This window comes from Ips typographus, linkage group LG1, assembly GCF_016097725.1.
Source record: "Ips typographus isolate SLU linkage group LG1, UJ_Ityp_2.0, whole genome shotgun sequence".
Classification (NCBI taxonomy): Eukaryota; Metazoa; Arthropoda; class Insecta; order Coleoptera; family Curculionidae; genus Ips; species Ips typographus.
This window is the reverse complement of record NC_138422.1, coordinates 4,696,776-5,104,257: the sequence shown is the minus strand read 5'-3', so window position 1 is coordinate 5,104,257 and position 407,482 is coordinate 4,696,776. Positions and strand designations below refer to the sequence as shown.

The 407,482-nt window shown below is 33.2% G+C and overlaps 21 protein-coding genes, 5 long non-coding RNA genes and 5 other non-coding genes across 56 annotated transcripts; 15 read left to right on the top strand and 16 right to left on the bottom strand.

The window, feature by feature from the left end:
• The first annotated feature begins 6,154 nt into the window (after positions 1-6,154).
• Positions 6,155-70,627, top strand: LOC145740461 (transducin beta-like protein 2). Of its 5 annotated transcripts, XM_081996050.1 has the most exons (8): positions 22,059-22,552; positions 42,803-42,949; positions 43,636-43,740; positions 63,274-63,494; positions 68,595-68,781; positions 69,830-70,021; positions 70,080-70,265; positions 70,331-70,627. In XM_081996050.1, exons 1-8 carry the CDS (start codon positions 22,417-22,419, stop codon positions 70,540-70,542), a joined length of 1,386 nt encoding a protein of 461 aa, XP_081852176.1. In that variant the 5' UTR covers positions 22,059-22,416; the 3' UTR covers positions 70,543-70,627. The 5 variants fall into 5 exon arrangements, with proteins under 5 accessions (XP_081852173.1, XP_081852174.1, XP_081852172.1 ...); XM_081996047.1 differs by lacking the exons at positions 22,059-22,552; positions 63,274-63,494; positions 68,595-68,781; ... (1 more) ...; positions 70,080-70,265; positions 70,331-70,627 and adding exons at positions 6,155-6,348; positions 48,341-48,769; positions 48,862-49,077; positions 49,545-49,826; positions 53,043-54,973; XM_081996048.1 differs by lacking the exons at positions 22,059-22,552; positions 63,274-63,494; positions 68,595-68,781; ... (1 more) ...; positions 70,080-70,265; positions 70,331-70,627 and adding exons at positions 18,149-18,388; positions 48,341-48,769; positions 48,862-49,077; positions 49,545-49,826; positions 53,043-54,973.
• Positions 70,628-72,197: 1,570 nt separating this feature from the next.
• LOC145724433 (putative exonuclease GOR) lies at positions 72,198-80,447 on the top strand. Of its 6 annotated transcripts, XR_014177004.1 has the most exons (7): positions 72,198-72,429; positions 72,484-72,684; positions 75,230-75,466; positions 75,552-75,707; positions 77,231-77,512; positions 78,599-80,250; positions 80,332-80,447. XR_014177004.1 is itself a non-coding variant. In XM_081972721.1 (6 exons), exons 2-6 carry the CDS (start codon positions 72,606-72,608, stop codon positions 79,147-79,149), a joined length of 1,293 nt encoding a protein of 430 aa, XP_081828847.1. In that variant the 5' UTR covers positions 72,198-72,429; positions 72,484-72,605; the 3' UTR covers positions 79,150-80,447. The 6 variants fall into 6 exon arrangements, 5 of the variants coding, with proteins under 5 accessions (XP_081828847.1, XP_081828837.1, XP_081828873.1 ...); XM_081972721.1 differs by having other exon boundaries at positions 72,484-72,672; positions 78,599-80,447; XM_081972711.1 differs by having other exon boundaries at positions 78,599-80,447.
• A 3,603-nt stretch (positions 80,448-84,050) lies between these two features.
• Positions 84,051-90,758, bottom strand: LOC145726057 (uncharacterized). The gene is made up of 3 exons (XR_014177479.1): positions 90,518-90,758; positions 90,033-90,196; positions 84,051-84,532 (listed from the first exon to the last, which is right to left on the bottom strand). It is a non-coding gene; the product is annotated as an uncharacterized LOC145726057 (long non-coding RNA).
• An 11,886-nt stretch (positions 90,759-102,644) lies between these two features.
• On the top strand, positions 102,645-103,234 carry LOC145740516 (uncharacterized). The gene is made up of 2 exons (XR_014181460.1): positions 102,645-102,933; positions 103,054-103,234. It is a non-coding gene; the product is annotated as an uncharacterized LOC145740516 (long non-coding RNA).
• A 478-nt stretch (positions 103,235-103,712) lies between these two features.
• On the top strand, positions 103,713-206,525 carry CCHa1-R (CCHamide-1 receptor). Of its 3 annotated transcripts, XM_081972767.1 has the most exons (8): positions 103,713-103,889; positions 143,468-143,587; positions 156,513-156,552; positions 166,087-166,449; positions 184,013-184,239; positions 184,528-184,853; positions 186,096-186,337; positions 200,474-206,525. In XM_081972767.1, the coding sequence occupies exons 4-8, from the start codon at positions 166,214-166,216 to the stop codon at positions 200,691-200,693; spliced, it is 1,251 nt and encodes a 416-aa protein (XP_081828893.1). In that variant the 5' UTR covers positions 103,713-103,889; positions 143,468-143,587; positions 156,513-156,552; positions 166,087-166,213; the 3' UTR covers positions 200,694-206,525. The 3 variants fall into 3 exon arrangements, with proteins under 3 accessions (XP_081828893.1, XP_081828900.1, XP_081828884.1); XM_081972774.1 differs by lacking the exon at positions 143,468-143,587; XM_081972758.1 differs by lacking the exons at positions 103,713-103,889; positions 143,468-143,587 and adding an exon at positions 152,822-152,966.
• Positions 125,360-127,397, bottom strand: LOC145731134 (uncharacterized). The gene is made up of 2 exons (XM_081982761.1): positions 126,942-127,397; positions 125,360-126,802 (listed from the first exon to the last, which is right to left on the bottom strand). Exons 1-2 carry the CDS (start codon positions 127,090-127,092, stop codon positions 126,498-126,500), a joined length of 456 nt encoding a protein of 151 aa, XP_081838887.1. The 5' UTR covers positions 127,093-127,397; the 3' UTR covers positions 125,360-126,497.
• LOC145724483 (uncharacterized) lies at positions 145,049-148,383 on the bottom strand. Its single transcript, XR_014177011.1, has 3 exons — positions 148,164-148,383; positions 147,951-148,094; positions 145,049-145,681 (listed from the first exon to the last, which is right to left on the bottom strand). It is a non-coding gene; the product is annotated as an uncharacterized LOC145724483 (long non-coding RNA).
• LOC145735935 (uncharacterized) lies at positions 204,592-207,903 on the top strand. The gene is made up of 4 exons (XM_081990081.1): positions 204,592-204,625; positions 205,734-205,864; positions 206,957-207,159; positions 207,210-207,903. Exons 1-4 carry the CDS (start codon positions 204,592-204,594, stop codon positions 207,319-207,321), a joined length of 480 nt encoding a protein of 159 aa, XP_081846207.1. The 3' UTR covers positions 207,322-207,903.
• A 1,161-nt stretch (positions 207,904-209,064) lies between these two features.
• LOC145739064 (uncharacterized) lies at positions 209,065-209,909 on the bottom strand. Its single transcript, XR_014180896.1, has 2 exons — positions 209,749-209,909; positions 209,065-209,620 (listed from the first exon to the last, which is right to left on the bottom strand). It is a non-coding gene; the product is annotated as an uncharacterized LOC145739064 (long non-coding RNA).
• Positions 209,910-220,525: 10,616 nt separating this feature from the next.
• LOC145732932 (MOXD1 homolog 1) lies at positions 220,526-252,342 on the top strand. The gene is made up of 12 exons (XM_081985488.1): positions 220,526-220,750; positions 232,425-232,931; positions 239,397-239,552; positions 240,767-240,940; positions 243,398-243,683; positions 244,604-244,724; positions 244,903-245,044; positions 249,960-250,076; positions 250,431-250,732; positions 250,795-250,970; positions 251,029-251,177; positions 251,762-252,342. Exons 2-12 carry the CDS (start codon positions 232,470-232,472, stop codon positions 251,924-251,926), a joined length of 2,250 nt encoding a protein of 749 aa, XP_081841614.1. The 5' UTR covers positions 220,526-220,750; positions 232,425-232,469; the 3' UTR covers positions 251,927-252,342.
• A 1,810-nt stretch (positions 252,343-254,152) lies between these two features.
• LOC145733012 (trans-1,2-dihydrobenzene-1,2-diol dehydrogenase-like) lies at positions 254,153-256,624 on the top strand. 2 transcript variants are annotated; one of them, XM_081985607.1, is made up of 6 exons: positions 254,153-254,309; positions 255,237-255,487; positions 255,542-255,833; positions 255,880-256,118; positions 256,175-256,333; positions 256,395-256,624. In XM_081985607.1, exons 1-6 carry the CDS (start codon positions 254,293-254,295, stop codon positions 256,508-256,510), a joined length of 1,074 nt encoding a protein of 357 aa, XP_081841733.1. In that variant the 5' UTR covers positions 254,153-254,292; the 3' UTR covers positions 256,511-256,624. The 2 variants fall into 2 exon arrangements, with proteins under 2 accessions (XP_081841733.1, XP_081841740.1); XM_081985614.1 differs by lacking the exon at positions 254,153-254,309 and adding an exon at positions 254,604-254,626.
• A 1,105-nt stretch (positions 256,625-257,729) lies between these two features.
• Positions 257,730-266,227, bottom strand: glob1 (globin 1). The gene is made up of 7 exons (XM_081989917.1): positions 265,989-266,227; positions 260,917-261,079; positions 260,637-260,859; positions 260,463-260,581; positions 259,003-259,191; positions 258,724-258,946; positions 257,730-258,317 (listed from the first exon to the last, which is right to left on the bottom strand). Exons 2-7 carry the CDS (start codon positions 261,075-261,077, stop codon positions 258,189-258,191), a joined length of 1,044 nt encoding a protein of 347 aa, XP_081846043.1. The 5' UTR covers positions 261,078-261,079; positions 265,989-266,227; the 3' UTR covers positions 257,730-258,188.
• A 9,789-nt stretch (positions 266,228-276,016) lies between these two features.
• Positions 276,017-281,629, top strand: LOC145732992 (facilitated trehalose transporter Tret1-like). Of its 3 annotated transcripts, XM_081985587.1 has the most exons (4): positions 276,017-276,186; positions 276,512-276,614; positions 277,161-277,402; positions 280,312-281,629. In XM_081985587.1, the coding sequence occupies exons 3-4, from the start codon at positions 277,246-277,248 to the stop codon at positions 281,577-281,579; spliced, it is 1,425 nt and encodes a 474-aa protein (XP_081841713.1). In that variant the 5' UTR covers positions 276,017-276,186; positions 276,512-276,614; positions 277,161-277,245; the 3' UTR covers positions 281,580-281,629. The 3 variants fall into 3 exon arrangements, with proteins under 3 accessions (XP_081841713.1, XP_081841703.1, XP_081841721.1); XM_081985577.1 differs by lacking the exon at positions 276,512-276,614; XM_081985595.1 differs by lacking the exons at positions 276,017-276,186; positions 276,512-276,614; positions 277,161-277,402 and adding an exon at positions 279,209-280,198.
• A 58-nt stretch (positions 281,630-281,687) lies between these two features.
• Positions 281,688-283,842, bottom strand: nero (deoxyhypusine hydroxylase nero). The gene is made up of 2 exons (XM_081985626.1): positions 283,463-283,842; positions 281,688-282,362 (listed from the first exon to the last, which is right to left on the bottom strand). Exons 1-2 carry the CDS (start codon positions 283,740-283,742, stop codon positions 281,737-281,739), a joined length of 906 nt encoding a protein of 301 aa, XP_081841752.1. The 5' UTR covers positions 283,743-283,842; the 3' UTR covers positions 281,688-281,736.
• A 61-nt stretch (positions 283,843-283,903) lies between these two features.
• Nup75 (nuclear pore complex protein Nup75) lies at positions 283,904-290,208 on the top strand. Its single transcript, XM_081985495.1, has 10 exons — positions 283,904-284,060; positions 284,124-284,349; positions 284,408-284,895; positions 285,588-285,710; positions 285,761-285,979; positions 288,304-288,416; positions 288,474-288,691; positions 289,348-289,566; positions 289,633-289,732; positions 289,939-290,208. The coding sequence occupies exons 1-10, from the start codon at positions 284,037-284,039 to the stop codon at positions 290,141-290,143; spliced, it is 1,935 nt and encodes a 644-aa protein (XP_081841621.1). The 5' UTR covers positions 283,904-284,036; the 3' UTR covers positions 290,144-290,208.
• A 436-nt stretch (positions 290,209-290,644) lies between these two features.
• lqf (epsin homolog lqf) lies at positions 290,645-302,571 on the bottom strand. 6 transcript variants are annotated; one of them, XM_081985540.1, is made up of 13 exons: positions 302,177-302,571; positions 301,486-301,526; positions 299,638-299,841; positions 299,421-299,586; positions 299,145-299,363; positions 298,911-299,094; positions 298,728-298,854; positions 297,356-297,391; positions 295,194-295,453; positions 293,442-293,626; positions 292,605-292,826; positions 292,379-292,548; positions 290,645-291,620 (listed from the first exon to the last, which is right to left on the bottom strand). In XM_081985540.1, the coding sequence occupies exons 3-12, from the start codon at positions 299,839-299,841 to the stop codon at positions 292,391-292,393; spliced, it is 1,761 nt and encodes a 586-aa protein (XP_081841666.1). In that variant the 5' UTR covers positions 301,486-301,526; positions 302,177-302,571; the 3' UTR covers positions 290,645-291,620; positions 292,379-292,390. The 6 variants fall into 6 exon arrangements, with proteins under 6 accessions (XP_081841666.1, XP_081841632.1, XP_081841643.1 ...); XM_081985506.1 differs by having other exon boundaries at positions 292,605-292,865; positions 302,177-302,570; XM_081985517.1 differs by having other exon boundaries at positions 292,605-292,865; positions 302,181-302,570.
• Positions 302,572-302,778: 207 nt separating this feature from the next.
• LOC145733048 (uncharacterized) lies at positions 302,779-307,389 on the top strand. Its single transcript, XM_081985663.1, has 2 exons — positions 302,779-303,142; positions 305,188-307,389. The coding sequence occupies exons 1-2, from the start codon at positions 302,965-302,967 to the stop codon at positions 305,358-305,360; spliced, it is 351 nt and encodes a 116-aa protein (XP_081841789.1). The 5' UTR covers positions 302,779-302,964; the 3' UTR covers positions 305,361-307,389.
• A 1,787-nt stretch (positions 307,390-309,176) lies between these two features.
• On the bottom strand, positions 309,177-311,228 carry LOC145733042 (protein C10). The gene has a single exon (XM_081985648.1). It carries the CDS (start codon positions 310,825-310,827, stop codon positions 310,462-310,464), a length of 366 nt encoding a protein of 121 aa, XP_081841774.1. The 5' UTR covers positions 310,828-311,228; the 3' UTR covers positions 309,177-310,461.
• On the bottom strand, positions 309,191-309,381 carry LOC145740529 (U2 spliceosomal RNA). Its single transcript, XR_014181466.1, has one exon. It is a non-coding gene; the product is annotated as a U2 spliceosomal RNA (small nuclear RNA).
• A 290-nt stretch (positions 311,229-311,518) lies between the features above and the next one.
• On the top strand, positions 311,519-314,130 carry LOC145733031 (histone H3.3A). The gene is made up of 3 exons (XM_081985638.1): positions 311,519-311,678; positions 312,053-312,339; positions 313,680-314,130. The coding sequence occupies exons 2-3, from the start codon at positions 312,058-312,060 to the stop codon at positions 313,806-313,808; spliced, it is 411 nt and encodes a 136-aa protein (XP_081841764.1). The 5' UTR covers positions 311,519-311,678; positions 312,053-312,057; the 3' UTR covers positions 313,809-314,130.
• Positions 314,131-316,229: 2,099 nt separating this feature from the next.
• On the bottom strand, positions 316,230-333,514 carry unk (RING finger protein unk). Of its 2 annotated transcripts, none has more exons than XM_081972090.1 (12): positions 333,152-333,514; positions 332,839-333,048; positions 328,520-328,821; positions 328,320-328,455; positions 328,057-328,259; positions 327,882-328,003; positions 327,642-327,825; positions 327,480-327,596; positions 325,086-325,217; positions 324,738-325,023; positions 324,386-324,581; positions 316,230-324,141 (listed from the first exon to the last, which is right to left on the bottom strand). In XM_081972090.1, exons 1-12 carry the CDS (start codon positions 333,280-333,282, stop codon positions 323,869-323,871), a joined length of 2,292 nt encoding a protein of 763 aa, XP_081828216.1. In that variant the 5' UTR covers positions 333,283-333,514; the 3' UTR covers positions 316,230-323,868. The 2 variants fall into 2 exon arrangements, with proteins under 2 accessions (XP_081828216.1, XP_081828293.1); XM_081972167.1 differs by having other exon boundaries at positions 327,480-327,584; positions 328,535-328,821.
• A 1,927-nt stretch (positions 333,515-335,441) lies between these two features.
• Positions 335,442-351,255, bottom strand: LOC145740088 (uncharacterized). 3 transcript variants are annotated; one of them, XR_014181336.1, is made up of 14 exons: positions 350,987-351,255; positions 349,330-349,597; positions 349,015-349,275; positions 348,714-348,921; positions 346,481-346,552; positions 345,619-345,940; positions 344,704-345,156; positions 344,405-344,647; positions 344,156-344,350; positions 341,556-342,966; positions 341,090-341,228; positions 340,781-341,025; positions 337,315-340,008; positions 335,442-337,264 (listed from the first exon to the last, which is right to left on the bottom strand). XR_014181336.1 is itself a non-coding variant. In XM_081995438.1 (13 exons), the coding sequence occupies exons 2-13, from the start codon at positions 349,547-349,549 to the stop codon at positions 339,749-339,751; spliced, it is 4,029 nt and encodes a 1,342-aa protein (XP_081851564.1). In that variant the 5' UTR covers positions 349,550-349,597; positions 350,987-351,255; the 3' UTR covers positions 335,442-339,748. The 3 variants fall into 3 exon arrangements, 2 of the variants coding, with proteins under 2 accessions (XP_081851564.1, XP_081851565.1); XM_081995438.1 differs by having other exon boundaries at positions 335,442-340,008; XM_081995439.1 differs by lacking the exon at positions 346,481-346,552 and having other exon boundaries at positions 335,442-340,008; positions 350,987-351,254.
• Positions 351,256-351,489: 234 nt separating this feature from the next.
• LOC145740091 (uncharacterized) lies at positions 351,490-353,554 on the top strand. Its single transcript, XM_081995443.1, has 3 exons — positions 351,490-351,968; positions 352,786-353,040; positions 353,196-353,554. Exons 1-3 carry the CDS (start codon positions 351,689-351,691, stop codon positions 353,303-353,305), a joined length of 645 nt encoding a protein of 214 aa, XP_081851569.1. The 5' UTR covers positions 351,490-351,688; the 3' UTR covers positions 353,306-353,554.
• A 270-nt stretch (positions 353,555-353,824) lies between these two features.
• On the bottom strand, positions 353,825-354,801 carry mRpS23 (mitochondrial ribosomal protein S23). The gene is made up of 3 exons (XM_081995444.1): positions 354,637-354,801; positions 354,409-354,570; positions 353,825-354,192 (listed from the first exon to the last, which is right to left on the bottom strand). The coding sequence occupies exons 1-3, from the start codon at positions 354,678-354,680 to the stop codon at positions 353,886-353,888; spliced, it is 513 nt and encodes a 170-aa protein (XP_081851570.1). The 5' UTR covers positions 354,681-354,801; the 3' UTR covers positions 353,825-353,885.
• A 309-nt stretch (positions 354,802-355,110) lies between these two features.
• Arpc2 (Actin-related protein 2/3 complex, subunit 2) lies at positions 355,111-365,897 on the top strand. Of its 2 annotated transcripts, XR_014181337.1 has the most exons (7): positions 355,111-355,288; positions 355,549-355,642; positions 358,851-359,140; positions 359,196-359,401; positions 361,848-362,064; positions 362,123-364,744; positions 364,843-365,897. XR_014181337.1 is itself a non-coding variant. In XM_081995442.1 (6 exons), the coding sequence occupies exons 1-6, from the start codon at positions 355,215-355,217 to the stop codon at positions 362,148-362,150; spliced, it is 909 nt and encodes a 302-aa protein (XP_081851568.1). In that variant the 5' UTR covers positions 355,111-355,214; the 3' UTR covers positions 362,151-365,897. The 2 variants fall into 2 exon arrangements, 1 of the variants encoding a protein (XP_081851568.1); XM_081995442.1 differs by having other exon boundaries at positions 362,123-365,897.
• Positions 365,898-367,555: 1,658 nt separating this feature from the next.
• On the bottom strand, positions 367,556-373,563 carry LOC145740089 (kinesin-like protein Klp10A). Of its 2 annotated transcripts, none has more exons than XM_081995440.1 (4): positions 373,424-373,563; positions 371,308-371,466; positions 369,040-369,341; positions 367,556-368,982 (listed from the first exon to the last, which is right to left on the bottom strand). In XM_081995440.1, the coding sequence occupies exons 1-4, from the start codon at positions 373,539-373,541 to the stop codon at positions 367,648-367,650; spliced, it is 1,914 nt and encodes a 637-aa protein (XP_081851566.1). In that variant the 5' UTR covers positions 373,542-373,563; the 3' UTR covers positions 367,556-367,647. The 2 variants fall into 2 exon arrangements, with proteins under 2 accessions (XP_081851566.1, XP_081851567.1); XM_081995441.1 differs by lacking the exon at positions 373,424-373,563 and adding an exon at positions 373,044-373,242.
• A 181-nt stretch (positions 373,564-373,744) lies between these two features.
• On the top strand, positions 373,745-383,673 carry LOC145740094 (uncharacterized). Of its 2 annotated transcripts, XR_014181339.1 has the most exons (4): positions 373,745-373,877; positions 382,833-382,987; positions 383,074-383,220; positions 383,273-383,673. It is a non-coding gene; the product is annotated as an uncharacterized LOC145740094 (long non-coding RNA). The 2 variants fall into 2 exon arrangements; XR_014181338.1 differs by having other exon boundaries at positions 383,074-383,673.
• A 13,253-nt stretch (positions 383,674-396,926) lies between these two features.
• TRNAQ-CUG (transfer RNA glutamine (anticodon CUG)) lies at positions 396,927-396,998 on the top strand. Its single transcript has one exon. It is a non-coding gene; the product is annotated as a tRNA-Gln (tRNA).
• A 561-nt stretch (positions 396,999-397,559) lies between these two features.
• Positions 397,560-397,631, bottom strand: TRNAQ-CUG (transfer RNA glutamine (anticodon CUG)). Its single transcript has one exon. It is a non-coding gene; the product is annotated as a tRNA-Gln (tRNA).
• Positions 397,632-404,096: 6,465 nt separating this feature from the next.
• Positions 404,097-404,168, bottom strand: TRNAQ-UUG (transfer RNA glutamine (anticodon UUG)). The gene has a single exon. It is a non-coding gene; the product is annotated as a tRNA-Gln (tRNA).
• A 461-nt stretch (positions 404,169-404,629) lies between these two features.
• TRNAQ-UUG (transfer RNA glutamine (anticodon UUG)) lies at positions 404,630-404,701 on the bottom strand. The gene has a single exon. It is a non-coding gene; the product is annotated as a tRNA-Gln (tRNA).
• Positions 404,702-407,482: the final 2,781 nt, after the last annotated feature.

The following is a 407,482-nucleotide window of genomic DNA, read 5'->3' as shown; positions in this document are numbered from 1 at the left end:
TCAGTTTACCACGTTAATTTGAAAAATCAAATACATAATATAATTAAATGGCAATAATAAATATTTTTGGTGTCTGTTTGGCTGAACTAACAAAATGAAAATTATCAATGGACCTCCAGACAAATAGTAAGTCAGACATTGCCTCGATTATCGACAACATAATTTCAAATTTTACGCAAACTGCTAATTATGCAGATACGCATTTTTTAGCGATTTGTATTCAATATTCATTACTAAGTGGCTGTTTATAGTCGATTTCCTCAAGAGCTTCAAGGAGACGTAGTTGTGACACACGCATTAAGTCTAAAAAATTTATAGGTACGTGAGAAACTTACCTCTTCCTGTTTTATGACTTTTTTTACCTTGTTTCGTTAAATGATATATGACATTTTGAAAATTTGTTAGCTAATTTATTGATTAAACAGGTGAAATGATGGTTTAAACTACAATTCATTTAAGAAACTTCTGCTAAAGTTTGTAAGTAGGGAAATTCTGATCTAGACTATTTGAAGGTAAATACGGACTATAAAACGGTTTCCATTGGTGGAACTAGAAAGGTTCTCGGAATTTGATTGGCTGCTGGTACAATGAAGGAAATAATCAAAAAAAAAGAATAGAATTATTTATGATGATCAGTTTGCTTGGAAACCGCACGTCAAAAGGCCAAATTTTTTATTGGGTCACCCAGACAGTATCTGGTCGAGAATTGTATGCATAAGATATCCAGTTTTAAATAATCACTTAAAAGCCTCCAGAAACATTTCTGCAGCCCTTCAGTTGCCATGTTAAACACCCTTGATTTGTACATGGGATAAGTAGCTGAAGTAATTATGATTTCCAAACATGGAAAACTCCCAAAAGAAGTATCGTCGTACAGGCTCATTTCCTTACGACTATCTGTATTTGCCACCAGTAATATCAAAACTATTCGAGAAAATACTGTTAAAACAAATAAAACCTCTAAATGAAGAGAATAACTTAATCCCGTCTCATCAATTTGGTATTGAGACCAGTTCTGTACCTGCTGTACACTTGTGATATACCTAAATTGGAACATGATACCTTAGCAACTTTTGCTGATGATACTGCGCTTAAGGCTGTGGGCGAGAAGAACGAAGATGCAAACTACAGTGAATAAAACCACTATATGAGCCAGACAATCAAAAAGAAAAACGAAGAACTGAATCTTACACTTCAAAAATTGTATTGGCTTCTGGCAAATGTAACTCTTTCCTCCTTTCCGTGTACAACAAACTATTGCTGTACAATTAGGTTGTAAAGCCTGTATGGCCGTACAGAATACAACTCTGCGAAGGTGCAAGAAAAAACAATGTGGAGATTATTCAACGAATTATAAGGTGCATTATCGAAGCATCTTGGTACTTTAGAAACAGTGACCTCCACCAAAGTTTCAAAAACACATTACAGATGCTCATTAAAAGTTGTTTGAATCATTCTAATATACCTATTCATAAGTTTAGGTACTTTCTTCATCCATGAGATGTGGAAACTTAGTTAGTAGTGAAACTCTACCTATTTCTCTGGTGTTTTAAGATGTATGAATCCACAGGTTTTTTTATTTTTCTTTCATTTTGGTGTTTCTTTCGTGGTCTATCCGATGCTATGCTGCTTTGGTGGTCTATTTATTTGTGTACCTTGTGTGAGATGAGTGTGTTCCTAACAAGTGCGGAAAGCAATACTTTTTCGCACGCGAGTGCAGTGCATCAATGTTTGTGTGTCTACAGCTTAATGAGAATAATTTGAATTTCCTTCATTTTTCTTGGTGTTTGCTGATTACTCCTGTTCCTCCTTCATCCACGTTCTTCTTTTCAATCACCAAAAAGTCGGTAAGGTATAGAATTGAGTTTATTTAATCTCTAATTTAATTACTAGCACTTAGGCACAGACCAAATATGTATGTTTGTTTAGACATTCGTCTTCCAAGTGTATTTTAATTTGTAGTTAACTCATGTTATCTCATTGACGACGTGAATAAAACCTTTCAATTCCATACTCGTATTGTAACATTATTCTCAAATTTTGTTAATCAGTCACGGTTTCTGCAATAAGTGCTTTTCAAAAATATCCTGCACACTTGGTATAATGACTTTTACAGTTTACTGGTCATAAAATTGTAAACGACTGTCGTCCTACTTTATTCTGAGATCATGCACCACTTCTGGTTACCGAATACTGAAGTGAATTTGAAGAACGAAGAAGGCCCGAGCTGAAAACTCGGTCGACTCTACAGATCGATATAACCAACTATCGACGATACTCGTACCTCCTGTCCTCGTTTTGTCATTAGCTGTGAACTTGAAGAATCTCAAAAATGGGAGTTGTTCACCTACTAATGGCAAATTTATAACGGCCATAAACGCGGTTAAGCAGCCTACTTACAGACAGACGGTCGAGTCTGATGTACATTGCATAATTTTCCGATGCGGTATTCATCGTACGTCAGTATTTTGTAGCCTTTTAAGGACAAGTCCGCTAGTATGATAAATAGGTGGTCAGTTTTGTTTATACAGGGTGTCTCTATACAAAATCCTATGACATATTCTTGACATCAAAATAAGCCGATTTGAAGTAACTTACCTTAGTTCGAAATTGCTCCGTCTTCGAGATAAAGGGTGGTAAAGTTAAAAAGTAAAAATCGATTTTTTTAAATATAATGTACATTATGTAACGTATTACTTTCAAATCTGGTACCCAGGGGTTTTTTGAGATGCGAAACCCAAATTTGGACACATTGTACTTCTGATGGTTTTAAGTGACCGTAACTTTTTTCTCGGTGCAATTTTCTTATTTATTTTTTAAGGAAATAATGTTTTATTTAAAGCAAAAAAGGTACTCCTGCTAAGAACCGCTAATGTAAACCGTTGTCGAGATATTTCGGTTTTTAGTGTTCGATACTGTATACTTATAGGCGGGCGTTATCATAACGCCCTGAAAACTTTGTTAATATTAGCAGTAGCATTTTTATTCTTTCATGCCATAAAAACTACGTATTCCCTACCTTAGGAAGCTCTTGACTTTTTAGGTAAGAAAGTTTCGTTAACTTTTGCTGCATTTTCGTTTATTTTATAAAATTTTGTTATTTTTGGTATTTTCACTGACTGACAGGACTATCAAAGTCACATTATACAAGTAAAATAAATACTAAACAACATACCGGTAAAGATATACCTTACTTTTTAATGCCAGAAACAGTAAATGTATGCTGAATTAAGAGAAAGTATAGGCTCAATCAGGTCGAAGCAGGTTTCGGCCTGTGTGACTAAGTTCTCTCTAACGCCCTTGGTACATAAATAGCCATAACTATACAAATTTAGTCGGTCACTAAACATAACAGGCATTAAATGCCATTTATATTTCTACGACATAATAAAGTAATAACAATGCACATATTACCGTTGACATTTTTTAATTAATTAATAAATCACCAGTAGTAAACCAATCCTCATTCCGGTTATAACTGGTATAATCTAAAATTTATTTATATTATATTACTTGTTTAATATTTAATTACCAACTAATTCATTCCAACCTTTTAATGCGCATTTAGATAACCATGTCTCAGATTCCAACTAGGTATGTAGATATAAAAATATTTCACCCAAAAAAAATTATTCCGTAACTGTACCAAGCATATTTATGATAAGCTGTCAAGAACGACATTCTCCTGGTCAGGTTTTGGCATGCAATAGTGTGCAATATATGCGTAGTCGAGCCGTTTGATTTTAACTAAAGTTAACGCCTTGAAATACTTAGCATCATAATCAAAATATGGCGTGACACAGAGATCAGGTAGAACGAGCATGTATCACGCAGTCAGTATAGTTTGGTTGGGAAATAGTGAAAGTGGTTAGTTATGTCACGACGAGATCGTCATATCACCCAACTCGGTCTAGGAACATGAACATAAAACGAGTTTAAATGTCATACTTTAGAAAGCTGAAAACGGGCTAAACATTAGGTCGAAATGATACCAGATCAGTTTGTAAAAGCATTTATATTACAATATTTTATAAAGTAATCCATATTTTATAAAGTAATCCATATTTATGATTGTAACCAACCACTGAGTCCTGTATTTTATAATGCAAACATGGGTTTCAGTAAACGTAAACATTAGAGTTTTGCTCCACATTATTGTATGGTTTACCGTCATACAAAGTAAATCAAATACAAATAGTACAGAAGAGAGCAAATGAAGACCAATTTTAAAATATAACCGATATTCATCTGTTGCCATGATGCTTAAACTTTTTTCTAGTAAAGCGAAATGACAACTGACATCCGTGTATCTGTTATCCAATATTTTCTGAACAGAAAAGGTATACTTCGTTGGTATCCCTAAGATCAATCGTTTTCGAGATATTCGCAATTAAATTATTCGGTGCCATACACGATTGCAATTTGTGGTCTTCTTGGAGAATGGAATTTAGCTCATTTCTCATTGCAAGTGACAAATTACTTAAATAAAAATATTCCGAATCGTTGAATTGGTCGGGGAAGCGAAATCTCGTAAAATTACTTTGATCCCCTGTATATCTGTTTCCGTTGACAATTGGTCTGAGGTAAGTTGTGCTAAATCGAATTATTGTGATCCCAGAAAGCCGCCATTAAATTATTTACCATTACTTATGGGACACCGTGTAGAGTTCTTACAGTCAGTGTGGTCGCACTTGACGGCTCTCTCATATAAAGGTTCGAAAGGAAGTTTAAGGTGGAAATCCCAACAGAGAAAGTTGGGATTGTAGGTCAGGGAATGCTCGGGAAAGTGTGCAAAGCTGGTATACCGACGGCTCAAAGTCTCCCAATACGGGAAGACCCTGGGCGGGAGTGTACCGACAAGACACCAACAAGGGGTTTTTCGCTGTAGATGAGGACGACCATCTTTCAGGCGGAATTGTTTGCAATCCTCAAGGTTGCCACAAGCAAGAAGTTACAGAAGCACTAGAGGGAGTGATCGTGATCTACTCCGATAGTCAGACTGTCCTAAAGGCACTTTGTAATGCCAAGATGGACAACAGACTGATTCAGGAATGCTGGAATGCCCTGAACAAAGCAGAGCAGAAGCAAGTAAACCTAATGTGGATTTCGGCACATATGGGGTTTGAGGGAAACGAGCGGGCCGATGCATTGGCCGAACGTCACATAGGATTAAGCAACAGACAGGTAGCAAGCGCACTAAGTGACTGGGTGCTAGAAGATACCACAGAGACGTGGAGAATGGCGGAAGGGTGCAGACAAGCCAGGGAATTCGTTGGAAACCCAAGCGACGCCAATGTCAAGGAGTCGCTGGGCCTTAAAAATCCTGGTTGCGGTTATGACAGGCCACTGTGGCCTAAACAGACATTTGCATTTACTAGGAATTGGTGATAGCCCTGTTTGTTCACAATGTGGAACGGCGGAGAAAACATCATATCACCTATTAAAAGTCTGCCATTGCTGGTCGTGTATCAGGAGGCGCTTTCTCGGGGCCTCTACATTCTCTGCAGGAAACTGTCTTCCTTGGAGTGGGGACGGATTCTTGCCTTCGTCAGGGAGACGGGACGTCTGGGTAGCGTAGGTCAGGGGTGGTAAGGTGTGGAGGGTTTGCGGGGAAACGGCGAAAAGGGCCTTAAGGCCTACTCGTCGGACCTTTTGGGGCATTACTATTACTACTACAGTCAGTTTTATTAAGTTTAAACTCCAGATTGAAGATCAACGAAACTGATAAATCATAGTTCCCAACAAAGTAGGTATATCAAATCTGAGATACACTGAATAGCTTTAACTTGACATTGTGTTTATAATTAACCAGCTGTAACAATGCAAAACCGACCAGATAAGAACACAAAGCATTGAATTGAAAACGGTTACCTTTAAAAAATCATACATACTGATATACAGGGCGATAAACCATTACACATTGTCGCTAAATTCTCGGTACGAGATACACCGTTATCTAATGCACATGTATAAAACCTAACCCTGATTCAAAAAAGTTATTGTCCTAATCGAGTAATAACCTAAACAAAACCAACAATGAAGTTTCAAACAAACTGTTCAATGATAATAAATTTCGCACTCATCTAGACCTTCACTTGTTTTGATAACAGGTCGAAGACCAATCGTAGAACCCTGATGCCGATAACTTTTGTTTAATAACAATAGCAATGATGGTGCATGGTCGTCTGTCTTTTGTCTTGATGCAGTATGTCATATGAGTTTTTCGCTTCATTAAAAATACGGTGTGTTGTTTGGATGGACGTCCCGATTAAACAACATAATAATCCGCGATAGTTTAATAAGTGTTACGTGTGTGATTATTATATACGTATATGGTGACACAATTCTGTAAGTATTTTAGTTTTGTATTTCTTTATATTAACAGTGTAAACAGGCTATGATTGCAATGATTTTAAAGAAAAACTATTAACCGATTTGTTCTCAAAAACCGCTTCTTACGTGAATCCGTTGATACACCCGATACAAACAAGCCTTTTTGTTTATAAACCATTGTTTTAATTACTTGACATAATCATGCTTTTTGTAATTTCGTGTTGAAACTGGGAACAATATAATTTAATATTTTCCGCTGGTCGGTTTAATACTAATTACTTTACAACTTATTGGTTTTGCGCTAATGGATATTCATTGTTAATGGAAACCATTTGAGTAAATAAATGCAGTTTAACTACTGCATACAGTGTAAACTCGAATTATATAAACAAAATAAAAACGTAAAAATTTTAAGACCTCTTTGAATATTTTGTAAGTAAATTTGAATGAACTTAATTTAATAAACAGTAGCATGCAAAAAAACTTTTTGTACCAACAAGAAAGTGATTTTTAGGATAACTCAATTTTAAATTATTAATAAATAGAGCGTACTGAAAAGTCTTTCAAGGTTTTACGATTTAATGCTGATTGATTTTTCCGTTGTGGTCAACTTATACTTCAGTAGTTTTGCTTATCAAGCCTTAGAAGTATGTTTTTTTTACCATTTAGTTGATTTTCCTGTTGAGATAATCATTGACAATTATTTTTTGTTGTAATTTGATCAATATTCTGGTTAATTATTTCACTTGGATTGCTTTTTAAAATTATTATCGTTTGTTATCAAAGCTTTCTATCACTTCACAAAAGTGTTCCTAAGGGTAGAAATATTGGCCATTCTAACGGTTGAAGCAGAATTAAGAAATGGAATAAAAGATAAGTTTGAGCCTACTCTGTAGTCTGTATAGATGAGTTTCCTCATTTTACAAAGAATTTTTACAAAATGTAAAAATTCCAATTTAAAACGCTTTGTACAAGGTGTTCCAATAGTGTTTCTCGGAAACTATACATAGTAGTGCTTCGGAAAAAAATCTGTCCAGTAAAAGATGTGGCAACGAGAAAATGCTGGAAAAGATTTTTAGGTTTCTAAATCCACCGCTAGGAGGCGTTTCAATACCACTAAACACTAAAAATTTAATTGGAACGGTATAGCAAAAATATGATGAACGTAATTGTCTGTTCTCGACGAACCATTTTACTATTTACCATTTTATCTCTTAATCTAAAGTGGTTAGGATGGTACAAAGTTTGCTTGAAAAGGAAATAAAATATCCCGAAAATGGCTGATCGTAGAGACCATTCACAAAGATCGTTTTTGCGCCATTTTTCAAAAAATTCAAGGAGCATTTTCTGTCCATTGAAAAGTCCCGAAACTCATGTTCAATTTAGTTTTCGGTCTCTCCCGTCCAAAATTTGCGCTTTCATCATAGACATTGTTACGGTTCAATTTCTCTATTATAGTAACTTACCTAGACCCAGTGAGCTCTTTTCTTCCATTGCAGTTTTCTTCTTCTTTTATTTCCATTGTTTCTTCTTCAACTTTATTGGCAAACTTCACTTTGCTGGTGTTAGCAGGTTGACGATGTCAATGATGACCATGTAGCTGTCTCAGTTAGTTTTGTTTTGACTAAGGAACTGAACTTTTTAATTTTCTGTTTTTTTGTTATTTTGCGGACAAAAACGTGCTCTGGAATATTCGGCTAGCTTGGATAATCCCCAGCGCACTTGCGGTTGTCCACAACAATTTAAACACAAGAAAGCCATTTTGGCTCTCTGTTGACCGGCGAATCCTGCTGAGGATGCAAGCTTAACTTAAACCACTTTTTGTTTATCTCATTGTGTTGAGTTTCATTCGCAACTGGGATTAAGTTTTCTTTTTTTTTTAGGGCCAAGTAAAGTTGAAATCTTATGAAAATGTGCTCGTTCAGATTATAGCCTGCTTGCAATTTATGAGACCTAACTGAAGGTAAGTTATTGCTTCATTTGAGCGAGAGTTAAGGATCTTCTTTGCTTTCTAAAGGGTTCTAGAATAGGGATGAAACTTCTGAGTTTCGTACTTCTAGGATAGAAATGAAGCAATTACATGTTCCGACTTCTACAAATCACCTGATAAGGCTCAATCTATTCGAGAGACATAGACACTGTTCCTGCAGCTGATCCTTTTGAGACAGAGAGTTATCATGTATGCCTAATAACCCCCACTAAGCCGTAAGGCAGACCATACACATACCGTCCCGGCCTCAAGGCTTGGTCTTGAGGCCAGAACTGCGCAGTTTAGCTGGAGTCGTGTTCTCCCCCCACACGTACCGTATTTATGTGAATAAAATCGCCTGTAAAGCCCACTTGAAGTGAGAAAATGACTGTTTTAAGTACATTTTTGGAATCCTCATTATATTTCCTATTTAATGACATAAAAAAACACTACAAAATCATGTAAAGTCAGGGAGAAAAGGCGTGTCAAAGTTTGTTCTGCCAGAAACACAATTCGACAGTCAAGAACAAAATCACCTATAATACCCACTTGAAGTGAGAAAATGACTGTTTTAAGCACATTTTTGGAATCTCCATTAAATTTACTATCTAATTACATAAAAAACACTACAGTAGTAACAGTATCAGTCACGTGGTAGCTCAAAGGTGTACGTTTTGTGCTCGACATGTCAACTATTGAGGATCTTGAGGCAATGGCAGTGAGATGTGTGTTTTAGCGAATAGAAAAATGCGCAAGAGAAGCATTTGGGCGAAGTCATGGCTCGAAAGAAAAAAAATTACTCATTTTAATTTACTAACCAAACTTCAGTGTTATCGAAGAGATTGGAAGAACTTTTTACGAATGGACGAACCAACTTACCTGGAGTTAGTAAGAATGATTACACCTTTTATTGCCAAGCAAGACACTGTTATGAGGCAAGCTATAACGCCTCACGAACCTACTAGAAACTAGACATTCCCCTCAATCTTTGGAACAAATTATACCAGAGACTTGCTTGGCATTAGCAAATGCACTGAAGGACTCATAAGAAAAAAATAACTAAAAGGGTGACAGAAGGAAGAACAGGACTGTACAGTCCAGACCTTGAGACCAAACAGAACGTGTATGGTAGGCTTAACTCTTTCTTCTTCTTTTTTGAGTGCCTATCCGTTCCGGATGTTGGCATCAACCCAGAAACTATGACCTTGTTGACCGCAGTTCGAAAAAGATCAGCGACGGTCATTGCAAACCACAATCTTTGGTTTTTCAGCCATGAAATTCTTCTTCGTCCTGGTCTGCGTTGTCCAAGGATTTTTTCTTGTAATATCTGTTCCAGTAACTGAAGTCTGTTCGGGTTTCTCATAATATGTCCTAGACATTCGAGCTTTCTGGACTTCATCGTGATAGGTGTTTCTTTTTTTTGTGTTCATCCTCCTCATCACTTCCTTGTTAGTAACATGATCGGTCCATGATATACGTAGCAATCTACGGTAAAGCCACATTTTAATAAACTCTACTTTTTTGCTTGAAACTACAGAAGAAACAGTCAGCAATCATATCTTCATCGTTAAGGTTAGATCCCTTCTTCTAGAAACATTCCTCATTTTTTAAAATATTTCCCTGGCTTTCTTTATACAACATCGAATTTCCTGTGAGTGGTCCCACTTGTCGTTAACGGTAGTTCCAAGATTGTGGATGTAGTTACTAACTCTTTCAATCTGCTGCTGACCTATTGTTATTCTTCCTGCGGCATTGCGTTTTTACTGATCACCATAAATTTTGTTTTGCTAATATTCAGATCAAGGCCATATTGTTCACTTGTTTCTGTTATTTTGGTCGTGATTTCCTGGAGAATTTCCGCGAACACCACAGTATCATCCGCATCAATCTAATGTTGGTAACAATAGATTTTGTTCGGAGTAGATATTAAAATAATAACGGTAAGAGTATACAACCCTCCCTTACGCAGCAGTATCCTTATTTCTTCCGTTTTCTCTCCACTCCTTTCACTCGAACAAGTGGTTTCAGAACAGGTTGATAATGTTCTTGTTGTCTAAACCAACTTTCTTTAGTATTTCAACCATCATTCCATGTTGAAATGTCATTTGATAGTCTATAAGACAGGCATAGACACCGCAGTTGACATCTTTACATCTCTGGAACAGCACCTGTATGCAAAATAATGCCTCCATTGTTCCAATATCATCTCTGAAGCCGAACTGTGTATCTGACATTTGCTCTTCACAAAGTTTGTATACTCATAAATCCAGATACTCATTTATTAATAAAATTATTTATAAACAAATCGAATAATGATCAAAATACCACATATCCGTAGGTTATTACTACTCTCAAACTCAATCGATTAACTTCATAATTGAACAATACGTCTTTAGTTTTTCATAATAATTAGAGCTTTGTTTTATTTTGATATGTATCAATGGTACTCACTATTATTCTGTTGAGCATTTTTGTCGTTGCCGTTTGTGTTTTGTAATCATAGCTGATCTGAATATCAAGGTTATCAAAATAAGTTTTTACTAGTACGTACGTATCCGTATGTGAGGAGAATGCATATACTCGTAGATATCTGAGAAGTGAGAAGCTATAAAAATTTGCATTTAATCTAACATTTCACTTACCAATTTGTTTCCACTAGCAACCAACGGGACCAACTTTCTATTTAGACCTAAAATTTAGTCGTAAATAAAGTATATTTTATCTGTTCCACAATGTATATACAAAAATGTGAAAAAATCAACTTTTAGGTTTCAGCTCTCTGTCTTTTGTTTACAAAACGTTTTTAAATAAATGTTTAGGAAGTAAACTAAAGTCTGCGTATTGAAAACAAATACATACATTAAGACTAATGCGTATATACGGTGGTTCAGATGAAATATAAATATTTTGGTTACGCAAATTCTAAATTGGTAATGTTTCACAGTGACAATCAAACCGGTGTATAGAAAGTACTAATGTGTATGTGTAATAGCTGTGCGTGTTTGTAAGCACGTCTGTTCACAAATCCTCTGCTTTTATTGTAACTTCAGGTTAAAATACTGTTGAATTAAGTCGTTTTGTAATAGTAATAAATGTTTTGTTACTACAAGACAATGTATAATATTTACATTGTGTTTTGCAGTTTGTTACAATTTTCCCAAATGGATATAATCGGAACAATGCCGCAATAATTCAACTGAAATACGGTGTGTTTGTACTATTTTCAGAAAAAAGCTTGAAATGTTTTTAGTAGGCATACGGCTATAAATACTTCTTGATAGCAACTATTGCATTTAAAGTTCCTGGTTGATAAAGTATTTTATAACAAGGAGAAGCCTTACAAAAATAACAATAATGCGGATTTTACTTAAACAAAATTACAGACAGTAAAACTAGAATCTAACTGATAAAGGACTGGATAAGAATTATAGCAAAATCTGGACAGTTATAAACAAAATCTCACCTTTCACCAGCTTGTGGGTAAGCCTAAACTGCTTATTGTGAAAGTGTTTTAAAATTGCTTAAGCTAGACTTGTCGCATTAATAATAATTGTTATTAAATAATAGGGAATGTGACTCATGATTTCGAAATCGGTATCGTAATTACACGTATTATGTGATTAATTCTCTAATGCGTGCTTATTAATTGGGAGAAATGATCGATATATTGCATATTATAAATTCATTGCCATTAGAAAAGCTTTTATCGCGCTTTTACCTGTACCTACAGTTCATTGCTTGATGAAGTTGAATAAACTGTATGAATTAGTTACACATTTAATTTTTCTTTGTTGTTTAATCGAGAGCAGAGTTATACCTTGCACATTGAACAGGTTTATCGCTTTATTACGTAAAATTTAAACAGAATATTGCTAATCTAACGTAAATGACAAACAAACAAAAAAAGGAATATACAAAAGATGACCTACTTTTTTATCATAGTCATTATTAATTTAATTAACCTCATTAATTTGAATTGATTGAAATCCAACAATGGGTAACACTGACTGTTAAAGGATACGCCACATAACTATGCGTGCACGTCATAGACGATCATGACGTCATAGCTGAGCAATGTATCCAAACTTCTCTACATTTGTGAGATTAAAGACATTTTGTTGTGTTTCCATAGGGGTCGTAGAAAAAAATAATTTGATTGAGGGTATGGTGCAAAATAAACAGCAATATTTAAATTTGTCTTGTTTTAATCTAAAGTATCCAGTATATCCGTGTAAGCACCTAAACAAGGCAATCAACCGCTTGACAAAAATCGTTAAAAAATCAAATTCCTGTGTAAGTGTAATGACCCACCAAAATAACTTATTTAGTGACGATTTATATTTTTTATCTTTATTAACATATTTATCCGAGAACAGGTATTAATGCGTTGCAAATAAACACTCGAGCTGGTCAAATAAGTCAAAAACCTATTCACACCAAATTTGTTTTTTTTGTAAAGTGAATACTTGTCTTAGGAATAGCAATTTCTATAAATAAACATTCTTTTACGTATAATTTGTTTCGTTTTGATGAAAAAAAAAAGAAGAAAGTTATATTTGAACATAAAATTACCAAACACTTTTGGATTTAGAAGACATGTTTTGTTATCGAATTTGTTGTACACAGACAGCCCATGTACATACAGGGTGGCCAACTAAGGATGCGAGGTACTGTATCTAGGAATCAAAAATGATACATGTCTAGCCAGTTTTTATTCTCATCAGTTTCTCACTAAATGTTGTCGTTTTCGAGATATTGGCTCTTAAACATTGGAATTTTCACTATTTGGATGGATATAGCAGACGAAGGATTGAAGGTACATAGAACGGTTGAAGGGTTGAAGAACGAAAAACGGTTTAAGTGTTCTTATTTTACTTTCTTACGAGGTCTAGATTATGATATATTGAACATTTTCCAAAAAACAAAAATTACTCAAAATTTGAAGTTTTCGACGTATCTTCGAAGTTCTTAGAAGTCTCGACGATGACTGACTCAGTCATTATTCATCATGATCATCACTTTTTATTTTTTTTTTGACAAACCTTCCTCTCTTCTAAAGACAAACCTTCCAACTAAGTCCTATGAGGCAAACATATCCATTGTTATAATCTTACCAAATTACCAATAACTGATTATTCTCTAGAAACAATAAAAATAACTTTGCAATTTGCAAAAACAATTTAGAAATCTGAGTCTAATAAATATTTGTCTAATAATAATTGCAAATTGCGCCTCACTTTTGTTGACCGTAATTATTTGGAGTGGTATTGCCAAACTCGACTACATAAACACCCTTGATGATCTTCAAATAATGCGCACAATACTGATGATTTGACAATTCATCATCATAAAATGAAATTGTTATTAGGTACAATAATTAACAGATGATTCTTTTTCGTTTAGTGTAATATGACTAAACTATTGCATCATATCTGTTGTTTGATATTTGTTTTACTCATCCTAATTCGGTAATAATAAAATGTAACTTAGAATAAAGAAAACCAACAGGTTGCTTCTTTTAGTAACTCTATTAAGATGCACGAGCAATATTTTGTTAAAGCAGTCATTATTTGCGAAAGTTAAGCTATATTTACAATCACTTTCAAGTCCACTTCAAATTTGACAGTTCCCTATTTACCATTTACAATGACATTGAAAATCTGTAAAATTTTAGTTTAGATAGATGTAAATACATCAGCATTTATAGTATGATTGTCGTAGTATTCGTAATCTCTAGCTAATTTAATACACGTTTAAAAGACAAAAAACTTTAGAAAATTCAATATGTAGTAAACAAAACATTGATCTAACCTATAAATTGCTTGACGCACTTCGTAGTCAACTTAAACTTATTTTTTCATTATACGATTCTGAAAACTATCTATTTCTCGACTGATTCATAGTCGAGAAAATGTATCTTTCCCGTGAGGACGCACGAAAGTGCCCATTTGCACGATTTGTGCGAACAGATTGTTTCGCTTTTAAACTCTACTTTCTTACATAATTTTGGTTTTATGAAATGTTTTATCCTAAAAAAACAGAGGTTTGCTGCCCCCTTGTATAGAATAACAGCTAGTTGATCCCAACTTATCAAGCCCCTGAAGATAAGCTGCTTCTGCGCTCGACACATAACGTCATCATTATTTGAACAAAATCGATTAAGGAAGAAAGCCTATTTCTTAACAGTACTTTTAAATTTTTATTTCCTACGTTTAAAAGTTAAAATAGTAAGGAAATGATCATTATCCGTAGCAACAAAACGTAGCCCATAACATTTGATTGATTGTCATATACCAATTTTTCCGATTTAGTTTCGATTTTCTATAATAGACGTAGAAAAAATATCGTATATAACTCGCGGAGAATGCTAATAAAATTTTTTGCACATAATTTTTCTCAAAATAAGAAAGAGGTGATGAAGCACACAACCTTCTCCACAATAAATATTATTTTTACTGTGAGAATATGGACTATTACTTCACATTTTGTCAAAATGTCATTTTTATGTTTATGGCATAGTCTTGGGGGAAAATAATAATGTAACCACAGAAAGCATACATTTATTTTATTCATAATGTCTTAAGTTATTGTTATATCACTCGTGTTGTGGCTGACTATTTACTCATTTTGAGTAGTAACAATACTTACAGAAATAATCTCTACTAAAGTAATATAAATTCACGTCATAGTATTAGATACACAACTGGCATGTAAACAAACAAATTATTCATTTTAATACGTTGTCGTCGATACCCAAGCTATTATATTTATTAAGTAAAACTATGTTGGAGTGTTGCCAAATAGGTACACTCTCGTACACACGTCTGCTCGTCAGTAAAATTGATGGTTCCAAAATATTATTTGTAGTATAATATAGCGGTGATCATTTTCAAAAACAATCCCGTTGAATAATATAAAAAACCAGAAAATAAATTGATGAGATGCGTAAAAGTGTGACTCTCGTGGATGGTCATAAAAGTTTGTAGAATTGATTACTACCGGTAATTCAATAAAACTATTGCATCACACCAAGTTTCGTACTCCGTAGTACTGAAATTACGAGAGTTTTCGGAAAAGGTCATGGTTTTACCAGTATTACGAGCGATGAGCGGATGTTTTGTAATTAAAAATAAAAATTCCATTGCGTTTTTGCCGGTAAGATGTTTTGGATTTTGATATTCAAAGTAAATATACGTGTCAGCTTTATTTAGACCATTTAAATGTGCGAAAAGTTTTACCATTGTTAATTACCACGTTGTTAATAATAATAATCCGAATGTGTCGAACAGTTTGAACCATGTTACATTAATTGTCGAGTTAATTGTACTATCACTATGAACGTCAGTTTTTACGTAGGTCAGCTGAATGGGTAAGGTGAAACTTTAACTAAATGTTAATAAAATTGAACAGAATTACCAGTTTATTTATAACACGAAAAATTCGTTTTTTTTTAGAGACATTTATACTTTTATGAAGAGCTTGAAGATATTTTAATAGTCTTAAACTTAATACGTAACTAAATACTAAACAATATCTACGTTGTCCTTGTTTTGTCGTAATATTTTGTATACGTTATTCACGTATAGGATTATTCACGTTATTCGACACGGAAGATTGTGACTAAACTATTCAATTTCAAAAAAGTTTTGATTATGGAATGAATATATAGACCTATTGGAGGAATATTTTAAAAATATTTTCTAGATGTACCGGTTTTCCCAACTAGAGAAAAACTATCAAAGTTGTGATTTTGGAAATGGGACACCTAGTATATTACTTTATTTTTAGATTCTACGTTGAAAATTAAAGATAATTTCATTGAGGCCTGATTCGTCTAAACTTTCTAGTTTCTCAGATATTCGTTATTTTCTAAAAATGTAGAAAAATTGTAACGTTTAAACATTTAACCTTCTTATTTAGAGTTTTATTGACCAAAATTGGCTTAGGCGCTAGTAACGGATCAAGTTTCATCCATAAGTGATTTGTCTAGCTCATCCAGAATGTCCCAACAAATTACTTACTCAAAAATAAAAAATTTTAAACAGTAATAAATTCAAAATCAAATGGATTATTATACCTTAACATTCCATACCATCCCCAACCTTCTATACCATTATTATACCTTAACGTTTATTGGAAAAAATTAAAGCTGTCATTTAAAACAGTTTGGAACTGTGGGAATTTCTCAAGAGTATCACAAATCACTCAAATTCGGTGCATGTTCCAGAAAAGTTGACTTTCCAAGAAAACGCGTTCATTTAGCTATCCTCCTGCTCTTTCCATTATCCTCCAAAGGATTAGTATTTGATTCAGCAGTTGATTTCATGCTTGCCTATCCTGTGCAATCCTTATCTTCGACATCATGCAGTCTCATGTTTATTAAGAGTTTTGTTCTCTCATCTGCCTCTTGAGCGTTTGCCTTCTACTTTCCCTTCTGTGATTAGTCATTCTATTGTTCCTGATCTTCTAGCTATATGCCCAAGGTACTGAAGATACATGCGGTTTATTCTGTTTAGCAGCCTTGAACGTGGACCAATTTCTTGTAATACGTTGGTTCGGTGTTCTGTCCACGATACTCTTAAGAATCGTCTATAAACCCACATTTCAAAAGCCTCTATTCTGTTTTATCTGCTTTGTTTAAAGTCCATGTTTCCGCTGCGTACGTTGCAATGGGGAAGACAAGAGCATCAACTAGACGGAGTTTCGTTGTTTTGGTGATAGATCTGTCTTTCCATATTTTATTCAGCTTGGTAGTCGCTGATCTTGCCATAGTCAGGCGACGCCGTATTTTGCTTTCACATTTTCCAGTGTTGGTAATCAAGGAACCAAGATAATTGAAATTGTTTACCACTTCATAGCCTGGAATTTCTGATATTTGTGGAGAATTGTTGTCTTGTCTATCAACTATCATTATTTTCGTTTTAGATTTATTTATTTTTAAGCCATAATAACTGACAGTCTGCTCATAATTTCCATTATTTCTGGTATTGTCGACGCTATGATCAGTGTGTCGTCGGCGTAACGGAGGTTGTTAATCCGCCTTCCACCAACTGGTATTCCGCCTTGCCACTCATCTAGAACCTCTCTCATGACGTATTCGCTATAAGCGTTAAATAAGGTAGGTTAGGTTAGAATGCAACCCTGCCTTACTCCTGCAGTTGTTTTGAAGCTCCCCGAGTAAATCCCGTCGATTCTGACCAGTTGAACCAGGCGTTTTGGCGTTCCCATTTCCTCCATTATGGTCCTTCGTTATTATTTACAAAAAGCAAAATTCCTAGAAATCCGGACTCTAGTTAATATATAACTATATTACATAAGAACTTTGAGATATTCTGTATGATCAAGTGATTTTATTACTTATGAGTTAGTTAATCGAAATAGCCGTATGAACCTTTCTCGATTTTGGGACAGCCTGTACATGTTCAAATTAATTTTTTCAATAAAGATTTAAAATATTTTTTTTTTAACTATACTACTGTATAAAATAACAAAGTTAAATGTTATGACTACTAAGTAACTAATTTGAAGAAAACGTTAATTGGCAAGTTGCACGTGGTTAAATTCACGTATAGCTTTTGTGTTGCGTGTGTCATTTGTCCATTATCTTATGCTGTTTAAAAGTTAAATAAGACTAAACTATTTTTTGTGTACTCGGCGAAATATGACAAACTGTTCTGAATAATAATTGATGTTACGAAATCCCCAAAATCTGTTAATTTGGGTTTTGTTGATTTTCTGCCTTAATGAATGAGTAATAATTCGTCGTATAACTGGTTGTTCCAATTCCTATAAACAAAGGCTTGTATAATGGTGCGCTTTGTCTGATAACGGTCGAACACTTGAGGCAGTGTGGACGTGCTTGCGTTTGAAAAGGGAACGTTTCTTATTACGCATTAACAAATCAGTCGGGTTATGATTGTTTATGATCATAAACGGACCTTGTGGTGATAAGCTTATAGTTGTTCTTTTAATAACTAGTCGTCTTAGTTTTGATTTAGTGAAGTTTGTGTGTTTTGGCTAAACATAGTGAAGTTAACATCCATGCAGTCAGCTTTTCCTGGATGGACTATTATTGTTGATCCTAAGGTAACTGGGTTTTTCTAATCCTCAAGCACGATTTTGAAGCACTTATATTAAGTAAATTCCTAGAAACTTCACTTTCATGTTTACTACATTTGACAATCATTTACAATTCTCATGATAACATTCATGTCCAATAACGCCAAGATATTGATGGACAAGATAGGCGATGACCTTAATAATACTGAATTATCTAAGAATTTTAAGTGGGTCTTCCACGAGTTTCGCAAAATGTGGAAACAACGTGGTCGCACAATTCGTCAATAATGGATGTAGAACACGTCATTCGATGAAACATGTGTATGATAGTATCGGATAGTAAGTGAGGTGTGATGCAGACGTATGACGTATGACGATGATGGGGGATTCGAATACTATGTTGCCATGTTGTCTGGCTTGCTTGTGTTTCTTAGAACTGCTCTTATTAATAACACTCACATTTCAATTTTAGTTATCCCACCAATTTAAGGAGAAAGAAAGTCTAGTACTGGTAAACCAGCGATAGATAGAATTAGTTACCGTCAACTTGCATAATTTATATGTTTATTGTTCCGACTAAAATCTTTAATTAATACAATCTAAGAAGGAAAATAAATAGTAATAAACGTGCTGATAATTCTCTGGGTGCCTCATCACTTGGCCGAAGTATTCGAGTTTTCGGATTTTTAATATGTTGATTATTTCTGTGTTTTTCTTCATTCCTTGTAGAACCACCTCATTGTAGACGACATAGCCTTATAATACCATGATACAATAAAGGTTTTACGTTCTCAGAGTGGTTAACGGATTTGTTGCCATACTCGTTGAGCCAAAGTTTCGACAGGTGTCAACTATGTCAACCAAGGCAGATCAAGGGGGAGATCAAGGAACGTAAATAAACATCAGTAAGGTTAAAGTTACAAGTTACAACAAAACCTAAAAAACAAGCAAAATTAAAAAAACAATTGAATTTAAAATAATGCGTGCGGACCTAGGAGAGGAAGTCAGGGAATGGATGTCCAGAGTAGGTCAACGAAAGGTTGTAAGAAAAGGGGGTGGTTAGAAGTTCAAAGATCTGAAGAATGTAGCCGAAGTGTGGTTCAGCTGGTCTTTGAGGCAGGCGTGTTCATCACTCTGAGAGGCTTTGCGAATCTCAAGAACCTCTAAGAGGTTCAAAAGAGTATTCTTTTTACAGAAATGTAAAGCTCTGAAACCCTGTTCAATGTTAAATGTGTGATGGTTAAGATAAAGATGTCTTGCAAAATGGGACTTAATAGAGCTTGCATCAAGGTTGGGGTTGTTAAGAAATTTATCTGCCTCCCTAATATGTTCATGAACATGAGTGGCAAACCTCCTAACCCGTTTGGCCAGTATAGAGTCCATTGCAGTTTGGAGTGCAGCAGGAGGGTTTATAAATTCCTGATCTGTGAAGTGTAGGTATGGTGTCTTTGGAGTTGCAAAGGAGTTGGTGTGAAGTGTGCTGGACTTTGAAACAAATAGTGATGTTAGAGGTATGAAAATGTTTCTTAATTGTAGGGAAACAAGGCCTCTATCTTCTTCTTCTGCTGCTGCGTGTCCATTAATGGATGTTTGCTATCACATTTGTCCACTCTTCCTTATTACGTATGGTATGCATTAGTTGTTGCATTGTCCTCAGTCCTGTCCACTGCCTAACGTTTCGGAGCCATGACATCTTTTTCCTGCCGATTCCTCTCTTTCCCTCCATTATCAATTGCAGGAATTGGTACCTCTCGTTGCGTATTACGTGGCCCAGGTATGCTGTTTAATTCGTCGTTTAATGGTGTCTAACAGTTCGCGGTCTTTATTGATTATTCTCAAGACTCATCGTTGGTTCTTCTTGCAGTCCATGGAATCCTCAGAACGCGCCTATAGACCCATATCTCGAATGTTTCCAGCTTGTTCATAGTGCTCACCTTTAGTGTCCATTCCTCTATGCCATAAAGCAACACTGTCCAGACATAGCATTTGACAAATCTAATTCTCAAGCCAAGATCGAAATCAGTATTGGTGAGCACTTTTTCGAATTTCATGAACGCACTGCGGGCATTTTCAATCCGGCATCTGATTTCTGTGTCTAATTCCCAGTTTTCATACAGCCACGTTCCTAGATATTTAAATTTATTTACTCGTTCTATTGGTTCTCTCTCTATCATGAATTTAGTCTTCTTGTTGTTGATATTGAGGCCCATGTTCTTACTGCATTCCCGACAGTCCCAAGCATATCCCGCACATCCTCCATGTTATCTGCAATTAGAACTGTGTCGTCCGCATAACGAATATTGTTGACCCATACACCATTCACCAGATTCACCTTGTTGCACATGTTGCGTTCTTCTAGGGCTTCCTGAATAATGGCTTCAGAATATAAATTGAAGATAAGTGGGGAGAGAACACACCCTTGTCTGAACCCCTTTACAAATTGGTCTTGCTTCTGTGAGATCGTTACCAACTCTGACTTCAGCCATTTGGTTCCTTTGAATGCAGCGGATGTCTTTTTGGTTCCAATTGTCCAATCTATTTTGGATTTGGATCAGTTTATGATGTTGAACTCTGTCAAACGCCTTTTCATAATCGATGAAACACAGCAAACAGGGCCTAGGAAGGGGATAGAATAGTAGTGTGTTTACTTAGGTTCGTCAGTTATAATAATTATAAGTTCGTCAGTTGTTAAAAACTTTGTGCAACTAGGTTTGGTTATTGTGCAGCTAGGTTTAGTTTTAATTGCAGATTTTTTAAGCTTCTAATAATGCAGCAGTAAGGTTTAGCTTTACGGTGTAGTGACTTAAAACATAGGTCTTCCTATCTTCCCCCTTAAAGAAAGATAGCCGGCTTTTCACTTTATTATATGAGGTATGTTTAACCAAACCCTTAAGGGTAGTACATCATTTAGGTTTAGTAACTTTTTAGTTCCTGAAGATACTTACGTGCCCGAAACATATGTCGAGCGACCGACCCTCTAACACTTAGGGGTTTGAGTAATTTTCTTGTGGAGACTTGTATCATGACATACGGAATAGAAACCAGAGAAAAAACGAAAAGAATGCTTCGAGTAGCCGAAATGAAAACACTCAGGACTATAATGGGAAAAACAAGAATAGACCGAATTAGGAACAATGGCATTAGGGAACAATGTGGGGTTCAAAACATTGTAAGATTGGGGAGACAAAGAAAAATATATTGGTACGCTCACGTGAGAAGAATGAAAGAGGGAAGACTGCCACCCATCGCACTTGAAGGGAAACCAATAGGGAAAAGAGCACCCGGAAGACCACCTAAGAGATGGAAGGACAGCTGGCAGTCCACGTTCCAGGAACTGATCCAGAGGAACCTGCAAAACTAACAGATCGCGAGATCTTAAATATTAATAAGAAGAAGAAGAGACGAAAATCCTAAAAAACGCAAATAAGAGAGTAACTCGTCTCAACCAACTTATAGAAGATATCTAGTACAATAATAATTTTCAATTTCATCTAATATCTTAGTTTACGTAGCAATCAGTCGTCACAACCGCAACCCTGTATAATAAAGGAGAACTGAAAATGTCGAAAATGGGACACCCTGTATACATATCAATTAAGATTTAAAAGGAAGTGCGGCAACAGTGTACGTCTTCATCGTATCTCCGATTCTCCGACCACGCGCCAGCCAAGGTCTACCGCGACGACTCCGGCAAAGTGAAAAGCGCGCGACAAGCCGCAAAACCTTTCAGTCGAAAATCGCATTTCACTAGATCCGAAAGAGTTTCAGATTTTCCCGCTGGTCAGTACGACAGTAACGCGAATGGGTTTTAGTAAATTTCCGTATTTTATACTTCCTAGAATGAGAGTTTATCCGCAAAAAAATTGGACAAGACGATTTCAAGTTCAAAAATTACGCGCAAGGTCCGTTGCGCTCCCGCCGATATCCATCTGTCTGCACCACCAGTCTGTTTCTGTACTCGCCGGCGTTTGAGGTCGAAACGAATCGTTTGTCGCGGGAAGGTTTCGCTTATTTTTCTAATTTTTTACAAAATAAGTAGAAAAATTGCCGTCGAAATGAATAGTGCGGTAGAAAGTGAAAATTTTGGACCTGCCGTTTTCTTAACGGTTTTTGTCGGACTCGGTGTTATTATTCTCACATTTCTGGTCAAATGGATTAAACAAGGACAGGCCGAACCAGAAAATGAAACTGGTGAGTCGCAGGGTAACACACCCCTATAAAATAGTACTAATAAAAATAACTAAAGTTGCATTGAGATTCAACAACATCGTCTGTCAAAACTCACGTGGTGATAATCCGCCGACTATTTCGTGCCTTCGTTTTTATGAATCGTGGGAGAGGTTTATTTTTAAAAAACGTTATGCGGGTGATCTAAATATAGACACTTTGATGCTGCAAATGCTACTTTTCCTATCGTAATTCGGACACCAGATAGTTTCGAAATCGGACGAAATTAAAGTCGTTGCCAATGCACTTTTGAGGTTAGATTCCAATACGGCATGCAAGCCGCACAACGTGATTCATTTCACATTCTTGAGATTTCCCGCCCGACGTGTGGTCAGTGGACTTGCCGTGTTGCTCTACATGAATTGCAGACTTGTTTCTTGGAATTCTCGTGATTCCATTCTTGATGATTAATTTTGATTATCATTACATTTACCTTTAGATAATTTTTACCTGGAATTTTGTTAACTTCAGAGAATTGTTAAAACTTGCCGGAATATTAGCCTGCTTGACCACTATTATTAATGCTATATTGTTGAAATAATTAAGAAGGTGTACAAAGTTAAAAGTCCATTGATCACGTTAATCTAAGGCAAAAGTTCAATTTGGCGTCGGATTACTCAATAATAAAATACAATTAAGCACTTAAAATGTTAAGGCCCGGTTGTACAATCTTAGTTTAGCGCGCCCTTAAAAAATTTTTAAGTTGTACAGATCAAGTTTAAGGTTAAACTGGAGTTCATGTGCGTCATATCTCGAGTTCAGCTGAGCGGTGAAAATTCGGGGGCTTAAGGCAGGTTTAAATAGGGTTTTGCTTGGGTTTGGAAGGTCAGATAAAACGATGTTTGATTTTTAATAGTTAAGTAATATAAAGGATATTTTACTTTAAAATGGATGGCGCAGCTATTTTAATAGACAACAAGAATTTTAAGTGAAAGCAAAACTCAGAGTCGATCTCCACAAATATATATTAATACTAAGTTATCTGCCTAACATGTTTCGGGTGTATTCAGACACCCATCTTCAGAGGCTTAACTAGATCACTAGTCTGCTGGCTGTCATTCTACAAGGGGGGACAGCTGAACCCAGATGTACTAAGGTGGTTTTTTAATTCTACACGGGGGAAAAAAACCTTGATCAAAAAACCCAGTTCTGGTTCTGAGGTGACAGGTTGCTTGGTTTTTTATTCTCGAAGGGGAAAAAAACTTAATCAAAATCCAGTGTTGATGTCAAAGAGAAGAAGTTAGTTGCTTGGTTTTTTATTCTTGAAGAGGGAAAAAACTTAATCAAAACCCAAGTAAATTAAATGATGTAAAAGCTGCATGTTTATCTGAAGGAGACCAAATAGTAGTGATGGAAAGTATCATTACTTTTAAGGACTTGGACCAATTAGTTACTTTAGGTTTTAAGACTCGTTACTTTAGACTCGTTACTTCGGACCCGTTAGTTACTTCCATTAAATTACACTTCAGGCCGATATTATTCTTGAAGAGAAGAACAGATTCGGATAACATTTTTATGATTAACAAAACAAAGGTAATAAAGAAATGGCAATATGATTTTTACTTTTTTTAATTATTTATTACCTACTTGTTTTATCTTGTGTCGGTTTTAACTTGTAACGACTATGACGAGATATACACCTACTAAAGATTTATAAATTGGACTCATGAAATCTAACGAGTCTTTTTTTGAATTAAGACTCGTTACTTTCAAGTCCCATTTAGTAACGATTACTTTGTAACCGTTAGTTACTTATTTTACATCACTACTAAATAGACACAAAAGGGACTTATGGGTGTCTGAATACACCCGAAACATGTTAGGCAGATAACAACATAGTATTAATATGTATTTGTGGAGATCGACTGTGAGTTTTGCTTTCACTTACACTCACTACTCCACTGCGTGCATATGGACTACTACTTTTCGAAACAAGAATTTTGTTGAAGCTACTGACAGTAAGAAATACTTTTTGTTTTCAATGATGTTCTGTGTTCTATACTCAGAGATTCTATGAAATAAGTGCAAGAATTTACCTCAGTATTTATTTTTCAAACAAAATAGAAAATAGACCTAGTATAGATAAGATATGTAATTACTTAATCTACAAATTATGCAAAAATCATTATGTAATGATAAATATTAAAATTGTCAAATTACTAGGCAATGCACATGCGTTAGCTTCGAATGTAGTTGCCAACTGTAGAATAAAATGTTGAACCAAACTTAAAATTCACTTGTACAGCCCGCTCTCAAATTTAAACCAGGTTCTACGTTGAGGGTGGTTCGATTAAACTCGACACTAAACTGAAGTTGTACAAGCTGACCTAATTAAAGTAGTAGAACGTTTCACAAATTCACTCACTACATTAGTTACTAAATCATATAGGAATAGCGAAAATGTATTCATAATTGGAATCTGGGAAAACCTATGGAAATACAGGAAAATACGTGTGGAGGCGTACATGGGTATCCTGTGAAGTTACTGCAGCATCCACTGGAAATACATGAAGAAGTTGATTTGAAGAGAGTGTCCAAGTTAATTGAATTTTAATTTTGAAATTTGTATGGAAGTGTTATAAAGAATAATGTTATGTACAATAATATGAAGAAGAATTCTTGAATACTGTACGAATTTTCCATTTAGTTTAATTTTTAAGATGTTACCAGATTGAAGTTAATAAAAACTTTTTATTGTTATTGCCAGTCATTTTATCATATAACCAAGACCTAAAATTTTATCGCATAAATTTTCTGTAGGTACGGAATCAATTTGCCTAAGTAGTATAGCAAAGCGGATTCTACCTCATTACTGATGAGATATAACAAACCTTCGTGTTCAAGTGACTCCGTTGGAATTACGGAGTGCTTTAGCCTGAAGTATTTTTTTGTGCTAATGTTAAGGGCTTTTGCTTAAGGAGATTGATTTTACAAATACAGGAAAATATGAGGTCGAGTTTAATTCGGCTGTGCAAATGCCTGAATTAATCTAAACATTGCATACCTTGGCCATAAACTTTACTGTTCATAATGCTTTTTGAAGTCAATGTCATTGCAAAATCGTACATCAGTACGTTGTAAAAGGAAATAATCTAACTCTATTTAGACCTGATGGTGATCACAGGATAACAGGCCACTCTAAAATCATTAAATCCAATAGTTTATTATCGATGTTTCTCAAGGAGTCTAGTATAGGTACTGCAAACTACATATTTTCATTTTCTATGATGAAATATCGTCAATATTTTTTCATATTGATTCTTAGTGGCATTTTGAATGCTGCCTCGTTAGCCAATGTAGTTTTCATGAGGTTTTACTATTTTAAAAGTCTCTAGTAGACAAGTTAAAAGATAAGTTGTTGTAGAACGATGGTATGAAATGGCTGAAAGTTACAAAATGTTTATTAATTATAAATTTATACATATCTTTTTGGAATATTGTATCATCACGAATTTTAGACAACCGACAACCAAATCACATATTGGATGGAAAAGCAATATATCTTCTAGACTTATAACGTTCTTTCACTTAACATCGGGATAGATTATATGCACCAAAGATAATGGTATTTACACTGTTCGTTATTTCATCCCAGAAAGTATGATTTTGTCTATTTCAGTTAAACATTTACAATTTTGAAGATATACCGAGATTAATACTGTTTTCCCACTGACTGATTCAATTATTAAAACGTGTCTATATACATTTTCATGCGTTTTTGATAACATCCGATAAAGCAATTATCGATTTCAGATATTTTCATGGAACAAATCTACTGTAAACCACTCAGGACAAGGAAAATCCCTTGGAAAATCCATAATTCTTTTCAATTGTCTACGACGGATAGGTAATAATATTATATTTAGTTTTCAATTCCATCCCCTTATTGCATTTCAATACATATAACATATAAAATATATGTCCAAGGATGTCGCTATAAAGTTACAATAAGATCTATGCAAATAAGATTTTCTACCCTACTACTAGTTGCAACTTACACCTCTTTAAACTTGTTTCTTCATATCAACATTGACTTGAAGTGAAAATATATTCATTATTGTGTTCACATTGTTCAGATTTTCCTAATAAATGATATTTAAATTTTGTGCATGTCAATTTGGGTAGTAAACCGGAATAATTTTCCTTGAATACATGAATAACTTCAGTTTGTGTCAATCTCGGTGTCAATCTTTCAATTCCAACAACTATCACTTAAAGCTTGTTGATTATTCGTTAATATCAAATATTTTACAATTTATGTAAAGGACCTGAACAATGATTTTGTTAAAACTATAACATTGGCCTTAAGCTTAATTAATTTACTAGACATGTGGTCTGGTGCGCCAGACGCCCCCAGGCTTGCAGACAGAACATCTGCCTAATCTAGTGTAAGTCAAGTTCCTGTGATGAGCTATTGATAAACTTTTCTCTCTAGGTTTGAAATAAGAACTACAATCTGCTTTTGTAAGTGAGGAGTTTGCTTCAGGAAGTAATAGATCCCAAACGAGATTGGAGATTATCTTAAATTCCTTGATTAATCCAATTCTCGTTAGCAAAACTTTGTTTAATTTACTGCTTTTTTAGATGATAGAAATGTCTAAATCTCAAATGATTGATTAATTTTTACCCAAACCCGAACTCCAAAGGAAAAACTTGTTTTATTTTGTTATTTTTAACGGTATTTATCTCAGAATAATAAGCAAATAACCGAAACATCTATTGATCAATGACAATCTCTTTTTTGAGCTTTCTTCTAACACAGTTGGTATATAGCTAGTCGATTGTTCTTTGGTTTCTTACGTTTTGTTGTTTTTTTTTAAGAATATTTTTGGATACCTTTAGAATAAAACTCGTATTAAAAGCACTTCTGTGGATAGTGCAAGCACGATAAGAGATTCAGTTATTTATTGAGAGTTAAAGCTGCTATATCGAAAAAAAGCAGATCTTTAAATTTCGGATATTCTGGTGGTTTAATGACCGTTCCTTGAACCATCCTCTATAAAGATCGAAGCTCTCTGAACCTGATTTACCCGCCTCGTGCTACACAATAGCATCTGCCGGAAGAGCCAAAACGGGCAAATAAATGGTTCTGCATACCTGTGTAACTAGGTACATCCCATTTCACAGCTGTCTGAATGAAAAGGTGGTACCGGTTACTAACGACAGCTTTAAGGCCGGACCTATCGAACGAAATTAAAAATCATGTATGAAATTGTACTGACAAGAGCATTAGCTAATACGTAGTTATTAAAGGAAAGGAAATTCTGAAGGAAATTTTTAGTAATTAATATTTAACATTGCGTCATGCTAACCAGTAAACCTACTAACGCACATACTTGTAAGTACAGCTAGGTGGTTATGGTAGTCTAAAAGCTGATATTAAGTAAAGCACCAGACAGTAGATCCAATTGTTCTATTCTTGTTTACCTTGAACATTTAAAAAATAACAGTCACTACTATGTGCCCTGTAAATCTGAGGCCTAAAGAGTGGTAGAATTAGCATACAGCTTATTCTAGATGTTATTAGAGCATTGCTTCATATTTGTTTGACGTCCTTTTATAACATGCCAAAATGCTCCAAATTAGTTATCATACGTTACAGGTGCACTTATAACACGTCGTACGTATTACTGCTAATTTCATTTTATAATTATTTGGTATGGAGGCACACAAAACAGATTTGCATCCTAATTATGTCATATTCCCACCAGACTGTTAATTAGGCCGTTGTGTATACTTGTTTATCAAGATCTACCTAATGCATGTTTAATTGTAAGTAATCGGTGCTAATCATAAGCGGTAGTGAATTATAGTAATAATCATGTTATACTAGTCAGAATTATAGAAATAATGCAACGACATTCGTATGTTACTAGTTTTGAGTTTAGTTATTTTCATGGTTTTGGATATGTGGTAGTCGTAGATTAAAACCTCAGTCGCATTATAACAAACCAATTTTATACACCTACCTCTAAATAAGATTCAACAGTCTTTGTAGAGCTGGTTATTTCAGTCTGATTTGAAAAGTGTGTTTTTTCTGCCATATGTGTAGTGAAACCACCTGTTAAGTTTTGTATTCGGGTTTCTTTCATATTTTGGAGTTGTCCGAGGAGTTATCCTGCTTGTAGTAACCTGTGTTATGTTCTGGGTTTTGTTGCCTAAAACCCACTGAATGGCTTTCAGCGAAACTAGACTGGAACTATAAAAATTATTTGTCTTTTAAAACCTCTTCTGCTATTTTCTCTTGAGGAGCATTGAGCTGATCTACTTGCAGCAATTGTTGAACTCTTCTGCTCGCAGGCTTCTGTGATTGAGTGGAAGCAAACGTTGTTAAATGCACCCTCCACATCGATCATACAATACGTCTTTCAATCGCATATTCTACTCTTTGCACAAGCTTGTATGCCGTTTTTGTTGACATACCTGATCTATAAGCAATACCCATCCAACCAATACCTCTTCTTTTATATTCTGATCAAAAACTTTTTCCACAATCTCTTAATTATACAGACTCGCTTACTCTAATTAATCTTTATATCTTTAAAGATATGGGTAAAAGACAGTTCAGCATCCAGAAAAGCTTGTTGTTGTTGGACAATATCGGGGAATTTACTTCATCGGGTCCTGCTCACTTGGATTAAATTCGCTTACTGCCCATTTTATTTTCATATTTGTTACCACTAATTTTGCTGTTTTCCAGTCTTCCCTTGTACCTTATTGTTTTTTCCAATCTTTCTGAGCCAGGAAAGCAAACTTTAAACGATTCTTAAGCAGTTATTTCTCAGTTGTTGTATATTCTCTAGTCTCAGAATGAATAGAACATCCTTTTATGAGAATCTTATTAAGTTACTTGGGTTCGTTCCATTTCTGTTTGTTTTTTTAGAACTTTTTACTTCACTTCAATAAATGTTCCATTATAAATTGTAAGAATAGATTTTGTCAGTATTAGCATCGCTGTAGTATGGAAATAGTAACTTTCTCTTTGTGGAAGATCTATTGTCCTTATGAACTCTAACAATTAGAATATTATAATTATTAAAGGACATTGTATTGATACATTTTCCTAATTTGTTTAAATTAAAACCCTGTATAAAAATAATTAAATACAAGCACATCATATTTAACTGTTTTGAAAACTTTATTTAAATAAATATTTGCGAAGAGAGTTTTATGAGGTATATGAAAAATTAATTTTTTGATAGTTCTTCTAGGTACATATAAGGTCATATCGTTCTAATACTCTTTCGTACAATTTAAAAGCTATTGTTACTAAAAGACCTATAAAAGTATAGTAATGCTTTTTACTAAAATGATTGAAAATTGGCAATTTTTAACCCAAAGAGCTTCAAAAAGACGTTTTCATTTATTATTAGTTATGGTGCGCTTTCAATTATTAAAAATTAACAATTATCTAAAAGGTGTTTGAGAAAATTAAACATTATTCGATTATATAAATGTAACAGATCTTTTGTATTTATTTTAGAACACTTAGAAGTCGTAAATGCTATCCAGTTATTAAGCGTCCTAGTAAGCTAATATTTAAGTAGTAGTACTATTTTCGGCTCGTTTACAAGTAATAAAATCGAGAAGTTTATGTGCATGTTACATAAAGTCAAGCCAATCAATAGGCAACACTTAATATCCACTTGTTTTAGCACTAGCAACTACTGAAACATCCGAATGCTTGTTGGAATTTACCTAGGCAGTTTATTTAAATTTCAAGGGTTTTGATAGGAGTGCATTCTTAGGAATTTACTGATATGACCATCAAATGGAGTACCAAGTTTGTATTTGGTGTAGAGCAGTGATCAAAAAAGTGACTAAACAAAAGTACACACTTGGGTAATTTGTGACAATTCATTTTGAAAATTGCTTACACACCCATACTTGATTCAATTGATGTACGATATTTTTAAACATTCCGTTATTTAAAAAGACTTGAGATTAGTGGAGGTAAAATGTAGCTATAAGAATGTCCTAGTGTTACAAAAACATGCTGATAACATAGATTTGTTAATAATACTAGAAATACCTAAGAAATGCATAAAAGTAACAAAACCGCAGTAATTTGATTCACTTATGTGATATTCTACAATGCTGATAGTTTTAATAATTGCTTTATCGTCTCACGTTACTATATTATGTATGGTACTTAATTCAAGGCCGGTCATAACGTAATCATCATGACATGTGCCGATTTTTTTGGCGATAATACGTGAAGTGACTTTGAATCGTTAGTCTGTCCGTCAGCAAATCGATGTCCATGTGTAAATAAAACATATTCAAAACGTAGTTATGTTTTTTCTATTATGTTAACGTGGGGAAGAAATTAGATAAAAATCCAAGGTTTGCATGTGCCACTCATTTATTCAAAGTGCAAGTTTATTTTTATATAAAGTTAAGAAAAATTGGAAATCACGTTCTGAATGCTGAAAAGCTATTAAACGTTCACTCTCAGCCAAATTGCTTTACAAAATTACAAGCTCCTAAATTAAACACCTTATGAATGAACCTGCCAATTAATTGTTTGACCTATTTTTATTTTGGAAAACATTCAAACTTTATAAACCAAACATAAACAATGTGTTTGATAGGCTTACGATTGGTATATGTGTTTAGATATTTTTGCGGTATATTTTCAATGTTATCGGAGATAAAATTGTTTTGTTTGGTGAGGCAATAGATGTAAATTGTCGCAAAAACTTGACATACATTTTGTCATCATATGGGAACTAATATCTCGGCAAACAAAAACATGCGTGTAAGATTAGGTAATACAGCTAAATTTATTTATTTTTTTGAACCTGAATATTTATGTGGCCATGATGAAGGATTTTTTTAACCTAATTAAGATTCTTTAGAGAAAATTCTGATACTAACTGATACCTGTTATTTGCACTTTATCTGAAAATCTCCCATTTATCCTTCTAGAAAACATTCAACTGCAAAAACGATGAGTCATAAACAACCAGTATGTATGATTTCAAAGATTCGTTCTGTTGATTTACGATCACATTCAACTTAATTGTTGGTTTTGTATGGGGCAATAACGATTTGAGCAAATAAGTTCTGTCTGCATGAATGCTCATAAAGTGTATTGTTGTCTGATAGGAAATAAAGGTCACGACCTTATACAGCTTCAACTTCCAAGAGTACTTGAATTTATGGGAGATTCAACTTTTTTGTTTTGTTAAATTAATCTTTAAAATTGTGAAAATGGTGTTTATTTAAGAACAATTTTAGTATATAATTTTATAGTACTTATCTATGTTGTTGTTGTTGTTGTTTGGCAAACGCCCCAGAATCGTATAGGCCTCCTGTATGGGCCCGTCACGTCCCTTTTGTTGGTAGCTCCAGCAGTCCAGTCGACTTTATAAAGCCAACCAGTCTGCTAGGTCTTAGCTCCTTGATTACCCTGGGCGTCATTATTGACTGTCCCAGGAATGTTGTCTGCGAACGAGTGAAGGCTGTACACCACATTAAGATGTGTCCTGTCGACTCTTCCTTTTCCAAGCATCCTCGACAAGTAGGGGTTATTTGGCCTTCCTCATACCTATGGCGGAGTCCCAGCGTTCTTGAAACAGCTGCTGGACTAAAAATGTTATCACCCTGCTATTGGCAATCCCCACGTCAACTCTGGACCAACAGGCACTTTCTGAGTGCCCAGTTTGGCCAGTCGATCCGCCTCTTCATTTCCCGGAATAGCAGCATGTCCCGGAACCCACACAAGACGTATGTCGTTTTTTTGGGTCAGCTTTTCCAGGGTTGTTTTGCACTCCAGAACCAATATGGATTGTGGATTGAGTTTGTCGAAAGGCCTGTTCGCGGAGGTAGAGTTTAACTGGTTTCTAATAGAAAATCAGTGAAATATCGACTGTAATTGATCACGTGACAGTGATATTTCGTGACTTCTAGCCAATGAGTGCACATATTTCTGAGACAACTACTTGAGGATACTCTCTGCGGACAGACTTATAGTGGTCCACGTTTTTCTAACCACACAAAAGCTTCTTCGACGTTGCCAAAATGATTGAATCAAGAGTTTTGGCTTTGGTTGATTTGAATGCAATTTGCAAGTTTTTCCACGTGGAAAAGGTGTCCAAATTTGTTTGGTTTGTAAAGGAAACGCCGATCTGACTATTTCAAAATACTATTGTCTGAACTAAGTAGTAGTACCTACTAGTTTTTACAGTCTGGAGATAAAAATGTTTGTATGTTAATAATAGATGCTTAATTTCTCTGTGAATAATAACATTTCTAGATACTGTATAAATGAACAATGTGTCGGTACTTTCTGATAATTTAAACTTTTATTCAAAGAGTTTTATACCATCTATCTCAATAACTTTTTCTTGGTCTACTATATATTTTTTAAATCCTCATTTGTAGGTTTTTGGTGGTCTTTTTTTAAAGCTTTCTAACTTTTACCACACCTTTTACTCTACTCCTATTAAGTGGATATCATTTCATCTTATAATGAGAAAGATTAAATTTTATAGCATAAATTATAGTAAAGAATATCGTGGATTAAACTGTAAGAGATAACCACAAATCTTTTAGGTCTTTACGGTACTTAGATGTCTTACGGGAAATAGCCATGGTTGAGTTAATACAGTGACTATTATTCTAATAAAATAAACGGTCTCTGAATATTTTCTTCAAAATCATTTATGGAAGTTCATCGACCATTTGAATTGAGTTACTCTTTTAAATTGAAAACCGATTTTCATCGAGTTGTGATTAGCAAACAGATGATCTTTTTACACGTCAACGATTTGCCTGACCTTACGGAAATCACTGAAGCATTTATCATTTTTCAATGAGCAATAGAACCAGTTAGTTCTGTTCAAGTTTTTTAGGTTACAAGGTCTAGGACAATATTGCTATATTATAATAATGTAAACATCATCGCACCGGTTGTGATGATGATGGTAATTTTATCGATGAGGATGATGATCCAACCGATTTAATTTAATTACTTAAACGCCTAGTTAGTCATTTTTCACGAACAATAAATTCCTAGTATATGAAATCAACTTCCAACAAACTTGGTATACAAGTGATAAAAAGTGAATGTTTATAAATATTGGTTTGCTAACCGTGGTAATTGCCAAAGCTATCTAAATTTTACTTTTTCGATAGTTTCATCGAGGTCACAACCGTGAGGGAAAAATCACTTATTGTTTACTTTTCTGTGCTAATGAGTGAGCAAATAATTAATTCAGAGGTGGTTTGACCCCGAAAAAGCAATTAATACCCATCCAATTGTGTGTCGTTATTTTATTCTTCAACAGTAAATTAACATTTGAATTGTCTCTTTTTATTGGGTATCAGGTTAATTCGAGTCAAACTGAATGGAGAGAGGTCAAAGTGCTGTTCTTGAAACCTCAGGAAAGATGCTTGATTTGTGTGTAATTTTCCCCGATTGCGTTAAATTAGAAAGGCATGGTACTGTTGATTTAATAATAAATTACTGCTTATCATGCTATAGCTGTTAATGGTGTTTGCTTTGATTTCTTGTTGTGTTCTTTACCATCTTCATTCGGCAATCTCCATATTTCCGCTAGGATGCTGGGTTGAGTTATGTCTAGGACATCTCTGTCTCTTTTACACATTTTACTACATTTTTGATGTTACGTAGTTTGGGTCAAAATTTTGAATTACTATATTTTATATTTTCATTCAGATTTCATATTCTATAGTTCGAAAAATACAGAACTCTGTGTTTCCTTCTTTCTTGAAGCCGAACGTCCTATTGCCTATTGTTTTTTTTTTGTTTAACACTATCGATGATTTAAACAGTACTACCTTTGTTCCAACCCGCAATAGTACCGTTTCAAGGAAAGTCCGGTTAAGCCGTATAGTACCGCTGTTGATGGTACATAGTAATTCCTCAAATGGTACCGGACTTGTCCGTAGCATCATTAACCTAGATTCCAAGTGTATCTTGTTACATTACGTAGAGCATTTTATCTTTTTTTCATCTATTTGGTCATCTTCAGAAATTCCTTTTGGGTGATTTTAAGCTTGAGGAGAGCTAAGAAGGATTTACGGTGACGGTGAGACAATACAGTCAAAATATCAGTAGGAAATCAACGGTAGACTAGAGAACCAACCAATGCTTCAATCAACCATAGTAGCAATGTTACTGTTGGTCACATCTGCTCCAGCAAACTGACACATCCTGCCAACCAACGTTGACATACCGTTTGAAAGTCCATTTCATGGGCTATCCATCGACATATAAAAGTCCGTACCATCTCAGTTGAATAACGCTGTTTCTCAGGTTTAAACGAAACCGTAATATAGAATGTTTCTCCGTATTTTTGACGAGAGCATTGGACTGTCATGGTTTTTTCATTTTTCCGTTGATTTACTCTACTGTTAATCTAAAGTGGGTTCTTTACCCACTTAGTATTCTTTCGTAAAATTAAGTAGGTACTTGCAAAGTAGTTACGGATTTGACACAAGTCTTACCAGACTAGTGCTGTTACTTAAAAATTTATTGACAATATACGAAAGCCAATATAAATTTTTTATTTAATGATAATATATTTTTTTAACAATACTTTTTCTCTGGTGTGTCTAGTGTCGAGATAACGTCAGTACTGTCATTTAAACTGTCGTTATTAATTATTTTAATAATAATTTTTATTGCTATTAATACTAACAAGTGTATGTCCCATTTATTAAGGCCCAAATAAATGGTTTACTCGTAAATGCAGTAGTTTGACCCATCCGCGCAACTTCTAGCTTCTCCATGGAACTTTAACTGCTAAGGTGACCAGCAGAGTTACAATAAAATACTGTATTTGAATTGTAATTACTTTTGATGATAAAACGTTTAAATTTTATTGTTTCGTACCAGTTATCTTCTAAAACTTTTTATTAAAATCTAATTAACCCAGAACTTAATAATTAAAATATTAACTGTTTTCTTGAAATTATCCTTTTTCGATTACACGATAATTTGGGATGCGACAATAGTTTTGTTCAATCCAATTTTCAACTTCAGTCAATCTGCCTCAATCAATTGAGAATGGTATCAATCGATTCCTACAAATTCAATTAGATGCATCATAGTTTATTAACGTCAGCAAACCACTTAAAGAAAAAAATCTAGTAGTATGAGATCTGGAGACCTTGGTGGCCAGAGGTGGTTATCTGTGCTACAGATAAGTTTGATATTTGATTTTAAAACCCTTATACATTATCTAGTCTAGTTTGTGTTTATCTGATGTAATTTTAGTTTCTGCTATTACGTGGCGGCAAAAATCCCAGCTCAAACATATTATTTTTCAGGAAACTAGGTTTCTCCGAATTTTGGCTTCCAAAGCACACACGTTATAACAACTATTTTGTAATATTGAGATATCCAACTGTCATCTACTTCAATTACAAAATCAAATTTTCACTTGTTACCAAAGCTAATTGGTAGGAATCTCGGTAGGAATAGATTAGAGAAGTCCTGTCAAACTAGTTTTTTTTTTTTAAGTTTACGACATTTGAACGATAATAGGTCAAAGTAAAAAAGGTAATACCCTACTTTGATATGTTTGACTCAAAATATTTTTAGCATAAATACCGCTAAAAACACATACGAGGACCTCTTTGTCGATTTTTTTAGGGATTTGACAAAAAAAAAAATCAATTTATTAATAACAATGACTATAATTTTTTCATCTTTCCACCAATTTCACCTTGAATCAGCTGCCATATCCCTGTTAAACATTACCATTATTATGTAACCCTGGCCTAATGACATAACCCATAAACATACAATAAGAACTACACAATTAAAGGTGCAAATTTTTCATACGTTGAATTTTATAGAGTTTAATCATCATAAACGAGATTTATTAGCTTACTTTAAAATTAATTAATCCTAATTATCCGCAAGCTACAAAAAAGACCACAAGTATCTATTTATCATTAACATCACTAATCGATTATGTGTTTACAATTGTATCCATTGTAAAACCACACATCAGGAAGGACGTATTGTAATGTTTGCTTGTTTGCTAATTATGAATTTAATAAGTGTTTTATGGGTTTATGAATATAACATAAGCAGTTTTGTTGGATCCACTTTTTTGTGTTTTTTCTTTACCAGGAACATGCATTATGTATAAACTCATAAAATGATGCAGTTTCCAATCTTGGATTGTATTTCATCATCTTTATTACGGTTATATCCGACCATCTACATCCACGCATTTATGACTAAAGATCGATGTGGTGTAGCGGATTTAAGTACTTGTTTCATATGAGTCGTATTGGCGGTGACTTGTTATTGTAGTATATGGAATTTAGCCATAAAAGTTAGGTGTAGGTGGGAGTCAAATAATTTACTAAGTATGGTCAAAATCATAATGAAATGAAATGACGTAGTAATGTAACAGAAAACTAAATATTTAATTGTGATAAAGGAGCAAAAGTTATTATATTATCCGATTTTAGTTTGATTTTCGCTGTATTTTCGGCTAAGTTATGTTATTTAAAAAAGTACTTTTAAAAATGAGCCAACTGTTCAAAAGTAGTTAATAATTTTCAAATTAAGTACTCATTACATCTAAATTGCATTAGACAGATTTTATGCTACTTAAGTAATTGCTTACTCTTAAAAAGTCTTGTGTAGCAATAATAGTAAGCAATTTTTAAAAAATGATTGAACTAATAGTTCCGAATATGGGAAATCATGCTTCTTTGCTGGGAAAAGAAACCCTTTTAGAGTTAAAAAAGTGGTAGTATTCTCTTTAAGATTTTTTCGGAAATGACAACACATATTTCCCTTTTCTTTGTACTTGTTAACTAATATATGAGTCTTAAATGTAAATAATGTCAAAAGTTCAAATAGTTTCGAAGTTGTCCGATAAAATCCGCACTTTTTCCGAAAAAAAAGTTTTGGTTTTGATGGGTTTATTTCAAGAGATAATCAAAAACAAAATACGCATTTTTATTTGCTACTTATTGCCGTTCTTAAAATGATACCGTTATATTTAACGCTTCGATTTTTGGAAACCATCATTAAGTTTATTTTTCTTAAATACAGTTCTCTCACCTTAAATGCTAGTCTAAATGAAATTTTTATTCTAAGTTTAATAATATGTGTAATTTGTTAGTTATGCAAAATGTTAGGTTTGGGTTGAACTGGTTTACAATAGACCTAACCTAACCTAACCTAACCTAACCGCAAAAATATTGAACGTATACAGGATGTCCAAAAACATTTAAATTTAAAACTAACGCTCTGTTAGTTGTGACCGCGTTTACCCTGTTTTAAGTGGATGCAAACCTAGTCTACTGGGTGCAGTGAGTCATTCTAAATTTTCGGAAATTTTCGTAAAAACAGTTTCCAACATGTTCGACTTGTATGTAAAATTTTCAAAATTCATTAACACGGTTATTCTTTGGGTTTTAGAGACCGTGAAAAACGCAGAATGTTCGTCTTGAACTGCTGTTTCACCGACCTTTCACCACTAAGTCTCAACACGAAAATTGCCATTTTTTTATAAAACACAGATCACTTGGGTAATCTTTAAAGTTTTCAAACGATTATCGCCGCGATTATTTAATAGGTGTGATAAAATGGAAAGAATTATTGGTTTGAAAGTTCGACCAGTAATGGTCTCGTAAAAGGCGGAAAAAGTCTACAGTCACGCCACTCACGACTACTTGAGCACTTAAATACAGTAAAAGCAAAAATTACAAAAATCAACACGTAAAATCACGTGCCTCGATGAGTGTTTTAAGTTAATTTCCGAGACATTTAAAATCACAAAGCGATTGACCTAGGTCAGTATATGTGGTAAAAAATAGATCACACGTTCTCACGTACTCAGAAAAGGACATTTAATTCGTGTCAAAAAACACATTAATCTAGAAAACAATATAGATTTAGTCAAGTTGTTTGTCAGTTAACAAGGTAAAAATAAAAAAGTAACTGAACCACAAACAAGATTCAAATAAAATGAATGGATTTAAGTTAACCAATAAGCACTTAATATGCATTGCATCACTAAAAAGAAAAAGCACTACAGCATTTCTCGGTAGTAAAAGCAACAGGGACAGGTGAAATTTCATTCTCCTTTCAATTCAATCGAAATTAGCATAGTTCCAGTAGCGGTATCAAACACCGACGATTTACGTAAAGCGGCTCGTTTAACCATTCCGTTTATGGGGAAAAAAATGATTGTATTGTCGGACTGGAAGTTTCACTTTAGCAACCACTACCGTTTTGCCTGGCAAACCGGGTCTATGACCTGAAGAAAATGCATATTTCCGAACGTATTTCAGTATGCACAATTGATTTTTTCTAGGAAAACTTTAAATCGATTTAATGCCATTGTTGCCTTGCGTTTTGATTAAGAAAGTTTGCAACAAGAATGAGAAGTATACTAGGCAACATCGCCGACCAAAATTAGGTTTTTAGTTCGAAAGAGAATGGAATGAATTCCGAAAATGTTTTACGTCTTTTAGTAGTAGCCATATAAAAACCTGTAACTGAAATTACTTCTTTAACCGATTTGATACAACATATTTCACGTATTTTTGAGTTTTCTTAAAATCTTGTATATTCTTTCTTTCTCTTAACTTTTGCAGATATCATCTCAAATTTTTTCTCTTGTTCATGAACACTCATTATCAAAATTGGAGTAATTAGCTAAATTATAACAAATTTATTTTAAAAACAGCACAGTGCAAAGAGTGCAGAGTAGAAAAAGGGAATTGTTTTTTAACTCTTCTCTGTAACACTAACAGAAACGGTACTTCAGTTAGCCTAAAACGTTTTTCTACACGTAAATTTGGTATAATTTTGATAGAAAAATGAAAAAGCAAAAATGCTAAAAACAATAATAACTCACTAATTGACTATGATGGTCAAGTTGACAATCATTTATTCTGAATCATTTCACAGTCTAAATTTTTCAAATAAGTAACCAAATAATAAACTAACTTACTCTAATTGTGAACAGGAACTAAGGTAAAATTATAAAAATAGGAATGTTCCATTTGAAAAACTTGACTTTCTGCCTTTGTTTGAATTGACTTAATGGCTAATTTTTGACCACTCCGTATCATTATTTCCGATGGTTTTCCGCACTAGAACAAATTTTATTTTAACACTACCAAACACCGAAACCAAGAACAAACTGGTTTCTGATATATTTAAATTAAAATTGTGACTGAAACTGTCAAATTTCACATAAAATAATAAATATATAAGAAACCGATACATAGTATCTTTTTTGCTGCCACTTTTTTCTAGATTTATGAACATTTTCGAGATTGCCATTATAAGCCTGATTTTGACAGAACTGACTGTGAAAATGGCAATATAAAATTCATATATTTATCTTTGCCTGAATGATACTTTATCAATAATACTTAAGGCTCTTAAGAGGTTAGTAATTAAGGCATACCAAAAAAATTTCTTGAAAAATTTCAATATTATTAAATAATTGATATAAAACATTTCCACGTACGTTTTTTTGTTCAAATGCTGGAAATTACTTGTATACAGGATAGTATTTGTAACTAGAAACAACAAAAAATCTGGAGAGCTCAAGTAAAAAAGTGTCATGTCAACAAGTAGCAAGATATGAAAGAGAAAAACCTAATTTAGAAATATTACAGGATGTTCCAACGTAAACTGCTACTTTACGGATAAAAACGTTATACTTTAATACCAAAAAAAATGAATAAAAAGCAAAAATGTTTTGCAAAAGTTTGAAAGAATAATTTTGTTAAGTCAAATTTTGGATTAGTAAGTTGGAAAATGGTTGAAAAGAGAATATTCAAACTTCCAAAGCATATCTCTAAGTTTGAATCAAACTTGTTAGTCAGTAATTCAATTTTTACTCTGGAAAAGCTGAAACTGATGTAAAAGACAAATTCTGACTGCACAAGAACAAAGAAAAGAAATTTTGAGTTTGCAAATTAGAAATTTTGGAGCTAAAAGTAGAAAGCATGAAAATGATGTGATACCTAATATTTAAACATTGAAAGAAGCCTTTATTATCGTTAAATTTTGAATTAGGTGTTAATCTATTCTATTTTTATGCTGAATTGAATCACCATCATCTAATGATTCGAAATTGACAACTGGTGAACAAAAGTCATTGAATGCTTAACACACCCGTCCTACTTAGCTTCATGCTGTTTTGTCATCTATTTTAGGCTAAAATCTTCCCACATTGACTTTTTCGTGTTTATGCGTAACGAACAACAGTGAATCCACACCTTTTGTGGGTATGAAGGTTATCGACGTATCCATTATGGCACGCAAGCAAATAATATTTTACTTAAATGAATTATTATCTTTAATGGTGCTGATGGCATACTCTTATCCATAATATACGCGACGGTAATACATCATTAATTTCATTCATTCATTTTTCTTTGTAACAATATTTAAATGTCACATTACGCACATTCGCTTTTACATGTTCTTGCAAGGATTGCATCATTATCAATTAGGTCGATGTTAAAGTAGAGATTATCAAGGGTGTATCTTTAAAACAATTATTTCAAAGATATTTATGAAATTTTCTGTTAAAGCAAATTGCAAAACCTGGATTTTGTTGCTTGAACAAAACAAACATTGTTGTTTTGATCTTCTCTCATTCTTTCTTTTCTGTCTTTGAAATTTTTCGTTGTATCCAGTAATTTTGGCAAAGTTTCACTTCTTTTCTTCTTTCTTTTAAAGTCATCCGCCTTTCAATTCTCTTTCTTTCATTCTTCTTCATCTTTTCTTTTTTCTTTGTGATTTTTCTTCGTTTAATCCAGTAGATTACAATTTATGGCGCAAACATAATATTCACTGATGAAGTTTTTCTTTTCTCCTGTCAATTCTTATTTTTCTCTTCTTCACGTCAATTTTAAATGGAAGGCCCTGTATTTCATTTTTACAATAGGAAAATAACGATTTTAAATATAAAACTGACAGAATATCAATTTCTTCTGCCTCAGAATATACTATTTTAGGTTAGGTTAAGTTAGGTTTCAATAGAACAGTTTAAGTTTGAGTTTAAATCTAGGTATTATAACTAATATTTTTATTGATTTTTGTTTTCAATTGTTACGAAAAAAACGTTATATTTTTCGAAAGTTTCTTACATAAGCTCAATAATATAATTTCAAAATCAGAAAAAAAACTTCCGAAAAAATAAAATTTAGGGTATTCTATTCAAAATAATCAAATCTTGAGTCAACAAATAGACAAGTGACCGATTGACATTAGATTCTGGCGATTTAGGATTATTATAATATTACAATTTAACTATTTTTTTCTTTCATTGCTGTCAGATCAGAATTAACGGAGTTAGTTATGAGTAAAATATAAACAACCATCCTGTACGTCTTGTACTGATACGCTGATATTGAGGAAATTGAATTAAGGGTACTTCCAGGGGTAATTTGAGTAAACTCATTTACGAACAAAAGCTCTTTTTAAAATTGATGATTTTATTAACCCAGGTTATCAATATTACCTTTTTCTGTCAGAATAAGTTATTTAGCCTACACAAGAGACTAAACAAAATTCATTTAGGGGCGATGTTTTGCTGACATGCTGACACATTTAAAAATTACACAAAACATGTGTTTAAGTCTGAATAACATTCTCCGAATAACTCTACGTACAAGTGATAAAAAAATTCCACTACCCAAAATTTTAATTTTGTACGTAATCACCGAAGGTTACATAACTACGCAGCAAAATTGCCTCGAACAAAAATAAATGCTCGTCCTTGATGTTCCACTATCAAAACCCTTATTATTCAAACTGATAATAGACTTAAATGCTATAACTTAAGCCGTACTTCAATTCGTAGTACTACTACAAACATTAATTCGCGTTCCGTAAATAAACCACTTACATAAAGCTTCGTAGTAAAGCATAGGTCTGCACGTTTTTCGCGTTGTTATGATAGTAATCATTGTTATTTATTGATAAGCGATTTTTGGGCAGTGTTATACTTGAAATAGTTGGGAAATACGAGAGACAGATATTGTGTTGTAGTTTGCAATAGTAGATTATTTATGAAGTGGGTTGTACTACCCCTCGAACTTTGCGCTGTAAATAGTACTCGATAGTTAAAAGACGTAAATACCAATATTTCAAGTGTACAATTAATATAGATTGCCGAAAGTTTTGACTGAATTGATTGAGTTGTTATGACTGGAAATTTAATTTCCTGTTTTTTTTTTCAGATGATAAGCTGGACAAAGCTAAAAACTTTCCCGCTGACGCTTCTGGTAAACATCGCAAAAAAGAGTCGACCGGCCCGGTGAAAGGCCTTTCTAAGAAGAAACTCAGCGATAGGGAAAGTCGTAGAACTGCAAGGGCAAACGAGAAAGGTTAGTAACATTATACAGGATGTGTCACATTGAGAGGCGTTGATCGATATGCAAAAAAGTATACTTACATACTGAACTACCTAATCTCTCGACAGAAATCAAACACTTTCCACCTGAGTATGTAATATACTATTGCACAAAATCATTCAAATAGTGTACTGTTTTGCACGATTTTATAAAAAGTAATTTTTGATGTAGAAAACTCCAAGACTTTAGAAAATGTATTTATCAGTGGTATAACATTAAAAACCTAAAAAACTGCATTTCTTAGAGAGAGAGCAAAAGTTGCTAGTGCGACAAACGGTTTTGGAGATATTTACAAAAAAACTATAGTAATTGTCTCCCCTGTGTCTCGAAGATTTCTCATTAAGAGGGTTATGGAACTTTTTCTGTTATTTTTGGATGTACTACCTCTTTTTACAGTTTCTGACACGAATTCAGAGACACCCACTAGATCTCCAAAACGATGCGAATTTACGTCAAAAATCCACCATTCAAAGTTTGTACAAGTACTTAGTAAACACCCAGAAAAAGTTATTTTATTTGAAATAACAATTTGTGAAAGTTCCACCTTGAAAATATATTACTTCGATTAGACTTTGTTTTTTCATTTTGGATATTGATCGACGTCGTGTGACACTCTGTATAATTGAATAATTTAATTCACCTTTATTTTCTTCATGCAGGATTTAACCATCCTTGGCTGTTTGCCACTTTGAAAGGTCATAGCGGTCGGGTTCTCGACATGGATTTCTCTGCCAATGGAAAATATCTAGTTTCTTGTGCAGATGGTAAGTTTGACAGTTTAAGTAAAAATAATAACACTTAAATAAAATGAAAGCAAAATAAAATAAGTTAACTTAAATATCAGGCTGTTATTGAAATTGAGCACAATTTGGCAACGCAAACACGTTTCCCTGTAGTATAACGTGATTCATCGTAATGCGATTGAACCGTTTAGGAGGCTCGTTGTCCTTTCACCAATTAGCGTTAACTTTTACGTCATTTCGTCGGGCGCGTTGTTGACAGATCAGGCGCCGTTAACCTAAAATGTGGGTCAACAAGATAACCTTTCGATTGTTATGATTTTTGGCTTTATGTTCCATGCTGCCAGCTGGTTTAGAATTGCGTCTTTGTACCGGCTAAAACGATTCAAACGGAAATATTTATTTAAATCATACGTGAGACACTTTTGGTATTATTTTTGATGTTTGTAGATTGCACACTAAAAATAGCTACTTACGTTTTTAAACACTTTGCATTTCAATGATAAGGAATAATTGAAAAATAGGTCGTAATAACGTAATCTGTTTTGAATTTTGCCAGAAATGCGTTTTAGTGTGTTTTTTCTCAACGCCCTGTATCTCTAACACGTCTTTTATTTTTCCTCCTATATTTAATGAACAAAAAAAAAAAAGGTTTGAAAGGTCATGACAGGGGAAAATGCACTGTAACTTTGGTACATTTTAGCACAGTGCATTTGGTAGCTCAAAAGATGGACACGGTGGATTTGATTGGAAATTACAGGGTAAAAAGTCTCACTTTTTTATAAATTACTCGGGCACAAAATAGTAGTTTTCCTAACAAGTGTGCAAAGTAATCTTGTACGCACGATGGCTTGATATGCATGAACGACGCGAAACACAAGAGTTCGAAACAATATTTGTACTACAAGTGTGCGCGAATGATAACATTCCCGCACTATTTTTGTTCTCAAAATATAGGCTTTTCCGCACTAGGGTGGGAAAATTATACAAAAAAAGTAGATTAGAGGTAATTCATCACATCAGTAACCAACCCTTTTATGGTAATCAAGTTTGTAGGTTTTAATCAAGTTTTATTTTTGTACTTAATATTTGTGCTGTTATATTTCAGTTACATACATAATATGAATATGTATCAAAGAACAATATTGTTAAATTCACTATTATTAAAAATTTATTTTTCAATTTTAACTTATCATTTATTTTCAATTATTGGAAAACGCTCGTAAAAAAATTATGTTCCTATGACCTGCGGAAAGTGCTTTTCCCGCAATCGACTAATGCTCAACCTCTCTCGTTTGATGGTGCGCGTGCGTAAAATTCAACTTGGTTGGTGCGGAAATCGTGCGCAATCAATGAAAATCCGCCCAACTTTTTTGCAGTATCACCCTAGATTATTAAATAAAATGATTATCTTTTAAATTCTGCTAAAGCATTTTGGCTGTTTATCCAAAATGTTGAAAATTATCCATGATCTTGAAAATGATAGAATTTTTGCTTAACCCTCTTAAGGCATACTTAACTGACTAAACCAGTTATTACAAAATCTTAAAAAATATAATGTCAGCTGAGAATTTGACATTTCGCAGATATGTTAAATGAGTCTAGTAAAATGACGTCTGATGTTTAAATTTTTTATCTTTAAGATAACGGAGATACAGTATTAGTAAAAAATACCTGTTTCAAGGTGAACATTTTGAACATAGGAACAAGTTCTAAAGTGTCTTAAAGCACACTAATGTCCGTTTCTAAGTGATTTCCTAAGTTGGGTTTAAGAACAACTTAGTAGTGTTGTTTAGACTGTAATATTTTGCACCTAATCTATCATAAGGCTCAGATACAAGTGTGAAATACGATCCAAACTTCTTCGCAATCGAATTTTCAATTCTGCCAATATTATTAGAAACAATCCTCAAGCAACTCAGCGTACCACTCGACAGATTAACAAGCGTGCTGTAGCTTGTATTGAAGTTGGTGGTGGTATTTTCGAAAATATTCTAAATTAGTTTAGTTTTGTTGTTTAGACCACAATTATTTGTTTGTATTGCTTTTAAAATGAAAAACAGTCACAAAAAACTTAAGGATCGATTATTAGCAACGGTTAAGAATCGGATTAAACAATATGGGTTTATTTATCTTATTTTAACCTCCTGAACGCATTTCCAAAATATTTCCCTTTCCTCCCTAAACACATTATATTGTATTTGGGTAAAGCTTAGAATATCTAATATTTTGACGCATTTTGAACATAACTCAAATTACCTTTTTTGACGTTTGCTGTTTTTCTATTACTTGTAATAAAGTTTTTTTAACTAAATTTCGTCCTGTTATTAGTCAATTATTCAACGTTTAGCAACGATTTAATTTTTTTTTATTCACTTGATGTTTAAAACATTTTTCTGAATGACATTGGAAAATAAGCTTATTTTAACCTTATTTTCCCATTTCTAGTTTGACGCCTGACATACCTTATCCAATCGGTCTCGCCTCAAATATCAGGGGATCCTTAATTTAGATTAATGAGGATGTTTAAACATTTTGTTTATTCAAGAACATATTTACCTAATTAACCCACTTTTAACTTTTTGGTGTCTTGGACGATATGACGTTATTTTACCTTCATTGATAGTGGTTCAACCACAGTCTTTAACGCGTTTTGCAATTTGGTTTCAATTAGCGCTTTATTTGTAATTTATTAGGCTCAATTAACTAAAGGGTGGGAGGTGACGAAAACGTATGTGTGTGCATATTATCCTTAAGTTATTAATTTAGAACTCAACTTGTACATATGTCACTAAAAAATAATTTGATAATCCAGACAAATTAAGTTTTTGACTCTACAGTGAACTCAAAACCATTACCTACAAAATAGTACAAAACTGTCTTTTATTATACAAAGTTGAAACAAACTTGAAGTTGGTAGTTTCAAATTGGTTTACAGTATATTGTGAGGGAGAACGTGTCGTCATTGATTGTTTATATTTTACTAGCTAACTCTGTTTTGATCTGACGGCATTCTTACTTTAAATTAAAAAGTTGCAGTATTTTTCCTGAATCACCAGATACTGTTGTCAAAAATAAGAAATATATGTTAGAAAGATTTAAAATTACGAATAGGAATCGACATTTCCTACATTAAAAAATTCGCAAAATATTCATGTGTATTGAAATTAGAGAAAAATGACTTGCACACTCCCATCTCTCGTTTTTCATATATTATTTGAAATTTTATATTTAAGGTACATACAACAAAAATTTTCCAGTTTAGTTCCTTTTTATAAATCACTTTTGTTTTTAGTTGTCAATCCTTAATTTTTATAGTCTCAGAATCATTGCTGTCATTTTTCGATTTTTGAAGAAAATCCATCGTAGTTTGTCCAATATTAAGTTTTTGTGATATTTTCAATAAAAAAAAAATTCAAAATTGGCTTGAACATTGTTACAGCGTTTCGGTTTTGAGATGCCATCATCAACTCTTTTTTTCTAATAGACGCCATATTCTTTTAAACATCACAAAACGATGCAACCTGCTAATTAATTTATATCTATTTTTGAGATAAAAAACACAAATTTTTTTTTGCTTGATCTAATACAAATTAAGTACCGATTTTTCTGTCTTTAAATTTGTTCAAAATTTTTCTTTTAGTACTTTTTAATACAGTATACAAACTTTCAGGTTTATTTTGGTTCTAACCTCACTTAAAAACCACCTTCTTAAACATTAAATTTATAATTTAATTATAATGGTGAAACCAAAATGTCACACTTTTTATCTAAAATTTTTGATTGTAGGTAAGTGAATAGCAATTATGTTACACTTACTACTACACCTTGAAAATCTGTTTTATTCAAACCACAAACTATATTTTTTCATTATTTACGCGACGTTACTTTGAACGATTTTGGCTCAGTTCCATACACCTAGTGATGCAATAAACGGATGTTTGCGGGGTAGAAAATAGCCAGGAAAATGTTTCTAGTAGATTGTTTTTCCGAAAATAAACCTTGTTTTCAACCAGATGCATACCAATTTCAGCTATTTTAAAATTTAAAAATTAATCATTTATTCCTATATAATAAGCGTTACTAATCATGTTTTCTTTGTAAATGATATGTAATTTATTATGACTGTTTATCACGTGAGTTATTGTATCTGACATCCAAGAATTAATGAATGTTTGCTGTATTTACTTACAAGAGTTATTTCCGACTTTCAATTCGTAGAAACTGTTGTCAGTGTTTTTGGAATTGGGAGATACCTAAAATCATTGTTTTGGCTTAAAAAATGTTTCTTGAATATCATATTATGCAAGGCTTGATTTGTTTCTATAACATAACCTACTTTAGAGCATTTTGTTCTACTTGGGTTTGTTTATTTACAATTGAATTAAAAGTTCAAGGTTAGAACTTGTGTTTCGAATATTTTAAGTCAACGACCCACTTGGTTATTTGACCCAGAGTTATTAAATAAGCAGGAAATTTTTCAAATTGTCACGCCGATTTGTATTAATTACAACAAACTCTATGTCAGCCATAATTCGCGTGTGTTGCAGCAGTTATAGTGTTAAGTGTCACACCCATGATAGAAGCAAGCAAATTGTAACCTTCGAATTTTTTTCTTCTCCAGAAGATCCCGATCCAGGCGGTATGGAATCGAAAGACAGCGCATCTTCTTCATCCTCTGAGGGCTTCCCCAGCTCATCTGAAAGCATTCAGGAGAGCTCCGCCAGCTCTAGCTTGACTCCTAGTCCGATGTTAACTAGGGGACTGAGTCGGAGACAGCGCAAAAATAGAAAGCGCGATAATGCATCGCCGGCTCAACTAAAGAATGAGAAAGAAAGCGAAACGAGCTTCAAAAATCACCCTAAGGGTGAGGAGAAGAAGAAGAAACAGGCGGTGTCGCCCAAATGTAAAGAGCCTGTAACACTTACGCATAAAATAGTGAATGTGCTTCCACCCCTGGACCATTTTCTAAAGCTGACAATGCCAGTAGATCAATTTATTCGTCTGTTAAAGGAAAGATACCTTTTAAGAAGAGAGGATATGGCCATGTTAAGTACGTTTCATTCTATGTAACAAATTATTTGTTCTCATTTTGATTTATTGTTCTGGATGGATGTTTTATTAATGAATTGTTGAATTTTTCAGAATATCCTCTTCGCCCGGAGTTTAACCTGCACGAACAAAAAACGTCAGATAGATATAGCGAAATTTGTGGGTACCACTACCAAAATTTCGGGGGCGGTAATAAGAGGCATCACCATCTAGACGCTAACGCTATGGAATTTATTCCTAAGGCCGAGAGTGCAGACAGTGGCAATGGAAGTGGCAGTAGTAGCGAGGAAGACAATAGCGGAAGCGAAGGTAGGTTTACATTAAGTCAACATCAATTGCTTTACGCACCTGCATTCGGGTATTCTCTACCAGTGAATTAAATGTGAACGTGGAGGAGTATGTGCTGTTAAAGCTTAACACATGCTATATCATCATCGTCAATCAGTGAAGAGTATATATCAGGCAAAGAGCTAACAACTGAAGATTCTTAAGAACGTTTTTTTTTGATTGTTTAACATGTGTCAAGTGTAAAACTTTCACGTATCCCAGTTCGATAGGTAAGTACAGTAGAGATGTCTGACCAATTATATGGGATTATACGATCTGGATCAACTTGTGAAATACCCATATACACTACCATATATGAACAATAAAAAGTTGATTACTGGACTAAATTATATTTAACCGATGTCCGAAACACAAGACGAACTGCTTAATCAGCTTTTCATATTTGTGAATTTGCTTCAAAGTTTTACATTTATTTTTTCTCTTTCCAGCTGGTGAAGATTCGATCCCGACTATGCCACCGAAACTAGCACCGGGCACCATTAAGTGGAAAGATGCACGGTCACATACTTGCTCGCGTTGCGGACACTTCTTTTACACCACTTCTAAAAAATACATCACTATGGAGAAGTGTTTTTATCATCCAGGCAAGCTCCAGACTGTAAATGGGCCGTATGGACCCATGGAGCATAGCTGTTGTAAAATGGCTAACAGCTCACCTGGCTGTGTAACTGCGGATCTTCATGTGTGGGCAGGACCGGCTGAACCAGTTGGTAAGTTTGATTATTATTCACAAAAATTCTAAAATTGCAATCGAGATTCTGTATAAGTAATATTTGCGGTTTAGGTGATTAGGCTGTACTAAGTACTTGATTAATGGTCGTATTCTCCGTTAATTCGGATAAGCTATAAGCTTGTACAAGCTTTTGTATAAAGCTTGGCTTCTTTTAGCACTATGCGCCATACTTATCAAAGCCTAGCATTGTTAAGCATTAAGTAAGTCTGGCATTGCTGAAATATCTACCCTCAGAGTTGTCTTATTTTGACAGATCTCTAATTTGTCTGAGATCAGTAAAGCTGTTACTGTTCATCAAAATCAAAGTATTACATAAAATGAAAATATCCTAATTTCCTTTAATCTTATCTGTTACTTCCCGTTCAGCTGAACGGCAAGTACAGCACTTATTTACTTCCTGGTTTGTGAAATATATTGTGAATATTTATAGAAATTTGATTTTTTGAGATTTTGGAATAAAGATAAATCCTAAAAATTTTCAAATTATTTTTCTGTCACTTCCGGTTTAACTAGAAGCAGATGTCTTGCTTATTTTGAATGGATAGCCTGTATATTTTTTCATTTTCGGATATTACGCTGAATACTCTGAATTCGTTTGACTCTCTGAAGAAGTCAAACGAAACGTGAATAAAGCTGCATCAATTTCCGACCATCTAAAAACATTTGGCGAAACAAACAGATAAGCCTTCAGAGTAAGTCACGAATCTATAAAACTTGCGTAAGGCCAGTAATGACCTACAGAGCAGAGACAAAAACCGATACATCAAAAACCAAAAGAATGCTCAGAATAACAGAGATGGAAACAATACGCGCAAGAACAGGCAACACCCTTCTGGATAAGCAAAGGAACGAAGACCTAAGAAGACAAACTGACATCATTGATATCATAAGATCGTGTAGAGCTCGACGAAGATACTGGAACGCACACGTCAGCAGGATGAACGAAGATAGATTACCACGAATCGTCAGGGATAACATACCAACAGGAAGAAGACCACTGGGCAGACCATCAAAAAGTTGGAAAGCTGGCAATCCACCTCACAGGGACAAAATCAGTGAACTACAGGCGGTACGCCTTCTACAAGTGGAAGAAGAAGAAGAACACCATATACAGGGTGTCCCATTTAAAATAAGCAATCACGCATCGAATTTTACTTGAAATTTCAGTGATGATAGCTTTTTTCGGGTTCATGATTCTGAACCGTTCAGGAACTGATTTGGGCCATTTGCATGAATAGGATAAGTATTGCTGTGTACTAATTTACAGAACTATAGACAAATTATGGTGCAAATGATCCAAACTCATATTCAAAACAGCCAGCATTTTTGTGATATGAAAATGATATTTTGTGAATATTACAAAAAAAACTAATAGCAGCATCAAAAAGCTAATCTTGTGAACTGTAGCTGCTGTTTTATGTTCTGAAATGTACTAAGGGGCTTAACAATCGGAATTGACGGAAAAATGATATTATTGAAAACAGGTTGTAAAGTAAAGCTGCTAAAATTAGTGGCCTAACTTTAAGCCGGCTAAAGAGCGTATTTGCTTATGGTGCATAAGAAATGGTTCCTCAAGCAGGCTTAATGTATGTAGCTTATGTGCATATGGAAATAAGGGCATTATGCCAACTTTCAGGTTTCAAGAACATTCCTCAGAATGTAACATTATTAATTATTACAAAATACATATAAGATATATAAGATTTTTAAGTACTAATAATTCTAGAGTAAATCTCAATATAAACATCAACTACTTACAGGTTTTTCCATTTATTTATTCACTGTTTGTTAAGCGTGTTGGAAAATCTACTTTCACTTTTAAGAAATACTTCTAATATCTATTCCAAACAATGAATGAAGTGTAATCAGCAATCTAATGCATAAAACCATGTAATTTAAAAGTTAACTTGTTTGGAAAATTTATTACGTTTCAAAACTATATGGTGGAATATACATTTTTAAGTAATTTGCACATCTAACAAAAGTTTAAATAACATGAAGGTTATTCAAATAACAATAATAGTTGATAAGTTCTTATCGACATAGAAACAGGCTATTTGGCTAATAAATTTTGGCAATCATTTTTTTAATTAGTACAAATTTCAATCTTCACCGATTTCAATAATAATAATTGTAGAAAATATCTATTACCAATCAAATTTCACAAATTTTATACATACATAATAGAATTTCAGTTAATCTCTTTTTTCAATTCGTGAAATATTCCTGAAACCTAAAAGAAGGGCTCAAAACTCTCAGGTATTGTTATAAGCAGCTAGGACTAAAACAATTTTTGCTTTCTTACAATTTTTGAATATTCAAACGTTAACTATACAGTACTTAATAGCGTAAACTGCTAATTCCGTTGCTTCTGTTTGCATTAAAATTTGTTTTGTACCAATGGCCTGAAGAGGAAAAGGCAGTATTTGTCTTTTTCCATCAATTAAAAAGATTATCGAAGACTTGTAAATATAATTTGTTTTGTCATTTTACTACTTTCATAGGCAAATTAGACAAAATCATATAAAATTTGAAAACTTTCACCTTATTCTCGATTTGGAAATCCATCTTCTTTTAAAATCTGTTCGTTTTTTTTATAAATAATTTTTTTCTTCAGTCATTTTTTAACTCTAGCTTTGAGTTACGTTATGGGAGATTTTATCGCACTAGTGCGATATTATTGTTAACAGACTACTTTTTAGGAATATTTTATTTGCGAAACGTCACTAGTAGTGAAAATTACTATTATCTGCACCCGGAATTATTGATATAATATTCAAGATAGTAATCATTTCAGTTCAGAAAATACGAAGAACTACGAAAACAACAAACTGTTTTCCTTAAAGACAGCTTTAAACCCCTTTAAGGGCCATTTTGAAGCATTTTTTTTTGTATTGATTAAATTATAATATTCCTTTAACGTATGTCTGGTTTAAAAAGTTAGTTGATGTTTTTAGTCTAAATTTCATTTCAATGGCATATACAAGTTGTATACGACGTAATGAAGATTAAATTGCAATTTGCTTGTCCAACTAACAAGCACCAATCATGTTCACTAAGTTTTTTCTTCATACTCGTTCCCCAATTACCAGGCTCATTACGTCTCGTTATCTACATTTAATTGAGTGTTATTCATACCGTGAACTTATTATTTAAAACATCAAGTGATTTACAATTTTCTGTTTTGTTACAGTTAATTCGTCCTATGTGGAGACTGAACCGCCCAGATTTACACGTTTGGACGACAATTATGGAGTCTACAGTTTGGACTGTGAAATGTCCTATACTGTTACTGGTTTGGAAGTGGTAAAAGTTACGCTGGTTGACATCACAGGAAAACCAGTGTATAACGAATTGGTGAAACCGGTAAACGAAGTGGTGGATTTTAACACAAAATTCAGCGGTGTTGACAAAGAAGACTTTGTAAAACATAGTACAAAGACGCTGGTGCAAGTGCAACGGGACTTAAAAAAATTTATTTGCAACGAAACGGTTCTAATCGGTCACGGGTTAGAAAATGATCTGAAGGGACTGAAAATGTTGCATAAAACTGTGGTGGACACATCATTTGTGTTCCCGCACTTCCGCGGTCTTCCTTACAGACGATCTCTAAGAAACTTGGCACAATGTTGTCTAAAGAAAGACATTCAAAATGGACAAAACGGTCATGACCCATGTGAGGACGCACGAACTTGCATGGATCTGATGCTATTCCGATTAAGTAAAGATTTTCCTCACGGTTCCTGATTTTGAGGAAAATTTTCTTTACTTTTTTTTTAGTTTTCTTGGCAAAAAAAATTATTGCACTTTTTCGGAATAGTTGCCAGTCATGTCTGTTGAAACTTTCAAAATTACTTAACTATGCATTATACTGTGATATCACTTTTGTTTATTTACAACTGTTAGACCATTACCAAGAAAACCTGTTTTTTAGAATAATGTTTTATTCATTTTGACTGTTACGACTCTTCAAGCAACCCTGTATATTGGAAAATAGTTCCTGTTTATTTTTTTAATACAATAATCACATTTTTGCAAATTTGGCGTAAAGTGTTTGGTTTTGGCAGTTGCATAAAATAGATTACGGTGATTTTTATAGCCCTTATATAAAAAAACATTGTTAGACTGAATTATTTTTGGTGAGTTAAATCGAAATGCGTTGTGCATACTGCTACGCTAGATCAAGTCCAAATAGCATTTTTCACAACGCAGACTTAATTTGTGTCAATGGTTGTGATTTCGTGTGTTGTTAGTTGTTACATTAATCGTTTGCAGGAAGTTGCAAATTGGAAATTGTTCCCAATTTTCTGCTTCTTACAAACAACTTTTTCATACTCGCCTGCTTTATTTATTTAAAACGCCACCATTCGCTTCACTTGTTTGTTATTCACCGTTATTCTAAGATCAATTAGCCTATTAAGACATTTTACACCTAAGACAATCAAGTAGTATTACAAGCTATAAGTAGAAGAATCTCAGTGTTTTCACAAAAAGACTTATTGTGATATTTGGAGTTTGATTTACAGTTTCGTCCATTCAAATACTGGAAAATGCTGCTTTTTAAAAGCAAAATTTGTAAAAACTATTTTTATAAACAAAAATCAGTCACAGCCACTAATTTGTTAATAAGATACAGTTGGATGTCTATGCATGTAATTAATAGTTTATCGGGTTAACATAATTGTTTGGCTGTAACTTTTTTTGGTTCCTAAGCTAATTTGGTAACTAAAGACCGTGTTATTAGTTTGTAAGCATTTAACCGCAAATGGTGCTAAAAGTTTGGTGATGTGGCAATTATTGATAAAATTGTCACCTCTCGAACGTTGTTAATAGTCATCATTTCCATACATTCACTGATTCATACTCGCAGACCCAAACTTACACGGATTGGCAGCATCATACTGAATTAAACTAAACAAATAATCATTTGCCCGAAAGTGTAAGTTTTGATCTCAACCTTATACTTAAGTATTGATTTTAGTTAAACCAACTTTTTTATAAAGTTTTTTTTTATAATTAAAACGTAGCAACACTTAAGGCAATATGGCTGTGTGTTAAACTCAATGCGTTTTATAGAGTAAGTTATTTTTGTAATAAACATGAGTGAAAATTCTGGACTAATAAGCTCTTTTATTTTGCCCACAATCCCATGAAGCAGAACTTTTGTAAAAAATAAATATGAAAGTTATTATTTATATAATTGTGTTTTATTTTTGGAATACCTAGTTTTAATAAAATAACAAAAGGAAGGTGAAAAACGCAAAGCCTTCTCTACAATAAACTTTATTGAGCCTCTAATTAAAGAGGACTTAAGCACTCATCTTCAGGAGCTTAAAGTTTGAAAATGGCGCCGACTGTCTTTCTATAAGGGGGAGACAGCAAAAAGTTAATAAGAAAGTTAAAAAGAAAAAGAATATTTTTTCTACGTTTATTATAGGAAATCGAAACTAAAATCGGAAAAATTGGTATTTGGCAATCAATCAACATTAACTGAATGTGTCAAAGTATTGTTACGGATTCTACATTTCCTTAATGAAAATTAAAAAATACTGTTAGGAAATAGGCAATCTTAATCGATTTTGTTAAAATAATCATAACGTTATGTGTCGACGACGTAGAAAATAGTACTTTTCTCATCTATTTCACACACGCATTTTAGACTAGTGTAAATCGGTCTATAAATTTGTGTTTAGATGTCTTGCTGTCATTAACAGCAATAAGTGGTCAGTAATCAGCAAAAGTCAGATATTCTCAGTATTCCTAATCTTTCTAAAGCAGATTTTGCTATAAGACGCCAAATGCCACCGCTTAACGGTGTACAAATAGTCCAAATTATTGCCTTCCCTAAATTGCTTTAGAAAAAGTACGCTTCTACCACTTAAATTTGTAGCATCATATAGGCAGGTTTACAGTGTACAAAGAATGTCCCACTTGAACACAACTGTACATCAACTCTTGTGGTACAGGATAAGTGTGACTCACTCGCTCTGCTCGATTCATGGAGCTATCAAACGAATGACCTTTTCCATACAATAACTGTATGTTGTTTTTCATAATAGCAACAACAATTTGGAAGGCAAAAATCGCAAACTACGACTTGAGTGTAAGAAAAGCATTTAGAAAGGTTAGAAAGAATTCTATACCACTTTTCCCATTTAACTGTTTTTGTAGCTTAATTGTTATTCCCAATAAAAATTAACAACTAATTTGGGCCACAGTTCAGATATTACTATCTTCTTCCTAGTCGTATCTTCATTTCTGAAGAGTGGTGACATCATGTCTATGAACATTGATCAACTGAGTGTCTCCATCGTTGACGCTACTCGGCATCCCTCAAAATCGTCTGCAATGTCTCTCCCGTGATCTCCCTAATTTGGTCTATCCATCGCGACGGAGATTTGCCCCTGGGGGTCCTGCCTTCCATTTTACCCTGGACGATCAGCCTTTCTAGATTATTATGTTCTCTTTGAGTATTGTGTCCAAAGTATCTGAGAATGCGTTCTGTAATACCTAGTTCGTTTAGTATCGACACACTCGTTCTGTATGCCGTCCAGGGTATCTGAAGCATCCTTCGCCAGCACCACATCTCTAACGCGTCTATTCGGCATCTTTCAGTCGATTTCATTGTCCAGGATTCCGACCCATATGAGAATATTGTGAACACTAAGGTGTTCATCAGTGTCATTTTAGTATTCTTAGTTATACATATGTTTGTCCCTCCATATTTTTGTCAAGTTCGACGTTGAAAGTCTAGCTAGTATTATCCGCCTTCTTATCTCACTTTCACATCCTCCTTTGTTGGTTATGAGGGTGCCTAAATATACCTATAATGAGACGAGTCCTTGGCCAAAAATAAACAATTTAAGATACGCCGATGACACTGTGTTTCTCGATCTGGTCACCAACGAGAGTCGAGCGATGGGACCCCAAATGAATCTCAATAAAACTAAATTGATGGTCGTTGATAGATATTAAACTAAAGAATCTACAAAACAGACTCGAAGCAGTGAATGACTTTGACTTATGCTTGGTTATTTTAATATAGATTTTTGAGGAGGGACAAAATATATTGGGGGATTTCCATTTTTTTCAGTACGTTCCAGAGACCGTTCCATTTTACACAGTCGAAGTCCTTCTTATAGTGGGACATGGGCGTGTTGAACTTTCGGGCTTCCTCGATTAGTTGGCGAACATTAAATATTTGGTCTCTGGTTCCTCTCCCCCTAACAAAATCCGCCTGTTCTGGAGGAATCTGACTCTCTAGGAAATTGTGTAGTTTTTTCTCTATTATTCTAAGCAGGATTTTGCTTGCGTGGCATATAAGACATATCGTTCGATAGTTTTCGCATTTTTTAGTGGATCCCTTCTTATGAATTGGAACAAATGCAGAAGTTGTCCAGTTGAGGCCAGCAGCCCTTAAGCCCGATTTTATTACGTATATCGTGTAATATTCTGGTGCCATTCTCTCTTAGTGTTTTTATGAGATCGGCAGAGATACCGTCCACCCCTAAGGCCTTACTATTCTTTAAGTGTCTTATAGCTTGTTCTACTTCAGAAACAGTAGAAGGCTCGTATTCCTGCTGTGTGTTATCTTCCGGTTGTTGGTCTATTATGGTCCTGTCTTCGGTATACAGGTCTTCACAATATTGTCTCCAGCGCTCCAGAACTTTATCGTCTTCCCATACTAGAGTTCATTTTTATCTTCAATTGTGAATGTCTTAGATGAATCTTAATTTTTTATATAAATCCCTGGTATCATGGGTGAGTTGGTGTTCTTATATTACTTCGCATAACTTCTTGATATAATCTCATCGCTTCACTCCTCGGGATTTAAACTTGACATACGGTCAATAAAAGCTTCTGTCTAAACCTTGGTTAATAATATACTATTAATACATAATAATTAAGTATAATTGAAATAATGACATCATTAAAAATATTCACGTCTACTAATTAATTATATAATTCTCCAAACTTATCTTTTTCTAATCACAACTTACAATTTAGGAAATGAAATTTGTATACTTATTATATAACAAAACAAAAGTGGGAAATGATTGTTATTCAACGCAACGAAAAATTATTATTGTTGCAAAAAATAGCACACACGTACTGGCGCAATCACTGTACGCTAAAAAATGTTATTAGCAGTTTATTGCCTGTATAAACCATTTTGCTACACTGATCTAGGTTATGTGTTCCTAAATTAAGCTGTGATATTGTTTTTGTTACTAGTTGCAACATAACCATTTTTTACATGTAAATTGATCATCACCGGCACCCATTTATTTATAATTATACATGTTTTATTTTTTTCTAACTCTGACGTACCGAATATAAAATAATTGCGTCAATTATTTTTGCCATTAGCTCAAAATGGACCACTTGAATGTATTTAGATATTTTAAGAGCGATGACAAATTTGTACGTGTTTTGCGATTTTCTTGATAAAATCAAGGTTTTCGTCGTCAGATAATCATTGACCAAATGTTTTCTTGAAATTTAGTATCTGTGCGTAGATTACATTGTTAAACAATGATGTAACAAAACGACAGATTTGCGTCAGGGATAAAATCATTTCAATAACACAAGTATTATGCGTCCTAATAATCTTCAAAAATATTATTGGCTAATTACAATTACGTACACGTGGTTTTAGTATGGTATGTATTGGTTATAGTAACGTTCGTGACTGATATTTGATTCAAAATAATTAATGGTACATTAATTAGTATTGAAAGATTTTAAAAATGTAAACGATGACCAAATATTCGGTTATTTAGACAATTGATTGTAATCGATACTTCGGTATATTGAGTAGGTAGGTTTGTTTTAGTTGATTTGGTGGATTCGTAACAAATGTACAATGTAACACTGTGTTCTGAAAGACATTATTGATGTTAAAGGTCCGTTGTTCTACCAAGAAATAGGACTATACAGGTGTGGTCAAATAAAAACCGAACGTGTTTCTCTGTGCCAACCCTGTATGGCACAGAGAAACGTTGATAAATTACATGCGCGAGACTAAGACAGAAAATAGAAAAAGTATAGTAGATGGAAATTTCTGTGCAGTGTTGTCAAACGCCTGTCTGAATTCATCGACCGGATTACTTACATAATTTTATTATTGGACTATTGAACCATTGCTAATTATTTCAATAAATGGGTGTTTAAACAAAAACAAAACACTCAAAACAGAAAAATGCCGACTAGACTTTTCATTTTTCTGGAGTCTTGTATTGTAACACTTTGGCAATGCCGCAAATAATTGCACTATTTTAACAATAATAAGACTATGCTATACTTTTTTGCGACACCCTGTGTAATCCTGATATTTTTTTTTCATTTTTAGACTTAAAGAATTTTAATTTACGGTTTGGCAATGTAAAGAAGTTGGATTTTATCAAAATATGGAATTTTCGGAAAAATTCTTGACTAACTTTTGTTTATAAAAGAGTTATTAAGAAAAGTTGGAGAAATGAAAACAGAACTCACATATACTGATTTTGTATGATTTTCACAGGCTTGACAGTTTTTAAAATATCATATTTTATTTTAGAAGAACTTTTTTTAGTAGTAATTAATTATTTGATTACTTTTAACAGTAGTGCTTTAAAACGCTTCTTTAAAGCACTAGTGCCTTAAAACACTATTTTTAAAAGTTCAGTAGCGTGTTAAAAGTTGAATTTGTTATATAAAAATAAAACATCTGAACTATAAACCTATTGATTTGGCTGCATCTTCAGCATCAACTTACAATCACCAGCAATGTACCACATGATATGGTTAAGTCCACTTTTTGTTACGTGATATCTGAAAATATATTGTATGAGATCATAACATATAATAATGATATCCAAAAAGAATTTAGAAACTATGACTTTTCTTTCTTATTGTTCTTTTGCTTTTTTTACTGAAACCGCCTACACCACTATGTAATAACCGATAAGGCGGTTAGCAAAAGTTTACTGGAACAAAGTTTGTGTGAAGGTTTCTTAAACTGTTGACCTGTTCTTGGGTTGTACTACGTAATATGCCAATTAAATATTCCGCCTCCATATTAAATTAAAGTATCTAATCACTTACCCAACCCAAAGACAATGCGGATAATTATAGTTCTATACCCCTTTTGCGATCAAAATAGTATGTCAGCAATGCATTGCAACTCATGTCGTTGAGTTTTAAAGGACAGTTTACCATTCCAAAAAAAGTTATTTAGGTTAATAGCTTTGCATTATGGTTTCGTTGGGTACATATCTCCTAAGTTGACTTGACTTTTGCTTATTTGCCCTCTTACTTAACAGCTTGAGACTAAAAAGAGAAATTTCCTTTTCACGCTACTTTCACTAGCGCGTGTATGTTATTATAATGATATCATTGTAGACAGTAGCTATTTCATACATTATGGTTATTCGGTACTAAAATAAGGAACAGTGAATAAATAACAATGCAGGCAGTTGCTAATTAAGGACCATATTATAATAATAACAACTCAACAGGTGGATTTGTATTTTACCAATCGTTTATTTATAGGATTAACTTTTACTTTTACTGATGAATCATATAAAAAAACTTTCAAACACCTAAACGGATATGTCATTTCTCAACATTTTGGGAATCGGTTGCGTTGGATGGTCACGTTGACAATTCTCGATACGGTTTTTTTGTACATGTTATTTTAGTGGTTATCAAGTGAAAGCGCATGTCGGGTTTACTTTTGCCAGCTTAGAAAGTTGTAAAAATGTTCGCTTTTTGCATAACTTATCGACGATGGGGTAATTAATCAGTTGATTTACTTCGGTCTCGGATGGAAGAAGACATTTATGATAAAAACATGCGCCAAATTTTCCATTTGAGAAATCAACCAATACAGCTCACAGACACTACAGGGTGATTACGATACGTTGTGATACACAGTGAAATGGTTCATGTTAAATTTGCGGAAATTAATGAAGAATTTTGAATGCCAATTTATTTAATTTATTAAATGTGCGTGTTTGTATTTCCTTTCCTACGACACGTAGTTTTTGTTGACGCTTTATAAAAGATTATTAATAATACTATTATTACAACCGCATATTAACCTCTAAACATTTTTTGTAAGAAAATAGATATTATAAATCCAAAATTGAACCGATCAAAGCAAGTGGATCAGACATAATGCTGATCTACTGCTATGCGAGGTATAGTATAAAATTAAATTAAATTTATGTTAAGTTTAACTAGGTACCATATTACTAATAGCATTGTAAACAATGAGGCTTGTTCCTTTAATCAATATTTGAGGTTGAATATAGTATTAAAAGTAGTGTTCATATTTGAACGTGTTCTGTTCCCATAAACTAATATTATTTCTAAAATCAAAATTGTTGGTTATGACAAAATAATTTAAAAAAATCATACACGAGTGACCCTTTTTATTAGCAAAATAGAAATTGCAATTCGTACTATTAATTGTCATTTAAAAGAACCAAAATTACCTAAAATAAAGTTGCTATTCCAAATATTTTTGTCATAAAATGTTAGAGCACAAGAAGAAAGTGAATAAACATGCGAGTAAACATGTTCTGAAACCAAATATTACCATTTATTGTGCTATTATGCTTTATTTAAATTATTTAAAAAATTATCACCTTTGACTTCTAATTCATTCAATTAAATTATTCTTTCAACGTTATACCGAAAACTACGTCACTCACACGGTGTTTACGTCACTGGCAAAATTATTTCAAGTGTTGCATGTTCAGTTTATGAATTTCCTATTCTTTAGCATTCACCCAGTACCTGAAACTAAGAAAATCTTTGGGCGTAGAATATGAGATAAAAATATTACCTCTTCTCTATAGAACAACTTGTTTCGAAATAAATTGAAGTAGTAGCAATCATAAGATAGGTGATAAGTTCACTTAGCCTAGGGATCCCCCACAATTTTGTAATACTTATAGCAAAAAAATCAAGGTTTCTTCAAGTTGGTTATCTATAAAAAAACACAATTTATACTATCATTTATAATTCATTTTTAACACTTGACTTATTATTCTTCAGTCGTGGGTAGCGTTGTGTGAGCGCTGCCATTTCTGGTATTTTGCAATTTACAGGGTACGTATTCATAAAGAATCATTAATCTCGATACATTGAACGCTTGCTTGATACCACTTTAAGACAGTACATATTTAGGTAGGAAGTATCATAAATTCTGGTAAAGGAGGCCGCATGTGATTCACTGCATTTCACAGGGCAGGATTGTTAAGGATTTTGTATTTGTCTAATAATTAAGAATGTTGTCATTGTCAAAAAAATAAACTCTCCAATGTCCGTCCTGTTTTGTAGTTAGTCGTGATTCTTGAAGAAAAACATCAGAAAACATTGTAGGCGCTAGCTCCTGTCCAAGATTCTGGCCAAATAATGATAACAATAATGTTGTTCAAATTCCTAATAAACAGAAAATACACAGAACTTGAAGTTGATTTATCCTTGATATCTCTTCTAAACAATGGTGAGTTTTTTAACATACAATACAGGTTGAATTGTTTTTAATTTAGATGAAGCATTAGCACTTAATTTTTTACACAATTTTTACAATTTTTGCTCGAAATGATGTCGAAATAGTTTTTTCGTCTATAGTTTTGTAAACTACTATTATTTTTTTATGTAGAATAGGTACGCTGTTAAAATTACTCAAGTGTTCAGAACATCATGTATAATTACAGAATTTTTTACTTCTTTAATAATTATTCACTGGCAAATATTTGACAGGCACATCATAATAATCTATCGGAAAAAACTACATATTTACATGTTCCTACTTCCCTGTTACTGATTTTTATATAAGAGTTGTCCATCATTTTTGAGTTGAAAATGAATTTGTTTTTAGCACTTGTGGAAAGCTTATTTTCCACCACAGAGAATATCTACCCCTCTTTCTTGTTAATTTAATTGAATATTTTAAAATTAACTAATAGCACCCTCTAAGCAAACTTTACGAGTAGATAAAACACGGTCATTACATACCATTACTATTATCAAATTCCAGATTTTTTACCATTAATTACTAGTTTAAATAATGCAGAATGATCAGCGATCAATCATAGTTAATCCTATTTGTGAGATATGTAAATGTATATTTGTTTTTTTTATTAAACTGTTCACCTCAAAACTAATCAAATACTAATTGGCACTTTGACTTTAAGCTTGAAGGAAATCAATACGGGAGTTTTTGTTATGACATACCACAAATATTTGGTAAGGAAAAAAAATCAGAAGAATGATTCTTGACCTGAAACTATAAGATTTTAAAAAAGTGCAACATCCTTAATAAACTAATAAGTAGTTCGTTTACTCTCTATATAGACAGCTGTCAGATAAGCATAAGATTAATAAACCCTCGACTAATATTCAATGCTAATTTCGTCCTTTTTTTGCAGATCGCACAGTGTTCTTATGGGAAGCCAAAGATTTGTCGAACAAAGACCGGAAATCACTGCGAATAAACGTAGAATTCGACTATGCCACCCATGTAAAATGGAGTCCGGACTGTAAAGCCTTCGTCATTCATAAATTCAATGAAAACTGCTTAGAAGTATACAAGGTAGAGAAGAAAAAAGATGGATGGCTAACAGCTTCGAAAGCTGTGACGTTTCCCAAAGTAAGTATGGTAGAAAACCAGTCATGAGTATCGATTCGTTCTAAATTTGCGGTTCCGAAATTTGTAGGCGTCAAGTTCATATTGATCAGTTGCGGTTATGATTTCGAAATAGACGAGAGAAAAACCAAACAAACCGATAATTAACGAGATGGAAAGCGGCTAATCCGCGTTAAATCAAAATTTGGCCTGGTGCAGCCTCCCGATAGTGGGTCGCTATTTTTTTTCCGGCCTTGGTCTAAAATCTGCTAAACCAAAAATGGGCGTGTTTGGTCAAATTGGTTACATGTATTTTACAGCTAATAAATCTGCCTGGTTATTGGTGTTATTGCGTAAGAACTAATAATAATGACTAGAGGCTAAACGTCAGAATTTTCTTGTAGCTTTTATCATATCTCTACGCGGTATACTTTTTTTTCAAGCGGTCTAAAATATGCTTATTATTGACGTGTACTGCCGGCGTAGAAATACTACATTATGTTATTAGTACAACAATGAAAATTCATGAAAATTCATTATTGTACTAGTAAATAAAGTTTGTGTATTGACATTTTAGCTAAGGAAATTAGGTTGATTGGTGGTTGTCACAATGAATTTGTCGATATTTTCCAATTTGAACTAAAAAAAACGCTTGAAAAAAAAATTGTATATGTTACACGGGAGTAGAATGCGATGATTTGGCTCAGCTTCGCTTCGGTCGGACAATCTTCTGAGCTCAGCACAATAATCGCCTCTTACTACTCCTAGTAACAAAATATACTATTTTAATATAGGTATAAATGTTGGTTTCTGATCTTCTGGTTCAACAGTATCTGAGTTCAATATGTAAACTTGTGTTGCATCATTCGTTTTACTTTCTTCATGTGAATTTTGAATCAAGCTTTTTCTTAAGCAAATCTGGATTCAATTCAATTTCATCTTCATCCAAACACCTTTAAGTGTTTCAATCTCGCTTTTTGTCCGGTCCATTTATCTTGCATTGGGTCGTACTCAGCTGTGAGTCCACTTAACAAAATAACACCAAGAAATTCGTCTTCAACTGGTTGTGACATGTCACTTAATTTTCCTCCTTAGCAGTTGTAGCTGATCTTACGTATGTGTAAGCTGCAGGCTTAAACATACAACAAATTTTGACTAATGCTTTCTGGTTCCCTTGAAGGATCATCTATACTGGGTATCCTTCAATACAGCGCCATACATTATCATGTATTAATGCCATTCTCATGCTAAACTGCCAGTTATTATAATTTCCCCTTCCAGACAGTTTCTCGAAACATAACTGCTAGCCACTTTCCTTTAGCTGAATTGCAATGTAATGAACTACCCACACTTGAATAAACTGGAACTCAAAACAATTTTTAAAATATGGCCTGGGCCCATATACCTGTTGGTTATTTTATATAAGGAAAGCTGCAAAATATGTTTAGTAATTGTTTATATAACAGAAAAACAACTAACACGTTGTCCAGGTATTATAATACTAAACACAAAATACAAAAATATACGAGAAACGTTTTACATTTTAATAACCTCTGAAAAGAGAACAATTAAGTACAGTTTGTATAGGTATCAAACTGACATTTACTACTTTAATGGTAGATGGCGCTAGTCGATTCCATTCGGAATTACAATAAATATTTTTTTAATTCCAACAATGAACGAATATTCATTAGGTAACCTTATTAATCGGCATTCCATTCAAACTAACGAAAAAACAACGGTACGGTTGCCCGTAACCCGTAACATGGATTTCCTTATTTGAATATTGTTATTATTATAACGAACGGTCATACTTTACTTTGTATTACCTGTACTGATAGGTTATAAATATTTAATTAGTCAGTTATTAGTAATAAATTACCGACAGGTCGTTCATCAATTACCTAACAACAGTAGGTGAAACGTGAACTGTTAGGGGCTAACATGTTTATAGTAATACGATCTGGAAGTCAAAACCATTCATCATCCATCTTTGCGCGACCTAATTAAAATGTTATTTCACTATAATTAGGTGTCAAATATTCCATTAATATACACTGTGTGTAAAAAAAACTGATGACAGAGATAATTACCTGGCAAACTACATCAGTTACAGAACTACTAAACTGCTCGTCAAACGGAATGGAACAGCAAAATTGTTGGTCTTTTTTGAGCGGTTGTTTCTTCAAATTTATTTACTCGATTTTAGTAAGTTTTTTGAGGATTAAAAGGTATTTTCTTTGTCTTTCTGATGGCCTAATTGATTTTTTTGAAGGTGTGACGGAGATGTAATCAATTAGTCTTTAATCACCAAACTGGCGAAAATGTCTAGAGATATTGACCACAAGACTCGATTAAGGTTATTGTAAAATCCAAACAATATTTTTGCGAGAAATGGCGTTAGACCGAATTTTTCATTTTTTGACTACATCTCAGTCACACCCTGTATACTCTGATCCGTGGCAATTTTCAAAAAGATCATTTAGGTCATCAGAAAGAGAAAGAAAATACATTTTAATCCTCAAAAAAATTATTAAAATCGAGTGACTCAATTTGAAGATACAGCCGCTCAAAAATGACCAAAAATTTTGCTGTCCTATTCTTTTTGACGAGCAGTTTATTTTAATGTTAACAAAAATATTATTTACGTAAATACCATGTACAATTAAAAGTCATTTGATATAATGCCGCTGGACTATTTTTTACAGGGTAATTCACACGAGAGAAGCCCTACTGCTAATCAAATGGGATCTTGTGAGCATGAAATATCCACGAATTTTGTCATCAAATTTTTTTATATTTACAAATAATTTTCATCATTATACGCTCATTGAAGACATACTATTATTTTGGGCTTCTAATGTACATCACCATTGAATTTACGACTCCGTAAATCATGCTCCTATTTTACGTCTGTTAAGTGTTAAAATATTTTTTGGAACGGCCCGTTAGACTTGCGCCTAGACAGTGCCGTATTTGGGATTTGGTTCAAGTATTTTACATGTAGACATTGATATGAGTTAAACCAAATTTGTCCGGAAATATTTACCAATAAAATGTCAATATGTGAATGATTCTTATTCATAACCTAACATTTAATTTTAAAACTCTTATTGTATACTACTTCAAATCATTAGAGACCTACCCTGTAATACGGTAGCAAGTGGTAATCTCTTATTACCTTTTCACACTTTTTCCAGCACGAAATTGCGGTTTTACCCAGGTCGTTTCTAAATAGATGGCCGTAAATCAAAGTAAATCTAGAGGTGCATTTCTGAACTCAATTTAAAATTGAAAAGTTTATACATTGTCAGTTAAAGTCGATTTGGGAACATAATTAGATATACATTATTACTATTATTTTATTTTAAATTTTAGATTAGATAGAATAGTAAAAAACATAATTAGGTAAAACGTGCCGCCTTGTCAATCTGTCAGTTTGTCTGACAAAATTTGATAAAAGCCATAAAACCGTTTTCGAGATATCGTTTTGTAACATTTAAACTTATTTATCATTAACTAATTCTTCTCATCATTAACTAAAAGTATTACACTAGAACACAAACTTTTTTGGAACAGGCAAATTCAGGTCTCGCTTCCATAGCATAACACTGGACGTATTATTGTTTTATAAAGTTTCAGTTTTGTTTTCCTATGGACATTCCCTGATCTGATTATGGCCGAAATGTGGTAGTATACTTTATTGGCATTACTGATTCTTTTCTGGGTTCCAGTACACCAGAAGAATTGAGAAAAATGACAAAGGCAACATTCTAAAAAAAGGTCGGGACTCTTTTTACAGGACCAGAACTTTTCTATGGCTTAGGGGATTGCACCTGTAAACACGAGATCAACTTGAAGGAGGAACGTGAAAGAGCCAAGCTCTAAGGGCAACTCACTAAATTGGTTACAACCGAGAAAGGAGTAAAGAATTTGTAAAATTGAGCAAAAGAAACCTACGCTTACTCGAAACCTAGGTTTCCTCTCATGACACTGTCGCTTGAGGGATCACCTGAAGCGAATAGACCTAGGAAAACACAGAGACTGCAGATTATATGGTGATGATGGTGAACCTCCAGAACACCTGTTATGTGAATGTAATGCAATATCAAACATAAGCACCAACTTGTTTGGTAGCAGCATCATCATGGGGCATTTCTTCTCTAAAACCGACCCAGCTGCAGCTACCTCCTTTATTAAGGCCTTGAAGGAGGAGGAGCTCATGAGACTAGCCTCAGCCCAGATCCTAATAACGGGACGCTCATGTGGGGGGCCTCTAGGCCCATCATCCTCATCCTGTATAAAAATAACAGGATCAAAATTTGTTTACGAGATACAGGAGTTACGTTTTTTGTAATATTATTGATAATATACATATATTTAATATAGAAGAAAATATTACAAACTTTTCATTGAAATGTCTATAGTGTTTGTTTTTTTCCAATACTTTGGTAAAGTGCCAACAACTCGTAAAAATTCCGATAAACTTAAACGATGAAGCCTATCTCAACGTCGTAGAATTGACCGGACTTTACGCATACATATTGGTTAGACTAGGTTTTTTCATAAATAAAACTTATTTCAGAAGTGCCTCTTTTTTTCGTAAAAACGTAATTACAACTTAGTTATAACCACGATTTTATTGATCAGAACACTGCAAAAATAAATAAAACAATTTTTCAAACTTTTTCAAGTGGTTTTGTAAAAATAAATATTTAAAAAATTAATAATATTGAATGAAATGTTTAGCATTAGCATGTATGAGATATACAAAGTAAATGTAATTTTAGCTGTAGCATATCTTGTATATACTGTGTGTAACCAAACTAAGTAAACCTTACAATATCTTGAAACACGCTTGTCACTTTTCTTCTATAAACTTCTAGAAATTTTAAATTAATTTCAAAGGTGAAAAATCCCCAAAGGAGTAAAAAAAAAATATATACTCGAAAGTGTATAGGTGATGCAAACATTTTGTCTATCATCCTGTATACAGGCACCTAATACTAGTAACAATAGAACAATTTTCTACTGAGATTGATTATTCATATAAATATTATTTTATATTTTTTCAGAATATTACTAATATCGCTTTGATGATATCCAACTGTTATTTTATTTCAGGCTCATGAAACAGATGTAATCGGTATGGGTATTGCCAGCAGTGGAAAATTTATCATGACTTGCTCCAACAAGACTGATATGGTCATATGGGATTTAAAAGGCGAAAAACTAGCCAAATTGGACACTTTTTTGATGAGTACCACCTGCGCCAAAATATCACCATGTGGGCGATTTGTTGTTGCTTCAGGTAAAAATAAATTTAGATTTTATAAAAGTATTTTGACCATGTATTTGAAAACAATTTTCAAAAACAAATTTCTAAATTGCACCGATTTGTCAAATGTCAATTTTGTTGCTTAAATTTACTGGAATAACCCTAATGATTACTTTCTAGAAGTTTTCCGTCCAAAAAGGCTAATTTTAGTAATTTAGTGATTTTAAAAATGTCAATTTAGGTGCTTGAGTTTATTAGAATAACCGTTCTTATAATACTCCAGAAGTTTTCCGCTTGAAATTTGTCCTTGTTTTGACTTAAATACAAGTATAAAATATAAAGTTTTTAGAGGATTTTTCGAATATTCTCATGAACACGTTTTCACGTTTGTTGGTTTGGAAGTTAGGTCAGAATGCGAAAAAAAGTGTGACTTTTATTAAAAATTTTGATTTTCGGAACTAAAAAATAAAAATAAAAATTTCGAATATCTTTAGAAGTGTTTGGAATTTTTGTATTTTTGACGACATATTGAACTCTAAAATGCACAGTTTTGCCATAGTTTAACTTTGCAAATTTACCGTTTGCGAAATTTCTATACTTACACACAAATTTGTGGCACCCTGTGTATATACCAATAACATAAGTTTCTCCATAAAGCTTTTCATAGTTATTTACCTAACAAATGCGGAAAGTGGTACTTTTCCGCACGAAACTGCACTTGCCCGAATGACACAAAACGGAGTTCAAGAAAGCAGTTAAATGACGGGGAAGACGTTTTCCGCATGTGTTAGGTACACATTTTTTCCTACGAGTATCAATTTTCATTAAATTGAACGAAAATGTATAGTAAAATTACTACTTACTTTTCGTCGAATTAATTTTTTGCCCTTATTGATACATAAGAAAGTAATATCAATGAGTAACGAGCAATAAAGTAAATTTTTCACAAATGTTGGTTGAAAAATTTTATTTATTTAAGGAATCTCACATTTTGAGGATTTGGCTTGTTTGTGTATGTGATCATTTATACTAAATTTTAATAAAAAGATATTCAATAAAAAAAGAATATTCCTTCGAACAGGTTTTACTCCAGAAGCCAAAACTTGGAAAGTAGTCTTCGACAAATCCGGAGAGTTCAAAGAAGTAAAACAAGTGCCTCAACTAACCTTAGGAGGTCATTCTTCAGGAGTTTATGACGTGGCTTTTGACGTTGATTCGTCGCAAATGGCTACCGTTTCTAAAGATGGCACCTGGAGACTGTTTGATACCAAAGGTTTTTCCGTAACAAAACCAAGTTTTTATAATTTTCAATAAATTTGTATTACTTTTAGTGAACTATAAACAAGGACAGGACGCTCGTTTGGATAAATCAGGTTCATATGAGTTAGCCTCGAATTGCGCTGTTGTGGCCTTATCCCCTAACGCCGAAGTCTTAGTGATTGCTACAGCTAGTGACTTGCAGTTCTTTTCTACTATGACAGGAAAATTGGATTATGTAATTGAAAATATATCGGATGGTAAGTGTCTTATTAAAAATTTCGTATGTGAACCGCATTACTAATAATCATAAATATTTGAGCAGAAAATATCATTAGCATTCTCTTTGATGCTTCCGGAAAATTCGTTTTGGTAGCCGCGGACAAGCAAATCAAGGTATTCCATAACGTGACTGGTTATAGATGCGCTATTACCCATGCAAAGGAGAAGCTCAAAGAACATCAAACTTCTGCTACAAAGGAGCGACTTCAGCAGATTATTAAAGAATCCGAAGAATTTTTGCAAGGTTTTGAATAAATTGCGAACATTTGTTGAATCTTTACATTCCTGTATTTTGTCATTTTTATGATGGTTTGAATAAAGATTTTTGCAATTTTGATTATGCTTGTTGTCTAATTTTTACATTTTATTAGAATAGTAGAGAATTATAGGTACCTACAATATGATATGTGGTACTCTGTGTACTTGATGTTGAGAACCCTGGATATACACACATATTTGGGAAAGATTTCGTAATATTTCCTGTTGGGGCAGTAACGTTGATTCTTTTTGAAACTTTTTAAATTCTTTCATACGGAATACTGTGATTTATAATTTAAGCCAATTGAAAGTCCTTGCAAATGATATATCAAGTTTTTATATCTAAAATTATTTAAGTTTCAAAAACAATAACGTTTTTGTAAGAATTGGATTTTCTTGTGATATTGATCTTAAATTTATCCCCACTAAAGCACTAATTGTCTCAAAATAGACTCACATTTTAGCTTATCTTAAGTTTGCAATGTAAATGGGGACCAGACGCACAGCAAGCTAAATTGGACTTATCGTATAGGAATTTGGGTTTATGAAACAGTCACCTTAAATAGTCTTTGAAAACAGGTTTATTGCACACCTATCCGAAAGCTTTTGGATCCACCTTTGTAGAGTAGATTTACAAAGCATCGAAGTACTGAATACCACTCTTCTTAGATGCTGATTAAGTGCTTTCAACCAATCCTCGTCATTTTATGACATGGACCGGTCATAAAAGCAAGGGAGAAAATGGCATACCCACGTCCACCCATAGCCGGCAGCAACTTTACGTTAGGAATTGCATGTTAATGTTTCTATCAAGTATCAAAAACTCTTTTTGAGATACCTAAAAAACTGCTAACATTATCGATAAAGTTTGCACGAATGTAAATTAAGTTAAAAAGCATTATTCAGTATAAGTTGCATTAGTGCATGGTTCTAAAAAATTATAAGTAGCTTTATTTTCGTTCCACGAATTAAATTTCAAAAGAATCAAAAAATAATGTGTTTTTATAAAAGTCACACTAAACGAACTTAACGACGAAATAGATATTAACAGTATAATAAGTATCAAAAACAGTAAGTAAGCTGTTCGATAACAAAGTTTCGATCTTATTTTCGAACTTACAGTAAAGCTGTTACAGTTCGTGATGCTTACACTATTTTTTGTACTTCAGGGGCAAAATCACCAGTAATACCCACTTGGAGTAAGAAAAAGACAGTTTTAAGCCCATTTTGGAATCCTCATTAACTTTCCTATTCAATAAAACTACAAATCGGGTACAGTCAGGAAGAAAAGTGGTATTAAAAGTTTCAACTGCTGTGGACACAGTTTTAAAGGACTACTAGACAGGAACTAGTCCTTCCTGCCTTCAAAACAGGTGCTGTAATCACTCAAATTTAGACTAGTCGTACAAAAATACAATTATCGGGCAATTGAAAGTGTCGGAAATGGCGATAGGAAATATGCAGTTAAAATTGTGTTTCGCATACCAGGGAATGCCGATAAGCTAAATTTGCAACAAAAACCGAGTGAATTCCAAGTTTTTACTTCGCACAATGCCCTACAATAGAATACCTAATACAGTAATAAAAGGACAAAAGCATTGGAATCCCCACCTCAAACAGATAACAAAAGGTTTTGTGAGAGCAATAAAAATATTAGTTCTCAAAAGACGATGACCATTCTTGATTTCAAGAATAACATTGATTTCAGTCAACCAGCCAAAAACATAAAATCAAATGACATGGAAGAGCTGTTTAAATATATTTTCGAAGCACTGGATAAGGTTCAAAGCATTACCTCTAAAACAATCAATGGGGTAGCTTGTCTTCAACAGCATGATCGCTAAATAGCTGTTTTGGCAATTACATGCATATACAAAAGAATCAGTATGATTACTCATAAGAGGAGACAGGTAGATATTATAGACTATTCTATTTTAGGTATACCTACCTACCTAGGTAAAATGAAAGACGCCTTGATGTTTTGAAGCTAATTGTTCCACCCTCAATGGTCAAGTGGTTTATAGAATATTTTATGAGAAAACGTGATTTCATTGTACAGGATGATAGCAAAACTGCCTTTTATTACCCAAAAAATTTTATGGGCAGATGACGTCACTGATACTAAGGGTTGGTACTTGGGTGGGTAGTTTTATGGCCTCCTCAAACCATATTTACAGGGTGGGTACTGATCCTACCTCTTAGTTAGTCTTGATTCAAATTTGAACCAGTCAACAACTGCAGAGGAAGGCTTTTCAAAATTCTCAAAGTTTTTCAAAGTGTGCTTTTGTGTGTTCCTGTAATCTTTTGAATTGGTACGTATTTTTTATATTTTATCTGCTTTTTTATATACTTTTTCTATGTTCAAATTTTTTAGTTTGTTGTATTTTTCTTAAATGCCTAAATATTAGCTGAATTCAAGAAAAAAATATTAGCTGACTTTTACGTAAACTTAATCAAAAAGATTCTAAAACAATGTGTTCATATTAATACTTATACGGAATCTAGTCAAAGTTTCTATCAGAATTACATGATTCTTAATTTTTGTTTTTATGTAACAATGTGTTATTAATTTGTAAAGAAGCATTTGATAGCTTACTTACTTGCATTAAATTTCCTTAATATCATGCTTAACGTGCATACAATATTTGTTTGGTTCAGTAATTTTTGATAGTTTTTCTTGTTTTTTTTTTTTAGTAAGAATAATACAATTTTTCTAAGCTGTCTTGTTTGAAACCTCTTTTGTAAAAAAACAATGCTTAAACCATTATTTTGAATATTATTCACATTCATCATTTATTCATTTCAAATTTTAAGTATTTTTTTTTAGATATACGTGTTTCTAAACTTTATCCAGTTTTGTTTGTTCTAAATTTTTAGTAATCATACAAAACATTTCAAAAATAAATTAAACAACACTGAACATATCACAAAAAGTTATTTTATATTCTATTAACAGAATTTTAGTATAAATGTGTATTATTTTGAATATTTCATGCATATTTGGATAGTTCTTTTAATTATAAGAAAGGAATGTTATATTAATGATGCATTTATCGTGCACCATTTTCGAGATAATGATCAAAAACTGAACTTCCACATTCATTAGTATGTATTACATTTAGGGTAAAATGACTTAAACACTCTTAACTTAGTTTTTCATATGTTATTTGATGATGCCAAAAGCATAGAAATTTTCAACTTTTGCTCGTCATTTTCTGGAAAGCGGTGCACGCTAGATGTGTTATTCATTAAAAAATATGTTTTGCATACAATAGAACTATCCAAAAGTGCAATATATAGAACTTTTTCACGCCGCAATTTTCTGCAAAACTCGGTTTATTCCAGACTAATTTTAAAACGTGCCTAAAGTATATTTTTCAAACTTTTATTATCATAATTTGGAAAGGCGCCACCCTCTATTAAGGGAGGGTACTTTTATGAGCTTAAAAATTTTAACCTATATTAGGGTCAGTACTGATTTTACCTAAGTCAGTTTGCATTCAAATTTGATCCTGTCAACAACTGAAGAGCAAAAGCTTTTCGAAATTCTTAAAAATTTTTAAAGTGTACTTTTCTGTGTTCTTATAGTTTCGTAAATTGGTATGTATTTTTAAACTTGTTTTATAATTTATTTCCCATTTTATTTGGCTAATCTAAATTCAAATTTTAAAGTTTGTTGTTTTTTTTTCCTAAATGTGTAAATATTATCTAAATTAAATAGTTTAATGAAGGAATATTAGTTAATTTTTACGTAACATTATCAAAAAAAATCTAAAAGAATGTTTTCAAGTAAAGTTTCTTTTAATGCTTTAGTATGTAGTCAAATTAAGGTATATATGTTGTTTTCGAGATAATGACGATCAAAAATTGCATTTTTTCTACAAATATATAATAAACTTTAGTCTACCGTTGACTACTGTACAGAAATAGTATAGAGTTTCGATCTCTGAACAGTTTGGCATTTTTTCAGAAATTCTTTGATCAAAAAGAGGTTCTTTTATCAACCAGTTTCGAGAAAATTGATTTTTATAAACAAAAACCGACATAAAACTGTTAATATTACCATATTACTATTTTATATTGCATAAAACTATAAAAATAGCAAAATTTCTTTTTGTTCATAAAGTGGCTTTTTTCTCGAAAACGGTTGAATTTGGAGAAAGCAAAAGAACAACAGTAAAATTAATTCAAGCTTCAAAATTTGCTATCAAATTGCTATTTTAGTAGCGTAAAAGCTAGGCAGACAACATAATACTTTAAAATTTCCATCACTTCTAAAATATCCAATAAATTCGAATAGGTTTCTAAAATATTGACAAGAAAGTAAAAAAAATATTTTTGGCACTGTCCACTGTTGAAGGTGTTTGTTTTTCATGTGTAATCTATCTACATTTTTCCGTGGTAAAAATTAATTAAAAATTAATTAATTAGTTAAAACTGTGTGCATATGGACTACTACTTTTCGAATTAGTTAAAAGTTAATTAATCATTTTTGGAATTGCTGAAAACCTAAAATCATTATTTTAACTTGAAACATATTTCTTGAATATCATATTATGCAAGGCTTGAGTGGTTTCTAAAACACAACCTACTTTAGCATAAATTGTTCTACTTTGGAATGTTAACTGTCACATCCATAATAGAAGCAAGCAAATTGTAACCGTCAAATGTTTTTCTTCTCCAGAAGATCCTGATCCAGGCGATATGGAATCAAAAAACAGCACTGCTTCAACGACCTTCAAAAATCTTGCTAAAAGTGAGAGAAAAGAGAAGAAACCTTCTCAGACATCTCTTACCCAAAATATAGAGAATCTGCTTCCTCCACTGGAGCATTTTCTAAAGATGACCATGTCGATAGACCAATTCATTCGTCGTTTGAAAGAAAAATACCTCTTAAGTAGAGAGGATATGGCTATGTTAAGTATGTGTTTCATTCTGTTACATATTAATTTTCATTTTTTTTGTTCTGGATGTTTTATTAATGGATTGTTTGTTTATTTTTTCAGAATATCCTCTTCGCCCGGAATTTGAAAATTCCGTGGGCAGTAAGCATCATCAACTAGACGCTACTGCAATGGAATTTTTTCCAAAGTCTTACAGTGCGGATAGTGGCAATGATGGAAGTGGCAGCAGTAGCGAGGACATCAATATTGAAAGCAAAGGTATGCTTACATTAAATCAACATCAATTATTGTTTTACGCACTTACATATTAACATATAACATATTAACTGTCATATTTTTATAAAGACTGTATCGGGTGACTCAATATGATAACTGTTCCTCGGCCATATCTTGTGAACAGTTCGTCGTATGACTTTGAGGTAAAAAAACTATTGGCTAAATCGGCCATGAAGATTCATTGGAAATTATTTTCAAGTTGTAAAAATGACCACCAGAGGGCGTAACTGCCATCTTAAATTTCAAAATTTTATATAATATATTAAAAAGTATTTTTTCATATTTTTTAAAGTTGGTGCCGAATGATCAATTTTTTTTGCAATTACCTGCTTTAACTTCTTAACAGTTTAACCAAATTCCACTACTTTGTTATCATTGAAAAGAGCATTCCTTAGCGTAGCGAAAATATAGTTAACTTAGTTAAATCTTTCTCCGCCAGAGGCTAATTACACAATGCTCACATTCCAAAAAAAAATACAAAAAATCAAATTGATATGATTTTTTCTTTATAAAAAAGTAGCCAAATAACACCCAAATTGGCCAAATAAATTGGAAATTGGAAAAAGTAACGTAGAAATTGGAAAAAATAACGTAGAAACCCAACTCGTAAAATACCCATATACAGGGTGTCCGGAAAATACGTGTACAACGTTTGACGACAGACTCCTGACGTCAAAATATGTCGATCTAAGCCGACTTAGTTATATCCAAAATTGTCTCGTTTAGCCGGTAGAGGGCGTCAAAAATTTGTAAAAATATTGGTTTTTTACTAAATTACGTGAAAACCTGCTAATGAATTTTAATGAATTTTAGTATGTAGACTAATACTATAAAATGACGTTTTCTAGTAGTATAGTCACCGGCTGTAAATAAGTGGAAGTGTTATAAAAGTGATATAATACGTCAACATTTCTCCTCATTTTTTATATGAACGGCGTTATGACAACCCAGATATTTTTGTCGAGTGACCGGAAGTATTTTGAAGCTATTTTACCTCTTTAATATTTCCCGGTGGATGAGCTGTTTCGCCAGAAAAAAAAATTTACAGTTACCTGCATACATCAAAGTAGGTATAATAAAGTTGAAATTATTTATTGTAAGAAACTAAGTAAACCAAAAACATTACTTAAGCAAATGTGTAAAATGACCGCCATCTTGCTGAATACACTTATCAATACTCTTTAAGAAATGAAATTGTACCCAATATTTTTACAAATTTTTGACGCCCTTTACCGGCTAAACGAGACAATTTTGGATATAACTAAGTCGGCTTAGATCGACATATTTTGACGTCAGGAGTCTGTCGTCAAACGTTGTACACGTATTTTCCGGACACCCTGTATACGTAGAAAAATCACTAGAAACATCGTTCTAGAAACTACTAGGCTTAGTAATATTTAATTGATGTGGAATCTGCACCAAAAACACAAGTTCCACTGTTTAATCAGCTTTTCATGTTTGTGAGTGCGCTTCAAAGTTTTACAACTATTTTTTTCTCTTTCCAGTTGATGAAGATTCCGTCCCCAATATGCCACTGAAACTAGCACCGGGTACGATTAAATGGAAAAATGTGAAATCACACAGTTGCTCGCGTTGCGGTAAATTTTTCTATACCACGCAGAAAAAATACATAACCATGGAGAAATGCTTGTACCATCATGGGAAGCTCCAAACAATAAATGGGCCATACGGACCCTTGCAGTACAACTGTTGTAATATGCCTAAGAGCTCACCTGGATGTGAAACTGCAGATCTTCATGTGTGGGCAGGACCTGCTGAACCAGTCGGTAAGTTTGATTAATGTTCACCAAAATTCTAAAATTGCAATACAAATTCATAATTAGTAATATTTAAGGTTTAGGTGATTAGGTTTTACTACATTTTTTGTGATTAATGGCCATATTCGCCGTTAGTTGGCATAAGCAAAGCATGAACAAGCTTTTGTATAAAGCCTTAGCTGAACTTTAAGCACTATGTGCTGCACTTATCCAAGCCTAGCTTTGTTATTAAACCTTAAGTAAAAAATATCCAATATGAAAGTTGTCTCATTTAGACTTTGAGGGGTGCAATTAAATACAAACACATAAAAAAAAATTAGTATACAGAGTTAACCACCGTTTATTAAAAGTTTATTACGAGCGAATATTTATAGGAATTTGAAATTTTAAATTTAAGTTAAAATCAATGCCTGATATTACAGGAAAAGGGGATCATAACATAGAAACACCCTGTATAAATGTTATTTAAGTTTTATGATTCTGATTGCATTTCGAAACTTTAGAGAAATGTGTTTTATTCATTGTCAAACTGCAATACTGAGTTTAAATTTCACTTAAAAGTTAAACACTATGTAAAATAAAATTGACAATTTTGAATTAAAACAATTACTTGAATGAGATCTCTTTTTATCGTATTCCAATTTAAACCATTTTTTTTTAAACGTCCGTGTTAGAATTGAGAATACTTTGAAAATATACACAGTGATTCATTAAAAGAAACTGTCATTTTCATTACACGCTGCTGGTGCATAAAAATTTGTTTTGCTAAATTGATCTGAAGAGGAAAAGGCAGTATTTGGTTGTACTTCCTTTGATGAAAAATATTATTAAACGCTGATAAAAAATTATTTATTTTTGATAAGAAGTAGGAATTTATATAACCAGTTGGATAACGTTTTATTAACCGATTTCTCCAAAAATATCGTTTCGCAAAGAACGTGAGTTAGGTACATAAAATGAAAGCTTCCAAACATGTTCTATACCTACTTTTGTCTATTGTTGAAGCTTTTAGCTACATTTGATCGAGCGTTATTCATACTGTAAATTTATCATATAGGTATAACAAGTGATTTACAATTTTCTGTTTTGTTGCAGTTAATTCATCATATGTGGAAACGGAACCGCCAAGGTTCAAAAGATCTGATGAAGACTACGGAGTGTACAGCTTGGACTGTGAAATGTCGTATACTGTCACTGGGTTGCAAGTAGTGAAAGTGACATTAATTGATATCACTGGCAAGCCAGTCTATAATCAATATATAAAACCGGTAAGTGAAGTGGTGGATTTTAATACAAGATATAGCGGTGTTTGTAAGGAAGATTTTGTGAAATATGGCACAAAATCGTTGGTGGAAGTGCAGCGGGATTTGAAACGACTCATTTGCGACGAAACGGTCCTTATCGGCCATGGCCTCGAAAACGATCTCAAAGGACTGAAAATGCTGCATAAAACGGTGGTGGACACATCGTTTGTGTTCCCACATTTTCTTGGGCTTCCTTACCGGCACTCACTGCGGAACTTGGCCCAACGTTGCCTGAAAAAATGTATTCAAACGGGTCATAACGGTCATGATTCATGTGAAGACGCAAGAACTTGCATGGATCTAATGTTACTCCGTTTGAGTAAAGATTTCGACAGTTCCTGATTTTCCTCCGCTGAAAGCAAAAGGCGATGAGAATTTGTCTCAGCCCCCGATAGAGTTTTTAACAACTAATGCAAACTGTGATATCAGTTTTGTTTTTTTACAAATGGTTGACCATTACTTTTTTATTCATTTTGACTGTTACGACTCTTCAGGCAATTTTCTTCTTCTTTTTCCTCCTTCTTATTTTAAGACTACGTCTTGTGTTTCATTCGGTCATCCGGCCTCTTGCTATGCAAACGTCCATTTTCTCGTGCCATTTTTTCGGTGGTGGGCCATGTGGGCGTCTCTTCGTGGCTTTCTTCGATTTTTTGTTCTTTGCCCATTGGTTGTTGTCCATTCTGTTCACGTGATCTCTCCTATGTCGGCGTTCTGATCGTACAGCCCAAAAGACGTTCTAAATCTTGAGGTTTTTTCGTATTGCGGTGCATTTTATTTGGGATCGCAGTGTTACACACTTTATTGTGCGTATTCTTTCTGTGGTTCTTGGCAGAATCTTTGTTCTTGATGTTTCGGCTCGGGTCTCCGCTGCGTATGTCAGTACTGGCCTCACCTCGGTTTTGTGCTATATTTGTATATTAAAAAATAGTTCCTGCTAGTTTTTTTAACTGCAATAGTCTCATTTTTGCCAATTTGGCGCAATGTCACTTGCATAAAATAGATTACGGTGATTTTAATAACCGCTATATAAAAAAATGGTAGGAAAAGAGTTATTTTTGGTGAGTTAAATCGAAATGCGTTGTGCATACTGCTTTGCTAGGTCAAGTCCAAATAGCATTTTTCACAACGCATTCTTAATTTGTTTCAATGGTTGTGATATCCTGTGATATTAGTATTTATATAAATCGTTTGCGAGAAGTTGCAAATTGGAAATTGTTCTCAAATATCTGCTCCTTACAAACAACGTTCTCAGACTCGTCTGTTTTATTTATTTTTAAAACGCCACCATTCGCTTCACTTGTTGGTTATTCACCGTTATTCTAAGATCAATTAGCTTATTACGACATTTCACAGTATCAAGTAGTATTACAAGCTATAAGTAGAAGAATCTCAGTGTTTTCAGAAAGACTTATTGTGGATATTTAACGTCTGATTTACAGTTATGTCCATTTAAATATAGGAAATTGCTGCCTGTTTTAAGGCAAAATTTGTAAGAACTATTTTTATAACAAAACTTAATCACAGCCACTAATTGGTTAACAGTTGAATGTGTATTCATGTACTTAATTGTTTATTGTGTTTGTTTATAATATTGTTGGGCTGTAACTTTTTTTAGTTCTTAAGCAATTTTAGTAACTAAAGACTGTGTTATTAGTTTGTAAGCATTTAACCGCAAATGGTGCTATGGCAATTATTGATAAAAAAAGTTGTGATAGTATATGTGATGGCTGTTATACTGACTTACATAATGGATAGTTTCTTTTAGTTATTAAGTGCTTTGTTAAACATTGGGCTGTACACGGGTTGGGATAAGATTAAGGTTACTGGTTAGATTCAAATCATTTGTTTTTGATTGTAATGGTTAGTTTAGATTTGATAAATAGACGCAATAATATAACGCGGCTTAATAAACATGATTGAAAATTCAGGACCAAATGACATTTTTGATTTTCCACACAATCCCATAAATCAAAACGTGAAAAATAAGTATGAAAGTTATACTAATTATGTAATTGTGTTTTATTTCTCAAATACATAATTTTTTAAAAATAACTTTTTTTATACGACTTGTCTTATTTTGAGTGACTACAGCACTTGTTTTGAAGGCGGGAAGGACTAGTTCCAGTCTAGTTTCTTGTTGCTAGGCCTAACAAATCGGGAAGTAAATACCTGCGGGACATACAGGATTAAAGAAAATTTGTTAGAATCATTTCATTTTTTTTAATAATTAGAATGAATTTGATGAAATCGTACAAAAAATAGTGTAAGCATCACGAACAGTAACAGTCAAGTGTCTCAGACAAATTAGAGGCTTCGCTTCGCTCAGCCTCCAAACTTTGTCATTGTCCAATAAAGCTTACTTACTGTTCTTGATACTTAGGCCCAGTAGTACAACAGCAGTTCAACATTTGAACCTGGTTCAAGTTAGAAAAGTCACTTTGACAGCAACGCATTTCATATGGCAAAGTTTAACTACCAGTCGCAGTTCAACTGAACTGTGATTATACAACCGGGCATTAATATACTACTGCTATTTTTATAGCAAAATCACTTGTTTGACCCCTAACCTAACTCTAAATATAGGCGGTACAGAGTAAACGGTAATAGATAGAAATAAAGTAAGACAGGCGTTGCAAATTCGATTTTAGTCTGCTGGTCCAATCAGAATTGGATCTGATGTCAAAAATGGCATATGACAATTACTTGACAAATTCTTTACTTATGTTGATATTATTTTACCTGGAACACACCCTTATGTATGTTAATTTAACCCCAGTATATTAATATATTTTCATATACTCTCTGTTCAGCGACTTCTGACTGTTGCTTCACAATCACCAGCAAAAAACGTATGTAAGACGTAATAGCTCGTTTTATTGCATGTATTTTGAAATCTTCATTTTGGGATCCTTAAATTCCCGTATGGCAGACGATCTCATTCATGACAAGAAAGCTTTTTAAAGAGTATGAGGAATGGAGATTCTCGGTTGGGTAAACCAATCAAAAACGAAATACCTATGCATTGGAAACGATAGAGATGACTAACACAGAGAAGAAGATGAAATAGTAGGGGCGTGTACCGAATATCGAAAATGGGGGCCGTGCAGAGAAAGAAATAGAATAGAGAATTATAAAAGAAAAGAGAGATAGGATGCCCAAACACCATCTTATGGTCAAAAGGCCTCTCTAAAGAACGACAACACCTTCTATACAACTCCATATTGAATCGCATAATCTTTTATGGATGTGAATGTTGGCAACTTAAGTCTAGAGTGAGTCCAGAGATGGACTTCTGGCGTAGAGCAGCAGGAAAATCACAAATGCAAAGAATATCATATTCAAAAAATATTAGAGATATCATGAACTTCCAAAGAAATATAATAGAAAAAAATAAACGAAGACAACTGGTATAGTACGGGCACGTTCAACGAATGGATATGACACACGAATAGACAAATTAATTTTTAGATAAACATCTACAGAAAGAAGGAACAGGGGAAAACCTAAGACAACATGGATAAGAGGAATAAAAAAGACCATGCCGGAAAGTGACTTACAGCGGGAAGTCAGAAGAGAGTGGAAGCCAGGAACATGAAAATGGTGATAAAGATGATTATGACTAAGAAGCTGGGTAATCCCGACCTGAGAACAAAGTGAATTATTGAATTATAATTTTTATTTATTTTTACAGTTATTTAAAATTATTTTAAAAAACTAAAAATACTTTTATATGGTAGGTTTTAAGCTTACATGTTTTTGAATATTTGTCCCAAAATTTTATTTAAATATTGTAGTCAAGGACATGGTCAAAGTTTCACTTGAAAGAATGGAAGCCAAGTCCCATCATCTGTCTACCTGTCGTCAAGTTCAACTAGAACTAAACCAACCGACAGTTAATCGACTAGACTGTTCCAGTCAAAGGCTAATAGTACTTCCACATATGGAGTCACTACGATTGACTTGTTTCAACCAAGAAGACCATTTGAAATTAATCGGGACGTATGTTGCTAAAATTCCAATGGGGTGTCAAATAGCATTAGGGGACAAAACGATAAACAACCTTCATTCCGCCAATAGCCAGAATCAAATAGTGCGATTTCCTGACATCGCCGGTGACATCAAAATAATGCCCAAGTTGAACTTAAGTGCTCATGTCGATGATATTCGACTAGATGACCTATATAAACTTAAAAGGGGTATTAATGATAATGAACCGAGTTTTGTGATTCACGATAACATAAAAGTCCCAAGTATTTGGACTGTGTTCATTTACGTATCACAGCGCTGGTGTACTTTATCTTAAGAAAGATAAATCTCAGAAGAAAACACAATCCTAGAAGACAAGGTGAAAGCATCCCTAAGTAATCTCTTCAGGACCAAGATATTCAACTACCCAGTTGGACCGTGTAGCTGAATCTACAGGGGGAGGAGTTGTGAGGCCACCTATTCCAGCTGCTGACTATACCTGGGAATCCGCCATAATTCGTTTTCATCATTTCATTATAATTTGTATTAAGGCAGTCAGAGTCTAGGCTTGTAATTGTTAAGATGCATTTTATTCCTTTAATTTGTAATTTCCAATTTTAGTAATAAAAGTTAGTTTTTAAAAACGGCTTCGTTCAATCACAAATCTTAAAAGTCATACATATTTTTATTGTCAATTAACTGTTCAAAGTTCGAAAATTTGACAGAATGGTTTTTTGAATTCCTTTGTGACTGTCTGTTAAGTGCATAAAGTCTAGACAATGGTTACTATTATTAGTATGACGTGTATGTCTTGTGTTTCTGAAATCCTAACCTGATTCCTATTTTCTAATTTTAATTTTGAGTTTATTGTGTATGATGTCATTTGTCTACTTCTGGCCATTAACAGTACAAATGCACTGCATGTTATGTGAATGTTGAGTCGAAAATGCTATAAGAATAATTTATTACGCGATATAACAATGTTCTTACAATAACCTGAACCTATTTTTAAAGTAACGAGTACAAAGTTTGTAATACCTGATAAGTTTCAAAGTTTAAAACTTGTGAACATGAATACTTCAGTTAAATATTTGGATCTTAATTAAACACGTCTAGGTATAGCATAAACACTTCAAATTTGTTAGATACATCTTAACAGATTGGAAACAGTTGACCGTTAAATAATGTCTAAGAATAGATGAGTAGTCAGATAATATTTGAAAATAAAATCTGCATTTTAAAGCGGTATTACATGTTTAATTCAAACAATAATAAAGTTACTTTTTATTACTGTTTAATTTTACCCAGCCAAACAGTATGTTATATTAATAAAATTATATAAATATTTTTTTATTGATAATACATACAAAGCTTCAGCTCTACGTACTTACATAAAATGTTAAACTAACTAAAAATCAACAAAATTGTTACATCTAAAAATTCAATACATATCATATCACCATTATTGTAAAAATAAAAAATCGTAACTCAATATGAGTAATTTTTGTTTTATAAAACAGTTACTTATCAAAGTTTGTATAGACATATTCTGTAGACTTTAAGACACGTAGGGGATTTGATTCTCGTTGATGTGTGCGTCTAATATGTAAAACAAATAATTTATTCCTCATTGTGGATCCACTGCTAGCTTTTCTTGCTTATTTCTATTTTTCCGGTAACAACTAAGGCCACGATCACTATTACTGCTATGATCGCCAATAGCACCACGAGACAGATCACTCTCATGACGCATGATAACCTGAAAATATATGAATTAGCTACAAATAAATAATTAATTAAAAAATATTAAAATTGTAAATAATTAATGTAAGCCTTAAAAAATGTGCTTCTGAATAAAAATTTGAAAACGAGCTTTTTTCAAAGAAACATACAAAATGTTACAATTTCGAAAAATGAATTTTTGTATATATATATTATACTAATATCTCTGTGTAATTTGTTACACGTCAATGTATAAAGATACATTTTCTAACGTAGGTATAAACCATTTTAAGTTGTTTTAAAAAAACTTAATTATTCAAAAGTTTTCCTTAATTACATTTTATCAAACTGTGCAAGGCATACTTTAATCTTCCCAGCTTATTGAACTGGCAGTTCAACTACTAACAATTCAGTTTTTAATCCTCTATTCCAATGACATATTTTTGCATTAGGCATAATTAAATGACACTTGAATTCCACAGTAATCTACCCTAAAATTGGTACACTTGAAGTTATCAAAAGATTATGGCTTAACTTTAATTCCTTGTTCATAATTTTGAGTATTAATTAACCATTATAAAAAATCAAAATGTAAAGATCTATTCTAGCTTTACCCGAGTTGAGGTAATTTGGTAATTCTTCTGCTGCTGCGTGTCCATTAATGGATGTTAATGAACTCTACCTTATTACGTATGGTATGCATTAGTTCTTGCATTGTCCTCAGTCCTGTCCACTGCCTCCTGTTCTAATTTTCCATGTTATCTGTAATTAGAACTGTGTCGTCCGCATAATGAATATTGTTGACCCATACACCATTTACCTTAACGCCCACGTTGCGTTCTTCTAGGGCTTTCTGAAAGATGGCTTCAGAATATAAATTAAAGAGAAGTGGGGAGAGAACACACCCTTGTACGACCCCTCTACAAATTGATTTTGCTTCTCTCCCTCTCGAGCGCCTTTTCAGAATCGATGAAACACAGCATTATGTCCTTTCTCTGATCATTCCAGTTCTGAATCAGTACTTGAGTCGCAACTAATGTTTCTCTCGTGCCTAAACCTCGTCTGAATCCAAATTGTATGGATTCGATGTTTCTTTTGCACTTTATTGATATTCTGTAGTGGATAATCTTAAGGAATATTTTCAGTGTGTGACTCATGAGGATGATTAGTCTGTGGTCCTCACATTTTGTTGCATTGTTCTTTTTCGGCAAGGGGACAAAATTCGATGTTAACCATTTGGCGGGATATTCGCCTGTGTTATAGATTCGATTAAATATCGTCCGAAGAACTGTGATGCTTTTGTCGTCCAATAGTTTGAGCAACTCTACAGGTATGTGGTCTAGGCCAATCGCCTTTCTATCTTTGGATGTATTGATCGCTCTTATAATTTCCTCTTTTGTGATGGGATGTCCCGAGAGGTCTTTGTCGTCTACATTTTCAACAGCAGGTCTTTCATGGGCAAAAAGGTTGCTAATATTGTTTTCCCATATGATTTTAAGCTGTTGATCATCCTGCGCTAATTCTCCCTGATCGTTTTCTACATTATATCTTTCTGTGTAGGTTGAAGTCATCGTGTATTCTTTGTAGTTGTTCTAGTTCTTCACACTGTTGTTTCAGCCACTCATTCTTAGCAGTTCTTATCTTCGTTCTAATGACTTTCTGGATTTTTTTGTAGTTATCACCATTCCCTTTGTTCTTGTACCCGCTTTGTTCCTCAAACAGCGCCAGTATCTCATTTGTCATCCAATCGTGTTTTTATGCTTTTCGTTATGTCCCAATTCTGCCTCCACAACATTGGTCATGGCAGCCTCTATTTCTTCCCATACGTCACCCATGTTAGCTTCCTCTACCGTATGTGGATGTATGGTTGTCAGTATTTTCTCATTAAGATATTTGGTAACTTTGTTGTTTTTTGTTTCTTCATCTTTAAGTCTTTCGTAATCTATCTTTCGCTCTAGTACATGGGTTTTGATTGTCATAATTTTGATTTTAATTACAGCCATCAAGAGAACATGGTCTGAGTGGAAAAACAAAGCACATCGGTGTCCGGATAGGTGCATACTCTCTTTACCGATGTCCTATAAGGTTTGTTGATGAGTATGTAATCGATCTGATTGCGGATTATGTTGTCTGGGCGATCTCCTGGAGCCTTCCACGTGTTTGTACCATGTGTTTGTTATTTTCATGTTTTCCTCCTGGCAGAATTGGCAAAGACGTTCGTCACGATCACTGCGTAATCCTAGTCCATAAGGTCCCATCAATGCTTCAAATCTTTCTTCTCCCATTTTGGCGTTGAAATCACCCATAATCATGTTTATCTCATGATTTTTAACTTGTTTGAGTACTTGCTTTAACTCTACGTAAAACGTCTTGATCTCATCTTCTGTTGAATCTGTTGTGGGTGCATACACCTGTATGACATTGATGTTAACTGGTTTGGCGTATAGTTTAAGTAATATGATTCTGTCTGAGTCCCTTGTTATAAAATAATTATATTCATAGCGATTTATGGTGAATGTGTTTAATATCATATTATATTAATTAGTATACTGATAATTATGAAAAATATTCCGTCAGCTGGTAGGTGATTAATGTTTTTGAGTTCATTTTGTGATAATAACCGATAATAGAGTATAAATCGATATTTGATACAGGGGAATTAACTAGGTTTATGGATTTAAAAATAGGTAGGTATAAAATTTACGGTTTCCCGGATAATTACGATTCATAAATAACACGTCCAACCTTTGTTTTACAAATGGCTTGGTAAACATCCTACTAATTAACCGCAAATACCAAGCATGAGCGAAAAATATATCATAATTTGCACATTGTTTAGTGCACATGACTAAATAACGAATATTTTTTTAAAGAAAATGCTTGCAATAGTCATTACCCTATTATCAACTTTTCTTATTGCAGATTAGCGGTTTCAAAATTATTTCTAATTGTCTTTAACAATAAGTTTACTAATACCTATTATCAATCATAACACAAGACAGTATTGCGGATAGTTTAACACGTTAACTGTGCCCAAAAAAAGACACGCGGTCTGTACAAAAGCGCACCAATATGGTGCACATGGTCGTTAACGTTTTAAGATAATTCTTGATTAGAACATCATAACCTTATACCGTTTTCGACTTATTGCACTATAGCCTGCACTAGAAAACTGTGTGGTGTTCGACTTATTAAGTGCAATAAGTAGACTTCGAATTTCTAGAAATTTTACTTTTTGTAAATAATAAAAGCAATCAAACTTTGAGATCTAATGTGAACGATTTACTAAAAAACACGCCAATTGACAGATTTTTTCATGCTTTTTTTGCTTTTTTCTTCTTTTTGTGCTTAATTTAGTTTTTTGTGCCTCTTCGCTGCTATTTTTTGCATGGTTTTATTTTGAATAAGTTAGTTTACAATTGCAATAGCTATATTGAGATATTGAAGGCTTTTGAGAGACAAAAACATACCAATTATAAGTTGCAAAATGGGTAAGTATCAATTTACAAATTTAAACTGACCAAATAATTTAATAATTATAATATATCAATAATTTTAAAACATTCCAAAACAGTACGACGACACTATAAATAGTAAAGAATTTGGTGAATTTTTATCGGTTAGAGTTAGATATAAGACATGTTACATTAAAAATGATTAGAATTTGAAAGACAACCCTAAAGAAAATTGCAAGAGGTAGTAGAGTTTCATAAAAAATATGTTTTTCTAAAAAATAAAATTGACATGTTTAAGGGTTTTTTCAAAAACGTCTCTGATTCGATTTCGATGGGTTACCCTGTACAGGGTGTCCCAATAAGCACTGCCCGCGGATGTGTCTCGGAAACTATACGTACTAGCGCTCCGGGAAGAAATACCTCTCAGTAGATGTATAATGTAAATAATAAATAAAAAAAAACAATGTCCGAAAACTCTGAAAATTTAAATAGATCGATATAGCTAAAACACGATGAACGTAATTGCCTGTTCCATGGTTTGATCCAAAGTTTGCTTTTAAGAAATAAAATATCCCGAAAACGGATCTATCGTATAGAGACTTCGTTATTGCCGCATTTTAAAGAGCATTTTATGTTCGTTAATGCATCCGGAAACACATGTTTAATTTAGTTCATCTTTCAAAGTAAAGAGCGTTTTTCCAAAATTTACTGAAAAATTAAATAAAAATTGAAATGCAATGATAATACTTTCTATTGCCTATTCCATAAAGAATCCGATTATCTATCGTAGATAGAAGTAGATTTTCATCTTTTCTGCAACACGAGATATCTTTGAAAAATTAGTAAAAAAAGGATTTTTACAGGTGAAAACATTACATTGCTGAATAATTAAGATATGTTTCAAATGGGCTGGTTATAATGGTTATATGTAATAAACACTACGCCGTTCCGTTTAAAAACATTTTTGTTTGTTTTTTGAGTTTATAGACGTAATCTTGCATAAACTAACATCTTATAGAGAAACCCTGATACATTATAACCGCCTTATTCAAAACAAATGTTAATCTTATTTAGTCAGTTTATAACAATAGAAAGGTTCGTTTTAACGAGTTTTCATTGCTATTTTGTGTTACAGAAGAGATAAGAGTACCACAGTTTTCACACCGTAATAGATAATCTAAGAAACAGATAATATAAAGCAATACTATTAAATTTGATTTTTTCGAGATCATCATCATCATCATATAGCAGCTTGTCTCGTCCACTGCTGGACATAAGCCTCTCTTAACATAAACCATTTTGCTCGGTCTTGGGCATCTTGGATCCAGTTTAAAGATATCCTCTTCAAATCGTCCGTTCAACGAGTCAGCGGTTGCACCCTGTTTCTGTGTCGTCTAGCTTCTTTTCGAGATGTGTAGGATAAAAGCGTAAATTTTGGAAAAACGCCATCTACTGGAAAGGCCTAAATAGAACACTCTACAGGATCAAAAATGCTCTTTAAAATACTGCTAAAACAAAGTCTCTGCGATCAACCGTTTTCGGGATATTTAATTTCTTTCAAAGCGGACCATCCCCACCAAATCGTTCGTCGAGAACTACAGATTACGTTCATCGTACAATTGGTATACCGTTAAACTTTTCAGTTTTCTGTTATTTTTCATTTAAATGATATAGAAACTACTTCCACGCCCCTTAGCAGGGATTTAGAAAGCTGAAAACTGTTTGCAGCATTTTCTCGTTGCTACATTTATGAAACAGATTTTTTTGTGCTATTGTGTAATTTTCGAGAAACAGCCGCACTCACGGCATATTGGACCACCCTGTACATACAATACTAATGTCAATTACACGTTATCGTAGTTGCAATTGAAGTTTTCTACATTTTGTAAAACGTTTGCCATGTCTCACTCAGTGGAAAAATATTAAAACTGTTGATTGAAGCGGTATTTTTTAGGCATAAAGTTATTACTAATTTCCGCAAAAAATATTATGCAAATTATATGCTAATAACTAATTATTTTACCAACGACTACATTTTAATGCAAAAATTTAATAACTAGTAAAATAATTGAAATTACTTACGCGTCGCACAACCAACAACAACCCATTTTCAAGTGTGAACTGAACCTTGACAAGTCTTATGCAGGTTGAACATGCAGCCTTGAGGGAATTCTTGACCACAAAATTGTTGGAAATTACTCTAGTGATCTGCGTGAGTTATTTGGTACGTTTTTCTGGTCCCACTACTGCAAAAGGTTACTAATTATATTTACAGTATCTCACTAATCGAAAATCCCAATGAGTAATCACACATTTTATCTTAGATAAGGACTATTTTATAAGTAATAAATTGAAGCAATTTTTGTGTATTATTGATTAAAATGACATTGATAGTCGTCATAACTGACATTAATACTTGAAAGGAATGTTTATATTTTTGAAGTAGGGCTAAACAATTTCAATTTAACTACGCCTCTGGTTAGGGCTTCCGCAAGAAAATCAATAAAAAGCATGTCAATGTACGTATGATGACGTTGAGCGTTGCAAGGCCTTTTAATATTTCTTACCTGATTTGTAATAATATCAGTCACAAGAAACTAACTGGAACACAGCTAAACCACTTTGAAGGCGATCAAATCACTACAGATCAAAAATTCGGTTGTACCTACTCAATTCCGGTTGCAAACCCAAACATTTTATTAATTTAAATAAAAATTGAAAGAGCTAAATTTTAAATGTTTACTAACATGAAATTTAAAAGGAACCAAGGAACTGAACACGACTGTGCGCAGGCAAGGCAGTGAATGTTCTAGGACCGTAGACATGTTCGCCTGTTGATTCTTTTGTTGCCTTAGGAAAGACGGAATAAACCAGTTCAGTGGTGGAGAGAATTTCATTTTATTCATTTAACGCTCCTATCAATAACATGAATGAAAAATATTACTGTACACACTGCAATGGACACTAGTTAAAATGTTATTACATAACACGCATCGTTTGACGTTGTTCTTAAAGTAGGAAATGTGTTACGTACGCCAATGGTGCATTGTTTCTATAATTAACAAGTTGAGTCATTTAATTAGGTACACTAAATCTGTTAACACTGTTTTTATTGTTTGAACTCGGCGTAAAAGGACATAGAGGGTTCATGATGCTGTAAAGATATAAGTGTGCGTACTAAGTACCTGTTTCAATGGAAATCTTTTAAAATTTTACTTTAGTAGCAAAATCAAGACGTAATATAATGAATGGCATTAAAACTGACTTTTACGCAAGCTCAATCCGCATACAAAACAAAGAAAAATGAATATGATAATTTATTAAAAACTGAAAAAATTAAAAAATATGAGCAAAAGATAAAACAGTCTGATAATAAGATGAAAACCATGTGGAGCCTATGTAGGGAGCTGGTAGGGAAAATAAATAAATCTAATGATGTCTGTAACGAAAGATGAATTATTTTGTACAGATGTCACCAGATGTTGCACACAACTATCATTTCTGGCATCCAGTTGACTATACTGGAACGAAGGTTTTGTTCTTTGGTTATCAAGCCCTATAGCCTCTCTGATGAGCCGTAATACGGCGAAACCGGTCAGAGGATTGGGATTGATAAACAAAAAACAAAACCTCACCATTTTGAAAGATGAATTGTTAGAAATCGCCGGTAAACTAAAAAATAATTACACTTCGGGAGATGACAATATCCCAATATGTATTGTTAAATCAAGTATAATACAATTTCTGGATATATTGAAGTATCTTATTAACAACTCACTGTGTGCTGGCATCTTCCCTGACGAGCTGAAAATTGCCAACATAAAGCCTTTATTCAAAAATAAGAGACAAACAGAAGACCCTAACAACTACAGGCCGATATTTATACTTCTCCAAAATATTCGAAAAAGTAATGAGTACTAGGATTCTAAATTTCTTGAATTGCAATAGCTTGTTGGCAAACAATCAGCATGGATGTTTGACTGGCAGATCTACAAACACGGCTATCTTTCAATTTATCAAAACTGTTATGGACCACTTAGAGCACGGGGATGTTGCTTTGGGTATTTTTCTGGATCTGAGCAAGGCATACGAGTGTGTCAATCACGAGAATGTGCTAGTCAAATTATCAAAATATGGGATAAGGGGAAAAGCAAGTGAATGGATCAAATCATATTTGTCAAATAGGCCGCAAAGAGTGGTAATAAATTCGGCAAAATCCGAAATAGGTATAAGCAATACGGGGGTTACTCAGGGAAGCATTTTGGGTCCAGTTCTTTTTGTTATTTATATTAATGACATGTACAATATGGGAGAAGAATTTATGTTAACGAGCTATGCAGATGACACCAACATTCTACTATCTGGCTCAGACCTGCCTGGCCTTGTGGTCAAGGCTCAGGATGCCTTACACCAAACCTCTAATTGACTCAAACAGAATCAGCTAATACTGAACACCGAAAAAACTAAGTTAGCAATTTTTAAAACAAAAAATAAACGTCTAACTGTTAATGATTCAATACATGTAAATAATGAAACTTAGAGACTAAACAGTAACGTGCAGTTTCTTGGAATTACACTTGATGAGTTTTTGTCATGGGAGAGACATATTGAGCACTCGACCGTAAGGTTAGCCAGAATAGGTTACGGAATAAAGACAATCTCGCAATATGTAAGCTTGGACTGTGCAAAAATTATATATCATGCAAACTTCGAATCTGTATTGCGGTACGGAATAATTTTTTGGGGAAGTGATTTTAGAATACAGAAGGTTTTTGTAATACAAAAAAGGGTTATTCGAATAATACGGAAAATGAGTTCAATAACTAGCTGTAGAGGTGTTTTTAAAGAACTAAATGTGTTAACAACAATTGGTGTGTACATTTTTGAATGTTTAATGTTTGTATATAAGCAGAAAGATAAGTTCAACATGACCCAAGTACATCAATATAATACCAGATCTAAGTGTGCCTCTACCAACTCACCGCCTGAAAAAAACTGAAAACGGTCCATATTATTCTTGTATTAAGTTACATAATAGTTTGCCAATGTCACTTAAGAATCAAACCAACGTAATATTTTTTAAGAAAGAGCTAAAATCATTGTCAATTAAAATGGAGCCATATTGTACACAGGAATATTATAACAAACTACAAGGTAGAAATTTGATCTAAGTAAGTAATGAGTAACCCTTTCTTTTGGTTTATGTTGGCATTGCGGATATTACAGTAAGATAGGTAAAAGCAGCATCCACCTATTGATTTATTGACGCTATTTTATTTTATATACTATAAATATGTAATTTGAAATACAGAAACATTATTATTATTATTATCATTAACGTATTTGTATAAAAAAACACGCTTGAAACTAGAACTACGACAAAACATTATGTCAAATTTGCTAAAAAATAATGAAATTGATTATGTAATCAAAATAATTAAAATTTTCATTGACAACTCCATTATTAATTTTTGCAGATAATTCTGACACTTAAAAACAAAATCTAATATTTTTATAATAAAAACAACAGTTTCTTTTGATACGACCAAGTGTTATCTCCTCCTCTAGAATATTTAACCAAGTTTGGTCAATATTAATAGATTAGTCGCAACACAGGAGTCATGGTTTAATCTAAAAGTGAAACAATAAAAATTCTAACCAATGTTGTTTGGCATCTCCTACTGCCCCAGTGTCTTAAAATTTAATATCAATCTTGGTAGGACGATTATGTTATGAACCAAAAAAATCGCGAAGAGTACGGAATGCATTTTTGTTTAAGCGCTCATTTTTGTAATAAGCCTCAATAATTTTAAACACGTTTTACGATTGGTAATCTATTCATGATGTACGTTAGAATAATGTGTTCAAAGACTGAACTATCAAACTGACTAAAAAATAAAAATTAATTATGTTAAATATTATTATTAACTAATTTACAATTATGTTATTCTTTTTTTGTAAATAGTAATAATTGACAAAAAGGTTAAAAAATAAAACTGGAAAGTTTCAAACAAAGTCAGAATAGTTACATTACAATGGGCCTATCCCACATATCATAAATTTTTGTTTTAATGACTGGAATCGAAAGAATAGGATCAAAAAACTAATTTTTCATATTCTTGAAGAAAAAATTATGGTCGTAAATGTTCCTACATTAGTTTAAATTTGTCCATTAAATTTAAAAGATCTGTTTTGGCGCGCATGTGACGTACGTAATTCTGGGCGATTTTATTGGCTGTTGCACGCCATTTGTTTCACTTCTTGTCGCTGATTGGTTGATAGTGTAGTACGTCACCGGCGGCGGGCGTTTTAAGCATGAGATTAATGTAGTTTTTATCATCATTTTTTTTCTACTTAGACTTAATATTTTTGAAAACAAAAAAATACGGGTATAATATTTTCAATCCGTCTTTGTAGTTATGAAATAAAAAAAAAATGTGGGACAGGCCCATTAGTCGAATAAGGGTTGTACCTAATACGTATGGAAATTATTGGGATAACATAATTGGCCAGATAGGAATAAATTGGTATTCATAAAATTGATACGATAAATTCGGTAAACCTTTTAATACTCGCTCCACGGTTTGTTTGATGCTAAATTGACCTACTTCTGCATAAAAGCGTATTTAGGCTAATTACCATAGAAGGATTTCGATTAACAGATAACAAGTAAAAATTACGTGGAAAAAGTCTTGTTAGTATAGTTTAACTTAAGGTTAGTGTTTCAGGTTGATAATATCCTTCTGTATTAACAATTACTCGTAAAAATTTCTCTTCTAAGGTCTAATTTCCAATAATTTTTGCCAAAAGAATTTCACTTAGTTTATTTTTGGGATTGGAAAAGATGATTTTATGATTTCTATAGAGTGTGGTGCAATAGTCTGACAAAGTCCCATATTGTTGATATTATTTATTTTTTATATTACTATATGATTACTAGGTCTATAATTGAAAAGTAGTTTCGACTCGCCATTAGAATATTGATTAACTGCGAAGCAGAATAATAGTTCAAATTTCATTTCAATTCAAATTGCATATCCTGTATTCTTGCGTATTTGAATTTGTGTTAAAATTCTGCATAATTTTTGTATTTTTGTCGATAAAACATTAAACCCAAAAATCATTACAATATACAAAGTGGTTCAAAAGTTACGACCAAAAACTTTAATTGGAAGGCAGTTTTTGGGGCTCGATATCTCCATTAGGAGTGACACATTTTTATATGAACAAATCGTATTATTTTGACCTCTTCTGTATGCTCCCAAGAGATTGTCATATAGTTATGGGACACTCTGTATTCTTCCACGTTGTATAAGCATGTATGCAATAGCAATTTTAAATATTCCTGAACGCAATTATTAATATACTCTACTTCTGACATCTAGTAGAAATAACTGACAGTGAGAATTATACTAATAGTTAACTCCAGCATAGTAAATCGATATGTTCGCTAATTTAGTTTATTTTGAAAAACTTGGGACAGGTGGAGCCACAATTAGCGTTTTGTACAAACGAGGATATACTAATTAAAGGAGAGTGTTCGAAGATTGGGACCGATTGGATCAAAAATTCTAGTTCGTTCAGAGGAACTTGGCGGCGCCACTACTGTCATAAAGTTGGCCCTAAAGTATCCATAAACCAATCAATCTTTATAAAAAAATCTTGTCGCTTTGTAGAAAGTCAAACAAAACAAACACAAACAGTATTAAAATATCTGAATTTTTTGGTGCGATGTCGTCACGCCTCTCTGAATTTGTCAACTAGATTACTGGAAAAATTATATATTTTTTTTAATTTTTAATTATTCCATTTATTAGGATACTTAATCTGTTTGCGAAAAGTGTCCTGGTTTAGTTCAATTTTAATGTACATTTGTTTAAAAACTTGATTCAAATTATTTGTTCTTCGTTTAGTTTAGCTTACGTTGCGACCTGTACATATGTTGCGACAAATTTCTAACTTATTAATTTTGATCTATGGATAAGTCAAATCTAAAAACTTAAATAACTTAAAAATAACACTAAACAATAAACAAACACGTAGACCAAGTCGGGTAATCACATATAGTGCGTTAATAACATATCCTACATGGTACATACAACATTTTATCTAAAGCTATAACTATTATTATTTTAATGATTAATTGTGTAAAATTATTTAAATTAAATATACCTAGAATACTGAATACAGATAAGAAAAATGTGGATTACTGTAACAACAGACGTAGGTACGATTGTTAATAATTGCGTAAAGTCCTGTTTTCGCAATTCATATAATTAGAATAATTTTTTCATAAAAAAATATATTTTTAACATATTAACATCATATTTGTAATAATCATAGGAATTATGCTACTAATGCCCGGTTGTACAATCACAGCTGAAAGATCGTTTCAGTTGAACTGCAACTGGTAGTTGAACTTTGCCATATGAAATGCATTGCTGTTAAAGTGACGTTTCTAACTTGAACCAGGTTCAAATGTTGAACTATTGTTGTACAACTGGGCCTTAATGTAATGTGTTATCTAATTGTTAGTGTGCAATATTACAGTTATTAAGAACAAACAAATTAGGGTTAAAAGTAATATTTGGGATTTAAGTTATGTATTAAACTATTCAGTTCTGATCTCAGCTTCCATCAAGTTGAAAATGTCCACGTAATATTACGGATCTGCATTAAGAAACAGCGGAAATTTGATTTTATGTCGAGTGACAACTTACTAGGGCTAACAAACCGGGAAATTAATACCTGCTATACTTAGGCTCAGTTGTAGTGGTTCAACTCAGAAATGTCATTTTGACAGCAATGCAGATCATATGGGAAAGTTTTTGAACTGCGATGGTACCACCGGACCTTACTGTTCACCGGAAGAGGAAGTAAAATACAAGATTAATAAAAATAAATTAATGGAATTCAAGTATTTAATTAAATGATTGGGATGATTCCCAGAAAGTCGTAAAAAATAGTGTAAGCATCACGAACACTAGCATCTTTACTTTTTAATGATGGTCGCCTTCAAGCTTTAATATAGTAATAAACTTGAATATTATTATCTTGGTTTAGTCACCAAAATTTTGGAACATTAAATATTCATAATTTTACTGCTACAAAATCTACTTAATTTATTGCGAATTGTAAGCTCCAAGGCTTTCCAACCAGTATCTGTATTACGGTATTACAACAAAAAGCGGAGAATGAAAGCGTTATCGTGTCAGAAAAGTTTATTTATTGTATTATTTTATACATTTGGTTTTAATTTAATGAGTTGCAATAATGAGAAAAGCCATTTACAAGTTTTAATGAACCATTTTTGTTTTTTACCAGATTCAATATTTTGTTTAGTAAACGTATTTTCCAAAAATTACTAATACGATATTACACACTCAGATGGAAAGTGTTTTATTTCTGTCAAGAAATTAAGAAGTTCGCCGTGAAGAAGAAGAGACAAAACTTTCTCGAGACAGAAATAAAACTTTCCACCGAAGCTTGTATACTATTTTTTTTTTTCAAACATTTATCAACCCATTTGAAGTATTGATCGCTATTATGTCTCACAACAAAGTAGTATAGGTACGAGTAGTTATGACTTGACAACACAACACATGACAACATAATATACGGTGATTTGTTTACAATTTTGACGTAATTATTTTGTATTTAATATTTTGGGTTGCAATATTTCTTAGCGTGCTTTTACATGGAGATTGTTTAAGACTTGATGGCAAATTTGTAAAATATATCGATATATTGTATTGTATAATATATTGAACTATGCAATTTAAAACAACAATATATTAGTTAAAAATGTCGATATATTGGTTTGAGTAATATATCGAGTATTAATGACTGAATAAAATGATTTTGACAGATGACAAAGACAATATTGACATATGAGTATTATGTTATCAGTCATTACAGTCAACTAAATATAAATTACTATAAATTAATGAAAGATAACTAACGACAAATCATTTAAACACAAAATGAAGAAAAAGCTGGAAACGAGCTGGATTTTCAATAGATAAAGTCATTGTTTTTCTATAAAGTGGCAATAATTTACAGCAGTCTTTTTCCAAATCTGTTACGATATATTATTACATAACTTTGCAATATACAGGGTGTCCGGAAAATACGTGTACAACGTTTGACGACAGACTCCTGACGTCAAAATATGTCGATCTAAGCCGACAGTTATATCCAAAATTGTCTCGTTTAGCCGGTAGAGGGCGTCAAAAATTTGTAAAAATATTGGGTACAATTTCATTTCTTAAAGAGTATTGATAAGTGTATTCAGCAAGATGGCGGTCATTTTACACATTTGCTTAAGTAATGTTTTTGGTTTACTTAGTTTCTTACAATAAATAATTTCAACTTTATTATACCTACTTTGATGTATGCAGGTAATTGTAAATTTTATTTTTCTGGCGAAACAGCTCATCCACCGGGAAATATTAAAGAGGTAAAATAGCTTCAAAATACTTCCGGTCACTCGACAAAAATATCTGGGTTGTCATAACGCCGTTCATATAAAAAATGAGGAGAAATGTTGAGGTATTATATCACTTTTATAACACTTCCACTTATTTACAGCCGGTGACTATACTACTAGAAAACGTCATTTTATAGTATTAGTCTACATACTAAAATTCATTAAAATCCATTAGCAGGTTTTCACGTAATTTAGTAAAAAACCAATATTTTTACAAATTTTTGACGCCCTCTACCGGCTAAACGAGACAATTTTGGATATAACTAAGTCGGCTTAGATCGACATATTTTGACGTCAGGAGTCTGTCGTCAAACGTTGTACACGTATTTTCCGGACACCCTGTATATCGATATATTACAAAAAAAAGTATTGTATAATTCATCGATAAATTTTATCCAATATATCTGATTTATCGCTATATTGTTGCCATCCCTTTAGTGAGCTGCCAGCTGTTGCAGAGGTCGCGAAAGAATCTCTTATCTGTAAAAAGTAAGCCCAGGGGGTCTATTTTTGACCATAGGCAACTTTAGAAACGTATGAAAATTTTAGATTTTCCACACCTGTATAATATGTCTATAAAGTGATATTTATGATTTTCATTTGGCATTTCTTTGATACATAATTTGAAAGTAAAAATAACTCATAAAATTTTTTTAGAATTGCATCCCCAACTTGACCTGAGATTGACTCTATTATACATGAAACATACTTAGATGACGATTCTAGTTTTCAAAATTGTAATGATATAAAGAGTATTTTATTTCATATAAATTGGTACCTAATGCCTACTTCCGGTATAATTGGAAATGTCATAACATTCAATAGCTATTTATGTACCATCAAGGACATTAGAGAGAACATAATATCCTGATGGACAATATTCTCTCCCTAACGCCTGTGGTGCATACAATGTTTTGTTTCACCTAATTCAGCAATTATTTACTGTTTCTGACAATGAAAAGCATTACCTTTATCGGTATTTTGTTTAGTGATTTTTTACCTGAACGATGTGAGTTATGGACACAATAACCTACACCGTTTTTAAGACATTGTTTATTAATTATGAATAGATGAAACATACAATATTTTAGGCAGAGATATGTTGCCAAATTGCGCTTGTTTAAAAAAAACTCATTGAATGCACAAAAACAACAATCATTTACAACCCATGTAAGTAATGAAAAACTAAAATCAGTAACATATTCGACAAGAAAACTGACAGCGCTTCTCAGAACGCTAAAATATGCTGTTGGTGGAGTATTTCAATTATTCAACTTATGGCTTACGATTTTTCCTAAACTTTCCAAAAACTTTCTGTATAACCTTCTAACCTACCCTTGTCATAGCTATGTTTGATTTCACCCAACTCCGTAATCGCGTAGGATGATAAGAAACTTTTTAGCAAGGAAAACGGAGAAAACTTATAATATTGCGCAATAAATAGATTGCGTTAAGACTTTCAAAAAACTACTTCCCTAACAAACATAAGCTGCGAAGACAAATAGAAAGGATTCAAACCGATTAGGCATAAGAAAGTGAAACTGTATTATGAAAATACGGTTACAAATGGGATGATGTAAATAACTTAATACGTATTTTTTTGTTCTTGGACCAAACGCCACAAAAAGCCACAAATTTTGTTTGCAAAATGATACATAATTTATAAAACAAATCAATAAAATACCAATCTATCCGTATAACGTTATGTTGCGAAAAAGACTTTTTAACTTAGAGTGAGTAGTAGGATAGTTATTTCGTGTTACCCCGTATAGTCTTGATTTATTTTGTGTTACCCCGTATTTTAATTGTTTATGTTCTCGAACGTCGTAGTTCACCGGTTTGTGGGAGAAAGGGACTTAGGTATGTCATAGTTTGATGTTTAAGAAAGAATGCCAATTTCATGAATATTTCCGAATTCCCTCGAATCCATAGAAGCCTATATAAACAGCTGAGCTAGGACCAGCGAATTAGTTGTTGTTGTGATTGTTAGCAAGTTGACAGTTAGAGGTTAGACAGCAGTTGTGTTTGTTTGTAAACAAACACGAAATATAGAAAGAAGAAAAACGGTACATTTATTTTGAAGATTGATGAACGATTTACTGCAAAAGGGTATTTCATCGACAGTTTTTTTGGCTTTATAAATGCGATAAGCCGCTTGCCGAAGTAATGTGTAACTTCAGACGAATAAAGTTCCAATAATAAAGTTAAATTTATAGCAAGTATATATCAACGAAAATCGATTTCCTAACTGCTTTCGTAAATCGCTGGAGCGGCACAGGGTGGAATTCATTACGATCTGGGATGGTTTTATAATTTATCACTGTTTATCGCGTGGGATCTTGTTGCTACTTTATGGGAAATCCTGGGCAATTAACCTGAACTACATAATTAAATAATAGCGGACGCAAACAGGTGACATTATAGACTGAGAAGCGGTTCTGGACTGGCCTTTTTAAATTTTAAAACATTCGAAATCGCTTGATTATAAGCAACTCTCGGAAATAATCCAAAGAACAAAGTGTTCGGTTATTTTTTTTTATTGTGTTTTAAATTCAATACGTCAATTTCAGTTTGAATTTTAAATCCCGATATCTCAAAAACGACTGCAGAAATCAACTCAACGTTGGAGAATGAAAATCTATACAGATTTACTCGAAAAAGTTATTTGGTTTTAAATGTGTTCAAGGTGTCGTAGGTGGTGCCCTCTACATTTTTAGCCAAATTTTGTGACAATACACCATTTATTAAAAAAGATATTTTGGAAAAAGTAATACGAAATTGAGCTTTTGACATCCTGTATCTCCAAAATTTTAGACTATTGGACTGAGGTAAGTTGGGTTATATCGCCATATTTAAGTCTCGAGAATTTGTGGTAGCATTTTTTCCGCACCTTGTAATTTTGTTTATAATCCTTCATTATTTGAATGTTGCAATTCTGTACTTTTATATTTATTCTAAAGTTTAATTTCTGCGCGTTTAAAACATATTTCAGTATCTCACAACTTTAGTCAACAACTCCAAAGCTCTCATATGAAATTGGTTTAGAGAAGCATTCACTCCGTTAAAGGACATAGACCAAACCAGTGATAGAAATGTTCATTGCTTACAAATAAGGTTTATCGGGGTTTCAAAAGCTATTGCAGTTGTCCCCGAAATTTCCAATTTAAATGTGGAGATTGAGATTTCGACCGAAAACACGCTTTTGCCATGTTACAGCCTGTTGCTAGTCACATAATAAATCTCATTTCCGGTTTGCTAACGGTTCCCACATAGAGACCAGTTGCATAATTAAACAAGCGAATTTGTACGGTTACAACTATGTACCTCGAAAACCAATTAAAATATAAGCATTTGTTGCGATCTTCTAAGTGGTCCATTCAAAATAGTTTAGTGTTACATTATGAACCACAACGTCGGCGAAAGAGAAGTAATTGATTTTTGTTGTTATTTCAGTGTATTTGGATTGGCTTTTTGAACTATAAAAACGGTTTGTGGTTAAATAAATTTTTGAAATAATGCGCAGTATAAAGGGTGTTCGTTTTACCTGTTACCATAAGGATCTCGGTTATTTGAAGAGGTGCAAATGCCGCTTTAAAAATTGATAAATTCTTACTTCTTAGTTTTTTTTCGGAGACATCGGAAATATCCGGAGATATCCGAAAAAAAACGAAATTTTGGCCAATTTTGCTCCTCTGCAACGTGGCAAATATCAAATTTCAGTTCCGACGTTTGTGTTTTTAGTTACCATCATCAACTTTGATTTTTCTTGTGGGCGCCATAATAAAGTTTTACATTTTTGAAATGGACCATTTTTCTGATTACGATGATGTGTCATATGATATGGTTCAACTTGTCAGTTAAAAACAACAAAATTTTTTTTCATCAAAAATCTCTTAAAAATTAACAGTTCATTTCCAAATTGCTATTAAGTAACGTGACACTTCTTCACGTGACATCATTGACACTTTCAAACCGATGAGCATGTGATAGTATTAAATGACGTAACGGAATCCGCTCTGACTTTCTAATCATTTGTTGATTGATGTTATTTTATTGCACTCTTTTGATTGCACTGATTGATGAGGTAACTCAAGTACCTAATAATAAATGAAATGTTACCGTGTTACTTTTCCTCCTTTTACAACGTAGCATTATCATTAATGACATAAAATGTCTCAGTTTTTGACAACCATACAATAAGAAGTATGACTATATTGTACTTACTACCTAGTTGCTTATACAGTTGCTAAATATGTGAAGTTTTCGTCTTTTTAGGAAAATAGCTATTACCACCATACTGATAATTTGACGGTGTAAGTCCATATTCTGTTCCTAGAAGAGGTTTCCCAGAAGTTTTATAGCCAGTTTGATTAAGATTTTTAACACTTCAGAGTCAGATCAACTTTTGAGATTTAAGTTAGATATGAACACTGAATCACTTTAAGTTTTAGTCACAAAACTGATGAAGACTCTCGCTGATGATAGGTCATGAAGGTAAGCACATTGAAGCTAAATAACATCACTTTTGAAGGAAGTATTTGGTCTCTTTGTGGTTGTTCTTGTACAGAAAGGAAACTTAACTTCAAAGAATTGGCAGGTCTTTATTGTCCACAGTTTTCTTTGAAGTGTTATGAAGAGGCTTTACTAAAATATTAGCTTTTGTGTTAGTGTTAAAACAAAAACCACAATAGTACAGATAGCAGTTGATTACCTACAAGAATTTGTGGTAGAAAAAATGAGATATGTTTATATTGTTTTTATGCTTATTGTTGCTTATAAACCATATTATAAAACCAACCATTTTATTTGTTTGTATGTAGAATTTTAAGAAATGTTTCAAATCTGTGGATTGTTGTATAGTATAACGTTCTGACATAATCAATGTTGTGTTTTGTAGGTTTCATAATAGCTTATGCTGAAATTAGTGTTTGAAAGAAGTTGACTGCTATTAAACCTCGACTAATTGAAAATAATCCGGAACGTATAAACTCCATTCATTGCAAAGTTTCCTCCTTTGCGTTAAGTTTATGTTGAATGTGGACCAAGTGGGTGCCCGAGAAACACCGAAAAGTAATCAAATAAACTTTATTAATTAGCCATAAATTTGCCTCGAGTCGTCTTGTTTTTGACATTGCCTAATTAACTAACATCTTGGTGAAAACTTCAAGTGACGTCTATACGCATCTATCAACATGCGAGGTGCGCTTGAAAATAAACAGCGTTAAATGGCGCTACCGTAGCCAGATAGAGAGTTTGGAGTTTCGGAAAGTTTCAGTGCACTTCGCGCGTTCCTGCTTTCAACTCCAGAGTTGGAAGCCGCAAGTTGGAAACTTTCGGGCGCTTTTCCGGCAACTTTCTGCGTGCGGTAAAGTTTAAATATTGGTTCATAAATCTACAAACTCGATAGAGTGTCAAGTTGAAAAATGTGCTTCTAAAAAGTGACTTATCCGGTAAGTAGTCATTGTCGGGAAGTGTTCTATAGCAGCTTTACAGATTAAGATTAAACTTTCTGTTAAGATGACACAAAGTAGTTCTTAGTAAAGAAAAAGAGGGACAATTTGTCTTGTTTTAGATTTTGTTGACTTATTTTTTGGAAAAAAACAATTATTTTTGAAGTTTACAGTCTGACAACTTTCCATTAGTACTTTTTTTTTGTTTTGTTTCTTATTTAGAAGCAATTGTTTTAAAATATAAAAAAGTATTGTTATTTGACAAAGGTGAAAAGCTCATCAGAATAATCCAGTTTGTGTGATAAACCGACTATTTTTTTTATTCCTTGTCGTCCTTTTTTAAAAGATATAACAAATCACAAGTTTCCCCAAAATTAGTCACAAGCTATATCAACTCAAATAAATTAATAAGGAAACATTAAAATATCTGTACCTACAGTATCATCAGTACCCTAACATTATTTATTAGTACTCTAAGATTACATTTATTCATGTATAAAAATCAGTATTTATCTAGGTTTTCTATGATTTTTTATTGAGAATTATATTAGAAATATTTAAAATACAATACAGTTTTGTAATAACGTTCAGCGTTTATTTGGGTATTACAAAAAATACTAAAAGAAAATGATATACTTACTCATAATTAAAAAAAAAAAAAGTAAATTATTTTTGACTGAAAGAAGTAAAACTAATTAGAATACCTCATAAAAACCGTAGAATGAAAAAATTATTAATTTTAATTTTATTATAGAGTTTTTTGAAATTTTATTGCTACATACAGAAATCCAGAAAAAAGAGAAACATAATAATTCAAAAGCATTGTTCGTGTTTTTAATGCACTTTGAAAATAATTCCTCATACAATTATTATCTACCCAATTTATGCTTACAGACCAGTATATTGCAGATTTGGTTTAGTATTTATTTTTGTTAACAGGTCTATTGTTTTATTGGTACGTTTCTTGCCCAAAACACTCCAACGCAAGACATGTGTACAGGGTGGCCTAATTTGCTTGTTTTTATATCGAAACTGCCAGAACCATTTAGAAATATCGTCTTTTGTTTGCTTGTAATTGTCAAATGTTGAATTTTCGAAAAGTCCCTGTAACTTCTTATGAGAGTTTGATGAAAATTGCTTTCACATTATTAAGGCACTTTTTACGTAGATTACGATTATGTTACTTTTATAGAATCACTATTTCTTGAGTTATGAACTAAATTTCTACTTTTTTAAATAAGAGTCAGAAAGACGTTGTCCTTTAAAATGAAGTAATGTAAGGTTTTGGATACATTTTCCGCCAGGATCACCGGATTAAACACCTATGGATTTTTATGGGGCCACTTGAAAGACAATTTATATAAACATACCACCAATAGTTAAGACAAGTTACTTAACAATTTTTTGCGTTGCTTAAATTCAATTTCAAATATTCGTATACAGGGTGGTTCAAATTGATTGTAGGATAATTCAAGAGTGAAATGTACATTAAAAATAAACTCCAAACTGTCATATAATCACGTGTATTCGAAAACTGCCCTCTAGCGAAGTTAGAGCACCTTAAAGGAGCCTTCGGGAGAGCCACTAAAACCATTTTTTTATTTTTATTTCCTAGACGAAAAAAATTATTCAAATGAAATTTGGCATGCATGTTTACCATTTTTAAATAGCCATTTAGAATTTTTTGCAGTTTTTAAAAATAATGTGGAAATAAAGTTTTGTGACAGTAATTTAATTATTAGAAAATGTATATCGGAAAAACTAAAACCAAATCGAACTTTTGACACTCTGTATCCCCGAATATATCGACTTTTGGACTGAGGTAAGTTGGGTTATATCGTCATATTTTTAAGCCTCAAAAATTTGTGATAGCATTTTTTCCGCATCTTTCAGGGACATATTTGGCAAAAGTTTTTTCGATAATTATGCTTAATTTGTAAGCAGACATAAATATTTAACTTTTTTTTGAATTTAAGTCGCTTGCTGTATAAATAACTATTAAAATAAAACTATACTAAAAAACTTTTATATTAGCTATGAAATTATGCCGCTTAATGTGTAACGGATAAATTAAATAACTAAAGTCAAAAAACATATTTGCAAAGAAACCTCTACTTTTTGGAATGTAGTTTAAAAATAAAGATAAATGCTTATTTTAAACAAGTTCTGTCGACAACAAAAAGTGATTTGATCCACTGTGCGACGTGGCAAAAATTCTTCACCCTTATTGGATTTTTTTGGTCAAACTTTTAGGCTTCTTTGAGTAATTACACTGCGGAAAGCTAACAAACTTTTTTTCTAAACCAAACAAGTTTCGCTGAGTAGTTTCCAAACTGGTCAAACACAAAAAGTTCATCGAACTGACACTGATTGTAACAAGTTCAGATAACTTGGACCAAGCGACCCGAGTTTTGGTCTAATCTAGACCCTCAATCCTAGAAATGCCCAACAAGAAAAGTATTTGTTTACGCTCAAATAGTTATTTTAATTGAATCAAGTTCGATTTCGACAGAAAGCAATTACCTACTTCTAAACAAAGGTTTTATGGGAATCGCTATGTCATGTTTATTATCGTTAAACCTAGTTGGAAACTTTAAGCCTGCTGTATTTCAGAGTCAATTTTCCGGATTATTGAACGCTGCACAACTGCAAAGTAACATTCTCAGAAAATTGGTACATTGGCAACAGATTTTATCACGTTAATGCCCTTGCTTTTAATTCAAAACAAACTATTATAGTGACCGTAATTTTGAAATTATTGGAAGTCTGAATGTTATAGACTAATTTTTATACTGAAAACTTTACAATAGTGATACAAATTAAAAAAAAAACTTATCTCAATATTAATAATTATATTCCAATATTATTCAAAATTAAATTATGATTTATTGAGCTTCCAGTATTATTAAGTTAAGACAACTGTCGCCAGGCGTTTAGGTTACATTCCTTTTTGTAATTGCTATTTTGGTTTTTGGAAAGTATAAAAAATACAATTAGTCACAAATTAGAAAAAATTCAGATAAAATCACATTTTTCTTGTAGTCTGGCATTTCTCAACAGCAATAGCAGGATTCAAAATTAGGATGGTAAAGATATGCCTGAAAGTAGGTATTAATAAAAAAATTATATCGAATTCCAACATATTATTTGGGGTGAAATAGCAGTCCATTTTCACTAAGTGGAGTTGAAGTAGACAGGGGCTATTGAATAACACAAAGTCATCTCCACAGTAAAAATGTAAACTTTCAAATTCTAAAGGGTGTAAGATGTGGCTCCTTGCAACTTTACAGAAACTCTAAAGGTATTTGGCAACACTAAAAGTTTCCTAAAAGTCTTCAAAAATGTTTAATAAACTTTGGTTTAAAAAAAAATCTTTTAGGGGCTTTTGTTTAAATATCAAAAATATCTTTATAAGATTTTTAAGCAACTTTATAAAGATTCTAAAGGTGCGACAGTACTAAATGTTTCTTGAAATATTACAAATGTTTTTGGCCTTATAAAAATACTTAACTATAAGCTTCTGGCAATATTAAACATTTATTCGAAGGGTTCGTAAGGTTTTAGAGGCGATTGGCATTTTTAGATTGCAATTTCAGGCTTCTGGGAGTATTAAAAATGGATTACAAAGTTTTTAATTTGTTTACTGGCTTCGGTTATTATGAAAATAATTTAGAGATTTTTGGCAACTTGGCAACATTATAATAATTCCATTTGACTGTGGCATTTTCCAAATAATTCTTAAGCCATTTGGCAAATAAAAATGTTAACTAGTTTTACAAGCTTTTGACAAATTTAAAATGGTTCTAGACAATGTTCTTACAGCCTTTTGGTATATATTATATCTCAGAAAGATGGATGACAACATTTTTCGCCCTTTTAATTAAACGCAATTTATAAAATCTTAATTACAATTTAGTTTTAAGTGGAACTTAATTTAAGTTTTTTTCCTCCAACTTTTTTTATTTGGACGTGTAAACCGGACATATTCTGGCCAATTAAACTTTAGAAAAATGGCGGTATTTCCTAGCTAGTATGTGTCGTAATTAGGTTCATTAATTTTACCGTAAAACCCATTAAAGCTCAACTAAAATTATCGTCATTTGGGTGAAAAGTTGCGGAGCTCGTGAAATTCTAGTGGTTGCATTTTCTCTCTATTGTTTCTCATTTGCTGCTTTTAATTTCTTAAATTCTACCATTCTTTATTTTAACGCGGGGATCATCACAAAAACGTCGCTTTATCGCTCGCAATCAGTTGGTTTAATCATTTTTTTGTGGCAGTTTTATGGAATCGTAAAACTCCAATGCTATTTGGAAGATTGGCAACTTTAGTTTAGTTGTTTCGTAGCATTAACTCGAAAAACTGCTAATGTGAATCTCAACGCATTCAGTTTATGAGAAGTTCAATTATGAAGTAAATAGTGAATGTCATTACATGCTTGAACCTTATGTCTTAAATGTTTGTAGAAAATAGTTATTTATATAACAAGGGACTTAAACTCTCGATGGTACGAGGGTACTGTAGCAGAAATTACAATACAGAATATCCAAATAAATTAGGAATAATCCAACAACAAAATTAATTTTGTCGACGGTATTAAATACTTGGTGTTTGGCAACGATCAACTTGATATTTTTTTTGTTTTTCGTCTTTGTTCCGCGCATGCAATTATCTATGTTTCTCTGTCCGTTACGCGATTTTCCAATGGTCGGTTTTGGATTTACCACACCTGTATATTAAATAAATAAAAAAACACAGAAAGTAACAAGTTGAGCCATGTTTTTAACTGTCGTCACCGTCGTGGTGTTATCGATTTGTGTTATCGCTGTAAGTTTTCGAGAAATTTTTCCACAATAATTATCAAATTACCTTTCTTGCTCAATAACGTTACAAGTGTTGTTGTTTTAATGTATAATGTTGTTGTTGTACAAGTGTTAGTTAAGTGGCATAATCAGACAAATGTCGGTTCTCCTACTGACAAAAAACAAACGAAAACAAGTTGGTTCCTAAAGTGGCCCCAAATGGAAACAGCACAAGCCAAGAAAAACTCCAATTAATTCAGTTTTGAAATTACACAAGCCCTATTTAAATCCGCTTTTCCATTTCAAAATCCCGACACTTTTAACATTTGGTCCTAATGTAGGGTGATGGAGTATAACATTATCCCAGCAGGATTATTCAGCAAAAGTCGAAACTTTCCATAGAAAAATCTCACAATATTTTGCGAGTAATTCCAAACTTCCGGTCGTCCCATATTAGCTTTTAACCCCGTCAGTTATTGCATTATATTTTCAAAGCAATTTTCTCCGTTCGATAGCTTGCCTCATCTTATTAGAGCGCAATATGCAAGTTTATATTTAATGACAGTTTGGCTTTATTCTGATAAAGCCTCTCTTAGTGAAATTTAAGCGTAGTTCAATATTCTTTCAGATTTGGTCGAATTTTTCATTTTTTTTTTGTTCGTGTTCAGAGCTAGGTAAAATGTTCCAAGTCGTTTATTTCAAATTTTTTGCTCGAACGACTTTTAATATTAAGGCGCATTTCAATAACTTTATCGCGATATGGTTGCTGCACACGGCTAGTTTTATGGCTGATTACACCTGACTCGTTTGAACAGGTAGTGAATCTTAAGTTTAGTAATTTTCAGAGCAGAAGGTATTGAATTATTCCCAAGTACCTGCTGTTTTATGGCATTATTTAATATTTCTAACCTCCAAAAAATTAGATCAAAACAACAAAGAAACTAGATGCTTCATGGAAAGTGGTTCACTTAACTAGGTAACGTAACATGAATCGTCATTAAGAATTATCAATGTGAGTTTGCTTTTGCCAGATTGCTTTTAAAGCTTTCAAAATGCTCCGAGCTGGACGTTGTCGTTTCCAGGTCCTAAAAGTGTATTTTACCTTTTTCCGACACCAACAATTTTATTTTTCCCTTGACACAGCAGTAGATGATGACCCAGAGACCATTGTGGGTTGTAAAACTTTTCTTTAATGCAGCTTCTGCTCGTGTTAGGGGTTTTATTTACTTTTACTTTTATATGAAAAACGTGTGTAAAAGCTTTAATAAATAAAATTGAAGTGCAAATGACAAAGATTATTTTTTAAATCCTGGTACATATTATTTTTTTACAAGTGTACGCAAATGATTTCTGAACCACTTTTGTTTATATTCAAACAATACACTTTCCCGCATTACGGCTGCTGATTATTTTTGAATTAAAAGTTTTCGAATCCACTTACCAGTGGGGTTTCGACTAATTTATTAATGTACAGATCTCTAAACATACATTTTGCACTAAAATTATTATTTGAGTGAAGCATTTATTACAGTTCAGAAGCCATCATCATTTTCAGCATCTTCTCACAGAAGCATTTTAAGGGAATTACAATCTGATCAGAGAATGATCAATGAGTAATATTGTTCTTACAAATAATGCCACTTAGCTACATTAAGGGTTATTCACTAGTAGTCCTTAAGATCTAACACAAAAGATTAACGCGATTCACTTTGTATTCACTACCACATACACTAAACTAGGTCGAAAGGTTTGATCCTTTTGAGTCGTCTGGTTAGATTAGTGTTGTCCAGGAGTTGAATAACTTTCACGTTGTGCAGAAGTCGTTTTTCATGTCTTCTCGCAACTTATTTTTTATTTATATATATTTATAAAAACTATTGATGATCTCGCTGACAGTGTCCACACCCAAGTCTCTGGGGAGGTCACTGTTTCTAAAGTACCAAGGTGCGTCAACAATGCACCTTAGAACTTTGTTTTGAAATCGTTGAATGATGTTTACGTTGCGTTTTCTTGTACATCCCCAAAGTTGGACTCCGTACGTCCATACAGGCTTTACAACCTGATTGTAGAGTAGCAGTTTGTTGTACACTGAAAGGAAAGAGTTTCTTCCCAGAAGCCAAAACTTTCCAAGTATTAGATTTAGTTCTTCCTTTATCTTTTTGATGTGGGCTCTTTAAAGAGATCAAAATACTCGAAAACGTACTCAGAAGGTGACAAGTTAAAGTTCAAGAACGCCTTCTACTATCCAATGACCGGCATTGTGTGGGCAAAATTTATTTTGCGAAGAAGTAATATTCTATTTCTTGACAACGGATTGATAAAACAAAAATCCAATCTTGATCTCGTAAACTAGTTCTCCATTTTGCAAAAAAAAATATTTCATAAACTGCAAATTACTGATACCATTCTTACATCTGTAACCATTGTCCAACAAACTGGTGCATGAGACTTTATTTCGGCTTTTGGAACTAAGCGGACGCATGGTAACGCTACACAAAGAACGAATTAGGAAGTTTGGAAGCATTGCAAAGGCGAAAGGTAAACGACTAGCTTATGCAAACTCAATTAGTGCCGCCAACATAGCAAAAGACGTCGTAAAAGCTAGATAAAAGCCATTTTAGGCTTTATTTTCTGGCTTCTAACGATGCTAAATGAATGAAAATTACCCCGCAACTGTATTTTTGTTGTGGTTGTTTTTTCTCCTAATTTTTCGATTACTAAGGCTTTACTGTTTCACCAACTTAATGTTACATGCATTGCCAGCAAATGTTTAATTTGTCATTCAACTGTTCTTTCATACAAATATTGCACCGTAATAATTTCCAATAGTTAGTTAGCAAATAAGATTCATCAGGGTTTTTAAAGCGAAATGAAATTGCAAACACAGTATAAAAGCTGGAATAAAATTTACTTGGTATTGCGATCAACCCTTTACATTTTACGGGCCTATGAACAATTATCCCTTCTCATTAATATGAATACCCATTGGGAATAAACTAAGAAGGTTTACGAATTGGTCTGTTAGATTAGGCTCAAAGCTACAATTGACAAGCGGTACCCTTTCACTAACAATTTTCCTCTTGGTTACGTTCGTGTAGGTTTCGTCATGTATGTGGAACACTCTGATAAACATGTCTCAACTCTTTTCGTTCTCTACGTTAAATTACTTTTAATAACTATTAAAATATTAGTCTTTGGGCGAAACCAACTACATTCTGAAAAATGATAGAGCTTAAGCATTTACTGTAAAAGAAGCTTATTTACTCAATTGCAGTACGTGCAGAAAAACAACTTATTCGTAATGACATTTTCTTAGCAAAACTTTCAGATATTCCAGTTGTGCCTAGTTGAATTGATGAAGTAGTCTCTGCAGTTCATCTTCGTTTTCTGATATAATTACTGCGTCATCCGCGTAGCATTACTATTACTATTATTATTCCTCCTATTGCTTTTATTATTTCGTTCGTGATTAGGTTAAAGAGTACCGGGCTTAGAAAGTCTCCCTGTCTTATTCCATGGGCACTTCTTGGGTCAGGCTGTTGTTTACAAGTATTCTGGTCATTGTGTTGGTGATCAAGTTTTCAATAGTTCTAACTATTTCTTCCGGCATGCTGCCTCGTCTCAATATGGTTGTGATGTCATTGCCTGTCAGCCTCACTCGATTAAACGCTTTGCTCAGATCTAGATCTGAAGCACATATACGCCGATTTCTCGTATTTGATTGATTTCTCGACTATTTGTCGAATGATGAATATGGCGTCTGTGGTAGACCGGTTTTTCCTGAATACCTGTTGTTCTTCCATTATGGGTATTTGTTCTGAGATGATACCGTATATGATTTTCGTGAATATTTTTATCACGGCTCTTAGGAGAGTTATTCCTCTGTAGTTTACTGGTTGTTTTTTGTCGCCTTTTTTGAAGATAGGGATAGTGATGCTTTTCTTCCAGTCAGTTGGTATAGTTGTTTTATTTAAGATCTGCTGGTAAAGATTGGCTAGTTATTCGCTTAGTGGTTTACCTCCATACTTTATCAGTTCGTTGTTCAATTCATCGATTCCTGGGGCTTTTCTGTTTTTTTAGTTCCTTGGTATATTTTTCTACTAGTTCGTGGGTGATACGGGTAATTGCTTCTGCCATTGCCAGCTTTTCCTGGTGTTGAGTCTCATCTTCGTCGAACATTTATTTGAAATAATTTATCCATGCCTCGCCTGGGTTATTTGTTACTGTTACGTTGACTTCGCGTTTCCTTCGTCTTAAGCACGGATCACACTAGGCTGATTGCCAGCTGCTGCCAATCAGCACGTGATAGTATATGGTGTTTTTTTGGGAGCTGGATCTGTTTTAATCTGAGGCAAACTTCAACAGTATAGCAGAGGTTTCGCAAAAGTCATTTCTGCATCTTCAGAGCACTCTATTTATTTTGATTGTTTTCACTAACCTCATTTGTAAACTTATACGGGAGTATTTAAACATATAACATTTTTATAAAACGGAATTAATTTTGTTTACAGTAACAGAATACCCAAATTAAAATTATTAAAATTTAGTGGCAATTTCGTTCGAGTTTGTATGAGTTGCAGAGCCCCGTATACTACTGTTTAAAAGCATTTGTCAATTAAATGGATAAATACCACCAATCATATCTGTCTAGCTCAGTTATGTAGTGCAAAACAATGGAAAATTATATGCAGGTATCTAAGCTATTATGTGCCCGTTCGTCGCTGACCCTGACCTATTGATAATTTCCATGAATAACAGAAATATTAAAAAGGAAAAATCTTTTATCTTGGGTGTTTCACTATTTGCATATTTAAATATGTATATTAGATGATGATTTAATATTCAAACGAACCACTCTAATGAAACGTTTTTCATTTATTTCTTGCTTACACTTGTTGATTTCTTTGTTCAATGTTAGCCCAAAGGTACATAAAATAAAGTGAAAATTCCTAAAAGGAGACTTGATGTATATTAGAGTAGAGAGATAAGTTTATGCTGATTTGGTCTCTTTTAAGCTAAAGTTTTACTACTATCACGTAGTGCTTTATGCAGTGGAAAAGCGAAGCTAGCAGTAGATTACGTCAAGCAAATGTAATGGCGTTTTAATTAGTATCCTTACACAAGAAATATAGCACTACATCGAAAATAGTTAAAAAGGTATTTTAATTAAATTAATTAATAATATATCAAACCTTATTTTTCCATGGACTTACACCAATATTTTTTTATGTTTACCTAAAAAAAGTGGAAACATCTTAGTTAACTTTGGCAAAAAAATAGCATTTTCTCTTAGCTGCAATGTTTATTTTGTCATTTTTGATACCACCTTGGGCAAACAAGTCATCGTAAATCATTATTCAAGCAATTATTTTTTATTTTTCCTCGATGTTCGCCCATTCCTCTTGACTGTCACGACACGCCAATTTCTATAAATTGATTACCCTTGCTTGTTCTTATTTGTCCAACTTTAACCTAATATTTTCTTTTGGCTTTTATAGTTATGAAAATATAAGATAAATTAATATTCCCAGTTAATTAAAAGTTAAACCAAACATTCGTTAAGCTTAACTTGACCTTATTTGCCCTAATCCAGGATGATGCTGGGACATCCCCAAAGAGCAAAGTTTTAATTATTAATTCCTTTTCTAGTAAAATTTCGTCACCCTTAATTTAAATTTTACTGGTTTGTAATATTTGTTTAATTGTCAGTTAAATCCTCGTATTAATAAAGTTAGTCATAAATTCTACTAATATTAACCAGCAAGTGTTATGGCATTAGGTTTATTCCAAACGAGAGTAATATCTAGTAATTAGCAGGCATCCTCATTTATAAAAAGCTGTTCTAACCAGCTACAAAGTACTGATTTAGAACCAAAAATTATCGAGAGTTTGTCGTCCCAACCAAAGTTATAGTTAAAATTATAATTTGAACGATATTTTAGTAAGAGCTTTAAACTTTGTTAGTACTTTCGGAGATATCCGAAAAAAAATGCAATTTTGGAAATTAGTTTTTATTTTTTTACTAATTTATCTGCTAAGATAACTGAAAACAGAGACACTTTACCATTATCACTTTTCCTCCTCTACAACGAGGCTTTATTATTGTTGATATTCGACGTTTCGTTTTTTAGTTACCATCATCAACTTTCATTTTTCTTATGTGCGCCATATTGAATTTTTGCCTATTTTGATTACGATGATGTACCATATGTTATGGTTCAGTCTAAGAATTTCGTAAAAATTACGAAAATGATGTTTTTGCAAAAGCACCTTGAAAATTACATGTCAAAAATCCATCGATCGGTCAAATGACACTACCGTGATATTACTGCCATTTCCAAAATAATTGATCATGTGACAAACTGTCAGATGATGACACAAAACAAGCTCTAATCTAATAAATTGTTGACTGATGTCATGTACAGGGTGAGTCAACGATAGAGACCTCAATATCACAGTTTCGAAAGAAACAAAAAAATGTAAAATTACTTTTGGATATACTGGGTGGTTCATAAAGGCGTGGCAGATAAAATATTAATTTTTTCTTAAATAGAACTCTCAATTTTTTTGTTAATACTGTCATATTCCTAAACGTAATAGTTTCTCTATTATTTCAATTTTTTCAGGAAAATATTAGTTTTTACCATGATGGAAAATTGTCTGTATTGCCATTGTTTCTAAAGGTAGAATACTCAGATTTGGTGCGAACGTTCTACAGGGACGACAAAATAGATTTATCCAAATGAAATTGCGTTAGATGCTACAGGGCGTTGAACTTTTTAAAACATACTTTGACTATTTCTAAATGGAACACCTTGTGCATTAATCTTTTTTTTATAGCTTTTATGAAACACTTCTACTTTTATTAAGTATGTCATATACCTTATATTAATGGTCTGCGATTTATTTATACTTTTTTAATTTTTAACTTCGTTTTTGTTATCTTAACTAAACTAAGATTATAACTAAATGGCCTAGGACTAATCAAATATGGAGATGTTGTCAAACTTTGACATGTAAAATAAGTAAGTTAGTTAGACATCTATTATTATTTATTTTTGTTTGTTTTTAAAAAAGTGTATACATATAATCCAAAAATTCGAAAAAACCACTTATCCTATATTGTTTTATAACAGTTTTGTTTTAGGTATAGGTTATGGTATGGTAATTTTATGTAATTTCTAAGACATATTTTACTTAAAACAACTTATTACAACCTAGTATAATTTACTTTGGACTGTTAGAGCAACAAAAAAAACGAATTAGAAATTTTGAGGTGACAAGCAAAAGGGAAAAAGATAAGGATGAGGAGCTCTTCAATTGTAATTCTTAATTCGGGCCTTAATCGACCCCTAATTGCTCAAATCTACCCCAAATTAAACTTCCTTGTATCTCTTCTAAATAACTGAGTGACGGTTATTTGAATGTTGATGGTGAGGCTCGTAAAACGGGCACCCTGTATGTAAATTAACTGATATTAATTAAGGGAATGATTCAAATGAATAACTGGAGATTTAACTTTGTACTATGGAAGGTAATTTACCATACTACTCGTATTAATGCTAGATGTTAAATTTATTAAATGTGTGTCTTACATGAGAAGGTTATGAAGAATACATACGTAATTGTGGTTCAAAATCAAAAAAAATGTAGATGTTTCAAATGACTCTCAATTGCAATATTTCTAAACTCACAAAAATTAGAAAAAAAAATATAAATTTAAAAACCGAAATGTTTTCAAATAAACTCAACTATGACAGGAAGCCGTGAAATATGAAGCATTGTGAAAGTGAATGATAATTTACTGTTGAAATTGCGGAGCTCAAATATAATGGTTATTTTCAATTTGGGTGCGGAAAGTTAATAGCGTAATACATATAACTAAGTTATAATATTTTAAAAAGTATAGTTGACTCAACCAAACTACTATTAATTTGGCAGCCAAAATAATTATCATTTATTAAGCAATAAACAATTAACTAATGTGAATACTAGCATGTCCTAAATTAATTATAAACTCTAATGAGAATTAATTGGACAATGAACTGGCGTCGTAGTAACTCCATCTATCCATAATTTGAGTATCTCTTGACATTAATTAAATTGATAATTGCCGAAACATATGCATAGTTACTTATCGTTTGTATAATTTTTAAGAGTGTGATTTGATTCTAGATTTTATATAAATTGAACTTGAAGCAACATTTTTGACGCTCGTGCTCAAATCTAAGTAATCCTAGTTTTCCGTCAAAGTTAAAATGCTTCAAACGACAAACACGGAATACAAAATAACATGTGCACTTTCCCTCAAATTGAATCCATAATCACCTTAAAGGATTTCCTAGGTTAAGGCACTACACTACCTCCACAAAAGTTAGTAATTCATCAGTTGCGGAGGAAAAATTTTCTCTCGGATAACAGTTTTATTATATTCTGTCTCTGTTGACTTTTCTCAACATCTCATCCCCTTCAAACTCTAAATCCAATTTTGATCTTTAGCACTCTAGACTAGAATATGCCCTTCATCAAATTCAGAATTTTGTAACTCATATTGGATATGTAAATAACAAAGTGAATTAGTTAGTTAGTTAGTTAGTCTTCTTTATTTCTAATTATGGTCACAATACATTTCCTGTAACTACAAAAAACATACATGAAAACACAAAAAGAAACAGCGTCATTTTAAGAATGAGTGTACACCTAATAGTCTCTTACATAATCCCTGATACAATATGGCTCTAAATTAATTAACATCTGTTTTACCTTTCTTTTAAAAAGTTTCTCATTTCTTTCTAATTTTAAATCATTTTGTAATGTATTAAAAAGCTTCAAACAGGCATAATATGGATTTTTTTCGGTTATAGTTAATCTGTGTATCGGATAATTTACATTTACGCTTCGAGTGTTATAACTATGATGTACCTCCAGATCAAACATACTTTTGTTTTTGAAAAAGAAAACTATACATTCATAAATACAGTGCGTTTTTTTTAACGCGCAACATAGGATTTTACGTGTTAAATTTTTAAGCCCATGTTAGATCATGTTGTTTTGGAACTACAAGTGTAAAACTTGACAGGTGTGTGTTTAGTACCCTGAAGCTTAAGTAAGTTTACCAAATCGGTCTAAAAAGTGTTTACAAACTAACCAAAAATCATTTTTTTTCGAAAAGATTTTATCTTTCCATGCTCCCTGTGTGCATGGTAGGTGCTTGTTGTTTTTGATACTGGCACGGCAGGTAGCAGGTAAAATTTGGCCTAGAAAGTAAAACAGGGTGATCAAAATGCTAATATTAACTTTGTATCAAGAAAGTTAAGAACAAAAGAAGTATTTTTATAAATGATTGTTCAAAGTGACCTCAGTTTGAAGCCAAACAGTATCCCACACGATTATAAAATGCCCTTTTGACGTTATAAATAAATATGTCACTCAACCTGCTACCTGCCCTGCCAGTATCAGAAACAACAAAGCACCGACCATGCATACAGGGAGCATGGAAAAATAAAATCTTTTCGAAAAAAGATGATTTTTCATTAGTTTGTAAACACTTTTTAGACCGAATTGGTAAACTTACTTAAGCTTCAGGGTACTAAACACACACCCGTCAAGTTTTACACTTGTAGTTCCAAAACAACATGGTCTAACATGGGCTTAAAAATTTAACACGTAAAATCCTATGTTGCGCGTTGAAAAAAACGCACTGTATATAGTCCCCACACCGTCAGAATGCCATTAGCTTTGAAAACCCCCCTGCAGCTCTCCCTGTATCCCATTTTCTTGACTATTCTAAGTGCTCGTTTTTGTAAAACAAAAATTTTTTCCATTAAGCTATTAGAACCCCAAAATATTATCCCATACTTGAGCACAGATTCAAAGTTTGCGTAATATAGGATTTTTAATGTTCTTTCATTCATGTATTTCGCAGTGACTCGTATGCCATAGCAAACTGAACTAAGCTTTTTGTTTAACTCTAAAATATGATTTGACCAGTTTAGGAATTCATCCAAGTGAATTCCAAGAAATTTGGTATGTTCTACTAGCTCTGTATTTGATTGTCCAAAAGTTAGTGTTCCAGGTTTTTCAATTTTGAATTGTTTTGTTCTAAAGAGTAGAACCTTTGTTTTATTATTATTAAGTAATAATCTGTTACTTTTAAACCAATCTTGTGCTCTGCAAAATAAGTTTTCTCCCGATAGTGCTAGGCTTTCTACATTTCTTCCCCCTGTCAATAAATTCGTATCATCGGCATAACACGTCACATGCTCATTTTCTGAAAGCAGAATGTTGCTCAGGTCATTAAGAAATACAATGAATAAAATAGGTCCCAATATGCTTCCCTGTGCAATTCCAATTTTATTTTCCTTCAGACTTGAGAAATAATTTTGTCCATTTTTTAATATTTTAACTTTTTGTTGCCTATTAGTTAAATATGATGAAAACAAATGTAATGTTTGACCTCGCACACCGTAAGCCTTAAGTTTTCTAAGCAACATATCTGGGTCAACACAGTCGTACGCCCTTGACTTATTATGGATTTGACTGATACTGATACTTGCACAACTGTATTTCTAGTTTTCAGAAATATTTCTGTTACATTTGGGGTATTAAAATGGTATAGACTTTAGGAATAATTGTTTCACTTGGAATCCGGTTAAGTGAACCGATTTAATAATTTGCCCTTTGGCCCAATGTACTTAATTAACTGCACCTATAAACTTTAATGGAGGATACTAGTTGTGATATGCCTTCAGGAAATTCAAAGTTTGTACCCAAAATATATAGGTATTCAGTTTATGAGAACAATATCGCTAGAGTTTAAATTAGCAGCCTATACAATTGTGGAACTGATAAGAATCGGACAGATATTTTTGTGGTTAGTATGCCGATAACGATTTGGCCGCTCAATAGCATGGACAATTTCCATGACTTCTTTATCAAAAAAAGCGGAAAAACTGAAACATCCATTTGATAACGATTTATTGTTATTGTTAAGTGAAGGTCCGAAACCGTCTGTCATATCTGTTTAGGTTATCCATCAATACACGTGCGTCACTACTTGTGGATCAGATATCTGGTCGTTTTAGCTGCGATATCTTTTCCACAACTTACGAAAGCGAAAGGTTTGTTCAGAAACCCAAATTGGACAAATAAAACAATTTATCGAATCGATATTCTTATGTGATCTATTCGTTCAGAAATCGGGCATAAGTTAATCGTGTGAGTATTTTGTTACCTGTCGTGATTCGAAAATCATTCACGTTAGTCGCCAAAACTAGAAAGCCTAGGTAAATTACTTTTCTTGTAAAAATAAAGTATCATGTTTCTGTGCAGTCTATTTAACGAAATCTTTCAAGCGGAATACAATCCCCTTGTGTACACCTTTTGAGAAAGTTTTATACCAGTGCTCCAAAACTAAATAAAATATAACAACTTTAGTGTTTCTTAAGAAAACTTGCTCAGTTAATTAAAAAAAAACCGTAACCATGCAACTGGGAAATATAGCGGGTCATAAATTTAATAAAACGTGATAGTCCTGAACCAAGTTTATATCATTTGTGGTATCATTAACAATGTAATTCGTTTGGCATAACTCCAACTGCATTTGCATTTATGGAGAATAACGAAATTGCATAGACACATAATAATGAACTGTTAAATTTATATTTTATTAGTTAATGATGAAACCTCACATTTAGTTTTGTTAATTTGTTGAAAATAGGTTTTAATTCTCACTATAATGGGGTATTTTCCGGACTTTTTGGTTTCTGGTTCATACACTCTTGCCCTTGTTTTGTCGTATGTCTTGGACCCATTCGCATACCGTATGGTGTGTTTGCCTGGTTTTACGGTTTCTATAAAAATTATCTTTGGAATAAATCGTTATTATCCTCAGTAAAAAACGTATTTTTATTGTTATATTTTTGGATAGTTTTATCTTTGGGATATGTTCGGATATGAAGCAATAGTCTAATGAGGTCAAAGCTCTCCTGCCTACCAGTATACCCCCTACAACACTGTTACTGTTATTTGCTGATGGTGTTTTTAAGTTTCTGTTATTAGCTATTCTAAACAATAATGATCTCTATTTTCGCCGTAGGATAGCAAAAAAGCATGCTAGTCTTTGTACTTTGCTAAGGATATTTCTACTAAATAGTAAAGAACTTAACCTACTGATTCATGTTTAATTTAGTTTCCAATCCATGATTTAAGATTGTGACCCTCTAGTTACAAGTATTATAATAAAAGTTTTAGTTTAATTATTATTGGTCATGCACAGGTTTTCATCGCACTTTATCCACACTCATCTAGGTACGGTAGCATACAATTTAACCATACAACAATGGAAGTACAAGTCGTGTAAAGTTACAGTTACCGATCTACTCGCACACATTAATAATTATAAACTTATAATTTTAAAAAAGGATTTAGCGTGCATTTTGTGAATTAAGTACTTATTTATTACTGATTTGTGCGACAACTATAATTATTGATATTAGCAGAGTTTTACAGTGGCGTGACTGTGTCGACGATTAAAATAGTTTTTGACTTAACAAGTGAGGAAAGTCACGTTATTTGGAGGATTTCGGCAATGCTGTTGCTTGCGGAAATAGTTATTCTCTTAACAGGTGTAAAAAATTGGATAATAAAAGAAAGCTCCTGTAAACTGTATGCTAAATAATACAATATACAGGATGTTCATTACGTACTTTAAGGCGTGAATATTTGTTTTTAAGCAAACAAGTTTGTTCTAATTAATTAACAAGTTGCTTGCAAAAGTATAAATTTAAGGCTAATACTCTACAAACATTTTCGAATTTTGTTATTTTCGTTCTATTTTCGTGTTCCATGTTTAAATTTAAATAAACTTTTCCTGGAATTTTGTTTTGTTCTACTAAATTAGAACTCTACTAATTAGGAACGATATATTTTCAACAAGACTCCCACTTTTTTTGTACCATTAATTGAAATTCATAAAACTACTTTCCTAATTTTTTAAATTGGTCTTTTAAATACCAGTTTGTCACATGCACTTTTGTGTGACACATTTGAACAACGTGACTTTAAAAAAGGTACTAATTATGCGCAAAATTTAACTCAGAAATAACATCCCTTTACTAAAGAGTTTCATAAATTTAGCTGTATTATATTATACGAATAAGAAAAAAAAAAATAAAGTCCTTACAATAATAAAAAATTTCAATATTTTATTAACATATGCTTAACGTTTTAAACTAATAATTCCTTTGAAAAAAAAACTTTGGCAGACCTCAAAATTTAGAGAAAGTATAGACTTCTTGCGTATATTATATGTCTTTGATGTTATTCAATTAGATGGTGAACCGACAGCAAAACGATCGTTAAAGAATATATTATTTTCAATGGCCAATGTTAACCTCATCCAAATTTATAATTAATCCATTTTTGAACGCTCGAATAAATTTGAAAAAAACTGATAAAATCGTTTCGAATAAAATTTAATCTCATTGACCATCAAACAGATTTTTCCGTAAAGGTAAGCTTGAAAATTGATTAGGAGAATTGCGAAAAACCCTATAAAATAAAATGGGCATTTCAATATTAATTTCACAAGCTCAGTGTTTGATGTCGATTTATTAATAACGGGTTTTGACGATATTTATTTATTTTACGTCGTTATTATGCGCTGTCGGTCAGTTAAACTGATACAAATTTAAAAGGTGCGTTATAGACAAAGGTATGTGTAATTTTAAAATATAAAATAAAACACTGGTAGTTTTATAGAGTGTTACAGAATACATTTTGCAAATTTATGGGGTATGAGTAAGTATAGGAGGAGTGCTTGTTTTTGTTTTGAAAATTAAAACTTCTTATTCCCAATGTTTGCATATGTTTCCTGCATGTCCTATAAAATAGTTATACGTATTCTGCAACTCCCTGTAGCTTCGCATTACTTACCTAAAAACTACACTACCTTTATCGAATTTCCCGTTTCACATGTTAAGTGCAGATTTTAGCCACGCACGTGATACTAAAACATCCACCTTATATCAGATTCCACTTATACTTTCGTACTGCTTTCATGTGAATAAAACAGATTTATTTTTACGGTTTCGTTCCATTGTGAATTTTTCCAGCTTTTCCGTACATCGAAAATTGGAGCTGATTGGAAAATGGCGTAAAAGCATGGAGCTGTGATAGTTTGGGGCGTGCTTCGTTAGGATAACACACGTGTACCTTTAGTGGTTTGCTGTGCTCAATACTGATTTGAAAATCCCTTGCAACAGGGCGTTAATAATAATGATTGCCTTAAGAGAGTTGTAGCAACAAAAAGCGGAATATAAATTGCGTCATTAAAGATGTGTTCCAATTCTACCAAGGAGCCAAACGAAATTATTTATCAACGTCTCTTCTTATGGAGAATAGACTTTTTTGTGCTTAGAAAGGTGCATTTGGGTCCGAAAGGTTAATTTGACCCGGCTTAGGAGTAGATGTAAGGTCTTTTTTCAGTTTTTTTACAGGGTGTGCACTTTAATTTGTGAACTAAATGTGCTCATTTTTTTTCATACCTATATCATGCATGGTTCCAAAGGTATTAATTCATATTTCGCGGTTGCCACCTTGAGAGTTCCAGATTTCCGGTGATTGAAAAAGTTTTGTTAAAACCAGATATATCTCTAAAGTTCGATTCTAAAGTATTTAAAAAATCTATTTGTGTTTTTGGCTACCGATAGATGAAGCAATCGCCTCTCGTATTGCTCCGTGTCAGTGCAAGAAATTTGTTTTATCTATCAATAATTATCAATACATTTTTAACGAGAGCATTTGGCAACATAGCATCAGTGTGTTTTTAAGGTTAGCAAATGACAGAAACATATTGATTGACATTGACAGTGCTTCTTCCAGCTATTTAATCGGTTAGCAAGAGTCACAAGAGTAAGGTTAAGCTGATAAAAAGCAGAATATAAACAACTTTCGGAAAAGTTAAATCATCAGTGTCGTTATTATTTTACAACTAATAGACAAGGAACGACAATTATTACGCCACTGTTGTTGATCTTTAGGCAAAATATTTTTTCTACCTTTCATGACCAAATTCAATTCACAAACATAAAAATATCAAATAGATAATCTTGTCTATACATATTTTCAGTAAAATAACAAATTTAAATATTTTAACGAGTTCCAAACAACTTTTTTAGAAGCAAACATGTTTTTCCTATTTAAATCGAAGCTTCAAAAAATTTACAAATGTATATTCAGATATTTTGTGAGGTTTACTGTCATCTTATAGACACAGACGCAAAACAGAATAAATCTGTTTTTCCTTTGACTCAATTTAACTATGCAGACGCAATTTCACTTGTCGAACAAAATATAAAACACATACAACCAAATTAGGTTTCGTAGAAGCCTAATAGGGTGACAAGACTGGACACATGGCCTCTGACATGACCTGGACTTAGTTTAAGGAGACAAATATGAAATAGCATTTGATGCAGTTTTATACTGGCTGCTTTGTATTACTTGTAATGCTTATTCACAGAAAGTTAATAGTGTTAAATTCAAATTTCTGGAACTATGTAAGGTTGGTAAATTCAGAAACTGTCCACAAAAATATGTAAATAACATCAGAAGATCCATCTGTCATTGTCGAGAGCTTTAGCCGAGATGAATATTTTAGATTACAGTCGGTTATACATACAAGTGTACTTTGACAAGACGGATCTGTTATTATTACGAGTATAAGGGGTTGGCAAAAAGTCGAACAATTTTGTTAAGTGTTCAACAATTATTGTACAAAAAGTTTCAGTTTTTTGTAGCGTAACTATGGATTTCGTTAATTAATGTTTTTATGCTGAAATTTGACATGAACAACTTCTTCTTCAGAAAAAAATCAGCAGCCCTAATGTTACATTTTAGAAATACATTTTTTTCTTAATAGCTATTTATTCATTAAGCGCGAAAAGTATGACTATTTTGCTTGGAGAATAAACAATCATTCCAGAGCAAAAAATTGTGTGCTCGCAGGAGAAATAAATTGCGTATAAGCCACAGCAGGCTTTCAAGTAATTGTTTGTAATGGAAACTAAAATAAATAATAATAAGATATGTATTAAAGTTTGTCTTGAATGTGTTTCAACTTTTAAACTAATAAAAAATCGATTTAAAAAAAATACAGTAAATAAACGAAAAATTTAGTTCTTGATATAAACAAATGTTGTTATAATTTGATTTAGGGCAGGTATTTCCATCTGCTAATAAAGTAGCTAATAACTATTTGGTCACTAAAGTGTATTTCAAAGATTAATTGTCGAATAAATTGCAAGTAGGTCAGTAGGAAGAAGACAAAACTTCTGGCTGAAAGACTTAAGATGATGGTTTGGATGTACCAAAATTGACATCTTCAGAGCTGCTACATCCAGAATTATGATTGCCAATTGGATCGCCAACCTCCGGCGGGAGACGGCGGATTAAGAAGAAGACCAGCAGCCAGCAGCTCTAAATACAGTTAGGGATAGAGTTTTGACTAAAATAGTTTTAGTTGTCAATAAAACAAATAATTTTTCTGTTTTCTTAACTGTTGGTTAGAAAGAGCAAACAATTTTACGTATATTCTGAACTGAATAAGATTTAGCATCCCATCTAGATAACCTGATTTTTTTTCAGAAAGAAAAATCAAAAGACAAACATGTGGAGGCATTTTTTATTAATTCAGCCACAGGTAACATTACTTCCAAATGAATTACTTGTAATATTCAGTAAGAAACAACTTACATGCTTCTATTGAATTATTTTACCGAAAATTGGTAGTACATCATTAATCCGAAATTTACAGCATCGAATATAAATACTCGCATCCTATTTGCGGCTATTTTATATGGTCATAAAAGCTTAACGATATTCTACATTTTGCTTAAAGCATTTGATGTGGACCGTGAATTTGGCCTACATTTCTATGAGTATTAATTAATGAGAAAGTTTCGGACGGCTAAACCCCTCATCAAAGTGCGGTCCAATTTGATGTTTACAGGTGTTATAAACAGTGTTTAGTAGTTAACTGAAATGTAATCGCAAGCTTTACCTATCAAGCTACATCCTGATTTACGGCTGGACATTTAATTACAAACAATGTTTTAGAGGAAAAGATAGATAAGGTCAATTAAGTTTATGATTACCTTCCGCAACTCAATGACAGACAGTAATTAGGAAGATTAAGCAAGACGTCAAATTGTATATCAAGTAACTATCCAGAAATATTTGTACCTAGTGTAACTGATTATAAATTTACTCCGAGATCTCCGAAAATATACGAAATTTTCAAAAGCTTTTTTAAATAAAACACTTTCCAACAGTCCAAGATTTCCAAACAGTCGGATTTCGTCCGTTTGTTTTTACATCCTCAAGTTTTGGGGAGTTAGGGTCTCGTGAGTGGGCGGATGGTTTTCCCCCTTTTGCGTAGGCAAGGCGCCAGAAGAGCCCAGTTAGCACCGAGATAACTGCAGAAAGGTTCTACCCAAATTTTGAGAATCAAATTCTCGCCATCCGGGGGGAAGGTCTGGGGGAAATTTTGGTTCTCTTCTTGGCTGGTTGGTCCTGAATTGTCGTTTATCTGAAAGAGAAAGAAAAACTTATTAATAATTATCCGTTATCCAATAACTGGTATCGGGGTCGTTTGTGGGGTGCTTCTAGCTCCGGGTCGTAGTTCACTGCTTCTCGCAGTAACTGATTTTCGCTGCTTTCCACTTTTCCGAAGTGCTAACTTCGATGTCCTGCTTGTCATGGGGAATAGTTTTGCTCTGGTCGCTCTGGCTTTCTGTCTGGCGTATTCTATGTGACTTCCCCACGTGAGTTTCTTGTCCATCTTGACCCCAAGGTACGTCGCCTCGTTGCGTCACTCGATATCCATGTCTTTTTACCTGACGTTGCCTTGTATCCTCGTCGTCTTCTTTTGAAGACTATGGCCTGCGTTTTCCCCGCTTTTAGGTCGATCTTCCATTTGTTGCACCATTTCTCCAATGCTGTGGTCTCCTCTTGTAGGTATCGGGTCAGGAGTCGGCCGCTCCTGCTACGGGCCATGAACGCAGTGTCATCCGCGTAGAGCGCTAAGCCGGTTCGCTGCGTTCTAGGTGAATCTGAAACATAAATGTTATAGAGAAATGGCGACAGTCCTGCACCTTGCGGCCTCCTGCTTCCATTTTCCTATAACTTCAGAAAAACTGTCGATTTTGACTCAAAAGCGACGAACTGAAAGAAAAATCTAATTAGTTTTACCACTTCGGCCGACCAGGCCGACTGAAAAGCCGGCATCCAGCATCTTGATTAGAAGTCCTCTGTCCCAAACCCTGTCGAAGGCCTTGGAGACGGAAACGAGGTGGGAATTTACAAAGCCAGTGGAATATTCCAGAACACGAGTTTCTTCCATGAAACAGCGAAAAAAAAACTGATTGAAAACTAATTCAAAACACACTCAAACTAACAGCCGACAGACAGAACTTTGACAACGACAGCCCACTGACAACAGCAATTAACCAATTAAATTGAGAGAAGAAAACTGTAATGGAATAAAGAGTAAGTCGCCATTTATGAACTGAATTAGAAAAACATAATAAAGATTTGAAATAAAGTGGTAAAACCTCAAACTTCAGTAATTAACTAATAAAGGAAACCGTAAGATTATGAAAACACCAGAAAAGTCCCTAAGGAAGAAATTGAACCGTAATTTTCTTTCAAGTTAATTTTACAAAGTTAGAAAAAACAATGTTTGTCATAGTAAACAGTTAAAGTGAAAATTAAAAAATGGGACGATATTTTTTTTAAATTTTAAAAGGAAAAATATTCACTTGATCCTATGCATTTTCATACATTGCAGATAACAAGTGAAGAAGCGCTTTCCTAAGAAAGCTCCAACAATGGTCGGTAAACTTGAATGTTAAATAGAGTTTTAAAGTTTCCCTTTGAAACCGTATTTCCGAGTAGTAAGATAACTTCTATTCGAGCTCTAAAACTGCATTTCCAGTGTTATTCTTAGAAGGAAAAATTCAGATAATAAGGAAGTCTATACCAAATATTTGTGTAATTTATGTGATGCGAAATAGTAAGTATTCCATTATATTTTAACCCTGACATGCATAGAGCCGAAAATTGATATGAGCACATCAAAAGTGATCACTCTTGATGTAATGTCTCTACGTATCAAGGTTGATGACATTTTGATCGATTTTCTACTGGTCGAGATATCAAATGACGTTTCGTATGAACAGCCTTTTTACCCTGTATTCACACTTCACCAACGAGAGAAAACTAATTTATATATTTTTCGACGACTGACTTTGAAAGTACCTCATGTACGCTTCCATTTAAGAAGAATTATTATGTCCTAAACTATTACAGAAAGTTTTAAATGGAATTTGATCTCCGCCTATTTATTTAGCATATGATACAAAACACAATAACATGAAATACCAAAGAAATCACCACAAATAGTCACACAAATCAACACATCTGTTACAAACCATTTGGATTTAGTCTTGCAACAGACTTGTCAAAAACTTTTTAGCTCTTGCCTTCTTTGCTTCTCAATGCAACTTTGAAATTTATGATTTTAATAAGCTTTTGTCAAAGAGCATGTACTTAAATTTTTAAGTGACTTATAACAGTCCCAATCATTTCATTTCTAGTTATAATTTCTTTCGCAAAAACGTTTAGTACATTTATTATAAATAATTATCTTACTTGACATTTAACCAAAAGGGTGGTTTAATTAAACAGTCAGTCAGCGTAATTACTTCAAAATTATTATTGTGTCCGTATTATTCTCAGTAAATTATTCGGATAATCCTTGAGAGATTTCTAACAAGGCTTTATAATATTCAAATTAACATGCATGGTTTGTTTATCCAAGTTGAGCTCTCTTATAAACCAAGCTTAGCTGAAAGTGGTTTCCGCACCTATTCCAAAATTTTTAATAACGTTATTATCCGTAGTACTTAATTTGAAACGAGTTCAAGTTGATTGAATGAAAAGTTAAATGAAATGCGTTGGACAATTTTCATAAGTTCCTATTATTTTTGTTTCCCAATTTAGTAAAAATTAATAATGGAGAAGTTTAATTAAACCGGCAACAACCAAATAAAGTACAAGAGCTGTACACCATCAATTTTAACTTAATAGGATGTATTTACAGTCCTTAACAGCAAACTTCATCAGCTTTGTGGCTTCCACCCAATTTCAACCGCAAAACTGCCGAGTTAATATCTCTGTCTATTTAATTAAATTTGAAATTGAATAAGGTAAACAAGTTCTAAATGGTTGATTATTTACACTATAACCCTCCTATTTGCACCATTAACAGAACTGATAGCTTCTAATTACAAAATTGTCTTGTAAATCAGCTGTTATTAATATTTCATTTATTTAAGGTGTTCGTCATTGATCTAAAAATATTTTATTTTCTGCAATAAATCAAATTTAAATCTGTGAATGTTAACATGCGACTATTCAATGAAATCAGTAATTGATACATTCCGAAATCTAGATTGTTTGATTATTTTTCCAAACGAATCTATTATGTAATAAAACTACTGGATTATTTATTCTGTAAATATTTTTTGGTTTCACCATCAATGATTTAGCTTGAATGAGTTTATTATTTGAACATATCTCAGTAAAAATTCAATGTCACTGACAGGGGCAGCTGTATTTTATACATCAATGTACAGTTAGTACAATCAGTTGCAGTCCTAGCATTATAAGTTTAGTTTTATTATACGCAAAATAGTGCGTTGACATGTTTTTTGTGCTTGTCAGTTTAGAAAAATAGCAATAAATTTATTACATGGGCAGAGATTGAACTATTAAATGTACAGCAAGTAATACTGAAATATTTTCTCTAGAAATAGTAAATAGTAATAATTCTGATGTTAGCTGACGTACGCTGTTTTTCATAAGTTGAATAGCCTTGCTTATAAAATGGGTTTTCAAGAGGTTGTTCATCAAATGTTATCAAAATCCACCCCAACTAAGGGTCTCTCAACAACCCTTTAGAAAAAAAGGGTAAAAGACCTGAAAAAATGTACCCGTTTTAACATCCTAGTATTAGGCTTTGTTCGGGACATAAATAGGCAATATTCAAAGAGTGATGAGTGTCACGATTAGGGGTTTTAACATTTAGCTTTCATAAAAAGAAAAAGTTTGTAGGAATCTGGATTATTAGTTAAATAAGAATTTCAGATTTACGTTTTTTTTAGGTGGTTTTACCAAATTTATTATACAAAACAACTGGTCATTGATATGTGATAACTTAGCTGCAATTTAAAAATTAAGTAATTAAAAAGGGGATGAATAAAATTATTAAATATCCAGCTAACTTTTGAGAAATGATAATAACCAATGTAAACCAAACTTTGTTGAATCAGATTGGTATTTTTTAGGCCGTTTCCGTACATTGGCCATGCAAGTTTATACACATTTCTAGTGGGTTGAAATATCTACTTCTTGCATATCCTGTTTGTAGGTAAAAATTAATTAAATGACTATTTTACTAAAGACGCTCAATGGCGTATTTTTATACTTAATTGCTTTAACACTATTCAGATATTTATATTTCTTTAAATTACATCCACTACCAACTTTTTTTTGGAAACTGTTGATTAAACATATCACTAACTTATAACCTCAAGATTCGCCATCGCTTATTTTAATTCTGTAATTTACAATATACTATAGAGTTTTCATATATGTTTCCTGGATAATGACAGAAAGTAAAATAATAAAAGCTAAAAAAAATAAAAATTATAAATTATCTCTACTCTTCCTCATGATCAATTTACGTTTATGGTGATAAGCGCCTGGTTACACGCTATCCTTTTACATAGCACCACTTTCTATGAGAGGGGTTTCTAAAATAGGGCCAGAAGGGCTTTTAGCTTATTACTAATACAAATTAAAATAATTAGATCAAGTAAGGTACATGTAACTTTATTTCACACATACATGCTTTGGAGTAATAATCTGTAATAGTTGAAAACGTTTATCTGTCACGTTTATATGTGCATTATAGTTTGGTGTGAAAAGCCTCAGGCATAAGTTTCGTCTCCTTAATATGGATCTCTTTCATCAGATTTTTTCCTGAATAACGATGTGTAATATTTGTTATTTCTCTCCCTTCATGACAAGTCTTATATATTCCATTTTTCTTTGTATTCTTGGAATTATTTCTTTCTTTTTAAGCAAACGTCTCATCATTTTCACGTTCTCTACCCAGGAAATCCCCAATAATCTCCAGTATATCTACATTTCAAACGCTTCCAGTCTCCTCATATCAATTCTCTTCAGAGTATATGGTATAGTATAGATAGCACAAAGCACATCATCAGTCGTATTTGTAGCTGAAGGTTTAGAACTCGACAACAGAAAAGTTTCTTCTTTCTTACAAATTTTCTTCTGGTGTGTTCTATTCTGTTTCGTACTTCTTGGGAGCTATCATTATTTTAATTAATGATTGTTTACATATATCCTACGAATGTTTTTCGTACCAGCATCAGCATCATTAAAAATAACCGTGTAACAGTATTGTTCGTTGAGTTGGTCGTGTCATACTTTATCAAAACCTTGACAAAACCATGAACAAATCTCTCTTAATGAATAACTACAAATTGCTTGTTATGAATATTAAAAGTGAATCAGCCAAAAAGATGTAGAAGAACGCCAGAAGTAATGTCCAGTGTATTCATTCACGTGAGGCAAATTCAAAAAGAAAGCTATTTTTTTGGGCATACTTGCAAAAGTGCTCCCCAACAGGCTGGCTTATATACACTCCTTGTCTAAAGCCGACAAAAAAAAATTGTACAGTAATCTTTTAATCACTAATTCAGAATTCAAATCCCCTAACAAATCTTTAATTAATCAGCGCCTTTCCGACAATCATCTGCGAAATTTAAATAGACTTAAAATGGCGAGAAAATTACTTTCATTAAACAAAAGACGCTCAGATTCTTACGGACTAATGGACTTGTACAATACTTCAGAAACGAAAACTTTGATAAGTTACTTACTTATTCAGACTTTATTTCCCACAGACAGCGTAAATCTAGTTTTCAGAGACTACTTTGCATCAAAACAGTTTAAAACACTGAAACGCAAAACAGGTGTAGTATTTAATTACTTAAATGACATTTGTTCGAAAAACTGTTAAAGGAATATATAGTATATATCTTTTGTGTCTATTTCGGTTATTAACCGGCCTAATAATAATTTATCAGACTTTAAGTGGGAGCGAGGAGTCGATGATAATTAAGCAGACACACTAGAAATCTACTTATAAACATAATTGTAGAGTAATTAACTAGAACCGCCTATTATGAGATTATTTACCTAAAGTTCAATGACGTAAACGTTATTAGGGGTTGCTACGCAGATTTTTCCTGACATCCTAATATAGAAAGAGTTAATAATAGTAAGTAGATTAATTAAGTATAAGCGGGAAGTTTAAAATGAGTCAAAACACGTCAGTTTAGGCACGTGATGTTAGATTCTGTTTGGTAAACAAAATAAACTAAAGTACATATTATAATTGTGATATTTTAGTGATCTAGTTTGACGTTGTCAGCATAGTGAAAAGCTGCAATTTTACCTTTAATTTAACTGTGTTATTTCATTATGCATTTCATTACATGCGTATTTATGTTCAGAAACTTCAATATTTCAAAATGATTAAGGCAACGTAGCAGCAAACACGTATTTTACTCATGGAACGTCCCGACCTTAGCAACAATTTTGATATATTATTTGTATTAAAATAATAATAATAAAGAAAATAAAAAGTTTGTGATTCAGTTGACAAGTTTGAGCAAAAACAAAAAAAATTGCAATAAAATTACTATACATTTTGGAAACTTTCCATAATATCATTTAATTATACAGTTATTAGTAAATAGTGTGTTGAAATCAAATCTGTCAGCAATGTAATTTTAAATTTTAATTAAACCTAAATATTATATTATTTTAAAATAACTAGAAATTACATAACTCCTCTCCTTCGTCTGTGTATTTAAAGAAGCTTGTCCTGTAACCGTTCATGGAGCTTAAGGATATAAGAACATCTTTAAACTGCTTCAAACATTGCAATTAACGGCACTAAGTTAAATTTAGCACACAATCGATGTTTTTTGGCATCAATTTGATGGAAGGAGTGATATTTTTTTATCATTTTGAAGGCTTCCAAACAAGAGCTATGACAACCCGAAGAGAGTACAAAGCGTTCGGATTTAATTTTAGAATTTGGAATCACAACATGGCTCTTAGTACTTATTTTGGCAGTTCCAGTTATACAATTAGGGTTCAAAGACTGGCTGAACTCGACTGGTTCTTAAACCTGCCCATAAGAAGAGTATTGCTGTCACAAACCAAATAATTTGATTGATTTCGATGCCAGTCGAGTTCAGTTGGTTCCCAACCCTGATTGTACAGGGTGCTGCATTTTCGATGGTTTTACGGGGTACAGAGAAAACGGTAATAGATAGAAAAAAAGTAGCATACGTGTTCTGATCTCTTTTTCTGAGCTGAGATGACTGGAGAAGAGTGGGCTGCGCAAACTTCTTTTGTTTCAAAGATACGGGGGGCTTTTGAAAATTGGTCATTTTGAAACCTCCTCTGTATTTAATTTGCTATTAAAGTTATCAAAAAAGGAACAACGGTTTCCGGTAGAACTTTTGACGTAGAATCCAATGGCGTAGTCAGTTTTTTTCTATTACGTTTAGTTTCTGACATATGACAGTAAGTTATATTTTTTTTAATGGAACACCCTATATATTTTTAGTTCATTTAATTCTGTTGATTTTTACTTTTTCAACGGTGTATTAAAACATATAAGTTTGTAAACGTTAATCTTGGTAATTAGAAAAATAGCGTTTCCTTAACAAAAAAGTGCTAAATAATATGTATAAAAATACCCACAGTCGAAACAAAATTTGGCTATGTTCATATTAACATGTTATATATCGTTTATAAACAGTTTTTTCAACTTCTACCTTAAAAATAGTAGAAAATAGAAATGGCCACTTTTCTTATTAAAGTGACGGTAGAACTGTTTGTAACTTAGATTTTTAATAAAATTTATTAAAAATATTTAATTTTCTGATGTGTTAGTTTATATGATTTCCGATTTTGTTTGGTATTTTAGATATTGGCCTTTTTTTAGCTAAGCAAAGGTCCTTTTTTTAAAATAACAGGATTAACCTCTACAAACTTATATGTTGTAATACACCGTTGAAAAGGTAAAAATAAACAGAATTAAATGAACTAAAAATATATAGGGTGTTCCATTTAAAAAAATATAATTTAGTGTCATATGTCAGAAACTAAACGTAATATAAAAAAACTGACTACGCCATTGGATTCTACGTCAAAAGTTCTACCGGAAACCGTTTTTCCTTTTTTGATAAGTTTAATAGCAAATGAAATACAGAGGAGGTTTCAAAATGACCAATTTTCAGAAGCCCCCCGTATCTTTGAAACAAAAGAAGTTTGCGCAGCCCACTGTTCGCCAGTCATCTCAGCTCGGAAAAAGAGATCGGAACACGTATGCTACTTTTTTTCTATCTATTACCGTTTTCTCTGTACCCCGTAAGACCATCGAAAATGCAGCACCCTGTACAACTCGGCCTAAGAGTTTTTAGGTAGCACACTTTTGACTACTAAAAGTCAACAAGAAACCTTCTGACTAATTCTTGGCAATAAAAGACAGCAAAGCATATTATTCTGGTTTTTTTTTGAAAATCTAAAGAAATTAAAATGGTTCCAGCGTGATTATGGCAATTCAAAGGTCAGATGAAGCTTCAAGAAGTATTTTGGCATCAATTTGACATTTTAGAGATGGTAAAATATGTAAAAGAGTAAAAACGTTTGTTTTGACAATTCATAAGCTTCTGTTTTGAACAGAAATAGTTTTGGATATTTAAAAATGGGGACCACTTAAAAATTTAACTTTTTAGCACGAACTTCTTTCCTGTAGAATTCCGTTGTAGTGCGTTAAAGTCAAAGTTTTTCCAGTCAACCAAAACTCATTAAATAAAGCTCATATCATTAGTCCAAACCGCAGGAAAATCAGTTGATTTTTTTCAAAATAGTGAGGCTTTAAATATGAGCTAAAAAAATCTCTGACCCAGTTTACTTGAATTAGATTAGGCTTATCAATTTTCAAAAATGTCATGTGTGTAATACTTCGTATATCTTCATAATCTGTCACCATGAGACAAATTCCTTAGAGGCAAACCAGTCACAAAACAATTGTTGTTTTATGTAAAGCACTACTCAGAAAAAGAAGTTAAAATTGGATTTAACTTGAGTAAGCCGCGTGCGAAAGATTTTCCCAACAAAACCTCTAAACCTTATTGATTTTACTGTGCATCTTGGTATCAGTCACTCAGTTTGTATCGTGTTTTTGATAATCTGAACGTTTTTCACACAAGGCTTGACGGAAACTGCTAAGAACCTGGAACAGGCAACATTTTAAACGTTTCAAACGTATATTATATTAAAATGTTAAAAAAAATGGAAATACAGGATGTTTTTAATAAGTGTCTGATGTTCACAGGGCGATTCCTCAGATATTTTAGAGGTAAAAAGTCCATGCAGGCATGGGTCCGCAAGGCCCTATAAAACTACAGGGTGTTAAAGATTAATTTTAATTTAGCGCCATTTGCATGTAAGAGACAAACCAATAACTAATTTAAGTTTCGCATGTTACAAAACCCCCAAATAACAAGTTTCGTCCAAATATCGATATTATTTAAAAAGTTTAAAAAAAATAAATTTTTAACACCCTGTAGCTCCATAAGTAAAGCCTTGCGGACCTGTATAGACTTTTTTCCTTTAAGGAAATCCTTACGTGAGGAATCGCCCTGTAAAATATTGGACACTTATTAAAAAATACCCTGTATAATTAGAACATTTACATAAAACAAGAAAATCTTGTCAGGCAATTTTGCAGTTGATTAATGAACATCAACCAGAATTGTTGATATAATGATCATGAAACCAATTCGAAATTACGTCATATACGCTACGATTGCCTGACAAAGTGTCAGTTATTCGGAAATGTTAGGAGAAGGAGTGTTTAGTGAACACTTTAGTTTGCAGGCAGGGCAATGACAAAGAGCTATAAGATTAAATAAGCCTTGTATTCATTTACTTTGGATTTCGAAAAATCGTTTCTTGATCTTTTAACGAATTTATTTCTATACACTTTATTACATCAAATGATATTAAATATATCTATCTAGAAATATCTAGCTATTTCATAGCTCCCAACTAAGTCTACGCTTCAGTAAATAAAATGGATCTATTTTTATGTCCCTTAATGGAATAACGAAAACGTAGAGAAACATCAAATATTAAATATAGCATCAGTCAAGGAAACAAACCACTATAAAGCCATATTGTAATCCATTACGGCTAATAACGTAGAAAGCCGCTGAATATTTAAACAACTAATATTTCAGCTCTTCGTACCATGCTTCGTTCAGTCAGCTTGTCTTGTTTAAAGATCAGTAAAATGTCATATTTGAAAGTATCTGTTTTACATATTCAATTTGATGTCACAACCTTTATTTTCGAGATTAATTCCTGTTGTCATTGACAAAAAATTGTACTGAGCTAAAAATATAAGTTGCCACAAATATTCTGTACAGAAAGTCAAAGTAAAAAAGAAGATGAAGTACGTCTGATGACAATTCAATATCAAACATTTTTGCTTAGTTAAGTTAAACAAATGAACATGATATTCATGTGAGTAATGATTTTTTGTTATTGTTCATTGCGGCTTAAATTTTTTTACATTTATGAGGTCATTCTAATTTAGTTTCATTTTCTCTGTACAATTAAACAAAGTTTTTCAAACTTCACAACTAAAACTTTTAGAGAGTAATTTATAAGAAACTGGAATTTGTTCCGCATTAAAGAATAGGGGTTCTGTAAAAGACGATTATTTTTGGATTTTCCGTTAGATTGAGTTCGGTTAAAATACCATATTATATAGTATTTATGTCGAAACAGCACTAGTTTCGTATCGAAGTAACATTTAGTTTTGTTTCTGAAATGAAACGTTAATGATCCTTTGATGTTTATTGCAAATGCGAAACGTTCTTTGAACCACTCTAATGTGCGCTGTATTGAATTGTTATTGGCTCTTTCGAAAGGAAGGCTTCCTGTGTATTTGCCAATAACTGAAACTTAATTTTTTATTTCCTAAAAAAATTGCTCGTAAAATAATGTGGTATAATTTTATGATTTCACATTCATCTTTATGCACAAAGTTTAGTTTTGTTCTACATTGTATAGATTGTAAATAGTTAATTACTGAACAAGTGTAAAAAGTTGTATTTTCCCGCACTAGGCCGAGGTTTCCAACAATGCGAAGAGAGGTTCCACCAAGTATTAGGTTAAGTCTTTTTTTCACAAACTTCGGCTGATGGCGTATTCTTGGCAGAAGATTGTCTAAAACAATGCCCAATGTACAACTCAGTATTAGGTAGTTTTAAGAGACAAGTTACAATCCATCCAGCAAAAGTAACCTTTTGAGTCCAACATAAATAGCTCAGAGAAGTACTGACAAAATGCGAGAAGGTTAACATTAAAGCAAATTGCTATTTCTTAAATGTGTACCTTTTAACGTAATCTGATCCTACTATTGAAACTTACTCTATAATTTACCTAAATAAAGTATCATGTTTACTTCTCAAAGGCTGTTCAGTGTAAAGCGGGTCCAAGGTAATCCCTTTACCACTGAAAATATCTAATGAAGGTGAGTAGGACTTTTCTTTACAGATCCTTCTTAAGTATTTGTTAGAACACACATCAAAGAACGCAATATTGTTACCTACCTAAGATCAAAAAAAAAGTATTTTAAGGAGTAAACAGAATTTTTAAATTGTAAAAAGCTTTTTATAATTTAGTTCATTTAGAGCCGGATTTCTAAGCGGATTCATGTTCATTACCTTTATATCAAACGTTTAAAAAAAATAAATAAAATAGTTATTAATTATACATATAAGGGGATTAACAAGCCTTTAATCCACGATAAAAAATGTACAATGGAGAGTTATCATTCAAAATCGTGATTACCTAAATAGCTATTATAGTTTTTTTTAACTGCTTTTTGCTGAATTATCGTTTTTTCCAAGTTTACTATTTTAGCAAGTAAATATCCTAAACATGTCCAAGTAAAAGTTTCGATACAGCTACTCATAGTTGATTTTCCAATTTTATAGGTTGGTTTCTTCTTATTTTAAGCATTACGCTAATAATATCGAAATCAGCATTTTTCATGTTATGTAAAGTTACGGTACGCTCGTCAAGAGAATTTTCCATACGCACACAATGAAAGTAAATTTGAATTTTATCAATTTTGTACATCGCAAATCAAGTCTCGCAATCTAGGTAATGCTACTAAATCTCGAAATCAAAACGTAATGCCTTAAATTGAGATTTTCTAGTTGCAGACATAGCTCCGCCTTTGTCGAATTCGACATTTAATAAATTTTCTATGATTTAATAAATTTGTAATTTTAAGTATTGAAAACTCGTTATATTTTTTAGGTAGGGACAATATTGAATAATTAATAATTGTAGAAAGACATGTTCAGAACTCTGACATTGGCGACCTACTAGATAATAGAAAATAAAGTATGACGTTGCCTAAAAAGCAATTTGAAAGTCAATAGAAGAATAGGCAACCCTGGATGATTTTAAACATTTTTATTGGATAAAGTAATCATTCTAAAGCAATAGTCAAGGAGTTTACTTTAAATTATGAATCTACTGAAAACTTAGTGCAGTTCAGCAAACCCATTTATTATTTACAGCTGGTTTATATTACTTTTTCGGTCACCCTATTTTTAGATTAAAACAATAAATAATGCCTCTAAGTTAAGAAGGGCAACTATTCGGCAGTTGAAAAAAGTCCTTATAAAAAAAAGATAAATGATGAGATAATGCGAGAGCGACAGGAGGTCTTTCTCTGCTTTTTTTTTAGGTTAGCACTTGGTTAAAAAACTAAACTGTAATCACTAAGAAAAAGGCGGAAAATTGACGGTAAGCGATAATATAATATAAAATATTATATCATTTTATTTCGTTATGATGGTCAGCAATCAAAAACCAAGAAAACATAACGAAATAATACATATAACTGGTCAAAGAAATTCAAAGCTTAAATTTTTTTGCTCTTTTTAACTGAATTTAAAAATATTATATCTATGTAATGAGATAGAATGTCATATACCTATTAATAAGTGATTTTTGGTGTCAGTAGGATTTATGTCAACATAAAAATTACAAATTAAATTTTAGCCATGCTCGAGTGAAAAAAAAACAAGATTTTGGTTATCTCATCTTATCAAATTATGCAAAGTCTCCTCGAACCACTTTCCATAAACATAGATAATTTCTGACACTCACTATGAGGTGTTCTATTTTAAAGCAACCTTACACAATACAGGTAAAAGTGATTTTTAATTTTTTAATATCAAAAACGAAATAAACAATGGAGTAGTTCCATTCTATAATGTAAAATAGAGTTTTGCAAAAGAATGCGATATATCCAAAATAGTGACTTGCCAACGTGTTTAGTAGGTTTTATTTAATTTTGACTACATCGTTTGTAATATATTATAATATATACACGATTAATGCGTTTCATGGCTTGATAGTGCATCAGAAAATAATCGTAAATTACTTATCACAATCAATCGAGCCATAAGCTGCTAAAAGTCACCAGACTCTAAATCAGAAATAATTTTGTAAAATAATCATAAAATAAATAACACATCAACGTTATTTTTGTCATTTCATCGTTGCTATAACTATAGTTTGCCAAACTATATTTGATGCAACATGCACATTTTTCTTCGATAGCAGTAGTCTTTGATATTTCCAATATTTTAAAATGCTGAGATATGTGCTGCTACGTGCCGCAACTTAAGTTGTGACGGTTTCGCTTGCCTTATTGCTTACAAGAAAGCATTAGATAAGATACAGCACGAAAAGATGATGTAAGTGCTGAGAAACACTAAATTAGATGACAAGGATATTAGACAGGGATTCTCTCTGCTTTGATCTCCAACCTACACTCGAAGGAAATATTCACCAAAGCTTTGGAAGAATCCTGCTGAACAATAACAATTTGATACGTAAACGACACAGTAATAGTATAATAGAGGCGACGCAAAAATAAAGGAAAGCATTTGAAATGTATGAGTATACAGGAGAATACCGAAGATCTAATGGGTGGACAGGGTGGCTAATAAGTTCGCACTGCGAAGAATGAACAAAAGAAGAAAACTTTATAAAAAGAAGAAAACTTGAATATATAGACCATATAATGTGAAACAAATACCAGCTCATTTACCAGAAATATTTATAGCAATAGGGGATTCGGAAGGCGTAGGATATCATGGCTGAAAAACTTAAGAACATGGTTTTCTAAACCAACCACTGAATTATTCAGGGCAGCCGTAAACAAGGTCACCATAACCAGGATGATGCCAATATTCGGAACGAATAGGCACTTGAAGAAGAAGAAGACGAATGTGCTAATTTTAGTATGCTAGTTCTTACAATTCCACAGGCTAAAATCACTAGCTGGATTACTAAGATTTTCCTCTATAAAACTTTAAGGTAAAACTTACTGCATACTAACTTCCTATTCGCTCACTTTGAGCTAGAAGTTGGTTATCATTATAAATTAATACGAAACAGCTCTTAAAATCAATCTTAAACCCCGGTTTTTACAGATTTGAATTTTAGGTGAGAATTTGGAGAGAGGAGAGAGAGAGAAGTACTATCAACTATTTAATATTAGTACATAATATAGAAAGGGTCTATAATATGTCGTGTTTTGAGGGGGTCCCAAAATGCCAAAAAGTTTTTAAAATCACCCTGTAGTTCGAAAACCAAGAAAGCTATGAAAGTTCTGTTTGCACCATCGTTTGTTTCACAAATTTGTCGCAAGATTTTAAATTTCCGAATTTTAGAGCCGTTTTGCGTCTTAATGGTCAAACCTACGGTATTGAAAAAATTACAAGTTGATAGCCAAAAATGTGCTATACAACTCTTATCTAAATCGTTTTTTCATTAAATGAACCGTACTGATTTCCCATGTTAATCTCCTATGTCCAGGTTTTCCTGGACAGGCTGTAGGAATCTGATGTAAGTCTCGTAAAAAAACAATAATTATTGATGAACGATTGTTAAAACCACCATATTAATGTTGATATGTTGTGTGTCTACATAGTTTGTCTCATTACAATTAAACTGCATTTTACGCTTGAAATTTCTGCCTTTAATTAATATAAAGGTTTCGCCTGACTGAAAATGCAGAAAGAAAATAATTAAGTCCTGCCAAATTCTATTAGAATAAAAGCGTTAATTTCATTGTGAGTTTTGTTCTCAACCTAATTCACACTAATGCTCCATTTACTTCAAAACTTCCTAATTTTAGGAGTTCTTTGTCTTAACCTAGAGCTTTGAAGTTAAATTACAGCTCCAACATTTTACAAACCACGCAATTAATTAGACTGCATCACATCTTGGCTCTTCTTGAGCAAAATGTGACCTTTTTCATTTTAAATAAATTACGATTTTCACGTCTTTTTAATGACAATCTGTAAATATCTCTTTCTATTTGCGTTTCTTTGACTATTCTAAGCCACATTTAAGGGGTTATGTTTATAGAAACGTTTTCTCATATTTTTGGACGTACAATTATTTTTATCAACATATTTTTACTGCTTACTTGACTGCACTTTTTACTTTTATACCTATAACACCTTATACAGTAAAATTTAGGGAGTTATCTTTCAGAAAAATATATCTCGTACACGTATGTTATCATTTTTAAATGCACATTTTTTGAGAAAACAGTTAGATATACAGGATTCGAAATCCGTTAAAAGACAAATTGAAATAAGCGAAAATTGGAATTACTAGAGGCAATTAAGGGATCTGACAATAACTGCAATAAGTGACTTGAACCATTTTCTATTTAACTTTGACACAAAATGCTAACCTAATTTTTTTATTTATAAGAATTGAAACAGTAAGTACTACTCATCCTTTTGTCAAAATCATATAAAGTTAACACTTAAACAGGATATTATATAAGGGAATAAATGTAAAAAACCTTTACTTATTACTAGAAACTTGACTTTAAAAACTACAATACAACTATTAAATTCTGGAAAAGATGATCTTCCAGAAATCAAAGTTGACGTGTTCAGGCCTTTATTTTTGTTTTAGTCTACTAGAAAAGCGATAATTAAAGCAGGAACTTAATCGTTAGAACACCCTGTGAACATACTTCACAAAATAGACAAACACAGACATTGTATCTAACCAATATACATACAAAATTTAGTTTATTTTTTCTGGGACAATATTAGTTGTTCATTTTCATTGGTTGTGTAAATTTGAAAATCAAACTTCCTACTTTTTCCGAATGAGCAAATCAGAAAAGTTATTTAAAGAAAATTTATTTTAAACCGCTAAGACCGGATAAGACACTCACTTAACCAAATTTCCGATGAGCTTGAAGAAGCTCTTTAATAAAAAGGATTTTGCTGTTTCCATTTATTTCTAGGTCGTCTTTCCTAGTTATAGCAATATTTCTAATAGCATCCTTCCAAGCTCGATTTTACATTGGAGTTGCAATTATTTTTAGAGAAAGATTTCTTTAGAGAAAGTTATTTTCTGTTTGAATATTGGCTAAATTACGAGATACTTGTTGGTTTGGGAAATATTGAAATAAGATTCCTTTTAGAGGTAAAAGGGTTCATTTTCCGTAAGTCAACTTGCTAAACAAAACCAAAACAAAAATCGGCTTTAAAATGTTAAAAATACTTTGGGTCTGCGTAAATCAAGTTGAAACATGACGACTCGTGATTTTGTGACAAGAAAAAGTTTATTAGCATTCTAATGCTTTCAAAGTTTTATTAAGTTTGTATACTATTAAAGCGTAATCAGAGGCAAAAACAAAAATTAAAGTTGGATAAAAAGAAGTCTTTTATACAACTCTTGGTTGAAATATGAACGAAAAATTTTATTAGCAACGTTCCTGAAAATCCTTATTCCAGTAAATTTATATCAAACCTGAGAAAGCTGAACATTTCCGTCATTTCAACGTGTCTTTAATTAAACTTACTGAATTATTAAATGTTAATTTATCTGTTTTTTGACCCACGGAAAATATTTGTTACAGTTAAAATCAGTCGAGAACATAAATAAACTTCATAAATTATGAAATACGACTGGCTCGCTCAAACAAGGAATTTAGTAACTATTCTGATTTCGAATAGCTGTTAGTGACATTGCTAACTCTCTGATTATGTCTCTTTAACGTGCTTTTAAAGCGAAAGCCTTCAATTACAACGTTACAGGTTGTCACTTCAAATACGTTCAAAATATGCAGCTAAAGCAGACTTGATTGAACATTCTGATGGATGTTTTTACTTTTATTCGTATAGTTGTTTTAATACATAGAAGGGTTATGCTGGATATATACATTTACGCTTATGGTGCTGTCAGTCTTCAAATGTGTTAAAGTATTTTATATTATCGAAATCTTGTGCTATAGTAATTCTGTGAATTTGGTTACAATACAAAATAAGCATTAAATGTGACATGAAATTAACTTTGATCTTTAATATCGCCTGTTTTATTCTAATAACAATTTATGCAACTAAGGTAGAACAAAACAATAATAATTGTACGCTTGGTAAAAAAATAAAAAATTATTTATTTTACAGTGGACCAGTTTCAGGTTCAGTAAGCCATCCTCAACCACAAAAATTCGTCAGGATTGAGAGTCGTGGGCATCTCACTGAACGGTTTCTCCTCAATAAAATAATGCTCCAGTAAAAAAAAAGGTAAGTTAAACACAAGCCTAAGTTAATTTGATAAGCGTTATCCGGTAGTCGTTAACATTTCCAACCTAATTACAACACAACACGAACGGTTGGACAGTCAGTAATCACTTATTGAGATTAAGATAAAAACAGTATCAAACAACAACATGTGACATTAAAATTGTTTTCAATAATTATGTTTTAAGTTTATAGGATTACCTAAAATTATCATAAAATCTCAACAGTGTCCAGGCTAGCAACACTGTTCTAGATGCAGTTCATATTAAGCAATGAATTGTAGATTGTAGATTGCAGCTGTCGGGGTGACAATGCATTACATTCACAAAGCAGGTGATCAGGTGTTTCTTCCTCATCTCAACAGAATTTGCAGTCTCCGTGTTTTCCTAGGCCTATCCGCTTCAGGTGGCCTCTAAAACGATAGTGTCCTAAGAGGAAACCTCTGAGTGATCGTAGGTTTATTTTACTCAATTTTACAAATTCTTTCCTGGTTCCAGTCCAGAGACTTTAAGCAATAAATATAAAGATTGTAAACATGTCAGAAAGGAACAAAACATACCAAAACAGGAGACAAAAGTGGTTGTTGCATCTGGCAGTCGTTGCTATGGGGTCAAAATCACATTCTTACAGACAAAAGTATGTACCATCATAAATAGCTTGTTCAGAATGATTTTTGTTTGAATTAAACAAAGGTTATCAAGTTCTGTGGCTCAGAAAATATCCCTTCTTTACATCTTCTATGTTTTATTTAATTTTTTTTTCTTTACAATAGTAATGATGGGATGTAGTCTAACAAACTTAACTCCGATCCAAACAATTTTTAATAATATGTCCTGAGCACAAACAACTTGTAGCTTCTTGAGTCTTTTGTTTTCTTTGCCAATTAGGAAACTTAGAAAATAAGTATGAATCAGGTTGTACATCATGTTACATATTTTCTTTGCTGCTCTTGAGTTAAACATTTTTTTATAGTTTGTCTCTTAAAAATGACGTTGCTTATTTTGCCTTAAATCGTTTCTTGGTTTGTCTTATCAGATTGGTACAAATTATTTCAATTTTTACTTTTATATTAGTACAGAAGTTTGTTCAGAAGTTTCGTTTTCAGGTGCAGTATACGTATATCTTTGACCTAACTAGTAAGCTTGTTTACTCCTCTTACTTTTTTGTTAATATTCATTGCCTTTGTTACGCTGTCAGGGAACAAGAGATGTCCTAGATGTTTTCGGGATGCATACGGTATTCCCAAAGAACCCCACTCTAAATACTATCATCATGAAATTAAACTGCAAACTTCAGAAAGCAAATCTCCCATACACACAAGGAACAAGTCACTCAAACTTGATAGAAATAGCATGTTTGGTGGATAATGTTTAAGTTTACTAATGGAGCTAACTATTAGCAATGCCTTATCTTGTAGGGAAAAATATAGCTGAGACACGATGAACTTGAAAAATCCATTTGACAAGAAATTAACAACACAGGAAACAACAAATAACTAAAACTTTAAAAGTTTGTCCGTCCTTATGCCTATGGCTTTTGAATCGGATATCTAGTCATTTTTGCTGAAATATCTTTCGCATAACTTACGAAAGCAATGGTTTTGAAAGGTTTGTTCAGAAACCCAAATTGGACAGATAAGACAATTTATGGAATCGATATTCTTATGTAAAATAGATCTATTTTTCAATGAGAGCTTATAAAGTACGACTTACTATAAGAATATATGAATATTTATACGCAGTGACTTAGGATACAGTATCTTTATCATTTTTTTTTGCGTTTTTTAATGAAATTAATCATACACGAAAAAAAAAATTAAAACTGATTTCCATGCTAATGTTCTATATCTAGGGTTTTCCTGGACAGGCTCTATATCTGAATAAAAATAGACCGAACACTTCCTACACATACCGAATCTCTACCTTGGAATAAAGTTGTTTGAAAATTTGTTTTTCAATTGTTTTAAATTGTGCTCTTTTGACGTAAGAAAATTGTATACAGAGTGTCCCAACTTCGGAAATCTAGGAAGCCACTCAAGGGTCCTTCTCAACTGTTTTATCTGCCTGGAAATACATTGTCGATATATTCACGGAGGTCCTGAAAAATAAGAAAAAAATCCAGTTTTATGGTTTTGTAGTAGTAATGGCAAGTAATGGAAAAATGGAAAACATCCGTCACATTAGCTGCTCATACTTTTGGACACCATGACATTTAAAATGTTACACTGCTATGATAGCCATATTCACGAAGTTTTACTTATAAAACGACCCGATTATTATTCTGTCGACCACTTATCAAAATTGTACCAAAGTTTAGTACTACTACGAGTAGTTCTACTAAATCAAATAAAATAATTATCAAGTTGTTGAAAATGTATACAGTCCAACACTGAGGATGACTAAAGGTTTAGTTTTATATTTTGTCCTGGTCAAAATGTTTTGCCTACGCAAGCGATTAAATTATCATCTTATCGATAAAAATCTTTGAATAAGTAACAGCTACATAACTAATATTTGTTCATCAGCATTATATAACCAAACTCACGATATACAATCATACATACTCAACTACAACTACATAATAATTAGTCAGAGCAAAGAAAATTAACTAAAAGTACGAACGGAAACATGAAAATCCCCATATGCAAGAACATTAGCCTGAAATAACTGGATATATCCCGTTAATTCTTAACGTGTTTACTTGAAAAAAGATGATCCAAGTTGTTTCCTACTTTAATCAGATCCACGCGAGGCAATCTACAAATTATTCGATAGCCCCCAACGGTCGTCCATGTGTTTACCATATTATCAAATATAATGATAGTTTGATTCGACGTACCGCTGGCTCAGCTATTATCATTAGATCGCAATTTATTACTGAAAAGCTTATTTCTGTAATCATGCATCAAATGCATCCCCTGCGTACGTGTACGATCTCTATCATTTTAATTGAACATTACGAGTGCACGTTGAGCTACACAAAACAAACGTTTTTGTGTTTAGAATTTCATGCAGAGTTGTTTTAGATTTTGTTTTGCGCTGTCTCGGTAAATGTTTACGAAATTTTGCGTTCTGGATATGCCTTTTACGAAGGCGTAGAAGGGCCACAAAAAAATATTTACCTACACTGTTTTTGTTTGGTGCAATTTTAACTTATAATTGCATGTCGGAGGTGCAATAGAAGGTAGGATAACTGCAGAGATTTCACTGCACACACTGCATGACAAAACCAAAATTTCAGAAGTTCAATAATGACACTTATTTGATATCAAACGTTTCTAATACTACAAAAATAAAACATCCCTATTTCATTTATATTCTCGAAAAAGCATTGATATCGAATAAAGGTGTACTCTAATAAATGCTAACAAGATGATGATCCTAACATAATGTGGTATCCCACAGGGTAAAAATAAAACATACATTTATTAACATTAGTATGATCTTTAGCTTGCCAACTCTACTAGAAAGTCCAATCCAACTACCACTTGTTTTTTTGCCAATTTTCCATGGAAGTAAAGGCTTAATTCCTCGTTAGTATTCTAAACCTACCAATCGTTGACTTCCACATTGAGGTTAAGTTCCTCTTAGCAATGAAAATATCCTTAAGCATATGTTTGAATCGTCCCATGCCCGAATATAGGTTCTCTGTGATTGGTACCAACTTGCAGCAGCACCAATAAAAATTAGTAAATTAGTTAGTCTAGCAGTCTCCAACTGGAATTCTACAGGCAAACGATGCAAAGTAGCGAAAATATTTAAACTTTCAAGCTATGGTTTGCTCTCTTCTAAATTAGAACCAATAAACATGCTTATGAACCGAGAAGCATTAAGCTATAACTGGTTCAGGTACTAGAGCTGCTATTTTATTTCCTTAACTGGTTCTTTGGGTTAAGTAAAGCGTTTAGATCTAGGCCTACATTACCAGCTCTTGTGATGCCAACTCTGTTTGTGTTATAAAAAAACTGTTCAAAATCTCTTTGAGGGATACTCCTGTTGTCATTCGTCCCATCCATATTAGGCATATAAAGCACACACACAAATTTCATTTTCTGCTGCCAACTCAAACCACGTTTTTAGTAAATAGTTAAGGCTCAGTTTTACAACTTTTCACAAAAATTGGATACGTAGCACGTAATATACAGGGTGGACCATAAGTAATGGAACATGCATAGAGCTACAGCATATTCCTGGCATCAAAATAATACGATTTAGCTAAAATTGTTCTATACCGAAAGTTAATATTAAAAAGTAAAAAATAAATAAAATTGGACTTATCATAATTATTTCCCAGTTAATAAATTAGTTTTTAAAAATTTTGTTAATTCTTTTTTTTACGACTGTTTAATAATGCACTTATTACTCACTAGTTTTGAATAGATAGTTAGTAGCACCCATTATCTACCCGTGAGTAATGGGTTATTACTCGCTGCTATTCCTCACGGGTTTAGTCCAGCCGCCGACACAACCGATATACAGGGTGGTTCCAAAGCTGGGGCTTTCCTTTTCACCTGCGAATAGGGCTTGTTGTGAATACTTCACCATAGATAGTTGAAGAAAAAGTATAGCATTCTACTCACATTGCGATGGTCATGTTGATTTTACATAAAAATCCCAAACAGGCATGTGGAAATAATATTATTGTGTGTTTAGTGTAACTTTATTGCACGGCTTTTTTACCTTGGCAAGCATACAGTCACTGCGACAAAACAACAACTAAAATTAGTGACATTGACATTGTTTTTGATTGAAAGTTATTAAATTTGTACACCTTTGCAAATTAGATCGATTGACGACTGTGTTCCGGAATACCCGTTTAGTTTGAATTCCGAAATATACCTATGTTAATAGATTTAGTACTAAACAGAACATGATTGTTAATACTGTCCAAACAGAAAGATAATTTTGTTAGCATTTACTGCCTAATTTTATTATATTGACTTTTTGTTCATCTGCTAATTATCAATGCAAATGTTGCGGAACGCTACCATGCAACGAATTTTTGTATAATGTTGGACAAATGTGGGTAAACAGATTTAAAAAAATGAAATAACACATTTTGGTATACACTATACAGGGTGTTAAAAGTTAAAAACTGTATTTGTTTTCTTGTCATTATTAGATACTTATAATATAGGTATAACCGGTTCTTAAGAAGTCTGTTTTACACGTTAATGTTAAATTAGGTTTGGTTTATGTAGACGTCTACGTTAACGTGTGTATTCTAAAATACCTGAAGAAGAAACTTGAAAATGTTATATTTTGCCCGATGACGAATAAGATGCGTAGTGCAATTTCCGTGTTGCTCATACTGACCGCCACTTATAAAATTTCACATACATTTAGGTAGATAAGTTTTCCTTGTATATCAAACGTGGAATTTTTATAGAGTTTACACACCAAAGAGACCACAAGAGACTTGATATGTATTTTTGCCCTGAAAATTTTAAATGATCTTTCTTCAGCCCGGAGATATTCGGAAGCTATTTGTCTCAAATACCGCAATGGATCTCCAAAAATAAATAAATTATTTAAAAAAAAAAATTATTATTGACTATGAAGAGGTATTTTTAGTTGGAGTGACCGAAAATTCAATATAAGTACTCGATTTCCAAGTACTGCAACAGGTATTTACTGAACGTAATAATATAAATAAATAATGTACGTATCTATGTTTTAACGAGGAATAGTAGTCCCTGTTTTCAAAGTGGAAGTAAAATCATATAATGAGAGAAAAAAAGAACACAGCCTTCTCCACAAAAATCTTTTTTATGTCCCCTAAATGTTGGAGCGCTCAACTAGTTTTGTGCACATAGGTACCCATCATCAGGAGCTGAAAGATGTCGATGTCATTGCTGTTGTGGCTTGACAGTTGACACTGTAGTGATAATTTTTCACTGCCACCTACAATTACTAAATTTAACTTTGAGTTTGACTTTACGCTCCCCCGCCATCTCATCATAATGGCTTTGTCGCTCTGCTGTTTTACATACTTTTAAATTATTTCGTCTATTTTGTCCTTATCTCCCGTGTTCGACATCGTGGTGACCTGTTACGGCTCTAAGTTAAATTAAATATGCTACATTTTAAACACGCTAACGCGTGTTTTTAAATAAAATCTCCCTTTTGCATTCTTAAGGTATGATAACATTATTTTAGGCGATCTTTGTTAGACTTTCTTATCTCTCAGCTCTAGTTGGGCCTCCTCAACATTTAGGGGATAATAATAGTATATTTCATTACCAGTACAGAAATGAGGATTTTTCCGTGCGCGCGTGACAAATTCTCGTGTGAGGCGCAGCCGAACACGGGAAGTCATGCAAGAACGGAAAATCCATTTCTGGACGAGTAATGAACGATATTTTTTATTATACTTAGGTACCTGAAATCAACATAAACAAAAAATATCGCAAAAAATTATTAAGAAAATCGGGAATATTTATTTTTATTTTTAAAACAGTAAAAATGTAAGTACATACAACTCAAATTAACAAAAAAAATACAAGTAGGTAATTCTAAGAAAATTAATTTTGGATAGAACCGTTATTATTAATAGTAATATTTATTGTACAATTCGTATTATTGTTGAAGCTCAATCCCTTTTGCATTTCTTTTTGTTGACTCTGCTAAAGATGTTGAAGCGGAGTGTTCGTGTGTGCTTTGGTTCTCTTGATTGACTGTTACAGATGTTGTAGTTTCCAAGTTACAAGGGCTAAACAACTTCCGTGATACTTCAATTTTTCTTTGTATGGACTCTTCTATATATCCTTCTGCTACATTGGAAGAAAGCCATCCTCCGTGTCTTTTCAAAGTGAGCAAATCACCGCCGTTTTCCACCAACATGGTTGCCGAAGAGCGCCTTAGCCCATGTCCGGTATATTCTTCGGGATTTTTTAGTTTTAGGTATTTTGCAACAAGTTTTGGAATACCACTGATAGTATGGCACCCAACATGTTGAGCGTAACATCTTTGGTTTCGGTATGCAACAAATAATCTTCTACTCTTCATATGTTTAGGGCGGAGATCTGCGTATTTACGGTAAATTGTACAGGGATCGAATTTGCAATTTTCATTGGTAATGGTAAAACTTCTTGACCTGTGAGGTTTTCCATCTCGTAAGAACACGACAAGGAAACGCCCATTATCTTCCACATCATCTAAACTCAAACGTATTAAATCATCTCTGCGGCATGCACCGAAGATGCCAAACACTAAAATTACTTTTACTAGTAGATATTCTCCATCTGAAGCTTCACATAAAAATTTGGTTACCTGTTCTGCTGTAAGAATCTTGGATTTCTTTGGTATATATCCTACAGCTTGTCGTTTCAAAAAAGCAATTGTTTTTGGATATTGATGGTGAGTATTTTCTTTTATTGCCAAACAACTCTTTAACATAGAGAATCGACTCCATAAAGTGGAGGATTTCATAGTGTTGGCTTTTTCAGAAAAATATACTAAAAGAATATCGTCACTCACAATTTTGATTCGTTTCTGAGTCCGCCATTCGGTAAAACTGTTATATTCTTGTTCATATCTCAACCTGGATTTCACTGGTAATAAATCTGCACTCACTTCTGCCGCTCGTTGTAAGATATTTTCGGGAATATCCCGATTTTCTTCACAATCTGAATTCATTTTTGCAAAATGTAATAAATACATAAATACTTAATTTTCACTGACAGAAAATAAAATTTGTCATTAATAAATAAATCGTTGCTATAGACACATTACTCGTTTCTTTTTTTTCTTCGGGTTGCCATAGGATATCTAGTATCATGGATATCTATGTTTATTATTAAGCGCACGGAAAGAGGGATCGAGAAAAAATTTCCGTGCGCTGTTCCGAAAATGTCATATTTACTGTATTTTATAAACAGTTGAAAATGTAGTATTTTCTGTTAAGTATAATAAAAAGATTTTTGTGGAGAAGGCTTTCTTTCCTCTCATTTTATTTTTCACGTTTTTATCTTCAAAATTGAGTAAAACAACTGCAAATACTCTGCAAATTGTTGTGTTATTACTAAATAAAGTTGGTTGAGTTTATTCAAAGTCTCACTTATCCAAAAAAAACCCGTAAAAGTGTAACAATATCAAAAAAAAAACAAAAAATAATAATTTAACGTTTTCTAAATGTCGTTTTATTAAGCCCATGATAATACAAATTTTCTTCCGTTTTTTTCGGGGGTAATATCCCTAGTGCATTTAATTTTTCCGGGAAAATTCGGAAAAACGAGTTTCTAAGTAATTTGTTTTAACAAATAGCATGAGCGAGAGTGGTTTTAAAAATCATCCGAGTCGAAGACGATTATTTCCTGAGTTAAATAAACATTTTATTTTAATTAAAACAATAAGAACAATAATTAATAAGAACAATAACTTTCAAGCTAGAAAGGGTAACACTATTCTTTATGTTGCTGTGAGGAGTGTGACATTTTTTCGATTTTTTTTTTCCGGAAAAACTGCTGACAGCTAAGTTGACAGTTGTCAAGTGATTTTTCCACTTAAAATTTACATTTGTTATACTAATTCTTGATAGCGATTGGTCAAAATTGATAGGAAGGAAATAATCGTTTCTAAGATTCCCATAGTGGCCCTCCTTAGCCTGGACACACGGTATAATCAAAAACTGATAGCCGACTATACTATTTGTTGTCATTTCCCCACTTTTCAAGTCCAAATCGTTGAAAAACAGTAGGCTATTTGCGGTTATTCTAGTTCAATTTTAAAGTCAAAAAGTTAAAAATAATCAAATATCATGAACACCGATGATGTACGCGTTATTTCCAATCATTCTGATCAATTTTTAAGGTCAAAATATCGGAAAATGGTAGAATTGACTTATTGCACTCATTTGCCAATTTTTAGTTTCTGACGTTGACATCAGATTTCGGCGACTCGGGAAAAATACTGCAATTTCGCTAATATAACCTATGTTGTCATTCAATCACCCTGTATAACAGCCACAACTCCTTCCAGTAAACTTTTACACTTGGTCGAGAAAAATCCAATCCACTAAGAAAAACTTTAAATTACCAATATCTGAGTTTTATCCGCGTCAAGCCTACAATAATCACAAACTACTTCTTAGACTTTTATTACATTGATATTTCTGTTGAAATCGTTCAATAGAGTGCTTTTAAAAAGCTACAAAGTTATATGGTACCGACCCGATTCTGGATCGTACACTTAAAGTTTCAAATCAGGTTTATTGTGTCAGAGTATTATTGGCGTAGGTGTTGAATTCGGTTCAGTTTGCGTGTTTGCCTTTTCGGTAGTAAATAAGCACGTTAATTATACCGCCGTTACCTTTCAAGTTAGCGTTAAAGTGCTTTTGTCTTCGTATTTTGTGATTTTTGTATTGGAGGGTGAATGTAAATGAGGTAAGTTACACGTCAACAACTTTTACTTTGAATCTGTTGCTCGAAAACAGAAAGATTATGATTAAATTCTGTTTTCTTAAGCGTAGAAAATTACATGTTTGGTGGCATTTATGCATCAAAGTGGCGTAACAAGTGCGACAATCTTGATTTATTTCCAAAAATAAACAACTAATGGAAAAATATTCTTTATAAAAAATGTCGTATTTTTAACGTTTTGGAATTACTACAGTTTCAATCAATATAATTTCAATGACATTTTCTAATTCAACCTTTCATTTTCATCACATTTACTTAAACTTAACCTTAAACTTAAAATTATTAAAGAAAACGTAGGTCGTATAGGGGTGTAATATATTGGCCGCCTAGTTCACCAGATTTGACGCCTTTAAATCATTTTTGGTTGGTGTCACCTAAAAAAACAAAGTATATGCAACATCAAAATCGACAAATTCAGATGATTTAAGTAGCAAAATTAAGGATGGAACCCGACATGGTCAAAAACGTCATTGAAAATTTTTATTTTAATTTATGTCATTGTCAGACAGTTTAAGGAGCACAATTTCAGAATTTAACCAAATAAAAAATTATTGTTTACTTGAAAGTGCAGTTTTTCCTAATAATTAAATAGCTGCCAAACTGTCCAAGTTAACCATACAACATCTTAACATGATGAGACTAAGAAAGCGAATCAGAAAATGTTTTTGAAACATAGTCATTCCGTAAGAAAAAAACACATAACCTCAATTTGTTGCCATCTTGTGACTTACCCTGTATATTCCTGAATGTTACATAACGGTAATTCTTTCAAAATCGTTTAAATTAATTCAGAATTGTCGTATTTCTTACACATGGTGTATTTTTGAAAAGAACATTAAAGGCTATTCGAGTTGCCAAATAATGTTCAGAGTATTCCATTTAAAGAAAGCTTATTTAGGTAGTTAACTACGTCCAAAACCATGTTGTGTAAAAAATCGGAATAATTGTTAATCTATTAAATTCTATCCAAAAAACTGTATATATCCACATCAAACTCCATCTGGTAATTGGGAATTGATTTTGGTGAACGTGGAATGTGCGTTGAGTGAAATTTTAATTAATGCCTTGGGAATTTTATGACAGATATTATGTCCATCAGATTATTACTTTTGTATACTATGGGCTGGTTTTCTGTAAATCTGGTTACTTCCAGTTGCTATTGTTAACTAATCTAATAATCTCGCGTATGTCCACTTCCAAATAATAATCCGGGAAGCTTTAGCGGAAATAGTAAAATCCGAAAAATAGCCCGAAAACGTATTGTTCCATTTATCAAAAATGGTTTTCCAGCATATTTATTTAGTAATGGATCTGGATAGATATTTGAAAGAAGCTTGTGTAGAGTCGCATCATATGATTGTATTAGTAATATACATATTTACTTTTCCATGCTTATTATTGTTCCAAAATCACTTATTTTATGCAAAGCAAGAGCAATATTCCATGATTCGACTGTTAAAATAAACTTAAGTAGAGCTGTTGAGCAATTGTTGCACTTTAATATTCCTTAGTACAGTCATCAAAATGAATTAGTCAATAGGTGACAATGTGTTGTGTTTGAAATGTTTATTATTTCATACTAGTATTCTTCTGATTAACTTTTTGCAGAAATGGGCATTTTTACGTATTTGTAGAGCTGAGAATAATCTTCACCTAAATCTACTAATAGTGTCTACATAGTTTGGGAGATTATCAGAAAATTATGGCACTAGATCCTTAAAAATAAATATCTTGGAACTGCTATCGATTATATCACTGCAACCTACCGATTATCCGATATCCGCCATCTCAAATATGTAGAAAGACCATCCATTGCCTTAGTTCAAAATAGCTATGTATTAAGCGAAAAAAAAAGTTTGCCAAAAAAAGACCAAAAATATGGTTAATAGTGGAAAAAACGCTTTATTATCCACTGTTTGGATAGCTTTTATCGACCTTATGTCTTAAATCCCTCGTCGCTTTGCCTACTCGGGATTTAATTTTGACATACGGTCAATAAAAGCTTCTGTCTAATCCTTGATTAATAATATAATATTATTAATGACTTTAAGAAACATCTTTATCGAATCACCAGTGTGATGGTCCGATACTCCTCAAATCTCTTTGATCCAGATTGTTTGAATAGCGCTATAAATTCTGATTGCATCCATCTCTCGGAAATATTTCCAGTAGAATCTGTTAAAGATGTCGGTAATCCATGTCATTTACTCATCACGCAGCAGTTTAAGAAATTTCTCCTATCCGACGTACTGCTTTTCTGTTTTTAAGCTGTTTTATTGCCGACTGCACTTTGTGGATTACTATGTGTGGACGTGTTGCATCTTCTAATAGTAAATAATAGTAAAATTCAGGCAGTGCAGAGTAATTTTAAGTGAATATTGTGACCTGAAGTGCATTTAGGGTCGTCTACAGACTCCACTGCAATATTCAAAAGTGAACGAAGTCAGTTTGAGGCTGAAATTTTATTTTCAATTTCATTTATGGATTTTCGAATAACATGTTTAAAGTCTAAAATAGGTGAAGGTAGCAATGTAATTGAAAGGTAAAAATTTTTATTGTGTTAAATGAAGAAGTGAACTTTACATTAAAAATATTCTATGCCATTGTTACGTCATCCCATTCGAATTTGATTATTGCTATAGTTGGTCTTATATTGTCTGTTATACCTGCTGTTTTAATACTTTTTTAGAACAGCATAAAATATAAATATACAAGTTGAACTGTGAACATAATTTTCCAATAAAATTTTGTAGAAGAATGAACATTTTAAATTAATATTTTTGGGTAAATATTAACAATCACAATTTTCATCATAAACAATTTTCTCTATTAAGGAAGCCTCTCTAAACTGTGTAACAGCCATTTTTTATTCTTTTGACATAGTGACTAAACGCAGCAAAATTTAATGAAAATCTTTTACGTGCACCTTTAAACGTTTGCGTTTTAGAAAATCCCGTGCATAAAGCCACTTGGTATTGGAGTGGAGAAATATCTTTATCGGAAACAATCGAGGGCCATTTCATATAGGCAACATCAAAAAGCAGCATTTGCCTTTTTTGCGATTGCGACGAATTTCTATACGGGTTTGCCGGAAAGCGCATTTTGTCGCTACTTTGTAGTAAAAGCAAACAAATCTCTTTGATCTATTTTTTAACCAATTTACTTTCAGAAAACATTACGTTGAGTCCTCGATTTGGTCAAGTTGTTTATCTAAAGAAAACAGTAATTTGTAATTTTTTCTGTGTTAAATTGAATAAGGAATTCAGACCTGATTTACATTTTATGGAAAAACAGTAGCGTACATATTTTTTTGCATGATGTTGTTTTGAAGAAATAAGTTAATTTAGAATTTTTTATCCAAACTTTAACACCCTGTATCTCCATAACGAAACTTCTTTGAACCATAGTTTATATAGCAAACTAAGTTTATTTTTGACGTCTAATCAAATTCTTAAATATAACGCATTTATCGTAAAACACCCAGTATTAACATTACTTTTTTAATTTCAGCATTCAAACTTTAACTTAACCAGCAAAAGGACCGTCCTTGGTAAGTATTCATTTATCATTACAATAAAGCAATAATTCATTTGTTCAAAAGTCTGGCAACTAAGTTATAAAACAAAGGGCCGTGAACGTCAGAAAGCAAGGAATTGTTACGGCAAAACGAGGCTAATCTTCTATTAGGTTAACTTACTGTGAGATGATGGAAATTTGACATTTTCTGCTTAGTTAAGCAAAATCCCCTGCTTACTTCCCTCCGTTACCATTGTTTGATTAATAGGTAGCGATTTCATTCAGATAATTCTGTTTTAATGTAACTAGTAAATGATTATTGGTTATTGGCTATTCCAATTACTTAATGTTGATATGAATTGATTACTACTTTGACGGTCATTGCTCTTGATTTTAAAAAAATTGAACCAATAAGTGTTCCATTAATGGAGGTTACTTCCTGTATTTGAATTATTAAAAATATAACATAATTAATGAATTTGACCTGGGATTCTCAACAATATTTTTCCAAGGACCCCCTCATCCATTTGCTATAATGGCAAAAACCCCCAATAATTCCTAATTTCTCTTCCACCCACAACTCCAATCAGCTAAGCCTACGTTAAGCTAATGTTGGTACCTTGTTTGAGAAATAAAGGTTGACATTTTGGGAAAAAAGATGGAGCTTAATTTTTTTTTCAACTTTGTCTTTATTGCTTTTTGATTCTCAAATACTAAATACTGCTAAAGCTAAAGTTTCTTTTACAAATAATTTTTATTTTTCGTAATTACTCCTAGTTGTTTGTAGTCTTTGCGTGCTGTTGCCCAGAAATCAGCAATTTTTTCACTATTAAAAAAATGTTTTTTATTGTACTACGGCTAGACAGGTCTACAAGTTGATCTTGTTCTTCTTCTGTGAGGTCTTGGAGTTTAAATATTACTTGACAGCTAAAGGGATTTTGAATCCTACTATCGCCAGGCTCAGATTCAGGAAAATATTCCCTAAAAATAGAGGCTAGGCTGCGTAGATGCTCAGTACACTGAACACTTTATCTGGTCAGGCAGACTCTCCTCTGAAGACTCCAGAAATTGTTTTAAATTAGGGAAGTTAATAAATGACCCAGTTTCAATAGGTTTCGCCCAGATCTGACACTTTTTGACCATAGCACTAATCTTCTCTTCAATTTTGAACATGTCCACACTGTGTTATGTGTTCAAACACATCAGCTAAGTAAGCAGTTGAGCAAAGCCAAGAAAAGTCAATTAGAAAATCTGCATACTTGGTGTCAAGCAGGAGGACACAAACCTCATCTCTAAGTTCAAAAAATCTGGTTGAGATTCTACCTCGAGAGAGCCATCTTACTTCCGTATGAATAAGAAGCTGTTCATGCTTACTTTCAATGTCTTTGCACAACAAAGAAAATAATCTGGATTGCAGAGGTCAAGTTTTAATGTAATTGACGATTTGAACTACTTCGTTAAGTGTCTTTTGCAAAAGTTCAGGCAATTGTTGAGCTACTAAGGCTTGAGCCTGAAAGGGACATGAGCTGAGAAGAACATCGGTCTAATAAGAGGACTCGGCAGTATGCCGACAAATCTCCACACCAAGTAACTCCACAATAGAACCTGCTCTAAGAAAATGATTACACGAACCATTCCGTCTTCACAGACAACATTAAGACTAACATAAGGCTATAAAGTCTGGAGGAGGTTTTTACAGCTTCAGAACCGAAAATCGGTCTGGCTCATGGTGAAGCTCAGAGAGTCGTCTCGGAATGAGGCAGTGAGGAACAATCCGATTATCACAGCAAATAACAGTTAAAAATCTGTGTTTCGTTGAAATAATCTGGACCTATACCCCCATCCTCCTCCTTTAATTTTATCACGCAAATTGTCAAAGGTACTTTTCAGTATTTTTTTTTTTAGAAAAATTAATTTGTTCGACTAAACAATTTGATAAACTTTATTCCAAGATCCGAGATAACCAAGTTTCCCATGGGGCTCGAGAAACAAACAAGAGGTATGCTAGCTTTTCAATGCAATTTAAAAATGCCATTTGTTTGCATTAATCTTTAAAGTGGCTGTTTACTGAAAGTTATTTTTATTCGTAAAAAATTTCATCCCTTTCTTAAATCTCACTCTTTCAACTAACTGAAACAAATAGGTCTCGCAATTACCATTGCAAGCGAAAAACTTTCCATCAGTTCAGTTACAGAGTTCTGTAAGAAATATTGAGTAGACTGCATGTGACATAAGATTATAGGTATATGTGTGCTGATTTGTTTTACATTACACGACTGGAAAATGTGTAGGAGACAATGGTTTTAGCACATACTCAAGCAATTTATTCTTATTCGATAATTTTCGAAAAAACTACAGCGAATATTTCCTACATATGTAAAATCTCTCATATGAGGAGGGGTGTTATCGAAAATTATAGCAATAAAGTTAAAAATATCCTGAGTTTTTCAAGCCAACGAGGCATCTAACATGCATGATGGTGTTGTTAAAAACCAATTACGAATCATCTTCAAGCCTGTAAGTAAAACTTGAACAAATTTAGAGTGTTGATAACCGAGAAATCATGGAACTTAGTCAAACTACCACCTAAAATTTTGTTTTTTTTTAGTAGAGTGACATTAAGTCTTCAAAAGTGGGTACATATGATTCATAAACTAATTATTAAGGCCTAGTTGTACAACAGTGGTTCAATTTTTGAACCTGGTTCAAATCAGAAACGTCACTTTGACAGCAATGCATTTTGTTAGATAAAGTTAAACTACCAGTCTCAGTTAAACTGAACCAGTCTTTGAACTGCGATTGTACCACAAGACCTAAATCTAGCTTTCTCTCTTCTCACGTTTGTTGAACAGACTAGCGGGTTTCAAACAACGAACAAATATAACTTCTCTTTTGGAGAAACGGCCAACGTTTCGACTTTTGTTAAGTCATCTTCAGGGCAGTTCTCATATGGAAGTATATATAAATATGAGGCTTTACTTGAAAAAAAAAAACTCCCCAAATCTAGAGACCATAATACAAAGTGGGTCCACATTTATACACTTCATGGGGATTTTTTATTTCAACAGCTTAAATCAGAAACTTGTTTAGCATAGCCATCAAAAGCCTAGCTTAACATAACAAAGCACTTTGTGATTCGTTACACTAAGCTATTTAGCTAAGCATTCACTAATATGTAAGCTGTTTGCTTAGGGTACCCCATTCTCACTATTGTTATAGAAAGATTTCTTGTAGGAAAAAGATAAAAGCAACAGAACAATAAATACTACTCGTCCAAGAGATATTATCAGATCATGTTTAAGACATGAAAGATACCTTACCTTGTAAACAAGTCACTAAATCAGATCCCTTTAGAAAGTGGTACCTATTTCCACAAGCCTAACCAAACCTATTTTTAATGTTCTGGGAAGTATTGTCCACTATTCCAACTCTGAATTTTAAAATTTTAAATTTTAGAATTTTAGAGCCGTTTTGCGTCTTAATGATCTAACCTACTGTATTGAAAAATTTGCTCTACAACTTGGATCCAAAGCGTTTTTCCATTAAATGAACCATACAAAGGCGCAAAAAAATAAAAACTGTTTTTCCATGTTAATCTCCTATGTCCAAGGTTCTCTTGGACACCTGGTATAATTCATATAGCAAACTTGACTCACTTTTGAATATAGAAAACGTCGTTGATGACCTCGTAGAAAAAATGCGGTTATTTTGTGAAATAATACATTATTCAAATAAGTGAGGGCCGATAATACAGAAACTTTTTCAACATTTTATATGAAATTAGAAATGAAGGTAAAATTAGCGCAAAACTTTACATTTAAAAGAAAATTGCGTTATATTTAAAAATAAGTCAAAACGACTTTGGACTTTGTGTTCACATGAACTGGAAAAGAATAGCATAAAAGGCTTATTAGTGGGACAATACCATCTTTAATTGATCATATTTTCTTAGTGCGAAATTCAATTTTACCGTTATACTCACAGAAACTCCACTTCAAACTTGTACTTTGCACTGGTATTTCGTTAGGTTACGAATGCTCCAACAACTGCAATTATTATCTACCCGCAGAACTGCAACTTCAGTTAACAATCACTACAACGACGTTTGTACGGACTTTCTATGATTCTGGAGGATTCGCAAATATTCAGTAAATTGGCATTGTCTCCCACTGTTCAAATCTTGACACAAGTCTCACCACTTTTGCGAGTGTTTCAATACAGTTCCCTTAACAGCTTGTCCATATTACGACAAAGAAGTTAATTCGGTTAGGATTTAAAAAATGTATACAACAAAACTTCGTCTCTGTAATATTACAAGGCTTATTTAGTGCTTACACGTACGTGATACGTTGCTTTAACCCAATTTAATAACGTGTATTACATTACGACCGTAAGAGGCAAATGTCAGTGCAAGTACATCATGATAGCGACATTAGAGCACACTAAACCAAGATAATAATATTTCCCGAGTATGTGTCTGATAATCACACCCAATTACTATGTATTATACATCGGCTTTGAGACAACCGCATCTAAGATGCTTCAATTACAAACATTTCGTGACGTAATTTGCATGGTAATGAAGAACACCCTTAACCTGGATTCGGGTTTATCCGAAAATTGTTAAATGCACTTGGCTAGGCCAAGACTCAAAATTCGTTTGTAGGACAAAAACGCTTTAATGCACTTTCTTTCAGAAAATAATGCTTGAAAGAGCAGTTTAGAAAGTAGCCAATATTCCTTTAATCAAAAATGCGTTAGATGTTTCAGAACATATCGTAGGCGACTAAGAGTGTAACTCAATGAAGTGCCAAAGCGACTTTAGAGTTAGAGCTACCCCTAAGCGACTTTTACGACGCTATAACTTCGTTAGTTTTGCACTCAACACCCTCAAGTTGAGTTTCGCTACCTTGCGGATCGCCGAGGCACATATTTAAACATTAGACCGGTGACTGTAAATGAGGATTTTTTGGTGCACTAAATATAGTCTCATCGCATTAAAGAGCTTTAATAAAATTGTTATTAAAGCTCATTAGACTACCTTTACGTGAACAAATAGTTTATTAATATTTTGAGAATAAAATTCATATTTTTATAAACGACTTTTTCTCAGATTGTTTCGAATTAATATATATTTATTTTATTAAATTTCGTCCGGTTATTATTCAATTATTATAAACCATTGGTTTTTTAGTAGAGTGACAACCTGGCAACAAGTCTTCATAAATTCATACTTTGTCACAACCTATATTAGAATTTGGACTTGCTAACAACAATACACTAGATCTCCAAGAACTTTGAAAATTTGTTTTCATAATACGTCTTTGAAAACCCTGTAGTATCTCTATTACAAGTACTAAAAAACGCGTTTTTCTGTGCGCTGAATTAAAATGCTGAGTAAAATGGCTTTAAAATAGAAACGTACAGCAAAATATACCTACTAAATTACAGTTATTATAATTTCCATTTTATTAGAAGCAAATTGTTCAAGTTATGCTTTATCATACCCAAATATTTTCATTATCTTCCTGCTAATATACGTATAGTAACGTCGGTCGCAGGAAAATCTAAAGTGGCCCTTATTTTGTTTTTAGATCCCGACCCCGGACTTCCAAATTAAATCCTCTTTCGGCGAGTTTTTTGTCTCACGAAATTTCCTGAGAGGGCTTGACTGTTAAGAAAAACAATACTGAAATTTGCGGCTGGTTTTTATCTCTCATGAACCAATTTATATTAAACTTTTTACTCAAAACTCACAACACTGTGTGACTAAAATTACTATAAGCCAGCACCATCAAAACTAATATATTGTTTTTCTTGCTATCATAATACAATGATTATCCTTATATTATCTGCATACTATTAAGCTATTGTAAGTCGACCGTTTTCAAGATATTTGAAATTTTAACAATGTATACATTTCTGTATGACAATACGATTATATGGTTAAAGAGGACTTTTCGACCTTTGCATCGATGATTAATCCTCACTGATACATTATTTCGTATATTGGTGCTATTAGCAATAAATAACATTGTATTTAAATTATGACAAAAGAAAATAAACCAAAACTTAAACATTTTAAGCAGTATTGTCCTAAACTTTGACCACAATGCACATTTCTGCGGCTGTGACGTCGCTCCTTTTGGTAAGCTGCACGAGTGTGTAAACTTTCTTTGTAAACTTGACGTATAAGTTTTTCTTACAATGCAACCCTTTTGTACTATACTCTACTGAGCAAATGGACATTACTCGTTTTACCCTGAAAATTTTCACAAAGGGACACCCTGGAGAACTAGAGATCAAATGAATGACCGACCCAGTATAGGTCAGCCTGGAGCGAAAAATAAATTAACTGCATTTTATTCGTCTTTTTCCTCAACTGCGGTTCCTTTATTAAATCTTCCAGCTTCCAAGTTAAAACAAAGGAGTTTTGCAATTGACAAACTAATTCAACACGTCCCCATAGTGAAATATCATTTCAGTCTGCAGTTGACATCCCACTATTACGTGCATTTGCTTAGGCATGAAATAAAGCAGCTAGTCTCCTAACTTTATGTGCTTTTATGTACGTATTTGAGTTGGTTTAAAAGAGTTCTTGTGCATCCAAATTGCCTTTGTTTGTGTAATGCATCTAGAAACTGAAATATTACAAAAGCATGAATAATGAAGCTGGCTTGTTTATTTGATATGTTCCTAGTTTGCCTCATTACGGAATAATTCTACAGCCAGAATTTGTTATGATAGGTGCTTACGTAACCCGTTAAGAAAAGTCCTATTATATTTAACAGTGCAAGATTTTAACAAAAAATATTTTAATCTTTAATCATGTATGTAATAACGTTATTTCTTATGTGTAAACCGAACTCTGGGGTCTTGAAAGTGTCATTGATTTTGCAAAATAATCAATAAGTGGTAAAAAATAAGAAATGTTACTTTTTTTCCAGATATCTTTGAATGTATGTAATAGGAATATTCTATTTTTTAACAAATTATCTAGTAATATATAACGCAACTTTACCCTCATTTAACTAAAGCTCTATCAAGAATAGTTTCTCAGATAGCAATGCTAATGCCTTGAATTTGTAACACCCGGTGGTATACTATGTTAATTCACCTGCTGCAATATCCAAATTACACTTTCTTAATTACTTCAGTTGACATTTCAAGACATTAATACAGAAAGCACTTTCTGTTATTACGAATGACATAAATGCCATCTAAAAGATGCACTCATATGCAAGTTGATGGGTCGTCACGATTCATTGTCTGCTAGAACAAAGCACTAAATAGGAAAGTGTCACGTTTTAGTTGTAGCAGCTAATTTATGACTGCATACATTTGTAATACTGGTACGTATAATTAAAACGCAACATTTCATCTAAACGTTCCATTTTACTGTTGAACGAGAAACCAATAATGAAAGACTTTAATTAATTTTATCATGTCAGAAGAAATTGAAACATCCATGTTCCAAGAGTTGAGCACTGCGGGAAATGTAATTTCCATCCAATAACCAAAATTGCTCAAGTAACCAGCAACACACGAAAACTCATCGATTATGTATAATAATTTGATAGGATGGAAAAAGACTTGATGATATTGAAATGATAAATGTGACCTCGGATTATGTTCTGTGATTTATAGTCGCACTGGTCGTGCAGCTATAATAAATCAAATTTTGAATTGAAATATAAAGAGAACAGGGAGTAATTTGCTTTGCAATTGAATTTAAAACTGTCAAAATTTTGCCGTTATATTATCGTCAATTTGTCTTGCAAAGTACCGTAAATATAAGTTGCTTTAATCTATCACAAAAAACAGAAAGCTTCATTAAACATAAAATTACATTTGGGATATCTACACTGCATTATATAAATTTCCTCAACACCAGTTCTATTAGAAACAACAAATCTCTGCACCAAACAGTTCGTAGATTAAATTGTAAATAACTAGAAGAAACTTTTAGTTATTTATTTTCGGATTACTTGAAAATGTACAGGATAAATTATACACGTGATACATACTGCAGTTGTCTTTACTTTACTACACCGTGTATTTCCTTTTAATGGTAAAGAAGTATTTCGTTTGTAACAAAACTAGCATCAAATTGAAAGTTATTTTAGGAGATTTAGTATCCGTCAATACCAGACTACCTTAACAAATTTTTCTTTATAAATCTTATCTTAGATAAAGGTATTAGTTTGAAATTTGAAACTTATAATAGGATAACTTTATTTTCATTACACTGTTTCTTTACGCAATTTTAATATAGGAAACGCTAACAAAAACTGCATTCACGTCATATACGATCATTACGTCATAGATAAACAATGTCGCCAAACTTCTCAACATTTGTGAGTGACAGACATTGTGCTAAAATAGGTTAATTGTGAAATGACAGTATTTGAGTTGGTTTAATAAATTTCTATCAGGGATTTCGTTTATTAGCTAGTTAAGGACTACCTTAGTTTTCTCATAGTTTTAGAAAAAATGTGCGCCTTCGTACATACTTGTGGTATGTTTACACCCGTTAGAGTAATATACAGGGTGTCCCGCGAGGTAAGGGACAAAATTCGAGTCAAAAATGTTGTATGAACATGGGTCCGCAAATTCCGCAAATGCTTCCTTACCAAGATATGATTTTTTAAATTTAAACAAAAAATGTCTCTCTGAGTACTCTTAAAATCTGAAGCAAAATACCGGGTGTTAGGTTTGAATTAAGAAAGTTGATATACTTTGTGACTGACCCTGTATACTTGCAAACCTCATTTCACTCTCATGTCATGCGCTTTTATTTAATACAACAATATAAAAACTTTAGTAGTTTTCGAGATATTTCCAATATTCCAGACTTTTTGGACGCCCTGTTTAGGTTTCCATGGATTCGAGGGAATTCGGGCATATTCATGAAATTGGCAATCTCTCTTAAACTTCAAACTATGACATAAGTCCCTCTTTTCTCTTCTTTCTTCTTTTCTTCTAACAATTAAAATACGGGGAAACACGAAATAACTATCCTACTGCTTACTCTAAATTATAAAATCTTTTTCGCAACAATACCAATGTGTATGTAAGTCATAGTCAATCTTCCTGTGTTTTCTAGAAGCAAAACGACTCTACAAATTTGAGTTTGTTTGTGGCATAATGTATGGGCGATGCATTTCTCAAATTGTAACCCTGTTTTACTTTGTACAGATGTCTGGCTGAATGCGCCGTTATAGTTGAAAAACCACATTTTAGTTTTATTTTTGAAACTCTGGATAAAGTCGTTTTTCATGCCCGTTCGTAATCTGCATGCATTTTCCTTTAATTTAACATATGCAGAGTCAATTTAATAAAGCATCGACGACCGAGAGCGACAAAATTGCGCTTTGGGAATTCCTTTACGGTACAAATTCAATACATTCTTCATTTATACTTTTGACGTTCTTTTTAACGTTTAATCCTATTTTACCGTGCATCACAATACTTCACCAGTGTTATAAAACTCATGCATAAATTTCACTCACTTTTGTTCAACCTGTACTTTTTTTAAAACAAAATCTGATATTAACGTTTGTTTCAGATATACCATATTGAAGGGAGAAACAAAAATGCACAACTTCACGTTCCAATTTGACTTAACGAAACTATCACGAAATACGTGGAAACCACTTCATATTTAACAACGTTGTGGAATCTGAGCATTCACGATGGAAACTACTACTACACAAAGTAGTTTGGACATCGATTATAGTGATAGTACCAACCCGGCTGAAAACTTTACAAATACTTTGAATATTACTGGTTATGTTCCGTATAACCAGCGAATCGAAACTTATGTCGTGCCGGTGGTGTTCTTTATAATTTTTGTGGTCGGTTGTATTGGAAATGGTACTTTGGTGGTTATCTTTCTAAAGCACCGAACCATGAGGAATGTACCCAACACGTAAGTATTAATAACATTAGCAGACTGGTTGTAATATAAGGTCAACAATAATACTATAAGGTTAACCGAGATCTAATTTTACATCATATCTTAGAAGACAGCATTATTAAAAAGAAGTGTATTAGTTATTCCAATAGTACAGGGTGTCCGGATAAAGCGTTCGGAGCGGCTATATCTCGACAATTGTAAAACTTATTAGGTGTTGGGAAAAAAATATTACAATTAGTTAGACGATTATATAGATGACCCTATCGGAAATTGATTTCATCTTGATTACTTGATTTTTAAGCCTTTTATTGATGAGTAATGCTACTCCTTCAATGTGGTGGTTGGTCTCACTATTATTTTGATAGATCATATAGCCCGGCCTAAGAACTGTGCATTTTTCTTCTGGCAGTCATGTCTCGCACAGTCCAATTATATCCCAATTGATATGACCTAGCTCTTCTTCCAGCTCTTCCATGCGGTCTTCAGTTCTTAGTGTTCTGATATTGTAAGTGCCAATTGACAGATTTATGGTCTTTAAAGGTGGTTTACGTGCTAGCGAATTTTTGCCTCCCCCAGATTTCATAAGGCTGACCTTATTAAAGGTGTGGGATTTTTTGTTTACCCACCTGGGGACCAGTTCCGTTTGTTTTGAAATTCGCCATAGGGGGATAATTTAGCCTTAAGTCTTCCCTGCTGGCCAGACGAGTTGGAAAACTGACATTTTCAGCCGCTCCTAACATGGAGATCAGACGTTGTGGAGTACCGCTCCTGACCTGGAAATCCAACGTGTCCAGTGCCAGTTTTATTATCCGACGTGTTACCGATATACAGGGCGATAAAGTTTAAATTTTTTTTACAAGTTTTATTACATAACTTCAATCATTCTTGACATAACAAGATTAATTTTACTACTCATTTGGATCTCCACAATTACATTGAAGTAAGAATGTACAGAGTGACTACTTTCTCTCTCTTGCATTTTTCAAAATATGATATACCTAAGTAGGAAAACGTTTGTGATGTTCGATATACTAGCTAAACTGGATTAGCATATAACTTATGCTTTAGTTAGTTAAACAACCAGGTTAGTTAATCTAATAATACTGAAAGGACCATATTTGTATGCTATGCCTTTGGGAATAATTATCAATTTTCATCTAAGAAATTAGAAATTTAGGTCAGGGAATTAGCACCTCTTTCCTGAATATTACCATATTAAATTGGTTATTAAGCCCTAATTTGATGAAACGAAGCAATCGTTGGGACCTGTTCAACTCGTGCTCGGAATGTTAACATGCCTTGAAGTGTGACGTAATCTATAAACACTTTTACGAATCCGCCACTCTATGAAAAGACAAATGCTTGTTCCTGTTTCGGTAAATTTACGTTTAAATTATGGAAATTGAATTGTAAAACGCTTTTCCACATTATGCGCGTTTTAGTCTGTTTTGCTAATGTAAATATCTGGAAGGGAACACAATTTTAAACCTATTTAATAAAATGTCATCATTAATACCCACAAACCGATTAATCATTTAGCATAATATGAAGTGATCCACGCTTTAATACGTACATTAATTTTGTATTTGTATATTAAAATATAATTTTATTCTGTTTTGCACAGTCACGCAATTTTGTAGTCATTATATATTTTTTTAATTTTGATGCATTTTCAGGAAATCCCAAAAGAAACGTCTCAGGTATAAAATGATGAATTTTATTCCATTGAGTTGTACCAGTACAATCTCAACAAAGGCCGTTTACAAAATGTATTGCAAAATTTTTAAATTGTGGTTATTTTTAATTATCTTGTTTTAAAAACGAAATTATTAAATTTGAAATAAGAGAAGTAAATTTTTTTGCCACCAAAATGAGATTGGAAAAATTACAATTCAATTTACCCACTTAGGTAAACATTTATAAACCGCGTTCTAGAGGGTGGGTTAAAAAATCATACAAAATAAAAATCAAATGTTTTACCATACAAATAAACAATCTATTTTTATTCGGTAAATTTAATCCAAAATAACGTTTTTTAATTTAAAAAAAACAGATCCACAGCGTTTATATCCGATGACTTTGGGCTACAAACCTATTCAATTCAATAAACAAAAAAAAAAATGCATCGAAACGGAGATGTATATAATATACTGCCATTGTAATCACTCCATTTGAAACCACGTACCGTGATTAGCATCTTCTTGTTCGTTGAGTAATATCTTACTTTTACAACAACAATTCAAAATAATCGTTCATTGCTCGTTTGTTGAATTTCTACTCATAAAATATGATAACCTAATTTCAATCAACTTTTGTTTCAATACAAAACTTAATTACATCATTGATTTTTTGAAATTTCTTAATACTTCTAGTAAACAGACTTTTCACAATGTTAATTGGCAAAACAAGGATCACGATGACGGAAATCCTTTAGATTTTAACGGTCGCGGCTGCTGTAGGATAATTGGCTCTTTCTGCTTCCGTCAGAAACATTTATTTAAGAAGAAAATATGAAAAGGATGTCATGAAAAATAAACCGATTTATAAAAAAAATGAGTAAGAAAATGTCTCACTAGGTCAAGTCCAAAGTAATCCCGTTTATTTCTAGCTCGTTTTCAAGAAAATTCTTAAAGAATTCAATAGAAGTTGCCAACTTTTTAGCTGATATAATTAAATCAAACCGTGGTTCTTGTAGGAATCAATCTGCTTGAAAAATGTTTCCGCCAAAGGTTATTTCCTCAAATTATGTTCAACAGCCACGTAAAACTCTAAAGCACTCACTCCGAACATAACGTTTTCCAATGTTGTTCTGAATGTCTTTTATCGTACATTTAATCAGATTAATTTGATGGCTGTTTTGATTCTTCTAAACTTTATTGTACGCCAGAGGATATCGTTTTTTTATTATGAAAGCATTAAAAGTACGCACGAATTCTCTAAAAAAGGGGTTATTTAGCAAAATGACTTCATTGAAGTGATGATTATAGGCTTGAAATTGGAGAGAAAGGCTAACGACCTCGAGTTTTGTTATGAACTTTGCGAGGTTTTGAAAGCAGGAACCATATAATAAAATAATTGCCAGCTTTAACACTCAGCCACAACAACGTGACAAGAAAATTTGATAGCAGCACAACAAAAGACAGTAAAAATATGGTGCAAAAATAGTATAGTCCGGTGAAAACTGAACTCATTCAAACTAGTAAATTTTCAATAAAACACTCATTTATCCTCAATCTGCTGTAATGGTTTCATTCGACGTTTGCAATCTATTTCTCAGTATCCCACTTTTCGATTGTATTACCTTCATCCAAGAGTTGCTTTCCGGTTCCGAAACTCTCGATCCTTTCCAAGTTGAAGGCTTATTATCTTTAGTCTCCTTAGTGCTTGACCAAAACTTCTTCCAATTTAGTTGCAATTGCTACTCTCAGACAAAAGGTTTGGCCATGGGTTCTTGCCTTTCGTCACTCCTAGCCGAAATCTTTGTGGCTAAAATCGAAAATTCATTGGAGTCTTACCATTCATTTCATAAAGTTCTTTTTTTCAAGTTGATGACATCTTTTACATTTTTAACGGCACCTCCAGTGACCTAATGACTTTTTTTTTTAAATTCATTAATACCCTTCATGAATCTATAACTTTCACTATGGAATAAGAGTCTGAAAATTCCCTTCCTTGATATACTTTGTACTAGACTTGACAACCACATTGACTTGTTTATTTACCATAAACCTACCAGTACGGATTCCATCATTCAGTCGTTTGCCGTCAGTTGCCTCCCTGCAATTCACCGACACTGAAGTAAAACTGACAGACTGAAACTTACACTATTTAGAGCCCCACGATTTGTTTTAACTTGTTCCCAATATGGCAGACATTTTGTTTAACACATTTTTTCCTAGTTTGAAAACGGTCTGGCACAATACAAACTCTGTGTAATATGTCACAGAAATCGCAATTTAATTTAAAACAGTCAGTCCTGGTTTTTAATTGATTAACGAACTCGTACAAATTTCTTGTTTACGACCTGAACTCTAAACTCACAACTGTTGAGAATGGTCAGGAATTACGGTTGTGGATTGTAAACATAAAATTGAAACAATAAACCACAACTTCTGGCAAAAAAGAGTTTCCAGTAAATGGTGAAACCTTATTAAGCTTTTAACATCAACAACAAACCCGCGAGTTTATTCCCATTGAAGGTGAAGCCGCTAAACGTATACGAACCAATCTCCCTAATACAAAAGCCTTTATACAGTATAATTCAAAACAAAATTATCCGCTTTGTTTTGTCGTAGAGCACTTGTGAATCGTAAACACCTTTCAGCTGGCGCTGCTGTCGAGTAGGTTAATGAAGTAACAGCGTGAAAGGGTTGATGATCAATTAAGTGTGAAATACCTATTTAATATAATTTTCCATAAATTACTTCTACCTTTTCATTAGGATTCTTTCTAAGCAAATCTGAAGTTGATTTAAATGGAAATAACATTGAGCTTGATTCAATTTGTAGAATAAACAGTTTTTTGCATGTAGTGTTCTGTCCGAAAGAAAAACAGCTAAATATTTGTATTTTACTGGAACGAAAGAACGAAAATGTAGGGCTGTCTATACACAAAAAAAAATCGAGTTTACGTGCCACTGCATATTTTATGCTTTGGGGAATGAAAGTGGCTGATGACGACAGCTCGGAATTTACAGTTTATGGAAATGAACGTATGATTGCTGGTCCATTTAGCTTTATTAATAGGGTAATTTTGAAAAGATTTACACATGAAACCGTAGGAATATTTGGATATCAAAAGGCGAGAAACCAAGATTTGTCGCAAACTGGAAAATATCACCGTAAGCGTTTCTTCAGGCATTTATTAAATTGAAAGTTTGGAAATATGATCAAACTTTGATTAACTATTTGCCCCAATAATAATACATTTTTGCTATCTTTGAATTAGTTAAAATAAGAACATAAATCCTAGAATTGTCTTATTCTTCATTTGATCACTTTCTCAATCGCTTTCCTATGCCTGCAACGTGAAATAACGTAAATCAACACTGAGGGAGACTCTCTGACATTCCTCAGCCAAGATTTTTTTTACTTATTATAGTCAACAGTTGCGCAGACAAACATACTGCGGTTAGTAAAGCCAAAGTGAGAACATGTGACTGTGGTGCGCTCTCAGAGATGTCAAATTTTCCGATGTAATGCCAGAGACAAGGTTAAGATGAGTATCTGTATGAACGTTTCTTTTTACGAGCTGTTCTCTTTAGATTTTCATGCAGTACGTCTTTGTACCTTCTCATCTGCTTTTCTTCTGCTTTTAGTTAGCTCGCCGAATTTGATTTTGGTAGCCTGCAGCAGTAGTAGTAAGCAGCTAACAGCTGACAGCTAAACTGAAGCAGCAAAGTGAAAACCAATTTAAATAAAAGAAGGAGAAAACTACAATTGAAGGAAGAAGAAGGAGAAGACCAGAACTAAAGTTATAAAAAAAACAACTATAATTAAAATCAAATTGAGGAGAGACATAACATCAAACTGTAGTGAACGTAACATAATATTGACATCAAAATGATTTAACCACTATCCAAATACAGAAATGCTAGATAAACTTAAAAAATTGGTCGTTGTCACTAATTTCACGAACTATCCATCAAACAAATGTGTCGCCCCTGTGCTGTGAATTTATTGAAAATAAAACACCAATACTGATTATTTGTTTGCTGGTTCGTCGATTCAGTCATTCAGTCTTTATTACTCAGAATCGATGCAATAAAAAAATCAGAAAAGTTGTTATGAATATTAAACGTTTGTTAGTTAATGCATGCAGCTGGCGTTGGTCAAAAAAATTAAAATTCGATGCATAAAGAGGAAGAATTTAAATTATAATACAATTATGTCCAATTTTGTTGAATTCTGCCCTAAGCAGTAAAAATATAGAAAACCCGTTTGTTATCAGGCATTCATCTATAAAATAGCGTATATCAAAAATACATATTTTTTATTGATTTTTTTGAGATATGTCTATTAAATCACTTAAAAAATAAAAATTAATTCTGTAAAATGTGGTGGCGTTGTGTCATCAAAACTTGTCCAAATTTTATGTGAACTCCACATAATTTCACACGTATTACTGTTCAAAATAGATACGAGGAAGGAAATAGAAAAGTATACCCATAAAAATATACTACAACCATCAACAGCATATTTCACATAAGATAAATTTAACAAAATGAAAACTTTGAGAAATAGCCCGTGTGGTGATTGATTACTTAAAAATCTCACGCTACTTATTTCATCGCAATATCGATTTATTTCCTAATAAACAAGTTGACACTGATTTATTGAAAGATATTTGTATTGCGAGTTTTCCGGTGCTTATCTTAAACTGCCCATATAGGCAAGCGTTTTTGTACGATTTTGCTATTTTTTTAAATAGTATACAATTATTGTTAAACCTTTGGCAACTCTGAATTATTTCGCACTCGAAATTGAGTTGAAAACACCAACTGAGATGCTTTCTTTCTAGGACATGCCATCTAATACAGACAGTTTGTGGAAGGATTTGCGAACATCGCAGCTCCGCTACATCAACTCATTGAAGGAAAATCACCCTACTGTTGGAATGCTCAATGTGATTTAGAAGTTTAAAAGGATCCCTTTGCTCTAGTCCCATCCCCAGTTACGCACAACCAAAAGAAAAGTTTATTTTGAACACAAACGTCAGCAATGACCCGAACCACACTACTACATCCTCAGTCAGATGGTATGGTAAAGAGATTCAATAGGATCATAGAGCAACATCTCTCAAAAGTTGTCGAACAACATCAGGGGGGACCAGCATGTTTCGCTATTCTTGATGGCGAATAGAGCAGCAGTCCACAATTCAACAGGACAGTCATCGTCCAAAGTTCTGTTTAGTCGAGAACTTCGACTGCCATAAGAAGTTGTGTTCGGATCTCAAACAGGCTAAAGCAAAGACATTGAGGACACGTTGACGAGTTGCAAGAAAGATTTCTGGACATCCATGAGCTTGCCAGGGATAGTTTGAATGTAGTTAGTGACTATATCAAAGCTCGTTATGATTTTAGGGTCAATTCGTTAGGGTTCCAGAAGGACGATAATGTTTGGTTGTATAATCCACAGAAGAAGAAAGGCAAATCACCAAAATTGACACCGGTTTGAGAGGGACCTTAACGTAGTAAAAAAGATAAACGATGTCGTGTACAGAATCCAAGGCAGTCCCAGAGACAAGATAAAAATTGTTTATCTGGACAAAATCTTTATAATATGTATACACGGCCGACTATTTGAAACACTCAAGTTTAACATTCTAACTATTACATTGATCGACTAGTATATGCCGAAAATACGTCAGCTAAGATTGACAACGAGAAATACGAAATTACGTGTTCGAGCAAATTATTGAAAAAATATTCTGTTTTTAGATTAGATTAATCCTAAACAAAAATCAGAACATCTAGAACATTTACCGTTTCTGGTAAATTTTATGAGTGATGTAACAATGTAATAGACATGTACGATTTGAATGTAATAAATAAACGAGCAAACGTCACATTCAAAACAATTCTGTGTATTACATTGTTACATCTTCTATTTTGGCTTGATTTTTCGCATTTGTAATGTTTCAAGAATAGTATTTTGAAAATATGCCAGACATAAATATTTCAGGGAAAGATAAAAGTGAAGGTTTTAGTTAAACCTATAGTTTGTGTATTAAAATAAAAAGAGTAATGTTTACTATTATTATCAAAATAATTTGTTTAAGCTTTCTTAAAATTTTTTCAACATTATCTCTGGTAAATATTTTGAATTATGGAAAAAAACTTCATATACCTACTCGTAACATTATTAAACAACTACCCAGGTTCATCATATTTTCTCTAATTAACCTAAAAATAGGCCGGTGGGTTATAACATTCTATTTTAACTTATGTATTGGAACTTTCCTAGTCGTTCTTAGGAGTATCACATAAAAATGCACTATTTCTCTAAAGAAAACATGTTTATCCCAAATTCCTTCATGTTTTCCAACCATGAAACACAAACGAATGCAAAATCTTTAAAAACGACTGAGGAAAACCACCGAAAACCTCTACAAAGAACATACACGAAATTTTAAAAGACATCAGTGACCATAGATTTGTTTACACGGTTTTGTTACTAATCCGTCCATAATTGTTGTTTATCATTTTAGTAGTGGAAAAAAGACATTATCCTTCTGTTCTTAAGTTAAACCTTAACAGTTAATATACTGATGAGATGGATTTTATTAAAACTACCACCACCAATTTGGCACAATTGTTCGAACTATCAAACGTATCGTTAATTAAAGCTCTGAATATGTAATGTATTTCTTATATCCTGTTATTCAATACATATTTTACTATTCTTACACGACTTTAACATTTTACCACACAAGAAAATTTAAATTTTTTGTTATAATAATGATAAAAATAATTAAACGCCATCCTAGCGGAATAAAAATTTTGAGTTTTGCTATATTTTGGGTGACATATTTCTAAATAGTTATTTGTTCATTCACTATTTACATTATCACGTGTTCAATCTCTTTCAGCTATACTGTAAAATACCCGTGAAAGTGATGGAAGGTTGCCTGCTACAGCAATCTTCATGAATAACTTAAAAAGAATCACCTCGATTACATTACATTGTAAATTCTGGATGTCATTTCAAAAGATATTCTGTAAACTCTATTTTGCGTTGAGTGTTTCTGTAACACAATACCTTGTCAAAGGTGTTTTGTAGATATTTTCATAAAAGACAGGAAATTCGAAAAAAAAAATTGTTTTTTCTAAACAAGTTGAAAGTATATCTGATATAATCTTAAAATAAAGGCTATTTGTGTAATACGTGGTATTCTTAATATACCGGAAAGGTCGATCTTATGCTATAAATTGAAAGATGTATAGATTAAATTTTGGTATCAGTTGAGGTTAGAAAATAGTAGTTTTACGAGTCATAACGGGTACGAGTTCGAGCACCAGACAAATGCGGACAAGACACTTTGCACAAGAGTTGGAACAATATTTTTTCTACGACGAACTCCAGACTTAATTTATTTTGCAACATAAATATAAATTCTGTTTTGACACACGCTTGTAACACACAGTTTTTTGTCATATTTGTATCTCTGTAATACGTTTTACGACAGGTGTTTCAATTCGTAAATTCAAATTGATAATGCGCGTGCGCAAAATCGTGCGTAAAATAGATACCTTGCACTCGCGAGTAGAAAATACTTATTTACCTAATAAGTGCGGGAAGTGACACTTTTCCGCACGCTGATTGCACTTCGCTATCGAGTGCGGAAAAGACCATATTCCGGCCATATAAGGACACATAAGCCAGCTGAGACCAGGTTTTTTTAGCGAGGTATTACTCCTCGATCCCTCCACACTTCCCCACCTCTTGCGTGGTGGGCCTCCAGGCTTGGGACTGGTATTAGCGGTGGTAAACCAATGCAAATAATTTTTCCTACATTTTAGGAAAAAATAAAATGTCCTTAAAATCCTTTATACTCCTCGGTATACTCTAGCTTAAGAGATGTTTTAAAAACTGACAAACCGGAATAGCTTCTCGATGAATGACTCTAATCAATACTTAAACCAAGAAATTGTATCTGGTTTTTTTTTGGAAATATTTTAACTAAAATTGATCGGAAAATTAGAGCAGTTTGTTTAAATTGGTCAGCAGTTTACGCTTTCAAGAAAATGTCTTACGAACAAAACTTTGTTTCCACTGTTTTTATAAAAATAATACTCATTCCAATTATACTGAAAAGAGTTTCCAATTTTACTTTATCTCGATTTTTGCAGTGGTATGTGCCAACATGAAGCTTTTTCTGTTCGATTAATTTAATTACTGCATCCAGACACAAGCATTTTCTTGGCAAGTATTTTGTGGTTTTGTACTAAACTTGTCTTAAAAACAATTTACTTTCGAATAGCTTGTAATTTTCTTTAATTGAACAAAGTACGAAGCATTCAAAAGTAATCAATTGGTCATTTTGTACTAACTCAACTGTTGTTAAATCCAGAATTTTTCGAAACAATAATATTACAGTAACTGCTGAATCTGTTGCTAAATTTAATGAATTTTACGGTTTTTACTAATGACCAATTGTTTCATAAAACGGAACGGAAACGGTGTGCTTTTCTTCAATGGTTTTTTGTAAATCTGACACGCAAGTAAAACTTTTTTAAGGGTTTTCCCATTCATTAAGCTTATTATCTGATTGCATGTTAACAATTACTAACACCGATGTAAATTGAGAACTGGTTGGTAATATTAACCGGTCTTATTGGCAATCTGTGTTTACATAAACTATTAAATTAACTATGATTGATTATTTCAGCATTGTCAGTAAAACTTTTAAGTTGATTTTAAGATTGATTGATCTAAATATGTATAGGAGAATATTGAGAACACTCAATTCGTTCAAAATACTTGATTCATTTAAATAATTGTTTTAAAAAGGACATTTTAGCAAATATGGAAACCTAAGATGGTTTAGACTTTACACACAAACACAAATGTGATTATCTCAGACACACCCGTGGAATTTCTTTTCTGTATTTTGTAATCTGTCCAATTCGTGTATGAATTGTTCCTTAGAACACTTGTTATGTTCTATGTCCATTAAACTACTGCAACGGCTAATTTAAAATTTTCAGGGCACAGTAAAGACTCGAAGAAATGTCGATATGACAACTAAGCTAATAATTTCCAATTTTGCTAAAATTAAATATGATTTGAACTGGATTAAGAATGCCAATATCCAAACGAAATGTATTCAATTACCTAACGCAAGCCCTGAATGATGTATTTTTAGATCAGATATCACAAGATTCATGTAGAGAAAGTGGAATTTCTGAAAAAACGTTCGTCCAACTCCAAAAATCGATTTCAGATTTAATGGTCTTCTCGGAGAGGAAGAAAAAAATTGCCGCCGGGAAACTTGATAGCTATCATGAAATAGTTTCACTAAAACTAGACTCAGCTAGATTGGACAAAGATTCATAGGAGATTATACAGTGATATGACGTAATTTGGAATAAATTCGCTATCCAGATATATACAGGGTGCGCCAAAAATAAGTTATGAAAGACAACTTTAATTTAAAAAACGCACAGCTGTAAAAAAACCGCAAAGCGAAACAAAACAAATTTTATGTTCCAACATTATTTTAACACCAAAACGTTTGCCCATGTCCTCTATCCTATCCATCATTACTTGGAGATCCTCTAAAGTTGGTACTAAAATTGCCGTATCGTCTGCATATCGCATATTGTTAATTGGGGATCCGTTAATCTTAATTCCTCTACTTTCTCCTTCCAGGGCAATTTGAAAGATCTTTTCCACGTATATATTAAAAAGTATTGGTGACAATATACAGCCCTGGCAGGCTCCTTCGCATACATTGAAGGTATCTGTTGTTAGGTTTATGTTAACTCTTATCTCCGCGATTTGATTCTGATGTCCTTTTCTATCCCGAGCAGTCTATTTAGGAGGATATCGTGTTTAACGTTGTCAAAGGCTTTCTGATAATCTATGAAGCATACAAAGACGTCTTGGCGTTGGTTATAACACTTCTGATGAACTGACAACCCCCTGATGAAGCCAAACTATGTCTCTCCGCTTTTTTCTTCACACCTCGTGTATATTCGACCGGGTATGACCCGAAGAACTTTCAGAGCATGACTCATGACTTATAAGTCTGTAATCATTACAATCCTTTGTAGATATCTTTTTGGAAATTGTTACAAAAGTTGATTTTAGCCAGTCGGTTGGAACTTTACCTGAATCGTATATTCGGTTGCACAAATATGTAAGATGTTTTGGGTCAAATATTTTAAGAACTTCTGCATGTACGTTGTCATGACCGGGACTTTTTCAGTTTTTCATTGCTTTCAGAGTATGCTGAACTTCAGACTCAAGAATTTCCGGGACCATTCTTCCCAATTGATAGGTTGTCTGTTTTCTTTGGTCTTCAAATAGTACTTGTGCATAACTTTTCCATGTGTTGCATAGATCTACATTTCCCATTGTGCTTTAGTGAGGGTATTGGAGCTTTTTTTGTGGTGTCAGTTATTTGTTTGAGCTTTCTATGAAAATTTACAGAGTCATGTACAGCATTCCTCCCTCATTTGAGAGATGAAAGTATCACTTACGCTACCAGGTAGAGTAGTTTTGAAACTAGCTCTCTATCAAATACGCGGTCCCTTATTAACTGAACAAAGTTTCGCTTTAAGACCAATAAGCTTTTTCCCAATGGACCTTCTAAAGTTTGACCAGCTCGTCCACTTTTGCGGGTTTACCACCGCTGTACTGCATCTATTTTTAAAATGTAATTATATATACTTAGCCGTTATTCAGCTAAGTTCAAAACAATAACTTTGTTCTATCTATCTTTTACCTAATGTTCTCTACTAACAAAATACGTTTCGTTATGGTACAAATGTATTTTGTGTTCGAACTTTACCAGTAAAGTGTTTAAACATTAACTGTGAAAATCTATTAGCATAATTGATTCGCGGCTTTGAAGCTGAAGCATACAACAATAATGGAGAATGATTAGGTTAAGTGTCTAGAGCTAACGTGTTTTAAAGTATAATTACCACACTACAAAACTAATTAAGCTTCCACGCCTTCTAATAAATTTCTTACAATAACTTCCCGAACATTTGAGAATGTATCCTAATAAATGATCGATTCTAGCTTTATTACAAGGAGCACTGTTCCTAATAATTGTTTTGTTTTGCAAATAAAAAATCATCATCAGTAAAAAATAAGACATTACGAACTTTAAGTGGCAGCAAAACCTTATAAACAATCCGCATACGATCCAGTGTCATCTTAACAAATGTTATCAGTATAAATATGATTTTATTATGGAATCTAGAGGTGAAAGTCTACTAATTCACAGGCAAATCTTCTACTCCAGCGAAGGTTAGTTAGTTATGTACCGTGAGTTTTATAAGTGTTCTTACCTTTGATATTTGTGTAATATAATTATTACTTGACGACAGCTCAATCGATCTAGTCAAAATTTCTTTTTACCCAATTTTTTTGTGATTTTAAAGATTATTACATTTTTATAACAATAAGTTGTAAAAAAACGGAACACGGTACGTGATCAAAATTAAACTTGAAGGTTTACGTAGAAATAAACTTCCACATGCATAGCAGAGTTTAATGCGTTTGGCATGACTAATGACTTCCCAACAGAATTGAATTTGCATATGCTCTAACTAAATGTCGTAAATTCAAAAAAGGCCATATAGCAGTTACAAATATTTTTAATGCCATTCTTTTACAACCGTTTCGGTTAACCTTGTTATTTCAAACTGTAATAATAGTCATTCTTTATTATCTTAGCTCTAGTAGTCATAAAATAAAATTTTAAGTAGTCAAACCTGGTCAAGGCTTTTCTGCACCTAAGTGTTTTTCGTGTTTTACGGTGGTAATGCAGTAGAGAAATTCCTATTTTTTGTTGGGTTTGTGGGATATCTCGTTATCGAATATCGTATCGTTGCGGGATATAGATTTTACTTTATTTTTAGAGCCATACGGTTTTTACAATACTGCGCTCTATTTTTGTCAAACATTACGTCTTTATCTTTGTTTCACAAGTGCAGAAGATTATTGGAAAGATTGCATTTGGGGCCTTTTTTCATTCCTGCATTTCTGTTATTCATTAAGTCACTGTAAAGGTGTTGTAGGGGATGAAACACACGGCCGTAATTATAGCAGGTCATGATAACCATAGCAAAAAGAAGCATTTAAATAATACTGAAATACTCGTTTTCTTAATATAGATACGACCCTTTCTTTCTTCTTCTATGTTATTTTTTCTTTAAGTAAAAGGTGATATTGGAAATACACCCCACTTAGAATTAGGGATAAACAGCTGCTAACACACACACATCAAACATCATTTGCTTCTATCTAAAATCTAAACAGATTGTTCGATTACATAATATAGTTAGATTTATTAATGAGTTTATATTCGTTTTGTAAATAATCCTCAATCCGATAACCATGATTAATGAATAATATTATTTACATTAATAATGCGATTTAGACCCGTTAATAACGTTATTATGAACGTATTAGCTTTTTAAATAAGGACGAATAATAGCGTCCAGTCGCGGAAGAGAAGAAGAAAAATGAATGAGAGAAGAATGTGACCATATCCTAGAAAAACAGGGTAATGGTAATGGTAGACAATAATTTTAGGAAAAAAATTGTGCTTAGCATCTTGGCAATTAGTGCCATATTTTGCAATTTGTTAATGATTATAATAATTACTTCTTTCTTTTTATGTAAAAGTGTTTAACCAATTGGTAACGTTGTGTGATTTAAGTTCATTTGAAATAAAATACGTAAATGAGAAAAAGTCATACAAGCATCATACAAGAGAATCCAGCAATTGGAATTAACAAATATTAGGTATGTTTTTTCAATGAGCTAAGAAGATTCGTTAGGCGAGTTCTGGAATTATCTGAGTGCATAATATACAAACATTTGAAACTATTATGTGGAAAATAAAACCAATAAAGGATGACGTAACAATGTAATACAAACAAATGTGACAATTAAAGGAGCAAACATCACATTCAAAACCTCTTCCTGTCTATTACTGCAGTTTTGTACGTAATGCAATATTTGGTATTATATAATTAAGAAACGGAGCATTTAAATATTGTATTTTATAGGGGGTAGCTGAGTAACACACAATCTTCTCCTCAAAAAATTTATTCAATGGTCTTTAAACCTTCAAATTACGCCCAACATGTTTCGAGTGCAGCAGCTACTCATCATCAGGGACTAACCAAACAGCCTATCAGCTGGCTGTCATTTTAAACAAGGGGACAGCAAACCTGGGGTAGTGTTGTGAAAAAATGTATATAGAGTTTTTTAGGATAAAACATTTCAAAAAACCCAAGTTTAATAAGTTTAAAGAGAGAACAATCTTATTGTGGAGAAATCACCATTTTCCATATACATTATCAAATTGAAAAACTTAAAGTTAACATATCAAAAATTGATTAAAACTTACAACGACTGGTTAATTGCCAATAGAAGATTACCTTGTTTTTGAACTATTCGATTATTATAAAACGAATATAATTTATATTCGTTTCCGATTGATAAGGGTGGCGAGTTTTCCAACATTGTTTATAACATACTTTACACTTTGTCAGTAAAATTTGTGTAGATTTAACAACAGAAAGGACATTAAAGCTTAGCGCATTATTGTAGACCAGTTACAAAACCAGGAGCTGACGCATTTAGATTCTGACAGCAACGTGGGCATTGGAATTGATAACTACAACGTACAATACTAGGATAGATTAGTGTAGGCGTACGAGTATTACGTTCCAATATCGCAGTTCGGTGTTAAACCAAGTTAACTAGAGCCTAGCAAGCATTTCAGTGGAGGTGCACAGATTTATCAATTTATTTACCACATGCTCTGACCTAACAAATCGTATTTCCTCGTATTTGTAGTAGATGATATTGAGATTACTGTGCAAGCGATCGCTTATTACGAAAAGCTTATGGAGGATTGATTATTGTGATAGTGTTTGTTATTGGCCGTTGAGTTTCACTTGACCGGTTGCTATATGTTTATTTTGCAAAATGCAGAGGTTTTGTTGTGTTCGTCATTGGCCGCATTCATAGGAACAAATCGATTAGCAATCGAAAAATCGGATTTTAAATTCGATGGATAAAATGACGTTTAAGTAATGCTTTTTTGATCAGTGTCAGTGCATTCAAGTGAAAATTGAAAATTGAAAAATCTAAAATAATAGGTCTCTCAGAAGGAAGGTGGTTATTCAACAGAATCTCCAACAAGTCGCAAACAGTCCCATCTAAAGCTTAATTAAGCAATGTCAAACTGACGATTTTTGGGTTAATATCATATTTTTCGATAAAAATATGAACCATCATATATTTTCTATATAATAAGTAATTTGCATTTTTATTATTGTTATTATTATTAAATAGGTACCTGTTAATTAGAATATAATGATATTTAGTTTGTTTTCACAGTATTTAACTTAATTACTCAAATCAAATCAAACAACAGTGGCTAGTAATTCATTTGCAAATAAAGCCCTGCTATTATCATTATTATTATTATATGGATTCTTACATTTCTCTAATTTCCATTTGAGAAAGTGGATAGGAAGATTTGCCAGTAATTTTAAGGATAAACAATTTTTTTAACTGCTTGTTAAAGGCCTGTTTCTAGAACTTATAACTACTTATAAAAAATTATATCAAAAAGTGGGCCATAAATATTAATTAAAGCTGATTAAAAAAGCAATTTCGGGTAAAATACTCCACACAAGACATTTTGCTTTTATCGATATTTGTTCATGTTCAAGCCATTCTCAATTTTTTCTCCATTCACTACGAACATATTAAGCATGAACTCGGTTTGAGTACATACTTTACAAAGCTAAAAAATGAAGGGTCCAAATAAATTGGTTCAAAAACGGTAAATCGATTATACCTTACGCAGAGAAAGTTTTAATTAATTTATTATCGAAATTGCCCCAACATTTAAATTTCGGTCCAAACTTACTCGTCCATTATACAGTCATTGAAACTTTTATAGAAGTTCCAATAATTGCCAAAGTTTTTCGTCATGCATAGCTTTCCTGGTATAAAGTAATCAGATTAAATACCAAAAAAAGTCAAATTATATTTCATCATGTCTAGCATACTTCAGACTATCTTTGATGTTTATCTAAGTTTTAACTTCCACGATTATCCGTTTATCGTAAATTTAAAATCCAGTTTAGTAATCTTCAACCTTAGTCCATTAAATGTCCATATTCAGATTTAATTGTCTAATAAATTTGGAAGAACTCTTTCAATAACGACTATAATAAAAATCTATTTAATTTTATCAGAATGTTCCGTAACTTTGTCTATCGTCCGAAAACATTCAATAGTTTCTCCCTTTTTTTCAAGATTACAACATCGTTCTTTATCCTTTTCGTTTAGAGAAGCTGTTATCTAAGTCGCGCCTTATCGGAATATATAGGAATGGAACCTATATGGAAACTTTTATACTGCTTCGGAAGTATTTGGAAGCTTCTACAGGGTGTCCCTGAAAGGTACGGAAAAAATGCTACCACAACTTCTTGAAGCTTAAATATGACGATATAACCTAACTTACCTCAGTCCAAAAGTCGATGATTACGGAGATACAGGGTATCAAATGTTCAATATCGTTTTATAGGGAAATAGGGTTTTTGCCATTAATCTCTTTTCAAAAATTGAGCTCTAGACATGTATACCAGTTTTTTTCCTATCTAGCCGCGAAATGGGATTTTCCTGTCAAAACACACTAAATCCGGACAACCTGTACATTTTTGATTATGTGATTACTGGAAAATTTATAATTTCTGCTTTATAACCAATGCTAAAACTGCTGTTTTTATGACTTCAATTAAAAACGTCTTACACTAGCAAACAATCAAGCATGAAATCTAACCATAAAATGTGAATTTCCTTTTCAGATACATTTTCTCGTTGGCGCTGGCAGACCTCCTGGTCATTATCACCAGTGTGCCGTTTACATCGGTCATTTACACGTTTGAGACCTGGCCGTGGGGAATCACAATCTGCAAAATATCGGAAACCGCCAAAGATGTTTCCATCGGGGTATCCGTTTTCACTCTCACAGCCTTGTCGGCGGACCGATTTTTTGCTATCGTCGATCCTTTAAAGAAGTTCCACACTAGCAGTAAGTACATTTTTTTTTACATTAACCAAAAAAATCCTCAAAGTTCGATGAGATTTTGAGAAATGGTTGAAAATAAAATAGTATACAAACCACGGTAAAAAGTTTAATTTCTGTCTCGAGATACCTAATATCTTGACAGAAATCAAACACTGGGTATGTAATATACTATTTCGTCCTCAAGATTGTGGGTGCGAAACATTCTTTCGGCCGAAAAAATACCATTTCACGCCCTTGGTATACAAATAACTATTGTAAATTAAACGATAATTTATTGTATGCTTTTTCCAGGTGGTGGAAAGAAAGCAACCAGAATAACAGTGGCAATCGCCGTGGGAATTTGGTTTCTAGCATTTTTGACTGCAGTCCCAGCTCTCATAGGAACTCACATCAAAGCCGTTACAGATGATAGCGGAAAAATTAAATTCTCAGTTTGCTATCCGTTTCCCGAGGACTGGCTGAATCATATGTATCCGAAAGTAATGGTTATGTCCAAGTTTCTCGTTCTCTATGTCATTCCTTTGATAATCATTTTCGGATTTTACGTCAGCATGGCCGTATCCTTAATAATGAGCACGCGAAATGTCCCTGGAGAACTACAAGGAATGCACAGACAGGTTAAGTATTATTGATTTTTTTTTTTTTTAATTCTGAAAAACTCGGCTTTTATTGATAACATGAAGTGAAAGTCAAAAGCTTTGCTTTGAAGGACGACGCGAAATCTTTTGATGCTTGAGTGCTTTCCTTAAGATGTGTTCATTAAGTATGTACGAGCTAATGACAAGAAGAAATATGTAATAAGAGGTTTTACTGTGCGAATTGCCAAGTACACAAAAACAAAATATAGTTTCAAGTTCAGGAATGCTTCGTTAGCTGAATATGTCCCATGTAAATCATTCAAGCGAAGAAAAGTGCGCAATCAGAGCCCAGTTAGCACCGGGATAATTCATCTCGCCACCCGGGGGGAAGGTCTGGGGGGAATTGTTGTCCTCTTCTTGGCTGGTTGGTCCTGAATTGTCGTCTTTTTGAAGTATAAAGAAAAACTTATTAATAATTATCCGTTATCCAATAACTGGTATCGGGGTCGTTTGTGGGGTGCTTCTAGCTCCGGGTCGTAGTTCACTGCTTCCTCGCAGTAACTGATTTTCGCTGCTTTCCGCTTTTTGTAATATTTTCACTACGCTCTGCTTGATCCTTTCCGTTGCAGTGGTGAATTTCAAATCTCGCTAGATGTTCACGTTTCTGACGTACCATGGAACGTCCACCCCTGTCCTGAGCGCAATATTTTCCACAGCTTGGAGTTTCCTCAGGTGCGATTTGTTAGTTTTGATCATTTACCCTTTACAGAAATAATTATAAATATCAACATAATTTATTCTTCTAGTGATGTATAGTGAGACACCCGGTTACATACAGATCTCGTAAAAACGACACATTAATTTTTACCTCCTCTCTCGCTGTTGCGTGTTTAGACAAAGAGTATTTCCTGGTTTAACCCTACATTCGAGAAGATCATATCATATTCCAGCTTCGTACGCTGTATTAATTTTCAGGAAGAAATTACGTATACTTTACAGTATTATAAAAGCCGATATAACTATCATCATCTTTCCTACAAAACATCGTTAAAATGTAATATGAAGTAAGTTAGAAGTTTGACTAACTAGCATATGTAACTAGAGCGCCAATGAATAGAGACGGAAGCTTATTAAAATTTAGGATTAATGATTAATAGCTTCGTTTATTAGACATTCCTAGTGATGTGGAGTAGATTATGGCAAAAAGTTATATTCTAAAATTATTCAAAATTTGCAAAAATATGACACTTTAATAATTTTGTGTTTTTTTTTTACTTTCAGATTAAGGCTAGGAAGAAAGTGGCAGTTACAGTGCTGGTATTTGTAGCTTTATTTGCCGTATGTTTTGGTCCATTCTATGCATTTATGCTGTTTTTTTACTTTACTGAAAATGCTGAAGACCACTACAATGCTTTTTGGCACTTTCTGCGAATAGTGGGATTTTGTCTTTGCTACGCCAATTCCTGCGCCAATCCCGTGGCGCTTTATTTTGTCAGCGGAGCCTTCCGGAAGCACTTCGACAGGTGAGTAACTTTATTTATTAGAAAGGGACACTTGCCGATCGTATTGCTAAAATAATTTTCCACGTTTATTCCTTTTTAACTATTTTAATTAATTACAGCGGCAGTTTTTTGACTTCTTTCATCAGATATTTAAGTTAAATAATCATAATCTTACGATTCGACAAATTAATAGAGTTGCCATTAAAGTTTATGAGACTTGAGGAATAATAGAAGCACAGAAATACTTTTATCATATTTAAGTAAATTGGAAAACAATCCGTGAAGTTGGCAAAACGAATAAAACTGAAGGACGTTTGTTGGATTGTATTCGAAAATTGCTTCCCCAAAATTATTTTCAGTCAGATAAAGTTTATTCCAGCGGATATTGTTATGTTTCTGTCGAAGAGAGACCGGGAAAATAGAGCTGAGCACGTGCTCTCGTAAAATGAATGGATAATAGAAAACCAGACTTATTTCAAGCCGTCAAACTTGAAATTTTTGAATTGGGAAATGTCATTTCAAAATTGGCAGTAAGAAAATAAAAGCTCCAACTCATTACATGGTGATGATGACAGTGTTTAGTTTTGATAATTATCTAAAAAATAATCCAAATCTCCTAATTATTCAATTCTTTTTGTAAACATATTTATATGTATACTTCAGAAGGAAAGAGCGTTAATTCGCTGTTAATTGTCTAACAAGCGTAATAATCATTTTGGAGGAATGGTAGTATTAAAAAGCAAAAAATTTTCAACGCGAGGGCTTAAACAAATTTATTTGACAGCAGCATTTAATGGGCACTGTTTTGTAAAACTTTTTGTGCTTTTGAATTGAAATTGCCTTCAATTAAATTATCCAATTATATTTACTTTTCGTCTAGAGTTACTAGACTGAAATTATATTAATTGTTATGACAGGCTGTTTGATTTTACATTTCATACACAGTGTCTCTAGGATAAGGAATGTCAATATGGGAATCTTGAAAACGGTTAGAGATAGAGATTTGGTTATAGAGAGATATATTTTGGTTAATAGGAGAAAAGTTTAGTAATCAAGGCCTTATTCAAATAATATTTGAAAAACTTTGTTGTGGCTTTAATATTAGACCTAGGCTAAAACTAATTACACTTCTCCATAGCAACTTTTAAAGTGACATTATCAGATTTTTTTTTGACGTATTGTCTTGCTGAAACCTACATCAATCTGATTTTTTAAGTGTGTTTTATTTTTTATATCAAATTTTGAAAGCCCTTTTTATTCCGAATGGAATGATGTATGACATTTTACACTTTATGGTTTAAACGGACGCGGATGGAATTTTAAATTACCATAAAAGTGCATCGACAGGACGCTTTTATCACATAGACAATTTTCTTATAAAATGTACCGTTTGGCTGCAAAAAAATATAAACTGAATATTTTTCCCTGGCAAATTTTCAAAAAAAAATCACAATTTTTAATTTTACTTTGAAAAGGCAAATATCTTTAGATAAATGGATTATTTAAAAAAAAATAAATAATTTTCAGATCCGCAATAGAACAATTCTTTATGAAGGTCACAGTAAAGTAGAGAGTAAAACGCATATCCGCCACGTTGCGTAACTAGCAGATTTTCGGTTTTAAACAGAAAAAAAAAATTTCTGTTTAAAATATCTCGAAAACCCAGAAAAAAAACGACCAACAAAAAGGCCATGATTATACAACTTTTCTCCCATATAACCAAACCTATATCTCCAACCGTTTTCAAGATTCCCAGAGTGGCCCTCCTTCTCCTGGACACTGTAGGTATATTGGTAAAATATATTAAATTAATGCTTTCTTTGTCCTAGAACTGCAACTCAATAAAAGCAAAACCTAAATTGGACAGACTTTCCGCCCTTATTCCCGGCATTATTGCCAACTACTTAGTTACTGATAATAACTATAACATGTAGGAATAAAATACTTCTATGTAGTGTAAATATCACACCATCACGAAGCATTTTTAAAGCTATTTAATTCCAAAGTTTTACTAGCTAATAGGAATCAGGTTCTTTACATATCCCATCCCGTGAATCCAAGAGTTTATTAGTCGTTTTTCTATCCATCGCACAGCAAGCCTGAAGTTTCAAATATATAGCAACTGTACTAATCCATTTCTCATTATAGAGAACTCCAATAAATTGTCATATGCCTAATCCTTTCCCCTATCGCATTAAAATAATGAACACGTGCTTGACAGCATATCAACCCAAAATAACTTTGCTGGTTTCTGTGCAACGTAATCAGTTAAGTTTTTAATCAGTTTTCTGTCCACATGGCAAAAGATATCAGCCAAAAGAGACAAAAATAATAGATCCTACAGTTCAAAGAATCTTAAGCTTTTAAGTCAGTATTTAGTGTCCCAGTTTAATGTATTTGCCGGTATTTCCTATTTAGCTTAGATACTAGATTTGTGTTCTTGTCTAAAGACAAGTTTTGCAGTAATAACTGTACAACTGTACAGGGTGCTGCATTTTCGATGGTTTTACGGGGTACAGAGAAAACGGTAATAGATAGAAAAAAAGTAGCATACGTGTTCTGATCTCTTTTTCTGAGCTGAGATGACTGCCGAAGAGTGGGCTGCGCAAACTTCTTTTGTTTCAAAGATACGGGGGGCTTTTGAAAATTGGTCATTTTGGAACCTCTTCTGTATTTCATTTGCTATTAAAGTTATCAAAAAAGAAAAAACGGTTTCCGGTAGAAGTTTTGACGTAGAATCCAATGGCGTAGTCAGTTTTTTTCTATTACGTTTAATTTCTGACATATGACAGTAAGTTATATTTTTTTGAATGGAACACCCTATATATTTTTAGTTAATTTAATTCTGTTGATTTTTACTTTTTCAACGGTGTATTAAAACATATAATTTTGTAAACGTTAATCTTGGTAATTAGAGAAAAAGCATTTCCTTAACAAAAAAGTGCTAAATAATATGTATAAAAATACTCACAGTCGAAACAAAATTTGGCTATGTTCATATTAACATGTTACATGTCGTTTATAAACAGTTTTTTCAACTTCTACCTTAAAAATAGTAGAAAATAGAAATGGCCACTTTTCTCATTAAAGTGACGGTAGAACTGTTTGTAACTTAGATTTTTAATAAGATTTATTAAAAATATTTAATTTTCTGATGTGTTAGTTTATATGATTTCCGATTTTGTTTGGTATTTTAGATATTGGTTATTTTTTAGCTTAGCAAAGGTCCTTTTTTTAAAATAACAGGATTAACCTCTACAAACTTATATGTTGTAATACACCGTTGAAAAGGTAAAAATAAACAGAATTAAATGAACTAAAAATATATAGGGTGTTCCATTTAAAAAAATATAACTTAGTGTCATATGTCAGAAACTAAACGTAATAGAAAAAAACTGGCTACGCCATTGGATTCTACGTCAAAACTTCTACCGGAAACCGTTTTTCCTTTTTTGATAACTTTAATAGCAAATGAAATACAGAGGATGTTCCAAAATGACCAATTTTCAAAAACCCCCCGTATCTTTGAAACAAAAGAAGTTTGCGCAGCCCACTCTTCGCCAGTCATCTCAGCTCAGAAAATGAGATCGGAACACGTATGCTACTTTTTTTCTATCTATTACCGTTTTCTCTATACCCCGTAAAACCATCGAAAATGCAGCACCCTGTACAATATTGAATTGTCTGTTTTTGTTCTACCTGAGAGCGTATAATTGATTCGGTCATTTCGAAAACAACATGTCACAAAGTGCGGTCACAGCGTTCATTACGAAAACCACACAATCTGCGGTCATTTACTGTTTTCGAACTGACTGATATTTGAGTTTATGTAGCCGAATAGCAGGAACTTCTGTTCATATCAACACAAAATTCGCATATGCTTTGATCTAGTGAACATAATGAAGACTGAGTTTTGCCCTAATGTGATCGACAGCTGTATTGGATATAACGGATTCAATTAAGTGCACAGTGGAAATGTGTGGAATAAATTACGCTAAACTATGACACTGTTCGGTTTTATGTTATTTATACAGTAGTATTAAAATAAATTTTAATTTTTTAAAATATCAGGCTAAACATGGATAAAAGCGTGCATTATTACCAAAACCTGTTGTAGTAGGAATTTAATCGGTTCAACTCCTGTTTCTAAAGTCAATAATAAAAATGTTAATTTAGGCTGATTTTGGTTTAATTGCAAATAACGCAACTATTGTTTTACAAAATTGATTTCTACAATTATCGTCGTTATGATCATGACTTCAGGTAGAAAATCACATTTTAAGGTGGGCTACTCCTATAAAAATTTGTCTGCAAATCTTCATTTCCAATATACAGGGTAATAAAGTTTAAAATAAAAATAATGTTTTTATTATTCAATTGTTTTTTTTAATTTAGTTTTTTTCTTACTTAGAATTTGATGCACAATTCAAAAATAAAATTAAAAATAGGTAATTCTATTTGAAAAAATGAAGTTGATGGTAGTAACTTATTTTTGGGCCGCCCTGTATACATGCATTTACCATAAAAAAAACCGCAGACAAAAATAAATATCGACGTGTAGGAGCGTATTTCCAAAAAACCAAACCCTTAATTTTAAATGAATTTGTTCCAACCTCACTGTATAATAAAATAGATGTTTTATTCTTTAATTGAACACTAACTGAAACTTGAATGGCTTTTTCATTGCGTCAAAACATAAACCAAAATGCAATGATGAATGTGACTGAATAAAGATGACAATCAAAAGAATTATTTTGTTTTCGTTCTAGATTAGCTGTAATTAGTCTGTTTCATATCGCACACTGAAGATTGTCTGTGATTGGTCTATTTCATATCCCACCCTGAAAATTGCCTGTGATTGGTCTATTTCATATCGCACAGTTGCGGAAAGTCTAGGAATCTATATTCGTTCAACGAGTGGCAATTGCCTACTTATCCGTTCCCTAAACTATTAAGAAAAAAAAAGTAATAACTCTACAATAGTTGAACTTAATGACAAAACTAACTTTAGATCAAATTGACTAGTCGTGTTTGGCTTTGTCAGCTCGGATATCGATAACAGTAATAAAAAAATTCGTACCAAATTTGACAAGTTTTATACTCGTATATTACTCCTCTTTCCTAAAATTCCATCCTTGACATGTTATTACCGATTACGGGATTTGCGAATTGAGAATGTCATTCTTAGGATTTACGAGAGACGACTCAAATACTCTATTATGGTTTCTAAGTTTTAACTTACCAGCCTTGTGGTTGCTGAAATGGATTGGAAGCTTTATTCGAGCGATAAATCTAAGAGCAAAAGCTAGGGTAGCAAAATGACAATTTTTCAAGGGGAATTATTCAATTGATAGATTGAGGTTTCTCTTAACTTTCGTTTCCTATTCAGTTAGAAATAGCTTCCTCAGATTTTTCCTGTGCCTGTCGTAATAATGTCTGTATTCAAATGTAAAGTTTAAAACTGAACGCAGGTAGGCGAATATTACATTAATTTTCACATAAATTCTTAATGTAAACTCAATGAATTCAAATGTAGACTCTTTAACCTTAAAACTTAATTATGTTGGATACTTTAAAAAAAATTTGGGTTGTTGACACTTCTACCGAGTCCCCTTTACTCTTCTCCTGAGTTTAGTAACTCACAACCCCTGACTGGGTTTTTGAGAAAATTTTTTCGCTTCATAAAATAGAAAAAAACTTATTTTTCTATGGGCAATGTTCAGCTAACAATGTTCTCTGTCCGTAACGTTGATTCAGTATGGCTAATTTAAAATGATCTATTTCTAATATCGCAAGTAAATATGTACAAATCATTTTAGAAACCCATAAAAGTCAGGCAAAACAATAATTTATTCTATGCAGAACTATTAAAAATAAAGTTCTTTTGGACTATATATTAAAAATATTATCGGAAGGAAATGTAGAACGGTTATTCGGGCATGCCAAACAGTTGGAAAAAAAGGTGAAAAATAGTCAAAATATATCAATACATGGTTGTCTCATTTCGTTTGGTGTTTAGCTTTCAGTGGACCCTAAAGCAATTTTGAGCAGATAAGGTATAATGCTGGAATACTACTAACAGAATGCCATTCAAAGCCTGTTCTAATTTATAGGCTAATACTTCCATAGCTTTATGCTGTTTGTCAAAGCTCTGTAACTCCAAGATATCTAGTTAAGTCCGATTTTAATCAGTGCTCAGGTATTTCGATTAAATATTCCATTGCACTAACAAGTAATTTGTTAATGAAAGTAATTTAGTACTAAAAAAATAATATTTGCAGTATAGATAACATATTAATTGACAGCAGGCAAAGCACTTTGATTTTGTATCTTTACCGCAAAACGTCATGCTTTAGATCTTGTGTCATATACGTATAGTGTGTAAAAGCTAAAATAGCGTTTGAATTAAACCATTACCAAGAAATATTAGTGTATTCGTATCTAATTCCGCTCTTTTTAATGTCGAAAACAATTTATCAAGAACTCACAAGCACCAAGATATAATTTGACAAAATTAGTTTAATTCTTGCACTTTTTTTGCGAATTTAAAATTAAATAAAAGAAGGGAAATTGAAGTACATCTTTTGAGATAGCTAATATAAGCTCCCCGAACATGATTCGTTAAATTTTTGCCTTCCACTTCGTATCACTTTTTAGTTTGTGTTTTATTAATCGTTTGCCCTTTTAGCATGGTCATATTGCGTTTTTTTTTGCCCGTAATTTGTTTTTTAAAATGTCTCTTTCCAGTCGCTGTGTTGCCTCTTCCAGACTGATACTTTTAATTTTTTTTTTCTACAACCCTTATAGAAAATAAAATTTTCCTTCCTCATTTGAGAGATGAAAATATCACTTTTACTACCTAGGGAGTGAAAGTGCCACCAGAGAGACTGAAAGTATTTTCCTCCCTATTGAGGATGATGATATTATGACATCGATCAAATTTTACATCATTGCTCTCATAATTTATGTAGGTTGATAATGTAAAAATATCAACCTAGTTGATGCGGTAATTTTGGAGATACCAAACATGCAAAAATGCATAGAAAACACGTTGGCGACATCATGACCCACATGTGGGTCACGAGGAGTTTTCTTACTCGACGTATGTGTCCACCGGTGGGGCATGGTCTATTTTCCATGGAAAGTTACGTGTATTTTGAAAATCTTTGAATTAGGAAGTACAGCTGTACGACGGATTTATTTTTGTATGTTCAGCGTGGCTTTGCAAAAAGTGTCTTATAATTTTGCTTTAACAAAAATGAAAAAAATACAGTATTAAAAAAATGCAAAATTTCCTCAAGAATTTTTTTTGAGACAGGGAACACATATAATGTTTTTTTTACAGGTTTTTGCAAAAAATTAACACATTTCTTGCTTTTACTCTTGCTTCTTTGTTTTGCCTTTCCTGTTGAATGGTTCTACAACATTCCGCTCATATTCGGTAGGGTTTGGCCCACCGGTGAGTTACAATGGCTGTAGGATAAAATTTTTCCTACAGCAGTCGTGTTTCTCCGGTGGGTCAAGTTTAAACCCAGCAATTACTACAAAAGAAAACTAGCAATATCATAGTAATAGACATTTATCTGATTTAAAATATAAAAAGTACAATTTTAAAACGAAATGTTAGTAGCGTCCCACATGAAGAATGTAAGAAAACCCTCTCTGTAACCTATGGATGGGTCACGATGTCGCCAACTTGTTAATTTTAGTATAACTTTAAGTCTGATATCTCGTGTTACAGAAGATAGTTTTCAGGCCACGATAGATAATAGGATTCTTTACGGAATAGGTATTAGAAAGCAATAGCATTTTTTATTTTTTTATTTATTATATAACATGTTACAAACATTCGGAAATGTATACATTTAGTCAACATTAAATTTGGTAATTGTATAAAATAAAATGCGCATAAAATCTACAGTGAGGTAAAGTTAAACAATAATACTAAATTAATACAAAACAAAACATAAACTTAGAGTACCTGCGATTGTTATGTTATAGGGTGGTGCATTATCAATACATAGCTATAATGTGTGAGTATTAATATTGTCACGTTTTGGGGGTAGCGCAGGAAGAGAAACAACAAACGTAGCTCAACTATGTCTCCTTTATTTGTATACTGACGATGATGCCTAACTAAATCTTACTCCCAGATTAAGAGGGCCGCTAGTACCGCTACAGGCGGGACGCCCATGGGACTCTCTCTACGAGGGGGTGCGTGGGGGTGTGTGTGTGTGTGAGTGTGCGTAAGGCCTCCTGATGTGCCGCCAAGCGGAACCCGCTCGATACGAGCAGGGAACCCCTATGTCCGACAAGCCCGAAGGATTTACTTTATGCACAGCAAGCCCCCCTTGGAGTGTCGCCAAGCGAAACCCGCTCAATAGTTTGAAGCGAAGTAAATTCTTCAATGGAGAAGAATGCTTGTTCAATTAAAAATCGCTTGATTAGAGGGCTAAACTCGCTTGTTGGTAGAGCTCTCAGTTCTGCAGACAATTTGTTTAAGAATTCTATGCAATAGTAGTTAGAGCCCAGTCTGCTGTTGGCTTGGTTTTCATGGGCGAACAGAAGACAGCAATAAATGAAATTTAATTTTTTCCAGATATTTCTAGGATAAAAGAGTAAACTTTGGATAAATGTCCTCTACCGAAAAAAAAACGTAAACTGAATGGAACATTGTTTTGGGAAAATGCCGCTAAAACGAGGTCTCTACGATCAGTCGCTTTTATGAAATTTCATTTTTTAAAGCAAATTTTGTACCACTTACCACTTTATATGAAAACAAAGTAAAGCTAATTAAAAAAAAAGTTTGTCATATAAGAATATGTGGTCAAAACGCTGTCATTATGTGATACAAAGTTTTTGTGACAACAATGTAAAACCTAGGGAATTTTGTATTTATGATAAAAATACGTACTCGATTTGTGAGGTTAGGTTAGGTTAGATCATTTGGTTTGATTTGTTTATTTGTTTTTGTAGCATAAGCATCAGGTTTAGCAGGTAAGAACCAATGTCAAGTATGGTTATTTTAAGCAAACAGCAAAAACTTTGTTTTGATACAGTAGATTTGATTAGCTACCTAACATTTCTAGGAACCTTTAATAAACCGATAATATCATCTTGAGACTTGTATCTTTCGCTTAATTTTAAGATTTACTGGTCCGAGCCACAGTCTGCAGATGGTTTTATTTTATCAGACTATGAAGGCTTTCACGGCCGGTCAAAACTGAAATATCAAAGTTATTGTAAGCTTATAAGCCCGGATAACTTTCATATTTCGGTTTTATTTTAGTGTCTGTTATCAAGGTTCCTCTGTATAATTAAATGAAAATTGGTACTGAATAAAATTTCGTAAGTGTAAAACACAACTAAAAATGATGAATTCACTATTTTTGGTCATCAGAAAGTAAGCAAATTGGTTTAACAGTTAAAAGCATTCAGATCAAGCACTCTCGGCTAGGACACCCTGTACTTCTTCCATTCAACCCGATAAGTCATAACGAAACAGTAATAAATAATTTGCTACATTGCAAAGCGGATTGTAAAACAAAGGTTTGAATACGTTGATAAATAAAGTAAAATAGATGATAAAGGTGAACGTCTAAAAACGTATTATTCTCAAGTACTAATCTTGATATACGAGTGTAACGTATATCGTATAACAGTCGCGTCGTTTTAAGTTTTATCACGTACACTCGTACACACTGTATAGGGTGCGAAAAATCCTGGAACAAGCAAATCCTGAACCTGATATGTCGCGATTTTATCGTCCAATTATTTAGTCTCTACCGTATTCCAAGTAAAAGTGCTTGTAAAAAAAAGCTACAGACAGATTCTACCTAATTTATAAGGTTAAGATCGCGACATATTTTTTTATAGTTAAATTTCAGACAGGTTTTTCTTACGGTTGTTATTTTTCGTGTTAGTAAGCTCTAAATACTAATATTATATAAACCATATGGTAACAATCAAAAGCTCTATATTATAGAATTGTTTTGGATGCAACAAGCGTAAAGTAGTTGGAAGAGTTTTATCAGAACAGGATAAAGTTAATAGAATTTTACCAAGAAAAGCTTATAATGGAATAAACGTTCAGTCCATATATGAAGCTCAAACAATTAAGTAATATTTCAAGAGGCTTGCAACACAAAATACAAGCATATTAAAAATTTAATGAAAATCTAAAATCGTTAAAGTAATATGGGTTTGGAAAATTACCCACTGCGATTTCAAACAATCTGACAACACACACAACGACATTAAGAACAAGATAAACTCTTTATACTTTTGCTATAATTGCTACTCGGCTATCCAGAGCTATTTTTCTATCCATTATGTCACTATACAAAATATAAGCCTTCGTCTATAGTTTTATTCAGTGATGTTTCTGAAGCACTAGAGCTAAATATTACCATTTACTAGCATGAGTAAGCTTATTCAACCAATAAAAATACATTGAAATGTTAAGTCCCTACCTGAAAATTAGCGCAACAAACATAACTCCACTATTACTCAAAATTTATACTGAAATGCCGAGTAAAACACATCACGCTCAAAATCCTCAAATAAGGGTTTTCTAAACACACATAAACTAAGCTACACTCAGCCTTAATACCGCAAAAGTGTCTTAAAACAGTAAAAACCATTCAAATTTCTCTGCGAATGAAATTCAAAACGTAAACAAACGCGGTTCTGATATTAGATGTCGCATTTGAAAATAAGATCATATTATTCAATTTAGGTTCCTTATTTATAAGATTAACAACGCCGCCCACTTTCACCTTAAAGACCCGAAAATTGTATATATAATTTTATCTGTTTATCGGAGCATTGGCTTGATCGCTCCTCTCTGGAGCATATAAAATATAAATCTCTATGGCTACACTTCAGCTTCTTGTTATTGTAGTCTCCCGGGAAAGCACGGGGGAGTGTGTATTTTTTCCAGGTCTCAAATTGAGTTTGATGTTTTGGATCTCTCTGCTTTTTGTGTGGAGCGGTCTGCCCTCTAAACTAGCTATGCTCTTCTGCGTACAAACGCTGCGAGAAACTCGAGGAAACGTCGTGTTTGTTTCATCATGAGCAACGCTCATACCTTTCTTCAAACACCAGCAGATTCTGAAGCATTAGAGCGTCCTACTAGTGCCATCCAGATGCCAGATCCAAGGAAAAAGGGGAATAGGAAGGAAGAGGTTGTCTTGGCTCAGAAATCTACGACAATGGACTGGACTTACTTACTTGTTGAAGAGTAGTAGTAGAGAGCTCTGCAGAGCTTGAACCTCAACTCGTTGTGGCTACGAAAAGGGGGAGATGTTGTAAACCGAACATACTCATGTGAGATTATACTATATAATATACTATATCTTTTAGTAATACTGGGATGTTTGGCTATAATGGTTCAGTTGATATGTGAGTGATTTTCTAAGTGTTGTCAAATAAAAAGTTTTATTTCTGCCTATTCACCAGCGTATCTTTTAATAAACCACTAGGACACAACAGTTTTAACTGTTTTAGTTCAACTTCCAACACTGAAATTAACTTTTACAAATTAAAAAAATTAAATTACCGTTGAACATGAACAAGCTTATAACTACATATTTTCGTTTAATATAGTTTCGTAGAGTTAATGAAAGTGTCACATCGAGTAATATACTCGTATAACACAAATGATGACAAAAAATAAAACTATAAAATGAAAGCAAATCAATTGGTTTTTTAAAACCACTTTTTTATGTCCCTATAGACCAATTTTCTGACATTTTGTTCGAGTTAAATTGCATTTTTACTACTTCCGGTTTGAATTTACCTCCATTTTTGTTTTAATGCAACGCATAACCTCACATTACTAATTAAATCTACAGCGTTATAAAACTAATCCAATTTACTGGCACAGAATTCACTTTTGCCATTGCAATTATTTCAAAATTGTGTCAACGTATTGGCCTAGAGAGATGCTTATCCTTGAAAACTAACTCCCAGGAAATTGCTTTTGGAAACCATTATCTTAGACTAATTTCTAATTATATTATAATCTAGCCATTTGAGATTCATATTGAACTAGAAATACGTTTTAACCAAAATGAGATTCAAAAATGTTACTACCATTATTACTTTGCTCAATTAGCAAAAAGCTTTATAAACAGACTCGTCGTAAAGTTTCGCATTAAATAATGAGATTCTAACTTTTTGTAATTAATAAATCATCTTTTTTTGGGGAGCTGAAACTCAGAGGGCTTGAAACAATGAGCTGAGTAAATTTTAATTAATGCTAAATAAAACTTATTATATGATTATTTAAATTGCTTTTTTTTACATGTTTGTATCAGAAATATATTAGTCGGTAAACCAACCCACATAAAAGACTTTTATATGGATGAAAAAAGATGACAATGCCAAATTTAGGCTTTGGTAAGAATAATTTTATCACATCGTAAATATTATGCCGTAAAATCGTAACGGTTGGGCGTTAAAATGAGGGACTCAATGGTTATTTAGGATTCGTCATATAGTAAAAATTTTATGCAGTATTAGACTCTGCTGTTTTCGGTCAGATTTATAGCTTATCGACAAATGTATGGCAATAAAGGTCAAGTTTAGTGGACAAGCCAAGATTTTCTAACAGCAGTAAAATACTTTTTCTACGAATGACGGCAAAGAAGCTACTTTGCGCACACTTTGACATATGCAAAGTAGCATTTTCCCGCACACTATGCGGGAATATTCTCAATAAAAATTTAAAATTAAAAACAAAATGTATACTTAGTTATTTCATTCGGAGAAAAAATATTGTTTCTAACACGTGCGCAAAGTAGTTTATTTACAACCATATATGCAATGCTGTCATTACTAACGTCATTGAAGGTTGAAAGTCAATCATATTACGTATACTTACTGATAAGTTATGGTTTTATTCTCCATTGAGCTATCCACATAACCTTCTGCCACAGTACTAGATTTCCATCCTCCTAGCCTTTTTAATTGGAGTACATTTGCACCACTGTTGGCAAGTAACGTAGCGGCGGTTTATCTTAAAGCTTTTGTATTGTGCCCAATTGGTTGATTTCTTGCTATTCCTCCTCTAAGCTGATGATTTCTATGTTTTTTCTCAAATTTATGTAGTCTCGAATGATCTTCACCCATATTGGATCAGTAATGAGAAATGATCTACTTGTATTGTTGAGGAATCTCGAATCTCAACCAAAATTTTTTCTTCAAAAAAAGTAACATGTATGTAACAATAGACACTGTATGTAAACGATTAAATTTATTTTATATTAACCATTGATTTACATTGCCAAATTAATTTGGCTTTTTCTTTGTTCCTAATCAATTAAATATTTGAATTAAATCAATTTAGACCTACTCTAAATTTAATGCGATTTTATGTGTAACTATTGACTTTAATCGTGTAGTTGGTAACTGTATTAAACTCTATTATAGCCGGTATATGAATTGGATTTCACTTTTCATATTCATCTGTCCATCAACCTTAAGTGAGTTAACATTTGCATAGCAAATCTAGCAACGTAGTCTAGTAGGTAATAAAATATAATAACCTCTATATGTGGGATTTGCTAAGTTTAACTGGCTTCTCCGACAAGTGCATACAAATGAGATGGTTAGGGAGTTAAGGGCTTATTAAAGCAAATTTCATTAATTGGAAGTCATTCGACTTCCAGTTTTGAGAGAGAAATCATCATTTCTAAGAAAGCGCAGACAAAAGCATCTAATTCAATGGATAACTAGAACAGGGTGTACAGGGTTGAGCAGTAGAGAGCGTTGGAAGCATGAAATTTTGATGTGTCTTACTTATTTTTGTTTATTTAATTATGATCGTGTTTCTGCTTATTTACTTTTCATCCTTCTGCTTTCAAGTATAAGTTGTTGTATCGCAAACAACTGGAATAATAGAATACTACTTAGCTTTACTTCCAACATAAAAACTACAATTCTCAAAAGTTTAGGAAAATAATGCAGAATTTTTAAACTTTCTGTTGGAGTTACGATAAGATCTCTAGCAATAGTCGTTTGCTCGATACTTTGTTCTTGACTTGGTTTCCATAACCACTCAAAAATTAAGACATAACAAAAGTCTCTAGTTAAACAAACTTAAATGACAATGAAATCATGATCGTTAAATTACATTTCCTTTTTCTTTTTCAGATATTTATTATGCAAGAAACAAAGACGAAACAGATGCAGCACCTGTACAGGACAACAAGCAACATCAATGTCCCTTGTGTCCACGAAACGGCAGCAATCAATCAACAGAAAACCGACAATGTCCATCAAGAGGAGGATGCTAAACAACGGACAAGAAACCTCCATAACATTACTCGGAAACGGACACGGAGACTCGCACATTTGCAACAAGATAATTTGAGAAACTTTGGAACGAAGCCGAGAAACTCTATTAGAGGCTGATGAGTTTTAAAGTGATTATTTTATTGTAAATAAACTTTTTGTTAGGTGTAAGTTTGCTGTAGCGTTTCCCAGTCGTATATTTAATGACCCTATCTTAAAACTGTTCCAAATACATTTTCAGTCATTAGAATGGATGGTCTGATAGATTGTGTGGGTCTTGTAATACAAAACTGCAGGCGGTAGACGACAATAGTGAAAAATTGTTTCTCCAATGTGGGTGGAGATAAAGTAATCTGTTAAGGTTTTTAAAGCTGCGAGAAAGGTTAAAGGTAAGGTCAGTTTATCTTATAAAATACGAATTACCTTTAGAGCTAAAATGTCTGCGTCGGTGTACTTTGGTTTTATAAAAACTTTATTACGTTTTTCGTGTGTAATTATGAAAATGGGAAAGAGTACACTTAAATTAAATTATACGTAACTGATGCTTAACATACTAAGCTCAATGTAATGTGACATAGAAACCAGCATTTCTATTTAATGTGTAAAAATAGAATTAAGAGAAATGTAAATATGTATTTTTCCGCTACGCTGCTTATAGAGTTATATAGAGCCTACGGTTTGTTTTGCAATAACGGGTAGTATTTATTTAAAATCGAGCCTTTTAAATGGAATGTATTGTTTAGGAAATTAATATTTACATCACAGAAATAAAATATAGGCGAATTATTGAAAATATTTATTCTGTTAGTAAAAGTGAATTTGAATATCAAAAATAAGAAAACTTCTTGATATAGAGTAGATTTATTTTTCCGTACTAGAGCAGTTTCGACTTACTCGCAAGCTAAGGGCGAGATTCAGAGATCATTTTAAATTTACAATCACTCTCAGTATTCCAATTAGGGCTCCAATTGCTTTAATTTAACCAAAGACGAATTACTGTTTGAGATTTGTGTATTTTATCCACTGCAATATAATATACGAGTAAAGCGATAACCGAAAAAGATCAATTTACTAGTGAGTGAAAAATTATAACTGATAAAATCTAGAAAAACTGATGCCATACCTTTATCCAAGCATTTTTTTTGGCGAATGACCATGATAATTTTATAAAAGCTCAATTTTAAGTAATTTTAAGAGTTTTCCTCCTCCACTGTGAATAATTGTATTCGATCGGTGGTCTTTTTGTCTTATTGTTATTCCAGTTAACTCCCCCCATACAGATTCATCAGTGAGAAAATACCAAGGGACTCAACCAAATACCATGGTGTAGTTATTAGTTAAGTTATTTTTTCTAGCTTGTAATTACACTGTAGTGGTTGGAAACCCTGAGGCTTTGAAAGAAACTGCAGAGTACAGCCAATCTGCTAGCTTAAAGCCAGACAACATCGCAGCTTTTATTGAGTCCAGGATCCAGTTAGGAGGAACCAACCAACAAATGGGTTGGACAATATTTTGTTTTTATACTAAGTTGTTAAAAAAATTTGCACCTGAAGATAGAGTAAAACGGTTTACATGTTACTATCTTACCTTTGATCTAGGATATGACGGTTTTTTCAAAAAGACTTAAAATTTGACTTTTGTTTAAATCTTGAAAATACTATCGTTAGATGTCAAAAAAGTAAGATAGGAACCTGTAAATCGTTTAGCTCTATCTTCAACCGTTCGTGTGCTATAGCGTTCAAAATGGTGAATTTTTCAATGTTTAATTTTCAATATCTTGAAAACGTCAACATTTAGAGAAAAACGTCAATAAAACCATATGAATCAAATCAAAATTTTGTCAAAAAACCTTTTTTCTTCGACCCCTATATATCCGCCTTCGGCGTTGTACTCAAATTTTCGGCCTTGTGCGATATGGACATCTTATTCACCCTTGTTGTACAACATACTATTTTATGTATGCGTTCGGAAAAATAGTATTCTAGAGAGCTGTTCCAGTTCTGTTGGTTTAAATTCATTGTATATTACATATTAATTCATTCAACGTTCAAACGCTTGTTTCAGCATGTTGTAAGTAATGAAAAGGTAATTATTTGTGACTACAAAACGGCTTCAGCAACTATAATCACTTACTATGCTTGGACTATAGGGCTTCTAACTATTCAAATCGTTAAAGCTAATTACACAGCATTTCTTAAGACAAAGCCTGTGTAAATGAATAGTTTAGCTTCAACAAATCCAGACTAACTGGAGCTCAACGCACCCTTATGTGACCTTATCGTGGCGCCCTACACAGCTGCTATGAATTTTAGATGACTGCTTATTTATGCTTTAAGGTTTGATTTGCATCAATTTCTGCTAATTAGATGCAGATGTAGATACATCAATTGTATTTCGGACGTACAAATAGAGTTGTGACTAAAAAGTAGAAGATTAATAATAAAATTAATTCTGATATTTTCTTTACAAAAACCACCATAAGAAAAGAACTAGATTTTATACGTAGGAATGAAAAGAAATAATCAAATCAGAGTATATTTTAAAAATTATTATCTTTACAACAATATCATAAACAAAACTCTGGAATTTCTGTGAACATAGTTAATATGATATTGGTAATATTAATTATAATGTATCTGGGGGGTCTGTCATTAAAAAAAATAAAGTGCTGATCGACATTGTGATATGTTCCACCTTGAATCAAGATAATTAAAAGTAAAAAAGTTTCTCAAAACTTAATTGATTACAGCATGAAAATAATAACTAAATTATAACTTTTTGAGTATAAAAACGAAACCCCTTTTCAATTTAAATGAAAACTTTAAAAGGCAAGGAACCAATTAACATACATTTGTCAAAAATTGAGATGAAAAGGCGAGTCTGACATAATACAATCTTTTCATAAAGTAAGCCCCTATTTACATCCTTCGACAAATTAAATCTTTTAAAGGTTTCGCTTAGGAAGATAGATACCTGAATATAATGGAATAAAAAACTTTTTAACTTTCCGTCTGCAAATCAAAGAACTTTTCTGAAGTAAAATTTAATTAACGCCATTTCCGTGTTTATTACGGCTTTTATTATTTTATACTTTTTTTTTGTAATTGTGAACTGCTAATAATTAGGTTTCTTTTTAAATAATACACACGAGTACTATATAGTTTGGTGATAATTTTTCTACATTTGAAATGATGCATTTTCTCTTCCAAATCTCAACCAAAAGTTTCCCTTTTGTGAGGAGTTTACTTTATTGCCCCATTAGTTTACCGCTTGCTGTCCATACCATATGCTTTGCGTCAAGCAGCCAACGTCACTCTCAGGGCAAAAGCATTACTTTTCACTCTTTTAATACATAAGTAGCCATGTTAAAAACGTCCTAAGATTATGAAATATCCTGGATAGATAGTTCTCTGGTTAATGCTTTTAACTACTTTAAACTTTTATATCTATATCTGACCTAGATTTGCTGATTCTCGTATAAAAGCATAGACCAGATTATGTGACAATATCAAATTAGAAGGTGTATTAGGGCGGAGTTTTCAATCTTTAAAAGTAATCAAAAATTTATGATGTCAAGTCGCATTGCATTGTCAAGTTGAATAGAAAATAGTTCAATAAACAAAATAAAACAAGTAACATTACACCTTCCCTCCTCTTTTTTTTCTTCGTCTGACTAGGATTGCTCCTGTTTGTCTGCCTCTCATTCTGTTCCTTCTTGAAGTCGTCCTTCCATCTTTTCTTTGATCTTTTGCTGTCAGGTTTATTATTTTTGCAGTTATTAGCTGATCTGTCAGGTGCCATGATGGTGTTCTATTCTTGTCCTTGCTTTTAGCCATTTGTTGATGCCTTGGATGTTCTATTGCTCCTGTATGCTCTTATTAGTTTGACTGTTCCTAAGTGTTATACTCTTTAATTGTTCTTAGAGTCTTTATTTCTACGTTACTTATTATCTCTTTTGTTCTTTTTGTGTCGCGGTTATGTTCCTGTCGCAAGTGTGGTATCAATTCCAAGGTAAGTAAATGTCAAAATCTGTTCTATGCTTTTGTTGGCCACTTTCAGCCTTCGGGGATCCCTACTAATCACCATCACCAAGTTTTTTCTTTGAAGGTTGTCATTGTCCGCCACCAGTAATGCGTCGTTCTTATAGCATACTATATTGACTTTGTTAGGTCCCATTCTATATCCTTCTCACTCCATCTCTTCGTTTTTTATTTTATCCATTATTACATTCAACAGTAAAGAGATGAATGAGTCTCCCTGCCATATCCCTCAATTTAGAAATAAGTATGGGTATTGCATAGTTTCTCGCATATCAAACATTATTAACTTTATTGAAAATAGTGCAAATTTAATTTCTCCAACTAACCTTTTTGTGTGGTGAGACAAAAATCCCAACTTATAAATTTATATATGATTTACAAACTAAAATCTTCAAAGAAGTAATGTTAAACATAAATACTATTGCAGTGTTCTATATCCAGCTAGTGCATATTTGTATCTGCATTTTCATGCATAATAAATCTGAAAATAAAAAATGTATAGCAAAACCCACATAAATTGACCCTTATATTACAAAACATGTACTCTTTCAAACGTGTGCGCTTAGTTTGTAGTTTTAGCCTAGTTTTTACTGACAATGCAACGAAAAACTCGACGCAGTATCTATGTAGACTTGGCAGCAGTTACCATATTTCTTTTATTAGTAAGCATAAACTGCATTCTCTAGAGCCGATATTTCACAGACACGTGTACAGAACATATAAAATAAGTTTCCTTCAGTCACAGATACGACGCGTCGTTTCTGTTTAGTGCATACAGTTAAAATATAAGTTAAATATTTTTCTCTTTTGATTGATGTTTACAGTAAATCCTTGTTGCAAAAGGCTCGAAACTATTATTATTGAGAAAACTACTGTTTTCCAACCAAGTACTAAGAATCAAATGTAGATTTTAATGAAGGTTCAATTTAACAATTAAACATGCACACAAGTTCGAATTAACAGTTGAAATTAACATTTTTGTTTGTATTGGCATCTTTACACTTTGGCACTCGCTATTTATTATAATTTAGGAAATGGTTTATTATTCAATTAATTTACGAACCTGGTGCGGGTTGCAGAATTCGGGACGACTACATCATGGTGTTATGAGGCGGAGTCTCCGACCGTCTCCCTTACCAACGAATTTAATTTATCATCGCTAAAAATAGCGATTAATATTGTCATCGCTAATAGCGATGATGCACTATTCGTAGTACATTCTCGTTTGTAACATGTTGTGCCCACGGAATACGAAGCATTCTTCTGTGAAGCCACATTTCGCATGTCTTCAGTTGGTTGGTTGGTCCAGTTTGGACCTTCAGAGTCAACGACTGTACTCCGTAGAGCAATTCAACCGTACGTTCTCATCGAGATTGAAGCAAGCTACTATGTAGGTTGTTTCAATCTCAAAGAACTTAGGCCAGTCGCTACGCTCGTGGGCCTAATTGTTCTTTTCGTAAATAAAAAATGGTTTAAGTCACTTAAACACTAGTATAAATAAGTATTATCTCACTAAGACGTTTACATTTTGAAAACAGTGATAAGCGATGACTAAAATTGGTATCTTTATTATGTATTTTATTGCAAAACAAACTTAGGCTATGCACGTGTTTCGACGCTGATTTAAATTTAAGAACCTCAGGGTGTTAAAAATAGGATACTTATTACTAGTTTATTTATTCTTAATATTAAGTAGTATAAAGTAGTATATTGTTAATTTTTAGTTATGTTCTTTATAGGATTTTATTGTATATAGCGCATTTTACAAAATGTGATAAATTGAAGTATTTGAGATATACCATCGTACTCCCTCCAATGTTAGAGATTAAAAAGTACGAACGTGTTATTATATTGTCTACCCACCAAGAAAACTGAGTATTTATTTTATCCTGCTACCCAGCGTAATAAAGTTTAAACACCTGTCATATACAGGGTGTCACAAAACCAATAACAGGAATTGTAACTGAGTTTCCAAACTGTCCATTATCATTGGAAAAATGTATAGAGATAATTTCTTCAAAAAGGTGTTAAGTACAATGTTTTGCTACTCGCTATAGAAAGCTAAATTCTGAAGAATTATTTCAATTTTATAGTTTTTTTTGTACACTTGTTCCAGGTGCTTAGTATAATTTGCGCGAGTGTATAATGGCATCCGTAAAAAGAAAGCTATACTTTTTGGTAATTTTGGTGGTTTTCTTAGGTTGGAAATCTGCTCAGGGATGGAACGATTATAAAAATTTGTATTTCCACTTTCCAAACGGGGGACCTTCTATGGGGGTAAGTGTAAACTGCACCAAATTAGGTTAAAACTGTGCTTCTTGTGCAGATCTTGACAGCATTTGCGGTACCCTTAAAAGTTAACACACCGGGAGACGTTTTTCTTTCCGTCAACTTTGAAGCAGCCTATAACTTGCCAGAAAGCGAGACAGACTTTAGCTATCCCCCTATTATTGGCTCCACAACCAGACAATTTTTGTACGAGTTGTTTGAAAGGAAGCTTGAAAGGTATGTTTACCATAAAACCAATTTTTAAAGTGACTCTGAATCTTTCCTAGCCATGGATACCCTGGAAGACCATGCTTGTTAAGGACAATATGTGAAGGAGCTGAATTGAGTACCGAAGGTACTGGCATAATTGGAGATATAGTTCATTTCATTTTAACGTGAGTTTGTGCCACTCTGAGGAAGTTGGTTAAACGTAATTTGAATAACAATACAGTCCATCCACCTCAATAAATGGCAATTTAACCCAGGAATATTTAGAGGCAGAGAGCTGTTTCATTTCCTCTTTTCCAATCAAGTAAGGTTAACAGTCCACATCTTGCAGTTTAGTCTGCTCCGCTCTGCTTCCGCCTAGTTTTCAATGTTTTGAATCTCCAATCTGAATTCTGAAACCAAATATGTAATGTTTTACTGACATTAACATTAATTTGGGCTATTACTTTGCACAGTATATTTCGTTTGTTACAACAACAAACGTTGTATTTTGTCTCAAAACAATACAACAAGGTAGTCTGGCATTGAATAGTAAACCATAAAAAACTAGTGCAAACCCCCTGACCATAACAAGGGTAATACGAATAATTTGGTTTTATAAAATGCATATTAATTTGCTCAAGTAATCGAGGGTTATCAGATTGGCCTGCATTATGTATACAAAAAATACAAAAAAATACAAGCTCACTCTTGTTTCACAATAATTAAAAATAGAGTTGTTTAATTATTATGTGATAACGTTTTGAACGTCTGAAAGGCATGATTTTGCAAACTGTTTTCAGCGACTTTAATAAACAGCTTATATACTGTGCTTCCTGCATATTAAATTGCTAATTATAAATTGTATTAAGTGAGGTTTGTGTGTATGTGGCTTTATTTCCTGCGCTGTAGTCGGAAAATTTGAAACATTTACATTATCTATTAAACCAATATTTCCAGTTCCATGGAGATTCAATGTTCCAAATTTGATTTTCTAGAAACGCTAAATCTGTTTCCTGTATTTAATATCATAATATTGTTTTGAATTTAGTTCATAATTGTTTGTTGATTGTTTTGTTTTTTGAGCGCACAAATTTTAATTAAAATGTCAGGTTACGAAATCATTTAAAGTAACTTGAAAAAAGTTTACTCCAAATACTGGGTTTTGGTAACCTTAATAAAGATTTACATAACATCCAATTCGTTCGGATTCGGTAACTTTCCTCAAGTTTTCTTATTTCTGAGTTTGTCTTATACCACAACCTTAACTAGCCAATTACGTTGACAAATTAAGTTCATTTACGGAAACTCAAAAAAAAAAACTGGAACCACGATGTGAATATTGTTTTCAGGTGTAAGGTAGTATTGTATGTCTGATGGTAATTTTTTGATAAAAACAGTTCTAATTAACTCGAAATAAAATTCAACAGCACGCTTGAGAATTTCAAAAAGTTAACGTTATTTTTAAAGGGTCAGTCTAAATTTCGTCCCGTTTAAATTAGATTTGCAAAACTCGCCAATGAATGTTTACTGCCGCAGAGCAGCACATAAATAAAACGTTTTGCCAGACATTTGGAATGTTTAGGTTTCCGTTTTAATTTCGTATGGTAAAGTGTTTGTTTTTATTTATGATTTTAATTTATGTTTAAGAGGATAATTGAGCAACGGTCATACAAAAACAGGCAAGTTTGATTTCGACAAAAAATAAGTTTTTTTGTGGACTTGGACTAGTTAAAGGGTACTCTTAGAAGTACTTATAGGTACCTTGAAATAGTACGTGCTTAAATCATTTCTATAGGTTTTATTATACATTTAGACACTTAAACCGCAGAAATAATATAGAACACAACACCAGATCATTAGTAAGACACAAAACAAAAAATATTCAACAGACACCTCAAAAATGATATTAAATAAGTCTAAACAAGAGATATCCTGGTTTACTTTTTTACGGTAGTGACGCGGAGAAAACTTACTGACAAAAAATTAAAAAACTCACGTGTTACAAAAAAAAACATTTTCATTGGCACAATCAACGAAAACTGTACTAGATACAGACAAAGACAAAGCAGACGCATTTACCAGACATTTTCAAGAAGCGTTTGCAAAAGTGTTTCCATTTCGCTCTTCATTTCATTAATAATACAATCTTACTGGTCCTTGATTTGTCCTTTTGTCATCTAGCTTACGGTCTTGGCTGGCTTGCATTGCTTCTAGTTTTGCCTCGAACTGGTCTTGACGCACTTGGCTAATTTTTATCTCTTCCTAGCTTGCTTTTATCTTCTCAAATTTATGGCTTTGACTTTACTGACTCGCTTTCATTTCTTCAAACTTGCTGTTCTGACTTCTCTGGCTTGCTTTGAATTCCTTCATCATCTCTATAAGCTATTTTACTGCGTCCTCCATGTTCGCACTTTGTAATCGGGTACTCACAAACATTCAATCAAAGTCTACTTCTTGCAGGTTGGTTGGTTACTTCTTTTATCGTATTCTTCACTGTCTTTCTGGATCTCCAATCCCACTTCTGACACCAAATGTTCCATTTTTTTATTACGTTTAACACCACTTTTTACTTTTTTTTGACACCGTATATTTTGTTTCTTTACAAACCACACTGACAACTGCTGTCTTACCTCGAACTGACAACTACTCTTAACAGTCGCAACAACAAAAACCAGTCCTAGACCAGCTGGTTATATAGGCTTTCTATATGGATTCTAGGAAATTTGGGAATATTCATGAAATTGGCATTCTCTCTTAAACTTCAAACTATGACATAAATCTCTATCTCTCACAAACAGCTGAACTACGACGAATATACGGGGTAACACGAAATAACTACTTTAAACTCCAAACCACTTACTCTAAACTAAAAGTCCGTTTTGCAACAATATGTATGAGTACATTAGAAAGAAAGTTTTAAAACAGCCCTCGTTGTATTTAATTTTTTTTTAATTTTACATAAAGCTTGGGTACACCATAGAATAAAACGTAGGTAATATTTTTGTGCTGCGAGTGAAGGCTTATCTCCAAATAGTCAGTTTCAGAGCAGAGCTCGTAAAATCATGATACCTGAATTTGAAATTTGCATAACTGCGACCGTCCAGTCAAACGATATTAGCAAGATTAATTTTAAAATGAAATAGGATTAAACGAGCTTAATTAATTTTTGGTATTACGAACACAGTTGATTGAAAACGGATTTCGGTGTTGCTAGTAAAGGATACAAGTAAGCCGTTTAGGCTGTTGAAAAATGAATATACAAAAATACCGGTTGACTTTTTAAGGCTTGTTTTGGATTAATAATAATTAGATTCCAAACATCTTGTATTTAGACATGTTTTTGTGTAAAAAATTACTCGCAAATATTTGCCGTTATCCTTCCTTCCTTCCTGAATCCCCTATCTAATTAGGGGAATATGGCTTCTGCTCCCTTTATGGGGCAATTTGCCAGGGGTTTTTCTTCTGCCTAGGATTTGTCTGACTCTAGGCCATCCCCAGGCAGGTCTCTTGGTGCTTCGGTTTACAAATCAATTGGTTGTCTTGTGTGGTTTCTGAGCTTTGCTTCCTCCTTGATATGCGGTGCGTACGGTGCTGAGCGTTAGAAAGACAACACAACTACTGGCTGAGAGCAAAAGGGGTCCAGGAACCTTATCTACAAACAATATAAAAAAAGGCATTTAAGATCAGTTGTCAGTGTGTTTTTTTTATTAAAGCTTTTAGTTTATTATTATTATCATTTTAATTTTTGTAATTATTGTATTTATTTTTTTATCTATTGACGTTTTCGACAGTTACATTTTTTATGTTAAATTGTGGAAATAAATGGATTATTATTATTATTATTATGTAGTTTATTTTTTTTAAAGCAGTTCATATTTTTTATACTTTCCGACATATGGCCGATGACCTCTGCTAGGAAAACACCCGGTACTTGAAGAATGTGCCAGTGGTTATCGAGGGTAAATATATCAAATTCTGAAATGAATAGAAATATCAGTCCTTTGAGGACAAATGACTATCACCAAAACATGTGGTAATTTCTACACCAAAAAATGTAATAAAATCATTAAAAAACAAGTTAAGTGTTTTCAAAATCAACATTATACAAGAGGTGCCATCTGTTGACGATAGACCAGATCACCAGTTGACGGCACCTGGGAACGAAAGGATAAAATCTTCTACCAATGTTAGAAAGCGGAATCTTCCGGAACAGAAAAAAAAAGGGTATCAAAGGTGGCAGTACTGGAAAATTTAATTATATAGTTAGTATCTCAGATATTTTGAAACTTTCTTCAAGAGGTTAAAACGGATTTTTATAGATATTTTTATTTAATCATCATATCTTAAGTTTTTTTCTAGTCGTCGGTTTGTAAATTATAATACAAACATATGTTTTTTTAAAATAGAACTCCCTGTATATTTTTTTCTTATTATGCTTACAGTGGGTCTTTTAAAAATACAGGGTGTAATCCAATACAACCATTTCACAGGACATACCTTTACCAATCAAAAGTGAACTCGAGTTACACCTTACTTGCAAATAGACTATTTTTGGTTAGTAGCCATTTTACAAGTATCCTTGTAGGTGAATGATGTTAAAGTTAACTAATAGAGCTAATTAAATATCAGTACTTACCTTACCCTGTAGAACTAGGGAAAAAACATAGATAATCAGTTATAAAGAATGCCTTTCTATTAACATCATACAATACAAAACCACTTAAACATTATGGTGTGTTGACAACACTACAAAACAGAAAGATACAATAAAACCAGCAGGTCACTAAATTCTCGTGGAAAGACTGTATATTATGATAAATGACCCCTTGAGCTTGGTAAGTCGTTTTGATATTTTTTGTTTGTACTTTTTCTATAATCGATTGTTGCTTCTCTCTAAGGACCCCTCTGTAGAGTACTGGAAATCATTTTCATCTTGGCGCCAAATTTATTAAAATAATTTATTTTTAGTGTTTATTTTAAACAGCTTCCGAGGAACAGCCGCCTGCCTTCTTTATTTGATCACCCGGTACAACAAAATTCCACTTATTTATGTAATACCTTATAAGGCAGTGAGGCTCTCGGATCTCAGACACAACGCAAATCTAGTTTTTTTTTATTACAGATCTGTTAGATTGGTCTAGCTTTCAAAAATCAGTTTGATATTGGATGAAAAGCATATGCATTGGTATTGTTTAGTAAATACAATCTATTTAGGTTAAAATAACATTCATTGTTGGTTGTGTATATTTAAGTCGCCCTTTAAATGGGTCAGGGTATTATAAAATAAAAAACTTTATAGTAAAAAACCTCATGCCTTTTATTACGCAAAGGTCATCCAACTGGCTAAGTAATTATGTGATTTTTTTTTCAATAATGCAAAAAACTAGGTTTTTTATTGTGTACCCTCGAATCTATTCGCGTAATGCACCAAGTTTAAGAATTTAAGGAATGTTCGTTGATCCTTTGTGCGCTCTTTAGAGCATGTTACGTCATTGTGTGTGCAAACCCTTATTCCCAGAAATTGCTTCGTATTGTAGGAAGTTTGGATTTGAGAGGCGCTCGACAAACTTTATATACCTTTTAGGTTCTGGGCATATGGCCAACATAGTTGCAAATTTTGTAATCTATGATCACCTAAAAAGACCACATCGTGTATTAGAAAATACCCACAAACTTGTTCCTTTGATTATAAACTGATCTGTGTGTGTGTTATAATCTGAATAGTTTTCAGGTGCAAGTAAAAGAACTGGATTGCGACTATTCAGTTGTGACAATCCCTTTGAAAGTAAAGGACTTGAAGCACATCATACAAAGCTCAATTTTTGGACAAGCATTATTTTTTACATTTTGAAGTTTTTTGGTAACCTCAAAAAAGCTCAATAGCCCGGCACCAATTTTAATCCCAAATAACCTTTTATTCGAATCCACTTCTAAACAATTCACCTCTACGAGACCGAAAGGATTCGAAATAAGACTGTGTAAAATCGGCCAAGGGCCAATTCTCACGAAAAATATTCCCAGGCCTTTTGTACAGATCAGTTTAGGTGGGAAGGGACAGGTAGAATGTGGGGATTAAAATCGAACTCAATGTTTTGGGTCACTTGTTACTACATTTTGTACATGGATGTGAATTAATTTTTAGTTACTGATTTGGACTATTATATTACTGACAAAAATGATTACCCCAAACTTATTATAAAAGTTGCTATTGCACTGGCGGAGAAGGTGTTTTTGTTATCCAATTTTTATCCTACCCATAATGATCACATAATAAACATGTGTGAATTCAGTTGTGTTTCTCTCCCTTTCTCGCTGTAATCTTGAGAAGTGCCACGTGCCATCTAGACATCTGTTACTGTGAAACCGGAAACCTTTTGTTGATCCGACTGGCAGATGTTTTAAAATCCCTTCACCGCCGTTTATTCGGGGCCTTTGAAAAATGCTTATCATCAGTGACGTTCATTGATGACGTTCATTTTCAAACAATTATTACATATAAACATATAATGAAGCCCTATCAATTTCACTAGAGAACAAAATCTAAATAGAAAATTCACTTTAAGTTAGTATGCCATTTACAAATACTAATATAAACACAAAGTTGATTGGTAATTGCCAACCTTATCGAACTGATTGTTTTAACATTTTTCTATTCCCCAACAAAGCAAAATAGTTATTTTAATTGTTTTTCTATACATAAAAAAGTACTGCTCATTAAACATTATTTAAAAAATTTAACCACCAGTAAACATTATCCGGCAACAATACACAATTATGTTAGTTGCCTAACATGTCAATCAAACTAACTGGCAGAGTGTCACCGTTAGAATAGAATTGGAGGTGAAGAAAAATTTTGAAATAATGTCCAGCAGTATCCATTCGCCTCTTTGTATACAAAGAGGCGACCATCACAGTTAAAGTGCAGTAAATAAAAAGAAGATGTAACAACCAATCGAATACCAATTAACAGAGGCGTCCGACAAGGAGACACAGTATCCCCTAAGTTATTTACCCTTGCATTGGAGGACGTATTCAGAAGACTGGATTGGGACAAAAAAAATATATTATATTAAAAAATATTTTCAAGATGTACCGGTTGTTCCAAATACAGAAAAAGTAAATCAAAGAAGAAGAAATTAAAAATTGCATTTTATTCAAATGGAATACCTAGTATTTTATCATGTTCTCTCTAAAGCCCTTGGTACATAAATAGCGACAGTGTTCTACTTGTTTGATTTCAATATGCAATTGTGCATAGTTGTGATTCACTTTTTCGAGTAAATACGCAGTGGAGGTAGTAACAAACCCTTAGAACCAAATGGTTAGGTTACCAAATGGTGAATAAAATAGAAAAGACAATTAACATGCAACAGAGTAAACTTCCTCTTTTAAGAGGACCTAAAATTAAACACGTCTTTCACATTAAATGGCAACTCAATAGTTTTAGAGATTTTAATTTTAAAAAAGTTTACTTATTATTTTTAACCTTTTGTAACTAGTGTGCAAATGTTTCACTCCAATAAAAATCAATTAAAGTTTAACCAAAATATACGGATAGAGTATTATAGAGATCATCCTCGAGACCATCCTTCCATGCAAATTTTTTGTCACTTGGAAGTAATAAAGCGATCTGAATAAACTTAAATCCGATAGTGAAACATTGAATGAATATGTTACGTAAGGAAGTACCTCTTTACTATAATTGATGCATTTTTTACCAGGTTAAATTTGCATGTAACGGTGATAACATAAAATGCCATAATGTGTTGTTGATCCAGGGTTGAAAATTTGGACAAAATGTGAAAAGGTTTATAATAATGAGACTCCTTTATATTTGATTCAATTAAAAATGGATAATTTTTCTTTGTTAGGATTTTATATAAAAAATATTTAGACCTCTTTCCGGTCCTCCTAATATAATATTAAGTAGATATTGTACATATTAGGAGCGGTTAGTAGCTTAATGCAACCTTTTTCAGTCACACAACAATACTTGATATAAAATTTAAATTGAATTCTTTGCCAACTTCTTGTATATTAAATAATCATTCAAAAGTGCATAGTCACTTGAATAAAATCAATTTCATAAATTGAATATTAATAACAATCATTTTTTAACCGAGTCAATTTTGGGTTTAATTCGGCAGCTTTTGGTCCAGCTGCAAGGGTTAAAAAAACCACATAACAGTCCCAGTACCGGCGATACCGACCCAAACACCTGCCCATATTAAAAATTCTCTTCGGTTTTGATATAAATCACCTGAAAACACCGCGTTTTGTGATTGAACAATTTTTAATTTTAAACCGCAAACATGAAAGACGTACTATTTTGCCATTTTTGGTTTTAACTGCGTTGTTGCCATGGGTACTAAAACAATTGAATTATAATTAATATTACAGTGTACAGTGTTGCAAGCTTAAAATTGCATTATTAATATCCTGTGGTATCTCTTACAATTTCAGTTTTTACAACTGGTTCAATTTAGTTTACCAATTTTTTCAAAGTTTAAACTGAATTTTGAATGTCACGTGACTGTTTCTGACAGTTGTCAACTGTGTGTAGCAAGCTCAAAATTGCATTATTAACGTCACGTGAACTGAATCTTATAATTTCAGCTATTACAGTTGTCTTCAATATTTAAACTACATTTTGATAATCACGTTTGTTATTCCAAAAATGTTGTAAGACAAATATTTATTTTGCTCTCCTGAAAAGTTACTTTTGACGATATGTCACTACTCCGGACACCCAGAGAACTGCCTAAATTTGATTAAGCAACTGTGTACAGTTCAAATATTTTTACTTTTACTTTATCAAATTTTATTATATTATTACACAAAAATCTAATTTTTAATTTTATAGACTATGTTGATTATGATTATAGATAATTTGTAATCTTTCTCCACGATACGGTTAAGTTGAGAATGTGTGTGAACAAAACTCAAACTCTTATATTATTTTGACTATGAACCCTCCACAAATTTCGTATTTTATTTTTTTATTTTGTTTTAATTTGCTGTATAAATTAGGCATAAACTCTGTGAGTCTGTACTTATAGGGTCAGAATTTACCGTTCGTAAATATACTAAATGAATGGAAATAATCAGCTAACTTCCAGTAAATCTGTTGCAAACTAATCAGTTTTGACTAAATAAACGTCCTCTATCGAAAAGACCGAAAATTAAATGGAACAGTGTTTTGGGACACTCTACAGGACAGAAAATGCCGCAAAAACGAAGTTTCTACGATTAGCCGTTTTCGAGATATTTAATTTCTTTTAAAGCAAACTTTGGACTACTCCTACCACTTTATTTGAAGAGATAGAAAAAAAAGTTAAATAGGAAAATTCTTCGTAGAGAATAGGGGATTACTTTTATGAGATTTTTACTATACCTTTCCATTTAAATTTCCACCATTTTCCCTTGGCCACGTTTACTAATAAAAAATTTAAAAAAAACGTTTACTAATAAAAAAAGACCTCTGAAAAAGTATCACCTTCTACATTTTTACTACAATGTAATTGTGGAGATCCTAAAGAGTAGTGTATGTAGACAAATTACGTTGCTATGTTAAGAATGAATAAAGTCTGTCTGAAATCTGAAATTTTATCACCCTGTATCTCGGTAACAACACCTTTTCGGACACAACTTTATAACAACTTTCTACTTAAAATCCAATTGTTTAGCATGGTATATGTTTGGGCGTTTAACCCTGACTGACCCTGTATACAGGGTGTTCTAAATTAAATGCGCACCATTGCCAACTTTTTTATTATTGAAAATAGAAAATTGTTTAAATTAGCAAACTTGTGGCATTTTTTGCGCTCACTTAAAAGGCGTTAGACGTTGTTAATGTCAAATAGTTAACTTCAAACGCATACGGCATAATTTAATATTTGCCCGTACATAAAGTATTAAATGTTAAAATGCCATACCGATACCTTGGTTAGATCAAGTTTTATGACTTATGCTCATAGGAACTGTTTTATTGAGAAAATTATGATCTACTATGTGGCTAAAAATGTATAGGCCATTCCATTTAAAAAAATAACATTTTCTGAAATAAGTCAAAAACGCGATGTTCAATTGTTTATGCGTTTTTGCCTTTTTGGTGCAAAAAATGCCACAAGTTTGCTAATTTAAACAATTTTCTATTTTCACTATTAAAAAAGTTGGCAATGGAGCCCTGTATAGGTATCATGCTTTCAATATTTGAAACATTTTTAAATTATCTCCATGATTTGACACCTTGAACTGTAAGAAAATTGATTTAACTTTAATGAGAGTTAATTGTTAATTTAAAGGTAAAATTCTGGCATAAGAGAAACTTAACTTATAAAACAAATTTATTTTAGTTTAGTGTAAATTTCAAGTATAGTACGCCATGTACAAATGTTTAACTTTAACTTAAAGAAAATTAATTTAACCTAATGAAAGTATAATTAAATCGTTAATTTGAAGTATCAATTCAGGCGAGTCTCTAGTGAAATTGTTCTTTTAAAAACCGACTGCAAGTTTTAATGGGCAATCAGACTATATCAGAAACTAGTCTAGATTTATAATTTTTGCACACAAAAAAAACCGGTTTCAGATCGATCTGATGTGTGGTTAGACAGACAACGATGGCGTCAACTGTTGGGTAATCATTTTCATACAAAATGCAGTTCACACGACTTTGATTTCCTGAGCACGGTAGTTATGAATTAAACGGATATAAAACTCGTAACGCGGGGTGACGTTGGTTGCACCCTACATGTTGGACTCTGTCCAACTAAATCCGGTGAAAATAATAATATGAGATGTTGTTTACCAGACTTGGCTTTATATAGTTGTCTAAGTGACAAGTTATCTGAGCTAAAAGCTTTTAATTCTAAAGCCGGTAGTCGCTTTCCATTATTTTAACAGTTCCTTTAGAGTTAGGACGTAAATCATCTCTCAAATATGGGCCATTAACGTGTCAAGAGTACTAAACAAACATTATTTGAAGGAAGGTCTCTAGCAACTCTACATTTGCGATATATATTTTACTTGATATATGGGTGCTAATTATAAGTTTATGGTGACTGAGAAATGTAAGCCTATAATAGTACTTCCTACTGTTGAATTTACTCGTTATTTTAATGAAATTAAGTGTTCTTCCCGATTTAAGACGTATACTTTTCTGAAGTTTGACGTGATTTTTAAAGTTTTGTACTTTTGTGTTTACAATAATATTATATTCACTGGCTATCTTTGATATATTTGTTGGAAAAAAATAGCGAGTGTTCTACGTATGGTGTAAATGTACCAACGCGGTTAAATAAAACTAATATATCAAACTCATTCAAGGCGTTTGACATCAATGAATGAATTGAAAACTGACGTCACTACAAGACAGATAAGGGACACTTAGGGTGTAGTATCAGAACCAAAAAATAAGAGTTTTACTATGGTCTGTTATTATCATAAGTTGGCAGCAATAATCATAAATCTCATTCTGTAATATTTATACATACTAGTTTTGAGCGTGTATGACCATACACTTTTCTATAAATAAAAAAATAAATTCTCTGGAATATCCAGCTTAAAAATTACAGAATACACCATGAAGTTGACATTGCATCTACAAGATGGAGTTTTGGTATAGTAATCAAGTAAGTACCTATTCTAGGATATGACTATCTCAGTTTTTTGAATTTTGTTCCTTAATTTTCTAAAAATCTTTATAAGCAGAAACGCCGCATACAAACGGAAAGTTACTAGCCGAATATGATTTTTTTTAATTTTAGGGCCAAAAACAGAAGAAACTGAGTAATTTTTTAGCTTCATGTTTTCTCAAAGCAGAAGAGAGCCAAAACTCAAATTATTAGAAGGTTGGTTTACCAAATAGTTTATAAAATAAAAAACCTCTTCATTGCGCAAAATTAACATGGCAACCGGTAAGTAGAAACTCTTAAAATTCCTATTTTTTTAGTTTTTTGATAGTATTTACTTTAGCACAATAGCAATAGACATTTTTAAATAAAAGGAAACGATCGAACTGGATTTTGACAAATGTGCAAAACGAACCTATTACCACCTTTACAAAATTACAATCGAAAGTTAAACTATAAAAAACTTCAAATAGTATTTATGGTAAATATTGTGTAACTGTTATCGTATGGTATAGTACATATTGTGTAACAATAATTGTGCTATTTGTCGTCGAATGCACCTTCCCTTCGGTGCACCAAGTTTGTTTACTTCTTGATAACATTAAGAATAATACTGTTGGTTACCTGTTAATCGCGACATTGCATACAGGTGAGAAAATATTGAGACTGCATAGAAATTTCGTTCCCTAAAAAAATATAAAGGTAAAACCTAATTCAATAGTTCCATCATAAGAATCTGAGTTATTTTAAGAATTACACAATAGGTTGAACGGCACGCGACAAACCGCTACTTTCAAGACCAAATATCTCGAAAAGTATATAAGATACCGTCTTGTACCGACAAGACAGCAACAAGAGAGCATCTTGTTCGTTGGGTGGGTGACCACAATCTTTCATGAAGTATATGCAATCCTTGAACGTAGCAAGCGTTGTATTGAAAATACATAACATACATGTATTGAAAATACAACGCTTTAGGTTTGAATTTGAAAGTTGATATACTTTGTGACTGACCCTGTACACTTCCAAACCGGTAACCAATTGTGTCAGATCTTTGAAGATAAGTTTCCTTACTGTACAGGGACAACCACAAAGAAGCTAAATACTTCCTTCAAAAGTGATGTGATTTAGCTACAATGTGCTTAACTTCATGGATTATCAACAGTGAGGGTCTTTATCAGTCTAAAACTAACTAAAAGAAAAACTAAAAGTTGTAACTAAAACGTAATGTGATTCAGTGTTGATATCTGACTCAAATCTCATAATTTTATCTGACTGTGAAGAATCTTAATCAAACTGGCTATAAAACCTCTGAGAAACCCCTTCTAGGACAGAATATGGAGTTACACAGTCAAATTATCAGTAGGGTGGCAAAAGTTTTTGTATATGGGTAGGTATAACAGAAAAAACAACTTTTTAATTGAGATACTTCCATAAGCTGTCTTATTTTAGGTTTTTTAACAAAAATGTGCATCAGGGCCTTTGGTGACATGTAGGTTAATAATTAGTGATATATAATAATTATGATCTTCTATTTGTTTGACATACTTATTCGGTTACAAACATCCATACATTACTTAATTCAACAATTGATACAAATCTTCAGCATCAATTAGTTTTATAGTATATACTTACCAAAAAAATACTATACCTATATGTTCCTTCTGCAGCTTCTATACCAATTTATGGTATAATCGACGCGTTTATGGTGCAACCAGCGTATGCCAGCCCATTGAAAACCATCTGTAGGTAGCCGGTGTGCGGCGATTGATGATGTGCATGAAGGAAAGGAAGAGGGTTGCCCCCGGCCCGGCTCTTGGGTACCAGACCATCACATGCAACCATTAAAATCGTACGGGCAACCGGCCGAGAAGGATCAAGGATAAAGTTTCGGGAATGATTTCGTTATTGTTCGCGTTTTTTTTCTTGTGTGTGAACCATTTTTTTTATTGGATTACTCAAGAATTTCTTGTGGTTTTGATCGGGTAAGTGAATTTTAGTTCCCTTTGTTTTATACCACTCTAAACTGTAGTTTAGCAAAATAATTTTCAAGAAAGTTCAACGTAAGTTTACATAGTTAAAGGCAATCTGCTGCAATACGATCATAACGTAACGTAAAATTTTCAAGCAGCCAATATACAGAACAATGTTAGAAATTAAAAGAAAAGTCGATTAGTAGTAAATTTATGATTGGCAATTTTATTAAAATTCAATCCACTTCCTCATTGTATGTTGGCTGAAATATGAGTAGCGCCGGCTGAATTGATATACAATTCAAACAATGTCAAAGGCTCTTGAAACAGAATTTGTTTGAATAACTTTTCATAACGAACCCTACCTCAATTACCTACACTGCTAGTTTAAATCAACTCAAATGTACGGGATTGCTTTTATTAACATCGGTTCTAGTATAATTCAGAGAAGTATAGTTTTCTTTTAGTGATTTCGTAATTTATTGACAAAACTGCTCTGTTTATCAGACAGAGGCTATAGCTATTATAATCAGACGGTTGTTGTAGCAGTTCTAATTTGTATGAAACTATTTTATTGCTTTTTTATGAGAGAATTCACTTTATTATGTATATGCTTGAACAATTGAAAACAGCAACAATACATGTGTAATATGACACGTATCAATAAAACTAATATTTGGATCACCTTTTACTTACTCTACGAGTGTATAAACCAAAAATTACTTGAATACATATGCGACGTTTCATAATTTTTTATCCTCAATATTAAAATGATTCACTAGTATACAATACACCGGGTGAACAAACCAGAAACTAGACAGGAACTAGTCCTTCCCGCCTTCAAAACAGATGCTGTAATCACTCAAAATTAGACAAGTCGTACAAAAATATACCCTGATTATTATAAGTTTAGTTGCACGTCATAACACATGTGATGCCACCCTTACTGGACAATAACATTGCATAGATACGGAAATTTAAATTACGCAACTTAAAATACGAGTATGTTGGCAATAGTGCGCAATGTCTGATAGGCCAAAACCATCGAATACTGGCTCCAAACAACTTTATTCTATTAGACCGTCTAGCATTTAGCATCTAGCATGAGTAAGCTTATTCAACCAATAAATATAGCCGGTTTCATAGCGTCCTGCGCCTTCCGGTTTCTAGCCTCCAGCCAGAAGAGACTTCTTCCCAGTCCCCTGGTTGTAGGTTTCATTCCGATATAGCTTTCTCTATTCCTACGGTCCATGTCGCCTTGGGTCTCTGGGTCTTCCGTTTTTCCAAAGAGGTGCTTCTTTTCTCGAGAGATACATTTAGACCACAGGATCGAGTTCAGGCAGCCTATCACCTTCTTCCCTTTTATAATTCAGTTTCTCTATTTCTTTCTCTGTACGACCTACGTTATCAATTTTTGTCCCCAGGTATTCAGTACAGCAGCTTATCGTTTCGTTTTCTTGTGGGTGAAGGTCATCTCTGTCGTCTCCAATACATAGATAATTGGTTTTGGAACGGTTTACCGACAGCCCCCATTTTTCGTATGCTTTTAATAGCTTTCTTGTCATATACTCTTAGTCCTCTCTGTCTTGTGCGATAACAAGCTGATCATCTATCATCACTTATTTGTATGCCCATCCCACTACATGATCTTCTCCATCGCCTCAAAGCTTCGTTCAGATAGATTTTAAATAGTGTGGGAGAGAGACAACAGCCCTGCCTTAGGCCCTTCGTAACTGGAAAGCTGTCTGAGATTTTGTTTTTCAATTTGATCTTAGATGTAGAAGGGTCTGACCGCAGCTATTAACGTGAGATTAATTCGGGACCTCTCTAGTACTTGCCATAGTTTTTGAACGCATACGGTGTCGTATGCTTTTGTAAGATCGACAAACAGAAGATACGTCTCTCTGTTCCTGGTAACTTTCTTTTTATTTAGTTGGACAAGGCTAAATATGTGGTCCAGACAAGAGAGGCCGGCTCGAAAATCAGCTTGTGCTTCAATTTCCAGAAGACTGTACTCTTCCTCTATAAAGTTGCTGAGAACTTTACTATAGCTCATTGTACTGGTAACAGATATACTATACACCTATAGTTAGAAAAATCTTCTTTGTTTTCTTTTTTGTGAATCGGGGTAATCAATTTCAACCAATAAAAAAACATTGAATTGTTAAGCCCGTACTTGAAAATCTACGCAAATAAACATATCTCCATTATTACTCAAAGTTTCTACACAAATGCCGAGTAAAACACATTAGATCTGAAAACCCTAAACTCAGAGTCTCGTAAAGACGCTTAAACTAAACTCAGTCCTTTCTGCAAATGCAATTCAAAATGTAAACAAACACAGTTCTGCCATTAGATGTAACATTTGAAAGTAAAATCATATTCTTCAATTTTGGTTCGTTTTTTATAACATTGACAACGCCGCCCATTTTCACCTTCATGACGTGCAACTAAAGTTATAATAATCAGGGTATACTTACAATGATGGTCGTAGGTAAAATAATTAGTTTATGAGAATTTGATTAAATTACTTACCAAGTCACTGCAACGATTATTAACTAGACTTCTAATCGTTTCTTAGTAAAACAGCATGGATATTGTTATGGCATTGCAACCCAGAACAATAAATTAGGGGTTTCGGAGAAGCTAAAGCAGAAGCTTTTATATCGTATAAAAGACGGTGAGCTTACCAATATTTTCCCAATTTATATCAATTTATTCCAGACAGAAATGCACCGTTGCTCTTGTGCTTAGCCAAAGAGCTTATCACAGCCTGCTGTCGTTTTAAAGCTGCTGAAGCCGGATGTTGACTTTGCATGTAAATTCATAAAAATAGAATTTTTCCCTGGATCATCTCTGAGCAGTAAAATGTTTGAAATCGTTGACTAGAGATTTAGAAGCGAAGCCCAAATATTTGACGTTGTATTAATAATAAATCATATCAGGTATGATGTTAATTTTACGTTTAAAAATTCAATTTTAATTCCGCTTTCAGTACTAAACTGGCATTGGATGAAAATATCAAGCCAAAAATCAAATTGTCAGCTAGAATGGGGACAAAAGAACAATTGATTCGGTTAATACTGACGGATGGATAGACACAAAGCGCACTCTATTCATTCGGAGGCACAAACTTTTCACTTAAAAATCCATAGAGGATTAATGATAATTTCTTTCATTTTATTTAAATACTTCTTTATAGTTTTAGACGTGCTAGAGTAAAATAGGAACTTTTCTATTGAATACTTTTACGATAACTTTTTTTCTCTTAAGGGGGGAGTTTCACTTGATCGGTTGCCATGTTAATTTTACGAAATGTAGAGGTTTTTTATTGTATACACCATTTGATAATTTAACGTTCTAATGATTTTTGCATCCGCCTTAAAAAATGTAGAACTAGGGAATGACTATCAGTTTTTTCTGTATTTGGCGGTAGTTCGTTCGGCATTTTTTCGGTTCTCCATATTTCGTTGATTAAGTCTGTTCCCGCTTTCGCTAGTTGTGGTCCTCCATATTTTATTAATTCTGACGGAATGTTGTCCATACCTGGTGATTTGTTGTTGTTTAGTGACTTGATTGCTTTTCTCACCTCTTCTTCGGTTGGGGGGTCGTTGTTCTCTCGTTCGTCTGCTGTGAGTTCGAGTGCTGTCTTTGTTGGTTGGGTTCTGGTTGCTGCTTGGCTTTAGGAGTTCCTCGAAATATTGTTTCCACTTCCCTTGTATTTCTGTTTCGTTTCCGATGATTTGTCCTGTCTCATCTCGACATAGGCTAGTGCTTGGCTGGAAACCTTTCTTGAATATATTTATTTGCAACTTTTGTATTTTTCTAGCATCATCGTATTTCTATGTATGTAGCATATGCTTCGTTCTTGTCGTTTATGGCTTTTTTGCAATCCTTGTCAAACCATTCTCTTTTGTTTTCCTTTGGTTTGGGGCCTATTGTGTTCTTGGCGGCTTCCGTGACGACCGCTTCCTTGATTTCTTTCCAATTCTCCTCAACGACTTCGCTTTTCTTCCTGGTTTCGGTCAATACTGGCAGAGCAAAATTTGTTTGAGAAACGGTCAAGTTTGTGTCAAATTTGACTGTTTTTTTTTGTTTTTCGGACACTGTTTATTTTCAATCATCTCACGGTTAGCACGAAGTGAAATAGCAGTTCAAAGCCAACATTTTGGGCGTTTTGCAGTCAACTAGTCCCTTTTGTCGACCAATTTTCATGGAAAATTGTCACCAGCCGCCACTGTAGCAGCAATTAATCAACTCTTAAAGAATTGAAAAATATTACTTAGCAGTTGTATGCATCAAATTTTTTATCCAGGATATATTTTCAGATACATATTTTCAGACGGCTTTAATCTGTCTGATTAATGGCTAAGCGATACTGTAGTCTATTTTGTTCAAATAAATCAATGTTTGGCTTTATCCGAGATTGTACCCACATAACCCATAGAGTCAAGGTAAATACTAATAAAGTCTCAGGACTGCTACAAAGTAAAATATAGTTCAAAATCTGTACTCCCTGATTAATGAAAACAAAGCAAACTAATTACATCAGAGCTGGTGCAAAGTGCAGACTGACAACCGAGAAGTTCATTCAGATGGAACTTTTTAATCGCATTGTTCCCACCAATAAAACGTTTCCAACCGCTCGCAGATGTCTTAAAGTAAAGCAAGCCCTATTTAGTTAGTTAATTTTTCTCTTCGACCGTATCTACGGATCTTAGTATTCTTTTAGAATTGTGTGCGATTGGGGAGAGAAAAATGCGACTTTTCTTATTTCGGATTACCACAAATAAAGTGGGGAAATTCGTCTTGGAGATGCCTGGCCCGAGTCGAATTAAACGACCATCTTAAAGCATTCCGGGCTTTTGAGTTAATTTATATTTTTTCTTTTGACTTGTTTCTTGCGGGGTGTTTAAAGTTATGTCAAGAGAGTTTTTCAGACTAGAGTATAAGAAGAAACAAAAAGACGAAGTTTAAAGGAAACAGACGTGGTTGACAGCATTGATTTGCTGAAAATAATTAAAAGGGGAGCTTGAAATTATAGAATTAATGGCAAACGACAAATATCTTCAAATATTTTAAACATACCAGGTGTCCAGGAGAACCCTGTAGGTTTTTTTCATTTTCTGTCTCAGAACTTTTCAGTCGTGTAGTATTGTCTAACTGAGAACAAAAGATTACATAAACAAATCTTTCAGGATTTGAGAATTTAATAATAACACTGGCCGACACAATTTTTGTAACACCAGTCAGACCATTAATTTCACAATGCTTATGCCTTTCTAGTAATAGAAAAAAATCCCATAAAGTCCTAGAACGTCCACTTTTTTCAATAGCTTCATTAAACCTTTTGATGTTGGCCAGTAATAGCCGTGTTTGAGTTGAAGCCCCGCATGAAGGAGCAGAGCAAATATGACGAACCCCCATTTGCACAGTCATACTTTAAGCCAAGATTAAGTTAAGGGTGGTTCACACTGTGACAATACAGGTGAAAAAATGACAGCCTGAATCAAACTTAACTTAGGCGCGGCTTAAAATACGACGGTAGGCGTGTTCGGCAGAGTCGGCACAACGCGTTCATCTAGAATTACAAAGTCGTAACTGCCAAAATGAAACTGTAAAAAAGAATTGCTTTTTTGGGATTAACACAACGGATATTACTTATTTACCAAGAGGAAATATTCGTAAATTCATATGTAGTTACTGTTTTTTTTTTAAATATTTTTAGTATTATATACAAAAGAGCGTTCTTCCAAAAGGAGTTTATATGCATATACGACTTTGTAATTCTAGATGAACAAACGGTAGAAAAGATAAAAAAAAGATAGGTAGAAAAAGAGTTTTTCCATTGTATTGGTATCTATTAATCTAAAATCACTGATGGTCGGCCGGAGAGGAGTGCATTTCAACCTGGATCTCAAAATGTTAAGTATGAGCCTCTTGTAGATCCAAAAAATGTTCTTTTGCCTCCTCTTCATATAAAACTCGGACTGATAAAAAACTTTGTGAAGGCTATGAATAAAGATGGTAAAGGATTTAAGTACCTGAGACAAGTGTTTCCTCAGTTAAGTGACGCCAAATTAAAAGAAGGTATTTTTATTGGACCGCAAACTAGAAAATTGATGGGAGATGTTCATTTCACGGAAAATCTCACCTTAGAAGAATTGAGAGCGTGGAACTCATTTGTAAGAGTGGTGAAGGGATTTTTAGGTAACAATAAGGATCAAAATTATGAACAAATAGTTGAGGAACTTTTGGAATCTTACAATTTGCTTGGTTGTCGAATGTCTTTAAAAATTCACTTTCTTCATTCCCGTCTATCATTTTTTCCGGAGAATTTGGGCGCTGTTAGCGACGAGCAAGGTGAAAGGTTCCATCAGGACATCAGGACAATGGAAACAAGGTACCAAGGACGATGGGATGAAGCCATGATGGGTGACTATTGCTGGTTTTTGAAGAGAGAAGACGTCACCCCACACAAAAGAAAAAAATAGAACTATTTGGTGTGTTTCAAATAACTTTTTTGAATATTTGTATTGTTATTAGATTTCAACTTATTATTAAGTAGATACAGTCGCTATAGAGATTTAAATTACTTGTAAAACATATTTTGTGATAAATAACATATGCATTATAATACCGTTCTACGCTTGTGGTTTGTTTAACGTAACAAGAAAACCTTACGTGCTACAAGTTTTTTTTTTGCTGTTTTCAATTCATATTGGTCCATTTTACCATTCTATGCTATTCAGCTTTTTGTTACAAAAAAAAATATTTTTTTTGTCGACCAGTGTAATTAATGTTTATATTACTTTTATGCTGATAAATCAAATGAAGGGTGCACGGGAAAAACAAGCTAAGTCAATTTTTGGCCAAATTGAGAAAACAGCTTCACCTGATAGACAATAGCGATGCTATACAGGGTCCAAACTTAGTCAGAAGAAAATCGAGCTACGTCGTCTAATAGAACATATTTTAGGATAGGCGTACACGGGAATGACCTACTTACCTTTCAATCTTTTTAGTAACTAATTAGTTTAATAATTTTTTATCAATAAAAAACCAACAAGTTTTCAACTAATTATTTTTTGACATACATTTTAATTTATGAATTACCTTGTTTGCTACTTAAGCTTGATGAATTTAATATTTATAATATAAATCTGGTGAAAAACAGGCTAAGTCAAGACCTATTTTTGTATCTTCTTCAACAAAAACCTTGTAATTATTATATTAAATAAAAAAGCATGCTGCTTTATATATATAAAAATATTTATGTTTCTAATGCCTATAGGTGACCAGTTAACAACGATTTTAGAGATAAAACTGCTGTACTCAAAAACTTCAAAATTTGACTTAGCTTGTTTTTCCCGTGCACCCTTCAAATGTTTATGAAATATCTTAGAAACGGAACAAGATAGGTAAAGCAATGAAATCTGCTTGTAACCATTACTAGCAGCTTCTCACAAGACTGGCTCAATCACTGATCCAGATTAACACAATCTACTTTTAAATCCATTTACGGTATCTTTTTCTGTAACTTCCTACGGTATTGTCTAACAACTTTAAATAGATCAAACGTGGAAAATCGATAAAATGATACCTTCCTGTAGAGTTAAATCAGTGCTCTTAGAGCGTTAAGTATCAAATATAGAAATGCAGCAAACGTTTTGGCCTAACCGTTTTTTGAATACCTATTTAAGCATTCTACACGTTAAAGATAATGACTCATATACCCCCTCTGATCACCATAATTTGATGCAGAACCTGTCTCGGATTTAAAACAATAGGTTTCAGGTGCAATGCACTCCTACTTACCTGTATTTCAGACGCAAATCCTTTCGAGCATGAAAAAGATGGCTTTCGGCATAAATTCGTAATAAGAACTTCTGTTGAAATGGTCAATTTTCGGCATTTATGTACGTAAATTGCTGCTGTTTTTCTGAATCGTAGGCTCTGTTCAATTTAAACCAGTCTATTGATGTTAATTGTATGACACAGCATTACAAAGATCGTATCTTAAAAGCAACGTTATAACAGAACAATAAAGGTTTCTACAAAATTGGTATATTAATATTCACAATTTTCATTTTAATGTTGAGAGTCAGTGTCTATACAGGGTGTTACAAATTCGATGCATTAACATTGCTATCGCAGAAAGTATAGTTGATAGAGCTCTAGTTAAATGGAGGCAAAGTTGCGCATTTTATTGTTAAATAATTTGGTAACTAACCAACTTCTCTATGAACGTACGAACATGACTAAAATAACTGACAGACTCGTACAACTACAAACCAAGTGGAAAAATAACCCAAACAACTGGACAATTGTAAATCCACTATGCATAACCAACCAGTCCAGACAATCACGTTACCTTTTCCCCGCTTCCACCCTGTTAGAGCACATCAACTAGAACTATTTTTTTTTTTTTTTTTTGAAATAATTAGAAATAAGAACTGACTCTTGAAATAAGTGGTTAACCTAAGAATATTGCTAAACCTAATTATCTAAATAGTCATTAGGTACTCAAAGTCCAGTTAATGCGTGGCGCCTCAGTAATGTATTTTTAGCCAATTGGTTTAATTTTACTTGACAGCTACAACCATTAACATGTAGTACTTAATTACTATTGGCTTAAACTGATACCTTTTTTAAATGCTGTTGGCTTTGACTTTTAAAGGGTTTACAGCAAAATGTAATGAATTTTCTTCTTGATTCAATGTGAGTCTAAATTATACATGAACATCCTGAACATGTTTTCAGTGATTATCGTACGTGAGAACGCGTAAGCTGAAACTAACATATAAAACTATAACATGTTTTACTCGTTAATTACAAAAACTAAACTGCTCGTCAAATAGTATAGGACAGCAGAATTGTTACCCATTTTTCAGCGGATGTTTCTCCAAATTCAATGACTCGCTTTTAGTAATTCTTGAGAGATTTTTCTTTATGACTGTTTTTCTTTTTGAACGTTAAGTTTATTACTTACAGTAGTATTTATAATATTAATACATAATTATAGTAGAACGACTTCAAATAGTACTAAAAAAATTACCACCTTGTTTATTTTATTAGCAATATATGTTACATGTCCAATTAGGACATCCAAAATATTTTCATAATATGAAAAAACCACAAAGAATAATTATGTAATAAAGCAAAAATTTTTCCAGTCATAGTCCATATTTCATTATTATTCCTTGCATTACAAACTTTTTATATTCACAACACAATTAACATAAATTAAAATATCAATTAATAGAAAAATGTAACTAATAATCTACACATTTTCTTTGTCGGTATTCGAACTATGAACCGTCAGTTTAAATGAGCAATTTTCAAATTTACAATTCTGCCATAAATGAAATTCCTGCCCCTTTACTTCATGGTCTACATTTAAAGTTGTTGTTGTGGGTTTGTTGAAATTACTGGTTCTCTGATATCATCTGTGGTATTGTTCTCCATTGGTATTAAATTACAATCATTTACATCCAGAATTTTCATTGCTGTGTCATTTTTATTTCTTAAAGAATCGTCAATGTAGCCTTCTGCTACAGTTGTGACTCCAACCACCGTGTCTTTTCAATGAGCAAATGTCTCCACCATTATCTACAAGAAGAGTTGCATAGGTTCGGCGAAGGCAGTAACCAGTATTTTCTTTGACATCAGCCAATTTCAAAAACAACGCTATTTCCTTGGGAATACTTGAGATTTTGTGAATACCCATTACAACTCTGTGGCAAACTCCATTTTGATATTTAATGAAAAAACGATCTGTATCAATAACATCTGGACAAAGAGACAAGTATTTTTTACAAATATTTATGTAAAATTCTCCAACAGTTGTAAATGTTGGATTTTAATCAGAATTAATTTTTCCATGTATTCAATATCTTGAATTCTCAAGTTTACCAGTTCATCAGGTAAAATGAAAATGAGAGAAAATTTATTGGAAGTTTTATTTGCTCCATTGACTTCATAATACATTTAAACAACTTACTCTGGTGAATTAAAATTTACATTTAAAAGCAGCCAAAAAGCAGCTTTGAATTTGAACAAAGCTTGACTTTATTCAAATAAAAGTACGTCGTGTATTATTGGACTAAGCAGAATTAAACCATTTCCATTCCATTTCATTGGTGGCTTCCAATCAAAATTTAGATTTTACATATACTTGAAAAATATGGATGGTTTCTACAGAAAAAAAGTCTTGTCACACAAAGCGAGTAATATTTATATGCAAATTACGCAAATATAATTGGTTGCTTTTTGGTTAATTACCTAACTAGGTTGTAAAAAAATAAATTGTATATTTCTCCAACATTCGACATAAAACGACATCAAAATGTTTATACTCTGCTTACAGCTTACAGCACAATGTAAAACCACTCCAATTTCTACTAGAGAAGATGAAAGAAAATTGGACTTTCTATTATTACCTGAACACCGCATTATAGGTTGAATTCTAAAAGTTTTATTTTCCTTGTAATTTTTTATTGACTAACTGGGTTTGCACGTGTTAGTCACCTTTTAGTATTTATGCAAATCAGTAACGATGTTTTGATGTAAATTGTACAGTTCCCATCAAATTAAGCTGATGGTTATTTTGAAGTAGGAAATTATAAATCAAAGTGCTAATAGGATATTAAAATCAGGAAGCATTCTTATTAAAAATCTTATTAAAAAAAATAACTTTTGATTAAGGTCATTGATATGAATTTGTTGTGGACTTTTTTCTTTATAGGACGAAATTTTCGATAAACAATTGATATACTTTCATCAGTAATTAGATAGACTGGCGTAAACTTGTTCTGCATATTTTAAAAAAAACGAGACTATAACGGCTGTTCAATTATAATAATGAATTGTTGAAAAGAAAAAAAACTAACTTTGCTTAAAACCTTTATTTTAATATTTAATTCTTAACTTGTGATAGTGTCGTGTTTTACAATGACGCCTTGCAACTATTAATTTAGTATCGTTACGTAATTTAATTAAAGTCTAATATCTAAAATTTAATCTAAAATTCCAAAAAACCCGTATCTCTAATTATATCGCAACAAACCCCGAATATGGTCTGGCTGAAAACAGGCTCAATTTTACCTGAAGGATATTTTAATGAGCCACATTCTCGTTAAGGTTACACTGAATCAGAATCCGCCCAACAGTTTGAGGATCAAACTTGAATTCCAACTATTTAGCTGCAGATTGTTTACTCTGCAAAGAAAAACATTAATTTGTAATTAGACGATGACCAAAAACATATAAGATAGATGGCAGGCATTTTTCAAGGTCTGGTAGTTTATTTTCATTATTCAGAACACGCAAACATGTTGTTTTGTATAATGCATTTTAGTTTTGGTGATTTACGGACCGAAATGATTACATTTTTAATGTTGTAACTGTCTCAGATCATTTTCAACCAAGGTGTCATGTCTTAATAAAGAAGTGAAGAAGTAACTGGAATATTTATCAGGCATTTCCGTATAAAACTGAAAAACTCGCTTATTTAGTTGATGTTAATTTATACAGAACAGGTTCTTTTCCTATTACCGAGAGGAAGTCCTAATTATATATGTTATTTAATACGTGTGTTTCTTTTTTTTTGCTTTGCTACTCGATTTATATCTAGATTATACCAAGTCGCTTCTAACTATACCAATTAATGTATCTTTTGTTACAGACTATAATGAACGCCTAGTTTATCTTTTCATCTCTAATCTACACAATGAGCTACTACTACAACCGCCATCAAATCTACCTCCTGCTTCAACTCTTTTCGGTTTTTCTGGTTACCATCAAAGCTGAAGATCTATTAGACCAATATGTCAGGCATGTTCAACTAGTCAACAACTTTGAAACCAATGACAGCTCTGACTCCAACATATTACATCAAGCGGACTTAACTTCACGCAATTCAAGCAACAATAAATTCAATAAGGATTTTAAACGATTACAAAGATTAAAACGAGATATTTCTTCCGACATAGATTGGACTCATTCTATGGCTTTAGATAACGATGGTTTAGTGGTGTTAAGATGGCAACCCAGACACCAGGAAATCCTTTTCAGAGTGGAAGCAAAAACTCTCGGGTATGTCGGGATCGGTTTCAGTCAAACTGGAGGAATGGCTGGTGCAGATATTGTCATAGCATGGGTGGATGATCATAGCAAAAAAGCGGCGTTGATGGTAAGTACAAACAGTTACCTAAACAATGTGAATAGATAACGCGGTCAATTATTTTTATTGGTGGGGATTTTAAAATAAATGAGTAACTCGTTTCTATCAAATAAGTTGTCAATGTATGTAATCAAATGTCAAGTGAAGCTTTTAGATTTTATCTTGATATGTGACATCTAGTTATCGAAAAAACTTGAAAAAGAAGGGAAAATGTTGAAAACATTAGTACTTATTCTGGGTGTCTCATGACTGGGATATTATTGATCGATAAAAAGTATTAATTAACAGTAAAGTTTTACAAATTTGTTATCAAAATCTGTGTATAGTTTTGCAAGATTGAGGAAAAATAATGGTTTTCAGTACAAAGAAATTCTGGTGAAAACTATGTGGAATCAAGAAATGTATGCTAGAAAGTTTACTCAAGTTTGTTGTAGTTATTGACACTTTTTGCGACATAAGGTTTAAAAAGTTGAGAGATCCAAGGAATGCTCTGCGTTGTAGATTGCAAAGTAATCTTACAAAAGTTTATGATGAAAATACTCCCGATGGGCTTCAGAAGGAGTTCAACCAAGATGATCATATCATGAACCTTATGTTATAAGTAAAAACCAACTCTAAAACTGTGCACATTAAAATTAACTTTCGATGTTATTACGGGGTGGAACTTATTTGGATGTCAGGAATATGTCATAGCTTTAGACCTTTTAGAAACACCCTGTAAATAACAAGTATTCACAAGCAAGATCTTTTTATTGAGATTAGTGTCCCGCTTAAAGCATGAAACCGCACTTTATTGCTGTTGTCTGGCCACCTTTAATTTTTGCAATGGCCTTCGTTAACTTGTCTTTGTGTTGAATTAACCTAAGCAAAAAGGCCATAGGGGACCTTTTTAAAAACGTTCTAGAATTTGCTCGAATTATTTCCCCCTGCAATATCCGTTTGCCAGAGAAATTACCCCCTTGGCCAAGTGGCAGCTGCCAGTGCCACCTGCTCGGGCATGTGCTCGTGCCACATATGTCGACAAAAGGAAATAACTATTAAGTCTGAGAAATGTTGTTTAAAACGCGTGCTTTAACAATTTGTAGACACTCTGATGTTATGTCTTTGATTTGGGGGGCCACACTTCCAAATTTCAAAGATTTAACACACAATAAACATGTGAAAATAAACATGATAAGAGATCAATTTACAATTACACCTAACACAAACATACAAGTTTATTTTCAACTGAAATCTAATTCGGTTCATATACAAGCAGTAAAATCACAAATAATGGCTAGGAAAATACGCTCGAATATTCATAGCTTTGATACCAGCACCAGATAAACGAGTTAAATTCACGTAAATATGTATGCAAGTGGTTATTTAAGTGCAAAACAGTAGTAGTAGTTTGAAAGATTTAAACTAATGCATTTTACGCTTTTAGGGAATGATTTTAGTTTAGGAAGTAATTTTCCATTGATTTCTGATTTGCTTTTAATTCTACAAAATGATCAACTTAGCAATAGTTTTTAATTTTAGCAGCCAGAGATTTCATCAGTATAAAACGACTCTTATTGGGGGAACTAGAAATATTTTCAGATTTTGACTGGTTGCTCGTACAATGAAGGAAGAATCAACTACCTTAAAAGACTTATTATAGAATAGTTACTAAGTGTCTTGGATTGGGCAAGAAATTGTATTTACTGGACATCCTTCAAATAGGTACTTTTATATAATTTTTACCATGCCTGTTTTATCATGATTGAGGAAACAGAGACCATAAGCTAATCAAGCCAATGAACTCATGATTTTTGCATATAAAGTAAAATAAGAATTTTTGCAGAGAAATTACAGTCCTAATTAATTTAACTTGCATATTTTCTTGCACAAATGCCAAAGAGTAACTTTGTCAGCAAAAAAATGAAACTTTAAAACTAAAATACGTGCGGAAAAGTAAACATTTATGTAATAGTCTTCAACGAACGTATAATTGTTATTGGATGTAGGCTGTGGGGAGTGAATAATAAAATAGGTATGATCTGATTGGTCAACAATAGTCATATCCAAACTTTTGTTTTATCACCCAACGAACCCTATTTTGAGTAACTATTGATTGGTAGGTGTTGCTGGTTCATACCAGTTTATCCAACAATAAGGGTATGACATTTGTTACACATATTTAGCAACAAGCATCAATTAGACAGACCTTTTAAAAGGCATGATAGTTTCTTGTTCTGTAGTTCTATTATTCTGAAAATAGATTCATTTTACGACGAAATTTCTCAAAAAATCATGGACGAAGCTACGGATGCAAGCAATCACTTAGTTCGAGTAGAGAACGGTACCACAAAGCATTCATATAACAGACATTCGTAAATTCTATAAGCTAACAGCGTTTTTGAAGAAAGCCAATGACGGATTTAGACCGAAGAATTTAAAGGTTCTCGAAAGAGAAGAAGTTGAAAAATTCCTGTCTAGCGACCAATGGTGTATATTTAGTGATACAAGTTGCAACAATTTTCGGGACAGCAGGAGCTTGTCGCAGGGAGGAACTCGTGAAGCTTACGTTAGATGATATTGAAAAAAAGATGATGTCTTGATAGTAACGATTCCAAACACAAAGACCCATGTTATAAAAAAATGTGTAGTGTGTAATTATGATGATTCTGATACAAGGTACACTGACCTCTACAAAAAATACAAAAGTGCCTCCAGAAGGTGCCATTGATTTTCCAAAACAATCAATAATAAAGTGGTAAAAAATAAAGTAGAACTTCTTCGGTTTTTCTCGGATATCTCCGGATTTAATACTGTTTGGATTTAAGATGTAATCAGAACATAAATTGTATTAGTAACTTCGTTTGCAAAGAGAAAATAAAAAATACAATAAATATTGTATTACATAATAGAATCTACTGAAATACAAAATTTATTAAAGCATATTGTTTGTCGTCGTCACAATTTTTATTTACTATACTCTAGAGTAAATCTAGCTGGCTCACTCACAGGCTATTTTCTTCTTCAGCGAAGTTTCAATAACTCGAATAAAAGAAGAGAATCCGGCTTTACAAAGCCCGAACCAGACAATTTATATTTCTTTAGCGGCAAAATCCAATAATTGTTGGCTGAATGAGGCGGAAAGCAAAATAATCTTTTCACTTCTGCGAATTCACGAAAACATACCATTTTGTTAGCTTGGTAAATCTTTCTTTCAGAGGAGATGATAAATATAATTACCCTGATTTCTGTAGAAAGGAAATTAATACTTAAAATTAGTAAGTAATTTATTCGTGAACAGGTGTTAAAAGCTAAATAGCGAAATCGCTTTATTAGCAACAACTGTAAGGGTTTATCAGAAAACGTTACGCAACAGCACCAATTTGAAATCAATTCGCTATTCAGCTAATGTAGCCATGGGACTAATAGAAATGTTGCGGGACTATTATTTGCATGTTTCCCGTGAAAATACTGGTAATTGCGACGGCACACATGTGGAATGCAAATGAAAACGTAAATGGATCCTGGACAACCATAATTCTATCGGATAACAGTGAATAATTGAAGCTTTCGAGGGGAAAGATGATCACTTACTCAATTAAAAGCTTTACTAGGATTAGTCAAACGCAACTATGAAATGTAGATGTGTCATATGCAGTCTTTAATGATGCATCTATTCAAATTATTGTCACTTATGCTACGTGTGCAGGATTTGCGCTTAATTAAGTAAAATCTATTATTATCAATTTTTCTTAGTTTGGAAAAAGAATCTCGAGATGAAGCAAAAAACGAGAGATACTATATTTTTTTAAAAAACCAACAAAAAAAAACAATAAATAATATAATATTCAGTTGAAATTATTTGAGCTGTTCAAATATTGAAAGAATAATAGAATTTTAACGATTGAGCTAAATAATATTTTTAACATTAAATAATGTTATCAAACTGATAACTCTAACTGTCTCTTTGTTGCTATGGAACACATGTAAAATCATTGAGCTTAACAGATTGTTAAACTTATCAGTTTGGCAAATACGGCCATTAGGCTTTTAAATTCCGGATCATTTGAAACACCTATTTATTTATATTTGAAATTAAATTCGAGGTTAGCATAAATTAACGTTTCTACAGTCCAGCTGCAAATTAGATTTATATGTTTATATATTTTCTCTTTCTAAAAAAATAACACAATAGCAAGTAAAAATAATGTGAAACTGCAGCAACACCCGTATAGTTGAAATGACTGTAAAATAGTGATGGGTAAATTACCGGTAAAGTAAATATTTTACTTTACCAAGAAAATTTACCAGTAAATTACAAATACTGTGTTTCTGGCAGTTCAAACTTTGACAACGTTTTTCTGCCTGACTGTACCAAATTTTGTAGTGTTTTTTCAGATTATCGGAGAGGATATTTAATGAGGATTCCAAAAATGTGCTTAAAACAATAATTTGCTTACTACAAGTGGGTTTTAGAGACGATTTTATTCCTGACTGAACCAAACCAGTTTTTCCTAAACAACTCAAAAAACGGTGAAATTTAGAAAAAAATGCAGGAGACCAAAAGTGTCCCTAATCAACTCCTTAACACAACAACGTTAGTTTTCGGGACCGTTTTTGTTTCCGGTATACAGGGTGTGCAAGAAAAATATGGTGGTTCACTATTTTTGTCACCCTGTACGCAATTTTGGAGATAGAATTTTTTACTCTACACCTCTGGAAAGAAGAGCTCAAGACGGTCCTTTTAAGTGGTTGAACCACCCTGAACTCCCAAAAATAATGAAGTTACAAGGTGCTCAAATTTTAAACCACAATTTCAGTTAATTTGAAAATTGGTTGCATCAAACCAGTTTGTGCTAAATAAGTCAGAAACGGTGAAAGGTACAAAAAATTTGAAAGAGAGCCAAAATGTTCGCAAAGAATTGCTAAACTTATCCCTGGAAGTTTCACAGTCCGTCAGTGTCGCTACTACGGTACACAGGGGGTGGATGAAAAGTGTAGTGATTTATGAATTTTCAAATTAATGACAGCCATGGCAGGAAGATGATATCTTTCAAGTAAATGTCAATTATACTCATAAATTTACTGGTCAAATTGGAATTTATTGTTAAATTTGGTACATTTTTCTGTCACACAGAATTTTACTTTTCCAATTTTACTTTACTTTACCGGTAAATAAGCGGTCACGGTAAATTTACGGCCATCATTACTGTAAAAGCAATAATATGAGGAGGTAATAAAGCCAAAGAATGAAATAATGATTAAAATAATATGCTATTATAGGTTCGGTGAATTAAATTCAAATATTTGGTTCCAAAACCAATCATATTGGAAATACGGTATACATTTTGCCGCAGCTAATAACACATTAATGATCTGTTACTTCTGGGATTTCGCTGTAATATAACTAGTTAATTAATTTGTTAAAGCATAACTTTGGACAAATCAACGCGTGCTCATTTAAATTTTACATTAATAGAATTTAATTACGTATTGTATACGTTCCTCACTACAATAATAAACGAGCAAGGTATTCCATAGAAATGAATAATATCCTTTTAATAATGATGAATACAACTTTCAGCGCCAACTTTCTGCGGAGTTGCTGACTTTTGTCATATTAATGGGATATGGACATGCCGACATCAAAGTGGACATAGTCAATCACGATATTAAAAAATTTAAATTTAACTTTAATTATAATACTAAAAATAATAATAACCAACCTGACCTGGCTTAAAGCTGCTACAAAATGTTTGTGAAACTTCCGGTTTATCATAATATGTCTAGAACATAAAATGCTCAACCAATCATATTTTCTGGGTCTAAACTAAATTTAGAACTAAGAACTCTAAATTCTCATTATGCGGGAAGGTACGTCCCATTGTGTCCCAAATTCGTCTTACAACGCTTGTTAAATATTCGAGATACTATATTAACATCTTAAAAGTTATGTAAGTATATAAAACTCGTTATTGCCTAGAACAATAATTAGTTAAGTTAAATTACTCGACATGATGGGTAAATGTAGTTATTTCTCAGAAACTACTTCTCGAATAAATTTACTGAAATATGGGAATATCGGTGCAAAATTATCCTTTTACATTAACGCGCCTCAATTAGATTCAAATTGTTCCAACTTCAGACTACTTATGCGGCTTGCATTATGCAGTTAATTAAAGATTCGAAGTTAATCGAGGGCGCTTGTTTCATCTGCCTCAACATTCCCACCAAATAAAGAAGATTAAAAGCTGTTCGCGGTGTAAAACCACGCAGACCGACATTACTCCCCAACTTCCTGTATCCGGTCTCGTAGGGGACTTTTTCTTTACGAGGTGTGCACACAAAATCGTTCCAGTTCATGTAAATAGCGTCGTTTGCCAGAAACAACGGTTTCCTGTCTCTGAATGCGTATGATCCTTCCGTTGAATTTTTTGCCTTATCATCATTATCGTGATAGCAAGTGCGGTCGTTTAAATCGATTTTAAATTTCAGGACTGTCACGGACCTTTGAAAGGCCAAGGAAGCGCACCCGTTAGAGATGCGATTGATAACTACACTCTGATGAGAGGAGACCAAAATAACACCCACACTACTATCGAATTTAGACGAGTTTTGGATACTTGCGATCCTGATGATTACGTTTTAACGGTAAGTGGAAGACATATTTTGATAATAGATTGATGGATGGTAAAACTTTTAATCACATGACTTAATGAAAAGAAATAAACACATAGTTTATACTTGATGTTTTTGTCCTTTTCGGAATTACAATTACACAGGTTGTCTAAAATTCATATCCAAAAATATATATTTTCATAGTTGTCAAAGTCAATTTTGTGTAATGGTTTACCTTTAAGCATTTTCAGAGATAATAATAATTTACCTGTAGATATAAAAACGATATAATTTTAAGAACTAATTTAAAAAAATAAATAAAAAAATACGATTTACTAGTATTTTGGATATGCAATTTATCTATTCAATATACCTAATTTATTCTCTTTTTTTTCAAAAAGTATCAATTTTCATCAAGTAACCCAATACAAACTTTGTATAAAAGATTCTTTCTTCTAACTGTTACTATTATATCCATTACTAAAATAAAGTGAGCTGCCAGTTTAAACTTAAGTTCCAGATAAGTATAAGATTTTAGAATCAAACATCCATTCATCAACAAAAACACATTTGTCTACGTTTTCTAAAATTCAGTTTAAATTTTGGAAAAGATCATTAGGATTGAAAACTGTGGGGTTACTCCAGATACAACCCTTTTTCCGAGATTAATATTCCGTCTAGTGTCGCTTCTAAAACTTTTAGCTACTTTTATTGGTCAGCATAAGTAGATATATCTAGTAAGCCAGACTAGTTTCCAGTTAAGGCGCCAGCCACAACATTGTAACCCGTATAAATAACATGTCGATTCACATAGTTAATTCATTTGTAAATTAATTTACATCAATTAAGTAAAACATCCATTTTACGGTGCTTATAGTTTTCCTAAATTAATTAAACCAGTAATCTGCAAGTTTTAGAAATTACCTTTAAGGCAATACGTGTGTACTAAACTAGAGCAAAGCCGATATTCGATGAGTAGTTAAAACGAAAAAAAAAACTAGTTAAGACGGAGAGTAATTAACTTACAGAGAGTAATCAGTCTCCACTACTTCATACTACATTAAACCTTCATCTGTTTAGTATGTAAATTTATACATTAATTTGGCCCTTTGAAAATCTCATTCTAAACGACCTTTGTTAATTCGTCTTTCCAAACCAAATAGGGCATGTTCTGATAAACATTGAACCGTTTGATCATTTATTAATAGATCCAAATTTCGAATGCAGGCATTGTGTTTTGATTGCAGGGGGATACGGTACGGGTTATATGGGCGATCCACGAACACGATCCAAAGTTTGGCGGACAAATGGTCTATCATGGAGAAAAACGTGGAGTTCAAAGTATCCATCTTCTAGGACCCCAACCAGTTCCTAATGCAGCGAGTGATAACACAAAAAGCTGGCCGGTGGTGCTCAATAATGTAAGTTAAAGCAATCCCAGTGTAATAACGATTTGTCAGCACGAGGATGCTTGGAATTTGACAAATTCCGTGTATTATATTATAATGAAAATTCTCAGGAAGAAATACATCTATTCCGTCAGTAGATTATTTTATTTTTAGCGAGAACTTGGTGTTTCCAACTAACGTTAACTCGAATATCCATATAGAATTTCAATTAGACTGTTTAATATTCTTGACGAATGAAGTTGCGTTGTAATTCTTGAAAATTCGTACCGCCAGTTATAAATGTATCGCTCATCCCAATATAAATTCAACAGTAAAACATTAATTTTTCTCGGCATTACCCAATTTATTATTCCCAAAACTAATCGACGTAAAAGGCTTTGAGAATAATTTACTTTTCGGCAATCGGAATTTGGTTAATACCTAAGTTGCTGATCGGAATACCAATCAGAATAAATATGGTTTAATTTTCATCTCCACTGAATATTTATTAAATCTGTGAATATTCTCCATTGAGTCAAATTAAACGCATATTTAATCCATAATATTCTACAAGAAGTACAAAGAATGAACGGAAGCAAGAAAGAGGAGTTGTGGGAATAATTTTGTGAGATTAAATCGTTCTTTGAAACTGACGAGGAGATTAAAAATTTCAAATTGAGCCCCAAAACTTTTGATATAGTTTTTGATCTGTTTGAAAAGGTATTTTGGTTAAAACTTAATTATTAGGCTTCCATTCCAAGGTCTCGACTAATTGTGCTATTCGGTAGAAGATTTTTCTGCGCTCTTTACTTATCAAATATTTTTTAACTATTTCGTTAGTCTGTTAATTTCCGACTAGTTTTACAAACCATTAAAACCTAAAAGTATGCTTATAAGAACGAGATTAGTAAGTAAGAACATTTTAGAAGGGTCATTGAATAAACCCTAATAGAGACAGTTTCTTTTATCGGGTTTACTTCTTTCTTGGATTGGATGTTATGTGACCTGATTTAATGCTTCTAGATTTCTTTTTGTTGTGCAATATCAACGATTTTGCTACCATGACTACTTTCTAAATTTGCAGAAGTACTACTATTGCCCACTTTAAAAAGTCGTTTTTTGATACCATCAGAAATTTATTGGCAAACACAATTCCGCTAAATGGACCTACTATGTCCGCTGCTTTTCTTTCTCATGAATTGGCTAAGATATACTGTCACGCGGTCCAAAAAATGAAGCTATAATTTGCGAATCGAAAAGAAGATCGCGTTTTAAGACCTTCCTTTGCTGAACACAAGTCACGCAGTTTACAACACTTATAATTGTCTTTCCTGCAGCTAATCCACTAAAGACGGTATTACTTTATAATGCCTACTAATTGTCATGTAATTCTCGCAATACACTTATTTTGCAGGAATTAAGCACTGTTGTTTGATCAACATTTCCTAGTAATTAAGTAATCTCTCAGTAGAAGCAAATCCCATTGTAGCCAGTGATCCTTTACTGTTGGTCATGTTTGAAATGTTTTTCTATTCTGGTTTCAAACCCTTCACCAACCATTTTTGATTACTTTCAAAGCAGGGTCTAGACGCTGTCCATTTCTTATTTCTTCTCTGGATACGCTGTTTTGCTCTGGTAGTTGCTTCGTGTGTCACTTTGCGGATTTGATTAATGCTCACTATCTTATTCTTGCTCTCCTGTAGTTCGCCAAACTTGCAGTATCTGCCACAACACGGCCTTCTCGACAAACTATCGACGCTGGCATGAGATCGTTTTTTCCGGCGTCTAAAGTCAGAATCATAAAGTTGGAGTTTCTCCTGGTCCTTAACCAGAACCAGGTGAACAAGAGAGAGTCTGCAATTGTTGCTGCAGAGTCATATTACGTTCATATTATAATAATATTATTCCCTCTTTAGTCTAGTCTGCTCTAAAAGAGAAGTTTTGGTAATTTGTTTTGTTTTTATATGGTGTGAGGTTTTCTTTAACTGGAATCCAAACCACATAGTTCTTGTACATCTTGCCATTTTTGACACTTTGAAGAACTTCAGGTAGCTTCCTAACAATTGTGCTCTATCCCACTTGTCACTCTTTACACCTCAAATGTTGGTATTTAGTTCTTGTTTAATTCTTGGACTGTCAATAGGAGATATCAAAAGTGTTTTTCTCTATTCTTCAAGAATACTCATGATGTCCTTATGTAAAGTTTACATACAATTATCCAATATAATAAATTTATTGTTAACTTGAGTATGAACGTCATCAACTTTATGGTCTACCTTCTAGGCTTCCCCATAACATGGTCTTCAGTCATGAAGCTTTTTGGCATGTTTATCTAAAGCATTGGTTTGCATTTGTTGTATGTAAATTATTATTGTTGTTAAAAATTCTTATGAATAAGACAATGCAATATTGGTTTTTATAAAATAAGAGTAAACAATTTCTTTAACACTTGCCTAACTGATTTTTAAGTGTACCTTATTGTTTTTTCAGTTCCAAATCCAAAACAATATGGACACAATGTACTGGTGCAAAGTCTTCAAAGCACCCACTTTCAACGAGAAACACCATATCACTGGTTTTGAACCGATCATCGGCCCCAATCATACCAACATGGTGCATCATATGATTATGCACGAATGTGAATTGGGAGACGATATTAATATTGGTGTTTGGGAAAACTACGCTAGGGAGGAAGGACGATTGTGCTATACTAACATGCCACTGGAATGGGAACGATGTCTTACTCCTTTAGTAGCATGGGCAATAGGATCTAAAGGTATGTGTGGGTTTATTTGAAATACTTACTTAATTGTGTCTAGGAGACATAAATCAATTTATCATAACGCCTGGTTTATAGCTCCAAATTATCAGTTAAGTTATATTAAACTTCCCTTAAAAGTAATTTTTCGTAAATTTTAATTCTTTTGAACCCAGAGTGCAATATTATTTAAGATTAGCATTCCGTTGAAACTGATTTTAATTTTAAAGCTGACTAACTTTTCATTTTGATTGAGATTTTTAGATTAGGACTACACTACATACTGACATAACTTAAAGAAACTGGGATAACCAGCACAGTAACAGTTGATAATACAAATTTCAGAGATCGAAGGATATCCTATATCACTGGTGTCAAAAAGCCAAACTAAACTAACACCTGGTACTGTATCTTCTCTTATCAGTGGCCCATATTTCAAGTACTTTTTGAATCCATTATGATGAGTTTACTAAATTTATATTCCCCTAAAATAATATGAAAATTTTTATTTTTAAGGAAAAAGAGTATATAGTATGTTTGAAAACAACCATTTACAGTTTAGCTTTACCTAACCATTTTGGAAAACAAACTCTAAAGGAGTTGGATAAAGCTGTGTGTGTCTTTGAATTAGTTCATTTATGTTTATGGACAAAAAGAAAAAGAAAATGACACTGCCAATTATATAATATTCAGGTATAATCAACCTGCAAGATAAAGGAGGAAAGTCATACCTATTTATAACTTAAAAACAAAATAGGTTACCATTTAATCATTTCCGTCGTACAAAAGATGTTTAAACTTCTTTCTAAAAGTTTCCCTAAAAAGAATGGTAAAACCAAAAAGACAAAATTTAAATCAGAATGTAAAAGCTAAGTTTGGAGTTGTAATCCTGGCATAAAACAATTAACATGATGTTATTTAATATGTATTTCATACAGGAGAGTATTTTCCATCACACGTCGGTTTGCCTCTCGGACGCAAGAAAAGCTCGTACTACATGCTGGAAGTGCACTTTGACAATCCGCAAATGAGATCTGCTCGGGACACATCTGGGTTAAGGTGAGAACGTGTGTAAAACACTATCTATAGAGACTATTTCGATCCTTCGTGATGATAAAAATGTCATTTGCACCCTTACGTACTTTTAAACTTTCTTCATCGAACCGTGGCAACAAATCTAAAAACTCTTAAATGTTTTTGGAACTGATAGAAAAAAATAACAGATTTTTATACGTAGGCTGCACTACACGAGCAAACTCAGACCAAACGAAGGGGGAATTCTCATAACCGGAGTTGCTCCATCAACTTTGCATTTTATTCCGCCCTATCAAAAGGAATACAAGACGGCAGGATATTGCAGCCTTGGGTGTACAAAGGAGGTAAGCTATTTCCTTTAGGAACTTGCTCTATTATTATTCGCTTCTGTGATGGCTTGCCGACTTGAATTTATTTGGTTGGATTGTTTTTTTGGGGTGACTTGAGGTTAAACTGGTTCTCGATTTATTTAATTAAAGGCCTGTTTGTTTGTGAGAGTTTTTGCAAATAAGTTCACTTGTCATTGAGAAAATCTGCTGGGATGAGATTTCCTATTTAATTAAGTTTACGAAACGTATCCGATCGAAAGAGTATACTAATACTAAAAATCAGTCAAAATTAGAATGAATCCACAGCTGACTTCACTTTTAAAAAAAATACTCTATATGGTTCAAAGGAGGTTTTTATCGTTGGTAGTTTAAAATGACATTTAACAAAATATCATCTGAAATTGCTAAATTATCCTAATTTTGTTTGACTTTAGATTTGTATACATGGTTTAAAGAATGTAGAAAGACGACATAATACAGCCCTGCTTGACTCCTCGAAGAATGTTTACTGTGTTGATTTGCTCTTCCATATTAATTCAGTTTAGTTCAGTCAGTCAGTTTCAGATGATCCTTAGATCTTTATCATTCATCAAGACGTCTATCATATTTTCGTGTTTTATTCTATCGAACGCCTTCCAAAATAGGCAAAAATATCACACTTCATATCCCTACGCTGAAATAATACAGAAAAGTGTATCTATTGTACCCATCCCCTAAGTCCAGATTGTGTGTCTATAGTTTCTTCGACGAATGATTTTGAGGAACATCTTAAGCATGGGACTCATAAGACTAATTGTTCTGTAGGTATTGTTCTTGCGTGTACAGTATAAATTCAGAGAAGCCTAAAGAATTCCAAATGTACTTCATCCGGGCGTAGAGCCTTTCCTTCCCTTATGTCTGTTTTCCCGACATTTCCAAGTCGATTTTAAGTACAACTTAAGCTAAGTTGAGGTTGGAATGTTACAGATCTGGTCCAAAGTAACACAGTCTAAACAATACTTATCTAAGCGGTCGTTAAACTCAACTTAGCCAATGTTGGGGAAACTTAATAGCAGCTTTATCTTCCTCTTTTATGATATCGGGTCATCAATAAACAACTGTTCAATATACTTTTTCCAAGTTTTTCTAATATCTTCTCTATCCACAATCAGCTCTCCTGCATAATTTATGAGTTTCCCCACATTTTCTCTTTTTCTTTGTATGTTTTTGAATGTTGAGGAACTGTTTTTTACTTTTCTCCGTTCTTCCATGGGTAACAAAATGTTTTCTGTCATCCATGATTTACGTTTCGCTCCATCACTCTTCAGGTACCTATCTTTGACATTAGTTGTTTCTGCAATTATTTGTTCTTCTGTATTTGTCGTTGATGTCCTTCTTTACTTGGTTCTTTACTGTGTCGTTTTTAAGTTTCCTAAGATTATATTTTGGATTTTAATTTTAAATGTTGTCCTATAGTCTCCGACAAGTGGATGATATGGTCTGCTCCGTCGTCTCTAGGAGAAGTCCAGGTGTATTGTCGTTTGCCTGGTAACTCATAGAAGGTGTTTGTTATTACCAAGTCCTCTTCGGATGCTAATACACTGAGAGTTTTCCTGTTTACTGCATCCATTAAGATTTCTTGTTTAGGAAGTTTCTTTATAGGAACTTTAATCTGAGAGTAAAATTCTCATATGATTGTATTATGTTGTTTTTTACTGGGGCCATATTCAATTATAGGAGCATGACTATTTTGTTCATAGGCACAAAACTAGTGACGTGTCTAGCAACATCCTTTCTGATAATTAATTTCACTCACTCATTAGTTGTTCCATCTTCTTATCCTCAACAGCAAATTCTAAATTGTACCAGCTAGGGCCATTGTCTTCACATTCCATGTGCATATTCTCTTGATTTGCTTTGTTTTTTAGTTTTTTTTGTTTGCATACAGAGAAGTTTGCAGAACCGCCGTATATTGGCACCATTTTTTATGTAATGGAAAAACCTTGCACTGAACAACTACCAAATGTAAACCAAAGCGGTATAATCACAGTCCTCATGCCAATGAAATTCTAATTTCATCACGTGATTAATTTTTACATAGTACACAGTAACTGACGTGATACAACTGACCCACTTGATCCACATGCATCCATCCAACTTCCAACAGAATAATCTTCATCATTGCTCTTCTTTTGTAATTTAATTAAAATATGACTAAATGAAATGTATTTCACTATTTCAGATATCATCAAAATGATTCGCACAAAAAGCATTCAGCCAGTCTTGACATTCAGTTCAATTCAACAAATAACATCTTTAAGTTTAACTGTGAATAAGGATAATAGTCCTCTCGGTCTTTTGTCATCGCTCCCATCCCAGGATCCTTTTCTGAATCCATATTTTATTTTAAAGTGATATTAGTCTAGACCCTTAATTCAGCCAACAATTTGTTTTCGGGTATTTCGAAATAATTAGTTGAATCATAGTCTTTTGTATAAATGAGTAGTGCTGCTCTAAAATAAACTGGCCCCTAAATTGTAATTTCCAAGTTAACTGGGATTGATTAAAGCACTTTCATCTACTAATTTACGTTCTAATGACTAAAACAAATTACAACAATAGTTAAATAACAATTCTACAATAATTCACAAAGCTGTATGAGATGACCTATCCTGCATTTATTTCAAGTTTACGGCCGTTACTATACTGGCAACTGTCGAAACATTGGATTGTGCGATCTCTAAACACTGAACTCATTAGAACAAACTTAAAACATTGTTATTTTATTAACATTTACTGTTACTTTATTTTTACTCTTCTTATTACTTGGTGGATTTAATGTACATTTTCATAAATACTGTTTACCAATGTAAAATTATACTTAAGTAAACTATGTTTTTTGATTCAGTGTAATACACGTCTATACTTCTTAATTTTACTTCATTAATTTCTCGTTTTATATGAGTTTAATTATTTCGGATGGTTTTTCTGTCCTTATAAATTTGAAATTTTGTATTATATTAAATAAGTTAATAAAATAATAGCATAATATGCTTTTCCGTATTAAAAATTCAGTCAAGTTAAAAAATACGCTTGAAGTTATAGTACATCCTTTCTAATTCGAACAAAAGCCCGGGACCACAGGTGCTTTTAATTTAATTATGTATTAATATATTCATTAAAATATTCAAAGCTCTCTTTTGTGTTCTTTTAATTAACCCCTTTTTCGCTGTATGCTAGTAATAATTACAGCGAGATATATTCTGTATTTACTGACTATTTGAGGCTAGCTATCCTCGTTCCTAACTTTTATTTTCTTTGGAAGCGGGTTTGCTTTTCTTGTACCAACCCTTTACTTGGACCAAGCATGTTAAGTAAGGGTATAATCGTTATTACTTTTATAATACATAATTATTTAGCGTTTAGAATGTTTAGTTACATTTTATACTTAGCTGCTCTTGAGTGTCTCAGCATCAGATTTCTCTTCAGACACTCAAAATTGAACTAAACATCCAAACGGATACTTTGACTGACTTTGATTTTGACTTCTAATCCAGGACTAAAAATGTTTGTTTTACAGTGGAGTTGTACATACAAAAATTTAAAGGGTGTAGGGAAGGTCTTCATCACAATAAAGATGATTTTTCTGTGCTCTCCATTATTGACATTTTTAATTCAACAGAAATTATTAAGTAATTTTACCCAGTATGTAAATGTGAAGTATGAAATGTGACATCTTCTTCCCGATTTAAAGGTCGCCTACAGTTTGTCAGTTTTAAGTATTAGTTAGTAATGCAGAGTGTCTATTAAAGTTTCTTATCCACCAATACGTTTGTTAATCTAAAGTCAAAGTTTATGCAAGATAATTCAAATACCGCCGGACCATATCATCTTTCACCACTGAACTGTTGGGCTGTTGTTATTAAAGTTACGCAATTTAAAGCTGAACCAAATGCCGTTTTAAAAATTTTGATTATTCCAGTTCTTCCTGGGATATCCGAAAAAAAACTGAGAATTTGATTTTTTCTTTTTATTTGTTTGTAACCATATTTGTGACCCTGTTTGAGAAACGAAGAGGGTACAAGAACAAAGGGAATGATAATAACTACAAAAAATCCGGAAAGTCATTAGAACGAAGATAAGAACCGCTAAGATTGGCTGAAACAACAGTGTGAAGAACTATAACAACTACAAAAATACACGATTACTTCAACCTACACAGAAAGATCAAAGAGACGGCAGGAGTATATAGAAAGAGTCCATTCTCTAATGTAGAAAACGATCAGGGAGAATTAGCGCAGGATGATCAACAGCTTAAAATCATATGGGAAAACTATATTAGCAACCTTTTTGCCGATAAAAGGCCTGCTGTTGAAAATGTATACGACAAAGAGCTTTCTGGACCTCCCATCACAAAAGAGGAGCTATCAATACTTCCAAAGATAGAAAGGCGATTGTCCCAGACCGCATACCTGTAGAGTTGCTCAAACTATTGGACGACAAAAGCATCGCAGTTCTTCAGACGATATTTAATCGAATTTATAACACAGGCAAATATTCCGCCAAATGGTCAACATCGAATTTTATCTCCTTGCCGAAACCGAACAATGCAACAAAATGTGAGGACCATAGACTAATCAGCCTCATGAGTCACAAACTGAAGATATTCTTTAAGGTTTTCGGTCTTGATACCTAAAAAACCTGACGTTATGGTTGAAAATCTACCAACGTCGTCAGAGAATCAAAAAAAATAAACAACAGCAGAACACAGAAAACATCTACTTAATAAAATAGATTATATTGATTACTAGATTTTTAACAAACTATTACAACTAAAAAGAATCTTCAAATTTGCACATTTCGAGTTTTGGCACCGAACTGACGAAATAATTACAATAATTAAATTAGGCAACTTAAATCCGAGCATTTCACCATTTCAATTTTGTTTCAGGTGTTTCCAAAAGACGGAATTAACGTAGTGTCAGTAATGCTGCATTCCCATTTGGCAGGACGAAAATTGAAGCTGCGACACATTCGAGCTGGAAGAGAATTACCACCACTTGCCCAGGTTTGTGCATATCAAGTAAACTGCTTTAAATAGCAACAAAATTGTGGGCGCTATTGACCACGAATTTAAATTATAGTTGCACCATCCAAATTGCCGCACCATGAAATAAAAAGTTTCATTCAGACTAAATCTCCCATTTAACGTGCTAAAAGGGCTTTTCGAATATTCGTTTAATTAGAAGTCATTTAGTCGTAATGTCTTAAGTATGCATTAAACGGATTAAACAGATAAAATTGCATAAAATGTTTATTAAAACATTGCAAATGACTGCAACATAAAGGAGTTCAAATTTCATGTGCTTTACACTGCGAACAGATTGCAGCAATTTAATCAAAATTAATTTTGATATTTCAGGATGATCGTTATGACTTTAACTACCAACAAGCACGGGCTTTGTCGCAAGACACGACAATACTGCCAGGGGATGGACTGATTACGGAGTGCACTTACTCGACGCAAGAACGGAGTAAACCTACCCTAGGCGGTTACTCCACTAGAGAGGAAATGTGCCTGTCTTTTGTACTTTATTACCCTAGAACGGAGTTAGCAGGATGTTATTCAATACCACCGGTAAAGTATTTTTTCGAAAACTTGGGAGTCAAAGAGTTTTATGGAAAAACTATGAACGACGTGGAACGAGTTTTGCTAGAGGGAAAGTAAGTTTTGATTTAAAAATGTCTGTTAATTCGAGATGTCAATGTGTGACTTGGTTAAATAGAATGGAAAGTGAAATTGTACCGTCCAGTACCCAGAAACCGTTTGAAGTTAAACCCGGAGATGAAATGTCACCTGAAGCCATCCAGAGAGCTGAATTAGCATTGAGAAACGCCAAAGAATACAGTATCGAAGGGGAAAGTGTGGAAAATAACGTTTTTGATAAATTAATAATCAAAGGTTTGTTTGGTTTATACTTTATAGCTTTTTTGCATCAAACAAATTGATTTTTTTATAGAACCAAAGGAGTTTAGAAATAAATCGTTCATGTCTCATCTACAGAACATCCCGTACACTGAAAGCATACTAACCAAAAAAATGGAAGAGTACTTCTACAAAGGTTTGCATATGACCTTTTGCAGGAAACGAGATGATACATTAGCTATTGTAAGTATACCGAGTGAGAGTCTCAATTTTTAGTGACTTTAATAGCGCATATAGTACGTAATAGTTATTTATATTAATAGTATGATACGGAATTTTTTTTAAGTTTCAACCAGGTATGTAATAACGTTATTTCTTATGTGTAAGCCAGGTGGAAAGATGAAAATTACCTGCTTTTACTTTCCACCCGGGTGGAGAGTACTCACTAAAAATAACGTTTTTTTCTACAGGATAAAAAGCAATTTTACCTTTAATAGTACCTACCTATGATCAGTGCCTTGTTATCGCAACTTAACAGGGGTCTATCTGTCTTTCCTTTGTAGAAAGACGGCAGAAAACGGGTTTTTTGGCACCTCACAAAGTTCTTAATGTTCCTATAAACTCAAAACAAGTTGTTTTTTTTATTATATTAATATTTTTTTTTAGTACCATAATTCCTATCATTAGTACAAATATGATGTTAATATGTTGAAAATATATTTTTTTATGAAAAAGTTATATACTATTAAGTCGTCGTCTTTTATTTGCTTTTATAATTCAAAAATAAGTAATTGTAATACAAATTTAACACTGCTTTGATTTTTTAGAAAGAAACTATTGAAAGCCTACCAAACTTCAAACCATTTGAAAATCCTGAAGACATCCAGTGCAGCTACAAATCCAAAAGGGCTTTTACTAGTGCTACTTCACGTCCTACTGCATCAATCATGTTCTTAGCTACTATTTACATTATCACTGGCTACATAGTCTGATATTTATATCACTAACAATAGGTTGGAGTTTGTACACTAACCTATTAAAAACCTCTCAAAAATGTCTCCTGTATATTTAAATATATGTATATTTTCCTAATGTAAATAAACTACTCCAATACGAGTAATTTTAATGTGGAAATAATAATGTGGGTATTTACATAAAACCAAAATCGCAAAATCCAATTTATTTCCAATATTATTTTGTTCGTTATTTGTGTTTACGTATGTGTTGTATACTATATTGTTTTAATTTATTGGTCTTAGTTTCCTATAATATTTATTTTTGTACATAAATATCACTTTATCCATTGTATATACCAGTTTTTTACCAAAAACGTCTAAGTACCTAAGGTTTAGACTGTAAGACATTTTGTTGCTGTGAGAATTAAAATATAACTTTTAGTGAATACTCATTTGTTGTTAATTTTTATTTAAGTAAAGTAGTTTTTTTTTAACCATAAAACACCAATATAGTGACGGGCAATCCATCACATTCTATCCTAGAATGGTCGACAGTAGGTAGTAGTAAGTAGTACATACTTAATAATAGAGATAAATTTTAATAAAAACAAAGAGAAAGAGAAGGACTCCTGATCTATCGTCAGTGAACTTTTTGTTAACAACATAAAGTAAAACTTAATTATTATAAAGAGGACTACCATATACATACACAACCAGTTGCGTAAAGTAAAATTATTGAAAGTAATTTGTCAAGAAAAGTTTCTTCGGTAGTCTCTGGTTTAAAACGTTTCTGTAGAAACACAGACGAAGATTTGCTTATGGAGCATATCATTACCACCAGTTCTATGATGAATAACTATAAAAAATTATTATACTACTTTTAATAAAACTTTTGTATTCTACATGATTCAAAAATATCGGTATGTATGTATGTATCTCCTTTTTGAGTAGTTAGAGTTTTGTATTACTTAATCATTGATTTAACAAACACGTATTCATTGGAAAATATAATAGGCACAGCTCTGTATCGGAATAGGTAGAAGAAGCAGGAGGTTTCCGTTTAGATTACGATGTAACGATGTGATGTTAATCAAACTGACTTAACCATGAAATCTTAATTGATCTCAATAATATCGGTTTAATAAAACCGTTTAAAAAAACAGTGGTAGGTCTGATCTTGATATATTTTTTCTGAGAACATTGACATCATACGACACATCAAAACCGTATCATCTAGTACATAGAGGTATTAGTATGCAAAACACTGCTGAACACAGTGTTTTGCTTTTAAATATAGGCAAGCTAAAATATGTGGGGTTAAATTTTGCTGTAAAAAATTATTAATAAAAAAATAAGTTACTTAATTATTAAAGTAATGCCAGAATTTGCACACTTTGTGGGAGTACATTACGTACATCCGCTGATTTTAGAAACACTCTGTACTTGTCTGTCTAAAGTTTACATAAAACACTACACTGAAAGAAACATAATTAGCGATACAGATTTATCATTTGCATAAACAAGTATACAATGAAGCAATTAATTATACTGAGTAAAAATTGTTATGTAATCACTATGTAATCTCTATACAGGGTCGGCCAAATTGTTGATGCATGTATGGGGATTTTGTTTATCTTTAGAGTTACAAGGTTGGTTAAGGAGGACAAGCTTTAGAGAATTTTATGACAAATTCATAGCCGGTTACCAAATTAGATTATCTTTTCCCGTTTTCTAAATAATTGAGAAAATATGCAACACTGCATTTGGAAGATTTCCCTTTAGTTTCTAAATTACGTCAAAAGTAGTTTTGAAAAAATAATGTCTTCCTTAAAAGGCACTTTTCACAAAGAATTTGCTAACGTTTTCAGAAAAGTTAAGCCTTGAAAGTTTTAGAAAAAAAAATATTTGTGGCAAGAAATATAAAACCAAAAAAAAAAAACAAAATAGTAATTTAGTGTAATACTTAATCTCTCTAATACTGTAATATCATGATAAATAAATAAAAATTTTGTTAATAATAATGTTTTATTTAATAAAAACTTGTGTTTTTTAGCTTTAAGAACTACTGTAAACAAAGAACTGAATTTTTAATGTTAAGAACGTGTTAATGTTATGTAATTGTTGTAATTATATCTATAATTTGGCCTACTGTACTCTGTTTCAAAGCATTACAATTTACTCAACTATAAAAAAGTAATCTAGTCGAATTCTTGTAACATCAACTTTTGTTGAACATATTCCGGTCCAATCATTAGATAGATATGCAGAGACTGACCAAATGATTCCGATAAACCGGCTATACTTACAGCTATAAATAAACACACAAAGCAATGTTATGAGATTGGTATTGGTATAGATGGTATTCTGGTTTCTTCACTCGACCAGTTACTTCAGTGTTAAAAATGAACCGGCACATTCTGTAAGTCACTGATTTTTTTATCTTATAATATAATGTGTAGGTTTAAGAAACCTAAAGACTATAAAAGTCTTCCAAAAATAGTTATTATTATATTTATATTATATTTTATCGGCAACATAAAGATTCAATCATGCCGTGTCATTGTTGTGTATTAACAAGTATTTTTTTTGCAGCAAAATGAGCGATTTAAATTTTAGTAGTTTACATTTTATATTATTATTACTATTGTATTATTTGTTACCTAGCAGCACTTGCATATACGTTTTCATGTCAATGATTATTCTTGACAAATTTAATCAGGTGATGTAGATGAGTAGGTAAAGTAGCACTTTAACCCTGAAACTAGAAAAGTAGATATTTCTTTTATTAGGAGTACATACCTATAAATGATGATTTGTGTGATAGATTATGCAAATTTAAATACTCAGTGCAGCGAGTATTGCAATGAGTATTTAAAAAAAAATTGTTACCTTTATTTTATGAACATCACCCCAACTTCAAAGGAATTACGCCGGCTGTTCCTTCTTGTTAAATAGCTATTCTGGGTTTGGCCCAAAAAACTGTACACCTCTAATGTAAAACTTAGGTATAGGCTAGTTAACATTTTTAAAAAGGGGTTCAAGGGTTAAAACTATTTTGGGAGGTAAATATTAAAAAGATGAAAAGTTAAAAGTGACCAGGGTCGGACGTTTTTAAATTAAAATTTGCCCTAAACCGTCCCCTGGGTCTTTACGACCTTTAACTCTAACTCTAACTCTGACTCACTCTCATATATTCAAGATTGTATTACTCAATTTACAGTAATATCAATAAACTAGACTTTATAATGATACATTATACTTGTAAAGTCTACATTATTATATTATTCTTCATTTTGTATTTTAACATTTATTGTTTTACATGATGACTGAATAAAAGAAATTGCAGGTTTACTTTTATGTTTATTGCCATATCGGTAGTATCCTCGTCAGCTGAAGGGCCCTTAAAATGGGGCATAGCAGGAGCTGGACGGATTTCGCACGATTTTGTTACTGCAGTGCACATTTTGCCCGAAAGCGACCATAAAGTGGTGGCAGTTGCCGGAAGAAACAAAACAAAAACCGAGAAATTTGCTGAGGATCACCAAATCTCCACAGCGTATGATGATTATTTAAAACTAGCTGAAGATCCTGAAATAGGTAATTATTAGTACTTAAAAATAAATAAAAAAAATTAAATATTGATATTTTTAGATATTGTCTACATAGGGAACATAAACATTCAACACTATAGTACAGCAAAGTTAATGTTAGAACACGGTAAACATGTTTTGTGTGAAAAACCTTTCACCATAAACGAAAAGCAGACAACACGACTAGTTCAGTTAGCTCGTGCGAAGAAACTGTTTTTAATGGAAGCTGTCTGGTCTAGATTCTTTCCAGCTTACCAGAAATTGAAGGAAATCATAGATTCTGGAGAAATTGGAGAAGTTTTGTACTGTTCTGTACAGTTTGGAGTACCTTTACAACATGTTGAAAGATTAACGTAAGTTTAAACATTTCTTTAACTTGAATAACCGCAATTGTTGCAGGTCAAAAAAACTTGGGGGAGGATCTATCCTCGATTTAGGCGTTTACATTCTTCAATTCCAGCAGTTCGTTTTTCGTGGATTAAAACCAATCGATATCGCAGTAAATGGTCATAAAAACGAATTCGGCACTGATGAAACTACTGGAGCAATTATTACTTATCCAGGAGGTAAAACGGCTGTAGTATCTACATCAGCTAGAGTCACCTTACCAAATGAAGCTTTAGTTGTTGGAACAAACGGTGTGTGAAAGTGTTTCTTGTAATATCGTAATATTGTTAAAGCAACTTTTTCATAGGAACAATAAGACTTCCCCAATTTTGGTGCCCAACTAAATTAATAACGGAAGAAAAAACTTATGAGTGGCCTTTACCAACGTCTCCAGTTGCATTCCTTCATCCCAACAGTGCTGGTTTGTCTTATGAAGCTGAAGGGGTTAGAAAAGCCATTAGAGAAGGTTATAATAGCATCTGAGCTGAATGTTAAGTTACTTAAAGTTATACGTTTTGGGATGTTAGGTCGGTTGGAGAGTCCCAATATGACACTAGATGAGTCTATCGAGATAGCACAAATACAAGACCTAGTACGACAAAAGGTTGGAGCTATTTTTCCCGAAGACAGTCAGGAACTTTAAAGTTTTGTAACATGTGTAAAAAGGACATGAAATTCAATTCGTTTTATATGTTAGTAGTTAATGTAGATTGAACAACTTTCTTAAAGAAAATAAAACAGTTGACAAAATTGGAAATATACGTTTGTTCTACGTAGTACCTATTCAAGTTTTCCTTTGTAGCTACAGCCTTCCTACTTTAAAGTAACAGCATAACTAAAAATAACAGAGCTGTAGGATAAAAATACTATTATCTGTTAATAATATTGTACCGTTATACCCACAAAAACCCCACTTCAAATGGTACTTCGCACTGTATATTTTGTTTTGTTTCCAAACAAAACTGACAACGACTGTCTAGCATCAAAACGACAACTTCAAATAACAATCACTTGTCTCTAATATCCTAAACACTTCGTCAGAAAAACTGATTGATATCTTGTGACTGTCCAATTATGTTACATCCGCTTCGACAGACTGACACATTTCACTTAGAATTTTGTCGCCTTCTTTGTCCACATTGACTTCTATTACTTTTCTCTCCTTACCACTGGTACCCTATGAATAATTTTCATATTTCCATACCTGTATAGGTGTTCATGGCCACTAGAAGATTCGCAAATATTCATCAAATTAGCTTTCTTTTTCACCCTTCTTAAAACATATGTCCCTCTTTCACAACAGCTGAACCACCACGTTGGAGAACGTAAACAGCAAGAGGAGTAACTCGAAATAAATAAAGCTATAAGGAATAACAACAAATAACTCAAAGTCAGTTTCTTAACACTTCTTCTTTTTAGTCGCTATCTCGTATTCGAGAATCGTGCTTTCATGAGTTGCTCTCCACAATATGTCTTCATTCCTCCCTGTTCTCTGTCATCCTGAATATGCAGCTAGACTTTGTCCCGTGATGTTCGTGATGAGGTGTTGATGTTATTTATTTTCTTTATTTCTGGTCTATTGTTAGCTCGGTCAACTATCATTGTTACTTCTTAACACTACTCCCCTCTTAAAGTTAATCATCCCGAGCAACACTTAAACACACTTTGGATAGTCGGCAAGGTGTAAAACAATCCAAGTCAAAAACTTTTATTTAACTCAAAGGTTTTCCTGTAACTTTTGCAATTTTTCGAATGGAAGTTGGGTGTCAAAAATACTTGGAGTATTTGGGCTTAATTATGGACTAATAAAATAAAAATATTTGTAGTGTTAAGTTTAAGTTCTTCAGTTTATGTTCTACGAGGCAAAGCATTTGCAATGTGCAAAGCCTAAATGTTACTATTCTATTACATATTAAAAGTTTTGTTAGATTTAGTACAATTTTGTAAATGGCTATAGTACACTCAATTGAATACAAGAATAACACTGATCAAAAGCCACATCCAGGGCGTTCGCGAATAAAATATTAGCTTTGTCATGTAATTAATTAACAAATAGATAATCTGACCATGACTATGATGAACAGAAACTCAATTTATTAAGATACCTGTGGAACACCTAAAGGGAGCTTATCCAAGTTTATTTTTCGAATCAATATTTTTGGTTAATCGTACAAAAAAGTTAGTATAATCATTATAACAATAACCAGTTTTCCTATTCTCAAACAAATCTCGTCAATTTCATAACTTAAAAATAAACTTACTTAGTTTTATTTCAGTCAAATAGATGTTAAAGCTAACTTGTAAAAATCATTTGGTACAAATCAGAGCTTTCGGTATTCGGCGCTTTTTACTATAATCTCAAATCCAAGATCTAAAAAGCTTTTCCAGACATTCACTTCTTCATCATTCAGCGACTCAACGAGTATTTCCATAAAAACTTTCTTCAAATCCTGAAAGACAAGATTATTAGTTGGAAAATATATGTAAACTCGGAGGACTCTCTACAAGAAGGCGGAGTCAAATTTAAAACCCGACGTTTCTATTTTCCGAAACCATCATCAACTTTTTTTTTCATATGGGGGCTTTCTTGGATTTTAGCATTTTTAAATTCAGCTTTTTTTTCTGGTTAAAATGATCAATCACATGTTAACATTCGGACTTGCAGTTTGGAGAAAATATGAAAAATACTTTATTTGCGAAGAGGGTCTTGTAAATAACGGTACATGACGTTGTTTTGATTAACAAACACTTTTTAACCATATGACATTTTGGCGTATATTTTTTATGTACTTTCTACCCTTCAAGTATCCTACAATCAATTTGGACCAGCCTGTATAATCTTTGGGGGTTACTTACTGAATACGCTTGATCTGGAACATTTCTGGTCACATGATTTGCAGCCTGTTTTACCAAAAGTTGCGTCATCATTGGAGCGTTATCAACATTATCGATGATCGAAGACAATGCATACATTACTGACACACAATGAGCTTGGAAGCGACCATTTTCTTTTAGCTGTTTTTTAGGTATATCGCGAAATGGAAATAATTGCTGATATTCTGGATTAGTCTCAAATAAGCTAAAAATAATGAGAATAAATTATTACAAGTCAAGGTCTTACTACAAATTCAAAACCTGAGAAATATGTTCATTCCAGTTGTTAGATTATTCTGAGCCTCAGTTAACTTTTTCCAGGTGGTTCTGATAATATATTTCTGTCTAGAAGTCAAGCCTGTCTCCGGATCTGGATCATCAGTTCTTCCAGTATTTTTCCAGTAATAACTTGTTATTAAGCCCATATTCTGTCCTGCTTTCGGACAAAGACTAATTTAGAATTAGAAAGTAAAATAAGTCAATTAAAACGAGTTACTTTTTTTTTCGTTTGATTGAATTTACATTTTGCCACACAAATTTTACAATAGTATATTACGTAACTAGTGCGCTTTTTTAGAGCTTTATTAGCTATTTATGTAACCAGTTACGAAAAGATCGATTTTGTGTAACGAATGAATGTTTGTAGGGCGAGCGCAGCGAGGTCCTACAATTTGAATGAGTTACACAATAAGACATTTTCGAAACGTGTTGCATACATAATTTTTTCTAATTTTGACCAAAAAGCGGTAAAAACCATCTTTTACAGTGATTTAACACAAATATTCACTTTCATAGCACCTTGTATAAACAGTGACAACGACATGTTATGATGGATGTCGCCCATATGTTTCTACGGAAATGCATAAAAACAGGGAGTGATGAAATGAACTTTTCATAACTAGTTACATAAAGTGATACTTTATGTAACTAGTTACATAAAGTAAAACGTTTTGTCACTCTAATCAGTTTTGAAAAGTGTCACTTTATATGCCATAATTAGAAAAAATATGTATATATCCAATAGCAAACAACAACTGTGCGTAAAGAGGGTCATTACGTAACGGAGAACTATGCTTAATTAGCCACTTGAACTACATTGAAGTCGTAGGTACAGAATGAGCCAAATTGGTGGCGGAATGCTATGGCAAGAAGACTATAGACAAGTGGATCTCTATGTACAATGGCCGAAAACATTAATAAGTGTGTCCCCAGAGTAGTCATTCTCGAAATACCCGGGTCAGTACCTGTGTGCCATATGTGGACACGTGGTCTGGTACAAGAAATTAGTGTGTATCATATTATTTTACAAGGTGGTTAAACTGTACAAATTATTTACAACCCAGTTGGAAATAGTAAAAAAATCTATTTTGTCAGCAAACCTTTTTAATGTGTGCAAAACGTAATCGCTACAAACCGGAACAAAGAAAAGAAAGAACACAGTATGTAAATTATTTATTACAACTTCTTAATCTATGGAACATAATAATAGACAGTGATTAACATGAGTAATATTAGTGATAATTCAAACGATAAATTAGTTAATGTAAGTACGGTGACTCCATCAAATCATAAACGACCTACCATGTTTAAAAATAATTCCCAAAAACATTAATTGTTTGTTGTATTCCATAAGCTTAAACTTAAAGCCATCACATAAAATTTATAACTTAAAAGTAGCTCTTTGGTATACAAATATTACAGCTTTACTCTCAAATCATTGCACACTTTCAACCCCTTTAAGTATTACAGAGAAAGCGACATCCAGAGTTTTCCTCCAAGCTTCAACTTCTTCAGGTTTGAACAATGTGGAAAAAAGTTCCAGAGTAACTTCTTTCAAATGCTGCAAAAAACAGTTTAATTATGTTATTTATTCAAAGTAGTTTCAATCCTCTTACAATAAAAGCTTTTCCAGTGACGTTTCGAGGCACATGTGACGATCCAGTCTTAGTCAATATCTGCACCAATAAATCATTGTCATTAAGTGCATCAACTACTGATGATAAGGCAAATACAACGCTGTTTGCGTGCGCCCTAAATCGAATATTGGTTTTAAATTCCGTTTGCGGAACGTCTTTAAAAGGGAAAAGCTGTATGTAGTCTGGATGTTTCTCAAAAAACCTATTAGAGTAACAAATGATAATTAAATTAAAAATTAAAAGAGTTTTTAAAACCTACAAACAAAGCAACGCTACGCCGCTATCTGCAGGACTTTTCATAAGTTTAGCCCAAGTGGTTTTTACCAGGTATTTGTCCCTAGAAGTTAATCCTGTTACTGGATCTGGATCGTCTGTACGCCCAGTATTTGCAGGCAGGATGTAACTAACTGCAACCCCCATTCCTAAAAATTGAAAAATAGGCTTTAATGATTTTTTGGTTAAGCCAACTTACACCATAGTCGATGTTGTCGCGTTCAGATTACGAAAACTCTTGCCTCACTTTGAGATATTATGTTATTATTTACTTTTTGCAAGCCGTGATACCACAAACATGTGACTGATAATTATTGCATAACGTATTATGGTCATCCAGTTTATCATACAGGGTCAATCGCCATTGAAGTTTTTTAGACATTGTGTCGTCTTGAAATAGCGAGGTAGGTACCCAAATTAGTGTGCAATACGTTTGTCGTGCCTCTAAAGGATTAGCCCCTTTAAAGTGAGCTTTGATGACGGTTTTTGGGTTATAATTTTGGCGATAATAGTATTGTATAATATGAGATGGGAAATCATTATTATTGTCTAAAAACTCTAAAGCACTATGTTGTTTATTTTGCAGTGAGACGTTTTCGAAATTTATTTATTTTTTTCATTTTTTATACATCCAGTAAAATTGGTTTTTGACATTTTTGTTATTATTATTGTTAAGTTATTTCAAATTACATATATCAAAAACTGACAATAATTTCATATGGTACCTTTCTAGACTACAAGATAGCTTTCATAAATATTTCTCCAGACGCTTCATTTTTTAGAGAGTCAGTTTAGCTGAATTACCTGTCAGCCACCATTTTACAAAATCTTATTGACATACCCTCTTACGAAAGTTAAAACGATGAGATCAAGTAATTGAATTAATCAGATTTAATTACTGGTCTTGCTAGATAAACACTTAATTAAACCGATAATTAGAAGTAGTTGATATTTTCACCATGGCTAGTCATTAAATCACTGTCATGTAGTTAATTGACGTTTGTCAAGATTACAACCATAAATTCTTAGCAACGTTTCGAAATAACATAAACTTATTAGTATTACCAAGACTTTACTAAAACAACTTTCAATTTTTTTACCACCCAAATATCACCACTTTTGGACGAAACAATCCGCTTTAAAAGACATTTTCTGTAATGCAACTTAATCGCTTGAATCACATTTTGGTCCATGGGTTGCACTAAAGGTGTTACATTAGGTGGCCGTAGAACCATTTTTAAAAAATATCTTTGGTAACCCACGCCTTCTTCTGTCCATGGTAAGTCACCGGTAACTGTTCATTTCCGAAAGAACGAGGCTTTCCAGATCTGCCTGACACTAGCAATTTCATTTTATGAGTCCCAGAGGCGTTTGAACAAAGCATAAATGTAATTCTTTCCTTGATCATTTTTCTACCTGGGGCTGATTCCTCAGATTAACCAGCTAGTGTTTTTTTTTAGGCAGTATTTTCCAGAAAAGACCACTTTCGTCTGACCGTCATCGTGAGGTGGTATTCGAGATTCTGGTCTAGGTCCGTAAAAAATATAGAGGGTATCCCATTCCGGTTAATTCGTTGCACGCATATTTTCTTATTTTTACTTTTTTTAATTAAAAATTGTTTTTTTAGACTCTCCAGTTGTGATAATTCAGGAAGTTAGTGGGTATTGTTAGGCTAGGTTAGGTTAGGTTAATTATTAGGAATTACTGGGTATTACAGGAAATTAGTGGGCATTACTGGCATATTAGGAATTAGTGTACAAAATTTTACTCAGCGGTTTACTCCTCGCTTACAGTAAACCTAGATTAACTGAAAATGAACCAGGAAACTTGACGGACGTAATAACTTTAATAGGTAGTTGAAAATATCATTGTTCGGTTAGTTAAAAAATGCAAGGTTCTTTCTTAATAAACTTTGTTAAATTATGCCCCACTGTTTGACTATTGTTCACCGTTAATCTACTTTAGCAATAAAACGGTAAACCTACAAAGTTTTGAATTTATTTACTATTGCTTTAGGTTTAAAAAAATAACCAAAAATCAGTGAATCTGACGACTTATTAACGAAGACTAGACATATTGTAATAAATTATCTGAGACCTACCTGGGACTTGTGAAAAAAATGTGTGAAAAAAGTGAGTACCTAGTAACTAATTAACATAGTTATCAGCTAAGTCGACCCTGACAATCTAGACACCATTTGAATAAAATTTTAAGAATTTAATAATGGTTTTACCAGTATCAAAAATAATGCATGGTGTGTGTAGATTATTTTTCTTGGTACTGCATTCGTCACGTTTCAACAAATCAAGCTACAAAATATTGCGAAATATTATATCATTGATAATATTCTTACATGTTGTAAATTTTGACTCAAAATGTTTTATTTAGTTAATTTATAGTCTGGAAATATCAATATTAACATCTAAATCCACCAAAAATCATCATCACTTTCATTAATACCCTCGTTGGTTAAATAGCTATTAAATCAAGGGATATTTTTTCAATAATTTGCTCAAACACGTCATTTATTATTTTAGCTTTATCCAAAATGCTAGATTTGAAGCATCAAATTTTACAAAAAATATTTGTAAATGATTCCGAAAATATGTAGAATTTGGATATATTATGTATACCTATTTGGATTTTGGACTTACTTTTTAAATTAATACACAGGGTGTTACAAATTCGATGCATTAGCATTGCTATCTCAGATAAATGGAGCCAAAATTGCGCATTTTATTGCTAAATAATTTGGTTAAAAAAAAATCAATTTTTTTTATTACATTTGGAGTTATCCGACAAAAACCGAAAAAGAGTAATTTCTTTTTCATTTTTTACACCTTTATTTTGAAGTATTTTGAAAATTTTTCAAATACGGACCTGGACTTTTTATTCAGTTTTTTTACCTGGAAAAACTAAAGGAAGAAACAACACTAACAGCATTCCAAAATAACATAGCAGAAGTACTACAGAAACAAAAAGAGAAGGTAACAGAAAACTAGGAAGAAAGCGAAATCGTTGAGGAGAAATGGGATGAAATATTATCTGAAAAATAAAGAATTAACCAAAAACATATATTTTTTAAATAAATGAAAAGTAACTTAAGAAACCTCTCTTTTTTAAAAAAAAGCAATTAACCTAATTAATAAATTATATCAAACTGAATTATCTACTCAATGTGACAACATATCAATTCCTAATCAGGTCCGTATTTGAAGTTATTTTCTTGAATAGCATAAAAAAGTGCCTCCAGAAGGTGCCAATGATTTTCCAAAATAATCAATAATAAAGTGGTAAAAAAATAAAAAATCAATTTGACTTTTTCAGCTTTGGTCGGATATCTCCAGATTTATTATTGCAACGAATTTGTAGCACCCTGGTATAGGTATTTGAAAAAGTTTGACATCATAACTATTACGTTGAATACTACAAAAATTTATAAGTCCATCTGCAGACCTTTACTGGACTATGGTAATATAATACTAGCAAACGCAAACGACAAAACCAAAAAATACATTCAAACGACAGAACAAATCACCTTGAGACTAATTACAAAAATTCGGCACCCAGAAAATCCTCTTTTGAACCCATCTAATGACCTACTGTATGAACGGACTAACTTAATTAAAATAACGGACCGACATCAAAAAATACAAACAAAATGGAAAAACAAAAAAGACAACTGGGCAATAATTAATAAGTTATGCCTCACCCGACAGACCCGAACCTCACGATACCTGACGCCAAACACAACTTTGACAGAACACTACCAAGACATACATTAATTCTAGATATAAGTATTGTATTATTGAGATTGTACATACATAGAGATAGCTTATAAATAGTGTATATTATTAATCTATAATGCTGTTATTACAATGGGCAGAAAGGCCACTAGGGCCGATAGCCTTTTCTTTTGTAGAATAAAGATTAGAGATATATGAAAAGTAACTTAGGAAACATCTCTTTTTAGCAATTAACCTAATTAATAAATTATATCAAACTAAATTATCTACTCAATGTGGCAACATATTAATTCCTAATAAGGTCCGTATTTGAAGTTATTTTCTTGAATAGCATAAAAAAGTGCCTCCAGAAGGTGCCAATGATTTTCCAAAATAATCAATAATAAAGTGGTAAAAAAATAAAAAATCAATTTGACTTTTTCAGCTTTGGTCGGATATCTCCAGATTTATTATTGCAACGAATTTGTTGCACCCTGGTATGGAAAAAGTTTGACATCATAACTATTACGTTGAATGCCCTGATAAAAGTAGGTATTACCAGTAATAAATCAGTGATTATTTCCTCCATCAAACCGTAAAATACTGCTCGTAACTGAAAAATAACGATAAAGCGACAAGTTTTTTTTAGATAAGTATTATACAATCTCTCTGTATGCATTTCGTTAAAATTTTAACTTTAATTATGTCAATTTGATTTAGTTTGTCCAAACTGGTTATGACTTTCTCCAATATGATTTTTATTATTGTCAATTTATGTTTTGGATCAGTGGCAGTTTGAAAGTAACGTAGCCAATATAATTTTTGACCAATTTGTTGATGTGTGAATTTAGGTTTGGGTTGTGTGATGTTGATACCCAATTTAGGTTTTAGTTTCAATTTTTAAAAAGGTTCTAAACGTTACAATAACCGTTTTGTAAGCATTTGAAACCAAAAAAGGTTAACTTGCCTCATTAGTTTTTAATGTCTTAATTGTTAGTTTACCAAAAAAAGCAATAGACGCAACAGAAATATTCATTCAGTGAGAGAACAGTGTATTCATTCACAAAATAACTTCAGACCACCCTTGTGACAGTAACAATTAATATTATAAATGACAAAATATCAATTAACTGGCTAGCACAAATACCATCAACATATTCCAGGAAGAACACTCTGAATCAATTAATCCCAATTACTATTATTATTGGTATTAAAACACCAGCATGTTAAAGTTAATGCATACATCTAATAAAATTACAGAATAACGGTTAAAGCATCTGACCATAAATCAGGGTTTTCACTCAATAAATCTTATAGAAATTATGGGACTTACCTTCACTTCCTCCGCTAAAATTATACCAAACCGGGACCACACAAGCACGAACTATCTTAATTTAGACTCCACTCTCTTTCGGAAACAATTCCAGCTCCTGATAGCCTCGCAAACGTAACTAAGTTAAACTTTCTGAAACAGGGCGATGGACTATGCAACGAACTAAGTTGCCTATCAACAGATCAATTCAATTCGGTAACAAACCATGCTCTATAGGAGATACTTATGGTTTAAATGCTTATAAACGTGGTTTGATGAAATAATATTATGAGACGAGCTAGTCAGGTCCGTAATAAAGTTTTCAGTTTGACTGTACGAAACGATTAATTTGTAACTTTGTTTCTATTAGCGGAAGTTCCTAAAAACTTAATGTGGCCTACATTTTCTAGCAAATACTGCCTTAACTAATATTACTTGCATTTGAGTTAAAGAGTGAAGTTAAATATTGAATCACAGATTAATAAAGTACCACCCTGTGTGAACAAATTTGAATGTTATTTTCTTATGTCACTTTTTCCTATCGAAGAGAAAATTTAATTAATAATCAGTTTTTTTTTTGCGGGTTGTATGCCCTCCAGAATTGCAAAGCCCAATCATAATTTTCGATACATAATTTGGGACATAAAACTACTACGCATTTTTGAAAAACAGTCTGGAGAATAAAGACTTTGTTCAACAGTAACATAAACAAAATAATTCCGCGTACTGGATAGGTTCAATGACTGAATCTAACGCAAAAATGCTATTAACTTTATTATGTTCGCTGTATAAATAAACAAAAACAATCTATAACTAATAACAGTTTGTAAGTGTCTTGGTAGGGATATTTATGTTATCAGTACCAAACTAGTTGTACAATTACGTCTGTCTAACGAGTTGTTTATAAAAATTTATCTAAGTGTTAAAAAATAGCTATTTATGTAACCAGTTACGAAAAGATCGATTTTGTGTAACGAATGAATGTTTGTAGGGCGAGCGCAGCGAGGTCCTACAATTTGAATGAGTTACACAATAAGACATTTTCGAAACGTGTTGCATACATAATTTTTTCTAATTTTGACCAAAAAGCGGTAAAAACCATCTTTTAAAGTGATTTAACACAAATATTCACTTTCATAGCACCTTGTATAAACAGTGACAACGACATGTTATGATGGATGTCGCCCATATGTTTCTACGAAAATGCATAAAAACAGGGAGTGATGAAATGAACTTTTCATAACTAGTTACATAAAGTAAAACGTTTTGTCACTCTAATCAGTTTTGAAAAGTGTCACTTTATATGCCAAAATTAGAAAAATTCATTTTTATATTATAATGTAGGTACTTGTTTCTAAATTAGATAAATGCACACTACACTAGAATTCTTATAACTGTGGGTTTTTTGTAAGAATAAATAATAATAGGAATTTCTTAACCACAAAATAGTAATATGTGACTTGAAACTAACAAGATTTCTTGTCATATTATTATAAATACAGAAAAAATTCGATAAATAGGGTCTATACAAAAGATCGTATACTTACTATATGATGTTGTATTGCGTTTTCGTAGAAACATCAAAGTGAAGAATTTGATCAAAGAATAGCTATTTAACAAGAAGAGACAGTTGAAAAGAAAAAGCGAATTAGAGAGAGATGGACTCTTCCTACCAAAGTTAAGGGACAATCGGTTGATCGTTAACGAATATCAAGAGTTTCATTGGTTGATCATTCAGGTTGTTGAAGAACGTTGCCTTATCTCAGACCACATTAAATATTTGTTTTAAAACAACAGTTTAAAGTTAATAAAGCTTGATATCTTCCAATGATTAAGAGGCAAACTTAAAACAATTTGACTCAAAAAAAGTAAACAATGAATATAAAAAATTAGTTTATATGTGACCCTAAAAATTGATCTTTATTTCATAATGAAATAAGATAAGAGACAACCGGCAACATGTTTCCTACCAAACGCAAACCGAAATCAGCCAAAAACATCACCCCAACATCAAAGGAATTATGCCGGCTGTTCCTACTTGTTAAATAGCTATTCTTTGATTTGATTATGACGCACTATTATCATTGTATACACACGTGTGGTAAAAGAAATACCGACCATAGCAACATTATGTTATCGACAGAGAAACACTGATAAACTTACTACAAGAGAATTTTGTTGTTATACTATTGAAATATTCGTAATTACTTCTAAGTTTTTTGATGTAATGTTTTTGATGTTTAAAGATCATTCACAAAAGAATTTACAGAAGACTGGAGGAAGGCATAAGCAACATAATTTGTATTCTGGTATGAAGCCTCACGTTAGTAAAGTTCCAATATTTTAATTAGTTTGTTCACGTTACAAATCAACAAAGATTGCAAAAACAATGCTGTTGATAATGGGCCTGTCCCACAATTTTTTTTTATTTCATAACTACAAAGACGGATTGAAAATATTATACCCGTATTTTTTTGTTTTCAAACGCCGGTGACGTACTACACTATCAACCAATCAGAGACAAGAAGTGAAACAGTTGGCGTGCAACAGCCAATAAAATCGCCCAGAATTACGTACGTCACATGCGCGCCAAAACAGATCTTTTAAATTTAATGAACAAATTCAAACTAATGTAGGAACATTTACGACCATAATTTTTTCTTCAAGAATATGAAAAATTAGTTTTTTGATCCTATTCTTTCGATTCCAGTCATTAAAACAAAAATTTATGATATGTGGGATAGGCCCATTGAGAATTAGTTAGCTTATAATCTTAAAATGAATTATAGTTAAAATTTAATTAAGTTTTTCCAGTGCCAAACTGTCCTAATCTGTTCCTTACCAGATTAAACGATGTATGGATCTAGAGACTTCCAATATCCAGTCCCAGCAGTCAGAATCGACCGCTACTGAGTTCCAGGCAGGAATTGGAGTCCAGATACTGGCAACAGGTAACCTAGGAACAGTAAAACAGTAGAATACCAGGAAAAACTACTAAATTGCTCTGGCAACCAAAAGAGAAGGTAGTCAGAAGTACTGAAGGCTATCTAATCAGTTACAAAGTGCAAAATTGTGAAATTGGTAGGGAACTAAATTAATTACTTTAATTGAAAAAATTGGTGCCTGGAACTCTGACCTGAGGGTGTTAAAGGTTCCTTTTCCAACACGTGGAATTGAGGCTTTAAAAAGGTAGTTGGTGTCATTCTTAAGGTGCCTTCGAATTTCCCAGCATCGTTTTGGGGTGCTCTAGGGCAAAACCCTTAGTAGGAAGACTCCTACAGTTTCAAGATTCCCGGTCAAAAAACTCTTACAATTCTAGGATAACCGGTCGGTAATTTGGCTAATACAAAACAACTCAACAAGAACGAAAATTAAAACTAACTTACTTGCCATTCGGCCAAATGAATTAAGATTAAAAAATTTAAACGCGCCACAGCTGTCAAAAACGGTCATATGTTCATCTATTCGGTGTTGCAGTGGTAAAGAGAGATTTCACCAAGAAGGAAGTGATTAAATAGACCAATGGGCAGAAAAGGATATTTGACACAAAAGAAAGACGACCGCTCTATGACAAAAATTACAAGTCAGTCATGTCTTTGTTCTCAAGTCTGGTTTTAATGCCTTCGTTTTCAAAGAAGTATAATGAAAAATATCGTTCATAATTCGTCCCAAAATAGGTTTTCCGTGCTTGCATGACTTCCGGTGTTCGGTTTCGCCTCACACCTGAAGTCATACGCGTACGGAATAGTATATTATTAACCAAGGTTTAGACAGAAGCTTTTATTGACCGTATGTCAAGTTTATAAGACATAAGGTTAATAAAAGCTGTCTAAACCGTGGATAATTACACTATTAACAATATTTTTAATGGTCCTTTTATTGAAAATTTAAAAATTTAAGATAACAAAACAACAACATGAAGAGACAAGAGCCCTCTATACAAGAAAGCCTAAAATGCCACTTTTAATGGCGGCGTTAGAAGTTTTCGTTTTATACACAAACGTATGCAGATGCAGTAAGAAATATGTATAATAAGTCGATCCTAAACAAATTGGTTAGAACATTTGTCCTGGAAAGTACAACACACAGCAAACTAGTTTAAACACTGTTCAATGTAAGAAAATCTGTAAATCCTTGAAAGTAGGTAAGTAAAACTGGTAAATGGTTCTTATGTTATTACCAAGAACCTTCATTCAAAGTTATTTTTGTTGCTGTCAGAATGAAGGATGCTTTAAAATGTAACTCACATACCTGTGCACGTAACAAGTACCTAATAAGTCTACTGTACTAGAAAGCACTTGTACCTACCATTGAGTATAGTGTTGGAGTAAAATCATCCCACTTCAAAGTGTTCAACCACTGTTGAGTTAGATCTGGTTTTTTGTAAAGTAAAAAACTGACAGGGTTGGGCTTTTTCCTGAATTGCTGTTACAATGTGGCTTGAAAAACTTATGAACGGCAGCAAACAAAAATAACTTACGCAAATAATCTCAAGTTTTGATTTTAAACCGCAAAAATTCATCTAATTCTGAAAAAACTAAATTTCCACAATAAAAACTGTCACCACTATTCTCGCCATATTGGAATTTTTGACAAGCACCTTCTAGGCTTTCTAGTATAGGAGGCGGTGGACAACCTAATTTATCTGTCTCTGTCAAGTCAAGTATATTTCATATGTCAGATGTCTTAATGGACATTGACATTATTATTTACCTAGGTCAATAATATTTCCTTTTTTGTCGTGTTTGTGCCAGACTAGAACTAGAGATTAGACTCTATTTTTGACCTAGGTCAACAATGACAATTAAGGTAGAGAAAACTAATTTCTCAAGTTACTAATCGGTCAATAATGGTATGTTTATTATGTTAGTAGTGGAAAAAAACCTTTATTTTTGTACTCCTAATGAAATATACTATTTATTTAATACTTACTATTTATGTACTGGCGCTTGTCAGTCTATATGTCATGTAATAACCACCACTAACTTATCATTTATAAACACCTTCCATTTTTACTGTTATGACTAATATTAATACTAAAATGAAATTTAGTTTTATAAACCAGGCTGAACATTTTGGCAAAAGAACAAAAAGAAACACTTTGCTGTGGTCTTTTGCTGGCAAGCTCTGTTAGAACTAGAATTCATAGGTCATAGTGTAGTGAGTTTTACTAAAACTGTTATTTTTGGTGTTGTGTCCGACTCTGTACCCCCCGAGTTTTGATACCGACCCCGTATACTGCAAGTGAACCTTGGGTTCAGAAACCTTGTGGCTTTGAAAGAAATTAAGTAAAGTCAATATACCGGTTTAAAGCAAAATAACATTACAACTGCTATTGCCTATATTTGCCAACTCAATCAAGAAACCAACTTATGCAATGTTTAAATGACAATGTTATAATAATAATAAGGTGTCAGGAGCTTGGTCACCGTGGTCCCCATTCACTAAGCAATACACGAGCAGTCTGATTGAAGGTTTTGTTTCGTTTCAAATCAAATTGACAAAAGATATCCAGATTAGTGCTCCACTTTAATCAAATTGATAGCAATATTATGGTTGCTGAGTAATTAATTTTTTTATTGACAAGCTAGTGAATAGGCTTCCCAGTAACACAAATACGTTGAAAACACGTTGTAGTGAAATGCAACCAAACGTTGATTTTAGGAAATTGGACAATAAAATAAAGAAAGAAATGTCGCTTGAATCAACGTTGAATTAATTTGCAACAGCAACGTTGATTTGCAAATCTAATCTGACGTTTGCAAGAAATGCGTATCAACGTTTGTTTCACGTCACTGTGCAAGTGTTAAAATAGTATATTACGTAACTAGTGCTGTAAGAAGCATTTCATGCACGATATGGAAAAAGTTACAGTAGTAATTCCATGAGTGCGTAAAATGCCTCTATTAATTTGAAACAAAGTGAAATATTTAATAAAACAATATATTTTTTATATATTAACATAATATTTGTACTAATCATGGAAATTATGCTACTAAAAAAAATAACAATTTAATAAAAAAAATTCACAAAAACATGTTATCTAATTGTTAGTGTTGTTCTTAAAATAATGATTTATGATGATATTACAGTTATTAAAAACAAATGGCGTAAGGATATGTTTTATTGCTTGTTGAGACTTAGGCAAGTTTTACATTATTGCTATTATACACCTCGGTTGAATTATTATTAGTATTAGAAGTAATACTTTCAGTAGCATTACTTTTGATGTATTGGCTATTGCATTTGATTTAGGAGTTTAGACAAACGTTGTTTCAACGTAAAATAAACGTGTGTGGGTGTTTATTGGGTTCTTAATACAGCCATTGGTCAGAAGTCAGCAAATGACACAAACTCTTGAGCATTCACCCATTGGTTTTCATGGGAAAATAATTTCTTGTAATCGGTAAACAATATTTCTATACCGAAAGAGTAAGCTTTCGAAAATAAAATCAAGTTTCTAAAAGAATTGGATTACCTTGGGATATTGGTCTTAAATAGTTTACGTTAGGTTAGGTTAGTGATCGAGAGTTTGACGAATTCCTTCTTCCACTAGTGCTGTGATTTTCAAAGATCCTGCAGATGTAAATTAAGTGGATTTACCCACAGTGAAGATGAAAATAATCGTCTACTTGTTTTTACTATTTTTAATAAAACTTCATCGTTTACTTAAGAGCATTTCTTTAATCTGAAAAACTGAAACATAATTAATTACATTTAGATCGTTACGTACTTTATAAGCGTCAGCACTATTAAAATTACTTTTTACGTTTTATTCTTTTAGTTCTGCTTGAGCCCTTTCCTTGACCTTCCTCTGCCATGCTTGAGATTTTCTGAAATTCTCCGCTCTTCTAGCTATACGTTCTTCTTTGAGACATTGCAACATAGCTGAGTAATGAGTGTTGCAGTATCCTGTAAATTGCAGCACAACATGATCGGCACGACATTGTCGCCAACTGCTAATCATCGCATTGCATTTATCCGTGTGCAGATGGGAAGAAAGATCCGGATGCATAGTTAGAACCACGATTGTCAACCACACACTTTTTTAAATAAGTCAAACTGTCTAAATGTCAGAAATGCATATGTGTCATCCATATCCATAGCTACGTTAATTACGCAGTTCCATAAGCAATCAAAGTTTATATACAGGAAAGAATAAAAATGCCATTGCTAATATTAAAAAAGGTTTCAAAGCGTTATGATAACGCTAACTGATATGGACACTCTTGTATATGGGGCAGGGCAATCGACCGGTTTATTACATTATTACATTAGTACATTATTTTCGTTATCAGTAGTGACCACATGACAATAAGGCTAGAATCATTGAACTTCCTTAAGGTTGTAATTACCAACCCTGGAAAATGAATCGTCAGGAATAAAAAATTGACGCCAATAAATAAGACGACCAAAGGGCTGCATACTCTGATTGGCAAAGTACATGTCCATGGAAAAAAAATGCGGGTTAGAAAATAATATATCAACAACAGGAATCATAAGTACAAACGGAGTGACACAAAGTCTAAGTTTCAAAAAGAGAAACTTAGACTTTTTTGAGACTTAGATCTTGTGTCACTCCGTTTGTATTTACAACGAAGTTTCTTCACGCAACATGGACTACCGTTTTGAATTGGAAGATTATCCTGTTCGAGTGAGGAAATTGATCAAGTGATATGTGCTAGATGATATGTGCGGTGATCAAGTGATACGGACTAGAAGACGAAAAAGCAGAAGATTGTGGCGACAGGACCGTGCAAATGATATTTGTTCTGACACCTAAGCTGCCATCACGGCAATTAGTGATAAAGAAATGCACTGTAAACTGGTTCTGGAGTACAAAGCTGCTTTGAAAACACTGACTCAAAGGAATGACATACGTCTCGTGTGAGTGGAAATGAAGATACAGATCGACAGGCAAAACTGGATGCTTAAAACGTACCCGTTGGCCCAGAGCCGACTGTAGGTATCACCAATAAGAAAAAAGGCAATCTTGTCAATAAAATCTTAACCCAGCAGCTGTTGCAAGAACGCTGGGACTCTGTCATAGATATGAGGCAAGCCCAGGAATCATATCTGCCAAAAATACGAAACACTTGAGCTGAAATTAAGCTGAGATAATCTGAGGATGGCGACTGGCTTATGACCGGCCACTGCCAGATAAGACAACATGAGCACTTAATGGGTGTCATTGAGGATCCTACTTGCCAAGGATGCTTGGAAGAGGAAGAACCGGCAGCACAAGTTTTAATGAAGTGTTCAGCGCTCACTCGTGTACATAGGACATTTCTGGGACAGTCAACCAGGTAGATAAGACCCTGCATACTAGTTGGTTTCTTAAAGTCGACTGGTCTGCTTTAGCTCCAAACAGCCGTGTCTTGACAGGCCTATGCGTATTTTGGGCTGTTTCCCCCCGTCCCCCATCGGTCAATCAATTACTCAGCTAACTAACTAATATACTACTTTCTACAAACATCAAATAATAATGCATTTTTGCTTCCAAATCTCAACGAAAAGTTAGCTTTTAGTGAGTTGTTTACTTTTTCGCTCGCTGCCAAGGGTAGTGTCATGATTATTATCATCCTGAAGATGAGATTTACTCAAATCTCCCTCACCTCCTAGTTGCATGATAATATCGTCATAACTGGCATCAGATTCACCCTGACCATTCATTCTAATATTCTAGTAAATAAAGAAAATTTAAATAAATAAGCTTGAATAAAAATTCTATTATAGGGATGCCAAGTTATTTTTAAGGTAAATAACTAAACCTATCTAACTTACTTTCTACCTAAAAATCCTGCTTCTAAAAATATCATTTAAACTACAAATATCTTTAATACAAAAAATTACAAACTACTTACAACTAATACTCTTCGTCAAAGAGTCGAAATTGTCCAAAATAAACCGTCAGTTGACCAATCTTCTTCTTTTCCGTTGAGGTGGTTATCGATTTAACCACTTATGGAATAGGTTCTCTATCACAATCTGCTGCATGTCATAACGTGGACTAGACGGTACAATTGCTGGTAGCACTCGGTATTACACTCAGTAACTTCCGTTCCGGAAGGAAACAGCTTTCTAAGATCCCCTGATCTTCAATAGTCTGATTTTTGCTCGAATTTTTTAGAAAACTGAGTTTCCAGCTCTTATTAAAAGTCTCTCTTGACAATCAACAACCAAAAACAAAAAAACCCTTTTTCCCACCTTCTACCTCCACGTACCACCTTTTTCACCTCCTTTGAAGTTCATCAAGTAATACTGTTAATTTTCTTAATAACTACATACAATCCTACTAAAACTAACTATAATGGTAAACACTTGACATCCCTACAAAAATGTACCTTTTCTATAAATTAAATAAATAAATTTTCTTTATTTTCTTGAAAAATAAATCCTTATTTTCAAGACAGTAGCAAGCAAAACAACTCACTGGGGTGATTGATTTCAAAACGTCACTCTCACACCAAGAAAAACCGTACTTCTTACTCTTAATGCATAAATAACTATCAAATAACTGATTTAACTACCTAATAACTAATTGATCTAGTCCCACGTAAACATAGTTACATGACAATTATTTATTATTACTGTGGTAATTCCCTACATATGTACATACGAGAAAAGTATTATTTACTTAAAAAGAAAAAATCTTTTGAATAATTTGACGGAAGGTAAACAGAAATTATAGGATTAGTATTAATATGCAAATCAGACAAGCTAGTCAAGTGTGTTGTATTGAACTCATCGGTAGGAATCAATAATAAAATAGTAAATAAAATAACCAGCTTTCTATTACCCCGAACCATCAGAACTACTATCAATCAGTGGCGTACACTCACCATAATTTCTACATAATATGAAAAAATTCCGATTAAATTAAACTTATTTGACGCAAGTTCATAAATAATTGATTAAAAAACAATATTAAATGAGTAGCGTACGATTGATTACTTTATTCATAACCCAATTAGCATTTGTTATTGTTTTTCTATTATAGCATCGTCACTGAATAAACCCAAATGTTACCAACATGCTTGATGATGTTTCAAACTAGTTCACACAACGCAACCTACACTTGCTGTGAACTTAGTATTTTCCATTTATTTAGTTAGCAATAGTACGTTTAAATGTTTAAAAAAAAATAATATAAATATTATGATGTGTGTGCAAAGCATATTTTTATGGAATCTCCCCACGAGTTCAAAGTGCCAATCAGGTAATTGATATTTTTGTCCCCAGCATCCCCTGTAATTTTACTCTCTGATGACGTTGTATGCAAGCAAATGGTGATGGAATTTTCAATAAAGGGTTGTCCTGCTAAGCATGCCAGTATTCATTTAAACATACTTGTATAAGAACGTAAAAAAGTGCTTTAGAATATGTTGCTTTTCCAAAATGTTTAAGATTATAACTGACTATGTGTGCAAGTTATTAACCTTGTAAAGAGCTGATAACAGGTCAAAAAAATAGAACGGGTATTATACAAAAATGTAAACGTTAAAACCGCTTTTACGTGGTTAAAAGACCAATCGTCATTTCAGGTTTAGTGGGGTACACGTTTCAAACAATAACCCATTTACCAGCATTCACTTCCAAAAACTGTTTTACTACCGTTCAAAATAACTAGCATTGCTAGGAAATCAGGTATGTAATTTACTTAATAATTGTTTTTTACTTATGTAATAGTGGTCATATTACAAAACTCTACATTCTAAATTTAAAATAACTTTTAATTACCAAAATAACGTTACTTACATATTGTGTCCTCACAATGGTTTTATGACACGAATAAAAGCGATGTTACTAGGACAATTTCCATTTTTCCATAACCTTTGGTCTTTTGTACTAGTTTCTAATCTGTTGGTTTGATAACTCGCATATTCATTCTTAAACCAAAAATTAACATTGGTGTAGGTCTTGCTTAAATTATCGTTAAAACTTTTCTGCGTGTTTTTAGCAATATTAACGTGGCCGCATTTATCTAACAAACACGCACTTGCAAAACTCGCCTTAATAAGGCAAATTAAAAAACAGCCAGTATTTAAATCCACAGACACTTGGTTGATTGTTTTAGACTATCAATTAACTAATCCAGTTTCATCATTTCGCAATGGTTTATTAACTAACAGCAGTACAAATATACTCAGTTTGTTCCAAAGTAATGACAACAACTGACTTTTTAATTTTCAGCGCACGTATGTCGCAATCAAATAAAATAGTTTGAATACCTGTTCTAACACTGCCAAAATATAGTTGGGCGACATAGATACAGAAAATGAAACTATCCGAGGAAAATCATGTAGATCCAGAAAAAGAAACAGGCGAGAAGGGAATTACGTATGTTTTCGATAGGCACGAGGAAAAGTTTAAGAAAGTGTTGTCCAAAAAGAAGATTCGAACAGGAATTTGGCAGTTAATTCCATCTACATGTGGTAAGTTCGTACGTTTCTATTTGCTAATCATAATTTTAGTATTTCAATGTCACTAGAGTCTGAGAATAATACTACTTTATCTCTTTTACAACAGTTAAAAAATTATTTACTTAAAGCAATACAAGGTCATGTGTTATATTAATGCAAAACGTTTACCAAAAATTAATTCCTTCAATCCTAAAATAACTCAGTTTATTACAATTGTAGAAAAGGTAAGATATGATTTTTGATAATTTATGGTAGAGTTTTGCAAAATAATAGTTTGCCAAGTTTTTCTAAACCTAATTTAAAAAGTTCTTTACTCAAATTATTTGAAGTAATTTAGACGCTTCTGAAGAAAAATTAGAAAACCCTAAACATTGTTATTGATGTTAGGATCAAACACCAATTGCGGCCAATGGTCACAAAAATTAACCCAAACGCGTTCTGACCACCATTGCCAATGTTCGAAATTTAAGAACGTTTAAAGTAGACCAGCTCGCGCCCTGATTTTTAGTAAAAGTTGGTCAAATGATGATTTTGCAGAGTTACGTTCTCGTAAATTCACTTTCGCTTTGCCACCTCATTGAGGGTCAAAGTCAACACAACTTCTTTGTGTTTTAAGTCAATTTAATTTTTTGCTGGAAAACTATAAACAAATGTGTCTACAGGAACCGAATGAATGATAGGTCAAATAATTCGTCGGTTGTACAAAAATACCGGAATTCAAAACTTTATCAGTTCTTCTTTCTGTCTGACCGATTTTTAAAACATCGTACGTTTTCAATCGTTTTCTAAGTTTTGAAAACATTTTGCTTTTATTTCTTCTGTAAGTGATCGTATCTTTCTCTTGTAAAAATATTACTATACTATCATTGCTATTGCGTATGAATTGAATTTGTTGTCATTAAAACGCAACTAAGATTTTTCATAACAGCACACACTTTACTCAATTTACCAACTTCCATAAACGCATGCGATTCAGAGGGAAAACTAAAGCCCAGTTGTCCAATCACAGTTCAAAGATCGGTTAAGTTGAACTCCCACTGGTAGATAAATTGCTGTTAAAGTGACGTTTTTGAATTGAACCAAGTTTAAACAAAAATTGTAAAATTGTTGCATAACAGTAATATTGATTATAAGTGTGTCTGTAACTTTAATAACTTTCAGCTACATTCCAATTAACTGCTCAAAGAAAACGTCGTAATATTAAACTGAACAATTAAAAAATACTTAAATCGGACACATATCCCAAATGATGACTGATTAAACGTTTCTTAACTAAACTAAATATGCAGCAATAATTACAGCAGCATTATTTACAATTTTTGCTTAATCATCGCGCAATGGTTGAGTGATTTTTTTTGTTTCACAATTAGGTGGAAGTGTTTGTTTATTTAAAAAAAAAGAACACAAACCTTGATATTGGATCACCATTCAACCTTGTTATTACATCTATCTTCTTGCCTTCCGGTCCAAGCAAAATTCACGTAAGTTACACATTGTAGGTACCATCCTTTGGGCACTAATATCTAAGTAAAAACGCATCACTTATGTTTCGCAAAGTTATGTTTTCTTCCTTCAGTGCGATTTTTGAAAATTATGACAAAGATGTAGTTTTTTCGATTAGTGTCAAAAACAAAAATTTTTATGTATATTTTTAATGTCAACGTAATCACTTGACTGACACAGCTTTACTAATCAGCCACATGAGGGATTCGAAAAACTAATTACATCTTAACTAAACCTAATTTTTAATGGATGCTCCACCCATAAAAATTGTTTAATGGTGCTCAGGAACCCATGGTTTCTTGAAGATGTATGAAGCGAAATGATGGCGGAGCATTATTTGAGACAAGTACTGTAGATATGGGTGGACTTTCTCCCAAAACAAATTCCGGATATCGCTCTGTTTTGGTTGCTACTTCAGTAAATGACCGGAAGTATATGCAATATACTATAGGTATACCATACCATTAAGTCGTCATTGTAGCAAAAATACGAGGAAGGTCGAGGAAGTCATACAGAACAACGCAAATATGCGAGTTCTGAAAGATCTAAACTCTAAAGGTAAAATGTTTATCCACAAGATGAAAAACGATCAAGGAATCATTATAAATCGAAGAGTGAGATCGCAGAAATTATAGGAATTTCTATCGACGACTCTAAAGCTCTTCGGTGGCACATTCAGATCGAGAAGGTCAAATTCATCAGCCAGTCCTAAACATAGGATCAGAACAACTAGAACACATTGATGGAGAATTAGAGGCGGCGCTAAAACACCTAAAAAACCGCAAAACTCCGGGAGAGAACCAGATCATCAGTGAGATGTTGAAGACCGGAGGAGAGACACTCAGGAAAGCACTCCTCACCTTACTAAATAAATGTCGAGAAGAAGAAAAAATCCCGGACTTTTGGAAGAACGCAAATGTCCTATCCCTATTCTATTATTCAAACAAGGCGACTGCACAAATTTGGAGAATTTCAGGCCCATCAGTATGCTATCAACATCCCACTGCACATGGCCTTCGTCTACTCCCTGAAGGCTTTCGATTCAATCAAAACCTGGGCGGTGCTGGAGGCGATGAATAACGCTCGCTTAGATTACAGATACTTGAACATCATACGATATCTATACGAACCATGCACGTAAAAATTGAGGAAGAATGACAAGGGTTGTTGAATAACATAAAGTCATCTACGCAGTACAACTTTTATTTTAGAGATGACTTTGTGTTATTCAACATTCAACAGCCCCTGTCTACTTCAACTCCACTTAGTGAAAATGGACTACTACTTCACTCTTCACAAACAATGGTAAATAATTTAATCCAACTGACTTACTGCGTAGATACTCGAAAACAGGATCACGCAACTATAAACAATTGAATATTGACTTTTTCATTATAAAACCACTGTTTCACTTTCAGCATCCCTGACGTGCATTCCATTTGGCTTGATGCTAGGTTGGCCCTCGCCCACTTACCCAAAGCTACTACATCCAGACGCACCAATTCAAATTAACATGAACCAAAGCGCCATGATAACCGGTTTTCTCATGATTGGAGTATCTCTGGGTACCACAGTATCCACAAAACAAATTTTACTCGGACCCAAGCCGGGTATTGTGCTGGGAAACATTTTACTCTGTCTAGGTTGGATTGCAATGTGGCAATCCCGTGATGTTTTTTGGTTACTTGGCAGCCGCATCCTAGTAGGAGCAGGACATGGATACGCCATGGGACAAATCAAATCGTATATTTTGGAAATGAGTGAAGGGCAGTTAACGTCAAAATTTATACAAAGGTTAAATTTCTATGCAATATTTGGAGTAGTTACAGCGTTTGCAATGGGACCTTTTGTAACTTTTAGACAGTTTTCTGTAATTTGTGCTATAATTTCTGCAACAATTTTGTTCGTGGTTGTCTTACTGCCTTCCACTCCTAAGGAGTTGATCAGAGCTAAAAAAGTCGACAATGCTAAACGACTGATTGCTTATATTAAACCCGACTCGGATCCGGATATTGAAGTATACCAAATTATTCAAAGTATGTCAAACACCATAGAGTGTAACGGGTTTACAAAGATGATGCGAAATACTGGGTTGAGGATAAAGTTCGTTAAATTTACTATACTAGTAATATGCCAACAGTATTGTGGGGCCCCACCCACTTTAGTATACACAGAAATTATATTTTCTGAAAGTAACGTCCATTACCCTGAATTGTTCGCCATCGGATATGCAGTATTGTTCTTTATATCAATCATAATTGGAACTTTAGTTTCGCAAAAATTTAACAAAAAAACTGTGTTGCTCTTATCTTGCTGTGGCACTTTGGTTTTGTACATTGGAATAATTTTAACACAATATTTTAATGTTAACGAGGAATACTTTAGCTATACATCTGTGATAATTATGTACTTGTACATCGTAGTTTATACAGTAGGATTAGGAACAATTCCTTTTACTTTAATAAGTGACTGGTTTCCAAAAAGTTATTGTGAATTTACCGTAAAGTATTATATTGTTTTGTTTTCACTGCTCGCGCTGACGATCACAAAAATATTCCAAGTTTTAATAGGTTTTCATGAGTTATATGTGCCTTTTTACTTGTTCTCCGGAGTAATTTTTTTTGCAATATTTTTTATCCTGATATTCTTGCCTTATGACAACACCAAGGAGTCAGATGAGAAATAAGTGATACTTTAATTTTACGTAGGACCGAATAAAGAAATGTTTTTTATGAATATTTTATTTACATTAATAATTACACACCACATTGATCCCATTCTCGTTAAAAATTCAGACTGTCGAATACTCATAGTTGGACATATTGTATAGGTAATGATGCTGACTATTGAACAGCCACTAAAGTGTTTGCATATTGAAATTCAGGACTGTTTTCATACTCGCACATATCCAAAGCAATTATACAACTCTCCTTAACGACTTGCTTCTCATCGTTTAGATATTTGTTTAAAACATCCATGCATTCTTCGGTAGCTATAGCTCCAAGCGCCTCAGCACACTCGTGCCTAACCATTTCGTTTTCGTTACCATCCTCCAAAGACCGTTTCAAGTATTTGATGCTATGCTCGTGTTGTAGCTGGCCCAACACAAACGCCACCTCGTGCTTAAATAAAGCGCTTCCGCAACTTAAGCCTTCTCCCAAAGCATCGATTGCTTCTTTAGTTTGCAGATTTCTTAATGAGAACATAGCTCGATATCTATTGAATAACGATTCCTTTTCGTCGATAAGTATTCTTTTAAGTTCATTGACGTTGTCCAATGTTGCCGGAGGTGCTGGATCGACCGAATGATAAGGGTTTTGCGATAAGTCTTTAGAATCGGGATTCTGAACCCAGTTAATTCGATCCAGTGCTAATTCACAAGTCTCTGCAACTTCAGCTGATGGATCATTTTTGTATTTCTTGAGAATTGCTATCATTTCTGGACTGCCGATAGCACCCAATGCTTCCGCTGAAAAAGAAAAAACTTATTTACTATTTTTATTTAGCCATTTTAACAGATATGTTGTTGGCAAGCTATGCCATATGATTATTTTTTAAACAAGAAGTTAAAAGCTTCACGAGTGCAGAGACATTCAGCTTAAAAAAGTACAAAGCCTGCTAAAACATTATTGTATTTCTTGAAAAATTATACATATTAACATATTCATAAAATAATTCTGTATTACAATTTTAGATGAGTTTAGAATTAAGATATAAACATAATATTTCAATGAACATTTTAAGCATATTCAACTGTAGTCTCTTAAAATATAGTAAGTTAAATAACATTTTTTAGATATCTTAAAACAAATAAATAAATTAGGACCACCAGGACAAAAATTACCTTAGAATTTACTAAATTTGAAAATTACATTTTTGCTACATATTGACTATACTGGAATGAAGGTTTTGTTGTTTGGTTATCAAGCCCTATAGCCTCTCTGAAGAGCCGTAATATGGCAAAACCGGTCAGACCCATTCGTTTTCAGGCTGTATGCTCCATGGCCATGACATTCAGTAGACACAAAAATGATAATACCTACGGGCCTGAGGAATCTGAGCAGGACGCCAAGTGAATAAAAGGTAAATGGGCTGTTTAGTGGAGTGACCCAACTTATATTGTATTCTGTAAACTTTGCCATAAGTTAGCAATTAGAGCCAACATTTCTCTGATTTTCAGTTGCAAAGTTTTCATCAAATATAATATTAGTTTTATCCCTGAAACTATATTTGTTGAAAAAAGCTCACTTTGATACTGCAAACTCTGATTTTAACTCTAATCCTTAATACTTTTCATTCAGATTTGGAAGCAAGAAATCACAAAAAAATGCACCACTAATTTATACTCAAATTTATATTTGTTCAAAAATAACTATTAGTACATAAGTATGATATCCCAACATTGGTAACTAATGGGTTATTATTAACTAAAAGATGATTTTTGTCTTATTATCTTTAATATTATCATTGTAACTCCAAATTTGTCTAAACACAGTGAAACCAGATTATAAAAACTAGAAATGCGCTCCTAATGTCTGTTAAAATACTGGAATTAAATATGATTCTCACCTGCTTCATGCCTGACCATTGGATGTTGACTCACATCCTCCAAGACATGAACCAAAATTGGGTTGGCTGAAGTGTCCTGCATCTGGCCCAGACAGTAAGCAAGTTCATGTTTCAGTAAAGCGGAATCATCATTGAAACATTTTTCGATACATTCAATGGCTATAGGACCCCTGATATTCCTTAGAGTAAACAAGGCTCGAAACCGTTCCTTTAGAGGTCTTGAAGGATTGTTTAATACATCACCAATGCTTCTGATTTGTGCGTCAGTTATGTTCGACATATCACTTATTAAAAAACTAGAAAAACTGCGAAAGGATTAGCACTTTAATAAATATTTAAAAAATAAGTGCTGTTTTGTGATTTTCAAAAATAAAGGTTAGGCTTTGAAATAAAGTAGGGTTAATCTTCTTTTTCTACTTTTTTCTGTCACAACATGTACAATAAGGAAGAAGAAGAAAACTTAACCTTACTTTGCTTTAAGTTGTCAAAATTTAACACCAAGGAAAGCGGTTTACACTTTGGTCATTTGGTTGGGTTAATTATAGTTTTTTAAAAAGATTTCCTGCTAAATATAATGGAAGACACCTCAAAAATATTTGTAAGTGAACTAATACATACAATTTAATTGAATAACTGATAAACCAATACCTTATACTACTAGGCTATACCAAACAACCTGTGTGCCAGAGCTGGAATAGCAGGAGTTTGGCGTCCTACAAACGAAATTTGCGTTTTTCCTTATGAAAAACGACCACAGAAAGAAGGTGACAACCCTAGTAATTTTGCTTCAGACAGCTCCGCTTCTGTATTCCTTATACGTCAGGAGGTGATGTTATTTCACCCAATATTAAGAAAACTGGTTAATCAATCTAGTGGCAGTTTTCTGGGTAAGTTGCCTTTGACCCACTTGCTTAATTAATAATAATGTTTTTGTATTTTTTCTAGGACTACAAGCTTTTATGGCCACTAAACCTACAAATCCCACAACACAACTCTTGAACTTTAGTAGACAATATCGTTCAGTTATCAGAGCTTGTTTAGAAAATATGCATGATGAAATTGCCAAACCAACAATAGCTACCACTGCCAAACAGGAATTGCACAACTATATTACAATTTTCTATTCAATTGAGTGTATTTGGCACTTGTGTGAAATTTTGTTTAATGATGTTATTCCTGGAAATATTGTACTGCCCCACTTACTTGATTGGGTGAGGTTTCACTTTCCTAAACATGAAAGAAATGCTGCTATTCTTCTGTCAAGTGACATGGATGGACTAGAAACTAACGAAGAGTTTTGGCCCACTGTTTTTGGCAATGTTTTACAAGGAAGAGTTAAAGTTGCAAGAGCCTTGCTTAAACAGCACTCTGCAGCTGGTAGCCCAGTATTTCAATTAATGCAAATGGTTTTAAGCAGTATGCCTACCTATGGGGTAAGTTTTTATTTTTTTTTTTGATGTGTAACATGTTACACATACATAATTACAATTTTTAAAATAGTGATTTGATTTTTCTAAAACTACAATTATACACTAGGTCCTCTCCTTTTAATTATTTATTTGAATGATCTGCCACATGCTTTTCATAGTAGTACCTGCTTAATAAACTATGCAGATGATACTAATTTGATCATAGAATAAAATAGTTGAGAAAATAGTCTATTAAAGTTGGTATTGAGGGTAGAAGAACAATATAGGTAACTTAATAAGGAAGTGGTTTGATAATAATGGCTTAATTTTAAATTCAGAAAAATCACAGTGCAAGTTTTTTTGAACTCAAGAAAGTAAGTCCAGTGTACCTTCTGAACAGTGTGAATTTCTTGGTTTGATCACTGATTTATTGCTTAAATGTTGTGGGTCTCTGTAGCAAGGCTGATTAAAATCGGTTGATATAAATTGTGATTTAAATCATCAGATTTAGCCCTTTTCTATAATATGAACACAACAGGTTTGTTGACGAAAACAAACTTGATTTGATTCATATGATTATAAATGACGTAGCCTTCGTGACACACGGGTAAACTCACTCCGCGAGAACAGTATGTGAAAAGGTCCATAATCTGATAGTTTACATTTAATCAACTTGTCAGTATAATATGAAATAATAAAGAATTCTTTGGTTTCAGATTAATAGTAGCGTTTCAGTGAATGAGTTTAACCTGCAATGGAGGCATTGGACCATAGATTTGCAACAGAAGATTGATTCAAAACAGTTTATTAGCAATCACAATTTAAACTTATTAGCAAACGTAGGTATATTTTTTTATTGTTTGGTCAATTGTGTAACTTTTTGTATTAGCTTATGGTCGGTGAAGAGGAAGCTTGGGCAGAAATTCAAAATCAATGTGAAGCCTGGTATGAATTCTTGGCTGGTTGGTTGTTTTATACTGAACCAACTGTAAAAACGTTTGAATTAGGCCAGTTTGCTAAACTCAGTATTACAAAAATGAGAATGAAGCACAATTTAAAACACTTGGATAGGGTTTTGCTAGCTGCAATGGAATTTGATATATTTGAGGTAAGATCAGCTTTTATTATTATATAATTTGTTCAGGTCTACAAAAAATTTTTTTTTTGGTTGTGTATTAGTTTTAGAAGTGTATTTTAAAATTTTTTCAATGGTTATTCAGTAGTTGCATGTACCAACTTCTTTTTGGTAATAGGGTCATATTGTCACGAATAACATAAGTTGCACCATGTTCCGGTACCTAGTCTGGCCCCGGTCTCCCCCAGTGCACTGCCGAATCAGCGAGACCGGCAAATTGGGGTCATGAGACGAGTATTTAATCGGCGTCTCAAGCCATCGACGACCACCGAACTCTGGGGTCATCCCCAGAGGGAGGTCACGAGCGACAGTCCGAACTTCCTAGTGCCCGGACGGCTCGTTACCCTGTTGCAGTACCTAAAGTAAGTCCTTTGGGCGTGTCGGACATAGGGGCACCCTGCTCGTATCGAGCGGGTACCGCTTGGCGGCACTTCAGAAGGCCTTACGCCCATACCCCCACACCCACGCATCTACACACCCCCTCTTGGACAGTGTTCAATACTAAGAGTTATGCAGCGCCGAATAAAGAAGTCATGCTTGTACTACGTTTGTTGTTTCTGTTCCTGCGCTACCCCCTAAACGTGACATGGTGGAGGCGCCTCGTTTGATCTCGGACTACTGATCTTCATATCAGTAGTCACACCCCAGCTCTACCCCTGACGCTACGACCCTCCCAAAAAATGAAGATGTTGAAGATTTTGAAGGACCAGTTTACAGACTCGCATTTGCCCGAATCGAGTAGGGTAAAGTAAAGAGCGACCTGGAGGACGCCCTAAAGCAACAGAGTCTATGCAGTGCAGATGAGCACAATAATAAGTATAATTTATATTAATTTAGTAAAGGTAAAATTTAACTGAGTAATTGGGTATAGTAGAAATAAGTATATAATTTGCATAGTTGCAGTTTAGTAATAACATTGTCTCAATTTTCTAAGCCAGTGACCTAGGTTCCTTGCTGAGACAGCAAAATAGTGCAAGTATCGTGTGTTTATTTAAAACTAGGTCAAGTGCAAGTACTTGATATAGGATTCTTTGTTTATTAATTTAAAAAATATATATATATTGTTTATTTCAGTGGCCACCGGACGACCTTGTTGCGTCTATCAACGCATTGCCATATCATTTAAGGAAGTAAAGCAGCAAGTCTTGGAGAAGCTGACATCTTCAGATGGGTCCCGCCACGACGGTTCTACTTACACCCGTGTGCACCCAGAGTCTTTTAATAAGTCGAGCTGAAGAAGCATCTCCAAATGTGCTCACGTTAATTAAGAAGAAGTATACATGTCCAATGATAGGTGTGCTAAAGGAGCACGCAAAAGGACACAGTAGGAAGAAGTGAAGCTAAGCGATGAAGTTTGCCGCTTAGAGAATACAGTGCCAAGAGACGGCACTACGAGATGAAGCCTAGGTGAAGCGTTTCCACTTAGATGATGGTGCCCAAAGGAGTATACAATACAATGTGCAGTTGACGTAAATTTTGGCCAAAATGGAGAGCAAGAAGATAGACGCAACACAAGGTTGAAAGGTGACCCAAGGAAAGAATTAATTTTTTTGTGGCTGAAAACATTATCTAGGAATCTAGAAGTAGTTTTAAGAGAAAAGTGTTTATATTTTTGGAATAAAGTTTTTCCCATACCCTCTCTAGCAAATAAGCAACATCGGTTAATTTTAAGATTCATATGGAAAAAGGAAAGACGAGAAATTTATTTTGTAATATAGAATTTTAGTGTTCGGGGCGAACACTTGTTGGAAGGGGGAGATGTCACGAATAACATAAGTTGCACCATGTTCCGGTACCTAGTCTGGCCCCGGTCTCCCCCAGTGCACTGCCGAATCAGCGAGACCGGCAAATTGGGGTCATGAGACGAGTATTTAATCGGCGTCTCAAGCCATCGACGACCACCGAACTCTGGGGTCATCCCCAGAGGGAGGTCACGAGCGACAGTCCGAACTTCCTAGTGCCCGGACGGCTCGTTACCCTGTTGCAGTACCTAAAGTAAGTCCTTTGGGCGTGTCGGACATAGGGGCACCCTGCTCGTATCGAGCGGGTACCGCTTGGCGGCACTTCAGAAGGCCTTACGCCCATACCCCCACACCCACGCATCTACACACCCCCTCTTGGACAGTGTTCAATACTAAGAGTTATGCAGCGCCGAATAAAGAAGTCATGCTTGTACTACGTTTGTTGTTTCTGTTCCTGCGCTACCCCCTAAACGTGACAATATTGTTTCTATGGATTTCATTTAAAACTGTACTGTAACAAAAGAAAACCAAATTACAATTTATATTTAATTGTAGGTAATTAAAGAAGTTCAACAAATGACAGAAAACGGTTGGTTTGTAACCCATTTGACAGATATATTATTCCATTCTGGACGTCTGTCCTCTTTAGAAAATGAGGTAGAAGGATTGTAAGTTTTTCTGTAGCTGATTGTTAATTTTCCCCTTCGAAATTTATTTATTTCTAGTTCAGCAGCAAATTTAAGAGAATCATTTATTCTGGAATATGGAACAACAATGGTAGGGCATAAAAGTCTTTGGCAAATTGGTCTGAGCTATTTAGACCATTGTCCAAACGATGGTTTGCCTACGATTGAATTACTTTTGCCGCGAATACCTTTTGATACAGAAGCTAAAGCTCACAAGTTAGTTAGGGAGGCTCAATCTAGGAAACTTAAAAAAGTTGGTAAGTACAACATAATTTTATAATATTGAATTTTGTTCATTTCTATATTTATCTGATTACTTGAGATTATCAAAGTTTGTCAATACATCCCGTTCAGATACTGGGTGATCCAATAAGATAGAACGTTGACTGTACTTCAGAAACTAAACATTATACGGTCCGTTCGTGTTTTTTGGTTTTAATTTCGTTTTTAATATGTAATTACAAGTTTGATGATGCCTAGTTTGGCGAAACACGTTTAACCACATTTTCAATGATTGTTATGGTCGTAGTTGACTGTGGTTCTCTCGTTCTAGCATGAACGTAGGGACTACTTTCTTGATTTTCCAAAATAATCAATAATAAAGTGGGAAAAAAATAAAATAGAAATTTGATTTTTTCGATTTTTGTCGGATGTCTCCGAATGTAATTAAAATTTTTTGAATTTTTTTTTGCCAAATTATTTAGAAATAAAATGCGTAACTTTGCCTCCATTTAACTAAAGCTCTATCAACTGTAGTTTCTGAGATAGCAATGCTAATTCGTCGAATTTGTAACACCCTGTATATGGTATGAAATCAACCGCAACGTTATCTGAGACATACGCGTTTTGTGACAAATGCAACTTGACCATAACAATTATTGAACACCCGTTATAACATTGAGTTTTTTTTCAGCTGAAAGCATTTGCAAAGTTCAAGGGGTTAAATCTTTAAAAAGAGGGCGCTTAGGAAACGCTCTGACTTGGGCATTAAAGTCGGAAGACGAATCGTTTACTACGTATTTAGCCGACAAGTTCCTGAAAGAGTATATTGATAACGGACAACTAAACAGCACCGATTTATTGGATAATTTAGGATCTTGCATGTTGGCCAGCAATAGGCTGATATTTTTAGGTATTACGACACAGTTAATCCATCAGTTTCTTAAATTGAAGTTAATTCAAATGGGATTGGTTTCAGGAAAGTACAATGAGTTTCACAAACTGTATCAAGCAGGCGAGTACAGAGAGTGTGGACAATTATTAATCTCTTTAATGGCTTCTAAAATTGTACCCAATTAGTAAGTGGTTTTTTGACTAAGAACCGGTACTTTCACCTCCGGATAAATTTATTCTTAGATTCATTTCTATAAAAATTACGGAATTGACCAATAGTAGCGTCTGATTTCACGGTTTCTATAAAAATTATGTTTGGAATAAAATTATTCTAAAGTGAAAGAACCAACTCTTAAATTCATAAACTTTAATGTTTGACTTGTAATTTTAGTTTTTGGTCCGTACTTATAAGTGAAGCAATCCCATTGTTGGAAAGTGAAGAACTGGTATTTTTCTCTGGTGATACTTATACAATACTGCATTGTCTTGAGGAAAAAGAAGGTATTCCCGAGTTAAGCGATAAAACTGATATTCTTAGGTTAGCAGCTGCTAGGAACTTGTCTAGGGCTTTGATTTATGAAGCCCAACAAATGTAAATATTTTGAGACTGCATTTACGTATTTTGTACTGTAATATACTTTTTGTATACCCAAACAGGAAATATCATTATTACTGGATCAAAACAATTTAATAACATGACTTCTTTTACTCCTATTTGTTTATTTTTCAAGGCAAAACTGTAACATAATAGTACTCGTTTATTGAACAGAATCATTTACTGGGGAGACTGACCAACTCCCATTTTTGGATTTGTCTCTATATAGTAAAATTAATAAAGAAGAACGGAAGAACATGTTGAAGTGAATTAGCTGACTAATCGCTCAGAAACAGAGATGTAAAAGCGGTAATTTTCGAGTCGGAAAATTTCCATTTTTGGACTGACATTTCCGTTTTAACTGCCATTTGGAGGATCAGAAAGCGTTTTTTACAAAAATGACATAATGCATGTCAACTTATTTCTTGATTTAAAACTAGACCACCCTGTGTAAGGAACTTCGTCCAAGCAAATAAGGATTAAAAAACAATAAAACTAGTAATACAACTTTTTGTATTTATTTCTTATTTTACGAATGTAGGTGAAAATAATGATACAATAACATTATCCTTTATGCCGTTATTAAAGCCACGTATTATACAAAAATCTTGTCTCTAAAAAGTATATTACTATATACATGTCCATAGTAATAATGACAATCAAATAAAACTCAAGAATCGCAATACCACTTTTATATAAATATAATATTGTTTATTTTGTATATACACTATTAAATCAGTAATTACAGAAAATATAGAATAATATATAAAGAGCGAGTTCAAATAATCATTTTTACACAATAACAAAACATCTTCTAGAAGCAACAAATATAAACCTTAAAACATAAATTAATAATTTTTAAGCTCGTCAATAAAATACTGCTAATAATAATTATTAACCTTTTTTGAACCACAGGCATGGAGGAAATTTAAATTATTATTGTAACAATGAATGTAAAATGCACTTTTTTTAAAGACCATAATTACAATAAATATACCAAAGATTTAATGAAAATTACATTCAAAATGGTCAATTATTATCTCAGATATGTTCAAGTTAAACTACATATCTCATACCTCAATCAGTTTCACTCAGTCTCTTCGTTTGAAAGGGACATTCCTAACATGTCTGTTTATTAAACAATATAATTTTTTTTACTGTCTATGAGAGAATGAGCAAATGTTACAAATAATGGCCAATCTATATTCCAACTACGGTAAAAAATTAAGGAAAATGGGTTGAAAAAGGGTGACGTTAAAAATGTGACACTAAAAAATATAAACTGGCCTAATTTGTTATACAATATTTTTGACCCAGTACCTAAAACCAAATATAAATTGTTAGGGTGTATAATAACAATAATCAAAGTGTAAAAGTGTTAACAATTTCATCATGAAAGTTGACCCAATAGGACGCGAACATATTCAGGTTTGCACCAGTTCAATTTTGTAGTTTAACTTTGAAGTTTATTGCTTCAACTGAAAAAAAAGATTATTTGTTAAAAATGTATTAATAAGAAGAAAAAATAAATTAATAAGTAAAATAAGGAATATAACAAAATAACTATTAACAAATTATTGTTTTTTGCTACCGAAGCAATCGCCCATACTAAGGCTCCGTGTCAGTGCAAGAAACCGGTTCTGTCTACCAATAATTGTCAATACCTTTTTTACGAGAGCGTTCGGCAACATGACATCAGCGTGTTTTTAAGGATAGCAAAAGACAGAAACATATTCATTGACATTGACAGTGCTTCAGTTTACCGATTTCAGTCAGTGAGTCAAGCTGGGAAAAAGCAGAATAATTTTCAGAAAAATTAAATCAGTGTCGTTATTATTTTACTTAAATTGAGCAGGTGTTGGTAGTTAGTCCGCAGAGTGTGTGTGTTATTTTCTTGATGGTAAACCTGCAAAGTAAGGTAAGCAGCAACCCTCGGTATGCTGTATGTCACATGAAATATCTCATATCAGCCGCAAAATCAGTCTGTTCGCCCCACTGAATTGTTTAGACGTTCGATTACCGAAAATATCAAAATATGAAAAACACACCAATCGTTAATGACGTCAAAATTCCGTCTCGCTCAGTTCACAACTAATAGACAAAGAACGACAATAATTACGTCACTGCCGCTAGCCCTGGGATACCTTTTAGATACAATATGCAATGCATTTTTTTCTTACTTGGACAGTTTGCTAATAGAAAAACATCAACATTTAGTAAACTTTGGTTAACTTACCTTTTAACAACGTTAAGACAAGAAAGGATTGGCCGGTTCGTTAGTTTTCATCCAAGGCGTCGCTACATTCCCGTTACCGTTCAGTGCGGTGGCGGTAGTAGCTGGCGCCCACGGGTCTTGAGGGACCGTGGACGCTGTCACATTAAAAACTGATCCATTTGTTGAAAATGCTGCAAATTAAATTGCATTGCAAACAATGTTGTTTTTTATATGAAATAGTATTTACCCGGTGTCGTTGTTACTCCATATGATGGCGCCGCGGCAAATCCTGGAAAACTGACTACCGGTGGTGGTGGTGGTGTCGCACCAAACTGCGCGAATGATTGCTGTTTTATTTCGTTGATTGACGGTTTCGGAGGTTGTGTATTGAAAACGGGACGAGCGACTGGTTGAGGCACTGCGGGATCGGAGAACGGATTTGCGACTAAAGCCGGATTGCTAGGCTTATCTGTAAAACCAGCTTGACTTGTTCTACCATCTAACAGACCTTAACAACAAAGGAGAGAATTAACAGAACTAAGCAAAGAATCTAGTCATTGCGATTAAAAGAAAACATGAATATGATGTTAGAGCGGATGATACGAGACGCAAATTTTTAAATCCAAATATCCGCGGTTTAAATAAACTCTTACCAAGTATACCTTTTCTAGATAAATTACATTAGAAAATGAGAATTTTTAGTTTAGAATTAAATACAGAGTGTCTCAAAAAAGTTAGGGCGATTTAAATAATACATACTATTAAATATTACAACAAAAATTAAATCAGATTTGGGTTATCCACCCTACAAAATCTCCTAACTAAACCTAAACTAAAACTAAATTGTACTTTTGAGGCTCTCTGACATCATCCACTTTTGGTCGAAGGTAAGTAGAGTTAGATTGTCATATTTAAGCCTCAAAAACAGTGTGGTAGGATTTTTATTAGTGTATCATTAATAATGACTAATATTATTAATAGTGAATAATTTTAAACTGCAAACATTTAAATTAAACTAAATCTAAACGCAATATTAACTTAAAAAACACGTTGTTGTTGCTGTTGTGAAAAGTAGAGTACTTACTTGTAGTAACTAAATTATCCAAATTGACTAAGGCGGAATTTTCTCCTAAGAAACTTTGTGGTGTTTTCTTTGTGGCCCCTCCTGATGGACTTAGGCCGGATGAAGGCAAAGCGTCACCCAATAAATTCAATTCGAAGGGATCGTTCGTCGTATTGCCGTTTGCTTTAGGTGACGTCGTCCTATTTCTAAATAGATAATGCTATAGATTAAAAAATGATTTTCCTTTTGACTCAATGGCTAACTCTTTAGTTTCGATCAGCCAGCACAGAGCGTTTTCGAAAATCTACTCGGTTTAAGTTTTAATATACTAGGTTGTCTGTTTGTTGGAAAGTAATCAAACAAAATGTTTGACAAAATTTCACTTTTAATCATAGGTTATATCCCGAGACGTTCAAGTTTTATCCGGTAAACTGTGCATAGGTGATTTTTTGCAAAATTTTGCTTGGAAAATGATTGAGACTAAATAATTCGACGATTTTTTCCAAAGAATTATTTAGTCGAAACCATTTGCCTAAAAGAAAAATTTTGCAAAAAACCTACCAATGCACATTTTACGTGATAAAACGTGAACGCCGAGGGGTATATGTCAAGATTATTTCCTGAAAACTCACATTTTAGTTTATTAACAAGAAACACCTTAGTTAAAACACAAATACTAAACTAAACGTGATGAAATTAATGATAATATTGAACTCACCCCAGCAGACGACAGATTTTCGTTCAGCCATGTATATTTTTGTTTACATTTCAGATTGACAATCAGACGTCATAATATTTTAATTTATGTAATTTTTTAATGGAAACTACGTTATAGTGATTTATTAATTGTTAATATTGAAGAAAATAGCTTAAATTTTATATGTGTCTAAATCCCGTTTCGTTTAATATCAAATGTTCTTCAAAAAAACGTATTCGAAAAAGGTAGGAGGTGTTTATTCAGTGTAATATTTTAGCAACTAGGGATTTATTCAGTATATAACGGCTCTCATTGGTCGAACTAGAAAGGTTCATTGAATTTTATTGGCTGCTAGTACAATGAGGGAAATAATCAATAATAAACTAGCCTCATAAACCTTCAGCTTCTTGTCATCTAATGTGCAAATATTCAACTCAGGATCAATAAAAATCAATTGTTTTTTGTTATCAAGTAAAACACACATTATATTTGGATACCATCATCTTTACATGCTTTTTTGCCATTTAGAGAATGTTGCAGCAAACATGATTGTGTAACGTCAAATGAGCATGATAAGTGAGACATTACGATACACGATTGTAGATAATGCAACCCGCATTGCGCAAGACGCAACATGCCAATTTTTCCTCAAAGACCAATTGATTTTTATTGATCCAGAGTTGAAAATTTTGCACACTAAATAACAAAAATTTAAAAGATAATAGGGCTAATTTATTACTAATGTAAAAAGAAAAACTCCAATAAGGTTAGAAATAAATAAAAACAAAAAATCTAATTTTCAGTTTTTTTCGGATATCTTCGAAAGTACTTGGAAAATCAATATTTTTAAAACGGCATTTGGTTAAGCTTTATATTGCGCAACTTTATCCCCATTTAAACTTTCTCCTATCTCTTATAGTTTCCGAGATCCCAATGATGAGGGTCGAATTTGAATTACTCTGTATAGTAGGTGTAGTACTTGGTTATTATTCACTCGCGTGCGGTAATTACCTACTTACCAACTATATTATATAATATACTAATATATTACTCTTTCTTGATAAAACCATACATACCTGTTTGTGATGATATCAAAATCATCTAAATCAGAGGACGATGCATGGCTAGTCGGCGACCAAGGATCACGCTTCGTGGTTTCAGCTCCCGTGTTGATAGGCGATAAGTTTAAAGGTGCTGCGGCTCCGAGGCCCCACGGATCAGGTTTTTCAGGGGGCGCTGTCGCTGGCTGCCATGGGTCGGCACCCGCCGCTGCCCCAGCACCAAGCTCGCGACGCGGCGGAGACGATAAAGACGAAGATTGCCATGGAGATGATTGCTGAGGAATAGGTTTCATTCAAATCTCATTCACATTTTTTATAAAAAAAATACAGGTTGAACACGTTACTGTAAAATTATAAATTATAGCTCACTGTTAGCAAATAAGAACTTATTATTATGACCACCATGGTAGCTTTAAAGTAATTTTGAGTATTGTGTGTACAGGGTGGACCAAATTGGATGTAAAACAAAAAGGAGGGGTGAAGAACACTCAGCCTTCTCCACAACAAAATCCCTCTTTCACTCCCTAGGGAGTAAAAGTACCTCCGAGGTTCTAATTCTTGAAAGCAGGATTCGGATTTCTCAAGAGAACTGTTGGTAGAATGTGACAGAAAAAGCTGACAAAGAAGGGTTCCTGTCACAATCTACAGACCTTTCTATTGATAACCCTTTCCTCGTTTCAAGAATACGCACCCAGAGAGACTGAAAGTATTTTCCTCCCTCCCTCTTTCACTTCACCTAGGGAAGGAAAGTGCCACCAGTAAAAGTCACACTGTCTAAAGACAGTTTGTCACTTTCTTGACAAACATATCTTTAGTACAAACATAATATTTGTCGTAGAAATTATTAGATGAGCAAATCTGAGGTAAACGTCATTTTGCACCCTTGTACTCAAATTGTTGTTCGCGGCAGCAAAAGCTGCACTTTTCTCCCTAGTTGCGCAAATAACTATTTACGACAGTAATGACAAATAGAATATTATTAAACGAGCATATAATAATAGCTATTACTCACGAAGATGAAGTTGGCGACACGAGCCAAAGGCAATATTTTTAATTTTTTAGAAACCAAACATAAAAAGAAAACTTCCCACCCAACAAAACCATCCCACAACACAACAAAATCTTCCCACTCAATGAAAATAGATGTTTTATGTTTGTTTCAGTTTCGTTTTTCTTTTGCCGAGTTTTAGAAAACAGAAACCCACAGTCCGTTTAGTGAAAAATCGCATTAATGTTTACCGCTTCCAAGTGAGACTTAAAACCCAAAACATAAATTGTTGCAAACCACGCTAGTTTTTAAAACGTTTGGAAAAAGTGGTTTTGTTTTAAACGGCTCGTTGTTTTGTGCCTTTGATCGAAGATCACCTTAAGAGTGACAGTTTCAGACTGACAAGAAGAACTAGATGTTCAGAAAAAGTCACTTAAAGAAAATCACTTTCATAAACATGTTGTTGCCAAATCATCAGGTTGGACATTTTGAAACAGCCATATCTTCGAGCAAAACCCTTTACAAAAGTAGGTTTAGTAAGTTTGACCGATCGGATCGATAACAAATTTAATCAATATTTATATTCTTAGAAAATTCTTCTTCTTATCAGCAATTAAAATTTAACAAAGTCTTATCCAGTCAGTTTCTAGCTGTCCCAGCTTAAACTTTAAACAAAGAACAATAGCTTTCATTATTGATTAAAAGACTTGATAATATCCTATTAAAAGGTGGATTATTGATGAGTAGTATTTTCTCTTTTTGATCCTTCTAAATAATCAAAATACATTAACGTTTATTAACATTTCATACTATATAAGAAATGTGTGCCAAATCCCAAAAATACAAAACTTTACTAAATCGAATTGGTAATAATAATACAGTCAAAATAAACAAAATTTAGGTATATAATATTTTCGATTATACACTTTGCGGTAGATCCAGAGAGAAATATGTTAGAAAGAGTTGAAGCATCTTAGCAAACTATTAAGCATTGCATTCGATAGATTGATCATTTTCACCAAATATCGGGTACTCGTATAAAGTTAGAAAAATTATTTGTATGATGTATACTGTTACAGTGTTACTAGCTTAGTTACACCACAAATAAACTAATTATTAATAAAATAAAACAAAATTTACACGAACATTAGCAAAAGCATAACTCGACAGTCGGGCACGTCATACATACCGAACGAACAAACCCAAGGAAATTCAAATCCAATGACTGTAGAGAAAAATAAACAAACATGAAAAATATAACAGTAAAATAAGTAAATTTACACATAGTCACAGTAACACGAAAAGTGCATGAATCCACTTTTATCAGTCCAAATAAGTTAATTTTTCAGAAAAACACTTTAAAACCAAGATATTTTTGCTTTTATGATTTTGTTTCAACTAAAATTGTAAAAAGCTAGGAGCGATTAGGATTTACATTTTTTAGGCAATTCTTGGGTATTAGAGTTATTAATTTCACTTTCAATAAGCACTTTGTGTCAAAGTTTAAAGCTTCTTGAACTTCAATTCATTCTGAAAAAAAAGTGTAAGACTTTCTCAGCATTATTAAAACTTTGTTCATAAGATCGTTCTTTAGCTCATTTCTATGTTTGTTGTAGCGTATAAAATTGATACTCTATCCAATTTCTAAGAAAAAAAAAAACAAAAAATGCATCCTTAAAACCCAAACCGCAAACGAAAAATTATCTGAAAGAAATACACCCCTAGAAAATCAGTAGAAAATTTAAATTATCAAGTATTTTAAAAAGTGGAAATATGTTCTAGAAATTCCCTAAACTTAAAAAATTGAATACTATTTTTAGTTATAGAAAATGCCAAATTTTTTTCAAAATGTTAAGTAAGTAAAATATAACAAAGAATACATCATTGAATTTGAAATAAAAAAGGGTGTCAGAATCTTATATTAAAAAATAAAGACCGCATTTATAAAAATGAGGGTTGATGATAGTTCCGGATAGACAAAAAAAAATAAAAACGTTTTTAAAAATCTCAAAAACTGAAATAAATCTTTTCCAAATGTAATTTTATTGGGGGCATAATTACTCCCATTTAACCAAATATGTAACTAACTGTTTTCAAAATCTCCATACCTAACCGCTCCTCATCTTGAACACACTGTATAATCACAAAAAATTAAATTGACATACTACTAACTACATTTTGATGCTTACCTGAAGTATCTCACTACGTATTTTCATAACTATTTTATACAAATTATGCTGTTTTAATAAACAGCTACAAAGAAATTTGACTCATCAATAATAGCCGCTAATAAGCGTTGAACGTTCGGACCTGTGCAATTTCTGATAAAAGTGAACTTAAGCACTTTTCATATGACAGTGACGATATTGGTTTTCGATTATGTTTTATGACATTTTTAAAAATTTTACTAAAAAAGATTTAAAAAACTAGTCAACACCGAATTATAGTACCAGACAATAACTTCAAAATAGAGAATAGAGTATTAAATAAATATCATCAAAACAGGAAGCTGTCTGATGTATTTAGGTGAGTATAAAAAGAAATATTTCAATTAAACTTACTTGAGGTCGTGGTGGATGACTCGGTGGCTGAGGCATACCCCAAGGGTCAACTGGGGTAGGGTCACTACCCAAATTAACGTCCAACAAATCCACCAAATGACTCTGAGACACTTTTTCATGAGACTTCCTATACATGAGTTAACCCAAAATGAAATTAGCATATAGAAATCAAACAAAACTCACTTGAAATCCTGCTGGCTTTGACTTAAAGCTAACTGCAATCTAACATCATCAGATTTTCTTTTTTGTTCCTCCTGCTCCGCTTCTTCCCTTGACATTGCCAGGGCAAGTTGTAACTGCAACTCTTCTTCCCCAGCAGTTTGTGGACGTGCTACCTCTATATCTCGTGGCAACTCAGCTAGATTTTCTGATAAATTAGATGTAATATGTGCTTGTTAAATACTATAAATTACTTGCCTGCTGCATCTCCGCCATTCCATTGGTCTCTAAAAGCTGGATAACGCGGACTGGTTGGAGTGTCCAGACCGCCATCGCTGCCAAATCCACTAGCGCTTTGGGCAAATCTTTCTTTAGCTTTTAACGCTCTTGCTCGCTCGTTTTTCAACCTGTCATCATCTTTCAACAAGTTTACCAGCTGTTTTGCCTTCTCTCGTACATTTTGGCCCTGATCTTTACCTGCGTACCCCAAAAACGTAAAACTAATTCCTAATGTTAACTCTTACAGAATAGTACCCTCTTCTAAATGTTGAAAATCTTTAAGCGTCTGGATAGCATAAATATTTTCTTTGCATTGCTGTGCCACTTTTTCTGACCCTGTCTTAATCAGGTACTCCAGTAATACAAGGGCTTTATAAACGTGTCTCCAGTTTTTGCCATGGTCATTCAATCGTTTCCACACCTAAAACTCGCACTATATACTTTGCCTAGAAACAACTTCAAAACACTCTACCATTTGCATTATTTCACTGAAAGCAACCACATTGTAAGTTAGATCAGCGATCTCACCCATGATAGTACTGCTTGGCCCCCAAGGGTCATTTGAAGTTGCTTCTCGTACCTTTCGTTGTGCATCGGAATAATTGTGAGCTATATTTTTGAGATTGCGACGAATGCCTGCCACATTCACCTGCATGTCGTTAGACCCCCGACGCATCTAAGTTATTAGACACATTAAATTTTAGTATTTAGATTTATACTTAAAAAGTACATAAACAAGGTAGTCTTAAGGGTGTACTTGTTGTCCCAATAGGATTACGTGTTACAGAAAATGTCTGATATTCAGTTTTAAAATAGTTGCCAGAAAAATATAGAGCTACAACATATGATAATGTATGAAACTATGAAATAAACACATTATAGTGCCAATTATAGATTTATAACAAATTCTCAACCCAGACAGTGATTTTTTTTGGGTAATATTTAAAACCTCACCATTTTGAAACAAATCAACGGATTTTTGATTTGAGTTGTGCCTATTAAAACATGAAACCAAGGAAAAAAAACAAAAAGAAAAGTGTTGGTCCCAAAATTCCTAAAAGTTTACAAGCTTGTTAAGAAATTATTTCGAAGAAACAATATTACCTAATTTGAGAACTTTGGCGCCCTGTAGCGGCAAAATCAAGCAACTTTGAATATAACTAAGTGGACTATAACACATATAATACACTGACATATAACTATGGACTACTACTTCTTTTTGAAATAACTAAGTTTTCCTAAATTGTCTTATTTTTGGCCAATAAATTTGTTGTTAAGTGTTTAACAGTCATTTCAGGGACACCCTGTATATTTTAATTTTAAGTTTTATTATGCCATTATTGTGATGAAAAACCTCTGTACCTGGAACACCAGGGTTGGCCTGATTTAAATCAGTTGATCCAGCAGAGATGGAGAAGTTTCGGTTTATTGATATTTCCAAAACCAAACCAAGAAATTTTATCCAAACCTTATACATACAGGGTGGTCCAAATTGATTGTAGAATACTTGAAGAAGAATACCTCCATCACTGTTTTAAAGCAAAAAAAAACTCTATCAAAACCCAGACATCAACATAAATCACAACTTGATAATTAACAACATTATTGACTTTTACTAAGATTACTGACTTTCCAGTGGGAGATAGTTTTCTGTGGCTATTTATAGCTACTGGTCCTTTTCCATTTAAAACCAATAGTTTGCATTATATTTGCAAGGCAGAAATGGCCCTAAAAGTTTTCAAATATTCTCCAATTTGGTTCAATAATTTTTTTTGCAAAATTTCCATTCCTACCATACATTAATTTGATCTCTCATTGTGTTCTTCATAAATGTAGTTATTTTGGTTTTTCTGAGGGACATTTTCTTAGAAATGTTGGTGAAATAGGAGTCATCAGCTTAAATTGCATAGGATAGCAGTACTCACTTTTAAAGCCCCTGAAAGTGATTTCATTTTCAGTTTGCCTTCTAGTCCTCTACAAAAGCTCTTAAACTGTACTACCTATATTAGTTTTTCATTAACAACTCCCAGAAAAATAAGTGTGTAAATAAAAATTTCAAACTTCTAGACAATGGTTAAGGAACCATTTTTAAAAGTGAATATCAGATAGCAGTATTTGCAAGATTGCATACCTTGGCAAAGCTCTGTAACAAGTAGGTATTAACTCAGTGATCAACAAAACTGATGTGTAATCAAAAATTTAGTTTACACCTCTGTAAAGCTGCAACCTTACTTATATGGAATAATCTACAGCTTATCTTATAAATAATTTATATACCTAGATAATAATAATAAACAAGTGTATCAATAGAGTAACTTACTTTGAGGCTTTCTCAGCAATTATGTTGTTAACCAAAGTCAGCTGCAAAAATAGATATTAATGTGTTAATACACACAGCAACATGAAAAAAATCACATTAATAGACTAAAATATAAGGCTTCTCCCAGACTATTTACTTAAGCAGATTGAGTTTGAAACAGTAAATCAATACCTGATGACTGAAACTTGTTAATGATAAAAATCAACTGATAAGACTATCTGGCTATTGTTCAGTCAAAATTTAACAAAGGAACATTATATTTATTGAACTCATTGAAAAAACAAAATGTGGTTAACAAAGTTTAAAGCAATAAAGTTAAGGCAAAGACCTTTAAAGTAAAGATTCTAGCAGAATTAAATTAAGTAATTGAACCTTGAAGTCCATTGCCAAAAGTAACATTGAATTAAAAGCACTGAACTGCATTTGGCTATGTAGGTTAATATTTGAAAACAGTTTTAAGCAACACTGTTTTTTATTAGTCAAATTGACCATTGCTTATTAGTCAGTGAGGCTAATAATGCTGTCAACAATCAGATGATACAAACATTTCTGAAACTTATGTTAAGCAGCACTCACTTGCCAAGTAGTTGTTTACATTTTTGTTAACAATTCTGCACCTATTAAGTAATATAGAGCCTGCCACAGCATCAACTTAAAACAAGTGTAATGTTTAGTAAAGGAAGTTACTTACTTACTGTTCCTTCTGTGCAACTTTTGGACCACTGTTGCGACCCTAAACTTAAATTTGTAGAAAAATTAATTCACTGTCCGCAAATCCTTTAGGTTCTTATTTAAACTGGCAATTTAGGTAGGGTAGATTAAATTTTCAATTCTCCGATGACACTACACTTTTAATTTGGATGAAGAAAATCAACATGGCCGGATACCGCTATAATCACTTTATAAGCACTAAAAATGACGAAAAAATAACAAAGATAACTACGCTTTAAAAATACAAACAAATTTCACGTGACTAGGAAGGTTTATTTTTAAATTAAGAGACGAAAAACCGACACCCTTTTCCTTTTTCTAAAATTTTCTTTCACAACTTCTGATTTTTGACAAGTAACGTGTAACGTCATTAATGACGTTTTGATTTTTAACCTCAAATTCGCACCAAAGTCAATTTAATGTTTTTTTTTAATAGAAATCGAACTGAACTGTTGTGGAGGACAGCTATCACGTGGCCACCTTTGAGCAGACGGTACTGCAATCACGTGCTATACGTCATCACACATGATACTTGTGGAAATAATTCTAATACATCTTGACTTAATTATGACAGAACTCCAGATGGTTTACTGATGATGGTTGTTGTTAATTTTATAAAATTTAATGTTTGTTTACTTCTTGAGTTTGTTCAATAGTACTATTTTATTAGGTTTTATATAATTATAAAAATAGTTTATTAACTAGTATAAAGTGCTACGTTTATTTGTAAAACTTTTGCAGAATTGTTGAATAATCTAGTATTTAAGGATGGATACAGTAGACATCCAGGCTGTTGAATCAAAACTGAGTGATGTTACAGTTACAGCCATACCATTAAGTAGGCCCTCTCAGCCTATAATGAACCATAGTTCACATCGTGAGTTTCAAGTACAAACTAATGTGAACACTACCAGTACCCCACTAAGTTCGAATAGTCCTCAAACAGGCAAGTACAATTTGTTTTTAGAAATTTTGCAATGTTTGTGATAAGGTAAAAGTACCTAACTGCATGTTTTCAAATATACCCATTTTTTATTATTTTGTTAACTTTTAACTGAACTTTGAGCTTAGTGGTTATCACATTACAATTGAAGGGTTTAATGTGAAATAAGGGTAAAAATTAGAAAAACGCCCTCTAGCGCCACAAATTAACAAGATATCGAAATATGGTTTTTGCCATTAATCTTTTCTCAAAAATCGCCCTGTAGACATGTATAGTGGTTTTTTTCTATCTAACCCGGAAATGGTGTTTTCATGTCAAAACATTCTAAATCCGGACACCCTGTACAAAGTCTATAGTCTATAGTATCAATGTTAAAGAATGGAGCTATTGAACCATAAATACAGAGTGGACCCAATTCAATATTTTTTACTTTAACACCCTGTAACTCAGTTATTTTGACAGTTTGTAGTCTTTTGATCACGCTATACAGTGCTTAGTAAAAATGTTCAATTACTGTGCTATTTAAGCATAAGTACAGAGTGACTGTTTTTGACACTTTTTTTTTTGATTTTGACTGTTACAGGGTGATTTGATATATCAATTTGTAGACTTTTGACTACCATAGACAGTGCTTTAAAAAAAATCTCGAATAACTGAGCAATTTAAGTAAAAATACACAGTGGACTAAATTTGACACTTTCCAATTTTACACCCTGGAACAATAACTTTTTTTTATTTTTGTAAGTACTGAGTAGCAATAAATGTAATAAACTATTTTTCTTTATTTAGTAAGAAGAATATTATGTTTATTTTGGTTTTGTAGGTAGCACATGTAAGTATCTAGTTGTGAAAAATTCAAAACTATTCTTGGGTATGAAGGCTTTCACGGCCGGTCAAAACTGGGCTTATAAGCTCCGGATAACTTTCATATTTCAGTATTCTTGGGTACTATAGATACCCTATCTAAAAACTAGGAGGAGTGATTTATGAAGCTTGATTTACACAAGCAAAAGTTCCCTCACATTTTATGATGTCACATTTAAAACTGAATACAGGAATATTTCTTATTTTCATCAGACTTTCACAACCAAAAAAATTTTTCAGTCTAAACGCGTTTTACATGTGGAAAAGCTTGAAAATGACTTGAAATCAATGTTGCCAAAGCCAAAACTTTTAATTCAGTCAATTTACTTTTAATTTTGACAACGTCAAAAAGCTTAAATTTTTAGTTGTGATTGGAAAAACGTGGGCCACTTTGACGAACTGAACTGGCTATGGCGTTAAATGACAGGCTTTTAGTCAGCTGTCAAAACTCATTAGGTACAAACAGTGCTGTGAAAGGGTAAAATGTCAAATAGTCGCGCCTCTTTGATGAATCAATTGTTATTCGTAACTCTGTAGAGTTAAATTTGACAGTTGTGACGTTAAATGACAGTTTAAGACGTTAAATTTGACAGTTAAGGCACTTTATTACACTTCACAGCGTAGCTTAGTCAGGTGACAACTATTAAAATTCATTCGGCAGTGACATAAAACTATCAAATGCAAAACCGTTGTACCTTGTATATACACCCCAATAGAGCCTCAAACTTGACGTTTGTGAGCGTAAGTGACACTATGATATGTTTCTTAAGTCACCTGACAGCTATCAAAAATTACGCAGCTGTGACGCTAAATTACCAATCTAATACAGTCCTATCGACCGAAATTTGACAGTTGTAACGTATGTTTCAAAGTGTTCCTTAAATCTCTAATGTCAGCACTGTCAAATTTGGCTCCATGGAGCAGTAAAGACTACTTACAGTTACAACCAAGAAACAAATTCCATTTCCTGAATTGTTACTTTTGTAGCCTTTTCTTCCTCATTCTCTTAAATTCCTTAAATCTTCTTTCCATTTTCTCCAATAATAAATTTTTGAGTATTTTCCATCTCTAAATGTCACATAATATTGTAGTTTATTACATAGTTGAATAGTAATAGGTGGTTTTACCTTAAAACAAAACCACACAATTTCTATTTTATTGTAAATACTAAATTATCAATTTAGGTGTTTCCAAATATGCTCAATTACTGAGCGTAATTGAAGAAATGGGAAAAGAAGTTCGACCAACTTACGCCGGAAGTCGCAGTTCTGCCGAAAGATTGAAGCGCAGTATTATTTCAGCGAGATTGTTAGTCAGAGAATGTTTGATTGAAACCGAGAGAAGTGCTAGACAATAGCCTCTGTTTTTCCTTTAATTTTGCTCACTTTTTTATGATTAATGTAACAATCATTCCATAAATTCTACCTTAAAATAGTGTATAATTTTAATTAAAGAGTAGAGCTTAATGTTATTGTTCAACATCATCGCTAAAAATTGTTCGATGGTGTTTAACAATGAATTTAAAATTTAAATGAAAAACAGATTACCTCTCATTATACCTTTATAAATATGTGATAATGCTCCAAATGTAATCTTGTATTGTTTACAGTACAAATGTTTTAGTGACGTAATGTGAATACCAACTGTGCCGTTTATATAATATGTACAGATAGAATTCCCGTATTAAAATAGTTGTTTACCTAACTAGCGCAGAATAGTACACTTTACCCCACATGAGTAGGAAAACGTATGTTTATGGATTTTTTTTAATTATTCAATAATAGTTCAATGAGGTCGTAAACCATAGTAAAATTTAAGGTTTTTAAATTTACATTTTTAAAATGTATGCATTAAAAGCTATTACGTCCTACGTTACAATTATTAACATGACTAGTAATTCTATAAAAAGCTTTAAAACAAAGTTACAATAAGCCAAGCAGGGTCCTCTGTGACTTAATAGACATTTCAATTTTGTAACGTACGTGGAAGTCTAAAGTCAGTACGCAAATTACTCAGCCTTTCTCGTAGAAACACTCTTAAGGCCAACAGTTCGGTTTTCAACTTGAAAGGTACTGCACGTCAGTTTTGTGGGTGCCATGTTTTGCCACTAAGAAACCACGTTTCTTGAAATGATGTCCAGGGAAATTTAAAGTTGACGACCGAATTCCGCAGTCGGTCGAGTGGAGATGGTGGAACGTCGATTCCTAAAAATCTACGGGGAATTGTCTTGTACGGTGCGCTTTCAAGAGGCGGAAACAGTGAAAACCTAGGAGAAGACTATGTGGATGTGACAGTGACGGTTATAGTTTCCACGAGGAAAGACTATATTTTTTACTCGGATCGTGCCCTTAAGCGATTTTTTAGACTTTTTTGTTTTAAAGTAAGACAGACTTTAGAGCCAGACAACAAAACCCACCAACCAAGGCCGATTCAGAGTTCCGCAACAGTACGAGGTAACAGTAAACCGTAAAAAACTAAACAGTTCATATGTCATACATCCATTCATAGTTTTAGTTACAGAAAACTATGGATGTGTGACATATCAACTGTTTAATTTCCTTACTGTTTACTGTTACCTCTTACTTTATTTATACCGTTATGAAACTCTGAATCGGCCTTTACTGTTGTTTAAATACGATTGAACAAAGCCTAACCTAACCTAAACACGGTTCACTATAAAATGAAGATAATCTACGGTTGTCGTTTAGTTAAAATTGATATTAGACACACATCTATGCATTAAGTCTCCCGCAACTTTAAGGGGAAGAGAGATAGGGCACATGTGCCTTTCTACGTCACAGATATATATGGTGTACTAAATAAGTATAGTTTCCACTGACGTATTTGCGCAGTAAAATGTTTTTCTGTGTAATATTTTTCTGCGTACTTCTAATTACCGCAAAACCAAATTTTCGGTTTACAACCTCATTGATTTAAAACAGAATAAAACTACGGGATATTTCCACTGTGATTGTATGCTTACATAGATTTAATTTGAGTAATTTCACAATTTTGTTGTTGCAACCTATAATAGTCATTACACTGTAAATTATAAATATTCCACACCGTGTTACCATAATATAGTTCAGTAAACCAACCAAATTGTACAAACACCATTGATGTATCGATCATAGCTTTTGGCTAATTGCTCAACTTATAGGGTTTTACCTGTTTAAAGACATTTTAGTTCAACCTGTAACATATTTGCTAGGACGATATGTAATTAAAATGTTAAACTGCCAAAAATGCAGCTCAGGTGACCTATTTAAAATTATGAACTACATATTTTTATATTAAATATAAAGTCCTATTTACATGATGTTAGTTTTGATCTACTATTAATATTACTATTATATAGTAAATAAAATGAAGTACATTTTAATACATTGTCTATTTTTGTTAAGTATTGTCACGATAAGGAGTGGCACAGAGGGAAGGAAACTTGGTCCATTGGTAACTCGCTTTATTATCTAAAACATACATCAGAGGGCGAACGCTAAAGCGTGGAGTCGGAGATGAATGAACCCTAGACTCTTGTCTAAGGGCATTCACCGGGGTGATCATCAGTGTCTACAAGTTGAATTTTTGTCAAGTCGATGTCAAAATTCGTCCCAAACGCGAGTTTGCTCCTTAGGACGACGGTTAATAGTTTACACAAAAATGTTCAATTATGATGCAGTTATCTATTTATAGTTCCTTAATCTAACACTAAGGGCTGTAAGTTCAACTGACATCTTGAGTGCTGAGGTTGAAATATTGGCTTCTGTTCTTTAACTTATTATATTACGCTCTGTGATATATCCATTAACAAGCTACCTTTTGAAACCAACATAATTTTCTTCTTACTACTCCTATTTTCTTTTCATTACAATAAATCATATACCTATCTATCTAAAAACATAATACTATATCCGCGTCTTCATCAGAATCACGATATGAACGACATCAGCATTTACAGAATGACGGATTCACTTTCTGCTTTCGCGCCGCGAATAATCGCTTTCTGCTTTTAAATGGAAGCGTACATGAGGTACTTTCAAAGTCAGTCGTCGAAAAAGTATTTTTACCCCACGATTTTGGCTACATTGTCAATTTAAATGTCTTTCCTTTAATTGTTATAGTTTAATTATGAGTTATATTTAGTTCTTTTTCTTACATGTTCAGTTTAAGTGACTATTTAATAACTACTTGTCAATGTATTCCGTCCGAATCCGAGGCAAGGTTGCATCAGTTTTAATAACTGGGTTCTTTTGACGAGGGTGGGTTTGGAGTTAGCCCTGGTCCGCTCAACCTTCCTCCTTTATCCGGGATTGGGACCGGCACCACCATCCAAGAGGCTACTCAATTCACCCCCTAGATGGTGGGGCGGGAGAGCGAAGAAAAGAAGATAGGAACCACAGAAGTATGAAGCAATGGAAAGAGGATCGCCCCAAACCAGGCTCCAGAGCAATCTCTTGGGAAAAAGCCCAGATCCATACCAACACTGATGAACAACCAAGGGCACATGATACTCAATGACGAAGAACTAATGGAGGAATCAGAAAGGATATTTTAAAGACCTTCTAAACGTGAAACAAGAAAAACCGCACAATTAAGAAACATACAGGACAGTGGACCTACCAGTTAGTGAACCCTCCTACGATTAAACCCAAAAGGCACTAAATAAACTAAAGAACTCCAAGGCACCTGGCTCGGACGAGATTCCGGCAGAACTTTTAAAATATGGGGGAGAGGCACTAACATCGCCAAATCCACCGAGTACCTTTGTCACTAAGAAACCACGTCTCTTCTCAAACAATGTTCAGGGAAATTTGAAGTTGACGACCGAATTTCGCAGCCGGTCGAGTGATGATGGTGGAATCTCGAAATGGAAACGTCGATTCCTAAAAGTCTACGGGGAATTGTCTTGTGCGGTGCACTTCCAAGAGGCGGAAAGGGTGAAAACCTAGAAGACCACGTGGATGTGACAGTGACGGTTATAGTTTCCACGAGGAATGACTATCTTTGCTCGGATCGTGCCTTTAAGCGATTTTTTAGAACTTTTTGTAGCTATCTGGGGCTCAGGGGCACAAGCCCGACTATCTGAGCCTCTCGTAACGAGCTGGCAAAATACCCCTAGCTGGTAGTGCCAAAAAATCCCAGTAACAACAACTCTTAAAACTCTAACCTAATATTTATCTTAATTTGTTAAAATGGGCCGATCCCGGCGGTACTGCAATACCGGGCCAACCCGCGACAGAGGTGGAGCAAGCCCCTAACCTCCGTCAATTTCCAAAAATCAGTTTAATATACTGGTCCCGCATGCGGGACGTATCAGATATTAAGCTGATAAGAACAGATACTACACTTTGATCTTAGCCAAAAGGCCGAGAAGCGATAACGATTTTATTTTTTTAATTTTCAGCCCAATAAAATCATATCAGTGAAAGGGGTAATAGAGACATGATAGCTCCCTCTAGCGTGAATAAACTTCATTAAGTTCTTAGCTATATGGTGCTCTTGACTACGTGGCGACTGATAATATTAACATATTTTTATAAGCTTCATTAAAATGTTTGATTGCCATAATAATACAATAATTTTTTGATTTTGGATACCAGTGAATCACTTTTCACAAGGGACTATATTGTCCGGTATGATATGCAGGTGTAGGGAAACCCTTTAATTGTTTCGTTCTACACAGGTGTTCCGGTTTTTTTAAGTATTCTCTCTCCAAAGCAAGGTCTGCAGATAAGAAAGCTTTTAATCTAGTAAACAACCGACTCGTTGTCGGTACTTTGTAGTTTCATTTTCTTAAGCGTGCCGACTGTCGGCAAACGTGTCAAAGGTTAAAAAGGGACTTCCTTACTGCTATATTAAAATATCAAGGAAAGACAGAGTAAAAAATCACATTTATGGTTTTATGTCCCTCTAATTCAAACCACTATGTGAGTCTTTTACACAAAGACTAAACTGAAAATCGTTTAGTGTGGTTTAGTCCCAGTGAGGAAACTCAGGGAACTTATATATTTTGAATAATTTCTGGAGTCTTTCCTTTAAGTTAATTAGTATAACAGTTCAGTGATAAGAAATATGAGTTAAGAAGTAGGTACTTCCAGAGTGTCCCAAAGTTTCTACTTTTTCAAAAGATTACATTTAGTAGCAAGCAGTCAACAAAAATAAATATTTCTGTAAAGTTTGAGATCATATATTTTAAGTTATACAAATATTTATAAAAAGATACAAAATATGCCAATTTTCTCTACAGAAACAATACTGTAAAAATTATAATAGTTAGGACCATATCCACTGCAGCCCAATAGCAGTAGCTAGGTACACCTACCTACTTTTTCAACCATTTGTTAACATGGTAGTTATGTGATGAACATTATAACCTACACTGTTTTCAAGGTATTATTTATTAATAATGTATAGGTGAAACATAATGATACAAATACACACACATATCACAATATTCCCTAGCTACTATTGACTTTCTCCTCACCAGATTCGTTATTTGTATGGGCAGCAACTGGTGGCAAATAGTAAGCCTTAATCAATCCATGAAGTCGTGCAACTTCAGCGTCTTCCCGTTCGAGACTTCGAATCATTTGGGCAAACTTCACAATGCCCTCGCGATTCTCTGGAAATCCATAGTCTCGTATCACTTCAATTTGAATCTGCATTACTATGGGAAAGATAAACTGCATCATTTTTAACATTTCATTTCCTACATTGTCTTTTGCTTCTTCAAGTTTCTTGACGTTCTCAGGAAAACTCAGACGGTCTAATGTTTTGTTTAGTATCTCAACGGCTAGATCGGATGATATAGATGGTATATCCATTTTTTACTTCTAAAATGCCCTTAAAATTCCATATATGGGACAAAGGTAAATCAAAACAAAACTTCAAAAAACGTAAACAGTCAATTTGAGGTTAGTTTTAGTTTTGATCAATGAATAAAAAAATACAGGAAGGAGCAATAGCAATCAAAGAGGGGAACAAAAATGGGAGACAGTATGGCGGCCGTAAACTGTCAGAAATCAGTGACGATAATCACCCTGCTGTTGCCCACTATTCACAAATCCACTCGTCAATAATAATTCAACTAATTTAAGTTTGCAAAAATTAATCTTTAACGGACCGAAAAGCAAAACAATCCAAAACAACAAATCTTTGCGGTTTTTAGTTAACTTCACATACCACTAAATATAAACAAAACTGTTTTACGATTAACTTCGGAAGTTTCATTCAATTGCGCAGTAGGTGAATGTGGGGGACAAAGATGGCGACTTCCGTCTTGATCGCTTAATGCACAAACGGGGTATTTGCTACCTCCTGATTCTTTTTGCTCGAAGAGTTTTTTGTACTTTGTTGCACTTTAAACCTTAGGTAAGTTTTGACGTACCTGACAGGTAATCACGTGATACCAGCAAAGCCTACAAATTGACTGATCATGTGATTAGATGACAGAGGACAGTGACGCCTGTCAGCCGCGCAAATCAATCCATACTGAATTTCGACCAATCAATAGCACCTATAAGTTCAGCCAGCCAATAGGACAGCTTCAACAAGCGTCAGGTAATCCTGGTAATCGTCTTTCATTTTCATCATTTTATTTCAGCTTTCACTCGTGAGTAGCAAAGGTCGATTCGTGCTCCAGTCAAGTTTTTATCAAAAAAGTCACGTAAGTTTTGTTTGTTTATTTAAAAAAAACTGTTGCAAAATGTTTTGTTTTTACTGTACAGTGTTTTTGCGGTAAAATGTACTCAATTTCGCTAAAATTAGACGTGTTATAACATAAGTGAAGTCAGTGAAATTTTAGAATGAAGTTTTTGTTAGTGGCCGCCATCTTGTTTTGCTTTAGCGCTTGTTATGATAATTTAATTTCATTGGATTTATGAGGCTTTCTGGTTAATTTAGCTTTATCAAAGTGGTGACACGTGTTTCTGTACTTAGTACTTTACTATTACTCAAATAATTAATATAAAGGTCCATGTGCTTTACGACTATTCCTGACTTTCCCGCCTATAAGCTTGACTTCAAAACAAACGGTTTTTCTTATTGTAGAAACAATGGCTCGTACCAAGCAAACAGCCCGTAAATCAACTGGAGGTAAAGCTCCCCGTAAACAGTTGGCTACTAAAGCAGCCAGGAAATCGGCACCTTCCACTGGAGGAGTCAAAAAACCCCATCGTTACCGTCCCGGTACCGTAGCCCTTCGTGAAATCAGAAGATACCAGAAATCTACTGAATTGCTCATCCGTAAATTGCCCTTCCAACGTTTGGTGAGAGAAATTGCTCAAGATTTCAAAACTGATCTTCGATTCCAGTCTGCTGCTATTGGTGCCTTACAGGTGAGTTTGTTGAACAACATGTACTACTATGTTTACTTTGCTTCATAAGTATAACATTTTGTTTAATGCTATTTTAAAGCATCAGAGTTAGCAAATACCTATTAAAATCAAACCTAACCTAACACAGATATCAGGTTTTTTTTCTCATTGAAATTGGTATTATTGAAATAAACTGAAGTGTTTCCATAGAATAGAATCATTTTTCTAACTAAATTAGGGTGTTTTTTAATATTGTTGTGTTTGTGAATAGCATGTTTGGGACTGTAAATTAATCTTTTAATATCTACAAAGATCCAATGTTTTGGCTTTATATTGGGCCTTCCTCAGGGCTAAAAAAAAACAAAAAAACATATCACCCAATACAATTGGCAGAAGAAACAATTGTAACTCATAAATTTTGAAAATAAAGGGCATATACCATATTCTGAAAATTTGGTAGTACACCAAAGTTGATGGGAGTAGTTTATTTAAAATATTTTCAAAATGAGTTATAGCAAGAGTAGATACCAAGGGGCTTATTTTAAATGAAAGAACTTGTAGATTGTTTCTTTTTCAGTTCTAGAAATATTTTATGTGTAATATATCAATAACTGCATCTATTTTTGAGATACCTATTTACCATTTTATTTGAAGATTGCAATACCTAAAACACAGAAATTTCCTTGGTCTTTGTGTTTTGTTGTGTTAAACAAGGTTGGTTCTATGAGTGGGTGTAGATAAATGATAAAAGTTGTCATAAAGTAAGACTTTTTTAAATCAAACTATCAAACACACCTGTTTTATTCAGCCTCTAAAATTAGGTCAAGTTTGCATTAAGTTATTTATGTGGAAAATTGAGACTTTCTGAAATAATCAGGAATAAATGATTTTTTATCCTACAAACGTCTACAATGTCATGAAATATGTGTAAAATTGGCTGCAGAATCCAAAAAAGAAAGAATATACAGAAGGATTTCTTGTGCAATTTGTGTGCAAGTGCGCTGTATAAACTCAGCTTTACTGTGTCTTATGTACACATTGGAAGATTTATTTCCTGTCCCAAACCCCTTATTTTTTCAATTCAGTCCAAGTTAAAGTTAGAAATACATATTAGTTTAATTCTTTTAATTAAACCGATTTACGATCTCTGATCTGGATTAAATATTAATTGCATATGTTTATTCCTAGCTTAATCAGGAGTGAGCTAGCATAATAGATCTATTAATGCAATAAGTAACATTTAGGCCTGTTAAGATTTAAATGGTTAATCCAGTTAATATTGAACTTTTTCTCAAAAAAGAAAACTACTCCAATTGGCAAAATTGTGCAAGGGTTAACACATTTTCTTTTTATTCTTGCAGGAAGCCAGTGAAGCTTACCTTGTAGGTTTGTTTGAAGACACCAACTTGTGCGCTATCCACGCCAAGCGAGTAACCATTATGCCTAAAGATATTCAGCTGGCTCGTCGAATTCGTGGAGAGCGAGCTTAAATTTTCATCAATAATCATATTATTACATCTAATGTAGATTTAGTGTTCGTTTTTGTAGCATACTGCCAAGTGTGTTTGATAAACACAAGTTTATGTTCATGTAGTTGTAGTATCATTTTAATTTTGTTTTCGTTTTTTTTTTTAACATGAAATTTGCGGTTTTTCATTAAAGCTACAAACTTGAAGCATTTGGTCATATATCATAATAATGTTTTTTAGTAAATTTGTAAGTTATTCTACGGTTATTTGGTAAGTTTGATAAGATTTTCCATGCAAATTATCAGTGTCTCTTAAAATTTATTAATAAATATATGTAGTCAAACATATTTGTTTCTTTTTTATCCATACTAGTTTAAGAAAAAAGTCGAATTATTAATTATTCGAATATTTAAATATTAAAATATCAAGTAATTTGAATATTCGAACACACAAGGGCTGCTATGGAATAGAACCTTTTTTATATTTTAGGTAGAAAGAGCGCACAATTCATTCATAGTTTTTGAGACATGGCCGATGAACTTTGTTAGTGGAACACCCAGTATATGCGCCCTGTAGGACAATGTATAGGGTCTTTCACTGGGGACTGACCAACCCCCCTTTTTAGGCCTCCTTGTATGTAATTAAAGAAACTGAGATAGCCATTAGATGTATTTAAAAAGTTGAATCAAAAAATTAGTACCAAAATATTCCTAACTTTCAAATAGAAGAGCTACCAGTCAATAATGGTGTTTTTTCTAATGGATCAACCGGTATATTTAACTATTTTCGGAATGTGCTCAAAATTCTGCAAATATTTTGACAAAAAAAAATAAAATTTTAATAATTTTTCGAAATTTATTTTTTGACAAACCTTTGTTACGTACGAAATAGAGTTTTCGTCCGTAACTCGTTTAGTGTGTATTTTTAATGTCCATGGGCCTAGTTACACTGGCAGGCTGATTCCGATCGCTGGATAGCTCCGTTTGCACTTTCCAAACACAGATTTTGTGTTCGGCTCGACCCAGAATCTTGGAATTTTCCTGACTGGGGATTTAAGTTCCAACCAGGACTTTCCGGTGAAATTTCACATCTATGTAGCACCCCAAGACCGTGCTAGGTACCCTAAGGGCACTGTTAACCGCCAACAACCCTGAAAAGTGGAAAGCCGACCGCAATAACCAGGGGGTTTTTAAATAAAAGATCAGGGTTGAACCAACCACCAAGTCAATTACTTAATTTAGTTTTTTCTTATTTTAAATTCCCGAAGTTTTTTCTTGATTATTTAATTTAGTTTTTTTAATTTTTAATTTCTGTAGCTTTCTCTAACTTGACTCATTTGTAAGTTTTTTTTTCTTAAATTTTTCTTTAAACGACTTGCACTAGCACTTGTCAATCTCTGGAAACCTTTTGGGTTGCTAGAACAAGTGTTGAAGTCGTTTATCTGTTTTTCCCTGTGCTTTGCTGTTTTGTGTCCTAGGGAACCTGTCACCAGTTTCTGGGCTCCAGTTCCTACCTGGAAATCAGCAGTGGCCACTCCTGACTACTGGGAAGAGGATACTGGGAGTTCCAGGACCCAACCACCGACTTTAAACTGGTAAGGACAGTTTAAGACGGTTTGACACTGGGAAAACTTTACCTGTTTTTTTGTTTTAAATTTTAACTTCAATTCTGTTTTTTTTTTAATTTTCCTTAAATTTCTTCATATTTTGTTTCAATCATTTGGATTGGCAACTTTGCAATTATTTGTAAATTGTAAATATTGTAGGTTTTTTTGTAATATACACTTGTACATAACAAAGGTCAGTTTTTTGATTTCCTGCAGAATATCCAAGTGTGTTTTTTTATAGCTAATTATGAACTCATGCAATTAATCCACGGCCTTGAGCAACTTAATTAAAAGTGTTGGAATCTCATTATCGTGAGGTTTCATCGTAACACCTTGTATATTGATAAAAAAAATTATAGAGAGCTGGAATCATAGCCATAAACAAATGAGGTTAGAATATAAGACATGTTTTACAATTTTAAAACAAACTAAAATAAAATATTAAGAAATATATCATTTTTGGATTCAACTTTTTAAACTACATTAAATGGCTATTTCAGTTTTTTTAATTTCATACAGGGAAGTCAGATAAAAGGGGTTGGTCAGTCCCCAGTGATAGACCCTGTAGAGAAAAATTAAAACAAATAACCCAGCTTTTTACCTGAACCGACTCATATTCAGTAGCTCCACATTTTAAAAATGGATGAATCGCCATCAACTAATTTTGCTAAACTTCTTTAAGATTAGAAATCGTCTAATCTGTAAACAAATTTTATTAAAGAAAAATTTTTAAGATACAGTAAATAATAATTAATGGGAATATAATAACTTACTACTAGAAATAGGTATCATGGTGATTTTTAAGATCACTGGAACAAGTTATAAAACAAAAAACACACATTAAAATATGTATATATTTTATAAAGAAAAAATAAAATTAGCCAAATAAAAAGTATATATAGGTTCTTAATTGTTTTTAGTCTACCTCAAAAATAAATGACACATTATCTTTTACAATAGAGAACACTTTATTTAAAAATACCTTTTAGAACTATCATATTCACATCTACGTATTGCCAAAATTTCTAAAATATAGATATATACTTGATCGTTTGTACTTACAATATTAAAATTTTAAAATAAGTATTTCTCAAATGTAATATTACTTTTATATTATTATAGCATATTAAAGGGTAGTTATTATTGAGAGATTGAGACGTCTTAGAGACCGAAACAATATGTTTTATTTTAATAATAATATAGATTAATACTGGTCATTCAATTGCATAAATGCTTTATTTTAAAATTATATCTTCTTTTATATACATATTTTTAGAAAAAATTGGAGAACAATTAAAGTAATCACCTTTATGGCTTATAGAAAAATATATATTGTTGGTATTTAAGTAACTTATTTTTTAAAGTGATTTGTCCAAAATCCACTATATCCAGCCAATAGTTTTGTGTTGTCTTTAGAAACGCTTTGCGTTTCATTTCTCTTATTATTTTTCTCTCGATACATTTAATATATTCCAAATTGACATTTTATGTAGAAACGATAAAAAACTATGTTCTCGGTCTTAAACTATAATCTACAGGATGTCTAAAATATCATATACCACAATTGTTACCTGGCAAACGATTAGAGTTTGAAAATTGTTATTTTTTTCACCATTTCCAACAAAATTTGGCAACAATGTTTCGAGATCTTCGTAATGAAATAGACCGACCGGAACTTGCACTCACTTTGATACTATATCTACTGTAGATGAATTTTCTCGACATTAAAACGTCGGAAATATTATTTGTGTAATTGAATTTCAGATTAAATTAAGTTGCAAACCGTACAAAAAATCTCGTGTTAAAAAAAAAACATCAAAAATTGTTGCTTTTTTGTGATTAAACATCAAGATCAAAATTCCATTAAAACCCAAACATCAAAATCTGGAGAAACTAGAAAAGGTTTGGCAATGCCGTCAACGGGTTATTAAAATGCTCCCAAAAACAGAAATTTCTTCCTCATTTAATCGATCGAAGCTAGCAATGACCGTATATGGTATTTTAAATATCCTGTATAAAGATTTTGCTTGCACTGCCAGCCAAGATGTCTTCAAATTTCAGGTTATTATTATATTGTATTAATATCTAAAAATATGTATTTGACGTTACATATTAGGTACTAAATATAGGCCTAACGAGAGTATATCGTAGTTTATTTTAATGACAGAAAGCTACCCTATGCATGTAAAACCATTAAAAATTCCATTAAATGTCAAAATTTGGTTAAAATAGAAAAGTCATTTGCAATCATATTGCTATTTTTTTTTAAAAAGTGGTTTTTGAAACGCCTGCAAATATTTTAAATCACGCACCTATGGTCTCTTTCAATTTTCCTTCAGTCTTTTCGTAATACTTATGTATAATGTGTGACTAAATTGTCCTTGTTAAAAAAAAATTCCTAAGGCGTTCCCAAAACCAAAAGTTTGAGAGATTTTTGAATGTTAATTCACAAGAAGCAGCGTTCACAAATTAAACCGAATCCCCTATTTCTAAATCACAATCGACAGTCTTTCTATGAATTAAAAATCTCATACCGTAATTTTTTTTTCGGAAAAGTTGCAAATGACGGGTGGCAGTAAGCAAAAATATCAAACGCCGGGTTAATACAACATAGAACGCACAGGTTGATCAATAATTATATTTCATTCAATTGATAACTCCGTTAATTTTGATCAGCAAGCATAGTTTAAATTAGCAATATTACAGCATTTTTTTACAACCAAATTCCATATTGTCATAACATAGCACATTCGTGGTTTTGACATTGTATCCACGATATGTCAAGTTTTATGATTATTTTAAATTAAACAACCTCGTCCTAAAGGGCTTGTGAAATTATGGAAAACATGCTATCATGAAAATTATCAGTAATTTTAAAGCTCTGGTGGTATTACCTCCGAAAATTATTTAATAATTTAATAACAGTTTTTGAACTGTCCAAATTTTACTAAACATGTTGCCAAGTGTCTTAAAATGTTGAAAGAATATGTGAAATGTGAAAGAATAGGTCTAATAGTGTTCGAAAATATCTAAAACAATCCATAAGCTGTCTAAATTTTACTTAACATGTTGACTGAAATTGATTACCTTGTCTTCCAAAATATAAATTACAATTTAATTTACAAGTTGAAAGTGAACCTTCAAAACAGTCTAAACAATTTATCAAACAACATGTTAAATGTCTAAACTTGGTTAAGCGACCAACTTTGACTGAACATGTTGCCAACTGTCTAGGATCGGTTGATCTCGTCTTTAAAGTTCTAAACAATCTGGAAATTGTCTAAGATGTTCAAAAAAGTCTAAACGTATTAAGCTTGCAAATTTGACTAAACATATTGCCACCTGACTAAGTTTAGTAGAACTTTCTGTGAAATGTCTAATCTTAAGACTATTGTCGCTATTTATTTTTTATTTTCTGTTAACTAAAATTCAAGATGGTATGTATATTAATACAACTTGACACTCGTGAATTTAAATTGACCACTCTTAATTTTCTGAAGTCAGTGTTATTTCCTTCTTTACCTTAGGACATTTCGTCGAAAATTGCGATGTTCGGCATTTTTGTGATTCGTCAAAAAATGCGACGATAAGAACCGACGTTCAGTCATGCTAGAAATTGGCTTATAATGTTGAACAAGTTCCAAACATTATGTGAAACTTTTGGTTAAGTTAGTTGAGATTTTTGCCAAAGTTAGTTGAGATTTTTGCCAAAGTGTAAATCTATAAATGATGTTGGAAAGACCTAAACCGGTTGCAACTAAGTAATGCAACTCCTCCACCTACAAATTTTAGGTTTTCTTCACATCAACCAGACAATATCTATATCAATGTATATAGAGTTATAGTAAAAAAACAAGAAATCCGGCCACAAGCCTAAATAAAGTAACAAGTAAGTTAGTGATCAAAATTAAATTAAATTTCTGTTAATTCTTATTAATCCAGAACTTTTAATCTAATGATTTTAGTTGTTAATATGTTTAACCATAGTTTTCATTCTTAAAATTAAATAGACCAAATAAATAGAAGTCAATGTAAATTATTTGATACACAGATAATATACAAATAGGTGTTCTATTTGAAAAACAAAATAAAGAAAATCCTTCAGGGAAACCATAACCATAAATTATTGACGTTCGAGTGTTTTTCCATAAAACAATCCCCTGATTCTTAAATGAATTTGTTATACAAGGTGTTACAAATTCGATGCAATAGCATTGCTATCTCAGAAACTATAATTGACAGAGGCAGTTGCGCATTTTATTGCTAAATAATTTGGTAAAAAAAATTTAATTGCATTTATTGCAAATTATTTAGCAACAAAATGCGCAACTTTGCCTCACTTGTTCCCTTATAAAAATCGACTGATAATTAAGCCAATGACTGATGCTTTACCAATTTAAACTATTCAGACAGATCAAAATAAACGGAGATATCAATTGACTCCAATATGTCATTGTGTCACAGTTCTAGAAAAATGATTTTTATTTCTATTTAAGTAGATCAAGCGAAAAAAGTACAATACGTGATTCTATAATATGAAAAACAACATAAATTACATTTCTTATCAACACAATGATTAAACTCACCAATTAACGTAATAATTGTTTTCATGCCGAAAATGAACGCATGAGGCAGTCAAAATAAGAACCTATTTTTACCTTACCAAGTTTCTTGGTGATATGTCGCTTACAGCAACGGCTATTTAAAGTAAAAAAACATAACACTGGAAAAAATCGTCATAATCCGCATCACTCATTTTAAATGTAAAGACGTCTCTTGGATAATCTGACCGCTATATCATTATATTTAAATACTAATTCTTAGCCTAGATAAACTTTTAATATGGATCGTTAGGGTTGAAAAATAAAACAGGCCACAGAACACGTCCTAAGGTGATAATCAAAACGTAAAAATATGACTTATTTTTTGAAAATAAGTAACTCTAATAGTGATGCTACAGCAAATAGTATGCTAGTCTTTCTTTACATTCATTTTTTTTTAAATTTAAAATGTTGATTTTTATAAATGACTAATAGCTATGAAGAAAATTTGTTAAATTGTAAAGGAGTTGAACTGTGAGTTATGCAAGGTTTGTCTTTAAGATGCTTATGTTTAAAGTAGTTTAAGTAATTTAGTAACAACAAATCAACAAAGAAAATGTTTACTGTCAATATGTAGGTACCATTTTACATATTTATGACTCTAGATCAATAGATAATATAAAACTCACACAGGCATTTCCAGAGAAGTATACAAAAAAACACAAGTGAAGAAAATAGTTTAAATGCTGAGGACGGTTTTGTGGTTATTAACAATAATAAAATGATCAACAATCATTAATAGTCATAATTTTCGATTGTGTCTGTTGCTTTATCAATTCTGTTTTGTGAAAATAATATGTTAGCATTTTAACATTTATCACAAAAATAGCTTTAAGCAGGATTTTCTTAATTATTGCAACAGAAAGTCTATGAGAAAAGGCCGGAACAGATATAAATTTTACTTTAAAACAGGTTTAAATAAATAACTGACAGCCATCGAGCGAATAAATGACAAAATAAATGCATTCTTGAAAATATCAAATCAATGTTTCTTTTTGATGCTATTAAACGCAATTTGATTTGATCTTATGAATGCCGAATAGCCTTACTGTGCTAAAAATGTATTAGTTTAGGTATTAAAACTTGTATAAAGCAAAACAAATGACATTTTTCTAAATATTTTTAATATTATTACAGTAGAGTCCCACTAATCTAAACCCTTCTATTTCGAAAATCCGCCTATTCCAAAGACCGTTCCAAAAAATTACCAATGTTTTTTAACTTGAGAAAATAGAAAAAATGAAGACTTAAAAACTTTTCTACGTGAAAACATACGTTTACTTTTTAGAAAAGCAAACCAATCACAAGAGTATGAAGGCTTTCATGGCCGGTTAAAACTGAAATACAAAAGTTATCCAGGCTTATAAGCCCGGATAACTTTTGTATTTCAATCACAAGAATGTTTTAGCTCTTTAGAAAAATAGGTCAAAACATTAATAAAGTCAATAAATAAATGTTATCACGTAAAATCCGCCTATTCCGAATTCCGAACAGGGTTTGCTCCCTAATTAGTTTGGAATTCCGGGACTCTACTGTAAATTATCCAATCTGATCAAATCGCGAGTTTAAATGACAAAAAGAAATTGATTTGCTTATATTGACAAGCTGGCAAATATCTACAACACTCATATAAAAGTTACGTAGATCAAAATAGAAAAATGGACAGTTTGGTTTTTGCTAAACATTTGCATAAGCCATAAATTTGTTTATAAAAAAAAGATTTTGTTATTCAAAACAATTCTTTGCCCATTTAACAGATTTACTAGCTCTGCTAGTTTCAAAGATCCCTTTACTAAACATTGAAGAAAAACCACTGATTAACAGTTCAGATCAGTTTGCTGCTCCCATTTTTCTTGATAAATGGATTTCGACTCAATATTTTACAATTCCCAGCAAGTACCAAGTGTCTATCTTTTAGAAGCATTAGAGAACATTAAATAAAAAACTTTTTGCCGTATGATGATGATGAGCACAGAGCTACAGGGTGTTGGTTTGATACGTTGAGGACTTTATAAAAAGTAACAGTTAGCAGATAACAGAATAAATTAGATCACAAAATATTGAAAGCTAATACTTAGTGTGTTCCCTACTCTAATGAACGAATGAGGCTAGAAAAAAAAAAACATGTTTCCATAGTATTGTCTTCATTTCTGGCTTAGGCAGGCAGTTTTTTATTTTTTTAACTTGAACCTCTTAATAAAAACCTTTATTCAGACATCTCAAAGCAGTTAAAGATGTCTAAATAACGTTTCATTTACTATAGATTACAGTGTGATTCGTAAAGCAACCCACCAACAAAACACAGGTACGTATAAAAGACACTTAAAAATGATTTTTGAACCCAACTTACCTATAACCTAACCTTCGATTTGACCGTTAAAAATTGGTCAAATCAAAAACTCTGTGTATTTGCCTTTTCAAGTGACGATTTCTGTGATTCATTCACATACAGCAGAATACATTTTTTTCTCAGCGTAATTAGATAGAATAAAATTAGTTGCAATTGGTAATTAATTTTATAGTTTGTTCAGTAGTTGAACTACTTCGAATTTGGCAATGGCTACACTAACTAAACACCAATTAATTATGTTACATTATGTTAGTTATTTTCAAGATCAACAGCTGGTGGATAGTTGATTTTGAATACAACTACTTAAGAGAAGTAATTCTTAATTACTTTTTAAAACTATTGGGAATTGGGTATTAGGTATTTATAAGTTCGGTTGTGATAAGTTCAGTTCAAACTACATTTTTTAAGTGTACCTGCATTATGTTATTTGCACTACAAATCATTCTATATAGATCTATTGAGACAGGCTGCAACAACTGAGACAATTGCAAGTTTAAAGTTTTATTCCATCGACAAATGACACCAATTTGCTCAGATATTACAAAGCGGATAAGATATTTAAACAATGTTTAGTTGCAAAAATCAGTACCACTCATACAACAAACATTTTGTTTGTATTTTTTTAAGAATAAATGCAAATTAAACTTTTGGTTAAAAAACAAGGTTGTCATACTTTCCAGTAAAACTTCAAAAAAATAAAATTATATTATTTCGATTTAAATTTCCATATTTTGACTTTTTGGTTTTCCACTACATAAAAAACAACTTATTGTTTAATATATGCTGGAATAATAATTTCAAAATTAAAATCCTTATGTTGCTTTACTGTTGGCTGCTCAATTTGAAATATTACAAATTTTTGGTTATAATTGAACACTAGTTAAACTACTTAAAGACCTTAATATCACAAAGCTTCCTGTATATGCTCAGATATCTTTATATCAAATTGTTACTTAGCACTGCTTTTACACAATAAACTTACCAAAAAATTCTTATTACTTGTAGGATTTCAATATATAGAAAGATAATACTTGATTTTAATAGAGCAATCAGCTTTCCCCTGTGGGTCGTTATTTAATTCAAAAAGTTAATTAGTGCACTTACAAAATATGTAAGAGTTTTTTAAAAAAATGCATCCTAAACCACAACAGTCATCTCATTAACAGGAAACAACACTCATCGTATTAAAAGAAAATAGAAATAGGAGAATTCACATGGCAAATGAGATTCATAGTGTAATCAATATTCTCGTAAGCATGAGTCATAAAACTGGTACTCTACTCAATGAACTCTCTTTGTTGATATTATTGTTTTTTGCAACTTTTTATGAAAATGTAGATGTTTAAGCAAACATAATCATCCAAAATAGCAAAATAGACAGACTCCAGTATTATAGCAGTAAAAAAACGAAGACAGAAAACAATGTCTCATAGAAACTTGATGAATTAAAAACATCGATTAAAGACAGACCAATCGCGGCTACAACTCACAGCTAAGCCCTTTACAAGCCTAATAACCGCATATTCACATGCCGGTCACCAAATTGTTAGGTGTTTGACAATAAGGGCATTGGGACTGTGTGCTGGCACACGTATCACACAACACGAAATGATTACAATTCAAAGTAACAGTCCTATTACGTTCCTCGCACACCATACATTTAGAAGCCGTTTCCCTATACAGGACTTTTTCGATCTCCTCTAGGTCCTGTCTAATTCGGGAGTGTATTGATTTTAAATCGCTAAGCGATAGTTTACTAAGCTCGGAAACCTTGGCTATCCTACGTATGTGAGGATCCTGAAACATCAATAATATTGTAGGGATGCAGTTGCCTAAATGAAGACTAATTATTATAATGTTAATTTCAAAAAAACTGATTGATTGTATCTATATCTAGATTGTTGGCAATATTAATCAAATTATGCAGACAAACTATTAGTGACAATCTTTAATTGAATGATCATGATGTCAAATTTTCAGGACTCAAAAGTAATACTTTATTGAGCTCTTAGTTGCGTCTATTTATTGTATTATTACTTACCTGCAATTGATCACATTCTTGTTTCAAAGTTGTATATTGGTTTAAGGTTTCCTGAAGTTTGGATTCTAGCTGCTTAGCTTTTCGATTCGCTTCCTCTGTTTCGCGTTGCCATGCTTCGCACGCGGTGCGGGCCTGCTGTAGTCGTTCTTCCCAATTGTTCAATTGCAACCTAGCTTGAGTAAGTTCGTCTCGAAGCCTGTAGCACAAGAAACAAAAAAATTATTATGATTAGGGTTAAAAATTATTTCCTGTTATTCTAGTATATTTACGAACGATAAGCAATTCTATTTGAATAATAACGAATCCTGTTTAAGTTCAAATAAGGTCATAAAATTACTGTTAAGTCACTTACCTTGCTACTTCCAAATTATTATTCATACTGGGGGACATGTTAAAGCTATTGTGATTCCTTGAGCTAGGCGATATACTTTGCGTCTGAAAATCGAAGAAACTGGAAAAACTATTTATCTTGGACGCACTAGTGCTCAATTGGATTTGGCTGTGGTTCAGGAAGTCCATACTACTGTCCGGTTGCGAGAACCTAGCAGTCAAAAATGGCTGTAGCGGACTATTATTTGGACTAAATCCTCCTAAAGTTCTTGGTGCCGAACTGGGAATGTTGACGGGTGCTGAGCTACCTATAAAATGAGTAAATTAACGTTTGAAAACCTTTTAAGAAATGTGACCGATTTTTACGTACCTAAAAGGTTTGCTGATGAAGCTAAACCGACTGATATTGAATTTGAAACTGTTGGGGATCCAGTTTCTAAATCTCTATCTAAAGCTCCGGAAAATTTTAAATCGTCTAAATTCAGTTCATCCAAGGCATTGCCTAAAATATTAAACATAAATTGTCATATTCATCATTCGAAAATAGTGCTAACTTTAAAACAAATGATTATTAACATAACGGAGGGTTCAGTTTATCCTATTATTTAACACCCGTTTTGCCGTGACGTAACGTCTGGTTATTATTCAGACTTGTACAGGGTTGCCTAATTTGCTTGTTTTTGTGATATGGAACTTCCAAAACATTAAGAAATCTAAAAATCCAAAAAGCATTGCAGAGGTATTTTTTTTAAGGTGAGTTTGATGCAGCAAACAGAAAATCGCTATCGTCTTTTTTTTTTCTTGTAACTTGCCAATTTTGCGTTTTCGACAAATCTCTGTAACCTCGTTATTATGAGAGTTTGGTGAAAATAACATTTATATTAATAAGGCACTATTTTACTTATATTCTGTTAATATTTACTATTTTTTCAGTTATAAACTAAACTTCTATTTTTGTGCAAAATATTAATCTTCATGGCGTATAATTTATTTTTACTTCATCAGAATAGTATACAGTGTGTCCAGGATAAGAAGGGCCACTATGGGGATGTTGGAAACGCTTATGTCCGTTTCCCCGACACTCGCCAAGTTGAGTTTAAGGAAGGTTTTGGCTTAAGTGTCCTGTATTGATGAGGTTCAAATTGCCTTACTAATAATTTTTTATGCGCTTAAACTAGAGACCCTCCAATTTGGGTTAGTATAATGAAAAGATTAATTTTTCACTTTGATGCCAATGACCTATAATATGTGTGGTTTCGGATGCATTTTGCGTGGAATTTTTAATACAGACTTTTTTAACATTATCCTTTTACTCACGTACACGCTACTTACATATTGCTAAGCTACTGTCACTGACAGTGCAATGACAACAAAGTGTTTGAAAAAGATATATCACTTACGTATTAATAATAATGAAGGAACGCTTGAACCATCTGTTATAATACCTAAAGTCCGTCCCAGGGCTAGTGGCAGTGACGTAATAATTGTCGTTCCTTGTCGTTCTATTATACGTGAACTGAGCGAGATGGAAATTTGACGTCAGTGACGTATGTTCTTTACAAATTTTTAAATTACATTTTCGAATTTTTAAAATCGTCTTGGGATTGTCTAGGTGGCTTTAGGTTAATGTGACGTAAAGTGTCATTTGTCAGAATGTCATTTTTTAAGGGTGCCACGTCCTAAAAACAGTCAAAATTTCAAGGTTATCTCTCTCTCTCTCTCTATCTCCGAAACACCGAAACTGTGCCAGTTAGAGCAAAATTGACGACAGATTCATGTTTCCCAGTAAAAATTCGTAAAAAATGTCACTTTGAGCAAAATCCAATATAACCGCTGTATTCGGCTCAAATATCCCAAATTTGAGTCAACTAACGGGTAATGTGTCTCAACCACGCGAGACCGGTATAGATGTACGTTCATAGAGCAGAAAAAGTGGCAACGACAAAGTGTCGGTCATTTTGCAATACCTCTTACCTCTCAAATAAGAACAGAATAAAAAACTATTTTCCAAAAATTTCTTTTTTATCAAGTAATAAGAAATTTGCAAATATTAAAAAAATCATATTAATGAACTGCAAATCGTGCAGTTTTGCCCCAATTTAACCGACAATCTATCTCTTACCATTGCTTTGGTCTCCAATGATGTGCCTTGAATTTAAAGCACACTCTATGTATAAAAAAATATAGTAGCCGTCTTATTGATTCGATTATCTTAAATAATTAAAATTAAGCCTTTAAAATTAATAAACAGTTGTTCGTTTTTGTGTCTGTCGGCGTCGACAAAACTACGACAGTGTTAACAAAGACATTGTCATGGTTTAGGATATGTGCGAAAGTTATTTTTGTCACCAACAAAGCAGCTAGGACAAATAGTGACTTGAAAATTATGTTAATTACAGCATTTTTTAAGAATGCTTCTACAATTTCTAATTGACTTACTATTAAAATTATATCGACTTTCGCACATTCTAGAAAGTGCCTTATTTCATATACTGTAAAAAACAACAATACCTAGCTTAGTTTTTCTTTAAATTGGGTTAAAAGATTGTCATAAAATGCATTAAATCTACCATAAGACGTTTTGCTTTACCGATGCCCTTAACAAGTTACCATTTGATTGAATTGTTTTTCTTTTAACTTTTCGGTTTTAATATTTCTGGTTTAGACACAAAAAAAAACAAAACGGTGTTAATACATTGAATGACAGCACCTCTAGAGTGATTCCTGTCCAATATTAATAATCGCTACTAAATATACAACTTACCAACTACACTCTCCACAGTGTCATTACCAGTGAAAAATGAGTTTCCTAAGCTACTGTACGCATAACACAGAGTCTGCTTTCTTTGTTGTTCCCTTTCAATAGAATCTGAAATAAAACCTATCACTAAATGAGACATATTTTAGCATTTCCTTTGTGACTTACCTAATGTAGGATCTTTCTCGATTTGTAATAATTTATTGGTTAGTTCTAGTCCTAATGTATTGTGTCTTTGGAAAGAATAGTTTTTGTGTGCTAATTGAGCCCCAGGAGCTTTATTACTGCTACAGCTGTTCGAACCTATTGATGATGCTGAAGAAGCTGATTCACTAACTTCGCTACTTCCATTCTGAATATAAGCTCAAATCAACACACACACTAACTTTTCGAAATAATATTACTTACAGAACTTTCACTGCTTTTTTCCTTTTTAAGATCTGAACTAGACTGTGGAAGAACGTTTGATAGAATTTCACCAAAGTTGGTGCCTGAGGCATCTCCAGCATCCCTTGAAACGCCTAACTCTTCTACAAGATAAAAATTGTAACAAATTGAAAGTGATATGTAAAAAATGTCTTACGTTCAACGTGGGCAAAAGCACAAAAAACACCTCGAGGACAGTATCCGGATTGTTGAACGTCATTACATTTGGTACTTTTATATATTTCTGGATGAAATTGTTGTTCCGTTCTAGTATGACAATACGAACACAAATCACCAGCATCGCAATTTCCAGGTTCCCCCCATTCCTCTCCGTGTTTTACATTTGGACAAGGTGTTGACCTATCACACCCAAAAATATAGTCAGCATTTTCATACAAAAGAGGAAACAAATTGTCTCACCGGTATTTAAACTTTCTAGGACTTCGTCTTTTATCTTTACTATTATGATATTGGGGACAAGCATATCCTTGTCTACACAACCTAGGAGGACGTTTACAGGGCTCAGTTTTGTAATTTGATAAAACAAAATTCGTATCTACAAAAAAAATCCAATAAAAGAAAAGTGTTCACAGACAGTTGACTCAGCAGCTAAAATTTACCAAAAGTGTACCAACCTTGCCACTTTGGATCTTCATTCATTAAATTTCGTTCTTTATCTAGAGCATTAGGGCCATTTGAGGAACCGCTACCTTCAGCCTCAGCGGCTTCCAAGGCTTGAATTTCCTTAATATCATAAACGGGAGGCCTGTGATCGTGACTACCATGTGCAAACGCGCAATGTAATCCATTTTTTACGCAATAACCTCTAGAATCTGTGTCATGTACGCACATACAAGTTTTGTAATATCTTAAGTGATACCGCCGTTCTGTGTCCCCAGCTGTTCTATGCAGATAAGGACAGCTGGAAAAAAAATTTAAGGCTGAAATAAAGTATTAATAAAAAATATCCCTATATGTTAATAAAATTGTTTAATTTCCTAAAGAAAGTAGGTAAAATTTCTTTCTTTAATACAATCAAGAACAAAAATTCAGTTTTAATGGAAATGACTTTTTCATACTTATACAGCATACTAAAACATGCTCACTGCATTTTGTAGTATGACTTTATTTCTTAATATCGCCTAATGGGCTTGAGTTATATGTCGAGAAATGTCCTCCGGTTTTCCAATATTTGGTCTACAAACGAAATTACGGGGTGTCTTTGAAAAAAACTGCATTTTCTGTATGTTACACAATATACAAATGTTTTATTAACCAATAGCCGATGTCACTGATTTTGCTTTTAATGGAATTTTAGACACCGATCTTTTTATTAAAATTTCTTTTAGCGTTTTTGTAATACAGGATGACGTGCAAGAAGGAAGGTTTTTGGTGAAGATTCCATACCATTATTAGATTTTTTGTCTCTTTAATAATTTTAGCTATGCACACGTTAGCAATTATTTCCTCAAAACCTGTTTGCTAAACGGGTTGTTTGACAAACCGGACAGCAAATATTTTTCAACAAATAATCAAATCAAATATTTCATTATTACACGGACAAGCAAATATTTGCTTGGTGTAATGCCTGCTTTAGAAATCTTGTCGCTTCTCTTTGTCAGTTATAACATATTTAAAATTACGTACCTCAGATTTTAACAACAATAATTGATAAATTCCTAGAAATTAGTTATCTGATTGACGTTCATATTTCAATAATGTGAGAAAAAACATTTGTTTTTTCGAAAACGGTTAACTTTATCGAAACAAATTAAGAATACCTGTTTTAAAGAAAAATGAGCAGAGTATTTGAAAATGTAGTTTTAGGCTTTGTAAAATTGTCAAAACTTTGGCCAAAAAAGTGTGACAAGTCCGTTCCTTCCTGACTACTTTGACGAAGTAGACGACTTTGAAGAATTTATCTTAGCAATTTTAGCGTGATATGGGACTTTATCAATTACATACAATATTAAAATTTCATTAGTTTATACACCCACAGTTTAAACGATAGAGCCAAAAAACATAAAAACTAAACAGCCCCTTAAATTACCCTTTTGGGGCTTTGTACCTTCATTGGGTTAGTGAGCACTTTAGGAACTTATTTTAAATAACGAATAAACTATTGTTTCTTTGTTGCTAGTTGAGTCTTCTGTCTCATCATACAAAAAATTTCCATTGAGGTAAATCTTGTGTGTGAAAGTTGTTAATAGCCACTGTAGCAGTGTCAGTGTTTAATAGAAGTATAAGCAAATTTCAATAAATTACACTTTAATAGAAATTTGGCTTGCATCTCAGAAAATGAGTATTATCTCGATATTTTTGAATAAATACTTTGTTACTTACACATAAGAAGATAAGAAAGTATTTGATGTTTGGGGGTAAGTGTTCTAATTATTTAACACCCTGTACAATAATTTTAAATTACTGCACTGCATAGCACAGTCATACACAGAAGGTATGTATCAAAAAATACTAAAGCAATATCCATTTTAGAACAATTTGCAAGCAAACGTTCTAAAAAAGGTTCAATATTTCATAAAATATAGGATTTTCTTGTAAAGTGGTTGAAGTAAATAAGTCGTAATTTAATACATGAACAACTGTATGTATATTTTGTGAAAGTAAAGCAGGATTAGCAGGAATTCTAAAGCAAAAACTAAATGAATTGCTAACTTGTGTATCCATATATGCTACTAAGTGGCGATTTACATTTCACTTTATTTGATTTAAAAGATAAATAATTACTTTAGTATGCTAACCTAACATAATCAATCACCTATATTATCATTAATGTATGTGTCATTGATTGAAAACATGTAAGTGTAACATTCATTTGGCATGCAAAGAGAAAGGTGCGGAATTATATGAGACCATTCTTTTATATTTAAATTTTGTTTTGTACAATTTATGTTTGTTAATAACTTATATTGTTAAAAATGTTAAAAAATAATTTTTAGAGGTCGAGGGTTAGGTAAATCAATAAAGTCATTCATTTAAATTTTTTAATATCAACTCACACCACACCCCAAAATCTAGAAAAAATCATCATCATCATATCATGTACATTTCTTATACAGGATTTCTGTGTCAGTTCAGCCCTACAGAAATTCTGTAAATAACTTTTTAGTTATTTTGTAGTTGTTTGATTGACCAAAAAAAATATTGGTTAACTGGAGACGACTTGAAAATTAAACTTTTTTGCACGCGTTTCTCTTCCACCCTGTATAGTACAGTTACATTGTCTTAAAGTCAATTTTTTTTCGTCAGCCAAAAGCCAATAAATCAAGCTCAATGATAGTCCAAACCGCGCACTAAATCCGTTGTTTCGCTTCGAAATGGCGACGATGTAAAAATTAGGGTAGAGTGGTGTATACTGGGACGTGGTATATATCAGGACATCAACCTCCAGGGCCATCATATTGAAAGTTAATGAACCTTTTAAACTTTATTGTACTCTATAGTAGAAAACTGAAATTTCATACCTCAGGTAACCTTTTTACTGATGGAAGTAAGTAAGCTATGTATAGTTACTACTCTATTTCTGCCTGCCAAAAGTTATTGTATACGTTTTGGTCTCATGAAGAAAAAACGTTCTTTTTTGTAAAAATATATTTCACATAGAGTAGCTGGCGGTTCTCTGGACGTTATTAAGGGTGTGTATAAATAGAAGAGTAAAAGTTTGTCATTTTTGTCCCTCTTGATGATCATTATTGTGACGGGGCGCGGTGGTGTTTAGTGGGACATAACTTGGTGGTGTATAGTGGGACTGTCCAAAGTTAACTTTATGGGGACGAATTTGACCTACAATTTCATGTTTCCTGATATCAAAGATGAAGATGTGGTGACCAAACACAATATTATTTGTAAACTCCCTGAGGCAAAATTAGTTGGAGGAACAGAAAGAAAAAACAACATTTTACTTTGATCTTGCCAAATATAATGTCCAATAATTTTTTTTCTCCACTTCACTCGGAGAATTACTGATTTTAATTCAATGTTTAGTATAAGTTAAAGCAAATGAAATTTATTTGAGCATCAATTTCTTTAATTTTATCCTACTGTCCCTTATATCCTATATACCATGGGGTGGTTCATACAGGGACATATGATATATAAAGGGACTTAATTCTTAATGTTATGTGAATCGGTAGAGAGTAGTAACATGTATTTAAATTCTGAAGATGAAGGCAGTACTGGCATATTAGGAATTAGTGTACAAAATTTTACTCAGCAGTTTACCCCTCTGCTATTGGCGTTTCAAGATAAGAGATACTCCCTCTGGTGATCAGTTATGAAAACAGTTGGGCATTCCAGCTGTCATTTCTCCGTTTCTTTACGTTGATTTTGGCATATTTTGGTTACGAATTTAGCGAGAGAATGAAGTGACAGTGTCATATTATTTATAATGTTAGATTAGGAACGGGTTGCGCGATTTTAATTCAAATGGCGCTGCGAACTTAACTTGAAACGCCAATTCCTCAAAATGTTGTACTTTTCTTCTATTTCATTTGTATTTGTTTTGTGTCTTTGGTAGAAAACTGCCTTTATAATTCCTATGACATTGTATAGTCATATCCTAAAAACTGTGGGTAGAATAAATTAAATAATTCAACAGTTTCATATGCAATATTTACATCCTACACAAATTAAAAGGACATGCTAGGTTAGTTTTGTTGTGATTTTGAATGTTTTTATTTGGGCAGGAAAGTTGGGTTAGCGACATTCAGAAACGTAAAAATAAACCTTTGGAATGGTGATTTGATCTGTTTTTGCTGGGAAACCACCTGTTACCGGATTTTATAATCGTATACGGTACGGAAGGCGCCAAGTTACACAAAACGATCGTAAAAAAATACGAAATCTTAAGTGCGCCACAAAATGTCACACCCACCATTTGTATGATAGTGACAGATTAGCTAACCAAAAAAAGCGCACTTACTCGTCTCCATCTGGACAAATTCCAGTTGTCTCGTCATATTTGGTGCAATAATTATCGGCGCTATAATTAAAGGTCCCATCTCGTCGTCTCACTGGTCTGCGTCGCCTTTGGTTCATAAAATGCCAATGAAAACAGGTGAAAGGACGATGCTGTGTACATTTGTGTTGTAAGAAGAGCGGGCATTGCTCGACGCGGAATTCTTTTAGATATCTACAAAACGACGGCACATTTCAACATGATTTAGGCACGTAATTAAACGGAAAACTTTATAGAATACGTCACCACAGAATAAACACACTAAAAATACACTTACGAGTAATGATTTGGCTTTTCCGTCTGAGCTGTCAACAAAGGTTTGGACTCTGACGGCATTTTGTTATCACTGGAGCGCAACGAACTCGCGCAGGGCACGCTGGCGAATGGCGAATCACAGCAAGTAAACATGGTCACGTGCGCTGAGAATCATGGGAAGATGACGGAATTCAAGGACGCTGTTGTTTTGATCAAATATTCTTGTTGCACCTGCATTTATTCAAAGGGTTAAACTTTTAATTAATTGCGCAAAATTGCGTTAAACTGTTCGACTTTAGCTAAGAAAACGACCCAGCCGAAGTGTGGGTTGTGTGATCTCGGTGCGTTCGGGATCAACAAACGACGCCACAGTCAAAAGTATTGGAAATCGCTCTTGACGCTTTTCTTTGTTGTGCGTTTATGTAGAGCCGTCTCATCTTATGTCTTTTACATACATACTATTTTAGGACAGGACCGTACTTAGCGTATTAATAAAAAACAAATTTGTTTACATATTAATTATTTTTTTAATATTGCTCTGAAACAAAATTGTAGTAGGTATAAGTAATGGTTTGTACACTGTACCTAAAATAAATATCCTCCTCGTTACTTTTTTCATACTACATCTCAATGTTTTAATGATGTAAATAAATACTTTTTTATTTATTTATTTAGACCCAACAATATGTATAATTAACAGGGCAAGTCAGTATCCATTTAACTGACTCAAGTAAGAAATTATAGTAAATACCAACTATACAAAAACTATGAATTTAGAAAATTGCAAAAATTTTTAATCCAATAATTTATTGCAGTGAATTTCATAAATATTGAAATCGTAATACGGCTACGAGTAAAGTAAGGGGTAAAAGAGAACGCAACCAAACGTACCCTATGGTGTATAAAAAGTTGCCTATATTTGATATTATGAGTTGTGCACACAAAAAATCCAATTATATTTTTAATTTTTTTGAAATACGTTTAGTGCCCTATTTAAAAATAACCTAAAAAAATTGTTTTTGAGTAAACGTAAAAAAAACCATTTTTTTTACGTTTACTCGTAAATAAAAAAATTAAAAAAATTGTATTAAAAAAATTGTTTTTGAGTAAACGTAAAAAAAAAACATTTTTTTGCCTATTTTATAAAACTTATTTAATTTTGTTACTTTTGATTGATGTAGCTAACCTCTACATTGTTAAGACACTTTTTTGCTCTTTAAAATGAGCTATCATAACAAGCTGTCTTTTGTTTTGAGAAAAAATCTCTATTTTTACAAATATATTTACGTGACCGAAGCGGTTGGGCAAATAATTGAAAACCGACATGCACGGCACCTATCTTCTATACAGTGTGTCCCTGAAAGGTCTTTAGAACGCTCTGCCGCAGTTAGCTGGGGTCAAAATAAAGCGATTTAGCCATATTTGCTTTAATCCAAAAGTTGATAATTAGAGAGCTACTTCTGGAGACTGTTTTAGACTGAGATTAACGTACATTTAGTAGTTCAAACGCATTTTTCTCGAAAACTCTTACCTAAGGTATACCTTTTCTAAGCAGAAATAAAAGGCAAATACGCTTTTATACTCAAAAGTGATCACCCCTGATACCTAATTTCATAATTTAAAATGTTTGGTATAAAAACTACGATTAAAAATTGATTTTTAAGTTTTAACTTTGCCGCCCTGTAATTATCAACTTTTGGATAAAGGCAAATATGGGTAAATCGCTTTATTTTGACCCTAGTTAACTACGGCAGCTCGTTGTAAAGACCTTTCAGGGACACCCTGTATAACGTTATTCAATTGTTTTGTTCCACGTCACGTCACATAATATTACAAATTATTGAGTTTAAATAATGATTCTTGATTTAAGAGATAGAAAAAAACGCCTGCCGTCACCTACTTGAACATTTGTTTACGCTTACATCTTAAAGTAGTATTATTTACAAACCACACTTCAGTGGGTTTTTGATGGAGTTGTAGTTAAATCGCGCACCAAATTTTTAAAATGACACCACATTTTGTTCCGTTCTTTGGTTAAACTGTTAAACATATTCCTTTTGCGGAAACTACGCTTTTCTGGCTTTAGATATAGTGAAGATGTGACGAAGATACTAAAATTTATGAATAATTAGCAAAAGATAAATAAATACAAGATAACTATAACAAGTAACAATTGGAAACACAAGAGATTAACTTGATCAGAAACAGAAAGACAAAAACCATTATAAACAAAATAATATTAATTTTTCACAAAAACTGGAAAAACCAACAAAAAATAAAACCAGTAAATAAGGAAAATAAACATACCGTCATCAGTCTTAAATGCATTTTATTAAACAATTTAACACAAAGCGTCAATGTCACTGGATATCATTATAAAAACAATTCCAGTCAAGCCGCTATTAATCAAATCACTTTATTTCCGAGAAAAATATCAGTCATTTAAACGATTTTTTGAATGCATAGATCAAATTTTGATTGACTGAAATTGTCCTCACAAAACTGTTTGGTACCTACGATTATTGTACTCTAAAGGTAAATGCAACTCTACAGAGTAAATATAGGTATAATAAATACATTATATAAAACTTATGTACAAAAATACAAAGCACTTAATGGCGCGACATATAAAACTCAAAATTAAAAACAAAACATAAAAGCTCACATTCACAATTTTTTCGTGAGTTTATTTTTTCAATAAGATTAACACTTTTATCAAGAGGACCTTTACTTCTACTTTTTACGATTTTAGTAGGAATTTGAAATGTAGATACAGCGTATCTAAAAAATGGATCAAGAAACTTAAGAGGATATGAGAAATTATTAAATTTTTCCGAAATTTTAGCTAGTAGAGACTAGCTGATTTGCGCGTAAACGGTTAGATTTATCAAAATAAAAAGTACGTCTATTATTTTGTCGTATAGAATTATCTCCCCTAAGTTTTCTGATCCATTTTGCAAAACACCTTGTATATGACACTTTAATTACACAACCTTTTTTTCATACGCCCATGCTTATAAATAATTGATGTGTAAATCAAATTCACGAAAAATATTGTCATTGTGACACAGACTTGAAGTGTAATTGTCATTTTGATTTTACTTTATTATTCAGATCATCAATTGCGTTGTTAAATCGCCTAAAATGGTATTAATATTACACATCATAAGAATTACTATAATTTCAATTGGTTTGTGATGTAAATTAAAACAGTGTGAATTCAATAATTTGACCCTATATCAAATAATAAGCAAACTATCTAAATTCTGCAATTCTTAAAATAATAATAATAATAAACAATCTTTATTTCATTACGAAATGGGCTATCGACCGAAATGGTCTTTCTGCCCTAATTCTTAAAAATATTTAAAAAAAAACACAATAGTATTATTACAAATAATTGCATTTTTGTGAGTAAATTTTGGACCGTTGAAGCAAAGGTTATGATTTTAAAATAAATTATTTATATTATAAGAAATGACACTGCACCAGACGAACGTAATTTTGATTGGCGGTTCCCTTCGCAATTTTTTGGTAATTTCAAAGCCTACTTACAGTAGCATTAATTCTAGCAATTTTTAATTCCTAAGTAATATCATTATATATTTTGAACTAGCTGTGTTATGTTCACATAAGCTAATTTAATTGTAACCGTTTGACTGAGCGTACGTAATCGCGTTTTAAATGTTTGTAAAATGTAATAAAGTTATGGCAAGTTTTGACATTACCAGCCGTTAAAAAGGGTTTTAAACTTTATTGCATCATATACAAAAGCGCTGTATAATGTATAGTCAATGCTTAAAAATATCTTGTCATTTAGCGCAATAGTTTTTTTTGTTATTAAAACCAATAAACTTGTGTACCAAAAGCAAACTACTAATAGAAAACTGGATTATGGGAGAAAATTTTGTTTTATTAGATGCAACCTGACTAAAAATATAGTTTTACTTATGAAACGCTCTATACAGGGTGTTCCTTAATATGCAGTCAGAGGAAACAAAAATAAGATGACATAAAGCTGGGTAGTAAATAAATTCATTGTGCGTTGAATGACATCGGCTTCCGGTAAATATTTATGCAAAAAATGGAGAATAACACAAAAATAGGAAGACGTTCTCATGTCATACAAATAAATCTTTTGAATGTGACAACTAAGAAGCAAAGATCAAGTTCAAAAATGTTTACCTGTTTATGATATAGTTTTGTCGACCTATTTTTGTTTGACTTTCCGCATACCTTGTTTATTGTGTCAAAATAAAAGCAGTACCCAGAAACAGTATTTTCATCACTGCTTCAAATATTACAGAAAAATAATTTGAAGAAAAAAATTGTTCCAAAAATGCGTCCGCCACAGTATAAATAATTTAAATATACCAGTATAGTACCGTCTAAAGATTTTGCAGGGACTAACTGTACCTTTTTCCGTCACAAAAGTGATTTTACAGTTATGATTTATATTTTTTATACTGTGGCAATGGTTCTGAATAAAATGCACATAAAATCACATAAACTGTTGAGAAAATTAAGAAGTTTGAGAATGACACGTAAATACTCAGCCTATTATCAAAGAATGTTACTGGTCAAATCTGGCATTATTTTTCTACTAGTAACCAAAATAAAGTTCTACGCCAGAAGTACCGATCAGAAATAAGTTGTTTCTTCAAGCAGTATTGTTGTTTAATACTGCTTGAAGAAACAAAGGATATTTTTATAGGTATATCTTGTGCTCATACGATTTGTTTGTTTTAAAATGGATTCAAGGATAACTCTTAAAAGTTAGCATATCATTAATAAACACCCTGAATATCAGTGTTATCCATTTTTTTCAGGGTTTCATAGTTCATTACTTCTGTATTACACATGTGCGGTCTTGGGAAATACCATACTGTGTAGATAACACTAACATATTTATGTAAAACCTTGATCCATATACAAGATGCCCGTTTTTTGATCTCGGTTATTTGAAGAGATACAAGGAAGTTTAAATTGGGGTAAAGCTGCGCAATTTGGAACATAATAAAATGCCGCTTTAAAATTCTTAGTACTTCTTAGTAAAAAAAGACGTTTTTGAAATTAGTTTATATATTTTTTTCTAATTTGTCTGACGAGATACCTGAAAATAATTGGCACTCTGCCATTGACACTTTTCATCCGTATCGTCTAATATGATACTTTCACATTGTAAAGTACCATATTAGATACCCGACATTGCGGTTTTTATTTTTTTTTATTTTTGTGCAGCCCTGTATACATGCATTTACCATAAAAAAACCGTAGACAAAAAATAAATATCGACGTGTAGGAACGTATTTTCAAAAAGCCAAACCCTTAATTTTAAATGAATTTGTTCCAAATTGCGCGTCTTCACTGTATAAACTTAAAAATTGTAGGTTTATTATTATTTATTGTAAATTAACCTTGCAATGCAGAAAATACAGATACATACACAAGTTACAAATGGCAACGTGGGCGTCATGTTAGTTTAAATAATTTAGAGTCAAACCAAAATAAATTAAATGTGGTTTGACAGTTATTTATACAAGTTCATAAACAAGTGAAGTGATTCCAAAAGACATCATGTTGAAATACTACTCTAACTGTACTTCCCACTAAATGAATGTGTAGGCACAATAATCCATGAAAATAATTATTGAATGGTTTATCTGAGACTTGAGTAAATGCTGTTTTTAGTGTTACCTATCACAGGTAAGTGAATGTTAATAGTATCACTCTTTCAACCCACCAAGTAATTTTCCGCATTCACAATAATGAACTATGAACCCTATTTTAAAATGTGACTGAATCATAGTATGTCAAAGAAGAAGTTATTTTAAATTTGCATTGATTCTGTATTGCTGCGATTTCGAAATTGACTAAAGCAACAAAACGACTGTTAATCTTCTAACGTAATACTGTTAAATTTATATTACCACGATCGATTTTGCTACTTTCTATAAAAATCGCGACTTTATAAAGTAGCACAATAGTTTATTCGACTTTCAATTCGATATTTAATATCTAAAAGCTACCTCTTATAGTTAATAGACGTTCTCTCCATAAATTACTGCTTATACTTACGAAAATCAACTGCAAATCACTAGAAAAATTAAAGCTGTGGTTTAGCAAAAATGAAAAATATTCCATTTTAACTGAATTAACACCAAACAATATTTAAAAACTGCGTAAAACAAAAAAATCACAAACGTCGACAGTTGAAACCGTCCCCAATAACTAAATAAAAAATAAACAGATCAAAAAGTCACGGACTATTATCTTACAGAGAGCATTACCGTAAACATGTCCTACTTTGCCCAGCGGGATCAACTTTGCCCATAAACAGGCTTAATGCGATTTTTTTACATCTGCCAACTCCGTAGTTCTACTGCAAGGGGTTTAGCGGATTTTTAACAGTCAAAATGCCCACCAAATTTTTTTTTCTCAATATTCTTATGTTACCTTGAGCTCTAAATTCTTTGACATATTACAACCATATCAATAAGTCTGAAAAAAAATTTTAGAATAAAAATGCCCCAAAAGTGACTAAAAGACATATAAAAAAACTATAATTTGCTGGGCAAAGTAGGACATGTTTACGGTACTAAATATTGAGTTTTCAACCTTAAACTGTTGTACCGTACGTGCTGAAAACAACTCGGGTACTGTCACTGTCCAAAGTAACGTCCTCCGGACTGGCAAGATCGACTTTGACGCTGCCCGAATTGTTACGCTTTCGCTGTCCCCAATTGCTCAACGTCCACTGATAAACTCCCTCGTTGGACTGATTAGTGTCGTCTACTCTGGTTGGAGGGCTGTCTAACGTTCCCGAACTTGAACTCATTGTGCCGCAGGAATCTTCTGCGCTACGAAAACGGCCTATCCCTGTAAAATTAATAATCAAACTATGCAAAAGTGGCACACAAAATAAGAAAATATTGTCACGAATGGAAAATCCTTTAATTTAAAAGATGGACTTATTATTTAAAAGTATAAATTCATTAAATTAAAGCAGATATTCGGAGATGGCAAAATAATAAAATGCGCGAGGCAAGGTTACAGTCAGAATGCACATATCATCGCTATTTTTAGCGATGACCAATCACCACTACTGCTATGCAGAAAGAGGAAGCGGGCTACGCAAGCCAATCAATCGGCTCGAAAGGCGTTGGTAAGGGAGACGGTCGGAGACTCCGCCTCATAACATCATGATGTAGTCGTCCCAAATTCTGCAACCCGCACCGGGTTCGTAAATTAATTGAATAGTAAACCATTTCCTAAATTATAATAAAACGCGAGTGCCAAACCCTACAGAAAGCTGCCCTAATCATTGTTTAACAAATTTAATTATTGTAATATTTTGTGCATGTAAAAGGTATTGTTAAGAGTGTTACTTTTAGGAATTATGTTTGAAGGTTTTATTCCGATTCAAATAGTTGATAAACCAACCATTTTCTCGTTTAGTTTTAACTACTATTTAGTTATTAAATTATAGTTTTCTACCGAGTGGTTTGATTCTGACTGGTCTGACCTCTGAAACAAGATCTCGGTACAGGCGTTTATCAAAGTAATAAACGCACGTCTCGTTTAACTTGTTGGGCAAAAAGGGCTTTACAATTTAAACGAGACAATATCATTACAACAGGTATTTACTTACCGCTATCATCCGGTGAAGCGTGATGTTCTTCTATACATCTGAGCAAGCTCTGACAAACGTCTGAATCTAGAGAGATCGGATCGTCAGAGTCTCTATTGTATATGGTAACGGCTATTTGAGCAGGATGCGGAACCGGTAAGGGGATGACCATTTTGTCCGGGGAATATGGTCGATACTGGCGTTTCCACGGGAACCAAAGCGTCGATCTAGCGCTTCGCAATGAGCTTATCGGTGTAGTGGTTTCACTATGATTCAAAACATTTAGGTTCAGTTAATCATGTTAATATTAATCCTGTGATGAGCAATTACTTTTTCTTGTCGGTTTTTTTGCCAGTCGCTGATTGTTTAACTCGAGGATTAAAAGACGAGACTTCCAAGTATGGTGAATGAACTTGAATGTTTCCTCTCGGCGTGTAAACATTACCAAGTAAATCAGGACCGCCAGCACCTTCAAATAGATACGTGAATTATTAAGTTTTCCAAGTTCTGCTACTGGCATTGATATAACTGAGGTACTCTTTTATTATAGTAAGACTTTGTTCAGGACAAAGACACTATTCTATCTAGTTGACATAATATTCATCCTGTATTCATCAAATTTTAATCTTTTAAAACTATTCGTTAATTTCCAAACCAAATGTTTAATTTTAAGAACTAGCGAATGGACGGTGACTTTTTCTAATAAAATAACTTGAGGATAGGGTTTCAACTTGATGTAACAAAACATTAATCATAATTAATCCTATAAGAAAAACAATTATTATAAAACACTTACCGAGTTGAGCGCACTGAACCATTTCAGTATATCTAGACAAGTCAGTTTGCGGATGTGGATCCAAGCGAAACGTCGTGTCCGTATGATCCAGTGGCGTCAAAAAATCTAGACTGAACAACTCTGAATATAGCAATCCAGCCAAACCAGCCCAGTCGCCTGGACTGAGCGCTTTATTATCCCAAAACTCGTCTTCGGTACATCCCAGTCGGTGAAAAATGTGATTAGGATAGAACTTCTCCAGCATCATCGCTCCTTGTTGTATAGCCACTTTCAGTTCTTGAGTGGTTAGTTTAATTTTGCTTTTCACCGTAACGCTAAGACCGGTTTGTAAATCCCTGCGACGCCGCTCAAGTTTCTCGTGCAGGAGTGTCAACAAATCCTGTGCTTCCTTCTCCAAGGTTTTATATGGACCCGTTTTGGATAGCTGCGCTGAAAAGCTGCCGAAGCACGCTTCTACGAAATGGCTGAAGTCTTTCTGAGGCTGAACAATTGTGTTTTCCATTACTGTTTGAAATGCGGCAAGCTCGTCCCATTCCATTTTTGCTTCAAAAGCCGCCAAAGCTTGTTCAGGACTGATTTGGAAGTAATAATCAGAAGCTAAGCCCGGACCAGCAATTCTCTTTACTGCAAAGCTGTCACAAGCAGGTATTCTACCGCGTTTTCTGATTAAAAGATGAAACAGTGTAGTATCCCATACAAGTCTGAACCAATATCTTGCCACTCCTCCGGTTAGAATTACAAAACAGATCAGCGGACAGACGATTAATGCGACAAAAATAGCCGCTAGCGGTTGTAAGCATCCTTGCACCACAATGTTCCAAAAAACTGCCTCAAATAAAATAAAAAAACGATTTCTATGAGGTTCCGGGCTATCCAAGTCATACATCAAACCATTAGTGATTTGAACTAATAAGGTCAAAACAGGCATCCAAACAACAGCAGTCAATGCAATGAAAAAACTCACAATAATAGCAGACAAGCAAATTAAAGGAAAGATGAACACCAACCCTATAGTTCCAAAAAGACCTTTAAAAAAGTAATTCCATATTCGATTTAAATGTCTCGTAAAACCTTTGCCAATAAACCCCGTGTCCGGCTTGGTTTCAAAGTGCGTGCGAGATTTTGAAATGTGTCGCCAAAGGCACAAAAGACGAGATGCCAGTGTGGCCGTTGCGCTACTCTTCCTAGGAAATAAAGTTCCGTTAACCTGAGATAACTCCAAATCGGGCATAAACGGTTCAAGAAGAAGAAGCGCACGTAGTCCAAGAGGACTGCACCACGGAATCACGATGCCAAAGAAAAACATAGCGTTCCAAGTCCAGCACCACGTACGATGGACGTAATTGAACACTCGCCAAAGCGGCCATCTGGTGGTAGTTGTGCGTACGACTTCTTTCTCTACCAGGAACACCTGAAAAAAGAAATAAACCAACGGTAGGACATATTTGAATAGTTATTTCCAAACTTATTTGAGCAAATAGTTATACCTACAGGTAATACAAATAATTATTATTTCCTACAAACATTCAGTTCTGGAATCAGCAAACTTTATTTTCAGCGCAAAAAAGTCATATTTTGCGCGCTTAATACATAAATGTAAAGGTGACAAGATAAAGTTATAGACCGTTTTTTTACCAAAAAAGCCACAAGAGTTAATATAATTCATAAGAAATAATCAAATAAGTGAAAATTACTATTGTTTAAATCGTATAACCCAAGAACTGATCGTTTATATGCTACTCAATAGCTAACTCCATTAATTTTAATCTGACAGCATAGTTTAAATTTACTATTGTTATCATCGTCAGAATCTGATGTCCAAATTGACATATGTCAGCTACTTGTCACATTTTTGAGAGATATTTTGATTATTTTAAATGGAAAACCCTGTATTTTATTTGCTCAATAAAAGGATCTTTTTTTTTTAATTTCAAATACAAGGTAATTCAAATTCGACCTTCACCATTGGGATCTCGAAAAGTATAAGAGATACGAGAAAGTTTAAATTGGGACGGTGCGCAATTTCAAGCTGAACTTAATGCCGTTTTAAAAGTTTCATTATCCGACGATATTCGAAAAAAACTGACTGCAAAACTGTTGCAGACATCCATCTTCAGAGTACCTGCGATGTCGGTTGCGTTATGAAACACCCTGTATGGTATTTGACAATATTGGAGAGTGACTTTGTTGAGTGACATAAGTGTGGATCGGTATTTTACGAAGTTCAAGTGTCATCAGATGTCATAAGCTCATAAGTTACACGACTTTTATGAAAAATACTCTAGTAAACACTACAACTAAAATACGACGCATGTTTACTAGAATATTTACAATGTCTATCTCATTTTAAAGAATGTTACTGCAACCAACAACTCAGGTTAATACTTCAACGAACATACGCCTCTATAATAATTTAATATAAAGCTATATCCGCGCGCTCAAACTACGTGAACATAAACATATTTCCTCAGTTTGAACTTTAACATGTTTTACAATCTGTTGACCATTAATCGTAATCAATCGTAATCAATTCACCTTAAAACCATCTCGACCACAACTATTTAAAAGCTAATAACTTAACTAAAATAAACTTAACTTACCGGTTGACTGGGATCTGATCTCGGAGTGGTAATACTAGTGGCGTGTTTACTAAGAACCGTTGGCACAACCTCTGACTGCCCTTGGAAATTTCTTCGCACAATCCAATTGGTAGGCAACCAAATTTGAGTTGGCCAAAGAAAACTCCGCGTAGGGGTCTTCACCTTCTTCAATTCTCGCAGTAAAGCCGGTTCTCTCTGTTTCGATATTTCAGGTTACTTACACAAATCACGTAAAATCACAATACATACTTCTCGCATAAAAGCCAAATCCCTATTAAGGAAATATACGGTTTGGTACAACCTTTGTGAGGTACACAAAGCTAAAGCTTCTTCATGAGCGCTCCATTGGTTTTCAAGACTAAAACGTTGCTCTGAATGTCTTAACTTTGCCCTGAGCCAAGGATCAATTCGGGACAATATAGGATGACTACTTTTGAGTTTATTTTTAACTTCTTCCTGAGTTTTATGTAAGCGATGTTGGACGTTTTCCACCTATTTAAACAATCATGTCAAAGAAAGTACTTGGCAGATCGAAGTATTACACTTACAGCACGGTGCATTAGAACTACACTCTGCGCTTGCTGAACTAATAGCTGCGCAATTCCGTCTCCCAGCCCATTAATGTCAGGATGTGACAGGATGCTGTTGTACACTCTCTGCAAATACTCCTTCATAACAGCGTCGTTTACTTCTCGCTCAATATCTTCATCAGGCATTTTTTGGGCTCTTAGTTCAGCAATTAATCTTTCCCGAAAATGCAAAAACCATCCTCTAGTTTCTCGTTCCAATATCGTTACTAAGATCGGTAACACTTTCCGCATTAAGTTACGATCCCATAAACGTAAATCCAGTTCGGACCCAGAAGGGGTGAGAAAACGATAAGGCAGCGCGACGGGCGGTTGACTACATTCTCTAGCTACTTCAAATTTCTCGGTGGCCGCTCGGCGTAATTGCTTTTTTATGTAGGAACATAGGATTTCCAAGGCATCTTCGTTTTCGTTCTAATAAGAACCAGCCAAATTATTTCCGTGAGTGTACGACGAATGACACGCTAGAAGACCTAATTTCGTAGAGAGAAGTACTCACAGTGGAGGTGAAATCATAAAAGTGACTTTTATAATTTCGTAGAACTTGTTTGTGTCACGTTGACAAAAGAATTAGGAATATTGATGTAAAGAGAATTTGGATGATATGATTTAAAAAAAAAACTGAACTGCTCATTACATTAATTTAAACTTTTAGCCTGCACTGTATAAGCGGTTGTCGAGCAACGGATAAACAGGTCATTGTTGCTGATACGGCCAAAGAATTGATTGCTATGGCAATATCAAATTGGTTGATGTGAAGGAGTAGACCGTACCATAAACAAGAAACTCGTGTGAGGCTAATATACTTCCAAAATAAGTTCTGTGAAAGTAGATTTCCTAGTGTGTCACCCGCCTTAAAACTCAAAACAAACTCACTCGACAAACCAGTTCCGCAACAAGATACTTGCTACGTTCTTCACGTATTTTCGCATCCAAATTGTGCGCTTGTAGGCTGGGTATTCCAACAAGAATATCCAAAATTCGAAGCAAGCCGGCAAGCAAAGCTTTAGCCGCTTGCTTGATACTAAAAAAATGTGAAAAAATGCGTCCACGGGCGGTGACAAAAATAAAACGTAGGGCCAGAGCCAAGTCGTCCAAGAGTGAATTTCTGCTATTTTCTGAACCTTTTTGCAGCAGTTGCGACAGCTTCCAGCGATGTTGCTGACCGGGAAAATTTAACGACTCAACTTCAAACTCTCTGAAATGCAGTTGATCCAACCATAAGTATGGCGAAAAACATTTAAAAAAAAGTAAAACTTTTGTCACACAAAATGCTACTCAGTCTCCAAACACTGCATTCAAAGCAAAACCAAACAAGACTTTTTAACTAAGGCGCAAGCCAATTGAGAAAATAGACAACAATTTTGAAAGTTCAGATCAGTTTTACAGTCTCGTTAAACATCGGCATTCTATATAATGGCAAAAACACTGACACTATGAATAATATTTCTATACTTTATGTACATGGAAAAAAAACTAACATTATAATTCACTTGCAGCGAAATAAATGTAAACGCAAAATAAATTGTTATAAACCCAATAAAAAACTGAAAGTCAAAACTTTCTTCTCTGTAGCAAGTGGAAGTTAAAGTATGCATAAAAAATGGTGATAAAGATTAGTTTAAAACTTGTTTTCCGAAAGAGCATAACTTCAATTACCACATTCATCAGACACTGAATTGCACAAAACAAAAAAAAAACGAAACGGTAGAAGTCACTGCACAAGAATCTAACATACCCATATAATCTAATACTTTCTAGTTGTTCCTGGTTCAATCTTTTTGGTTTTCCAAAGTTATCCTTGTGCAAGCTTTACAAAACAACGCGATCGGTTATAAAATGAGTCGAGTGGCATAATATGATGGTACGGTGTTATGTTTAAAATCAAGTAGTAGTCACTGAGAATATTGTACTTGAACTTTTGTTACTTTTTATATATCTCAACAATTCATGTAAGCATAATGAAAAAAAATACAACATTATTTGCAAGAAGGTTAATTTGATTGGACATTTGATATTAAGAAATGTATAAATTTAAACAATCTGCACACCAGTAAATAATTGAATAATTTATTTGTAACATATTTTAGGAAAATCACACCAATCATGTTATGAATTATTATTATTAAGTTAGTATAATTTTAATAATTTGTTAATAAAATAGGAAAAATAAAGCTCACAATTCTCTTAAAATATGTAGGCTAATAAATAGTGAGTTATCCAAAATACTCAGTTATTAACATAACAGAGACATTTAGTTTAGCCGTTTTCGAGTTGATGAGAGTTAATTTTATTTTTAAAGTGTCAATTGCCATGAATAATCAAAGAAACTGAACGTTATCATCTTTTGACGTCACGATATAATTTGACAGTTGGTCAATATATTGATTTGTTAAATTACGTCAGCGTGACGTCAAATTAGCTCTGTACGTTGGATGGAGCATCAACTTTCATTTACATTTTCTGGTGATATAGGAGAAATTCTATAACTTTTGTATTAACAGTTTTTTCATACTGCTGCCTAAATATACGGACCAACCCTGTACAACAAATGAATGAATTGTCATCTAATAAACATGTATATCAAATTTCATAAAATATGTTTAATAGTATAACAGTTGCTAACATAAAAAACGTAGCATACCAACCTCTCACAGAAAAACATTTAAGAGTTTAAAAAGAGAAAAATTAAAATAAACGCATACAAAGTAATCCCCTTTGTATTTGAAACACCCACAGTCATTAAAGAACAAAAGTTCAGAACAAAAATTATTCAGTGACAATAGTTTTTTTAAAAACTAGGAGGAGTGATGACGAATTAGGTTGGCAATAGTGGTCAAATGTGATTGGCCAGTTGGCGGTATGATTTACACAGCAGAAATCACAAATAAACAGGTTATGCCAAAAAACACCGGCTCGGCCACTATTTGAATTTTCAGGTTTATCCTAAACATCCACAAACTGCCAATGTCACCCAAACACGTAAATAAAATTTGGGGAATTTTTTTGGTTATATTTGCTTGTGTATGTCAGGCTTCCTCATTCGCTCCTCCTAGTTTTTAAATAGAGTATAGAAGAAAAAAATAAAAATAATAAGAGCTCGTGAAATTCAAAAAGAAGATAGTTAATGATGTAATTTAGAGCAGTAAGCTAAACATTTCAACCGAGATTTCAACTAAACTATAATCGAAGTAAACGGTACCGACACCAAAGAAAATCAAGTTATGTTAATCTTGACGAAATAAATAATATACAGGATGTCCCAGATAAGCGTAATTACTTGGAGATTTAGGACACGGTAGAAGATACAACTTTGATTACATGGAAGAAAAGTTAGGCTAATGATGTTTTAAATCGGGACCGTTTCGTTGATAATGGTTGAAAACCTAAAAAGAACAAATTTGCAAAATCTTATTGGAAGTTAAGAAGTACTTTCTGAAAGTACTGTCTAAATTGGTGTAGACCTAATCATTGCACGCGACTGAACATCCTTGTAGACGCCATATTGAATTTCTGCATTTTTAAAATGGCTTCAAAAGTGTCCATCAATTATGTATGTTTATGACAGAAACGAAAGTAAATAGACAAGCTTAACGTAGTAGGCTAGAATCACCATGCTTTTTTAATCAGTTCCTGCAATGAAAAAAATATGATGTGAGATGTTATCGAAAAAGCATATATAATGATATGATTTTTCAAATATGCCTTTTTTTGATTTTCACCCTGTATCAACGTAACAATACCGATTTAAAGCAACATTACATAACTTTTTTTATTTAATCAATCTTGAACCTCCAGTGGTTTCCAACCCATTTAAATGGGACACCTTTTATATTATTCAGAGAATTGAATAACTTTTGCTAAGAAAAGGGTAAATTCAAACGAATTATCAACGTTTTTCATATAACTTCATCATAAGGAACCAATAAAAGATAAGTCAATGAAATGTTCTAGAGAATTGTTAGACTCACCCTCTTTCTCTAATGTGTTCCAATTGTTTGCCGGACAACTTTCTGGGTTCACCTTTAGCATCGACGGCCACGGCATCCAACTCGTCAAATGAAGGAGCAATAAACAAATCTCTGAGGTGATACTTTGTTTTGCATCTTCCCAAAGAACCATCAGAAGAAACTTGAGATGTTGGAAAACTATCACACTGAGAAACCGGATGTGGGAGAACTAAAAACAATTGTGCATAAAATGATGAAGAAATGATTGAATACAAATTAATACATAAAAATAAAAAGTCAAATCACTAAAGTAGGTACTTACTAATAGGAAACGTTTTCCAATGATACAGGAACTGTTCTGCAACTTGTTTTATGTTGTTTACCAACTGCTCTACTTCAGGAGGAGCGCCTACTAAGTTGATTTCAAACTTAATTGGTTCCCTTTCAGGAAGTAAAGCGTCTGGACCCACTAAACCACTATCATGGCTGTTCCTCAAAGGATATAATGATGTAGGACGGGCGTACTGAGGTGCTTCAGTGTTAATAACATGCGAGGAACGAAACTCTACTCTTATATTATGCACTAAAATATAATAATTAAAGACAAGGTGATTTTATTACAAAATTAAAACCCTACAATCAGGCTCCCCTCTAAGATAGTCTCTTTCAGAATTGTGTACTCCACTTTTTGACCTGTGGTGACCATGCCGGCGCTCGTGTTGGTCAGAGCCGACACTCTGACCTGAATCAGACCGATTGTGGCCCGAACTAGTGGAACTATGTCGATTATGAGTTCCAGATTCGGTCCTTCTATGTCCTGTTGAAGTTTTTGAGCCAGAATTTGGCCTAGAACTCATTTTTGAACTTCAACAGGAGAGTTGAACACTGATAGCTTATTCATATCACTGAAAAAGTGCATTTTTATCAAATTATTATCTACTATTAAATGTTGTGTTATTAAAGATTGTAGTGAAGAAAAGTAAAATAAATATTTTTCATGCATTAAAAATCCAACTTTTAACAGGCTATTGAACTATTCAAAATAGCGTTTTTGTACAAACATTCAATAATAGTGCATTTTTCCCTTCCAAATATCAACGAAAAGTTACTCTTTCATGAGGAGTTTACTTTATAGCAAGTTGCCAAGGGTAGCGAGCGATAATAGTACATTCTATATTAAGAGCAGAAAGTACATATTTGCTGCTTGCACATAAAAATTACAGCTTGAGGCAAAGCCGTCTTAAAAGGTCACTTTCTCCATTCCCATTTATCATTTTTTCTGGAAAATTTGGGTGCTGTGAGTGACCAGCAAGATGAAAGATTCCACCAAGATATTACAACAATGGAAACTAGGTACCAAAAGCAATGAGAGCCAGCAATTGCTGGTTTTTAAGCAACAACTTCACACCACATCAAAGAAAAAAAAAAAACTATTTAATGTTTTACAAATAACTTTTTTTGATTTCTACTTTGTTATTAGATTTCAACTTAATATAAATTAGATACAGTTGCTATACAGATCTAAAGCACTGGTAAAATATATTTTGTTATAAATAGTATATTTAGGCCCAGTTGTACAATAGTAATTCAACCTTTGAACCTGGTTTATGTCAAAAATGTCACTTTGACAGCAATGCATTTCTTATGGAAAAGTTCAACTACCAGTTACAGTTCAACTGTACCAGTCTTTGAACTGCAATTGTACAACTGGACCTTAATGTATTAAAATACCCTTCTTGGCATATGGTTTGTTTACCTACCTTAGTGCTACAAGTTTTTTTTTTGGCACTTGTGTAATTAGTCTCTTGATAAGTAGGTACTACAGAGTACAGAGCAATTAACCAAATATCATTTCAATGTTACAGTTTTATACTTGGTTCCATATCAATCACACAAAAAAAACATGAAATTTTGCATCAAACTCATTATAAAACTCTTGATTTGTTTTGGTAAAGTGAAAGATATAAATCTATTTTGGCAAGATGATACTGCAAGCAAATTGAACAAAAAATGTTAGTTTAAATCAGTCTGAAGGTTAAGTCATATAAACTAAAATTGATTGAGTTTGCTAAATAAATTTAGTTGAAAATTTACATAATTAACTAATATATCAAGTTAAGAAGCAATTTCAAAACAAAGTTTCTGGAAAGTAGTTAAGTATAACAATAACAAATTCTGACCTACAATGAAAAAATTTCACTCTCTCTATAGATTGGAACGTAAAGCAAAAAAAACTAATAGAAGTATACTTTTCAAGCAACCACAAAATACATGAATATTGGATACAAGCTTACCCATTATTTCCAGAAAGGCAATCCAAACCTTTGACTCTGGACACAAAAGCTTAGATAGAATGCATTGACAGTACATAATTTGTCGGCAAAATTCGCACTAATTGAGTAACAGAGGTATCCCACATTCCAGTAGTTCATAAATAATAATTAGGGCACATTTTACTTCCACTTCCACATTCCATGGACTTTATTTCTCAAAACTCAAAATAACATGAAAATTTTTGGCATTGGCGTTTGTTATTTGACACACAACACAACACCCTATTTTCTGGATCAAAATTTGACCAATGACATTCACCGCTCCTGCTGCCATCTCTGTGGATAAAATAATAATACCGTTTTCGATTCATATATTTTGATATATTGCCATTTGCCATACTATTTTAAGGGCATTTGAGAGAAAAGGATAGAGATACCTTAGTTCAGGACTTAATGCTTCCAATCGATTATTCCCTTATATCCTTTTGAAAGAGGACTCTAACCTAATTTTTCTTTAATTGGTTTTTGGTTTGTATTTGTTTATTTTTTGTTCTGTGGTTGTAGTGTAGTTGCATTTGCATTTGAATCAACATTTAAAATTTAAAAAGTTGATTTGTAATTAACTTACTTAATTCTTTTTAAAACCAACTGTGAAGCTTACTACAAAGTTGTTGTGAGAGTTCTATTTGTAAAATATCTAACTGTATTGTAGTGTGTATCAAAATGTCTCCACTGCCAGGATCTTCTGAGAAAACTGGAAAAAAGTTCAATACCAATTGTTCTGTCTTTGGTTGCTTTTCTAAAAAACAAAACAACAGGTCAATCCACTTTCACTATATCCCCAAAGCAAATAGTGGAGTAGTTAAAATTAGAAATGACTTGGGTGAAGAAGTTGTAATTGATAGGCGAAAAGCCTGGGAAAGAGTTTTACTATTGGGAAAACCCATTACTGGACATATGCGTGTTTGTTCTAAACATTTTCAGGCAAGTGATTATTGTAGTGGTAAGTGTTAAATCTTGTTTATGCAACTTATATAATTTTCAAGTAATTTCTATGTATTGTAAAATTGTATTTCTTAAGATATCTTTTCCAGTTCCAGTTCTGGTGCTTTTTAGGATCCATCATATTTTACTGCTAATTATTTTCTTGAACAGTTGTCTTACAATATTGTTCAGATAAAAAAAATGCAGAATATGCATACTTACCATCAGCTTTTTACATAAATAAAAATTCAATAATATTACTGAATTTAGATATTAAATACAAGGTGTCCCATAAGTAATGGTAAATAATTTAATGGGGGTTTTCTGGGATCAAAATATTTCAATTTAGCACAACCACACTGTAGGTTTCTGTTAACTTTTCATCAACAAGGTAAGTTGTGCTAAATCCTATTTTTTGACCCCATAAATACTCCATTCAATTATTTACCATTACTTATGGGACACCCTGTATATATTGAGGCCATCATCCCTTGTTGAATGGGGGTGATTTAAAGTTTTATTTACCTACATGTTGTTTTAGGATTTTTGGAAATTTATTTTATGATTTTTTCTCTGTTATTTTATTCTTATACACATACTTTTCATGGGAAAACTATTGAAGTGATTTATAAGTCACTCAGGTTAGCACAGTTAACCTGTGTCCAGCATTTTCTTGTTTATTAAAAATAAGCTCAAAACACTGATTTTCTGCATTTTTTTTATTATACTATGCTTGATGATAAAGAAGTAAAAAACAAAATGACACTCAGTTAAATTTTTGGTTCTCATTGGAAGAAGGATCAACTCTAAAATAATTCACTTGAACACATTTTTAGATGTGCAACTAAAACAACCAAAGTTAAAGAAAACTGCCATACCATCATTAAATTTGCCAGATAGGGACAAACATGTAAAAAGTTTCTTTTCAAATGAAGGACTGAAAATTAGTCAAAGAATTGTAGATGTCATTGAGAATAGAGACCATAATTTTGATGGAGAAGATGACATTACTGAGCATTCCTTTCTGTATTCTAGTACAAATGATACAGAATCCGAACTTGAGGGTGTGTATGATGAGTTAGTTAATGCAGGTAATAAAGTAAATAAGTATTCTGATGGAAAAAAAGAATCTAATAGCCCTGACTCCTTTTTTCTTAAAAAAAAAAAGAAAAAGTTCATGTTTTTATTAATTTAATAAATGCTTTTAGTGTTCAATTTTTTTTGGTGACATTGTTTTTGTTTGTAGACTTATATGAACTAAAACAATCAAGTATAGACTCTTTGCCATTATTAAATTTGCCAGATGTGAAGCAGTCCAAACAACTTAAAAGGTGTTTATCTAAAGATACAGTTTAAAAAATTGAAGACACTTTAGACCTTAATGAAAGTGAGAAATCTGAATATTTTGGAATAGACGTGAGTGAATAAAGTTAAGTGTCTTCATTTTGGATCTGAGTGGAACAAGGGTGATCCAGGTGATTTGTCAACTGAGTTTTTTTACCAATATTTTAGGAAATAGTACATATAAACGTGTAAAACTAGATGTATATGATTGCAATTTCCTTAAAAAGAACTATTGAATAAATTTAAATGATAGAATATAAAGGGCCTACTTATTTCAACATCTTCAAAAATTTAGCCGCGACTACGCCACTGGATTAAAATACAACTCACTGGTGGAAAAACAAACTGCAGATTTCATTGCTAACATGTCTGGCTAAGTTTATTATGAAATCGTTTTGTAAAGTTTGACTTTCCTAATAAGAAAAATTATATAACTGATAGTAGCTAATATTCTTCCTATTGTTTTGTTAGTAAATAAGGTTTTCCTAGGGAAGGAAAATTTTGAGGGAAAGTTAAATGACATAAAAAATATTAGGCAGATTATTATATTCACTAAAAAGACTAAATTAAAAACTACTTTTATGATCAAAATCTACATTTTAAATATATCTTTTACACTAATACTTGAACTTTTCTTTTGCTTGCTCTGGGCTTCTTTGAATGCCACACTCAAGCTAACACTCTCACCCTCTTCCTCTTCAGTTTCTTTGGGAGTTCTAACTTCACGGCTTCTATTTAAAATTTCAATTGCCTCTTTGTACAACTGCTCCTCAGAGGCTTGAGAAGCCTTATACTGCTCACTAACTTGTTTATATGTATCAATAAACCTCTGTGTAAGGCTAGGACCTTTAGCTTCCAAGTTCACTGTTCCAATTTGTTTGTTGTTTCTATGAAATATGCTATAAAAAAAGAGTTTTTTCAACTGTGTTAGGTGTGTTAAAGGGTTTATTTACTATGCAATTTCAGTTGGGGGATGAGATTGCTTGTCAATCAAAAGATTGGTCAGCATGCATAATGTTGGGATCAAATTAATTGAAATGAATTGGAAAGCAACCAGACTGCTTGTATAAACGCAAAGTGAATCGGGGCTTTTAAAATACATAAATGTAACTTACGCTCGAATTTTGTCATCCTCATAGAATATTTGCCTTAGTTTTATGTTGGGGGCAGGTCTATCAAAACGTGGCTCTTCTTTCGGTGGAAAAGCGGCATAGACATCGTACCAAATCGGACGGTCTTCCCAATTTAGTGCCTTTGATTGGATCAACCCGGAAGTACTAAAGGTATAATAGGGTTCTTCAGTAAAGTTTAAAAAATAGTAAAATCAAAACAGTATTACAAACCGGGTGTAAATTGTTCCAATTTTTTCTAATCTACTTCCGGCCATTTATATTTCCAGTTTCAAACTGATTTGATCCGAAATACAGTCTATTAAAATGAAAATTGAAGAAATTTGTCTACAATCTTTAAAAAAAACAATTGAGGTTAGGATGACACTGATGACAGAAACTAGAGATGTTTGTCTCGTAGTTTTCGATGCTTATGGCTTCTTCGGTGTTATAGAGTTTCTTGAAGTATTTGTATAATACTTGAGTGTATTATACTTCCCATCTCTGATTGATATTATTAAGTTGTTTTGACATTATTCATCAAATTTTATTCTAAATTTCTGCTAAATTCTAAAAGTTAATCAATTTATCGATAAATAGAAGAAGGCGCGCGCCCATGCCTATCGTACTTTCCATTCTTTCCAAATATCATTCATCTGTCATGAATGTCATTTGATTTGTCAACTTGTCGTAGACGTTTTCCTTTTTTTTTGACAGTTTGACAGGTCAACCTGCACCTCCCATGTCGGGGCGAAGAGGATTGTTTTTGGCAAAATTTTAATTTTTAAAAGTACTTATTTCTAGTGCAAAAGATGATTCTATTAGAAATAAATAACAGGGTAGTGGAGGACACTCTCACGTTAAAAATAAAAAACGCACAGGCCGGGTAAGTACTCAATGGAGTATTACATGTTTTCCTTGTTTTTGGTGATTGGGGCCGGTTTTGGTTGGGTGAGGCGTTTTTATTTCTGATAAACATTATCCTCTGCGTTTCCTGCCCTAAAAGTTCATTGTATTGTTCATTTAACGAAAACAACTGAGCAGGAAATGAACTTAATGACTCATCTTTACAACACCCATTCATCAACACTACAATTTAAAATAGGGCAAGTGACCCCTTATTTGATATTTTGTATTTGTCTCCAGGTTGAAAAATGAGAGCATAGACGTTATTGTGGCTGATTTCGACGGAGTTCTATACCATATTTCTAATCTTAATGGTGATAAATCTAAGATTAGGGTAAGTAAATAATATCTGTATTATTTTCTTATAGTTATTTAACCATGGCTAAATACTGATGATACAATCCTTTTTTCCTTCTTAAGTCATAAGTATTTTTATGGAAGATTGAATCATCTATTTTACATCATCTACTCAAATTACTTGACTGTTTCTATCTATTTGAAAATAATAGAAAGTGAATGCAATATGATAAAAAGTAAATAAATAAATATTAAATATGATGATGGGACATTGGCTTTGGTACTTGACTTATGGCTATGCATTTAGTAAATAAGTGCCTACACTATATTGATTAGTTGGCCTAAATCTAATCTTGGATATAGTAGAAACTTTATCAGCTTTTGATATTATCATTATTGAAGGTAAAAAACTTTTACTGCTGTAACTTTTATCTCAAGTATAAAATTTAGTTAAGTTAAAAATTTTTATTATTCTGTTAATGTCTATATCCCCCAACTGAATACAATTTTGGACACTAATTCCTAATATGCCAAAAATGTCCATTGTCCACTAATTCCTAATAATTTCCAATAACTAATCTAACCTAACAATATCCACTAGTTTTCTGAATTACCACCACTGGACCTTTTTTAATTAAATAAAGTAAAAATAAGAAAATATGAGTGCAATGATTTAACGGGAAGTCAATATCAACTGCTGCTTATTTTAAATGGGACACCCTGCATATTTTTTAATTTTTCATTATTTCACGTCAAATGGTCAACAAAGGAGCTCAAGACATCAGTTCTAAAAAAAGGATGTTTTTCAAATTAAACACTCCTTATTCTTATAACTTTGTCTGATTCTCTGTTCAGAATTAAAGTCAATTTGTATCAGGTCACATATTTGAAAAGTTTATTCTTTAAATTGATACATCAAACCACACTGTAACTGTCATAATAATCGAGTTATTGAAGGTTAAAGTAGTAGCTGTCAAATTCAGTTAAAACTGTCTTTGTTGAACTCGCTTATTTGCAACACTTTGTACAGGCTTTTATATGTCAATGGATGGAAAATATAATGGGCTTTTCAAAAATATGGTCGTTTGTGTTCTTAATTTGGCCGTCAGAGGGCTCCAAAGCTAACTAAACGTTTTCCTTGACTGTAACCATTCTAATTTCTTTGAGATTTTTTTAAATCAGCCAGGTGCGGCCCTGATATTTGGCACAAACTGAGCACAGTGAGTGTCAAATTTAGAGACGTAGCAAAACTGTAGAAATAAAATCATTAAGGTCGATTTTCGCTTGCACTAGGTGGCCAACATAACGTATAACCCATTGGGATAGTGGTGGTGTTTCAGGCAAATTTCACCCTTACAAAAATTGTTATTTGCAAAATCGGTTTTTCAAGAAATTTATTTGCATTACATCGTAGTAGACCTAATAGCTCATGTAGCCGTGTTTTCCTAATTTAATAGGGTCAAATTAGCCCCAACCAGTCAAAAAGTGTTTCTGGGGCACCCTGTCGGTAAACCGTAAATGACACGGGTATTTGTAACACTTTGTATATACTTTTATATGTCAGCCAATGAAATGAGCTTTCCATTGACGTAGAAAAGTCGGTTGGTTAGTGGTACCGTTTGCCCACTAGAGGGCGTCAACTTTGACCAATTTTTTTGGTGTATTCTTTTGTTTAATATTCAAAAACCCGCTTAATTGCACTATTTTTGCTAGAGCTTTATACGCCAATGGATAGAGCTTTCTAAAAATTTCCCAACTTGGGTTGATAGGTTGACTGCTAGAGAGCGTCAAACCTATTTTAGTAGTGTTTTATACGTCAATGGATAGCCAATGAAATAAGCTTTCTAACAGTATCCCAATTTGAATTGATGGTTAGACGGTTTGGTCGCTAGAGGGCGTCAAAATTGACTAATTTTTTCATGACTTTTTTCGTGCATTCTTTCGTTCAATCGTCAATAACTAGCTTATTTGCAACACTTTGTATAAACTTTTATATGCTAATGGATAGCCAATGAAATAAGCTTTCTATTTACGTATAAAAGTTGATGGGTTAGTAGTACGATGTTGCCGCTAGAGAGCTTCAAAATGTTTAAAAGTAAAATTACAAAATTCAAAAATTTTCATTGTTTTTCAATGGAATTCATTGAAATTACGAAACTTTATTTCTTTTATTTATATTTAAATTTGAATGGTAGATGTATAGAAAAAATATTTTATGATTTTTTTTATAATATAATTTAGACGTTCCCAATTTTATTAATAGTTTTCAAAATACTAATTTCCTTCAGTAATGTCCAATTGTGTTTATTGCTAAGAATATTGAGTATGCCAGGATTTAAATTTTAATGTCTGTATTTATTATTCTATATGCAACAAAAAAATTCAAATGACTTAAAGATCTGTCTGCCTTTGGCAAGTGGTAAGTTGTTCAGTGTCATGGTTCCAAATTTTCTGCAAAAAATGTTTTTTCTGTCTCCCAGCTATTTACCATTTTACACATTTGTATTGCAAATGGTTAATTTAATAACTATAAACCAATTATCAATGTTTTGAGGTTGGTGAGTGTTGAAAAATTGTTTCAAACAAATCTAATCGCGGTTTCAAATCGCCAATTACTAGGTATAATATTTGCAATGGATGTGTAAAATGGGTAAATAAGAAAAAATATTGACCATGTCCGTAATTTCTTTATTAAAGATTTTTCTGGAACTCAGACCAACGTCAAAAGTTTGATAGTTAATTTACGAGGGACATTTTAAAAGTAAGGGCCGTTTTGACATCAAATAAAAAATGCTTTATGAATCAAATTGGTTTTCAAGTATTTCCTTTTATTGGACCCTTATTTACTTCTTTACATAATCGCCGTTTAATTCTATATAAAATTGTGAACAATATAATATGTAAACAATAAGGATAAAAATATTTGTTGCGGAAAAGCTGTAAATAATGCTAGAAGATTTTACCAACAGCAATAAAGCAGGAAAAATGCATCAACTCTGACATCAGTAGCAAAGGAACCAGATCCTTTTTCCTAATGACAATTACGTCAAATCGTTTTCTTTTGATCTAAAGAATGTCACAGTACCATTTTAATCATGTGGGTTCTAGACACCCTGTATTATATGAAGCAATATCAACCAACCAAACATTGTGTCTTGTAACAACATTATCATTACCTACTTCAGTAACACATCTATCATCTATTGAATCATCAATTCTAACTTGTGACTTAAATTACATTTCAGATTAGCATAGCTTTAAAATTCTACAAACAACTCCAAGAACATGGTGCAGATGAACTGTTAAAACGAGTGTACGGTTCCTATTTGATGGTGCCCGCGGAGAGTGGTTACAACGTGACATGTTTGATAGATTTGGAAAACATTCCATCAGACTGGCCTGAGGTGGTAAAGAACTTGGGACTGCTGAAACGAAACTGCTTCGCCTCAGTTTTCGAAAAGTACTTTGACTTTCAAGAAGCGGGAGATGAAGGCCAGAAACGGGCGGTCATTCATTATCGGGACGATGAGACTCTGTATGAGGAGATATAAATCAGTTTGTAATCAATATTGTTAATGTTTTTGTTGTAGGTATGTAGAGGCAAAATCGGACAGAGTTACAGTAGTTTTTTCAACGCGGTTTCGTGACGAAGATGATGTAGTTATAGGAAAAGTGTTTATGCAAGAACTGAAGGAAGGTTTAAGGGCCTCTCACACTGCACCTCCAGTTTTGTTTAGTCATAGAGAACCTCCAAGGGAACTTCAGGATACCGATGCTAAAGTCGATAATAATGTTGGTAAGTAATTATTTGTGCCTTAAATCATTTAACGTAAATTATGTTGGAAGGAAACTGTGTACTTTTTGAAGTTAAAAAAATTAGTTATTACGTGGAATTTAAGTTAAATCTTTATTGACAAAGCCAATATTCTTTTGTGTCGTAGTGGATTGTGCACGATAATAACGAATTGTCCTACGACTTGATGTTTAAAGTCAACGGTTTTCTTACCTAATGATATGACATGGGCATGACACTATTGTGTTCAGTAAAGTTGACCAGTAGCATGCGAGTTAGCATTGTTGGACACATTGGTTGCAGTATTATTTGGTTTTGTTGAAACTTTTAGCTTTCGGGTTCTCAAGCGTACGTGCGCCGTACCGCGCTATTTCGTTTTTTTCTATACTGACTGAATTTAAAAAACAAATATAATAACAATACCTATAACTGTGCTATAAATTGGGAGATTGGTATTTCAAAAGCCACTTGAACTGAGTCAGTTTTTGATTTCAATCTACGAGATGCAGAAGGTTGGTATATAAAAGGTGTTTTCTTTGGTAGTTGTTTTTTGACCAGGCTACAGTGTTTCTTGTGACAGTCAGTTTGACCGGTGAAAGCTGATTTCTGCTCAGTAATTTTTTTCCATTTAATCCTGAATAGAGTTACTCTAGAACAATGCTTGCAAATTCTGCAAATTTAATTTGAAAATCACTCTACATTTTGCTAAACTTACCTAAAGCTCGTAATCCAAATTCTTTTCGCAAAATCTTCCATAAGCTGGTTGAACTCAGCTCATTCCAATTGCTGTGAACGCAAAATTGACTCATACGGGTCCTCCTCACACTACAATCCGAAGCAGCAACAACTTCTTCAGTGTACTGTACGACGTTTCTGCGGATGCAAATTATCACTGAGCGTTGCACAGTATGAAAAAAATCCATTTTTATATGAATAACTTGCTCGAAGGGACAATTATGTCGATCGTAAAATGGACGGCAAGTCAGGTGAACTGAACAGCGATTTTCGAAATAAATTTACACATTTTGCAAGCGTTGTTCTGGCGTAAGAAGATTTACGATTAAATGGCAGAATTTTCTGAGCAGAAGTCAGCTTTCACCGGTCAAATTGACTGTCTTTAGAAACACTGTAGTCTGCTCAAAAATAATTCTATCAATTCCATACCTCAGTGATATCCAATGAGTTTTGGGCAATGTTTCTTATAGGTCTGTTGTTTTTAAAGGTCATAGTGATTGAGTTTGAATTTTTTTCAAATTTAACACAATAAACATAATTACACAGCATTGTTCTCAATTCAGATGCTTAATATTTGTCACATACAAGAAAAACACAATTTCGTTGAAGGCGCTGACGAAAATATTAAGAACATTAACCAGAAGACCTTGCCTTTGATAGCTCGCCGTGTAAACATTCTCATCATTGATTGTAAACTAAAGATAGACTCCGCAAGTCATTCATACTTAAAGTTAGGTGGCATTCGGACGCTTGCAAGATTCAAATATAGCAGAACGTTTCCATAATGCAACTTAAAGTTGAAAGAGAGCTTACCCTGTTATAAAAAACTAAATGACACAAAATTTAACTTAAAACACGCGGTAAATATAGTTCCGCCTCCAGGTTTGACAATCAGCTGTTTACTTAAACGTAGTAAATTGAAGAAATATTTTTTTTTCTTTTCTTAATAATGGATATAATTTGTATAGGAATTTGCAGCAACTGAAATTTGGCAACGGACTGTCCAGCTTTCGTATATCTTTACAATAAGAAATTTTGTAAATAAAGACCTTTATCTCTGGTTTAAACTCGATTCTCATGAATTTTTTCAATAGTCAATATTTCCAGTACAGTTGAATATTGTTATAGGATGTGTTACGTAAAAAATATTAAAAATCCGTTAGGACTGTTAGGAGTATCAAAAAATGTATATCCTATATCTTCTACGTATAAGGTTTTGCTGCCACTGTCTATTATGTTTCACCTATAGGTTATGAATACATAATACCTTGGAAACGGTGTAAGTTATAGTGTTCATAACAACAGGTATTTTTATTCTTTCATGCTATAAAAACTACGTATTCCCTTCCTTAGGATGCTCTTGACTGACAGGACTATCAAAATTACAACATTCAGGTAAAATAAACAGTAAACAACATACCGGTAAAGGTATACCTTACTTTTCAATGCCAGAAACAGTAAATAATGCTGAATAACACCTCAGGCGTTAGGGAGAGTATAATGTCCATCAGGCCGAAACCATTATGTTCTCTCTAACGCCCTTAGTACATAAATAGCTATAATAGTAGAAACAAGTTATACTCCTACGTATGCTTATTGATTGTCTGGAGTTCAAGAACTTGTAAAATTGTCATTTCGTATTCTGTCATTGTCTTTATTTACTGAATTACTTTTTCTTAACAGTGCAGCTCTTAATTTCTAAGTTTTATTTCAGGTTATGTGACGTTTGTTTTATTTCCAAGACACACGGCGAAAAACACTAGAGATAACACAATCAACCTGATTCATATGTTTAGACATTACCTTCACTACCACATTAAGTGTTCGAAGGCCTACATTCATAGTAGAATGCGAGCAAAGACCTCGGACTTTTTGAAGATTTTAAATAGGGCGAGGCCGGAAAATAAATCCACGGACAAGAAGACTATCACGTAAGGATTTTTTTACTACCAGGTTTGTTACATAACTTAAAACACATTTTTTTTCCAGGGGAAGAACGTTTATAAGAAGGGATTAGTGTTAATAGGAAATACCATAGGAATTTAGAGAAGTTCGGCTCAACGTGAACGGATATAAACTAATATCAAACTGCCAACCCCGCCCTGGTAAAGTTGTCTACTACTGTTCGACCTAGTTTATTATTTTTTTTGAACATATTTTCTTAGCAACCGTTTCTTTTTTTACAAAGATTGTGTTGGTTTTATATTTATTTTTATACTTCATAAGTTTGCAATGCCGATATTTATTTCTTTAAGTTTTTGTTTTATGCACTAGAGAGCGTCGACAAGAGGAAGTGTTTTAATTAGTAATGTTAAGCTTGAAATCTTCCTGCAGGCAAGGTAATATGATTTTCAGGTCATGTTGGTTATTTCCGCAGTATTTTGCCCGTTTAACTTACCTCAATAGATTTGCCGAAGGGGGTTTGAAATAAAATATTTTATTGTAAATTCAGTGAATTATTTTGTAGTTATTTGGTGTATTAGTGTTTCGGATGACAATGAAACCACTATACAAGACGTTTTAATGGAATTTATATGTTATAATGTTTTGTAAACTCCAAGAAAATAAATACAGTGTGTCTCAAATTGGCTGTACTGCATCAAGATATGTGTGACTAAAAAGTACACATTTGGTTTAATGGGAAAAGTTTTATAAAATTTTATATGAAACTTACTCCCACTTGAAATTGGGTAAATGTCTGTGACTGTATTTGAAGTTAGCATTTGCTTATAGCTTGTTTTGAAGCTTTATAGAGCGAGCATCTTCTAACAGTTAGTCACATGACTGTTTTTTTCCCACACCCACAGGCAACTGTCGCATACCCGCTTTGCTTATTCATAATTAATTAATAAACATAATTTTTCATTCAACTCGAATAGTGTCAGTATTTGACTTATTTGAGTATGTCAAAATTATTGGTGAGAATTGTTAAATATAAGTAAATTATATATTAAAATTGATTTAGAAAAATGGCACCAAATTATTTAGGCATAAGGAAAATAGACAAAACAAAGATACTATGTTAGAAAAACTCGCGATGGAAACGCATCAATTTCGTTCGTCAGTTAGTGGAAAACTGAACACGGTTTATATCCAATAACTTTATAATTAACTGAATTTCTTTATTGGGGACTTCTTTGTGTTACTTGCCTGTGAACCGGGTGGCCAACTAAGAATGCGACGTACTGTATTTGGAAAACTATTCAACATAGACGCTTGCGGCAAAAAAAAAACAACTAAAAAGCCAAGAGAAACACATTTAAAATATTTCTGTGATTCCAGCGTTGCAACATCTACGTAAAATCCGTGACAACAATCGATTTTTGTTCGGCAAATAATAATAATAATAAAAATAATCGTAATCGACCATTAAACATTGACATTTTCAATATATTTAAAAAATCTTGACAAAATGGTTTGCATGTTCCTATCTTACTTTGCTTTTCTGAGATGTAGATTATGATGTAAATTCTGATCAGTTTGCTCACTGTTAAAGTTAAAAAAAAACAATTTTTATTAAACAAAACACTTTTATTCAACTATTACAAAAATTATTACTAAATTATTATATTTTTAACTACAAGATTAAATAAAATTACTTAAAAAAACGGGAAAAGATAATCCTATTTGGAAATGAGTTTGTCATAAAACTCTTTAAACCTTTCCCCATTTAACCCTGTATTTCTAACAATATCCCAATTTAGCTCACCATGTATAAAGGATACATACCTACAAAATATAATAAAGATAATTTAGGACATCAGGAACTTACTCGGAACCAAAATAAACCGTATTCCTTTGAATTAAAACAAATGTACCGGGTGACCCAATAAGACTGTTCTCGGGAACCGTTCGTCGTATGACTTTGGGATAAAAATTTTTTTTAGGTAAATCGGCCATGAAAAGTCCACCAGAGGCAAGATTAATGTTCTGACGATATGTGGTATTTTTTAAATAATGCCTAAATGAATTGTATTTAGACTCACAATTGCTTCTATAACATTTTATTCATTATGTAGTTAAATTTTTAATAGTTTTATGAAATTTACCATGCGATCTTTGGCCTAGCCAAAGATTTCTCAGTATTTCAGGTTAGGAACGAGAATTTGAAAAACGGTTTTCACTGGCCTATTTGGGTGTTATTTGGCTACTTTTTCATAAAGAAAAAGTCATATCATTCCATTGATATTTTTTTATTTTTTTTTGGAATTTGATTCATGGTGTCAAAACTAGCCCTCTGGCGGAGAAATATTCAACTAAATTAACTATATTTTGGTTGATTCTTATTGCCCAAGAAATGCTCTTTTCAACAAAACCAAATTTGTTGAAAAGAGCATTTCTTGGGCAATAAAAACACCCCACGCCATCTTTGTTTTTGAAATAACAGAAATTTGTGTTTTACGAAAATGATAGTTAGATAGGGCCTCTGGTGGTCATTTCTAGAAATTGAAAATATTTTCCAGCGGTTCTTCATGGCCGATTTACCTAAAAAAAAATTTTTACATATTTTTTTCTCATGTTTTTCCAACCTTGATCTCCAATTTTACTCATGGTCCAAGTAACCTATTTTAAGACATCCTTGTTTCTGAAATTGGTAGAAAAAAGATGAAAGTATGAAGATAGGTACTGGGTTATTCGATATTTTTGTTAATATACATACACAAGTGGTTGCCATTTATATCAATTTTTTTTATGTAAACTTGGATCAGACGTATTATCTATTACGCACAAATGGTTTTGTAAGGTTTAGCCAACGGGCCGTAAAGTTACAAAAAACCCTCATTGAAAACGGGAGGTAAAATAAAAATAAACTATTCAAAGACTATTTGTCATCAAAAACGTTATACGTACCATACCGGAGCGAACCAAAGGAAGAACTACACGCTTAACAGAATAAATCAAACTTTGATAGCGGGCGCAATCTTCTTCTTTCAGCCTTTGATATGTAAATAACTATTTCGCAGCATTTTTATTATGACATTCTTGTTAAATACAGTATAACTTACTGAGGACGTTTCATTGTCATCCGTTTAAAGGTAATAAAACCGTTTAACATACTCGACCCCCGAACTAATCCGTGGTCCTAGCACTTTTAAGTTTTTATGAACGTGATACAATATCTTTGATGGGAAAGATATTTAACGGGATTCTTATTGTTAAATAATCGTAATTTAAGTTTCGCTCAGGTGACTGCATTTTGTTATGTGAACCCTGGTGGTATTGGGAAAAATAAAGTTTTCCAATTTGAGTGCTTAGTTTTACCAAAGTTGGGCGTAAGTTTGAAACTGATCCTGACGTTGTAAGTGTGAATTTTTAAGCGTTTTAAAGTCGGTAATAATTATGGGTTTTTGGTGGTTATTCTCTGCGCTTTACATTTTGTATATTTCGCTTTTTAAAATTAATTTTTGTAAATTTTTACCTACGCTTTTTGTAATTTGACCATATTTAAATGGGTTTTAGTCTAAAAAATACAGTCAATTTTTTAGGTTTCTTTTCGATATTGTATAGTTAAGCTATGAAGCATAAAAAAAATAATTGCTACAAAGTGTTCTTATACAATCATAGTAGGTAGAAGCCTGTTTGAACTATTATGTGGTTCTTGACATTTTGAAGTAAGACTTGGAATAATATATTAATGTAAATTTAATTACGCATATTAATGGTTGTAGCAATTATTTTCTTTCTCGGTCATTTGTTTGTAAAGTTAACACTATAGACAGTAACCGTTGTTCTTGGAACATAGAAATAAATTGTTATTTTTAAATATTAGTTTCACTTCATTATAATGTTGTTCTCAAAAATTATTAACAAATTTGGTCAATTTCTAGGACAACATATTGATCACTAGTACATACTAACCAAATTTTGGTCATGTTTGGTCTCATCGACAAAACGTGTTTTTTTGGGTTTCTTGGGTCCCAAATAGTGGAAAACGGCTATTGAGAGCTCTCGGAAAATTGGCATTAGCTCAGAAAAATCGCACTTTTTGCCAAAATTTGCCCTATACTTTTTTTTTCATTGGGTTAACCCATAATCTATTTAAATTAGGCAATTTTAAGCCAATTTTTACCCATTTGAAGAACTTTTTCGAATTTCTTTTAAGATATTTTAAAAATTTTATTTCTTGATTAGGCCTTGGTATAAGGACGTGATAGATCCATATTAAATAGAAAGGAATTGCTCGACACCAATGGGCTTGACTAAAATATCAAAAACTATCGTAAATTTAGCTAAAAACATGGACTTTTACGATTTTTACCGATTTTGAAATTTTTGCTATAACAAAATTCGATGTTGCCTATTTTTAGTATTTTTAATAACTATGTTTACACCAACAAAACGAGAAACAAGAAATAAAAAATAAAGAAATTGCCCCACATAACGGCGAAATGATCAATACCATCCGCTAAGCCGATGACACCGCAATCTTATGTGATGATCTCCAGGACCTTCAACGTCTTTTAGACTTGGTCAACGGGATGGGACAAGAGATGGGTCTAAACATAAATATCACTAAAACTATGGTTTCAGTTGTCAGCCGTATAATGAAGCTGTACTGCAAATCTGGGTCAAATACTCAAGGGTGATCCTTCAACTTATAATGAAGGGTAAGATAGAAGGCCGTAGAGGAGTGGGTAGAAGACAAGCCTCGTAGTTAAGGAATCTTACAGAATGGACCGGAATTCGAACCGCAGAACAACTCTTTAGATTCGCCAAAGACAGAGCACAACTCGCCATTGTGATTGCCAATATCAGGAAGACCTGATACGGCACCAGAAGAAGAAGAATAACAATTTAGAACACAAAGATGAAGCTATTAAAATTTCAAAAAACTAATTAGCGTCAATAGAGTGCGTTTTGCAACATTGTAAAAAGTAAAGTATAAGATTTTTTCAACTACTGACTTTGAAAGGACCTCATGTACGCTTCCATTACAAAGCAGAAAGTGGTTATTCGCCGCACGATCACAGAAAGTGAATCATTTTCTGTCCTAGAGCGTTTTCGCTTTCTACTAACAATCTACTCACCAACTTTTTCGGCGTTTTCATAACAACGCTTGACATACCTGTCTGAAATAAAGTCATTCCATCAAAGTGATTTATCGGTGACAATGAGTTCGAGCTACGAAAATGATGTGAATTGTCCTGTCCCAGCAGTTTCGGATTCAGTCACAATACCGTCTTATCTTTAACATGACATTTTTATCAATAATAAGTAAAATATGAGGGTTATCAAATATTATCGTTTTGATTTACCTATAACTGCAAAACCTTACCAATTTAACACATTATTGAACCAAATTATTTTTAATCAGACCAATACGTCGCAATTTTGCTTCTATTTCATCAAGTTTGTACCTCCAAAACGGTTTCCAATATTAAATATCGTTTTAAACACGACACTGTAGGCTAACAAGAAAAATTGTAAAAGATCTGTATTTTATTAAAACAAATTATTCGCCATAAAAAGTATGAAATAAATAAATAAAACCTTGAAGTACAGAAACCTATAAGTTACATACGACCATCCAGCGCGCTACAAAACTCGTTAGCTTTCAATAGTGCTGTTTTCTGGATATCGATAATTTCAGTAAGTAAATTCTTCCAGGTGGTGGCGTAGTGTGTTTTATCGAACCCATTCTTTTGACTAGCTTTGTAGAGATCACAAGCCATATTATGGAAGTATACGCAGCTTTCAATCACGTGTCTATTGCTCTCCAAAACTTCCCATTCCATTGATGATATCAGCAGACGCCTTTCTTCGTCTTTAAGCATATCTTCGTCGATGTCTTCTGAATTATCATTGTCTTCTTCTGTGTAGCCAGTATCGTTATCATCATCTGGATTTTCTGATGCTATTAGTTCTTTGACTCTGTCCGCATATCTTAATGTATTGAGAGAGTGGTCTACTGAAAAATTTCCTGGGCTGATTAAAGCAATCATGCAAGTTCTAGATTTTTCGCCAATGAATGAGTCTCGCAATACTTGAGTAAGTTTACTTCCTCTAAAAGGCAGATGTGCGCCCTTTCTTCCCAAAGCTCTGATACATTCTTTAAGGGCGAGTAGACTTTTGTTTATGTCTGCCCCTTCAATGCGGGTTTGCCTATTTGATTTATTAGTGTCAGCCCCACGTTCATTTCCAGCTAAATCGATTAACGAGAACTTTCCTTCGATGTTTCTTGAACCAGCTTTACGTAGAATAATTTGGAACACTGCATGTGATCTAGAGGAGTTGGAGTTAGCGGATGTTTGCCCTGAAGTGCGTTCTAAGCTGCCTTTTTGTATCAAATCAATCACATCTTCCACTTTGGTAACCATTCTCTCAGTAAGTCCCACTACTTGCACTTGCTGCTTGCCATCTTCCAGCACTCTCAAACGCTGTTTTTTAGCCAGCAAATCAAATACAAGCTTGCCGTAGATTTCAAAGAAACTTGCTGACACTATAAAGTTTTTCTGTGCGTATTTCGGGTGGTTGAGCATTTTGAAGACGTCAATAGCCACCAAGCCGTAAATGCCATTCCTAAAGTTTTGTAGCTTTCCTCTAAACTCTCCTCCCATGGTGTGCGTTTTGCCCGAACCAGTTTGACCGTAAGCAAAGCAAGTGGCCATTCCTCCCTCAAAAATGGTTTTGATTAAAGGCTTTGCAGTAAATTTGTAAACAATGTCGTTAGTGCAGGAATCATCAAAGACGTAATCAAATCTAAAGTGCTGATTTTCTAAATATTTAGTGAGGTCTACTTTATGCTTAGGCTCGTGGACGATTAACTGGTTTCTTGTATTCACTGAGATTACGTCCACTTCTTGTCGTCGTCTTTCCTTGTCATTTAACGGCCGTTTTCGAACGCATACCTACAATTTTATAAAATAATGTGTCAGTAAACAATTAATTCGTTACGTATCTATTACCGTAATTTGATTTTCTATTACAGGATCGTTTTCTTTTAACGGTCGAAACTCTAGACCGTTTCGGTACTCTTGTATCATCTGGGCAAACTCCCAGTAGGGATTGTTCTGCTCCAGATGCATAACCATATCTTTTTGTGCCTTTTCGTCAGCCTGTCGCTGTCTTCGTTCGTCACGGTTCTTGGCGATCTGTTCCACTTTCTTGGCAGCTTCCGACTTATAGTCGTATATGGAATCTCGTCTGCTTCTGGAGCCTTTCTTATGCGTTGGCGATTTTGGTGGACTGGGAGGGGGTGACGTTGAATCTAAAATACGATAATAATTACTTTTGTATTAAGGGCATAAAACTCACTTTTTACTCCCGCAATAGGCGTAGAAATGTTTTACGTCAGAAGTGCAAACAATTTTTGGTACGACGGCAATAATTAAATCGTGAGTTATTTTGTTTCTCTAAGTATTACCAACCCAACTTACCTCAGTCCAAAAGTCGATAATACATAGAGAAAAAGTTAAGTTTGTCAAAAAAGTCAATGTTGTCTGCTATGCAGATGATGCGGTGCTCATTGCAAATTCTGAAGACACCCTACAGAGATTACTTCACTCCTTTAATCAATCAGCAAAACAATTAAATATGGACAATAACACAGACAAAACCAAATGTCTCGTATCATCAAAAGGGCCAGCAAGATGCAAATTGACTAGAAAATTGTAGAACAAGTAAATCAGTTGAAATACTTAGGAGCTGAGATAACAAGTTATGGAAATCTACAGAATGAAGTCAAAGAACAAACTATGAATGCGTCTCGAATATCAGGATGCCTAGAGACATTGTGTGGAAAAACAAATACCTCAACATAAACAGTAAAATAAGAGTATTATAAATCGACAATCAGACCTGTCATAACGTATGCAGCCGAAACAAGACCAGACACATCAAAAACATTACAAATGATGCGAACGGTTGAAATGAAAATAATAAGAAGTATACACGGAAAAACACTACACGACAGAATCAGAAGCGAAGACCTTAGACAACGGATGAGAAAATACTGGAATAAACACGTAAACAGAATGGAAGTCAACAGACTTGTAAAAGTCGCAAAAACAAACAATCCTATCGGAAAACGAACCCAAGGGAGACCTCCAAAACGCTGGAAAGAGTGCTGGACATCAACGTCAGAGGAATAATAGGACAAAACAGGCATTAGCCTACCTATATGGACACCCATATTAGAAAGAAAGAAGAAAAAGAAGTATACATTTTTGGCTAGTTCTGACCTTTTACACATACAGACATTTTTACGATATAACATTATGATATATAAAAAAATGAACGAACTAACAAGCAGGTGATGAAAGTTTGTGAAAAATGAATGAAATGAAAATCATGTCAAAAAAACCAAAATATGCATATGCAGTTTAAAAAAACTTACATTTTTTGTTCAATTTTTTGGTTGCTCTCCTGCCATTCATATGGAACTTAACGAAAATAAATTTTATAGAAGAACTGTATCTTATTGTATATCCATCTGGCATTCACGAGAGTTCTGGAGACAATAGTATTCCAGTAGTGAAAACTAGGACTGGATATACCAACCAGCACCGTCGTCGCCTATACAAGTTTTTCAGTTTTCATTCAGGGTCGGACCGAATTATCCAACCTTTACCCTTTATGAAGAATAGCAGGTTTTTTAAATCTACTGTTGTAACTTTTGCCTATTATAGGTTGTTCGCAAATTTGGAATCAGGCTTGGTACATGACAGTTTGGCTTTTTTTCTATATGCATATTACATCGACTTAATCCGGCTCTGTTTATTCCAAAAAAACTTAATAGCACTTTATTGTGCGGTCTTTACAAAAGGTCGCGGTCACTAAACTATATGGTATAAACCTGCAATGGGATTATTGCCAAAAATCAATGAACTCTTTTATGGTTTGGTTAAAGGAAAAATTAATAAATTTTGCGAAAGTGACATGGTGATAATAGCTGTTTGGAGAATTGCCTTTTATAGAGACAGCCAAGGCCGCAAACCATATGGTTTTATAGAAATATTATATATCGTAACTTATTGAACTGATTTTTCATTAAAATATCTAAAGAAAAATTGAATTGGTAGGCCAACAAGAAGTGACGTGTAGTCATAGGAAAATATAGGCCACTTGCTTTGATTTCCTAGCAAAAATGCTTGATAAATACACGTTTTATTTACTTGTAAAGCTTGAAATTAGCCGAATGCAAGAAAATGTATGATTTTAGCTAAACCACTTACTTTGTAATCTTGGTGAAAAGCTGTTTTGAAGCCGGATTGGTACGTGGCTGCCACCAGTTTTATGGTTAGTATCCTCGTTGGTCATCGTTGGAAGTGTGGGGGAAGAGGGCTTAGACGACCTTTTATTTTCTTCAATGAGGTATGGAAACATTTTTCCTCCTGTCAACAATTTAATGTCAGTTTAACGTCACCAAAAATTTTTTGATTGTTTGTCAAATATCTGTTTTTACCGCCTAAAAGGTGTTAATGATAACACCAGCTCACAAATAGTTATTAATTAATTGTAGGAATCAAAAGCGGCGGGACTTCAAGAAAGTATTAGTTATAAATAGGTAAAACTGCTTTTCAAAATCATTTGCTCCTAATCCATTCTAGTTTGAATGTTTCGTACGTAAGTTGGTGTATTTTGTGATGTATCACAAAATTTATTTGTTAGGGAAATATATTAAACTAGTAGTCATAGTTTACTTCTCCTAAATAAAGATCTAGCTAAAGTATTTTTAAAAAATAAAAGACTAAAATGTACAATATTCCATGAATTCTGCAGAATAAACAAACAAACAAAATTTATTCGTTCTTATAACAAAAGGTAAACACACGTCAAAATAGTAATTGAAATTGATAATATAACAATATTAAATCTATGATAAATGCACCATTTTATGACAATTATAAAAAATCAGAAAAGTCGCTAACAAGAAATTCATTGCAATTTAGTTTGATATGATTTAATAATTCAGCTTTGCTCTTTTAACACTAAAAATAAAGTTCAAGCTGTTTCATCAACACTCAACCTAGTTTCCATGAGAGTTTTGAGTCAATTTTAACTCTAAGAATTTTGATAGAATCGTTGAGTATTATTGGTGGCACGAGTAGACAGAATTAGCTTCTGATTCTTTGCATCATTCATACTCAACTGGTTGGCCACAAACCAGTCAGTGACGATAGTTTGAGACTCACTTTAAACCATTTAAATAAACCGCTAATCATTACCCGCTAATTTAAAGAATCTGAATAGAAATAAACATTTTCAGCTTCTCTAATTATGGTTGTATCATCTGCGTAAAGGATGGCCTGCTCCTGGTGTCAAGTCATTATAATAATTAAGATACCAAGGGGAATATAAATATATATACTTCGACGGTCGAAGTATTCGAGGGCATTATTTCCTATAATGCCTGTGGTGTTTCCTGAACACCTGCTTTGTGATGTGATGCAGTCTCAAACATAAGGACCAACTTGTTTGGTAGCAGTATCATCAATGATGGGGCGATTTCTTCTATCAAACTGACTCCGAGGGGGAACTAAGAAGCACTCCGAAGAAAAACTAGGATTAAAAATTTATTTTTAAATGTTTACTTTGCCGCCCTGTAGCTCTGTAATTATCAACTTTTGGATTAAGGCATGACTAAATCGCTTTATTTTGACCCCAGCTATCTGCGACAGAGCGTTGTAAAGACCTTTCAGGGACACCTTGTATAGCAAACTATAGTTACGTATTTTCAGACGTAGAATACACAGTTTAAGTTTGGGTAGTAAAACCTGAAACACCCTGTATAGTAAACTAGCAATATTTTTTGAAATAGAATACGCTGTTAAAATTACGCAAGAGCAATTCGGGACACCCTGTTTAAATACCAATTTTTTCTTAATCTTAAGCTATTAGAATTTTCCATTAGATCATCTCTTGATACCAATGTGAGCTTATAAAGAAGTCAGAGAATGTATTTAGTTACCATTTCCAAATAGGTTCTTCCTTTGTAGGAAAATGTAGCAGCAGCAACAAAAAACTAACATAATAACCAACATTTTGTTATTGTTGATATAACACACGCACTAATCGTTGTTTTCTATTCATAGTTCTGATCGAGTGAAAGATGATTTTCACGTGAAGATTTTGCTAATAAGTAAATCTGCGTAGGATGGCTTAAATGTTGTTATACCAAAACGATCATAGTCACGGTCAATCTGTTTTAAACGCAAATTTTGGTTCAGCCGGTATAAGATTGGTAAACATTATTGTAAAACTGTCGAAGAGACGACATACAGGGCATATACCTATTAAATTTATAAAATATTGATCTTGAATGTGAACGAAGTGAAATAAAGCACTAACCTTGAAATTGGTTTCTAAAAAAATTTTCATTACAACCACCTCCAACATGTCTATGATACATGCTATTGGTAAACATTCCTTTTCTGAAATATCCGTAGTTGATATTGGCAGTTTCCATTGTCCTGTTCGGCTATTTAACAATTTATAAAAACAAATTCACTCACAAAACACAAGTAGATTCTATCTTGCAGTTAAAATTACTGCCGCACATGGTTTATAGCGAATTACTAAACAATGGGTATGTAAAGAACCTATCTAAAAGTAGACGTATGAAAATAGCCACACGTGAGTCACATACAACACTCCAGTATCTCTTTTCACCTTTTACTTAATATTGAAAAATCAGTTTATGTTTAATTGATTTAATGAATTAATGATGTAAATTAAGTGATTTGCGTTTTATTATCATTACCACAACTCAAATTAGCTGTGTTAAGTATCGAGACTTAGGAAGGTACGTACGTATAATATTAAATACAACTGCATAGGGTGGATTAGCCAGTTATTTACCAGTTTTACTTTTAAATTTTTTAATAATTGTAATTGAATATTACCATCAGCTTCTAAGACCGTGCTTTAAATATTTAAAAAATGTCTAAGCAGGTTGTCTTTATGAAAAAACAAATAAATTAAAAGAAGTTTGAAAGGTCTAGTAATTGACCAGAAACAAGCTTATACTTAAGGCAAGTGCGTTAATTTAGAAAAGAGGAAAAAATAACATAACAAATAATGAATACTTTTAATTATACAATACATACATACTTTGTAGAACAGGCAACTGATCAAAGAATAGTTCAGTGACGGTTGCGTCACATCCCTTATCTGTCTTTGGTTTCATGAATATTATGAACCGTTTTAAATAAAGTAGTTCTGTGTCCAAAACGCCTATATTGGGAGAAGTGAAAAGGGAAAGATTGGAATATCTAAATTATATGACCATTTCGAGAGAAAAGAAGCAGTTAAAGATTTATTTCTTCCAAACCCAGTGTCCAGTGTAATTTTTTTAATAACCTGCTTTTTGCTGATTATTTCAACTACCACATTTTAGTAAGGGCAGCACATCCTTTAAGTAATTCTTCATTCCAGTTTGCAGGAATTTAGTTTCAACCGCACAAACAGAAGATTTGAATTCAGGGAAAGTTCGCTTACTATCATTTACGTCATGAATGCTTCAGGTACGAAATTGTTGGCCTTAGTAAGTAAAGACTGTAAATGCAGACAATTGCTCCATTTTTGTTTACTATAAAAAGCATCTAGTAATTGCTTTTTAGGACAGTAACTTCCATAATAAGAGCTCATCCCAATAGATGCATAGTACCGTATTGTTTTCTATTTGCTGGAGAACAGAAACATACCAAGAAGAAATAACTAATTGAAGTATACCGTTCTCGGAGTTAGTTTACCGGTGCATCATCAATGCTGATGCCAATATAACCATACAAATCAAAATTTTGTCAAAAACCTTTTGCATTCATGGCACGCTGTGGAAGTTGTGATCAGTCTGCAATTCGCATGAAGGCCTTAAAAGCACTTTTAACACAAATACCATACAATATTTATTTTTAAATAAAATAAATATCTACAAAAGTTAATTTTTAAATATATGTTTCAAAACTCACATAGGAATATTTACATCTTATATTACATTAGTAATATAAGATAAATAAAACCAGGGTTATTAAATGTCATACTCAAAAAATCCGCAGATCCATTTAGTGAAGAAATTAAATCGTATTATTACGTATTAATACACGGGAATATAAAGAAATGTAATAAAATTGCAAATAATATAAAAGATAATAATCTATTTAAAACAATAACTTACCACGATTATCGTGATTTAACAGAAACTTCTTGAGAAACATCTTACAATCAGTTTTAATAAAACTTGAAGCACTTGATAGAAATTCCTCAGCTCGAAAATCTTAACAATGTTTGCTAAACTTTATAATATGCAGCTATAACTTAACACTATTATAGTCAAGTTGGTGACACACGTTTTCCACTGCTATGGGTATTGATCAAACAAAAGGGAGGGCCAAAAATTTTAACTTATTTAATAGGTTTTACGCCGTACGATCTATATGAATGATGGTTTTCTACGTAAATTTAGCAGGAAGTGTAATCAATAGTACTATTGCAGGTGCATGATATGTCAAATTTGCTCTAAAAAGTTGTTTCATGTATGCAACATGCAAAATAGACAGATTAAACAGATACAATTACATAACAAAACAAAGTTTTATAGATAAAAGAATATTATGCTTTGAAAATTCATAAAATTGTGGCGAAGCTGAGGTCTTTTAATTTTATCTTGTTCACTTGGTTTTTGAACTAGGTACAGCAATTTTATACACTGTGTATGTAAAAGTCCGGCAACGCTAAATTATTTCGACAAATATCCAACTTATAGGAAAACATCCTAGATAAAAATTGACGCATTTCAAACGTTTGACCGTTATGTGACATGCCTGAGATGGCAGCTGCCTGACCCCTATATGGGGCTTAAGCCGTATTCTAATCCAGTTATCCAACAAAACCACTCTCAAGAAAACTTCTCTCTTCTGAGTCTTATGCCCCCTATAGTACACCACTAACCCTTATCACCTTCCTCACTTCTCTTCTAGATCCAAGCACGCATACATCTCTCACATGCTCCGGCGTCTCATCCTCCAGTCCACATGCGCATCTCCCACTCTCTTTGATCCCAAATCGATGTAAGTACGAGGACAGGTTGCCATGCCCATTCCAGACGCCCGTGTCACCCGCCCCTTGGTCCGCCTTCCTTAGCTCTTGTGTCTCCCTGCTGACCCATTGCAGATTCAGTCTATATCCCTTCCCCGTTGCTAACCATCTCCACCACTGCCAGTAAACTACCCCTCCATTCTCGTCCGTAGTTTCTCATTTTCTCTCTTTTACTCGTTTCCCGAAATTTTGGGCTGCGGCGGCCACCAAATAATACTGATGACTGATGATGACCCAAAGGGTCCTGGGGGGAGCATCCTGCCTCTCGCCTCCCAAGCTCTACAGGTCTCCCACACTCGGTCCCCTCTGCTCTACTTCCTTGACAGACACTCCCCGGATCAGCACTACTGGTCTACCAGCCACCATTATGATAATCAGGAATATACAGGGTGAGCTACAAGATGGCAATGAATTGAGGTTATGTTTTGTCTTATAGAATGATGTTTTAATGACATTTTCTGTCAGCTTAAGTCAGCTGCCAAACGGTTCAAGTTAACCATACAACATGTTACATAAAATGTGATCCGAATAAGAGAGCGAATGTTGGCTACACTGTGAAGTTTGATTTCCAGACATTGATAATCCAACTCCCGAAACTAGGATCAAACGTTCAACAGAGGATCGTAAACAACAAAACATTAAAAAATACTGTCACGTTAAGGGGTAGCTAAGAGGGAGGATGAATACACAAAGTTCCACAGGTAATCCAATTTATTTAGATTAAGTGTATGCACAGCTAAAATGTTCCTCACTCCAAGATGGCAAGGATTATGACGGAGGGGATTGTAGGCTGTGTGTCCCAGGGCATTTACCACGTCGAATAAAGCTAGATAGGTCGGTGCAGCTGCTTTTGCTGCACGCCCGTGCTATTTCCTTTTTTCAAGCTGATTCCTGGGTTGTTGAACTTGGGCACCAACTGCTCCTCGTTCCGTTACACAGAAGGCATACCCAGACTAATCCAGAGATCAGTGACCTCCCCTTGGGGAGGACCTCAGAGTTTGGTGATTTAGTCGAGCTACTCTCATATTTTATACTCGTCAGCCACCTCATTATGCTAACTTTGCTGACTATGCTGGTTACTGGGTGTGCACCGTAACTACTAACACGGGTGTTAGAAGTAGAACTTTATAACATTACTGGATGGGTTTGCTATTGTTAAAACGAATTGGCATTTACTTAAAACCGTAAGAACAATGCATTACGCATTATCTCCATCTAATATACTCTTGATGGTTTACACACGTCAGCGAATTCCAAATAGGAATTTTCTCACAGAAGTAAAGTGGTTTACTGTCGTAAACTGTGGTATACTTAATTTCAGATAAGAACTATCATTTGCTCGTTGAAGAGTATACTATTCTGCCATTCCCTTTTAATAATAATTAGTGTTTCATCTTTATTTGCTGCAAGGATAGTAAATTTAAGTTAATATATGGGGTTTTATGACAAATATTACCACAAATACAATTCACTGTATCTACACAATATACAAAGTTGATCCACCAAAGTGTCAAGTGCCATGCAATGTACTAATGTAAGTTCTTTCAAAATTCCTCAACTCAACAGTTGCGGGTTTGCACACTAGTTTCTGAATTTAAACTTTGGCCAAAGAACAACAGGTTTCTTTGTTGACTAAAATACCTGATAACGTCAAATTCGAAAGTAAATTAGAGATGAGAAATGTATACCGTAGATAAAGATATGAGTTTTCGAACGGAGATATAATTCTGAGTTTTTATTTGTGTGAATAAATAATATTAAAAATTCTTTGATTAGATGTGACAACGTGAATTTTAACATACAACCAAAAAATGTCTGACTTCAGGATTTCTTGTCATTTTATTATGCAGCAGGTCCAAAAATATCGTGAATAGACTATAAGCTCTTCATTTGAAACTTAAAGTACAATACACTATAAAAAAGTATTTTTAAGACATTTGAGAAGGAATTGTCATGCAGTTCACTTCCGTGTAGGTAGCAAATTTCATGCACAATTGGTATTCTAAAGACGTTCAGGCAAAAAAACTAAGACCAGATTAGGTCAAATATCTAATTTCCTCTTAATCTGGTCGGATTTTTTTACATAAAGCTTTTGGAACCAAAAGATGTTATCTACGTACTTTACAAAACAGAATTTTGTGGGAGGAATACCGGATAGTTAAATGTGATTTTTTTCGTTGAGTATTCACAGCGAATACAGCATTAATTCAGCCGAGGGATTCTTCATTTAACGACAACCCTCTAAAATTGGCTGTCGCAACCTTTATTCACACTGCATTTATTTCAATCTAACATTATTTATTTGCTTTTGCCATTCACGTATGAAGGATTAATCACAGAGGCGGACTGAATGATTTTCCGCAAAGTAATTTTAACATCCATAGAAGTTTGTTTATGATAAATTTAGTTAATATAGAGTTAAGGGTAGTTTACGAAAATTTAATGCGCCAGTTTCTTTGTACTTCTACGAACGAAAGCTGCGAAAGCTGGCATTAAATTAACGAATATTCTTTTAGTTCGCATCTGACACTATTATGATCTAAAAGGGGTACAATTCTTAAGCCCTACTAGGGGGTTGTTAAATCCATCAGGGGTCGGGCCCTGGCTTGTTCGGTTTACCTTAGTGGTGACAACCTTCACAGACGGCTGCAATTTTAATCACAAATTTTATATTCGAAAAGTTTTTAACCAGAATATATGAGCTAAATTTCGTTAAAAGCATTGCAAACGTAACATATTTTGGCACGTTTGCTCCATTTTTGGTTGGAAACGGAACATACCGATCCCTAAACGGTAACAAAAGGGACGGGACAAGTTGTCAGGTTTTAAAATTTTATTGTTTGAGACCAACTGTCGGTCATTAAAAAGCCAAAATGGGCCGCATTTCCAACGAATTGGAGCTGAAATGCCTTTTTGTCACCGGCCCGACCAAACACGACAAAAATAACATTAAACAATAATTAATGGAGATTTTCTTTGTTCAATTGATTTACGACGGGATTTGTGGTATTAATATAAAAGTCATGAAGCCAAATATCACTGTAATTTAAGTTAAAATAATACACCAATACTATCTGTTCAACTTACATGTTAACTAAATGTTTACCACTATTCTTTACAAATTGCCGAAATTTGTATGCTTTTTATATGAAGAAGTATCAGGTACTTAAGTTCAATGAACACTGACATATTTGTAGAAACAATGTACAAGGTCTCTATTTACTCAAAACCCTCTGATAATTTTGATCTGACAGCATAGTTCAAATTAGCAAAGTTGCAGTATTTTTCCTGAATCACCAGAAGAAAAGAAGAAGAGAGAAGAAATTTCACACGTTCTGATGTTCTTACCCATTTTATTTTACAGTAATTCTGGCATTTTTGATAGTTTAAGCGTCAGAATAACACATTTGATAGCCAGATTCCGTGCGCACTCACCTCCAACAGACTGTCGCCGAGTCAGCAGTTGAAAATTGACTAAAATTACTGTAAATGGTCCAGTAAGTCAATTTTCATGAAATGTTACCATTTTCCAATATTATGAGTTTAAAAATATTGATTAATAATCCGGGACCTCAATTTTTATGATGTGAGATAATTTTTAACTTTGAAAATACACTAGAACGACTGAAAACTGTTTGGTTAAGCCAATTTTCCTGAATCTTGACTGGTTTTCAACATTTTAGCCATACAAATTGACTAAAATGACTGAACATGGCTTTCTAAATGAATTTTGATGATGTTTGTTTTAAACGGGTTGATGTTAGGACAAAAAGGATTGCATTGCCGCAAGGTTCTACGACGGATAGTTTTCCAAATACCCCCGGTACAGTAAGAAGAGACGATAGAAAAAAGTGACATTTGTCAGTTTTACGAAATGGATGTGACGTCCCTAGCAAATTGGTCACAAAATCATTTCATCAGAAAGTTCAATTGATATTTAGAAACGGACTGTCGACACATGATGCCACATGTCATTTCTTATGCACAATTTTTCCATACATTCATCTTATGAGCCCGTGCGCTGTCCGATTTTGTAAATTCAAAAAAATAGATATTTAGTTGCCATTTTCTTTAAAACTGTACCCGCTAAAAGATTCATTTATATTAAAATGGTTTTATGTAACTGAAATCCCAAAAAAGTGGAAAATTCCGGATGTTCTATTTAAAATATGTAAATCAAAATTTGTTATTCCTAAATGGAATTTTACGTTAATTAACTTAATCATCATCATCATCGACTTTAATTATTAATCTTTATTAACTTCAATCAACATTAAACTAATTCTCATCTGTTATTGTATATTTAACTCGTTAAACTCATGTAGAATAACCTAATTAACCTAATGATAACCTAATGCACCATCGAGAGTGGACTGGGCAGAACGGGCTGATCTGTGACCTCTCCTCAGGTCGCTTTGTGTCAAAGGCGGTCCTGGGCTGTCATCATGAAGTCCTTAACACTCTTGGAAAATCTAACAGCGTTGCCCTGATGTGGATTCCGGATCACTCCGACTTTACAGGGAATGCCAAAGCCGACGAACTGGCTAAGCTGGGTTCTGAGGCGGCCTACAGGGGCAGAATATGCCGACTCACGGTACATAACTATCAACTATCAACTATGGTTATATCTGGTTATATTTACTGCTTTTAAAAAGATGAACATTACTTTCAACAATTTCTCTAAATCACTTTATACACTCATTTCAACACTTTTTCAGTGTTTTATTGCTAAATGCGTTTCAATGTGTTTTGCTTGTGATATGGCCTGCGTTCTGTGCTTCTGCCAATAAAATACTCAACAACTGGTAAAGGAAAACGATAAAATAAAAATAAATACGATAACTAAAATATGCAATATTTGTAGTTTTAGTTTAGTAGATTTAGTCTTTTCTTAGTGGTTCACCCGGTACATAAATCTTTTATCGCATTGCGCTCAATTTGTCATTGTCGCTAAATTACTCGAGCACGTGACGAGGACATTTCATTCGTCACAAAACGTTTTCCAAAAAATAAAACGAATATCCTTTAAAACGTTTACGTTTATGAGTGTGCTAATTACGAATCAATCTTCTTGGAATAAAGGCTGGTGTCACATTTTCTACCACTTTTATAGATGTGTGATTTTTGTTGATACAAAAAGGCGTTGAAGCGGTGAACACCATTAAAAAGCTATGAAATTTATTGCCTTTTTACACATTAAATTTAAGGAAAATCGGAATTTGTTTGCTTCTGGGAGAAAATGAAACAGTGACGGGGGGTGTTTGAATACGAGGCCAAAGCCCATCCGCACATAAAACGAGATTTTTGCATTGAGAGCGTTGAAAATTGAAACCATACCCTGGCCAAAAACCGTCAACAATTTACACAAATCCTGGTAATGTAACTGACCGTAAAGCCATTAATTATCTACCCTCTTTGTGTCGTAATTTACAATGATCTCCTTTACTTGTTCCGTCTTTTGTGCGTCTAATTTTGTCGTTAATGGTTTTATTGAGGTCATTACTTTTTGTGCTGCGCTGCAGTGTTCACCATACATCAAATGTCGCATTTAAAAGCCTTTTACGCGTATTTGAAAGTCGTAAATAAACTTATTTTAGGGCTGAATTGGAACAACCAATAGAAAAGTGTCAAAAATCAATGGGAAACTTTCTCGATCACATGAACCCATAACACGTGTCATTAGGCCTGGCAAGGCTGTTACTGCGCCCCGATCGTGTATTATTAGCAGATAAGGGCACTTTCAGACCTTCTTAATAGACACCTTAGGCTAACTGGAAGCGTACAGAAGGACCCTTGGTTAGTAAATTTAGTCCGCAGCCACCCTTCATAACGGCATTGCAATCTTCGTCTTATATTACCCCTGGAAGAGAACTTATTCGCTAAATTAATAGACCGTGCCGGTTTGTAAATGATGAGGACGCTCTTCAGGATGGAGAGATTGATGACGAACACGGGATCGTTGAATGTTTGCTGTTTCGATGGGGGACCCGAAGGCATATTGTGCACATTGTAGTTCTGGGAATATGAACAATTAATTTAGTCACGTCTTTGCAGTTTCAAGTTTTCTCAAATTGATTACTTGCGAGATGTTTAATCTTTCTAGCTATCTACTGTCTTACATAGTATGACGATCGCTTAGTAAATTGATTCTAAAATCTATTTTGTCTTTTATGTAATTGAAAACGTAGGTAAAGTTAACTTTTTTTTCTTTGGCGGTTAAGCCATTGGAACTTCGATTCTTGACAGCAATAAGGTAGAACGTTCTCAATAGAAGAATTCCTCTATGTGTTTTTAGTTTCTAGTACCATGCTACTAGCAGTACTAGCAAGTTTTACATGTATTCTTGAGCAGAAAGGAGGGAACTTTTTCCACGAAAATTAGTGTCAGTGTTGCCACAGTTAACTCATTATAATTGTACAAAATGTCACACGGTGGGAAACCTTATACTATTTGTAGGGTATGTTAAGGAATATTTTTGATGGTGGTTGCTTTGTTTTATGGCGGGTTATTTTGATTATTCCACTCCATGGCACCGTTGGTAGGTCACACCATGTTGATAGATCGCTGATGGGGGTATTGGTGGTTGCTTCTAAAATCGCAGCTGTGCTTAAGTTCCAATACATAAGGTAAAATAGAATGTATTAACCCACCGACCCATTTTTAGGTGTTTACGTTGACCTGTCTCTGGAAGTAACCAATTAAGTGCCTCGGGGATGGTTGAAAGCAATTAAAACCCTCGTAATCCTCCACAAGATGGATTCCCATGAGTTTCACCCAAAAACTAAGCTTTGAAACGTTGGAAAACTTTTAAAAACCCAAGTAAGTCTTATGTAGGGGCTCAGAAAACGATCACTAAGAAAGTCGTGTTTATATGTGTGTTATTTATTATTGTAACCTTTTTTCAGGTCTTGTGTCTTGCACCAACTTGCTGACCCAAAACCATGTTAGTTTTGTAGAAAATGATGCATTGTCCTTCCAGATGTATTATTATACAGGGGCATTCCAAAGTTGGGGCTTTCCTTTCACCTGCGAATAGGGCTTCAAAAAATAAGGTTTTTTCTCATATGACGTTTTTTCGAAATACATTTTACCTCTTTCCACAAGGTGAAAGCTACCAAAATGGAATTTTGGAATATCAATTAAGGTTCAAAAATCTATCTCTTGATGGTCAGATTTCAACTTAATATAAATTAGATACAGTCGCTATACAGATTTAAATCAGTGGTAAAATATATTTTCTAATACATACTATATGTATTATAATACCACTTTTAGCTTCTGGTTTGTTTAATGTAACAAGAAAATCTTACGTGCTACAAGTTTTTTTTTGGTACTTTCCAATTCATATGGGTCCATTTTAGGATTTTTTTTCTATTCAGCTTTGTGTTACAACATTTTTTATTTTTTTTGTCGGCTAGTGTAATTGGTGGTACAATACATATGACATAGTGAATTGCCACAATATTTCTTAGTAATTCATTTCTATGACATGGAGTTGCGAAATATTTATTAGACAAGTAACTAATAAAATTTACAACTTTCTGGTTACCGCCTTGATGTTTTTTAAACCGAAATAACCCCTATAAAACAGCTACCTAACATTCTCGTGACCTAAAAAAACAACTAAAAAATCAAACAACCGTTTTTACAGTTACCGAAAATTGCTTAAAGTTAGGTGTTTTTTACGAATCCACAGAAAAACTCTTTTGTTAGCAGTGAGACCTAAAAGTTAACAGCCCCGGCTTAAAAAAGGCACACCGGTTATAAAAAGTCCAACAAATTGACCTACAATTGTAAAACGGTAACTTTGCGTCAAGAGTTACGGCTTTTTACCTAAGTTTATCCTAAACGTCATAAAAAGATGGGTTAAAAGCTGTCTTGTTGGTTTGCAAAGGCTGTAAACGCTTCACCGTTGTGCATTATTGAGGTTTACTCTATTATGCTTAAGAACTTGTGAAAAGTTTTTAACGAGACATTTATAAAGCTAATAAATCAAAAGAGTCGTACCTATATCTGATATTGTTTATAGGGCGTTTATTATGGTAAAAGTGTAAACGATGATTCTACCACTATGTCTACAGAGTATTATGCAAATTCTTCTAAAACTGTACATCCATGTAATTTATTTGTACATACGACTTCAAATTTAAATTTCTCGAGTCTTTAATCATGGGTAATTATAGTCCAATGTCAAAGACTTGAAGCAAATAAATTACCAACCTAAATACCAAGTGATTTAAGTCACTTGCTGTATAAATAACTATTATCGCATTAGTGTGGTAAAGCACCGTAAGAGTACAACAAAACAATTATTATCGCACTAGTGGTTGTAAAATCTCTCATTACGTAACTCCAAGTTAGAGTAAAAAATTACCAAATTATGAGTTTTGTAGATAAAGTATTGTACATTACCCGTGTGGTATGGCAAATTAAAAAAACTCAGCCAAATTCCCACTCGAGACTAAAAATGCTCATATCACACTAGTAATGTAAATAACTATTTTCCAGGACTCCCTGTAATTATTCACAACAAAAGAAAATGACACAAATGAAAATATCATCTGCCGCTAGCTAGTGTAAATAATATTGTCGAAGAGTAGACCGCTGATAATTTTTTGTACACCAAAATGCTTTTTTGCGTACAAAATACCTTGAAATGCCTTTAAAATACCTCACAATGCTTCATTATTTCTCAAAATGCTTCATAGTAATAATGCCTTAAAACTGTCTAAAATGCCTCATATTACCTTGAAATACCTCCAAATGCCTTTAAATTATTTAAACTGCCTCAGAATGCCTTCAAATGTTTACCTACGCATTTGTGGCATTCTTAAATTTAGTTATAAGGCCCCTGGTATTGGGGCAATAATAAACCTTGATGAAATACACCCTTGAAATTTGTTTTTGCTCACGTGGCAGTTTTTAGGTCAGATTAATTCAGTAGCATGTCTGCTTTTACAATTTGTACACGTTGACCCTTGTCAAAATGCCATAAGGATTAATGATTCAAAAAAAATGACTTCCTCAAGTTACCTGATTGCTTTTCCAAATTTTGAAGACCCAAAAGCTTAAAATTCATTTTTTTAAAAGTCACGTGACAGTTTTTAGGTTAGGTTAGGTGACAACGTAAAGGTTTTATCAAATTTTTGACACTTGATTTGACCTTGTGCCGAAAGCTTAAAATTGATTTTCTAAGGTCAGGGGACTGTTTTTTGAAATTCTAACAAACAAAAAGTTGTAAATTTTATTTTTTGTTCGGTTGTCTGAAATTACGGGTTATATTTTGACGTTTAAACGAATCATCAAACTGTCATAGTAACCAAGTTAGCACGTGTCAAATAAAGACACCTATAAAGCCAGTTGATATCTGTCAAAATTAATCACGTGACCGTTAAAATGTGGTTTAAACTTTAAAAACTTGGTAAATTAAATTTAGGCTATTTTAGACAGTTGTAAAAGCTGAAATTGGAAGAGACACATCACGTGACTTTGATTATGCAATTTTAGAGCTTGCAACACTGTAAAGTCCAGTTGACACCTGTCAAAAACAGTCACGTGGCCTTAAAAAGTTAGTTGAAATGTTGAAAAATTGGTAAATTATTATAATAATTTGTAATGAATACTGTTTCAACTTAATATCATGTAACAAAGATTTTACCATAATAATTACATGTGCGGTCAATTTTGTTATATTGATGCACTATATTGTCTACTGCTTGGTCTACTACAATGCATTCCTTAAAATATCGCAAAATGGTACCTCGGCGATCTACCCCTCGAATATTGTAATAGAAAGGTAAATCATGTTTAGGAATAGCCACAGGAATAACACTCTGGACTTCTACGTCGCCACAGTAAGGTAAATATTTCAAGTTTGACAAATGAATAAGCAAACGTTCACAAACGTTACATTCAAAACATGTTTCTATTACACTGTTACGTCACTCCATTTTACTTTGATTTTTGTTATATATCATGTGAGGTTCAGAAGACAGTAGAAATAACCGCGAGTAGGGGACTCACGGATAGATAAAGGGTGTTATTAAACAGTCGAAGAAAAAGGAAGTAACTTAAAAAAGTACCCTGAATGATTTAACTGCTTGTCCTCGTTACATACCGCAAACTTGTCCACCCAGCAAGTTCAAAGAAAATACCCAACAATCGCAATAATTAGGCTCGCTTCTCTAAAGTGGCCTCGTTTAGTACATAAATACAATTCGGAACATGCTCCAAAGGTTAATTTACCATAAAATCCCAATGCAAGTTCGAAATGTGTCTCTATTTATAAACTGCTTAGAGACGATTTCAGCTTAATGACAGCAAGGATAAAGACGTTAAAAGGGACATATATCATGTCACTGCACTGGTGGGTGGTACAAAAAGGTTACAAAGACGTTTTAACTATTATTTACACGCAAAAGCGTAACAGTTCGGTCAGAGGAAGCTTTCACGTTTACCAGTTGTTAACCATATATTGATGTATTATTATTTTTATTCTCGTTCCTTCAAGTTAAGGATTAGTGGCAACATCGCTTATTGCCGTTTTGTTTTATCCAATTAAAACAAAAGCAACCGCAGAATTTTAAGAGCGTTAACGACGTTGCCGCTCGTTCAAATTATGCAGCCTAATTTAATCACGCTTGAAAAGTTTATTAATTTAATCTCGACGAAAATTCGGGAGGCATTTAAACAAGCGAGGGTCTTGTTTTGATTCCGTGCCAAGTCAAGAATGCCTATTTTATTGCTATATTTTTAAAAATAAAACCTGGAAGAGCCCCTTCATTAGATAATTTGTCTAAGCTTAAGATTAACAGGTTATTCCAGAATCCATACGTGGGAAACTATTCCAGTTTTAAATCGTCGATTTGTTCCTCGAGGGGGAACGCAATTTCTACGATTTCCCATTAAGGCGCCACCCATTCCAATTATCAACAAAATTTTCATCATGCTGCACTGCATGTCGTCCGAAACATTTGTAGCACCGGACTAATCCGGATTCCGGACTCCGGTCACGGTCGTAATTTGGCGATGGAGCGGCAAGGGAAATTGCCGACGCGCCGTTTCCGCGACTTAATGAGAGGCATCGCCTTAGGGCCACGGACAGATCACACCTGACCCCCGAGACGTGGGGGATCTGTCCCTTAGGCCATTTTAATCGGTTAAATCGTTCAAACTCACATAAAATATAAATAATTTGTAATAGTTTGGAAATCCACTTTAATCAATTATTGATTTCAGTAGTTGAATTAATCTTCCATTATTCTTCTTCTTCGTTTCTGTTAGTGTTGTTGTTGTTAGTAGGTGGTTATCTTTTCATCTTTTCATTGCTTTTCCTGTAGGTCTTCTGCTGTAAGGTTTATTATTTTTGCAGGTGTTAGCTAATCTGTCAGGAGCCATTCAACAAGACTATCCCAGTGTCTTTTCCTTGCCTTTACTTATTTGTTGATGCATTGCTCCTGTATGCTCTTATTTGCTTGTCTGTCCCTGTTATACTCTACTTACTCATTATCTGTTTGTTCTTTTTGTATACATAATTCAAAAGCAACATTTTTAAACAATCAGTTTGACAGGGCTGGGTAATCCTGAAAGAACTTGGAAGGCTGTTAAAATGAAAGAAGAAGAATCAGTTTTATGGAGCAACAACAATCTACCTCAAAAGACATTAAAACATCAAAGATTTTAGTCGAATTTCCTTGATTTTCTACCTTTACTACACAATTTCTGCCAGGTCAGCCAAGCGATGAGGACCATATCTATAGAAAAAACGAAAAGCATAACCTCTTGCTAAAGATCCCGTAAGATGTAAGCTGGTAGTTCAGGACAAAATCATCGAGCAAGTCTAACAATTAAAATATCTGGGTATGGATCTGTCGAGTTATCACGACCCAGTGAAGGACCTAAGAAGCCAGATCAATAAAGCGTCTGCCATGTCAGGCTGCTTAAGGCAGATAATATGGGCAAACGAATACATGCGAAAGGATAGCAAGGTCGGGATCTACGAGTATAAGACTTGTATCAGGCCATGACATACGGAATAGAAACCAGAGAAAAACCCAACAAAACGAAAAGAATGCTTCGAGTAGCCGAAATAAAAACGCTCACTATAATGGGAAAAACAAGAATAGCCCGAATTAGGAACACTGACATTATGAAACAATGTGGGGTGGAAGACATCATAAGATGGGGGAGACAAAGAAAAAGATATTGGTACGCTCACGTGAGAAGAATGGAAGAGGAAAGAGCACCTAACAGATAGAAGGACAGCTGGCAGTACACCTCCAAGGAACTGATCCAGAGGAACCTGCAAAACTAACAGATCACGAGATCTTAAACATGAATAAGAAGAAGAAGAAGACCTTGATTTTCATTCAAGTAATATTTTTTCTGATGCCGTCATGTAAAGGCAAGTTTGTCACATCCACCAAATGTCAAGGACAACTGTAGACTTACGATTAAGGCCTGTACGATTTGTTTAATTAAAAAACGTTTTAGATAAAAGTTGTAGAACACATCTTCGGCTATCAAACTGTACATTGTTCAATATGCAAAACGGCTCTAAAATTTTGAATATTTAAATTTTAAAACTGAACGACCGTTAGAGACAACACACCAATCAGAGATATCAATCTATTAAAATTATAATAAAATGAGATAGGTACGTCATTCTTTAGTCAAAACTAGTTTGTCTACTAATAATTTTGAATTTATACCCAAAAAATGCATATAAAATAAAGCGAAAACTTCAGAAAGCTGGTAAATAACCTATTACTACTACCCTTACTTTGCAGCCAAGTTCTTCAAGAAAACACTGATTTTAAAAGCCTCTTCGTAAGATTTAAAACGATTTAAAGTGATTGAAAACCTTAATCAGGGTGATTATTTGGATTTGCACATTATTATTTTATTACGGTAGTGGATTCTGACGGAAAATTAAAGACTGCCTGGTTTCTTAGCAGGGATTTTCAGTACAAATAAGGCTCGCCAGCAAAAGTTGCCTAAACTATAATTACAGTGCTGAAATATGAAAGTTATCTTCTTCTTAAGGAAGAAATTCCATTAAACCACGGCTTATAAGCCCGGATAACTTTCATATTTCAGTTTTGACCGGCCGTGAAAGCCAAATCTACTAACTTACTTAACAACAGGTACTCTTAGGGCGTTAAATCCAAAGAATTAACTCTAAAACCACCACGTGGCTGGTGGTTATCAATATACAGGTTGACTGCCGAAACTGTGCTCTACAACTCTTAACTGAAGCCTTTTTCCATAAAGTGAACTAAAGAAGCGCAAAAAAATAAAAATTGATTTTCCATGTGAATCGATTCTTCTAGACAGACTGTTTTAGCTTGATTATTAGTAATTTACTTATAGTCGCACTTAATAATAAATAGCCATGGACACCCATATAAAAAACCGTCTTTGTCATGGCAACAATAAAAGAGCATCCATTTATCAGCTGTACCAAGCTTTTCGATGGTACTAGATAAGCAATTCGAGAAGAATCCTACTGTTGAAATGCTTTCATTGATCTATCTGGGACACATCCCTCACCTGTGTTTTCGGTAAAGATATGAAGCGTTTCGGTGCCACTTTTTATCTAAATCAAGGCTTAACTTGCGGCTTTTTGCGACCAGATAATGAGGTCCATATATCACTTGTTCTTGGAGTTTCAGTCGCCGCTTTCATAGAAATGGTCAGTCATGATCGATAATTGATGATCAGGTCACATATTCTATCCAAAAAAGTCAATACACATTAGGGAAGGTATGTGCGTTGAATAGTGATGTCAGTTCAAAAGTCGAAAATTGTGTAGTTTGATTTGATTGCAACGAGTGCAACTTTTCAGTGTAATCGGTTAATCGGTATTCGAGCCTCATCTCTAGTGGTCTGCAGATGGCGACAGATAAGGGTCGTCTGCGAATACGGCAGTTCGGAAACTATTGTCAATTGTTATCTTGCCGGCGGTCATTACGATGTCGATTTGTTAGAGGTGGAAACGATTTACCCACCGAACACTTTAACGAGAACACATTATTTGTCTAAAATTAAGCATTTTTGAAAATTGGAGCATCCGCTCCCTTTTTAACCCCCACAAAATTAACGGATTTCACCTGACTGACCACAAGGAAAAAAATTTGTTAAGGCCGTTCTTCCAAAATTCCCACACTACCTGTCACGATTCAATTGACAACCAATCATTTTTATTGTGAGCTATCGTGACATATTCGATACACCCTGTAATTTAACGTGGGCCAAATTGAAAGGATGTATTTAGGAAGCATGTCACCTTCGCAGGAAGCTTTAAAACGAAATTAAAGGGCCATTTAGGTTTCTCAAAAGCGTCGCATAAAACGCTCTTTGTCGTCGTTCCTCTTTACAGAAGCTAATTCTGTGTTTAGACGTTGAATGTTGCACAATACTACCGGAAATCAGTGGTGTCCCGCGAATGTGTTAGTTCTTAGGTTCAGTAATGTCCCTTTTAGCAATTTATAGTGACGTTTTGTTAGTAAAGACGTCATTAAAAAAATGGGTGAGGGATTTGGCTTTTGATTTAAGGCGGTGTCTCAATTACAATACAGTAGAAAATCTAATATAACAATATTGTTGCCAGTTAAAAATCACTGTATTTATTATACAAATTCAAATTCGACTTCAGAAACTGTAAGAGTTTTTTATACGATGACGTTATCAAATTTGTCGTCCAACGTTTTGTCAGTCGGCAACTATCACCAACTTTATTTTTTCTATTCGCGTGCAGAATACTTTTTCGCACGCATATGAGTGCAGAAAATTAGTCTTTTCCGCACTAGGGCAGAAAAAAGTATTTTTCGCAATCATTTTTTAATTCAAGTTCAATGCAACATACTACTAACTGGTTCTGTCACCTGCATTTATGTTATGTCAATCAAAGTAAACATACCAATTACAAAACGTGAAGTACATCAGTTTGAGTAGTATTTTCTCCCAAAAAAACTATCTGAATTCATCGTATGTGTCTTTTTTTATAAATATTTTTTAACTTTGACATTTATTGCCAGTAAATGACACTGTGTTTGATTAGATTAGACAAATAACAGCATTTAACACTATTGGCAGTTAATGAGTTTCTCTGGAAATAGATTTAAATTACGATTTGAAAAATTTCATTTAGTGGTTTCAGTGACTTTAGTATTAGCATTAAGATAAAGCAAACCCACAAAACACTATTGATCAGTTAATTACAACTTTAAAAATATAACTTACTTACTTATAATGGATAAACCTCTTTACTTACATTTTGAATTGATTCTTATAATAAATCTAAAAAAAAAAATACCGACAAAGAACAGGAAAAAACTGATAATACAAAATTACCCATTTAACGTACCTACCTATAATTCAAACCTCCCTTAAAAGGTGAAAGATAACTATCAAATTGTCGGCTTCTGTTCGCCGCATATCAGTCGAAATAAGCTGCATGGATACCTTTTTAGAATATTTTAGCATGATTGCCTTTGAATGTCAAACCATGTAACGACACTGTTTACCCAGTTTTTCTCACAGTGTTGACCAGAAAACGACACCTGATAGACACAAAAGTACTTTAAGTGCGATCCATTACAAGTAAAATGTGTGTGAAGTCACCGTAATATTTAATGAAACACACGTACAAAAGTTGATAAAAATCTTATTATTTTTTGAAGGATGATGCTTAAGGGAAGAAGCGACAAGGAAACTAGATCTACGATAAGAGTTCAAAGGGAATATTAAAGCTTTAAGTACATGATAATGCGGATCTCGTTACTCAAACGCTAATACTTTATTTTTAAATCCCCTTAAAGTTACTGAGGATATTTTCTAAAGATAAACTTGGCGTGCATTGAAATAATGACGGTGAAAAAAAACTGCAACACTTATTCGCATCGGGGGTTCGTTAAAGTTTAGAACCCATCGTTAGGCGGTTATTGTGCCCCTATTTTTGTAAAAGAACCATAATCCTTTAAAAATCTCATAAAAATCATATGAAACCTTATCAAAACATCTTTTATTCTCTTTTAACAAGTGTTGAACCCGGTAGTTTGAAGGCAGCCCTTAACCAGATTGGAGGGATATCCTGTCAGAATGGGTATTGGTCTAAAAAAAATTGGCCTAGCACCCTTTCCTTTAGACTCATTCATAAATTTCATCGAATTCTGTGGGTGTAATAAGAAGATCTTAATCTGACGTATAAAATTTCTTGTATAGTAGTTTTTTTTATACTGGGTGCCAAGCGGTCAGGACAATTTTTTGCGTCTGTAGGGTTACTTTAATAGAGAAAGTTTTTAAATGAGAGTTGTAAAGATGTTCGGCTATCTAATATTCCCTAATACATACAGGTTTTTTTTTTAAATAAGTGTCCGATATTTTACAGGGCCATTCCTTATTTATTTTATAGGTAAAATGTTTTTATAGACAAGGGTCTGCAAGGCCTTACTTATCGAGCTACAGGGTGTTAAAAATTAATTTTAATTAGCGCCCTTTACAGGTGAGAGCAAAACCAAGATCTAACTTAAGTTTCTCAGGTTACAAAACCCCCAAATACTAAGTTTTCCAAATATCGATATTATTTAAAAAATTGCATAAAAAATTAAACTTAATTTTTAACACCCTGTAGCTCGATAAGACTTTTTGCCTTTAAAATACCAGAACAATCGTCCTGTAAAACACCGGACGCTTTTAAAAAACACTCTGTATATCCCTAATCACTTTGAGTAATTGCCTATTAGGCAATATAACGATAACTTAAAGATGCTTTATGAAATGTTGCTTAGATAAATTTACATTTAATTAAGACTGCTTTAATTTTGCTCCAGGTCAATTGGAATTACGGTGATTTGTGGCTTTATTAACTTTTTTAATCACTTTTTCAGATTCGTTTTTTAAGCAAATAACACGGTTTCTAACAAAAATATACAAAGTGTTACAATCTGTGAGGATTCTCAATAAATGATGGAATAGTTATTTACCTAACAAGTGCGGAAAGTGATACTTTCCCGCACAAGACTGCAGTTGCTCGAAGGACGCAAAGCGCAGTTTGGGCAAGCAGTTAAAGGGCGGAAAAGACGCTTTCCGCATGTGTTAGGTACATTTTTCCTACGAGTATCAATTTTCATTAAATTGAACGAAAATGTATAGTAAAATTACTAAAATAAAAGTCTCTGTTTGCAAAGATGATTAACAGTGTAATCTTAATTGAGAAATCAAATTGTTATTGCGTTGAATAATTGACTAATAATAGGACGAAATCTAATAAAATTTTATTTATTTGTGGTGTTTATATCAAAAAGTACCTATATGTTCTACAATTAAGAAAACAAATTTATTGACTCCATGCCGTGCTATTTAAATTATTATTTTTAAAGTTTTTCTGTTAGAACCAACCTTGCTTAACACGACCATTTCTAATATGAGAAAATTACAATTTTCTTCAGTATTGCAGATGCCAAATTTCACATAAAATGGTACATATCTCAGAAATGTATGCAGATAAGTATAATATGGCATTATACATGAAAAAGAGACAATATGCAGGGCGTGTTATTTAAAATACCATTCTGTTTAGCATCGCTATGTTTTAAAAAACGTGACATTGACACTATTGTTGCCTTTTACTCCAAATTTCCGTCAAAGTCAAATCCAACTGAGAAAGAATATTTTTCAGTTTTTTTTTACCTAAAAACCATTTTTATATATTATGTAATCAGTTAAAAGCAAAAAACGTACTTTCTATAACTAGATAAAACCACAAAATAGGGTCCATAAAAAAAAGAAGATGAAGATGGTATCTCGAAATCGAAACGTTGGAATTGAAAATTAAATAGGCAAGAAGATAGCCCTTACAAAGTTGCTTCTATAATGTTTAAGGCAAATTTGGAGATTTTTTTGCACTTTTTTGAAAACAGTCGTCTTCAGTTTTTCGAAAATAACTGAAGAACAAAGCAAAAGTTTGGTGTGGCTAAAACGGCGTTAAATTACGTATTAAATTCTCTAAAACATTCACCATTTAATCTTTTTAAGTAGCTTACAGGAAGTGAGGTGCCTGTATAGAGGATCAAATCTTAGACATAATTACTAGTATTACATATCTTGACCACTAAAATGAATTTGTCAAAATCCTAAACGAACAATCGTACAGAAATTTCTTTTCCCGATAAAGGAACTGAATATAGTCGATCCACTTAACAGTCCTCTAATCCCATTTATTACCCTTGTTATGTCTTCACCGCGCACTCTTAAAACCTCGGTAATAAATCGGAGCTTGTAAGTGGATAAAACGACTATTTAACAAATTAGCTACTTATCACTTAAAAGAAGCCCGCCGAAGTTGAGAGCTTCCAATTTTCCATTTTCTCCTTTCCGATCTTAAATTCATTATTTTCAGGAGAGAAAAGGCGGCGTTGCCACGTTCTTTTTCGTACCAAACAAAGTCTCCTTTACGATTTCGAACAGAAACACGCAAAAGTCATTGTTATATCGCCCTGACATTTTGGCGATCCGAAAGGACACACTTAGTATCCTTTTGTAGCAATAAAACTACAATACCGTATAACACGATTGAGTCCCAATGGTCATTTAATGACGGCCGTATCAGGAACATTCCGCCATTTCCTTGGTCCCTTTACTGCTTTATATTATACTTCTTCCACCAAATAAAATAAGAATCAAAATAAAATAGGGGGGATAAAGATCGTTCTCCAAAAGTTTAATGTCAGTTTTAACTCCCGGAGAAATATATTCTAGCACGATAAGCTCGACTTCGGGGGGGCTTTATTGTGGGGATTTTTGAGGTGCTGGAGACGTATAGAAAACATCAAAGTAAATTAGAATGATGTTATAAATTTTAAAAAGCTGGTAGAAACATAAAGCGTTAACAAAAAAACAAGTTGATTTGACAATTTTGCTTTTTGAAATATAATATGTCATTTAAAAATAAATTTTAGGGTAATTTCAAGACTGGTTTAGTTGGTCAACACTGTAAATCTGTCATAGATACTTTCTTGTAAATTTTAAATAAAGCCTTTTCCACAAAAATTTTATTAACCCCCAAATGGTAAATAAAGGGGGGCCCAACTTCGAGTTTCTGGTACAGAAATATCCATCCTCAGGAGCTAAAATGTTGAAAGTCTAACAAAGAATGCTTAAAATAACGTACAGAAAAACGGGTCTTTTTACATGGGGAAGACAGCAAAACCCATATTTTTTAATATAATGGAAAAAAGGAACTTTTTAGAGGATAACGAACTGTAAAAAAATCAAAACCAAGTAATTGAATTCAGGACTATTTGTACTCTAGATTTTTTTCAATTACTTAATTTTGAATTTTTTTACAGTTTGTTACCACCTAAAATAGCAATTTATATAACCAGTTGGAAAAAGTACGTTTTGGTACTTTGGCTTTGTGTTATTTTCTTTTTAAATTTGCTTTCACCTTCAATTTGAGAAAATGGACTTCTACTTCACTATACTTAAGATAGAAATATACACTTATGGAAGCGCAAGTATTGTTGTGTTAATTACCGCAAATTAACAAAGTAATTTCAGTTTGATTATATTATATTTTTGTAATGCTTACCAATATTTCCTACAGATGCAAAATGCTGTTTTGGTAAAGACCACAATACCAAATTCCATGAAATGCAGAATAAACATTTTTTTTTTAAATTTGATCCGATTTCTAAAAAAGGCGGAATTAGAGGACCCTTAATATCCGTTGCAAATCCCCATCCACCAAACAACCAGCTTATTTTGCGCCAAATTCAGATTATACCTATAAAATTACACATATGAATGGATTCGATACGTAATCGGATTTTGACGAAGGCCTATTGACAGCAAGAGAAATAAAGAAAAAAATCAGGTAGGAAGGAAACAGAGCCAACAGCACGGATCTGATTTTATTATTTTCATCGACTTTCAACGTTGATCTGGGTTCTGAAGTGAAATAGAACGTCTTGATTTTGCTGTCCAATATGGGTATCTGCCCTTATTATAATATTACTTTTGTGTCGGCTTTGCTTTTAGGTATCGTTGCACCATACGCTCGAATAGTTTCGCCAAATAACTTGAAATATACACGAAAATTAAAGTAAATTTGTTGGATTAAAATGTGGCTAACTTATTTCGTACACTGAATAAAGGCAAAAGAGAAAAGAACCAATTTTCAGTAGCACGCTTCTTAGCCACTGTTTGAAAAATCAGTATTTTAGTATGTTTACTTTTAACGCATGTATTTATAGAATATGAAAATTACGGACAATCCATAAAAATTAATTACAAAGTCGGTCAGATCAATTCATCCAAATTAGATTTTAGTTTTAGGTACCAGAAGTAGATAACATACTACTTCTAGGGTATTTTACATAACAGGAGTGGATATGATGTTTTGCTCTATCTCTACTACGACTAATGGCATTGGGACATAATGAAATGATTGTCATTATTTAGCAAATAGAGCAACATTCTACCTAAAAAAAACTAAACTATTATTATTTTCTATTATCTATAAAATTCTATTTTCTTTAAAAGTTTTTTCATATACAACCTGCCCAGGAGAACCCTGGATATAGGAGATTAACATAAGAAATCAGTTTTTATTTTTTTGCGTCTCTACAGTTCATTTAATGGAAAAACGCTTTAGATGAAAGAGCTACTACTTTATGTGAGACTTCACACTTCATAACTTAATGAAATAATATTTTCCTCTAAATTCATTACGCAATATAGAAGATTTTAAACACGCGGTTCCATGGTGTAATGGTTAGCACTCTGGACTCTGAATCCAGCGATCCGAGTTCAAATCTCGGTGGAACCTGACTTTTTTATTTTTGTTATTCTGGTATACGGTCATGCGTATAAGTGAAAATATTGCAAGTCTAAAATTATTAATATATCAAACATACTTAATGTATAAAAGTTTCTTGATAATGCTAATATTACTTTTTACGAAATAATTTATTTTTTTAAATATTATTACAAATATTATATATACAGAAATAGAAAATTAATTTGGAAGAATTTTATGGTTATTTTCATAGTACGTATTGCTTATTTTCGCAAGTTAAAATGATTGCTTAAGTTCAGAAAAAATTCAGTTTAGAAACATACATTTTAGATAAAGTTATACTGCATAACATTTATTGTCTTGAGAACGAATGTATGTCAGTGAATAATTGTAATCGGTCAAATTAGTGATTGATTGAAGTTGTTTATGAATTAATGCAGATAAACTACCCCAGCCTCCTACAAATAATAAAAAAGAAGGAATATGTATTGATATACTTAAATAACTGCATTATAATGACACTGAATGCAGCATTGAAAAACTATCAATTTATTTTTATATTAATTACCTTTTTGCATTAAAAAAGTCTGCAGGTTCCACCGAGATTTGAACTCGGATCGCTGGATTCAGAGTCCAGAGTGCTAACCATTACACCATGGAACCTCTTGCACATTGATACTCAAATGGCGGACCGCTCTATTTCTGTATTTTTCTATTCCTTGTATAACCCGCAATCACTTTTGTTTTGTGTTGTTTAAGCACAATCTCCAAAAGCCTTTTTTGTTTATAATAATTACAAGACAGTTAGAAGTTTAATAACAATAATTATGCCGCTGTTTCAGTTTTTGGTTAACATCACTAACTTTAATTTTACTTAAGGGCGCTATATTGATTATTGTTATCTTTTTTATTACAGTTTCTTTTCTGATTACGGTGATGTATCATATCCATATGATATATGGTTTAGTATTGCAATTTTAAGGAACTAACAAATATAAGACAATTTCCCTCGGGGGAACCTGTAACCCCTAGAGGGCGCGCCCTCAGGTGGCGAATCGAGGAATGCCTCCCAGATATGAGTGGTAGGAGGGAAATAAAATACCTCCCGCAGACCAACAGGTACAGTAGCGTCTGACCCAGAGTGGGCGGCTGTAAATTCCAAACTCACCAAGACGTCTAGCCAACGTGGTGTTTTACGGCTAAATATCTCCTGAATGAGCATGCCAGATGTAAAAACTGAACTATCCCAGGGGAGTAGAAAAGTACTTTTAAAATCTCGCACTCACAACAAGTCAGTCTGCCCCAAGGATTCTGGGGGGGTGGCAAACATATGGCAATGAGTACCAAACGTACCAACAACAAAACTCTACATATTGCAACCTACAATACCCGATCACTGTCAACAGATTAAAGATTAATGGAACTAGAAGGCGAGTTGGAGCACATAAAATAGGACGTTGTCGGACTGAGTGAAATAAAAAGGCGAGGCGAACAGCTCTCAGACACGTGGATGAAGAGGAGAGCTCCTGGGGAGGAATAGGATTTCTCATACACAAACGTCACAAATCAGAGATAACTCAACACCAGATACAATATTAAGCTCATATAAGTATACGCGGCTACAACAGATCATGACGATGAGGAGATAGACCTGTTCTATAAGGACATTAATACACACTATGATTTATACCGGTTCTTACGCGAATTTTGTTTATAATTTATGTATATTTTACATGATAAATATCTTGAAAGAAGACAGCTAAATAGGTCAAAATTCAGACGCCTATATAGCTTTCAACTTAAGAAGCCTGTGTCATTTGAAAAACTTACTGAAACTAGAATAAAACCTTTCAATGAGAAGAAAATTATACAAAAATACCATAAACCATAGATGTTCGAAAAGGTAACCATTACTTGCTAAATATAGGTACGCTCTTCTAGCCGTTGAATCTACAACCCTGGATACTAGATTACTAGATAACTGCCCCCAAAAATTGGTCTTCAGTGAAAATGGTGAACGTAAGCTTGGTTTTTAATGTAACCCCAAAGAAAGAATTCAACTGGTGTCAAGTCTGGCAATCGTGCCAGGCTGGGCCTATCAAATTTGTCTTTGTTTAGACTGTTTTTCCCTAAATCAGTCATATATAATTAATAACTATAAGAATGACGGAAGCGCCATCTCCCCAGAGTGAGGACAATAGCAACAATGGCAAATTTCCATAATATCCCAAGATCAAAGACTACTTAAAAGATCCCGGAGCTTATCAATAATTCACACCAAATCCGTAGATGTTCAGAATCCGGTGCAGCGGCGTCCCCAACGCTACTTATGCAGAGCAGAAGGGGGGCGTTGTTGCATTATCAAGGCCGTCAGTGGATATTAGAGGGTGCGTTATGATTGAGGGGGCGATTTGCCCCTCCGGATCAACCGGAGGCCTCCAGGGTCAACCGAAGCCGGAACAAGTCGCCCTTCTTGGTGATGTTGTTTGTCGTTAGTCAGAGTTCTTATGTTCATTCTATTTTGTTTGTTCTAGCAAAATACATAAATATTGAATTTATTGGAATATGTTCAAATTAATATGCAAATTAGTTTGTCTTTTGAAAGCTATTTTAAAGTGCGGTAAAAATCTCTGTTCCGTCTTCCTGACTGGAAAATTCACTTTTACACACTCGTATAATTTAGCAAGTTTTGCTTTTCAGTTAAAGTTACTTTGCCGTTGTAGTAAGCTGATCATTAATCAATAATTTGGCGCTCAACTCGGCCATACACGTTACAGTCTTCCGAAAAATGATCATCAAGGCAATTATCTGGTTTTAATATCCAGTCGTTTGGACCCACACTAATATTTCAAGTTGTGATATTTTAAGGGTAGCAAATCTATGGCTATAGTTTAGCCTGGGGCCGCGTGTGTGCCAAATGCGGAATTTATTTTGAATAATGGCGTGTCGAGAGGGTGGAAAATAATTAAATCTACATCGGAAAAATATGTAAAGCAACAAGAAAAATGGAACGGGGAAGGGTAGATTATTTTTTTACGTTAGACGGCTGCAATATTGAATAAAAGAAAAATGATTTAGAATAATTGCACGCACCAGAAGAAATTTTAAATCAGATGAAAATTGGCAATATTACTGCAGTATACAAGGTATTTGTACATATTTGTGTGTAAATATGAGAATCTCGCAAACGATAAGGGATATATAGTTGGTTAAATTATGGAAAAATTGCGCAATTTGGAGTTTAATAATATGTGGTTCTTAATATTCCAAAAAATTGTAAATAACTATTAAAACATCCGTATAAGGTTAAACCGAAAATTGAGCTTATGCATTTGAATGACACTTGTAATATCGGCAGATTACTGAAATTCGACTTTAAAGGACTCACCACTCAAATTTCAAGCGGAAAAGTTCTGGAGTATTATAAGGACGGTTATTCTATTAAACTTTTAAGCAAATAAATTGGCATTTTTAAAATCGATAGAATTTTGAAGTTTTTTCCAGGTGAATTGTCAGTGGAAAAATTATGTAATTTTATCGTAAAGGATATTTTAATAAACTTGAGCTACTTAATTGCCATTATTTGTAAAATCGGTAAATTACTTTTTCCGATTTTCCGCATTTAAACCTGTTTAATCACTCGAATATAATATACTATATTCGAGTGAATAAATAGCTATTCTTTGGTTGCTACATAAAGTAGACTACCCTTTTTAGTTTCAAAGTTTATTACTAAAAAACCAGACCTCCAAACTAGCACAAAAGTTGTTTTTGAAAATTAGGTCAAAACAACTGGTTTACCTGATATTTTTTTGTAGGATCCTTTTTTAGTACCACTATTTTTTTATGACAACCAATATTAAAGGATGGCAAAACACTGTTAACCCGCTCAACCCTAAACCCAAAAAAGGCTTAAAAAATCGCAGTTTTATTACTTTATGAGGCAATTACTTTTTTCGTGAAAGTGCCGTCAAAAAAAGAGTTGGTAGCTTCTAGAAACGGTACTTATATTATTTCAGGCCATAATTTATAAAGTTCAAAAATGTGCAAACCAAATTTATTCCTGTCAGTAAGCACTCTTTTAAGCCAAAACTATTCCCAAACATCATTACGCAGTCCGGCCTCCTTAACCCTAATATCGTTTGTCACGGGAACCCTTCGGCTTTCTTCAGTCTAATTTGCATGCAACATTTTAATGTTGCATTTCAATAACAGACGTCTCAAAGGAAGACACACTTTCATGCTCTGATTTAGAAAGGATTTAAAAGTCTATTTGTATTGTTTGGGTTATTGTTGGGCCTGTAAAGGCACTAGCCTCGAGATTTACAATATTCGCAAAAGGGTTTTACAATGGAAATGGTTGTTATAACCCTTTATTTAGTTTTGCGAACCTTTCGGTAAATGTAGAGCAGTTGCATATTTCTAAGCTTATGGCTGTTTGAAGGGATAACTCAGGTGTAGTTAGAAGACTTTTTGGAATTTTATGTGTATAAAGGGTTGTTCACGTTATTCGACAAGGAAGTTAGTGACTAAACTGTTAAATATAGGCCTATTAGGAGTACCACCAGAAGATTTAATAAAATACGCTACATATGTATAATCTGTATTTTTATTGTGCTTATTGTGGGCTTTTCAAAAATACAAATAAAAAATCTAGTTGGCGAGAACTTTGGGGCAATGTTTCCAGAAGCTTATCTGAATTCATCCACTAGAGTGGGAAAATATTATTTTTTTTTATTGGGCCATCCCTGTTTATTACTGTTTAATTAGCACAATGTATAATTGGTCAGAAACTTAAGGGCTTCCATTCACTGATCTGATTTAAAGGTTTGGTTGCTTTCAATCAAATTGCCAAAAGATACTCAGGTTAGTTGTCCATTTGACAAATTGATTTCAATGTAAGGCTACTTTTTATTTTCTGTACATTATTAATGTTGATTTCATTTTAAGGTTTTTCATTTACCACACCTGCAGCTGACAATTTAAGGTTTTTTTGGAAAAAATCTATGAGAATGTTTTTTATCTTGTTTAATACATGGAAATTATAATAACTGAAAACATTAATTTGTTATATTAATCTCTCTCTACATGTGAGGTGGTAGCTACAAATAAACGTGAAAAACAAGGAAAAGTCTCAAAAATTGTTAAATCTTATCTTAAAAACTTATTAAATACAAATATGGATTTTTAAAACCCACTACAAGCCTAATAATTCTTGAATTGAAAAAATGTATTTATCAAAATTAAAAAACCGACGAGACTAGAAAAAAATATTGACGACGGGGTATCTCAAAAATGATAATTTTTTATATTTTTCCTTGTATCTTAAAAATGAAAAGGGTTATGCAAATTCTGCTGTCGCAAAAATCGCAACTCTGTATGTTTAAAGATTAGAGAGTTATCACTCTGTACTTTCTCCCACACTTATAACACAAACACGTTTTTGCCAACGTCACTTTTTATATTCTTTTCAAACAATACTGTCATATTTTATTATTTCAACCATTTGGATAATTTACGATTGTCTACCTTCTTTTAACAAGTAGTAGCCGTTTTGATTTTTGGTTTTACGAGGTTTTAACCGAAAAGTGGTGTTGCGGGTTCTTTTATTGCTACAAAAAGTAAATTTATAAGTGCGGCCGACAGATACATTTTTCAGTTTTGTTATGGGGGATTGAGACTACCTTCTCCAACGGTAAATTTTTATGCCCGTAGGTCTAATTTGCCGCACTACCTGACTGCAGTAAAATGCATTTTGTTTTATTAGGTGAAAGTCGAACAATACCGCATCACCCTTAATGCTAGGGGGTAGTAAATTTTAAATATGCAAAACTCATTCTGTGCATACAACCACTATTGAATATTGCGTTGGAACTGTTCTAGTTTGACCAAATTTTATGCTTTTATGACTCTCCTTCTTCTCAGAGCATTCATTGAAGTTAAAGGACAGAAAAACTAATAAATACTGCATAGCAATACCAGACTAAAATCGTCCCTTTGAGAATGAAATAGACTAGTGACTAACGTTTAACAGTTTTTAGATTTTTAGGCCCGATGCATACTGTCTTGAAAATAAGGATTTTTTTTTCAAGAAAATAAAGAAACTTTGTAGGGATGTCAAGTGTTTACCATTATAGTTAGTTTTAGTAGGATTGTATGTAGTTATTAAGAAAATTAACAGTATTACTTGATGAACTTCAAAGGAGGTGAAAAAGGTGATAGAAGGTTGGTTTTTTTGTTTTTGGTTGTTGATTGGCAAAAGAGACTTTTAATGAGAACTGGAAAGTCAGTTTTCTAAAAAATTCGAGCAAAAATCAGACTATTGAAGATCAGGGGATCTTAGAAAGCTGTTTCCTTCCGGAACGAAAGTTACTGAGTGTAATACCGAGTACTACCAGCAATTGTACCGTCTAGTCCACGTTATGACATGGAGCAGATTGTGATAGAGGACCTATTTCAGAAGTGGTTAAATCGATAACCGAGGAGGCCTCCTTTGCAGTTAAAAATCCACCTCAACGGAAAAGAAGAAGATTGGTCAACTGACGGTTTATTTTGGACAATTTGGACTCTTTGACGAAGAGTATTAGTTGTAAGTAGTTTGTAATTTTTTGTATTAAAGACATTTGTAGTTTCAATGATATATTTAGAAGCAGGATTTTTAGGTAGAAAGTAAGTTAGATAGGTTTAGTTATTTACCTTAAAAATAACTTGGCATCCCTATTATAGAATTTTTATTCAAGCTTATTTATTTAAATTTTCTTTATTTACTAGATTATTAGAATGAATGGTCAGGGTGAATCTGATGCCAGTTATGATGATATTATCATGCAACTAGGAGGTGAGGGAGACAAATCTAAATATGTAGTAAATCTCATCTTCAGGATGGTAATAATCATGAAAATACATTCGGTTTTTCCGTTGCGGAGCTGCTACTGAATTGTAGTTGCAGGCTCAAGTACAATATCAACCTGTACGTTTGTCTACTTTAGGTCCATTTCCTCGAGATAACTACAGCAAATAGTAAGTAAAAGTTTATGACGTTACGGTTAGATCAGGGTAACAAATGTCACAACTTTAACTAACCTAAACTTTTACTTTTTTGGTAAGACATAAAAAAGCTAAAAAAACAGGTTCCACCGAGATTTGAACTCGGATCGCTGGATTCAAAGTCCAGAGTGCTAACCATTACACCATGGAACCTTCTTATTTACGTAAATGCAGAAATGAGTTTTGCAATTAAGAGCCCGATAAATGTAATAAAGATTATTGTTTTTCAAATATTAATTGCATGTTAATCAGCTACTTTGTTTAGTCGGATTTTTCAGATAGGCAGTTGGAATAGTGTCCAATTCAACACATCGAAACTGTTGGAACCTGATTTAAGTTAAATCTATCTTTTTAGATACTGTTCTATTATTATTTAATTATTTTCATCAAATTTTAATTAGAACTGTGTCTTGTTTACCAAAAAAAACCGATAAACTTTAACATAACAACTTAGGTTCCAGAAAAAAAGGATTTATACAAAAATGATTGGGTACTATTAACGGAAATAATTGATACTCAAGCTTCAATAAAAGTTATTCTACAAATTAGGCACAAAAATGTAAAATATGAAATTTCACCTTCTTGTAATTAAACAAAAAAAATGCTAAAAAGTCAGGTTCCACCGAGATTTGAACTCGGATCGCTGGATTCAAAGTCCAGAGTGCTAACCATTACACCATGGAACCTGTGTATTCGGTAATATAATTAAAATTTATACAGTTGCAATTTAATTGTTTATCAAACAAAATGGCAAAAGGTTACCAAGATATTATAAAAGACAGATAAAGAGAAAAATGTTGTTGTTTGAAGAACAATTGATATAAGGAAGATAATAGACACTTTTGAAAATTTGGTTCAGCAGTATTCAGCACACCTAATCCAACGAAAATACTTCCAATGTTGTGGCACTTCCGATTATACTAGAAGTAAGTACCAACTTGTTTATTTTAAATAGAACACTCTGTATATTATGATATTTTTCACGATAATAAGTATGTATCATGTATCATAACTTATTCTTCATTATATTTATCGGTTCTGAGTTATTATAACATAACTTCTGTATTTCCTGTTTAAAATAAATACGCTTTGTACTTTTATTGCTGCTAAACAGATGAGAGCAAAACATTTTGCATTTTCCTAACCTTAACTTTTCATGGTCTATTGCAGGGTAATGTTGCAAAGCTTGTCAGATGTGATTTTTTTAACTATTATACATCTACCAAAGAGCGCCATTTATATTTTTGCTAACTACGCCATCTGTATAATTACGTTCTTGGTAAAAAAACGTGTTTTATTACTCGGATGAGGTAAAGTTCCTTTCCCGCACTAATTTTGTTTTGCAAAAATATACATTTAAATCAAAAACTAACTGTATATTTAATTTCTCAAGCAGAAAATTACCCACAGGTAAGATAAAATCTCAAGTTTCGAGCAGTTTTGATCCAAGGTTTTCAGGCTTGGATTTTATACATACAACCGGAAAAGTTTTGTTAAATACATCGAAAACGGTAAAACGAAGAAACTCATAGCCATCAAGAAACCCTATGCCAATCATAGTTCAAACAAGCACGCTAAAAATTAAGAAAACTTGCTTTGACAAAAACGACAAATTTTTAATACGGTAACGTGCAAACAGCTGATTAAAAAGATTGATAACCTAGCTTATATGGCTGTGCACCGATGAAATAACCGCCAAAGGAAAGGAATGTACCATACCATAGTCAAGTGCTGGTTTTTGTCGGGTTGCGGTGAGGTTTCGGTTCGGTAAAAGTTGTCACTTTTCGCACATTGGCCTATTTATTGGCCTTCCATTTTGTGAAGTTGTCTTTTCCACTGCCTCTCCCACAGCCCACAGCATTGACTTCTGGTCAGTTTAGACCACTGTCGCACGCGTTTGCATCGCCCGAAACAATGATTTAGGGTTCGGCTCGTCCAGAGATCCAAAAACTGAGAAACTGCAAAATTATCTTACCCGAGCACCGAGTTGAGTCATAAAAACCTGAGTATTTTGTCAGGATGGTGCCTGCGCAGCTTTGTGGGTGCCCTAAGAGACTGAAACCCACGTTTGGGGAGAACTGGACAATAAAGGAATGAATTAAAAATTCACCGTTAGTAGTCACACTATCTTAAACCGTAAAAGTTTACCTTAGGCCATTGGAGTTACCTTAGAATGTTATCTTGTCAAATTAAATTTATTTGTATTTCGATTTTTAAGTAGTTTTGTTTTGTTCCATAATTTTATTAAACAGCTTTATTACTTGTTGAATATTTCTGGACACATTTTGGATACCAGAACCAGTGTTGAAGTTATTTATTATTGTGTTTTGCTGTTCTTAGGTCATCAGTTACCGGTTTTTAGACTACATTTGTTGCCTGGAAGTCAGAAGTGGCCGCTTCTGTCTGTCGAAGATTAGATATTGGACGTCTTAGGTTTTTGTAGCGTAGAAAATTATTTTTTATAATAAAAAAATATAAAAAATATTTGAATATATAAAATAAAATATGTTATTATACATCACTAAAATCAGAATAAAACGTACTATTTGGTGGGCTAAAAATCCAATATGGCGCCCATAAGAAAAAAGAAAGTTGATGATGACTGACAAAAAACGAAACGTCGTGTGGCAAATTTGAATCCATCATCGAATAGCTAGGAAAAAGTGGCAATGAAAAGATGTTTTTAGTTTTGGGATATCTCTTCAAGGTTAGAAATAAATAAAAACAAAAAATCAAATTTTCAGTTTTTTTCGGATATCTTCGAAACTACTCGGAAAATAGAAATTTTTAAAACAGCATTTGGTTGAGCCTTTAAATTGCGCAACTTTGCCCCAATTTAAACTTTCTCGTATCTGTTATGGATTCTGAGATCCCAATGGTGAGGGTCGAATTTGAATTACCCCGTATACTACGATTGATTAGGATTATGTACAATTCATAAAACCCTGTAAGATTAAGGATAGTAAAAAAACCAATTTGTTGTAATTGGTAAACTGAAATGTGTAATGAAGCTGCGAATGGCATGCTAACAATGCAACATGAGGCGAGTAGCCAGCATGCGTAGATAAAAGTAGGTGATTAAAGTACGTACAAAAAGGGGTCCCAGATCGAGGGCAAACGGACAGAAAAAAAATCCAAATCAGAATGAGTCGTTTTACAAAAGCCACCCCCTCGCTGACGATCATCCCCGGACTTTCCCTTTTGGGATATACAATGGCAGCCGCATGACTCACCCCGTGAGAGTTAGGGCGCGTGTGGACTCGCCTCGGGGCAGGCCGCAACGTTCCCACTGAGCAACCACCCTGGCCAAAGCTTCGCCAGTGCTGAGAGGTCGCGGAGTTTATCGATACAATAATAGTAGGATTCGGAATTTTACCACCCTTAAATACAGGGTGGGAATGTAAATTCTGCAAGGCATGACATGTTTACAGATCAAATTTGGTGTTATGTAGTTGCCTTGCAAAAAG

What these genes read in the sequence shown, in the direction of transcription:
- LOC145724433 (XM_081972711.1), top strand. Translation starts at nt 72,606, where the DNA reads ATGATAGCAAAACTGCCTTTTATTACCCAAAAAATTTTATGGGCAGAT. An exon ending in AGAGGATATGGCTATGTTAA is followed by an intron (nt 75,467 to 75,551) that starts GTATGTGTTTCA and finishes TTATTTTTTCAG; the next exon opens with AATATCCTCTTCGCCCGGAA. An exon ending in AGGACCTGCTGAACCAGTCG is followed by an intron (nt 77,513 to 78,598) that starts GTAAGTTTGATT and finishes GTTTTGTTGCAG; the next exon opens with TTAATTCATCATATGTGGAA.
- LOC145740091 (XM_081995443.1), top strand. Translation starts at nt 351,689, where the DNA reads ATGTCTCCACTGCCAGGATCTTCTGAGAAAACTGGAAAAAAGTTCAAT. An exon ending in GGCAAGTGATTATTGTAGTG is followed by an intron (nt 351,969 to 352,785) that starts GTAAGTGTTAAA and finishes ACACATTTTTAG; the next exon opens with ATGTGCAACTAAAACAACCA. An exon ending in TGATGAGTTAGTTAATGCAG is followed by an intron (nt 353,041 to 353,195) that starts GTAATAAAGTAA and finishes TTTTGTTTGTAG; the next exon opens with ACTTATATGAACTAAAACAA.
- mRpS23 (XM_081995444.1), bottom strand. Translation starts at nt 354,680, where the DNA reads ATGGCCGGAAGTAGATTAGAAAAAATTGGAACAATTTACACCCG. An exon ending in ATTGGAACAATTTACACCCG is followed by an intron (nt 354,571 to 354,636) that starts GTTTGTAATACT and finishes TTATACCTTTAG; the next exon opens with TACTTCCGGGTTGATCCAAT. An exon ending in GAGGATGACAAAATTCGAGC is followed by an intron (nt 354,193 to 354,408) that starts GTAAGTTACATT and finishes CTTTTTTTATAG; the next exon opens with CATATTTCATAGAAACAACA.
- unk (XM_081972090.1), bottom strand. Translation starts at nt 333,282, where the DNA reads ATGTTTACTTGCTGTGATTCGCCATTCGCCAGCGTGCCCTGCGCGAGT. An exon ending in TGCTTTTGCCCACGTTGAAC is followed by an intron (nt 328,004 to 328,056) that starts GTAAGACATTTT and finishes TTTATCTTGTAG; the next exon opens with AAGAGTTAGGCGTTTCAAGG. An exon ending in AAGAATGTGATCAATTGCAG is followed by an intron (nt 324,142 to 324,385) that starts GTAAGTAATAAT and finishes TTGATGTTTCAG; the next exon opens with GATCCTCACATACGTAGGAT.
- LOC145740089 (XM_081995440.1), bottom strand. Translation starts at nt 373,541, where the DNA reads ATGGAAACTGCCAATATCAACTACGGATATTTCAGAAAAGGAATGTTT. An exon ending in TTTTAGAAACCAATTTCAAG is followed by an intron (nt 371,467 to 373,423) that starts GTTAGTGCTTTA and finishes AATTGTTGACAG; the next exon opens with GAGGAAAAATGTTTCCATAC. An exon ending in CTTTTCACCAAGATTACAAA is followed by an intron (nt 369,342 to 371,307) that starts GTAAGTGGTTTA and finishes ATCGTATTTTAG; the next exon opens with ATTCAACGTCACCCCCTCCC.
- lqf (XM_081985506.1), bottom strand. Translation starts at nt 299,841, where the DNA reads ATGCGTCGGGGGTCTAACGACATGCAGGTGAATGTGGCAGGCATTCGT. An exon ending in GAATGGCGGAGATGCAGCAG is followed by an intron (nt 299,095 to 299,144) that starts GCAAGTAATTTA and finishes CTAATTTATCAG; the next exon opens with AAAATCTAGCTGAGTTGCCA. An exon ending in TTTGATATCATCACAAACAG is followed by an intron (nt 293,627 to 295,193) that starts GTATGTATGGTT and finishes TTATCTATTTAG; the next exon opens with AAATAGGACGACGTCACCTA.
- nero (XM_081985626.1), bottom strand. Translation starts at nt 283,742, where the DNA reads ATGTCGAACATAACTGACGCACAAATCAGAAGCATTGGTGATGTATTA. An exon ending in AATGGTCAGGCATGAAGCAG is followed by an intron (nt 282,363 to 283,462) that starts GTGAGAATCATA and finishes TTTCTTTTTCAG; the next exon opens with CGGAAGCATTGGGTGCTATC.
- LOC145731134 (XM_081982761.1), bottom strand. Translation starts at nt 127,092, where the DNA reads ATGGAAGAAACTCGTGTTCTGGAATATTCCACTGGCTTTGTAAATTCC. An exon ending in CGGCCTGGTCGGCCGAAGTG is followed by an intron (nt 126,803 to 126,941) that starts GTAAAACTAATT and finishes TTTATGTTTCAG; the next exon opens with ATTCACCTAGAACGCAGCGA.
- LOC145735935 (XM_081990081.1), top strand. Translation starts at nt 204,592, where the DNA reads ATGTTCCTGTCGCAAGTGTGGTATCAATTCCAAG. An exon ending in AGTGTGGTATCAATTCCAAG is followed by an intron (nt 204,626 to 205,733) that starts GTAAGTAAATGT and finishes TGCGGGTTGCAG; the next exon opens with AATTCGGGACGACTACATCA. An exon ending in ATAGCGATGATGCACTATTC is followed by an intron (nt 205,865 to 206,956) that starts GTAGTACATTCT and finishes GCACCAAATTAG; the next exon opens with GTTAAAACTGTGCTTCTTGT.
- LOC145732992 (XM_081985577.1), top strand. Translation starts at nt 277,246, where the DNA reads ATGAAACTATCCGAGGAAAATCATGTAGATCCAGAAAAAGAAACAGGC. An exon ending in GTTAATTCCATCTACATGTG is followed by an intron (nt 277,403 to 280,311) that starts GTAAGTTCGTAC and finishes TTTCACTTTCAG; the next exon opens with CATCCCTGACGTGCATTCCA.
- LOC145733012 (XM_081985607.1), top strand. An exon ending in TTTAGTTGTTGGAACAAACG is followed by an intron (nt 256,119 to 256,174) that starts GTGTGTGAAAGT and finishes ACTTTTTCATAG; the next exon opens with GAACAATAAGACTTCCCCAA. An exon ending in TAGAAAAGCCATTAGAGAAG is followed by an intron (nt 256,334 to 256,394) that starts GTTATAATAGCA and finishes TTGGGATGTTAG; the next exon opens with GTCGGTTGGAGAGTCCCAAT.
- Nup75 (XM_081985495.1), top strand. Translation starts at nt 284,037, where the DNA reads ATGGAAGACACCTCAAAAATATTT. An exon ending in CAATAGGCTGATATTTTTAG is followed by an intron (nt 289,567 to 289,632) that starts GTATTACGACAC and finishes GATTGGTTTCAG; the next exon opens with GAAAGTACAATGAGTTTCAC. An exon ending in TCTAAAATTGTACCCAATTA is followed by an intron (nt 289,733 to 289,938) that starts GTAAGTGGTTTT and finishes TTGTAATTTTAG; the next exon opens with TTTTTGGTCCGTACTTATAA.
- LOC145740461 (XM_081996045.1), top strand. Translation starts at nt 22,417, where the DNA reads ATGAATAGTGCGGTAGAAAGTGAAAATTTTGGACCTGCCGTTTTCTTA. An exon ending in TCTAGTTTCTTGTGCAGATG is followed by an intron (nt 43,741 to 48,340) that starts GTAAGTTTGACA and finishes TTTCTTCTCCAG; the next exon opens with AAGATCCCGATCCAGGCGGT. An exon ending in AGACAATAGCGGAAGCGAAG is followed by an intron (nt 49,078 to 49,544) that starts GTAGGTTTACAT and finishes TTCTCTTTCCAG; the next exon opens with CTGGTGAAGATTCGATCCCG.
- Arpc2 (XM_081995442.1), top strand. Translation starts at nt 355,215, where the DNA reads ATGATTCTATTAGAAATAAATAACAGGGTAGTGGAGGACACTCTCACG. An exon ending in TAAAGTCGATAATAATGTTG is followed by an intron (nt 359,402 to 361,847) that starts GTAAGTAATTAT and finishes GTTTTATTTCAG; the next exon opens with GTTATGTGACGTTTGTTTTA. An exon ending in ACGGACAAGAAGACTATCAC is followed by an intron (nt 362,065 to 362,122) that starts GTAAGGATTTTT and finishes TTTTTTTTCCAG; the next exon opens with GGGAAGAACGTTTATAAGAA.
- LOC145732932 (XM_081985488.1), top strand. Translation starts at nt 232,470, where the DNA reads ATGAGCTACTACTACAACCGCCATCAAATCTACCTCCTGCTTCAACTC. An exon ending in GCCTTGGGTGTACAAAGGAG is followed by an intron (nt 245,045 to 249,959) that starts GTAAGCTATTTC and finishes ATTTTGTTTCAG; the next exon opens with GTGTTTCCAAAAGACGGAAT. An exon ending in AATTACCACCACTTGCCCAG is followed by an intron (nt 250,077 to 250,430) that starts GTTTGTGCATAT and finishes TTGATATTTCAG; the next exon opens with GATGATCGTTATGACTTTAA.
- LOC145740088 (XM_081995438.1), bottom strand. Translation starts at nt 349,549, where the DNA reads ATGAGTTCTAGGCCAAATTCTGGCTCAAAAACTTCAACAGGACATAGA. An exon ending in TTGCGGAACTGGTTTGTCGA is followed by an intron (nt 345,157 to 345,618) that starts GTGAGTTTGTTT and finishes GGTTCTTATTAG; the next exon opens with AACGAAAACGAAGATGCCTT. An exon ending in GATCAGATCCCAGTCAACCG is followed by an intron (nt 342,967 to 344,155) that starts GTAAGTTAAGTT and finishes TTCTTTTTTCAG; the next exon opens with GTGTTCCTGGTAGAGAAAGA.
- CCHa1-R (XM_081972774.1), top strand. Translation starts at nt 166,214, where the DNA reads ATGGAAACTACTACTACACAAAGTAGTTTGGACATCGATTATAGTGAT. An exon ending in ATGAGGAATGTACCCAACAC is followed by an intron (nt 166,450 to 184,012) that starts GTAAGTATTAAT and finishes TTTCCTTTTCAG; the next exon opens with ATACATTTTCTCGTTGGCGC. An exon ending in AAAGAAGTTCCACACTAGCA is followed by an intron (nt 184,240 to 184,527) that starts GTAAGTACATTT and finishes TGCTTTTTCCAG; the next exon opens with GTGGTGGAAAGAAAGCAACC.
- glob1 (XM_081989917.1), bottom strand. Translation starts at nt 261,077, where the DNA reads ATGGGGGTTGCAGTTAGTTACATCCTGCCTGCAAATACTGGGCGTACA. An exon ending in GGCGTAGCGTTGCTTTGTTT is followed by an intron (nt 260,860 to 260,916) that starts GTAGGTTTTAAA and finishes TTACTCTAATAG; the next exon opens with GTTTTTTGAGAAACATCCAG. An exon ending in CTTAAAGGGGTTGAAAGTGT is followed by an intron (nt 259,192 to 260,462) that starts GCAATGATTTGA and finishes ATTCTAAATTAG; the next exon opens with TCTTTGTCCGAAAGCAGGAC.
- LOC145733031 (XM_081985638.1), top strand. Translation starts at nt 312,058, where the DNA reads ATGGCTCGTACCAAGCAAACAGCCCGTAAATCAACTGGAGGTAAAGCT. An exon ending in CTGCTATTGGTGCCTTACAG is followed by an intron (nt 312,340 to 313,679) that starts GTGAGTTTGTTG and finishes TTATTCTTGCAG; the next exon opens with GAAGCCAGTGAAGCTTACCT.
- LOC145733048 (XM_081985663.1), top strand. Translation starts at nt 302,965, where the DNA reads ATGGATACAGTAGACATCCAGGCTGTTGAATCAAAACTGAGTGATGTT. An exon ending in TTCGAATAGTCCTCAAACAG is followed by an intron (nt 303,143 to 305,187) that starts GCAAGTACAATT and finishes TTATCAATTTAG; the next exon opens with GTGTTTCCAAATATGCTCAA.
- LOC145733042 (XM_081985648.1), bottom strand. Translation starts at nt 310,827, where the DNA reads ATGGATATACCATCTATATCATCCGATCTAGCCGTTGAGATACTAAAC.